The 568,743-nt window shown below is 36.5% G+C and overlaps 3 protein-coding genes and 1 long non-coding RNA gene across 8 annotated transcripts; 1 reads left to right on the top strand and 3 right to left on the bottom strand.

The window, feature by feature from the left end:
- Window positions 1-52,174: 52,174 nt before the first annotated feature.
- On the bottom strand, window positions 52,175-88,993 carry LOC149798944 (uncharacterized). 2 transcript variants are annotated; one of them, XM_089957863.1, is made up of 9 exons: window positions 88,913-88,993; window positions 74,714-74,863; window positions 70,511-70,635; window positions 67,576-67,698; window positions 66,644-66,747; window positions 60,440-60,512; window positions 56,632-56,693; window positions 54,259-54,312; window positions 52,175-52,350 (listed from the first exon to the last, which is right to left on the bottom strand). In XM_089957863.1, exons 2-9 carry the CDS (start codon window positions 74,860-74,862, stop codon window positions 52,258-52,260), a joined length of 783 nt encoding a protein of 260 aa, XP_089813989.1. In that variant the 5' UTR covers window position 74,863; window positions 88,913-88,993; the 3' UTR covers window positions 52,175-52,257. The 2 variants fall into 2 exon arrangements, with proteins under 2 accessions (XP_089813989.1, XP_089813990.1); XM_089957864.1 differs by lacking the exon at window positions 88,913-88,993 and adding an exon at window positions 79,042-79,439.
- Window positions 88,994-108,942: 19,949 nt separating this feature from the next.
- LOC149798943 (uncharacterized) lies at window positions 108,943-116,031 on the bottom strand. Its single transcript, XR_016420850.1, has 2 exons — window positions 115,902-116,031; window positions 108,943-109,556 (listed from the first exon to the last, which is right to left on the bottom strand). It is a non-coding gene; the product is annotated as an uncharacterized LOC149798943 (long non-coding RNA).
- A 76,849-nt stretch (window positions 116,032-192,880) lies between these two features.
- Window positions 192,881-329,112, top strand: LOC149798942 (cholesterol side-chain cleavage enzyme, mitochondrial-like). Of its 4 annotated transcripts, none has more exons than XM_089957858.1 (12): window positions 192,881-193,024; window positions 275,693-275,969; window positions 278,654-278,751; window positions 302,901-303,088; window positions 312,504-312,707; window positions 313,703-313,851; window positions 314,837-315,003; window positions 318,134-318,212; window positions 325,931-326,093; window positions 326,990-327,033; window positions 327,778-328,068; window positions 328,237-329,112. In XM_089957858.1, exons 1-11 carry the CDS (start codon window positions 193,005-193,007, stop codon window positions 327,904-327,906), a joined length of 1,518 nt encoding a protein of 505 aa, XP_089813984.1. In that variant the 5' UTR covers window positions 192,881-193,004; the 3' UTR covers window positions 327,907-328,068; window positions 328,237-329,112. The 4 variants fall into 4 exon arrangements, with proteins under 4 accessions (XP_089813984.1, XP_089813986.1, XP_089813988.1 ...); XM_089957860.1 differs by lacking the exon at window positions 192,881-193,024 and adding an exon at window positions 233,376-233,630; XM_089957862.1 differs by lacking the exon at window positions 192,881-193,024 and adding an exon at window positions 237,659-237,743.
- Window positions 329,113-372,490: 43,378 nt separating this feature from the next.
- LOC149798941 (importin-5-like) lies at window positions 372,491-527,291 on the bottom strand. The gene is made up of 27 exons (XM_089957857.1): window positions 527,190-527,291; window positions 522,335-522,415; window positions 506,947-507,139; window positions 496,515-496,617; window positions 491,079-491,280; window positions 484,233-484,358; window positions 480,518-480,638; window positions 472,547-472,634; window positions 465,678-465,784; window positions 463,635-463,759; window positions 460,297-460,386; window positions 459,107-459,280; window positions 449,712-449,812; window positions 447,445-447,562; window positions 441,401-441,484; window positions 440,256-440,388; window positions 433,436-433,497; window positions 429,735-429,891; window positions 428,542-428,714; window positions 423,736-423,847; window positions 421,091-421,146; window positions 410,496-410,618; window positions 403,171-403,245; window positions 397,084-397,228; window positions 391,797-392,025; window positions 389,101-389,242; window positions 372,491-381,187 (listed from the first exon to the last, which is right to left on the bottom strand). The coding sequence occupies exons 1-27, from the start codon at window positions 527,268-527,270 to the stop codon at window positions 381,107-381,109; spliced, it is 3,282 nt and encodes a 1,093-aa protein (XP_089813983.1). The 5' UTR covers window positions 527,271-527,291; the 3' UTR covers window positions 372,491-381,106.
- Window positions 527,292-568,743: the final 41,452 nt, after the last annotated feature.

Below are 568,743 nucleotides of genomic sequence, written 5' to 3'. Positions count from 1 at the left end.
ACAGTGTTGATATCAAGCTTAGTTTTCAGTTGAAATGGCTGGGTAATCTGATTCAAGAAGTGGATTGACTGTATTGATATACAGCTATGTTTTCAGCTAAAATGGCCAGGTAAACTGATTTAAGAAGTGGTTTTTTTGTGTTGATAAACAACTTTGTATTCAGCTGAAATGGCCAGGCAAGGGGACAAAGGTTCCTAATATGCCTCAGTTTTGTGGACAAAAATAAGTATTCGAATTTCTGCGTTATTTGTGAGTGCGGTGAGATCAGAACAGAAATTGCTGTTCTGACACCAATAGTTTTATCTTCATTTACACAGTTAGTTTTAATCTTCCCAAAACAATCAGCAGGTGTTACAAAATGATTTTAAAAATGATTTATATATGATAAATATATGATTCATGACTGTTTTGATATAGGGCATTTTCAAATGAAACACCTATAATCTTTTATGAAATCTTGAAAACACATAATTTATTTACCTTCTGTTGATTAACAGTTTGCATGACAGCATATAATTAAATATTTTCCCTACGTACATGAGTTATCTTATTGCGTGTTTTCAATTACGCAATCTGCAAAATGTTGGAAGCATGTATTTTTCGAAGTTTTAGATATTATATTCATCAAAATAAAATCTCGCCTTCTTTGACATTTTACAAAACGATAGCTGAAAAATGAAAAATGTAATAATGAATCACATACAAATTACTTTATAAGTCACGGTTGTGGAAGGGCTTAAAAGCTGTATATCTTTTATTTGACGATCATGGTCTGTGTTTATCCTAATAAAATTATAGTGCTGTATAGGTTTTCACCACAGATTACACATTCTTTTATCAGACTAATGTAAATTAGAAAGATTACATTTCCAACATGATGAAAATAAGATGTGTCTCTTTCGCTAAAACTTATTTGTAGTATGAGTAATATAGAAGGCAAATGAGCTAAAATTTACTTGATCATGAATAAAATTACTTTGCATGCAAAATAAAATTATTGTGGCTCCGGATACGGAATTAACCACAACACACTGCCAAGAGATAGTTTCTTAATGAAAATTTATTATGTAGCCAATAAAGTGTGTTCTTTTATAAGTGTGAGGAAGAAACCATAAAGTATGTATTTCGCAACTGGTATGAAATTAGTGTTTTTAACATTTTGTAATTTGTAGAAAGGTGGAAAGTTAGGAGATTGGGATAGATTTTGAGGTGCTCGAGATTTAATATTATTTGGATTTGAGTTAAACAACCAGTCTGTAACAGTCCAAGTTCGATTTGATATTGTTATGTATATCTAAATTTTTGCAATTTCTGGTTCATGATTTTATCTAATATTTGTAACTTTTATTCGTGGCTGTAAATCGTACAGATTATCTTCAGTAGTTTCCTACGTGTCTAGCGTCTGCTTTAGGAATATTAAGATCGTAAAATTACATAGAATCTTTCAATAAATGCTTGCGTACGTTTTGAGTGTTACTAATAATATAATTATTAGTCAAAATGTATACAAGTTTGGACTTTGTTCCTACTGGACAGATCGATTAGAACGGTTCTAGAAGAATTAAGTTACGTCTTAATTAATGAGTTAGGTCACATGTATATGTATTTTGTAACATTAGAATGAGCATTATGATCTGACACGTGTGGGTATTTTTGCGAAATATAGTCGTAATAGAAGGTGTATACAAGGAGAAAGCGTGCAATCAGATTTCATTCCTACTTGGAGTCATGCTTATTTTATATGTTCCATCAAGTCTGCAGACGCGTTTTATCTTGTACTTCTATATTATTTGAGAGGAAGAACATTTGTTGGGATTGTTCAGTGGAAATAGATAGCGCTCATTTTTTGGAGTATAACTTTATTCTGGAACTACTGTCAATCATTCAAAGGAGTTTTGGACAAAGCCATTTTGATAACGTCACGATTCTTGACAGACAAGTACATTTCCAGTTTATAAATTTGTATGGAATTTTTCATTCTTTTGGACTTTCATAGAATTGTATCAGGATTATTTTAGCTTCACTTCATAAGATCTTAAGTTCCTCTCACATTTTCATTGTTGGCTTTGACAATTAAACTACTTGCTAAGTTTTACAAACCTGGTTTTGCGTCTTTCTATTACATAGGTTATGACCACAGTGTCAGTGGCGTCACTAGGTGGGTGCGGACCGCACCGGGTGATGCCATCATAAGGCTTGGCACCAAAATAACAGTCATTAACATTTTTGAAATTTTGTGCAGGTAGGAGGTAAATGTTGGTGACACCATAAGTTACCACACATGACTTTCTATACAATTAGTGACGCCACTGCACAGAGTCGTAACAATATTCATTTTGAAGTTACTAAGCCTAGAATGGGAGACTAAAAAGTTCAAAAATTTATAACTGAAATCATATATATAGGTTACGTTATTTGTATGGGAAAATATGAACGAGTTTTTTCTGAGTAATACTTCACTCCCATGGGAACAAAGTAATTTAATTTATGCTGTATTTAAAAAAAATGTATACAACCGTAGATTCATCGATACGCAATAACAATATTAATGCGCACATAGAACCGCCCAGGGACCATTGAACTTCGTCGCACGCTTGACATTAGTGGGGTTTATTTACGTCTTGTTTTGGTCTTCTTAAAATTGAAATTTACAGCCATATTTTGAATGGAAGCGCATTGAAAAAAAACTTTTCCACTTGGTGTAGAATGGATCGAATTTGCCTTTCTACTGATCTAACTCATTTCTGATTTTCTGCTTATGATGGACTTGATTTATTGTAGTCATTTCAGTGAAGTTATGATAATGTGATTTCGGAAGGAAATGTAGTCGAAATTACAGTACGATTTCGCTGTGTATAATGTATTCCAATCAATGCGGTTTTGTCATTCTGATATACAGAACTAAGAAAGTACAAGATGTATAAATGTAAGTTTATTTATTACCATTCTAATTTCCAGCTGTCACTTGCATGCTTGCATTTGGAGGGACCCCAGCTATGATCTGTATCATACAGTGTATGTCTTCTATCGCTAGCCTAACAGTGTACCAAAATAGTTAAACGAGCAAAATTGCAAAGCAACTGTTGTGTGAAAGTCCTTTTAGCCAGCACTGCGTCTTTCTCGTTTGTTGTTGACATTGCGAATGACACGTTCGTTTGCATGTTTCAAAGCTTCGTTTGTGACTCATTGAACTCATCGACATCGTTAACTTTATCATCGCCACTTTCAAATGGACGCAAAAACTTGTTTAGTTCATTCACAAACAAATTTAATCATCCAAAAAGCGTCTATGTCATCGGTGTACATAATTTTTTTCCGGAGTAGTTCCTCATACATGAATCTATTTTTATACATATCTGTCATGCAGTATGAAGCCGTGTAGTATCGAATATATTGCACTATTCTGACAATGTAAATTTAATGGAGCATACAAAATGAGTATATGATAAGAAGAAATACTTCATGGATAGATACAGTATAGAAAATAATCGTTGATAATCGTAGCAGTTGATATGCGTGATTAATGCCTACCGACCATTTACCATTTAATTTTTTTTGAGGGATGGTGGTGAAAAAATCATGTCCTCAAGTTACTCAAAATCAGAGCAAGACTATTTTTAGTGACAACAATAAGAAATCATTATAAATCATAAACTCATTAATTCCTTCCTTGTTTCATTCATTCATTCATACAGTAAATCAGTCAGTCAGTCGGTCCGTAAGTCATTTACTCAGAGAGCGTTTCTCGTACAAATCAATAGTTAGTTCTAGCAATGCAAAACCTGCCAAATATTTATCATCGCTCAGATGCACGCGCAAGCTTTACACGCACCGTAGTTTGTTATTAACGGGGCTCTACTTCATAAATGTTAGAAAAAGACTTTGCATTTAAAGACACCCAAACTTCGACTTAAGTGGGGGTTTCCTGGTCTAAATATAGAGCTTAGCTCCGTTAGTAAAAGTCCGTCCGATTGTGTTAGATTACAAGACGAGTATAGGGAGAACAGGATACACGTTTCATATATTTTCTTCAAGAAGCTCCCAGGGTATACGTAAGAGACGGCACTAAACTCTCCAGACAGGAAAGGAGTAAGGACGAGAATTAGTACATAAAGGGTGCGGAAGGGAGGAGTAAAAGGAGTAGCACAGGAAGGATGCATGAAGAAAGATTAAGGAAGAATAGAAGACGAGACAAACAAATACAGACGAGTAAAAGGGACTACTAACTGAAAGGAGACTCATTCTCATTAGGACGTTAACTCTCATATGATGAAATAAAGCAGGCATTTGTTAACAGGCCAACTTCATGAATTAATTTATGAGTGAAGTGTAATTGGAAGATTTATGTCCAGAAATTACTTGAATAGTTTATATATTATTAATACTGATTAAATTATTATATATTTTACTGTGAGTTGTTCATATATTTAGGGTGTCAGCATTGCTGACTGGGGACAAGTGAGGGCAAGTGAGCCATTCAAAATTAAAATGTCCACCTTTCGGCCGCATTAGCCCAAGTACTGTAGAGGGTTGTGACGTCATCCAAAATTTAAACACACTGCAAGTTTAATATTAATATGTGAAACTTTTGAGGAGTTTCATTATGAGTAATACAGATGTAAGACAGATGGATCCACAGACATAGATGGACAAAGTAAATCCCACATACCGCCAAAATTATGACATGATATTACAAGCAGAAATATTTTGAATTCTTGACTCCTTTCCAAAATATAAAGAGAATAGCAAAGGGGTAAATGAAATGTGCTTTATAAGATGTACGTATCGCTCACTAGGCTTAGATTGAAATAAAAGTAAAAAATATCAATCAATATCAGGTTCAACTTGGTTTTGAGGTTACCTCCCTTTTTGCATTAAACTCCAGGACTACCTATTTAGTTTTTTTGTGGGGGGGGGGATATTTTAACATAAAAACTATAAATTTCCAGCCTCAGATATAGTTTTAAAAATCCAACTCTAATTTGTGGAAAAATAACACATTATATCCAGTTATATTAGCTGGAAAAAAATGGACAATCTTCAGGAAATAGATTACAAATATTTCTGGTTGGAAATAAATCCAAGGTCCCCCATCCTCTCAGCTGCCTCTGTTTATCTTTGTCATGATACAGCCAATAATGTGTTATTAATCCACAAAACAAACAACCATGACATAAGACATAATTATCTAATGGTTCACATACAGCCTGGAATATGATTGACTGACTACTGCTCCAGTGGAATTTTCAATAATAAACAATTTACTGACAAATAGTTGTCGGGTGGTATGTATGGAGTATGTACATTCGTCCATGCTGCCCAACGTCACGTTTCTCTTACTGTACGTGTCCTTTATGAAGAACACTGACATTAACCTGTAGTAGTATTTAGCACCAATTAAAATGGCAAAAATGGCTATGCAACCTGAAAGTAATGATGATAATAATAATAATAATAATAATAAGAAGAAGAAGAAGAAGAAGAAGAAGAAGAAGAAGAAGAAAGAGAAGAAGAACAACGATGATATTATCATAAAACATGAACATTTTATTGAAAAAAAATAAATGGTTTGAAAGAAGCATTGAAAGTAATTTTATTTCGACACAATAATAACTGGTTCTTTGCGACGTAGACCATTAAACTAACCAAAGGCTCTCCTTCCCCCTCCTCCCTCTCTCTCTCTCTCTCTCTCTCTCTCTCTCTCTCTCTATTTATATATATATATATATATATATATATATATATATATATATATATATATATATATATATATATATATATATATATATATATATATATATATATAGTGTGTGTGTGTGTGTGTGTTTTGGCTTTTCTCCATGACTAGATGTTATGTATATTATTTGTATTTTGTAATTGACTTTATTCTAAAATCAACTTAATGGTCTACCTGACTAGTGGCATTTTTTTTTCTAAACAACAAAATTCAGAACTAACATTTCTGTATGATTCTAGATTAAATATTCAGATCTTTAATAATGGAAGCAAGCGTGTTTATTAGAATTTGTGTCGAGGATATTAGTTTTCCACTTGAAAACTCCTAAGCTTGTTGACAACTTTGAATGTTTTAGAAAGGAAACGGACATACATCCTGGCTCTATAATTGTGTCTATTTTTATATCAGTGTTGTTTACTTGAAAAATTACTCATTCCTACCTTAACATTTGAAGTGGAATCAATATTAATATTGTTTTCTTTTTTTAATTTGGGTAGATTTTTGTATTTAAATTATTCACTGGAACTGCAAAATGCTGATTAATACTTCTTGAACTAATAATATATTTGGAATTATAGTGAATTCAGTCATGGCTTTTGGCATTATATTATTGCGATATATCAAAATTCTATTACTATATCGCCACATTCTAGACTATTGGCAGATTAATACGATATATATAGTGGGAGTGCTGCTGACAACACAGAGCTGGGTACCACGAACAATTTTGTACGGCACTAATTCTAAACATACTTCGATACGTTCCAATGTATATTAAAATTTCGTTAGTGACCAACGCTTGAATTTTCAGGTGAAATGGTCTGGAATTATTTTTAAAAATTATTTTTTGTTTGTTTGTAATTTCGGAACCCAAATAGCTGAATCATATATATTGTGCTGATTTAAAGCACAATAACCCCATATTATTCCACTACATTACTTTAAGGAAAATGAAATCAACTGTCTTTTGAAGAAGAAAAAAATTTCTCGGCTCGAACGAATATTGGAGCCTACAGCACACACCACCGAAAATTATTTAGTACTCTATAGTAGATAATTTTGCTATGTGTATGTTAATTGTTGTATAATTTGTAATCTAAAAGCTGTAACTAAAGTGGGATGATTAAGCTTACACTATAGACGATACCCTATAAATAATACGGACATTAGACAGCTTGTTCATCGAAATAGGATGTATTTACACTTAGGCCTATAATTCATTAGATACGCTATTGATCAAATCAAAAGGGAAACTTTAAGAGTCAACATACTGTTAAGTCATTTATCAGAGATATTTAGTAACATACCGATTAACAATCGAGAAAATATTTAGTGGACTAGAGTAAATAAGTAAACTTCAAACAGAAAACAACTGTTATCCTGAAAATCGGAGATAATTTTTTGTCATACAAAAGATACATGTACTTAAACACATTAACGTAAGCTAACAAAACGCTATTTAAAAATGATAAATTTCTCCGTTTCTTATTCCGAATTGTTTTTTTATTGCCCGGAATATATTTCACAATGTCCCGTTTAGCGACTATAATGGCATATTGGCAAAGATATGACTCAATCTCGCCTGCCAAGAGCTGGTTCTATCCGAAATAGACATCCCCCCTCATGAGACTCAAGAACATCAGTATTTCCATGGTCAATGTAGTGAGAAGACTTTTCGGTCGAAGTCTTTGAAAATGGATTATGCTAAACCTACAAAGTTATTCGCATATTTCCTGAAATGGACGAGAAGCTGTGACTGGGAAGATTCAATCAGAATACCTGTCATCGATGAAGAAAGAGTTGCCAATGCAAACTTATTGTTATTCAAGTATCCGTGTTGACATGGAATCATGATGACTGTAACAGCAACTCCGGACATCACAAGAGCACTTACGTACAGGTATCGGCTCAAATGCACACCGTCTGTAAAAGAAAGAGAGTAGTATAAAACTGTCTGCTTTGCCTTTTTTGTCCCTTTGGTGTCATTCCACCCGTCCTCTTCTCAACCCCATGAAAAGTTAGCCCTCACACAAGCGTTACCTATCTATCATATTTAATTTTGTCCGCGGGGGAAATTGCACGCACGTAACGTGAGTGATCCAGTCATGAGGGGTTGAGTCATCCCGATAGAAGTTCCCCAAAGGAATTTTAGAAAGGCAAAACGTAACATTTCATACTACTCATTTGATTGCAGAAGCAAATTCACGCAGAGGGATGTACTTATTTAGGCAATGATATTGTAGCGATCAGTACACTAGTGTGTTTTTGTCCGATAGGCAGTTGTCTGCATGAGAATTATTTACTGATCGTATTGTGACCGTAATGAATGAATGTGCCATGTTTTTGATCATTAGTTTCTACAGACAAACTTGCATCAACTATATTTTCACAGCTATATAGCAAGACTTTTATACTGGCAAAAAGAGAAAAAATATTAGATGAGTTGTGGATATTGTATTGAAGAAATGCGGTGGCGGTTTATATACAAAATGTTGAGTGGAAGCAAAACTATTGATTGCCTAAGTAATTAAAAGAATTTATGGAGGTTGAAATCAGTGGCATAAACCTGCCAAATGAATGGAATGTCAAAAAAAGCGACATATATTCTCAGATAGTTGTATCGTTTGAATGCATCATACAGGTTCATTAAAATAGTGCAGATGTTGTACGAATTCTCAGAAACAAGCATGTCTACATTGATAAGTTGGTAAAGTTGGCAGTGACCATGGAAATGGAAAGAGACATACTTGGGCAGATTGTTTATGTAAATAAAGTTCAAAAGTAAATGCAGAATATCGTGAATGAAAGAGTACACCCTCAAAACACGATAAGTAGCCCATTGTGGCTGAAGCGACTTTGTTTTATCAAGTCGGTGACGAGAATGTTCGAGTGCAGGCTAATTAAATATATGTTTCGGTGTCATGAGTATAAGAATGGCATCCGAACTCAGTTTGATTTACAGATCAATATATTACTATTTAAAATAGAATTAGTTCAAGTATATGAGAACATTTTTAGACGCTCTCATTAAGCACAAAATGGATAAAATTCACGAGGTGAGGTTTAACGATGAGCACATGCGGCAGGCGCCTGACAAACTTAATCTTGCTGTCGTACTCAATGATTGCTCATTTGCGGTTACTGAGGTGGAACCGTTTTTGAAAGATATCGCAGATGGATTTCGCTGTGGATACTCTGAAATAGGCGTATTTAATTATTTTACAAGGGTTGATTTACAGCTTCGTTTTCGCAATGGAGAGTACAAGTGGGAGTGCTGCTGACAACATAGAGCAGGAAATGTAGCAGTGTTTCCTCAAATGAGATAAACGTTCGCACGTGTGCATATAAAAAGCTCCATTGCATTGGAAAACAACAAATGCAAAGCTGCCTGCCTTGGGAAATGCGAACCCTGTGGCAGAACATGCCATTATTTCTAGAGCACATTTTTTTTTTTGCCGAAGCTACCATGCCTCCGTGCTACTATTTCTGTTTATTACCCATTATTTTTGACAAACTAGTATCGCGATATCTTAAAACAAAATCCAAACACAAACACCAAACAAAAATCAAATCCAAAACCCAAACTCAAACACATACACCGAAACCAAAACCAAAACACAATGAAAACACAAACACCGAAACCAAACCCAAAGACTTTGAAGTAAACGTAATCCAAAGCCATCGAAGGAAACAACAAAAATCCCAAAGTCGCCCTACTATATACAACAAACAATTGGAGAAATGCGGAGCCTGTATACAGAAAATGAAAACAAGGTAGCTCCAAGATGCTAGGAAAGCATACGAACAACAGATGTACCACAAAATACCAACATATATACCACGTTCCAAAGTATGGGTCTTCGGGCGCGAACATCGGCAGCACTAGAGATACTAAAACAAAATGGATATGAGAAAGCAGTCTGGTATCTGATATCTCCACCGTTGACTATCTACAAGGGCACGAGTGTCGCATACATTTGAAGCCGCTCTCCGGTCTTCCAAGATTCGTCAACAACGTATAATTGTTTGGATACATTCGCCGCAAAGATATTGTGTACATAGTGCTCTGTACAACAGTTGATGGCGGGTCTGCCAGCGCCATTGTCGCCGATATCCAGGGTGCGGTGCCGAAAACCATCGCAAATTTTGCAAAGCAAAATCAGAACCACGATGTCCACCAAAACGTTTGTATTTTTCACATTGCTGGCTTTGGTAACAACGGAGTTATAGTACAAACGATGTTAAGGCAGATCAAATCCGATAGAAACAAACGTTCTGAGGCCAACTGTCAGACAACGGTGACTGTCCAAATTTGCACTTGCGACAAACGTTTTTACTCCTGGATATAGAAGCACGAGGATTCACACGTATCTTCAATACTTCCTATCGCTGTATGCATATCAGCATAGTATCGACAACGTTTCCTGCAGTTTTTTAATCGAGTTCCTTTGCCATATATTTCATTGCTTTTGGATTACAAGGTCTAAATCCAGTATTGATATCCCTTGCCACGTGCGTCCTGGTTCTGAGATTACAAGGCATTGTTACTATCCCTGCCACGTGCTTCATTGCTTACATGACCTAATGCCATTGTTTCTGTCCCTTGCCGGGGGCCCCGAGTGGCCGAGTGGTCTAAAGCGCTCAGCGTTCCGGATCACTGCCATCTCACCTCTGTCTGCGTATGTTCGAGTCCAAGGCTCGGCTAGCGTGGGTACGTGGGAAAGCCTGCCAGTAGCTTCTCGTGGGTCGGTGGTTCTTTCCTGGGTTTTCCAGGGTTCTTCCTCCACCAGTTATACTGGCCGCCATATATGGCCTATCTTGTGCTGAAAAATGGCGTTAAGCCCTACAACAACAACAACAACAACTGTCCCTTGCCACATGCTACTTTGATTTCAGATTACAGTGACTAAAGCCATTATCAATATCCTTTTCAACGTGATTCATTGCTTACAAAATACATGGCATAAAGCAATTGTTTCCATCCGTTGCCACATGTTTCATTGCTTTCAGATTAAAAAGCCTAAAGCCATTATTAATATCATGTGCCATATGCTTCGTTAATTTCAGATTAGAATGCCTGAATTCATTTGTTTAAAAATTATTTTATTATGTTTATTTAAAGTGCATACAATAACACAATACAGTACAATACAATATATTGGTTAAAATAGAATACTTCAAAATACAGTACAATACACTACCATACAACAATACAAGACAATATAATACATTAGTACAGTACAAATAAATAATACATTGCATTACAGTATGTATATTTAAGATGCAGGTTGAAATCTTGCCATTGGATCAAGCTAGATCGGCTAGACTGGTGTGTCTCTGGGCATGACAATTTACGAGAATTGCTTTAGCACCAAGTAAGCTATTGATTTTGCTTTGCCGTAAAACGCCAACCCCACCCAAACTGAGTGGGGTTTTCGTTCAGAATGATGGGATGTCTTTGAGTGGAATAAATGTCAGCTATATAGTGTGTTGACAATAGAATTGAACCGGTTATATGAAAATAAAGAGCGCCAGTCTATCATTTTTGCACAACTTTGTATCTCTTGTTGTAAAGTGTCGCTTCTAATTCTAACATGTTCTTCATAAATTTTGTCTTAAGTGTTTATTTTGTATATGTAAGAAGTTGGATTTTTGTCCTGACGAAGAGCTTGTTTTGTTAAAATCATTGGAGGGGCCCCGAGTGGCCGAGTGGTCTAAAGCGCTCTCCGTCACGGATCACTGCCATCTCACCTCTGTCTTCGTGGGTTCGAGTCTCGGGCTCGGAAAATGTGGATATGTGAGAAAGCTTGCCGGTAGCTTCTCGTGGGTCGGTAGTTCTTTCCGGGGTTTTCCCGGGTTCTTCCTCCACCATTAATACTGGCTGCCATGTATAGCCTATCTTGTGCTGAAAAATGGCGTTAAACCCTATAACAATAACAAAAAAATCGTTGGGAAACTGTTATGTATTTGCTCATATATATTTGAGCCATAATTGATTCTGAATAGTTGTGAGCTTTGAAATCTAATTAATGTAAATAGAAATCTTAGATTTAACAATATCAAAATGTATCCAGGAACCGTCTGCATTGATAAAATCATTCACAACTCTAATGCGATTCTTAAACCATATTTAATAAACACACTTTTTCAATTTATTGTAATGTTATGTATTTGCTTTGCTTTGGTTTATAGCTAGTTTTATTGTAAGCTATTATACTGTAACATTGTATGTTGGACTTGATCTTGTCCAAGACTGAGTTCATTTTTGCTTGACCCAGACTGGCCTTTTTTATTTTATTCATTGTGAACAACTGATACGTAGCTAAGTTATTCTCTATATGTGTGGGTTTAAAATCAGTATTATTATTAATAGAAGAAGTAAATATGTTTATTTGGGTCTTGGTTTTGGAATTTCCTAAGTGAATTATACATAATCCAGGTTATTGTTTTGCAAACATCGGGATCATTCTAGAAGGTTTCTTTCCATTAGGTAATTTTTTAAAAAGAAAATGCTAATTGTAACCCTGAGGTCTAATAGAGAACTATATATCGTGTAACTGAGAGGATTATTTTATTCGTGCTTTAAGATCTGATCTAGCACCTTTATGTTATATTATATGTTGTGATCAGTAATTTTGGGCTGGAATCTATTTTCTTCAAATTATTGAATTCAAGTGATTATTTTCTCTGGAAATATAAAAGTGCTCGGATAAAATTCTTGGTTAGAGACATTCACTGGAATTTATATTCTATTCAAACCTGAAATTATATTTCTATGATTCAAACAAACAAAAGACTGCTGGCGCAATAATACACAAGGAGCTATAACAGACACATAATTGCCGTAAGTGTTAAGTTCTTTTTTTTCTTCTCTTTTTCACTTTATACTCTAGGAAAATAAATTATTTGTTAAATTTTACCAAGCTTGTTGTCTTTTGCTCTTTTTTGTTACTTATTTTAAGAGCATGTACTCGTAACAGTATTATAAGGATTTAACCAAACCTTTGTTTCTAACAAATGTTCGCCTGTGACCAGTTTGAATGAGCTAGTTAGTTCTACAAATGCTTCAAACACCTATATCCAGAAAAGATTGAGATCCGTTTTAATTTAGGCAATAAAACCATTCCCAAATAAAATGAAATTATCAATATTTGCAACTGAAAATCATAATACACTTTTCAATTTAGACTGCTCAGACAACATTCTTCTAAACCATGGAGGTTTCCAAACATTCGCAAAATTAAATACATTCATCATATTGAATAACACTTGCGAAAATGCTTCACAATAATATTTCGTTTAATTCTGTCCTTTGACCCATACCACACAAACCTGCTAAAAAGCAAAAGCATTCTTAGTTCACAATTGACATGTCTAGATGGATTTGGTACTGAAATTAAAAGAACATGTATAGATGGATTTGGTAATGACATTAAAAAATCCTGTCTAGATGGATTTGGTAATGACAATAAACGAACCATTCTAGATTGAATGGTAATGATATTTAAAAAACCGGTTCAGATTGAATGGTAATGGCAATAAAAGAACATGTCAAGATGGATTTGGTAGTGACTTTATAAGAACATGTCCAAATGGATTTGGAAATGACATTAAAAGAACCCGTATAGACTGAGTGGTAATGCCATTAAAAGATCCTTTTTAGATGGATTTGGTAATGACATTAAAAGAACCTGTCTATATGTATTTTGTAATGACATTAAAAGAACCTTTCTAAAATGAATGTTATGACAATAAAAACATGTCAAGATGAATTTGGTAATGACAACTAAAAGAACCTGTCTTGACTGAATGCTAATGCCATTAAAAGAGCCTTTCTAGATGGATTTGGTAAGACATGAAAAGAACCTGTCTAGATAGATTTAGTCCTGACATTATAAGAACCTGTCTAGATGGATTTGGTAATGACATTAAAAGAACCGTTCAAGATTGAATGGTAATGACATTAACAGAACCTGTCTAGATTTAATGGTAATGCCATTAAAATAACCTGTCTAGATGGATTTGGTAATGACATTAAAAGCACCTGTCTAGATGGATTTAGTCATGATATTAAAAGAACCTGTCAAAAAGGATTTGGTAATGACATTAAAAGAACCTATCTAGATGTATTTGGTAATGGCATTAAAAGAACAAGTCTAGATTGATTTGGTAATGACACTAAACGAACAGTTCAAGATTGAATGGTAATGCCATTAAAAGAACCTGTCTAGATTGAATGGTAATGCCATTAAAAGAACTTGTCTAGCTGTATTTGGTAATGACATTAAAAGAACTTGTCTAGATTGATTGGTAATGGCATTAAAATAACATGTCTAGATGGATTTGATAATGACATTAAAATAACATGTCTAGATGGATTTGGTAATGACATTAAAATAACCTGTCTAGATGGATTTGGTAATGACATTAAAATAACCTGTCTAGATGGATTTGGTAATGACATTAAAATAACCTGTCTAGATGGATTTGGTAATGACATTAAAATAACATGTCTAGATGGATTTGGTAATGACATTAAAATAACCTGTCTAGATGAATTTGGTAATGACATTAAAATAACATGTCTAGATGGATTTGGTAATGACAATAAAAGAACATGTCAAGATGGATTTGGTAATGCCATTAAAAGAACCTGTATTAAGGTGGATTTGGTAATGAAAATAAAAGAACCTTCCTAGATGGATTTGGTAATGACATTAAAATAACCTGTCTAGATGGATTTGATCATGACAATAAAAGAACATGTCACGATGGATTTGGTAATGCCATTAAAAGAACCTGTATTAAGGTGGATTTGGTAATGAAAATAAAAGAACCTTCCTAGATGGATTTGGTAATGATATTAAAATAACCTGTCTAGATGGATTTGGTAATGACATTAAAATAACATGTCTAGATGGATTTGGTAATGACATTAAAATAACCTGTCTAGATGGATTTGGTCATGACAATAAAAGAACATGTCAAGATGGATTTGGTAATGCCATTAAAAGAACCTGTATTAAGGTGGATTTGGTAATGAAAATAAAAGAACCTTCCTAGATGGATTTGGTAATGACATTAAAATAACCTGTCTAGATGGATTTGATCATGACAATAAAAGAACATGTCACGATGGATTTGGTAATGCCATTAAAAGAACCTGTATTAAGGTGGATTTGGTAATGAAAATAAAAGAACCTTCCTAGATGGATTTGGTAATGACATTAAAATAACCTTTCTAGATAGATTTGGCAATGACATTAAAATAACCTTTCTAGATGGATTTGGCAATGACATTAAAAGAACCTGTCTAGACCGATTTGGTAATGACATTAAACGAACATGTCAAGATGGATTTGGTAATGACATTAAAATAACCTGTCTAGATGGATTTGGTAATGACATTAAAAGAACCTGTCTAGACCGATTTGGTAATGACATTAAACGAACTGTTCTAGATTGAATGGTTATGACATTAAAAGAAGCTGTTTAGATGGATTTGGTAATAACAATAAAGAACCTGTCTAGATGTATTTGGTAATGACATTAAAAGAACCTTTCTAGATTGAATGTTAATGACATTAAAAGAACATGTCAAGATGGATTTGGTAATGACATTAAACGAACTGTTCTAGATTGAATGGTTATGACATTAAAAGAAGCTGTTTAGATGGATTTGGTAATAACAATAAAGAACCTATCTAGATGTATTTGGTAATGAAATTAAAAGAACCTTCCTAGATGGATTTGGTAATGACATTAAAAGAACATGTCTAAATTGAATGGTAACGGCAATAAAAGAACATGGCAAGATGGATTTGCTAGTGGCATTATAAGAACCTGTCTAGACGGATTTGGTAATTATGACGAAGATGCTTAATTTCTCTATTTAGCTAAACTTTTTATTACTGCTTCTTTCCAGATGGTGTTATAGACGTTTTATTCCAATAAATTATATCTTTTTATATCTAATTTAGAACGGTAAATAGATGTATGTGTTTCATAATTAACTGGAAACTTAACACCTAATACAACAAGCTCAGTTTATATTCTGGACAGTATATGATATTGCTATCAGTTCCAGTTCTGATCCAAATCATTTTTTTTACTAAGTCCAGACAATTTTTGAAATAATTATATAAAAGGTGCGAGATTTTTCTGAACCATCGTGAGTATGTGATATGTCATCGACATATTGAGCAAGAACGCATGTTTTATATCACATATATTTATTCGTCTAATGTCTTTTTTTTCTTCTTCTTCTTATCATCTAAAATCTATGCACACGGGATAAAATGTATGGGTAGAGAGGATACCCTGTCAACACCCTCTTTATAAATTAAGTATTAATACCCCTTGAATTGTACTTCATTGTTTTCATGTTAAAAGGCCTGAATTAATTATTAATACCCCTTGCATTCTACTTCAATGCTTTCATATTACAAGACCTAAAGTCATTATCAGTATCCTTTGCCACATGTTTCATTGCTTTAAGATTACAAGGCCTAAAGTTGTTATTAATATCCCTTGCTACGTGGTTCATTGATTTCAGGTTACAAGGCCTAAAGATGTTATTAATATCACTTGCTACGTGTTTAATTGCTTTTAGATTAAAAGGCCTCAAGCCATTATTATCGTCTATAAAATTGCTACCGTTCGATATCGAGAATGTCTGACAGTTCGAAGCAAATATTTCTAGCTGCATTTCGGTCATCTAGCGTTGTAGGTCAAATGTCGAGTGATACATAACGTTAAATTTTGAGATTCAATCTTTTTCTCCCCATTTGTCTTTTCAATGTATGAATTTCGGTGATTAAATTACGTTCATGCATTGACTATCCAACATGACGCTTAATGCGTGTCCTCTCTGGGATATTTTTAGGGTCTTATAATTTCCACCTGTCACTAAATATTGATACCTATAACATATCCAGGCGAGCTCCACCTGTCACTAAATAGTGATACCTTTGACAATTCAGACGAGTTCCGCTTGTCACTAAATATTGATACCTATAACATATTCAGGCGAGCTCCACCTGTCACTAAATATTGATATCTTTGACAATTCAGACGAGTTCCGCTTGTCACTAAATATTGATCATACGAGTTCCATATGTCACTAAATAAATTATACCTTTCATATATTAAGACGAGTTCTATATGTTCTATATTTTTAACTTCAAATTGATGTTATTTTCTATTATGAACTCCTCAATCTCTGACATCTCAAATATGTGGCCTACATGCAGAAAAAGCTGTGTGAATGTGCTACAGGTCACAAGATTAATTTGCAAATTGTACCATGAATTCAATATACCTCCAAGACTGAGTAAAATAAAGGACAACACGGTCAAAACTCTTACTAACAACAGCATTGAAATTTAAAATATCATTACTTCGATAAATCCCACGTTTACTGGTTGCAAATTATACTATTAGTACAGTGGTACACTTCCACATCATAGAGAGCTCCACATAGAGAATTGTGGGCACGAGTTTGTGTACCTTGTCACTTGAAGTGGTGAGTGACGCATACTATTTAATTACTTCCTTATATATGTCGTCCGCACGGAAGGACACTCTTGTTCCTCTTCAGATTTTATGTCTTATGTCATTTAATTGCTTCCTTAAATATGCCGTCTGCACGAAAGGACACTCTTGCTCCGTTTCTGATTGTATGTGCCTTATTTCTAACAGATCTGTTCATGCAGAAAAGGATTTATCCATCAAGTTCTGGCAAAATATTTTAAGTTGTTATTGATTACATACTTGACCAACATATGTTCATTAATATTGAATTTAAATACATCCAAATCCGATATATACTGTATAATGTGTTGTACATTAATACATCAAGTACTAGTGGTAAAATCACATTGCCGCCTGTTTTATCATTATAAATAAATAAATGATAAACAACACATTTTAGAGATGATATATTTACCAGTATTTAATTAAATACGTCTTTGTGAAACTGACTATATTATTTATGACCTTCTTTATTCTCCGTTGACGTTTACTTTTCTATCTGTTTCATAGAAATAAATAGTATAAAGCCGCGGAAAGAGTTTAATGTCTTAAATGGTAGGAATAAAAATGTACCAAGGCAATATAGACAATCTATGTTCATTTCACGCGGTTAAGAGTATATGCAAAACGTTAGATCCATCCATCAATTAGTTCATCCAAATATATGTCAAGGTACGTACGTACGCATATACGTGTGTAGCTAGGTCTGTATGCATCTCTAATTTCTCCTACGACGATTTCTCTCTTCTTGAAACATCCAAACATCCATCTACACATCCATATATGGGAGCCGGGTTGTACTAGAAATCAAATAAAATAAGGTTCAATGCCCGACCGGATCAGTACGAGTCGGTTGCATACATACATACATACATACATACATAGATACATACATACATACATACATACATACATAAGCATTTGATATATGGAGAAAATTTAACCATATTAAAATTATATTAGCATCATATGTTCACATAAATAAAAATTCAATAGAGAAATGTCACGAAATTAAAATTCCGGCCCTCTCAATAAATCCACTAATTTAAAATTACCAGACCAGTCAGACCTGATCATATAGTTTCACGAATAAAAATCACTAGACTAGTCACACTGTGAAGATAATTAGAGAACACAAAATAGTTTTATTTTATTGTTTTACACATAATCAAAAATGACACATAGCTACACAGAATGGACTTCAACAGTTTTTATAAAGGTGATTGTGGTGGTGGTGAGATAGGCATGCAGCAAATTGCGAGCTTCTTGTTTGCATGTATATATAAAGTTCTTCGTCAGAATTTGTGGAATTTTTTAATTGCAGTATTGTTATACGGATCTTTCACCACTCAGCTTGAAGCTTCTGATAAGACAATCGACACACTGAAGGATTCCGAAGGGACTGAGAGTAACTACTACCTTTCATATGACAAGAAGGTAGAACCTGTACGTCTACCAATCAGCTCTTTGAATGCCTCTGTATCACTACACGACTTTTGTGATGCAGTTTCAGAGATACTGAATATATGAAACCAAGGTAAATAAACCCATGATTTAAAATTACTCTCTTCCAAACCAATTTTGACGTATGGTTCATTGACTCTAATTGGCAGACAGACTTAAGTCTATTTCATGGAGTCAAATATGGCAGTATTCAGCTTGATAGTCCTAAAATAGCACATATTCATATTAGATATACTGATAACAAAGTCCTTTTATATACATAGTTACCAAGTGCAATGCGATCTTTAACACTGTATGATGAATTATAGCAGATGTAAATAAACAAACAGGGAGGAAGAAAAGTTCTGGCAATATCAACTCATCAGACCTGATCACCCCAGGGGCATATATGCAACCATTCCACCACTGAAAGGTGAAAAGAAGAATCTTTTCAAGCACGAAGTATGACAGACTGAATGGTTAATTAGAGGATTCAAGTTTAGAGAGCAACAGAAAGGAATTTTTTAAAAAAAACAGACTGTTGAAGAGTGTGATGACAATATACATTGCCAATCAGTCGTTAAAATATGCAAGTTTGTGCCAAACTGATTCATCTACAACCACCGTATGTGCTCAAAAATAATTAAAACGTTGTTATTTGCAGATTTGTAAAAATACATAATACATCCCTTATTCATCTTCGAACAAGCACATTTTATATTCATTTTATGCCATATCGAGTTGGCGCGCAATAATATCTCAGATACGTTCAACCGAGGTTAAATTGACGAGACATGATTTTGTAAACATTTTAATTGGCGAGAAATGATGATCAAATGAAAGTTGAATTTGTAAGGGAAAAACAAGAATATGTAAACAGATAATAATCTTAAGAACGTGTATACATCATCTGGTGAAGATATTGCATGTTTTTTAGTCTGTGACGGTGGAAAAATGCGTTTTATTTCCTCGGCGGTGAAGCAATTCCTATAGCTGGAGTCAAACAATATAATGTATAACTCACTGGAGTGAATTATACATTTATTTCTCCTGGAAAATCTACTATTCACACAGTACCATATAATAAATAAAATTTTGTTTTGTATGCCAATAGTTCGGGTTATCTTGATTCTGACATATGCTGAGTACAATGTGTGTGTGTGTGTGTGTGTGGATGTGTGTGTGTGTGATAGAGAGAGAGAATTGTTTTTTTTAACGTGGCTTTAACAATTGTCCTGTCATATCGCTACGGTGTCTGCAGTGTGGCAGTTTATAGTAATGTCTAGCACTTGGGCATCATGCCGCAGATATGTAGCATCATGTCCCACCCAGTCAAGTTATCCTGACACCAGCCGACCAGTCCTAACCCTAATCTCTTGATGCTGAGCATCAAGCGAGGCAGCTTTTAGTACCATTTTTATAAGTCTTTGGTATGACTCGTCCGGGGTTCAAACCCGCGACCTCCCGTATCCAAAGCGAACGCTCTAACCAGCTCAGATGGTGTTTCTTCTCGGGTTTCTTTTTTTCCTTCTAATATCACTCTTCTTTGCTTGTGTGTAAGGTCCGTGTCTCTGTCTTTCTTTTGCCTTTTTCATGAGCAGTTGAATTTCACATGTGTTATATTATCATGTTTCCACTTCTGTCGCAGTTTGTAGCACACACCACCGGCTGTTCTTTTCTGCATGGGTGCTCTGTCAGAGACTCTGCTTTATTTCCTTGTCCACTTTCTCTGTCTCCGGCAGTTTTTCAAGGTTATGTTTAAAATTGGGATCTCTCCTATTTTGTTTATTATTTATCTGTTTGGTTTTAATTTGTTTTCCCACTGTTTATAATGGACATTCCACTGTTTATAATGGACATTGTTCTGTTTTACTCTTCACTTGCATGTTCATCTCTGTTTATTTTTGTGGACCACTCTGTACTAATTTATCTCTGTATTGAATACGATTTGAAATCTCTCAATAGCTGCTTCCAGCCGGATTTCTACTGTGACTCATATTAGGTTGAAATCTTCATATTTTAGGTGGCGCTCTACATTTTCGCATTTTGCTTAGGGTTAGAATTTTAAAGAAAAAGAATTTCCCAGGCTTTCCTCACTGGTTATACTGGTATTTAAAAAAGACCTTGTATATCTTAGGTATAATTCAAAGAAGCTTTAATTCTCTTTATTTTGGTGTATGTTTGATGGGTGTAATATGGGTTATAGAGTATACAGCTTGGCCTTACTCGAGATGTGCACCTTTCAAAAAAGTGCTAGCTTCACTAGGTCATTTTCACTTCCTGAACTTCAGAGGTAAATTGGATAAAAAGGTGCTAAAAACTTTTTTACATTTTATATAGTGGGTAATTCATTCATTGCACTTTCAGAAGCTGGTATTGTCTAGTCTGGCAAAATTCATTTCCCTGTTTTAATATATGCTATGCATAGTGTACTTTAGACTAATTCTGGCAGATTTGTTTAGCACAAGGGAGCAGTCATTTTAGTTAGCATACATCATGGACAATTTCCAAAAGTACAATATCCAAAGAAATATCCACATTACATTAATGTAGCATAGAGGTATGCAAAAATTATCTCCATTGTGCATGTTTCAAATGCAAACAACTTCACCTTACACACGTCACTCTCTCAAAAGTACATTATGATTGGTAAGCGCCCCCTTCATTTCTCTTTCTATTTTGGGTGCTTCTATCAATCGTGGAAGTTTCCCTTTGATTTCCATCAATATTGGCCTTTCTTCCATAGGATGCATGATGCACACTTCTTTTCCTTTGTACTTAGAGGCCTCATCTTTATTACGTCTGTTCCTTGTATCCATAAGGAGTTGAGTATTTCCACATATGTTGGTCTTTCTTCCACTTGCAGGGCTGTTATGACCAGCTCTCCGGTTTGACAACAGGATGTCTCGTGTTTCTGTTCGGATTGCCTCAGTCCAAGAGAACTTTTGTACTCCTAAAAAAATTTCACTCCAACTTGGAAACTTTCGGGATTAAGTCTGTTCAATATTGTGGTCATAAATGATTTATGTATTGTGTAAGGAACTCCTTCTCTTAATATCCTCTAGTTGAAGAACCTTTCAGTAGTAAAGAAGGTAGTGTACAAAAATAATGTGAATAGTTTGTTTTACATAATCAGCCTGGGGCCATTAAAACATCAGTATTGTAATTGTAGATGTCAAAGATGTGATATCAGTTAATGAAGGTTTTATGGTTAATTAGGTCATAATGCATTTACGTACATAACATGTAAGATTTTTTTGTTGATGACATAGTACATTCGTGTGGACAAAGGGAGATAACGCTAACCCGATAAAAGAGGCAATCACTGCATTGTTGTATGCTGTGGGTTTTTAACCATGGAACCTTACGATCATCACAGCTGATCCTGAGAATAAAGCTCAATATCATAAAAAGATTCAATATAGATGTTTTCAAAAATGGAATTCTCGCTTTTAAAAGTTGGATTTGTGTGCTGAAAAAATACCTCAAGTTTCAACTTGGCATTGACTGAAAGGAGATATCAGACAGCTAAAAATTTCAGATTTTATTTTCATTTAATAATAATAATAATAATAATAATATGCTGGAACTTTTACTTACCCAGCCTAGAAATTAAATCATGCAGAACTTGAATTATTGAGTAGGATATATAAATGTATAATTTGTTAAGTAATGTACATGCTGAATATACGTTGTGGTACACATATCATGAAGTTATTAAGCATACTTTTGTGGTACACATATCATGAAGTTATTAAGCATACTTTTGTGGTACACATATCATGAAGTTATTAAGCATACGTTTGTGGTACACATATCATGAAGTTATTAAGCATACGTTTGTGGTACACATATGAAGTTATTAGGCATACGTTTGTGGTACACATATCATGAAGTTATTAAGCATACGTTTGTGTACACAGATCATAAAGTTATTAAGCATACTTTTGTGGTACACATATCATGAAGTTATTAAGCATACGTTTTTGGTACACATATAATGAAGTTATTAAGCATACGTTGGTGGTACACATATCATAAAGTTATTAAGCTACTTGTGTGGTGCACATATCACGAAGTTATTAAGCATACGTTTGCTGGACACATATAATGAATTTATTAAGCATACGTTTGTGGTACACATATCATGAAGTTATTAAGCATACGTTTGCGGGACACATATCATGAATTTATTAAGCATACGTTCGTGGTAAACACGTCATGAATTTATGAAGCATACGTGTATGGTACACAGATCACGAAGTTATTAACCGTACGTTTGTGGTACACATACAATGAAGTTATTAAGCATACGTTTGTGGGCCACAAATTATGAAGTTATTAAGCATACGTTTGTTGAACACAGATCATGAATTTATGAAGCATATGTTTGTGGTACACAGATCACGAAGTTATTAAGCATACGTTTGTGGTACACATATCATGAAGTTATTAAGTATACGTTTGTGGGACACAGATCATGAATTTATTAAGCATAAGTTTGTGGTACACAGATCATGAATTTATTAAGCATACGTTTTTGGTACACAGATCATGAATTTATTAAGCATACGTTTGTGGTACACAGATCATGAATTTATTAAGCATACGTTTTTGGTACACAGATCATGAATTTATTAATGCATACGTTTGTGGTACACAGATCATGAATTTATTAAGCATACGTTTTTGGTACACAGATCATGAATTTCTTAAGGATACGTTTGTGGTACGCATATCATGAATTTATTAAGCATACGTTTGTGGTACACAGATCACGAAGTTATTAAGCACTTAGTAATGTATCATATTCATAGATTTTGATTGTGCTTGTTCAGAAATAAAATGTATATGCTGGATTGTATGCAATTGGAAAAATCACCGTCAATATTGCAGTGATACGAAATCAAGTGAAAAGATTAATAATTTGTAAAATTGTGTTATAATATAATATGTAGCAGAATATTTTCTACACATTGCAAATATTTTTAATGCAGGTAATTTCTATGAAGCTGTGATTTTAAGGGCTCTTATTTCTTTGAATGCTTGGATGTTCTGTGCATAATGTATGTGTTAATTTCAATCATAATATTGTCATTTTATTTTTTCACATTTTCAGTGATAGGAAATATGATTGATTTGTAACACTTACTGTTATTAAGTTTTTTGTCCAAGATTTAAGGGATTAAATAATGCTTAGCTTTTCTGTTTGTAAAATAAAGCTATTGAAAACTATTCCCGTGCTTCAGAGCTTAGGCACAGTATTCATTATCTTTTACGAAATATAGTTTGCACTATGAACAACAGTAACAACATATATGGTTTGATTAAATTACAATGAAAGCTTAGATCCACTGACCGTTTAGGACCAGTCTTCCATTTCAAAGGAGGCAATTTTCATAAAGGTAAATGATTTGTCTTTATACAGTTACCTCCCTTGGATATTGTTTTAACAGTAATATTTGAACAATAGTAGAGAATACTTTTTTAAAGAAACCAGTACAATAAATGTTCAAATACTATATCAAGTGTAAATATAAAATACCATGTAACATATAAAGGAAAGAAAATTATAGAATAATATTTTTAAAAAAATATTAAGACCAATCTGTTTACAATAGTTAAAATGACCATATAATGCATGAGTTTGTGATCATCTGACATCATTCAAATTAGTATCACTTCAACCATCAGTGTTTTCAATAATTTGATGTTTCATCTGAATATTTTATAAGATTTCGGAAGATTTTTCAGTACAATGCTTTGTTTATTGGATAGCTGAACAAGTTTGTTATATTTACATGTATGGCCGGTTAGATGATGCATACCTAACATAGAAAATTGAATATCCAATTTAAAATAGAAAGCGTTCAATTAACATTATACATTACTTTAGCCTGCCTTCGCAGAAGCTCGAAATAGAATTCACTTTTGTTCGCGTGTTCGCGTCCTTCCATCCACAATGTTCACGTTTTTGTAGATTTAGGATCGATGTGAAAATAGCTGTCATATACTACGGCAAAGGATCTAACCAGATTGGATGCATCGAAGACAATTGGACTGCTGGATGTATGGTGATGTCCATGCACAATGGAAGTTTCTCACTGGCATACACCTTAGCCAGTAGTCTTGTGGTTGTTTCCTGGCGACTGAGATATGGAAACGGAATGTTGCTGTATATCGGCAGCCATGGTAAAGGAGTAGGACGTACTTTTCCAGAGATTATATGCATTGTTGTGTTGAGCTGGACGTCAATTAGCCCAGACATGCGCGCAATACTCTGCCCTTGAATAACAGAGGGTCAGTTCTGATGTCTTGAGTATCTGAGCATTAGCGCCCCAGGCTGAGCCAGCCAGTTTGCGGAGTAGGTTGTTTCGAGTGCTAGTTTTATTCAGGTTGTTATAGAATGTCATTGATCTGTCCAGAGTCACTCCCATGTATGTTGGTGTCGAGTCGTGTTTTATGTGCTGACCATTGAGGAGGATACAAAGCTCACGGTTCTTTTTTGCGCTGTTAAGGTGGAAGACGTTGGAGACTGTCTTTGTTGTGCTTGGCTGTAGGCGCCATTTATTAAAGAAGTCCGTCATTTCCTCCAGGTCATTGTTCAGTACCTCCTCAAGCTCCTTAAACGAGCAACTTTTGGTCCCGAGAGCAATGTCGTCTGCATATTTGAACTTGCGCGACTGTGCTTTAGGCAAGTCATTGATATAAACATTGAACAGACTTGGCGAAACAACAGACCACTGTGGGAGTCCATTATTCCGACATCTCCACGAGCTGCAGCTAGTCTCGGATGTGCGTTCTGAAGCGTCTGTCGCGAAGAAATGGCTCAATAGTCACAACTCTACTCTGGAAATTTTCAAAAACAGTCCTGCATGCCAGGCCGTGTCATGCGCCGCTGTTAGATCAAGGCAAATATTTCCATTTTTAAGGTTTCCTCTGAAAACCGTTTTCAACAAACGTAGTCAGGTCAAGGACTTGATCGCTGATGCTGCGAAAATGCCTGAAGCCTGACTGCTCAACAGTTAAGCAGCAGAGAGGGCGAACAGACCAAATGATTCCGACAAACAAATAAAACAAACAAAAAAAAAATAAAATCTGTAGAAGGGTCCAGATTTTCACAAATAAACATTTCCTGGGAGGTTTTTATTTTTTGTTGAAACCAACCCCATCAATAAAACCTAGTTCGAAAAGGTGGCTGAAAAATAAAGTACTCTACGTGTTTATTTATTTTTTTTTGTTTAATTACTGGACGACCAACATTGGTAGGTGCCCTCTCTGCTGCTATATTAATTAAAAGATTTTATCAAGACCCACACGATATCTTGTTCTTGGATCATGTAAATTTATTGTTATAAATCCATGCGGAGTAGCTTGCGCTCGTGAGAAGAAATTTCTGAATTTAATTATATCCATGTCACCACCACACCAAGTTTGATGAATATTTCTCAGCGTGTGTGTGTCTACACCATTAAATACAACTAAAATATTGCAGTTGTCCCTGATCACTTTTGGTATTTGTGTATATCGTTGAGTAACATAGATCACATCTGTATTTTTATGTCTACCTCGGGAAAATATTCTGGCTGGATTTGATTGTTTATCAAGCATCACATCGTCGTATACAACTAGATAATTAATAAATCCGTCTAAAACATCTACGGACGGTGCTTCATCAATATCGGTTATAAACTCTATAACATCATTACCCTCGTCCAGTAATCGCGCGTTTTCACTGAAATCTTTAAGTACATCATAACATCGTTGATCATCAGCGGATGGTGCTACTAAATATAATTTATCCCATTTCAACCATCTCATTATCAAATTAAGTAATAATTGCGTCTTACCCGATCCAGATGGCCCTATGATAATCATTCTGATGGAATTGGGTAGCGCAGGATGATGTTTAACTGGCTCTCGTTTTCTTGTTGCTGAGAAATCAATTATATCCATATATATTATATCATGAGTTTATATTGTTTACGCTGTAGATTTAAAACTCCAACTGTTGATTTAGCTACGGTTATAACAAAAAATAAAAAAATAGCGTATGGTGGAAAATGTTCTGTGTGCGGTAGGAAGAAATTTTCGTTTTTACCTAATAAGCGCGGTGGTGATGTTGCTAATTTGATGTCAGAGTTTCCAGGTGCTCCATGGGCTAAATACAGCGGAGAAAAACATCTACCAGGATATAATTATTGCGGTCCCGGTACCAGACTTGATATCAGGCTCGATAATCAAGATCAACCAAAACCAGGCGAGGAACCAATAAACGCTATTGATCGAGCTTGTCACGCTCATGATGTTGCGTATAAAAGTAAAAATCTACAAGATAGACATATTGCGGATGTGAAATTAATTCACGCGCTAGATTCTATAAAAAATAAAAATATCAAAGAAAAATTAGCTAATTGGTTAGTAAGATCCGCGATGAAAAGTAAATTAGCGCTTGGGGCTGGTAATATATAAATGGAATCGATTTATTATTCACCGAGAGGATACTGGAGAGGCAAAGCAGCAGTTGGTAAACTTGCTGATGCAGCAGCGGTTAAACATTCTACTGCTAAAACGTGGTTATCTAAACAAGCAATGTGGCAAATTTATCTACCACGTCCTAAACAAATTCAGTACGCGTATTTCGATGTCAGTGTTCCTAATGAAGTTCATCAAGCTGATATTCTGTTTTTACCGCATGATACTGTGCGTGGAAAAACATACAAATACGCGTTAACCGTAGTTGATGTTGCAAGTAGATATAAAGAAGCAGAACCGTTATCGACGAAAACATCATCTGAAGTAGCCGATGCGTTTGAGCGAATTTATCAACGAGGTGGTGGACCACGAGGTGGTCTGCGATGGCCACAGCTACTACAGGTTGATCCTGGTAAGGAATTTCTTGGTCCAGTATCATCGCTGATGAAACAACATAATACCAAAATACGACGAGGACATACTGCAATTCACCGTGATCAGGCAATTGTTGAGCGATTTAATCGAACACTTGCCGAGCGGTTATTTGGATATCAATACGCGAGGAAATTTATTCAGGATAAAAGATCTCGCGAATGGGTTGCAAGATTACCAAACGTGATAGCTGCATTAAATAATGAGATCACACGAACAACCAACATGAAACCCACTAGCGCAATTACGAAAAAAATATACCAAAGCAACGAAAAGATGTTGAAAAACAGAAAATATTGGGTGATGTCACAGTCAGATATTTATATGAACCGGGTGAACTTGAAGGTTGTAAAGCGAGAGCGACTGATCCTGTTTGGAGTGTTACCACACACAAAATATCCACCGTGACAAGATCTTCAGGTAGACCTGCAATCTACAGATTAGATTCGGCCGCTCCTCAACGCGGATTTGTACGTGAACAACTACAAATAATCCCCACGGATACACAACTACCACCGCGATCACCCACCGCGATCACTTAACTAGCGCCTCTACGTCGATTACACTCGAGACAGGTCAGCATGGTATTTTCTCGTGTATGACCGCGACTATTACCTTTTCTATCTACGGTAAATTGTCTTGAATCATTACTCGAATACCGCCATAACATTATACAATTGCAACTTGTGCAATGATTATTCTGCTGTTGTTTTAACTCAATAATAAATTCAACATCAAGATCAAAGTCGCGTTTATTTTTTTTATCAGATTGTTTATATCCGATTAATTTTTTTCTTATTATATCATCATCGATGATGTTAAATTTATCAACGATTTCAGGAATTATAATTCTACGTAATTGAGATATCTTTCTCACCCTTGATACCGCTAAATAGACTAAATTTGACCACTCGATGTGATCGTCTACAATCCAAACTTGTGTATCATAAATAGTTAATCCCTGAGATGAGTGGATCGTCATGGTGTATCCCAACACCCATGGAGATTTGTCAGCGCGTAATGCATCTTCGACCACACTGATATCAACAGCGACAATATCATTTAATACGAGATTCTGTTTCTCAGTCTCCCCTGGAATATCAACATTAATATTCTGTTTTCGTGTATCTGATGGTCTATAACACAACGGTACGGGTAATTCTGAATATTTTTCTTTATGTAGTTGAAATAACTGCTGTTGTAAAGCGTCTCTGATTATTTTTCTGCTTGCTACGATCAAATCGTTGGGTCTCCATAAATTTAAAAAATCACCCACTGAGGTCTCTCAGATTACTCCGCGTAATATTTCACACTGAATTTTGTTTGATTGTAATCTGATTAATTTTTTAAACTCCTTCAAATTTGCATCGAGAGCTCTATGATCATCATCCATTTCTTCGTAATAATCAACGAAATTTTTTAACCAATCATGTGGAGATGGTCCAACAAAAGGCGGTGGTTGACCATGATCGCCACACATTATTATAGCGGTATTTTTCGTCAGCAACCAATCAAGAAACGTTTTTAATGTATCCAATGACACCGTACATATCTCATCCCAAATAATTATTTTAGGTATATATTTTTCTCCCATTCGTTCAGGAGTCCATGTATCTCGCGCCACCGAAAGAAACTATGATACGTGCACGATTGTACTTGCCGTTGTTTCATCTCGCGTGCAAGTCTATGTGAGGGTGTCAGCACGATCATATCTGAATTTCTAAAAACATTAATTGCTCGAGTCGTTTTGCCGCATCCACCAGGTCCATTGAGATATACTGTCTTATATCTGGTTATTGGATCACTCACCGGCGGCGCTTTCGACATTTCTGATATTGTATTACCCTCACGATAAAAATCTCTCATTGGAACATCTGCTGATTCTGTGTAATTGTGTAATATTTCTTTTTTTATCCTCCACGAACCCCATCGTTCATCATTACTTGTGAATTTCATAACAGATTTTAAATATTTACTCGAAATATAAAACGAATCTGTTGCGACTCTGACTGCGGTCTCAGGAAATCTATTAATCATCGATAATAAATTTATAGAAACATAAGCCAACATGGAAGATCTTAGATGAGTATACTGTGGGGAGATATCATTTATGTAACTAACGATCGTGCCCAATTTTGTTCCGTCGGATAAATAAACACTTTCTCGATTTACAAATATATTTCTCGCTGTTGTATCAGCGATTATAAAATCGTACTCGGCATCATCTAAAATTAATCGTGTGTGATGTCTTTTATGATCATATGCACCACCTTGAGTAAATTTACCTATAATTTTTCTACCGAGATCTTTTGCGGTTTTTTTCGTTATTTTTAAGTTTAATCTCGAGAATTTTAGGAGCTTCTTTGCTAATATCATCTTCGGAAACATCAGGACATTTTTCCTTAAACTCGCTAATAACTTCATCGAGATTGATATAATCTGGCATGGGCAACCAAACTTCGGTCTGTGCATGATATGATATAATTGCCTCACTGACCACCAACGATGTCAGTATCGCACCATCTAGCATATATCGTAACAAAACTATAGGTGCCCAACGTTTTTCACAAAAATGTCTGCCAAACCAAACATAACAAATCTTGTGAAGATTTTCGTTAAACTCGAATGATTCAATACAAGCAAATCCAGTCAGATCAAAATCAGGTAATGGTCCATTAATTGCCACTCGAGTCATCTCGTTTGTAGGGTGACCGAATCTTTTAAAGTACACAGAACAATCTCCATATCCTAGAAAACTTCCCGGATAACACGCAACCATATCAACCGAAATAACATCATCGTAATTATATTTGGTATTCCACAATCCACCGTGTCCGTATTCGACGCAACTTGCGCGTATGTCCTCGAGTAAATCAAATCGTGTTGGTTTCCATGAATTTCGTTCTCTAGCGAAATGAGCCGCAACAGATGGAACGGTAAAACAATTAGTTAGTAATTTGTCAGTATTTTCCGCGTGTTTGCACTCTAAAAACCTATCCGCGAGATTTTTCATCTCGTCATGGAGAGATTCTGTTCGATATATTTCACCATTTGGTCTAACAAACTGATCAAATTCACCTTCCTCATTACTTTTAAATAACCATACCGATACAGGATAGTTTTTACTTATTTCGTTGATAAAATCAAACATACTATCTGCCCCAGAATTATCTGGGGGGTAAAATCTAACAGTTCGATCACGTGGAAATATTGTTACTGCGCTGGTCCATGCATGCACGTTGTGATCAATAATATTTATTGAAGCTCCTTTTGATTTATATTTCGATTCGTACAGTACCTCTCCCGTTATTGTTGATACTGCTATTGGAAATTTTAATATTTTTCCTAACTCAGCAACATCTTTTATTGTAGCACCTGTATCCTTAACTGAATCAGCCCACGAGCTTATTTTTTCACGCCTTAAATCAGTTAATCCATTTCCACGCATCGCGTTTGTGAAGTGTTCTATTACTCGTTCGGCTACACAATTTAACCTTGAAAATTTCATCGGCGCTAGTTTATCAACGTTGGGTTTTTTATTTATCGCATAGATTCCATAAATAACCGCTGTTACAGGATACGCTCGCTCATAATACGGTTTATCAATACCCGTCAATAGACCCGGTCTGGAATTTTTACTTAATATGGCAGTTTTATTATTACCAAGGACAGGATCATATTTGTCACGGATAATCCAACTACCTGTTTCTGTTAATACAATAAATTTTACTTTGAGGAAATATTTTTGATTGCCCTCGTATTCAGTGATGTAGTTAATGATAGTTGCCGCTCGCTTGTCATTCATTGTGGCGTCCTTGACAGTATTGCGAATAATCTTGAACGTTGACCATGTGTGAGATGCACCATCTGTGTAAAATTCCTTCTTGGCGTCGTGAATTTTCGAGATCAGACTTTTATTTTTCGGATCAACCAGATCTCGTACTGGCAAGTCAGAAGATAATCTGTCGAGGTTGAATTTATATTTAACAGGCCTAGCTTGGGATAATTTCTCAAACTCGTTCATATAATTAAAACAAATATTTAAATAAAAAATATTATATATACAATGTCTCAATGCAGATGGTTGATGATCGGTTCAGTAAATCGATGCAATAAATCCTGTAGAGGCGAATTTTGTTGGATGCACTTACAAAGTATACGGCGGGGGAGTCTAGGACCAATACCGTGTCTGCGGTGTGGTGTTGGAGTGCGAGGCAAAACAAAATTATGTGGAAAGTGCGGGGGAAAACGGTTCAGAGAGCTTAAAAGATATTATGACAAAAAAACAATAATGGTGAAAACGCTATAAAATCCGTGGAGGATTCTATATCAAGATTTCAGACAAACAATGATTTAAACAAATAATATTATTATAATAGAGCAAAATATATTTGTCCCACATCCTGTCATCAAGAATTACGAATCAAATATTAATGGTGTCATCAGACACTGCCTGTTGAGGAGACCGGTTGGTTATATTACTAATGTTGGTTATCTAATGTTCAACGCTGGAGGAAAGAAACATTATCTGTGTCATAGATTTACGTACGAGTGTTTCAACGGATTGATCGAAGATGGTTTTGTTATTGATCATCTTGACGGGGATCCTCAGAACAACTCCTTATCCAACCTTCGTGTTGTCACGCAAAGCGTGAACTCTGCACGTGGTAATACTGGAAGATGTAAGACAGTTTCTAGATGGGTAGTAAAGTCTACAAACATAGAAACCGGTGAAGAAATTACATTTCAGTCTATGAACGCGGCTGCGAAATACTTTAATATTAATCCGCGTTTGGTACAATTTATCGCAGAAAATACAACCAGATCTGCTTTCTCAAAAAAATATAAACAGAGAATCACCTTTCTGTATCAATAATTATCATCACCACATTATTAACTATCATCACCACATTGAATTAATTTTTTTTAATTTATGTCACAGTATATCCTCCATGCACTACTGAATTTTTGATTATATAAGGGGAGATTACTTTGTAATATATAGTTTTCTTCGTTGATTTTTGATTTTTTTATGATCGTAATTGGTCAGTTTAACTAATTACGTCGTAATTAATTACTCGTAGAAGCATATTTATGGTTTTTAAATATTTCCCATCATACAACATTACGAGAAATCAGGGCAATTTTACAACCGCTGTTATTGATCCGCAGGTAGCTGTATACAATCAGCTTAGAAACCGTTGTTATGAGTACAGGTGTATTTCACAATCCGTTATTGATTTCGCAGGTTTTGCAGTCTGCATAATACAGATATATTCACAATCCGTTATTGATTTCGCAGGTTTTGCAGTCTGCATAATACAGATATATTCAGAAACCGTTGTTATAATTCAGAACCGTTATTTTAATGCAGGGTAGTTATTTAAGTGTAGAAATTATTATTATTCAGAAACCGCTATTTTAGTGTAAATATATTTGAAATTAGTTCCTTAGTTATATATTAACTTTCGAAACATATGTTTCTAACAAGATTTGATAGCTCAATCAGTATCGTATTGGACTGTGACGCTCGCGGTCCAGGATCGTATCCCATGACTGACAATTGGTCGGGTGGTTACGCATATTAGCGATTTTTATAATTAATTGGGGCACCGCCAGCCCCTCTCCGCGAGAACACCATCCTGCCATGTCAAACGTGGTAGATACATGTTTTTGTATTTCCCACGGGTTGATTATTATGGGTGGGTGTTCTCGCGGAGAAAATGGCCTCATTTCATTCATTACATCTCATTTCATTCATTACATCTCATTTCATTCATTCATTACATCTCATTATATATATTTTATTTCATTATATATATTTCATTACATCTCATTACATACTTAATGAGCCTGCTAAAAGACTCGAATAAAGGTTCCATTTCATAATATATGTTTGTGTCGTCATTCATTGCATAAACCTGCTAAAAGACTCGAATAGAGGTTCCATTTCATAATATATGTTTGTGCCGTCATTCATTCATTCATTGCATAATGAACCTGCTAGAAGACTCGAATAGAGGTTCATTCATAATATATGTTTGTGCCGTCATTCATTGCATAATCTGAGCTCGCTAAAGACTCGATAGGGGCTCTTCATTCATTAAATGTTCTGTGAGCCTGGTGAACTTGGTAGAATGCGATGGCAATCTGCGAGTTCTTGGCTGTACTGTCCTTGAAACATCCCGACGAACTCGCTAAAGACTCGATAGGGGGTCAGGGATAATTTTTTTTTATTTTAAAGATTTATATATTATATAATGAACCATGAAAATATCAATGACATTATTTCTGCTATCAAAAAACTAGAAGAAAACAGAATTAATATATCTGATGAACTAAATCCTGAAAAAATAATATCTGATTTTGAAACGTTAGAAGAACTTAAGAATGAAAATAAGTACGTTCTATCATCTCAATATAAGTTCATAAAGCGGATTCAGTCAGCTATGTTTCAGTCACTGGCTATGGTGAGCGATGATCAAGTAAATAAATTTGTTCCTCTTTCTGTCGCAGTAGAAAAGGTCAGATCGGGATTATCCAGCGAGTATCAAACGAAAAAGACAATCTGTACCCGTATAAGATACTTAAGAAAAATTATATCAGCGGGTAACGACCAAAGCAACTCTGTCTGAATTAATTATTTATTTATTCTGGGATTATATTCTGAAATATTATATTTATTCTGAGATTATATTTATTCTGAAATATTATATTTATTCTGAAATATTATATTCTGAAATATTATATTTATTCTGAGATTATATTCTGAAATATTATATTTATTCTGAGATTATATTCTGAAATATTATATTTATTCTGAGATTATATTCTGAAATTATATTTATTCTGAGATTATATTCTGAAATATTATATTTATTCTGAAATATTATATTCTGAAATATATTTATTCTGAGATTATATTCTGAAATATTATATTTATTCTGAGATTATATTCTGAAATATTATATTTATTCTGAGATTATATTCTGAAATTGATGGGCTGGTTGGTACTCAGAATCATGCAAACCAATCAATTTTGTAATTTTGATGGGTTAGTTGGTAGTCAGATTTATGCAAAATGATCAATTTCGTAATTTTGATGGGTTAGTTGGTAGTCAGATTTCTTATTTATTTTATTTTTTTTGAATTATTTTATTTATTCTGAATTATTATTTATTCTGAGATTATATTTATTCTGAGATTATATTTATTCTGAAATATTATATTTATTCTGAGATTATATTTATTCTGAAATATTTTATTTATTCTGAATTATTATTTATTTATTCTGAGATTATATTTATTCTGAGATTATTTTTATTCTGAGATTATATTCTGAAATATTATTTATTCTGAAATATTATATTTATTCTGAAATTGATGGGTTAGTTGGTACTCGGATTTATGTAAAATGATCAAATTTGCAATTTTGATGGGTCAGTTGGTACTCAGATTTATTATATTTATTCTGAGATTATATTTATTCTGAAATATTATATATTTATTCTGAGATTGATGGGTTAGTTGGTACTCAGATTTATTATTTATTTTATTTTCTGAATTATCCATCAGATGTAGGGGTAAGTTGCTTGATTCTCTAATTGATTTCAATTGAATAAAATACCAAAACCAACACAAATTAGAAAAAATCAGTAAAATTAGCTCAAATATCAGTAAAATTAGCTCAAATATCAGTAAAATTATCTAAAAAAATATGTAATTTTTTACTGATTTACTGGTTTTTACTGTTTTTGATATTTTATTCAATTGAAATCAATTAGAGAATCAAGCAACTTACCCCGACGATCTAATGAACAAAATCACCCAGTGGGTAAAATACCCATCAAAAACACGAAATTTGTTGATTTTTCACTGAAATTCAGAAAAAAATAAAATATTTCTGATAAAATAAAATATTTCAACATTTGTCAGTAAAAATTGATAAATTTTCCAACATCATCAGGGTCAAACCTCAAGCGGTTCTCTAATTGATTTATCGATAAATTGTCAAAAATCAGTAAAATTAGCTCAAAAAATTAGATTTTTCATGCGATTTTTGTTAATTTTTCTGGTAATTTTCTAAACAAATGAGGATTTTTGACGATTTATCGATAAATCAATTAGAGAACCGCTTGAGGTTTGACCTGACGAAAAACTGTAATTTGACAAATTTTCCCTGACAAATCGACTAAAATACCTATCAAAAACACGAAATTTGTTGATTTTTCACTGAAATTCAGAAAGAAAAAAAAATATTTCTGATAAAATAAAATATTTCTGATAAAATAAAATAAAATAAAATAAAATAAAATAAAATATTTCTGATAAAATAAAATAAAATAAAATAAAATATTTCTTAATCCGCTCCTTATTTTATTCATTCTGGAATATTATTTTTTTAAGTTGATCGACTTTAATGCAGGAATGTGCATAATTTAGAATCTGATCTCTGCTACAAATGATCTCGATAATATGTTTTTGACGGAGCTCATCTAACTGTTCTTGTGTTAATAAGAAATCCTCACCTCCGTATTCATCAATAACTAAATTAACGTTAAATTGATCCATGTTTTGTGAAAACGCTGTTCTGATGGCGTTTTCAAGTACTTCTTTGTCGTGTATAAAAACCCTCACGTGTTGGTACATTATATAATATTTACTTGATTAATTAAGATTTCACATACAGATTTATCACGAGCTCTTCTCCACGTATGTCAATTAAGCGATTGAGGTGGTCTGTGAGCTTAAAATTTATTCGTGTTAACATATTATTGTGACACCGCAGATAAACAGGATTAGTTGGTTCTTGCACGATTAAACTTCCGGGGGAAACTTGTGGTGTAAATGTATATAAAATATATCCTTGTTGAGCCTGATTTGATCTTCCGAGATCTATTTGATAGCTGCCATCGACTACGTCACAAACCAGATTGACCACGATAGTGCGGTTATATTAACGATTCCCGGAGAAACGTGTCTGCCGCCGCCATGTGGATCATTATTATATCTTAAAACAGTTGGAGGTGGTGCTAGTTTTTTCCACGCATCGAGTATTTTAGGAAAATATTCATCAATGACATCACTGACAGATTTTCTCCGAGCGTCCTGGTTATAATTGGGAAATTTGAACGTCGGTATATCAGATTCCTTGATTTTATATTCATCAATTAAAAACTTTTTTGCAGCGGAAGATGATTTTAAAATTAGATCTATAATTTTGTTGTGAGTGCGTTCCATAGCTTCTGCGATATAATTCAGAATTTCTATTTGTTTGATAATTTCCCCTCGTGTCTCGTGGGACGTTATATCGAAAAGATACTCGGTGAGGCGTTCACGTAGTTTATTTAGTTGATCTTTATGATCAAGATTGGAAACGTCAATAGTCCTTTTAATTTCGTGTTCATGAATATGACCACGGAGTTTATCCTCTGGTAAAGCTGAAAATATGTCACCACCATAACCAATTAAATCATCCAAACTAATATCCCAAGTTCGAGATCCACGCCACCACCACCAAATATCTGTCATTGTAGCTTCGTGACGAGAGCTGCTTGTCAGCGTAAAATCAGATTATTTTGGTTCTGGTGGTCCTTCATACACCGGGGGAATTTCAGGCCAACCTAGTACGGATCTTATCGTGGATTGATAAATATCAACGACGTAATCGGGAGAATGTATCTCAACCGTCGAAGATAGCGTCGGTTCATGAACGTTAATTGATATTTTTGCTTCTTTTCCGGTTATTGATTTTATTCTACGTTGAAATTCCTCATTGATATCTTCAATCTCATAACTACCAGTGGGTATTCCAACATCTATCCAGTCAGGAGTACCATCTGGTTTGTTCTTGTTAGCAAATACGAGCGAATTATTTGCTGGTGTACCATGAAATGATTTTGATCTGATATTTGGCCAGCTGTAATATACCCATAATTGAGCTAACGCTATTTCTTTTACTGGAATTGCAGTAGGAAAATTAATACTAAATTCAGGATAAGATGAACTTACCGAGATCATCGTTATCTTTGGCGGAGTTGTGTTAGTCACGATCTGCTGGAGTAATTCTGTCATTATTAATATTTGTATCTTTAATACCGATACCTTCGTCGTATATTTTAGTCACCATTGAAAACTCGAAATCGGATATAATTCCATCACCGAGACTCGCTGATAACAACGAGGATAATTTCGAGTATGCTACCGTCGTTGTGTGTAATTTTATCATGTAATCGTGCAAGTACATATTTTTTTGCGATGATATTGAGCACACCTGCAATCGTTGTTGCCGCTGAAATACAAATAGTTACAGCTACTGGTGCCATCATTGTCACCGCTGATAATATAACACCCGTTCCAGCAACAGCAGCGGATACTGAATAAACAATTACATCAACGATAACTAATCGTCGTCGATATTTTTTTACTTTTACTGTATATTGATCGACTTGATCTTTCAACGCCGCCTGCCATTCACGCGCTTGATTGTACCTGTATTGTGCACCGTCCATATATTTTTATGCAGTAACCAATTAAGGTGTTTCAGCTGCAAATTCCAAACACCACCAGTAAGATGTTGCGGTTAATTTCTTATCAGCTGCTTCCAGAATAAATATTTCTTCAGTTCCGCTATTTAATATAATAGATACAACCCCGGAAAACCTGTCGGTGGAATGACGCCATGGAAACGTTGTAAATATCTCAAATCGCGCAGCACTGAACACGGACAACCTGTACACGCCAGTGACTGTTGCGGTATATTTGATTGTATTATTTTGCTGCGACCATGTTGCAAATCCCGATGATACTGTGTATACGATGTTTGTGATATGTCCGGGAGTTATTCCGGTTGGAATTTTAATCAGACCGGTTTTGTTAACGATCTCAGGAATCCCCGCTACGATGTTTTGCTGTGTTTGTTTAATCGTGTCAATGTTGGTCTTGATATCTTGCTGTGTTTGTTTGATCGTGTCAATGTTGGTTTTGATATCAGCGAGTTTTATGTCAACGACAAACGGAGTTCCGAAGAATTCTTCTGTAGTTTTTTGATGGTTTCTGCGAAATCTTGCAAAAGCGCCCACGTGAACGTCATACTCAGCCCGTAACGTGGATAATTTACCATCTACGGTACCATAGCTAATGTCAACATACTTTTTCGTTGCAGCATCTTCACCGGATGTTGGATCTCTTAAAACTACTATTTTATTTCCGTTCATGCTGAGTTCACCCGTCATTGTGTCGCCGGTGTTTTTCACACGATTAGCAACGCTTCTTCCAGTTTCATCTCTGATGGTTGTAAATGATACACTTGAATCCCTGATTCTGCCGCCGTCAGTGAACACAGGAATATTATCTGTAACTGCACCGAGTACTCGTCGAACTATATCATTCCATTTAATATTGCTCGTTTTTAGTTTACCATATCGATCTTGAAAAATAACAACTTCATCTGGGTCAACTGCAGCCAGGTTCATAATATCAGCGAGGTCATCCTTAGTCGCATACTTCGACAGATCAACATCGCCGGATGTTCTCCTAACACGCGAGAATCTTCTTCCGTAAATATCAACCATTATAATAAGACCTGTTGTTTAAAACGCCTTACGCGCAACGAATCTGTTACTTGTATAATCATGCACGACTTTATGTGGTGGTTTGGATGATTTTGATATAGCGTCGAGTACATTAATTACTTCACGGCCGCATATTGGCGGATCTGTCATTGTTTGTGTGGGTAGCGTTGAATACCAAACTTTACAACCGGTTCTAGCGTGGAGTGGTGCGACATACTTGATAAATTCAGCAGGTGGAGCTAACCCGTACGAATCAAAATAAACGATTCCACGTGGATCAACCGCGTATGATACCCAATGAGTACCGGGTCCAGAACGTTCATCGAGATTAATAATACCTGTTTCGAGTTTATTCGGTTGTTTTGGTAATTGATCTCGCATAAAAACACCTCTAAAGGCTTTTATTTTTAATCGTTTAGCAGCATCAAGTAAATCAAAATTTGATGCTGGAGTATCTAACGTGAAAGCCTCAGACCTCTCCCCCAGCGAGATCCGGGTAATCTTAGACCACGTCCTTTTTTTTTGTATCCACTTCCTGTTGCTTTCTTTAGAGCCATTGCAGCAGCTGTTCCAACAGCACCTAGCGCGGCTGTTTTTGCTACGGCTGGAGCAGCAGCAGCTATTAACGCTGGTATAGCCGCAAGAAGTGAAAATATACCATCTGTTTTTACCATGTCTTTGATGGCGCTCGGGGAAAGATGAAATTGAACTCCAGTTTTTGATTCCAGGGCTTTATTAAAATGTTTAATCTGATTATTTGTCAACGATAATTTGTTTGGACCACCACCAATTTGATCTCGTTTTAGTGATATTTTAGTTCCGCATTTGTTGGCGGTTTTTGATTGACCAGGAGTCAGAGTAACATTAACATGACCATACGACATTTTTATATAAAATATATTTTTCTAAATAACATGATTAAATATTTTCCACCGGTGCATCAACGACCCTCATTCGACCACTACCGCCTTCAAGTAACATGGCTTTATCGCTAAGTACGACCGCGATTGCTCTGTAGAAGGCACCAGCTTGTATCATGAACCTGTAATTCGATTCTCCCCCGCTGATTTGGTTGTCTTGCGTCATAAGAATAAAACTGATAATCACGTATAGATTCGTACTTAAGGACAGGTGCCTCCATATCAAATGCTGGGTCTGATTCGCGCCTGAACATTTTTATTATAGTTACCATTTTTCAAATGATGATCATCGTCGACGAAGACCGCTTCCTGCTATTAAATTTGCTGTTATATTTTTTTCTACTTCTTCAGATAATTCCGCTAGTTTTTGATTTGCAGCCTGATTTATTATTTTACTTACGTCTGCGGGCATCACCTCAGTACTTGCCAGTTACACCGGTGATTGTTGTTTTCGTCGCAATAATCGTGCTAGTCTTTCTTTGATTGCCGAGAATGCCTTACCAGCAACATTGACAATTGCTCCAGGAGCTTTATCACGAACAATATCAATAGCTTTCATCGATAATTGTTTTGCAACAGGTATTGCTTTTGGAGCTATCCTTGTAAATAATCCCCGCACAACATCACCAAGTCCATCTCCGTAAGTAGCTCTGTAGATTGGTAATCGTGAGTTCACCGCTCTGACCTGCATGGGTTTACGATGATTATTATGTATGATCATCTTTTTAATTTACCATTTATTTAACAACTAGTCATCAGCAAGTTCATCGATAAGTTCTCGGTAAACGCCGATATCCATGATACCACCCTGAAATAATCGCCGACAAATATCAGATGCTTCATTAATTATTTCTGGTGAATTATTTCCGGCACGTTTTCCTCCTATGAGAACCTCTAACCGTGACACATCATTAATGATATTATCAGGACAAATAAAATTGTTTTCTCCCGACGTAGTCAGAAAACCACTTCCTACAGCGCTCGGAGTATCATCACCAGGATCTCTTTCTTACCCAGGGAACGTAATTTCTCCCGTTGTTTAGTTTCTACATTTTTGAATATTTCTTCTTCTTGTTTCCATTTTTCTTCTGCTTTTCGCTTCATTTCTTTTGCCATCTGCTTCCTTTTCTCTCCAGATGGTTTTTGCGGTGAAGAAGATTGCTGTTGTTCTATATGTTGCAGAGGTGGAGGAAGTTGATACTGGGAGAATTTTTCTTGCTCTAGTTGTTTTATTTGCTCTCTATAAGGTCTTTTTATTTCTTGATGAAGATTTCTATATTCCAAATCATCATATTTAACTTGTTTTTTATTTCTATATACACGATATATCCATTTAATAAGATCATCATCACTTACTTTTTCATGACGAGGTTTTAAAATACTAGATTTATTAAATATACTAATTAATATTTTTTCAGGTAGTTTTTCTCTTTTAGTATTTCTAATATTTTCGATAAAACCTTCCTTAAATCTTGCAATCAATTCTACGTTTTCTTTTTTTTGGTTTTGGTTCAGGTGTATGTTTTTTTTGCACGTCGGCGACTTCAGCACGAAGTTTTCCAATACTTTCAAGTATTTCCTCACCAACAGGTGGAGGTTGAGCCGCAGCTATTTCCCTGGCTATGCCAGGTGGAAGATCTCGTAAAATCTTCTTTGCTTGTTTAGTTCTTCTTGCTATTTTTTCGGTTTGTTCTGCTGTTTGTTTTGATACCGGAAGAAGATCCTCTTTGATGACTGTTGTAACTTGTTCAGTAGCTGCAGTGACGGGCTTAAACAGCTTTTTAGTGTCTTCTTCGTACTCAACTTGTGCTTCTTGTTGCGGTTGTAGATTTTTTCTAAATGAATCTCGCACGGGAAGAAATTTTTTAATTGCTTCTAATCGTTCTGGTGCTGTTCTTGCAGTATGAGATTCTGGATGTACCATTATTTTTAATATAACAATTTTTTTATTAATAGCAGCAGAGAGGGCACCTACCAATGTTGGTCGTCCAGTAATTAAACAAAAAAATAAATAAACACGTAGAGTACTTTATTTTTCAGCCACTTTTCGAACTAGGTTTTATTGATGGGGTTGGTTTCAACAAAAAATAAAAACCTCCCAGGAAACGTTTATTTGTGAAAATCTGGACCCTTCTACAGATTTTTATTTTTGTTTTGTTTTATTTGTTTGTCGGAATCATTTGGTCTGTTCGCCCTCTCTGCTGCTAGTTATGACTTTCTCCAAGTCCGGACCGCTTCTTTGGAGAATCATGTGCTCCAGTACTTTGAAACAAACACAGAGCAAGGAAATGAACCAATATATCGCTGAATTATGGGGATCTTTGTCAGGCTTTGTGGTCACAATATACTTTACGTGGAGCCACAAAGTCGGCATGCACTTTTCCTTAACAACCCGGGTGTATAAAGCGGCGAGCCATACCTTTGCCTTCCGCCAAGATGCTTCAGGAACTAACTTCCATCAATAAAAGTTCCATCAATAAAACAATGCCTCTATTTTTACAGTTACAACTAGGGTAAGATCTTAAAAGATTCGTTATAATAAAGTCTAAGTTTCTTTATCAACTAATCCTGGTCAGTCAAAACCATATATGCTCTATTTTATTTTCACACATTTCTAGACTGGACCCCATTTATCCATACTATTAATACCGTGGGTCATGTTTATACTCAACTACACACTCGGGAAACCTTGGATGTTTACACAATCATGGTAAACGAAGACAATCAAGGTTATCCAATACGGATATTGGAAATGGCCAATCAGAACATCGCTCACATTTCTGTCAGGTCTTGAAATAACACCGGAAGTGGTTGTTGGATATACATCAAGTTTATGCATTTGTCAATTCGCCTCTGGCTGGGTGCGCTGCATACGCTACGACGGCATAGGCCGATATTGTTCTGACTGTGACTTAGTCTCCTTCCGACAACATATTGTGGCATGTGAACGAAAGTATTTCAGAATATAGTTCTCGGTGGCGACTAATTATATCCGATGTTTATTTCACGACTTGACGGAACTGGCCGAACGATGATCAGGCTCAATAAAAAAAATGCTGGGAACTATGGCACCATTACAATCATAGCGAGGCATGTTTTAGACTCACGGTATTAATGATACAGAAGAATGGGAAGCAGTCTAGAAATGAACGAAAATTAAGCAGAGTATATATCCGTTTGACTAGCCAGGTTGTTTAATGATTATACTTTTTTGAGAGCTATTACTATTTACGTCGGGAAAGAAATAGATAATGCTTTCTTGATGGAGTTTCAGTCCTTTTAGAGACTGGAGGTTAAAAACCTGGTTCTGAAATCAGCACATTATTCTTTGTTGCGTAATTTAAAATTTAAAACCCGTTTCAAACATATCAAGAGAGTGCCACACAATACGACTTAATCCATGCACAAGCTAGCGTCAAGGATGGGTGTGCATTGATAAATGTAGGTTTTTCATCATGAGAGCCAGAAATTTAAATTAAAATTTTAATATCACGCTGTTTGCATTAGCTTATTATGGGACTTGCTTCAGATGAATTAGTACCATGACTCCTAAAGAGAACAGTAGTGAAGGGGGACGATATAGCGTCAGTGGAAAATACATTACCCCCCCCCCCCCCCCGACGATATAGCTTGAAGATGTATAGCGTCAATGGGAATTAATCATTACAGACCCCCTTGGGACTGTATAGCGTCAAGATGTATAGCGTAAATGGGAAATACATTAAAGACCACCACCCCGGGACTATATAGCGTCAATATGTATGGCGTCAATGGGGAAATACATTACAGACCCCCCCCCCATGATATAGCGTCAAGATGTATAGCGTCAATGGGAATTATCGTTACAGAACCACCACCCCTTGGGACTGTGTAGCGTCAAGCTGTATAGCGACAATGGGAAAATACATTACAGGTACGGTGACATCACAGGACTGAAGATTGGTAAAAATCTAGCAAGGGGCTGACTTGACCTCAATCGGGGCCAAAGAACTGGAAAAAAACTAGAACGTTTTGGCGGGACAAAGACAGAGATAACACATACAACAGACAACATACAAAAACAAACAACTATATAACTGACTAAAAAATGTTAGGCAAAAAAGCAAATATTTTCAAGGTATATGAGTGGCCTGAAAAGGGCCTTTGGGTTCTTCTTCTATTTTCTCCAGTTCTTCCACCATCTCCTCACTTTTTCAATGGTTCATTTCTTCTTCTTCTTTTCCGTCTCTGGAATCCAGCCAGGATGTCCCATCAATCTAAATTTTTCTTGTATCTTTTTCCAGTTTTCATTCAGTGTGTCAAAATCCTCTTTTTTCTGTCTGTTTTCTTTGTCCTTTCTTCTTTTAGCCCAGCTGTCTTTTATCTTCTTCACCTGTTCTTCCATCACCTTTCTTATTAATTCTTCTCCTTTCTTTAGTTGGTGCAGACCCCACTTCACAAATGACCACTCTGTCCAATGCAATGTGTCTTCTAGAAAGCACCTGACTCTCATGACACCATCAAGTGCCTCCTTCAAGCTGCCCACTCTTACATATGGAGGTTGAATGAAACCTCTTAACGTTTCAACTTCCTCCTCTATCATACCTTATATCAGATCCCTGGCTACTTTCATGCTAGAAACAAAGTCTGGGCTAACTGGATACTTCCATTCCTTCTCAAGCCTTTCCACTACATAGGCTGCGTCCATGATCCAGTACCAACAGTCCTTCAATTTGTTGAATAAATCTATTGTCATCTTCGTTTATTCAATGTTGAATGGCGCGAACGATGATGATGAGATTTGATTAACGGACTAACTAATTGTTCGAGGGGGACGGAAAAAGAGCCTCATCCCCCAACGCTTTAATGCACACAAAGTGTGCTACTTAATTGACCTGATTATAGACGAGTGGGAATCGGCCCCCACACTCGTCTTTAGATGTCCGTGCAGGCAGAAGAGGGACTCGTAGGAGTGGTCCAGGATCGGTACTTTTATTTTCAGCACTTTTTCCGCTAGACGATTTAGGGGGTACTGCAGTAGGAGATGTCAGTGAGTCTGCTACTCGAGTTGTTGAAATTGTTGTTATTCCAGTTTTTGGTATAGCAACAGTATTGTTGATTTTGTTGTATGTGTAGTTGCTTCAAGTGGAATTAAGATTGGTTTTTGTTTCTTGGTGCGCTCACTAATTGGTGACGTCGGAGATGTCGGCGAATCTGCTACTGGGGTTGTTGTTGTTGTTGTTAATAAACCCGTGTCCATTTGCTGGGCTATAAGTGGTAGTGTACCTGCTACAGATCTTCTTAATTTGTTATGGTTCTTAATTTCTTGTGGCGGTACTGGGATAGTAAAAGGAATTGGAACTGTTTCCATTTTTCCTCCACCCTTAGGGTGTCCTCCATTGCCATTGACTCCTTTCCAGTAGATAAATGACTTGATTTCACCTCCATGCCCCTCTCTTGAACCTCTTTTCCATTTCTGGTAGAGATTTGAACTGTTCTTGTTACCAGTTGAATGTTTGGAGGTGGTTTTACAGTTGTTGACATCATTCGGTGGGTGGGAGTCGTTAAGTTGCCGACGCTGGGAGTCATTTGCAGCTGGGTGTATACATTCTGCTGTTGTAAGTTGTGCTCCATCTGCGGTGCCTCATTTTCTCTTCTTGGTGTCGGTCTTCTTGGGGATGCATTTCTTAAATTTCTTCTATTGGCACCTCTCCAATTATATCTGCTATCTTCTTCCCATATCAGCAAAAGTGTGGTACGTTTTGCTTAAGCACGAAGGCTCCATCCTGTGGCAACTTAGAGGCTTAGCCCCCTTATTGCGTTCAAGGCTTGTATAGGGAAAATAGCTTCCATCGCTGACTCTCTTAGTAATTCACGTGCTGATTACTGCTTCGTTAGTCGTCAAATGGCGCGAACGACGACCGCTTTGACTTTATATTTGTCAAGCACGGACGTGAAGGAAAACATCCCTTTCGCTCACTTCACATATTATATACTACACACATGGGAAGGAGGAAATACAAACCCAAAATATACTATCCACAGACCACAAATATACTATCAACACAAAGGTAAGGAGCAAAAACAAACCAAAATATACTATACACACGGGAAGGAGAAAAAACAAATCGCACATATACTATCCATACACGGGAAGGAGTAAAACAACCCACAAATATACTATCCTCACACGGGAAGGGGGAAAAAAACAAATCACCCATATATTAACCGCACACAGGAAGGAGTAAAACAAACCACAAATATACTATCAACAAAGAGGTGAGGAGCAAAAACAAACCACAAATATACTATCCACACACGGGAAGGAGAAAAACAAACCACAATATCTACTATCCACACAAACGCATAAAGCCACACACTCTATTATCCACACAAACGTATGCGCACTTATGCAAATACCCACTCTAACATCCACACAAACATACGCAAGCTCATTCACACACACTATAACATCAGTAAAAGAGGGAGTGTTTATAATCACACAACTCCACACTCACACAACTGGCAACTTGAATAGTCTCTTTTCTAGAGATTTGGTTAACTCTGAGAAGGGCTGTTTTTTCAAACTCCAAATGCACCTAGTTAATGGTGACACGTTCCAGGTCGGGTACCACAGACACAGCGTCGGTTCCAGTCATTGTCTCAATTGACTGTAGCTGCTGCGAGTGCGGAGGCAGCTTGTGCTGCCTCATCATGCTATTCTTCATTTTGCGGGACTCTGAAGACTTCCCTATGTCTTCTCCTGTGTCAGACCCGTGGATGCTGTGGTTCTCGTGGTTGCTCTCGCTTTCTTTTTTTTCCGTCTCCTCTTCTGTGTTCTTTTTTTCACTCCTCTTCTTCTATCCTAGCTCTTTTCTGGATTGCCTCCATGGCCAGCTCATCAAAGAGGCGCCTGGCATATTCCAGTTGCATCTGGAGATCCATCACTTTTGTGAGTCTGCTGCTCATTCTTCACAGTTGACGAATCAACAATGGGTAGCCAGACTGACGAGCACTTCTACGGACGTGATGAAAAACAACCCCTGACACCAAAAACGTACATTTTCCATATCATTACCCCAAAAACATGGAATACGCAGACTTAAAAGAAACACTTACTCATTTCTTTTATTACAATCACTAACTACAAACACAATCACATACGGATTAATTTTTGACAAGCTACGGAAACGACGTGCTTAAGTCAAACAAACGAAGTGCTTATAGACGCATTTCTATTTTTTATCGTAATAACACACCACTGGTAATTGAATCAGTTTCTCTTTTCTAGAGTATTGGGTAGCCCTGAAAAGGCTGTTTTTGTGGACGAGGAGTTAAGGCAATCTTTTATTGTCTAAGACTGCGTCCCCGTCAGGTGACATACTTTCCTACAGGATTGGGTTTGATTGGGTCTGTTTCTTCGGAACGAGAAGAACTCTTCTATGTCTACTATGCAGTCGACAAGACCTCTGTCTGGTTCCTGCTGATGTTGCCGCTATGCTCTCTATTCTCTCTGCTTCTGAAGTATATGGACATAGGACACAATTAATTTTACTATATGTTATCTACATTGGTTTCTCAGTACTGACCTTTCCACTGTGTGACAATCAATACAAATCATATGCTAATCTAAACTACCTTCAAAGATGACTTCACGGTGAAGTTCTCGTCAAAGGTTGACCTGCTCTTTTTTTAGATGCTGAACTGTCAACACATCACCATGTACACAGAACACACATTTCACTTCCGGAGCATCACCAAGGCCTTATTACTCACTGTGCACTGTCGCCGAAATACACACATACAACAACACCCTGAGCTCATATTATCAAGAATAAACAGTTACCTTTAAATCCCTACCAAAAATGCATAAATAAAACTCTTCTATCACCACCAAAATGAGAGAGGAAAAAATGTTCTAAAAATAGACTAGAACTACATTCGTGGGTACTGAACTGGAAGTATTAATTGTGAACCGATTCCATATACTTCTCCGTCCATTCTTCCTTTTCTTTCTTGATTTCCTCTCTGAAGAGCTCTTTTATCAGGTCTTCAGTCACTTTCAACGGGGGCACTCACCAGTTTTTATGTACTTTTGAGAGAGTGACGTATGTTAGGTGAGTTGTTTTCATTTAAAACATGCACAATGGAGAGAATGTTGGCATACCTCTGTGCTACATTAATGTAATGTGGATGATGTTTCTTTGGATATTGTACTTTTGGAAATTGTACATGATCTAAGCACACTGCTAACTAAAATGACTACTACATTGTGCTAAAAAATCAGCCTGAATTAGTCTAAAGTACACTTTCCATAGCAGCTATTAAAATATGGAAAATGAACTTTGCCAGACTAGACAATACCAGCTTCTGAAAGTGCAATGAATGAATTAACAAATATATAAAATGTGAAAAAAAGTTATCAGCTCCTTTTTATACAATTTACCTCTGAAGTTCATGAAGTGAAAATGACCAAGTGGAGCTAGCACTTTTTTGAAAGGTGCACATCTGGAGTAAGGCCAGGCTGTATACTCTATAACATATATTACACCCATCAATCATACACCCGTTCAGAAGCCTTCATACTCATAGAGCTAGAAAGACTAAGAAAAGAAGAACCGTCTGAGACTTAGACGTTCACCATTCCCAGGAATCAGTGATCCATGATCGAAGATCATCTGTTCCAAGGACAGTTACACAAACGTTTATTCCTTGGTATCGTGTGCAATACAGCCTTCAACGAGCCTTCTGTAAAATTCCGTTAAACTTTCAACATTTTGATGTGTCCAAAATCGACGTCAGTCGCGTTGAAAATACCAGCAATCATGTCCACCAAATGTTGACCACTAAAATAACAGCCTACTGGAATTTCCATTTTATAGATGCTTACGGTAGTTTTGGCTGGTGATGGTTTTTTTGTCTTTGTAAAACCAATTATCTTCGACATCCAACTGTTGTTGCACGTGATGGTTCAGGATTTTGACGTGAAAAGTATTTTGAATTTCAGTGATGTTTTGGATTTGTGTCGGATGAATCATTTCCACCATTTCCACCAAAGCCACTTCCCAATAGGCTTCATGATCCAAATGGATGGCCTGAGGAAATTTGGCCATGTAGCAGCATAAAGTGTTGTTGGGAAACACCTCCATGGAACTGTCACTGGGTAGTGTCTAGTAAAATTGGTTGATGTTATTCATAATTCCAGAGTTCTGATGCTGTCCGAGGGGTCACTCGAAGTTAGAGGAGTGTCTAAAAGAGGATTATTTTAGTGAGTGTTGTTGTTGGAGTGGTGATTGACGTTGGAGGCAAGGCATCTGTTGTTCCCATTCAAGGAGTATTTCAGGGAAGGATTATGGAGAAGGTAACCAATGCAACTGCTCAAGAAAATGGTCCACAATTGTTTGCCTCCTTGTTGCAAACTCAAATTGGCAATGGCCGCACCGATGACACAAAACACCACAAAGATTTGGCAGAAAAAGACGATTTGCATTTTAGGCACACGTTCTCCACACCACACCCACATGGGTTGCTTTTGTAGATCTTGAAGAGAAGAACTCGGTGAAGGAGGGGGTGCCTTTGTAACAGAAATGAAACGAAGGGAAGATTTAGCGAATATATAGAAATAGAGTGATAATGGAATGAACTGCAATAATCACAAGTGCATTTTCATTCCGCTTTTAATAACAGTATTTCCTTTTTAATGTAAACACGAGTAAATTACAATGAAAACGAAGAGATGAAGGTTTTATGACCGATATATAGAGAGCGTGTTAAACGGCATGATTTGCAATAATATTTGTCAAAAAAGGAATCGCAAGATTCTGTAAAGGTACACTGTAAAAGATTTCTTGTGGAGATACCTATGGAAAAAAATGATCTTGGTGCTTTTAATGGGGTGGGAGTAAGAGACGGGTGATACGGACAACCACCAGGGATGGCTAACCGGGGAGGGTGTGCCTCTTTGAGGAGTTCACGGTATTTCATCCCAAGTAAATAAGGAAGAAGGCGTCGCTTAACTGGGGGAGGTGGAGGGGTCGTCCACAGCAGACATGCTATGGGGTGTTATTGTCAGACTGAATGACAAGGAATAGATTGGAAGATATATAAATACAGTTTATTCTGTTTTTTAAAGGAATTTTTTGCAAGATTAATTCATGGGTTTCTTTCTTAGTTCTAGTGTGTATAAGATTTTTTTGGATAACTCTAGTGCTGGGGTGGTCCATTTGGGATGGGTGGGGATAACTTATAGAGGAAACAATAGGAAGGAAAATGAAAAGGTGAATGTTGAACGAGTAGATATACTGAACGATTTCAACGCAGTAGTCTTTTTCAAAGGCAAATATAAAACATAGACAAGGCAAACAAATAAACAGAAAAACGGTTATGTTCGCGAAATTTTACATGGCTGTTTCTACAGAAATTATACCTTTTAATTTTACTATGTTTCAACTAGTTTATTTCTGTTTGTTGCTGATACTGGAAAATGTTTGTATTGACCTAGAAATTGATAAGCCATAATGACATCTGTTATTTTATGTAAATTTGTGTCAGCGCAAATTATATCCTGGATATTTCATTGTTATTAGTAGTCATATGATATTAAGCAAATTTAGAGAATTATTTAAAAGAAAATGTCTCAGCTGCAAAAGATAATTTTATTTGTACATGGTTGTCTTTTTCTAGTCTTCTTGCTTTAAACCACTTGGTTTCAATGTTCTTTAAACCACTTCGTTTCAATGTTCTAAGGCAGCATATCCAGTAAGATTCCTTTTCTTTCCTGGTTTGGCAACTCCAGTTCGGGTTGTGACAATTGCAAAACGTTTTATATCACTGAAAGTGTGGCCAGGGGAGGAGAAGTGTTCTGTGATTGGGGTCTGTACAGCTTCTTTGTCATCCAATCAGATCTATGAAGGTTGATCCTTTTCTCTGACATACTAAAGGCTACAGATCTTATATGTGATGAGATAAATGACATTCTCTGTTGTGCTTGTTTTGTTAGGACCATGTATGTTTAGTTTTTCTCTAGTCACTGTACTAGAAAATGTCCTGGTCTTAGATATGTTGGCAGGTTTTGCACCTTTTATCACCAGATTGACTAGGGTGGTCTTGATTAGTGATTGGCATTAGCTTCACCCTGGTTAGGATGTCCGTGAGGTTTTCTTCAATCTTTAACTTTCTGTACCTGTGAAACACATATTTCACCATTAAAAGTAGCTGTCATTTTGATAATTTAATCTAAGTATCCTGTGCAAAAAAAATGGAGATTTTGAAATGTGGGTGAGAGATGATTTTATATTTGTGATCACTTTTGATAGATTTTAACCACTACGAAACTAGTGGTAAATCTGGTTTACTTCCCCTTTATAATGGTACTAAATTTTAGTCCTGTGGTGATACATCCTAATAAGTGACACAATGAGAAACAGACATGAACATAACGAAGTTTACTATAAGTGATACACATGTTTCAAATAATTTTTATAATGTATTATTCAGTGTGTTTTTGTATTTGGAGAGTTTAGCAAACATATCACTGACGTTACCATTCACTAAAGTCATTGACACGTGACGTGAACAAGTTTTGAAATATAAACTGTTAAATAGTATCAAGACAAACTTTGTTTGCAAGTGCAGTCAGTTAACCACGTTAACAAACAATGTGACATGGCTGGTTTCCAAACTCGACCTGGACATTTTTTTGCAATTTATTTGACAAATGGTTCCGCTCAAAAATGGAAACAATTTTGTTCATATTATTTACCTCTCTCAATTTTTCATGGCTTGAATAATTATGTGAAATTTGTTCAGTGACTTTATTGACTTTTTCTGAATATGTTGAGCAATATTCATTTTTATGCACGCTTCTTCCATATGTTGGTCACTGCACATCATATCTCATATGGTGGACACCTTTTGAGTTTATTGAAGAAGGATAACTTTCTGAACCTAGTAAAGCTGCCAACAGGGCTTTTTGACAGCGAAATGGTACCATTCATCCACTGTAAAAGCAACTTCTCGGTTCAATTATATTCTATGTTGCTAAACATTTTTGTCACGACTGACTGAAGAAACACTTCTTAAGATTAGCAGACCACGTGTTTATTGTATTATCTCTACAAAACCATTATCAATGAAAAAGAATATTTTTCAAATCCATAAAAATGATTCACTGTATTGTGAATCCTCCATCCATCATAAGAGAGGAACCTGTCACATTGTCTGCATCAGGCGAGCAGAGGAACAGAACCATTCCAGCAATCTGAAATTAAAAAACATCATTAAGAAGGAGATAGAATTGGCAGTTAGATAAGTTGGAAAACAATGAGAGTGAAATATTGCATAAAAGTGTAAATTCAAAGCAAATGAAACATTTTTCTTTTTTTATGCTCTGCATCATTCGATACAAATTAGAAATTATGTACTAAGAATCAACCAGCACAAAATTATGTTGAACGACATCTTGGCAGCTTCACCTGTAGGTATATTTGGATGTATGCATTTAGTTTGAACATCTTCTAGATGAGTTTCATTGCTATATACATGTATGGTACACCTTTTCTAAACCTTGTCATCAACACGCGGCTAAACTTCAAATGACCAAGTTCCCTAAGTTCCTTTTCAAGTAAACTCTAGGTGCAATAGCATCAAGAAATATGTAAGCATCTGATCCAAGACTGATTGTTTGGTACTGTGGCATGATAGTCTTCTACAAGGGTCATACTACTACCCAGCATTACAAATCATCTCTACATGCTCAGATTGTACTTCCTTGTTGGCTTTTCTCTGTGATTGCCACCACAAGCTAAACATATCCAGAAATCTGCCTTTGTACCGTAACCACACTTTCAGCACTGGCAGATTTTACTACCGTTTCTAAATTTTGTCATATACTTACTTCCTAGTTGTAGCCAATAGCTTTTGTTTTCATACCAAAATACCAGAGCTTATATGTATGTTTAGCATATCCAAAAAAGATACTAAATTAAACCAATATTTTATCCGATTTAAAACTTCCAGTTTGAGGCAGCCTCATGGGAGAGTGGTTGAGTCTCAGCTGGCCTGTAAACATATTTTTAATCAGTACTGCTTATGCATCATTACCATGTCAATCAGTATTGCTTCGCAGAGCTCAGCAAGCCAAAGTCTACAGAATACTACAACCTGCAAAACCCAGTCTAATAATATATGCTGTTTCAGCATAATATTCCCTGAACCTTACGAGGAGTCCAGCGAGTCAATGACAGCAAAGTAAAATATGCTATCTTATTCCATATTCATTATGTGAAGATCGGCAAGCCAATGGCATATGGTACTTGTGAGGCATGTTGCTTTTACATAAAAGTTCATTCACATTATTCATGATTTGGTAAGTGACAAAAAAACACAAAGACAGGTTTCAGAGTGTAAGTTATGGGCGATAGGTAGATCCTATAATTTTATAATAAGAATTGTATGTGTTTCTTTATCGTCTAGATATTTCCTGATTAATTTTTCATCTTAATTGTAACTTGTGCAGTACGGGGATACATTTTTAAAAATTAAAGTTCTGCCGCGTAAAAATCAGAAAAGTTTGTTACAGGGACATAATATGAACTGGACCTTAAGTTGTTGGAGCATAATACAATTTCTGATGAATTATTTATTTTGATGGAATATTGCATATACCAATCATTAAAAACAGTTCTAAGCTGTACAGCATGTACAACCAAGATACGTTATCGATCTTTTCCATTGCTTTGATGCATGTAAGTCTCAGCCTGGACAAAGGTTACTTATATTTTGGGTTTAAGTGTACAGGATAAAAGCCCAAATGGGCTGGTTGATGGAAGCTAACTGCATATATAAGAGGCAGTACATGCACTAATAAAATTAATGATGACAATACCACAACAGACTGTCGACAAATAAACATGAAAACTTTATCTTCCATGAATTCACCTTAATTATCAACTAGGCATTCATTGAGTTGTATGAAATGGTCTTGTAGATATTTTGTACACACACATATATATATACACACACACATACATATACACACATACATACACGCACACATACATATACACACACACACATAATTACATAACCCTTTCGTCTATAGTAATGGAGGTAAAAAGGAGGAAAATATTGTCTTAATACATTGTGAGCAAACTTAGTGTCACCTTACCTGGTTTATTTCAACCAATTTATGTGTAGGGTGCTTCGATGCAAAGAACTTGTGCTACAATAAAACGATACATGATTTGTTAGCATAAATAAAAACAAAAACTTACCTCAGTTAACATCAGATGGGTGAACATCATCAGAGTTCAGATAAACAAATAAAATTATGCAGGCACTGTGAAGCACCTGCTGCTCCTTTTCAGAAAATAATTATGGCACTTCGAGTTGTGAATACTCATGGTCGAGTGGGTTAAATGGTTAACTGAAAATGAATATTTCTGAATGTGGCAGTCACGGATAGTAGTAGTAGTAGTAGCAGCAACAACAGTGTTAGTAGTAGCAATTGTTATCCTAAACACACAGTATCCTATCATCAGGCAGTCACAGAGCAAAGGTATTACAACTCTTTGGTCTTAAAATAAGTAACAAGAAAAAGCAAAACCCAAAACATTTTGTGAAATTTAGCAAATAATGTATTTCCCTAGAATAGAAAGTGAAACTTTAAAAGGAACTTACAATACTGAGAATTAAATCTGAAACAGTCCTGAAAGTTAAATCACAAATCCAGATGTATAGAGTGTTCCAATTGAATTCTAGTGGTGTTCTGAATGAATTTCAATCTTGAATGATCTGATGTGACAAGTCTTAAAATTTTTGATGTGCCAAAGGTCTTGATGTACTAGAATGATATAATCCAAAATGTATTTAAATGAATTCATGATAATCCAAAAAGTCAGTGAGCATTTTGTAATTCCAATGAATAATTTAAATAAATAAATCCTCCCAAAATACCAAAATATAACTAAACATAACTATAAGACTGATCCCACTAGAAAGATATTATGAAAGGAATGAATAATTCTGATGTAAACAATCTTAATATAAAAACTTAAGACACAATAAGAGGACCAGGATGAGGGACAAAAGTTCATTTGCAAAACATTCTAAGTTATAAACAAGATCAGGTCATTTACAATATTTTTGTTTTAAAAAAACATGGAAAATATTATGTAGACCAGGAATTTCCTGAACTCAGATCCAAGAAAACATTTTTATCTATAAGTGATAATTATCTTAAAATATAATCAACAGTCATAGATATACAGTAGCTTTGTAATGTTATTTACAAAATGACCCATGCAATCACTTATCAGGGACAAAAGTTAAACACACAATATAGATATACTTAATGGGGAACAATTGCTTCCAGGCACCAAGCGAAGGGGTGGGGGTGTTGTCAGGAGATTTTTTTTTGCAGCTCAAACTTTCATAGCATTTTACAGCACCTTAGTGTAATAGGTGCAATTCTTCCCAGAACCTTATATTTAGATGGGAGGATGAGAATGAAGGTTGGCAACAGACATAAAAACTGTTCTATATGAAAAAGTAGTGGTGCCACTTAAGAACATTTCCCCAGGGTGCCTCAACCCCTCGCACCGCCACAGTTGTTGTGATGTCGGGTGAGTGAGTGAGCGAAAGGCCTGGGCAATAAGTCATACAAAACTTGGTATATTTTATTCTTTTCAAAAGATAGTACAAAAAACAAACTCATACTTTAAACGGGTATATTAAAACCAAACTTAAAACCATTCAACATGACATACATTTTACAATGTATGCATATGTGAGAAATCTGATAATTCTAAAAGTTGCACCAATTAAATACCACTCCAATAAAAGCAGAATTAAATTGTACTTGGTTGAAGGTGGGATGTATAATTACAAATCATACTGTAAAAGGATTTCCATCCCTCTAGCAGTACCATTAACATGTTACATGGAATATCGTACTCTTTTAAGCACCTAGTTTGGACCAAACATTGTAACCATCAACTTTTGAGGGCATAAAAATTATATCTCCTCATTTACATGCTTCCTCATTTCCCCACCCAAGCATTTAAAAGCTCTTTCTTTCAGAAAATGTTGACCACTCTCTAATTTAGTTCAGATTTGGTTCTGTTCAATTTACATATTAAGCACAGAAAAGTAAGAGTTCTCATAGCAATTGTCAATTTTTGTAAACAAAAAATAATAATAATTAAAATGCTGTTGAACACTAACTTTAATTCCCAGCTAAGTCTTGTATAAACTACTTTCATTTCTCACAGTGGCTTGCCTCTATATTCTAGGTATTTTTACTGCATAGTAAATAGTCGAATTAACACTTAACACAAGTTTGAACTGATTACAAAGAAATAATTTTTATTGAATTCATATTAAAAGAGAAGAAGTTTTGTAATCATAAATACTATCAGCTAAAAATGAATAGAGTTCATGTTTTTCCTATGCATTATTATCAAAATACCTACTGTGGGAAGGTAACTCCATGATAGACGTAAAACAACTTCGATGATGCTGACATAGTCAATTAACATACCTTTGCTTCTTCAAATGGTATATTCATCTTCTCTGACAGCACTCTGGCTTGCACCTCAAGGACTGAAACATTTATATTTTAGCTGTTTTTTGTATATTTCATTGGTTAGAAAAGAAACAATTTAGATAAAATAATATCATCAATCAAATCATTTTCTTACAAGGAGATATTGAAATTACAAACACATACAATTGAACTAAAGATTCATACAAATAGAACAAACTGACGCAATGTTTAAGGGATAAAATAATATTAATAATGAATAGACAACTTATGGAATATGTTGTTAAATACTTAAGTCACGTTTCTGTAGTTTGTCACTGACCCAATTAGGAACTGTACGGTATCAGTAGAATTCATAATGGTTCCATATGGTGTCAGAAGAGTAAGATTCCATATGGTGTCAAAAGAGTAGGTAAGATTCCATATGGTGTTGAAAGAGTATGTAAGATTCCATATGGTGTTGAAAGAGTATGTAAGATTACATTTAGTGTCAAAAGAGTATGTAATTAGTGTCAGAAACAAAGTACACCATGTGTTCCAATGACGACCCAAATAAGGATATTTTTCAACATTTTAAAAATCACGTTAATTTGAACAAACATGTCTGATATACCTTTTTTCCCAAAAAGTCTTCATAAATTCCAAACTATTTATTTAATATTCCAAAATATGTTTCAAGCTTGTCTGTTTAAAACAGAATAAAATGATCACTGTTCTTGGTAAATTTTTGAAATACTCCAATATTTTGATACCTAATTTATAAATTTATTGCTATGTGTAACATTTTGTTTTTATTTTCATCCACTGTAGCTTGTGCACACATACACACACACACACACACACAAACACACACAAACACGTACAAACACACACAATTATATGAACCTTTGCTATTGCCTACATACAAATCATCTGTTTTTTATCAAGGAATGATATCGAAGAAAAAAACACTGAAATACTCCAATATTTTGATACCTAATTTATAAATTTATTGCTATGTGTAACATTTTGTTTTTATTTTCATCCACTGTAGCTTGTGCACACATACACACACACACACACACACACAAACACACACAAACACGTACAAACACACACAATTATATGAACCTTTGCTATTGCCTACATACAAATCATCTGTTTTTTATCAAGGAATGATATCGAAGAAAAAAACACTGAAATACTCCAATATTTTGATACCTAATTTATAAATTTATTGCTATGTGTAACATTTTGTTTTTATTTTCATCCACTGTAGCTTGTGCACACATACACACACACACACACACACAAACACACACAAACACGTACAAACACACACAATTATATGAACCTTTGCTATTGCCTACATACAAATCATCTGTTTTCTATCAAGGAATGATATCGAAGAAAAAAACACTGAAATACTCCAATATTTTGATACCTAATTTATAAATTTATTGCTATGTGTAACATTTTGTTTTTATTTTCACCCATTGTAGCTTGTGCACACACACACACACACAAACAGGTACAAACACACACAATTATATGAACCTTTGCTATTGCCTACATATAAATCATCTGTTTTTTTATCAAGGAATGATATCGAAGAAAAAAACACTATTTACACTCAAAAGCTGAAGCAAAAAACATTTTTATGGTCTAAACAATGTGGAAACTAAAAATTACATTCAAACATTCTTTCCCAATGATATCCACTCCTAGAGACTGTATTAGTGTTGTAAATAAGTCTGCTTTCTTTGTTGTAAGTATGACCCATAACCATGACAAATTATAATCACACTAGGGCATGAAGTGTGTGTGTGATTTGGATTTTTAACATAGGTTTATCAATTTTTCAGTCATATCGCTATGATGTCTGCAGTGTGGCAGTTTATAGTGATTTCTAGCACTTGGTGCATCATGACGTAGACATGTAGCATCATGTCCGACTCAGTCACATTATCTTGACACCAGGCCAACCAGCCCTAGCACTAACCTTTTAATGCTGATCACCTAGCGAGGAGCTGTTAGTACCATTTTTTTATTAGTCTTTGGTATAACTCAGCCGGTGTTCGAACCCAGTAGGACATGAAACAAGTTTTTTAGAACTTAAAAGTATACATCGATAATTGCATGGCACGTAGAAGTTACAGAATAACAATGCTGGAAAATGAGCTATAATGCAAATGTTAAAATTATACCATATACATGTTTATGACCTAAACTTTGACAAATTTTTTTCTTCCCAAAAAGTGGGATTTTAAATTTGGCCTTTATTTAAAAAGGCTGACAGAATATTTTTTGTGATATCTAGCAAAGACTGCAAAATCACTAAAATTTCTCCACCGCTAAAACTCCTGTTATACGCCACTAAAAGTAATCTGAAGTGATATGGAATAAATGACTGATCAGAATTGCATGCAGTTTATATTCCTTATAAGAAGTAAAATCTCATGATAATTATGGAATGCAGCGGCCCCCATGACCAATGAATACTTTATATTCCTTATAAAGAGTAAAATCTCATGGTAATTATAGACTGCAATGGCCCCTATGACCACTGAATACTTTATATTCCTTATAAGGGGTAAAATCTCATGGCAATTATGGACTGCAATGACCCCTATGACCACTGAATACTTTATATTCCTTATAAAGAGTAAAATCTCATGGCAATTATGGACTGCAATGGTCCCTATGACCACTGAATACTTTATATTCCTTATAAGGGGTAAAATCTCATGGTAATTATGGACTGCAATGGTCCCTATGACCACTGAATACTTTATATTCCTTATAAAGAGTAAAATCTCATGGTAATTATGGACTGCAATGGTCCCTATGACCACTGAATACTTTATATTCCTTATAAAGAGTAAAATCTCATGGTAATTATGGACTGCAATGGTCCCTATGACCACTGAATACTTTATATTCCTTATAAAGAGTAAAATCTCATGGTAATTATAGACTGCAATGGTCCCTATGACCACTGAATACTTTATATTCCTTATAAAGAGTAAAATCTCATGGTAATTATGGACTGCAATGGTCCCTATGACCACTGAATACTTTATATTCCTTATAAAGAGTAAAATCTCGTGGCAATTATGGACTGCAATGGCCCCTTAGAATGACCACTGAATACTTTATATTCCTTATAAGGAGTAAAATCTGATGGCAATTGTGGACTGCAATGGCCCCTATGACCACTGAATACTTTATATTCCTTATAAGGAGTAAAATCTGATGACAATTATGGACTGCAATGGCCCCTATGACCACTGAATACTTTATATTCCTTGTAAGGCGTAAACTCTCATGGCTATTATGGACTGCCATGGCCCCTATCACCACTGAATACTTTATATACCTTATAAGGAGTAAAATATCATGGCAATCATAGACTGCAATGGCCTCTATGATCACTAAATACTTTATATTCCTTATAAAGAGTAAAATCTCATGGCAGTATTGGACTGCAATGGCCCCTATAACCACTGAAAACTTTATATTTCTTTTAAAAAGTCAAATACCATTGTAAATGTGAACAGCAATGGTCCCAAAGTCCACTGGAAACGAAACATCTGTGGCTAGAAAAGTGGATTTTATATAGAGATTTGTTCGTGGAGGTACATCTTTGAAAATAATTTTCTGCTGTCCAAAAAGCTGGCAAAACACTAATGATCTTTCCCCAAGTTTTTTATATGTACACCTTTGGTCTTGCGCAGTAATAATCAAATAATAAAAGCAAAATAAAAGATAGATCAAAATGGATCTAATGTTCAGAGTAGAATGTGCTCTGCCTGAGTTTACATACTTTGAGTATCAGCGAAACCTGGACATATCGCATTGCATGTAACCCCATACTCTGCCGCCTCCAGAGCAACTCCCTGAAATGATAAATGGAAAAGAAAAAGGAATATATAGACTGCTTCACAGCTACAGAGAGAGTTGCTCTAAAGCAAAATTTGTAAAACAGAAGGTGGTGGCTCTATATATTGCTTGTGGATCACAGTGCTGGGTCAAACTTTTCAAGTTAAGATATATATATGTGATTAAAACTGATACATTTCCTAGACTTCATAGGGTAAATTTGTCAAAAGGACCAACAAGCCAATAACTGTTTCTACTTTCTAAGGGCCTCCACAGGGTTTAATATGGCACTGAATAGGGACGCATCTCATATGCCTTAGGAGGTTCTAAAATAATTGTTTGATAACTGATGTACAAACAGCTATCTACACAAACCAATGACAAAAGGAAGATAGTAAAGATTATACATGGTACTGAGCTTATCTGTCCAATGGAATGCACTGTGCTGTCACTACACTGACTGTAATTTTACTGTATGCTGCCAGTGGAATGCACTGTGCTGTCACTACACTGACTGTAATTTTACTGTATGCTGCCAGTGGAATGCACTGTGCTGTCACTACACTGACTGTAATTTTACTGCATGCTGCCAATGGAATGCACTGTGTTGTCACTACACTGACTGTAATTTTACTGTATGCTGCCAGTGGAATGCACTGTGCTGTCACTACACTGACTGTAATTTTACTGCATGCTGTCAGTGGAATGCACTGTGCTGTCACTACACTGACTGTAATTTTACTGTATGCTGCCAGTGGAATGCACTGTGCTGTCACTACACTGACTGTAATTTTACTGTATGCTGCCAGTGGAATGCACTGTGCTGTCACTACACTGACTGTAATTTTACTGTATGCTGCCAGTGGAATGCGTTGTACTATTACTACATTGACTATATTTTTATTGTATGCTGCCAACGGAATGCACCTAACTGTCACTATATTTTTATTGTATTCTGCCAGTGGAATGCATTGTACTGTCAACACTTTGTATTATTTATTGTATTCCGCCACTGAAATGCATTGTACTGTCACTAAATGTTTTTATTTACTGCATGCTGCCAACTGAATGCATTGTACTATCACCATGCTGACTGTATTATTTACTGCATGCTGCCAATTCAATGCATTGTATTATCACCATGCTGACTGTATTATTTACTACATGCTGCCAATTCAATGCATTGTACTATCACCATGATGACTGTATTATTTACAGCATGCTGCCAATTGAATGCATTGTAATTTCACCATGCTGACTGTATTATTTTTTGTACTCTGCAAATTGAATGCATTGTACTATCACCATGCTGACTGTATTATTTACTACATGCTGCCAACAGAATGCATTGTAATTTCACCATGCTGACTGTATTATTTTTTGTACTCTGCAAATTGAATGCATTGTACTATCACCATGATGACTGTATTATTTACTGCATGCTGCCAAATGAATGCATTGTACTATCACCATGCTGACTGTATTATTTACTGCATGCTGCCAAATGAATGCATTGTACTATCACCATGCTGACTGTATTATTTACTGCGTGCTGCCAATTCAATGCATTGTACTATCACCATGATGACTGTATTATTTACAGCATGCTGCCAATTGAATGCATTGTACTATCACCATGCTGACTGTATTATTTACTGCATGCTGCCAACTGAATGCATTGTACTATCACCATGCTGACTGTATTATTTACTGCATGCTGCCAACAGAATGCATTGTAATTTCACCATGCTGACTGTATTATTTTTTGTACTCTGCAAATTTAATGCATTGTACTATCATCATGCTGACTGTATTATTTACTGCATGCTGCCAATTGAATGCATTGTACTGTTATCATGCTGACTGTATTATTTACTGCATTCTGCCAATCGAAAGCATTGTACTATCATCATGCTGACTGTATTATTTACTGCATGCTGCCAATTGAATACATTGTACTATCACCATGCTGACTGTATTATTTACTGCATGCTGCCAATCAAAAGCATTGTAATATCATCATGCTGACTGTATTATTTACTGCATGCTGCCAATCGAAAGCATTGTACTATCACCACACTGACTGTATTATTTACTGCGTGCTGCCAATTCAATGCATTGTAATTTCACCATGCTGACTGTATTATTTACTGCATGCTGCCAGTTCAATGCATTGTACTATCACCATGCTGACTGTATTATTTACTGCATGCAACCAATTGAATGCATTGTGCTATCACCACGCTGACTGTATTATTTACTGCATGCTGCCAACAGAATGCATTGTAATTCCACCATGCTGACTCTATTATTTTTTGTACTCTGCAAATTGAATGCATTGTGCTATCACCATGCTGACTGTATTATTTATTGCATGCTGCCAGTCTAATGCATTGTACTGTCATCACGCTGACTGTATTATTTACTGCATGCTGCCAATTGAATGCATTGTACTATCACCATGCTGACTGTTTTATTTACTGCATGCTGCCAATCGAAAGCATTGTACTGTCATCACGCTGACTGTATTATTTACTGCATGATGCCAACTGAATGCACTGTACTATCACCATGCTGACTGTATTATTTTTTGTACTCTGCCAATTGAATGCATTGTACTATCCCATGCTGACTGTATTATTTACTGCATGCTGCCAATTGAAAGCATTGTACTGTCATCACGCTGACTGTATTATTTACTGCATGCTGCCAATTGAATGCACTGTACTATCACCATGCTGACTGTATTATTTACTGCATGCTGCAAATTTAATGCATTGTACTATCACCATGCTGACTGTATTATTTTTTGTACTCTGTCAATTGAATGCATTGTACTATCACCATGCTGACTGTATTATTTACTGCATGCTGCCAATCGAAAGCATTGTACTGTCATCACGCTGACTGTATTATTTACTGCATGCTGCCAATTGAATGCATTGTACTATCACCATGCTGACTGTATTATTTACTGCATGCTGCCAATTGAATGCATTGTACTGTCATCACGCTGACTGTATTATTTACTGCATGCTGCCAATTGAATGCATTGTACTGTCATCACGCTGACTGTATTATTTACTGCATGCTGCCAATCGAATGCATTGTAATTTCACCACGCTGACTGTATTATTTTTTGTACTCTGCAAATTAAATTCATTGTACAATCACCATGCTGACTGTATTATTTATTGCATGCTGCCAATTGAATGCATTGTACTATCACCATGCTGACTGTATTATTTATTGCATGTTGCCAATTCAATGCATTGTACTATCACCATGTGACTGTATTATTGACTGCATGCTGCCAATTGAATGCATTGTACTATCACCATGTGACTGTTTTATTGACTGCATGCTGCCAATTGAATGCATTGTACTATCACCATGCTGACTGTATTATTTATTGCATGCTGCCAGTCGAATGCATTGTACTATCACCATGCTGACTGTATTATTTATTGCATGCTGCCAGTCGAATGCATTGTACTATCACCATGCTGACTGTATTATTTATTGCATGCTGCCAATTGAATGCATTGTACTATCACCATGCTGACTGTATTATTTTTTGCATGCTGCCAGTCGAATGCATTGTACTATCACCATGCTGACTGTATTATTTTTTGTACTCTGCAAATGGAATGCATTGTAATTTCACCATGCTGGCTGCATTATTTACTGCATGCTGCCAATCGAATGCATTGTACTGTAATCATGCTGACTGTATTATTTACTGCATGCTGCCAATTGAATGCATTGTACTATCACCATGCTGACTGTATTATTTATTGCATGCTGCCAATTGAATGCATTGTACTATCACCATGCTGACTGTATTATTTTTTGTACTCTGCCAATTGAATGCATTGTACTATCACCATGCTGGCTGCATTATTTACTGCATGCTGCCAATCGAATGCATTGTACTGTAATCACGCTGACTGTATTATTTACTGCATGCTCAGCAGCCAATTTAATGCATTGTACTATCACCATGCTGACTGTATTATTTACTGTATGCTGCCAATGGAATGCCTTGTAATTTCACCACGCTGACTGTATTATTTTTTGTACTCTGCAAATTGAATGCATTGTACTATCACCATGCTGACTGTATTATTTACTGCATGCTGCCAACAGAATGCATTGTACTGTCATCACGCTGAATGTATTATTTACTGATGCTGCCAATTGAATGCATTGTACTATCACTATGCTGACTATATTATTTACTGCACGCTGCCAACTGAATGCATTGTACTGTCATCACGCTGAATGTATTATTTTTTGTACTCTGCCAATCGAATGCATTGTACAATCACCATGCTGACTGTATTATTTACTGCACGCTGCCAGTTGAATGCATTGTACTGTAATCATGCTGACTGTATTATTTACTGCATGCTGCCAATTGAATGCATTGTACTATCACCATGCTGAATGTATTATTTTTTGTACTCTGCCAACCTAATGCATTGCACTATCACCATGCTGACTGTATTATTTACTGCATGCTGCCAATGGAATGCATTGTACTATCACCATGCTGACTGTATTATTTACTGCATGCTGCCAATGGAATGCATTGTACTATCACCATGCTGACTGTATTATTTACTGCATGCTGCCAATGGAATGCATTGTACTGTTACTTCATAAACTGTATTATATACTGTATACTGCAGTCACAGCCTTCTTTGTTCTATTACGTCAACCCCAGGCCCGGCCCTAAGGCAGGGCAAACGAGGCAACCGCCTTGAGCCCTGCACTTCCAGGAAATCAACTCCGCATGCATTTTTGGGGCTTGGGGCCCCACTCATTGCTTTTGCTGCCTTGGGCCCGGCATAATGCCTTTGGCCCCACACATCCTAGGGCCAGGCCTGGTCAACCCAAACAACATCAATAGAACTGTGTAAGAAGGAAGAGCATTGTAGATACGATACATATATACATCTTATAAAGTAAATCCTTTGATGCTATGATATTTCTTACAGCAATGTTTGTGTCTGCTAATGACTTATTGCCACAGTTTTCTTGTAGTATAAACACGCCACTGGAAAATGGCGCTTGAGTGCGCCTTATGACCTATATCATAGTCTGTATAGAACATTGCGATGCACTTCTGTTTAGTAAGTTGGTATGGTAATGAAGATGTTTTGCGAAGCTTTAAATCATCAATGAATGTGAGATTTTAAAATACCCATCTCTAAATGATTCCAATGATTCCAATGATACCTTTGTAAGCCTAACTAGACAAACTTACCTTTGTAAGCCCAACTAGACAAACTTACCTTTGTAAGCCCAAGTAGACAAACTTACCTTTGTAAGTCCAACTAGACAAACTTACCTTTGTAAGCCCAACTAGACAAACTTACCTTTGTAAGTCCAAGTAGACAAACTTACCTTTGTAAGTCCAACTAGACAAACTTACCTTTGTAAGTCCAACTAGACAAACTTACCTTTGTAAGCCCAACTAGACAAACTTACCTTTTTGTAAGTCCAACTAGACAAACTTACCTTTGTAAGTCCAACTAGACAAACTTACCTTTTTGTAAGTCCAACTAGACAAACTTACCTTTGTAAGTCCAACTAGACAAACTTACCTTTGTAAGCCCAACTAGACAAACTTACCTTTGTAAGTCCAACTAGACAAACTTACCTTTGTAAGCCCAACTAGACAAACTTACCTTTGTAAGTCCAAGTAGACAAACTTACCTTTGTAAGTCCAACTAGACAAACTTACCTTTGTAAGTCCAACTAGACAAACTTACCTTTGTAAGCCCAACTAGACAAACTTACCTTTTTGTAAGTCCAACTAGACAAACTTACCTTTGTAAGCCCAACTAGACAAACTTACCTTTGTAAGCCCAACCAGACAAACTTACCTTTGTAAGTCCAACTAGACAAACTTACCTTTGTAAGTCCAACTAGACAAACTTACCTTTGTAAGTCCAACTAGACAAACTTACCTTTGTAAGCCCAACTAGACAAACTTACCTTTTTGTAAGTCCAACTAGACAAACTTACCTTTGTAAGTCCAACTAGACAAACTTACCTTTGTAAGCCCAAGTAGACAAACTTACCTTTGTAAGTCCAACTAGACAAACTTACCTTTGTAAGCCCAAGTAGACAAACTTACCTTTGTAAGTCCAACTAGACCAGCTTTGGCAGCACTATAAGGAGCCTTGCCCGATGCGCTGATGACAGCCATTTGGGAAGCTGTGTTGATGATGCGTCCCCATCCTAAAGAAAGTTTTAGTTATTATTTAACAGTTAATCTATTGACATTGAAGGCAAGGAGAGAGACAGACAGACAGACAGAGAGAGACAGAGAATTTGATGAACAGATGAAGAGAAAGGCAGAGATTAGAGGGACATAATGAGTACAGCAAGTATTATTTACGTCATATTTTGCAATATATCTGCATATCACCTGACATTTCCTGCAATATTTTCAATAATGCACATCTTCATTCCAAAAGCACCTTAGTATATCTGTCATAAAACTAAAAATATTTTCACTGGCTTTTTAGGAGAAAACCTCGACAGATTTTATCATTTGATCAGGCTCATAGCACCTTTGTTTTCATGCTCATGACGTTAATGAAATAAGTTTTACTAAGCAATGCTTTCAAACCATGATAATTGTTCAGACTGTCTTAACTAAAATTTAAACTTACTTAAGACTGCATCTTAAACTTTATATAAAATTAACACTTATATCACAATGCATCTTAAATTTTATTTAAAATTTACACTTATGTAGGATCATGTCTTTAATTTGATATAAAATTAATACTTCCGTAAGAATTCATCTTTAATTTGATATAAAACTGACACTTACGTAAGAATGCATCTTTAATTTGATATCAAACTGGCACTTCCATAAGAATTCGTCTTTAATTTGATATAAATTTTACACTTACATAAGATTCTGTCTTAAATTTTTTATTAAGTTAACACTTACATAGGAGTGCATCTTTGACTTTATATAAAGTTAACACTTACGCAGAATTGTGTCTTAAATCTTATATAAAATTAACACTTACGTAAGATACTCTATATCCATACCTTTCTTCTTCATATACGGTAGAAAATGCCGTATAAGGTGGAAAGGGGCTGTCAGAGTGATTGCCATCATTTCATCCCATTTTTCTACTGGATATTCATCAATGGGAGCTACGTGTTGTATGCCTGAAAACAGAATTAACCTGCTAAAAAGAACTCCTACACAGCATGAACAGCTCAAATTTAAACCTCTTTAGTTTAAAACCTATTTATTTTGCAATGAATCAAAGTATATACTCTAAGAATTGGATCTGGAAACAAATTTATCTTACATTTTACAATCAGCATGTATTACATATGGAGTAATTAAACATATGTATAGTCAGTATGTGTTACATATGCAGGAATTAAACATCAGTCAGCATTCACTACATATGGAGTAATTAAACATATGTACAGTCATCATTCACTACATTTGGAGTAATTAAACATATGTACAGTCAGCATTCACTACATATGGAGTAATTAAACATGTACAATCAGCATTCGCTACATATGGAATAATGAAACATATGTACAGTCAACATTCACTACATATGGAGTAATTAAAAATGTACAGTCAGCATTCACTACATATGAAGTAATTAAACATATGTACAGTCTGCATTTGCCACATATGGAGCAACTAAACATATGTACAGTCAGCAATCGCTACATATGGAGTAATTAAACATATGTACAATCAGCATTTGCTACATATGGAGTAATTAAAAATGTAGTCAGCATGTCTTACATATGGAGTAATGAAACATATGTACAAATCAGCATGTGTTACATATGGAGTAATTAAACATATGTACAGTTAGCATGCATTACATATGGAGTAATTAGACATAAGTACAGTCAGACATGTATTATATATGGAGTAATTTAACATATGTACAATCAGCATGCATTACATATGGAGTAACGAAACATGTATAATCAGTATGCATTACATATGGAGTAATTAGACATAATTAAAGTCAGACATGTATTATATATGGAGTAATTTAACATATGTACAATCAGCATGCATTACGTATGGAGTAATGAAACATGTATAATCAGTATGCATTACATATGGAGTAATTAAACATATGTACAGTTAGCATGCATTACATATGGAGTAATTAAACATGTACAGTCAGCATGTGTTACATATGGAGTAATTAAACATATGTGCAATCAGCATGCATTAAATATTGAGCAACTGAACAAATATACAATCAGAATGCATTACATGTGGAGTAATTAAACATATGTACAATCAGCATGCATTAAATATGAAGTAATTAAACATATACAGTCAGCATACATCATATATGGAGTATTAAAACATGTACTAGCTGCATGCATTACATATGGAGTAATTAAACATGTACAGTCAGCATGCATTACATATGGAGTAATTAAATATATGTACAGTCAGCATGTATTACATATGGAGTAATTAGATATATGTACAGTCAGCATGCATTTTATATGGAGTATTAAAACATATGTACTAAATGCATGCATTACCTATGGAGTAATTAAACATGTACAATCAGCATGCATTACATATGGAGTAATTAAACATATGCACAATCAGCATGCATTATATATGGAGAAATTAAACACATGTACAGTCAGCATGCATTACAAATGGAGGAATTAGACATATGTACAGTCAGTCATGCACAGGTTTTATCAAATTACACAGTTTGTAATGTACAAAATTCATATGTTTTTTTTGTAACACATGAAGAATATTAAAAACAGGTTGAAATTTACTTGCTATATGTTGATTTCAGATAACCATACACAACCTTGTCAATACAGTGCTTAACGAAGAAAACAACCCAATAACAACAGAAAAACAGGATTGTAAAAGAGTGAGTGGATGACAAAGAATTATTTTTTTGTAGTAATATGTACTATATATATATATATATATATATATATATATATATATATATATATATATATATATATATATATATATATATATATATATATATGGAGCAACTATAGATTAACTACGTTCAGAGCATCTATAGAAACATGTCAGTACACATCAGTAGAGTTAATATTATATAAATTAGTTTTAAAATGGTTAACAAATTAGTAAATAAAAGATTTCTAGCGTTGCTTCTGAATAATCATGAAGAACAAAATTAATGTAAATCTTGTATATACTGAGCGTTAAAAATCTGAAACCAGCATTGTATGTCTGTTAGTTTGGGATTTCGCTAAGAAAACCAACTGAAGTACGTCTAAACAGTAATAATTTTTGTAGAATTTAAAAATAATAATTTCAGCATATCTGCCATAAATCTTTATCAAAAAATATTCTTTATTTTCTACTTACAAGCTCTCTAATATGCTTTCTTGGAGCGCTTGGGGAGTGGGATTTTTAATATGCGTACCGGACCACTTGTCCACAAACAGACAACACATAACTTTTTTCCATGTCATCCATATCACACTGCCGCGACATGAATTTCTTCATCCCGTTATTTGAATGCCCGTTCATCAGGTTTTAAGATAAGAATATTGATATCAGACACAACACTACACCATTGCAACACACACACACACACACACACACACATATATATATATATATATATATATATATATATATATATATATATATATATATATATATATATATGGGTTCATTAAGGGTTATACTTTAACATTATTTTTATAAAAAACATTTACCTTTAAAAATATTATGACATATAATCCTAACTTATTCTTCTTTTAGCTATATTCACAAATAAGAACTTAACGGTTACGCGTTTTACTGATTTTTTTAAGATTTTGTTTATATCTGGTTATAGTTCTGACCGTCGTGATGAATGTAGAGAAAGTCCATAAGGAGGCAACACTGGTTTATATATAAAAATATATTTGGAACAATATTATGTAAGGTATTGTGTTACCCATCCAACAATATAAACTGCAGCACCTGCATTATTTATAAGGATATCTATTCCGTCGGGATACATTTCCGTCACTGTCTCACACAGCTGTCGTATGGAATTCGGATCCCTTAAATCACCAGGTACAAAATTTACCTTCACAGTGTAAGAGCTGGAATGGACAATAAATGTTTTTGTAAATAGCACACTCAGATCAACGTTAGTATAGTACGTAATGCCCATATATTGTAAACGAATATACATCGAAATCATCGCAAATATCTGTACTTTAGGTTGGATCACCCTCTAGATTACTTCGATAACCATAACTAATGTAACATCTCGTGGTCTTCAGTTTGCTAATTATCCTCGTCAAGCAACATGCCAGCTATAACAGCCATATCTTAACTGGTGTAGACGGAGTTAAGGTTATGAAAAGAACCCACTGGCGGACTGACTGACTTGTTCTCAAAAAACTATTTTTCTTCATATATGAACAATTATCAAGATTTCTTCTGAGTTCGTGCTGAAAATAATCTTTCAAAAAAAAACGTTAAGCTTTTTATTTGAAGGTAATTATTCAGTTTTACAAATCCTTGTTTGTTTGTCTTTGAACAGGCTGACAGCTAAACGCAATAAATATCATTACGTTGCAAACTCTGTATACCTGCCCTAACATTGAAGCACGCGCCACCAGCATTCTTGGGCAAATGAAGACATGTTGACGTGACGGTTCACAAGATTTGCTTCGAAGCAAGTTAGCTGAAAAAATATTATCACCGAATATTATCTCATTTTAAGTATACTTCTTTTATTGGCAGTCTCGTTTTAGATTTTGTAAAACCGGCGCTGATTTAAGTCCGACATTGTTTTCATTCTACATCAAATATCAAGTAAATCAACATAAGCGTCAGAAGTTTATTAATAGTTCCAAGCGTAATCACGAACCCCTTTTTAGTAGAGAAAAAAAAAATATTTGCTACACTGCAAAATAACCGAGTAAAGTCGAATAAGTACTCACTGAGTTATCTAAGTTCATCTTTGATATGCACATATTAAAGCTGGCTTTGTGGGAACTTGAATCATCGTTGCTATATACTTATTTATGAACAATTTCTGGGACCTTGGATCATCGTTGCTACATACATATTAAATCCTACCGTGAGGGACATTGACTAATGTATGTATATAAAAGCCTACTTCGTGAGGACCATGTCTGTTTTTACTTCCACGCATTTACCTGTTATCTAAAATAAAAGTTATCACTCTTCTGTAAATTTGTTAAAAGCATAAGAAAAATATCGTAATTTAGAAGTCGTTCTGAGGGATCAATTAAAAAAGTTACGTTCTTAGCTGTCAAGATTTTCACTCTTAGAGGTAAGACGGTCGTAATAACATAAAATTGATTTAGAGAAAGACAAATTCATTTTAGTCAATAAAAAATTATAACTTCCAAAAATAATGCATTTCTTTTTCATGTCAGTATTTAAAATTGTGCAATTACTGACACCACACAGCAGGTGGTCATATACAAAGTGGTGCTATGTAAAGCATGTTGGCAGGTGGTAATAGACAAAATAATGTTATTCAAGATAGTTGGCAGGTGGTCATACATAAAGTATTTTTATTGACCTAGAAATCGATGAGCCATAATGACATCTGTTAATTTATGTAAATTTATGCAAGCGCAAATTATATTCCAGATATTTAATTGTTATAATTGTAATTATAAGCTATAAGGCAAATTTAGAAAATGTTTTAAAAAAATCTGTCGGCTGCAAAAGATAATTTATTTGTGCATGGCTGTCTTTTTCTAGTATTCTTGGTTTAAACTGTTTGGTTTCAATGCTCTAAGGCGGCGTATCCAGTAAGATTTCTTTTCTTTCCTGGTTTCGGAACTCTAGTTGGGGTTGTGAACAATTGCAAAAAAGTGTTATATCACTGAAAGTGTGGCCAGGGGAGGAGAACTGTTCTGCGACCGGACTTCTGTACAGCTTCTTTGTCATCCAATCAGATATATGAAGGTTGATCCTTTTGTGTAGATTTTCAGTTTCTCCGACATACTGAAGGCTACAGATCTTACATGTGATGAGATAAATTAAATTATCTGTTTTGCACGTTTGCTTAATAGCCTATAACTACTAAAATCACAATGAAATATCCGGGATATAATTTGCGCTTGCATAAATTTACATAAAATAACATGTTATGGGTCATCGATTTCTAGGTCAATAAAAATATTTTCCAGCATCGCAACAAGTTGAAACAAACTAGTTCAAACCTAATAATAAATGTAAAGGTTTAATTCCTGTAGAAACAGCCATGTGAAGTTTTGCAAACACAACATTTTTTCTGTTTCATTTTTGTTTTGTCTATGTTTTATATTTGGCTTTGAAAAAGACTCATTAGGAGTCGAAAGCGCTCAGGATCGTTATAACCTAGTTTTGCACTGTTCATTGTCAGTTTATTGCATATATATATATATATATATATATATATATATATATATATATATATATATATATATATATATATACATATACACACACATATATATGTATGTAAAATTCTCCAGAACATATATTCAATTGCAGGAGATGATCCGGGGTGGGGAAGCGGAGCTGGCGCATCCTCCATGTGAGCACGAAACAAATGAAACGTTTCCTATAATAAGTTTACTTTACATTTAGATTATTAAAATTATGCCCTCGAAATGCTTAAAATGCTACAGCTATAGAATATATCACACTACAGGTTCCCCAGTTTTCAAAGACTTCTCGTTTTCTTTCCTTCTTTTGTTCTTAATTTTATCTAAATGTCTGTCAAAATTATCTCGGTAACACCGTCAAAACACACACACACACACACACACACACACACACACACAGACACACACACCCCGAACCGTATTTGATACAGCATAATCGTTAGAATAAATTCGCACGCGTCCTATTCTTGGAATATATTTGTAAATGTTGAACATAGTACGTACATGTAGAATATAATAGCTTCCTTTTTTGTCTGCATATTGAATTTCCATATTATCTGCACAAAGAAAACCAAGTGGCTCGCTGCTGGTATTTTTTAGTCATCACTCTAATGTAACTATAACAAGCATGCAATGAGAAAGTTTGCTATATACACTATTTGTCCAACCAGAAGGCTGGATAAACTGATAATTGTCCATGATAAAAAGTGCCGAATTGCTGTGTCAAGCATCATGTAAATATGAAATTGTTAAGACATTCAGAGATCAATTAACTCCTAGTGCGCAGGTCATGATAAAACACTTGTTTACAGAAATGTCATGGACGCTATTTTTATGATGGAAACAATGTAACACATATTGTCATTAAATATAAATGTCACAGAATTACTGACGCCACATTATATAATGGGGTCATATTTTCATTTCGGTAACTTATTTTTGAACCTTAGTATTATCTACTTTACCTGACCCATTTATGGATTATGTTAAAACTTGCACAATGTCAAGTGACACAGACATGCAACAGCGGACATGCCGTCAATTCATCGGTATGAGCCAATAGAAAGACGACGACGACGACGATGATAATGATGATGATGACCGTGAAAGAGGATTTAAAGATGGTGCGAATACTCCTAATGAAGATGATCATAAGGACGTTAATGATGATGAGGGAGGAGAAGGAGAAGGACGAGGAAGTAGCTGACAGTCTTGAGGGCGATAAGGACGACGATGATTATCAAGGAGGAAGAAGCTGCTGATAACGATGACAGAGGAGTATGTACTACATAGAGTGGCCAATGTTTCACATATAGTCATCCTAAAAATTAGTTTCCCGTTTCGACCAGAGAATACATCCTCACAGAGGCGCGCACGCGTGTGTGTGTGTGTGTGTGCGTGCGTGCGTGCATGTGTGTGTGAGTGTGTTTTGAAAACAATTGAAATACTGTCACCATGCTTTGAGGAATAAGTCACCATTATGTTAAGATGAAGATTTGAACAAAGTACTTCCAATTCCCGATGGAATCAAAAACGTTTTCAACTGCTGCCACCCATGAAAACTTTAGCAATTAGGTTTTGTCCAACGTTGAGGATACATGATTCATATGCAAATACATATACAGTATAAATGGATGTCCAGTACAATTAAACACAACATTGAACGAAGAAATGTAATTATTCATTTCACTTTTATTTAAGTTTTAACTTTTATTTAATTTATTGTTCAAATGATCTAACATTCATTCTATCATTATCTCACCTTTGAAATTCTTGAATTATTTTGTCTATTGATTGTTGGTCCCCAAGACCTGTCAGAACTATATAGCATCCGTTCTCAGCCAATCGTCGTGCGATACCAAGACCTATCCCACTAGTGGACCCGGTAACCAATGCAATCTTTCCATACATTCTAAAAATATAAGACAGAAAAATATAAAAGGGATATACTGATTTTGACACACACACACACACACACACACAAATAGATGAATCGATTGTTTTTAGATGTTTTTACGTGGAGATTTTGAATATCAACTACTACTACGAAATAGTGTTTCTGAAATAGCTTGGAGTTACCTACCTTGAAGATATTTATTTTCCACACACCCTCTCACTTTATTATTTGTTATTAAACGTAGCTTTGTGTTAAGCAGATAATTATCTACGTACACAAAACGACAAGGTAAGGGGATACTAAATAACATACACGTGAGGAAAACAATAAATATTTACGTTTTGGAACAGAGAAGAACTATCCAAAGTAAAGGATAGGTCTAAACCAAAAACTGCAACAACAAAACGTAACTACATGTATAGTCGATGAATAGCTTTGAGTTTTGATGCAAGCTATCAGTACTATAGTTCATTCACCACATTAGGACTCATGGTACTAATTCAGTTCCCATAGTAAACTTATGTAAACACAATGACATTAAAAATTAAATAACTTAAACTTTTTGAGTGCTCATGATCAAACCTATATTTAACAGTATAGATGAAACCTGGATGTCAGCTTCTGTGTTGAAGAAAGGATATGAGCCGCGACATTTTCTGGACCTGCATGTGTTTGAAACATGTGCTTTGAATTCCGCACCAATGAGTCAGGTGGTAACGGAAAGTAAAATTTTGGTAAAAGTATCTTTTGACAGCTTATCCTATCTGCAATTTTTAAACAAATATAGACAAAATTGTATTGATACAATTTTGGTACTTTTAAAGACTTGACCTTAAAATGTCTTAGAAATGCTGTCCATATCTCAGGATGTGTAATTTACTAATACTGCCATTTTGGTTTTAATTAGACGAAGCAAACTTTGGATAATTAATAACGGATCTGTTCGTACCTGTTCATATGAAATAGAGACATAAACAACGAATACACGCTTGTAATTAGAATCGATAACCAATTAAGTAATTAGAACTTATAACCTTGATGCAACGCCAGGCTTGATGAATGAATCTGAGAGCGGCACGTCCCCAAAACAACCACCACCCACCCCATGATTCAGCATAGAAGAAACGCTATGCAAAACAAAATATCAATAATAAAAAAGAAGAGGAAAGACAGTAAGAGAGAAACAACCACACATCCAAACCTAGACAACAGTTAAAAACAAAGTGTGTGTGTGTGTGTGTGTGTGTGATTTTGGATTTTTAACGTAGCTTTGACAATGTTTTAGTCATATAGCTATGATGTCTGCATTGTGACCGTTTAAAGTGATGTCTAGTACTGGGGCATGATGCAGCAGATATGTAGCATCATGTCCCCCCAGTTACATTATCCTGACACCAGGCCGAACAGTCCTAGCACTAACCTCTTAACCAAGTGAGGCAGCTGTTCAGGCCGGCCCTATGATGTGCACGGCCCAAGGCAGCAAGCGATGAGCGGGGCCCCCAAGCCAACAAAAAAAAGTGCATTGCGGAGTTGATTTCCTGAAAGCGCGGGGCCCAAAGCGGTTGCCTCATTCGCCTTGCCCTAGGACCGGGCATGCAGCTGTAGTACCATTTGTATCAGTCCTTGGTATGACTCGGCCGGGGTTTGAACCCGCGATCTCAAACCACTAGACCTTCTGAGCGGTCATTAAAAACAAGGAGACGAAGTTGGACCGATTCATGGTCTTGAGCAGAAGAAATACAGCACTGTACTACTTTGAAGTGCCTCTTTTACTTCGGGTCAGCTGTCGTTACCATTTTAAGTGATATGCTAATATTTTGCATCTGGATTTTACATCCCTGATAGAAATAAGACCTCGCAGAAAAAAGATAACAAGGTTTTGTATAACAGGAAAAACTGGCTGAAGCACTACCACTACTATTGCTACTACTATTACGAAAAGTTAGAACCCTCACACTCACACCGAAGGCTGAACAGCAGACTGGTAGCTAAAATGTTGATCATAACAAGAAGCATATATCAAATGGACTTGAAGCGTAACTTAATCAGATGCAAAGTCGTCGTCTTTGGTGTCAAGACGCATTTCTTAAACACGTGTTCTTAACTTGTAGGTCATCACCTTCGCATATATGAAGGTTATCGCAGGTTCAAATTCTAAGTCTTACACGATTCAATGGGGAATGGATAATTAGATCTAAGCAATATACACGTGGCATTTTTCCCACCATCCTTTTTGTTAGCTATCATGCATACAAAACTGTTTACTCTCTTTTGAAAGAAGCACTTTACTATGTTTAACTAGTGCATTTCCTATATTTTCTGACTGTTCAGTACATTTTGTATTTTGACTGTCCATTACATTCTGTATTTTAGGACAGTTCAACACACGTTGTATTTTGACTGTCCATTACACTCTCTATTTTAGGACTGTTCAATACACTTTGTATTTTGACACTGTTCATTACAGTCTGTACTTTGTCACTGTCCATTAAGTCTGTATTTTGACTTTTAAAAATGGCACTAGCAGCTGCCTCGCTTGACGCTCAGCATTAAGAGGTTAGTTTTATGACTGGGTTGGCCTGGTGTCAGGATAATGTGACTGGGTGGGATATGATGCTACATGTCTGCGGTATGATGCCATCACAAGAAACTGCCACACTGCAGATATCGTAGCGATATGAGTGAAAAATTGTTAAACCTACGTTAAAAATCCAAATCACTCTCTCTCTCTCTCTCTCTCTCTTAACAACCAAAAACCGTTGTCTAGGTTTGGAAGTGTGGTTGTTTCCAAATCTCTCTCTCTCTCTCTCTCTCTCTCTCTCTCTCTCTTAACAACCAAAAATCGTTGTGTTTCCAAATCAGACACCCGCACACACACACACACACACACACGTGATTGCTACCAACATTTCTAACGTACATCTTGACCGGGAGTGGGAGTGTACTCCGTAATTCTTATCTCTGTTATCGGCGTTTCCCTATGACGTATGTTTCAGTAAATGTGGGAGTATGTTAAGTAGATGGGATATTATAGACCAACATTTATAATACATGATGCGAAAAATTAGGACTGACGTATTTGTGTTCTGTAAGTAACGATGTATACCTAATGAACATAAATCATATTGAAAATAACTATTAATGCTAGATCAGTCTTCCTTTTTAATCCCAAGTGAGGATTTCGTCTTTTACATAGAAGTAAACATGTTCTAGAACAATATCACGGTTCAACAATCCCGATATCTGGTTGGAGTAAACAGAAGTGTGCCTTATTGATACATTAACCTAAGTACGTACTCTCTCTTTCACACACACACACACACACACAAACACACCATTTTTTCGTCATTTTCTGTGTGCTTCTATTCCCTTTTTAGTTTTGGTCAATAGTTCAAATTATTCTTTTTCACTGTATATTTTACTGCTTGTAAGGACAAATCATTTTAAGTAAAAATGAATAAATGAATGTCATGATAATAATCTCTCTCTCTCACACACACACACACACACACACAGAGTGACAGGAAAAGCTAACTCAAATTTAAAATAAAAGACACTTTATGTACATCAATACAGCTGATTACAGTATATATCGTGACAACAAAATAACGAACTATAGCTCAGAGCTGCGAACTAATAAATTATACCAATGTTATGTGTGAATTAACAACATACAAGTGTGAAATTAGTCTCGTGAATGTGTGGGTCTTATTTTGAGAAAGGAAAATTTATTTTTGATATTACTGTCGTCACGATGGCCTTGGAAATATAAAGAAAAACAACGACTTCAAGACAATCTCACTCTGTGGCACAATTGTTTAGTGACCTGTCTTGATATGAATTGATACATTTGCTTCTATCAGACCCTTGGTTTCTTCAAACATTTCACGTATCTTGCAAGAAAATCTTTCTTTAAAAAAAGATAAATCTGAAAAAGGCAATTCCAGGCCATGAAGCGAATTTGACACAAAAAAATGTTAAATTTGATAATAATTAACATTTATATTTTTAAGAATCATTCATGAGAATATCGCAATGACCGACTATCCGGTGTCTACTCATTTTCATATCAACGCACATGACATTAGAAACTTTCATGTAAAACAAAATATGAAAATGAATTCAACTAAAATGTTGCATACCAATAAATACTTTTCGTTGCTAAAACTACTTAGGTGTAAGAGATCTCTTACCCATAGTTTTGACAGGCAAACTAAGGTTCGTATCTTGCTCGCAACGGGATTGGTCAACTCTCCCTGGAATCTTTGATACGCATTAAATGATAGAACAGTTGTACTACTCGGAGATGAAATGATATTCCAGTATTGCATTCTTTTTGTAAACTGTTCTCCCACAGTCCTGACTGGTGAAGAATATTGTTGTCAATCTTCCGGCAGTGTTGTAAGTTGTAGTGTCACAGCTTACTACTCCATCTGACAACAGTACATTAGAACGGTTCCCAAGAAAGAAGTCAATACTATATTTTAGAACATCGCAGGCGCATGGCAATGTTATCACGGACAGATGTGATGACCACTGTCAGGTATATAATGCAGATGTCTGGGAGAAATGCATACTGTCCTAAAAAAAAAAAAAAATCCTGTTGCTAGCCAATCAGAACTCGAGAATTTACCATGTCATGTACTGAAGTACGCTCAGTATATGGCGGCATAGCATAAGGCCACACTTTACATATGAGGGCCGAATGATCGTTGCTTAAATCTTACCCAAGTTATCCCTTTCATATACCATCCTATTTACAAATACTTCAATTCTTCAACCTTAATTTATCGCATAGTCGATATAGTTTTCCTATAATATGTGCAGTTTCATTTTTTTATACCTCAACGTGTTACGTATCACTTTATATGATTCTGATTGGTCCACATAAGCCAATGAAATTATCGGGCAGTATTCTCTTTATTGATTGGCTGCTATCGTGGAAACAATTTTTAACCCAGTATTTTGGAATTTTTTGTTTTCATTGAACATTTTGGCGGCCATTTTTTGACTCGAGTCACGAAAGGAAATGCTCATAGAGGTGAGGCTCACGCAGAGAAAGGAGGTGGGTTCTTGACCACTTTACGTGATGACGAGTGTTACAGTGCTTCCCCAACCCATATACTGCTGTGTTATGGAGGTTCTGGATTACTTTTTCATGGGGGCTACTAAAATGTGCTCAAGCGCATGTGGGGGTTCTAGACCACTTTGGGTTGTCTAGTTTTGCTATGGTGTTATATAGCTCTGTAGTGTCCGTGGGCGAGTGTATAAATGCCGTCGGTGGAGTATCGTTTATCATCGAATGGGCATAGTCCTCTTTTGTTGATGAGTACTGTAGATGTGTGGTGCTGTTGTGATCAGAAGGTTTTCATGGAGTAGTAATGCATGTGTCCGTGTAGTGCCTGTGTGTAATGCTAGTTTTAGGCGATGTGGGCGATGACAGGTATTTTTTATTCCTTTGGCTTTTTTCATGACGTTGCCATCTTCGAGGGTGGTGCGGTACATTTTGGCCAATGAATTCCATTTTTGAATTTTCCTTTTTTTGTCACAGTGGAAGGGGCTGTCTCTTGGATAATCGCTGAGATCGAACAATTCTCGGTGTTCATATAAGTCTGCGTAGACTTCGTCGGCGTGAATCTCATACAGGAGCGAGTTTGTATCGGTCATGAGCAGCGTGGCATTGTTTCCGTACTTGTTTTTGATAAAGTCTTAGTGAAACTCGAGCATAAGCATCTTGGAGAGATCGAGGGCTGCTGCACCAACATAGATGGGTTCGTCCAGCTTGAGATTGCTTTTTCAGACCTGTCAACCCTGACGACCTCGTCTCAGTAAGGCAGTTGATTTTTTCCGTAAGACTGACCAGTTCTCGGTAAGGTGTAAGAAAGTATCAGTAACTGCTATTGTAAATCTGGAAAACGCAATTAAAAGTTCGAGGCATCGACGATAAACATTATGTTCAACTGAAAGGTTTGTAAAGTGCGCGTAGACTTTATTTACCAATAGTACAGTTGCACAAACTCTAGTTCCAAACCCTATGTAGTTCAACGGCTTGTTGCTATCTCTCAACTTGACATAATTCTTGGAAAGTCTTTTCCATTTTACATGACGGCAATCATATCTCCCGCCACGAGACATACTCAAATTCGCACGTGATGTCCAATAAACGTAATTGTGTCCTTTCCAGCTTTTATTCACAAGAAAATGAATATTCCTTTTTATCCTTCTGTGTTGATTATTAACACTTTTTAGAAGCTTGTTTTTCCTTTCGTCTTAATCATGCATCTCTTTCTGGACGCCATTTAAAAAAATTATATAATCAACAGTTTGATCATGCAGACGCTTTTCATGAACAAATAGATGAAGTTTAAAATGTCTGGGGTGCTGCTCTAAAGTTAGTCTAGTTCCCTGACTAATTTCACGAATTCTATGAGGAAACCCAGAACCAAATAAAACACGGAAGAACCAATTATCCGGATTTGTCGGCAATGATCATTTTCAGTATTTTTTGCTACTATGCCGTAAGTCCGTATTTTAAGGGTAATTTTCGTAAGACTTATGGCAAAATTTTAAGAGTTGGCAGGTCTGCTTTTTCTAAATTTGATGGCGACAAGCTCTTCATCGAATATTTTTATGTGGAGAAAGGCATCGTTACCAACGAGCTTATCTCGTCGTCGAGCATCTCAAACGATTTCGATTTTCTTGAGGTGTCGAATATTTTCCGTGCTCTTTGTTCCGAATACGCTATTGTTCATGAGTTTGAAGAAAGTCTTTGTCGAACGCCATGGTGGCGCTGGTACGTTGTGTCGTGTTGAAGTCGATATAGAGTTTCATCCACGGTGACTGACGAAACTTGAGGGCGCGAAAAAGTTTTCGAGAACGAGTCCATGCTGGAGAGCTTGTTCGAACAGCCGATGCTGTAATTTGTACTTGGTATTGTTGGCAAGATTGGGTACTAGATTTGTCACCTTGGCATATCCGAGTCCAAGCCGGCTCTTCTGCTGTGAAAGCATAGTGTTGGTGACAAAAAAAATTTCGGCGCAGAATGAATAATCATTGCGTGAGTCGTGAAGATGTTGTGGATACCCAAGATCGACATCAACGAAATAACTCCATTCGTCGTCGTATCCAGATTGTCTTTCTTCGATGAACTGTTCTCCGGTAATCCAGTGAAAGTCTCCCACAGGAAGCGGTTCTGACATCGCCCAGCCATAGAGGTTATTGTACATGACATAAAGGATGTACACGGGCGGCTTTGTCGGGTCATAGTTGGACATGTTTTTGTTGTTGGCTACATCGTGTTTTCTGCTGATGACGGAGATTCCTCATCGTACCATCTGCTCGGTGAACATGAACATGCTGGATCGGTAAATAGTTCTCAGGTGACTCCAGACTGCTTGAGATGAGGGTCCTAAAAGAGTCCCTGAGAGAATAAATACCAGAGTGGATCGAGTTGATAATGGTCTGTGCACGTGTTTCTGAAATTGTTAAGCACGTCCGCAAGCAGGATTACATACGTTTTGATGTAGACATCGTGCTAATCTAAGCGTTTTCCAGTTGAATTAATTCCATATCTAGTTCGTGTATTCGTATTCATCATCAGTAATCCCTAACAAGTGTGGGTGGGAATAAAAGGCGTCTTGGGGTAGCAATGAAGGGTCGTTGAATCGTGAATAAGCATTTACGTATTCAAAGGGACAAATTCGTTTGTTTTTGGGCGAATCAGTTTTGGCGGAAAATTCCTTTTTCAGGCTGGGGAACGCAGGACAGTTTTTAGCGAATACTTCGAGCGACGCCGGCATGAACTGTGCACTATGGACGAATCGAAATGGTCCAACCGAGAACGACATGTACTTTTCTGAATTGCTGAGGATGCATTTGATCTGGGTTTCATCCCCAGCGAGAAATTGTTTGACGCGATGATGACTGAGTGCAAAATGATAAAATGTCAATCGTACCCACGTAGATTTTGCGCGAAGACGCGATCATCAGAAGGAAGTCTGGATCTTTGATGCTTAGATGAAATCAGCACAAGCAGCTCCTCGATAATGTCCTGTCACATGACAATTATCTGACTTTTTTTATCATGCGGCTTAAAGTACTCTTCGCAGATGTGGCATTGCTGCACTGGTTTGTGTTGCTGCAGCTATGAAGGCGTAAGTGAAATAATCCTTGCTGGATGTTTTCGGATGTCGTTTAGCGTCTCCATTCAGACACGAGCTTCTCAAAGAACCATGGAATGCAATCCTCGCCGCGATGCTAACGATATGGTGATGGAAACAAATCATCGACGGAACAGCAGGTTTTACTGCCTATCGCACACGGTACGTGTTTTTGTTACATGTGGGTGAAAGAATGGTCCGAATCAAGTGTAGGACCTTTTTCAAGGGTGGCCTCATAGTCAAAATCGATATGAAACGTTTGTACGTATTTTTGTGGTGGTTTTCGAACTGCAGTGTTCAATCGCGTTGCATCCGAACGGTTTGTAATTCTTGACATAATCGCGACGCAACGTGATCGTGCATTTTTTTTGGCTACGGAAAGCATTGTAAGCAACGATAACATACATTTCCATGTGTTATGTATATTTAATTTAATTTATATTTGATTTAATTTAATTGTTTGTTTGTTAGTTTTAATTTGTTTTATTCTATTACATGCTATTGTAATGTAACTTTCGTTACGGGATTGGAAATTTTCCAGAAATTCAGTTCAGTTCTATTTGACCTGACTGTTTTTCGTTAAACAACTAATAATAGAAAATGTGTATCTAACGCTGACATAGTTCCTGACATTGATTCAGAATCAGTAAGAGTTGAAGTAAACAGCTTTTTTAAAAAAATGTATCCTTTCTCAGAGTAAGATTCATAAAGTGAAATCGAGACCATACTTGGAGTACGTGACAAATAACATGTATCAATTAGGTTTTCCCAGTGAACTGACCAATATCAGGGCATCTATTTTGCGTCGTAGGTTGATTCGATATTGACGTCAAGGTTTTTTATGTTGTGACCAGTCTTTTGGGCTAATTATTTTGTTTTCTTAAAATTATTTGGATTCCAAGAGATTAGTTTTCCCTGGAAATACTTGTGCTCTAAATTAATTCTTGGACGAGGACAGCTATCGACATTTTTACACCGAATTCAAACACTGGAATATTACTTTCTGTGATTCAACAAAGAATTTTTGACACATCTGTACGACGCTGACCCTATAATACGTCATCGCCTTCCATTTCGGATTTCATCGAAATTCGAACTCAGTTTCATTATGACTTTTTATTACTAGGACTTCTGTTTTTTTTTTTTTAATTCTTGGATTATTCTTTGATTATTTTTGGATTTGATTCGTAAAACTGTAAGTTCTTTTCTCATTTTTACCTTCTTTTTCTATGGAAATAAATTTTTTAAATTTTACAACAGATTGTTGTCTTCATTCTTTTCTTGTTGCGTTTTGTAAAAACCTAAAAACGTAACAAAGAACTTGGGTTGCTCGTCATTTGGGATATATGTATTTTGGCTAAAATATTTCAGGAAAATTTTGTTTTGAAATTTAAATTCCCTTAGTGTTTTTAATATTTTAAATCCAAAGTATTATTTTTCATTTTAGAAATCTTTAGTGAAATCAGCAAGCATTTTACAATGTTATCAAAAAAGGAAATCTTTCTTTCAAATTATACCCAAGAACAATTAGACCTTTTGAAAAGAGATTAATTTGTTCAACTTGCCAGAAAATATGATCTTTATGAGGCAAAAGCTTCATTAACGAAGCAAAAAATAACTAATATTTTGGTTCAGTATTTGGAAGAAAAAAAAATGTTTTGGTTAAAAGTGTTTTGGTTAAAGATAAACGAATTAAAATTAAAATACAAGATGGAATTGGAGTTATGAAAGCTTAACGTTCAGAAAGAGGAAAAACAATTTCAGTTGCAGTTACAGGAGAGAGAGAAACAAATGCAGTTACAAGTGGAGAAAGAAGAGAGAGAGAGACAAATGCAGTTACAAAAAGAACAAACGAAGTTACAGGAGAGAGAGAGAGAGAGAGAGAGAGAGAGAGAGAGAGAAACAAATGCAGTTAGAAAAAGAGAGGAAACAGATGCAAATGCAGTTACAGAACGAAGAGAGTCAGACGCAAATATAGTTGCAATCGGAGAAAGAGGAGAGAGAACGGTGCAAATGCAAACAGAGAAGGAAGAGAGGGAATATCAATTCAGAATAAAAGAAATAGAACTGGCAAGTGAAATGCACGTTCCCACTTCAAATACAAATTCAAGTTTTGATGTCACTAAGAATATTAGGTTAATGCCCCTTTTAGAGAAAAAGATGTAGACAAATATTCTCCTTATTTTGAAAAAGTTGGTGAAAATTTGAAATTGCCAAGGGAACATTGGAGTAAATTATTACAGCGTGAACTGTTGGGCAAAGCCCATTACATCTATGCAACCCTGCCAGTACAGCACAGTGCTGACTATGATCTGGTCAATACATGCATTTTAAAGGTGTTATGTATATTTGATTTAATTATATCTGATTTAATATATATTTATTTAAACTTAATTGTTCGTCAGTTTTAAAAAAAATATTTTTCATTACATTATATTGTAATGTAAATTTATTCACTAGAGATAATACTTTTTTAGAAAATAGTCTGGCCTTGACTGTTATTTTATAAACACCAGGTGTTGATCTAAATCCTGACCTTGTTTCAGAATTTTTAGCAACCTTCGTAAACAAGTTCTAATTTATTTTAAAATGATAAATTTACATTATAATATTAGGTGATGAAAAATAAAAAAAATGTAAAACTGACAAATAATTAAATTGAAATAAATATATATTAAATCAGATATAAATAAATCAAATATACATAACAAAGGGTTGTGAGTTAGTCCCTGAGGCTTGTCGGCAGAAATTCAGAAACTATATATAACAAAATCTAGACAAACTCATGTCGAATTTGCAAGAGAAAAAGAGAAATTATTTGATAGATGGTGCTTAGCCAAGAAAGTTGATCAAGATTATGAAAGTCTTAGACAACTTGTATTACTTGAAGAGTTCAAGAACTGTGTCCATACTGAAATAAAAACTTATCTTGATGAACATAAGATCGAAACCTTGGAAAATGCTGCTCGTGCTGCTGGTGAGTATTCTTTAGATCATAAAGTTTATTTTGTAAATAAGACTTCTACTCAGCAGTCTTCTGGCAGAAAAGTGTTTCAGCCTAATAAAAGCCATCCTAAATCTCAATCTGGCACAACTTCTAGAAATCAAGATTCTGATAAGCTTGTTCAAAAGTCATTGTCTCTTCCTACGTGTACCTATTGCAAGAAGAAAGAATACTTAAAAAACTTTTGATTGCTACAAATTGAAAAATAAGCAACAGAATCAAGACAGACCTATTCAAAATGCTCTCATTTCTAAGAAGTCAATGTCACGGTCATGTATTGAAAGCAATACATTTGTTGGGTGTAATAAGCCCCAGTCTGATTTTATTAGGGAGAATTATTAACCATTCATGTTGAATCACTCTTGGGTGATTTCGTCAATCCCATCCCTATTAAAAATGTTAGGGACACAATAACTTCTCAGAGTCTTTTTTTTGTCAGGTACTTTGCCTTTTTCTGAGAAGTCTTCAAATGAAAGTGTTCTTATTCAGGGAGTAGAGTGTGGCTTTGTTATTATTCCACTTCATTGTGTAAATTTGTCATCAGCCTTAGTCTCAGGACCGTAACAGTCGGCACGGTGTTTTATTTACCCGTTGAGGGCATTCATTTATTACTAGGCAAAGACCTAGCTGAAGATAGGTTATGGTTAATCCACTTGTAATTGACATGCCTTGTTTGGATCAGAAAGTCTATCCAATTGAAATAGAATTCCCTAATTTATACCCAGCTTGTGCAGTTACTAGAGCAATGGCAAAGAAAGCTCTTGAAAATGGTGTTAATCAGGAAAGTATTCCTTTAGAAGATACATGTACTGGTCAGGCTTTTGATGAGGTCACTTTCACTCCTTGTTTGGATCAATCAAAAGGTATTGATCACAGTGATCCTCTTTTAACTACTCGTTCTCTTTCTTCTTATCAGGGTGACAAACGCCAATCACTTGTCCTTAAACAGGAAAAAGATAATGAGATCTTTTGATCGTTTCAAAGGGAGATTTGTGAAACTGAACCCACTAAAGTACCTGTCTGTTACTTCATTACAAATGGAATTATGAGAAAATGGAGACCTGTCGAGGTACCTGCTGGTGACGAGTAGCCAGTGAACTATCAAACTGTAGTTCCAAATTCTTACAGGCAGGAAATTCTTCGTCTGGCCCATGAATCTCCTTTGGTTGGTCATTTAGGGATTAATAAGTCTTATCATAAGATCTTGACTCACTTCTATTGGCCAAAAATCAAAAGTGATGTTTTTAAATACTGTTGATCTTGTCATACTTGTCAAATGGTAAGTAAACCGAATCATAAGATACCTCAGGCTCTGCAACCTATTCCTGCATTTGACGAACTATTTAGCAGAATAATGGGAGATTGTGTTGGTCCCTTACCTAAAGCCAAGTCAGATAACCAACACTTGTCTTTAAATGGGCTGAAAGACATCCATTATCTCCCAAAACGCCATCTTCCATTACCGTAATTGGCAATAAACTACGATCTTCTTTAAGCTGACCACCAGGTGTCGCCAGTTTCCTCTCTCTCTCTCTCTCTCAATATATATATATATATATATATATATATATATATATATATATATATATATATATATATATATATATATACACACACACACACAAATGTATGGTCTTATTGTTATATGGTTTAACGCCATTTTTCAGCACAGGATAGGCTATACATGGCGGCCAGTATTAATGGTGGAGGAAGACCCCGGGAAAATGCCGGAAAGAACCACCGACCCACGAGAAGTTTGTATGGTCTTAAACCATATAACAAAAGGAAGTCAACAAAATTTAGTAAAATCGACAAAAAATTTCTCCAAGTTGCAAAGTGATGAATTAAGACAAACAGTTTTGTGACTAAAATCACGGTTTATCCTAAATATTCTATCACAAGTCCAACAATACAGAATGTTCCAAATGAATTCCAATAGTCCTGATGTACAATTAGTCTTTAATGTGCTGGTCTACAACAGTTATGTAATCCAGGCTGTCTTCAAATGAGTTCTCAATAATCCGAAAGTAGCGCTTAGTCCAAAAGGTCAATAAGCAATTTTTAATCCCGATTAATACTTGAAATACATAATTCTTCAAGAATTATATATTATATATTATATATTATGAAAGAGAAATGAATAATTGTTTACCAAACCACTTTTTATACAAATGCCACTTGACCTGCGAATGCTGCTTATGGTCAAATGTTCAATTCAGTCCTTTTTAACGTTTGGTTTTGTTTACTACTGTCAAGGTTGATCATGACCATGTCACTAAATCGATTATTCTCATGTGTCAGTTTCACCACGTACATATTGATATATACTACATAAAAATATATATGCACGAAATGTATATCGTTTTTCGTTATTATATTCTTCAAACATTGTTAAATGTTGCACAGTCCTTAACTGAAAGAAATAGGGAATCACTATTACCATAATTTTAAGCCATTTCTTCACGTTCAGAGCACACACACACATACCCCCCCCCCCCCACTGCACTGAATTGTGTACATTACCAATAACCCATAACACGTGTTCTGTTGCTGCCTACTTAACCCGATAATGTTCGGGACACGTGGTTTACGGTCACGTTGTTTTGGTTATATAAAATGTAATTTACGCGCGGTAACTGGCTTTCAAATGGGAAGTTTCTAGTTCAGTGAACACGTACGTATTCCACCTAGCTACATCAAAATTCAAGGGTTGTATTTAATGGCTGTCCTTGAGGAGTGGCTCCATTATCAACTTCCTATACCGTACTGTACCGATGTTCGATTTGACTACTAATCATTCTGGAAGACAGTACGTTTAGTGTCTACCAAGACAAAACAGTACGTCAGATAGTAAAAGTATCGAGTTGATAGAGCCATAAAAGTTATGTGCGATACACTCACCTTTTGATATATGTCGATAGCTGTTTAACCACACATCCTTACACTGTATGGGAAACTGGGCGCAAAATCTATTGTTATTGCGAGGGCGAGGGACGTACGCGTGATCTTACCTAGAAAATTTGAAATTGTTATTGCAATTTAATTTTAACACTTATAGGCCTTCCGATAAATAACATTTAGATATGTAAAAAGGAATACGTATTATATTTGAGCATTAAAAAAAATTACTTTCTTATGATATCAATGAAATCGAGAGTTAACTTGTTTCAAATTGTAAAGCAATAGGATCAATGGAAATTGAACTTTTCAAAATTTGAATCTATACATTCTTCAAAGTAAGAATTGTATTGAGAATTACTCGTATATCAATATCATTGGCGCCCATAAAATCAGTTTGGGATTTGTTGGGTTTTGGGTTTTGTTTGAGGGGTGGGGGTGGAAACTTGCAGTGGTCAGCTATTAAGTTTTACGAATGTAGGCCAAAAACATGTTTAGAGGTGAAATGCATCGAAGGTGAAGGGAAGTCTAGCGTTTATATATATATATATATATATATATATATATATATATATATATATATATATATATATATATATATATATATATAGCATTGTTTGTTTGTTTAATTCATTAATTATTTTAATTCATTTTATGCTATGAAAAAATTATATGTTGAACTTGACATTGTCCAAAATCAAGTTCATTTTCCACTTGACCTGATTCATCGACTTTTCTGTAAATAACAAGTATATAGCAAATAGTTTCATATGAGCATGGGGTTAACTATTAGGATTATTGTCTTGTCCTGAACCTAGGGTATTGTGTTTACCACATTGTTTATTTTAACTATCACTAAGAGTTTATTTTGTAAACGTAAAGAACCTTTTCAAATGTTATGTTCCATTATGTAATATATTTTGTTTAGAAAGTGTTAATTGTGACCTGATGGCAAGTAGAGGACTTTTTTATCCCCCAGAAATTATTAATTTGTGCTATAATATCTTGAGGCAGAATCAGTTGTATTATTCTTGTGCCCAACAGTTCATTTGGGGCTGGAATTTTATTTACTCAAAATCATTTATTCACTGGAATACAAAGTGCTCATCACAAATAATATTTTTCGAAAGAGAGACTTGAATTTATGGTGAAATTGCAAATAAGGATATATTCTGGATTATATTGTTGTGATCTAACAAAGGAATGTTGGAACATAACCACTACGCTGGCCACACCAGGCACATCAACACTCCACTCATTGGATTTAATTTGGATTTCTAATAAGGTTCATTCAGAATTTTAATCATTTGGACTTGTGTCCGTAATTCTAGGGTTATCTGGGATTTAATTCGCAATACCGAAAGTTTACTTTTAACATTTTCACTTTTCTTTCTCGGAAAAAATAATTTGTTGAATAATTTCTAAAGCTTGTTTCTTATTGCTCTTTTCTGTTACTTATTTTAAGACCATAGAGTCGTAATATAAAACTGGGCCCTCGTCCATGGGATACGAATTTCTCTAAAGTATTACGGAAGACTTTGTTTTCGAAATTTAAATTCAGATTGTTTTGGAATTTTCGAAGTCCCAGGTATTATTTTACAATTCACAAAAAATGTTAAGTGTAATCAACACGCTTGTACATTATCATCTAAAGTGGAGACCTTTATTTCAAAATCCTACCCAGGAATGGTTAGACTCCTTGAAAAACGATGAAATGCTCAAGCTTGCCAGATAACATTATCTTCTGAGGCAAAGGCTTCTTTAACGAAGAAACACATACAAAATATTTTGGTCCAATATTTGGGAGAAAAGAATGTTTTGGATACAAGTCCAAGACTTCTGGTGCCTCATCATGCTCTATACGCTCCATAACGCGTTACTGGGAATTGCCTTCCTGTCCGTTGAAGTAGCTATCGGTTTCCTCCGTGCATTCCCATGAATCCACTCTTCTCACTCTTGGGTAGACAAGCACTAACTCACCGAAGGTTTAAGACCCGTCTGCCACATCACGACGTTTAACCAGCCAGTCGAAGCGATTTGGTGAATCCTTCCTCAGCGTGGAAGGCTCTCATCGTCACACTGAAGCATATGGAAGGCGATGACGTTCGCTGTATCCTGTATCGTGTTGTGGTCTACAGTTCATTGTAGAAACACAAGAAGTAATCAGGTGTTTGAAATCCGAATGCATTTTTTAAGAAATTCTTTGTTCATAGAATTCTGTATGAGCACTCAAAATATTTCCAGATAAAACGAATTAATATTTTTGAATCCAAATAATTTGAATAAACATTAAAATGTAATTCCCAAAATGACACAAGAAAAGAAACAGCTTTACATCAGTTTAAAACTTGAATTTTACAGATGCCCGGATAAGAGTCAAGTGATCATGTTTACATATTAAAAAATCACGTAGCCCCTGTATGTTCTTGACAAGAACCAATCATTTTACTCAGAGAATAAAAGTTGTTTACTTCACTAAAAACTATTTACAAGTCGAGGGTCACGTATCCAACACAGCCTCGATCTCAGCCTTATTATTCTCACAATAAAAGTATGTTTACAAAAATGAACAGTCATGGTCATACTGTTTTCTGGAAAAAGTACGAGTTCCTAGCAAACAGAACTACATTATTTTAACATAAAATGAAATTAAAAAATATAAAGATTTTAAAACATACAATTAAATCATATATAAATTAAATCAAATATACATAACAGCGTCTTGAATTTGATATAAAATTAACATTTACGTAGAACTGAGTCTTTAATATAATGTAAAATTAAACACTTACGTAAAATATTCCATATCCATATCTTTTTTCTTCATATACGGTAGAAAATGCCGTATAAGGTGGAAAGGGGCCGTCATAGTGATTGCCATCATTTCATCCCATTTTTTACAGGATATTCATCGATAGGAGCTATGTGTTGTATCCCCGAAAATAGAATTAAACTGCTTTAAAAAAACTACACGGTAAGAACGACTAAAGTTTGAACCTGTTTGGTTTAAACCATGTTTGTTTCCCACCTATTGAAATGAATCAAAGTATACTCTAAGAATCAGATCCGGAAACAAAATTACGTTACATTTTACAGTCAGTATGAAGAATATTAAAAACAGATTTAAATTTACTTGATTCTATGTTGATTTCAGATAACCATACACAAACTTTGTCAATACAATGCTTAAAAAAAAAAAATCCAACAAAAACAACAGAAAAACAGGTTGGTAAAAGAGTGAGTGGATGACAAAGAACTATTTCATTTGTAGTAATATGTACTATAGTGTCACTACTTGTTTAACATACATACATATATATCCATACATACGGGTCCCCACGTTGCCGAGTGGTCTAAAACTCTCACCGTTACGGATCACTGCCATCTCACCTCTACCTGCATGGGTATATATGACGTGGCGTACCTAACAATAATTATAACCATTAGGTATGTCCATCTAGGTACAATGATTATAATACATATACCTCAATCAATAAAAAGTATCACGTTTTTGGAGATTTTTGTTCCGACTGTCTCTCTGTCCAAAGTACTAATTCTAAGCCAAGGTTATGAGGTCTCCCCTTCGGACTCGGGAATAACTAATAAATCTGTCTTCATTCCTACAACGACTGAGAAAAATGTAAGCTGTAATCCTTTGGTCTGAAAAAGACAGGTTTGCAACGTATCAATATCAATGTAGGACACATATTACCGAAGATCGATGAACTAAGACTTACGATACAAAATGAACCCAACCTTGCAGTAATTGGAATATGCGAAACTTTTCTAGGTTGTAATATACCCGACTGTGCTATCTCTATTATTAACTTTTCTTTGGAAAGACGAGATCGACCACAAGGCATAGGAGCAAGGATAGTCATGTACGTTTCAAATAACTTAACATACAAGAGAAGAGCAGATTTTGACATTTCTACTATAGAATCAATATGGATCGAGTCAAGTTTCCTCATTAGTCAATTTATCTATATCTGCTCAGCTTCCCAATCTCCAATCTTCCTCTCGTCATGGATTGACCAATCTGAACTTGAGACAGAGGCTGTTTTATCTTCCAACAATGAAGTAATTATCATGAGAGACTTTAATATTTATTTCCTCTCTGATACTAGCACTAAATGGCTACATATTGTACAACTACACGACCATACACAGGTAACATATGCTCCAACAAGAGTAACAGCCTGTACTTCTACTCTGATGGACAACAACCACTCTACCCATTCTACTAATCTCTACGAGATAAACGTACCATTTTTCCCTATTAGTGATCACTATCCTATATGTGCAACTAGTAAGCAACAGAGCGCAAAGGAAAGCAACTTAAATTCTTACATGCAGCACATGTTTCAAAAACTTTGTTGAAAATGAATTTCTCACCGAACTATCACAAAACATTAACAACATAAATTTCCCTAACACAGACCCAGATTTTGACTTGTCTATTTTGAACCACTATTTTCTTACTATCCTAAATAAACACGCACCCATACTCATCAAAATAATTAACCAATCAAAACAACCAGAATGGTATACTAATGAAATCGCAGAGGCACAACGGAAACGAAACTACTATCATAAATATAAATACTTGACAAACTATCGTTTGTGGTGGAAGAAAGTAAAATCAATCATTGTAAAACACAAACGCTCCTTTTTCAAAGAAGCCATCACATCAAACTCAGATAACAGATTCATCTTGAATCACTTACGATAATAATAATAATAATAATAACAAATACAACGATAAAGATGCCACCCCACCCCAAAAATGTGTTAGGTTCAATTCCTGAAAAAATAGTGAAAAGAAAATCATTCAGATAAATCATATCCAAATAAAATACGATGGCTGTTTTAAAAATTCTCAAGGTCAATACTTACAACTACAGTTTTATGGAATAGCTGATCAAGTCGGAACTCATTTTACATTTTTAAAATATATTTTATAGTTGCAAAGAACTTTTCCGTATATAAATCGCACAATTCGGCAAAAAGACCTATTGTTCTTTTGTTTTGTAATAGCTTTTGTTTCCTTTTTGCTGGGTTGGGGATGGGGGAGTGAGGGTAGATTTGGGGGAGGGGGAGAAAAGCTATTAATCGATTGGGTAATATATTTGATGGGTAGTACTGAGAATTCAATATTTTTGACCAACATTTATAATACATGATGCGAAAAATTAGGATTGACGTATTTGTGTTCTGTAAGTAACGATGTATACCTAATGAACATAAATCATATTGAAAATAACTATTAATGCTAGACCAGTCTTCCTTTTTAATCCCAAGTGAGGATTTCGTCTGTTACATAGAAGTAAACATGTTGTAGAACAATATCACGGTTCAACAATCCCGACATCTGGTTGGAGTAAACAGAAGTGTGCCTTATTTTTTTCATAAACAAGACAAAAATACTGCAAGATAGCTGAAGCTTTTACAACAAAATGAAACACTCTTCGTCATTTTTTTTGTTCTTCTGTTTCTATTCCATTTTTTGTTTCAGTCATTAGTTCAAATTTATAATTATTAATTTTGTTGTTTGCAAGCCAGACGGTTCTCTCTCTCTCTCTCTCACACACACACACACACACACGCGCGCCCGCGCGCGCACACACACACAGAGTGATAGGTAAAGCTAGTTTATTTTTAAAATTAATGTAAATAAATGCAGCACAGTATATATCGTTGCAACAAATACCGAACTAACGCTCAGAATTGCGAACTAATAAACCATACCAATGTTATATATGACAAGCAACATAAGTAGTTAAGTAGGCCACCCTAGCGTCAAGGGGAATTAGCATTACAGAACCCCTTGGGCCACTCTAGCGTCAAGGGAAATTTAACATGGGGAAAACTCATGGGCCACTCTAGCGTCAAGGGGAATTTAACATATGGAAATTGAATATGGTGGGTCTGTATAGCGTCAAGGGGAATTGAACATGGTGGGATTGTCTAGGGACAATGATGGTAGAGCGTCAAACACAACAGAGACAGAGACATACATACACTAGTACAAGCGTGAGATTTATATATAAAGCATTACCAAGACCTGAAATCTTGCTGGGGTGTTCAAAAATTTGCATAATTGTAATGATGCTATAAATAGCTATAATCAAGGAAATGCTCAACGACAAAATGGATGTGACTAAATGTAACGCCAAAATGACGAAATTGTTCCAGAATTTAAAGGAAAATAAACATATCCCCGAAAATTAAGCTACAATGGTTTAGACTAAAATGGATAAAATTAGTAACCACTTACAATATCAACTTGTGTGACGATCGTGGATAAACACCCATGTATCTATTTATAGCTATAATCAGCTAAAATTCCTATGAAATCCCACTATCTATTTATACTACAACTTGTGGGTTATTCCTTTGGAAAATCCCACTATCTTTTTATAGCCTCAGCTTGAGTGACGTTCCTGTTTATGAACTCTAGTAAATATGTATAGCTACAACCTGTGGAAATCCCCAAGTCCATATTTATAGTCTCGAAATTTCCAGCGTCAGTGACGTCACTGTACTGAACACTAGGGAATAAATGTCAACAGTGTTGCAAGTGGCTGACCTGAATACACGCTACTACAGGTAGGTAGGTAGAGTGTATCTGATAGGGATAAAGTGAGTTTTATAGGGACAAACAGAGACCAATACACACAGACACAGACACACACACACACACACACAACGTACGCGCGCAGACATACGCACACACACATACACACACACACAGAGGGAAGAGGAAAAAACAAACCCCAAATATACTATCAACACAGAAGGGAGATAATACAAACCCCAAATAAACTATCCACACAAACGTACGCAAACGCATACAAACCCCAAAATATGCTATCCATACAAACGTACGCGAACGCATACAAACCCCAAATATACTATCCATACAAACGTACGCAAACACATACAAACCCCAAAATATACTATCCATACAAACGTACGCGAACGCATACAAACCCCATACATACTATCCACACAAACGTACGCAAACGCATACAAACCCCAAAATATACTATCCATACAAACGTACGCGAACGCATACAAACCCCAAATATACTATCCACACAACGTCGCTAACGCGTACAAACCCCAAATATACTATCCACACAAACGGACGCGAACGCATACAAACCCCAAATATACTATCCATACAAACGTAGGCGAACGCATACAAACCCCAAATATACTATCCATACAAACGTACGCGAACGCATACAATCCCCAAATATACTATCCACACAACGTCTCTAACGCATACAAACCCCAAATATACTATCCATACAAACGTACCCGAACGCATACAATTCCCAAATATACTATCCACACGACGTCGCTAACGCGGACAAACCCCAAATATACTATCTACACTCGGGAGGAAGAAGAAAAAAACAACCAAATATACGATTTACATAACGTACGCGAATACACACACACACACACACACGCACACACAGAGGGAAGAGGAAAAAACAAACCCCAAATATACTATTCACACAGAAGGGAGATAATACTAACCCCAAATGTACTATCTACACATGGAAGAGGAAGAATACAAATCCCATACCTACTATCCACACGGAGGTGAGATGTAAAAAAATAAACCCCATATCTACAATCTACACAGAGGGAAGAAGAAATAAATAACCCAATATACACTATCCTCAAAGAGGGAAGAGGAAAAAAGCCATAATATACTAACCACACAGAGGGAAGAAGAAAAGCATTATACACTATCCACACGGAGTGAAGAAATAACCCTTTATATATACTATCAACATAGAATGAAGAAAATAACCCACTATATTCCATTAACACAGAGTGAAGAAGAAAAAGTTTTTCGAAAGCACCTAAACCCTCACCTGCAATGACCAACTCTGCCAAGCACCTACACCCCACCCCACCCCTAACACTACAAAACCCATTTAACCCGTTATTTTATGGCATCAGTGTGTGATTTAGGAAACATCAAGACACAAAATGATGGATGAATAGACTGACTATTGTTTACCGACTTTCATGCCTAAAGAGCGTGCGTGAAGGAAAACATCCTTTCATTTCAATTCTAACTAAAACATGTTCCAGACGGATAGAGATAGGTGAAAGAGCACAATTTCATAAAGTGTGAGTAAAAAACAAAACACGTCATCATTATTATAGAATGTCAAGACTAAGAGACACTTACGTTTTCTTTCTGGTCTATTCTCTTTTAGAAGGTAGTGTGAAATTTCACATCAGGGCCAACGCATCGGCTCACATTGTCAATTTTTCCATGTCTTTACTGGCACAAGTTTTGTTTCTGTTTCTTCTCTTTACTCGTAGGGCACTCTGAATTCCAGTGTCCTTTCTCCCGACAGCGATATTAGGCATATTGACTTCTGTCTCTCTTTCTTAGACGAAGCAGGTATTCTGGAGACAAATACCCATTTACCTTTGCAGATATAGCAAACTTCATCAGCACTTACACACTTTCGTATGACTCTCATCAAATCAACGACCAAAAGAGTAAGTTTTGTTGCGAAGCGAACGCGGTAAGAAAATAAGTATAGCCAATGAAATGGCTTACAACGGGTGATGCATTGTTTTGTTCTAGGACTGTGTGGCATAATAATCCCTATGTTCTTGCGTTGTTACCATTACAGTGCAGACAGACTGAAATGTGAACTTACAAGCCCTCTTTGTGTGTGTTGTACCATTTCTTCTTACCACATCAAAATACTGAGCGTCACAGTATTGGTTCGCGTTTTCAAGCTGACCATTTTTTTATATCTCACTTAAACATTTTAACATAAACATTCACACTCACATCGGTAGAGTCAGAACAGATGTGTTACAGTATTGAGGGGCAGGCTATCTTTTTTTTTCTTCAAACTAATAAATTTGGGGTTTGTATGAAGTAAAGAACCGAAAGTACAGTGAAACACAAGGATGATGACCCAGTCTGTCTGTCTATTGATGCGTGTATTTACTTAAGAAGAAATATGACCTCTAAAACAAAAAGAGATACGGCAAGCATGATTAGATTAAACACAACGATGTTTTCCTTCACGCCCGTGTAATTTAGAGTTCCAATCGTCTTTGAAGACATACTTGGTCTCCTTTTGTAGGGCTTGAAATAATAAAAAAACTGAAAAATCTTAAGCACTTTGCTATAGATAATTTCATCAACAGACTAAACAACATAAATACCGTTACAACAATAGAAAGCCTTAAATCTTCTATCAAAAAGAAATGCATCAAAAAAATTAAAGATTAACGATAACTAACCAATGAAACCGAATTTAACAAAGGCAATGACATGTGAAGAAATGCCTCTCACTTTGGAAAGGTAGGCGAATGTACTCTGTCATGCACCATCAACTTGAAAAAAAATTATAAACAGAGAGAAACCTGAATTCAAAATTCAGTTGTTTTTTTCTTCAAAATTGTTTCGTTTCTTTTTTTTTTTTTTGAACAAATCTAAGCACTAATATAGAGTGGAAAAGGGAAAATGCACATACAAGCTTTGATATTTCTGAAAAAATGAGGGGATATTCCTAACGTTCATAACCACCTATATATGCTTGGACTTGTCTGTGACTTATCCACAAAACAAGATGTACATATTTCTGATCAAGCTGCAAGTGTGTGCGTGTTTTTGAAAATGGTAAAAATTGGATATACAATTTTCTCGTGACACTTATAAAGTGAAGAGTCTGTGCAAGTGTCAAAAGCCAAAGTCATATAAGTTTTGTATTTTGTACGGCTTGTAAAGATTTCCACTTTAGGAAATGTGAAGTATCACAAGTTATTATCACAAACAGAAGTGGAACATAGGGGGCTTGCAAGAAAGAAAATAACCCAGACAGTTGGTGTCATCAAGAGTGCTAGAGACGGTACCCGAACTTGCTTGCTTGCTTACTTGAATTAAAGTGATTTTCGCTCCAATGGAGCATGTATCACTGGTTTAATAACGCACCGCGTGATTTTTAATTACTCCTGGGGAAGGAAAGAGAGCCTCATCCCCCAGGCTTTTATGTACTCACAGACTATTTTTAACTTTAGCCACTTAGGTGTAGGACTAACTAGTCCTTAACAACCTGACTGAAAGGCTTTAAACATGAGTGGGAATTGTCTCACCACACACTCATTTTTCTGTCCGAGCGTGGTAAAGGAGGAAAAAGGTGCTCAGCAAGACAGCCATGGATGTTAAGTACTCACCAAAACGCTAGCCCGTACTTATTTCAAATCAAGTCGTGTCACCAAAAAAGACGACGTGTACGACATCAAAGGCATTGTCAAACGCAGAAACCGTAAAGTGGGCAAACGACGTGTCAAAGAAGTCAAATTACGTTAGAAAGGATATCCGCCCAGTTTTCATTCTTGGATCGACGCTTCGCACGTCATCGACTATAAAAAGAAGTGACCATCATTCCCTTTCACACAGATTCAGCTACTGCGATCACTCCTTCACCCAATTCTTCTCTGCAAGATTTACAAAAACAACCCTTGTGGGTGTGGTATGGAGAACGTGTGCCTAAAACGCAAATCGTCTTTTTCTGCCAAACCTTCGTGGTGTATTGTGTCATCGATGCAGCCATTGCCAATTTGAGTTTGCAACAAGGAGGCAAACAATTATGGACCATTGTATTGAGCAGTTGCATCGGTTACCTGCTTCCTAATCCCTCCCTGAAATTCTACTTGAACGGGAACAACGGGAACCTTGTGTCCAGTGTCAGTGCCAGTCACCACTCCAACAACAACCCCATTTTGGGCGGAGACACTCCTCTGACTTCCAGTAACACCTCGGAGAGCCACAAAACTCTGGAATTATGAGCAATAACAACCAATTTTACTTAACCTTACCCAGTGACAGTTCCATGGAGGTGTTTCCCAAGAACACGTTGTGCTGTTACACGGTCAAATTACCTCAGACCATCCAGTTAGATCACGAAGCCCATTGGGAAGTGGCTTTAGTGGAAATCATTCACCCAACACAAATCAAAAACATCACCGAAAAACAAAACATTTTCGAGGTGGAAATCCTGAATGCCCAATTGGAGGAAGAAATCAATAAAATCGGGTTTTTAGGGGACACAAGACCAGCCAGCAATCCAGCCTTCATTATCTACACCTTGAAAATTCCTTCAGGTTATTATTTTAGTGGTGAACATTTGGTGGACACTATTGCGGACAGGTTCAACTTAGCCTTTGGCAAAGCACTGAACAGAGCCAAAAAAAGTGTGAAGATTGAGTACCATAAAGTGGCTCATCGTCTCATGGTCAAATTTCAAGATACGGACACATTGTCCCTCAGGTTCAATGGTAGTTTGTTTGAAATTTTGGGTGGACATGCAGAAATGGTCGCAAACAATTTGAGCCCCAAGATCAACAGTAATATGGATTTTTACAGAGCTTTTGGAAACCTGGTAGAACTGAACCAAGGACTTAATTTGATCTTTGTGTATTCCGATGTGGTGGAGTACAACGTAGTGGGACACACCTCTGTGCCGTTACTGCGTGTCATTCCTTTCAAAGTGGATAGTACCACAAACAATGACCAGGAAGGTGCAAACACCTATTACGTACACCGTGAATTTGTACATCCTCACTATTTGCCCGTCAGTAAGTCGTATTTAGACACTGTCAACATTGCTATAAAAGGAGATCTGGGACAAAATATTCCATTCTCCAAAGGGAAAGTTACAGTGAAACTCCATTTTCGAAAACGGTTCTCTAACGAATTGTAAGTCAAGACAGCGACAAGTGACATTTTCACCCTATAAAATCCGGCCAGATGCGTGTGGAATTTCAGCTTGCAGCGCGCAGATAATACGGTGAACGTCATCCTGTAAGCTGAATTTGACAATACGATATAAACCAACAGTTTGAGAGAAGTCATTCTACACTATTAGAAGCCATGGAAGACTTTTATCAATGTTTATATTGTAGGGATTCTTTGGACATGGAATGTGAAGATCCTGAGGAAGGAGAACCCCAAGACAAAGACGAAGACGTCATCATGATGAAGTCTAGATGGCCAGAACAAGAATCACATTTAGTTTCCTGTTATGCTATAGTCTTGACAGAAAAAATGAAGGAATTGATCAAGAAAGATTGCTATGGATGTCATAACGATCACCCCAGTCAAATTCAACACGATAAATGCCTGATGTTGAGTCAAGAAGAAAAATTGGACGAATATCTGGACGAAGCTTGGAGTCTCATCTCGGAAGAAGACGTGTTGCAACAGTGGTATAAAGGCTTGCGTGAACATTCTTTTCCTCCATTAACAACTCAAGAGATCCATCGCATCGAAGCTCTCTTGGATCAGAGTTGGGAGACAAGGCGAAGAAACGGTTACTTTTCAGACATTTTCAAGCAAAAAGTCAGGATCGAATTGATGACTTATTATTACCTGTGAAGAAAAAAACAACACACAAATGGATACCTGGGAACTTTATTACCTTTTGAACCACAGTTCGTACACTTCTTCTTGGAATCCTGTCGCCTGTGCTAAAGATGAACTCCCTCATCTCACACCTCAAAACCATCAAGCTTATGTGATCAACACGGACGACAGTCATCTCCCAGGAACCCACTGGGTAGCCGTCTACTTTCCTCAAGAAGGATGTGTGGAATATTTCGATTCGTATGGATTGCCCCGTTTGGAAGACGATATCATCGACTTTATGAGAAGAAATGCTCAGACCACACGATTCAATAATGTGAAATAACAAGGCACATATTCCTTGGTGCGTGGACAATATTGTGTGTATTTTCTGCATCATCGTAGTCTGGGCTATTCTTTAGAACATTTAGTGACTTATTTTGATCATCATTCTTCTAGAAACGATGAGAAAGTAGATCGATGGTTTTGTGACCAGTATGCTTATCTTTTGTCTCTAACTAGGAAACGTAGTGTCCATCAATGGTCTAATGACTTCCAACAGTGGAAATCACAATTTCATTCACAACGTTGTCAGCCCTGTCCAAAATAATGTGTGAGTTGAAAAAAAATGTTTGTGATTAGAAAAAAATGTTTGATGTTATATTGTTGGATTATTGTTAAAAAATGTTAGAGTTGTTTGTTAGTGTTAAGTAATTTGGAATAAAAATGTTGTGTTTTGAAGAAAAAAATGCCTTTGTGGTTTGTTTAACTATAGGTATCTTGATTCATGCTCTTTGACTTCTCTCTATCCCTCCCATAACACTATTTGAACGGTTCGACTCGAAAACCGTGTAGTAATGATTTCCTTCACGTCCGCGCTTTGAAAATAAAAACGGGGCAGTCTCCAGTCTGCCCATCCATTGTCGACTCATCTTCCTACGAAGATGTGCTCAAGATTAGCCAAGTTGAACGAAGCCTATGTGAATTTGCATAGGGTCATGACAAGTCTGATACCGAGACCTGAAGAGATAGACAATATCATAATGTTGAAAGTCACTGAAGACCCGAAAGAAGAGCTCTTCAAGGAGGAATTCAAGAAGGAGAAAGAAGAATGGACGGAGAAGTACAGACTTCATAAACAGCAGAGAGAGCAGCAACAGCAGCAGCAGCATGAACCTGACAGAGGCTTTGTCAACAGTTGTATCGACACCAAAGAGTTCTTCTTCTCTTTCCGAAGAAGCAGACCTTATCCTGTGAGAAAGCCTGTCGTCAGAGGAGGCCGCCATCTTATAACCTAAGCGATCGCCATAGCTTCAAGTTCCCCAAAAAAAAAAAATTTCAGGGCTACCCCATACGCTCGAAAAGAAATAACATTCCATTGTCTATGATATGTTAGTCAGTTAGAAGAAAAAATACAGAAGTGAGTCTATCAGCACATGATTTCTTTATCTTGGTTAGAAAGTGTGACTCTAAGTTGTTCGTTTCCGTCGCTTATCAAAATTTTAAAAATAGTAACGTTCTGTAAAAAGTGAGTGAGTGTTTCTTTTAGGTCTGTGCGGTTTTTTTTGTTGGTGATAATATGGATAATGTAAGTTCGGGTACAACGAAATTAAAAGAATTAGGCCCAGAACTCGGTGTGGAGGGAAGAAATATACGCAACAGCAGCGGGAGCAAGAAATGCAGACCTAGCCAGTTAGCACTCCACCCACCTCAAGAACACAAATAACATCTAGTCAACAGCCGACTATACCTAACAAACAACCCGCCCCGGAAAGAGTGGTGGCAAAACAAAGGGCCAATTATGTTAGACAAACGGTATGGCAAACTCAAATGTAATTATCGGAGGCACTACGTTCTTTTCTCACTCCGATACTACAGGCAATCTCAGCTGAAAGAACAACCACAACAACAATAACAGCGACAGACACCATAGCAGCGGATTTGAAACTATCTACCTCAACTGAAGAATTAGTATCAGAACCAGAAGAGGAAATTGAGGCGGTTGAGGAGGAGGAGGAGGACGCTGAACCTCGTTGAGAAGTACACCGAAATGGGGTTAGATCAAGCATTGTATGACGTCAACAAAGCAGGGCAGTTTATTAGAGCCATACAATACGTTGCCTACAAATCTCTAGACACCTTTAAACCAAGACCTTCTCAATGGGGATTAGGGGTCAGAGTTGTTCCCCAATTCTACAGACAAGCCTACACTGGATACCCCCTCAGTCAACTGGTAGAAGCCGCTGCTTACATTACCGCCCATCATGGCTACGCATTTCCTGATATCAAGAATCATGAGACTAGGAGTGCGGGAAAGAACGTGAAAGCAAAAGAGAGACGTTTTACCTTCTAACAGAAAAAACAGATTTTTTTAGGGCTCCAAAAGACTACTTATTATTAAATAGGGAACCATATTTGGCTTGGTATCCCTCCTTGACTAAACTATTCTCGAAACAAACTTGACCTATTGGAACACCGCAACAAACTTAACTTTTTAAACCTAACAGTGACCAAACTGGTATATGTCGCTTAGACATAATAATTTAAATAAGATCAGTATGGCTATTTTTATGTACACTAAGTACTAATATTAGACAGATATGTTAGGAAGTAGGAAATTTAACAGACTCGTTAGATTTCAACTAATTGCACAGGTGGTTAACACATTATTGGTACTTTTTATTGTCCATTAGCAAAAACGGAACTTGATTTGAAATAAGTACGGGCTAGCGTTTTGGTGAGTACTTAACATCCATGGCTGTCTTGCTGAGCACCTTTTTCCTCCTTTACCACGCTCGGACAGAAAAATGAGTGTGTGGTGAGACAATTCCCACTCATGTTTAAAGCCTTTCAGTCAGGTTGTTAAGGACTAGTTAGTCCTACACCTAAGTGGCTAAAGTTAAAAATAGTCTGTGAGTACATAAAAGCCTGGGGGATGAGGCTCTCTTTCCTTCCCCAGGAGTAATTAAAAATCACGCGGTGCGTTATTAAACCAGTGATACATGCTCCATTGGAGCGAAAATCACTTTAATTCAAGTAAGCAAGCAAGCAAGTTCGGGTACCGTCTCTAGCACTCTTGATGACACCAACTGTCTGGGTTATTTTCTTTCTTGCAAGCCCCCTATGTTCCACTTCTGTTTGTGATAATAACTTGTGATACTTCACATTTCCTAAAGTGGAAATCTTTACAAGCCGTACAAAATACAAAACTTATATGACTTTGGCTTTTGACACTTGCACAGACTCTTCACTTTATAAGTGTCACGAGAAAATTGTATATCCAATTTTTACCATTTTCAAAAACACGCACACACTTGCAGCTTGATCAGAAATATGTACATCTTGTTTTGTGGATAAGTCACAGACAAGTCCAAGCATATATAGGTGGTTATGAACGTTAGGAATATCCCCTCATTTTTTCAGAAATATCAAAGCTTGTATGTGCATTTTCCCTTTTCCACTCTATATTAGTGCTTAGATTTGTTCAAAAAAAAAAAAAAAAAAGAAACGAAACAATTTTGAAGAAAAAAACAACTGAATTTTGAATTCAGGTTTCTCTCTGTTTATAATTTTTTTTTTCAAGTTGATGGTGCATGACAGAGTACATTCGCCTACCTTTCCAAAGTGAGAGGCATTTCTTCACATGTCATTGCCTTTGTTAAATTCGGTTTCATTGGTTAGTTATCGTTAATCTTTAATTTTTTTGATGCATTTCTTTTTGATAGAAGATTTAAGGCTTTCTATTGTTGTAACGGTATTTATGTTGTTTAGTCTGTTGATGAAATTATCTATAGCAAAGTGCTTAAGATTTTTCAGTTTTTTTATTATTTCAAGCCCTACAAAAGAAGACCAAGTATGTCTTCAAAGACGATTGGAACTCTAAATTACACGGGCGTGAAGGAAAACATCGTTGTGTTTAATCTAATCATGCTTGCCGTATCTCTTTTTGTTTTAGAGGTCATATTTCTTCTTAAGTAAATACACGCATCAATAGACAGACAGACTGGGTCATCATCCTTGTGTTTCACTGTACTTTCGGTTCTTTACTTCATACAAACCCCAAATTTATTAGTTTGAAGAAAAAAAAAGATAGCCTGCCCCTCAATACTGTAACACATCTGTTCTGACTCTACCGATGTGAGTGTGAATGTTTATGTTAAAATGTTTAAGTGAGATATAAAAAAATGGTCAGCTTGAAAACGCGAACCAATACTGTGACGCTCAGTATTTTGATGTGGTAAGAAGAAATGGTACAACACACACAAAGAGGGCTTGTAAGTTCACATTTCAGTCTGTCTGCACTGTAATGGTAACAACGCAAGAACATAGGGATTATTATGCCACACAGTCCTAGAACAAAACAATGCATCACCCGTTGTAAGCCATTTCATTGGCTATACTTATTTTCTTACCGCGTTCGCTTCGCAACAAAACTTACTCTTTTGGTCGTTGATTTGATGAGAGTCATACGAAAGTGTGTAAGTGCTGATGAAGTTTGCTATATCTGCAAAGGTAAATGGGTATTTGTCTCCAGAATACCTGCTTCGTCTAAGAAAGAGAGACAGAAGTCAATATGCCTAATATCGCTGTCGGGAGAAAGGACACTGGAATTCAGAGTGCCCTACGAGTAAAGAGAAGAAACAGAAACAAAACTTGTGCCAGTAAAGACATGGAAAAATTGACAATGTGAGCCGATGCGTTGGCCCTGATGTGAAATTTCACACTACCTTCTAAAAGAGAATAGACCAGAAAGAAAACGTAAGTGTCTCTTAGTCTTGACATTCTATAATAATGATGACGTGTTTTGTTTTTTACTCACACTTTATGAAATTGTGCTCTTTCACCTATCTCTATCCGTCTGGAACATGTTTTAGTTAGAATTGAAATGAAAGGATGTTTTCCTTCACGCACGCTCTTTAGGCATGAAAGTCGGTAAACAATAGTCAGTCTATTCATCCATCATTTTGTGTCTTGATGTTTCCTAAATCACACACTGATGCCATAAAATAACGGGTTAAATGGGTTTTGTAGTGTTAGGGGTGGGGTGGGGTGTAGGTGCTTGGCAGAGTTGGTCATTGCAGGTGAGGGTTTAGGTGCTTTCGAAAAACTTTTTCTTCTTCACTCTGTGTTAATGGAATATAGTGGGTTATTTTCTTCATTCTATGTTGATAGTATATATAAAGGGTTATTTCTTCACTCCGTGTGGATAGTGTATAATGCTTTTCTTCTTCCCTCTGTGTGGTTAGTATATTATGGCTTTTTTCCTCTTCCCTCTTTGAGGATAGTGTATATTGGGTTATTTATTTCTTCTTCCCTCTGTGTAGATTGTAGATATGGGGTTTATTTTTTTACATCTCACCTCCGTGTGGATAGTAGGTATGGGATTTGTATTCTTCCTCTTCCATGTGTAGATAGTACATTTGGGGTTAGTATTATCTCCCTTCTGTGTGAATAGTATATTTTGGGTTTGTTTTTTCCTCTTCCCTCTGTGTGTGTGTGTGTGTGTGTGTGTATTCGCGTACGTTATGTAAATCGTATATTTGGTTGTTTTTTTCTTCTTCCTCCCGAGTGTAGATAGTATATTTGGGGTTTGTCCGCGTTAGCGACGTTGTGTGGATAGTATATTTGGGAATTGTATGCGTTCGGGTACGTTTGTATGGATAGTATATTTGGGGTTTGTATGCGTTAGAGACGTTGTGTGGATAGTATATTTGGGGATTGTATGCGTTAGCGACGTTGTGTGGATAGTATATTTGGGGTTTGTATGCGTTCGCGTCCGTTTGTGTAGATAGTATATTTGGGGTTTGTATGCGTTCGCGTACGTTTGTATGGATAGTATATTTGGGGTTTGTATGCGTTAGCGACGTTGTGTGGATAGTATATTTGGGGTTTGTATGCGTTCGCGTACGTTTGTGTGGATAGTATATTTGGGGTTTGTATGCGTTAGCGACGTTGTGTGGATAGTATATTTGGGGTTTGTATGCGTTCGCGTACGTTTGTATGGATAGTATATTTGGGGTTTGTACGCGTTAGCGTACGTTTGTATGGATACTATATTTTAATTTTGGTTTTATTCTTGGATCTGTTGTGTGTGTGTATGTGTTAGTGTAAGAACGTCTGGATAGTATATTTGTTGGGTTTTTCCTCTTCCCTGTGTGAATAGTATATTTTGGGTTTGTTTTTTGTTCTTCCCTCTGTGGTGTGCGTGTGTGTGTGTGTGTGTGTCTGTGTGTCTGTGTGTGTGTGTGTGTGTATTGGTCTCTGTCCCTATAAAACTCCCTTTATCCCTATCAAATACATTCTACTTACCTACCTACAGTAGCGCGTATTCAGGTCAGCCACTTGCAACACTGTTGCCATTTATCCCCCTAGTTTCCAGTACAGTGACGTCACTGACGCTGGAATTCTGATACTATAAATATGGACTTGGGGTTTTCCACAGGTTGTAGCTATCATATGTACTAGAGTTCATAAACAGGAACGTCACTCAAGCTGAGGCTATAAAAAGATAGCGGGGTTTTCCAAAGGAATAACCCACAAGTTGTAGTATAAATAGATAGTGGGATTTCATAGGAATTTTAGCTGATTATAGCTATAAATAGATACATGGGTGTTTATCCACGATCGTCACCCAAGTTGATATTGTAAGTAGTTACTAATTTTATCCATTTTATAGTGTGTGTGTGTGTGTGTGTGTGTGTGTGTGTGTGTGTTCTATCCCTCTCCCCTGTTCCCTTTCAATAGACCCATCAGGTCGGGACCATATTAAAATAGGGTCCCGATCCCATTGTCCCTATACAGTCCCACGATTTTTCTCCATGTTAAATATCCCTTGTCCCTAGAATGGATATTTTTTTCTTCCATGTTAAATTCCCCTTGACGCTAGAGTGGCCCATGAGTTTTCCCCATGTTCAATTTCCCTTGACGCTAGAGTGGCCCATGAGTTTTCCCCCATGTTAAATTTCCCTTGACGCTAGAGTGGCCCAAGGGGTTCTGTAATGCTAATTCCCCTTGACGCTAGGGTGGCCCACTTCACTACTAACATACAAGTGTAAAATTAGTCTCGTGAATGTGTGTCCCTTACTTTGATAAAGGGAAATTTATTTTTGATAGTATTGTCGTCACGATGACCTTTGAAATATACCGTAAGGAAAACAACGACATGAAGCCAAACTCACGCAGTGGCATCGACACAATTGTTTATTGCTTGGTCTTGATATGAATTGATACATTAGCTGTTTTCAGACCCTTGGTTCTCAAAAATTTCACTTAACTTTCAAGAAAAGCTTACTTAAAAATAAAAAAGAAATCTGAAAAGATAATTCCAGGCCATGAAGAGAATTTGACAAAAAATGATTTTGATAATAATGTATATTTTTATTTTTAAGAACTATTCATGAAAATACCGCAATGACCGACTATGCCGTGTCTACTCGTTTTCATAATACAGATGATATTAACCACTTTCATGTAAAACAAAATCCAAAACGTATTTAACTAAATTGCCGCATATCCATAAATCATTTTTGCTGCTAAAACTACCTCGATGTGAGAGATCTATTACCCGTAGCTTTGACAGGCAGGTGTAACAAGATAACATGGTGGGATTTCCGGATTCACAACATAACACTTTTGACGATGATATAAATACAATGTTTAATAATGAATGATTTTAATGAGCAATTAATTATGAATATGTGCGCGTATATATAATCCAAATATTGGATTAATTAACATAAGAACGCACAGACTTAATAATGAAAAATGCAAATAAATTACTTTACAAAAAACAAAGACAAGGCGTGAATGGTTCACAAAGATTTCACAATGAAAAGATGGATATAGTTTACTCAGCTAGTAAACAATGTAGAATTTTACTCGTGTAGTAAAATGAATTCACTCAGGTAGTGAAATTATGGTGACGAAAAGGGACAGATATACAACTTATCTTTACATTCCCACAAGATACAATGGGTTTAACGAACCCCAAAATTAGCCAACGGCTAATTGATTATATGTAAGGAGATACACTCCGTCATCAGCACACTTTATTTCAGCTCCACGGCCGCTACAGTTCAGCTTCACGGCTGCTACGGTTAATTCCTGTGGTTGGCTTTACAGCTTGCACCACGTCGACCCCGATCATTCTGATAACTTTGAACGCTTGGGTCACGCTGGTCACTCTAGACACCCTAGATACTCTGGACACTCCAGACAGCTCTACACTCCGGACACTCCGAACAGCTGAAAATACATCCAATACCGTGTACTATACACTATACGGGCATAGAAAAACGTAATGACGTTATACACGGTAAGTTATACCGATTACATTATCGGCACGATAATTACAAAATAACAGTTTTCAGAAATAAACCTAACCCTGCTTGATAAGAATCCTACTGTAATAAACATTTCTTAAAAATGTAGCTTTATATTACTAATATAAATCCCTTGCTGAGTCGCAAACAAGAATAGAAATACATGCATTATACTGCATAAACCAAAGCGACATAGCAAACATACAAAAATAAGCATGGTGGTACAATAGTTATATCTTATACACAAGAAATTAATAAACTTACACACCTCTACAGCTGAAGATATGCAAGTCCTTATAGCAGACCGCTGACTGACAAGGCTATTCATAAGGAAAAGAGATTTACCTACGGTGAGGTATTTATACACAGATATCGTTTGTGCACTGAAGGCATTCGGTTCTTCCCATCGAAAGCACATCGCACGTGCGGCATAGGATGAACTGAACTCACTATTTCGAAATACAACACAATATATACATAAATCACCCTCGGGTATCGTTGTACACGAAAAACGAAACCCGAGTACATGTATTTAATAAATGAAAGAATTTATACAATTCTGTGACAGCATGCTGCCTTGATACTTTGGAAATGGTTCGCATCTTGCTCGCAAAGTGACTGGTCAGTTGTCCCTGGAATCCATGATAGCCAATTTATACATTTTATATCTCATCCTGCTTACAAATACTTCATTTGCTTAGCTTTACTTTCTCATATGACGCGCATGCTATGGCGTTTCTTTGACCTATTTCATGGTGTTGATAGTTACTTGTGAAATATAGCTGATGAAGTTATATTAGGTAACTGCGTCATATCAGTACAACACAATACGTAAAAGTGCAATGTCAGCAGCGCTGAATTAAATTTCGATCCATTATCAGGCTAGAGCGATGTGATTTTCGAAAAAAACGTTTTTTTAAAAAAAGGGTTCGTGTCTTTCGTATTGAGAAAAAATATAGTTCTAATATATACATTGATTTAAAATGAAATATACAATGTTTATAAATTGAACGATTTCAATCTTTAGCTCGAAAAAGTCAGGAGTTATTCAAATGGTTAACAAATTTCATCTTAAGTGAGCGCTTATTTAAGATCCTCCATTGACATCAGAATTTCAATAAAATATGTAGCGTACATATTACAGGATGTCGTTTGCGTAGTGTAAGTGTTAAAGTACGTAGCGTACATATTACAGGATGTAGTTTGCGTAGTGTAATTGTTAAAGTACGTAGCGTACATATTACAGGATGTAGTTTGCGTAATGTAAGTGTTAAAGTACGTAGCTTACATATTACAGGATGTCGTTTGCGTAGTGTAAGTGTTAAAGTACGTAGCGTACATATTACAGTATGTAGTTTGCGTAATGTAAGTGTTAAAGTACGTAGCTTACATATTACAGGATGTCGTTTGCGTAGTGTAAGTGTTAAAGTACGTAGCGTACATATTACAGTATGTAGTTTGCGTAGTGTAAGTGTTAAAGTACGTAGCTTACATATTACAGGATGTCGTTTGCGTAATGTAAGTGTTAAAGTACGTAGCTTACATATTACAGTATGTAGTTTGCGTAGTGTAAGTGTTAAAGTACGTAGCGTACATATTACAGGATGTAGTTTGCGTAGTGTAATTGTTAAAGTACGTAGCGTACATATTACAGGATGTAGTTTGCGTAATGTAAGTGTTAAAGTACGTAGCTTACATATTACAGGATGTCGTTTGCGTAGTGTAAGTGTTAAAGTACGTAGCGTACATATTACAGTATGTAGTTTGCGTAATGTAAGTGTTAAAGTACGTAGCTTACATATTACAGGATGTCGTTTGCGTAGTGTAAGTGTTAAAGTACGTAGCGTACATATTACAGTATGTAGTTTGCGTAGTGTAAGTGTTAAAGTACGTAGCTTACATATTACAGGATGTCGTTTGCGTAATGTAAGTGTTAAAGTACGTAGCTTACATATTACAGTATGTAGTTTGCGTAGTGTAAGTGTTAAAGTACGTAGCGTACATATTACAGGATGTAGTTTGCGTAATGTAAGTGTTAAAGTACGTAGCGTACATATTACAGGATGTCGTTTGCGTAATGTAAGTGTTAAAGTACGTAGCTTACATATTACAGTATGTAGTTTGCGTAGTGTAAGTGTTAAAGTACGTAGCGTACATATTACAGGATGTAGTTTGCGTAATGTAAGTGTTAAAGTACGTAGCGTACATATTACAGTATGTAGTTTGCGTAGTGTAAGTGTTAAAGTACGTAGCTTACATATTACAGGATGTCGTTTGCGTAATGTAAGTGTTAAAGTACGTAGCTTACATATTACAGGATGTAGTTTGTGTAGTGTAAGTGTTAAAGTACGTAGCGTACATATTACAGTATGTAGCGTACATGTGGGAGAAGGTAGCTTACATAGCGTACAAATTACGGCGTTGTGTACATATTGCAGAATGTAGCATAAATATTACAGTGTGTAGCGTACATGTTACAATATATGGCGTTCATGTCACAGTGTGTAGTTTATATATTACAGTACGTATCATTATTACAGTATGTAGCGTACATATTATAGTATGTTGCGTCCATGTTAGAGTGTTTAACGTATATATTGCAGTGTGTTGTGAGTATACTGCGGTAATTAATCTTAATTATGACTGTAAATTCAACGAAATTCAACCACTTATATGAAAATTATTCGGAAAAAATCACTTGTTTTCTTTGTACTTAATCACATATTAATCAGTTTGCAAAATCCTTCAGACTGGAAATTAATAAATTAAACAGTTTACTCTTTACGTACTCGTGAAAAAGGTAAGTTTGTAAGCTAAGACGAAAACCAATAATAAAGCTATAAAGTAGGTGGGCCTAAAGTGATTGCTTTTAAAAATCTCATTTTCTCTTCAAATGTCTTAAATAATTCTTACAAAATACAAATGGAATATTCTAATATTTAATTGCTATAATTTCTTGAAGGAATGTAGTAAGTATGATATTTGTTACTGTATGTAGAAAGGAACACTTGAGATGTTGATAATTAACTTGGGAAAGTGCTGATGATTAATTTGGGAATGAAGTTGATAATTTGGGAAATGCATTTATAAATAACTTGTGAAAGGTGTTGATAATTAATCTGGCAAAGGTATTTATAACTAATTTGGGAACGATTCTGATAATTAATTTGGGAAAGGTGTTGATAATTAATTTGGGAAAGATGCTGATAATTAGTTCGGGAAGGCGTTGAAAATTAATTTGGGAAATATGTTTTTATCTCTAATAACATAAACTCTTAAACGTGGAAAGTTCCTTTAATGGTAAACATTAAATAACAGATATAATGTTGGGGCAGATTTATTGTATTATGCAAGGGTCCGTCAATCTGTAAATTATATGTGATAAGAGTTACCATTAAATTCCCAAAAGACATTCAGGAAAAACTTTGCAAAAAGAAATTATTTTCTTAAAGGTATGAACGGTTGCAGAATATACTATCATGATGAAATATACATATTATTAGAAACTAAGGAACTAAAGAAATAGAAAATGTAATCTAACCTAACAAGTCAGTTGTTCACTGACTCAACATTTTGCCTTATTATAAAAACTACCCAAAAAAATCATAATCTAATATTGTTTCTGAAGAAATTATGTTATGGAATTCCTGCGACAAAACCTATTCTAGCAAAGACTCTAATTTCAAACTGGATCACACACACACACACACACACACACACTCGAATATAACATGTAATATGAATGGTACACACACATGTAAATATACTAGTAATAACGTAGTCATATTTTGAAAATAGTTTTAAATTGTTTATATACATCCTTGAAAATTTATTTATATCTCTAAATCCCGTTTTATTCTTCTTCTTCTTCTTCTTCTTATTATTATTATTATTATTATTGGTGGTGGTGGTTGTGGTGATCTATTTTACACTTATTATCTTATACAATTTTTAAAAAATACATATGCATGTACATATATCTATTATATAGTATATTTTTCCTCCATATCATTATTTATGTTTCCTGATCTTTTCTGTCTACACGTCTTCCCTTCTCTCCCTTTTCTTCCTTGCACACATACCATAACTATATAAAGCTTTCAGTACTGTATATATTTTGTTTTCAGCTCCAAAAATAACATGAATTTCTACAGTTATATAAAAAGAGATGCTACACACACACACACACACACACACACACACACACACACACACATACACACACACACACACACACACACACACACACACACATACACACACACACACACACCCGGTTTTAGTTCTTACTCGTTTTCTCTTTCCCAATGTTATTTTTTTTCCTTTTCTTATGACAACAAAAGAACTCCATGTAAGGTTAATTCATCTTTAAATATGAACTGTGTCAGCATAATTTCATAGATGTTATTACGTGTATAGAACAACATACTTTTAAGAAAGAATTTATAAGATTGTACGTCTAATGACGTTAGAAGTGATATTGCAGTTTTGCACAATGAGGGTCTCCATTTATAGCTACTAATAAAACCTATTCATAAATATTCAGTAAAAAAGAAAACAACTTGGAAGATAACAATTTGATCTCCGCTCAATTTACCGTCACGCATATCTGCTGAGCATTCAAACATACCACTCATTTCAAGACGTTATTGTTGTCACGTACACGTTTTCTTACCTGGACTTTTAGAGGCTGAATTGACATAGAAAGACTTTCAGACTCAAACCATGTGGTATGTATTAACCTTTGTTAGTCTGGATATTGCAGTGCACTGGTTACAAGTCATGTCAAGGCAGTGTACACGTTAACCTTTGTTAGTCTGGATATTGCAGTGCACTGGTTACAAGTCATGTCAAGGCAGTGTACACGTTAACCTTTGTTAGTGTGGATATGCAATGCACTGGTTACAAGTCATGTCAAGGCAGTGTACACGTTAACCTTTGTTAGTCTGGATATGCAATGCACTGGTTACAAGTCATGTCAAGGCAGTGTACACGTTAACCTTTGTTAGTCTGGATATGCAATGCACTGGTAACAAGTCATGTCAAGGCAGTGTACACGTTCTTTTGTAGTGACTACAATGTAAAGGTTGCCAAGTTAACGCGTATAAAACTCGTAAGGCAAGGTCGATTACAGTTATTGACTTTCTATATCCCCCTCCACCTCTAACAGCCCGAGGTTCTTCTTGTTTCAGTGAGTCTCTTCCTCCGTAATCGTTTATTTTATGTACATTTCTAGAACTGTAACATCTCTATGCCTGATATTTTGTTGTACTTCAAGCTTATATTTATTTGGAAGGGTTTAAATTCCCAAGCTTTTGTGAAGTTCATTTTACATTTTGCGAACATTACCTTTTGTTGGCACCATATAGCCACTATTGTGATGACTTGCCGAAAAAGTCATGCCATTAGACCAGTCCACAAGGATTCTAACATTAATTTGTCCATATTATCACAATTGGGATAGCGTACTGTTAAACCCAATAAATAAAGAATATATATATATATATATATATATATATATATATATATATATATATATATATATATATATATATATATATATATATATATATATATATATATATATATTTGCCCTTTAAACGGAGTTAAGAGTGACTACGGGCAATTGTATATTGACTGAGTGATAGAACTCCTCCCGTCCCTGCCGAGTGTGTCCGTTACAAAATGTACTTCTGTGCCTTTTGTGGCTATTCTCAATCTCCTTTGCAAATTAATACGTTGATTGTCTACATCTTTTAATTTCTATTTTTATTTACATTGAATAAGTCAATATAAGACACACTTATGATTTAAACATGAAAGTTGGTTTTCCTGAAGAAAGCAGAGCACTGCAAACACATGATTAGTTTTTGATCACTGAACACTCAGCAATTCACATACCGGCGAATGGAACTTAGTGTGGAATAGAAACTATGTGAAATGACGAACCAACAAGAGGTAATTAAAATATAATAATATACAAGCGAATATTCTCAAGTCTTTTCATGGATTTTTGACCGTATCTTGCTACGATGAGAGAGAGAGAGAGAGAGAGAGAGAGCAGCTTTTCGACATTTTCATATTTAATTAATAACAATAATCAATTTGTAGAAAATTATAATAGGCTTAAGAAACAACAACAAGACATTCAATACCTTACATTATGTGTGCCTCGTTTACGTTGAGAACAAGATAGGTGAATTTGTTTTAGAACCACGAATTAGCTATCAAATAATATGCAAACATACATTCACAGATAGATACCCACCTCTCCAATCTGGACTCCTGTAAATAGGAAATTTCCTATTTTAAACCCAATTACACAATAATCAACGTATCAACTACTTTGAATGCAACATCAAAACAGTATGACAATAAATCACGTAGGAGGATTATCGTGTGACGCAGAGCATATGTCTTACATGACTTGTGTTTCAACGAACTATGTACAACAGTGTTTGGGTATGTTGAATCAGACGTTTCCATAGGGAACACGCCCTTTCAGAAGAAGCCCTTCGCTTGTTGGGACTAAATAGCCATCATCAACATTTCGTTACTCCTGTTACAAATTGATTGAGTGGAAAGAACCGAATACAAAAGCAAAGAAAGAGGCACAGAATGGGTAAAATACTTAAAACAGGAGGTCAAAATTTTGGCATATAAATGACATTCTTTTGAAAAGACGAAGACCTCGTTTAAAATGTCTGCGAGGACACATTTTACAGTAAACTGGTTTCCTCTTGCCGCCTCTTATAAAATCCAGGAGGTCGCTTCAGGATCATTCTATATCCCGAGGACCGTGGGGGACGGCGGGGAAAGATGTATTTTACATCCTCAGAACCCCGGGGAAGGTAGGGGCGAGAGGTATTTTATATCCCCATGACCGTGGGGAGGGTTTTGGCATGAAGTATCCTTCACCCCCAGTACTGTGGGGGAGGGTGGGGCACGATATATATAAACACAATACTTTAATATACATTTAAGCCAGTTTTGTGCATTTGCTGTTGTTGTTGTTGTAGTTGTAGGGTTTAACGCCATTTTTCAGCACACGATAGGCTATACATGGCGGCCAGTATTAATGGCTGAATCCGAGACTCGAACCCACGCAGACAGAGGTGAGATGGCAGTGATCCGTAACGGAGAGCGCTTTAGACCACTCGGCCACTCGGGCCCCGCATTTGCTGTTAATTGTAAGTATACTGAACGAACGTTCCGTAAACAAGTAATACACATATACGTTAAAAGTTTTGGCTTTTACTTCTTCATAATTACGAAGGACGTTCAAATTTTTGTTCTTTGAAAGCAACGAATTAAAATCCACCAAGGTTTAGTAAAAATGCTGATTATATTCAGTCACATAAATCACTTTTCTATCTAAACCAGTCACTAAAACACGTTTGGTCGTCTGATTTAAACCCGGAACATGCGATCAAAGAGGCAGAGAGTGAAATCCCAGACTGTGATGTGATGTGATGTGATTTTGATTTTTAACGTAGCTTTAACAATTTTTCAGTCATGTCGCTACGATGTCTGCAATATGGCAGTTTATAGTGATGTTTAGCACTGGGGCATCATGCCGCAGACATGTAGCATGATGTCCCACCCAGTCACATTATCCTGACACCAGGCCGAGCAGTCCTAACACTAACCTCTTAATGCTGAACGCCAAGCAAGGCAGCTATTAGTACCATTTTTGTAAGTCTCTGGTATGACTCGGCCGGGGATCGAACCCACGACCTTCCGCATCCGAGGCGGACGCTCTAACCACTAGGCCACCGGAGCGGTTCCCAAATTGTATGAGCAACTGTTTTCTTTTAGTGTGTGTGTGTGTGTGTGTGTGTGTGTGTGTGTGTTTTAATTCAGCACCTGAATATACGGAAAGTTGCGTTTACATTGTTCTTACTTGTAAGAAGGATGATCAAAGTAAGTTATTAGATTAGTTTACACTTCTACCATATCACTAAAATATAACGGCATGCGTGACTGAGGACTCCATTATTTTCGCTGAAATATAACGGCATGCGTGACTGAGGACTCCATTCTTTATGCTAAAATACAACGGCACGCGTGACTGAGGACTTCATTCGTTTTGCTGAAATATAACGTCATGCGTGACTGAGAACTCCATTCTTTTTGCTAAAATATAACAGCATTCGTGACTGAGGACTCCATTCGTTTTGCTAAGATATAACAGCATGCGTGACTGAGGACTCCATTCTATTTGCTAAAATATAACAGCATGCGTGACTGAGGACTCCATTCTTTTTGCTAAAGTATAACAGCATGTATGTGGATTCGATTATTTTCACGTTTCTCTGTGAATCTGCATCATTTCCCTTGGGTTTTCTGCGGAAGTCACGTGGTGTAAAACTTATTAGTTGTGATTCTTTTACTGATATCCGTCCTGAAAGTGTTACAAGTCAATAGATTACATAACTTACAGTAACAAATCTTTATCTAGCTGCTGCTCGTTTTGAAATTTTATTAAAGATAGACTGTCATATTTCAGAAAAAATCTAATGTTTCCTCTTCTTCTCCTTCAGAAAAGATTTTCTAGCTTTTGTCCAAAGTGTCAAATTTTTCCGGGTAAAATATAATCCTGTTTTCCCTCTTTAAGGTAACTTATCCCGACATCCAGTGAGTCCTCAATGCTCTAAGTGTTCAATGACTGTAGACTCGATGAAGATCAGTCACGTTAATATGCGCTGATTACTTTTGAATCGAGTGTATCCATTTAAGGTCGGGTTGGGTGGCGCAGCCTTTTAAATTAAACCCCATCCTTTGGTAACCCTAAAATAAAATTATCATCATTTAGTTGCTATGTGTAGACACTGATGTGGTGGTGGTGGTGGTTGTAGTGGTAATTAAAACTACTCAAAAGTTAGTTTATGACAGGAAAATATAATCAAGAAGGTTTTCGTGAAATTCGTTTCAAGCATTAAACATCCAGAACAATTAGTGCTCATTCGATGTCACATGTTTTGCGACGACAGCAGGAAATATGAATGCTTCAGAACCGCGAATAAATCACAAAAGTACATAAATTTGGTGAATTAAGCAGGAAAATATTGACACTTTAGATAAAACATCCACTCTTCTGAGCAGCAAGGAGAGAAATGCATGAAACTATTTTGCCAAAGTTCACGCTGAATGTACGAAGAAGAATTTTGATTTTACTGTTGCTCTACTGATTTGTTCATATCGCCAGGATTGTGCTGACGTACTGTTGAGCCCTATATTACACATAGCTATTGTTTTATCATACTTCTAGGATATGGACGGCCATTTTTGTTGGCGTTAGGGGCCACATTGTATTTTTTTTTTCTCACTCACGGGGACCTATTCGATGGCCGAAGTGGTTTGAGCGTCTGCCTCTGACACGGGAGGTCGAGGGTTCGAACACCAGCCGAGTCAAACCAAATAGTTCAAATGATCATTTTGGGGATCATAATATTTATGGCTAGAAATTGTGTCATTATTATTATTATCGAAATGCACGGAGAAATTGTGTTATTGTCTTCATCAGGAAATGCTGCTTATGGCAAATACGGGCCTTCCAACAATTTCTTAAAAACTACTGTCAATGTTATTTATAACTGATTAGAATCCAGTTTTTCTTCAGATACCATATGCAGAAAAAACAGGTCAAGCTAAAGTTTTATACAAAAACTTTTTCTTGCCACAAAGTGGATTATTCATAAGTGTTGGTGGCATTTCATTTTTGCTACATGCATACGCCACTTTTCTGTACAATGCATGAAAGTCTGTGGACAAAAAGGTACACAATTTTTTTATTATAAGTTATTCTTTCACACACCCACTGTTAAATGTTGCAGATACTTAATTGAAAGAAATGAGATATCATTATTACCATAATATTTAGTCATTTCTTCACCGATTACCATCCCCACCCACCTGCAATGAATCTTATTATTACCAATAGACCTTAAAACTGATGTGTACAAATCGGTGAAACACAAGCCAGTGTTTGTTTTACCCGATAATGCTGACACGTGCTTTACGGTCATACTGATTTTGATGTTATGTAAATTGTAATTTACGCTTGGATTGTTTGTTAGCCGGTTTTGAAATAGGAGATTTCAAGTTCAAAGAAATACGTCTTCTACCACATCAAACCCAATGGCTGTCCTTGCGTGGTGGCTCGGTACAATCAACAGTTTCTCACTGCCTGTGAGGTACAGAAGCAAAGCAACATTTCCGTGCAGAAAAGACAGCCCATTTCGTGTTTACAAAAGAAAAGCAGTACGTCAACAGTAAAAGGATCTAGCTGATACAGCAATAAAAGCAACGTGCGATACACTCACCTTTTGATGTCGTAACCGTTTAACCCACACTTTTTTCTTTACACTGTGTGGAAAACTGGCCGCAAAGTCTGTAGTTTTTGCGAGAAAGAACGCCTTGAGCATGATCTTGCACATATAAATTTAAATTGTGATTACAATTAAATTTTAACACTTTGTACCAAGAAGCAACTTTTATTTTTGAAAAGAGAAGATGGGCTATACTTGATTTTAAAAAAATGTGATATCAATGAAATCGAGAGTTAACTAGTATTTAAGCAATAAGATCAATAGAAATTGCACTTTTCCAAAACTTTGTGTATGCATTCTTAAAAAGTAGACTACTGTACTGAGAAATATGTATGCATCAATATGACCAAACAGGAATGTTTCCACCTTGTATAACTTGTATGATGCCTGTTGAGCTTGCAATCGGAATCCTTCCCTCCTATGTAGCTCTACGGTCTCATCCAGATTCTAGCGCGATTCGAAAATCTGGTACTAGACTTTCCATTCAGTGTTTGTGTGTGCGTGGGTTTGTTTTACATTTTTATTTTTTATTTTTAACGTAGCTTTAACAATTTTAGACATTGCTACGATGTCAGCAGTGTGGCAGTTTATTGATAATTTCGATATGCCCGCTACGATAGACTACGTTTGGTTCAGGTGGGTGAAAACATTCGGTTTACTCGGGTCTTATCCTTCGTCCTGGCTTATAAGTGTCTAATTTCGTCGTCATAGAATTTCTCAAATCGAATCTTGGAAAATCTTTCCGCATATTATTGGTTATAAATATTTTTTAAAAACAGCAGTATAAATGGATTTTTTTTTCGCTATAAAAGACAAAGGTCTAAAAACTGAGTCAATCACCTACTCGAATGAGTCAGATAGCGGTGTTTGATTGGTTGAATGTCAGGATGATGTCATGTCGAAATGATCATTAGTGTTGTCTAGCACTGAGGCGTCATGCCGCAGACATGTCCCACCCAGTAATATTATCCTGACACCAGGCCGACCAGTCCTAATACTAACCTCTTAAAGCTGAGTGCCAAGCAAGGCATCTGCAAGTAACAGTTTTATAAGTCTTTGGTATGACTGGGCCAAGGTTCGAACCCGTAATCTCCCGCATCCAAGGCGGACGCTCTAACCAATTAACGTGTGCAAAAATCTGCTGCAACCGGAAGGAACAGTTTAGACTCGAAGGTTAAGGCATTTTATTAGTTATTTGGCAAACGTATGCACACATCAAATCTTGGATTAACCGTTTTTCTTACGTTGTAAATCACTAATTACCTGAAATATATAACACAAATCTACAAAATACTTTTTGCACACATATAAATAGTCCGATAAATCAAACCCTCAAATCTGTGTCTATACTGATAGGCGATATGTGCCTAAATCGCCAGTCAGTGTCAATATAGGTGTGGGGCTGATCGGGCCACTGTATTTTTAGCAACACGTGCGATACTATTGTCCGAGTACGGCTAACTACAACACTGCACACGCGTTAAACCAGGTAGAAACCATTCTAATGTTGTAAAACTACAGTCGGTCAATTAAATTATCTAAGCATGTTTATCTGAGACAAAAAGTAAGTCTCTGATGCTCAGCCTACCTCTATTGAATGTTTTTATAAGATACCCTTTTCTCACGAAAATCAAATGTGAATATTCATTATTTCATAAATCTCAATTTAATTTTCTATATAAACGATAAATCTTATTGTGTGCATAATCTAACACGTCAAGTTACTGCATGAATAGTTCCACGAAGCTGCTCCAAGGGGCATAACTAACCATTTTAATACTTTAATGTTTTGTTAATATTTTTAAACAAATACAAAGTAATGTGCAATAGGAACATCTTTGGGGTTTTGTTGTCTAGTCATGAAGAAACGAAATTACGAATGACATTCCGATTGCTCATAACACCTTTCTCGACGTAGTCAAGCATGTGTGCGTGCATGTATGTAAATTTCGCATCCATGCACAATGATATTGTTCATGTTTTAGAAAGAAAAAAAACCACGTATATTTTAATGGAGGTGTAAGATCTGCTAACTTGCTTAGGAAGTGAAAAATTATTTTTCCTTGGCAACATGTTATATCACAGGGATGAAATATTACACACAGCAACACTCACCAAACGCACGCGCGCAAACACACAATAAATACACAGCTGAGGTAGGGAAGAAAGCTTATTCTAAATTGCACCTTTTAATCTTTTAAATGCCTTTTCTTTATGCATGCTTGCATCTGTGATACCTAAAGGTAGAAATACACAAGTATGACATACCTCACTTTACAAAACGTCAATTGTGTGAATTTAATAAGTATGTAATGTCTGTTGTGTGAATTTAATAAGTGTGCAACGTCTATTTTATGAATTTAATATGCGCGCAACGTTTATTATGTGAATTTAATAAGTATGCAACGTCTATTGTTTACATTTAATAAGTATGCAATGTCTATTATGTGAATTTAATAAATATGCAATGCTATTATGTGAATTTAATAAGTGTGGAACGTCTATTGTGCGAAATTAATAAATGCAACGTCTATTGTTTGAATTTAGTACGTGTGCAATGTCTATTATGTGAATTTAATAAGTATGGAACGTCTATTGTGCGAAATTAATAAATGCAGCGTCCATTGTTTGAATTTAGTACGTGTGCAATGTCTATTATGTGAATTTAATAAGTATGCAACGTCTAGTGTGTGAAATTAATACGTGTACAATGTCTGTTATGCGAATTTAATAACTATGCAACGTCTATTATGTGAATTTAATAAGTATGCAACGTCTATTGTGTGAATTTAATAAGTGTGCAACGTCTAATATGTGAATTTACTACGTGTGCAACGTCTATTGTGTAAATTTAATAAGTGTCCAACGTCTATTGTTGTGGGATATTAATACGAGCGCAACGTCTATTGTGCGAATTTAATAAGTGTCCAACGTCTATTGTTGTGGGAAATTAATACGTGTGCAATGTCTATTATGTGAATTTGATAAGTATGCAACGTCTCTTGTGTGAAATTAATAAGTATGCAACGTCTATTCTGTGAATTTAATACATATGCAGCGTCTATTGTGTGAATTTAATAAGTATGCAACGTCTACTGTGTTGATTTAATACGTGTGCGATGTCTATTATGTGAATTTAATAAGTCTGCAACGTATATTGTGTGAATTTACTACGTGTGCAACGTCTATTGTGCGAATTTAATAAGTGTCCAACGTTTATTTTTTTGGGAAATTAATACGAGTACAACGTCTATTGTGTGAATTTAATAAGTGTCCAACGTTTATTTTTGTGGGAAATTAATACGAGTGCAACGTCTATTGTGTGAATTTAATAGGAGTGCAAAGTTTATTCTGTGAATTAAATAGAGTTGCAATAATCTTAAAATCCCATCTTTTTGTTTTAAAATAACTGTGGTCAATAAAGTGTGAGTGCAAGCTTCTGGAATACCCCCTCCCTCTTAACCCCTTTATTACCCCTTTAAACATGAAGTGTCTGCCTTAAACGAGTCGTAATAGCATGCAGGCCATGCATACAGGAAGCGATTATCGCCCTTTTGTACCACTCCCTTCTCAACGCATAAAGTGTGTACACAGAACGAGGTGTACAAGGGCCCTTTTATCCCCCTTCCCTCCTCATAATATAAATTGTATGCAATACATATTAGTGTTGCAGTCCTTAGAAAACATTCTAAATGCACTTAGTTTTTATATTAAGGAGAGTGCAATAGCCATTGAAACCTCATACAGTTTAAAAGTCAAGGTATGTCTATGTACTTAAAGTAGAAAGGCAACAGCCTTGTAGATACTATTATCGTTTATTTCGTGGCATTGTCTGTAAGGATTCTATCTTGTGTCGGTGATGCATCGAATATTCTCTGCGTAATCGTCATTAAATCTACTTCTGCAAAATTAAGATTTTGTTTTAAAAATGTTGTACGTACTTTAGAATCAGTTTTAAGTAAAAATTGTATTCAGTTCCTAAATCGGCTATAAAAATACTTATCTCTACCATTTTCTATGTTTCTGAGTTAAAATCAGCAAGAATTCCACAATTAAGCAAGACGATAGAATTGTGTAAAAAGTTTCAGTTTGCTCCATGTTGTCAACATCAAAGTTTTCTCGACCTCGTTATCCATAACCAATGGCAGAATCACAAGCTATTGTCTAGCGTCAGCCATTACACGATGTTAATCACACTGATCAAAGCCCTCATTACCCATAACCAATGGCAGAATCACATGCTGTTGTCTAGCGTCAGCCATTACACGATGCTAATCACACTGATCAAAGCCCTCATTACCCATAACCAATGGCAGAATCACAAGCTATTGTCTAACGTCAGCCATTACACGATGTTAATCACACTGATCAAAGCCCTAATTACCCACAGCCAATGATAGAACCACCAGAGTCTAGCGTCAGAACTTGCAATATGATACGTTCGACACAAACGTGTGAGCAATATATTACAGAGTCACACATAGTTGACTAAGAGAATAAATAGCAACATTGAACTTTAATAATTCATAAAATATTGGTGGATTTTAGGTGTAATTTTGAAATTAGCTGCATTTTACTTACAATAAAGAATCGGTAACATTGCACGTTTTTCACAATTTGTACATATTTTTACGCAGATGAATAAGGATGATACTTAGAGCAAATATTGAAACTGCTAATTGGTCTGTGGTCCACTGGGATCACCGTTAACTGGTCAATGGTCCATCGGGATGACCAATAAAAAATAATTAACCTCTTGCCTATGACTAAACCCAACTTACTTTGCAAATCTTTATTATTTTTTTTTTATAATCTATTCATGGGTGGTGCGAGGTTTGAGCCTGACGTCCCGCTCGCCAAAGGAAAGTGAAGCTACTCTCACAGTTTCTTTTTTCCAAGTGTAGTGATCGCCGCGGACCACTGTCTGGCTCTGCTGGACAGGAGGTTACTTGCATGTGGCATCCCCTACACTATTGTGTACACAGCATCACTTTCATGTGGGTCCTCTGTTTTCACAGAGCATGTTGTGTTGCGCGGCCGAGTACCCGATGGTATAAATGGGTGGGCAGACTGGGCTCGTTAGCCTTGGGAGGCAACGAGTCTAAGAGAAGAAAATCTCTGAATCCAAGCCCGGGCAGATAGAGCTCGTTAGCCTTGTCAGGCAGTTCGTCTAGGACAAGGAAACGCTGATTCGAAATCCACCAAGTCCCATCCATTGAATGATGGTTCCGCTGCCTTGTGGATATCTTCGGGAGAAGGAAAGGCTACGGGAGTAAACCCAGACAGAAGACGGATGGGTGTCAAATATGACTTCCTTCCTGGCAATTCCTGCATCCGAACTGGTGCCAAATGTCATGCTAGCATTCCTTTGGACCCCACCAGCAAGGAAGAGATCCTGACGTTTGGGCAGCCCAGGATTTTCATAATCCACGTCTAGGCTTGCGCCCTGAAGAAGCCACTGCATCCTCGCTTCTGAGTGAGGAAACAACACGGAAGCTGGCAGTCTACGGGTCATACGTCCGACCCTATTGGCGTAGGGAAGGAGCGCCACGGGTCAGCTTCGACGGTGGTAGGGATCATAGTCTGCCACTGGTGGACTACCGCCCGCCTCAAACTGGGCAGCCCCCGGTTAGTAAGGTGTTGACCCGCTAACGTCTGCCTGATCCAGTGGGTGTCTGCAGCTTAGTGTGTTGCTTAGCATGACCAGCAGACGGAAATTCAACACCAGATAAAAGAAAGAAGAAACCAAAAAAGAAGACTCCAGCTCTTCGATTCGCAAGCTGAAACGTGAGCACCTTGTGCACAGGCATCTCTGACGACCTCAAGGAGGTGGACGACACCAGAAAGATGGCCATCATTGACAGAGAGCTCACCAGACTAAATGTCACCATAGCTGCCCTCCAGGAAACCAGGCTCGCCTCAAGTGGCTCCCTCAGAGAGGAACACTACACCTTCTTCTGGAAGGGTCGAGAACCTGAGGATTTCCGCCAGCACGGACGGGCTTCGCCATCAAAAACACACTCCTCGGTTGAGCCTCCATCAGGGGGCACTGAGCGTCTCTTGTCCATCCGCCTTGCCACTCGTGCAGGTCCTGTCAACATCCTCAGTGTCTACGCCCCCACCCTCACGTCTTTAGAAGACACAAATGATCAGTTATATGGGTATCTCGACGAACAGATCAAAGGATTCCCCAAAGACGAGCCATTAAATCTTCCTCGGCGATTTTAATTCCAGAGTAGGTGCGGACCACGAGTCATGGCCTTCCTGCCTCGGACATCATGGCACTAGAAAGACCAAAGAAAACAATCAGAAACTGAACTGATGAAGCTGTGCACCTACCATGATCTATGCGTTACAAACACCTTCGTCAAGTGTAAGCCACAATATAAAGTGTCATGGAAACACTCCAGGTCTCATCGCTGGCACCAGCTTGGCTTGGTCATCACCATGCACTCTGCCCTGAACAGCGTCCTCTCCACCAGAAGTTACCACAGTGCAGACAGTGACTCCGACCACGCCCTCGTAACCATCAGGTTACGTCTACAGCCACAAACACTGAACTGCTCAAAACCAAACGTTCGCCCTTGCATCAACACTGCGTAGATGTCGGTCCCTTTGAAGGTGGAGGAGAATGTGTCCACCCTGGACCAGGCTCTCCAGGACCTGCCAGAGCGCGATTCCACAGCCAAGTGAAATTCCATGAAGGGTGCCATCTACAGCACAAACATATCCACGTTTGGCAAGAAGGAAAGACTCAGCCAGGATTAGTTCAACGCACGCCTTTCAAGGATGGAACCAATAATCAAAGACAAACGAAAAGACTTCATAGCTTACAAAATATGCTCCAATGAACGGACGCTTGCTGCCCTCAGAAGTGCCCAAAGCATCACCCAACGCATCGCTAAACAGTGCTCAAACGAGTACTGACAGCAACTGTGTGAAGGAATCCAGCGCAATACCGAGTATGGAAACATCAAAAATATGTACAGTGGCATCAAGAAGGCTCTAGGTTATACAGTGAAAGGGGTCGCCCCTTGAAATCTCTGACGGGAGAGAAGATCAAAGACCGTGAGAAACTGATGGCCAGATAGGTGGAGCACTACTCAGAGCTGTACTTAGCAGCAAGCAGACACTGCCCACCATGGAGGATCTCGACAAAGTGCCCACCTTAGAGGAGCTCAGCAATTAATCGACTCCCTCCCAAACGACAGACCACCAGGTGTCGACAGCATTCAGCTTGAAGCTATCAAAAATGGGAAACCAACATTGTTTCAGCCGCTGCATGAGCTGCCCTGTCTCTGCTGTGTTGAAGGAGCAGTTCCCCCAAGACATTCGCTACGCTACCGTCGTGTACATCCGCATCATCCTCAATAGGCTGCAGCTGCTACCGAACCGTGTGTACCCGGAATCCCAGTGCGGCTTCAGAGCAGGCAGGTCGACAACATACATGATCTTCTCCCTCCGACAACTCTGAGAGAAGGGCAGAGAACAATGTCAGCCACTCTACATGATGTCCATCGACCTCACCAAGGCTTTCAACCTGGTCAGCAGGAAGGGCCTATATGAAATTCTCAGTAAGATCTGCAGTCACCCAAAACTACTCAGCATGGTAATCTCTTTCCACATCGATATGAAGGGAACAGTCCTGTATCATGGATTCTCCTCAGACTCCTTCCCCATCAACAGCGGCGTGAAGCAGGGCTGCGTGCTGAAACCGACCCTTTTCGGGATCTTCTTCTCCCTGTTCTTGTCTTATGCCTTCGACTCGTCCATTGATGGCGTATATCTGCACACCATTTTAGACGGAGGCTGTTCAACCTGGCACAACTGGCTCGAAGACCAAAGTGAGATCAGTGCCCATCAGGGAGATGCTCTTTGAGGATGACGCGGCTTTTGTGATCCACACCGGGGATGCCCTCCAGATACTGGAAGGCCGTTTCGCTGATGCCTGCAGGAAGTTCGGGCTCACCATCAGCCTGGAAAAGACAAACGTCGGTGTGAAAGATACAACCATTGCCCCTTCCATCAAAATCGACGGTGTCACCCTGGAAGTAGTCAACAACTTTACATACCTTGGGTCAACTATCAGCAACACTCTCTCGCTTAATGTGGAGCTGAACAGAAGAAGTGGAAAGGCAAACAACATCATGGAACGACTAACGAAAATGGTATGGGAAAACAACGCGCTGACAGAACACACCAAGATCTAAGTCTACCAGGTCTGCGTTCTCAGCAACCTCTTATATGGAAGTGAGACCTGTAGCACCTACATGAGGCAAGAGCGCCGGCTCAACTCCTTCCATATACGGCGCTTAAAACACATCCGGAAAAGCAGCTGGCAAGATTAGGTCCACACAGCGAGATCCTGCAGCGTACAAGTATCCTCGATGGCTAAGACTCGACGCATGGAGGATGGGAAGCTGCCTATATCGACAGCTGGATACTGGCACCAGAAGAGTCGGCCGCCCCTCACTTCGTTTCAAGGATGTGTGCAACAGGGACATGAAGGCATGCGACATTTCTCCCGATGGTTGGCAAGTGCAGGCCGAGGACCGAGGCACCTGGAGACTGACGGTCCTAAAGGGCATAGAGAAATGGAAGGAAAAAACTCAAGACGCAGTCAATGGTCGATTACTTTCGTTACTAAAGGATATGGCATTACTATACCTAAATTTTAGATCTTAAAGGTGCAGAAGTCCGGAACATACTTCGTCATCTTAACATGAACTTGAATCGGGTGCTGTACATTAACAATATTGATAGATCAGTATCGCGTGCCTTTAAAAATATCAGCCTTATAGAATCATGAACTTTATGGAATCAGCTGAACCAGATTATGTTAGATATGCAATGCTCTCAGATATTGTCCAATCAAAACTCTACAGCCTTTAATTGATAGTATTAAGTCAATAAAAATCTGGCATCGAGAAATGAAACCTACAACCCATAATTGAATGCACTCAGTCAGTGATGTGTGGACTAGATGATGTGGAAGATAAAATATCGCTGGATGAAAAAATATCAATAATAAAATAAAATATCTTAGAGCCATTAAATAAGCTGTCAGTGATTACAATGTTTTCAACAGTAACCGGACCCTTTATCATAAAGATCATAATGTACTTAATGCAACAATGATGGCCCTAGGGGGAAAATGGTTGTCAGAAGACTTGCTAGTTGAAGTCCTGGAAGAAAAAATGGAGTATGGATAAGACAATTACTAGAATTCTTGTTTGACCAACATAAGTATTTGCTTGCAGAGCCGGAATCATTATAGCAGTGTGGATTTTGCAGGAGGCAATCATAATACTGTCATCGTTACCGTGTATAAGACTAAGCTTAGATATCATGTCTTCCTATCCTCTCTACTCCTGACGCAGGCTTCCACGCGGACTCGCTTGAGCTTGAGGAGTGAAGCATCAACACGTGCATCCGCGTCAAACATCCCCACTGGGGAAACGTTTGGGGAACCAGAAGAGTTCTGGGTTGGAGATTCGTGATTGGCTAATGTGGTCTTAAACGTCCATTATGATACTAGTTATAGATATGAATCCCACGGGAATCTCGCGCTGGACGCAAGGAGCAGGAATAATAACAAAGTACAATAACCTGGCCAGGTAACTTATAAACGTGTAAAAAAAACCAACTAAATGATTCAACTATTTGTGGTGAAAGTAACAGGAACAATTCGGGAACAGCCTGACAACGCTAGGAATAGCACCGACGGAAGATAAACTGCAGAAAGCAACATTCATCACAACTGCACAAAAGTCTGATAACGTTTGAGATCAAAGGATACAGGATATGTTCCAGTTTTCATTGTGACTCTACTTGATGATATTCAATTTACCCTCTTTCTTTTCCATCTCAGTTCTTCCCACTGTGTCAGCTTTTGGGTATTTAGATTTAAACTGATCAAGGACGAGTAGGTACCTAAATAAAGAGCGGATTTTTAACATGTCCTGTCGAATGATTTATTCAAGTAATAATATTAATACTGCATTTCGCATACTGTCATCACACTTAGCCCATCGCATAGTGAAATGACACTTAGCCCATCGCATGGTAAAATCACACTTAGTCCATCGCATGGTGAAATCACACATAGCCCATCGCATGCTGTTATCACACTTAGTCCATCGCATGCTGAAATCATACTTAGCCCATCGCATGCTGTCATCATACTTAGCCCATCGTATGCTGTCATAATACTTAGTCCATCGCATGGTGAAATCTCACTTAGTCAGTCCCATGCTATCATGACACTTAGCCCATCGCATGTTGAATTTACACTTAGTCCATCGCATATTGTCCGATACATTCTTACCTCATCGCATGCTGACATCATACTTAGTCCATCGCATGTTGAAATCACATTTAGCCCATTGATGCTGGCATGACACTTAACCCATCGCACGCTGTTTTGACACTTTGTCCATATCATACTGTCATGACACTTAGCCCATGGCACGCTGTCATGACACTTAGCCCATCGCGTACAATCGTGACACTTTGTCCATCGCATGCTGTCATGACACTTAGTCCATCGTACGCCGTCATGACACTTAGCCTATCGCATTCTGTCATGACACTTAGCCCATCGCATACTTTCGTGACACTTATCCCATCGCATGCTGCCATCACACGTAGCCCATCGAATGCTGTCATCACAATGGGCCGATCGAATTATATAATCACATTTAGCCGATTGCATTCTGTCATGACACTTAGCCCATCGCAATATGTCATGACACTTAGTCCATCGCATTCTGTCATGACACTTAGTCCATCGCAATCTGTCATGACACTTCGCCCATCGCAAGAGGAGGGAAACTTTACATACAATATATGTCATATTGATGGACAAGATGGTGGCGAATTGTTGTCAGTGATTTTGGACAATGTTTCCTTTATAAGCAGAGTAAATATTGGCAACATTTGGAAATGATCAGGATTCTTGTTAATTCTAGATTTATCATTAGACGCAAGTCCCCATCTAAGTGACCCTGTCTCTTGAAACTCTTATACGCCATCTCTAAAACCTTGATGATAGCATAAGAACATTAAGGAATTGCTGCAGCTGGCTTGTGTAAAGAGGTTTTCATTTTTGAGTACTACGTTCCAGACTAAACTAGAATGAACCGCAAACAATATCACCCATTGATCCTTTTAAAAAGTACCCGTTTATCCTGTCGTTGGTATCTCTTTTACGACATACTGATTGAATTTGTATTTTCCTTGAATTAGTCATAAAAACTTAGTGTGAGTTCTGTGACGCTTGTTTGCAATAAATGCGAGATTACCTATTATGTAGGTATCGTGCCTTATGACGAGTGAAGAGGTTTCTCTTTACAACTGTAAGAATGGAGCAAATAAAGTGTAGAAGCTACAATTAGTGATTCCTGATATGAAATTCTAATTAGAGAAATAATTGATATTCTAAAGTAGGCACCTTTACCTGTCTTATATAAATGTTGTTCTAAAATGTATAAGTAGCCTATATATGATTATTGAATAATATGCACGTTAGTTGTCATCACAAAATTTTCGGACGAAAATGTTCGATCTCTATTGACTTCTACAATAGTACACTGGCACTAAACTGGGTAGCAAAAGGTGGACGACGGGTCTACTCATAACCGGTGGAGAGAAAAAAGGGGGGGGGGGAGGCGGGGTTACGCGCATTTATTGTAATATAGCGCGACATTCCAACTCTTGGTTGGCCTCGCCTTCAGATATCGATGTACTTTAATATTGATTGTGTTATATGCATTTCTCAGGGCATTTTTATCATGGTCTTCCATGGAATATTGTTTGACGCAGAGCGAAATAAAGTGAATAATAATTATTTAATAGTATGTATAGTCTAATTATCAAATATGATAATTATTGCTGAAATAGTTTATACTTGTTCTTTACCAATGAACAATGCAGGTACAAGATATTTATCGTTCCTTGCTTTGCTTACTAATAATCAATCGATATATACATTCGGTGCCAGTACGATTAACGGCTGCATTAATCAATCGATATATACATTCGGTGCTAGTGCGATTTAACGGCTGCATTAATCAATCGATATATACAGTCTGTGCCAGTGCGATTAATGGCTGCATTAATCAATCGATATATACATTCCGTGCCAGTGCGATTTAACGGCTGCATTTATCAATCGATATATACAGTCTGTGCCAGTGCGATTAATGGCTGCATTAATATATCGATATATGCAGTCTGTGCCAGTACGATTAACGGCTGCATTAATCAATCGATATATACATTCTGTACCAGTACGATTAAAGGCTGCACTAATCAATCGATATATACATTCTGAACCAGTACGATTAAAGGCTGCATTAATCAATCAATATATCCATTCTGTGCCAGTACGATTAAAGGCTGCATTAATCAATCGATATATACATTCTGTACCAGTACGATTAAAGGCTGCACTAATCAATCGATATATACATTCTGTACCAGTACGATTAAAGGCTGCACTAATCAATCGATATATACATTCCGTGCCAGTACGATTAACGGCTGCATTAATATATCGCTAAGAAGCAAATCGTACCTAAATTTTACAAAAATGTTAGGAAAGCGACTTTTTGCAAACTTAGCTTCTCTATAAGATGCATCGGATTGTGTAGTTTTTCGAATGATATGACTGTTTTTATACAAAATTGAGGGTATTTTTTTCCTTTTCTTTAGTTTCAGTTTGGAATTAACATTCATTAATGACCGATTTATATATCGTTTAAGAAATGATTATGATTTTTATGACAGTTACAGTCACTACGTAAACACTTTCATTACTAAATTTAATCAAGTTTTTTTCCTAAAAAATGTGCACCTTGCAGTCGTAAATTATAAAGTTTACACGCCAGATATACAGCGTCTCTAATAGAACAGATCATTAAATTCGAACCTTACAATTTGCATAGTTCATCTGGAATATGACCCTTGCAATATTTTGCCTACTAGTGAATCAAAAACATCAGTATTTTCATAGACCTGTCACGAATTGCCTGGGGTAATCTTAATAAAAATGAAATTAAGTGCTTTATATTCCAATGCAATTAGATTTATAAATAAAAATAAAATAAACATAGTTATCACGTTGAAATTATCGTAGGATATTACATTAAAAACGCGCTGAAATAGACTTTATCGCACTGTTTATGTTAGCAAGAGAAACTGAATGTATTCATAATTTCATTGAATTCCAGTAACCAGTCACAGCTAGAGCCAAGCATTTTAACCGTTTTTTAAATTTAAAGTATCTGGTATGAATAGGTTTGATTTGAATTAGAGTGAACTTAATGGACCTAAAATATATGTTTAGTCTGCAGACAAAACCTGGGCCGTTATTATAAAAATATTACTTGACTCCAAATCTTACTAGGAAATTGTCTGACCAATCAAGACACTGCATTTCTAGAGTCAGAGTGAGAAATTAGAGTAGGATTTATTACTCAGAATGATATGTAATTTATTAGTTCCGAGAAGCGAAGTTATCGGGCAGGGGGACCGTGCCGGTTATGGGGACAGGGTATCTGTGCCTGGTTATGGGTGGTGGGGGTGGTGAAACTATACATGGTTATCGGGTGATGGGACTGTGTTTGGTTATTGGGCATTTCACCTGTGCATGGCTATCGGGTGACGGAAATGTGCTTGTTTTATGGGTCGGAGGAACTGTGCCTGAGTATGAGACTGGGAACTGTGCCTGAGTATCGGACTGGGAACTCTGCTTGGTAATGGGGCAGGGAAACCGTGCCTGGTTATGGGGCAGGGCAGGGCAGCCATGCATGGTTATCGGGCAGCATGGTTATGGGACGTGGGTACTGTGTCTGGTTATCGGAGTGGGGACTGTGCTTGGTTGTAGGAGGGAAAAGTACATTATTATCGGTTGGGGAAACTGTGCCTGGCTATGGGGAAAACTGTGCTTGGTTGTTGGAGAAGGGAACTGTGCACGGTTATCGGGCGTGGGAACTGTTCTTGGTTAAAATCGAAACATCTTTGAGAAATTGAAGTGTCCAGTGAAAAACAGCCTTAAATAAAAATTAAGGGTCCATAAAATGTCTCATTTTGTAAACATGTATATTTTATGTATTGTTTCAGTAGGTTATATAAAATAGAGGCTGCTTAATGATTTCTGTTTAGAAAAGCTGTTATGAATATGGAGCCGTCTGCTGAGAAATTGTCACGCTATTGCGAATAGCTTCACTGGAAGCCTTCAATGACGACGGTTTATATTCAGTTCATTAGTTTATTATTATAAGGATTTACATGCTTATAAAATACATATTACAGATGTTACAAACACTGCGCGGTTATCAAACGTTATATATGCAACTTTAAAAATCAACTCAACACGGTAATTATCAAAAATTGAAAAGGAGAGTATGGACATATTTACACAATATTTGTAAGAAATTACTCTAGAAATAATAATCTATTTCTTATTTTAAACGCTTCATAAAGAAATTTAGCTAGTGGACATATTATTTTCTTATTCCTAGAAGTTAACAATTCAATGTATTTGTCCATCGCTGGTTTATTCCAGAACAACTTTCCAATTCGTTATACACGCAAGTTAGTATACACATGGTATACCAAAACAAAACGTTATTGACCGTCGATATCATGGATGGCACAGAGCATGCAATATCTTTCTATTGCTTCCATACTTCCCAATTATTGGACGACACCCGCACTTTTGTCAAAGCAGATCAATGTTTATGGTTGCACAAGTATTTGAAATAATCTTCGAATCCGAAGTGGGTTTTTATTTGTTTATATGTGGACAGTTTGTTATATATTGTAATTTGTTATTCCAGTCTCATAGAAAAAGATCTGTAACTCCTCGTTTGAAAATTGGAATAAACTTAGAGCAATTTACAGAATCAGGAAACATCCATACTTCACCAAAAACAAATCTGTTCAAATTCTCTTTTAGGAGTGTGACCTAATTGATACTGTTATTAGATTAATTTTCAACCTATAACTTGCCTATATGCTGTGCTCTTACAATATTTGCAGACTTCATAATTGTAGACCAATATTTAACTAATTTTACTAGTCTTAAATATTTTAAGTGGAATTCTTCCAAGTTTACCATATACACCGACGTCAGAAAAAGGTATTTTTATATTTAACAAATATTTTAAAAACCTTCGTGGTACATGTTCAATGGCGTCATCTTGGTGTAAGCTCCATATCTACGATGCATAATTAATAAATACCAAAACGTTTCAAATGTTCATTATAATCTAAATTCTTTTTGTTTTTCAAATTACAAATAATCATATTCATTGCCTTCGGTGTTTTATCAGTCATTGTTTGTTGTGCTTTAGAGACGTTTCCGTTGCTCGAGAAAACATGACCAAGGCAATTATATTTTTCCACCATCTCAACATTACTCCCAGCTATATTTTATACGTCGTATGGTCTTAATGGACCATATTTTCTAAAGAACATAACTTTAGTTTTATCAAGATTTATATTTGGATTCCATTTATTACATTGGTCGTGTAAATTATCCTTAAGCGTTTGCAAAGGCTAATTATTTCTTGAAAATAAAATTAAATCGCCAGCAAACAATGTTGAAAAATAAAGACAGCTCGTCTAACTCTATACAGATATTTCCCGAAGATTGTAATGATATTTCCACATCTTCAATAAATAATGAAAACAGTATCGGTGATAATGCTTCACCTTGTATTAAACCTATTCCAAACTTAAAAATGTTACAACGAATATCCCAATGTGAAACACAAGATTTAACTACACTTTACTCAGAACGAAGAACTTTAACAATTAGCAATGTACAAGTTGTTTGAAAACGTTTAATCACAAACCATTTCTGTAAACATTATCAAATGTCATTTTAAAATCAACAAACGCTGCATAAATTATATTACCTTGACTTAAAATACTTGCCAATCAAGCAATGCAAAACAAAAATAGCGTCAGTAGTTTCAACTCCTTTCTTGAAACCAAATTATGAATCCGATAGTTTTTCATTTTTCCTCGCCCAATTCTTTAATCAAAATACTGGTAAATATATATAATTTTTTCCAGTATTGCAAGCGTTTCCGGACTAGAATATGTGTATAATTTCTCTGTCATCCCATTTAGTAGAAAAACGTCTTCTTTCGAATATTGCATTAAATATTTTACATATACAGGGTCTAAGTATCTCCATTCCGTTTCTGAACTATTCATTCAAAACATAATCATTGCCACTGTTTCGCTGTTTTAAAATTTGGTATCGCTTTTAAATTTCATCCTCTGTTATTTGTGTATCTGGTTCTTTATATATCGTTCTTTGATCCAGTAAATCATTTTCGTATATATCTCGTATGAAATTATTTGTTTCCTCGTTTGAAAATGATTCATTTTGATTGTGCAATGTATTAAAACACTGGAAAAATTGTTCAGGTGAAAGGAAATTGTTTTTTCGTAAAGAAATTACATAGTTTCTTTGGATTAGATTGTTTCATCTTAGGTAACACATGTGATATATTTTTTTTGTATATTGGAACTTTGCCTTTCTTACAAATGTCTTTTAAGTTTTCATTCTTTTACACTTTAGTGACATATCCGTTCTCTTAAAGTTTTGCGATAGATTGATAACTGGTCCACATAGCGCTTATGACTATCCCTACACTCACTACTAAATTATTTATTTTTTTTGGTTTGGCCCTATAATCGATACATTCAACACTACTACTTTGACTGCCTGACTTCTTAAAGTAAGATATTCCAATCCCATCTAATATATCCGTGAATTCTCTCACACATATATCTATCCTATCAGGGTCATGAACAGAAATATTTGCTATACAGTTGGGTATGGTTACTTTCTAGATCTTGAAGGAGTGCATCAGCATGTCGGGCGATAACATCTGTAATTCGTTTTGAAATTGTTAGCGTTTACGTAATGAGAGGTAAAGGCGCCACATTTTAAAGCAAACTCTACTGGCGAATGATCAGAATCAGCTGTAGTTTTGTGGACGTAATAATCAGAGAGTAATGAAGCAGCACTATCAAAAAGTCGAATAAAATCTATAACACTACGGCCACGAAGGCCTGTGCAGGTGTATTTACCAATCTCATGAAAAAGCCAACCGTTACCTATTCTTAATCCAGTTGCTTTATATAAATCGACAATATAATTATCAAATGCTTTTGAATCTTTGTCCTTAGAAACTTTCATATTACTTAATATGGAAATCAGAATGTTTTTTTTTTATATGAATACAGCTATCATTCACAATGAAATCAGGTTTTTGAGGCCTTTAGGGCATTCTTATTAACGGAATGTTGTTATGACATGATTCAGTGATTTCATAGAAACCCTGAAAGCTATATATACACTGAAACAGAGAAACGGGTGTTGTCCTTGATCGTTTCAAAATCATGTGTGTACTTTATCTGTGTCAGTCGACTTCAAGTGCATGTCTACGACGTTCGTGTCCGCAACAGTACATATCTACAGGACCAGGCTTAGGCCGATTGGACAAATTTGGCCCAATCGAGCCCTGCTCGTACAGGGGCCCCGCGTGTTATTAATTTTTTTTAAAAAACTATAGAGAAAAATTAATTTTAAAGCGATAGAAGAAGATTTAAGTTCAATATCATATAAACCTTGTTTGTAATTTTATTTCCAAATGCCATGCTCACAGGGCCTAATTCCAGGGGGCCCCGCCAAAATGATCAAAATCGGGCCCCGCTCTTGCTAAGGCCGCTCCTGCATATCTATACTGTTTAGTTAGCCTCAAGAAACATTTTCAAAGACGTTTTGTCAGTGCAATTTGTCGAACTTGACGTTTTCGACATAAAACACCCATGTACTAGAATTACGCAAGTTCTGGCCTTTTAAAAATAAAACTTATGAAATGGAACGACGAAGGAAAATGTGTATATCATTAAAACCTGTATAGATTATTCTCCTATTGCAGAAATCTTTGATATTACACATAAATGAAAACATTTCCTATGTGGTTGTTTGGTCACTTAACTTATATATATATATATATATATATATATATATATATATATATATATATATATATATATATATATATATATATATATATATATATATATATATATATATATATATATATATATATATGTATGTATGTATGTATGCATGCATGCATGCATGCATGCATGCATGCATGTATGTGTGTGTGTGTGCGCGCGCGAAATCAATCTGCATATAGAGTAAACTCTATGTGTGATAATGAAAAGTTACATAAGTTTTGTTAAGTGACCAAACAACCACGTAGGAAACGCCCATGAAAAGTCTCAATAAGGATGTGTACACATAGGTACAAACATATTTGAAATCAACGCCGATGAAAAGCCTTAACAAGGATGTGTACACATGTACAAACATATTTGAAATCAACGCCGATGAAAAGCCTTAACAAGGATGTGTACACATGTACAAACATATTTAAAAGTTGCTGAATATCGTAATAGCACATCCAAGTGATTAATGACAACATCAACTCAAAAAACTGACCTGTAAGGAGAAATGTGCTGTTTGTAAACCCATGCGATATCAATATTGCTGTTATATCGGTTGCATCATAATTTGCATAAATTGTTTTAGTTTTACCAGTTTAGAAATATTTCCCTTTGGATGCAGTTGTTTAAAATTTAATTTGGGGTGCTATAAAAATAAGAATATAAAGTACGATTTTTCACTTCAATCACCAAAGTTGTTTATCTCACAAAGATGTCCCTTTATTGCTTTATATGGTACATTTCCCCAGCGCCCTGCCTCTACTGGGAGTCTGTAACTAATCGCTGTAAATTTGAACAGAGGTAAAAAACTGTATCTCCATGTACAGGTACTAATGTAACTCCATGTACAGGTACTAATGTATCTCCATGTACAGGTACTAATGTATATCCATGTACAGGTACTAATGTATCTCCATGTACAGGTACTAATGTATCTCCATGTACAGGTACTAATGTATCTCCATGTACAGGTACTAATGTAACTCCATGTACAGGTACTAATGTATCTCCATGTACAGGTACTAATGTATCTCTATGTACAGGTACTAATGTATCTCCATGTACAGGTACTAATGTAACTCCATGTACAGGTACTAATGTATCTCCATGTACAGGTACTAATGTATCTCCATGTACAGGTACTAATGTATCTCCATGTACAGGTACTAATGTAACTCCATCTACAGGTACTAATGTATCTCCATGCACAGGTATTAATGTATCTCCATGTACAAGTACTAATGTATCTCCATCTACAGGTGCTAATGTATCTCCATGTACAGGTACTAATGTATCTCCATGTACAGGTACTAATGTATCTCCATGTACAGGTACTAATGTAACTCCATGTACAGGTACTAATGTATTTCCATGTACAGGTATTAATGTATCTCCATGTACAGGTACTAATGTATCTCCATGTACAGGTACTAATGTATCTCCATGTACAGGTACTAATGTATCTCCATGTACAGGTACTAATGTAACTCCATGTACAGGTACTAATGTATCTCCATGTACAGGTATTAATGTATCTCCATGTACAGGTACTAATGTAACTCCATGTACAGGTACTAATGTATCTCCATGTACAGGTACTAATGTATCTCTATGTACAGGTACTAATGTATCTCCATGTACAGGTACTAATGTATCTCCATGTACAGGTACTAATGTATCTCCATGTACAGGTACTAATGTATCTCCATGTACAGGTACTAATGTAACTCCATGTAACGGTACTAATGTATCTCCATGTACAGGTACTAATGTATCCCCATGTACAGGTACTAATGTATCTCCATGTACAGGTACTAATGTATCTCCATGTACAGGTACTAATGTATCCCCATGTACAGGTACTAATGTATCTCCATGTACAGGTACTAATGTAACTCCATGTACAGGTACTAATGTATCTCCATGTACAGGTACTAATGTATCTCCATGTACAGGTACTAATGTATCTCCATGTACAGGTACTAATGTATCTCCATGTACAGGTACTAATGTATCTCCATGTACAGGTACTAATGTATCTCCATGTACAGGTACTAATGTATCTCCATGTACAGGTACTAATGTAACTCCATGTACAGGTACTAATGTAACTCCATGTACAAGTAATAACTAATGATCAAGCTTCGGGCTCTGATGGTAAAGGAAATATCCTTTGGATGAAACTACGATGAATTGCGACTTACATAATCCATTCTTGAATGTTCAATTTCTTTATGGCTTGGACAATTCTAGCTTTTCTAGCTCTTGTGTTATTTATCAACGAGAGCTGATAAATGATATCCGTTCTTCCAATATATTCAGTTTATATGTAATTAGTATTCATTCTTTCAATGTTAACGCATTTTATCTGTTTGTAATTATTATCCATTTTACACTCATTTTATAGTATGTTATATAAATTTGTTGAGTTTTTTTTAATTCCATTTATAATTGGAATGAATCCAGTATCAAATCAATACGAGATTCAACATAAAGATTGATGGGTTTTCTGCAACTTCTGAACTCAGCATGTAAATAGGCGTCATTTTTCTCAGTTTGGTTAGTTACTAGAAGAAATAATCGTACTCGTTTTAAATTAATTTAATAGTCTCAAACCCACCATCTTTACAATGCTACGACTCTATGTCTTAAATCATATAACATAAAGGAAGTGAAGCCAACAATTCAACTTAAATTCAACAAATACTTTATTTTTCAAGAATACAAAGTAAAAAATTCAGAAAATACTTCCAGTATTGTGAATTGAATTCCAAATAATCTTAAAGTCTTATCATAAGTTCAAACGTATAGATTGTTCCGAATGAATTCCAATAGTCTTGAATGTCACGATGTACCAAATTTCTTGAGTGTGGTCCTAACGTACCAATGAAGCAATTTAGACTGTCTTTGAATGAATTCACAAAAATCCCAAACTAATGTGCTAATCAAATAAATGATAAATTCTGCTAGAATCATATCCGAACACATCTTTAAACTCCGATAACAAATGGATTCCATATATTGATCTTAAGATAGGAATGAATTATTTGTTTATTAAGTCCCCTATATTTAAAAATTTCATTCGATCTAAAACGAAACAGAATGTTCTGGAATTCTGATGAAAAATTACACTAAGTCATAAATAAGTTAGACCTTGAACTCAAAATTTAATACACATTTTTTTTTACTACTTACAACCATGATAGAAGTCAGGTAGGCAACCATCTCCATCACAACCCTCAATCACGGGCAGACGTGTTTGAACCCCGGCCGAGTTATACCAAAGACTTATAAAAATGGTACTAACAACTGCCTCGCTAGGCGCTCCGCATTAAGAGGTTAGTGGTAGGAGTGGTCTACCTGGTGTCAGGATAATGTGACTGGGTGGGACTTGATGCTACATGTCTGCGGCGTGATACCCCAGTGCTAAACATCACTATAAAGTGCCACACTGAATACATTGTAGCGATATGACTGAAAAATTGTTAAAGCTATGTTAAACTCCAAATCACATACACAGACACACACAGTCATGAGCAAAAACTGAAGCACGTAATATTGATATACAAAACAACAACTATAAGGCAAAATAGGTTAAACTGTATGATCAAGACATTGTAATTGCAATTCGACGGGGATGTACAAGTTTCCTATTTTATTCGATAAAAATGAATTGCGTTTTTGTTTCTTTAGCATTATGTATTATGACTTTTAAAAATATAAGTTTGTTTGTTAATTAAGTTACTAAGGTGCACAAAGTCATCACATACATAGACAGTATTTTCTGCAAGATACAAATGATATATTTATCAGTCTTCTGTGTAACAAATATTGTTATCTTTAATATTTCAAAGTTAATGTTCAGGTTCAAAAGGTTTATATACCAGCAAAAGGCAACAGGCCTGTATTGGCTAGAATCTCAACCAGTCCCTGGTTATTACGGTGTCGTCTGCATATAATAAAATTAACATCTGTAGATATCATGAAACTTTAAATCCTTTTCAATCGCTTTCCAGAACACTGATATACACAGATATGCAAAAAGGAATCCAAATCGTCAAGAATATTACCGGTATTTTTCTCCTTGCCTAACCACACGAAAAATGTGGGGGAAAGTGAACTGTTCTTCGGCAAACTTAGTACAGGAATTTATATTTTGTAACAAGTTATAAATAATTCTAAAAGGTGCCGTTTACTTTCATGACAAACTGAATAAAATGCTTTGCTAAACTTGATATTTAAAAAAAACATAATTTTTTTGTTTTCAGAATTTCAGAAATTCACATAGAATATTTAGTGCAAATAAATGATTCGTTGTTGAGGATCTATCTCGAAATCGCAGTTGTTTTCTCTAGCGTCTTGTGAGAAAATTTTAAATTATGAGATTTAGTACAGCAGAGAATAATTTATAAAAGAAGCTTAAAATTGTTATTGGATAATAACTTTCATGGAGAGTTGGATCTACACGACATCAGTTTATTTGTTTCAATATTTAAAGTTACTAAACATTTCAACTAAATACCACTGAAATGTCGCATCTGTCCCACGTAATGTATCGAACACTGATCCTACTGACTGGTTTGTTGAACACTTATATACATTTGACTAGTGGGTGGACAACTGTGAGGTCATTTTAATCAAAGTCGCCACTAGGCCAAATTATGAGTACGTTGCGTTTGACTTACTCTTAATGATGTCCATCCTGAACACGTTATAGACCCATTGGTATGTACCTTTCGGGTTGAAGATAAAACCTGTCTACAAAGAATTAGTTCCCTTTCCTTCTGAAATGCATTGCTTTGATGACTGGATTCTCTGGCGTGTGAATACAGCTCAAGTTGAATTGTTGGATGATGTATCCATTATGTTTAGTGGGTATTTGTATAGTGGTGTATCTCAGTCACATACGGAAGCTTTTCTTGAAACATTTTGATTTTAAAAGTCTGCCATACCTGATAACCCAATTTGTTGTTATTAATAATTTAACGCAGGAATTACTGACCCTGCCGTGATTTCGGAAGTGACGTATCACTAGCACAAAGAACTCACTAGCCTGGAGATTGTTGTGTACGGAGTATGCCTTAGGTTATGAAATGAACTGTGATCCTGTGTAAGTTTAAGAAACTTAAACTACTAATGCAACATCTAGGGTCAAAGCAGTAATCAGTAGACCGTGACATAAAATAGAAAGTAAATGATGACAATTATTGAAACGATTGACGAAAATAGTTTGAATACAAAATTTGTAAGCACCATCTCATAGTATTTTCCAACTTCTATATTATATAAACACATAGAGAAATAAATACATTGGATCCCTCTTTCAGTCAAATTTTTTCGCAACAATTCTTGAGAATTAGTCTTTGAAATTGTACCTGTCGGATCCCGCCTCCCTTAAATGTAAACTATTATCACCTTACATAATATGTAGCCATGTTCTACTTGATATTTGGGGCCCCGAGTGGCCGAGTGGTCTAAAGCGCTCTCCGTTACGGATCACTGCCATCTCACCTCTGCCTGCGTGGGTTCGAGTTTCGGATTCAGCCAATGTGTGTATGTGATAAAGCTTGCCAGTAGCTTCTCGTGGGTCGGTGGTTCTTTCCGGGCATTTCCCGGGTTCTTCCTCCACCATTAATACTGGCCGCCATGTATAGCCTATCATGTGCTGAAAAATGGCGTTAAACCCTACAACAACAACAACAACTTGATATTTGGTTTGCTCCTATTTCTCTATAGTAACTCGATACAGCAAAAGTGTATTTGTTTACATTTCAAATTTCTGTACCATCTGAAACGGGTCTACATGTTTCTTAATAATATTCTTCTTCCCTTCCTCATTCTGTCTGTCTCATTCGTTTTCCCCAGATGATTGCCTAAATGATACTAGTCAGTCCTTTTCTACAACGTTTAGAATGATGTCTGATTCTCTGATCCCTGTAGACCGCTTGGAAAAAACATCGAACGAGAGGAACGCTGTTAATGATACTTCCCAGTTTGAAACATCACAATCAGTGGATCTCTACGTCCTGCTATAATTAGTGCGTATTTTTTGATTTAGAGATCTTTTAAAAATTTTGCTTTTGTTTTTTTTTTCTTGATAAAATTTTGTGAGTGTATGCTCCACGCCATCCGTTAATTTTATTTGAGATGACTTCGTTCTTAATGCACTACAGTGACATAACGTATCACAGCAAACGCAGCTCTAATCAAAGAAGATAATACAGTCCGTAATTTTGAATAATCTAACTCTTCATTAATTCAAACGGTAAATTCAGTTGGATAATATTCCACGGGAGAAAGGGATTTCGAATCTGCTCATTACGTTGTGCAAAAAGCATTTTATAACATAGTTTTGAATATTTTTTCCACAAACGGCCTTGTTTGAAAATCTTACTTACCTTGGACACAAGAACAATGAGCAAGCTGCTTGCATTTATGTAGTTAAATATTTAATTCTTCTGAAAAATCATGTACAAAATCTGCTTTATATCATTTTTCGTAAATATAAAATATGAAAAAGTCAAGAGTAAACCAATCAAATAGTACGTTAAGAGGAAGAAGAAGCTCACTAGGTCCATGATAAATGGAGGCGAATAGTTCATTACATGAGCAGTCTTCATTACAAGAACAGTCTTCATCATCACACGACTAGCAGCTTGGACTGGATCAAGCAGAAAGTGCTGGAAGATTTTAATAGAAAGACAGAAATTTAATGTCCATTTATTTTGCACTGCATAACGAGGGTAAACGTTTCATTGCCAGAAATATGGAGATAAGAGGCTAATTGAAGGACTGCATGATGCAGACAATGAGGAACGTAGAAAAGTGTGTCAGGACAAGAGATTAAGAATTTCTAGCATTACTCCAGGAATAAAGCCTTCTCAGAGTAAAAACAGAAGAATTATCAAAAGATGACGCGCAAAAAGAGAAAACTTTAATGGAGGGAAAAAGGACAATTTATGAAGGAAACGCACTGATTGGATAAGTTTCAGTCATAATGTGGAAATGACATAGCAACATGTGAGGGAAAATCTGCCCGATTTATAATGCAGGGAAAAAATTTATATCATTTGATAAAATTCGCTACCGAAAATTTTAATACCTTTCATTTATTTGTGGATCCAAAACCTAAAATTGTTGCAAACACTCTACACTTCTAAATTTTGTCCAAACCAACTGTGGAATGCCAGCAGCTACTTTAATCAAGCTTGTCACCCTACGCAATTCACCCCAAAACATCCTCTACACTTGCCAGCCACTGCACGTCACCCCCAAACTATCCTCTACAATTGCCAGCCAACGCACTTCTCCTCAAAACATCATCTACACTTGCCAGCCAACGCAATTCACCCTAAAACATCCTCTACACTTGCCAGCCAACGCAATTCATCCCAAAACATCCTCTACACTTGCCACCCAACGCACTTTACCCCAAAACATCCTCTACACTTGCCGCCCAATGCACTTCTCCCCACATCATCTACACTTGCCACCCAACCCACGTCACCACAAACATCCTCTACACTTGCCGCTCAATGTACTTCACCCCAAAACATCCTCTACACTTGCCGCTCAATGTACTTCACCCCAAAACATCCTCTACACTTGCCGCTCAATGTACTTCACCCCAAAACATCCTCTACACTTGCCGCTCAATGTACTTCACCCCAAAACATCCTCTACACTTGCCGCTCAATGTACTTCACCCCAAAACATCCTCTATAGTAAAGAATCAGAACGATACGCTGTAGTGCCATAAGTCTCTATTAGAGATGCAGAGAACTGACCCATCATCTGACAGGTCGGGATCCCAACAGCGATCCAACAGAGGAAACGATGCAACGAGCAAAATGGCAAACAAACTGGGTTTGACTTCCTAAAATACAAGGAAAATGAAAGTGCGGAAATATACCTTTCATTCTCACGTTCTACCAAGATATCCGTCAAATAGGTCGCATCATAAAAGAATCAAACACATTTTTCAACACAGGAAAGAAAAATTGAACATTCTTTGACAGCCACTAAAATGTTGCACAAAAAACCTGACCTATAAAATGACACGCAAAGTATGGAACAATTAGTATGTTGAAGAAACAAAGTTAATTTTAGAATGAATCTCCACAGATCAGACTAGCAAACTAAATAAATGGAAAGACCAGTGGCGGAACATTTATATTCCATAGACCACATTTTTAAAGATATATTCGTGAATGGACTCGTTCATAACTCTAAATGAAGCACCAAACGTAGAAAATCAAAAGAACCTTTTGCACTCACTGGCTGCAGACACTCAAACCCAGCAGTTTATATCAATAACATGTATCCAAAGAGGCAATTTCCCTTGTGTAGATAACAAGAACTTTCCATGTTACCAAAATCGCGTTTCCTGCTATTAATGATCTTCCTCAAAGGTTCTAACCCTTTATATTGAGTTCTGTTTATAAGAACAAAACTTGTAATAATTTTAAGTAATCGCTACTTCAACAAGATGCTGTCTACGGAATAAAAGTTTCCTTAAAACTTCCCAATGCAGACCTACCTGCTTACGTCATCTTTTTTAGTGTTGCCACTTTCTTCCATGAAATCATTATTGTAAGATGCATCGCAAGAAGCAACTCCGTACAAACTTGCTTATTTTATTCGTTTGTATTATTATATCTATTTTGAAATATATCTATAGCCAAATATCATGTATGTAATGTAATTACATATTTTTGTTTTTATTTCGTTTGTATAATCGTTCTCTGTAGCACTGAGACCCTGAGAAAGGGGTCGGTAGCGATTGCGCATGGGCTGGTTATACACCACTTATGCACTGTTCTTTGCCATTTTTCTTTCATCTATATATATATATAATTTGCAATTTGGAAAAACTGTTTTAGAATTGTTTTTGGAGTTTAATTATCTGATTAAGATTAGTAGCATTGCAATTCCCCATGTGGTGCAACCATAATCACCATAATCAGGCAAAAGCGATTTCTATCCATTATAAAACACTTTTTAACACAGATTCTGGTACACAGAAAGACAATCTGTTCTATAAGGCCATTCTGGAGGATTTTTCCCACGATAAATGCCTCTCAGTAATCGCATCTAAAAGATTTTAAATTCGATGTCATTTAGTTACCTAAATAAACCCATTTAAATACTCTAATATCTAAATTTGGTGTAATTGTCATAGTTATTTTGCCTGTGTTTAATTTGTTGGTTTCGTACTACAGTATGACATTATACGTATTGTTATACATTTATTTGCGAGAATATGTTAATAACATCAGAACTTGAATTTGTGTGAAAGTGGGGACATGCATTTTACTTGCCACCTCTAGATCCTCTATTCTAAACTGAAATTCACTTTCTTCTTTTTCTCTTTTAAACATTATTGACATTAGCATATCTTCTCTTTCCCTCTCGCTGCTTCGCTTGGCGCTCAGCATTAAGAGGTTAGTGTTAGGACTGGTCGGCCTGGTGTCAGGATAATGTGACTGGGTGGGACTTCATGCTACATGTCTACGGCATGATGCCCCAGTGCTACACATCACTATAAACTGTCACTCTGCAGACATCGTAGTGATATGACTGAAAAAATTGTTCAAGCTACGTTAAAAATCCAAAATCACACACACTTTCGCTCTCTTTCCTCTTTCTACAATTTCAATTACATCCCCCGTATTGCATTTGTTTATCCTCTTTCTGTAGCTGCATTGTCTCTCTCTTCTTTTTCTCCAATTGCAATTGTTTATCCTCTTTCTCTTTTTGAAAGATCAAGCCTTCGTAACTTTCTTAACATCTTTGTATTAATTTCAGTTATTTTAATTTCATGTCAGAGCCAGATATAGACTTAATAATCAAACCTAAAACACCTTTATTTAAATAATCATTTTCCACCAAATATTGGACTAAAGTATTTTTTATTTCTTGCTACGTCAAAGAAGCCTGACCCTCAGAAATATTGTCTGGTAAGCTGTAGTAAGTCATCCGTTTAATAAGGACTCTAACTTTTCCTGAGTACGGATTACAATTAGGTTCTCCATTTTAGATGACATTGTAAAAACTTGTTGCTTTCACTATCGCTTTCTCAAATAAGTAAATAATTATCTGGGACTTAAAAATTCTAAACCAAAGTGAATTTAAATTTCAAAAACAAAGTTTTCTGAAATATTTTAGAGAAATTCTTATCCCAAGGACGAGCTATAAAAACTGCGAAAACCAAAATGTTTTGTAATATTCAACAAATAATTTATTTCCTAGAATACAAAGTGAAAAATGTATTTTAAGAAACTTACGGTATTGCGAATTAAATTCCAATTAATCGTATAAGTTTCAACACAAGTCCTAATGAATAAAGTTCTGAATAAACTTTAACGATATTCCTAAATAAATCTAACGCTGGAAGTGTTGATGTGCATGTGATAGTCTGTGTCATAGTGATGTGCCAACATTCCTTATTTGAATCACAATAATATTATCCAAGAATATATTTTTATTTTAATTTTAATATAAATCCTAGTCTCTATTTCCAGGAATGTTATTTTTTAACACTTTGTACTTCCAGAGAAGAATAACTTGAATTAAATAATTTGAATAAATAAATTCAAGAGCAAAGGAAATACTAGACACAATACTAATACAACTGATTCTGCTCAGATTTTACAGTACGAATGAATAATTTCTTGATAAATAAGATTGTATAGTCCTCTACTTGACTTCAGGCCACAATTATCATTTTCTAAAAATAAACTATTACCTAATTGAAAATTTCATTCTGGAAGGTTCAGAATAATTACAATGTAAAATATTTGTTATGATTAGAAGGTCTGTTACCAAAATTAGAATATAAAATGTGGTAAACAACAGGTAGACCTGGCATTTCATTGGGAATTTCTAATAATCTGGACTCAGAGTGAAATAAACATGTTCTTTACAAAACCAAACTCAATGATTCAGGTCATTTAGAAAATGAACTTGATTTTGGACAAGGTCATGTCCAAAATATAATTATCCATAGCATACAATAAACAAAAAAGTTACAAACAATGCAAATTAAATATACACAACAGTTTATAATCTTGATTTTTAAATTGTACAATATAATAATCTGCGGTACTTCAATTATATATAAAATGCACGAAGTATACTGATATGCAGAAACAAGAACAACGTTTACTTCCTTAATTCAACCTTAAAGAATTTATAGAAAATAGTTTAATTTGTTTTTAAAAAGACAGGATCGGTAATACAAATCATACACATATCCTTATTTCCTTTTCTTTATTTAAGTTTTCTGGATATCGCTTCCAACAAATTTTAAATTTGGGACATTTACCGTTTTATTACCATCAAAGTACGGAAATAAATATTATCAATATATGTATATTGAAATCAAAACTTTAAGTAGAGTGTCAAAACAGAGAAAACTTTGTCATATGAGAACAAAATTCTCATAATCAGGATTCACTCCAAGTTTAATTTTCATTAAAATCCAGTTCAAAACCTCTCCGATAACAAACATGCAATTTTCTAAACCTGTTGTCAAATAATGTTAATGTATTATATATGATGTAAAAATTATAGAAATGATGGAAATGTACGTCGATGCCCTCAAACAAATTGCGAACAGTAGTACGTGTCAAAGAGTTGCACTTATATTACTTCTCTTGGCTAAGCAACTGCAACTTAGAATGGGCTGTCTTAAAAGAAAAATCAAAACATAGTATTCTTTTAAATTCCTATCTTTAGATTTTCATTACTTTATACAGACCTAATATTCCGGTTACGTGTCTTGAAAGTCTATTGGAAGATTTGACTTTTTAGTTATTACTTTGTTCATAGATATTTATTTTACTCCACGCCAGTTAAAAGGTTATAAAACATAATTAGAACAGCACTCTATCATGAAGATAACCATCCGTACAAAATAAAATCAACATTCCATAGAATAAAGAATGTCGCCCAGCACGAAAATGACGAGATCAATTATAGTATCAAATTGACAGCACGAAAATGACGAGATCAATTATAGTATCAAATTGACAGCACGAAAATGACGAGATCAATTAAAGAATCAAATTGACAACACGAAAATGACGAGATCACGTATAGTATCAAATTGACAGCACGAAAATGACGAGATCAACTATGGTATCAAATTGACAGAGTTTTGACATGTGAATCAGAATTTGTCACTATTCTGCAATTCATAGCAAATTGGATGTAATTCTCATAGTCTGACATCCGGTAAAGGCGTGCTTGTTATCCATCATGTATAATCGGGTGGAGTTTATGGTAGGTCAAACATGTAGTACATGGGCTTTACAGTTCATCTGCTGGGTCAAACATATATTTGGTCTTATCGTTCATCTGGTAGGTCAAATATATATTTGTGTCTTATCGTCCATCTGGTGGGTCAAACATGTATTTGGGTCTTATCGTTCATCTGGTCAGTCAAACATTTATTTGGGTCTTATCCTTCATCTGGTGGGTCAAACATGTATGTGGGTCTTATCGTTCATCTGGGCGGTCAAACAATTATATTGGTCTTATCGTTCATCTGGTGGGTCAAATATGTATTTGGGTTTTAACGTTCATCTGGTGGGTGAAACATGTATTTGGGTCTTATCGTTCATCTGATTGGTCAAACATGTTTTTGGGTCTTATCGTTCATCTGGTGGGTCAAACATGTATTAGGGTCTTATCGTTCATCTGGTGGGTCAAACATTTATTAGGGTCTTATCGTTCATCTGGTGGGTCAAAAATGTATTTGGGTCTTATCGTTCATCTGGGCAGTCAAACATGTATATGGGTCTTATCGTTCATTTGGTCGGTCAAATATTCATTTGGGTCTCATCATTCATCTGGTCAGTCCAACATTTATTTGGATCTTATCGTTCATCTGGTGGGTCAAACATGTATTTGGGTCTTATCGTTCATCTGGGGGGTGGGGCAAACATGTATGTGGGTCTTATCGTTCATCTGGTGGGTCAAAAATGTATTTGGGTCTTATCGTTCATCTGAGCTGTCAAACATGTATTTGGGTCTTATCGTTCATTTGGTGGATGAAACATGTATTTGGTTCTTATCGTTCATCTGGTGGGTCAAACATGTGTTATGGGTCTTATCGCTCATCTGGTGGGTCAAACAGGTATTTGGGTCTTACCGTTCATTTGGTCGGTCAAATATGTATTTGGGTCTCATTATTCATCTGGTCAGTCAAACATTTATTTGGGTCTTATCTTTCATCTCGTGGGTCAAACATGTATTTGGGTCTTATCGTTCAGCTGGTGGGTCAAACATGTGTTATGGGTCTTATCGTTCATCTGGTGGGTCAAACATGTATTTGGGTCTTAGTGTTCGTTTGGTCGGTCAAATATGTATTTGGGTCTCATCATTCATCTGGTCAGTCAAACATTTATTTGGGTCTTATCGTTCATCTGGTGGGTCAAACATGTATTTGGTCTTATCGTTCATCTGGTGGGTCAAACATGTATTTGGGTCTTATCGTTCATCTGTGGGTCAAACATGTATTTGGGTCTTATCGTTCATCTGGGCAGTCAAACATGTATATGGGTCTTATCGTTCATTTGGTCGGTCAAATATTCATTTGGGTCTCATCATTCATCTGGTCAGTCCAACATTTATTTGGATCTTATCGTTCATCTGGTGGGTCAAACATGTATTTGGGTCTTATCGTTCATCTGGGGGGTGGGGCAAACATGTATGTGGGTCTTATCGTTCATCTGGTGGGTCAAAAATGTATTTGGGTCTTATCGTTCATCTGAGCTGTCAAACATGTATTTGGGTCTTATCGTTCATTTGGTCGGTCAAACATGTATTTGGGTCTCACCGTTCGTTTGGTGGATGAAACATGTATTTGGTTCTTATCGTTCATCTGGTGGGTCAAACATGTGTTATGGGTCTTATCGCTCATCTGGTGGGTCAAACAGGTATTTGGGTCTTACCGTTCATTTGGTCGGTCAAATATGTATTTGGGTCTCATTATTCATCTGGTCAGTCAAACATTTATTTGGGTCTTATCTTTCATCTCGTGGGTCAAACATGTATGTGGGTCTTATCGTTCATCTGGTGGGTCAAACATGTGTTATGGGTCTTATCGTTCATCTGGTGGGTCAAACAGGTATTTGGGTCTTACCGTTCATTTGGTCGGTCAAATATGTATTTGGGTCTCATCATTCATCTGGTCAGTCAAACATTTATTTTGGTCTTATCGTTCATCTGGTGGGTCAAAAATGTATTTGGTCTTATCGTTCATCTGGTGGGTCAAACATGTATTTGGGTCTTATCGTTCATCTGTGGGTCAAACATGTATTTAGGTCTTATCGTTCATCTGGGCAGTCAAACATGTATATGGGTCTTATCATTCATTTGGTCGGTCAAATATTCATTTGGGTCTCATCATTCATCTGGTCAATCCAACATTTATTTGGGTCTTATCGTTCATCTGGTGGGTCAAACATGTATTTGGGTCTTATCGTTCATCTGGGGGTGGGTCAAACATGTATTTGGTCTTATCGTTCATTTGGTGGATGAAACATGTATTTGGTTCTTATCGTTCATCTTGTGGGTCAAACATGTATTATGGGTCTTATCGCTCATCTGGTGGGTCAAACATGTATTTGGGTCTTATCGTTCATTTGGTCGGTCAAATATGTATTTGGGTCTCATCATTCATCTGGTCAGTCAAACATTTATTTTGGTCTTGTCGTTCATCTGGTGGGTCAAACATGTATTTGGTCTTTTCGTTCATCTGGTGGGTCAAACATGTATTTGGGTCTCACCGTTCATTTGGTGGGTGAAACATGTATTTGGTTCTTATCGTTCATCTGAGCGGTCAAACATGTATTTGGGTCTTATCGTTCATTTGGTCGGTCGTACATGTATTTGGGTCTCACCGTTCATCTGGTGGGTGAAACATGTATTTGGTTCTTATCGTTCTTCTAGTGGGTCAGATATGTACATGGATCTATTCATTCCATTACAAACTAAGTATTAAGCTAAATCATTTAGACACTGCTCAGTAAAAAGAATAAAAACCAAGTTTTTGAGAAGAAGATAAAAGCTCAACTAGTTAAAGAAGCTACGATCACAGGTGCATCGATATTGTATGCAGGTGAATACATTTTATGAAATCGCAAATTTTCCGTCTTCTGTCAATGATGTTATAGGGCAACACTGACGTATAAATAGGGATCAAAGGACACACTCAGGTTGGAGAAATTGTTCTAACTAAAGACTTATCATACAAATACAAGGACATTCTCAGATGAAGAACTTTTCCTCCTCAAAGACATATCCTACTATGAGATGGACACATTCAAAAGAGAGAAATATATCTCTTCGAGGACTTGTACTAATTTGAAAAGGACACATTCAAAAGACAGAAATATATCTCTAGAAAGACTTGTACTACAAGGAAAAGGACAGATTCAAAAAAGAGCAATATACCTCTTCAAATTACTAATACTAAAATACAAGGACACCTTCAAAAGAGAGCAATATTCGTCTTCAAAGGATGATGTTACAAATACAAAGACACCGTCAGATTAGTGTATTTTTTCTTGTCAAAGACATATAATGCAAACACAACTCTTAATGGTTATTAAAATAAAAACAGATCATTAAATAGAGAAATTATTCTTGTCAGTTATCACTACCACTGCTTCAAGCAGCAGTTGCCACGTTGCTACTATTCCTAGAAGCAGTAAAATAAACAACGTAAGTACTACTACTTCTGCTGCTGCTGATACTAATACTACTAAAATAATAATAATAATAATAATAATAATAATACCAATAATAATAATAATATTGCCAATAATAATAATAATAATAATAATACTTATAATAATCATGCTCCTCCTTCTAATGCTGCTACTACTTCTACTTCTAATCATCATCATCATCAGCAGCAGCATCATCATCATCACAGTAAAAAGTAAATTAATATCCACAGAATGACATAATATCAATTCACCCATTATGAATGATTTGAACTGATAGCAAGCTGAACAAACTCAGGCCTGACGACATATATACATATGTATCGATTGAGAAATACGAGGCCACTTTCTAGCAAACTTACTGATGTGAATTTTTTATTTTCGCCGCAGAACTGTCAGGTTGGATACTTTATGATGGCTCTGTTTCCTTCTTTGGCATCAGTTTGGGGTCTTGTTCCGAACCTTAGCAGTTGGTTGGTGGTTGTGCTTTGTCCTTCTGCAACAGTACGAGCCTTGTCCCTAACCTTAGCAGTTGGTTGGTGGATTTATTCTTCTTTTGCAATAGTTTGAGTAATTGTGCCAACAGGTGTTGGATGGCGGCTGTGTTTTATCCTTCTTCTGTTAAATTTCGGGTGCTCGTTGCGACCTCAGTATTTGTTGGTTTAGTGTATAATGTGTTCCGACTGGTTTGCGTATGAAGCTAGATTCGTAGTTGAATCTCAGTGTAAGAGTATCAGGTGTAGAGGTCGACGTTTATGAGGCCACTCACTAACCAGGCTAGCTGGTCCTGACATTTTAGTCTAGTGCAATGTGTACTTGACTTTAAACCAAATGTGTCAGGTTCGGTACTCGAAGGCAGTTATGCTGCGTCTAACGGTAATATGTTTTGAGCGGTCGAGGCCGCTAACAGACCAGCCTAGCTGATTAAGACCTTTTAATTAAGTGGTTTGTGAGTCTGACGATAATGCAGAAGTAACAGGTTCGATACTCGAAGGCAGTTATGCTTTGTTCCTCTCCTACTATACATTCATCCATTCGTAAATATGCATACATAAATATATACTTGCGTTCGTTCGTACATACAAGATTATGTAGACACATACATACGTATGTAGGCCTACTGTGTACGTGTGTGTGCGTACATATATGCATGTATGTATGTAAATGTGTATAGGGCTCACTAGTATCTCAGCAATATACTTGCCATATATTGTCCATCGAAAGTTAAATTCTAAAATGTGAAATAAAGAAGTGCAAAGACAAATTAACCTACCTACCTACATACGTCCTCTCTCTCTCTCTCTCTCTCTCTCTCTCTGTGTAATTTTGCACCTCAGCTGCACTGATTGAACCGAAATGTATCTCGTACAACTAAAACCTAACGCCAGACAAGACAAGATACAAAAAAACTCCTTTACATGAAAGCATAACTTATTTGCACTTACTCTTCAATGACGGCACACTCATCAACTTTTCAAAGAAAAACAAATAACTAAGGTAATAAATTTACATGCATTATTCGTTAACAAAAATATACTTATATAATAGCATGTGCAAAAAGATGGTTGAATTATGATACGGATGTTCCGTTGCTGACGCATTTCTCATTCATCTTCATTGTGAAATAAAAACATAATTTGGCACGAATGCTACGCCTCACTATTCACAAATAAGTTTTAAACGTCATAAAATACATTTATTAAATGACTGTTATTGATTGTTTTATAACCCCTTATCATAAATCAAAATAATTCATAATGCAAATTTCGGACAGCTCGAAGTCTTTTCAGTAAGATATGACTGCAGAAACATTTTTATTATTTAATACAATTTTTAGGTTTGACAAGTAAATGATTAAAAATGAACGGATAATAATGTATTCAACTTTAATTTTCATTATTTTAACCTAAAACTTTATTATGCTGATTTAATGTTTGTAATAGTTTAATTGTATTTTAGTTTGGTATAAGTTTCGTAAAATACTTATTTGAATCTAATAAAATGATAAATAGAGAGACACAATATTTTAATCGATGACTGGAGAGAGAAATATATGAAAGTCTGACTTTGTGCATGTATTTTTTACGATTTATTTTTTCTGATTTATTGATGGATGGTTGGATGGATACATTAGATATGACAGATGTCATTCGCATTCTTCTTTTTAGTTGAGAATCACACATACAGTTAAGTCTACTACAGCCCAATCCTAAATGACTTTTTAGTTGAGAATCACACATACAGTTAAGTCTACTACAGCCCAATCCTACATGACTTTTTAGTTGAGAATCACACATACAGTTAAGTCTACTACAGCCCAGTCCTACATGACTTTTTAGTTGAGAATCACACATACAGTTAAGTCTACTACAGCCCAATCCTACATGACTTTTTAGTTGAGAATCACACATACAGTTAAGTCTACTACAGCCCAATCCTAAATGACTTTTTAGTTGAGAATCACACATACAGTTAAGTCTACTACAGCCCAATCCTACATGACTTTTTAGTTGAGAATCACACATACAGTTAAGTCTACTACAGCCCAATCCTAAATGACTTTTTAGTTGAGAATCACACATACAGTTAAGTCTACTACAGCCCAATCCTACATGACTTTTTAGTTGAGAATCACACATACAGTTAAGTCTACTACAGCCCAGTCCTACATGACTTTTTAGTTGAGAATCACACATACAGTTTAGTCTACTACAGCCCAGTCCTACATGACTTTTTAGTTGAGAATCACACATACAGTTAAGTCTACTACAGCCCAGTCCTACATGACTTTTTAGTTGAGAATCACACATACAGTTAAGTCTACTACAGCCCAATCCTACATGACTTTTTAGTTGAGAATCACACATACAGTTAAGTCTACTACAGCCCAGTCCTACATAACTTTTGTGTGGAATCACACATACAGTTAAGTCTACTACAGCCCAGTCCTACATGACTTTTTAGTTGAGAATCACACATACAGTTAAGTCTACTACAGCCCAATCCTACATGACTTTTGTGTGGAATCACACATACAGTTAAGTCTACTACAGCCCAGTCCTACATGACTTTTTAGTTGAGAATCACACATACAGTTAAGTCTACTACAGCCCAATCCTACATGACTTTTTAGTTGAGAATCACACATACAGTTAAGTCTACTACAGCCCAATCCTACATGACTTTTGTGTGGAAATCACACATCCAGTTCACATTCAAGAGTTGTGTGGATCCATTCATATAAATGTTAATGTTATTCATTTAAAACAATATTGAAAAAATAGTACGCATAGAAATAAAATACTTTATGATCAGAAACAATCTAAAATTCGAAATATAAATCGATTGTTTATTCACTCATAACAAAATTAAAATTCGAAACATAAAACAATTCTTTATTCACTCATAAAATATATCACGATATAAATATACCCATCACAAGATGAATGAACCCATCACGAGATGAATGTACCCATCACAAGATGAATGTAACCATCACAAGATGAATGAACCCATCACAAGATGAATGTAACCATCACAAGATGAATGAACCCATCACAAGATGAATGAACCCATCACAAGATGAATGTAACCATCACAAGATGAATGAACCCATCACAAGATGAATGTAACCATCACAAGATGAATGAACCCATCACAAGATGAATGAACCCATCACAAGATGAATGTAACCATCACAAGATGAATGAACCCATCACAAGATGAATGAACCCATCACGAGATGAATGCACCCATCACAAGATGAATGAACCCATCACGAGATGAATGTACCCATCACAAGATGACTGTACCCATCACGATATGAATATACCCATCACTAGATGAATGTACCCATCCCATATATTTATTACATTGACAGCATGAAAACTGATAGATTTCTTCCTTGTATGTCTATGACGATAAGTTTTATTGGATGACAGTACCTTATGGAGATGCATGTAAGAATCTTGTAATCAAAGTGATAAACAATCTTCGTTAAAAATTTGTTTCTCTTGTTTTGTGTGGTTTTATTTACGAATTTTCTCTGTACATCATATACGATTATTTTCGATGACGAATGTTTCCATTGTTTTTCGTGCTTATTTTAAGACACAACAAATATTAAAGATTGATACGTTGGTACTATTGCCCATGCTTTTATTTCATAATATCTACTTTTATCAGCTATTTTGGCTGGGTTCATTGTTTTCGTTACTTTACATCATCATTATTGCCACAGTCATCATTTCGACACAAAGAACTGTGTTGTTCGCAAGCATCTGCATATAGCTCGAATCACTTTCCATTGTAAGTCTTGTATGTAAGTAACCACTTTCCATTGTAAGTCTCGTATGTAAGTAATCACTTTCCATTGTAAGTCTTGTATGTAAGTTATCACTTTCCATTGTAAGTCTTTGTCTGTAAGTAATCACTTTCCACTGTAAGTCTTGTATGGAAGTAATCACTTTCCATTGTAAGTCTTGTATGTAAGTAATCACTTTCCATTGTAAGTCTTGTATGTAAGTAATCACTTTCCATTGTAAGTCCTTGTCGGTAAGTAATCACTTTCCATTGTAAGTCTTGTATGTAAGTTATCACTTTCCATTGTAAGTCTTTGTCTGTAAGTAATCACTTTCCACTGTAAGTCTTGTATGGAAGTAATCAGTTTCCATTGTAAGTCTTTGTATGTAAGTAACACTGGACAACAAATTTTTACAAAAGTCATGTTACTGAAATAAAATTAGTCAATTCTTATCAATTTTTATGTGCTGAACACGAATATGACAGCCAAATTGCAAAATTGGCTCTAGTTTTTTTTGTAATCTGCAAGAAATTAATGTTTACATAACGAAATGCATTCCAATAGTAAAAGGTCAACTGTAATAGCCTACCTATAAAAAATCAAGTCATTGACTACATCTTAGATTTCTTCGCCTGTCTCTTGTACAGCTGTTCGGGAGCATCTCTGAGGAGTGTCCAGCAGTAGTCAGCCAGCATTGTAGTGGACCATTTTCCCTGGTATCTTTGTTCCATTGTTGCGATATCTTGATGAAAACGTTCGCCGTGTTCATCACTAACAATACCACAGTTGCTAGGAAAGAAATCCAAATGGGAATGAAGGAAGTGAATCTTTAGAGACATATTGCAGCCAAGTTTCTTATACTTCATCAACATGTCTTCTACTAGTTCCTTATAGTTTTCTGCCCTAACATTTCCGAGGAAGTTTGTAGAAACTAGGCGAAAAGCATTCCATGCTTGTTTCGCGTCACCTTCCAGCAAGTTGTTGAACCGGTCATCTTTGAAAAGCTCTCGAATCTGAGGACCCACAAAAACTCCCTCTTTAATCTTTGCTTCGCTGAGTCGAGGGAATTTTTCATGCAGGTATCGGAATGCTGGCAAAGTCCGGTCAATGGCTTTCACGAAGTTCTTCATCAAACCTAGTTTGATGTGAAGGGGTGGTAGTAAGATTTTCTGAGCCTCAACCAGAGCTGGGTGTTGGATATTCTTCTCTCCAATGGCTACATTCTGCCTGTGAGTCCATTCCTTCCTCATGTAGTGCATTTCCCTTGCTCGGCTATCCCACTCGCATAAGAAACACATGTATTTTGTATATCCTTGCTGCAGTCCCATTAAAAGGGCAACTACCTTCAAATCACCACAGAGGTGCCAGCTGTACTTGTTATACTCAATGGAATTCAGTAGCTGCCTTAAGTTATCGTATGTCTCTTTCATGTGGACAGCATACGCTACTGGAATAGATGGAAGAATGTTTCCATTGTGCAAAAGCACAGCCTTGAGACTCAGTTTCGAAGAGTCCACAAATAGTCTCCATTCTTGTGGGTCATGAGTGATTTTTAAAGCATTCATGAGGCCCTCAATATCGGAACAGAATATCAGATTACTTTCCTTTCTGAAGAAAGGCTCCAATTGCTGGTGGCGCTTTCGATATGCAGTAATTGTGACATCTTCTTCTAGAAGATTCCATTGTTGGAGTCTTGATCCTAGCAATTCTGCCTTGTTCTTTGATAAGTCCAAATCACGAATCAGGTCATTTAGTTCTTCCTGTGTTATTCTGTGTGGGGTTGATGATGCACCACAGTGAAAATCTGGATCACTGCATGCTGATGGACCAGGAGAAGAACAGGTCGACTCACCTTTGTCTTCGTCAGATGAATCAAGAGAATATTCTGCTGGAGGTTCTGGAATAGGAAGTCCCTCACCATGTGGAACTGGTCTCAATGCAGACGGAATGTTTGGGTAGACTATTCTCGACTTCTTTCGCTTCGTTATTCCGCCGGAAAGAGGAGGAACCAAGCAGAAGTAACAGTCATTTAGGTGGTTGCTTGGCTCTCTCCACACCATTGGGACTGCAAACGGCATTGATGACCTTTTGCAATTCAACCACTGTGAAAGCTGTGTTGTACATGTAGCACAGCATATATGCGGAGCCCAAGGCTTGTCTTGGTCACCAACCTTGCATCCGAAGTAAAGATGATATGCCTTCTTCACTTGAGAATTGATACTTTTCTTCTGGTTGGCAAATGTCACTTCCCCACAAATATAGCAAAATTGTCCGCGGTATTAACACACTTTCGAGGCATTACTGTTCTTTATTGTACATAAATGGATAAAATAATAAGTTTTATGTAACAGTAGCTTGAACTGTCTCGCACAACGTCTAAAATATTTTAAATGCTGAACCTATCTGATTGGGCTTTATATAGTACACTGCTTACGTCAGCTTCAGCAGCCGCCTGGCATTAGTATAATAGGCCTACACATGTATAGTACACTGCTGACGTCAACTTACTTCAGCAGCCGCATGGCATTAGTATTGCATTGCATCAGAAAATGATGCAATCAACTGTGGATGATGTGAGCATGATGGTATTATGCAATGTTACATCATTATTCCGGATGTTGCTGCAGTCCTACTGGAGAAATTTACACAGTGAAACATAGAAAATGAGGTATATGAATATCTTCAAAACGAGAGCCAATACAAATTTTTCACGGTTATATTCGTGTTCGGCACACCAAAATACTACAGATTAGGGCCTTTTCAAGTCAGTAATGATTTCACTGTTGACCAGTGTAATCACTTTCCATTGTAAGCCTTGTATGTAAGTAATCACTTTCCATTGTAAGTCTTGTATGTAAGTAATCACTTTCCATTGTAAGTCTTGTATGTAAGTAATCACTTTCCATTGTAAGTCTTTGTATGTAAGTAATCACTTTCCATTGTAAGTCTTGTATGTAATTATCACTTTCCATTGTAAGTCTTTGTCTGTAAGTAATCACTTTCCACTGTAAGTCTTGTATGTAAGTAATCACTTTCCATTGTAAGTCTTTGTCTGTAAGTAATCACTTTCCATTGTAAGTCTGGTATGTAAGTAATCACTTTCCATTGTAAGTCTTGTAGAATAGAAACGTTTGTCAGATGACAGAAAGGTAGTCAAGCAAGTTTTTTTTTTGGTACTCAGTCTCGATTATTTCTAAAATAAATCTAATATTTTCCATAATTAGCGATTCCATGAGTTATCGTGTTATGTCGTTTACATAAGGAAATGGTTCGACTCTCCTTTACGCTATTTATTCGTTTCTAAATCATAAGTCATTGAGATCATTGTACATATTTACATGAACCTCTCTAACAAAATAAATACATATTTTTTTAGCAAATACATTTTCCTTCGTACTAATTTTCAGTCGGATATATTGTTGAACTTTAGCCAGCTTATAACAACTATCTAACAATCTGCTATGAGGCGTACTCCTTTACCCAAGCCATCTCCCACTGTGAAAATGTTGCAGTCGCACAACTTGAAAAGATCATCACCTATGTAAGGATATGGTAATATACTTCTCAAATATGAATTCTCTCTAAATCACATACCACAGCGTTAATAGCAAATCTCATACCTTCAAAGAAATAAGGAAACCACCTGGCACAACTAATAAGAATGGTGCACTTTGTGAACTTTTTACTCAATCTCTACTGTTGCACTTCCGAATCTGCAAGTGCAGCCCATTATGTTTAACGTGTATCACTGATTTTTATCGGCTCTTATCAATGTTCACACAGTGTGAATTACATCGCTGACTCGTTCTATCCCAGTTTGGGTAATGTTCTATTTATGTTCTAATTATTGGTATACGTAAATTTAAGAGAAACAAGTATATGTGTATGTGTATATGTACGTACTAGTACACATGTATGTGTATATGTACGTAACAGTACACATGTATGTTCATATGTACGTACTAGTACACATGTATGTTTATATGTTCGCTAATACGCATATATATGTATGTGCATGAATGCAAGTGCGTTTGGGCACGCGTGAATATATGCATGTGTTTCTCTCCACAGTTACATTACCATTGTGATCGTTGGAATGCAATGTAATATTCAGTCTTTTCATCTCAAAGCAGAACTCCATATATGCCTGATCGGTTTTGATTTTATTTAGTATATAGCTTTAACATTGCATCAAATATGTGTTTCTACTTTAAAATCGCTGCATCATTTCCCCAGTTGAATGCCAGATTAACTAGCAAATTATCTCAATCTCCAGAAACTTGCAAGCACCTCTTGTTTTCTTGATCTTTTTCGCATTGTTATTCTTTTCTTTCCCTCTGTTCGCAATGTCAGTAACGCACTCAGACTTATATATCAGTTTACCATATCTTGTCTTTACAGAGAATATCTCCAATGGAGAACAGCTAACACAATGTTTTGCAGCAAAGCCCCACCTCGCCCCCCAAAAAAATCAACGTAATAAATACGTCTTGAAGTGTGTTTTATAAGCAATTTAATGCAATTGTTTCATTGCCATTTATCAAAAATACTCCATTCATTTTAATGATTTTACTCTTGCCAACTCTTTATGTGGACATCGAAACAAACCTGGGGCCTATCGAGGGTAATGAAAGTTCGAAACAAACCTGGGACCTATCGAGGGTAATGAAATTTCGAAACAAACCTTGGGACCTATCGAGGGTAATGAAATTTCGAAACAAATATGGGACCTATCGAGGGTAATGAAATTTCGAAACAAACCTGGGGCCTATCGAAGGTAATGAAATTTCGAAACAAACCTGGGACTATCGAGTGTAATGAAATTTGGAAACAATCCTGGGACCTATCGAGGGTAATGAAATTTCGATACAAAAATGGGACCTATCGAAGGTAATGAAATTTCGAAACAAACCTGGGACCTATCCAGTGTAATGAAATTTCGAAACAAGCCTGGGACCTATCGAAGGTAATGAAATTTCGAAACAAACCTGGGACCTATCAAGGGTAATGAAATTTCGATACAAAAATGGGACCTATCGAAGGTAACGAAATCTCGAAACAAGCCTGGGACCTGTCAAGGGTAATGAAATTTCGATACAAAAATGGAACCTATCGAAGGTAATGAAATCTCGAAACAAGCCTGGGACCTGTCAAGGGTAATGAAATTTCGAAACAAACCTGGGACCTATCCAGTGTAATGAAATTTCGAAACAAGCCTGGGACCTATCGAAGGTAATGAAATTTCGAAACAAACCTGGGACCTATCAAGGGTAATGAAATTTTGATACAAAAATGGGACCTATCGAAGGTAATGAAATTTCGAAACAAACCTGGGACCTATGAAGGGTAATGAAATTTCGATACAAAAATGGGACCTATCGAAGGTAATGAAATCTCGAAACAAGCCTGGGACCTGTCAAGGGTAATGAAATTTCGAAACAAACCTGGGACCTATCCAGTGTAATGACATTTCTTTACTTTATTTAAATATTAGTAGCATCTAACAAAGGTATAGCGGAAGAATTTTCAATTTTATGTTGCAGTGAAAAACATTTAAATTCTGGCATCCATATGGATGATTGTTTTAAAAAAAAACTTTTAGAAAAGATAGCATCTGTCGTTGCGGCAGCGTCATGGTAATCTTTTCTGACAAGCTACTGTGCCAACGTCTGAACGATGAACTAATGTGGATTGAGATTACGTTACCCTCTCCTAAATTAGCCTTAGTGCGAGGGTACAGATCAAACTACTCTCCAACCAATTGCTGGGAAAGTTTTGAAGTTTCAATCGATATCGTCGGTGACGATTATAAACATATTAGTATTATGAGGGACTATAATACTGATTTTCTTATACCTTCTACGTCTACAAATTTTGATAATTTAATGGTAAGATATAATCTACGAAATGTAATTACAAATCATACAGGCGTTACTTCTACTACCAAAACCTTGCTTGATCCAATCTTTGCAAGTAGCGGCACAAACATAATTTACACAGACATCTTAAAAACTGAAAGTGAATTTAGTGATCATGATGCTCCTAATATATAGCAATCAGCGCCATGTCTGGATTTACAACAAAGCTGATTTTAACAAATTGAACGCTCTGATAACATGAGCTAACTGGGCAGCTCTATTGCTAACGTCAATTGATATCGATCTGGTAACTGATGTATTCACTCCCAAGCTATTAGAATTCTAAACTTTGTGTATTCCTTGTAAATTCGCCCAACCGTTAGACCGTGGTGGGTGCTAATTAAGACATATGATAAAGAAAGGGAAAGAGTATGCAAATTTGCTATCAGTCGTGATAGGCCAATCGACTGCAACAAATTCAAACAAATCAGGAATCAAGTAAGCAAAATGAAAAATCGTGCTAAAGAGCGATATTGATGTGCATCTTTCAGGGTCCGAAACAATACTTCTAAAACATTTTGGAAAATTACACCATCCTTTTTAAAAGAGATAAATCGTTAAACTTCTATTGTACCGCTTATAGATACAAGAAATAATGCTTATATTTACATCTATGATGAAAAGAAAAGGATAACTTCTTTAAATGATTTTTTTTACCTCATTTTCAACTATTGATGATAATAATATTCCTCTGAATGTTTTTCAAGAAAAGATGCTCTGATACCCTAAACAAAATTACTATTATTATAAAAGAAATTAGAGATAATATTTTTTCCATTTCTGTCAATAACCCATTGGGCCAGATTGCGTAAGTCATATAATGCTTAAAGGCGTCATTGAAACAATAACAGCACCAGTGGCAATTCGTTTTAATTGATCATTGAATGGAAACTTGCGCACATTCTTTTCATTACTAAAAAAAGGTGATCTACACAAAGTTGTCAATTACAGACCAATCTCTCTACTTAGCTGTGTTGCGAAAATATTTCAAAGACGCATTTTTAAACAAGTATATAATTTATTTCCCCAAAACCGTCTTTTTATACGTTTCAATCAGAATTCCTTCCTGGTTACTCTGCTGTTTTTTATTTTTTAAATGTGTCATAGTATTTGCAATTCATTAGAACAAAATTCTTGTAGTGTATCTTGTGATAAATCGGGTCTGCCATAGAAGCTTATTAATTAAATTAAATGAGTACGGAGTATCAGGTAATCTAATAAAATTGCAAGATACTTATTCAAGTGAAATGATTGTAAATACTGCTCTGCCACAAGGATCCGTACTTGGTCCACTCTTGTTTTCAATTTATGTAAACAATATTGCCGATGGTATTAGATCTATCTCTTTTATTTTTGCAGATGACTCGTTTCTGCATTATTCATCCTTTATTGTGCAGAATTACAGCTTGTCATGAATAATGACCGAAATAAATTGCATAGCTGGTCCAAGAAATGGATCTTAAAGTTTAATTCAGAAGAAAACGGTGGCTGTGTTTTTTCGCGACCAAGAACGTAGCAAAAAAATCCTGAACTTGTGTTTGAAAATATTGAATTTAAATATAAATGGATTCTAATCGTCATCTAGGATTATTGTTTTCATCAAATATCAAATGGGCCTGTCAGATTGATAGCATTTTAAAAACAGTATCATCTCGAATAGTCAGTCGTCGAAAACTAAAATACAACCCTAGCAGGCAAATTTTATCACAATTGAATATAATTTATATCAGGCCTATATTGAAATATACATTGGTGCCTTGGTACCATGAGGATATCCACTGAGATCAAAGAAAATCCTCCATGTTGTTTAAATACTGTTATAAGTCCTTGTTTTTGCAATAATTTTGTTTCGTAATTCAATGTCTTTCCAATGATTGTACTTATTTTGTCAGTTTTTCTCTTAATATATTCTAATAGATTTATGTCATGTCCAATTGCTTCCTTCATCGTCGCTATTATGATTCTTTATGTTCTGTCCAAAGTGCAGTAGACAACGAACTGAGCTGATGAGAAAATTATTACTTTCAATGCCATATGCAACAATTGGCATTGATTTACTGCTTTGGCGAAAAGCAATGCAAATGAAAATGATAATTACTGCACGTAGCGAAAATTACTGTACGTAAGTGGTAGGCCGTTAACTTTTAATGGCCAGTAATGATTTCTCTCTCCTTCTGCCTTTTTATTATTTATCTAGTGATGAATAATAAATGATCCCCTCCCACAAAACATGTATCTAGCGACAAAGACTTTCAATACTTGTATTTCAGTAGCAGCTCTTAATTTGTGTGCTGGTTGATCTTTAACAGCTGAAATTTCATCTTTCTGTACGATTCTTAATTTAATACCATCTAGAGGTTTCAGACTCAATTCAACGCGCAATTCATAAAGTAAATTCATCCCGGCATTTGTTGTTTCGTCAAGAAACTCCTTATTGTTATTATCGATTTTGTTTTCAATGTTATCCATTTCATCACCCATTAAATGATCCTATATGCCCTTTTCCGTGTTTAGTCCAATTTTGAATGACTCTTTTCGTATGTCTCAGTCTTAATTGTATCAGTTCAGTGCAAGAGTATTTTTTAAAATCTATTTGAGTTTTAACTGTATTTGTTTCCATTGTAAATGCTTGCTTTAAATCGGTTAAATTTTCCACATTTGGTGTAATCTTTTTGTCTATTTCGTGAATGTCAACTTCTACAATGGCGTTGTTAGTAACAATTTTTTTTAGAAACTTATTAGTAATGGATAATTTATATGTTGTTTTAATATTTTTCTATCATGTGTTCTTTAACATTTATTTTGATTTTGGTCTTTCGATCTTTTAATTATTTCAGTTCAGTTATTCTTCTTTAGAAATTTTGACACAAAATTAGTGTTAAATCTATTCTTTTTGTTCAGGTCAGGTATTCAGTTGCATCGATATTTTTGTTGTTGTTATAAAGCGTTGTTTTATTCCAGTTATTTTTTTAAAAAAGTTTCTCACCTCATTCTCAAATATAAGTACCACACCGTTTATACTCAACTCAATTGATTGCCAGTATTGTCGGACGTTAGACTTGGAGCCTTGACCGGTTTTTAATATATTTCTTGCAGCATTCTATTTTTCTACAGTTATAAAGTTCGGAATCTGTGTGAGATCACGTAGATCTAAACTCTTGGTTCGGCTTCTGTCACCTAAAATCCTTTTTCTGTTTTCGTCAATCCGTTTATCTGTTTCTTAGATTTTGTTAGATATCCCAATGCAGCTGTGTTCAATAGACTTTAATTTACTGTCTACTTATATTCTCCATATTTTCTGTTCAGTTTGTAAGCACTCTCTGCTCGTATACACAACCTTAACTGTATGCTTTTCCGAAATCTCATTTTCCCTCAAATTCCTACCTTCTTGCAATTTTGTTTCTCTTTCTAAAAAAAATTTTGTATCAGCTTTCTGTAGTGCATATTCTTTTCTGATTGTATTTTATTATTTCTGTTTACAAGTTGAAATCGTTGATAATTAAACTCCTCATCGTTGATTTAATTATCACTGATTGTGTTGCTTATAAGGTCATCAGTGATGCTTACTTTACTGACTGATAAAGTTACCATTTTATCATATTTGAAAACATTTTGTTAATCAGGTTCCTTTTGTAGCTATCGAAACAAATCATAACAAAGTTGTAGTAAGCCAACTACAACCCCACTAAAAACCATCCCAGACCTCACTGAAGTCCAACTAAAAACAAACTAAAACCAAACTAGAAAAACAAAGTTAACAACTCTATCAGTAGTTTTACAGGCAGTACACAATACAGCTTCACACATACTACCGATACTGTAACTCTTTCAAAAATCTAAAACGTGGTAAATTCTAATATTTTCCATTATTCAAGTTTTGTCCCTTGTCAGTTATGCCTTGCTTTGTCTCCACAAATGGTAGTATACGATATTTAGGAGGTGCTTGCGACCTCACGGTCATGCATACATGCACACATATGAAAGGCAGCGTACACATACATGCTCGCAAATGAAAAGGCAGCTCACACGCACATGTACACATATGAAAAGGCAGCTCATATACACATGTGAATTGGCAGCTCACACACATATACACATATGAAAAGGCAGCTCACACATGTACACAAATGAAAAGGCAGCTCACACACACACGTACAGATATGAAAAGTCTTATGTCACTCGTTTAGGCTCGAATAAACAGAAACATAAGAAAGAGTGAAAAGAACAAACTTTGAAAAATACAACATTTATTTTTTGCCAGGAAAAATTCTGTAAAAATGAAAAAAATATGAACTTACGATTTTATAGAATCAAATCCAAAAATGATCCAAGAACAAAATTTTCGTAGTCCAAATAACACGATGTTCTACTGATTTGACGTTCGAGTCCCGACGAAGAATCCAATATGGAAGACGATGACGTATGCTACAATCTGGAGTGTTGAAGTCTACAAAAACAAAAGAATTAATCTTTTTGGATCCAAGTAATTTGAAATAACTCCAAACCAAGTAATTTGAAATAACTCCAAGCAGCACAACATACAACTAACACTTTAACAGCCTAACTTCTGCAACTTCTGCTGAGATTAATTCTCCAAATCATGGGCTATTTGGGCGTTCTAAAACGTAAACAATGGTCACGTGATCATCTACTGAAAGCTTGTAGAAGCAAATACTTGTTACAAATCACATTTACCCAGTGTGACCCTGTCGATAACCCTTCATTTGTACTCTAAGAAATAATTTTAAAATTACAAACATAATCAAGAAGATTAATTTCAGAATCTTCATTAGACAGTAGTTTCTGTTTCAATAACCTCAATGGTCCACGCACAGTGTGTCCAAAAACCAGTTCAAAGGGACTGAAACCTAAAGATTTTTGAACTGATTCCCTAACAGAAAAGAACAGTAAATGAATGCCTTCATCCCAATCTTTACCCGTATCAAAACAATATGATCGAATCATATTTTTCAGACTCTGCTGGAATATTTCTAATGCCCTTTGGCTCTCAGGGTGATGGGCAGAAGATTTGAATTGTTGAATGCCTAATTCGTACATAACTTGCTGGAAAATTCCAGACATGAAATTTGAGCATTGAGTAAAATGTACCGACTTGGAAGGCCAAACTGAATATAAGAAAACTTTATCAAAGCTTTTACTATTGATTTAGATTTTATAGTCCTCAAGGAAATTGCCTCTGGAAACCTTGTTGACGCACACATAATGGTCAACAGGTATTGGTTACCTGACTTGGTCTTAGGTACCGGAACAACACAGTCTACCATAATTCTACTGAATGGTTCGTCAAAGACATGGATAGGTTGTAGATGAGCCTTGAGAATTTTCTGATTTGGTTTTCTTACCATTTGACAAGTATGACAAGATCTACAGTATTTACCAACATCACTTTTGATTTTTGGCCAATAGAAGTGAGATAAGATCTTGTGATAAGTTTTATTGATCCCTAAATGACCAGTCAATGGTGTTTAATGGGCCAGACAAAGTATTTCCTGTCTATGATGGGGGTCTCCATTTTCTCATACGAATTTCATTTTTAATGAAATAACAGACAGGAATTTCATTAGCTTAGTTTCACTAATGGCCTTTTGAAACAAACAGAAGATCTCAGTATCTTTTCCCCTTTCAACGACAAGTGATTGTCGTTATCATCCTGATTAGAATAAAGAAAATGAGTCTTTAAAAGAGGATCACTGTCATCAATACCTTCTGATTGATCCAAACAAGGAGTGAAAGTGACTTCATCAAACGTCTGAGCAATACATATGTCAGCTAAAGGAATACTTTCCTTATCAACATCATTCTCAAGAGCTTTCTTTGACATAGCTCTGGTAACTGCACAAGGTGGAAATACATCAGGGAATTATTTTTCAATTGGTTCGACTTTCTGATCCAAGCAAGGCTTGTCAGTTACAAGTGGATTAACCACAACCTTGTCTCCAGCTAGGTCTTTGCCTAGTAATAAATGAATGCCCTCAACGGGTAAAAAAGAGACCCTTCTGACTGTCACGGGTCCTGAGACTAAGTCTGATGATAAATTTACACAGTGGAGAGGAACATTAACAAAGCCACACTCTACTCCCTCAACAAGAACACTCTCATTAGAAAAAGATTTCTCAGAAAAAGGCAAAGTAGCTGACAATAAAAGACCCTGAGAAGCTCCTGTGTCCCATTAAAATTTGAATAGGGATAGGATTGGCCGAATCATCCAAGAGTGATATAGAACCCTTCGATAAGAATGGTTCATAATTCTCCAAAATCAAATCAGACTGTGGTTTATTAGACCCAACAAATACCTTGCTTTCAATACATGACACTGCCCTTGACATCTTAGATACAAGAGCATTTGGAATAGGTTTGTCTTGATTCTGATGCCTATTTTTCAATTTGTAGCAATCAGAAATATCGTGCCCTTTCTTCTTGCAATAGGTACACGTAAGAAGAGACGATGATGTTGAATCAAGCTTCTCTGAAGTTTGATTTTTAGAAGTTGTGCCTGTTTGAGTTTTAGATGGGCTTGTATTAGGCTGAAATGCTTTTCTGCCAAAAGACTGTTGAGCAGAAGTATTATTTAAAGGAACTTTATGAGTTAAAGAATGAGCAGCACGAACAGCATTGTCCAAGGTTTCAATCTGATGTTCGTCAAGATAAGACCTAATGTCACTATGGGCACAGTTTTTTAAATCTTCAAGTAATACAAGTTGTTTGAGACTTTCATAATCTCGTTTAACTTTTTTGGCTAAGCACCATCTATAAAATAATTGCTCTTTTTCTCTCTGGAGTTTGTCCAGCTTCTTTTCTATAGCTTCTGAATTTTTGCCGATTAAGCTTCAGGGACTAACTCATAACCCCATAGCATGCATTCTTTAACGACATCATAGTTACCCCTTTGGTGAACTGACAGTGAATTGTAAATATCACTAGCCTTGCCAGTGAGTACACATTGTAATAGCTGAGTCCAATGCTCCCTTGGCCATTTCACATCTTCAGCAACTCTATCAAAACGTGTAAAATATTTGTCTACTTCTTTTTCTCTGAAAGGGGGCACACATCTAATATTCTTTGCAAGATCAAACTTTAAATTTGGATTTGAAGTATGAATGTGCTTTTCACTTGCCAGTTCCATTTCTTTCATTTTACATTGGTCTTCCCTCTCTTTCTCTCTTTCTTCCGCTTGTAAATGCACTTGTTCTTTTTCTAACTGCATTTGTCTTTTTCCTCTTTTTCTTCTGCTTGTAAATGCATTTGTTTTTCTTTCTCTCTTTCCTCTCTCTCTCTCTCTCTCTCTCTCATAATGTAACTGCATTTTTTTTCGTGTAATTTCAAGTTCTTTTTCTTTCTCCAATTTCAATTGTTCTTTTTCTTTTCCATTTGCAACTGCATTTGCATTTGTTTTTCTTCTTTATCTTTCTGAGGCTCCACCTTCCTCAACTCCAATTTCATCTTGTATTTTAATTCTAATTCCTTCACTTATGTGTCAGAGTCTGATACAGACTTACTGACTGAAACCAAAGCACTTTTATCCAAAACATTCTTTTCTACCAAATACTGAACCAAAATATTTCTTACTTTCTGTTTCATTAAGGAAGCCTTTACTTCAGAAATATCATATTTTTGGGCAAGTTGAATCAAATCGTCTTTTTTGAAGACATCTTAATGTTCCTGGGTAGGATTTGAAAGAAAGGTTTCTACTTTTGATGAATTTTAGACAAAGCTTGCAGATTTCACTCAGATTAAAAAAAAAACTATGGGGAATTCAAAGTTAAAAAATAAGTATTCTGAAATATTCGATCCAAAATTCAAAATTATCCTTAGGACAAGCGCCCAATTTCTTATGTCAGTTGTTTAGGCTCGAATAAACAGAAACCAAGAAAGAGTGAAAACAACAAGCTTTTAAAAAATACAATAATTTATTTCCCAGAAAAAATCCTGTAAAAATAAAAAAAAATGAACTTACGGTTTTATAGAATCAAATCCAAAAATGATCCAAAATAATCCGAGAATAAAATTTTAGTAGTCCTAATAACAAAATGTTCTACTGATTTCACGTTCGAATCCCGACGAAGAATCCAAGATTGAAGACTATGACGTATGCTACAAGCTGTATTGTTGAAGTCTATGGTTCCTTGTAGAAATAAGAATTATCACTTCGGTTTCTGATAGCTGAATAATTTTTTATATAAAATAAACTGTCCTTGTTCCACAATATTACATGAGCACACGTATTTTCCAGAAAAACAACAGAATTAATCCTTTTGAATCCAAGTAATTTGAAATAACTCCAAACCAAGTAATTTGAAATAACTCCAAACAGCACAACTTACAACTAACACTTTAATAGCCCAACCTCTACTGAGATTAATTCTCCAAAACACGGGTTATATGGTCTTTCTAAAACGTAAAAAAGGGGTCAAGTGATCATCTTCTGGAAGTTTATAGAAGCAAATACTTGTTACAGATCAAGTTTACCCAGTGTGGCCCTGACGAAAACCAATCATTTTCACTCTATAATTTTGTTAAAAATTGTTTATATCTTAAAGACAAGGTCTCATCATGACCTTGCAAACAACCAATCACTTTAAAATAAAATATACCTTGTTTACAAAGGTTGCTACAAATTCTGAAACAAGGTCAGGATTTAGATCAACACCTGCTGTTTATAAACTATCAGTCAAGGTCAAACTATTTTTTAAAAAAGAGTATCATCTCTAGTGAATAAATATATATTACAATATCATGTAATGAAATTTTTTTAAAACTAACAAACAATTAAATTGAAATAAATATATATTAAATCAGATATAATTAAATCAAATATACATAACAACAGGCAGTTCACACACATGTACACATATGAAAAGGCAGATCACACGCACATGTACACATATGAAAAGGCACCTCACACACATGTACACATATGAAAAGGCACCTCACACACATGTACTCATATGAAAAGGCACCTCACACATATGTACTCATATGAAAAGGTAGCTCACACATATAAACATATGAAAGGCAGCTCACACACACATGTACACACATAAAAAGGCAGCTCACACTCATATACACATATGAAAAGGCAGCTCATACGCACATGTACACATATGAAAAGGCACCTCACACACATATACACATATGAAAAGGCAGCTCACACACATATAGACATATAAAAATGCAGCTCACACACATATGCTTATATGAAAAGGCATCTCACACACATTTACACATATGAAAAGATAGCTCACGCTTATGTACACATATGAAAAGGCCGCTCACACACATATACACATATGAAAATGCAGCTCAAACACATATGCTCATATGAAAAGGCATTTCACACACACATTTACACATATGACATATAAAAATGCAGCTCACACACATATGCTTATATGAAAAGGCATCTCACACACATGTACATATATGAAAAGACAGTTCACTCACATGTACACATATGAAAAGACAGGTCACACACATGTACACATATGAAAAGGCATCTCACACACATGTACACATATGAAAAGGCACCTCCCATACATATACCAATATGAAAAGGCAGCTCACACACATATACACATATGAAAATGAAGTTCACACACATGCTCATATGAAAAGTCATCTCTCACACACATTTACACATAAAAAAAAGCATCTCACACACACATGTTCATATATGAAAAGGCAGCTCACACACATGTACACATATGAAAAGACAGCTCACACACATATACACATATGAAAAGGCAGATAACACACATATAGAGTGTAAATTGTGCTTGAAGGATATTTGTGGTACAAGTGCTAGGCACAATCAATCCTGTGATACCAAGGACATACCTCTCTGAATTCAACGCAGAGCACTATAATTTACTTGTATCATTTTGCTCATTTTATGGAATATATGTTACACTGTCATTTTTGAACGTTTATCTTTGTATTTTTTATAAAATAAAACCAACTATTCCTTCGATCAAGAAATAGTGGTTACACGGCTGTAGAGGTTGTCAAACGATAAATTTTCAGAGTAACACAAAGCTTTATAACTTTTTAAATATCTGTTTCCTAAGGTAAATTTTAATAGCTGCTGCAAAGGCATGCTGTATGCAGGGATAATAAACAAATTTAAAGCCGCATGGTAAACTATTTTTAGAATAATTTGCGTTTTGTTTGTTTTCTTTCTTTCGGGAATTCTGTGCAGGCAAAACCAAATTTGATTTATGTTTATTTATACAACGTTAACAATCTTGTCAAGTGAAAATATATATTCTATGAGGAAGTAAATTATATGAGCAAACTTAAAATAGAGTGACCAGTGTTAATATCTGTTTGATGGAAAATCCATTGACAATTTAAACAAAATCTTAAAAGGTATACTCTAAGAAACTGTAAGAAAAAATATACAAGCTGTATAGAAAGCATATACAAGAATATTTTTTGTCTCACTGAATGCTTGTTTCCGGATAAAATAAAAGATATTTTATTTATTTTTGTCTTGGGCGTTCTCCAAGCTTTTTAACAAATCCAGATTTACGCTGATCCTTTTTTTTTTTGCTGAGCTAACCTTTCGATGGGATTGTGTCTCTATAACATATTGCCTTAGGAATGATTTGTCCGTCTGGTTTCTTTTGATGTTTGTCCTGTTCAAACGTTCCATTTATCTACACAGAAATTTAAAAAGCTAATGCAGCATGATTTTAAGTTATCACAAAGGTCGTTTGTAAGGCATAATGCTAAGGCATTGTGTACCTGAGGTACAATCTTACAATGTTGCTTTGAATAGCGACCAATAATATCAAATCGAATTGCTTGAATAAATGAAATGGATTTCAAGATATGTTCATACTTTCAAAGGGTGAAATACATATGTAACTTCAAACAAGCACGAAGTGAGTATAAATGTTGTTCAAAACATAATACAATAAAATATAGAGATGAAAATTAAACCTTCTGCACTATGTACAAGAATAAATGGAATGAGGAAAATAGTGAATATATAGACAAAATATCACAAAGAAAATAATTCCCATCAACTAGCTAGACAAGAAGCAGAGTATTGTATTAAACTGTAAACGATGCTGAAAATTATAGGTGTTACTTTTGTTAACTTCTACCTGGGCAAAATTTTACCATATCTGAAGGTGTCGGTAAAGATGACCTTCATATAAATCATTTCATTCCATGTTCATCACCTCCTTTATCTGAAACTGATCAATAAAGAAAGCAACATAGCAAATGAAAATATTCAAGGATACAAAGCTAAGTGTGTGTGTGTGTGTGTGTGATTTGGATTTTTAACGTAGCTTTAAAAAAAATTCAGTCATATAGCTACGATGTCTGCAGTGGGACATTGTATAGTGATGTCTAGCACTGGGGCATCATGACGCAGGCATGTAGCATGATGTCCCACCCAGTCACATTATCCTGACACCAGGCCAACCAGTCCTAACACTAACCTCTCAATGCTGAGCGCCAAGCGAGGCAGCTGTTAGCGCCATTTTTGTAAGTCTTTGGTATGACTCGACCGGGGATCGAGACCACGACCTCCCGCATTCGAGGCGGACGCTCTAACCACTAGGCCACCGTAGCGGTCGGATACAAAGCTATAACATAATGGAATATTAGAATCATTCACGATGGGTAAAATCATCATTGAACTTTTCAGCAGTCTTGTCCCATTCATTTTCTCTGTAATAATTTCTTCAGTAGTCAGCATCTACAACTATAATGAGAACAATTGTAACAACTGGTGCTGAATTCACAGATGCATATAAAATAAACCATCCAGTACATATTATTTATCAAGCATTGTTCCGCGGTTTCTGTCAACTTCTTACGTTTTGTCGCCTTTTCAAAATGTATAATTTTAAAGTTATCACTAATAAAAAAAGACAAAGAAAACCAAAGAATAAATATTTCTTGTAAAATTAAACATTACAATAAAATACTTACGTGCTTTTTATTCCATTTGAAAGATTTATCAGTCTGTTTGTTTCATAGACATAAATAATGCAATCATTATAATTTAAAGACATGTTTCAAGAAATATCTTCATTTTCCATAAATGATTTTGATTATATTGAGGCATATACATATAGAAGTCAGGCATATACATATAGAAATCAGACATGTACATATAGAAATCAGGCATATACATATAGAAATCAGACATGTACATATAGAAGTCAGGCATATACATATAGAAATCAGGCATATACATATAGAAGTCAGGCATATACATATAGAAATCAGGCATGTACATATAGAAATCAGGCATATACATATATAAATCAGGCATGTACATGTAGAAATCAGGCATTATCAATGAACATTATTATCATATCCTATAATGCTTGATTGAGGAATAACATAAAAAGCGAAAATAGGATCATCACATTTTTTTTCTACACGTGTTTAGACTCTCATAAACAGTAACAAGAAAAAAGTGAAGACAACAAGCTTTGTAAAATTTAACAAATAATTTATTTCCGTAGAAAAACGAGTAAAATGAGGAAAAGGACTTACGGTTTTAAGAAACGAATCCAAAAAATAGTCAAAAAATAATCCAAGAATTAAAAATTAGAAGTCCACTTAAGAAAACGTTCTAATGAATTTGAGTTCGAGTCCCGACGAAAATCCAAAATGGAAGGCGATGACATATACTGTAGCCAGTATAGTATTGACGTGTGAACAGTTCTTTGTTGTTCCATCGAAAATAATGTTCCGGTGTTTGAATTCCGAATAAAATTTTAATAAATGTCTTTGTCCAAGAATTCAGTATGAGCACTTAAACATTCCCAGGAAAAAGAATTAATCTCTTAGAATCCAAATAATTTGAATAAAAATTAAAATGTAACTACAATTGGTCACAATAGTAAAAAGAACACCTTGATATCTAAGTGTTTAAAAGCCCAACTGAGAATATTTCTCAAAACACCAGTATTAAACCTGACTACTGCGCAATTCCGATAAAACCAGAATGTCGAAATAGAGGCTATTACATGTAAAAAGTCACGTACACCCAGTACAGCCTTGATTCCACCCTAAACTCCCACACTAGGAATAAATTTTTTTTTAAAAGTTGTTAACTTCAACTGTTACTAATTTTGAATCAAAGTCAGAAACTAGGTCAGCATAAATGTACAAAGTTCTATTATTTAGGTGTTTACGAAAAAAAAACAGTCAGGTCAAACTAATTTCTGAAAAATGTCAAGTTCCAGTAAACACAATTACATTATTATAACATGCAATGGAATAAAAAAAATTAAAACTAACAATACAACAATTAAATTAAATCAAATATTCATAACAACAGAAATGCCATGTCCAATAGTGACACAAACCATCTTTCGAAAAAAAATCTTGTAACTATAGATATATATATCTCAGAATGAACATTATATGGTTATGAAATTTACAAGACGAAGTAAACAATTACATATTGCATGTAAACGTGTACGGTAAAATAATGGTACTGAAAGGTATTTACGATAAAAGTAATAACCTTTAGTATTTGTCTTTTATTAACAAAAGAATTTCATCACATTTCTCTTTCTCCTTGAAGGGCCTCTTCATTGCATTTCCTTGAATGACCTCCTTATTTTATCTCCTTGAAGGGCCTCTTTCCTTAGAAAATTGTCCCAGTTATGAGTACCACAATAAAATATGCATAATCTTAAGTTCTCTGTATGTTAAGGTTATATGTAGGCGGATCGGGTTAATATCTTTAAACAAGTTCCCGCTTCTTTTTCCTTTCATATGTAACTTCCAATGCGGTGAGGACAACATGATTTTCTTGTCTGTCCAACCAGCCTGACTAGTTTGCTGGAATGATTACTCAACACAAACGAATGAAATGTAGTATAAACATTTTATCTGTCCGTCTGTTCACTATTGTATTTTCGCACAATAACGCAAGTTCTTCACCACCTACCACTGCCGGGCGTTTTTGATGGTATGCATTATTTGGGCTCAAAAGGTCAAACGACAAGGTCGAGGTTACTGACACTGAAGAAAGAATTTATTTACGCACAATAACGTGAGAGAGTGTTCAACAGTGTCATACTGGATACTGAAAACCATGCAATTTGCAGAAGGGAAAGAAACGTTACATGTTTAAAATCTTAAAATGATATATTTTCCTTTTAGGTGTGATATTGATCTTACTGGTGCCCGTAAGATAAAGGAGAAAACTTGAAGTGAGTATTCGCAGTTTGGCCGTGTGAAACACTCCGAACAGTACCATGGGTTTTCTTTGTTTATTAGCTTGATTTTGTTAATTTGATCTGGCAAGAAGAAAAAAAACACTAAAAGAAACTACAAGAAGTGTAATTATTAAGATTTTATAAATAAAGTTGAAATTTTCGGGTAAATTTAACTTTAAATATCTTTAGAATTTTGCAAAATGTAAAGAGCAGGACCGCTGAGTCCCTTAAGCTCGTATAGATTCTTCATACATTGTAATCAATTTCTTTAAAAGTGCCTTTACATTTTAATTCTCTCAATTAATTACCGGATACACCAGTGTATTCCATCAGTTGACTCTGTACACAAACTAGCCATTCAATGTATAGAAGCAGACAATGTTTTGGGTGAGCTTAATGTGAAGAACAAATACGGGTTTGCTACTGTCTCTTTTAAAACGAGTGTCGATTAATTAAGTTTACTTTATGCAAACTTTTAACATGTCCATAAAGTCTGACAGTAAAGTCTGACAGTAAAGTCTGACACTTTCCCCTATGTTTTCAAAAAGGGAAACACTATTCCAATTTTTTAATCAGGCGATATAATTTGATATATATAATGTGTATATATATATATATATATATATATATATATATATATATATATATATATATATATATATATATATATATATATATATATATATATATATATATATATATATATATATATAGTGTTACGTGTTTAGGCTTTTACAAAAGTAACAAGAAATAGGTGAAGGCAACAAGATTTGTGATATTTAACAAATAATTTATTTCCCTAGAAAAACAATGTGAAAATGAGAAAATGAACTTATGGTTTTACGAACCAACTCCAAAAATATTTCAAGAATTAACAAAATAGAAGTCCTAGTAATAAAAAGTCCTAATGAAACTGAGTTTGAATCCCGGTGTTATTTGTCAAGTACTCCATGTATGGCCTCTATTTCACTTTATGAATCTTATTCTGAGAAAGATTTTTAAAAAAATAAAAAATAGTTAACTCTTACTGGTTCTGAATCAAGGTCAGGAACTAGGTCAGCAATATATACAAAGTTTCTATTATTAGTTGTTTACTTTAAAAAATATAAAAAAAATCAGTCAGAACTGAACTCTATTCAAGTAAATAAAGTTACATTACAATAGCATGTAATGGAATAAAACAAAATTTTAAAATAAACGATTAAATTAAATCAAATATATATATATATATATATATATATATATATATATATATATATATATATATATATATATATATATATATATATATATATATATATATATATATATTTATTTATTTATTTATTTATTTATTTATTTATATATATATATGATTTCGAAAACATTTTATTCCGTGTCTCGTAAGCTTCTTTAACAAAAAATACATTTCTGTGGTGTGACTGGTAATATTTTTAACTGGTTCACCTCATAATGTGTGTGACAGATATCAAAGAGGTGATACAAATGGTCAGGATTTGGAATGGTATGTGGTCATTCCTAGGGTGCCACGGGGTCTACTTTGGAGGCCCAAATTACTTATATTGTACAGAAATAAACTTCCTGTTGGTACAGAATACTCAAAATGTGTTAAACTGCTGATGAAGGAAGGCTGTTTAAATCAGTCATTGAGATAAGGAATAGATGTAACCAGCATAAGAGTCGGAATAATTGCAGATAGAGGTGAATCTGAAGAAGGGAGATGTTTTACTACATAAATTGTAGACTTGAATACTGCTGTGATATCTGGTCCAATTTATTTTGGCACAACCAATTAAAACGGTTCGATTTAAGTTCAAGTGATTAAAATAACCTTTGATTTTAACATTAACTCCTGTGAATAAATTTGCACTTTTTAATGTAGCACCATTACCGAGCAGTATAAATATTATTGTCATTGGATGATGATTTTTTAAACGTAGTCACAGTCGTTTTGACTTTCCTTATTTAAGCCAAACAGCCAAAAATGTTGCAAGAAGAAACCTTAGACACAAAACATTCGTCTGAATATCGGAAAACAGACTTTTAAACAGAGCAAAATGTAATTTTAATTCATTTTTAGAAACACACAACATAGATATTAAAATTCTTGGAAATACAGCATAATTTCTGAATGAACAAACACACAGGTTCTTATCTGATGTTATTTGTACATGATGTAGATGTAGATCTACCGTATTATGTGTTGTTATATGCTACTTTCATTGTTATTATTTCTGTCATTTGACCTGTGGGTCTACACGATTAAATAATTGACTAAATACACAATTAAATAATTAACTAAATCAATAAAATACAAAAGGAGGTACATGACAAGGTGTGATTAAGTCTGATAAATGCAAGTGATAAAAGACATACTTCATATTTCCTGCCCGCTGACGGATTGCTACAAAATAAGTCTTAAATCGTGGAATCCCATTGACTAGAATCGGCTCAGCGTACAACAGTCTGTCAGCTTCCTGTGAGAAGACAATAAAGAGTAAAAGGTATACAAGAAAGAATAATCTACACTCTTCTGTATCGTAAGTATCATCAGCAATCGACAACGGTAAAGTACCAGGAATTCAAAGGCATATTTCAACTATGAATAAATTGTTATATAACATATAAAACCCAAACGATTTATCACTGCACATAAAAGCTTTGTTCAGCACGGACCTTGAATGTCCATTGCATCAGTGAATCAAATTATTATGCACAATAAACGTGGATGTTTACAACAGCAACAACAATATACAAAAACAACACAAACACCAACACAGTCTTATATGACTACAAAACAGTTACCACATCAGCAGTAAAACCAGCTGGAGAAACAACACGACCACCACTAATAATGACAACGATGACGATGATGGTATCGCTACTACGACTACTTCTACTCTAATAATAATAATAATAATAATAATAATAATAATAATAATAATAATAATAATGTAAACGAGGTGGAAAAGGCTGACAACTCACGCTGACTTTAACACCAACGGTTAACATAACTTTCCATAATTATGGTATCTTTTTTTCCATACACGACTTTTTTGGCCGATCCACCGCTATGGTATGCCTCTGAGCAAGGCACTTTCATCCAATTGCTTAGGCACGATATAAATTCCCATGAGTTGATGCACCGTTAAGCACTAATCAGCAATTAGTATAGATAATAGGATTTCCTACTCACGTTATCGTCTTCCTCTTTGCACGATGGGGTTTCTGAACCATTCACTACCCGTGGCCAGTCCTGCATCTCGATACTTGTCTTGGAAGTCTGATAGAGAAGCTAAAACTATACAAGTTTCGAGGCCGGTGCAAACATCTAGCGCATACTGTATTGCACGGCAATTATTTTTTTCAGCCCTTTTCCCCTTTTCCCAAATAAATATAATATGGTTCAGTGTTGCACTAGCTGTATCCACATCAGCACTTGTGCGATAAGTGTCAATGACATGTGATTTGCATTCATTTAGAATTCGTTTGTGCTGACACTTGTGCTACAAGCACGTTGCAAGTCGTTGCTGTGTAGTAGTTCGAGATCATATCCGTTGTTGAAATACTTTCAAGGTCGCTGTATCGTTTAACTTTGCATATATCTTCGAATATACCAGGAGCATGGGAAAGTGCTTTCGTTTGTTCCCGTATTCCCGTCTCCAGAATGCCCAATCACCGAAAGAAGTTTTATGTAGTTGGATCCCTGTACAAACTATATGTTTGTCGTTTCCCAGTACCAAATGGATCTTTTGATTTTGTCCTTGTCCTTGGACTTGCTGCATTGGTCGCTGTACAATGACTGTCACCCGTGTTGTCTGCACTGCTGCTGCAGTATTATATTAACACTGCTGCTTTCGATGTGCCCGCAAATACCATGTTGCTGCCGTTATTTCGACTGGCGCTGGTGCTTAGTGTGGCTTATGTTTGCACTCTTAGCTTGATATGACATGAATACCATACATTTCTTTGGACTTTTGTGCACTAGTCTTGTCTATGAGGGGTTGGATTTCTAGATTTTGTTCCTGGGATAGACAGCATATGCGTGGCATCTTGTTTTTCTAGCATTTATACTGCTCTTCCCATTTGTCCAATAGAAAATGCATAAGATTCCTTCGCTGCGCAAGTGTTGGCACTTGTTTTAAGACCTATGATTTGTTGCACAACATCTTTATATTTTCCGCTTACGTACCGGCAGTTGATTTGAAGGTCTATATTTTTTATTAACAAATGCTTGCATTTTTTCGTTCAACTTCCATAATGTATTCAAATTCTGCCAACTAGCTCTGTTTATCGAATAACTGTTTTGAGAGCACAATTATGTGCAACACATATAGAAATGTGTACTGTTTACTGGGCCCATCATAGCATTTCAGTATTCTGTCAACAACGGTGCTTGCCACCATCATTGATCGAAATTCGAACTGCGTGAATGTTGCTAGAAAACTCCCTTGTTCCTTTGGAATGTTTTGGAAGCAAGATACATCGATATTGGGTGTTGTCTGGCCATACTGAAAGCAGCTTAAGCTATTGTCCCTGTATTAAACTTCCCATTAAGCTTCTTCTAAGGCACTTTTATATTCGATGTGTATTGGTCAACGCCCTCTTGCACTCTTCGATGTCAAGTAAAGTATGGTGTACTTCTTGTCTGGTCTGCGCAGAGCACGGACTATATATGGCTTAAGCCCTACCTACCGCACAACTCGGCACGCTTGTTCTCGGAGGAACGTCATCTCCTCTACTATCAGTCGACAGCAAATGAACATCTCTGGTCATTTGTACCTCATCGATTCCATCGTGGTTGCTTCAAACATGTGAGAAAAAAAAGGTTGTTTGGAGCCAGCTCGTCTTTTGGGTGCCAGACAAATTACACCTTGCTCTATGCAAGGTAGATACCAGCATATGGAGAGGATTTTACTGTATGTACAAGTATTGGCTGCCACTACTTCTTCGTTTTGATCTAGAATTATTGAAAGGATTGACAAGCCAACAGACAACAAAGCCTAAACCCAAAGCAAAGAGTTGTTTGTTCAAGTCTTGGCCCTTGCACGATTTGGAAACCCGCAGATGTTTTTGACACCAATGAGCACTTAGTAAAACGGGTAGAACGTTTCTCATGCCCAAGAAAGGAGCACCATGTTACACATGAACGCTGTGGATAATGTTTTTCATTGGTCTGCAGGGTCTGACATTTAAAAAAAACAAGAACATTCCACGACCTCGATCATACGATTCAGCTTAAGAACTGTGTGATGGAGCCCATACAGCGAAAATGACGCGCGTTTGTATGTCTAGGTGGACAAACGTTTCCCCAAAACTTGTGTTTAGACACTTGCATTAGTTGGCGACATTATCGTCAAACTCCTCCTGCATGCCTGTCCATTATATCAGGCAAACAAACATGTTGCAGAACTCGATGCGATACATGCTTTGTTCATAGAGGTTGTCAAAAAAGGAGGGGGAAAACAGTTTGCGCCAACACTCTTCTCCTTGTTGTGACTTTCTCTATGAGCTACTTCAAGCAGAAGCTTGGTATCTGGTTGCACAAATATTATTTTGCCCTGAGGTTCTTGGATATAGGCGAAAATATGACTTCGTAAGTTAATCATTGGGACAAAAATGGATTGACTAAGATATATAATACACTAAATACGGCATAATAAAATATATAATACACTAAATACGGCATAATAAAATATATAATATACTAAATACGGCATAATAAAATATATAATACACTAAATACGGCATAATAAGATATATAATATACTAAATAAGGCATAATAAAATATATAATACACTAAATAAGACATAATAAAATATATAATACACTAAATATGGAATAAAAATATATATAAGACACTAAATCCCCAAATTCACCAATGAGGCGCAATTAGACGTAAAAAAATGGAAGAAAAAATTATTTAGAAACAACTTTATTCGCCTATTTTACAGAGAAATATCTGAAATTTAAACTGTTAAAATTTCAACAATACCAATTGACCCATATTTTGTTTATGTTTATTCACAAATATGGTCTCAAAATCTTAATTCTCAAGCAAAATACATATGTTACAAGAAAACTTCTCGTACTTGAAAGTATTTCTTATGATTTACAAATAAAATCATACATGGAAAATGGTTGCAAATTGTATAATTAGGTATTTTGCGATAATTTCATATAAATTTAGTTCAAAACATTATTGCGTTTTGCTACTATGAGTAATTAAAAAAGACAGATAAATGTGCGTTAAGTCAAATGCATCTTGACCGAAATTTCTCGTATTTTAAATTTCATTTAAATTGATAATAATGAATATTCAAAAGATCAAAAATAATATAAGTTGTCAAATTAATGACATTCTAATCATAACAGTTTCCGATTTAAGATACGAGCACGAAAGTTTAAAACGTGTATGCCTTTCCAGCTATTCCAAAAATATAATGTATGTATCAGATACACAGACAAGAGACTGTTCATTAAATCTATAATTGTTTTCACTCAGTTTTCCTGGTTCCCTTTTGGTCATGAAAATATGGCATGAAATTATTACAAATATGTTTGATTAACCATATTAAACATGTACATTCGTCATTTTAGTATTTTTCTCCTCTATGTGACAGTCGAGCATCATTATTCAAATGATCATTGATCTGACTTGTTTTATATTTTATAGGAAGATAACATGATTAAAAAATGTATGCTTAATTAAGTGAATTCACAAAAAATTTAAAATAAGATAACTAATGTATTTTATCAAATGTTTTTATAATGTAGAATGGTAACGTGTGTGTCGTAGTGTAAAACACGGAAATATTTTGAAGTTCAAACACATATTTTGACGCCTTTATTTCAGACAAAACTGCATTGCCTACAAGGAGCTTTCTTCTTACAAGATTCCGTCTTCTTGGGGTTAGATATATATTTTCAACTTCAGCAAAGGCTCGTTTACTTGGTGTTAATTCCTTAGTTGCTGTCAACAGTGAGTTTTTACTTAGTCGCTCAATTTTCTTATTTTTGGTCTTCATCTTACGTCTTAGGTTTGAAACGTCAGATTTCAGAATACCTATATTTTTGTGGGAACGCGCAAGAGCCCTGCAAACCTTTTCCTTTGTTACTTTTAGTATCAGGTGATTCTTCTGCTCTTCATTTCTTGGTACAATATCACTGTCATATATACTGGTCTGTTCACTTGTGCTTTCGTTGCTTTCTTCTTTCTTTTTTCTCTTGCCGTGAAAGTCTGTTTCTTAATTTATTTTTCATGTTTTTCTCCTCCCTTTTCTTCTTACTTACTTGTGACGATAGCACATAATATTGCCTTTTGCCTAGCTCTCTCTTTATGGTTTAACTCCGGACCTTTAGCCTTCTGGCTTTCCCTGTAGGCCTTTTGTATTTCCTTTCTTGAGTTGGCCATTCTAAAATAAACAAATGTTGTATATGTTTAATTTAATTGAATTGTCTGTAAGTTTTATAATTAAAAAAATTATTACATGTTAAAGTAATGTAATTTTGTTTACTGGAATTTGGCATTTTCCAGAAATTAGTTTGACCTGAATGTTTTGTCGTAAACACATACAGTAGACCTAGTTCCCGACCTTGATTCAGAAACCAGTGAGTCAAGTAAACAACTTTCTATTTTTTATCTTATTCTTAGAGTAAAATGATTGCTTTTTGTCAGTCATACTTAGATGTAAACAGCCTCTATTTCGAAATTCTGGTTTTACATGAAATGCGCAGTGGTCATGTTTAATACCGATGTTTATAGAGAATTTAGTCACTTTGGGCCTGAAAACACTTGATGTCAAGATATTCGTTTTGTTGTGACCAATTGGAGTTACATTTTAAATTTTATTCAAATTATTTGGATTGTAAAAGATTAATTCGTTTTCCTGAAAATATTTTAGTGCTCATACAGAATTCTTGGACAAAGACATTTCTTTAAATTTTATTCGGAATTCAAACACCGGAATATTATTGTCTGAGTAACAACAAAATACTGTAGACACAACATCACTATACTAACTATAGTATACGTCAGTTTGGATTTGTGTCGGGACTCGAACTCAAATTTCTTTAGAACATTATATTATTAGGTCTTCTAATTTTTTTTATTCTTTGATTATTCTTGGATTATTTTGGGATTAGATTCTTAAAACCCTAAGTTCCATTTTTTCATTTTTACCTTGTTTTTTTCCAGGGAAATGAATTAAAAGCTTGCTGTCTCACTTTTTTTTCAAGTTACTGTTTATTAGAGCTTAAACACGTAACATAAAACAAGAACGAGCCAGCGCAAACCTAGAGTCCCCCCCGGTTTCACCGGTAGGGAATTAATAACGTAAGTATCGATAACCCGCTACGAAATTATCATGTGAAGTATTGAGTATAGCTGAAATTATTTTTTTTTATAGAAATATTTACACTCATTGTTTGTTTATAATTTACCATTGCATTGAATTGTTTTTCTAGTTTGTTTATACTTTACCTTCGGTGTATAGATTTGTTCCTTTTATGGCAGTCCTTCAACCATTAGTTACCGAATGTACTCATGTCGTTCATAGTCACCTTTAACACTTTTCAAACATTTATCCAATATTAATGGTGTCTTTAAGAATAATTGTATGGTAGAGCTAAACTGAAGATCTAAGTTGTACTCATATTTTACACTGATAATCATTTTTGCTCTGGATTAAGTCTTAATACATACGTTACGCTCTGTAACGTATTATCAGTACTTATACACAGTGATTACATCGCTTATAAACAAAGAGGTAACTATATTTTAGTGTATGATGTCTACTCTTTCTTTTTCACTTATTCCTGTGCAACAAAAACGTAAGTGTCAATCAAAAGCTTTAATTGTAATCGCTTACCTATAGGTGGAGTTTAATACATAGAGTATAACACAATTTTTTACTGGCTTGTCCTCTTTGAACTTGATGGGGTTTTCTTTTTTTTTTTTACTGAGAATTGAAAGATAGCGTCATGACACCTTTCAGCATGCAAAGTTGGCCGTCTATAATCACGTGTTCCGTTGTTTAGTGTATCTTTGTCACGTATGTATCGGTAACCTACTTATTATTAAGCGTTATTTATGCTAAAATTTGTCAAAATATTACTTGATAGATTTATCAAGATTTTATTTTCAGACATATAGGAAACATGATTATATTTTCGAAGTGTTTATTCAATCCGTTGATTTTGATTTCATATTATTTGGACCAAGTAACGTAAGTGTCCCATATTTTTTAACCAGTGAATATCACAACATATGGCTCGTAAAAAATGATATGCATCAACAATAATCATTATTTGTTTGGTTTTCTTATAATAAAACGTACCAATGAATTTAGAGCGCCTTTTATACTCCCCAAAACAATCGTTTTACACAAAAGAATGCCGTGCATAAAAATGGGTTACTTATGTGTCATGGCCTTAGCGACTTACATTCTGAAGCCCCGTGAATGAATGTTCAGGGTATAATTATTCAAAATTTGCTTTTAGATTTCTCAAAGATTATACACGATTGATTCAGAGACTTTTTAATTCAATCTCCATTTTTATTTGTAATTTTTATCTGACAGAATTGGCTCCTAATTACACTCTCGACAGTAACGTAGGTATTGATATACACCATTTAGGTTGTGATATTTTCAAATCCAAGCTTTATTTAATGTTTACATTGATTTTTTTTAATGATAGGTGTAAATTGATATAGCATAAAGGTATGCATTAAGGAAAGAAACGTAGATAATGAGCTAACGTGTCAGCGACATTGATTTATGCCTCATTAGTGAATTTGGGTCAGGATGTAAGATTTGGGTCTAAATACGGCATAATAGGAGGAAGATAATGTGTTTAAAAAGCAATGTTGTCATCAGGCAAAATAAAATCCAGTTTAGGAAGAGCAGTGTGTTCAGACTATTGTGTAGGAAACCATTTGATGTATTATTTCTGAAGAAAATAGCTGTTATATAATGACTAAATGTGTAATAATGTCAAGAAGATTAGAGCTGTCTAAAATTGTATTGATTTAAAGAATAGCAGTGAGGAAAGACAAATTAAAAATTATATCAATATTCAAGAATATCGTGCAAAAGGACATGGTTTTCAGACCTATCCTCAATGTCGGACACAGAACGCGCAAATTATGAAAGAGAAGCTACGCGGTATGATGATTTGTTATGGGGATAACGGCATTTTAACATTTTATTGGCTATATCATACTGTCAAAATGGGAGCTTAGTGCCTTTTGCAAGGGCACACAGAGGCAGGTGATCCAGGCTGATTTAGGCGGGTGTTAAACCGTGACCCTTGGATTGCGAGTCGAACATTCTAGCAACTAAGTACCACGGCTCCCTAAAATGCTTCTAAGCTTCCGCATCTATCTTCTTGATTAGTCAGCTGTTGCTTGGAATTCATGACATGCGAGTATTGCTTCACACGTGTGGCAGATGGGTCATGCTTAGATAAGGGTAAAAGAAAATAGCTCACACTTTACGTTTAAGTGGCGTTTTAGTGAAATCATAAGCATGCTTTATTTCTTAAAGTGCTTTAATAATTACACCTTCTGTTATGTATACTTGATTTAATTATATTTTATTTAATATATATTTATTTCAATTTAATTGTTTGTTTGTCAGTTTAAAAAAATCATTGCATGCTATTGTAATGTAAATCTATTCATTGGAGATTATACTTTTTCCAGAAAATAGTTTGACCTTGACTGTTCGTTTTGTAAACACCAGGTGTTGATCTAGATCCTGACCTTGATTCAAAACTAGTAGCAATAAGTTCTATTTTTATTTTCAAATGATTGGTTGTTGTCGAGATCATGACGAGACTACGTGTTTAAGATGTAAACCATTTTTTAAAAAATTGTATTTCTTAGAGTAAAATGATTGGTTTTCGTCAGGGCCACACTGGGTGTACGTGATCTTTAACAAGTACATAATTTCGACGAGGTTCTGGAATATGATCACGTGACCCCCTTTTGCGTTTTAGAATACGGTATAACCTTTGTTTGGGAGAGATACTCTCAGTAGTAGCTGGGCTTTTTCTTTACGCTGGAAGGTGTATGTTGTGCTGTTTGGAGCTATTTAAAATTACTTGGATTCAAAAGGATTAATTCTTTTTTTCCTGGAAAATACGTGTGCTCATATGAAATTGTTGAATAAGGACAGCTTTTATAAATATTTTTATTCAGATTTCCAAAACCGGTTTGATATTTTTTATTTCTACAAGGAACTGTAGACTTCAACACTACATATTACAGCATACGTCATCGTCTTCCATCTTGGATTCTTCGTTGGGACTCGAACTTGAAATCCTTAGAATATTTTATTATTAGGACTTCAAAAATTGTATTCGTGGATTATTCTTGGATTATTTTTGGATTTGATTCTTAAAACCGTAACTTCATATTTTTTTCATTTCAACTGAATTTTTCCAGGAAAATAAATTATTATATTTTTCAAAGCTTGTTGTTTTCACTCTTTCTTGTGTTACTGTTTTTTCGAGCCCAAGCACGTAACATAAGAATTGGGGAGCTCGTCCTAAGGATAATTTTGAATTTTAGATATAATATTTCAAAAAACTTTTTTTTTTTTGAAATTTGAATTCTCTAGTTTTTGAAATCTTAGTGAAATCGGCAAAATATTTTAAAAATATCATTAAAAGTGGAAATCTCTCTTTCAAATCCTACCCAGGAACAATTAGATCTTTTCAAAAAAGATGAACTGATTCAACCTGCCAGAAAGTACAATCTTTTTGAGGTAAAGGCTTCCTTAACGAAACAGGAAATAAGAAATATTTTGGTTCAGTATTTGGTAGAAAAGAATGTTTTGGATAAAAGTGCTTTGGTTTCAGTCTTTAAGTCTGTATCAGACTCTGACATAAAAGTAAAGGAATTAGAATTAAAATACAAGATGGAATTGGTGTTGAGGAAGCTGGACATTCAGAAAGAAGAAAGAGAAAAACAAATGCAGTTACAACATGAGAAAGAGGAGAGAGAGAGAGAGAGAGAGAGAGAGAGAGAGAGAGAGGAAAGAAGAAAGAAAAACAAATGCATGTACAAGCGGAAGAAAAAGAGAAAGAAAGACAACTGCAGTTAGAAAAAGAACAAATATATTTAGAAGCGGAAGAAAAAGAGAAAGAAAGACAAATGCAGTTACAAGAAAAACAAATGTAAATATATATGGAAGAAAGAGAGAAAGAGAGGGAAGACCAATGTAAAATGAAAGAAATGGAACTGACAAGTGAAAAGCACATTCATACTTCAAATCCAAATTTAAAGTTTGACCTTGCAAAGAATATTAGATGTGTGCCCCCTTTCAAAGGAAAAGAAGTAGACACATATTTTACTCGTTTTGAAAAGTTGCTGAAAATTTGAAATAGCCAAGGGAGCTTTGGACTCAGTCATTACAATGTGTACTCACTTTTAAGGCTAGTGATATTTACAATTCACTGCCAGTTCACCAAAGTGGTAACTATGATGTGGTTAAAGAATGCATCCTAAGGGGTTATGAGTTAGTCCCTGAAGTTTATCAGCAAAGACTCAGAAACTATAAAAAAAGAAGCTGACCAGACCTATGTCCAATTTGCATGGTAAAATGCACGATAATTTGATAGATGGTGCACTTCTAGAAAGGTTAATAAAGACTACGAAAGTCTCAGACAACTCATATTGGTTGAAGAGTTTATAAACTGTGTTCATAGAGACATTAGAGTTTATCTTGACGAGCAAAAGATCGAAACCTTGGAAAATGCTATTCGTGCCGCTGACAATTATGCCTAAACTCATGAAGAATCTTTTGTAAATAAGACTTCTACTCAACAGTCTTCTGGTAGAAAAGTATTTCAGTCTAATACAAGCCCTTCTAAAACTCAAATTGGCAAAACTTCTAAAAATCAAACTTCAGAGAAGCTTGATTCAAGATCTTTGTCTCTTCCTACGTGTACATATTGCAAGGAAAAAGGACACGTTATTTATGAGAGCTACAAATTAAAAAAAAAGGCATCAGAATCAAGACAGACCTATTCCAAATGGTCTTATTTCTAAGAGGTCAAGGTCACGGTCATGTATTGAAAGCAATACATTGGTTGGGCCTAATAAACCCCAGTCTGGTTTTATTATGGAGAATTATGAACCATTCTTATCGAAGGGTTCTATATCACTCTTGAGTGATTCGGCCAATCCTATCCCTTTTAAAATTTTAAGGGACACAAGAGCTTCTGGAGTGTGTTATAGTCAGGCACTTTGCCTTTTTCTGAGAAGTCTTCTTCTAATGAAAATGTTCTTATTCAGGGAGTAGAGTGCGGCTTTGTTAATGTTCCTCTCCATTGTGTAAATGTGTCATCAGACATAGTCTTAGGACCCGTGACAGTCAGAACAGTCTGTTTTACCCGTTGAGGGCATTCATTTATTACTAGGCAACAGCCTAAACACGTAACACTTCGGACGACAATCCAACTCTTGACTCTAAAGGGCCAAAAGTGGATCAGCGGTTAGCAGAATTAAATGAGACTTCCAAGTAACACCGCGTCTTTTTATCGTATTGTTTATATGATTTAAAATAGATTTTGTTATGGATCATCAAGATGCTTAATTGAAAGTAAACTGGCTATGTTTAAACACTCCTTAATTTACACCTTCCCGCCCGCTACAATTTAAATGAAAGTCATTTGATACAAGCTAGCACTTTAAATATGCCTATAAGGGCATGACAATTTTCTTGGTGGAATTTTAGTAGAGGCTGACATCCATGCTCGATCTAATCTTGAACAGTAATTTTTCTCTGTGCTAAAGTTAAAGTTAAGATTTTAAATGTAAGCTGGCTTTGTAGTGCCATCTAATGTCTTAGTTCTGATCACGTGATCCTGCTTGTTGAGAATATATACGAGCCAGCTGTGGATGTGATGGTGATGTGGTATGGAATAAGCCATAAATAGATCTAAGACGTCCCTTCGATACGTGCGTAGTACAAGCCATCTAGCCAGAGCAGTCGCATTTAGCCGAAGCTCGCCGAAGAGGATAAGGCAAAATTAAGCATCTTCAAAGGTTCAAGGCTACGTATTTCTTTGGCAAGAACAAGGGAGGGGGCTTGAATGCCTGTTAAGAAAGTAGAGCTTGCTAACCATTATCTAATACAAGGTTGGTGAAGATCCGTCTTCGCTCCTTCTTAGTCTCTGTTCGTCACTTCTGTCTACAGTACAACTGGTGAGAGGGATGAATTATCATAATAGGAAATTAATGGATAATTCGCATCATAATAGTGATTGTAAGTCCCAAAACACGTTCTTACCATCCCTATATGATTTTATTTGGCCATTTCCACAGGCTTCTTTAAGGAGAAATCTATACTGTGTATAAATTGAAGAGCCGCGTAGTAAATAAATATGACTTTAAATTAGGTGTTGAGAGCAACTCGAAAACAAGTAAACAACGCCCTTATTTAGATTCATAAAACAAATTATAAAAAAATGTCATGTAATAATATCGAACCTTGCAAATCTAAAGGTATACATTGAAAACACGCAGCTTACAAATCCAAGTCTAAATGATGTGTTTGAAGTTACATATATGACCGAATTATGAATTAACCTTTTTAGTGGTGCTTGTCAACTATATGTATCGAAACTAATAGGAATTTAATTTACGGTATAAGCGCTATCGTAAAAAGCCATATGTTTACAGTTAATGTTACGCTATTACAGCCACGCTCTGGGTTCACACTTTACCTACCGTGTATAAATAGATGGATGTAATGGACAACTAGCAGAGATTCCGGTGACATCAAAGAGAACGAGTACTTGATTGAGATGCTCAGCATATTTCACAGGTAAGTACCATTTACATACTCCCACATTGTTTTTTTATATACAAACAACCCTGCCAGACCGTTTCCTAGTATTAGATGTGTCATTCGGATTTGTAACGTAGCTTTAACAAGTTTTCAGTCATATTGTTACGATGTATGAAGTGTGGCAGTTTAGAGTGATGTCTAGCACTGGTGCATCATACCGCAGACATGTAGCATCATGTCACATTTTCCTGACACCAGGCTGACCAGAACTAATACTAACCTCTTAATGCTGAGCAACTAGCGAGGCAGCTGTTAGTACCATTTTTATAAGTCTTTGGCATGACTCGGTAGGGGTTCGAACCCACAACCTCCCGCATTCGAAGCTGACAGTCTAACCACTAGACCACCTGAGCGGTCTCCTAAGCATTAGGAACATATCTTTATTATCAATTTCCTTAGAACAAAATCACAGAAGAAATAAACCTGTTTGAAGCAACAAAAAGTTTTGAGAAATCATTGTTGTATATATGTGTAAGCTAAGTAACATGTAAATAATTAAAAACTCATTTCTTTGTAACTTTTTTTTAAAAATTGCATATCAGTTTACAGTATTTTCCTGTAATATTAATAGAATAGTTTGAGTAATTCACAAATTAAACATTAGGATCGACTCATGCACAAAATATCAATAGATATGTGTTCGGTTCAGTAAGTGACAGCAATAATGAGAACCACGATCACGGTAAATTAATTCGGAATAGATAAAATGTGTAAAGAAGGCAATAATTCCAACATTATAAGTTTATACCTATCTAAAATAAGAAAAGAACTTTTCATAGTAAAATGTGATTCATATAATATAAAGAAATAAAGTATGCTTTTTTGAGACATAAAAGTTGTTCCCAATAATTGGATAATTTCTGCTATCAAAAGCATTATCTGTTTATTTCTTCTTTCGAACAGGCAACTAAATTAGTAAGTAAGCAAGCTGGTAGATAAGTAAGCTATCTCGCAGATACTTTAGTAAGTAAGCATGCGAATGGGTATGTAAATATATAAGAATAAGCACCAAAATACAAGCGGTTGGTAAGAGAAAATTCCAACATTTTATATTTTAAAATGACATTGATATTAAAACTAAATCATTGGAATTTACTAGAATTAGTTGCTTCATGGCTTATTTAAGTTGCTCGTAATCTAGTTTCTAATAATATAAGTCATAATTAATCTAATTATAAATGTACATGCAGAGAGAGAGAGAGAGAGAGAGAGAGCGCAATTACTATGTAAAAATGTACAATTCTAATGTCAGAAGGAATTTATTTCAATGTTTACTCTGTAAATTTCTATAACTGGGAACAGGAGTGGGGTGGGGTGGAGCTATCTGAATGTTTCATATTTTCAAGAAGTTGTCGTCCATTTAAAAACTGTTTCTATAAAGTTACTGACTGTAAAATTTATTTAGAATTTGACGTTTATGGACGATAGATTTAAGAATTGGTCAACTAATATTTTTGTTTTCATGCTGTAATTACTGACATGTAAATATTTTATAATAAAAAAAAATATTTTAAAACTCAGAGAAGACTGAGGAAAAATGGGTTTAATATTTTAAACGCCTCATCAATTCCAAAATGCAATATCAAACACAAAAATATGATACGATTGTCAATTTAAATCTCACGTCTAGAATGCATAATATCTTTTCGGATTTCGTCTTACTAAGGACATCAAATAATTATACGCGGCTCATTATAAATACAGTTTGTACAATTAATGCACACTCTGTCTTCTACTGATTAGCTGTTCGAAACGACCGGTTTTAAAATGGTTCACTTCCACAACTAATTATAGCATATGCACCACTGCAATGATACTACTGCAAGCCCTCGAGATTAATGTCGAATCGGCACTGCGATCATTCGATGGCCATGTTGTTGTTGTTGTAATAATAATAATAATAATAATGATTATTATTATTATTATTATTATTATTCAAAGCTTTCTTTCTGGTCGTTTCTCTTGAGATAGTCCATTTCCGGTGACCTTATATCCCATGAATCTTCCACAGTTCTAGTTGTTGACTGGAGTAACGCTTACTATTGTAGACCGAGCTATTATCCAAGCTGTCCCTTTTGCATGTGGGGTACTGCTCATAGTATTCCTTCAACAAATGGTACGATCTATTCCTCAGTTTTCCAGATCTTTTTTAAGTTTTCGGACCAGGTCACTGTATTTTTGTAACTTTACGCTGTAGACTGAGACCCTTCACAGACCTTGCGCTCAATGTCATTGTTCGTTTTCATCTTGTAAATACCACCGAACCTTGGTCATTAGCCAATGTTTCATTTCTTCCTGTTGTGCTTACTGGCTATATAGAAGGTAACACGACCGCTGTTCCAACTTATTATGAGCATGTATGCATATATAATATTCACGTGAATTACTTCTTTTTACTAGTGAGCGGATTCAATTTAAAATTTATTGTTCACGAATATTTGTGGGAGATAATAATCGCGAATAATTCCCTTATGTTTATTGGATGCGCATGACAGCATCGGTGTCTCGAGAGGCAAGGCCTATTTCTTACTTATGCTAGTTACAAATCGACATCATATTTGAAATCTGTAAACAAACACATGTCGCGGTAAATGCCATGCAATTAAAAACTATGGGATATGACTTATAATAGTGATGATAGGTTCTCATTTAAAACTATTTCGTGCTGTCTGAGTATTTTCGGGCCTTTCTGCCAATGATTTTTTGTATAATTGCTACGAGGTATTCCGATTGTACTTTTATGACAACGATTTTGGAACTTTACGGAATTTTGCTTTTATGGTGAAGATATTTCTTATCAAAGTTAAACAACATGTTTTATAGGAACAGCATTCGCTCTACTATAATTGCTATCCACAACGTACCAGACAATGGACGGTAGAGCGAATACAATTTATATAAGCCGATTTGGATAGCAATGTGAGGTACACCCAGGTTTCAGTGGTTTGACTTTTACATGACTAGGCCATATCCAAAAGTAAGCACATAAACCCTATCCAAAAGTAAGCACATAGGCCATATATATATATATATATATATATATATATATATATATATATATATATATATATATATATATATATATATATATATATATATATATATATATATATATAAGCACACATGCCATTTCCAAAAGTAAGTAATAAGTCATATCCAAAAGTAAGCAAATAGGCCGTATGCTAAAGTAAGCAAATAGGTCATATCCACAATTAAGCAAGTAGGCCATATCCAAAAGTACATGTAAGCACATTCTCCACATTTTTAGATACAAGTCCAAGGGTATGTAATGTCGTTGGAGCCAAAAATTGCTGGTGGGCATCAAGCCAAATCATTCTGTTTATTTTTAAACGATTTCAATTTTGGATGTTTTGTGACCAAGGACATTTTCATTGACCCTAAAATGATTGCGTCTGGAAAGAGAACTTGTTATATTACAGTTCCTTGTGTCTTTAATTCTGTGGTTTGTAGTATACGCGAAATCAACTAACATTGGGACTATTGACAAAGTAGATTCGCGGTTCCTACGTTCCAATTATTGACAGTCAACGTCATGAAAATAAAGCCCTAGGTCAGAGGCATTAAAACCTAGCATGCACAATAAAACACTTTTGTGAAAGCTTGATTCCAATAAAAGTCACTTTCAGAGATCGTTTGATTATGGACTGGGCGCATGGAAATTGTCCTTGACAGTTCAAGTTACTTCTCTGACGCATATGAATGATTTGAAATTACCTGTAGTATTCTTACTTTGTAGCAAGAATGGCAAAAAAAAAGCGTTCCTTTACAACAGTTAGTTTAAGGATAACAGCCCGCCAGAAGAAAGCATACTGCTTGAGGACACTATCAGAAATAGTAGCGCATACATTATTACCATAGCGACCGTTGCTTTAATAATATGTAGGCACATAACACAAATCCTCACAACATGAATGGTTTCTTGTACGTGTCTGTTTTTGTATTAATACAACGGTTTTAATGAGTAGCCACTTCCATGTGCATGTTCAATTCTTCCAACCGTTCACATACTGTATTTATACCTTTTCCATTGACGTTACTTTGTATATTAAACTATCATTAGGCGCTATTCATTCATTACCACTAGGTGATCGACGACTCGGCAGCATTTGTCAGTATGGCTTCTTTCAGCTTGACAGTATGACTTCTTTGACAGCATATGTTGGTACCAAACTGCGCATATTTTGTTTTGTGAGAAGTATTCGTGTCTTCATAGCTTACTAAAATGTTTTACGCGAATTTTTCCGTTTTATCTCTGGAAAACGTTAATTTCTAGAACTTATAGTTCTGGCATGGGAATGGGATTAAGGTAAGTGTGCATGGAACGCTTCCACTTCTAGAGAACGGAATTTTGACCAGAATTCCAACGTTATAAATAGGTGGTCTCTCATATACTGTAGTTCATGGGGGACATAAAAGAGTGCATTGTTATAATTGACATCGCACTATGTTGTAGTTCATGGGGGATATAAAAGAGTGCATTGTTATATCTGACATCGCACTATACTGTAGTTCATGGGGGACATAAAATAGTGCATTGTTATAATTGACATCGCACTATACCGTAGTTCATGGGGGACATAAAAGAGTGCATTGTTATATTTTACATCGCACTATATTGGATAGGATCACTTTCATCTACTGCATATGCAAATCAGACCAATTTATACAAAAATGAGTACTAACCACCTTGGGGCAGTGTTCTTTGGTGGTGCCCCTACTTTGCCGCAGAGAACGGATTTGATGTCAATTGTCAAGCTCCCTCCTCCCCCATCCCAAATAAAGTTTTATCAAGAATTGCAACGCTTCACTAACATGAATTGAATGACTTGAAAATTTCAGCTTAAAAAAAGCTGCCAACGGTGCCCCAACCATCACAACGTTAGGCCGCTACTGTGTGAAGAGTCTGGTAATGTAGCACAAATCAAGCAGTCTATGAGAGCAATTTTTTTGCACTTAATTCAAATTCTGACACAATTTTATCTCCAGTTACTACACTACATCAGATGTATTAATCCTGGATGGAGCTATTATTCTCTAACTAAAGTAAATTACAGTGATCTACTCTTGACCCTAGAACAGCTACAGTACGTTTTTGCATTCAGTTTCTCTGTGTGTACCGTCATGAAATAGTATGCTCCTCTTGAAGGGTACTACTTATTCTGGGCAAAAGTATGTCACAGCGACATACTTTTCATGCTGAAGCGATTACGTTGGGTTTTTTTTCTTGGGGGTGGGGTGGGTTTTCTTCGTATAGTTTTTATCATTGATCACTGTTGCATATACATCCATGAAAGGTTATGGGTTTATTTATACTAGGAATGCTGCTCTCCTTAATGGCCTGTTTTTGTACTCTAGCGGATATGTAAAGATTTTGGACAAGTGATACGCAACAACATGAAGAATGGTTGTTCTTGATGTATGTGTTTTTAGACAGACTGCAAACAGATTTCAAGCAGACCTATCCAAACTATGTGCGAAACATGACACAGCCATGCCCAAGTTGTTTCGCGTACTCTATGGTTCAGTTATGGTTGACACCTGGAGAGTTTCATCATCAAAATGCACACCTTCAAACAGTTAAAACTCTGCTATCAGACTCCAAATTTCCATTAAATTTTCGTACTCAGCATAACATTACTTGTATATGATATAGTTACCTTCTGAAGACAATACTTTGGATTCTTTTAAGATATTGTGATCATGCATAAGCGCGGTTTTCATTCTTCTTTGGATTACTCATTTTCAGGAGTATCACTCATTGAGCTATTGCTCTTATAGCATGATCTACCGCATTTAGTCCTATAAACTGCCCAGTCCCATCACATCATGGCGGGCCTAGATCTATGCAATTTGTAAGGTGTAATTAACAGAACAAACAATAGAGTAGATCATGGTTTATATAGTTTGCGACTGGACTCCGATTTATATCGGTATAATTCACATTTCGTTACTATATTATAAAATTTCTCTTAAGGTGTCACCCATTTCATTACAGAAAAACTGCATCGTAAACATGCCTAACAATCAACGTTCTTCATTTATGTGACCTACGTTTCTAAGTTGGCCTTGGGGCCACGGCTGGCCGAGTGTTCAAAAGCGTTCGCCTCTCCTATCCTATATCCTAACGTAGATCTGTATGTTGAACACCCACGGGGTTTCATCCTTCTGAACCACTTTTACTGCTTTGTTCTTGAGCCGTATGTTGTTGGTGGTTTTTTTTTTTTTTTTTGTTGAGCCCCCATCACTTTGTTCTCGAGCCGTACGTTGTTGGGGTGTTTTTTGTTGTTGATGTTGAGCCCCCATCTCAGAAAGCATCTTGTTTACTACGGAGGGGGAATTACCGCCTTAATTCTATGCATGTATTTTCTAATCTTCCTTGATGCATTACTGTAAATGGATGCTTGCAAGTTCTGCTTTCATAATTCTATCCACGTATATTGTATTCTTCATTGATGCAAATCGTACGTGACAGTTTGCAAGTGCTACTTTCCTTCTGCATTATGGTCAATGGCTGCTTGCAAGTGCTACATTCATAATTCTAGTCATGAATTTTCTAGTCTTCATTGATGCAAACTGTGAATGGCTGCTTGCAAGTGCTTAGATCTACTTTCCTTCTGCGTCATTGTATCTTCTATTTATAAACTTGCTATATCACAAGTCACACAGATTGCACCTTCTAAAATCATAATTATAATTTAGCATCAAGCACGTGGCAAGTTAGCATCACGGAAGTTAGCATAAAATAATGCCTCGTTATGACAACATATGGTGCTGTGACGCGTCAGTTTCTTAGAATACGACTATTGCCTTGACCCTTGCAACAAGAGGTTATACCACTTTACGGCATGTTTGGGGCGTCTTATTTAAAATATCATTCAAATTACATTACAGTGAGCTGATTTCTCAGAGTATTAACATTCGACGGAGAGGTGGCCTACAAGAAGCACAAAACCAATTAAATGTGTCAAACTGTATACAATTAGATGTATTTACACAATGTTATATTTTCGCTGACCTTTCCCACCTCATCTCTATCTAGACATGTTGTGGATATAATTTACCGCTGCCTCATGGTGGCAGAATAACAGAATAGGGTAACCGCTTACAGGCAAGGTTTAAGGGCCTAATTTGTTTATATATTCTCATTCACAATGTTATGAGTTTAGAACATGTTTATTTTTTTTTAGAGTGCAGTGCAAATTCTGCTTTTTGTAGCAGTAAAGATCTCAAAAGATTTCATCAAATTGCAGATAATTGCACATCAAGGTAATACTTTCTCTTTCTTGTTTATTCATGAGAGAGAGAGAGAGAGAGAGAGAGAGAGAGAGAGAGAGAGAGTAGGGTAGAGATGACGATTCTGTTTATTCTGTCATTCATATGAAATTAATTTTTACATGTTTACTGTTAATCTGCAGTTTACAGTGACAGTTTAATTATATATATATATATATATATATATATATATATATATATATATATATATATATATATATATATATATATATATATATATATATATATATATATATATATATGATTGTTTTATGTTAGAAGAATAAGACACCCACGTCACACACGCAAGTAGTGAAGTGGGGCGATTCAGCCTCAATGGGACTTATCATTAAAAACAGGGTCCCGGCGATTTAGCCTCTATGTAAATTTAACATGGGGAAAACTAGCCCGGCGATTTAGCCTCAAGGGGAATTGAACATGGGGAAAACTAGTCCGGCATTTTGGCCTCAAGGGGAATTGAACATGGGAGATACAGGCCCGGCACTTTGGCCTCAAGGGAAATTGAACATGAGAGATATAGGCCCGGCACTTTGGGTCTCTATTTTTTTTATAAAAAAAATGGTAGGCAATGAAAGTCAAGACAAAACTTATATTACCTAGATCATGACCAAACAACGCGCGGACCTAAAAGAAACACTCACTCACTTTTTTACTATCCATTACTAATTTAAAAATTTTCATTTAAAAAAATCATATACTATTCATATACGTAAAGCAGTCAAATCAAACCCTAAATCTGCTATTCGCACACTTCAAACAACAAAAAACATTATCATAACCTACTATCCACACAAACGTACGTGAGCGCTTACAATCACACACACACACACACATAAACTTATACAATCACACCAGAAAAGAGTGAGTGTTTATATTCACACGGCTCTACATTTACACATTGGCAAATTCATAATTATTTCTTTTCTAGAGGTTGGGTAGCCCTGAAAAGGGCTGTTTTTTTTTTGTTTGCTATGGCAATCTTTTTTTAGGTTCTAAGATTGCGGCCTACTTTGACGATAGGTTTTCTCCCAGGATAAGGTCTGCTTCTTCGGAAAGAGAAGAAGAACTCTTTGGTATCGATACGACAATCGACAAAGCCTCTGTCAGGTTCAGGTTGCTGCTGCTGTTGTTGCTGTTGCTGCTCTCTCTCTCTCTCTCTGTGCTGTTTCTGAAGTCTATACTGCTCTGTCCATTCTTCTTTCTCCCTGTTAATTTCTTCTCTGAAGAGCTCTTCTACCAGGTCTTCAGTGACTTTTAACATTCTCACATTCTCTATCTCTTCTGGCTTCGGTATCAGACTGTGTCTGACCCTATGCAAATTCACGTAGGCTTCGTTTAGCTTAGCTAGTCTGGAGCATATCTTCGTAGGAGGATGAGTCGACAATGGATGGTTAGACTGGAGACAGCCCCCGGTTTTAAAGTCAAAGCGCGGACGTGAAGGAAAACATCCCTACACGGTTTTCGAGCCGAACGTTCAAAGAGTGTCATGAGAGGGATAGTAAGAAGTCAAAGAGCATGAATCAAGATTCCTATAGCAAAACAAAAGACAAAGGCATTTTTTATTCAAAACACAACATTTTTTATTCAAAATCACTTAACACTAACAAACAACTATAACATTTTAAACAATAATCAAACAATATCACATCAAACATTTTTTTCAAATTGCAAACATTTTTTTCAACTAACACATTATTTTAGACAGGGCTGACAACGTTGTGAATGAAATTGTGATTTCCACTGTTGGAAGTCATTAGGCCATTGATGGACACTACGTTTCCTAGCTTGAGACAAAAGATAAGCATAATGGTCACAAAACCATAGATCTACTTTCACATCGTTTCTAGAAGAAGAACGAGGATCAAAATGAGTCACTAAATGTTCTAAGGAATAGCCCAGGCTGCGATGATGCAGAAAATACACACAATATTGTCCACACACCAAGGAATCTGTGCCTTGTAATTTCACATTATTGAATCGTGTGGTCTGAGCATTTCTTCTCATAAAGTCGATGATATAATCTTCCAAAGGAGGCAATCCATACGAATCGAAATATTCCACACATCCTTCTTGAGGAAAGTAAACGGCTACCCAGTGGGTTCCTGGGAGATGACTGTCGTCCGTGTTGATGACATAAGCTAGATGGTCTTGAGGTTTGCGATGAGGGAGTTCATCTTTAGCACAGACGACAAGATTCCAAGAAGCCGTATACGAACTGTGGTTCAAAAGGTAATAAAGTTCCCAGGTACCATTGTTTTGTGTGGTTTTCTTCTTCTTCTTCACAGGTAATGATAAGTGATCAATTCGATCCTGACTTTGTGCTTGAAAATGTCTGACAAGTAAAAGTCGTTTAGCTCTGACCTCGGACCCTGGTTCACGAGAGTTTCGATGCGACGGATCTCCAGAGGCGTTAATGGAGGACAAGAATGTTCAGGCAAGCCTTTATACCACTCATTCAACACGACTTCTATCGAGATGAGACCCCATGCTTCGTCCAGATACTCGTCCAATTTTTCTTTTTGACTCAACATCAGACATTTATCGTGTTGAATTTGACTGGGATGATCGTTGTGACATCCATAGCACTCTTCCTTGATCAATTCCTTCATTTTATCTGCTAGGACTGTAGCGAAACAGGAGACTAAGTGGGCTTCTTGTTCTGGCCATCGGAACTTCATCATGATGACTTCTTCGTCTTTGTCTTGGGATTCTTCTTCTTCTTCCACAGTCTCCTCACATTCCATGTCCAAAGTTTATCCACTAGCTAAAGAGGGATAACAGCCTTCCATGGCTTCTAATAGTCTAGAATGACTTCTCTCAAACTGTTGATTTCTATCGTATTATCGAATTCTGCATACAGGATGACGTTGACCGTCTTGAGTAGAGGTTCTGCAAACTGAAGTTCCACACGAATCTGGCCGGATTTTATAGGGTGGAAATGTCCCTCGTCGCTGCCTTGGTATGGAGTGAAATCAAACGCCCACAAAGCATAGCGTCCTGCATAATCTTCGTACGTAATGCCGTGACTGGTGTTGGTTCCTAACTGGCCGGTAGCTTCGTACAGGGACAAGTACGACCTCAAGTAATTCATCTTCGCGACACCAAAGTCAGGTTCGAAAGGTCTGGTACACAAGGTCTTGCCATCGCGACTGACTTCGATTTTCTTCACGTTGAAGTGTTGAAAGCGGAAAGGATTTTCACTGAAGGCTCCATTGAAGGCTGAATTCAAGACCATACCAAGGATTAAACGTTTGGGTAACTGTCCTTGAAACAGATGATCTTCGATCATGGAATGATGGTTAGCGGGAATGGTGAACGTTTTCACTTCCACACGTCGTATCGGATACTTGGCGGTCGCTCTGCTCAAAGTGTTACTGATGTCATTTCCCACTTTAGGTAACACTTCCACGCGTCGTACGTAGAGTTTGACGTCCTCGATTTTGCTTTTGGGATTGCCACCAGTAGTAGCATCACCATCAGCCAACAAATGGAAAGCGGTACTGCTGAGATTCAGTCTCAAACGGACATTTACACCGTTCAGCAAATATTTCTCTTGCAACCACATGTCCAAATGCAAACGATCCATCAGTTCTAAACTCTTCTTATTTAAGATTCTGCTTCGTCTTTCCTCAAAGCCGTCATTGTCTTTATCTATTTCGTCACACTTGGTCGCTTCGTCAGGTTCCCATAGCACACAAGCATTGAGATGAGTATTCTTGGCATCTATTCCGTACGTCAAGAGATTTTCCAGGTAGGCACGATAAGGGTAAGTATCCATGCTGCTACTGACCAGTTTGTTATTCAAGTACAAGTCCACTCCACTGAACAAGGAATGCATGAAATTGTTGACGGGAGCTATTACCTCATCGCCATCTAGGGGCGAATTGTCCTCATCGACAACTTTGACTTTCAGGTACAAGTAACTGCTATTCAGATCGATGTAATCTTCGGGCTGTCCTTTGATTTCAAACTCGATGGGAGCGGAATCTGTCAGTGAGGAGACAGGGTGAAATTCCACCCACTGGGATTCTTGCATCGTCATCATGGTGGGGGGCATGGCAAACAGATCCAGTTCCGAACAGGCGCATGACTCTCGGTGCATCATTTTTGCTGTTTCTCAATAATTTAATAATCAAAAACGTCTAAGTCTCGAACGGTTCTTCTTTTCTTTGTCTTTCTAGCTTTAGACGTGTGAAGTCTGGTGAAAGGGTGTTTTCTTCGTCGTCTCTTTCTGCCTTGTCCTTGCTGTGGCTTCAGGGAAGCGGGAATGCTTGACTCGGTAGCGTGCAGGGCATTTATAGGTGTTTCTCGTCGGCCTAAAAGGTCTTTGCCCGTTTGCAACAAGACATTTTTGCCTGCCCTCAAGAAGGATTCTTTGGGGTTTTGTTTGTCGATGATGACATTTTGGAGAAATTCTTTGCCTTGCGACAGTGCAGCATCTTTCAAGGCATGCAATCCGCGTGTCACCATCGGTTTCAACACCGGAGCCACTGAACGAAAGGCTGATTTCAACATATCTCCTAAACCGTGTCCTCGCTGTCGAGCAACGCCTCGGTACACTGGATACATGACTTACGAGTCGTTAGAGAACCGTTTTCGAAAATGGAGTTTCACCGTGACTTTCCTTTGGTGAATGGAATATTTTGTCCCAAATCTCCTTTTATAGCAATGTTGACCGTGTCCAAATAAGACTTGCTGACGGGTAAATAACGAGGATGTACAAATTCGCGGTGAACATGATAAGTGTTTCTACCTTCCTCGTCAGCGTTCGTGGCAGAATTCACTTTGAAAGGAATGACACGCAGTAACGGTACGGAGGTGTGTCCCACCACATTGAACTCCACTGCATCGGAGTACACGAACATCAAATTCAGTCCATGGTTCAGTTCTACCGGGAAACGAAAATACCTCGCAAAATGCCCGTTGTTGTCAGTGTCTGCGATGTGAATCCTTTTGGTCTGCTTATCCGTGACCATATTGAGGTCTCCACCCAAAATGTCATACAATTCAGGGCAAACATTAATACGTATACTTTTTTGCTCACTTTCAAATTTGATTAGTAGACGATGAGACAGTTTATGGTACTCAATCGTGACACGTTTTTTTAGTGCGGTCAGAACTTTGTCAAATGCTGCATGAAATTTGTCAGCGATAGCCTCCACCAGATGTTGACCACTAAAATAATGGCCTGAGTTAATTTTAAAGTGATAAATGTAAAAAGGAGGAGAAGTGTCACTGCTGCTGCGGGGTACTGTGTCCTTCGGAAGTGATTTATATTGATTAGTGGTAATCATGGTTTCCAGCACTGTTTGGTCCAGAATTTCGACGTCAAAAGTGTTTTGAGTTTCAGTGATGTTTTTGATTTGTGTTTGGTAAATCATTTCTACCAAAGCCACTTCCCAATGGGCTTCGTGATCTAATTGGATGGCCTGTAACAGCACAAAGTGTTGTTGGGAAACGCCTCCATAGAACTGTCACTGGGTAAGGTTAAGTAAAATTGGTTTTGGTGACTCATAATTCCAGAGTTTTGTGGCTGTCCGAGTAGTTACTGGAAGTCAGAGGAGTGTCTCCGCCAAAAATGGGGTTGTTGTTGTTGTTGTTGTTGTTGGAGTGGTGACTGACACTGGCACTGGACACAAGGGTCCCGTTGTTCCCGTTGGAAGAGAATTTCAGAGAGGGATTGGGAAGCAGGTAACCGATGCAACTGCTCAATAAAATGGTCCACAATTGTTTGTCTCCTTGTTGCAAACTCGAACTGGCGATGGCTGCACCGATGACACAATACACTACAAAGATTTGGCAGAAAAAGACGATTTGCGTTTTAGGCACACGTTCTCCACACCACACCCACAAGGGTTGTTTCTGTAAATCTTGCAGAGAAGAACTGGGTGAAGGAGTGGTCGCCGTAGCTGCGTCTGTGTGAAAGGGCATGATGGTCACTTCTTTTTACAGTCGATGACTTGCGAAGCGTCGATCCAAGAATCAAAACTGGGTGGATATCCTTTCCAACGTACTTTGACTTCTTTGACACGTCGTTTGCCCACTTTACGGGTTCTGCGTTCGAGAATGCTTTCGATGTCGTACACATCGTCTTCTTTTTTGGTGACACGTTGTAACTCGGGCAAATAAAACGTTCCTTTGAGCACTTCTCCGTTCATGTCTTCCAATTTACAGACGGCAGAATGACGGCCATGCACTCGTCCAGTGACACGAAACAATTCGGTAGTCAAGTTAGGTAAGTAACCTTTGTCGAAAGTGCGTTTGGTTTTGCCAATGCGTACCCAATCTCCTACGGCCAACACTCCACTTTTCTTGGGGACAGCCCTCGTCGGGGACGTACCAAACAGGCGATCAGACACCAGCACTTCGTTCTCGGGAGTCACCTCTTGCGGGACAAGTCCAATGCTTCGATGGTAAGATTGGTTGTACGCTTGCACCAGGTGCGGTAAGATGTCGATGTACTTCAGAGTGTGATGATGCGTAAAATATTTCCACATGCGTTCTTTCAAAGTGCGTTGAAAACGTTCCACGATGCTGGCTTTGGTTTCAGGATTCTCGGTGGTAAAAAAAAAATGAATGTCACGTTTCTTTAATTCTTTTTGGAAACTTGCTTCAGAAATTCGGTGCCTTTGTCCGTTTGCCATCGAAGAGGGTGACGACCGCTTTGTTCCAACACTCGTTGCAGGGCTCACACTAACTCACTGCTCGATTTGGAAGTCAAGGGTACGACCCAGGCAAATTTGGAAAAGACGTCGATGACACAAAACAAATATTTGTAGCCACGATTGTAGCTGTCCAAATGAGAGACATCGGCTAAATCGGTTTGCCATTGATGATCGATGCCTTCCACTCGAGTGCGACTTCTGAACAGGGGATATCTTTTCTTGTTTCACTTCTGTCTTCACCTTCTTTTTCTCTTCAGATGAAGAAGGGGTGGTCATCATCTTTTTAATCCATCCAATTCTGGAGGTAGTTGGTGTTGTTAACTTGCGTACTTTTTCTGGTGGAGTTTGAAACCCTTCTTCTTCTTCTTCTCCTTTTTCTGTCTTGGTCACTGGTAGTGGTAGTGGTAGTAGTGATGGTGCTGGACTTTTCATCAAGATCTTAAAATCTTTCAGAGTGGGAAGAGCTGTTTCGTCTGAGGCTTTCTGGTGAAAGAGTTGCAGTCGTTGCAAGAGTTGACCGTACTTTTGCGATTTTTTTGTTTCGGACAAATCTTGGCGATCCATCAAGGACTGCAATTCGTGTTGTAACTGGGACATTTCGCTCAAATTGGGATTGGGAGGTAAATGCGGGGTCCGTTGTTCTTGCCAACGATGGTATTCCATCCATCGTTTGTAAGGCACTAAAGCTAGTTTTCATCCTTCCATGGGATGTCAGCGGTCGATTCTGAGATCTCGGGACTCCAGAGGGCCTTTTTATCTTGCTCCCACCAGTCCTCCCAACACGGTTCCCAAGACTCCTTTCAGTAATGGGCCTAGCAAGAGGGGTAAAATTCCTCCACGTTGGACCAACATCTTCTTTTGACGAATGGGAATTTTCTTTTGAACCATTTGGCGAAGAACGTGACGATGTTTGCCTAAGCATTGTTTCTGGTGTTTGGACAAAGGGATCGTGCCTTTCAAGACGTTCAAACAACATTCGCACACGGTATCGATGACCTCTTTGGAGGCTGATTGAATGAGTTTTTTTTCGCAGGGGTGGAGAAGCTTTGGACAGAACAGATAACATGTTCCCATGTTTGACTAAACGTGGAGGCAGTCCTTTCCTTTTCTTTCCATGGGGTTTAGAAGAGGAATGTTTTCTGGAGGGTGACATCTTTGCTTGTGGGTTCCGGGGCATTCACCAAACATACACTAACGTCGATGACTTAACACACGCACTTTTATCTTTTTTGGGGGACTATCGCTTTGTCATAAAGGTGACAACGTTTTTTCCAAAATCGCCAAGGAATCCTCCCCTTTGTTGACTCCTCTTTTTCTTTGAACGACTGTATCTTTTCTTAGGGTAACGTCGATGCTTGGCTAAGCGCTTTGTCGGATGACGAGTCTGACTTTGTCTCTTTCTTTTTTGACGATAGTGACGGTGTGCACTTCTTAAAGGTGACATCTTTTGGAAGTTCACTTATACCCCTACTTGGTCGCAGGCCTTTTTTATACTGGAACGCGTCGCCACTGGTTGTCTTTCCGGCGTATCAACTTGAGGACAGGCATGACACGTTGTGCAGGGCTACGCAACGGACTAATTCGAGCCAGTTCTTGCTTGGACAAATCAAGTAAACTTTGTAACATACCCGATCTTTCTTGGACTTTGATTTTGGGAGAAGGTACTTTGTGAGCAGCGGCCACTGCCGCTAAATTGGAGGGTCCTGCCACTGGGGAAGTTCTTGGGGTTATCAACGGAGAAGTTCTTGGTGTGATCAACGTCTCCAAGTACTTTTCAGTTCTTGGTGTCATCAACGGAGAAGTGAATGAACCTGAGGCTACCGGAGACGCGGTCACCGCCGTTGCAGGTCGTGGTTTGCGAATGTAAGGTTTTGTCCTGGCCAAGTGTCTCTCTTGCGACTAGTTTTTTGTGGGCTTTTCTTTTTCTGGGGACGTTTTCTCCGCTTCTTTTTCTGGGGACTTTTCTTTTTCCGGGGTGGTGACTGGTAAGAGAAGGGTCCCGCCACTGGAGAAGTTCTTGGAGACACGGGTCTCCTTGGGGACCTGGTCTTGACACCGTGGCTCTTTTTCTTCTTCTTGAAGCTTCGCTTGACTTTTTTCTTGGGGAGAACTTTAGGAACATTAGGATCCCATCTTAAGAGAGAGCGAATGATGACCCCTCCTAGAGTTCCGCTCCCTCCAGGTTTCAAAATGATTTGTTTTTTGGTCTGAGTGTCGATGTGGAGATTGGCCATTTGGGTCAAAGCGACTTTGTTTCGATCAAAAAAGCGTTTGGTTTGATGAGGAATCTGAATGATCCCTTGCAGTAATTGACGTGCTGTCACCTTGAATCATCGTAAGACTTCTTTGAGACTAACTTCTAAGACACGAGCCCGTATTTGTGGATTTTTTCTCGACTGATGCCATACAAGGCACGAATCAATTTGACGGGAAGATGCGACTGAAGGGCCGTCATGTTCAAAACTGTGTGAGACAGACGAAAAGTGTCTGAGGTTTTTATAGATTTTTTTGTAGGGGTTAAGTCGAGGACGGAGACGTGTACAGGACAGGAAATCTCAAATCATAGGTTTCAAATCAACGAATAAATAGGCGTATGGAGTTGAGTGGCATCGTCGTACGCCTGAGTCAGCCAAGGCGTTCCTAACTGTTTGGCTAAGACTTGCACATGCGATTTATCTCGAGGGCTTTTAAACAAGACCACGTAATGCGCATTGAGACTGATGGTGCGATGGGCTTTACTTTATTGAAACAAATTTTGAGTGATGTAAACGACACTAACATTACGATGATGCCCTTTGCGCGTAAACCATAGTTTAATTTCTTCTTCGTCTTCTCCTAACATGACGTCGAAAATGACCAAATGAGTTTGACGGGAGTCAGAGACGATTCCGTCGTCTTCTTTAGGAATGCCTTCCACAAATACGATGGAATCGCCTTGACTTTCTCGCAAGAGGCTGTACGCCGGTTGCCACTCTTTATAACACCACACGATGCGCTGAGGTGGCCGATAGATCAAATGATGTTTATGTTCGATCAGACGTTTGACGAATTCGGTTTTGCCTGAACCGCTAGGTCCAGCAATGAGCATGTTAAAGGGTTGGCGAAGATACAAAGCCTCCCAACTCCCAGGATCCAAGTGTTCGTCGATGACTTTGACAGTGAGGGAAGAGGGAGCAGAGACAGCAGAGGTAGCCATAGTGTTAGGAATGTCACTTGTGACACGAAAACAAACAAGACAAGAGTTTATATACTTTTTTCAGGACACGTTTATTGAATGTTTTAAACATGAACACAAAATACAAAAATACATAAAAGCCAAAGGCCTAAGTACAACGATAAAAGGCACATGAAAACCATCAACGTGCAATAGAAACAAGTTTCTGTACAACATGTTTTGGGTAATGTTCTGACCAGTTCTATAGGGAGTAAGGTCATACAAGTGTCCTCCCGAAAGGGTCTTTCAGGAATGTCCACGACAGTCTTGTCCTGAGTGACGAATTCTTCTTCTGGTACCGTCATTAACACAGGTTGAAAAGTGACTTTTTTCTTTGGACGTTGAAAGGAAGGATCACAACTCTTGTGCATGCTGGGCCACTTCTTGGGTCCAAGCCTCAAAACCCCTTTTTTCCAGGCACGTACATCTGTCCAGTGGGGGTGTAAGTCACAAGCTACACACACATCGTCATACACGTCTTCGGTAGTTAAAAGTTGACGAATCTTTTTTTTCCCGTAGAGGTCGAGAAGTATCCAGATGAAAACGCAAAATGAGTCTCTCGTGAACATTTAAAGGCACCACTTTCATGTTGAATGGGATGGTAAATACTGTTCGTAAAGAGGCCACAAGGAATCGGCGGGTAAACAAAATCCCAGAAACCAAGTCACTAAGACACACTATGCGTCGTCCCAAATTGATTGGATACAGTTCTTGCAATAATTGATGGTAATGATCCAAGGTTTGAATATGGTCATTGAGTTCCTTCCACGGAATCTGTTCAATCACTTGTGACATAAGCCATGGCATGGATTCCTGTTTTTATAGTCTCTTTATTTCGGAAGCAATAAAGGTACTTTCTAACTAGAGATCTTCGTTCTCCAGTTGGGAATCTAAATCTTGCATACTGTAACCTACACTTCAGAGTTCGTTTAGAAGTTTCCTCTTCCGCTAAGCAGATTCCACGTAAAATATGTTGGTAATCCTTTAACTCGTCTTCCTCAGTGCGTTGCTCTAGGTGAATCTCGAAGTAACCAAAATGATGAACATTTCGTTCATTCACTAACTCAAAGTGTTGAACAAGGTCTGACCACTGAAACAATTTCTGACGAATCAGTCCTCTTATACCATTCAGGTACCAGTGGTTAAACATCTGGTGACGTAACGGATGCAATTGTTCTTTACGTTTGACTTGTATTTTCAGCAGCTCTCGGTAAATCCGTTCTCTCAATACCACAGGCAAAGCACGAATGTTCTCTTGTAAAGTATCCATGAATAGGTCAGTCAGTACAATTCAGAATCTTCTCCTAGAGCAAAAGTAATCCACATAGTGAGTAATTTCTGACCACTGCCATTCAGGGTAACCTCCAAGAATCTCATTGAACTCTTTTGATGTAAACGGGCTAGAGTGATATAATAGGATGAATGCACACTTGACCCAGAGAAATCTAACACACTGGTTGACTTTTTTCACTTTCCTCTTGTGAATTTCTCGGCATAAAAGTTCTACAGTTACCCATTGAGATTTCACTCTGGCAAGTCCCTGCCAAACTTCCTTGTAAATCTTCTCTTGTAGTTCTTTAGGTAATGATTCAATGTCGTTTTTGAAATGAAGTTTAAATACTGGTCTCGGTGATGTCCAACATTTGACTCCTAACCAATCTGGTTTCTTCAACGACATGGTAAGTTACTTCAATGTCTCGGTCCCACTAAGGGTAAGTAATGTTCCAGAATAGCTGAATCTTTATAGATACATAGATCCATTCGTAACTTCAGTCCGCAAGCGAAACACTGTACTTCGTATCCAAATCCTGACTCAGGTCCCAAGTAGACAAATCCTGTTCTAGCTAAAACATGCGAAGGAGGTAATCCTTCCCTATCCGTAGGCCATTTTTGAAACGTCTCCAATCGACGGGCACAATCACAATAGTCAGGTAAGAAGACTGGAAAATGGTAGGGTTTGAACTTGGAGTTCTCATCGGGTTTCTCACTCGATTCTTGCTGTGGCGAAGTCATGCTTCTGGTGGGTGGCTATCCTCTTACAACCAATGTTTTATACCGACATGTCCATGCGGCAAAGTAAAGTGGTTCGGAAGCCGCACTCGCTTCTGGTACACGATTTGATAGACATTTTCCAAGGATCGACTGACGATGTGGTGAGTCGGTAAACGTTCAATCTTGTTCGGTTGATAGGTGGTCACTTTAAAGTGGTCATCTTATCCAGAGTGTAAGGCTTCTTTCAATACGCCAAAGTTCACCACTCGACTGGTACGATAATTCAGAGTCAATCCTTTCACTTTACACTTCGTGTGCACTTCTCCTTGTTTGTCCCGGTATTGGTAGCCGTAATTTTTAGGACCGCCACTGGCGAAACTTAGATTCTTGTCGTCGGGGTGCTCGTCTGTCCAGGCTCCTAAACGGTCTCCTTCGATGTCAGGGTGATGTTGAATCGGGTGATGGATGTAAATGCAACTGTCCGTGTCAAAGTACAGGACACGTTCCCCTAACAGTTCTAAAGCTTCGTACAATTTTAAGCGAGCATGAACTGTCACGTAAGCCGCAGTGATGACATTTCCAAAGCGGTCGGCTTCTACAAAGTCCAGATCTTCTTCGTAATTGACTAAAATCAAATCCTCGCGAACGACGTCCACGTTTTTCATGAATTTGGTTTTGTCGTGAATCATCTGAAAGTAGCGGGAAGGTTCTGTCAAATATTCCGTCTTGGGTAAACACGGTCGTTGTGCCATTTTGCCCACAAGCAATTTAACATCACTTTGGCAAACGATCGCCTGCCTTCGTTTTTCTCGATGTGGTCTAAAGTGATGCCATCTTGTTCCCAGTATTTCTCTTTGAATTTCTTTTGGTCTTCGGGAGTGTGACACCAGGACGGATAGCCACTGGCTTCTTGTTTCAGTTTCAAAAAGGCATCCACGTAGTCTGCGAAAATGCCTTTCTGCGTGGGGTCACCCTTGTGGTATTGTTGTGTCTTGGGAAAGTGACAAATTTCGTACACTTCTAACAGTTGATATCCCATGTCCAGATCTTTGAACAATTCTACGCTGACCCACGTCCCCGTCAAGGCACGTTCTTCCTGAGTGTGCTGACAAGGCTGGTCTTGGTTGCACGTTTCGGCACAAGTACGGCACAAAGGAAACATCAGTTTGTCTTGACAATGGTGAGGTAAGTAATATCGTTGTCGATACACTAAGGAACACGCTTTGGCAATGGTGCAAGCTTCTTTCAAAGGATCGACCCCTCCGTGTTCCATGAACAGTTCTCGAAATTTTCCACAGCAACGCCGTAAAATGTCCACGTCGGAACGACAATACTTTAGCATTTCTTCCTGAAAGTCAAAAGGGCCTGAGGCGTGAGCCTGGTACCAAGCGTAGAAAGCTTCTCGTTGTTCGGTACGCATGTTGTCGGGGTCGTAACAGTGAGCCTCAGGCAAATGGGGTAAAACGGCGTGTTGATTGGCTTCCGTATTATAAACGTGTGGAAAGTACCCTTTAGCCATTTCTGTCATTCCAAACGTTTTAGGCATTCGACTCAAAGGCATGGCCAAATAGCTCATCGAATCTTTAAACTGCACTTGTCCCACTTGCATGAAAATGATTTTGGCTCCGTTCAAAGTAACTTTAGGACGTTCGGTGCCATGTTCTGTATAGCATCTGAGAAGAAACTGGCCATCGTATCCGGAGAAATTGTGAGCCATCACCGTGGCATGACGATGACAATCTCCGTAACGTTCGATGTCCTCTTGGCTCCACGTCTTGTCGATGGGGTCTAAGACCCATCGAGCGAAATCGGCTAGCGTGTTCGGTCCTCGAAAAAATTTTCCACGTCCTCCTCTTACTGCATTGAGGGCAATGACTGAAAATAGGTTTTTGAATGAACTTCTCGCACACTCGATGAGCCACGCAGAAATTAGGAATGTGAATGCGGGTCTCTTGCATGCATTCAAAATCGAAAAAGATGAAATTGCCTTTCTTTTTGTGACCATCCTCTTTCTCTGGTTGGGGTTGGTATTTTTGCACGTAGCATTGGTGTTCCAAGTTCACGATGTGGTGACAAATGTGACATTTTTTCTTTCCTCGACATACGTGTGCCTTGGCATTGTTGGTACATAGACCATGTCCACACGTAGGGCACAATCTCAGGAGTTGACAAGCACATTTCTTCTGTGAACCTTGTGTTTTCAAATGTTGTTGGTAACAGGTAGGACTGAAAAACGTGCGCTGACAAGCTGGACAATGCACTCGTTCTTGCCCTTCGTTCAGACAGGGTTGAGAGGCCAAACATCCTGAGCATTTCGATCCACAATGTTTGTGTTGCTCTCGATTATTATAACCATAATCACATTTCTCACAGTAATAACTGTATCCCAGGAATGCAATGATACTGGTAATGGCATCAAAATGTTCATCGTGATGATAAAGGTAAATGTATTTTCCATCCTTAAAATCTTGGCCTCGAAACAACAGAGGCCCGCGCACTTCTTGAGGGTACACTTTGAAAGTGTAGAGTGGAGCTAGGACATCTTGCAATTTTTGCATCTCAGGAATGCCACAGGGTGTGTCTTTGGACATGCCAGCTTGTTGCAACAGGAGTTCTGCTTCGTTTCGTTGTTTGGCTCGGTCAGATTGTCGAATAGTTTTCCAGGCTCTTTTCCATTCTACCGTGTCGTTCTTGTTGGCATAGGATCGTCCCACCACGATGGCTCGGGCTAAGCACATCTGGTCTTGAGGGTTGTTAATTTGGACGAGACTCTTTTAGGTGCTGCGAAGACCCTTCACCAATAAGACCTTTTTGTGCTGTCCGGTCCCTTGAGGAGGAGAAACGGGGGTCATGTCCAGTGTGGCTTTTCCATCGGTGATGTCAAACTGGTCGTTGGATTGTTGTACGTGTTGAATCTTGTCCATGACTTTGGAAGCGGTCAATTCTGCAGGGCTGCTAAACTCGATCCAAACAGGGGATTTCAAACCGTCGTGTTGTATGAAAAGTCTCAAGCGATCGTCTTCTTTGGGTTGACATTGTCGCTTGAGTGTGGTGAGCAAAGAATCCCACATCTCGGTGATGAACCCTTCTGCTTTCTCTAACGGTACTTCGGACTTGAAATCTTTAACCTTCACTGTGTATTTGTAAGCCGTGGTTCTAAATTTTCTAGAGGGACGCTTTTTCGTCTCTTGAATGGAATAGTACTTTTCAGGGTTGACTAAGGGTGGTGAACTTTGTTTAGAGGAAAACTCTCTGGGTTTGGATTCTGGTTTACTCATGTCCTCTTCAAAATCACTGGCATGAATTTGTGCCAAGACTTCAGCCCTGGTACGAGGCGATAGATCACGTTTCTGCCTCTTACTTTCTTCTTCTTTCTTCTCAGATGAATTGGATCGTTTCATCTTGATAGCAAAATGTCAAATGACTAAAGTTTAAACACCATGGGCTACTTTATAGTCATGGCATACCAGCGTATATAAAGGGTATGTGTCTTGTCCTTCCACTATTCATTTCACTCTCAAACGGAGCACAACGATGGAAGAGACTACCCAGATCAAACATTTCATCAGAGCGTTGCGAGGAGTCATTAAAAAATTTCTTCAGACCAGTCGTCGGACTACTCTCCTTCCTTTCGAGATAAAAGTCAAGATACTTGCTATATCTGTCAGAAGAAAGGGCATTGGTCTTCAGAGTGTCCAGACCGTCAAAAGAAAAGGGGGGGGGGGGCTAGAAGAGACAAAAGTCAAGATACCTGTTATTATTGTCAAGAAAAAGGACATTGGTCTCCAGATTGCCCTAAGAAACAAGAGGAGTCAGAAGAAGAGAGGGATTCTGAAGAGAAAGAAGAAGAGGAAGAAGAAGAAGAGGAAGAAAGCAGACAAGTGAAGAAAAAGAAACAGGAGAAGAAAAGAAGAAGGGAAGAAAGTGAGGAGGAGGAGGAGGAAAAGACTGTGACTGTGAAGAAATTGAAAAGACATAGAGAGTGAAAAATGAGACAGAAGAAGTCTATGAATTTTTTAAAGTGCTATGTTGTGAATTGTGAATTGGATTGTAAATATTTATAAAAGAATAAATTAGGTATAAAAAGGTAAGTGTCTTTGGGTTTTGATTTTAAAATAAGAACTTACACTCACGCACTCATACACAGACACGTACTATAGGGGTAAAATGTTTTATTTTTAGTTTGAATGGATGTTGGCAATTGAAAGACTATCTCTTTTCGAGAGACATAGGTGGCCCTGAAAAGGGCCTTTTTTGGTGCAGGGGTGAGTTTAAACAATCAACTTTAACTGCCTTAAGTCTTTGCCACGGCCAAGGCCTACTTCTGGACTTCGTAATGTTGATGATGATGATGATTTGGTTGAAATCACTAAGGGTGGTACGGTAGGCTTAGTCACAGAGTTGGAGTGTTTAGCTCGGGAAGGTCGTATTCTCTTCGGTCGTAATAAAGAAGTCTGATACATTTGTTTTAGACTTCTTAACTCCGCTAAAATGTCCAACAGTACCGTGACCGTTTGACTTTCACACCCTTGTTTCTTTGCTGCTGCGTCTTCTTGTTGTTGTTTTTTTCTTACCTCTTCTTGTTGTTGTTGCTGTAGGAGAAAAGTTTGTTCTGCTTCCTTTTGCTGTTGTATAAATTTCTCCAATTCTTCTTTCTGTCTCTGTCTAAAATTCTCCACGTGCGGTAGTGAAGGAGAAGGTGGCGAAGGTTCCGGAACAAATTCTTGCAAGGTAAGAAAATCCACAAAATCCCAATTTACCTCTTCTGAAAGTAAGTCCGGGTTCCCTTGGGTAGTCTCCACTGCTGGTGCACCCCAATTTATCGTTTTCTGAGTTTCCGTCATGTTGAAAAAACTGTCGCATGGATTGACTGCACACAGGTACTAGCGAATCTATATAGGGAATGTGACGTCACAGACTGCTCTCTTCGGATTGGACGTGGGCTGACTGAATTTTGTAACGCGTGTTTGGATTGGTCAATGAACTCAATCCGTTTCAATCCTTCCTCTCCCTATAAATAAGCGCCGTTTGCTGCATTCCTTCACCTGTTCTCGGCACCCCAACATGTGGACCGATGTGCAATCATCAACTCTTGTGTCTTCCATGATGTTCCGGACCGACATAAAGATGTATGTTCGATCCAAGTGGACAGTTGTCCACAGGACAGACACCAGCCCGTGGATAAGAAGAATATATGTGGAGAGGCAAGGATGCCTAAAAAGAGTATTAATATATGGCCCTGCAGTCAGGCGCAGCTTGAGAAGAAGAAGATCTCAAAGATGCTCTTTATGTTCATATTAAGGGTATATTAACATAATACCAAAGGCCCTTTTCAGGGCCACTCATAGGTCTCGAAAAGACCTTGACTTTCAATGCCTACCCTTTTTTTAAAAAAAAAAAATAGAGACCCAAAGTGCCGGGCCTGTATCTCTCATGTTCAATTTCCCTTGAGGCCAAAGTGCCGGGCCTGTATCTCCCATGTTCAATCCCCTTGAGGCCAAAGTGCCGGGCTAGTTTTCCCCATGTTCAATTCCCCTTGAGGCTAAATCGCCGGGCTAGTTTTCCCCATGTTAAATTTACATAGAGGCTAAATCGCCGGGACCCTGTTTTTAATGATAAGTCCCACTGAGGCTGAATCGCCCCACTTCACTACTCACACACACACACACACACACACACACACACACTTTCACATTTCTGTAAAATGTTTTTAAGGCTACTCACTGCTCAAGCTGTTGTAGCATCCACCACCACCCTCGCATAAACATATTCATTTGTCTGAGATTGTATCACTATTTTATCCTGTTTAAAATAAGATAATATTGTCTTGACACAAAATATATCATCACAATACAACTATGCAATAAAGCAAAATAAATAAATAAAAACTATATACAGTCCTGTGTTTAACTTTGCATAGGAAATATTAGAGAAAAATAAATATTTAATGTAAACCGGCATTCATAAAAACAATATTGTTAGATGAATTAGTCTAAAACAAAAATTATCATAGAGGTAGGCAATTATATATAAGGAACAAATACTTGGATTGTCTTGTTACATTGCTATTATAGACTTATTTGCCAATCCCTTTTGTTTTTCACATTCACATGAATAAAACATGAATAAAGACAAGCTTTTCATACAGTGTGGCTTTTGGATTGGACATACACTCATAACTGCAACTCTGAGGAATTAAAAGTGTAAATTCTGGATTGGCCGAGACACATTTCCTTTTTTATACCACATATGTTTGTACATTATGACTCAAGAACAGTCAGGTTATATTCCCTAGTGACAGCTTCAAGAATTAGTTCCAAAAAAAACTTCCATTACTGGATCGGTATGCAATATATACAATGTAAAAAATTACTCACATTTTGGAGATTTTTTTTCTCGGGCAATAAAATAAGTTGTCTGCACTTGTTATGAGGAAAAAACCCTTAAAAGGATTATATTTTATTTGCTAATTTGTTATTTCTGATGCTTTGACCTTCACACAACTATTATATTTATGAACGTGAGATGAAACTTTAAATTTGGCCTGTTAACCCTAATATATGTGCCTTGGAACAATGGATAAGATAAATTCCATAATTACACGACTCAGTCACTCAGCAGAGAGAGAGAGAGAGAGAGAGAGAGAGAGATTCATAAGCTAGAATCTCACAGAATTATAGAAACAAATAGCCAATTTCTGACTGCAGTTGTAAGATATCTGAGCAGAAAGTACTACTTTATAAGCATGCAAGACATTTTAATATGAGTTATTGGTCCCCCAAGTACAATTCCTCAGAGAATACACAAGACCGGGTTTCAGAGACTGAAGACACACAAGTAAAGGTTTGTTACTTTGTGAAAAAGGGGGTCATTATGAGAAAATGGAGACACTATACCTGATGTACCTGCTGATGATGAGTGGTCAGTGAGCAATCAAATTCTTGTTGCAACGTCGTAAAGACAGGAAATTCATAGTCTAGACCATAAAACTCCTTAAGCTGGTCATTTTGGTGTCAATAAGACTTATCCTGATTAATTTTTATTTGCCGAAAATTACAAGTGATGTTTATAAGTACCATAGATCTTGTCACACTTGTCAAATGGTAGGAAATCCTAATTAGAAGATATCTAAGGCACATCTGCAACCTATTCCTGCATTTGACCATTTGATAAGTCATTTAGCAGAAAAATGGTTGAATGTTGGTTCCTTACCAAATACCAAGTGAAGCATCCAGTAGTTGTTGATCATAATGTGTGCGTCCTCAAGATTTTCATAGGCTATTCCTTTGAAGAATATCAAAGGAAAAACTGTTCTAAAAGTTTAGGCAATGATTTTTAACACTTGTTTGGCTTCTCAAATCTGTGCAGCAATTTTATGTTTCATTTTTCCCCACAACTTATGCATGAATTAAACATCCAACAGTTTAATTTTTCTGCCTATCACCCTGAAAGTCATGGGGCTAACACAAGACTGTCCAAAAACACATCTCACATACCCATGATACATGTATACAATTACATTGAATCAAACCTTAAAAAATACAGTGATCAGTAAAATCCTGCATTGTATAATTATCGAGTAAGATCAGGAGAGTTTTTTCCCATGTTGGTAAGTATCACCAAATGAATGACCCCATGACTACCCTAAAACAGTAAAAGACTGTCCCAAAATACCCTCAACTACCCGGGATACATGTACGAAATTAAATAAAATCAAACCAAATAAAAAGACAACGATCAGTAAAATTCTACCCTGTATAATTATCGAGTAAGATCAGTAGAGTTTTATCTCTTGTTGATACTTGCTGAGGGAAAGACCCTAAGATTGTCACCAAAAACCCCACTCTCCTCGACCCAGGATACATGTATACTATTACAACAACTTAATGAAATATGCAGTATTGGTGCATTCTCTCTCTCTCTCTCTCTCTCTCTCTCTCTCTTTGATCATAGTTAATTCACTAAACTACTTTTATATTATAAAGAGTAACACACTTAATAAGTCGGAATCATGCGTCAATATAATCATATTTCACATTTCAAAAATTCTTTAAAGTTTTTTAAAAAATCTTTAATGTGACAAAGAGCAAATGAATAATTAGAAACTAAGGGTGCTATATTTATATTTTTAAAAATTTTGAACCAATTTATTATTTTTAAGTGGTTTGATAATGGTAAGAATTACAATTTAAACAAAACACTCCACTGTATCTGATTATTTCCACTTTTAGAGACAAAAGTTTCAGAGGATGCAAACTAGGTCTAAAGCTTTGTTTGTTTGTTTTTTTGGGGGGTTTTTTTTGTTTGTTTTTTTCTTTTTTCTTGCCGTTGTCGTTTGAAAAATACATTTAAAAGTTGAGGTTCTGTATATTAACAATGCAAATTAAGTATTGGAAAACAATCGTACACTAAATCTAATACGTCTAATCGCAAGTAAACATTTTTATCATGATGCAAACATGATTTTCCATAATTTGATTATTTCGGCTTTTGAGACAAAATATGTTCCAAAATGAAGATTGTGATAAGAATAAGAAAACCTTTAGGAATGCTTAATATTTTAATGTCATTTTGCTTATAAATTATTTTATGTGCTATTGAGTTGCTCTGAAATATATTATTTTCGCGGGAGCTTATGTACAATAATATCACAGGAAAAGATAGACGTCTGTGATGTGTGTCAAAATGGGTGACGTATAATACGATCATTACAACCGGGGTTCGTCTGATGAAAGCTCGTTAGGAAGAGTACGAGGGAATATATCATTGTCATTTCTGATCCTTACTTTGCTAAAATAACTAATATGTCCAGAGTAATGAGAGATATCACAAAGAAGTAGATTTCTTAAACGGTGAAATTAAATACTTAAGTGCGTCACAACTGGGGTTGAAGAGATGGACCACCCTGCTGCAGTGTATACGTTTTTGTTTGCGTAAGGTGCTATGAATCACTTAGATTTTCGAGAAAGCACATGGTTTTAGAGAACGATTAAAAACTTCGTTGCAGACGTACACCTTAAAAAAGGGACTGTTTATCGACACAAAATGAATGCTGTAAAGCATTGATTATTTCTGATAAAGGAAACACTTTAGAAATTTAGAGCGCCGTCTGTTGTCATAATGTCATCCTAATCTCAACTATGCCATCATGACAACAGATGGCGACACGAGTTGGACAACAAAGACGATACTGATAAAACTTAGTATTTACATTGTTGCAATGCCAAATTTGTATTAAAACAGCAGCTGGAATGATGTAATTGTAATATGGCAAGTTTAAAAACAAAATGTACAAAACTTGTAATAACTGACTGAGCCTTTGCCATACGACAAACTACAGAATCATTTCAGTAGTTGGCAAACTGCAAGATACAATGACGCAGAAGGAAAGTAGATCTAAGCACTTGTAAGCAGCCATTTACAGCTTGCATCAATGAAGACTAGAAAATTCATGACTAGAATTATGAATGTAGCACTTGCAAGCGGTTATTTACAATACTGCAGAAGGAAGTAGCACTTGCAAACTGTCACGTACAATTTGCATCAATGAAGAATACAACATACTTGGAAAGAATTATGAAAGCAGCACTTGCAAGTAGCCATTTACAATAATGCATCAAGGAAGATTAGAAAATACACTCAAATAATTATGGCGATAATCCCCCCCCCCCTCGGTTTACGACTAGAGCCAGACTGTCGTACCGAGTTTTTAACTCACACCTGGATACATTGGTGCAATCGCTGATACATGTAACGTGATTGACTTTATTATCCTTACTGACGCACGATCTACATATGGTGAGATGATTTCTTGTTTATGCATACTTTCGTTTTACCTTGATGGCCATCAGGCACACTTGAACTTTCATTGGGAAACAGTACTCTCAAGTTATGCATCAAAACATTAACAAGGCTCTGAATACACAAGTTGTCGAATTGGACTGGTTCATATAACTCGGTACTGTTGGCCCGCAGAGCCGTAGACAGTCACATCAAGGGCCCTGGGGTAAGAAACACCCGGACTTCTCCTAGTTTTGTTCAAACAAAAAATTTCTTTTATAAAATTAAAATGTCTTGTTCGGCCCGGGCCCCTTACGGCCGCATGTCCCGGGGGTATATTCCCGGTTACCCCCCCCCCTTGTCGGCACTGATTACCCTCAATTTAGTTCCAAGTTGCTCTGATCGTGTACATATTAATTTTTTATAAATAAATAAATATCCCACTATTTATTCTTTTTTCAACCGTAAATCCATTAATCTCAGAGCTACATATAACTTGTGTCATACTCGTCATACTTATAAATGAACTGTGGCAAATCAACTGCATTTTCTTTTCTAATCCATATTTAAATGACCACTTCGGAAAAACTAGATGTTAGGCTGATAGAGTCACACCTCAAAACCGGCTTAAACGATTATTTTTTCTTAACTGTTTATGTACATTGTTTAGTCCTGACAGAAATCCATTTCTGTCACGCAAACACAAAACGGTCATAAAATTAAGTGATCATCTCTGTCACGTTTTTCTCAATTGTCACCGAACCTGGGCACAGTCAACACATTGTATTGCAACCATTTTGAAATGTGTTAAGATCTGGGTCGTTAAACACTATGAATGCTAACAACCGTGTGTGGAGAAGAAGCGTGTATAGGACGATTAGTAACAGAAAGAAATGTCTATTTTTTACATGGCCCGAAATTAAGACAGTAATGGCGGGTTACTTGAAATTTCATCGTATGCTGGAGACGTGTTGGGAATAGGGCTTTAGTTGCAAACCTATCGTTCCAACAGTTTTGTCGGTGTTATCGTTCCAACAGTCCTGTCGGTGTTATCATTCCAACAGTCATGTCAGTGTTATCGTTCCAACAGTCCTGTCGTTGTTATTGTTCCAACAGGTCTGTCGGTGTTATCATTCCAACAGTCATCTCGGTGTTATCGTTCCAGCAGTCCTGTCGGTGTTATTGTTCTGACAGTCCTGTCGGTGTTATCGTTCCAGCAGTCTTGTCGGTGTTATCGTTCCAACAGTCCTGACGGTGTTATCACTCTAACAGTCCTGTCGGCGTTATCGTTCCAACAGTCCTGTCGGTGTTATCGTCCCAACCGTCCTGTCGGTGTTATAGTTCCAACAGTCCTGTCGGTGTTATCGTTCCAACAGTCCTGTCGGTGTTATCGTTCCAACAGTCCTGTCTGTGTTATCATTCTAACAGTCCTGTCGGTGTTATCGCTCCATCAGTCCTGTTGGTGTTATCGTTCCAACAGTCATGTCGGTGTTATCATTCTAAGAGAAAGTCCATATCTTATGATGAGTTCCCAGTAATATTTTTCATGATCTGCTTTTGTCATGGGCGGTTTGAAGTTTATGCAAGACCGCTCTCTTTCTCTAAGGTTAGATCTCTGAAGTTTGTGCTGTTGATTGTCATGTTTAACTTTCACGTCCTCTTTACCTCTTCTTGTTCTAGTTCAAAAGTGGTTTCCCTTTGTCGTTGTATAAATTTATGTATCTCCTGTTTTTGTTTCTAGTCAAATTGGACATATTGTTAGCAATGGTTGTGATGTAGGAGGTGCTTTACGACGTTCATGCAGTGACAAAAATCGGCAAAAGGGCAATTCTTAATCCAGTACTTTCTCTGAAACACAGAGTATGGCACCAGTTGAATGAAGGTGGTACCAATGACAGTAATTTCAAAAAGAAGTTAGCTAGTTATGTAAGGCGAGTAAAATAATTTATCTTTCTGTGTATGTCGATCTGTAAAAATATTATAAAGTTTTTCTCTTACAGTCGTCTATGAAAAAGAAAATCTTAAAAGAAGACAATCAGGCATATTCACTAACACTTAAATAAATTGTTGATATAATCTAGTTAACTATTTATTTATAATATTTAATTTCATTTTAAGCATAAAATAATATTTCAGATTCATGAATGTTGTCTTCCATTTGTGTAATACATAAATGTACACACTACAATAAATGTTTTACGTAATTTCATTGTTAACAATTTAAAACAATTATCGAGAGTTTCATTTCCTTTCTTTCGTGGTTTCTGTATTTTTGGGAACATCCACTTTTTCTGAAATCAAATAATCTGTCTGTACACTGTTGTACAAAAAAAGAATGGTTAACTTTTTTGGGTCTAACGGTTATGTTTTCTAAAGGTGTTTTGTCTGAGGTCCGTTATCTGCTTTCTTTATGTCCTTACCTTTTCATGAATGGGTTCAACCATTTTTAACCAACGTCTTTTTCAGGGTAGTCCATACTTCAAGTAGCAAAATATTAATAATTTTTTGCCCCAAAAGTCTCTGTTTTATGTTTGCTTTTGATGTATTTGTTTCTCTATTTGTACGTTTGTATTCGACTTCCTCCCAATCACTCTCTGACTCTATGTGATGGTACGTGTAATGCTATATGTGTGTGTGTGTGTGTGTGTGTGTGTGTGTGTGTGAATTCATGTCAAGTTGAACAATAGAAATATGTTTTTGTCTGTAAATAGTCTTTTTTTTAAAAAAGTCTTTCTATTCTATTCGTTCACTCCTGTTCAATTTACTTTTATCCATGACTAAGTTCCCAACTAGTATGTATATTTATATTATTTTAGTGATCGTACCAATCCCCTCGTCCAGTTTAGTACGTACGTATGTATGTATGTATGCATGTAAGCATGCATGCATGCATGCATGTATGTATATATGGTAACGCTGGCCCGACTCTTCAGAACCATTTTAGTACTAATTTGGCGAGTGCATGATTGTGTGGTTATTGGGGTTCCAAAATCGAAGAGCCAGGATAACATCACAAAGGGGTTCGACTGTTGGCTGGATTGTGATCAAGTAACAAAAATAATGACTACGACGAAGTCAACGTGTGTTCAACAAGAATATTTTATTAAATAATGAAATTCGTTATTGAGAGGTTGTGTGGAAAGAAAGAATATATTTAACTTTACAGCACTGGGTTGTTCCTTTCCATTGTCACAATAACAATATAGTTTTAAGGGAAAATATTCATTATTTTGACTAGAAATTTCGATATATAAAGATCGTACATGTTTCTTCTTTGCACATCTTATATAGTGTGTGATCATTCAAGTTTTCCTATGCGCCTGGGTGTAAGGTTGACAAGCTGGATGGACCCTCAACCTAACCTGGTTGTGCAACAGCCTGGTTGGGTTGCAATACAATGTCAAACTAAAATATACAAGTGAAGTAATAAATAGAATACAAATTACTCTTTTTACAATTTACTTGTAACTTTCTCTACAAATTCTTCCTTATATTACATAACATTGATAACATTATGGTCAGAGTCCAGGTGGCCAACCCAAACGAACGATGACTTTGCCACCTTGTAGGTAGACTGGTATCAGTATGAATTTCTCAGAGGGTTTGTATATTATCATTGTGGAGACTTCCACCAGGTTGCTTCCTTCATTCATATATATTCTTACCATTAACCAGCCAGACAATCAGACAATATAATGCTTTCGGCAGTTTGTCTACAATCCGCCCTCGTAACTCGAGCTATCAGTATTTATAGTCCTTATCAGCCAATCAGAATCGAGTTTTTTGTCATTCGATTAAGTTCGTGTGTTGACGTTTAGCTGAGTTTAGTATAAGAACAAAACTCGAAAGTCATTGAACTAATCGAGCGAGCTCATGCAGCAGCTTACCAACAATGTACATGATTTTGCAGTTGGGTCAAAGAGATCAAATGAAAAATTAAAGATGACAACGCTTGGAAGGAATATTTAACCCAAGACGCAAAGAGTATGAGCGTATTTAATTTATGGCTTGTTATGAAGAATTGCTCGAGACATTTGCTTACGACGTTAGCATGGCATAGTGTGTTCTAAAAGTAGTGACAATACACGACATTTAAAATTATCTTGGTGAAACCTGTAATTCCCCCCATATAATGAAATAGATAAGCTCTGCTTTATATGAAAATAATCCCTAATCATTATGATCCCAAATAATAAGACTTAATGCATATATGAGTTGTTTTTATAAGAAACAAAATTTTGTATTATTTAAATCCTACGTTGTGTATCTTGACTGAGCCGTTGATTCGTAGAAACATGAATGAGATGCAATAACAAATTTAATAGAGAACGTAGGACGGCGGCGTTACAGTATGTATGTATGTATGTATGTATTGAAATATAAAAATAGTGTGCTAATCCATGCGTGCTAGTTTGCAAGTATGAATATTTGTCTGTGCGTTATTTTTTAGTTAATAAGGATTGTTGGGGTTTTTGTCCATAAGTAGGTATTAATGACTCCTGTTAATGACTCTTGCATATCTCCTTTCATAATCTGATTTGTTTGTATTTGCGGTGCTGAATGATAAGGGTATGTATGTTGTTTATCCATAAGAAAGTGAGGTGTGAGTGACTCCCAGCTATCCTCTTTCCCTTCTGTTTTGTTTGCTCGTGTTGATGCTGGAGTGTTATTATTTATATTTGTAACCCGTCACATTACATGACTTTATATACGTGTGTGTACGAGTTCTGGTCAGTAAGAATGAATATTGGCCAGTAAAGATGTGTGTTAGAGTGTATTAGTAAAGATGTGTATTGGTCAATAAAACTGTCGGTCAGTAAGGACTCGTGTTATTTGTTATTTAGCGTTTTTTCTTTCTTTCTTTTTACCTTTCTACATTATACATGAACCGGTCCGGTGTCCTAAGTGGTAAGAGCGTCCGATCCGGATACGAGAGGTCGTAGGTGTACAATTTGGCTTAAATTAAGAATCTTACCCCTTCGACCTACCCTCTAAGGACAAAACTATAATTTTAGCATAAAACGTGAAGAAAAATAAGTAAGTCACTAAATTATTAAAGAGTAACCTATACCTCCTATTCATTTACATTAGTACACTCTGTTACACTAAATTCTAAATTCGAACGAAATAATAACTCTTTAACTAGAGAGATTATTATAATTAACATGCATGGCTAATATACATAATTGGCCGACAGGACAGAAGAAAGGAAAGGGAAGAAAGGGACTATGTGAACCTGTGAGGGATTCAAATGGAGCAGCAGAAGAGGGAGCAAGAGCTACTCAGTATGAAGAAAAGGCAGATGTAGATCCATGGAGAAAGCTTAGGTGGGGGAAATATATGTTCTGGACGTGTAGTCCAACCTTGGAGCTGCTGGAAAAAAACATCTACAAGATAAAACTGTCCCTCGAGAGTAACCAATGGCCCTTGTCAAGGTCACCTAAATTTTGGAAATAGCAATATTACTCAATATTCCATACCCGCAAAATGTTTATTTGTATGCATATGATTCTACGTTTGCCTAATTGTTTTTATGTGCTTTTTACAAGTTTAAACTATACAAAATTATTTTAATCGTTGCTTTGTATTTATTTGTTGTAACAAATTGCAGGGACTTTAAACATAGTATTTATTTACTTTTGTTTTAAAGAATTTCTAATAGATATTTTTTGCAATTTTTAATACCATTTTAAAAAAATATTAGGTGTGTATGCGCAAACTTTTCTTTAAAGTTGTGTGTGCATGCGCAAACTTTGTAAAAAAATTCAAGGCGCATAAACATGCTTTTAATTTGTATGTGCGCATGCGCACTAGGCGTGATGGATCTATGTACTAAGCCTGATTTAATATCTGTCTTGACTCCACCATGATACATTTCCATAATACCCCAAAGCACTAATTCATGTGAAAAATATATGAAAGGTTTGAGCATTCAATCCCCCTCTGTTCAAAATGGTGGCCTAATGTAAAATTCCCCTTGTGTCCATACCGACCCCCAATGTTAAATGTATGAACGTTTTAAATATCAAATTCCCCCTGTAGCCACCCGACATCTTCTGAAATGGCTGCATGTTGTTAAATTTTATAACCCCTATAACGTCATTTCTCGTGCCTGTGAGTTGTTAATTTTCCATAACCACCATTACGTCAATGTGCAATTTTTATTATCTTTTTACTATACCAGCTCGCATAGCTATTTACATAAATGCCTACAGATTTTCAAAGATGGCTAAGATTGTGTATACCTCGTATTCAGTTACCCTTGTCAATTCCTGTACCACCTATCATGTGTCCTCGAGAACGATCAACCGTTTACATTAAGTATTGACAGTAGTCGTTATTTTGCCAGTTTCATCATGTATTCTGAGAACGAAACTTTACCAAATGTTGACAATATCTATTTCAGCAGATTAATTGTATTTTTATTTTCGCAATCCCATTCTTAGACCCCTAAAGCACCTGACATTTCTCCACCGTCTTTAAATGGAATTCTGCTCTAGGATATCGCCATAACTTTTCATACCAGCTAGAATCCTATATCAGATAAGTAAAATTATTTGGTTTCATCTACACTCATCCTTCATCCTGTTTTCAAATTCTCTGATTCCATAATCACGGACTTTATTCAAATTAATTAAAGAACAGCTGCAAAATAAATGTTTGCAAGTCACCCTTTTTGTTTCTCCTTTGTACAAGAACAAGAACTTCAGACAAGAGCTAGACCTACAAACAAGAATTATAACCACAGAAGTGCATTCATAGTCAGAGAAAAGGCGTATATACAGTAAAAACATCAAAATTATTATAACAGATGAGAAGAAATTGAGTTTCAGCCAAAGAAAAATGAAATTACTAAGGGATATTGAAAATGTGGGCTATCCAAAAAATTTCTTTATTAGTGATCCGTGTATCCGTTCAGAGTACTCCCTATACACCGTGACGCAATTTCCCAATCTGAAAATGCAATTATTACGTGCCGTTTCCTATTCAATCTTCGGCATGTTGTTCACTGACTGAAAAGATGCACTTCAAATCGTCTGCCCCTCAGCAAATTGTTAATGTGTGTGTGATTTGGATTTTTAACGTAGCTTTAACAATTTTTCAGTCATATCGCTACGATGTCTGCAGTGTGACAGTGTGTAGTGATGTCTAGCACGGGAGCATCATGCCGCAGACATGTAGCATGATGTCCCACCCATTCACATTATCCTGACACCAGGCCTACCAGTCCTAACGCTAACTTCTTAATGCTGATCGCCAAGCGAGACAGCTGTTAGTACCATTTTTGTAAGTCTTTGGTATGACTCGGCAGGGGATCGAACCCACGATCTCCCGCATCCGAGGCGGAAGCTCTAACCACTAGGCCAAATTGTTGATAATGGGATTGAGCAAAACATCATTTGGAGTAGACTGATATCTCTGATACCTGTGCGCGGACAGTTTGTTTGGTAGTGTGCCACACCGTTGGCACCACCTTGGATGCATAACAGTGTCCAGTGGCAATAGCAGAACCAAGCGCAGGTGCCTGGGCGACACGAACTTTTTCCATCGTAAAGTTATGTGTATAAAACCCATCTGACAGTCCGACTATCTCGAGCGATTTGTGGTTTCAACTATTTTTCTCCGATTCATTACTTTTATATTTTCTCTTGAGTCAGGTTCAGAAAATGAGTTCCATGTTTCATCGCCTATTACAATCTGATTCAGATATCTCTTGTCAGTCTTCTCATATCTGTCAATTCGCTGATTGACAATTTCAACCCGCGTCTGTTTTTGATCCGGTGTCGACAAATGCTGAACCCATCTTGCACAAACCTTTCTGAGCTTAAAACGATTCTACATTATAATGCAAAAACCTGACTAACTAATACATGTGATAATTCAAGTATCTTTCACTATGTCATGCAATTTCATCAATTAACAGCAACTATTTCCCGCTCACAAGTCGCAGACAATGATCTTCGAGAAGGTGTGTCATCTGTCCTGGAATCGCGATCATCTTTAAAACGATGAAATCGCATAAACCAATTGTAGGATATAACATAGAATTACATAAGTAAATTTTATACAAGCCAGTCTTTGTATCAGTCGCTGCGGACATAAGAGTGGCCAGATAATACAGTCTCTATTTCTTCAGTAACAGAATTGTTCTCCTTATCCGACATTTTACGACACTGTCATGAAGAAAAACGTTTTGGGGGTTTTGAATGCATCATTGTTAGGGCATCTGTGTAAAGAAACAGAATCTTATTTTGTAATTTATTGTCAACAGTTCCATCATTTTTATTCATATTTGACGATAAATCATTTATGAACTAGGACTTAATATACAACTTTGTCTCACTCCAAGCGTACATTCAAATATTCACATAGATAATATTGAGAAGCCTTTACAGCTGATTTACTATATGACTTTATAGTATTCAAATAGCCAACATCCTGACATGCACTTCATATGTAATAATGCATTCCAAAGCCTCTCTCTATCCACTGAACCATATACATTTTTTTAAATCGAAAAATGGAGAATATAACCTTTCTCTTTTATTTCAAAAGATATTTCTCTATCGCATTTTGCAATATGAAATAATATCTACTGTCAAAAAATCAGCCCGTAATCTCGACTGTTCTTCAGGTATCTTATAGCTGGTGGTCCAGGTATTAAGTCTTTCATTTAAAATTGTGTTAAATAATTTGCTGCAAGTAGCTAGTAAAGTTATTACTCACTTCATATCATATGGGTTGCCTTTCTTGTAAGTATCTAGTAAAGTTATTACTCAGTATATGTTCATATCATATTTGTTGCCAATCTTGTATCTAGTAAAGTTATTACTCAGTATATGTTCATATCATATGGGTTGCCTTTCATGTAAGTATCTAGTAAAGTTATTACTCAGTATATGTTCATATCATATGGGTTGCCTTTCTTCAAAAGTGGTATAAATAAATTCTTCTCCAGGGAATAATGTACAGGGAGATCTTAAATTGAGTAATACCATGTCTTCTTTTACACTTGAAAAATTCTCAAGGAAGCATGTATTCAACGGGCATTTTGCTACGTGCCTGTGTCAGACTTGCTACCTGCCTGTGTCAGACTTGCTACCTGCCTGTGTCAGATTTGCTACCTGCCTGTGTCAGACTTGCTGCACATGCAGCTGCAGATAATTGTATGAAAGGTTTTTTCATAACGTTTGACATTGTGTTTTTATTAAAGGCTCAACGACACAAAAAAGTTATAATAAACTATTCAGAACTTTTAAATACTCTTCATACAACGACCAATCATAAAAATAATTAATAATATCTTTATGGACCCACTGACAGGCACATACTATATGTATCGATACTTAATTTGTGTTATGTCACTAAAATACGTCAAAGATATCATAGAAGACAACACAAATGCCCGAGTCAGGTGAATATACTTCATGACATTTGTATTTATTTATTATTTGTTTTTTGTATTTTTTTATTATTTTAAAAATGTGTGTCTGTGATTTAGATTTTTAACGTAGCTTTAACAATTTTTCAGTCATATCGCAACGATGTCTGCAGTGTGGCAGTTTATAGTGATGTCTAGTACTGGAGCATCATACCACAGACATGTAGCATCAAACAAACAACGATTTTCGTCAATTTATATATAGAATCTTACATTTTGTGATTACTTCATGTGAAATTGAAGATACTCGTTGAACAATTTGTATTCTTTACTCGCCAAGAGTTGCATTAGATAATGACTTATCTAACTTATATGTCTCGTTGCATACGAAGTGAGTATTTAATTTATATTTAAAAATAGATATATATTACATCGATGTTACAACCATCTGTTTCACATTAGTGTGCAAATCTTCAATAATAAAATAGGTTGCAATTCTTGACCATCCGTGAATATTAGCGCATATTTTTAAAACACTGCGAAGACGTATTCGAACGTTAAAAATGAAATGCTTGTATTGGGCAGACTTTTCCGTCTTGAACCTGACATGAAAATTATAATATTCTGTACTGAATTTTTATGATGATGAGCTGTTTGATTCTTCTTAATGGAATTGGCACCTGTAACAAATGTAGCAAAGATCATCAAGTGGTCATAAGCTGACTTTTTATATATAATAAAACTGACATCATTGAGAAGATTACATTTTTTAACGACAATACCGTTTTAATCTACTGAACAACTAATTAAAAAACGTGCATTCTGCCATCCCTCAATATGAAACCTTTGTTACGCACGTGACAAACAGAGAGAAACTATATTACAATAAAATATCTGTTCAAAGTGCTATACTCTTTCTATGACATATTTAGGACAAGATCATCCTAGATACGCCAACATAAACGTAACATCGTTAATGATCCTATTCCAAACTTACATTTTTGCTGGTAGACCTCGCACGAAGGTCATAATTTAATGATTTCATTTTTTTTTTCTGGAAGTAGACCTTTAAAATGTTCTAATCATTTCTTTTTATTCTTTTTTTCTGTTATTAGTTTTATTAGTTTATGCGTCCCGTGATGATGTTTGAACTGAGGTTTAAAACATTTTTAGATGAATAAAGTTTACATAGAAAACTTCTGACTTATATTTAAGGATGATATTTTTACTGCCTTCATAAAAAAAAATTGTATCACTTTGAGGAGTTTTGCAACATCTCTATCTTTGATATTTTATCCCGTTGGGATTTTAGCAAGATTATAAAGTTTAATATGTAGATTGTTGGTTCTATATTGGGATTTTAGCAAGATTATAAAGTTTAATATGTAGATTGTTGGTTCTGTATTGGGATTTTAGCAAGATTATAAAGTTTAATATATAGATTGTTGGTTCTATATTGCCAACGACGTGCTGATGTGCCGCGCAGCGTTACGCACATATTTTTAACTGAATTACTGATCAGTTACTTACGTACCTGTAACTATTATCTAGGTTGTTTTCGCCCTCACCTCCCTTACATTCCTTAAACAACCTAAAGCCTTGAGAATATTAGGTCTTGTCAAAATTTGTATAGAGGTCGAAACGTGACAGTTACTCCAAAGAATATATGCCCTACCCGGTGAATATGCGTAGTTATTGCTTCCACAGCATTACAAGGCGACTCTCTGAATAGATTACTGGTATTTATAACTACTTCATACAATTCATGTGTATATAGTCACCGGTGTGACGATTGTCTCCGTTGTTATAAAAATTTCCGGGTGTCAAACATAGTCCAAATTATATAATCTCTTTACCAGATCATATATCCCACTCATATTACCCGGCATACCATGTACCATTATTAAATAACTAATCGCGGAAAAAGGTGTTCATTTGCTTAAAAATGCATCTTTGTCAATCTGAATAGCACTGTATCCTGGTTTCTTGTAACTTAAACACTAAGTGAAGATACCTTGAACGAGGATCGGCTACTATTTACCTATTCATTAGTTTTGTCTTGACGCCGTATTATTTTTACTTCCTCTATATTAGTTATTTTTACTTTCCTCTATATTAATTAAGTACGAGGCGATGATAAATAGCTTTAAAGGAAAACGGTGAAATGGGTGGAATTGTGTGATTGCACAAAGCAAGTCACTACCTGAATCCATGGAAATATACCTACTATTAAAGGTAAGCTGTTATATTTACTATTGTAATTTATACTTGGTTTTATATCGACATGTAGCATTAAAGTTTATTACTCATCAATTCGCCTTTTAAAGACGTAAACAAATATTGATAAAGTTTCCTTTGCAAACTATAAAGGCTAAATTCACAATGTTGGTTCGCATCGTAAGTTTTTTTTTATATGAACGAATACAGATAACCAAGGTTTGTTTCGGCCGATGTGCGGTCTAATTATCAAATATTGCTCGTGCAATCGATATTTGACTACATTATGCCCATACATCTATCTTGTTTGAATATATTCATACGCTTTTTGTCTTACACACCAAAGTAGCATAGAAACAGTATGTTCTCAGTGACGAACCTTATCCACTATCATGTTTATTTACAGACAATATCACACTACCCCACACCACACCCATCCCACCCACAATATTTTACAGAGAATGCCACATCACACCCACACATCTTACTAACAATATTTTACAGAAATACCACACACCCATCCAATCAACAATATTTTACAAACAATACCACACACACTCATCCCACCAACAATATTTTACAGAAATACCACACACCCACCAACAACAATATTTTACAGACAGTACTATACCACATTAATACCACCAACAATATTTTAAAGACAATACCACACACAACCATCCTACCAACAATATTTTACAGACAACGCCACACCACATCTATCCTACCAACAATATTTTACAGACAACGCCACACCACATTCATCCTACCAACAATATTTTACAGACAATACCACACCACATTAATACCACCATCAATATTTTACAGACAAGACCACACCACATCCATCCCACCAATAATGTTTTACAGACAATACCAGACTACACCCATCCCACCAACAATATTTTACAAACAAAGCAACACCACACCCACCCATCTTACTAACAATATTTTACATACAATACCACACCACACTCATCCCACCAACAATATTTTACAGACAATACCACAGCACATTAATACCACCAACAATATTTTACATACAATACCACACCACACTCATCCCACCAACAATATTTTACAGACAATACCACAGCACATTAATACCACCAACAATATTTTACAGACAATACCACACACACCCATCCCACTAACAACATTTTGCATGTAATATCACACTACACACTACAGACAACGCCACACTACATCCATCCTACCAACAATATTTACAGCATCACACCAGACCCATCCCTCCATCAATATTTTACAGACAATATCACACCACACCCATCCTACCATCAATATTTTACAGACAATACCACTCCACTCTCATCCAATCAACAATATTTTACAGACAACGCCACACCACATCTATCCTACCATCAATATTTTACAGACAATACCACACCACACCCATCCTACCAACAATATTTTACAGACAATACCACTCCACTCTCATCCCATCAACAATATTTACAGCATCACACCAGACCCATCCCTCCATCAATATTTTACAGACAATATCACACCACACCCATCCTACCAACAATATTTTACAGACAATATCACACCACACCCATCCTACCAACAATATTTTACAGACAATACCACACCACACCCATCCTACCAACAATATTTTACAGACAACGCCACCACATCTATCCTACCATCAATATTTTACAGACAATACCACACCACACCCATCCTACCAACAATATTTTACAGACAATACCACACCATACCCATCCTACCAACAATATTTTACAGACAACGCCACACCACATCTATCCTACCATCAATATTTTACAGACAATACCACACCACACCCATCCTACCAACAATATTTTACAGACAATACCACACCACACCCATCCTACCAACAATATTTTACAGACAATATCACACCACACCCATCCTACCAACAATATTTTACAGACAATACCACACCACACCCATCCTACCAACAATATTTTACAGACAATACCACACCACACCCATCCTACCAACAATATTTTACAGACAACGCCACACCACATCTATCCTACCATCAATATTTTACAGACAATACCACACCACACCCATCCTACCAACAATATTTTACAGACAATACCACTCCACTCTCATCCCATCAACAATATTTTACAGACAATACCACACCACACCCATCCTACCAACAATATTTTACAGACAATACCACACCACACCCATCCTACCAACAATATTTTACAGACAACGCCACACCACATCTATCCTACCATCAATATTTTACAGACAATACCACACCACTCTCATCCCATCAACAATATTTTACAGACAATACCACTCCACTCTCATCCCATCAACAATATTTTACAGACAATACCACACCACACCCATCCTACCAACAATATTTTACAGACAATACCACTCCACTCTCATCCAATCAACAATATTTTACAGACAATATCACACCACACCCATCCTACCAACAATATTTTACAGACAATACCACTCCACTCTCATCCAATCAACAATATTTTACAGACAATATCACACCACACCCACCCCACCAACAATATTTTACACACAATACACCACCATCCCCATCACCATCACGAAAAAAACAACAGCAAGAAAACACAAAAGAGCAGAGGAAAAGCTTTAAACTTTACCCTGCCAATTAATACGTACTATGAACCACTACCATCTCAGAAATAATTTACAGACCATGCTTGACCTACATGAAAATATCAACATCATCATTGTGTAGATATCCAACAGAAAACTATTATGGCTACATTCCCCGCAAGAACACACTGAAGCTTTGTACATCTGTCACTAGGCTCTATACCCATGACGGAAATCTATAGGCCATGCCCACACAGGACGAAGTTTGCTCCAAACGGACGTGAGGGAAGCAAACAAGTTAGTGGAGAAAGTAAATGTCTATGATTTACCTGATTAATTAAATTCCGGAAATCATTTCAGTATTTCAATTCAGCGAATAGACTGTTTAATGTTTGTTCTGTTGAAAACATCTGCATTTTAGATACAAAATGCATAATATTATACAGACAAGTCTGATTTTGCTACTCCCTTATTCTTTCTTTATTCGTGTGCCTATAATTCGTATCACGTATATATTTAATTATTTAATTGTAAAGTTCTATGCTCTTTCTTTTCGTCCATCAAATGTTGTCTCATATACTCATTCAGGCATCCTGGTTCACGTATTCGATTACATTATTGCCTGTAACTTTGTTAATCTTTCTCCAATCATGGCCTGGTTGAACTTTAAATTGTTGCAGATCAAATTACATTACATTGTTCCATATGTATTCTGTTCGCAGTTTGACTAATTCCTCGCAATATAAGGAATTTTACGATTATATAAAAAAAATTTTGTCTGAAAATAAGCCCGAAAATCTGCAAACAGATTTAACTAAGTCTGGAACACTTTGCTTGTAGCTAAATCCACCCAAGGAGCAGACTTTAATTTGTTTTGACACCTCATGTTGCAATGCATTCAGCCTTTAACAATGGGGTCATTATCAACACTGAAGTGCATTGTTGATAAAAATGATTCATGGTTTAAATGCGAACATGTGTTTTGTTATATTTGTGGAAAATAAATTCTCTTTAAATACGTGTGATACATCATTTACTATGCAATCAGAGTCCTACTAGGGAGAATCGACCCTAATCGCATGGCAATGATTTGGCACGCTGTTTGTTGGTGTTTGAAGCCTGGCATCGATTAACTCATCCACTTTATCTTCGTCTGAAATATTGTTCACAAATATAATTTTAGTTGTATCGTGGTCTTTAGATCATATGAGACGCGTTTGAAAAACTTCATAACGTCACATGACACCGTATATTCTTGTGTAAACACTTTGAGTCTCATTTATTTCTCTGTTATGTTTTTATTCTCTCTACTACAATACCATAGTAATTCCATTCTTAACACGAATTCTAATTTAAATTACAGCAAGATGTAAAAATCAAAGGTCTAAACAAATATCATATCTTCAACATCTGATTATTTCTACTTCATCATGTGAACAGTCTTCCCATCGTAACTGATCGTGGTTAATCTTGTGGTAATTTTTGGCAACGGAAAGTTGTATAGCTGTTATCATTGTTATCATGGTAAGCATTTTACAATAACAAACTACGAAGTTGTTTGTATAATTGACACGTGACATATACCTTCTTTGTATAAAATCTTAAAAAGGTTTCAATTGCTCATGATCGAATCAACAAACATTGGATATGCATTGCCATTTAATCGGATTTTCATTGGAAATTCATCGTCTTTGAATCGGATATTCGTTTGTTTTTAATAATATTTTCGCTGCTTGTTATAGGATATTCATTGCCTTTCAATGGGATATTCATTGCCTTTCAGTGGGATATTCACTAGATATTCAGTACAATTTAATAAAAATTCATTCCATTTTAATCGGATATTCACTTCTTTTCATCATATATTCACTGCCGTTTTTGTTCAATATCTCCTACACAAGCTAATGGTCTTTTACACTATATTTATTTTTTCAGGTTTATTTTATGTAGTTGGGATCAACTTCATATTTTTTCAATGACAATCAACATATCTTTTTATTACTACCGTAATTTCATGTTTTGCCCTTCCAAGATATATGTAATGTTGTAACCATGTCAGGCTTTTCATGTGTATCATTTTGTGACTTACTGGTAAAGATTTTCATTTTCTGTTCTTCCTTCTGGTTTCGTGATCAATATACATTAATATGTCTTACATAGGCACACTCCTTCATTCTCAAATGCATTATTTTATCTTATCCATCACATTTAATAAGCGCGTCATCTTAGAAACTCTAATTATCATGATCTCTAATACTTCTTGCCATGTTCATCTCTGATGAAGAGGTGTACATTTTACACGTCTTTTGTTTAATGGCATAATGGTTTCAATTCAGTTTCGAACTTTTAAACAATTCATCATAAAATTTCCATTTTAAGGTTGTGTACACTTCACCGTTCTTTTCTTTCGTCTTCAATTTTTTTAAACTTCCTATAGATTATGTTGTTTCAATATAGAGAAAACATAACTGTTGCTAATAATGAATGATTTTTATGTCCTCTTTCTTGACGTTCTCACGTTGGAAACCTCATAATAGTGTAATATTCATTCACTGATTTTCACTAATCCCCTTGTAAATATAGGAAGTTAGCCCTTGTCAAATTTATATTTCAATATTCTGACTGTTTGATCCAATTATTTATTGATTTTATTTAAACTTGTGAAATATCGCCATCGTTTCCCTGAAAACTATTGAATTTAATATTATGTCGGTTTGTAAAATTGCTTATATTATGAAGAAAGGTCAAATTAGTTTATGCTTTTTGATTGTCTTTAGATTGTGATTGGTGTAGTAATCTTATTGAATTTGTTTTATCATTATTGGTGCAGTAATTATATTGAATATTAACATGATTCGTTCACAGTATCCGTTCACGATATGGTAATAGATATGAGTGGTCTAATGTGTTTTAAATTTTGATTTTGAATGTCCACGTATCCTATATTGGAATTTTAGTATAACACTGTGTAAAATAACTGGTCTAGCACTAGTCATTTATAATCCCCTTACATTACTCATAACAACTGAAATGTGATCAAGCGTTTGGCAGTAAAGTGGATCTGTTTACGGGCACATTGTGTCATTCATGTTTTTGTTAGCATTTTGTAAATAATGAAGAAAGTATATGTATGAGTGCGGAATGCTTACTCCAACTCCTTGTTAGATGGGCAATCATAAATTAAAAATTAGGTGAATTTCTGTCGGTTTATTTCGTACGGTTACACCGTATGCAAGAGACAGACGGATAGGTAAATTGATAATAGATGCATGAAACATTGAACAAATCAGGTCAGATGCAAGTTATATTTTACAAAAAGATATTCCAACAAACAATGTATCGGAGTCCACATGTCCATATAACTCCAAAAATGCTTTTACTGTTCATGCATGGATATATATATATATATATATATATATATATATATATATATATATATATATATATATATATATATATATATATATATATATATATATATATATATATATATATATATGTGGGGGTGTAAAAAGAATATGGTTATTAATTTGTTTTTACGAGTGACCTTGTTTATACACAATGCTGGTTTATTAACAAATACTTTCTGAATGAAGTTCTCCTTTCATGCGCGTATGCAAAATCTCGGTAGTTTTGTTTTACAATATCCACTGCTGTCCTTATTTCTATGGATAAACATAGATATTATTATAATAGCATTTGAGGAGGTTTTCTGAACTGCAGACGTTGCATCCGCGAGAAATGTTTCTCATCCTTCATTGAGGGTGCCGGATATGGAAGTGACACTACTGGTTGCATGACGTTGTGTAAGCAAGACCATTTTAAAAGGATTACATTGCTGAATACAGTAATATTTGACGGCCACAAAGTTCAAGTGGTCGTATCAACCTCCTCTTCTTGTTTATGCGAAGAGAAAACAGGTTTTAAAAGAAAAATGTTTTCGCAGAATTCGTGACAATAAAATAAACACAACTCCAAAATAGACACACAAGATAGCAGCAGTAACTGATCTACGAAAGAGTTTGAAATTTGGAAGTCGCTAGCACCAGTAGGTATCTAGTTTTGGTTGTAACTGCACTAGCAAATGCAGATATTTTATGATCATCATCGGTATTATTATTATTATGAAGCAATTGATATTTTAAGACATTGTAAACAATTTAAACAAATTTATTTTTCATAAATTATTATTATTATGATTATTATTATTATTATTCCATGTGTTTTCCAAATTTTTTGCACATGTTATCCAGTTTAAAAATTAAAAATTAAATTATTATTTCGACTTCCTTTTTCTGTACTCCATTTTGAGTTATGGGCGGATCTAGTCAAGATTACGTCATTGAGAATGTGGCTGGGGAAAACAAATATTCCACCAATGGGATTCTGTGCGCATTTTTCTAAGTTCTAATATGTGGAGATTCATTTTAAAGTTTAATTTCTTTGTTTCACCAACATACCGGATATCGCATATCTTGCATGTAATAAGGTCTCCACCTGACTTTGATTTTCCAACGCTTGTTTGATTTGAGAATTGCATTAGCTTTGTCCCTCGAAATTTGAGGTCTATGGAATGCTTCAAATGGGTTGTGTGGGGAAATCATTTTAAGCAGTTCATGCAATTCATTAGCTGGTAAACGTACTTGAATGATGAGACACCTTCGATGGTTTCTTTGCACTTGTATTTTAGGAAGTCAGTACAGTGTGATTCATTGGCTCTTTGTATCGCTTCCGTTATTAGATCCATGTATCTCCACTTTGTCAGATGTAAAGTTAGTTCTCTGGATCTCTCATCGAAAATTGTGTCACCATAGCATATTCTCCCTATTATAATAACTTATGTGACAACAGGATAGAGGAGGTACTAATGTTTGTCTTCTATAAATGTTTATATGGCGCATGTGTGTAATACAGCCAATCAGACATTTCAAGTAATTTTATAGAAGGTATGACTAGTAACAAAATAAAGTTAATGTAGCAGTTTGCCTAACGACCAGTTAATCATGAATTACCGCAGTATACAAAGGGAAATAGTTCTTGCAATATTCTCTTATTACTATTTTGCACTGTTTGTTTTAAATGTTTGGGATATATAAGTACATCGTTGTCCTTGGCACAGATATAGTACATACATTTTCTAATTTCAATACCCCTGACATTTAAAGTGAAAGTAAACATTAACCTTTTAATGCGTTTCATTGACGCTATAAACTGATCGCAACACTTTCCTCATCTTTAAACAGAGCGATGTCTTCTCACAGTTTATATACTAGAAATAAGGTCACAGTTTATATACTAGATAATAAGGTCATATCTGAACTCTCCCGGATTATATACTAGATAATAAGGCCACAGTTTATATACTAGATGATAAGGTCACAGATTATATGCTAGATAATAAGGTCACAGTTTATATACTAAATAATAAAGTCATAACTAAACTATCCCAGTTTATATTCTAGATAATAAGGTCACAGATTATATACTAGATAAAAAGGTCATAACTGAACTCTCCCAGATTATATACTAGATAATAAGGTCATAACTAAACTATCCCAGTTTATATTCTAGATAATAAGGTCACAGATTATATCCTAGATAAAAAGGTCATAACTGAACTCTCCCAGATTATATACTAGATAATAAAGTCACAGCTTATATACCAGATAATAAAGTCAAATCTGAATTCTCTCAGTTTATATACTAGATAATAAGGCCACAGTTTACATAATACATAATAAAGTCATAACTGAATCCATTATAGAATGATCCTAATTGCACTTCAACAGGTGTCACAAATTAATCAAATACGATAGACTTTTCATGGAATTCTGGGAGAATTTTCGACGTGTGTTGGAAAGTATCCATGTTTTTACACATATAAATTCCTTGAATTAAAGATGTAGTATAACACTAAAGTGCACTTAAATTCAGTGATCATGAATTCAGTAATATTGCTAGTAACAGTATAAAATACAGCTCGCCAATACTTATTACAAAGTGTAACTGGTATTACATGTACACATTTCTCATGTGCTCACATTTTAAGAACTAAGACCGGTGATAAGACCGTATTTAAAAATATAGACGCACACAAATAAGCAATAATACAAAGCGTCATGTTGTGTCCTTGAATCGGCATGACTTGATAAGTACCTAAACATTAAGAGTCATACTGATCATATCAAGACTTACAGTCATACTGACCCTATCAAGACTTACAGAGCAATATTGACAAGATTAAGACATACAGAACAATATTGACCATATCAAGACGTACAAAGATATATTGACAATATCAAGACTTACAGAGACATATTGACAATATCACGACTTACAGAGTAATATTGACAATATCAAGACTTACAGAGACATATTGACAAAATCAAGACTTACAGAGACATATTGACAAAATCAAGACTTACAAAGCGATATTGACAAAATCAAGACTTAGAGAGACATATTGACAAAATCAAGACTTACAGAGCAATATTGACAAAATCAAGACAGAGACATATTGACAAAATCAAGATTTACAGAGCAATATTGACCATATCAAGACTTACAAACAGCCATATTGACAATATCAAGACTTACATACAAATATTGACCATATCAAGACTTACAGAGCCATACTGACCATATAGAGACTTACAAGCAGACCTATTGATCATATCAATACTTACAGAGACATATTGACCATATAAATACTTACACTGAGCCATATTGCCCAATTCAAGACTTAGAGAGAGACATATTGACAATATCAAGACTTACAGAGCAATGTTGACCATATCAAGACGTACAGAGCAATATTCATCATATCAAGACTTACAGAGACATTTACAATATCACGACTTACGGAGCAATGTCGACCATATCAAGACTTACAGAGCAACATTGACCACATCAAGAATTACAGAGCAATATTGAACATATCAAGACTTACAGAGCGATATTAACATTATCAAGACCTACATATCAAAATTGACAATATCAGGACTTACACAGCAATTCTGACCATAAGAAGACTTACAGAGCAATAATGACCATATCAAGACTTATAAAGTAATATTGACAATATCAATACTTACAGAGAAATACTGACCCTATCAAGACTTACAGAGCAATATTGACAATATCAAGACATCCAGAGCAATATTGACCATATCAAGACGTACAGAGATATATTGACAATATCAAGACTTACAGAGACATATTGACAATATCACGACTTACAGAGACATATTGACAAAATCAAGACTTAGAGAGACATATTGACAAAATCAAGACTTAGAGAGACATATTGACAACATCACGACTTACAGAGACATATTGACAATATCACGACTTACAGTGCAGTTTGACAATTTCAAGACTTACATTGCAATATTGACGATATCAAGACTTACAAGTAGCCATACTGACCATATCAAGACTTACAGAGACATATTGACAAAATCAAGACTTACAGAGACATATTGACAAAATCAAGACTTACAGAGACATATTGACAAAATCAAGACTTACAGAGACATATTGATAAAATCAAGACTTACAGAGCAATATTGGCAAAATCAAGACTTACAGAGACATTTTGACAAAGTCAAGACTTACAGAGCAATATTGACAAAATCCAGACTTACAGAGACATATTAACAAATTCAAGACTTACAGAGACATATTGACAAAATCAAGACTTACAAACAGCCATATTGACAATGTCAATACTTATAGAGCCACATTGAACATATCAAGACTTACAGAGCAATACTGACCACATCAAGACTTACAGAGCAATACTGACCACATCAAGACTTACAGAGCAATACTGACCACATCAAGACTTACAGAGCAATACTGACCACATCAAGACTTACAGAGCAATACTGACCACATCAAGACTTACAGAGCAATACTGACCACATCAAGACTTACAGAGCAATACTGACCACATCAAGACTTACAGAGCAATACTGACCACATCAAGACTTACAAGCAACCATATTGACCATATCAAGACTTACAGAGTCATATTATCAATATCAAGACTTACAAACAGCGATGCTCACCATATCAAGACTTACAAACAGCCATACTGACTTCATCAAGACTTATAAAGATTCGTATGTACCATATGGACTTATAAACGGAGTTGTTAGTAACTTTTACCATGTCCGAAGAGTGACCGATTTACATGTCAATGACATGTGTAGCAGAAAACGACCTGACTGCAACATGATACCATGTAACAGAAAATTACCATACTGCAATATGACACCCTGTAACAGAAAACTACCATACTGCAATATGATAGCGTGAAACAGAAAACGACCATTCTGCAATATAATAGCGTGAAACAGAGGAACAAAGTAATATCGATGATTACACCACTAGTAAATATCTTTTAATCTTACAACTCCATACAAAGCGTTTTGGTGGTAAATGAAAGGTCTACGTACTTGCTCTGCTCGTGCATGTGAGTACATTTTGTGCATTTCATTCAAATACTTTAACATTCTTGGATGAGATTTGTAAAGTTTACGCTACAGTTATGCATGGGATCAAAACCATGGCATTTGTCCCTATAATTTAATTATATACTGCCAGGTCCCATATCTGCGCCATTTTTAATTCGTTGTTGTTGTATATTAGTATTATGTTCCTAATTTGTCAGCATTATCATGAAGTATGAGATTGTGTTCACTGTCATCAGTCTGGGCTGGAGGAATTTACCACTCTTCTAATATTGCTTGTCCAGTTTGCAGCCTCACTGTATGTAGGGTGGTGTCTATGGTATCATTCCAAGCATATCCCTATTTGAGTCCGTCAATGTGGATTGGTATTTATGCTATCATCCCAAGAATATTCGTCTTAAAGTCCGTCATGTGCACGCGATATGTGATGTATTAGACGTTATGTTGGCGGAACATGAACTTGAGAGAGTTTCTGAACTATTTAATTAAGTCGTTCCCACAGCTGAAATTGAGCGTGTTTCTAAATTTAGTAAAAGTGGTCTACCCGTCGTTTAATAAATGTGTTACTTTTCCCTGGTATTATTTCTATTTATAGACAGACAATGTTACCAACATTACAATTTATACATAACGATGTTTATCCCAGGATTGTAATTTCATGAAATCGTTGTGTTCTTTGATGCTTACAATGACAAATTTCGTTGCAGCTGCGTGATCCTCTAAAACTAGAGTTATATGTTATTTTATCGACATTAGTATTTCTGTATATGGACTTGATAACAAAATAATATTGCTCAATTGACGACAAATCGCTAAATACATAAATAGTGCATAATCCGAGTAGTCAATGGATAATAGTGTGTGTTGTAATCAAATTGAAAACAGGAACACGTAAATCTGAATATTCCTTGTTATCTCCAAAATGTTTCGAGAAAGCATTTAATATGTTCATCATAAGTCTATCATTATACCCACTGTGATGTGCCCTGAAAGTAACTGTTTTCCCTGTGCCCTGCAAGTAGCTGTCGGAGTTTTTACTGTGCTCTGAAAGCAGTGGCTGTAGTTTTCACTGTGCCGTGAAAGCAGTGGCTGTAGTTTTCACTGTGCCGTGAAAGCAGTGGTCGTAGTTTTCACTGTGCCGTGAAAGCAGTGGTCGTAGTTTTAACTGTGCCGTGAAAGCAGTGGTCGTAGTTTTCACTGTGCCCATGAAAGCAGTGGTTGTAGTTTTCACTGTGCCCTGAAAGCAGTGGTCGTAGTTTTCACTGTGATATCACAAGCTGTCTGCACCATGAATGATGAGAAACGTGTTCTCTCTGAGTGGTGATGCTATTGAATTCAGTGTCGACAATAGCATGAGGCGAATATGTAGTGGCTTTATTTCATACCATAATGTCTTTCGTCGGAATCAGTTCCACACACACACACAAACACACACACACACACACACACACACACACATATATATATATATATATATATATATATATATATATATATATATATATATATATATATATATATATATATATATATAGAGAGAGAGAGAGAGAGAGAGAGAGAGAGAGAGAGAGAGAGAGAGAGAGAAGTAACAGATGAACACAGGGACATACTTATATCCTGTTGCAGACGGCAATATTCTTAAAATGCTCATATTAATTATAACGAATGATTGAAAGGCCACTGGCACTGGAGTTATTGGTTTCGTGCTCGTTTCCTTCGTGAACATGTTTACCATGTGAACCACTGAATTATGTCTGTATTCAAATTTCACCAACAGAATAATCTGCGTGTCGTCTCCGATGGTTTTTGTGCTCTCCCATATGCACTTCGTGTAGTTGAAAATACATGTAACTGTTATAGCGGTTAGAGCGTATACAGCTTGTATAGTTGGTATGGCTGACGATATCCAAGAAATGGAGGATAAAGTAGATTCTTCTTTAATAAATTGAAAGCTGGTTCACAGTCACTAATCCATACGAAATTCACATTTCTTTATTAGTGCATACAGCAAAGCAGCAGCTGTAGAATAGTTCTTAATGAAAGATCTATAATAATCCCTAATATCCAAGGAACTACTTTAAAGCCTTAAGGCTCTCTGGCTTTGGACAAGTCTTCGCTGAGTCCGCTTTATCTAGAATCGGGGTCGATATCAATAGCATTAACAACGAGTTCTACATTATGAGTTTTTCTCAACCTGCCTTTCTCACCATATTGAATACAATACTAAGGTGAGATATATGCTCATCATCTACTGAACACAATGACGCCATCCATGAAGTCTATAGAGGATTTCAAACTTAGCCACCTAGATCGATTTCATCAAGATGTTTGATGAACTGTTACATAATACCATGGGATCGTATCGAAATTCAAAGATTCATTGTCTAAAATGACAGCACCAGGCTGAGTGTTGCTGAGATTCAGTTATATCTCAACCTGATGAAAACCGCTCTTACGGTCAAGAATAAAAACGAATGCTGGTTCAGCACTGACTAAGATTTCATTTACGTTATTTGTCCTGGGTATGGGGTAGACATCACGTTCAGTACAGCTATTGATACTGCAAATGATAACTATGAAACTACAGCTGTCATTGATTTTCTTAGCAACTAGCATTGTATATGCATCTTTTTGCATAATACCCAGTCTATGATATCTGACTCTAAAGCATAGTTTATGTGGACTGGAAGACTTTTGTATAATACCCTGTCTAGGATATCTGACTGACAGAAATTTCTGATGAATTGTTTTGTTGTGTATGAGTGTGGGTTTTTGTTTTTGGAATGTTTTGCTTCTTGAGGGGATGTTTGGTTTTTGTGTGTGTGTAGTTTGGTTTTTGTGTGTGTAGTTTGGTTTGTGTGTGTGTAGTTTGGTTTCGTTCTGGTCAGATTGTATTATGTGCTACAAAAATGCCACAATTTCTCAATTTACTTGGGTCCCCTGAAAATACACACCGGATTCCTCCATAGTTTAAGTAAAGCGTTCATCTGGTTAATAGTCTAGTTCTTCTTTTCAATTGTAATGCTTTCGGAGCGTCTTGTGCAATTCTGACCTAGTGAATTTGAAATACATCTGTCATCTTTCTCTCCCTTCTTTTTTAAAGAGTCCACTCTTTGGTTTGCAGGTACTAGGCAGTGATGAATCTTTTCTTCTTGTTAATGTTACTACTCGCCTTAAAGATTGGATGGTCAACGTTATGCTTTTTCAGTCCGTTTGTGCCTGAGGTGATAATATATTTGTCCTGAAATCAAGTAGTGTACCATTCTAATTTAGAAAATCCATAACTTAATTAATAGAAGACAGCAAAAATAAGCACATGTAAAACTATGTATTTTATTTTGATTAAGAGAAATGTTCGAATGCACAACAGCGGTGACTATTTAATTGTCAACTGTTCAGATAAATTACCTATCCGACGTAGAGATGAAAAACGTAACAGAAAGTGTGTTACCCGTCTATAAAGTTTCAGAGCTATCATGGTTTTGCTGAAAAAATACAGCTTAGTTACATAACATTGATGATGGCATAGAAAGATTGGATATTCGAGAGCTAGAATAAAAAATTTATGATACATTTATATAATATTAGTCACATTTACACAGGCTGTCATAATGTACAGTGTGTCTCTCTTTGGTTTTGTGTGCGTATAGTTTGGTTTGGCTTTATTCTGGTTGTATTATGTGCTACAAAAAGGCCGCAAATTCTCAATTTACTAGGTTCCCCAGAAAATACACACCGGATTCCTGCATACAGTTTAAGTAACGCGTTCATCTGGTTAATATTCTAGTTCTTCTTTTCAATTGTAATGCTTTCGGAGTGTTTTGTGCAATTCTGACCTAGTGACTATACTCTTTTCGGTGACCCAAAAATAGCACGCCACCTGAACTCGATTTTTTTTTTGGGAATGTGATAGCTCTATGCCTGTTTTTCTGGCTAAACTGACAGGAATGATTTTAAAAACAAGACACTAGTGACTTATTGTTTGCGTTTAGGCACATCACCGAATATGAGACAGCGCTTTATTGTTTTTATTTCTAGACACAGTCTATCAGAGTCTGAACTTGTGCTTATACAGCTTAAGTATATGGTTGCAACATTGCCTTTCGATGCTTTTTGCCAGCAGTGTAGAACACAAGGGACATCACTCCATGTTTATAGTCTTCTTGAACAAATTGTCTTGCTTCATGTAAATCTACATACAGAAATTCCTAACTGACCAGAAAGAATGATATATGAAAAACTCACTTTTGAATTGTATAATTTTATCTAAATATAACGTTTCGATGGTAGCCGCTGGTCTATAAGTTTTGTTGAAGCAGTTTGACATGATGACATGAACGTTTTTACCGTAAACTCGACTGTGAATTATAAAGTACTTACTATATCTAAAAAGCTACTTACTAACACGTTTTACAATAATTTGTGCAAGTACTCACATAACAAGGACAGGTCGATAGTTTGATGGGTCATTCTCTTTTTGTTTGAATATTAATTAAGAAAATATCTTCAAGTATGATTTATGACAATGCAATATATGGGGATTCAGTAGAAAACTGGATGCTTATTAAAAACAATGTCCCCTATCACAGAAACGTTTTGCCTGATAATAATGTTTTATTTGCAAGTAGGGTCGCTAATGAGAAGGGAACCCCGTTGCAACTGTATATTTTTGACATTCTAATAGAAAGTTCTTCTTGTCCACATGTTAGAAACATGATTTGATTAGTAAATAGTTAAGTTACTGCATTTCGTTATCAATTGCCTACGCTGAACCTGATCCACCAAATACCAACATAATAATACGAAGGACGTTTATTTTTATCTGATTTCAGTAAGTTTTAAATTTCGACTGGATGGGTTACTTATTGTTTCAATTGGTAACGTGTTCCATACTTAAATTGTGGAAGGCAGAAAAGCATGGCACATCTTAAACGACTCAATTAATTTATCCTTATAACGTTTAAAATTCAATCTATCCCACTTGATTTTCTCCTATAATAGTGACCAAACCGCACTCTCAGTTAACACCGGTTGCTATTATCAATGCCCAAAAAATTAAAATTTTCCAGTGATTCTTCTTCTTGAGTATTATAGTTACGTCAAATACAGTCAGCATAGTCAAACAAGGAAAGTTACGAAGATTATATAACCTTCTCCCAATGAGACCCAATCTATATTCCGAATTCTTCAAAGTATTCACTTTCTCCCATGCCTTTTCAAACCAATGTTTCATATGTACTTGCCCAGCGTCCTCTCCGGACGGTATTATACTAAAGTTTGTATCTTCCTTGCCCTGGTTTAGAGCTAAGCAAATTGTATTAGAATTATTTATTAACTGATTTGTCCTAGACTCATCTGGTGTAAAGTTTGATTAATTAGGAGCAATTAAATTCTGTTGAACAATATAATTTGCAAATATCTGTAGATACGCTTTTCAAACACCTTCGGACAAAAAACAGAGGAGTGATATATGGCGATAGTTTGAAACATTTGTTCTACATCGTTTTTTATATACGGAGCACGTTTGCCAAATTTCTAAGAAATGAATGCTAATGTCTTTGTACTTTTTTGTCATTTGTTATTTTGCAAGTATACAGTGACAAGTTTCTGCTGTAAACGCTTTCAAGTTGTTGTTGTTGTTGGAGTTAATAATCTCTGATGTTTCTATATGGATCAGTTATTAGGGTTAGATACAGTGATTTCTTGTGAAAAGGAACGTTAGATTTGTTTCGTGTAGGTTTACAGGGTGAGTAATGTAGATGCTGCTGGTCACGGTAGCAGAATGGGCTGTTGCTCTTGTTGGATAGCTGATTACTTGTATAGGTTTATTAATTATATAATAAAAATCCATTTTGTTTTAATGTCAGAGCATATGTTAATATGAATATTTCCTTGTTAAAAGCTAAAACGACCTCTATCTTGCGTTTAAATTTATCAGTTCATAATCAGAAAGAGTTCTTAGGTTGCTAAGAGGAGCAAATATAAAGAAATTTGCTGTTGAGGGGCTTTAGTGTCATTAAAATTGACTCTTCAGTGGACATTTCTCCTATGGGGTAGATCATTTGAAACACATGATTGTCTCTCTTTCCAATCCTTCCCTTCGATTTCGTATTTCCTATGAAAGGCTTGTATTTTTTTTTTAAAGCACAGACAAGAATATTAGTCATGCAATGTTTCCCATAGTGCGATTATAGAATGGATTAATTTTGCATTGTAAGTCTTAGTTGTTTGATTCTGGGTAAGATGTTTCACATTGAGGTTGAATATATAAGAGTGGCCGAGTGGTGTAAAGCACTCGCCTTCACCGATCACCGGCATCTCACCTTTGTCCTTACGGGTTTAGTTTCGATGAATAGGTGACTGGCTGATCATGTCGATTTGCGCTCTGTTCAGTCTGACACACTGTAGAGGAGATGCGGCTTGTGGTTGCTTGAACAATCAAGGACGTGCCGCAGATGTGACATTTTCTTAGCTCCAGAATCTGCACGACCTCTACAATTCTCGTCAATTCAAAGTCTGTATGCAACTGCGCCAGGTTCAGCGTTTCAGTGCGCGATGTTTCCAAGACTCCAGATAAATGGCGAAATCTTATAAGGATGACTTGAGGGAATCTTTGAAGCGTTTCTTATGACGATCCCTCCGTCGTCTCACCACAGAAGATCTTTCCTGAAGTCACAATGACTCTTGGGCATGAGCCCGTGATCAGTGCCATGCAGAAGGCGATACAGCAGAATCCTGACGAGGATTTGCTGGCTATTGGCAGCAAGGAGATGAACCTTGGTTGTCGCAAGATTGTCTGTTTCCCTTCAACGTGTACAAGTGGACAATGGATGCATCCTTGCATTGAGCTGGCTATAGGTATTTGAGTCCATATTGACTGGACGAGTATATGGGTTATACGCGAGCCTCCGGCTTTGTAAATTTCTGCTGGTATAGAATCCGTTCGATGAGCTTTGCCATTTGACAGCACGGCAATTGCTTTTTCAGTTTCAGTCCCACCAAATGTAAACATCAAGACGGGTTCGATGTGAACGATTCCGTCGTTCAGAAACTACTGAATGAATAACATCACTACAAAAAGCCTGGGTAGAAGACAGCACTTCATCATCGAAGAAGGCACTTCAACATTATCAAGAAGACTGTCCAATGCAACTCAAAGAGTTGCAAGACACTTGGCTGAGCAACAGCAAAATGAGAAAAATATATTTCATTTTCTTTAAAATGGGGCACTAACCTAATATTGATCACATTGATTCTCTTTATACGACTCATTTTCTTTATTCTAATCAGGGTGAAAAAAGAAGTCATTGAACAGAAACAAAATCCTGAGATCTTCTGTTGTTTTTTTTTTCAGAGTCTTATTAGCGATACTGAAACCACACAATGACCTGTTTGTAATTTTGTTAATATAAGCTCCTTATGAGAAAATGAATGAGTGGTCAGTGAGCTACCCAACTGTTCTTTTAAAGTCGTATAGACGTGAAATTCTTAATTTACCCCACAAAACTTCTTTGGCTGGTCATTTAGGGATCAATAAGGCTCATCACAAGATCTTGAATCACTTTTAATCCCCAAAAATTAAAACAATTATGTTTGTAATTACTGCAGATCTTGTCACATTTGTCAAATGGTAGGTAAACTCTGATATCTAAGGCTCATGTGCAACCTATTCCTGCATTTGACGAACCATTTACCAGAATACCGATAGAGTGTGTCTGTCCCTTACCTAAGACCAAGTCAGACAATCAATACTTGTTGATCATAATCTGTGAATCTGCAAGACTCGCAAAGGCAATTCTTTTGAGAAATATTAAAACTTAAAACAATATTAAAAGCTTTGATAAAATTTAGTTTGCTCAGTTTTGGGCCTTCCCAAATTTGTCTAGTTTGATCAAGGGTCACATTTTATGTCTGAAATTTTTAAGCAAGTCATGCATGAATTAGGCATCCAGCAATTCAGTATTCTGCCTATCACCTGAAAGCCATGGAGCTTTAGAACTATTTCATTGAACTTGATTCGGTCATATTGTATTGAAGCTTTAAAAGATTGGAATGAATGTGTTAATTTACTGTTGTCTGCTGTTAGGGAATCAGTTCAAGAACCTTTAGTGTTTAGTATGTTTGAACTAGTTTTTGGACATACTGGACCTGAACCATTGACATTGTTAAAAGAGAACCTTCTTTCAAACGAAGATATGGAAATTAAGTTTGACCTTGTTTGAAAGGATTCTTGCAAAATCCACCAGGGATATGGCAAAGGAAATTTCGTCATTTTTGATTACAGATGGGCTTTCTCAATATAAAGTGATGCCGTTTGGGATGAAAGGTTCATCTTGTACTTTTCAATGTTTAATTAACATGATTACATCTGGTCTAGATAAGTGTGAAGCTTACATCGATGATGTCATCATCTACAACAACACTGGGAGAGACCATTTAGAGAAAACTCGCGATTCTTTGACAGATTCGCTAGTACATATTTGACAATTAATTTATCTAAAAAGTAAGTCTTGCCGTGCTTGTATTACATTTAAAGAACCTAGTATGCGGCATGGACAAGTTAAAGCTATGGATGCTAAGACTTAGGCTAAAGTGAACCCCTGACTATTGTGCTGAGTAAGAAAACAAAGTGTCATAGGACCTAAATATGTCAGGAGGCTTTTGATAACTTAAAGGCTATACCTAAAATTGTATTAGTTCTTTCAGCTCCAAATTTCCGTCAATAATTTAAATATATGTTGATGCTAGTGATGTTGTGCTTGGAGCAGTATCCATTCAAGAAGACAAAAATAAAGTAGATTATCCAGTTTGTTATTTTTCTAAGAAATGAAACAAGCATTAGAGAAATTATTCCACAATCGAGAAGGAATGTTTGACTTTGAAATTAGTTTTGCAACACGTGGAAGTGTATATTAGTTCAGCGCCTTCTTCGATTGTTGTGTTTAGTGATCTCATATCTCTTACTTTCATTGGCAAGATAAAAACAAATCAGAGATTATTAAGGTGGAATTTGATGTTTCACAAATACAATATTCACATCACGCACGTCAAGGGAAAAGACAATCTAATAGCAGATGCACTTTCAGCTTTATAGAAATATTATATTGTTTCATGTATACTTTGTGTAATATTTATCATATGTATATTTCAGTAATAGTTAAAAGAAAGCTTTATTGCATAAATCTTTCTTTCTTTTTCTTTATGAATGGAGGTGTTATGTATATTTATTTGGCACTGTTTGTTAGGGGTTTTGTACTTTTTAATTTCATGATGTGATGTAGGTCATGTCAAAATTGTAACTCTGTTGCTGACCTTGTCCAAAATCACGTTCATTGTGTACCTGGCCAAAATCATTGACTTTTTAAAAATTCTGTAAACAACTAATACATAGCTAATATTTTCTTTACGAGTATTGCTTTAATATTAGGAGCATTATTAATTGAAGTAATCATATTTCTCTTTTTCTGAGTCAAGGACATTGTGTTTACCACGATTGTATTAATTATAATTCTAATAACAGAACTCTAATTATAACTAAGAATTTAGCTTGTAAACATTTGAACTTTCCAGAATGAAATTTTCCGTTAAGTATTAGTTTTCTTTAGAAAATGATAACTGTGACCTAAGTCACGTTGAGGAGTATAGAATCTTGTTAAATGGGAAAATTAATTATTCGTGATGTAAGATCTTAGCAGAATCAATTGTATTATTGTTGTTGCAAAGTATTTACTTAGTGTCGGAGTTTATTTATTCAAATTATTTAATTCAAGTTATTCTTCTCTAGAAATAAAAAGTGCTCAAAAATAAAATTCTTGCAAATAGAGACTTGAATTTTCAGTGAAATTTCAAATAAGGATATGCTTTTGGATTATATTATTGTGATTCAACAAAAGACTGTATACACATCACCAAGAGACATGCCTCCACAGGCACATCAACATTTCCAGCGTTTTATTTATTTTAGAATACATCTAAAGTTTGTTCAAAACTTTAATTATAAATTTCTAGGATTATTTGTGATTTATTTAGCAATACCGTAAGTTCTTCTTACATTTTTCACTTTGTATTCTAGGGAAATAAATTATTTCTTGAATCTTACAAAACTTGTTGGTTCTCATGATTTTCTGTTATTTATTTTAAGACCAGAGAATTGTAATAGATGATATACAAAACAAGGTCAATGCCCACAGAATTATTATGGAGTCGGGGCAAACATATTGTAGTCAGCTATTAAATTTTACGGATGTAGGCTAAAACGTGTTTTAGAGATAAAATCAGTTTCTGCTATGAAGGGTCTATAACTTCGTCTATGATAAGCTTTCTTAAGGTTCACATATATAACCATTTTCTGTAGCTCATATTTCATCCCACTGAGACATTTTTCCTGCTTATGGGGCCTTCCACTTTTAACACTGAGGGTAAGGTGTGGCTATTTAGTGATGGGCCATGTTTTATATGATGTAATGTTTGGAAAGAATCGTGTTAAATATACCAAAGAAAATTTACTATACCACCATGTTGCATTTAAACTTAACGTGATAATCCTAAGATTCCCTGGCATTGGCATCGCATGTCGTGTCTAGGGGTATTGATGTTTCAAGAAAGAAGAATAAAACGTATAATGCAGGCAATAAGAGGTCACAAAAATAACGCAAGAGGAAGATTGATGTGTGTAATACAAAAAGAAAACTTGCTTAAATGTATTGTTATTAGTTCCAAACGTTTTCGTCTGTGTTTAAATCACAGGTATGCGGTCAAAAAATGCGATGGTTTGAAGGTGGGAATGTGTCAGTATCCATGTAATCATAGTGTGTGGTATGACATATGTGTTGTGTCACTATCCTGTTTGCAATGCCCCCAGCCAATCTTCCTTGATAATTGCAACAAGGTTCATTACACAACTAGTTTTCTCAACTCGTTTATGAAATATCGAATGAATGTTAGTCCTAAGATAGGACATGCCAAAAGGTGGGTATTGTATTCTGATTAGTGTTGTTCCTTGGCACGTTAATGACATTGCTATAATTACAATCTAATAGTTATTTTTCTCACCAAGACACATTAGAAGTGAATAGTGTGGTGAATTGTAGTTATCACTCCAGAAGAATGAGACTTAAATATTTACCGTATGCATTTACATAGTACTTGACACTGTTCATGGCTTGTTTACGGCTGCTGCACAATTAAATGGGGAAAGTAACCTTATTACAAACTGATGTTCGTTTTTATGGATTTGATGTTTGATTTAATTATATTTGCATAAATATTTTTAAACTTATATATAATATTTAATTCGGGACCCGTGAAATTTTTAATGCGAAAATAGTAGCATTAACACATTTCCTGCCAACTTTATGAATGATTTAACCCGAATGTTATATTTAAGAATCCTCTTGCAAAGAAACCCAGTTGAGAAAAAACTCTGTAAGAAAGTTTTGTTATGCAGATATATATACATTATTTGTACATATACATGTTTAAGACTTTCTCCTATTTTCCTTTACTTTTTTATTTCGTCATCAGCAGCACTTGATCAATCGGGAGCGACTATTGGGATTTAACTGCTTATATGAAGGGACGAGGAGGTTATCAGTGTTTGTTCTGTTAGATCTTTGTACTGATAGGAATAGTAAAACCTGTCTATGTAGCACTATACGTTTCATATATTTAAATGATCTTGTGTGATGACACGTAAGAAAACTTACCTTCGTTACCACATATTGAAAAAACGTGAGAGTCATATAGTTTCAATGTATGCGAAACATGTATTTGACACAAACTTGCTGCACTATTTAGCAATTTTGAATTTTAGGATCCTGGTACATGTAATGGTTATATATTTTGCTTGCTTGGCATATGTCTATTAAAACATGTTTCTCATATATTATGTGAAACATAAATGACGATACGTATGTTTTACATACGTCGGGTCTTAGCAGTAACGGAAATCAAAACATGTCTTTAACATACAATCCTGCATGTTTTGTGTCATGTGTCCACTATGTCATCTTGTGATGAAATGGAAGATATATAGATAGGGAAATAAAAATTTGTTGTAAAAATATCTGGTTCGCATTTATTCAAAGAAAATTGTTCAGGAGCTGCAGTAGCTCAGTTGCTAATGCGTTGGATTCATTGTTACTGCTTTGGAGGATTAGTTGCTAATGCTTTGGATTCATTGTTACTGCTTTGGAGGATTAGTTGCTAATGCGTTGGATTCATTGTTACTGCTTTTGGGGATTAGTCGCTAATGCGTTGGATTCATTGTTACTGCTTTGGACGATTAACGCCATTACTAAACGCAAGATAGTATATTTATGGCGGTAAGTATAACTGATGGAGGAAGAACCCGGGAAAACTCCGATAAAAACCACCGACCTACCGGAAGATACTAGCAGCTTTTTATATACCCACACTGACTGAGCCCGAGGCTCAAATCCACGCGGACAGCGGTGAGATGACAGTGATTGGTAAAGGCGAGGGTAAAGATCACTCAGCCACCCGGGGCCCCCTTGGGACTCGAAACCGAAAGGGTACTGGTTGGATTCCCCCTCTGGACTCGTAACCGAATATGTACGAGTTAGATTGGTAAAAGATTCAAAATGTGACATTAAAACCAAGAAGGAAAATAAATCCATCTGAATATCACTAATTTTCATGTCCGTATTTATGTAAAAACGGCACAAGAGAAAGTACATGTACTAATAAACCGCAAGATATGGCGAAAAGATTCACAGAAACCTGTACATTACTCTCAATGAGCTATGGGACCACATTAGCTGAGAGTTGCGAATCAACACAATTCGGATATTAAATGTACAGTTGTGAGCGATAAAATCTTTGCTACAGAAGTCACGTTAGGTAGTCCCTGACTTGCCATGAAGCAAAAATGTTTCATTGCCTTGTAAAATATCACAGTGTGTTTAACATTTTCAAGGTCAGATTTTTCTTCTGAAATATCATCCTACACTGAAGAAAAAAAACTCTCAGTAATCTGCAGATTGAGTAAACATGATGTATCGTAAATGTTATATTTTATGGGCGTCACAATCTCCATTTTCAAAACTTTCTCGGTTACGATTAACAGTCAATTTACGTACTTTTTCAAAACTAATGTGTCCGTATCGTACTCTGCGAGGAACTGTCCACGTGCTTGACCTTTTTCAGATTCAAACCCATATGAACGTTCAGTGTAATGTGTGTTATTTAATTAAGACTTACAGAATAATGATGCTATCAACTTACTGAAAGAAAACACATGTTTATCCATGTAACATTTTTCATGACCCTCGCAGGTGGCATACGTTAAAACACACATTACACTGCGGCGGAATAGAGTATTCATATGAGAGAGAGAGAGAGAGAGAGAGAGAGACCCATTGCTGCTATTACAAAACAACTGGGAATGGTACTGAGGAAGATTTGATTTTATTTCTGTTGTTAAGACCATTTATCACTGCAGAATTCGTATTACGATTTGGGCTTGGCTTAGTCTTTACTGTTCAGCATGTCCGACAGAGTTTTTATATAATTTTTCACAGCCCAGGCAAATGAAGTAAAATGAGTGCCTCGCCTTAAACACACTACGGTAACTGACAACCCTTCTGTCGTGAGTCCGGCACGCCTTAAACACACTACGGTAACTGAAAACCTTTCTGTCATGAAAACGCAAACCACTGAACCACCGCGGCTCCTATGTTTAATGAAAAGGTTTCTGCATTGAGCGCTATGACACGTTGCATATATTTTGAGCGCTATTGACACGTTGCATATATTTTGAGCGCTATTGACACGTTGCATATATTTTGAGCGCTATGACACGTTACATATATTAACGTTTTCAGATGTTAATTTAGCATTTTGAAAAATATTTTGCAGCAAGGTGTAAGTTATTTATTGTACAGTCTGCGAATGGACAAGCAAGCTTCGAGCAGTAGAGCGTCGCGGGAATATTGAAAAGCTGTAGGATATGAAGCTGTGACTGGTCACTGTATCTTTGCCAATAAAACACACTCTTAGGACTTTCTCAGAGAAGGTAAATTAAGTACACAAAGAAACAGTTTTAAAACAACAGAACTTATTTGAAACACAGTATCAGAAAGACATTTTACCGTGTAATGAAAATTTTGGAATAATCAAATCCCTATGTTATTATTTATAACGGTTAAGATATAAGTTTTATTTTTTTTAAAGAAAAGGAGAAATGCATTTAGTAAATAAGAGTCTATTTCAAATATAACATATTAAGTGGCTTTTGTTCTAAACTTCCTATCGTGCATACTTATTATTATTATTTTATTATGCTTATACGGGAAACATAACAAATTCGTTCAATGCAAAAATTGCTCTTACAAAATTCGCAAGGCTGACTGTATTAACTAAGTCCATAACAGCATCAAGTCTATAATGCCAATCATGTTATTCCCGCAATACTTATAGGATACTGCATTTGTATGGGAAAATATGAACGAGTTTTTCGAATGGAAATACTGCACGACCTTGGAAGTGCAGTATATCCATCCGACAAAACGAGTTCATATTTTCCCATACAAATGCAGTAACCTTTTAAGTATATGTTAATTTTTTAAAATTCTACCTAATGCTTAATTATATTAACAAAATACACTTCATAAAACAAAGTAACTGAATGTATGCCGCATTCCAAACTAAATACACAGGCGCATATTCATCATTACACAACAACAACAACATTATTACTGCGCACATAACTCCGCCCAGATAAATTTGAACTTAGTCGCGCGCTCAACATAACTTTCGAAAGAAAATGGCGTGTCTAGTTAGAAATGAAATTTGGAGTCATATTGTGAATTAATGCGCATTGCAACAACGTTTTCATTTGATCTGGAATGAATAGATTTTTGTATTTTTTTCGATTCTACGAAATTTCGTGATTATGGATTGGATTTATGTGACAATTCCACACGAAATACATGGGATTGAAGAAGCGAGGGAGAAGCGTGTTGACATCTGCAAATGTGTTTCTGTTTCTGTCATTGAATGTTTGAAATCATAATGTGCTAAAGAAGACAGTATATGACTTGTCACTTGTATGTTATTTGTAAGGACCCTTTCTTGCGCCTGTTGTATACAGTAACTAGCATGAATCCGAAACATTGTATCAACGCGGAATGTGCCAAAGCAGCTGATATATGGCAATCCACGAAACATGTGTTTTAGTTCATTCAGAAACAAATTTAAACAACCACAATGTAAAGCGCCTCTTACGCGAGTGTACATGATTTGTTTATAAATCAAAAATGCGTCCATTGTTTGTTTACAATATAAAGTAGTTCCTTTATGCACGTGAATGCTATATGTGTATTGGCGCGCGAGTTCAGTATCGGGTAATATTGCACGATTCTGACAATGTAAAGTTAACGGCGGAAAAAATGAGCATCTAATAAAATTATTTAAAGTAGACATCACCAACACATAAAATGTGAGATCGATTTCAACTTTTTGCTTCTTCAGACAGAACTCAGATAATTGTTTGCGAGTTTTCCCCTTATGCTTTATAAAAGATCGAAGTAATAAATAAAATGATTTACGTAAGAGATACATAAATCTATATCGCTAAAATAAACACATCTCTCTTAAACACTATTCACTGCTTTCATCAATTACAAGAGGTTTCATTGATGTCAGTTAATTCTGAAATAGAACTTCCTATTAAAGGAAAGTATTAGTTTCACCCGATGGATATTGTCTTTGGAAAACGTTTGAATTATGTGTATGTATATAAATTCCATTCTTTAAAAAAATAGCATTTAATCAATTCCATATATTCAAAGGAAAATATTTACCTGTGTTCATCTTTAAAAGTATTAGATACAGGTGAACAACGATCTTTTAGAGGTGCCCAGCTGTAAGAAAAGGTCTAGAAATGACAATTTAACCAGTAGCAATTTGTGGCCATTTACAAATACAATGACATAATGAGTAATTTTAATTAGATTTTGCATAATCCGAAACTGAGTTGCATAGTGCTTTTGAGCAGAATTTATAATAACTATAAAAGAAAAATAAACGAAAAAATATTCTCGTACCGACTCACAAGGGTAGCACTGTATGGCTCTCCACCTTCATGGAACAACAGACAAATACGTGGTTTTGCATATTTTTTATTGTAAAGGTGTTGGTGACGCAATTAAAGTCTAAGTAGTTTATAAGACAATAGGAAGGGAGAACGATTAGGAATTGCAGCGGAAATTGTCGTTCTTTGTCTGCCTTTATGCGTTTGCATCAACAGAAGCATATAGCGAATAAGATCACTAGACTCCAAAGCTGACACAGCAAACTGTTATTATTTGTTACCAACAGACGTCTAGTGTTTACAGGAGCTCGAGTATGTTCGGAAAGAGTATTTACCTGACTTCAATGTGGACCATGGGTGGTTCAGATGTCAGTGACATTTTGAATTTAATTGAAGATGGTATACATTTTGAAAATGATGATTACAGCGCCAAAGACCTTTCGTAAAGGATAAAGAAACTGTCAGACTACACAAGAGTCCCCCATACAGGAGAAAAACTCTTCAGATAACAGGACAAAGGTGTGTTTGTAATAAAACAAAATTATGGTACTTGGTGTTTGGTCAACCCTGTCGGCTGGTGGAGGTAGAGCACATGAATATATTGATAGTATGTGCTCGGTGTGTTGTTTGTTTATTCTCAAGGCAACGCTATGAAGGTCGTATCGTGCCGACGCAAGTTAAGCGAAGTGACCTGCCCACCTGCCAAAGGACAAACCACGATAGCTGATCTTACCCAATCCAATGGTGAGAATTAAACCTTGACGTTTCTGGTCACGTGTCCAATGCATTGTCGATTGAGCCCCCACGGATATAAAGGATTCAGAGGAGGCTAATATCGGGATCTGCACATTCCTCCTACGTGACTTAAAGCAAGGAATGTGAATGGTAGGACTCGGTTGACCTTCACTCGATTGACTTGAAGTCAAAGATAGCCTATTGTTGATGTGATATATATATCGGTTTACTCACGTTTTATTCGTACGTAGATACGCACAGTTAGACAAATAGTCTAATTGTAGACAGGTGAAGGTAGCGAATGACAAAGCTATTTTCAATGTGCATATCATATTTCATGAAATACCAAATGGCATATGATCTGAGATCGCGCACCAAGAGGCAGTTATTCTAGTGGCATTGTATTAAACATTTAGTGATGGTTTATTAAATATCTTTACGTAGTAATCTGATCTCGAGTGTTAGATCACATCAATTTGTCAACATAAGAAAATCCGGATCATTACGACACACACACACACACACACACACATGCATGCATTAAAAATATGAATCCATAAAAACTGGGGAAATGCAACATGTCAATACATCAAAACTGGGGGAAGTGCAAAGATTTTAAAGTACTTTTCTTATACCTAATCTTCGCTCTCAGGCGAGTAAACAATTTTAGAAGGAAAAGGGAAATCGTTGTTGTTGTAGGGTTTAACGCCATTTTTCAGCACAGGATAGGCTATACATGATGGCCAGTATAAATGGTGGAGGAAGAACCTGTGAAAACCACGAAAGAACCACCAACCTACGAGAAGCTACTGGCAAGCTTTCTCACATACCGACATAGGCCGCACCCAAGACTCGAACCCACACAGATAGAGGTGAGATGACAATCACCCGTAACGGTGAGCGCTTTAGACCACTCGGCCACTCGGGGCTCCCGAAGAAAGGAAAATTGAATCTTGTGTAACAACAGGAAGTTATATTTTTACTACATGATAAATGTGCATATATATATATATATATATATATATATATATATATATATATATATATATATATATATATATATATATATATATATCAGTATGGTTTCATTTGTAATAGGAACTCTTTTTTGAAATAATACATAGTTACCGTCTTGATTATAACTTTTGTAACAAATATATACGTAATCTTAAAGGGAGTCTAAGTAAAAACGATATCTATCTTCTAACTTTGTAATGTATGTAATGTATGTATGCATTGGTTGGTCTTTCTATCGTCTCTCAGTCAGTATGATATTTTAATGCATGCACTTGACTGGAAGCAAGTATATATTTGATCGTGAAACATGCACGTATGCCTGTGTGGATTGATGTTCAAAGTACATCATTCTAGATGGAAAGCAATTGCAGTAAATTCAGTATTTAGTTAACTGGAGAAAAAATATGAATTACGATGATCTGAAAAACTGAACATGTATATATGCAAAATGATGTAATTAATGTTTATGATTTACAAATATCTTTAGTACAATAAACAATTTTGTTTAAATTATTAACACATCAGAAATGTAATCAAATAGGAACCACATGGAACAAGCCTCTTATACACAAGAAGAAAACAGAAGTGGCGATGTGTGGGAACAATTACTATATATATATATATATATATATATATATATATATATATATATATATATATATATATATATATATATATATATATATATATATATATATATATATATATTAGCATACAGTGGTTATGTCAGCTAATAAGACACAAGACAAAGAAGATCGGCAATTCTTTGACCACGGAAGGTTTGATTTAACTGATTGATCAAATCATCTCTAAATGCCAGGAAGAACCACGCAAAGTGTGGTCCTGTTGTAATTTTTGCTTAATAACGAGACGTTTAACTGTTTCCGTAAATTAAACAGAATATGTCAGGCTCTCAAACGAGCCTTTTGTGATGTGTTAGTTCTTTCCTTGGATTCCAGTTCTGTACTGCATGTATAATAGTCTACTGTGCCATACTGTAGCGTCATATAACACACAGACATATCTCTTTTTTATCATAGCTTCTCGCTTCGTTGAAACCTGCAGTTATACTACAACAGTTCTTTCTAAAAACCCAGTTGTGGTAGGTTTAGGAAAGAGATCTGATCAGAAAATAATAATAATAATAATAATAATAATAATAATAATAATAATAATAATTATAATAACAATAAGAAGAAGAAGAATACAATGAAACTTTAGCAATATCCCGAGAGACATTCGTCTCTAATCTTTTCTTCAACTGCCTTTAAAAACTGATATTACTGCGCACTGTTCAAATTTGCTCAGATACGACTCTGTCCCGTACACTTTTGTGAACATAATTTCAGGTAACCGTCCACTGCATGAAAAGTATTTTTAAAAATCCCCCGTAAAAAACCTCGTAATCACAGAACATATTTTTATTGAGAGATCTGATCGCAGAGGTAATTTCCTCATTAAGTAGGGATTTTATCAACAAATGTGTTAACGTGGGTATCAGTTCCTTTGCTGTATGTTGTAACTTCGGTTTAGACCACTGATATCGGTTAAGACCACTGTCATCGGTTAAGACCATTGACAACGAAGCTCGTCATACGGATAAGTATTATTATGTTTGCAAAATCTAGGAAAATGATTTGCCAATAACTCTCGAATAGACAGAGTCGAGATCGCGTTCAATTATTCAGTTTGCTACCATTTCGGAAGCATAATGCTGCATGGATTTATAATCGAGTAAAAACGTATAAAACATGGAAATATTCAACTCTGTGGCCTTTTGAAGCTCTCTGAATTGTTCTCTATCGTACATTTCTTTAGTACTCAATAATTCGTTTTACAAAGATTTGTTCCGCTTTCATGTACCTATGACCGATATTGTCGGCGTAGTGGCCCACCATATGAAATCCATTCTCTACGCTTCTGCCGTATGTACATTATAAACTTTTCTTGCGTTAAAGTTTCCAAAACGGGTTGACATACGGGAAATAAAAACATCTTTATGAGAAGAAGCTACATTGTGTAATATGTTTATCGTATTTTGAATGTACAACTGGCATGAATGTTTTATGTACACAGTCCTCATTGTTTTATGTACAACTGGCATGAATGTTTTATGTACACCAGCCCTCATTGTTTATGTACAACTGGAATGAATGTTTTATGTACACCAGCCATCATTGTTTTATGTACAACTGGCATGAATGTTTTATGTACACCAGCCCTCATTGTTTATGTACAACTGGCATAAATGTTTTATGTACACCAGCCCTCATTGTTTTATGTACAACTGGCATGAATGTTTGATGTACACCAGCCCTCATTGTTTTATGTACAACTGGCATGAATGTTTTATGTACAACTGGCATGAATGTTTGATGTACACCAGCCCTCATTGTTTCATGTACAACTGGCATGAATGTTTTATGTACAACTGGCATGAATGTTTTATGTACACCAGCCCTCATTGTTTTATGTACAACTGGCATGAATGTTTTATGTACAACTGGTATGAATGTTTTATGTACACCAGCCCTCGTTGTTTATGTACAACTGGCATGAATGTTTGATGTACACCAGCCCTCATTGTTTTATGTACAACTGGCATGAATGTTTGATGTACAACTGGCATGAATGTTTTATGTACACCAGCCCTCATTGTTTATGTACAACTGGCATGAATGTTTGATGTACACCAGCCCTCATTGTTTTATGTACAACTGGCAAAAATGTTTGATGTACACCAGTCCTCATTGTTGTATGTACAACTGGCATGAATGTTTTATGTACAACTGGCATGAATGTTTGATGTACACCAGCCCTCATTGTTTTATGTACAACTGGCATGAATGTTTGATGTACACCAGCCCTTATTGTTTTATGTACAACTGGCATGAATGTTTGATGTACACCAGCCCTCATTGTTTTATGTACAACTGGCATGAATGTTTGATGTACACCAGCCCTCATTGTTTTATGTACAACTGGCATGAATGTTTTATGTACAACTGGCATGAATGTTTGATGTACACCAGCCCTCATTGTTGTATGTACAATTGGCATGAATGTTTTATGTACAACTGGCATGAATGTTTGATGTACACCAGCCCTCATTGTTTTATGTACAACTGGCATGAATGTTTGATGTACACCAGCCCTTATTGTTTTATGTACAACTGGCATGAATGTTTGATGTACACCAGCCCTCATTGTTTTATGTACAACTGGCATGAATGTTTGATGTACACCAGCCCTCATTGTTTTATGTACAACTGGCATGAATGTTTGATGTACACCAGCCCTCATTGTTTTATGTACAACTGGCATGAATGTTTGATGTACACCAGCCCTCATTGTTTTATGTACAACTGGCATGAATGTTTTATGTACAACTGGCATGAATGTTTGATGTACACCAGCCCTCATTGTTTATGTACAACTGGCATGAATGTTTGATGTACACCAGCCCTCATTGTTTATGTACAACTGGCATGAATGTTTGATGTACACCAGCCCTCATTGTTTATGTACAACTGGCATGAATGTTTGATGTACACCAGCCCTCATTGTTTTATTTACAACTGGCATGAATGACTATTTCTACTGGATGATGATTTAAAATATTTGATCCTTAATCATTCATGATATTAGTCTTAACTGCCAAGTTAAATATACTTTTTTGTAATAACACTTGGTCTATTAAAGATCTGAATTTGTAATCGGGAACGAAACCAGAATATAGGTAATGATTGTTGGTAGATACTTAAATGCCTTCCACACAAAACGTTTTCCAGAACATCACCTCTAGCGTTCTCTTTTAGGAGCTAGATTGTGCAACCCATTACTAAACTGGCCATTGGAATCTCACCCGGTTGTGGGAATGCCCTATTGGCTAAACATATCCAAACGATAGTTCAGTTCTTCTATTCCTACTGAGCATCATGCAACTGAATATTGTTTGATGGCAAAATGGCTACAGACACAAAATACTATTTAATGGCAAAATATCTACAGACACAAAATATTGTTTGATGGCAAAATGGCTACAGACACAAACTATTATTTGATGGAAAAAGTGCTTCAGACACAAACTATTATTTAATGGCAAAATGGCTACAGACACAAAATATTATTTAATGGCAAAATGGCTACAGACACAAAATATGTTCTCGTATCGTTCCATTTACCTCCAATTCCATAAAAACATCTTTATCAAACAATATTATCTGATGACAAAATGGCTCCAACCAAAAATATATGCATGTATCGTTCCATATAACCTCCACTCCTATACCTATATCATTATCAATGTTATACTAGTTAAAGGTGTAACACAGCTTCTTTCCATACAGAAATGTTTTTCCCCAGACCATGTGTGTCCCTTTCTTCAAGATCGCCGTCAACTTTCTGTCAGAGGCTGAGAAAGATTTAAACGCAGGATGTTTTGTGTCTAGGAAATTAAGCTCTTCGACCATAAGTATGTGTTCAGTTAGTACAAAAAGAACCCAAAAGAGCCGATAACTAATTTTACATTTTATATATTTGGCATTTCATTCATTCTACTTTTAGAACCTGGTATTATCTTGTCTGGCAAAATGTGTTGTCCCTATTTTAATAAATATAGTGTGCTTTAGACTAATTCCGGCTGCTTATTCGAGCACACGGGAGCAGTCGTTTTAGTTAGCTGTGTGCTTAGGTCATGTACTATTTCCACAGGTATAATATCGAAAGAAATTTCAGCCACATTACATGAAAGGAACATAGAAGTATGCTAGCATTCTTTCCATTGTGCATTTTTCAAATGCAAACAACTTTACCTTATACATGTTACTCTCTCAGAAGTTCATAATATCCCGAGAGCGCATCCATATCTGCAAACATTGTTTCAGTCTGCGGCACGTATTTTACATTTATCTGTTCTTCAGTTTTGTTTTTTACGTATTCTACCCTCTTTAGAGAACTTTCACAAGTACAGATTACAGTCTATGAAATTTATTTTGGACTACATCAATCGCATGTTTTTCATTACACGTTTTAAAAGTAGTTTGTTATTAATAAAACGCAACGTCTGATTGTAGCTAGAATGCACAATTAGTGGTTAGTAAGAATAGAGACTTTGAAACGAGAAAGGTCTTTTATTTTACAGAGTGAATTTTTATCACATAATTTTCTACGGACATTTTCAGACCATACACATGGCCATGATTTTATCAGTGATGTCATTTTACTATCAAAATTGAAAGTAACATTTGGTTCGTTTAACAAATCAGTTGGAAGATTGTGATAACATCGATGCCAAAAAAAGGATAACGGTTCTAGCATATACATACATACATACATACATACATGCATACAGACAGACAGATAGATATATAGATAGATAGATAGATAGATAGATGAACCAAACAATGTTAGTCTCTTTCTTTATATATGTTCTACTTCTTAAAGAACAGATACAGGTACGCAAAGATCCATTAAAGATGCTAAGAAAGGAAATTGTAACACGTATGAATATTTGACATTTACCATAAAGTGACAGGAATCGCACTTTTAAATAGATTTTTAATCCAATATCGAGTTACATCCTGCTTGTCAGCATTATAAAACCAAAGTGCAATTTTTTTTATATTTCGTAATTCATAAATGTGTTCATGCACAACGAATACTCCAACACAGTCAACTAAACACAAAAATCTTCATCGGATGGAATGACGAGAGCAACATTGTTTGGCCGTTCCAATTCGTGTAATGGCAGACAAGTACAAAACTTTATGTAATTTTCACTGTAAAGATGAAGGGGACGAAATTCAAAACAATGTGGAAGACAATAGGACGAGGAGATGACAAAAGATTGGAGCAGAAACTACGGTTCCTTATATGTCTTGATCCACTATCATCAACAAAAACGCATGGCGAATAAGGTCACTTGACTTTCAAAGATGACACAGCAACTTGCTATTATTTTCTACTAACAGACGTGTGACTTCATTAAGTGTTTACAGAAGCTCGATTATGTTGATAAAAGATTATTTGCCCGACTTCAATATGGGCCAAGGTGAGTTCAGATGTCAATGACATTTGAAATTTAATTGAGATGCATACACTTTAGAAAATCCGGATAACAGTGTCAAGGACCTTTGTTGAAGTACAAAGACATCAGAGCACCTAATATTCTCCCTTACATGAGATAAACACTACAAATAATAGGACAGTGATATATTTGTTAGAAAACAAATATTATCTTTTTGGTGTTTAGTCCACCTGCGAACTCATGGATGTAAAAAAAGAGGGCATGATGTCGCAATGTTTCATTAGAGAAGGTGTTAAATATTATAAAAGGGAAAGGTTTATATCAATAACATGATTTTGTATTTTAGCGATCTTAGTTCTTTCTGCCTTTATCTTTGTTTCCTACATAATTTGTGTTCAGTGGGTATTTTTGTTTTTATTTTTTTACCGCATCAACAGAATGGTGGGTATCAAACCATGACCTTTCTGGGCACGAGTCCAACGCCTTCAAACCATGACCTTTCTGGGCACGAGTCCAACGCCTTTAAACCATGACCTTTCTGGGCACGAGTCCAACGCCTTTAAACCATGACCTTTCTGGGCACGAGTCCAAAGCCTTCAAACCATGACCTTTCTGGGCACGAGTCCAATGCCTTCAAACCATGACATTTCTGGGAACGAGTCCAACGCCTTTAAACCATGACCTTTCTGGGCACGAGTCCAACGCCTTCAAACCATGACCGTTCTGGGCACGAGTCCAACGCCTTCAAACCATGACCGTTCTGGGCACGAGTCCAACGCCTTCAAACCATGACCGTTCTGGGCACGAGTCCAACGCCTTCAAACCATGACCTTTCTGGGCACGAGTCCAACTCCTTATCCAATATCAGAGCATACTAATACCGGTGTACGTGACATGAAACAAAGAGAATAAATGGTAGGATGTTCGACCTTTCGACGATTGACCTTAAGTCGTAAATAGGATCTATTTGAAGTAATATGTATAAGTATGATGATATGGCTATTTTTATTACGGGTATCATATTTCATGAGACCATGATCACTGCGATCAACCACCAAAACCTTGATTTGTTCCAGAGGCAGTGCATAAAATATTTAGTAACAGTTTATTAAAATAAATTTACCTGTCTGTGCCATCCTATCAGTTACAATTAATTACAATATTTCTACAAAATATATTAAAAGTTATTTGGGCGACAATGCATGTCTCATCCGCATGTGGCTCCTGTGTTGTCTGCTTATAAAAGCAGTGAAAAGCAGTCCTAACAGAACCGTTACTTAGAATGTTACAATATTAGAGTATCTCACGATACTATTCACGCAGTTATGGGAATTCTGACTAGTGTCTAACACTCAGTTATGAGAATTCTGACTAGTGTCTAACACTCAGTTATGAGAATTCTGACTAGTATCTCACATATTAGCAAAATATAACTCATACAACGTTATTACTATCAAGTGTATAATTTTTCTGAATATTATAAATGATCTTTTCATTTCTTGTTATTTCATGTAGGAAATAAAGGTTTTTTTTAATCATTACACGTTTTGGATGATTTAAAGCAATATTATTCTTTTGTCATTCCATATATGCTTGTTAATTCTTGCCAGCAAAGATTCTGGCCAAGCACTGGTCTCCAAAAATTGCATTGCATAAACAGGTATGTACTGTATTGCAAACCAATTTCCACCCACCTGACCCCGTTATCTGTTCGATTAATGCATTCTAAAAATACAAGTATGCTCATTGACATGAAAATCAGTATATTACATAACGTTGAACCTTAATGCAAAATAACGGTAAAACACATTCAATCAAGCTTTCATTCAAATAAAGCAATATACACACACGCGCACGAAAAAAGCGCAACCGTATTACGTCGCAATCTCTAGCCGTAACTCGTGCCCAACTCACGGGGGGCAGGGGCCAGTTTTTATGTACAAATTTAATGCCACAATCAGCGACCTAGTATAAAAATTCATAAAAAATCAAATACACAAGTGAGGTAAAAAAGGTCCTTATTTGTAGATACCTATATTAAAACAAAGCATAAGAATATTATCCACTTGACCAGAGAAGTCAATGGCAGTTCATAGCAGAAGAAGTTTATGCACCCCAACTTCAAATTTCTACCTGCAATTTTCGTGTCATTTTTGACACCATGTGATGCTCACAGTGCAAATACATGCCCTCTTCCTAGATGACAATTCTGCAAAACAGTGTGTACTAAACAGGCTGATGTAATTGAAAATAGTTGTCATCCAAGCCGTTTTCGAGATATTCTACTTGCCCCAGACCAATGTGTTTACTCTTATGCGAGGCTAGCTCTTCTTCCTAGCCGACTATTGATATTTCACTATCAACATACTACAGAGTAACTATGGAAGGTGTACATGCCTGACATCAGTTTCAAGAACAACACAAGCCCGAAACACCTGGTTCACAAATATATCTATATCTTTAAATAGCAAACAATAATATCTGAAAAAGTCACACCATAGCCTTATGTTAAGAAATTCGCCAGGGGCCAATTTACGAAACTGGACCCTGCCACTATAATGGCTGAAAATGACAGTACTGCATAGTGACACTTTAAACGAACACGCAGTACTTGTTTAACTGACGTAGTTGTGAGTAATACAACGAAAAAGCCGTCGGCAGCATAGCTGGAAATATCTGATTTATAGTTATTTCTTAAGTGCCAAGCGCACTTTATTTTTATTACTTTCTCCATGTTGAATTTCTCCACTGGCATCAGCCATTCGACGGTGCGCGCTCGGCCCTGTAAGCCGGGCATCTTGGGACGTCAAGGTACCAATTTCTACTCTTCTGCTCCATTTGAACGCAAGTAGTTTAGAATATTGTTCTCAGCGGTGACGAATTACATCAAAGGTCCCTTTCTCGACTTAACGGAAAATTCCAAAAATGTCCGATTCCGTGATCGGTTTAAAATTGATGAATCGTTATGCATATTTGGGAAATTCTATGAGAGAGAGAGAGTATTTAATGCATGCTCCACTATATTATTGTGGTGTTTTTTTACAATTGTATGACACTGATTCAATTTACATCCATTTACAAGGAATGTGTTGTTTAAAAAAATACAAAAATCTTCTTTGAACAATTTTATAAAAGAAAATAGAAAGAGCCCTTGTCGGAGGCTAAGTCTATAAGGTACAAGTTTAGTCCCAGTCTGAAGTCTTCTATTATTGGATTGTATCTTGGGTTGCGATGCAATAATGAAAACGTTAAAAATTAAGATTGTAAAATATTAAAATGAAAATCAATTGAGAATGGGAATATAATACTGATTGTCACATGAGTGCTAGATATAACATGCGCTTACCAGCAAGCACCCGTGTTGGTTGAAGAACCAGTTTCCCTTTTTCATACGACCGCTCCGGTGGTTTAAGTGATTTTAGCGTCCGCCTCGGATGCGGTAGGTTGCGGGTTCGAACATCGGCCGAGTCATACCAAAGACTTATAAAAATGGTACAAGCAGTTGCCTCATCATTATAGGTTAGTGTTAGGACTGATCCCCCTGGTGACAGGATATTGTAACGGGGTAGGACATGATGCTACATATCTGTGGCATGATGTCCAGTGATAGACATCACTCTAAACTGCCACACTGCAAAACAGCAGTGATATCTACGTTAAAAATATAAATCACACAACACAAATTGCCTCTATATTTTGATATTTTAATTTTTCTAATGTACGGTAGACTGATATTTAGGAAATTGGCGTTATTCATTTTAGGATAGGCCACGTGTAAACAACAAGAAGAACATCATGTTCACTAACATTGGGGTGGTTGTGGTGGTGGTGGAATCAATGGAAGGGTGAATTGTATATTTCATTTGCAAAGAGAACACAATCAGCTTCATCTGTTTAACCTACAACATTATTTTAAATAACTACAATATTATTTTAAACAACCTACACTATTATTTTAAATAGCCTACAACATTATTTTAATAACAACACAGTTCTTGCTCAAAATTATAACTCCAAACATTTCGTTTTTTTTCCAATTTAACTCGAGTACAAAGGTTTGACACGCGACATTAGTAATTCAGTACTTTACAGAACATGCGCGAGTTAAGCTTTCGTAATGCTCAGTTGTTAACCCCCGAAGTATATTAAACATGGAGCAGTCACCACTTTACCTTAAAAAAAGTTCGTAAATCCGAATGTCATATTTCACAGTTTAGTTGCTATGCTTGACAGAAGCTACATTTAATGTTCCATGTAGTAGTTTTGATCACCCTTCTTTGGATACACAAAGCTGACGTTTGAATACGAAATGCGAATGACTGAGTTATGATAATATGACGATATTCTGTACTTACAATGCATTTGAAATTGTTCTATCGATAGCAAACAAGGTAAGATTACGGTTTCTCTGAACAAACAAAACCCTATCTCGCATAAGTTGTCCGCACTATTCCGTTTCGGTGTTAGTGACAAGTAGAAGGATATTCTTTTTAGGGGCAATCAGAGCGGAAGTATAACAAGAAAAACCTAGACCAAACAGAATAAAAGGTAAGCACCTCGCTAAATTTGAAACCGAATATTAGCAGTCAACAGAATTAGCAGGATTTGAAAAAGTATTTATTTTACTTTTGGGGGCCCTGAGTGGCCAAGTGATCTAAAGCGCTCACCGTTACGGATCACTGCCATCTCACCTCTGTCTGCGTGGGTTCGAGTCTCAGTCTCGGCCACTGTGGGTGCGTGAGAAAGTGTGTCAGTAACTTCTCGTGGGTCGGTAGTTCTTTCCGGGATTTTTCCGGGTTCTTCCTAAACCATTTATACTGGCCGCCATGTAGGCTGAAAAAATGACGTTAAACCCTATAACAACAATATTTTACTTTTATTTTCAGAAATTAGCGAGAAATGAATAAACTTGCTTGAGAATTTTAATTTCATTTAGTTTAGGTCGGTCGCACAGCTAGGTATAATAATGCTAATAATAATAATAATAAAAATAATAATAATAATAGTAATGACGATAGATCCTAAGATCCACAGATCCACAACACTAAACCTAAAGTTGTTGCTTTTGTGGTCAGTCAGATCTGGAAAAACATGATAAGAAGTCCAGAATATTTTTCAAACTACATGTTAAAAAGTACGTATGTTTTATGTACTCATCACGAAACAGCATTTTATTGCATCTTTCTTATATTGACCTTAAAATGTCGTATAAAGAAGAATTCTTCTGTTAACAATTGTCCATCAAAATATCGCAAGTCCTATATATCGCGAGTCATACGCGATAATCGCACGATTAAATCTGTAATGGATATTCGATTAAGTCATTGCAAATGGGTGTTTGATGACAAGTTAGTTTTTATCTTAAAACATAATTAAATGCGCATTGTTTTACACAAAAAGTGGTCATAACTTTTACTCGACAGCTTTATTGAAGATTTCTGAAGGAAAATCTTTCGACACACATGAGTAGGGTGAGTGCTGTCGGTGGTTCAGTTAAGTACGGAATATATAATGATGAATACGTTCTTGAAACAAAATGGTTATTGTTTTAAGAGAACTTCGCGTCATAACACGCACTGTAGCATTATTTCGTCTGAATTTGCAGTCTATTTTTAAAATAATGCAGATATTTCGATTGTAACATATTACTCAAGATGAAACTCGAATAAATTAAATATGATGACCAACAGAAAAGAGCGTCTTGCTGGTATGTCAGATTATGGATAAATAGTTTATGTTTGCTGATTTTTTTGGTTATTTTCGAATCCTAAAATGGAAATAACTTTCCTATTTCGTAATTTTGTTTCTTCACATGCAATATTTTTTCATGCAAAATTTACACTTGGTATATTTAATAGGAATAATTTATGCTTGTTTTGTGCAGACATTTGCTGATTTGCTGAATAAGTGAAGTTTTTGACGGCATTTCATTGTTTTGTGTGCATGATACATTACTTTGAAAAATAAATGACACATTACTTTTTGAATAAATGATACATCGCTTTTTAAATAAATGCTACATTAAATACATACAATAATTAATCTTGTTAAACTATAAAAATATATTTGCAGCACGCGCATTACTGATAATTTTCAATACGTCTGCTTGGTTATATCAAAGACATTCTTTTCGATTTGTTGTCATTCCAAGTTTTCTTCCGATTCGAACTACTTTTTTTCAAGATAGTTTGCCTATATGCCTCAATTTGCGATTTTGTTAACACCAGTGTACGATTCCGGTTCGTGTTTTCGTACAAACATTTTCGATGTTTTGATATGGCTCAACTTCCTATTGTCTTAGAAGTGTTCGCATCCATGACGTACATGATATTGATATAGAACACAATTAAATTTGCTATATATTCTCTACATTTGTTTCTAAGTACTGACCTTTCCACTATATGATGATCAATACAAATCATATGTTAATCTAAAATACCTTCAAAGATGACTTCACGGTGAAGTTCTTGTCAAAGGTTCACCTGCATTTTTTTGAGAGGCTGGACTCTAAACAGAACACAGATTTCACTTCCAGATCATCACCAAGGCCTTATTACTCACAGTGCACTGTAGCCGAAATACACACGGACAACCACACCTTGAGTTCAAATTCTCAAGAATAAACAATTACCTTTAAATCCCTACCAAAATGAGAGAGGAAAAAATGTTCTAAAAATAGACTAGAACTACATTCGTGGGTACTGAATCGGAACTATTAATTGTGACCTGATTCCATATAGACTTTAAAATGCAATTATTCTGATCTAATTCAACCAGCAGCATGATCTGAATCTGACAGTCCACACGGGTGCAAACGTCAATACTATTCACATGGAAATACTTCAAAATAAAGAAAATCCAACAATTTAGACATGCGCACAAAAAAGGCGATGAAACTCACTTGCACACATATACACAAGAGGGAGATCAAAGTGGTTCTGAGAGGACGACTCTAATAATAGGTGACATAGTTACTTGTTCACTATCGTGCTTTCAAATCAATGTGTAACAGATGGAGTCTTTGAAATATGTTGTATGTATATTTATATATGCCTATTTGTCATTGCTGCAAAGCCCGTTTATTGCAGTCTTTTTTCTATATCTCCTGATTTAATATCTTTGTAACCGTTTGAGTCTCTAAATCTCTGTTTTCTTATTACAGAATGGAACCAGTTTTGTCGCTTACTTCAAAGAGACTACTTTCACCCTGTTGGCACGTGCGCCGAACTGTCGTAAATGAGAACACAGTACTGAGATCGTTCCGTGAAATTCCGGAAGAGCGACAAATTTTGTTCGGAAATACAATAAATGCGATCTGGAATTATCAGCGCTGTCATGAATATTGGCTGGATCTACATCGGAAGCATGGTCCAATCTTCAGGCAACGAATAGGAAAAGAACATTTTGTTTGTGTTGCAGACCCCCAATTTGTTGCTGAGGTATTAACCAAACTAAATTTCTTTCGTGTTTGCTTTAGATAGATAGATTGAGAAAGGAAGGAAGGAAGGGGGATGAATTCGTGAAGTAATAAACTATTAATATATATATATATATATATATATATATATATATATATATATATATATATATATATATATATATATATATATATATATATATATATATATAGGTGTGTATTGTGTATGTTAATGATGATAAATACACAGAGATACTGACCACAAACCATTGCATAACATCGCGCAATAATTCATGAAAAATAATCCAGTCATGAATTTTATTGCGGTGCTCAAGCAGTAAAATTATTCCACTGTAAACGTTTCGATTTTGTTAATAAAAATAAAAGAAAGATAAAAAATGAATCCCTTTACGGTTTTCAAATTTTGCTGGATTAACAGAATGGTTAGATTCCCAAACATTGCACAGCTAAGGTTATAATTTCGAAATTGAAAATTTGTTTTTAAATTGTTTCACGCTAACTTTCTTAACGAAACAAAGCTACTTGTTCTTATGGTGTACACAATCATGTTATCTCTTAGCAGAGAAAGAGAAAAGGAGAAGGATACGATTTTCTGATGGATTCCTGATCAAATGTAGAGTGTTATGAATTATAATAGGGTAAATGTCAGTTCAATGACCACAGAGAAGGTCACTGATCACTTATGTATCCCATGAGGCACAAAGATTACTTTCCCGTGTATTTATACAGTAAATCGTCACAATAAAAACGCCATTCGGACTTTGGAAAAGAGAGCTGAACTATTCTATAAAATACAACCCTATCCTCCATGTGGCCGTAATGCACATTGGTGATTGTTATACTGATATGTACCAATATTGCTTGACAAAGCAGAGACAGTCAAGCTTGCACATAAACACATCATTTTCATTTAAATCAAAGATTTGTTTGGGGGTGGGGGTGTATAAAAAAAGCGAAACTTTAAAAGAGAGTAAATTTGAATTCATTGAAAACACTTAACAAAAAGTGACTAACGATATATGAACCACGTCGGTTCATATGCAACCTTTTTTACTCGTCATTACCTAATGCTTCACATTGTCCAGCTGGATATTGGTCAGCGGTCCAATGGGATTTTGACTAAACAACAACTTACTGACATCTGTCGGTAGATATATAGGTAGAATTTGTATATTCATTAAGTACAATAATGTAAAACACTAGGGTATGTACCATTTGTATTTACGTCTCCGTTATCGTTTTCTTACATTTTAGTCATTCTTTGTTCATCATGGGTAGTAGGTAATGGGAAGATATTTCTTAGTCCGAGTAATTATCAAAGTTTTAGGAGCAGACGTTAGTATGTACAGTATTCACGTGACTTTATGACTTTATGAATTAGTTTCGTAAAATTGACACTCCTTCACAAATTTCTTAACATAGGGAATTCTCTGGATATTTTTAGGTATATGTGTTTAGTAACTTGATATAGAAATCATTCTTTGAATTAGTTATTTGGGTCGTGTTTTTGTACTGCATGGCGTTAAGTACTGATAGTTGGTATAGAAATACGTACTTATGAATCATACAAATGTGAAATAAGTAAAACCATGCAAGTGCGAAATTATTAGAATTTTGTTATGTTTGGTCTTTGTTGAATAGAAAAATATTACTGTAGCATTTGTGCGTCTAAAAACATTTGAATTCGCAAGGACTGTGTTGCCTTGGCGTGCTTGGAAATAGGAGAAAACATAAAATATAAAGCCATCCTCTCGCAAGTGAGTGATTCGCTCGGTATGAGACCCCTTGCCTTTAACAATATTATTTCACACAATTTTTGTCATTCGAAGATATACTCATTACTATCGCTTAACAATTATCATACTCCTTTAGTAAAACATCCCTCAGTAATCGATATTATGAACCGAACCATTATAAATCTAATCGAAGGTCATGAAAGTTTATTGTTGCTGTCTTGCTTTGATTGCACAGAAAGTATCTACATTGTTTCATTCTGGCAACTAACCAGTTCTTCTTCATTAGTAAGGAATGTTTATTGCTGTACACTACCTTCCTTTACCTGAGCAGACTGAAACTGTTTTCCGAAATTAAAGATTAACAATTTGCACAGAGGTGTGTTAATAACAATAGCCAAATGTGTCTTTAAGAGATGGTTCCCATTATGAACTGTCAAAAAGCAAATTTTAATATGCAACTATTCCAGCTGTAAAAGAGCAGTTAAACTAGGCGGCTGAATCCAACGAAAGCATTGTTTTGATAACTCAGAGGGTAATGCGTTGGCTTGGCACCTCTGTATTTTTATGCCATTATCGGTTTTAAGACCAGTCATTTTCTTACCTTTGACATTAACCACCACATCTGAGTTCTTGAGCTTAGAGTAAATTTTTTTAAATGGTCCGCCAGCTATCACAACTCAAAATAATGAAGAGATGAACTTGTATTAAGCAACCACTTGTTTTCCTTATTTACCAGTGGTGTTTGTTTTAAACGGATTTTGACCGTATGTTACATAATTTGGTAGAAAACAGGCAATTTAAGTTGACCTAAAGTAAAGAATTTTTAAATAATTAAAATTTGTTTGAATCGTGTTCTATGCACAGTACAGCAGTAGCACGATTTTTTGGTGGTTTGGCTTTTCGCATAATAAGAATGTAAAAAGAAAATGGCACCTTTTTTGTTCAACAGGTTGTGCGAAATGAAGGCAAGTGCCCGAGCCGTGGTGTATTACCTCTTTGGGATGAAGCTCGAAAGGATATGAATGAATTACAAACTATAGCTAACAGGTGAGTACAATTACTAGAGAGAAGCGGGGAGGGAGGGGGTACTAGCAGGCTCACATTATACTAGTTCCCGTCTTTAGGGGAGACGACTTTTACGATCATTAGTAAATGGGATAATTTACATTCGCACTGCATGAAAATCGGGCTTTACAGTAGTCTGGTACTTTGGTCTCCCAAGATGCTCCGCACGCTAGACCCGGCACGCATCGTTGTATGGTGGACACCAGTAATGAAATTCAAAGCGTGGAAGGTAATACAAAAATGTGTTGGCGATGAAGAAACATTATTAGATCAGTTATTTCCATCTGTATCTCCACCGGCGTTTCCTTTGAATCAATCGTAACTGTGTCAGTGAAAGGAAAGAAATACTATAATAATGCTATTTCTTATAATTGCTAAAATGGTTTGTTATTGACCTTTTCTCGTGCACCTTTTCTTCAGTAAGACAAAGTAGACATGTTGTCAGAAAAGTAGCACTAAAAATAGAAAGCTTTTATCAAAATTTGAAAAATTAAAACAATTACAAAGATAATGAAAAGATACAGTGACCAGTCACAGCTTCATATCCTACAGCTTTTCAATATTCCCGCGACGCTCTACTGCTCGAAGCTTGCTTATCCATTCGCAGACTGTGCAATAAATAACTTAGACCTTCAAAATGCTAAATTAACATCTGAAAACATTAATATATGCAACGTGTCATATCGCTCAATGCAGAAACCTTTTCATTAAACACAAGACCGCGGTGCTTCAGTGGTTTGCGTGCCGGACTCATGAAAGAAAGGTTTTTAGTTACCGTAGTGTGTTTAAGGCGTCCCGGATTCATGACAGAAGGGTTGTCAGCTACCGTAGTGTGTTTAAGGCGAGGCACTCAATTTACTTCATTTGCCTGGGCTGTGAAAAATTATATATATAAAAAAAAATATCTGACTTGCTGAACAGTAAAGACTAAACCAAGCCCAAATCGTACTAAGAATTCTGCAGTGATAAATGGTCTTAACAACAGGAACAAAATCAAATTTTCCTCAGTAACATTCCCAGGTATTTTGCAATAGCAGCAATGGGTTTCGAAACTACACTCATAGTTCTCTCTCTCTCTCTCTCTCTCTCTCTCTGCGTGCACTTTAGATTCTCTCTATACAAGACAATTAGGTCAAAGAGGAGGCTCGGAATTGATATGGCTAACTTAGGACATGACTAATCATCACATATGAATGAAACGGAGTGAAAAGAAACTAAAATAGACATAACAGCCCCAGGTAAAATAGCTCCGATAACAAATACCCGACAAAAAAGTTCCGTCAGAAAAGCTCATTTAAATGAACATCGACAAATTAGCCTCTACAAAAACGCCCAATATAGCAGGTAATTATTGCAAAGGGTTAATTATGTCGTGCTTGGAATAGTTTTGAAGCCATTGCGACAAAAATATAGATCAAAACTTGTAATTTGCAACGTATAATAGAAAAAAAACAGAACCTTTCTTTGGTTTTCAAATATCAGGCCACGCGCAGACGGCATATGAGGGCAATGTAATTCTAGTATACACTAGGCTGAAGTGTGTATAGAGAGCAGTTATTAAATGTTGTAAGGTACAAATATGTCAAAAGTGGGGTGTGCAATACTATCACATGATGTAAAACACAACATATCACATGATGTAAAACACAACATAAACAGTTCATTATAAAGAACAATTTGTGTAACGTATACATACCTACCCAATCATACCCATGAATATACATATATATCCGTGCATAAAACCACACACATACAAGTACACGTGCATTTTGTTTGTTACTGATAGTTGCATAAAGCTTTCATGATCATGCCAATACATTTAGAAAAGCTTGTTAATATATAACTATTTCAGGAGGAAAGGAGTCTAACAAACATTTTTCCATTAGAGTTAGCACAATAATAAGAATGTAGCAATATACATCTTTCTCTTGGGAAAAAGGACCTACAAAAATTCATCCCTTATGTCTGTCATCCGTGTTGCACACAGTGCATTTTCTATCGTGTCTGTATGTTTCTTACTCAGCTCCCTGACTCTATTAGATGTTTGTGACTGCTAGTTCTCAATTTTAGCAATGGTATATACATCTTTTCTAAAGATATTAAATACTTCTTACAGTTTAAATCTCATCTGAAGATTAAGTCGTATCTTTCGATGTAACCTTTAATTGCGCACTCCATTTTTTTTATAAATAAATCATTTAATTATTGTGCAATGCTTGTTTTTCAGCACGTGTGGGTTACTTTATGGTGCTTGATAGAGCAGAGCAATTCTTTTGGCTGAAATCAAAATTTCGAAATATGTTCAAACCATTTATAAATAAAGCCGGAATATATGTCACTCAACATGATATTGTATAACCTTCTGGAAAATTTGGAATACTTTGCTTTAAATAGTCAGATCCAAAATCCAATCATGTGACATTTAATATGAACGTCAATTTGGTTTCCTACGAAGCACTTAACACGGGAAAGTAACTCGTGTGCGCTTTCAAAGTTTTGTTATATATCCTAGGAATTCATTGGGAACATTTTCAATAAGGTTGGTATTATCCCAAACTTCACATCCGTACAGCAAAATAAGATTCTTTTTTATCATCGAACATTTGTGAACTGTAAAAACCGAATCAAAAGGTTTGCAAGAATCACTAAAGGAGTACAAGTCATTTTTCCTTTTGTATTTCAAGATTTTCGATAACACAGGTAAAAAAAAATTATTGTGATTTATTGTTGAGTACCCAGCACAAAATCCCGCTTGTTTTTCTGCTAATAAGTTGTGATGATTGCGCGAGAAAACGTTCGGTCCTGAGTTCAATATGGCGATAAACAACTTACTAAAACAGGATGGTAATCGGTTGGTAATTTTCGGGTTCGCTTATAAAACGGTCCTATGATACTTTCAAGCCAGGATTCCAGGATAAGACCTGTCTCAGTTGTTAATTGAAACAAGAGATTTGGCAAATTTCATGTACTTTTAAATATTCATTAAGTATAATGGGATTCAGTTTTCGGTGAATTCAATATGTTATAATCGTCGTACAGGTCCATTCACAATTTGTCGAGATTACTGGACATGTCTTCGTCAATTTTCTTATCATAATCTTTATTTTTTAAAATCAGACATATAGTGTACCTAGTGTAATGTTTTAATTGTCATTCTTAATTTCAATATGGCTAATAAGTTTCCAGAAATCTCTAGGGCTTTTACTTTTCAGTTTTCTGAGCTTTGCATGCATATTGTACGTATTTACAAGGAACTTTATGATTCGCTTATTATATCTACCTGCACTTTGGACATTAAGCGTATTCATTGTGAAGAATTGTAATACAAATCTTTCTTGGTAAGTGGCAATTTTTTCCTTGCATTGTGACACTGTCTCCCAAAGCACGGTATGATTTTGAGTAGATTGTTTTCATTTTAGTGCCACCTTTGGAATGATTTTTGAGTAGATTGTTTTCATTTTAGTGCCACCTTTGGTATGATTTTTGAGTAGATTGTTTTCATTTTAGTGCCACCTTTGGTATGATTTTGAGTAGATTGTTTTTATTTTAGTGCCACCTTTGGAATGATTTTGAGTAGATTGTTTTCATTTTAGTGCCACCTTTGGAATGATTTTGAGTAGATTGTTTTCATTTTAGTGCCACCTTTGGAATGATTTTGAGTAGATTGTTTTCATTTTAGTGCCACCTTTGGAATGATTTTGTGTAGATTGTTTTCATTTTAGTGCCACCTTTGGTATGATTTTGAGTAGATTGTTTTCATTTTAGTGCCACCTTTGGAATTTTGGAGACTTGTATCAGCTGAATCAAGAAAAATATTGATATCCATAAGCAGATGTCATCGATAGCTTCCTTGTCTATCTCAGTTTTATCTGCTTGTGCACTCTGTATGCTTCCATGTAACGTGTTTACTTTGTTGATATCCGTGTTTTCAATAAAATAACATTTACGCTTTTCAACTCATCCTATTCATTGACGTCGTTACATTTTTTATGCGAGTCCTTCTAGTTGTGATATTACCACCAAAGGTTGCTGTTGTTGTAAGAAGCGGGAAACCATGAAAATAGTTTGAATCAAGTTAGTCAATGTACTTAAGAGAAATATTACGGAAAGTACGCGCTTCAAAACCTAAATAATTTCCACAACTACCGTTCAAGAAAAATTGATTGTTAGTGTTACAAATTTCAAGTAACGTATTACCCTCTTAAATATTTTGTCCCGCGCGGTTGTCTTTTGTGCCAGACCATATTTTTCATGAGCAGATGGGAAATTATAAAAGCAGTGCATAATAAAAGTCAGCAAAATGACGTATCATATATTTCTACCTAGTCATATTTTGTCTGTATTCTTGCATTACAATCTCCCTTGAAGAACACGTTTTAATATGAAGTGCGCAAAAGTGATATTTCTGAATGGAGCATATTTAATTCGACTGCTGTATTAAATTGTGATACGCTTGGGGCGGGGGTGGGGAGGGATAAATAGGACCAATGATTAGGTTCTAATCAATTCTGAAAACTGAATTTTGAAAATTGACTTGTGAATTTTTAAGCAGAAAATGTAGTCTGATTCAGTTCTGATTTGGGTAAAATAACAGGAAATTGTATTTTTTACGAAAACTCTATACCGCCACTTTTCCATATATATCTTTGGTTTCTAGATTGGGGAAAGGAAATCAAATTCATATAAATTATTGATGTCGTATGTATTAAGTTTAATTTCATTTACACCTAACATATCAAAGATGTGAATAAACTGTCGAAATTCTCGGTAAATAAGCATGTGCTTTAGTCAACAAAAGTGTATTGATCCACACTTGAGCAGCTTTTATAAACACATGCAAAGTGTGTCCTTTGTTTGAATTGCTGGAACTAGTTTCTGTACCCGTATCCTTTATATATTATTTTATTTTAAAAAGGAATGTAATGACGCATTAGTACTTGAGCACTTGAAACCAATACTCAATATAGTCCAACACAAATTAATCTATACAAGAGAGCAAACATTGTAATTAGACAATGCATAGACTAGCAAATGCTAAATCAAATATTTACCAGCGTGTGATCGTCCCGACGTGTCTGATCAAAAGGTAGATCAGTCATGGAGAATACAGAATTCAGTACACGAACACATGTGAAAGTACACATTCTGACGTATATTTTGTGCTAACAGGGTAGCAGAGTTTTTATATTTATTAAAACTGAGCACTATATTAACGAATTAAGTAACAAATCATTCAACCGACCCAAAAAAGTGGCGTCGACCTTGATGGGGGGTGGACCAATCAATGCCCCATTGCACAATCCGGGCCTTGTAAGAGTGTTCATTTTATCTGTGGCCATGCTGAATTATTAGTTACCAAAGGCCAATCTGAGGCTTGCATAAAAATAGCAAAAGGAAATGACGGAGACCAGGTTGATAAATGTTGAACATACTGAAATCTTTTATTTCAACTGACCAGTGAGCTGATATTAAATAGTAGTATGTAAAAGGGGTTTATGAGCACATTACCATATGTTTCCATCAAGCAAGCTTTATTTCAGATTGTTAACCCTTCTATCCTGTCACTTAAAGCAGCAGAGGAGGTGAATAGACCTTTTGCTGAAACGTCATTTTTGAAAAATAAAGCTTTCCTACGAAAACGAAAACAATAAGCTTAATAACGCCAGACCGAAGCCTCTAACTTAACGAGAGTTACTCTAACTGGGCTAGTTTTTTTGTTACTTTATCTTTGTCGTTCATGTTTTTCTAAATTTGTATGTGCGTTCGTTTACCTGCCGGACATTTCACTGAGGTCGTACCTCCTCTGCTGCTATGTTTTTTTTTTTGTTAAATTTTAATACTTCGTTCGGTATATATCGTTATGGAGTTTACAAAAAAACTATTTATCAAGAAGATATAACAGATGTGAAAATAATCTGCCTGAATATATCAAAGAGAGGGATTATGAAATTTAGATGAGAAAAAGAAATGATTAAAGAACTGATCTGTCTTATGATAAATTTCTTTGATATATTTGATCATGTAACAAGAAACCTTAAAATATCGTTGTAGATAGAACGGTAATTTCATCATTTTGCAGCTTCTATCATCAACATATTTTTACTTTTCTCAGAAAGATTTTCAATAATATGATTATTCACATCAACTAAAGGATCAGACAACCAATCTTGTAATCTTTCATCATGTGCGTAAAAAAATACCTAATACGATTTATCCTTCGTCTGGTTACTATGACAACCTTTACTTAATCTATTAGCTGTTCCTTTAGGAATTTTAAGATCAATATCAGCAAACTTTCCTGAAGCAAATTTTTGATTTCATTTAGATTAAAACATATTATTGGAATATAACAAAACTATATGAATATTCATGATTAGGATTATTTAACCAATATCCTGACACCTGAACCAAACATACATTCATCTTGACTTTCATCAACCCACATTTTATTTTTATTTCAGATTATTAATCTAAAATTATGTAGCAAAAAAAATCTTAAAATATCGTTGTAGATAGAACGATTGTTCATTAATTATGAAGCCTCTATTGTCAGTAGCAGAAGTAGACATTTATCTATAATAATAACAATTTTGTCCCGTTTTGCCAGTCGTGAAATATGTGAGGTATTTGTGTATATATAATGTCATGATACAACGATTATTTTGTTATTCTGAGGTCTCTGTCGTCGATGTGGAATCTTCCATACTCATATATAATATATATATATATATGTAATTATAGAAGTTTCCACAGTCGCAAAATAATCATGATAGAATGGTTATTTGATCAATCTGAGACTTCTATCGTTAGTGTTACAGAAGTATGATAATCATTTTTTTTGTTGATAGGTGTCCCAGTTGATAAAAAGATATCGACCCCGATAAGTTAAGATGAAGATAATTAACTTTCACGATACCGTAAAAACTCCTAGATTGTTGGAGGGGTTTCTTCTTTTTTACTTTTAATACAATAATCGACCAATGATCTATATCTGCTACCTCCACAATCGGTACAAAGTTGAAACTTTCCACGCACTCCTTTCTTACATTTCATACATGGTTTTGGGCCGGTAGAATTTTCCTTTTCTAATTGCGCTTTACGCAATCAACAAAAATCATCAAAACACTTTTTATTACAAAATTATGTTGATCCTTGCAAGACCCATTAGCATTTTTTGTACCACACCGCGCTGGCATGTTATATATGAAACGTCCGGTGGGTAAACGAACGCGCATTCAAATTTAGAAAAACACGAACGACAAAGGCAAAGTAACATAAAAACTAACCCAATTAGGGAAACTCTCATTAAGTTAGAAACTTCGGTTTGGCGTTATTAATCTTTTTTTTTTCGTTTTCATAGGAAAGCTTTATTTTTCAAAAATGACGTTTCAGCAAAAGGTCTGTTCACCTCCTCTGCTGCTTTAAGTGACAACATCGAAGGGTTAACAAGCTGAAATAAAGCTTGCTTGATGGAAACATATGGTAATGTGCTCATAAACCCCTTTTTTATATACTACTTAAATCGTTGTTGTAATAATAATAATAATGAGTGATTCTGCTCTTACTATAGAATCTCATACAGCTAAATTAGCTGGACAACGACTAGATGCAATTAAGAAATATATTCCAGTCCGCGATTGTGTCAAACAGGAGCTACAACAGGGTCAGGAAGCTCAATGGAAATTTGCAGAATGTACTGAGCAGTTATTTAAACCAGTCACAAGATCCACTAAAGATCTTCTTCCGTCGTTGGAGCAAACCGCTAAAGCAACTGGAACAATAGCAGAAAGAACTAAACAAAAACCAAAAGATTCTCCGAGAACTTCTAGCTGAAGTAGCTTCTGTTCAATCACAATTAGTGCAAGAAATACAGCAAGCAATAGAGGGTATCGATCAAGCCCGGAATGAGATCAGTGATATAAGGGATCTTGTCGTACCAGAACCAGAACCTGTTTTAACCTGTTTTAAAAAAACACATGCCCAATTTACCAACGAAGGTCATAAAATACTTCGAGAAAACCACACACCACGTACTCAGATACCCAAGACACCCATCTCGTCGTGACCAGAGATCCAGAGACCGCTGATGTTCAAAAAATGGACTCGTTTTGTGTTTCGAAAGTACCATGGTATAAGTCAAATCAGCAATAAATATGAGGATGAATTTGAAGAATTTGAAAAACATGTGAAAGAAGCTAGAAAAGCGCCATTGCCTGGAGATATATTATCGCCAGAACAATCACCATTCAGACCACCTCATTTCGCGGAAGAAGAAGCAGCCGGAAGTGGCCTTGCCACTTGCGATCGACGTCGTAAAAAAACAAACCTCTCCAGTGATTCAAGATAAACTTGGTCCAAATAACATCCTTATTGATGTTGATGGACTATAAATTCTGATTGGTGGAGGACGAGACGGCAACCATTCCCACGAAATCATCAATGAAGTAGCCACTATTTGTTAGCGTTTATTTACCGGTGGGGTAATGGACAGCGTTGCTTATCGGGCAGTGATCGTTGAAATTACCGACGATTTCTACAGTGAGTGATCAATTAGATCAGCGATAACAAATTAAAATTAAAACGAAATGCCCAACGTGGACCTGAAAACGTCAGGATGATAAATTCACGATTACGGGTTTATAAAGCGATCTATGGAGATTGGCTCAGCGATATTACTCACGGTTTATTTAGAAGGATAGCCCCAATAGATACCCCTATTGCAAGACAATTAGGTATGAAATACATCAAAGTTGTTCGTGATAAGGATATTGGTATTGTTGGTGATGTTGCTGGTAAAGCATTCTCAGCAATCAGGGACAGACTCGCACGATTAGTACGACGAAAACCACAAGCATTCCAATAAAGCTGCCCATCATCGAAGTGATGCCAGCAAGTGTCAGTAAAAGAATAAATCAAGCTGCGAATGAGCGGTTGAAATAATTAGCTGGTAGGCCATATCTAACAAAACAAGCCCCGGCCGAGATCGAAAAATATATAACCACAAACCTAATAGCGGGTAATGGTCTGACCCGTCGTCGTCGGTGATATTGATCAGAGTTAGAACATCGTTTTAGACAACAACGAATATGATAAAAATGTTCAAATGTGTATCTGATCCCGCATTTGACATCGACGTACTGGTACTCAAGGATGAGTCTGTGTGTGATTATTAAGATGTTTTATGAAGCAAGAGAACCAAGCCAGTGTGGATGAATCGAACTACAAGTCCAAGATACGTCCAGATATTTTCTACCCGCTGATACATTCACTGAAGTTCAGGGTAGACTTTTGACAAACCATACGCTGCGGGTGACAAATGTGGATTCGTCAATATTGGTATTATATCAGTTATTCTACAAACACCTAACGAAAACTGCAGAAAAACTTAGCACTCGAAACAACCTACTATGTAACCTGGCTGGCTCAACCTGGGGAGCTAGAGCTCAGACACTCAAGACGTCTGCACTAGCCCTCTATTATTCGACAGCCGAATATTGCGCTCCTGTCTGGGCTCGATCATCCCACACTAAGTTAATTGATGTCCAGCTCAGCAATATGTGCGTAATCTCTGGAACACTACTTACCATGGCTGCCGGTACTCAGCAACATTCATCCTACACTGGTGCGTCGCCATAAAGCATCCACAAAAGTGTTGGCTAAGGTCTATGCCAGTGAGAAACTTCCACTGTACATGGACATCACCTCACATGCAGCAGTCCGCTTGGCTTTGAGACGCTCAAATCTGGTTACGTCTGTTGCCGGAGGATATGACAACTATTTCGGCATGGAGTGTCGAGTGGTCTTCAACAGATGTTGTAAACGGCTCACTCGTATATTTTACCCATGTGTCTGCCCTCCTGGTTTCAACCTTCCATGTCATCTGTGGACCACATTGAACCGCTTTCGGACAGGACAGGGTCGTTGTGAAGTCAACTTTGTCCGATGGGGCCAGGCCACTAACTCTTCCTATTGCTGTGGAACTCTTCAAACCATGTCACACATTGTGAACAACTGTCCACTTATAATGTTCCCCGGTGGACTACAGGCTCTGCAACTTTCTGATAATGACGTTGTTAAATGGCTTAGCACGTACTGCACACGATAATAATAATAATAATAATGGCGTTATTTAAAAGTGCCTTGTATATAATTGATAATATAAAAATTGAAGTATGTCTCAATAACGTCGATGTTCCTAGAATGATAATCGGTCTTACAAGATATTCCGATGATTATTCAAGGTCTACTGGTGCATCAATGATGTGCCAAAGGATATTACTGACCATCGTAACAATACACAGTATCAAATGAGACGACCAAAAACACATACCAGTTCCGGTAGTCCATGGAGCTAATCCAGAATTTAATCTGGGATTTGCAGCACGACGATCTCAAATTGATGCTCAAATTAGATTCAGCTGTGTGATATGGCTGAGTTAGAAAGTCCACTGCAATCTGGCGAAATAATGTTCCAGCTGCTAGAAACGTAGTACTAACAAAACTTGCATTGTGGATGCCAACATTAACTGCATCAGTAACAGAAGAAGCGCGGTTGTTAGCGTTCATAGATAGTGGTGGTAAGACAACGTGGCTGACAATGACCACATACTCTGTTACAAACACAGCAAATTCATTTGCATGGCAGATAGCATCTCAACAGGGAATTTCAGCACCACAACATATATTCGTTGCGTTTCAAGGTAACACAAGATTAGAAAATCAAAAAAGAAACCTAATGGTGTTTGACAGATTAGCAGTGTCTACGATTTCATTAAGAATAAGCAGACATCAGTAATAATCCGAAGATATAATACTGAGTTTCGAACAAAACAACGTAGCACAGGCATATCATAATCTGATGAGGTTCATGTTTTTCAAACATGTAATTAGATCATTCATGATGTATAATGTCATATCATCATGCCAATGTAACTCTGACACTAGGTCAGATTAAAAGAGCTGCAATCGGCATCAAAGAAGAATTCTGTGACAAAAATATTAGAACAGCTGCCGACATGGCACTGACAAAAAGCAACAGGACACGGTCTAAAGACCTCAAAAACGGACAAGGTCTAAGATTACCAGGAATGGGGTACTGTCAAGGTCTGAGTCTGCCGGGGACGCTTTTTAAAGCTCCCCATGTCCAATTTTTATTTACTTGATGCCGCTCGGCCCTTAAACATAAAAAACTTCATATGAGTTTTCATGCGTGATCAGTTACCAGAAAAACCAAACCGTGTTGAAACTGGTATTATTAATCTCGATGGCCGTTCTGGTCCAGGTACTCATTGGGTTTCATATGCGCAAGATCTACGCCGTATTTTTTATTTTGATTCGTATGGACTGGCACCACAGAGAGAATTGTTACAGTATATCAGCGGATTATCGAGAAAGTCTGTCTGGTATTCAATATTACCAATATATACATTAACGGTTCCCCCAATATCGGTCCATAAAAATTGCTGTCCTTAACGCCGTGTAAAGTCGTGCATGAGTATACCAGTAGACAGCATCGGTTTAAACAAGTTAACAGTTTGCAGTGGTAGATATTTACGGAAGATCTGATGCATGTAAGTACCCAGGTGACGTTCATTTGTTCACATTTGTGACGCGAGATGAAATTGCGGATCTTATGATCTCACCGGGGTTGACCAAGATGAAGTTGTTTGGTTTTTCAGGATCACCAGGGACTGTTCAAGACGAGAATATTAAATGGTCTGATATTCTCCTGCGAATCTCCGTTGCAACCAATGATACCATCATGGTATTTACCGGCGACGAAAAAATAAAAGACTTGGATATATCAATCGATGTGATCCTCAGTGAGATCCGCCGTAACTATGTTTCTGTATCTGATGGTTCAATGACTGGTTTACTCATCAAGACTGGAAATATAATAGCTTGTTTGGGAGAACCGAAATTTGTCGATGACGCTGGAACGAAGAAGTACGTGGACAATAGCAACACTGAGGTAAGGACTACGTTAACGACAACGAGTGATAGATTAAACACACTGCCATCTGAATAATTATAATGGTCATATAACCTCGTTTACCAGTCATGTCAGAAACTATCAGATTCTTCTTGATGTCGCCTATGGTTTCTTTGGATACCCAATACTCGCAGCACTAAGCTCGCCGATATTCACACACAACTCAGTGACCTAGTCATCGTTAAAACCTCAATCGAAACGATTAATAAAACGCTAGCAGAACTATCAGGATCTGTTAAAGGATTTTATTACAAGATATGCAAGTTTAAAACAGGATCAAATAATACACAAAATAAAGTTAATAATATTCAACAAGAGTTCGACAGAGTATCAACAATAGCTAATGGAGACTGGACATATGAGATTTGATGAATAGATCACAGCTTTAAACAGTAAAATAATTGTTCTGGATACTAGAATAAATGAATTACGGAAAGATTTAATTAGCAAGAGTATTGTTATACTTGATGAATACGATGTTGCCTGTCTTTGGCTCCGATTTTAGTCTTGATATCGTGCTTAGAGATGGTAACAAAAAGGAGATAATCGAAGGGTAATTTAGAAAAACAGTATCATATATTGGTTATAAAAAGGTGGAAAATCTTGATACATTTTATGATAGAGTATATGTACCTGGCATTAGAGGAAAATTCAAGCTGGGGGTTATGAGACGATTATTGAGTCCCCACAAAACACCTTTATTCTCAAAGCTGATAGGCGGGGAATTATTGAAATAACATATTCAGCATCAAATAAATTTGCAAAAGATTTTAAGAAAATTAATACTGTTTTTGCCGAGTACATTTTATAATCAGATGATTGTGCAACGTCAGGTCGTGCACAACAGTTGTTTTAAACAAAGTTAATGGTTTATAATGGTAGATATTTACGGAAGATCTGCTGAGAGCAAGAGTCTCAGCGACATTGATCTGTTAGCGTATGCAACACGAGATGAAGTTGCTGATCTTTTGCGTCTCGCCAAGACGGATCTGGATGAGGTTGTTGTTTTTCAGGATCAACGTGGGCGGATAAAGACGATCAATATCAAATGGGTCGATATTATCCTGCCAGTCTCAGGTGCGACCGACGATAACATCGTGGTATTTACTGATGGTGGAAAAATCAAATACTCAAGCGTATCAATCGGACGGACCACAGAAGAGATCTTGAAACGTGTTGCTAAATCCGGCAATATAATGACTGGTGATCTCAACATGAGCGGAAATAGAATCGTTAACTTGCGAGAACCAGAATCGGACGATGATGCTGCAACGAAGAAAATACGTGGAAAACAACGACGTCGCGATAAGGACCTCGCTAATATCAATCGGTGATGGATTGACCATATTCAGATCTCAATATAGTAATCATGTGACCGCGTTTAAAATTTTTTGCAGAAACATAAACAGGGCCGTTAAAGAATCTTTTGGAGTTCTTGGCACATCACGCAAACGGCCCACATACGCGTTAACTGTCGCCGAAGTTGCAAGTAGATACAAGCAAGCTGAACCGCTATTGACTAAAACAGCCATTGAAATCACAGCAGCGTTTGAACTAATTTATCAACGTGATTTCCTACGATGTCCACAGTTTCTACAGGATGATGTTGGCAAAGAATTTCTAGGTGAGGTAATATCACACATTACCATAAAATTAGACGTGAACACACCGCGTTACATCGTGAACATTCACTCGTTGAGCGATTTAATCGAACACTTGCACGGCGACTATTTGGACCTCAATTACTGAGCAAAGACAGATCTCGTGAATAGGTTGCGAAACTACCTCACGTGCTGGTCGCGTTAAACAACGAAGTCGTTCGTGAAATTAACAGGAAACCCATTGATGCAATTGCAAAAAAAACAAACCATATATACCACGAAAATCACAAGAAATCAATTACAACAACCACTGCTGTGCAGTAACGTAACAGTCAGGTATTTATTTGAACCTGGTGAACTTGAAGACGGTGAAGCAAACGCAACAGATCCGGTCTGGAGTGTAAATGTTCATAAAATTTTCAGCGTGGTAAGATCTACTAGCCGTCCTGCAATCTACACACTAGATTCAACAGCTCCTCAACGTGGATTTGTCTGTGAACAGTTACAGGTAATTCCTAAAATGCACTATTACAACCATGTTGGATTCGGCGTCGCAGACGCTAGCAGACTCTGCCTCTGCCGCTAACAAATGATGCTAGAGCGGATGAGTGAAACTCCTGGACGTTCGTTACATTCAAGACATATCAGAGCGACGGTAAACTGTCCACGGTAAATTGTCGTACGTCATCAGGAAAATATTGCCACATCATTATTGTGTTATGTCTGACTCGGTAATTATTTTGTCATTGTTCAGCGTCATGATAACTTTAACATCAAGATTAAACTGGCGCATTTTTTGTTTTTGTTTTCTTTTTTTAGTGGGGTCTTCACGCGTATAACCAGATAATTTTGTCTTCACCGCGTTGGTTGTTGGTCCAGTTGATACATCAAGTCCGGCTGTAGTTCGGTTAGACGCAGGTGGCTTTGCCACTGCCTCCGTAACGGCAGACTTGCCAACCCTTACGATTTTGCCGTAAGTCTTAAGAAAATTGCCCTAAAATACGGACTTAAGGCATACAAGCAAAAACTACGGGAAAATGACCTTTGTCGAAAAATCCGGATAATTGGCTCATCCGTGTTTGATTTGGATCCGGGTTTCATATAAGAGTTAGTGAAATTAGTCAGGGAACCAAACTAACTTTACAGCAGCACACAAGACGCTTTATACCGTACCTATTTGTTCATGAGATGCGTCTGCATGATCAAGCTGTTGATAATAGAATTTGCTAAAATTGGCGTCCCTAAAGTGATGCATGTTTAAGAGGAAAGGAAAAAAAAGACTCTAGAAAAGTGTTAATAATTAACACAGAAGAATAAAAAGGAATATTCAGATTCTTGTGAATAAAAGATGGAAAGGACACAGTGGCATTTATTGGACATCACGTGCCAATTTGAGTACGTCTTTTGGCGGGAGATATGATTGCCGTCGTCATATGAAATGGAAAAAGAATTTCCAAGACTGAAGTTGAGAGATAGCAACAAGCCATTGAGTTGCATATGGTTTGGAACTAACGTTTGTGTATCTGTACTAGTGGCAAATAAAGTAATCGCGTACTTTACTTTCAGTTGAACATAATATTATTGTCGCTGGGTCGAACTTATAATTATGTTTTCCAACTTTACAATAGCAGTTATTGATATTTTGTTACATCTTACTGAAAACTGGTTAATCTTACGGGAAAAAATCAACTGCCTTACTGAGACGGACTCGTCAGGGTTGGCAGGTCTGCGTAACGTAGACAATTCTTCGCAGCTGATATATATATATATATATATATATATATATATATATATATATATATATATATATATATATATATATATATATATATATATATATATATATATATATATATATATTTTACTCGCAATACAGCTAGATAAACTAACTTTTACCATTCGATGCGATCATCGACGATCATCGACAATCCAAATATTAATCTCTGAGATTGTTAGCCACTGCAACGACTGAACTGTTATCGCATAACGTAGAGTCCATGGTGATTTACAAGCACTCGATGGTTGTTGCGCCAGAGCATGCTGTACAACATCTACTGGAACCTTGACGATATCATTAAGAACAAGTCGCTGCTGTGTATCCGTTCCAAGAATGTCAACATGTATATTCTCTCGACGGGTATCTGCAGGGCGACACCATAGTGCAACTGGCAGCGTTAGAAATTTTTCTTTGTAAAGCTCAAATAATTTACACTGAAGTGAATCACGAACAATTTTCCTGGATACAACTATCAAATCATTAGTTTTTATTTATTGTGACGACATTGTTATGTCGTCGCGATTCTTTAACAGGGTATCAAGTGTATCACAACTAATACAAGTTGGAACATCTTGGCTAACATGCTTGACAATAATGAAAAAAAACATTCTAAATATATGCTTCCTGTCATCCACAAGATTATTAATACTATTCGCTGCTCGTTTCTCGTTCATAGTGGAGTCAAAGAAAATACAATCGCCGTCTAACCTAAATGTTGAAAAAAAAAACCGAGAAGCACCATATTGCGCAAACTCATTTTTGGCCGTTTTGATAAATTCGTATAATTGCAGCTCAAATGGTGGACGTTTTTTTTGTCACATGATAATCTATCGAAATCAAACCTGGTGGTGTGTTGTGGTTAAATCTCGACTGACCCCTCAATTTCCCTCGCGGTTAATAATTCATTAATCTGATTTCCTATATAAAAAAATTGACATTTTCGACCTCGTTGAAGCTGGTTTTATCCCAGTTAAACTAAAATACTGTTCTCGCAACTGCTTTACAACAGTAGAATTGCTCATTGCTGTAGTATACGATATACATTCTTCAATATAATATGATTTTACTCTAATTAGAAAAAATAACACTATATTTATGCCAACCGCACAAATGCATGCAGATGGCTAAAAATCGGATCAGTAACTCCTTGCGGGAAAAAAGCTGTCGTGGAGATTATTGTAGTGTTCATATGATAAATATCAGACTTTGCAGTACTGGCCCGAAACCCTCTCTGATATGTGGGGTGGGGGTAAAAAGGAAAACACAATCATTTGTCGCTTTTGGTGGACGAAAATATCGCTCGTTGGAAAGATACTTTGAGGTAATGTACGCTGCTGATAATGTTAAAATAAAAGACACACGAGACTACATCGACAGGTACATCAAAAATGATAATATCGTATTAGAGAAAGTAGAATAATATAATGGAAAAAAGATGAATTTAAGACACATCCTGTAATCCTTAACTACGAGGCCAACAGAGCCATTATTATCAGAAATTGCCGACTGAAAAAGCATGTTGGAAAAATTGATAAGATGGGTTACATCGTTATTGATATTGGAATTACTGGTAATTAAAACAAAATATCTTTCACATAGACTTATTTATGAAACTTGTAATGGTCCTTTCAATGATTGTCACATAAATCCTGATAAACAAGATAATAGTTTAGAAAATTTGCAGGCTGTCACACAGAGAGAGAACACAATACGTAGAAGAACTGGCAAACAAAATACAACAAACACACGACCAGTCAGATCAAAAAATTTAGATACAGGAGAAATAAAAGAATTTTCGTCAACGACAGCTGCAGGAAAATATTTTCATAATTGTTCAAATCAGTACAATTTACAGCAGACACTACAAAATTCAACCATGCCAAAGAAACTTAACCAAAAAATAAAATTTACATACATGACTCAATAAATGTATTAGTGCAAAGATTCACACTAGTCAGTGGATATATAACATTTCAGTATAACGTATTTTGTTTACTACGGCGAATTGCGGGAACTTCACCAATTCAGCTCACAATTTAGATATCCATGCGTCACGTGTCAAGCCGGCTAAAAATGCCTGTGACAAATTGATAATAATAATAATAATAATAATAATAATGATAATAATGATAATAATGAGGACTTTGTATAGCGCCTAATCTTTAGAAGCTCTAAGCGCTTTACAACATTAGACAACACCTATAAGATAAAAAACATATAATGATATGATTACAAAAACAAACACCATGAAATTAGAAAACATTTAAGAAAACATGCTGAGAATATTTAAGGTAGGAAACATTATTAGGTCTTTAAGTTTGTTCTTGCAGTCGAAATAAGTGAGTTTTGAGAGCCCTCTTGAATGTGATCACTGTGTCTTTGTCTCTAAGTTCAGCGGGCAATTCAGTCCACGTTGCTGGGCCCTGGTATGCAAAAGAACGCTGTCCATATGACTTTGTTTTCATAGTGGGAATAATGAGTATACGATTGTCAGAAGAGGAGCGTAAGTATCTTGCTGGTGTGTACACATGGATGAGGACAGATAGGTATGTTGGACTAGAGTCCGACAGTAAAACGTAGCACAGAGAACAAATTTTGTGTTTGATTCTGGATCGAATGGATAGCCAGCGTAGGGTACAGAGCAGCGGGGAGGTGTGCTCTGATCGTGGTACTCTAAGTATCATCCAAGCAGCTGTGTTTTGAACGTTTTGAAGTTTCTGGAGCAGATATTGAGATGAACCAGACAGAATTGAGTTATGATAGTCTAGTCTTGAAAGTACTAATGAACACACAAGTGTTTTAGTGGCATCAACTGAAAGACATTTGCGAATTGAGCTGATGCGTCTCAGCTCAAGATATGCAGCCTTGCATATGTTCATGACATGTTGGTGCAATGTGAGGGTACTGTCCAGAGTAACACCTAGTTTCGTACTGATTGTGTGAATTTAATGTTGGTGTTGCTGATATTTATTGTTTGAGGTAAAGGACGTGAATGAGAAAGTCTTTGTGTTGTGATCAGAATGGCCTCAGTTTTATCATCATTCATCTGCAGCTTGTTACATGTCATCCATGATTTCACATTAGAAATGCACCTCTCTACACCTTGGACGGTAGCATCAACTTCAGTTGGGTGGCTAGATTTGTATATTTGGGTGTCATCAGCGTACAATTATTGAGACACTGGATGATGATCTATGACACTTGAGAGCGACTTTGTGTACAGAATGAAGAGAAGGACTTGAACCACAAGGCTGTATCATGAATGTCAAATACATGCTGGAGACGGTGAAGTAATATATCTTGGTCTATTGTGTCAAATGCTGCAGATAAATCAAGGAGGGTGAGGACTGTACTCTTTCCGCTATCCAACGCAGAGAGAACGTCATTAACTACTTTTAGAAGAGTAGTTTCAGTACCGTGGCAAGGGCGATATGCAGATTGTACATTGCTAAAAAGACTGTTTGAATTTAGATGAGATACAAGCTGGGATAGAACAACCTTTTCTAAGATTTTTTATATGAATGGGAGATTAGAAACTGGGCGGTAGTTCTTTAAATCGTTATGGTCTAGTGTTGGTTTCTTCAGCAGAGGCTTTACAATGGCAGTTTTGAAAAATGATGGGAATTCCCCGGATGAGAGAGAGGTATTAATAACATCAGTTAGTGAAGGCAATACTGGATCTAAGCACTCAAGTAGCATTGATGTTGGAATTGGATCAAGTTCACATGACTTTGGTGCACTCTTCATCAGGATTGTACGTACGAAATCCACAGAGACAGGTTCAAATGATGCTAATGGTTGCCGCTCAAATTCTATATCCCAACTGTATGGTGACGACGAGTCAATTGAAATTGTGGTGTCAAGCTTATCTCTAATGGTTTGTACTTTGTCATGGAAGAAATTTGCAAACATGTCCGGAAGGTCGACTGGAGAGAAGGTAGTTGGAAGTGGTGCAGATTTGTTCCTTGACATTAGCTTGTTAGTAATCTCGAAGAGCTCTTTGCAGCTGGAACTTTCCATGATCTTAGTAGTGTAGTGGGCTGATTTCGCTGCATGGACTATATATGTGACATTCTTCTTAGCGGCTTCATAAATTTGCTTATGAATAGTGAGTCTGGTGGAAAGCCAGAGCCACTCAACTTTACTTTGGTATCTTTTAGCAGTGCGAAGCTGGTCCCTAACACTGCTATGTCATGGAGAACACGTTTGAAGTGATACTCTGTACTTGGTAGCTGGGGCATGTTTGTCAAGCAATGAACACAGGCAGTTATCGAGTTGTTCTGCGGTAGGAGGTAAGCAAGTTGTTAGGTTATCTTGGATTTCGTGCATTAGTTTGGTTCTATTTATCATACGGAGGTTTCTCTTAGTAGCAGATAAAGGTGGATGGTTAGGGAGTGATACGTCAAGATGGCATATAATGCAGAGGTGATCTGATGCAAGGTCATGGGATACCAGGGAGGACCGTAGAATGTTATCATCAGGTCTTGAAGAATCCAGTCTAAAATGTGACCATGTTTATGGGTGGGTTGGTTAACTGACTGTTTGAGGTTGTAAACATTAATGGAATCTATAAGTTTTTATGCATTTGAGTTTCCGGGACAGTCAAAGTGAAAAATGAAATCTCCAAAAATGATCAGGTTGCCACCTATCGAATTTCCATAGATCAGTAGATTCGGAAACTGCTCCCAAAAGAGATATCTAATAATAACACGCGGTTTTCCCACGCTCAGGCAAAAATTAATACAGGCTTTAATATACATAACTAAAATTCTCAGATACTTATTAAATTCTCTGTTTAGTGTCATATAAACACATGTACACTATTAATTTTTTTTATCTGTCTGTCTGTTCATAATTGCGAATGTATCAGTTTTCTCTGCGATTCACTGTAACAACACTGCTGGTATAAATAGCACAAAGGTAAGTAACTTATGCAGTACTTTATGCAAATATTACTGTACCATAGTATCAAAATGTCGATAAGATAAACATAGAGAAACTTTCAGAGCGCGACTGACATAGTGTGCCGTTGAAAAACAATATCATGAGTGGGATGAGTGGGTGCTGAGATGCATTGAAAAAAGATGAAATATCATTGAATGGGTAATTGTAAACTTGTAAAACTTAACCCAGGTGTACGCGCCTGGGCCCCCTTCCAATAGGGGTGCACGTTTCATAGCACCCGGGTTTCACTTAGGGTGTGTGTGTGTGTGTGTGTGTGTGTGTGTGTGTGCTTGATTGCAAATCAATAAATTCAACTTCAGCCTGGAAAGAACTCTATAGTTAAATCTACACATTACATATGGCCCCTTTTATCACAACATTTGGCATAGTTAAATCTACACATTCCACACATTGCACATGGACCCTTTTATCACAACATTTGGCATAGTTAAATCTACACATTACACATGGCCCCTTTATCACCACATTTGGCATAGTTAAATCTACACATTCCCCACACTGCACATGGCACCTTTTATCACAACATTTGACGTAGTTAAATCTACACATTTCACACATTGCACATATACCCTATTATCACAACATTTGGCATAGTTAAATCTACACATTCCACACATTGCACATGGCCCCTTTTATCACAACATTTTACATAGTTAAATCCACACATTCCACACATTGCACATGTCCCCTTTTATCACAACATTTGACATAATTAAATCTACACATTACACACATTACACATCGCATCTTTTGTCACAACATTTGCAATAGTTTACATTGCTTTAATATTTTAATAGAGATCATTCTGAGTCAGACAAAAATTATTAATTTAATTGTTATCCACAGTTAAAACCAGAAATTTGTATTTATAGTTAAGTTAAATGGTACATACAAATGTGGAACCACGCTATAAAGTCGTTGTTCTCGGTTGGACTCGTGGTACTAATTTAACTCCAATAGTAAAAAATATGGAAACATTATGCTAATGACGATTCAATAATTTTTAATGCCCATGTCAAGACCTATATATTTCAGTAAAGACATATCCTTAATGCATGTTTTTATTTAACAAAAGCCATATGCTCCGCGATCATTTTTATCTACATTTGTTTCAAACGTATTTTTGATTTTGCCACAAAGAGCCATGTGTTAATTTCAATACTGAGTTTTCCAAACTCAAGTCTGTGTAGCGACTAAACTTTCATCAATAAAACGTTGTCTTTGTTGTTTATTTGTTCAGTTACAACTTGGATAAGCTCTTGGATAAAAAAATAATTTACTAAAGTTTTATTTTCATTATCTACCAATCCGGGCCATCCCAACCCCTATACACTTTCATTTATGTTCTCCCATTAAAAAACTGGTTCACATTCTTTCTTACCATGAGAATGGTGAGTCCTTCGAGTCTTGTAGCTTCATTAATGTAAACAATTATAAAACACCATTCTGTCTCATTATTTTTGTCTGTTTGTCTGTCTGTCTTTCTCTGCCTGTCTGTATGTCTCTGGAGATATTTGATTAACAAAAAGAATAATAGCAATTATATTCCTGATTTTTCTTATCTTTTTAAAAATAAATTTATGTAATAACGAAATACGTATTTTCACAACATAAAGTACACGCATATTACATGTTTTCATATACCATAAATAGAGCTTTGACCAGTATATTATTATGGATACCGATTCAGTAGATACAAGCGACATATGCTTACTGGTTAAATTTAGGAACCCAGCCATAAGTACTGAAATATCCGGCTTATGAAAATACTATGATGAATATGCAATCCCTCGCTTCCGCCACCGCCAGCATCATGAAATGGCTAGTGCAGCACTTGTAGCCTTTTATAAGAAGTTTTCAAACACTTTCTTATTAATGGATTTCTCTAAATCTCAAGAAACTTTTTCTTTTCTTAAGGAAAACTAGTTTTTCTACCTGTGTCGCTTACTTTGACAATGCCCAGAAATGAAGACTGCACCGGTTATGAAGAGCAACAAAAAGACAGTAGACCTACAAGAAAACAAAGTCAGCTGGCCTAAAATAAAACAGTCAGTAGGAAAGGTCTGGCCTACAAGAAAACAAAGTCAGTAGGAAAACAAAATCAGTAGGAAAAGTCTGGCCTACAAGAAAACAAAGTCAGTAGGAAAAGTCATGTCTACAAGAAAACAAAGTCAGCTGGCCTAAAATAAAACAATCAGTAGGAAAGGTCATGCCTAAAAGAAAACAAAGTCAGTAGGAAAACAAAGTCAGTAGGAAAAGTCTGACCTACAAGAAAAGAAAGTCAGTAGGAAAAGTCATGTCTACAAGAAAACAAAGTCAGCTGGCCTAAAATAAAACAGTCAATAGGAAAGGTCTGGCCTACAAGAAAAGAAAGTCAGTAGGAAAAGTCATGTCTACAAGAAAACAAAGTCAGCTGGTCTAAAATAAAACAGTCAGTAGGAAAGATCTGGCCTACAAGAAAACAAAGTCAGTAGGTAAACAAAGTCAGTAGGAAAAGTCTGGCCTACAAGAAAACAAAGTCAGTAGGAAAAGTCATGTCTACAAGAAAACTAAGTCAGTAGGCTTACAAAAAAAAACCAAAGTCACCTGGCCTACAAGAAAACCAAGTCAGTAGGCCAACGAGAAAACAAAGACAGCTGGCCTACAAGAAACGAAGTCAACCGACCTACAAGAAAACAAAGTCAGTAGGAAAAGTCAGGCCTACAAGAAAACTGCACGACTGCACAGGTTATGAAGAGAAGCAAAGTTAGTAGCCTACAAGAAAACAAAGTCAGGAGGTCTGCAATAAAACAAAGTCAGTAGGAAACGTCAGGCCTACAAGAAAACAAAGTCAGTGAAAAGTCAGGTCTACAAGAAAACAAAGTCAGTAGGAAAAGTCAGCTCTACAAAGAAAACAAAATCAGTAGGAAAAGTCAGGCATACAAGAAAATAAAGTCAGTAAGAATAATCGAGCCTACAAGAAAACTGCACGACTGCACCGGTTATGAAGAGCATCAAAGCCAGATGGCCTACAAGAAAACAAAGTCAGCTGGACTTCAAGAAAACAAAGTCAGATAGCCTACAAAAAAAATAAAGTCAGCTGGACTTCAAGGAAGCAAAGTCAGTAAGCCTGCAAGAAAACAATGCTAGCTGGACTTCAAGAAAACAAAGTCAGTAGGCCTAAAAGAAAACAAAGTCAGATGGGCTTTAAGAAAACAAAGTCAGTAGGCCTACAAGAAAACTGCACGTCTGCACCGGTTATGAAGAACAACAACGCCAGTAGGCCTGCAGGAAACAAAGTCAGTAGGTCTACAAGAAACAGAGTCAGTAGACCTAACAGAAAACAAAATCAGAAGGCCAACAAAAAACAAAGCAAACGTGATACATTTATCACAGACTAATTTAAAGTGTGCGTAGCATTATGTGCATGCGTGTGTGCGCTCACGCGAGCAAATTACATATTGAAAATGACATTCTCACCAAACAATGAGAACTTACTAAGTTTAAAAAAACTGTACTTGTCCATCAAATTCAAAGTCAAATTTTTTCCCTTACAAATTAATGACTTTCGTTTGGCATTTTATTTTACACACATTGTGTAATACCATCTGTCACGTGACATATATACAACCCCTTTTGTAGGTCACATGATCTACTTAAGACTTTGTTGGAGATCTAACATCCCGCCAGAGTATTGTTTAAAAGAAACACTGAATTTTATATCTAGCAAATTAAACAATCACATTCCTAAAATTTTGTTTATGAGGTAATACTGCCCTTATCAATTTTATCATACACTTATTTGAATCTTTGCTAGACAAGGAGAGTACTGGCAGTGCATGCGTCGGAAGATGAACAGAACAATGCTGAATTCAATCACGGTGAACACGTCCATACCAGATGTATACAAGGTCTCCAAAGATTTTATTCAATATCTGCTGTCAAAACAGGCCAAAGATGGCTACGTTCATCTCAATAACGAGATGCGCAAATGGTCATTAGAAAGTAAGTATACCGTATCATCGAAATTACAAAATAATAAGGACGGGTGCACGAGTACAATGGAGAGGAGTTTGAGGGTCGTTTATAACCGAACACAGACAGATATGTACACAGATAGGTGCGATAGACGTGACTAAATGATCCCACATAGCTTTTATTCAATTAAAATAATTACGTTTGAAAACTTAAACAAAACATACACATGACTACGATCGACGTTACACGTTGGTGTAATTTCAAAAGTTAATATCAGTCCTACACGATTAATCCAGGTGTTTTTTGCTTTTTCTTTGTCTTCTATCCAATTTTGACCAGTAGATGAGATCAGTGCCAGTCTGTCTCAAATGATCTTTGCTATAGTTTGTACTCAAATGATCTTTACTTCAGTTTGTTGTTGTTGTTGTTGTTGTTGTAGGGTTTAATGCCATTTTTCAGCACAAGATAGGCTATACATGGCGGCCAGTATAAACAGTCGATGAAGAACCCAGGAAAACCCAGGAAAGAACCACCGACCCACGAGAAGCTACTGGCATGCTTTCTCACATACCCACATTGGCCGAACCAAAGACTCAACCCACCCAGATAGAGGAGAGATGGCAATGATTTATAACGGTGAGCGCTGTAGAACACTCGGCCACTCGGGGTCCCTACTATAGTTTGTACTCAAATGATCTTTACTACAGTTTGTACGCAAATGCTAAGATAGATATTTTATTTGCCCTTGCATTCGTATGCCCAAATATTGCCCATCCTTCCTAACGAGCAAATCTCTTTTGGTTTCCCCTGTACATTGTTTTTTAAAAGTTTGGTAATACAGTAGAGCGTGCGTACCTCATGAAGATGTTATTTAATTTTGCAATTTCTACCTATTTTCAAGATATTTTTTACTTTTTCTGAATTAATTAGAAAATTATAGAGCTTACAACGATAACATTCACACTGAAAACAACCTGGTTTATAATATTTGGTTCTTTGGATATCATGAAACAGCCCCTGTTCTTATTTCTTTGGTAGGCTGAGATCAAAGAGCACGTTCCTAACACTTCATGAAATATTTGTTCCAAATCATGAAAATATTCTCTATCATACTTTGATGCTCATATTGAACTTTGATCCTGACAATGAACTTTGATGCAGACACTGAACTTTGATGCTGATACTGAAGTTTGATGCTGATTCTTAACGTTGATGCTGATATTGAACTTTGATGCTGATATTGAACTTTGATGCTGATACCGAACTTTGATGATGATACTGAACTTTGATGATGATACTGAACGTTGATGCTGACACTGAACTTTGATGTAAATACGGAACTTTGATGCAGATACGGAATATTGATGCAGATACGGAAATTTGATGCTGACAGTGGACTTTTCTGCTGACACTGAACGTTGATGCTAATACTGAACATTGATGCTGATATTGAACATTGATGCTGACAATGAACTTTGATGCTGATTATTAACTTTGATGCTGATTATTAACTATGATGCAGATACTGAACGTTGATCCTGACAATGAACTTTGATGCTGATACTGAACTTTGATCCTGACAATGAACTTTGATGCTGATACTGAAATTTGATACTGACAATGAACTTTGATGCTGATTATTAACTTTGATGCTGATTATTAACTATGATGCAGATACTGAACGTTGATCCTGACAATGAACGTTGATGCTGATACTGAACTTTGATGCTGATAATAAATTTTGATGATGGTACTGAACTTTGATGACAATGAACTTTGATCCTTACAATGAACTTTGATGCTGATTCTTAACTTTGATGCTGATACTAAACTTTGATCCTGACAATGAACTTTGATCCTTACAATGAACGTTGATGCTGATACTGAACTTTGATGCTGACAATGAACTTTGATGCTGACAATGAACTTTGATCCTTACAATGAACTTTGATGATGATACTGAAATTTGATGCTGATTCTTAACTTCGATGCTGATACTAAACTTTGATCCTGACAATGAACTTTGATCCTTACAATGAACTTTGATGCTGATACTGAACTTTGATGCTGACAATGAACTTTGATGCTGATACTGAACTTTGATGCAGATAGGGAACTTTGTTGCTGACAATGACCTTTGATGCTGACAATGAACTTTGATCCTTACAATGAACTTTGATGCTGATACCGAACTTTTGATGCAGATACGGAATTTTTATGCTGACACTGAACTTTGATGCTGATACTGAACTTTGATGTTGATTCTTAACTTTGATGCTGATACTGAACTTTGATGCTGGTATTGAACTTTGATCCTTACAATGAACTTTGATGCTGATACTGAACTTTGATGCTCACAATGAACTTTGATACTGATACTGAACTTTGATGCAGATACGGAACTTTGATGCTGATACTGAACTTTGATGCTGACAATGAACTTTTCTGCTGACACTGAACTTTGATGCTAACAATGAACTCTGATGCTGATTTTGAACATTGATGCTGATATTGAACATTGATGCTGACAATGAACTTTGATGATGATACTGAAATTTGATGCTGACATTGAACGTTGATGCAGATACGGAACTTTGATGCTGACAATGAACTTTGATGCTGACACTGAACTTTGATGCTGATACTGAACTTTGATGATGATACTGAACTTTGATGCTGATACTGATCTTTGATGCTGATACTGAACGTTGATGCTGATAATGAATTTTGATGATATACTGAACTTTGATCTTAACAATGAACTTTGATGCTGATACTTAACTTTGATCCTGACAATGAACTTTGATCCTGACAATGAACTTTGATGCAGATACTGAACTTTGATGATGACACTGAACTTTGACGCTGATACTGAACTTTGATGCTGATGTTGAATTTTCATCCTGACAATGAACTTTGATCCTGACAATGAACTTTGATGCTGATACTGAACTTTGATGCTGATTCTTAACTTTGATGCTGATACTGAACTTTGATCCTGACAATGAACTTTGATCCCGACACTGAATTTTGATGCTGATACTGAACTTTGATGCTGATTCTTAACTTTGATGCTGATACTGAACGTTGATGCTGATACTGAACTTTGATGCTTTTAATGAATTTTGATGCTGATACTGAACTTTGATCCTTACAATGAACTTTGATCCTTACAATGAACTTTGATGCTGATACTGAACTTTGATGCTGATACTGAACTTTGATCCTGACAATGAACTTTGATCCTTACAATGAACTTTGATGCTGATACTGAACTTTGATGATGACACTTAACTTTGATGCTGATAATGAATTTTGATGATGATACTGAACTTTGATCCTGACAATGAACTTTGATGCTGACAATGAACTTTGATACTGATACTGAACTTTGATGCTGACAATGAACTTTGATGCTGATACTGAACTTTGATGCTGACAATGAACTTTGATGCTGATACTGAAATTTGATACTGATTCTTAACTTTGATGCTGACACTGAACTTTTATTGAAATGATCAATGAATGGAATTATGAAGCAGAAATGGATGAATCACAGTGGAAAAATAAATTAGCATCTATTTAAGACAGAAAAAATCAATTTATCCTGGAACAGTACCTGAAGCTGATGAGCACAAATAGGAATAGCTATTGCAAATGGAAAATACAAACCATGTCCAGTAGAAGCTCGATTGAAGCGTAGTTAGAAAGCATGGAAGATAAAGAGAAAAAATTATGTGCATCTGTCCGCGTTATTCGCTGGTTTGATAATGTTAGACATGTAAATTTCAATAAGAAATGGAATGCAACTTGAAAATTAAAGGTCTGGAAAATAGGATTAACAACTAAATAGCGTCAGGTCACTGAAGGAGAATTTTTGCTTTGTTCTTGATTCTTTGAGTCTCTAATCACTTTAGTTGAAATAGTTGTCATTACAGGAGCAGATCATGCAATTAATTTTACATGGAAATAGTTGTCATTACAGGAGCAGATCATACAATTAATTTTACATGGAAATAATTGCAATTACAGGAGCAGATCATACGTTTAATTTTACATGGAAATGGTTGCAATTATAGGAGCAGATCATACAATAAATTTTACGTGGAAATAGTTGCAATTACAGTAGCAGATCATACGTTTAATTTTACATGGAAATGGTTGCAATTATAGGAGCAGATCGTACAATTAATTTTACATGGAAATAGTTGCAATTGTAGGAGTAGATCATATAATTAATTTTGCATGGAAATAGTTGCAATTATAGGAGTAGATCATATAATTAATTTTACATGGAAATAGTTGTAATTATAGGAGTAGATCATATAATTAATTTTACATGAAAATAATTGCAATTATAGGAGTAGATCATACAATTAATTTTACATGGAAATAATTGCAATTATAGGAGTAGATCATATAATTAATTTTGCATCGAATAGTTTAACAATAATGCCCACAATTTCTTCAATGATAAGGTTGGTAGCCTCGAATGACGCAACATGCTTTTTTCCCCCCCACAGGACGACATTTTATTATGTTTTGATATGTTGTCACTCGCTAACATGTATCTAGTAATAATCAGGTGGCTAATATGTGTCTAGTATCAATCGGGTGGCTAACATGTATCTAGTATTAATCAGGTGGCTAACATATGTCTAGTATTAATCAGGTGGCTAGTATGTATCTAGTATTAATCACGTGGCTAATATGTACCTAGTATTAATCAGGTGCCTAGTATGTATCTAGTATTAATCATGTGGCTAATATGTATCTAGTATTAATCTGGTGGCTAACATGTACCTAGTATTAATCAGGTGGCTAATATGTATCTAGTATTAATCATGTGGCTAATATGTATCTAGTATTAATCAGGTGGCTAATATGTGTCTAGTATTAATCTGGTGGCTAGTATGCATTTAGTATTAATCAGGTGGCTAATATGTATCTAGTATTAATCAGGTGCGTAGTATGTATCTAGTATTAATCATGTGGCTAATATGTATCTAGTATTAATCAGGTTTCTAATATGTATATAGTATTCATCAGGTGGCTATTGTGTATCTAGTATTAATCAGGTGAAAACCTTTCGTTTGTTCGTATGGATCAGACAGATCAAAAAATTGGGAAATATATCAATGTTAGGTACCAATCAGTTTGATTGTACATATAAAAACTCTTTAATACCCTGTCTGACCTAAAGGTTTTCCTCGGAGTGTTTTGAAATTTCCGGTTAGTTAATCATTACTGTGGTATCTTTGTTTTGTGTCTTAAATTTTTTGTTATTTTTGTTATTTTTCTTCTTTTTATTGAATTTTCTTTTTCTGCTGCTCCATATTTTCTCCATACCACAATTTAGGTTTCTTTCCGTAGCACTCAATGTGACAAGGTTTATAATATCCACTGTTTTGGTAAAGCAGTCGTGTTGCTGTTTACCATTTTCAGATCATGGAGATGATTTAGAATCAGTATATTTTATTTGCCAATTACATTGCGAAGAATTTTAACTGCTGATGTACAATTTAGGTCATCTTGCAACTTCCATTGTTTTTATTGTAACTGGTGATCATTTAACTTTTCAAATTTCTTTGCAAAATAAACATTAGGTGATAAAGACATTAAATAATATTAAAATAAGTTTCAATCAGTGTGTGGGACAATTGACAAAAGGTTCACGAAGTGCTGAACTTCTTAGTGACATGGACAGCGAAAACCACATGTTTAGAATAACATTCACAATGATCTTTCTCAACACACGTTGCTTAGAAAAACTGAAATTAACTATTAACAGTCAATCAAGGCACAAAGTAAAAATTCAACCATGATAATCTCACACAAAGGCGAAGCTAGGATTTCGTCCAGCCTAATGCTTTAATACAAATTGAAGTCCAGATGGCTAACTTTTAGTTAAATAACTAAACTGTCCAGTGAAAAACAAAACAGAAAATAAATTGACTATGCAGCACTTAAATCGTCCCTCACATTTTCAAGTTTTTTAGGAAGCTACTGAAATTTACGATTGATCAGTCATCAACCACAGACAATGAAGCAGTTGGCAAATGATGAATCATTTCATGTTCAGTAAAACTTTTTAATTAAGCCACTTCAAATATGATTATTATAGTGTGTGGACTTTTATCTGACGAAATTGTTAGTATCATACAATCGAGAAATCAAACACATATAGCTACCTGAAATTTACGTCTGTTCTACTGTTGTTTCGCTCGTTAACCTCATCAATATATATCCTTTATGGTCTTTTTTGTTTGAAAATGGGTGTAATAAGGTCATGAATATCATTTCCCTTATTTTATTTTTGGTGCTCCTTTGGGTCCATACTTTTTGGGAAAATACATTGCTGTCATGGTGCATTTGTATTCATCGTTGTTGTTATTATTATTATCATTTTTATTATTATTATTATTAGTAGTAGTAGTAGTAGTAGTATATATTTGGATGTCAACATTGTCCTCTTGCTACTGATCATGGGTAACATCCCTCTGTATGGAATTTTTGTCACTTGATTGTACATCATGTAGGTAGGTTGTTCAATTAATTATCTTTTCAATTCAGCATGGAATATTTTTAAAAAATTCTATATAATGTCTTCCCAGAACTGATTGATGTTTGCGTAAGCAAGTGTAATTTCAGTAATGGGTGGCTTAAATAATCTTTTTTATCAGCCATTTAAAAGAGTACAAAGATAGGCGAAGAGTACCTGACACTTGGCAAATTGTCTTTTGGCATGATCGATAAGACAACTGAACCGCCATCTGTAACTGGTATGTTTATTTTCAACAATTTGCAACATTTTGTCAATCATTTCAAACGTCCGAGTGATTTCAGATCGATTGTCAACTTTCGCCATCAACATTTACTTCACTTACTGAGCTACCAATTGCTGTTTTGAATAGAAATTATTTACCACAAATTTTGTCTTAGATTTGGATGACTCTTAGTAGATGGCCCTGGTAACATTTACCAAGTTGAGGCGAAAAATGGCATATTTACAACATCAGTACGTATTTGAATCACCTTCATCCTGCAAGGTTTTTGGTGATCTTTGCTGTCAGGGCTGATTATACTCATTTCCAGTTTTGTATCTTCATAATTAAATGAAATCTGTAATTAGGCACCTTTCCTCAAAGAACTCGTTACATCGATTTTGATATTTGACATTAGTTAGCATTTGTATAGTCTTAAATGTGGCTTTATATCACACCTAAGTTTGACTACACTTTAATCTCAGGCCAACGTGCAAAGGTTACCACGTTTTCTGCTCATACCGAGGTTGTTGCTTTCATGTTAAACTGATTCAATCTCTTTGACTATCTGAAAACTGTTGAGTTGATCACAATGTAGATTTGCGCCATGATTGATGCTGTGAAATGAATTTCAGTTTATTTTGCATTGTGATTTTTCTGTAACAGAAATAGAGAACTTTATAATCCCAATTTACTGGATTAGTAATGATTCAATAGGACAATAGTATGTGGCGTTTCAGTGGCTGAGAAGCTGCTCTCGTGCGATCATGCACATATAGGGTGTGTACCGAGTTGATGGATTTTTGGTGTGCGGTTTAGCAGTAATTTGAATTAAATCATTGATTATTTTAATTTTATTTGTTGTTCGTGGGCGCCAGAATTATCAGTTATTTTAAATAAAACTGGTATTCTCTTGCTCTAATATCATCCACTAAGATCTCAGTATTGGTCATATCTAAGAAGAATGACGGAAGCGCTTCATTCATTTAATATTGAGTATCCCATTATTTTGGGAATAACTGGCTTAATTGCGTCATTAGAACATGTGATCCATTTTAATGTTATTTAAATAACAATCCTCCATTACAAGTATGAAACAGTTATTGAAATGGACCTCATGTCTTTGGTGTTTGGCCACAATGCCTCAAAGTGAAATGGACGTTGTCTCTCTGGTGTTTGGTCACAGTACCTCAAAGTGAAATGTACATCGTGTCTTGTTGTTTGGTCACGGTGACAGGAGTGTACGACATATTGGCATAATAGTTGTTTTATGTCCCTCGAATGGTCACGAAATTAATTTTCTACAAAAGTACATGTATGCGTTCGACGCGGTTGTGAGTCCACTTAAATGTTCACTTATCCTTGCACAAACGTCTGGGTAATCTTTTTCATTATTTTTAAACGTATGGTTTACAATTTTGCTTAATACTGCAATAATTCAAAATTAAGTACTTTGGAAAAATTAGCATTAAGGTGGTGCTCGGTAGATTTCACAGCATCTGGTCCATATGCGATCGGTTGTTACTGATGGTTAACCTGTCATGATGTGCGTGATATACAGTTTGAACGATCAGTTGTGATAGAAGCACGTAGAGTGCATAACAATGAATACTGTTTGTTCATTGTGATATGCATTTGCCATTTTGTACTTATTATTTAGTTCAAGTTAGTGTGAAAAATATTGCATGCATATTGTGATTTTCATGCTCTTTTACTGTTTTGAAGGTCAATGTGTTTCATTCTATAGGTGTCCTACACTTTCTTACGACTATGTTAGCTCTTCAAACTACGAAGGGTTGACTAACTATTAGACCTACACTTTTAGAGGAAGTGATTAAGAAATTTTACTTGTATTTTACACGTCACCACAAACGAACAACGATACTCTGTGTATTTCCGGTTATTGTGATTTCTTAGGTGAAGCTGTCTGTTTGCTATGATAGATCCAAGTAAATCTCAAATGCAATGTGTCTCAAATGACCAAACGGTCGCTTTTTGAAAATCATACTGGAAACCGTGATCATACAGTAAGACCTTAAGAAATGTAGATTCTGAAATATATATCCACAAGTTTCCCACATCAAACGCATCATTTTTACTATGTAAACAAATGTGGTGACAAATTCACACTTGAAAATCTTAACTTTCTGAAAATATAAAGTTGTTAGTACACTTTAAGCAGGTTTTGCTTTAATAAGAAATGTGTTGCAGCCCAAACATTCCTACGTTATAGTGAAACATAGTCAATCATATACCTTGAGACTATGGTATTTCTTTAAGCCATTAAGTTCCTACCGCCTTCTAATGAACCCTGACCAATATAAACCCATACTATGTCTAATTTGATTGTAATCTGACCAGTCTAAACCCAGGTTATGTCTAACTGGAATATAATCTCCGTTGCAACTCTACCTTTGTGTAACTTATTTGAGTTCGGATTTGACTCCTATGTAGTTATTCACTTTTTACATATACAAGTGGAAATGTTATAACTTCAGCATCTTAAAGATAGTTCTTCTTTTGCGAGATATTTTACCATAAAACCCCCAAAACATTTAATATTTTTAATGATTGAACGAGTTGTCTTTGTTCTGGCGATTAACGATAAAAATGTTTCAAATTAAAATAAGGTTATTATTAAAGTGCTGGAGCTTACATGAATATTTTCCCTTTTATAGCTTTTGGTCAGGTGTTTTATGGTAGACGGCTTGGTGGCTTTACAGACGATCGTATCGCAGAAAGCACGCAATTTATTGATGCGGTGATGGGATTTTTCGAGACCACGGAGGAACTGATGTTTGTACCGCCAAAACTTGCCCGGATATTTTGGAAGAAGAGTTGGCAACGGCATTTAGATGTATCGGCGACGATATTCACCCTGGGTAACTTTGCTTTCGATTCCTTCACTCTTGTCTTAGTTTTTCTTTTTCTTTTCTTTCTATGCACTCCGTTTAAACTTCAAAAATCCAAAGTTTTATTATTATTGTTATCTCCAGTGTTAACCAATCCGAATCACTTTTATCCATCTGAAGATACGATGTTACTTGATGTGCTTCGTTTTAAACCTAGCAAATAGTTTAACTTGAACAGTGAATGTGGATCGCCCCTCTTTTTTCCGAATACCTTTGCTTGAAACAGAATGTCACGAATGAAACTGGACATAGGACCAAGTAAAATTCCAATGTTTTTACCATGCGTTAGTCCCTATGTTTAAATGGGAGATTTAAAATATTTCATCGTTAATGTGAAAGTTGAAAATGAAATAAAATAACAACAACAGCAACAACAAAAAAGTATCTCGTAGTGGGGAAAAAAATAAGAGAGGGCCATTTGTGAAAAATATATTGATAATTTATTTATAATTCACGTAAAAAATAACGTATTAATAATATAAGTTATTAATGTCAAATAGTTTTCACTTCCTCTTGGTCATATCGAAATAACTACGTATAAATCGTGGCAATACGTGGTCATATCGAAATAACTACGTATAAATCGTGGCAATACGTGGTCATATCGAAATAACTACGTATAAATCGTGGCAATACGTGACTCTCAGAGATAGACAACGATATAAAAATGATATAAAACATGTCAAAAGTAAACATTAGGCTGGTATTTAGACTTAATTAAAACATAATCTTTGATTAAATCTATGCTAGCACTATTTATGTCTCTTTGCTGAATACTATATATGTAATTTCAAAATGGAGAGAAACTTGTTGTATAACTTGTTTCCTTTTGCCGTATATAATAATTGTTATGCAGTCAGAATGTTTCAACTTAAACCTAAGGTGTTTCCCTGTAGAAATTCTTGACCTAAATATTTTGATATACCTTTTCTGCTATATAGTTGATATGTCACATATTCTTGCAGGTAGAAAATACGTAAAGGATTATATGAAAAACAGAACTGAGGAAAACAAATCTGAAGTTCTAGACGATTTGATCTTTAATAATGAGTGGGAAAGTGAAAAAGAGATGACGACAGCAATCATAGAACTTATGGGAGGAGGTGTAGATACGGTAATATATACAATTCATTATACGTATTTTGCGAGAATTATGTGTGCAGGTGAGAACACTTTAACCACGAGGGACACATAGTCAAATCCAAAAGAACTGCTACAAACAATTAGCGTGACCTTTTTGTTACGATCAAAAGTTTTTTTATTAAAAAAAAAACAAGAAAAAAGAACATTAGTTTAATTCTAACCAAATATACAAAATGGATTTTTTGTGAATGTTTTGTAGAGACTGACGAAAGACTGACAAAGTCATAACATTTTTAGGAATTTGGAGGTTTTCCATAGTGAATGTACTTTTATGTACAATCATACCGCTCCTAAGACTACCACAGGATGCTTGGCAATCTGTGTGTAATTATCACGTGACTACGATGATATCTGTCAGAGATTGATTGGAATTACGATTCTGTAGCGACTGACTGAAGATAATGGTGTATTCTCAAGTATTTTTGAAAGATATAAATAATGAAAAAGCACAGATATGATAAAATTAATCCGTTTGTGAAAGGCAATGTTAACCAGTAATCAGCCAATGAAACTTTGAAATATTGAATATGTGATATCAAGTTTTTTGCATAGACCTGCTTACAATTACAGAATAGTAACTGTTATTATTTAAATGAAGAACAAATGCCATGAAAAACTGCAAAACATGTTAACTTAATTTAACTACTTGGCTTTTGTAGTGAATGATAAAGGGAACGGTGTGATTTTTTGCCGGCTCTAGAAAGGTCATATTTGTAGAAATTGCTGTTATTTCTTTCAACTGCATGTATTTGCACCCAGTGCCTCACAACCTATGCCGATGTTCTGATATGCCATGATTCAGTTTTAATTAGCGAAACTCGGAAACCTTTCTTTTGAATAAACTAATAATATTAACCTGGTCTTACTAAAACTGTGTAAAAAGATATATGGCAAAAATAAATAATTTTTTATGATGTAATACATATAAATACAATAAATCCCCATTACCGTTGCAGACTTCAAATTCCAGCTTATTTACCATATACCTGATGTCTACACACCCGGAAATTCAAGACAAGGTACATGACGAACTGATGCGAATCTTACCGGAAGATGGAAAAATTTCTGATACCTTCCTCAGTGAAGCACTATACCTCAAAGCCGTGTGCAAAGAAACTCAGAGGTAGCATTTTGAATCAAATCACAATTAAATTTACTATATGTTCTCCACATTTATTTCTCAGTACTGTGTCCAAATGATAATAGATCATACCTTATTATAAGTACCTTCAAAGATGAACTCACGGTGAAGTTCTTGTCATAGGTTATCCGGTATTTTTTTTAGAGGCTGGACAATAAACAAAGCACCGAATATAGGGTCACAGTTTTCACTACCGGATCATCATCATTATTTACTGTGCACTGTAGCCGAAATAAGCAAAGACAAACACACCAAAATGCTCAAATTCTAAAGAATAAACGATTGCCTTTAAATCAACACCAAGAATACCTAAATCTAACTCTTGTATAACCTCCAAAATGAGACACGAAAATAATCTTCTAAAAATAGACTGGGACTAAATTCGTGGGTACTGAACCGGAACTAATTCCATTGGTCGAATGTTATCTTTGCAGTCGGAATATCTTCGGCTTTTTCCGTCAAGTCCAGAAAATAATCATGGGATGTAATTTGTCGCCATTGATAACTATATTCTGAACTACTTTCATTTATAAGGAATAATATTGAGGCGGAAGGATACAAAGTCACAATCGGAACCATCTTGGCCATTAAAAATGTTTTAATACATGTAGTACACTCAGCCAGATACGAATCACCGAACATACCGAATTGATGTGTATTCCAACAACTACTTCTGAGGTTATTTCGCGGTGTGACGGAAATTGCCGAGTTCCGATCACTGTACTTTGTTGTTAGTTAATCGTCGGCTGATGCAGGTCGTGATGTGCTTTAGATGCTTTTGTTTCAGCCAGAATATCCTCGAACTTTCCCGTCAAGTCAAGTAAGAAACCTCGGATGTAATTCGTCGCCATTGAGAACTATATTCCTAACTGCTTTTGTTCACTTGGAACAAAATTGCGGCAGAAGGGGACAAAGTTACAATTAAAAATAATCGACGGCTTTTGCTGTCGTAACATTTATGGTGCACTCCCAGTGGCGTAAGTGGGGGTGGGGGTGCGGAGGGTACGGACCGCACCGGGTGACAGCATCAGAGGGGATGACACCAAAATGACATTACTAAGGAATCTGTATGGTCTGATACGGAAGGAGGTCATGGGGGTGACACCATGAGTTACCGAACTGTGTGACACCAACGCTAGTGACGCCACTGTGCACTCCAATTGATGCGAACCACCAAACTGATGTGGGGGCCCCGAGTGGCCGAGTGGTCTAAAGCGTTCTTCGTTACGGATCACTGCCATCTCACCGCTGTCTGCGTGGGTTCGAGTCTCGGATTCGGCTAATGTGGGTATGTGAGAAAGCTTGCCAGTAGCTTCTCGTGGGTCGGTGGTTCTTTCCCAGGTTTTCCCGGGTTCTTCCTCCACCATTAATACTGGCCGCCATGTATAGCCAATCGCGTGCTGAAAAATGGCGTTAAACCCAACAACAACAACAACAACAACCAAACTGATGTGTATTGCTACAACTGTTTCCAGAGTTATTTCTCAATGTGACGGAAATGGCCGAGCGATATTTTGATCGTTGTTGTTTAACTTTGCCTGAAGTCAGAAGAGATTCCGATACTATAAATAGTTTGATTGTAGTGAATAATAGACAACCCACAGCGTGTAAAATAACTCAGCATGGCTAGACCATTAAAAAATGACCAGACTATGAAGATTCATAACGTTAATTTAAAATAAATGATCGAGTAAAGAGATCTCCATTTGTCGTTGTTCCTCAAAACGTTGATTGGTTCCATGTCATCGTTGCGGCTGAAGCAGTAGCCACTACTTCAAAAAAAGCAACGAACATTCCAGAAATATTGTCGTGTTTCAATCCAGAAAATGACTAACTTTTTACAACATATTATGAGAGCATGCATTATTATGAGAATCTCGATGATGTTGCTCGGTATTAGTGTACTGTATACTCATGCTTATACAGTCGAGAACATGCGTGTTCGATTATATCCAGTTTGTGCGAGTGAGAACGAGATATCCAACCTAAGTCGCCAACGATCGTATGTCCTACTGAACTTTAGTCCTTTCTTTATGGGTATCCAGACATAGAAGAAGAAAAAAACGAGTAAAGTCTTTTCACGTTTATCGAGAGTTTTCGGTCTAATTAATGAGCCAAATTTGTGTCAGAGGTGTGTGTGTGTGTGTGTGTGTGTGTGTGTGTGTGTGATATTTGTACACAAAGCATAACACAAATTAAGCCAATTCTCAAACATCTATTAGAAATATAAGCCTAATCGTTTAATGCACCTTTCCTGCAGTGTTCTTGTTACTGTTGTTTTCATGTGTAGAATACAAAAGAAAACAAGATTAAGATTAACATCTTGTGTGGGCTTTTTGTTGTCGTATATGTTTTATGTGTTACCTCTTATTGTAGAGCGATTAGAGCTGCTAAACGTTAGCTGCTGCACTAAGTCTACATTATTATTATTGTTGTTGTTGTTCTTTTTCTTCTTTTTTATTATTATTTTGATTTATATTATTATTATTATTATTATTATTATTATTATTATATGTCGACTCTGGTAATTATTTATAATGGTAGAAACTAAACTCACGAAATCAAAAATACACGAGATCAATTGGGACTGTCATGTGTAGTGCTGGGTTAGCATGGTGTTGTCATACTGCATTTTATTGAAACAAAAAAATGATGTGCTGTAAATGATAGCAGCGATGGAACCATACATGAATTCAATAACAAATGATGAATTACAAAGTGCGAAATTCTAGCTTTTTACGGACGGAAATGATTAGTATATCAGATAATGCAGATATTTCCGATTTTAAAAAAGTGTTGCCATACGGTGCACCGTAAAATGTTTATATGTTTTGCAAGCAAACACCGTAACTGAACAAGCTGTTATTCGTTTCAGACTTTATATAATTTTCATCCTCCGACCGTTGAAAACATTTTACGACCACCTATCGTGCTGGCAGTCTCGGTTATTGTTTGATTCAAAATATTTCATTTGTTCTGTCAGATTTATTTATTAATATGTCTTCCTGTTTTTGTATGTATACATTGTGTGTATGTATGTGGTATTTATTCTTCACATTATCTAAGTGTTCATGTGGAAATGAGTATCCATTGTTTTTTCGTTTCCTTATAGATTATATCCAGTCGGGACCTCATACATGCGACAGATGCAGGTAGATATTTCTTTGAATGGACATCATATTCCAAAAGGGGTGAGTTAAAAAGGTTTAAAAACAATTCGATTATTTTTAGCCTTGCCTTTATAATATATATTTTCAACCAGAATGGAAACATATATCCATTTTCCCTCCAACTGTTCTTCAGTCCTTGACATATACCGTTAATGTAAAAGCAGGGCATGCTATATTTTTTTACTAATTACTTCGTCTGATAGTTATAGTGTAATGGCCTCCATCTGATATTTATAATGTATCGGCGTCCGTCTGATATTTATAGTGTAACGGTCTTCGTCTGATATTTATAGTGTAACGGCCTTCGTCTGATATTTATAGTGTAATGGCCTCCATCTGATATTTATAATGTAACGGCCTCCGTCTGATATTTATAGTGTGACGGCATTCGTCTGATATTTATAGTGTAACGGCCTTCGTCAGATATTTATAGTGTAACGGCCTTCGTCTGATATAGTTATAGTGTAACGGCCTTCGTCTGATATTTATAGTGTAACGGCCTTCGTCTGATAAACGGGAAAAGACTTTACTAGTTTTTTCTTTCGTCTATGTCTGGATACCCATAAAGAAAGGACTAAAGTTCAGAAGGACAGACGATCGTGTGCGACTTATGTTGGATATCTAGTTCTCACTCGCATAAATTGGATATAATCGAACACGCATGTTCTCGACCGGATTGTCGTTACTCCGTTAACCCGTTTAGTGAAAGTAGAGTCAAACTTCATTATCTCATTTTTGGACTGAGCACAGTAGCCAGTAATTTACCGCGAAGTCTATTGATTAATTGGTTGACTTTACTGAAAGACATATATTATTGAACGAACAGGCCATTCTAGAAAAGAAAATAGAGTTCAAATTGAAGATGTTGGCGCTTTCTCATTGTTCAGCAAAAATAGTACAACTTCAGTAAGCTTTTACGAACTTGCATCTAAGCAAAAAAAAAGTTGTTTCGGTCAAACTATTGAACTATATTTTTGTACGTGAACATTTTTCTAAAAATATTATCGCCAGTATGTTTATTGCTTTCTTTTTTCATACGACGTCAGTGATGAAAGGTTTCATTGACCCACATCATATTGGTTTTTGTGAACAAATAGCTTCATAGTTAACGACGTGGAAGAAAATCAGTTGAATTTGGTTTTGAATTGTATAAAATGCTATTTCAATTTCATGGCTATAACACTCTCGTCCACATCATTAATTTTATAATCTATAATTTCAAATGGACGAAACATCTGCTTTAGTTCATTCACAAACAAATTTAATCAACCAAAACCTAAAGCGTTTACTGCACGAGTGTACATGGTTTGTTTACAAAGTAATCCCTAATACAAGATACTATCTTAAGACACACGTGTCGTTCACGTACGTACAATATGAAGGTATTCAGTGTCGCAAAATACTGCACGATTCTGACAATGTAAAGTTAACGGAGACAAAATGAGCATATAATAAGTGTATATTACTTCATTTGTATGAGAAAATATGACCGAGATTTGTTTCTTTGCGGGTTGATGCGTTATATTGTAAGTCAAATAAAATGGAACAGATGGACAGCTCACGCCTTTTTCAATTACTAGACCTCTCCAGTGTATTGTAGTGTCAAGAAATGTGTGTTCACTACAAAAGTTCTTATATAGATCATAAAAGCACGAAACAAATATAAATAGTCAACACAGTTTATTATATGTCTTCCAGGGTTGAATGTGTTTTCTCACAAAATCTAGTGCTCAGAATAGTGAATTATAATATTTGCCAATTTTCAGAACAGATGTTTCATAAAGCATGTTGAAATGACAACAATAATTTCAGTGTTAAATTGCATGTGAAAATCAGCATAAATGTTCCATTTGTCCTAATTCACATGACCTCTAACTCAGATAATCCTAATTCCCAAACAAATCTTATACAGAAAAAGAAGCTAATTATCTCAAAATTTGTTCATACAACGTACCGAAGTGGTAATCATTTTGTGCACCCAATCAAGGTTCGGAACCAGGCCCGGGTTTGTGTTATAGAGTCTAATGGTAAATATGTTAGAGGCACAGTCTGGAACCGGATGTTAATAGTGTGTCGCGTTTGTTGGCTGAGACATAGGTGGCGCTATACAGTTTCGCATTTTGCATAGGTTAGGATTTTAAAGAAAAAGAATTTCCCCAACTTTCCTCACTGGTTATACTGGCTATTTAAAAAAGACCTTGTATATCTTAGGTATAATGCAAAGAACCTTTAATTTCCTTTATTTTGGTGTATGATTGATGGGTGTACTATGGGTTATAGAGTATACAGCTTGGCCTTACTTCAAATGTGCATCTTTCAAAAAAGTGCTAGCTCTACTTGGTCATTTTCACTTCCTGAACTTCAGAGGTAAATTGTATAAAAAAGAGCCGATAACTTTTTTTTACATTTTATATATTTGGTAATTCATTCATTGCACTTTCAGAAGCTGGTTTAGTCTAGTCTGGCAAAATTCATTTTCCCTATTTTAATAGCTGCTATGTATAGTGTACTTTAGACAAATTCCGACTGATTTTTTAACACAAGGGAGCAGTCATTTTAGTTAGCAGTTTGCTTAAATCATGTAAAATTTCCAAAAGTACAATATCCAAAAGAAATATCATCCACATTACATAAATGAAGCATAGAGGTATGCAAACTTTCTCTCCACTGTGCATGTTTTAAATGCGAACTACTTTACCTTACATACGTCACTCTCTCAAAAGTACATATTATCTGGTGAGCGCCACCATAGTGTGTCGTTTTGAGCGACACAGTCTGAAACTGGATGTCGAAAGTGTGTCGCTTGAGTTGAATACGACAGTGTGTGTCGTTTTGTAGCAGCAAAGTGTGTCGTGTCGGGTATATTATTTCGACAGCTAAATGACACAACCACTACAAAATGGATAGAAATTTGTGATTTCAAAATGATACATGAAATTGAGTAGGAAATTCGATAATGCCAATCGGAATACTAAATTTCCAATGGATAGTAGACGGCTGTGTTGATGACGACACAGTGACAGTGTCGTCAGCTAAATCCCTCTATGGGAGTTTTTATCTGATATAACGAGGAAGTAAACGTTGAAACAATTTTAGAGAAACTTTACAGTAGTCATTATGAGTAATAAATTTAATGTGTCGGTAGTAACTAGTCTACCTTGCTATTTAGGCTTGAAATTATCAGTTGAGACTTTTTGCTTGGTCTTGAGACCTTTACTGGAATCCAGTAGAACCACAACTGCCAAAACGGCGGATCTCAACCCTATTTATAGGTTTTGGGAACACACTCGAGAAATTCATGACAAAGTTTTCACGAATATGACTAAATATGGAAGAATTCGGAAAGATTAACCTGAGCGCCTCCTAGTGGAAATCCGAGCGCCCAATACACACAGTAGTAAAAATGGCGCCCGATTTCAAACGACAAAAAAATAGCAATTATTTCACAATAAATTATATAAAGATTCAACATTGATGATGAACGGTTTCATCACACTGGTGACGAAAAATTATGAACTTACACGAGTCTTACCTTAATCCTGGAGAAAAATTGTTACAATTGCCTGTTTCTCTCGCAAAATAGAACGTAAGTGATAACAGTTTACAATCCTGTCATGTACACACTGGGCTTCAAAAATCTTTACCCAGATGATAAATATTTAAACAGATCATTGTTATATGACTTACATATTGTATCAAATTACGTTTCCTTTGTGCAAGCGTCATATTACAAAAACTGATACTACAGTTACTATTATTTGCATTGGAAACAGAGGTACAACTTTCTAACATGAAGGGAACGTAAACAATAAATGGAGATTATAAATTATCTCCAACATTAATGATATGTGCAAATGCACTTTATAAAAATGCAAGTTGACAGGTAGTCAGGATTGTTGCAATATAGTATGTATATCATCAATGACGTTACAAATGACGTCATGTATTTATTTAAAGGCAAACATCTAACACCTTTCTGACTGTACTGAAGGGTCATCTCCTACAATCAGAATTTGACTCTTTCAACAAAATCATGGAAGCTAACCCATTTATACCTGCAAAAAATTTAATTTGAAAAACCGGTTGAATGATTTCTTCCTTTGCGAGCTCTGGCAAAGTTTCAGACAATTTGTAATTGCTGTTAAAAAGATCCATTTCGACCATTATTGATTTCAGATATTCCCGAAATTTTGTTTGCTTTCCAGGCAAACTGTTTTTTTTCTTGAAATGTTAAATACATGATTTGATACATTATTCTAGAAGGAAAATGAGGAGGTAATGATGATGATAATCACAATGATGATGATGATGATCATGATAAAATAAATTTTAAAAAACATTAAAAAATATATGGAGAAGTAGAGTCAAGTCAGAGCTCCAATAAGTTAGGATAAGAGCACGTTTATGGGTATTATAATGTGTACACAATATATAGGTAGTATACTGTGTGCACAGTATATGGGTATTATGCTGTATACAGAATTCATGGCTATTATACTGTGTGCACAGTTTAGTGGTATTGTACTGTATACACAGTGTATGGGTATTTTACGGTATAAACAGTTTATGGGTATTATACTGTGTACACAGTTTATGGGTATTATACTGTATATACAGTTTATGGGTATCATACGGTATAAACAGTTTATGGGTATTATGCTGTGTTCACAGTTTATGGGTATTATGCTGTGTACACAATGTATGGGTATTACACGGTATACACACTTTACTAGTACTATATAGTATACACAGTTTATGGGTCTTATAACGTGTGCACAGTTTATGGGTATTATACGGTGTGCACACTTTATGGGTATTATACTGTGTACACAGTTTATGGGTTTTATACTGTGTACACAGTTTATGGGTATATTACTATCTACACATTAATGGGTATTATATGGTATACAAAGTTTATGGGTATTATACAGTATACACAGTTTATGGGTATTACTTCCACTTTGACTCTTCCAGAAACCCAAATACATCAAAACTCATAGATTCTATTAATGTTTTCAACCTCAAACAGTCAGTTAACCAACCCACCCATAAACATGGTCACATTTTAGACTGGATTCTTCATAGACCTGATGATAACATTCTACGGTCCTCCCTGGTATCCCATGACCTTGCATCAGATCATCTCTGCATTATATGCCCTCTTGACGTATCAGTCCCTAACCCTCCACCTTTATCTGCTACTAAGAGAAACCTCCGTATGATAAATAGAATCAAACTAATGCACGACATCCAAGCTAACCTAACAACTTGCTTGCCTCCTACAGCAAAACAACTCGATAACTGCCTGCGTTCATTGCTTGACAAACATGCCCCAGCTACCAAGTGCAGAGTATCAATTCAAAAGTGTTCTCCATGGTATAGCAGTGTTAGGGACCAGCTTCGCACTGCTAAAAGAGACCGCCGTAAAGCTGAGAGGCTCTGGCTTTCCACCAGACTCACTATTCATAAGCAAATCTAGTCACAAATATAGTCCATGCAGTTCCAGCTGCAAAGAGCTCTTCGAGATTACTAACAAGCTAATGGCAAGGAACAAATCTACACCACTTCCAACTACCTTCTTTCCAGTCGACCTTCCAGACATGTTTGCAAATTTCTTCCATGACAAAGTACAAACCATTAGAGATAAGCTTGATACCACAATTTCAATTGACTCGTCGTCACCATACAGTTGGGATACAGAATTTGAGCGGCAACCATTAGCAACATTTGAACCTGTCTCTGTGGATTTCGTACGTACAATCGTGATGAAGAGTGCACCAAAGTCATGTGAACTTGATCAAATTCCAACATCACTGCTGCTTGAGTGCTTAAATCCAGTATTGCCTTCACTAACTGATGTTATTAATACCTTTCTCTCATCCGGGGAATTCCCATCATTTTTCAAAACTGCCATTGTAAAGCCTTTGCTGAAGAAACCAACACTAGACCATAACGATTTAAAGAACTACCGCCCAGTTTCTAATCTCCCATTCATAAAAAAGTCTTAGAAAAGGTTGTTCTATCCCAGCTTGTATCTCATCTAAATTCAACAGTCTTTTTAGCAATGTACAATCTGCATATCGCCCTTGCCACAGTACTGAAACTACTCTTCTAAAAGTAGTTAATGACATTCTCTCTGCGTTGGATAGCGGAAAGATTACATTCCTCACCCTCCTTGACTTGTCTGCAGCATTTGACACAATAAACCATGATATATTACTTCACCGTTTCCAGCATGTATTTGGCATTCATGATACAGCCTTACTGTGGTTCAAGTCCTACTTGGTCAACAGGACACAAATTGCATCTGCAAATGGAATTCATTCCAGCCCAGTTGATCTATGTTGTGGTGTTCCAGAGGGGTCTGTTCTTGGACCTATTCTCTTCATTCTCTACACTCATTCGCTCTCAAGTGTCATAGATCATCATCCAGTGTCTCACCAATTGTACGCTGATGCCACCCAACTGAAGTTGATACTACCATCCAAGGTGTAGAGAGGTGTATTTCTGATGTGAAATCATGGATGACATGTAACAAGCTGCAGATGAATGTTGATAAAGCTGAGGCCATTCTGATCACAACACAAGGACTTTCTCATTCACATCCTTTACCTCAAACAATAAATATCAGCAACACCAACATTAAATTCACACAATCAGTACGAAACCTAGGCGTTACTCTGGACAGTACCCTCACATTGCACCAACATGTCATGAACATATGCAAGGTTGCATATCTTGAGCTGAGACGCGTCAGCTCAATTTGCAAATATCTTTCCGTTGATGCCACTAAAACACTTGTGTGTTCATTAGTACTTTCAAGACTGGACTACTGTAACTCAATTCTGTCTGGTTCATCTCAATACCTGCTGCAGAAACTTCGAAAAGTTCAAAACACAGCTGCTCGGATCATACTTAGAGTACCACGATCAGAGCACATCTCTCCTCTGCTCTGTACCCTACACTGGCTATCCATTCGATCCAGAATCAAACACAAAATTTGTTCTCTGTGCTACGTTTCACTGTCGGACTCTAGTCCAACATACCTATCAGACCTCACCCATGTGTACACACCAGCAAGATACTTACGCTCCTCTTCTGACAATCGTATACTCATTATTCCCACTATGAAAATAAAGTCATATGGACAGCGTTCTTTTGCATACCAGGGCCCAGCAACGTGGAATGAATTGCCCACTGAACATAGACGTAAAGACACAGTGATCACATTCAAGTGTGCTCTCAAAACTCAATTATTTCGACTTCAAGAACAAACTTAAAGACCTAATAATGTTTCCTACCTTAAATATTCTCAGCATGTTTTTTTTTTTTATAAAATGTTTTCTAATTTCATGGTGTTTGTTTTTGTGATCATATCATTATATGTTTTTTATCTTATAGGTGTTGTCTAATGTTGTAAAGCGCTTAGAACTCCTAAAGATTAGGCGCTATACAAAGTCCTCATTATTATTATTATTATTATTATTATTATTATTATTATTATTATACTGTGTAAACAGTTCTTGGGTATTATGGTGTCTACACAATGTATGGGTATTGTATTGTGTACACATGTTATGGGCATTATACTGTGAACAGAGTTTATGGGTATTATACTGTGTACACATTTGTGGGTATTATATTGTGTACACAGTTTTTTTGGCATTATCTTTTGTACAGTTTCAGCATAGTATCTATAGATACAACAAGAAAAAATTCTGCTCAATAAACTTTTTCAGACTTATGTAATAGCACCATTGTATGCGTTGGCTCGGATGGACTCGATTTACTTCGATGCGGAACGGTTTGCACCTGAAAGGTGGATAAGGAGTATAAGCGGAAAAATGGAACATCCACCTTTCGTTTACTTCCCTTTCGGAGTGGGACCGCGCATGTGCATTGGTAAGCAAATAATGGGACAAACTGCTCCCTAGATGACTCGGGTCTCTTGAAACTCGATTCCCACTGAAAGTTTATTTCTGCCTCAAGCGTTCATTAACGTCCGCTGATTGTAACATATTTGTCGTATAAATGATAATGCAACAGGGTTATGCCACAAGTTCTACAAACTTATTTACGATTCTCCTCAAATCGTGTTCTTTATTTGCTCCACTTTACAAGGATTTATCGAAAATAAACGGAAAATAGACAAATTTCAAGACCTGAAACAACAGAACTAGCGCGATAATTTTTGTATGTGCAAATCTTTTCGTAAAAAATCACTTGAAATTTTACCTTAAATACCATTGACAGCGAGGCGAAACAGCCTGGCATCGTATAACCAAAGTCAAGTCATCTTGGGCGCATTTCAGTAACGAATTTACGCATTTACGAAGCGCAACATATATGGACTAATTACGTCCAGAATCGGCGGAAAGGCACGAGATTTTGAGAATAGAAAATTATAAGATAAAGTTTAGAGATTTTACATCAAAACTGGAAACATTTGTATGGCTTACATTCTTTTTTTTTACCAAGAATAAGCAATTACGAGTATGATGTCTAAAATGAACAGTGAAAACAAGAACAATACAGTCAACGAGAAAAAACAACTTTAATAACTTCAATAACAACATAAAGATTTATATAAAAGAGACCAGAATAAAGGTAGTTCAATAATCATTTTATATAAAAAGTAAATATGAATATAACTGGTATTTTATTACTTCAGTGTATATTTTACATTCTATAATAATGGCAAGAATTAATTTTAAAACCAGTTTTTACCGATGCAGTTTTATTTTCTGGTCCTATTTTGCCTTTACGTATAATTATTTTTGTTTTTTTTCGTGATCAAGGGAGACGATTTGCTGAGATTGACGTCAACATACTGGTAGCTTTGGTAAGTTTTTCAGACTAATGCATTGGTGAGAAATCGGTGTTTAACATTTATAACTGTTATTGGCAATTCCTCAAATTTTACATCTTCATTTGCAAATACAAATGATTTTGTGGACGTCTAAGTTGTTTGTTGAATAATTCAGCATGATATTCGCAGCTAGTCATCAGTGCTCGATAACGCCAGGAAAAAGAATGCCTACTTAAATAAACAGCCGGAAAACAGCATGTAATGGCTTACTTTCGATTCAAGTTCAGGAATAAGTAACTGATTCTAACCATTACCTGATCTCTGAGTGCAACATTCGGATCAATTCCATAATATTTCCTCGTCCCTTCTTACACAGCAGACATGAATGCATTTCTTCTTTCAGTTTCCTTACATCTTTATGTTCCATGTTCTGCCAGTGTGGACACTGGAACCTATCTTCTAGCTGGTGTCATCAAAGCTATTTCATATCAAAACACAACAATAGCAAGGAATTGCACTATCATTAAAACTATTGGTAGAGAGGATGAATATAAGGACTTGAAATACATGCTATACTCATTTCTAATTTTTCCGTATTGTTATTAAGATTATGTACATACGCGTTGAATATTAGTACCAGTATCTGTATTCCTTCCATCAGTCTGTGCCATGAGAGTGTCTCCAAACCCTTTCTATCATCTCGGAAGAAAAAAAACTGTTTCGTGTTGTTACTTTTGTTAGAACTTTTTTCAAAGCCATTTTAATTTCTTTTTACAGTTATACCGTAACTATAAAACGGAATTGCTCGACGACACGCCGTTACAGGTAAAAACAAGACTTATTCTCCGTGCCTCGACTGCCGTTAAAGTTAGGCTGATTCCCCGGAAGTCACATCAGAGAATTTAAATGCTTGATTTTTAGAACATTCCCCAGATGTGGCGTAGTTGATCAGTCAAGCTTATTCGTAGGAAGTTTCTGGATGACACTCATATTCCCTGGAGGTGGTGTCATTACTGTATTATTTCTGCTTCGACTTCGGATGTTTGGTATCGTTTTCATTTTCGTCAGGTTGCTCTTTACATGGTTTGGTATCGTTTTCAGTTTCGTCAGGTTGCTCTTTACATGGTTTGGTATCGTTTTCAGTTTCGTCAGGTTGCTCTTTACATGGTTTGGTATCGTTTTCAGTTTCGTCAGGTTGCTCTTTACATGGTTTGGTATCGTTTTCAGTTTCGTCAGGTTGCTATTTACATGGTTTGGTACGATAAATAAATGGGTCACTTTAAAATTCACCGCGCACAAGATTATAGATACAAATGGCGACCTAGTGAAACTAGAAGCAATACCAAACACCAAGAGAGATACAACACATTGGATATAACACTAGATTACCATTCGATTTATCAAGAATTCTCCATGTTTGTCAGTGGCGTCGCTAGGGGGATGCGGTGTGTGCGGACTGCACCGGGTGACACCATCAGAGGGGGTGACACCAAAATGACATTACTAAGGATTCTGTATGGTCTGTTACGGAAGGAGGACCATGGGGGTGACACCATGAGCTACCGCACTGGGTGACACCAACCCGAGTGACGCCACTGATGTTTGTGATGCTGAAAAAATTATATTTTTGTTTCAAGGAATAAAACGATAATCTAAGACATCAAACCTACTGTATATCTCTTTTCATGGCTCTACCACGATGTCATGTGCATTGGTCTTTGCTTTTGTTTGTTTTGTCTTTTTGTTTCATTGTCAATAAAACGGTTCATGAGTGAGGTGAAAGACTATGCCTTTCCATACCGCTCTATTAACATTTTAACCAACAAACCAACAATTGAAACAATTCACCACCAGATAAAATTACAACTATAATATTTCAGCATGTTTATACTGTGTAAAATCAGTAATTTCACAAGGATAATGACCGAGTCTGTCCTTTTTATTGAATGTAGTCGGCATTGATAATTCTCGAATATGCAGAATCTATAACACATGTATGTACTGAAGACAATTACTGATGAATATGGAGTCATTATGTATCGTGCTGGTCATGATGTCACAATAATTATTTTATGTTGTTGTTTTTAAATAAAAGAATAATTTAAATACTTATACTTTCTTTAATGTTTGCCATTGGTGTAATATATATTTTACACACACCACAAATAAACCGTGCCATAACCTCTAAAGCTGTTTTCGTTTATATCTGCAATGTACTTATAGCTATTCTACAGTTATGTCCATTCTATTTAGACTGACCAAGAATCTACATCTATTAATGTCTAGTTATCAGTATGGCTAAAGATATCAACAAACTAAATAATTATTGGAATGTTATTTAGCCAATTTCTTTATTTAATGTTTTTAAAGAAATTAGAGTTACAAACGCACAATCCAAAGGTCGTGGGTTTGAATCCTGCCAAGATCAACCCGGGTCGCTTGCTGTTATGCGTCATTTAGCGGAGTACTATATTCCCAATAGCCTCGGCACTTGTTTAGTCTTTCATAATTTGATGTGCCATTCAACAGCAAAGACGATTTTTTTTCTTAAAAATTCCGTTCATATGTATAGAAATATAGTTAAAACATTTAAAATAAACATATACACGTATAAATTCGCTTTTGATATGCAGCTATTCTACAGTTATGTCCATTCTATTTAGACTGACCAAGAATCTACATCTATTAATGTCTAGTTATCAGTATGGCTAAAGGTATCAACAAACTAAATAATTATTGGAATGTTATTTAGCCAATTTCTTTATTTAATGTTTTTAAAGAAATTAGAGTTACAAACGCACAATCCAAAGGTCGTGGGTTTGAATCCTGCCAAGATCAACCCGGGTCGCTTGCTGTTATGCGTCATTTAGCGGAGTACTATATTCCCAATAGCCTCGGCACTTGTTTAGTCTTTCATAATTTGATGTGCCATTCAACAGCAAAGACGATTTTTTTTCTTAAAAATTCCGTTCATATGTATAGAAATATAGTTAAAACATTTAAAATAAACATATACACGTATAAATTCACTTTTGATATGCAGCTATTCTACAGTTATGTCCATTCTATTTAGACTGACCAAGAATCTACATCTATTAATGTCTAGTTATCAGTATGGCTAAAGGTATCAACAAACTAAATAATTATTGGAATGTTATTTAGCCAATTTCTTTATTTAATGTTTTTAAAGAAATTAGAGTTACAAACGCACAATCCAAAGGTCGTGGGTTTGAATCCTGCCAAGATCAACCCGGGTCGCTTGCTGTTATGCGTCATTTAGCGGAGTACTATATTCCCAATAGCCTCGGCACTTGTTTAGTCTTTCATAATTTGATGTGCCATTCAACAGCAAAGACGATTTTTTTTCTTAAAAATTCCGTTCATATGTATAGAAATATAGTTAAAACATTTAAAATAAACATATACACGTATAAATTCGCTTTTGATATGCAGCCATTATGGCGGAGAGTAATGCGCTGATCGTGTCTGTCCACCTGTCCGTTAACAGTTCCTTTTCTTCACGATAATTTCACTTTTACAGGGTATACTTTTACCAAACGTTGTGGAGAGATACTCAGGGTAATGAAAAAGGCTACTGATTTCGGGTTCGAAAAAGCAAAGGTCTAGGTCACTGACTGAAGAAAGAAACGCTTTTCCACACAATAACACTTAGGCTACATTACTGACTGGAACAATCTGTGTAGATAACTTGCAATTTGGATAAGAATAAGGCTTGTCGATTATGGGGCCAAAAGGTCAAGGGTCAATGCTACATTAACTTTATTTTATTTTTCTCCACAACATTTGCTTTTCGTCACATTCCTAGACCAAATGTAGAGTGTTTGCACTTGGGGTAGTGAATAAACATGTCGACTTCGGGGCGAAACGATAAAAGGTAATGGACACTAAGTTACCTTCACCAACGTATGTGGATTACTTGCACAGCTGGTGAGAAAGAATTCTCTCGATCCGGGGTTCAGAAGTTAAATGGTCAAGGTCAATAAAAAAAAAATAGTTTTTGCATAATGACCAGAGTTCTGCTCAAAAGACTTCAATTAAGCAATGTGCATGTCTTACAAGAAAGATGCCTTTTAATTGCTGGAATCAAAAGCTCAAAGATCAAGGTTACTGTAACTGAAAGAAGAAAAATGATTTTGTATAGTAAATTTACTTCTATACCACTTACCTTGACATGATATTTTAGAGGTCTAGCATTTATGGTATGCAAGAGGTCCATTGATTTTGCATAGTAAATTTACTTCTATACCACTTACCTTGACAGGATTTTGTAGAGGTCTAGCACTTATGGTATGCAAGAGGTCCATTGATTTTGCATAGTAAATTTACTTCCATACCACTTACCTTGACAGGATTTTGTAGAGGTCTAGCACTTATGGTATGCAAGAGGTCCATTGATTTTGCATAGTAAATTTACTTCTATACCACTTACCTTGACAGGATTTTGTAGAGGTCTAGCACTTATGGTATGCAAGAGGTCCATTGATTTTGGGGTTCAAAGATTAATTGTAAGGATAGCGCAAAGAAAATGGGCTTTGCAAAATAACCTTTACTCCTGACTTGACTTCCTCGACTAAACGTTGGACAACTTGCATTTTAGTTAATATAGTACCAAGAGATTCTGTGGTCTAAAGTTCGTGTTAAGTATAATAAGAAAATAATAGTTTATGAAGTTAAATTTAGTTCACGACAGCGTACCTCATGTAGACACGTGTTGGTAAATAATCTACAAAGTCAACCATGCCCTACTAGTTGAATGATAAGCATGCGACCGTCTTATACAGTGCTATTCATTCATGGATTTATACACATATTTGACACGTCACCATGATTTTTCAACATTTCCGTAGGGGCTTTCAAAATTACAGCTATATGTATGCACTTCTTTTCTGTCAAACTTGCAGACAACTATGCCGTATCTAAAGCGTTCCCAAGTTCACAAGCTTTGGTGAGATAAAATACTTGTCTGAATAATTATTTTATCAGGCGTTAGCGAAGATTAATGTCAGCATGCATAGAAAAAAATTTGCGCCCAAAAATAGTTGTAACTATCGGGCCAATTTAACACATGTGGTTTAGTGACGTCAACCGCACACTCAAATTTCGAATTTGCATAGAACAATAGCACTCAAACTTTTGGTATGGCATGGGAAACCCAAGCACTCGGACTTGGAAAATGCATGGGAATCTATAGTATTTTTTCGTATTTCTAATATAAAGGTTAAAAGTTCAAGCTAGACTCTCAATAAGATAAACTAAAAACAAATTCCAACTTTCAAAACATTGAATTTTTCAACACAAGAATCTGGAAAATTTGAAGAAAAAGCAAATAACAACATTGATTTCCATTCGTGTCCTGATGTTTATGTCTGTAAGCCCATGGGGTGGTTAGTAGTTTCAACGCAATAATCTGTTTTCCCCAAGTAACTTAAAGAAATTTCACAGAAAATAAAGGAGCCTGCTAATTATGAGATCGAACTGTTAAAGGTCAATGTAACCATGACCTGATCTGTGTATATGACTAATGCTCGATGTTCGTGTTCAACTGAACATATTTTCACACGCCTTAAAGAGCTATGATGCCGATTGAAGGTACAAAGGTTTTAGATTTCATGGTCCTACAATTGTTTCGGCTGTTTCTTTCCTTCCGACGGACACCACACAGTTGTTTCGGCTGTTTCTTTCCTTCCGACGTACACCACACAGTTGTTTCGGCTGTTTCTTTCCTTTCGATGGACACCACACTGTTGTTTCGGCTGTTTCTTTCCTTTCGACAGACACCACACAGTTGTTTCGGCTGTTTCTTTCCTTCCGACGGACACCACACAGTTGTTTCGTCTGTTTCTTTCCTTCCGACGGACACCACACAGTTGTTTCGGCTGTTTCTTTCCTTCAGACGGAAACAGTGTTTTGTATTTTTATTTACTGGTGTCAGCTGACAACAATGATTCATATTCTTCGTCTAGCTGATTCGCCAAAAGTTTGTTTGTCGCTATATGTGGGGCTCTTGTTTCAAGCTCTGCGAAATTTGATACTTGCCACATTCGTAACAAACAATTGACCAAAGATGGTTATAGTCGAAGTTCCGTTGGTTGTGCATTGACGTTTAGACCCCGCGCCAGTAGTGAAGTGGGGCTATCTAGGGACAATGGGACTGACCATTAAAAACAGGGTCCCGGCACTCTGGGGACTATGTAAATTTAACATGGGGGATATTGTCGCGGCACTCTGGGGACAATGGGAATTTAACATGGGAATGTAGTTTGGGCCTGTCTAGGGACAATGGGAATTGAACATGGGAATATAGTTTGGGCCTGTCTAGGGACAATGGGAATTGAACATGGGAATAGATTGTGGGTCTGTCTAGGGACAATGGAAATGGAACAGGGGAGAGGGATACAACACACACACACACACACACACACACACACAGAGTATAGACAACAGACATTTTTTAAAATAAAAAGGGGTAGGCAATGAAAGGTAATCTCGTTTCGAGGCATATAAAGGGGCCCTGAAAAGGGCCTTTGGTTTTCTTTTTCTTCTTCTTCTAATTTCTTCTATTCCTCCACCAGCTTCTTATTTTCTGTCCTACACTTTTTCTATTCTTTTCTTCCTTTTCTTCCTCCTTTTTCTTCTTTTTCTCCTCTTTCTGCTTCTCCTCCTCTTCTTTCTTCCTCTTCTCATTTTCTTCTCCCTTTTCAATTTTTTCGTTCCACGCTCTCATCCTTATCCTTTCCTCTTCATCCTCCTTCTCCTCCTTTATTTCTTTCAACAGATCAATGATGATTTCCTTTAGTTTTCTTAAGTTGTTGATCTCCATCTTTATTCTATGTGGACTATAAGAATAGCGATCCTCGTCCAGTCTTACTAACATCTGCTCCATTATTCCTAAATTGTCCAAAACGTCTTGCAATTTTTTCCTTTTGTCAAGGTGGTTCGAAGTCATCTTCTTTTTTATTCTTTGTAGAATGGTGCGAACGACGAACGGTGTGGGTTCTTATATGAAAAGCGCTGACGTGAAGGAAAACATCCCCCAAGACCCAAAACTTATAATACCTAGATCATCACTTAAAACGCGCGGACGTGAAGGAAAACATCCCCTACTTTTCTCATCTCACATTATCTACTATCCACACAAAGTTGATGAGCCATATAATCTAACCTCATTATATACTATCCACGCACGTCAAACAGCAAAAAAACAAAAACATTATCATAACCTACTATCCACACAAACTTACTTGAACGCTTACAATCACACACATAAACATATACAATCACACCAGAAAAGAGTGAGTGTTTCTTTTCACACTACTCCACATTCACACATTGGCAAATTGATTACTATTTCTTTTCTAGAGTATTGGGTAGCCCTGAAAAGGGCTGTTTGTTTGAACTCCAGATACATCTATCTAATGCTGGCACCTTCCTGGTCTAGCACCGCACACGCATCTCCGACTCCAGTCTCCTTGCCAATTCACCCTTGTCGCTGGAAGCGCAGAGGTGGGTTGAGTGGCTTCACTATTCCAATCTTCTGTCTCTGGAATAGTGAAGACTTCCCTTTCTCTTCTTCTGTTTCTAATTCTAGGATGAATTGGCATCCTTACCTCCTGTTGTGGTTGTAGCTGTGGTGCAGCTACAGGCTGGGGAGATGTCCTTGCCTCAGGTGTCACCTTGCACACAGGGTTCATCATAGGGTGACACCTGATCTCTCTCTTTTTTTCTTCCTCTTTCTTTCTTCTCTCTTCCTCCTCCTCTTTCACCCTTCGTTCTTCGCGATGGCCTCCGCGGCCAGTTCATTAAGTAAGCGCCTGGCATATTCCAGGTGCATCTGGAGTTCTAACAGTTTAGCTAGTCTGGTGTTCATTCTCTAGTGCTGATCAATCAACAAGGGTAGCTAGACTACCGAGCGATTTTCAATTTATACGAAAAGTGCGGACGTGAAGGAAAACATCCCCCTAAGACCCAAAACTTATATTACATAGATCATCACTTAAAACGCGCGGACGTGAAGGCAAACATCCCCAAGACAAAACTTATAGGGGGCGCTCACCAATTAATATGTACTTTAGAGAGAGTGACGTATGTAAGATGAAGTAGTTCGCATTTAAAACATGCACAGTGGAGAGAATGTTTGCATACCTATATGCTACAGTAATGTAATGTGGATGATATTTCTTTGGATATTGTACTTTTGGAAATTTTACATGATTTAAGCAAACTGTTAACTAAAATGACTGCTCCCTTGTGCTAAAAAATCAGCCTGAATTAGTCTAAAGTACACTATACATAGCAGCTATTAAAATATGGAAAATGAATTTTGCCAGACTAGACAAAACCAGCTTCTGAAAGTGCAATGAATGAATTACCAAATATGTAAAATGTAAAAAAAAGTTATCGGCTTTTTTTTATACAATTTACCTCTGAAGTTCAGGAAGTGAAAATGACCAACTAGAGCTAGCACTTTTTTGAAAGATTTACATTTGAAGTAAGGCCAAGCTGTATACTCTATAACCCATAGTACACCCATCAATCATACAGCAAAACAAAACTAATTAAAGGTTCTTTTCATTATACCTAAGATATACAAGGTCTTTTTTAAATAGCCAGTATAACCAGTGAGGAAAGCCGGGGAAATTCTTTTTCTTTAAAATCTTAACCCTATGCAAAATGCGAAACTGTATAGCGCCACCATATTACCCAGATCATGACCAAACAACGCGTATACCTAAAAGAAACACTCACTCACTTTTTATTACTACCCATCACTATTTCTAAAACATGTTGACAAGCCACTTAAAGAAAATACTTATACACACACACACACACACACACTTTCTAAGCAAGATAAAAAATTCATTTGCTTATACACACACTTCTATTTTTTAAACTTATTATAGGCAATCGATTGTTATTTCTTTTCTAGAGGTTGTAGTAGCCCTGAAAAGGGCTGGGTTTTTTTTGCGTGTGAACTTGAAGCTATGGCCATCTTTTAGGTTCTAAGATCGCGACCTCCTCTGACGACAGGCTTTCTAGCGGGATAAGGTCTGCTTCTTCGGAAAGAGAAGAAGAACTATTTCGTATCGATACGACAGTCGACAAAGCCTCTGTCAGGTTCATGTTGCTGCTGCTGCTGCTGTTGTTGTTCCTGATGCTGCTCTCTCTGCTGTTTCTGAAGTCTGTACTTTTCTGTCCATTCTTCTTTCTCCCTGTTAATTTCTTCTCTGAAGAGCTCTTCTATCAGGTCTTCAGTGACTTTTAACTTTCTCACATTCTCTATCTCTTCTGGCTTCGGTATCAGACTGTGTCTGACAGTATGCAACTTCACGTAGGCTTCGTTTAGCTTAGCTAGTCTGGAGCACATCGTAGTAGGAGGATGAGTCGATAATGGATGATTAGATGGAGACTAACCCCGGTTTTAAAGTCCAAGCGCGGACGTGAAGGAAAACATCCCTTTCACGGTTTTCGAGTCGGAACGTTCAATGAGTGTTATGGAAGAGATAGAGAGAAGTCAAAGAGCATCAATCAGGATACCTATAGCAAAACAAACCACAAAGACATTTTTTCTTCAAAACAACATTTTTTTATTCAAAATCACTTAACACTAACAAACAACTATAACATTTTTAACAATAACCATTTAATATAACATCAAACATTTTTTTTCAAAGAACAAACATTTTTTTAACTAACACATTATTTTGGACAAGGCTGACAACGTTGTGAATGAAATTGTGATTTCCACTGTTGGAAGTCATTAGGCCATTGATGGACACTACGTTTCCTAGCTTGAGACAAAAGATAAGTATAATGGTCACAGAACCATTGATCTACTTTCACATCGTTTCTAGAAGAAGAACGAGGATCAAAATGAGTCACTAAATGTTCTAAAGAATAGCCTAGGATGCGATGATGCAGAAAATACACACAATATTGTCCACACACCAAGGAATCTGTGCCTTGTAATTTGACATTATTGAATCGTGTGGTCTGAGCATTTCTTCTCATAAAGTCAATGATATCGTCTTCCAAAGGAGGCAATCCATAGGAATCAAAATATTCCACACATCCTTCTTGAGGAAAGTAGACGGCTACCCAGTGGGTTCCTGGGAGATGACTGTCGTCCGTGTTGATCACATAAGCTTGATGATCTTGAGGTTTGCGATGAGGGAGTTCATCTTTAGCACATACGACAGGATTCCAAGAAGCAGTGTACGAACTGTGGTTCAAAAGGTAATAAAGTTCCCAGGTATCCATTTATTTGTGTGATTTTTTTTCTTCACAGGTAATGATAAGTGATCAATTCGATCCTGACTTTTTGCTTGAAAATGTCTGACAAGTAAAAGGCGTTTAGCTCCGACTTCTTATTCTGGTCAAAGAGAGATTCGATGCGACGACACTCCAGAGACGTTAATGGAGGAGAAGAATGTTTATGCAAGCCTTTATACCACTCATTCAACACGAATTCTATCTCGATGAGACCCCAAGCTTTGTCCAGATATTCGTCCAACTTTTCTTCTTGACTTAACATCAGACATTTGTCGTGTTGAATTTGACTAGGACGATCGTTGTGACATCCATAGCACTCTTCCTTGATCAGTTCTTTCATTTTATCTGCCAGGACTGTAGCAAAACAGGAGACTAAATGGGCTTCTTGTTCTGGCCATCTTGACTTCATCATGATAACTTCTTCGTCTTGGGATTATTCTTCTTCCACGGTCTCCTCACATTCCATGTCCAAAGTTTCTCCACTAGGTAAAGAGGGATAACAGTCTTCCATGGCTTCTAATAATCTAGAATGACTTCTCTCAAACTGTTGATTTCTATTGTATTATCAAATTCTGCATACAGGATGACGTTCACCGTTTCATCAGGGTCTCGGTTTGCAAACTGAATTTCCACACGAATCTGACCGGATTTTATAGGGTGGAAATGTCCCTCGTCGCTGCCTTGGTCTGGAGTAAAATCAAAAGCCCACAAAGCATAGCCTCCTGCATAATCTTCGTATGTAATACCGTGACTGGTGTTGGTTCCTAACTGTCCGGTGGCTTCGTACAAGGACAAGTACGATCTCAAGCAATTCTTCTTGTCAAAGTCAGGCTCGAAAGGTCAGGTACACAAGGTCTTGCAATCGCGACTGACTTCGATCTTGGACACGCCAAAGTGATGAAAATAGAAAGGATTTTTATCGACAGCTCCGTTGAAGGCTGTATTCTCGACGATACCAACCATCAAACGTTTGGGTAACTGTCCTTGGAACAGATGATCTTCGATCATGGATCGCTGACCCTTGGGAATGTTGAAGGTTTTCACTTCCACGTGTCGTATCGGATACTTGGCGGTCGTTCTACTCAACGTGTAACTAATGTCGTTTCCCACTTTAGGTAACACTTCCACGCGTCGCAAGTAGAGCCTGGCTTCTTGGATTTTGGTTTTGTAATCGGCACTATCAGCCATTAAATGGAAAGCGGTACTGCTACGATTCAGTCTCAGGCGAACATCCACACCGTTCCACAAATATTTCTCTTGCAACCACATATCCAAATGCAAACGATTAATCAGTTCTAAACTCTGTCCGTCTTTGATTTTGTCTCTTCGTTCTACAAATCCCTCATTGTGGTCTTTCTTTGTATTAATTTCCAATTTTTCAAATTCGCCCGCATCGTCAGGTTCCCATACCACACAGGCATTGAGATGGGTGTTCTTGGCGTCTATTCCGTACGTCAAGAGATTTTCCAGGTAGGCACGGTAAGGGTAAGTATCCATGCTGCTACTGACTAGTTTGTTATTCAAGTACAAGTCCACTCCACTGAACAAGGAATGCATGAAATTGTTGACGGGAGCTACTGCTTCAGTGTCTATAGGAGCTCCAGTCTGATCTAGAACTTTGACTTTGAGGTACAAGTAACTGCTGTTCAGATCGATGTAATCTTCGGGTTGTCCTTTGATTTCAAACTCGATGGGGGCTGAATCCGTCAAAGAGGAGACGGGATGAAATTCCACCCATTGGTATTATTGCATGCTCATCATGGTGGGTGGCATGGCAAACAGATCCAGTTCCGACTTGGAACAAGCGCAAGATTCTCGGTGCATCATTTTTCTGTTTCTCAATAATTTAATAATCGAAAACGTCTAAGTCTCGAACGGTTCTTCTTTTCTTTGTCTTTCTAGCTTCAGAAGTGTGAAGTCTGGTGAAAGAGTGTTTTCTTCGTCGTCTCTTTCTACCTTGTCCTTGCTGTGGCTTCAGGGAAGTAGGAATGCCTGACTCAGTAGCGTGCAGGGCATTTATAGGTGTTTCTCGTCGGCCTAAAAGGTCTTTACCTGTTTGCAGCAAGACATTTTTGCCTGCCCTCAAGAAGGCTTCTTTAGGATTTGTTTGTCGATGATGACATTTTGGAGAAATTCTTTACCGTGTGTCAAAGCCACATCTTTCAAGGCGTGCAATCCGCGTGTCATCATCGGTTTCAACACCGGAGCCACCGAACGAAAGGCCGATTTCAACATATCTCCTAAACCGTGTCCTCGCTGTCGAGCAACCCCTCGGTACACTGGATACATGACTTACGAGTCGTTAGAGAACCGTTTTCGAAAATGGAGTTTCACCGTGACTTTCCCTTTGGTGAATGGAATATTTTGTCCCAGATCTCCTTTTATAGCAATGTTGACCGTGTCCAAATAAGACTTGCTGACGGGTAAATAATGACGATGTACAAATTCGCGGTGTACGTGATAAGTGTTTCCACCTTCCTCGTCAGCGACCGTGGCAGAATCCACTTTGAAAGGAATGACACGCAGTAACGGTACGGAGGTGTGTCCCACCACATTGTACTTCACCACATCGGAGTACACAAAGATCAAATTCAGGCCTTGGTTCAGTTCTACCGGGGCACGAAAGAACTTGGCAAAAGAATCGTTGTCGGAAATGACTGCTATATCGCCTTTTTGTTCTACATTCTTCCTCATCTCCATATCCCCGCCCAACATGTCAAACAATTCAGGACAAAAAAAAAGACATGATTTTACACCCGTCAAGTTTCATCAGGAAGCGACGAGCTACTTTGTGGTACTCCAGGGTGACACTTTTTCTGACACTCTCCAGAGCTTTAAGAAACACGACATTAAACCTGGATGCAATGGTGCTGACCAAATGTTGACCACTAAAATAATAGCCTGGAGGAATGAACAAGTGATAGGTGGTCCACTTTTGAGTTTTTGTGCTAGGGGTTTTCTTATCATATTTGACGTTGGTATCCAAGTACTGTTGCAATTGTTCGTCATGAACTTCCACCGTAAAAAAATTTTGATTGGGAAGGACATTGAGGACTTGGGTCGGGTGAATGATTTCTACCAAAGCCACTTCCCAATGGGCTTCGTGATCTAATTGGATGGCCTGAGGTAATTTGGCCGTGTAACAGCACAACGTGTTCTTGGGAAACACCTCCATGGAACTGTCACTGGGTAAGATTAAGTAAAATTGGTTAGTGTGACTCATAATTCCAGAGTTCTGTGGCTGTCGGAGGGGTTACTAGAAGTCAGAAGAGTGTCTCCGCCCAAAATGGGATTGTTATTGTTGTTGGAGTGGTGACTGGCACTGGTACTGGACACAAGTTTCCCACTGGTCCCGTTCGAGGAGAATTTCAGGGAGGGATTGGGAAGCAGGTAACCGATGCAACTGCTCAATAAAATGGTCCACAATTGTTTGTCTCCTTGTTGCAAACTCAAATTGGCAATGGCTGCAGCGATGACACAATACACCACGAAGATTTGACAGAAAAGGACGATTTGCCTTTTAGGCACACGTTCTCCACACCACACCCACAAGGGCTGTTTCTGTAAATCTTGCAGAGAAGAACTGGGTGAAGGAGTGGTCGCAGGCATGATGGTCACTTCTTTTTATAGTCGATGACTTGCGAAGCGTCGATCCAAGAATCAAAACTGGGTGGATTTCCTTTCCAACGTACTTTGACTTCTTTGACACGTCGTTTGCCCACTTTACGGGTTCTGCGTTCTAGAATGATTTCGATATCGTACACGTCGTCTTCTTGTTTGGTGACACGTTGTAACTCGGGCAAATCAAATGTTCCTTTTAACACTTCTCCGTTCATGTCTTCCAATTTATAGACGGCAGGATGACGGCCATGCACTCGTCCAGTGACACGAAACAATTCGGTGGTCCAGTTAGGTAAGTAATCTTTGTCGATAGTGCGTTTGGTTTTGCCAATGCGCACCCAATCACCTACGGCCAGCACTCCACTTTTCTTGGGGACAGCCCCCGTCGGGGACGTACCAAATAGGCGATCAGACACCAGCACTTCGTTCTCGGGAGTCACCTCTTGTGGGGCAAGTCCAATGCTTCGATGGTAAGATTGGTTGTACTCTTGCACCAGGTGCGGTAAGATGTCGATGTACTTCAAAGTGTGGTGATGCGTAAAATATTTCCACATGCGTTCTTTGAAAGTGCGTTGAAAACGTTCCACGATGCTGGCTTTGGTTTCGGGATTCTCGGTGGTAAAAAAATGAATGTCACGTTTCTTTAATTCTTTTTGGAAAGCTTGGTTCAGAAATTCGGTGCCTTTGTCCGTTTGCCATCGAAGAGGGTGACGACCGCTTTGTTTCAACACCCGTTGCAGGGCTCGCACTAACTCGCTGCTCGATTTGGAAGTCAAGGGCACGACCCAGGCAAATTTGGAAAAGACGTCGATGACACAAAACAAATATTTGTAGCCACGATTGTAGCTGGCCAAATGAGAGACATCGGCTAAATCGGCTTGCCATTGATGATCGATGCCTTCCACTCGGGTGCGACTTCTGGCAAACTTGCGTCGAATGGGTTTGTGCAAAGTGTAGGTAGCTTGTTCTTGTAACCATCGTTGCACTTGAGGTAAACGGAGACTTTTCAGTCGAGTTTTGGCAGCACGATACAATTTTTGAACTCCTGCGTAACCTGCAGGATGGGAGGGATCGTAGTAAATGCTGGCTAAAACTTTTTCCAGTTTTTGTTTGTTAATAAGGCACTCTTGGAGGATGCTACTCTTTTTCTCTTGGGGTATTTTCTTGGACTGCAATGCTTTGCGTGTGCGACCGGCAATAGGTGTCGCAGAGGAGGATGTCTGAACAGGGAATATCTTTTCTTGTTTCACTTCTGTCTTCACCTTCTTTTTCTCTTCTGATGAAGAAGGAGTGGTCATCATCTTTTTAATCCATCCAATTCTGGAGGTAGGTGGTGTTGTTAACTTGCGTACTTTTTCTGGTGGAGTTTGAAACCCTTCTTCTTCTTCTCCTTTTTCTGTCTTGGTCACTGGCAGTGGTGGTGGTAGTGGTGATGGTGCTGGACTTTTCATCAAGGTCTTAAAATCTTTCAGAGTGGGAAGAGTTGTTTCGTCTGAGGCTTTCTGGTGAAAGAGTTGCAGTCGTTGCAAGAGTTGACCGTACTTTTGCGATTTTTCTGTTTCGGACAAATCTTGGCGATCCATCAAGGACTGCAATTCGTGTTGTAACTGGGACATCTCGCTCAAATTGGGATTGGGAGGTAAATGCGGGGTGCGTTGTTCTTGCCAACGATGATATTCCATCCATCGTTTGTAAGGCACTAAAGCTAGTTTTCGTCCTTCCATGGGATGTCAGGGGTCAATTCTGAGATCTTGGGACTTCAGAGGGCCTTTTTATCTTGCTCCCATCAGTCCTCCCAACACGGTTACCAACACTCCTTTCAGTAATGGGCCTTGCAAGAGGGGTAAAATTCCTCCACGTTGGACCAACATCTTCTTCTTTTGTCCCATGGGGGTTTTCTTTTGAACCATTTGGCGAAGAACGTGACGATGTTTGCCTAAGCATTGTTTCTGGTGTTTGGACAAAGGGATCGTGCCTTTCAACACGTTCAAACAACATTCGCACACGGTATCGATGACCTCTTTGGAGGCTGTTTGAATGAGTTTTTTTCGCAGGGGTGGAGAAGCTTTGGACAGGACAGATAACATGTTCCCATGTTTGACTAAACGTGGAGGCAGTCCTTTCCTTTTCTTTCCTTGGGGTTTAGAAGAGGAATGTTTTCTGGAGGGTGACATCTTTGCTTTGTTGGTTCCGGGACATTCACCAAACATACACTAACGTCGATGACTTAACACACGCCCTTTTATCTTTTTCTTCGGACTATCGCTTTGTCACAAAGGTGACAATGTTTTCTCCAAAATCGCCAAGGAATCCTCCCCTTTGTTGACGCCTCTTTTTCTTTGAACGACTGTGTCTTTTCTTAGGGTAACGTCGATGCTTGGCTAAGCGCTTTGTCGGATGACGAGTCTGCCTTTGTCTCTTTCTTTTTTGACGATAGTAACAGTGTGCACTTCTTTGAGGTGACATCTTTTGGAAGTTCACTGATACCCCTACTTTGTCGCATTCCTTTTTTTATACTGGAACGGGTCGCCACTGATTGTCTTTACGTCGTATCAACTTGAGGACAGGCATGACACGTCGTGCAGGGGTACGCAACGGACTAAATCGAGCCAGTTCTTGCTTGGACAAATCCAGTAAACTTTGTAACATGCCCGATCTCTCTTGGACTTTGATTTTGGGAGAAGGGACTTTGTGAGCAGCGGCCACTGCCACTAAATTGGAGGGTCCTGCCACTGGAGAACTTCTTGGGCTCATTAACGGAGAAGTTCTTGGTGTGATCAACGTCTCCAAGTACTTCTCATTTCTTGGTGTCATCAACGGAGAAGTGAATGAACCTGAGGCTACCGTAGACGCGGTCACCGTCCTTGCAGGTCGTGGTTTGCGAGTGTAAGGTTGCGTCCTGGCCGAAGTGCCTCTCTTGTGACTAGTTTTTTGTGGGCTTTTCTTTTTCTGGGGACTTTTTCTCTGTTTCCTTTTCTGGGGGCTTTTCTTTTCCGGGTTGGTGACTGGTAAGAGGAGGGTCCCGCCACTGGAGAAGTTCTTGGAGACACGGGTTTCCTTGGGGACCTGGTCTTGACACCGTGGCTCTTTTTCTTCTTCTTGAAGCTTCGTTTGACTTTTTTCTTGGGGAGAACTTTAGGAGCATTAGGATCCCATCTTAAGAGAGAGCGAATGATGACCCCTCCTAGAGTTCCGCTCCCTCCAGGTTTCAAAATGATTTGTTTTTTGGTCTGAGTGTCGATGTGGGGATTGGCCATTTGGGTCAAAGCGACTTTGTTTCGATCAAAAAAGCGTTTGGTTTGATGAGGAATCTGAATGATCCCTTGCAGTAATTGACGTGCTGTCACCGTGAACCATCGTAACACTTCTTTGAGACCAGCTTCTAAGACATGAGCCCGTATTTGTGGATTTTTTTCTCGACTGATGCCATACAAGGTACGAATCAATTTGACGGGAAGATGCGACTGAAGGGATGTCATGTTCAAACTGTGTGAGACAGACGAAAAGTGTCTGAGGTTTTTATAGATTTTTTTGTAGGGGTTTAAGTCGAGGACGGAGACGTGTACAGGACAGGCCCTCCGTCTTGAGACCAGTGGTGAAACAATTGGGTACGAAATCGCAAATCATCGGGGGTAGTAGGTTTCAAATCGACGAGTAAATAGGCGTGTGGAGTTTGAGTGGCATCGTCGTACGCCTGAGTCAGCCAAGGCGTTCCTAACTGTTTGGCTAAGACTTGCACTTGCGATTTATCTCGAGGGCTTTTAAACAAGACCACGTAATGTGCATTGAGACTGATGGTGCGATGGGCTTTACTTTGTTGAAACAAATTTTGAGTGATGTAAACGACACTGGCATTTCGATGATGCCCTTTACGCGTGAACCACAGTTTGATTTCTTCTTCGTCTTCTCCTAACATGTCATCGAAAATGACCAAATGGGTTTGACGGGAGTCAGAGACGATTCCGTCGTCTTCTCTAGGAATGCCTTCCATAAACATGATGGAATGCCCTTGACTTTCTCGCAAGAGGCTGTACGCCGGTTGCCACTCTTTGTAACACCACACGATGCGCTGAGGTGGTCGATCGATCAAATGATGTTTATGTTCGATCAAACGTTTGACGAATTCGGTTTTGCCTGAACCGCTAGGTCCAGCAATGAGCATGTTAAAGGGATGGCGAAGATACAAAACCTCCCAACTGGCACGATCTAAGTGTTCGTCGATGACCTTTACAGTGGAGGAAGAGGGAGCAGAGACAGCAGAGGTAGACATAGTGTTAGGAATGTCACTTGTGACACGAAAACAAACAAGACAAGAGTTTATATACTTTTTTTCAGGACACGTTTATTGAATGTTTTAAACATGAACACGAAAGACAAAAATACATAAAAGCCAAAAGCTTAAGTACAACGATAAAAAGCACATGAAAACCATCAACGTGCAATAGAAATAAGTTTCTGTACAACATATTTTGGGTAATGTTCTGACCAGTTCTATAGGGGGTAAGGTCACACAAGTGTCCTCCCGAAAGGGTCTTTCAGACATGTCCACAACAGTCCTGTCCTGAGTGACGAGTTCTTCTTCTTCTGGCACTGTCACTAAAACAGGTTGAAAAGTAACTTTTTTCCTTGAACAACTCTCGTGCATACTGGGCCACTTCTTGGGTCCAAGCCTCAAAACCCCCTTTTTTCCAGGCACGTACATCTGTCCAATGGGGGTGTAAGTCACAAGCTACACACACATCGTCATACACGTCTTCGGTAGCTAAAAGTTGACGAATCTTTTTTTCCTGTAGAGGTCGAGAAGTATCCAGATGAAAACGCAAGTCTTTGAGCAAAAAGAGTCTTTTGTGACCATTTAAGGCCATTTGGGTGGTAAGTACTGTTCGTAAAGAGTATACAAGGAATCGGCTGGTAAAGGAAATCCCAGAAAACAAGTCACTAAGACACACACTATGCGTCGTCCCAAATTGATTGAATACAGTTCTTGTAATAATTGATGGTAATGATCCACGGTTTGAATATGGTCATTGAGTTCCTTCCACGGAATCTGTTCAATCACATTTGATAAAAGTCATGGCATGGATTCCTGTTTTTATAGTCTCTTTGTTTCGGAAGCAATACACGTACTTTCTACCCAGAGATCTTCGTTCTCCAGTTGGAAATTTAAATGCTCCAAACTGTAACCTAAAATTCAGAGTTCGATTAGAAGTTTCCTCTTCCGCTAAGCAGATTCCACGTAAAATATGTTGGTAATCCTTTAACTCGTCTTCCTCAATGCGTTGCTCTTGGTGAATCTCGAAGTAACCAAAATGATGAACATTTCGATCGTTCACTAACTCGAAGTGTTGAACAAGGTCTGACCACTGAAACAATTTCTGACGAATCAGTCCTCTTATACCATTCAGGTACCAGTGGTTAAAACACCGGTGATGTAACGGATGCAACTGTTCTTTACGTTTCACTTGTATTTTGACCAGTTCTCGGTAAATGCGTTCTCTCAACTCCACAGGCAAAGCACGAATGTTCTCTAGCAAAGTATTCATGAATAGGTCATACTAATAAACTTTTTATGTTTTCGTAGACAATAAGTGTACTGCCTGGTCAGAGATGGTTTTATTCCAGTAGCAAATCTAAATGGTTTAGTCACTAACTTGCACTTTACAGTTCGTTTAGAAGTTTCCTCTTCCACTAAGGTGACATTCTGTAAAAGATTTGTTGTTGTTGTTGTTCTGGGGTTTAACGCCATTTTTTAGCACACGATAGGCTATACATGGCGGCCAGTATTAATGGTGGAGGAAGAACCCGGGAAAACAACGGAAAGAACCACCGACCCACGAGAAGCTACTGGCAAGCTTTCTCATATACCCACATTGGCTGAATCCTAGACTCGAACCTCCGCAGACAGAGGTGAGATGGCAGTGATCCGTAACGAAGAGCGCTTTAGACCACTTGGCCACTCGGGGCCCCCTGTAAAAGATGTTGTATTTCTTTAACTCTTCTTCCTCTGAAATTTGTTGCAGTAGGTCTACCTGGTAGCAAACAGAATCATCAGCAACAAAACATTTCTTTGAACGACGGGATAGTTGATAAAGGTCTGACCAATGAAACACGTTCAGATGAATCAGTCCTTTTATAGCATTCAGGTACCAGTGGTTCAACCACCGGTGACGTAACGGATGTAATTGTTCTTTACGTTTCACTTGTATTTTGACTAGTTCTCGGTAAATGCGTTCTCTCAACTCCACAGGCAAAGCACGAATTTTCTCTTGTAAAGTAACCATGAATAGGTCAGTCCGTACAATTCACAATCTTCTCCTTGAGCAAAAGTAATCCACATAGTGAGTAATTTCCGACCACTGCCACTCAGGGTAACGTCCAAGGATCTCACTGAAATCTTTTGATGTAAACGGTCTAAAGCGGTATAATAGCATGAAGGCACCCATGACCCAGAGAAATCTAACACACTGGTTGACTTTCCTCTTGTGAATTTCTCGGCACAAAAGTTCTACAGTTACCCATTGAGATTTCACTCTGGCAAGTCCCTGCCAAACTTCCTTGTAAATCTTCTCTTGCAGCTCTTTAGGTAATGATTCAATATCGTTTTTGAAATGAAGTTTAAATACTGGTCTCGGTGATGTTGAACATTTGACTCCTAGCCAATCTGGTTTCCTCTTCAACGACATGGTAAGTTACTTCAATGTCTCGGCCCCACTAAGGGTAAGTAATGACAATTCGGTGACCATCGAGCATGTTCTACGTAGGCCGAATCTTGTGGTTCCCAGTGGTGAAGTGACACACCGCAACTGAAGCACTTGACTTTATCCCCTTCGCCCAAGTAGAAAAATCCGGCTCTGGCTAATTCTTCGGGGGTCGGTCCTCCCAGATACTTAGGCCATTTTCCTTTGAACGATTGAAGACGATTTTCAAAGTCGCAGTATTCCGACAAACGCACAGGGAACGAATATTCGTCTTTCACAGGTTCGTTTCGATGAGGGTAGGGTGACACGGACAGGACTTTGCTCAGGGCTGGATGGCATCCGTAGGGGGGTAGACGTGAAGGTTGACATCCACCTTTAAAATGAAACCAGTAAAGTGTCCAAGAGGACGAGTGGCATCGCTTTCGCATCCCTCAGGTTTGACACGCACAGCATCACTTTCCATGATAGGGGTAGTGAGAACAAAGTTCCCATGATGTTTTACGGCATCGCTAAGGTCACAACGTACAGCATCGCTCCCATCGCAAGGCTCACAATCGCACTCGTCTGCAAACTCCGTTACGCAATTACAATGGTAACCGCATGGACAATCGCAGTTTCCTTCCGGACATTTTCCGTCGCAATGCATGGGTCTTATCCATCCAATATTAGTCACACTAGGGAAAGATAAAACTTTATTACAATCCCCAAACTGGAATGTTGTCTCTTTCAAAGCATTCACCTTGTTCGCTTGGTCTTGGTAGTCACAATGAACTATCGATCTTGGACATTGTCCCTTTTTATATACAGACCAATACCAACATGTCCATAGGGTAAGGTGAAGTGATTGGGAAGTCGCACTCGCTTCTGGTACACGATTTGATAGACTTTTTCCAAGGGTCGACTGACGATGTGGTGAGTCGGTAAACGTACAATTTTGTTGGGTTGATAGGTGATCACTTTAAAGTGGTCATCTTTTCCAGAGTGTAAGGCTTCTTTCAATACCCCAAAGTTCACCACTCGACTGGTACGATAATTCAGAGTCAATCCTTTCACTTTACACTTCGTGTGCACTTCTCCTTGTTTGTCCCGGTATTCGTAGCCGTAATTTTTGGGACCGCCACTGGCGAAACTTAGAATCTTGTCGTCAGAGTGCTCGTCTGTCCAGGCTCCTAAACGGTCTCTTTCGATGTCAGGGTGCTGTTGACTCGGGTGATCGATGTAAATGCAACTGTCCGTGTCAAAGTACAGGACACGTTCCCCTAACAGTTCTAAACCTTCGTACAGTTTTAAGCGAGCATGAACTGTCACGTAAGCCGCAATGATGACATTTCCAAAGGGGTCAGCTTCTACAAAGTCCAGATCTTCTTCGTAATTCACTAAGATCAAATCCTCGCGAACAACGTCCACTTGTTTCATGAATTTGGTTTTGTCGTGAATCATCTGAAAGTAGCGGGAAGGTTCTGTCAAATATTTCGTCTTGGGTAAACACGGTCGTTGTGCCATTTTTCCCCACAAGCAATTTAACATCACTTTGGCAAACGATCGCCTGCCTTTTCTCGATGTGATCTAAAGTAATGCCTTCTTGTGCCCAGTATTTCTCTTTGAATTTTGTTTGGTCTTCGGGAGTGTGACACCAGGACGGATAGCCACTGGCTTCTTGTTTCAGTTTCAAAAAGGCATCCACGTAGTCGGCGAAAATGCCTTTCTGCGTGGGGTCACCCTTGTGGTATTGTTGTGTCTTGGGAAAGTGACAAATTTCGTACACTTCTAACATTTGATATCCCATGTCCAGAGCTTTGAACAATTCTACGCTGACCCACGTCCCCGTCAAGGCACGTTCTTCCTGGGTGTGCTGACAAGGCTGGTCTTGGTTGCACGTTTCGGCACAAGTACGGCACAAAGGAAACATCAGTTTGTCTTGCCAATGGTGAGGTAACACGGGATGGTACAAGTCGGTGGGAGGCAAAACTTTGCACTTGATCAAGCCTTCGGATTGTCGAATGTTTTTCAGGTCGATGTGTTCCGTTAACAATTGTGGGTGTGCAGCAGGAAAGCGACAATATTTGCACACGTAGGGATACAGCGAACACACGTCCAAGTATTTGATTTCTTCCCCTTTCTCTTCGTCGGCTTGGTACAGGAAACAGGTGGCATTGGTTCTTCCTCCGTACAAAGTATCCCTCGGGTTCAGGGGGTCCATGAACTGGTAACTTTCCACGAGGCGTTTAAACTCGGGATCGGTTTTCAAACGGTGATCGTATACGTGTTCCCACATTTCCACCACTTGTTATCCTTGCTGTTCTAACTTTAGGCGTCGCTGACAAGTGGCCTGGTACAAGACTTCCATGGTCCGATGGAAAAACTGATTTTTAGTGCCACGGTCAGGGTAACAGACGGGACATCCGTGAAATAAGCAACCGTTAAACTCGTACACGATCTTGGGGTTTTCTAAGTCTCAGCCATCGACCGAATGCGTCCCGATGGTCTTTTCGCCCCCTCCGTTGCGGGCATGTTGAATCCATTTGTCTTCCTTGTCGCACAAGTAATGTAACCAGCGTAGGGCTTTGACCGAGTATTGACGTTTGACATAGTTGGTCGATTGAGGACTGATGACACCCACGGTGTTTTCAGGCATGAATCGTTGTCGGTACACTAAGGAACATGCTTTGGCAATGGTGCAAGCTTCTTTCAAAGGATCGACCCCTCCGTGTTCCATGAACAGTTCTCGAAATTTTCCACAGAAACGCCGTAAAATGTCCACGTCGGAACGACAATGCTTTAGCATTTCTTCCTGAAAGTCAATAAGGTCCGAGGCATGGGTCTGGTACCAAGCGTAGAAAGCTTCTCGTTGTTCGGTACGCATGTTGTCGGGGTCGTAATAGTGAGCCTCAGGCAAATGGGGTAGAACGGCGTGTTGATTGGCTTCGGTATTGAAAAAGTGTGGAAAATACCCTTTAGCCATTTCTGTCATTCCAAATGTTATAGGCATTCGACTCAAAGGCATGGCCAAGTAACTCATCGAATCTTTAAACTGTACTTGTCCCACTTGCATGAAAATGAGTTTGGCTCCGTTCAAAGTGACTTTAGGACGCTCGGTACCATGTTCCATATAGTATCTGAGAAGAAACTGTCCATCGTATCCGGAGAAATTGTGAGCCACCACTGTGGCATGACGATGACAATCTCGGTAATGTTCGATGTCCTCTTGGCTCCACGTCTTGTCGATGGGGTCTAAGACCCATTTGGCAAAATCGGCTAGCGTTTTCGGGCCCCGATAGATTTTTTCACGTCCTCCAGGAATCTTGCTGCAGTGAGGGCAATGACTGAAGATAGGTTCTTGAATGCACTTCTCGCACGCTCGATGAGCCACGCAAAAATTAGGAATGTGAATGCGGGTCTCTTGCATGCATTCGAAATAAAAAAAAGATGAAAATGCCTTTCTTCTTCTTGTGACCATTCTCTTTCTCTTGTTGGGGTTGGTATTTTTGCATGTAGCATTGATGTTCTAAGTCCACGATGCGGTGACAAATGTGACATTTTTTCTTTCCTCGACAGACGTGTGCCTTGACATTATTGGTAAGTATGCCTTGTCCACAGGTAGGGCACAATCTCAAGAGTTGACAAGCACATTTCTGCTGTGAACCTTGCGTTTTCAAATGTTGCTGGTAACAGGCAGGGCTGACAAACGTGCGCAGACAAGCAGGGCAATGCACTCGTTCTTGTCCTTGTTGAGAGGCCAAACATCCTGAACATTTCGATCCACAATGCTTGTGTTGTTCTCGATTGTTATAGCCATAGTCACATTTCTCACAGTAATAACTGTATCCCAGGAATGCGGTGATACTGGTAATGGTATCGAAATGTTCATCGTGATGATAGACATGAATGTATTTTCCATCCTTAAAGTCTTTCCCTCGAAACAACAGAGGCCTGCGCACTTCTTGAGGGTACACTTTCAAGGTGTCGCGTGGAGCTAGGACATCTTGCAATTTTTGCATTTCAGGAATGCCACAGGGTGTGTCTTTGGACAGGCCGACTTGTTGCAACAGAAGTTCTGCTTCACTTCATTGTTTGGCTCGGTCGTATTTTCGAATGTTCTCCCAGGCTCTTTTCCATTCTGCCGTGTTGTTCTTGTTGACATAGGTTCGTCCCACCACGATAGCCCTGGCTATAAACACATGTGGTCTTGAGAATTGTGAATTTGAACGAGGCTTGTTTTGGTGTTGCGAAGGCCGTTCACCAATAAGACCTTTTTGCGGCCAGTCCCTTGAGGAGGAGAGACGTGGGTCATGTCCAGTGTGGCTTTACCATCGGTGATGTCAAACTGGTCATTGGATTGTTGTACGTGTTGAATCTTGTCCATGACTTTGGAAGCGGTCAATTCTGCAGGGCTGCTAAACTCGATCCAAACAGGGGATTTCAAGCCGTCGTGTTGTATGGAAAGTCTCAAGCGATCGTCTTCTTTGGGTTGACAGTGTCGCTTGAGTGTGGTGAGTAAAGAATCCCACATCTCGGTGATGAACCCTTCTGCTTTCTCTAGCGGTACTTCGGACTTGAAATCTTTAAACTTCACCGTGTATTTGTAAGCCGTGATTCTAAATTTTCTAGAGGGACGCTTTTCCGTCTCTTGAATGGAATAGTACTTTTCAGGGTTGACTGGTGAACTTGGACTAGGTGCATACTCTGTGGGTTTGGATTCTGGTTCACTCATGTCCTCTTCAAAATCACTGGCATGAATTTGTGCCAAGACTTCAGCCCTGGTACGAGGCGATAGATCACGTTTCTGCCTCTTACTTTCTTCTTCTTTCTTCTCAAATGAATAGGATCGTTTCATCTTGATAGCAAAAAGTCAAATGACTAAAGTTTAAACACCATGGACTAATTTATAGTCATGGCAGACCAGCGTATATAAAGGGTATGTGTCTTGTCCTTTCACTATTCATTTCACTCTCAAACCGAGCAGAACAATGGAAGAGACTACCCAGATCGAACGTTTCATCAGAGCTTTGCGAGGGGTCATTAGAAAATTTCTTCAGACCAGTCGTCGGACTACTCTCCTTCCTTTCGATATAAAAGTCAAGATACTTGCTATATCTGTCAGAAGAAAGGGCATTGGTCTTCAGAGTGTCCAGACCGTCAAAAAAGCAAAACAGGGACTAGAAGAGACAAAAGTCAAGATACCTATTAGTATTGTCAAGAAAAAGGACATTGGTCTCCAGATTGCCCTAAGAAACAAGAGGAGCCAGAAGAAGAGAGGGATTGTGGAGAGGAAGAAGAAGAGGAAGAAAGCAGACAGATGAAGAAAAAGAAACAGGAGAAGAAAAGAAGAAGGGAAGAAAGTGTGGATGAAGAGGAGGAAAAGACTGTGACTGTGAAGAAATTAAAAGAGAGAGAGAGAGAGTAAACAAAAGAGACAGAAGAAGTCTATGAACTTTTTAAAGTGCTGTGTTGTGAATTGTGAATTGGATTGTTAATATTTATAAAAGAATAAATTAGGAATAAAAGGCAAGTGTCTTTGGGTTTTGATTTTAAAATAAGAACCTACACTCAGGCACTCATACACAGACACGTACTATAGGGTAAAATGAGTTGGGTTTTTTTTGGGGGGGGGTTATTAGTTTGAATGGATGTTGGCAATTGAAAGACTATCTCTTTTCGAGAGAAATGGGTGGCCCTGAAAAGGGCCTTTGGGTGTATGAGTGAGTTTAAACAATCAACTTTAACTGCCTTAAGCCTTTGCCACGGCCAAGGCCTACTTCTGGACTGCGTATTGTTGATGATGATGATTTGGTTGAAATCACTAAGGGTGGTACGATAGGCTTAGTCACAGAGTTGGAGTGTTTAGCACGGGAAGGTCGTATTCTCTTCGGTCGTAATAAAGATGTCTGATACATGTGTTTCAGACTTCTTAACTCCGCTAAAATGTCTAACAGTACCGTGACCATTTGACTTTCACACCCTTGTTTCTTTGCTGCTGCTGCTTCTTCTTCTTGTTTTTTTTCTTACCTCTTCTTCTTGCTGCTGTCGCTGTAGGAGAAAAGCTTGTTCCGCTTCCTTTTGCTGTTGTATAAATTTCTCCAATTCTTCTTTCTGTCTCTGTCTAAAATTCTCCACGTGCGGTAATGAAGGAGGAGGTGACGAAGGTTCCGGAACAAATTCTTGCGAGGTAAGAAAATCCACAAAATCCCAATTCACCTCTTCTGAAAGTAAGTCCGGGTTCCCTTGGGTAGTCTCCACTGCTGGTGCACCCCAATTTATCGTTTTCTGAGTTTCCGTCATGTTGAAAAAACTGTCGCATGGATTGACTGCACACAGGTACTAGCGAATCTATATAGGGAATGTGACGTCACAGACTGCTCTCTTCGGATTGGACGTGGGCTGACTGAATTTTGTAACGCGTGTTTGGATTGGTCAATGAACTCAATCCGTTTCAATCCTTCCTCTCCCTATAAATAAGCGCAGTTCACTGCATTCCTTCACCTGTTCTCGGCACCCCAACATGTGGACCGACGCGCAATCATCAACTCTTGTCTCTTCCATGATGTTCCGGACGGACATACCGATGTATGACCGATCGAAGTGGACTATTGTTAGGATGACAGAAAGAAGCCTGTGGATGAGAAGGATTTATGTGGAGAGGCAAGGATGCCTAAAGAGGGTTCTTATTTACGGTCCTGAAATCAGTCGTAGTTTGAGGATTAGAAGAAGACCAATGCGGTGCCCTCTGTGTTAACAATAGGGTATGTTAACATAAACCCAAAGGCCCTTTTCAGGGCCACTCCAATGCCTCGAAAAGAGATTACCTTTCATTGCCTACCCCTTTTTATTTTAAAAAATGTCTGTTGTCTATATTGTGTGTGTGTGTGTGTGTGTGTGTGTGTGTGTGTGTGTGTGCCCTGTTCCATTTCCATTGTCCCTAGACAGACCCAGAATCTATTCCCATGTTCAATTCCCATTGTCCCTAGACAGGCCGAAACTATATTCCCCTGTTCAATTCCCATTGTCCCTAGACAGGCCGAAACTATATTCCCATGTTAAATTCCCAATGTCCCCAGAGTGCCGCGACAATATCCCCCATGTTAAATTTACATAGTCCCCAGAGTGCCGGGACCCTGTTTTTAATGGGAAGTTCCATTGTCCCTAGATAGCCCCACTTCACTACTCGCGCCTGATGGTGTGTCTGACAACCATTACAGCCGCAAAACTAGCTGTACAGCTTTCGTGTGGGGCGATATCCGGAACACGATTGCTGCCATTAATAACCCATTTGGTCTTATTTCTATCGATGCTCCTAAACCTTGATTCCGACCCCTGTGGAGTTTAATGCAGCAAATATCACTGACAGGGAGGGTGATACCGAGTCGTTATCGTTGCTGAGCGTGAAAAAACCGTCATCGTTTTGGAAGTCTTGTGTTGAATCTTAGTGATGCAAACCAGACGCATTGATTGACTAACTCAGCCAAAATGACGTGATTTTGTTGGCCGTTAAGTGTTAAGTATACAACATGCTCCGTTGAAAAAGGAGGGACACCTTTTGCGAGTCACGCTGGCGATGATGCCTCAAGCTCTTCCCGTATTTCACACTTGATAGGTCAGCCTCTGTTATGTACGAAGCAGCAGGGAGGGTGAACAGACTCTAAAAAACCTACCCCGCCAAATCGCAAAATAAGCCTTCTAAACTGCCCCAAAAAATCATATAAATGCCTGAACGTACGTTTGGGGGTATCGAATATGAGACAGCACCCTCCCTGCTGCTTTCTCAGAATGTCCTATCTAGACCGATTCGATGCTATAATCGAGGATCATGCAGGTTTATCGTTATAAAACCGTGCGGGGTTGACTGTTCCTGACCAAAGAATTTTTTTAATTTAATTATATCCACCGCTACACCAAGTCTGGTGAATATTTCGCAGAGTATGTGTATCAACTCCATTAAATACAACTAGAATAGTACAGTTATCTCTGATCACTTTTGGTATTTGTGTATATCGCTGGGTAACAATTCACGTCTGTGTTGTTTGTCTTCCTCGAGAAAATATTCTAGCTGGATTTGATTGTTTGTTCAACATTGCATCATCGTACACAACTAGATTATTAATAAATCCATCATTGTCATCTACCGATGGAGCTTCATCAATATCAGTAATACATTCAATAATATCACTGCCATCTTCATTTAACAAATTTACATTTTCATTAAAATCTTTAAGCACTTAGTAACATCGCTGATCATCTACGGATGGAGCTACTAAATACAACTTATTCCATTTGATCCATCGCATTATCAAATTTAACAACAGTTGTGTTTTACCAGACCCAGATGGACCTACAATAATTGCTCTGATAGAATTTAGTAGCGCTGGATGATGTTTGACTGATTCTCGTTCTTTTGTTGCTGAGAAATCAATTACATCCATATACTCTCATATGTATATACAAGAATTTGAATCTATATTGTGTAAAATGCAGAACACATACTCCGACAAGTATGCTAACAACTACAATAACAAAAACTAAAAAGCGTGCGGTTACAGGCAAGTGTGTAAAATGTGGTACGAATAAATATAAATTTATTTCGCCGTTGACATCTGTCAACGCGGATGTCAACACGTATGTCAAGGCGAATGTCAAGGATATAAAGACAGGTGGTGATATCGCTACTTCACTGGGAAAATTTCCAGGAACACCATGGGCCAAATATCCAGGAGAAAAATATCTTCCAAGATATAATTAATGTGGCCCTGGTACCAGACTTGATATCAGACTTGATAACAAGAATCAGCCAAAACCCGGAGAGTATCCAGTAAACGCGATCGATCAGGCATGTCACGTTCATGATGTAGCTTCTGCGAGTAAAGACCTTCAGCAAAGACATATTGGAGATGTGAGGTTAGTTCATGCGTTAAATTCCATAAATAAATAAAAATCTTTCAGAGAATCATTAGCAAACTGGTTGGTAAGAACTGCGATGAACGGTAAATTATTATTAGGAAATGGAATTTCCCAAGCCGGTAATTAATCAACGATTATTAAAATAATGGAATCGATTTATTATAGCCCAAGAGGATATTGGAAGGGTAAATCTGCAACTCATTAATTCGCCGACGCAGCAAATGTCACACGTGCCGAATCCGCAGCGTGGTTAGCACGACAGGCAATATGGCAAATTTACCTACCACTGCCTAAACGAATCGAGTATGCACATTTTGATGTCAGCGTTCCAAATGAAGTTCATCAAGCGGATATATTATTTTTACCACATGGTACTATCAAAATACGAATACGTTACTTAACATACAAATACGCGTTGACTGTCGTTGACGTTTTAAGTAGATACAAGGAAGCAGATTCGTTATTAACTAGAATAGCAACTGAAGTTACTTCTGCGTTTGAATAAATTTACAGCGAGGATCTGGACCATAAGGTGGTCTACGATGGCCACAGCTGCTACAGGTTGATCCTGACAAGGAATTTCAAGGTGCAGTATCGTCGTTGATGAAGCAACAACGTCAAAATCAGACAAATACATACTGCAATTCATCGTGATCAGGCAATTATTGAGCGATTTAATCGAATGCTTGATGAACGGCTATTTGGATCTCAATACGCGAAGGAAATAATTCAGAAAAATATAAGATCTCGCGAATGGGTTGCAAGATTACCAAGTGTGATAGCTGCATTAAAAAATGAAATCACTCGAACTGCGTTGAAACCCACTAGCGCGATTACAAAACAACACATACCAATACAGCGACGCGACTTTTCAAAACAACCAGTACTGGGTAATGTTACTGTCAGGTATTTGGATGAACCCGGTGAACATGAAGGTGGTAAAAAAGAGCAACTGATCATATTTGGCGTATCACAACACATAAAATTTCTAGCGTAATTACATCCACGGGTAGACCCGCAGTCTACAGATTAGATTCAACTGTCCTCAACGTGGATTTGTACGCCAACAATTGCAAGTCATTCCTGAGGATACACAATTATCACCGCGATCACTTTTGTAACGTGCTAGCACCCCTGCGTCGATTACAAAACAACACATACCAATACAACGACGCGATTTTTCAAAACAACCAGTACTGGGTAATGTTACTGTAAGATATTTATATGAACCCGGTGAACCTGAAGGTGGTAAAAAAAGAGCAACTGATCCTATTTGGAGTATCACAACACATAAAATTTCAAGTGTAATTACATCCACGGGTAGACCCACAGTCTACAGATTAGATTCAACTGTCCTCAACGTGGATTTGTACATGAACAGTTGCAAGTTATTCCTGAGGATACACAATTACCACCGCGATCACTTATGTAATGAGCTAGCACCCCTACGTCGATTACACTCAAAACAGGTCAACATGGTATTCTCTCGTGTATGACAAAGACTACTGTCAATTCTGTCCACGGTAAATTGTCTCCGAACAGCACTCGAGTATCGCCACAACATCAAAACATTACACTCTACACAATGATTATTTTGTCGTTGTGGCAACGTCATGATAAATTCAGCATCGAGATCAAAGAGGCGTTAATTTTTATTTGTCATGTCGTTTATAACTAATTAATGTCCTTTTTATTATGTTATCGTCAATGACAAAGTCACTGGGGTTCCGAGCGACTTCATCGTTGTTCTTTTCTGCAGCATCTGCAACGATTCTTATTAGCTGACGTATTCTTTTGACTCGGGGAAACTGCGAGATAAACTAAATTTGACCACTCGACGCAATTATCAACTATCCAAACTTGAGTAGCAGAAATAGTCGATCGCTGAGATGAGGCAATTATCTTTGCGTATCCTAGCTTCCACGTGGATTTTTTCATTGTTAACGCGTCTTCAACTGCACTGATAGGAACTGCAACTACATAATTTAATTCAAGATTCCTCGACTCTGTCAAGGAACATGTTATTTCAACGTCAATGTTTTGTTGTCGTGTATCCGCTGGTCTATAACACAACGGTAGAGGTAAGTTTAATTTTTTTTTATGTAACTCGAATAACTGTTGTTGAAGTGTATCTCTATTTTTCTACTTGCAACAATTAAATCATCTGGTTCCTATGTATCGCAAAAAACATCAATTGAGGTCTCTAAAATTACTGTACGTAATATCTCACATTGAGTTTTATTTGGTTGTAATCTGGTTAGTTTTTTTAAACTCTTTTAAAATTACATCAAGCGATCTATGGTCCTCGTTTATTTCTTCGTAATAATCAGCAAATTTATCTAACCACTCATGCGTGGATGGTCCAGCAAACGGCGGTGGTTGACCATGACCACCGAACATCGCCACAGCAGTGTTTTTCGTTAACAGCCAATCAAGAAATATTTTTAGCGTATCTATCGCTACTGTGCATATCTCATCCCAAATAAGTATTTCAGGTGTACGCTTTTCACCCATTCGCGTAGGAGTCCATGTGTCACCGTTGAATCTAAAAAAAAGCTGTCATGAATGCACGATCTTACATTTTTTTTCTTCTCATTTCTCTTGCAAGTCTATGCGTAGGTGTTAACACGACTAAATCCGAACAGCTGTCAAACAATTTAATAACTCGAATTGTTTTACCAGAACCCCCAGGTCCACTGAGATAAACTACTCTGCGTCTTGATACTGGATCGTGCACAGATGGCGCCGATGATAATTTAAATTGATAGTATTCACGATAAGTATCTTTAACGGGGTTATCAGCAGATTCGGTATTACAGTGTAATTCTTCTCGATTTATTCTCCATTCGCCACACGACACATAATCATTTATTCCGAGCTGATTTTTAAAGAGCATTATGTTCTTTACTGAGATAAAATGAATCCTTAGCAACTCTGACCGCGGAAACTATAGTTATCATAGATAACAGATTTATCGAAGCATAAGCCAACATTGAAGATCTCAGATGGACATACTGCGGTGAATCACTGCCATAATAGCTCACAATCGTACTAAAATTTAGTTCTATCTGATAAAAAAATCTGGTTTTTGACCTATAAATATATTTTTGTCTGCGGTATCGGTAATTATAAAATCTAGTTCGGCATCATCCATAATTAATATTGTACAAAGCTTTTTACGCTCAGATCATCCCTGAGTAAATTTACCAATTATTTTTCTACCTAGATCTTTCGCTGTTTTATTGTCATATTCGGTTATTGCAGCGTATTCTGCCTCAGAATGCTTTTTCGTGTGGCGGCAACTAAACATCGCGCTGGCAGCTATATGATATAATTGCCTCGCTGATGAACAAGGATGACACCGCGCCTACATCAAGCATATATCGTAACAGTACTATCGGTGCCAAAAAACATTCTAAAAAGTGTCTACCAAACCAGACATAACAGATCGGGTGTAGATTCTCAACAAGTTTGAATGATCTGACGTAAGCAAATCCAGTCAAATCAAAATCGGGTAATGGTCCATTTATTGACATTCGCGTTATATTGTTTGTTGGGTGTCCAAATCTGCTGAAGTACTTAGAACACTCTCCGTAACCAAGAAAACCTCCCGGATAACACGCAACCATATCAACCGAGATAACATTGTTGTGATCATACTTAGAGTTCCGGGGCCCCGAGTGGCCGAGTGGTCTAAAGCGCTCTCCGTTACGGATCACTGCCATCTCACCTCTGTCTGCGTAGGTTCGAGTCTCGGATTCGGCCAATGTGGGTATGTGAGAAAGCTTGCCAGTAGCTTCTCGAGGGTCGGTGGTTCTTTCCGGGGTTTTCCCAGGTTCTTCCTCCACCATTAATACTGGCCGCCATGTATAGCCTATCGTGTGCTGGAAAATGGCGTTAAACCCTACAACAACAACAACAACAACAACTTAGAATTCCATAATCCACTGTGTCCACATTCAACACAACTAAGTCTAATATCGTCAAGGAATTTAGCGTGTGTCGGTTTCCATTAATTTTTCTCTCTGGCGAAATGAGATGCAACTGTAAAACAATTACTTAGTATTTTATCGCACGAAATTTTATCGCACGCGCAGACGTCGGTATATTTCATTGCAAGTTTTTCAGTTTCCTCGTGCAGAGATTTTTGACGATATATTTCACCGATAAGTTTTACAAACTGATCAAACCAGGTTTGTTCTTTCATGCAAATACTTCCATCAGGTCTTATTAGATCATAATCCTTAAAACCACAAAACAACCACAACGATACAGGATCATTTTTACTCGTTTCGGCGATGACATCAAACATATTTTCACGGTAAAATTTAACGGTTCGATCTCGCGGCAATACTGTCACCGCGGGCTTGTGAGTTATGATCAGTGATATTTACTGGAGCCCCCTTTGATTTACACGCTGATTCAACCAAAACTTCTGTTATTGTTTTTACTATTATTGGGAACTTATATATAATATTTCACTCAATTGTTCAACGTCGCTGATTGTAGCTCCAATATCCTTAACCGATTCTGCCCAGCCGCTTATAATTTTACGTCGCTGGTCAGTTACCTTATTACCACGTATCGAGTTTGTAAAAATACTCCATTACTCGCTCGGCAACGCAATTTAACCTTGAAGCTGTCAAGGATGACAATCTCATCGGTGGTAAATTACCAATGTCAGGATTATCATTCATCGGCAATATTGCATAAATAACAATGGTTACAGGATATACCTGGACGTAAAACGGTTTATCAATTTCAGTCAACATTCCTGGTCTTGAATTTGTATTAAACACCACAGTTCTCCTTTCAATAAGAACAAGCTCGCGTTTACTAATAGTAACCCAGTCATTGTGGTCCCGCCTGATAAATTTTTATCTGGATAAGATAGTTTCTGTCATCTAGATAATCGACATATGTTTTGCCCGATTATCATACATCGTCGCATCAACGATCTTATCCTCGGTTATCCTATGAGTCATACCAAGTTTTTTAAACTCGCTTTTGGCTTCGTTGATAGCGCTAATTAAATTAGGGTATTTACGCAAATTTCTTCTCAGTGGATCGGGATCAAATCGATCAAGGTCGAATTTGTACCTAAAAAATCTCTTTCGCATGAATGAAAAATTATCCATCTATTGTTTAAACAACTTTTTTTGGTTTAATTAAACATGATTTACTGATATAATGACAGCGCAAAATAAATGCAAATGGTTGATGATTGGATCCACTAATTATTGTAACCGCAACGCGAAGGAGAATTATATGCATCACATGGACAGTATATACGACGAGGAAGCACAGGGCAGATTCCATTTATTCGTTGCCAACATGGAGTGCGAGGAAACATCAATTATTCGGAAAAACCGGAGGCAAAAAATGCCGAGAATTATCTCGATATTACAGGAGAAAATACGGCTTTGATATAACCGATAGCGACTGCATAAAAAGATTTTTGAAAACTGAAGATTCTGAAGACAAAATCTCTGGAGACGGAGTGTCCTAATTAAATATTTTGCTTCAGGATTATGGATGAGAAATTCGTAAAACACTCCGTATTCGGTAACTACGAAGCATCTCGCGTTGGAACTATCAGACGTTGTAAACGAAAAATACAATTAGGCATTGTTACTAATACTGGTTATTGTAAGGTTAGCATCGGAGATAAAAGATATTTTATTCACCGGTTTATCTGCGAGTGCTTTAACGGACTGATTGGTAGCAACCTTGTAATCGATCACATCAATTTAGACAAGTTAGATAATCGTATAACCAATCTAAGAGCGATGACTCGAAGTGAAAATTCGCGCTAATGTGACACTGGAAAGCACACAAAATGCAGACGACTAGGTACCTCGGTTGTTGATACGACCGAAATTGAATTTTCGTCAATAAATTTTGCCGCTAAGTATTTTAATATTAAGAGAGCGTCACTAAAATACGCCGCTGATGGTATAACTCATTCAACATACTCGCACAAATAGGACGCATGGATATCATTTTATTATTAATGACATAGTCAATGACAAAATAACTATTTTTGGACACATATAATGCATTAGTATTATAATATTCAAGCAACTTAATAAAAGAATATAGTATAATGAACCGTGCAAACACCGATTACATAATAAACGAGGTCAACGAGTTGAGATCTAAAAAAATATTGAGACCAACGAAACGCCTAGGAGAGAAAACACCATGTGAGATACTTGATCCCGATTTTATTGAACAAAAATACCGCGAAGTTGAAACGAATAAAAACCTTGGCAGAAAAAACGCTATCAAACGAATATCGTATAATTAAAACACTTGAAAACGCGATGAAAGATACACTTGCGTTTATACGCGATGAAGATCTAGTAGAGTATAAACCGCTTGCTCGTGTGATTAAAAAAAAGTCAAAGACCAACTAGGTGAAGAATACTCGATCGTTCAGTTGCATTATCAAAAATGATTAGCGACGATGTCACTGACAACGAAACATCAGATTGACAAAATAACTATTCTCGACGAGACTGTATAAGGCGCAAAAATACTATATATATATATATATATATATATATATATATATATATATATATATATATATATATATATATATATATATATATATATATATATATATATATGATTATGCGACTTGCCCCCGCAACAATCCCAACTTTGTGACACCAGTGAATTCATAACCGCGTCAAATTCTTCTTTACGGGCTTTTATTTTATCATAGTTATTTTGCGTTTAATCTTCTTTCTCTTTTGTCTCGAGGAGATCATTATTGAATTTATCATAAGTGAGATTCAACTCGGATAACTCTGATTCAAGTGTTGTTAACTTATTGGTGCTTCGGCAAGTTCTGACTCAAGTGTTGTTAACTTGTTGGTGCGTTCAGTAATCTTGGCTTCAACGTCGGGTGATTTTTTTACTACTCGTTACTTTATCTCGCAACTTACCATACTTCCGGCGTGATTCGATTATACTCAGCTCGGTGTTTTTTGGTGGCCTCGCATAACTCGTTATAGTTTTTATTTGCAGTATTGTATTTAGTGCGTGCGTTGTTGATATTTTTGTTAAAATTTTCCATCCGCGCAGTAATATCTTTTCCATGCATTGTTCCAGCAAGACCCGCCGGAAATCTTTTGTCACTAGGATGTTCTCAGATTCTATACAGACGATTTAAACCGATTTTGTACATCTTAGCAAATTTTGGTGGGGACTCAACTCCGCGTAAATTTATAAGTTTTTCCTCGTTATACACATACAAGTATGTAGCTGTACGTGGAATTATATGTGCGAGCACCTAAAAAATAAAAGTGATAAAAAAAGTGATAAAAAAAGTAATAAATCGTTGACAATCGCGTACGCTGTCGTGTTTGTGCGCGTTTTTTACTATTCATTTTTATTCCTAATTTTACTCTTCATTTTTACTTCTGATTTTACTACTTAGCTTACGTTTATATGTATACACAATATACATAGTATTATGGAACCTTATTCAGCTAGATTATCTCGAGAACGACTAGAAGCAATCAACAAATATCTTCCAGTCCGTGATTCTGTCAGGCAAAAACTACAAGAACGTCAGGAATCTCAAGGTGAATTTGCGGAAAGTGCAGAACAATTGTTTAGGCTTGTTACAGCAACTACTGAAAGAGTTGCAACGGCTACTGAAGGTCTTCATCCATCAGTAAAATAAACTGCTGCGCAAACTAAAAATAATAGCGGCGAGAACTGAACAGACAAAAAAGATTTTACGAGATCTTGCAACTGATATAGCTGCAGTGTAACTACCACCCGGAGAAATACTCGAGGGTATTCGTATTGAAATCGCCGACGTGAAAAAAGAACTTGCACCTAACCAAGGGTAAGAAAAGCTGGTATTAACATACTTGAAATATTTAATGAGGGTATTGTTGAAAATAAAAAAATACTAAAGAAAAAGACTTACCCCTAGTATTAATAGGTGCTATACATAATACATCCGATTGTTTAAAACCCGGCAATGAGATATCTGACGAAAACTTTTAAAATGGATTTATCGCGTACACAGCAACAAAAATCAGGTCAAAACTAATGATTTAAAATATTACAAACTTATTATGAAGCACGAATAATTAGTAAAAATTTACAGAAACAAGTTCTTCAGCAAAAACCGTCACCACCACAAGATACCTCGTATCAGCTTCCTCCGCCTCTGCTACAAATAGAACGACAAAATCCTCCACCGCCACCAGAACTGTCTAGAGAATTAACAACAGAAGAAGAATATATGAGGCAAGGATTAGAAGAAAAATGAAGGCAGTAGATGAAATAATAAATAAAGGAATAAAACGTACAGAAATGAGGACTCGAGGTAGAATACAAAGATAAATAAGAAGAAAAAGAGGAGATCCTCCCAACCTACTGGAAGCGGTTTGTCAGCGGGAGGTAATCTTATCACTTGTTCCAATAACATTCTTTCTAATGTAGAATGACTAGAAGTCCTCATAGGAGGAAAACGTACTGGAAATAATTCTCCATAAATTTTTAATGAAGCTGCTGATAGTTGTCGACGATTAATCACAGGCGGTATCATAGATATCAATATTTATCGAGAGCTTATCAATGAAATTATTGACAAAGTAAATGATGATTACTACAGTGATTAGATAAATAAGTAATAAATAAGATGATAGTACATAATGCTCAACGTAGACTTGTAATGGTCAGAGTAGAAAACTCTTGATTACCTACTTATAAAGCAACTTACGGTGATGGGCTTGGCGATATCATTCAAGATTTATTTACGAGGATAGCTCCAAAGGTAATACGGATCGCAAAACAACTAGGAATGAAATATATCGATATTATTCGTGATAAAGGTATTGGTGCTGTTGGTGACGTTGCCGGTAAAGCGTTCTCTGCAATCAAAAAACACTAGCACGATTGATACGCAGACCTTGTTTGACATCCGTCAAGACACCGGTAAAACCGGTCACAGTAAAATTAGCCTGCAATGAAATTGTGCCTGCAAATATCAGTAAAATAATAAATCAAGCCGCAAATCAAATACTAGCATAGTTGACCGCGGTGGCTGCGCCAGTGCCTGTGCCACTGGAAGCAAAAAATATAGCTTCGAGTTTGATAGCAGGGAGTGGTTACCCTAGAAACGGAGTTTCCCGAAGTGGTCTTCGTGTTAGACGATAACAATTATAATAAAAATGTTTAAGCGTATATACGATCCAGCAATCGATATGGATGCGCCAGTCCTTAAAGATGAATCTGTACTCAAGTATCCTTTTTATGTTTATGACGCACGGCTACCAGATAAGCGTGGTCGAGTCGAATTACAAGTCCATGATACAAGTAGATATTTATTACCCGCTCAGGCTTTTAGTGAAGTAGTAGGTGAAATCTTAAAAACAGACGATACTGTATATGTAGATGAAGTCAGAATTGGTTTTGTCAAAGGTATCATGGCGTTGTTTGACAGTGCTACGTATATGATCAATGGAAAAAAATACTGAAACAATTCAGAAAGACGTCGACGTTGCCACAACAATTATGGGTTTAGCAAGTTACTTCGATGATCATAGAAGATCAGCCGGCCCCATAATGATGTTTGCGAAGGACACTTCTGTCCATCCTAGTGATATACAGTTCAATATAAGACGGCCAGAAAAGTCACCGCTGCCGCCGATGATGCAGATGTAGAGCCGGTGGTTCATGGTGCTAATCCAGAATTTAACCTGGGTTTTACAACGCTTTGATCAATGTTGGGACGAGGTCGTAGAGGTTTTTCATGAGCAATTCCACTATCTCACATCTTTGGATTTTGCAGAAATGCTAGAAAAGTTATCTTTGGAGCTAATAATACAGTTGCTCTTGTAAGAAAAACTATTGACGACGACGACGCGAGCTGGTGATGCTGGTAAAGTTATGCTGACAAAACTTTCGTTGTGGATGCCGGTAATGACTCCAACGATCGCCGAAGATCAGCGACTGCTGTCTTTTATGGATCAAGGTGGTAAATCATTGTTGTCATGGTTAACAGTAACCACGGACAGTATTCAGAGCGGTATCAATGGCTTGTTTTCATGGCAGATAGCATGACAGCAAGGTGTTTCTGCACCGCGACACATATTCGTTGCGCTTCGGAATTCTGATCGATTAAACTCATAGAATCGTAGTCATATGATATTTGACAAATTTGGGGTTAGTGACGTTTCGCTACCGATAAACGGATAATAAGAACCAACTGAAGACATACTACTAAATTTTGATCAAAATCATGTAGCGCATGTGTATCACTGGTTAATGACATTTACGGGACGCGATCAAAACACAGACACGAGATTGCAAATATCACAACTAGATTTTAAAAATTTGTATCCGATCTATTACGTTTCGCATGGAGCATCTCGATTTATCCAGACAATCTGTTGTTGTCATTCATTTTCGAGCTCAAGTAAATACAGGCGGTGGCGTTAATTACAGAGCAATCTCTGTTATACTCAGCGATAAATCATTGTTACTTGAAGGTGCTGGTGGAAAATGCGAGTTATTGACGCACCAGTGGAAAATATGTAATATTTTCTAAAGATGTAACATTGTTTGGAACACAGTGTTCTGAACGTATAATTGTAATTAGATCACCATTGATATTTATAAGGTCATATCATCATGTTAATGTCAGTCTGACTCCTGGTCAGATTAAAAAATTACAATCCGCGTCGGTATAAAAATCCGGAAGCATAATAACGTTAAAACAACCAGATCACAGGTGGTCAAAATACGTTGTCGCTGACAGAACGTCAACTCAAAAAATTCAAGGATTCTGAGAAAGCCAAGACTGTAATACGAATTGTTCTTTCCGTAGGTGCTATTTCAGATATAACTAAATCAGGTGGTATATTTCCACTTCTTGCGGCGATACCAGCATTGATAGCCGCTGCAGCTCCAGCCGTTGCAAAAGTGGTCGCGTTAGGTGCTGCTGGAACCGCCACTGAAATAGCATCAAATAATCAGCAGGAAAGGGCCTAAGACTTCCAGGAACTCCCTATCAATACGGTCGATCCGTGAAAGGAAAAGGTCTTAGACTTCCAGGAACACTTAGTTTAAAAAAAAACAAAACATGTTTTTCACCAGCGCTACCAGCGCCGACGGTGACACCTATCTCAAATTTGTATCTACTTGATGCTGATAAAAATTAAATATCAAAAATTTTAGAGGTGCTTTTATGCGCGACCAGCTGCTGCGTACACCAAACAGCGCTGAAACAGGTATTATCAATCTTGATAATAGCATCGGTGCAGGCACTCATTGGGTGGCATACGCGATTGACCCACGTGGAATTATCTATTCTGATAGGTATGGGTTGGCACTGCCGCGGGAATTTATGAAATATGTGAAATTAATTTAAAAAATGTACAAATTTGGTATTCAACATAACGAACGCAGACAATAACCGATCCGCCAATATCCGGCCGTGAAGTAATTGCTGTACTCGACGCTATATCAAAGTCAACATTACCGCCTCACAAAGTCGTGCACGATTATACAAGTACATGGCATGCCAAAGGGATGGCGATTTAAATAGTATGACCGTGATCATAGTATACCAGAACAAGATATCAAATCGGTCTAGATAGGATATTCTGAGAAAGCAGCAGGGAGGGTGCTGTCTCATACTCGGTACCCCCAAACGTACGCGTATTTGTGTACACACGTTTGCGGTATAAAAAAAAATTAATTTTTTTTTTTGCGATTTTTCTTGATTTTTTGGGCAGTTTAGAAGGCTTATTTTGCGATTAGGCGGGGTAGGTCAATTAGAGTCTGTTCACCCTCCCTGCTGTTTACGAAGGCGTTTCGCCCGTGGTGTGGTCACCGACCGGACACACGAGGTGGTTGTCAATGCTAAACGAAAGTGATGGCCTTGCGACGTTTGCATCGTCACCACCAAACAGAGCCAAAAAAAGATGTCAGTGTGACGCCTACTTAATTTCAAGGGCGATTGTGAACTACAGTATATTAACTGGTTGTTTTTCATCTAAAATATGTGTCAAGAGCGCATGGTTGCCACCGTCACGTAATCTGCGTCAATGCAGTCTTCCATATGAGACAGAACGCATGTCCCCATATTGATCACAACCTACAAAAATAACTTGAAGCAGGGTACTATATTCGCATCAAGAATATTCTCGGTTGTGTTTATCTGGTTGAGGTGAACAGGCCGACATACTCATGCCGTGATCTGCATTCGCCTTGTATGTTTTTAATGCGATCTCGCATCTCCTGGCTCATCCTTTCTCTTGCCACACTGGACAGGTTCGTGAAGTTTTCCATCTGGGTCAGCTTTTATTTTCGTCTTCGGTAATGTGGTTATCGAGCTATGCTACCTTCGAAAAGTTATTTATAAATTCGCCACGCATCCCTAGAAGCGTCGCTTCAAGACAGTGATTTCTTCCAATGGGAGGCTGTTAGGTTCCTGTACTGCAGCTTCCTTGATGTCCTCTGATCCCGCTGCAGTGAGTAGCTCATCATATGGATACACCCTCGTGTCAAACGATAATTCTTCTCGTCTTCGTGTTGACCGCTCGTCGTGACTTTGCTGTCCGGTTATTAATACATTTTAACGCGATTACAGATATTGTAGATAGGGAATGGTGTACAAAACAGTATTCCCTGTGTCCTTATGGTCAAGATAGATGTAATCTTTATCCATCTTAACACTTTATAAGGCATCTGTCATCTTCCGGAAATAATTTCAAACTGTTGTTATGTCTCTTCTTTGGAGTTCTTGCAGCCGAGTTTAAATACCATTATCTATAGGGAAATAGCCGGTGTGGTCGGTAAACAAATTTACATCATCTGAAACATTGGGATCTTCCCAGTCAGTGGGATGACACATGGGGATCATCATTTCGGATTAATAGGCAAATGTCAACACCGATCATTGTCTTCTGAAAGCTGTGCTGTTGTTAGAAACGCCTCTGTGGCAGTCCGTTTTTCCAGACTGGTTTTCATAAACTGGAGGCTATTAACTACAGTTGCACAAGTGACAACGTTACGTATTTTTTCCCAGTTATTTGGAATGTCCTGATGTTACAAAACGATGATGTTCCAATGGTTTCAATGATCATGTAGCCCTTGTAGCCAGGCAGATTATGAATCATAACCGGCATCCTTTAATTTTCTGGGTGGATCATAGTGCTGGAAACTGCATGCTTTAATGGGTGGCTCCTCTGTATTTTCCTGTAATATGGTAGTGGTTTCACACATGGTCGTGGTGAAATTTCTTGCTGTAGACATGGCAACCACTGACAGTTTTAAAAGTCTATCAGTCGTCTTTGCTCAACACCATCGCTGCTGGATTTCTGTTAACTCCACATATTTCTTCCAGCTCATGCTCGATGCTATGAATGTAAGTGGTGATATCCTTATTACCAAGACAAGGTGGCTTCTCGGATACTCTATCACAGTATACGACCATATAGCAAAAGATGCATAAAACAAAGTGACTTTCTACATGCTACGTTTATCTGGACTATTGGCAGGGCCATCCACGGGAACACTGAGCGCTTCAAAGTCAGCAATGATGATGCATGGAAAACGCATCTGGCGTTGGTGGTTCTCAAAGGCTACCTTCGCTAAGAACATGTACTGTGAATTTTCATAAATAACAAATCAATCTTTAGTCAAGCATTCCAAAAGGTGAACCTGGCTGAAGATGTGGAGGCAGAAAATGTGCATTATGTGCTTGATTCTGTTGTGGCTGTGTGCCATGTGGTTTATGTCTTTTACCCAGAGGTAGTGGCTGTGTACCATGTGGTTTGTCTTTTACCCAGGCATAGTGGCTGTGTGCCATGTGGTTTATGTCTTTACCCAGACATAGTGGCTCTTTTTGCCATCCCATCAATCACTTCACTTTCAACACCTGCTGTGTTGGCCCGACTTCACGCTACTATATAGTGGGGTAGAAGCCATTTTCCAACCAAGGACACTAACTACAATAGTTCCATTGTGTCACTCTAACCGGGTAAAATCATTGGCAAGTTGTTACCTATAAAGTTCACAATTTGCTGATGGTACATTTTTGGCTAGTCAGTTTTACCGTTTTGTCATTGAAATATATCAATGGCCTCAAAATGGGTGGTACTGTGACACATGGATGTCAAAAGCTTCAATGGACAAATACCCTGCCAGTTTGCTTCAGTACGAAGCATTAACCTGGCCAACAAGCTGCCCAAGCTCATTGCTTTGCAGAACGACTTCAGTGTTAATATCAAACCAGGTCATCACTTTTGGGGTTGTCATTTCGGCTCCTTTATCATAAACGTTTTCTAGGCTAGGAATGGCTTTCTAAAGCTATGCCATCAGAACAAGGCTAAACTTCAGGCTTACAAGGTTTGATGAGCTCCCTTAAAAGGATAGCACGAGCATAGGTGTCATAGTATTAAGAAATGCTAAGCTGCCCCCAGCTACTGATTTTCAGAAACAGTAGTCTTTCACAATACTGACTCCGCCCAGAGACTCTACAAAATTTGGTGTGTGTTTGTGTGATTTAGATTTTTAACATAGCTTTAACAATTTTTCAGTCATATTGCTACGATATCTGCATTGTGGCAGTTTATAGTGATGTCTAGCACTGGGGTATCATGCTGCAGATATGTAGCATGATGTCCCACCCGGTCACATTATCTTGACACCAGGCTGACCAGTCCTAACACTAACCTCTTAATGCTGAGCGCCAAGCGAGGCAGCTGTTAGTACCATTTTTGTAAGTCTTTGGTATGACTCTGCCAGGGATCAAACCCACTAGGCCACTGGAGCAGTCTACAAAATCTGGCAGTGATTATAGCATGCCAATATGGCACAGTACTGTAATTCAAGTGGGGGTAATGAATACAATTTTAGAATTCTGGTTAGTGTACTACTGGTAGCTAGATAGGCTGTTTGTCAGTCTCTGGCCGAGGTTTTTATCTCCTGTCTGCCAATTTGGTAGGGTGCTGAAACTTGCACTCATTGCAAAGGTCACCTGGGTATTAGAAGCAATCTAAAAACTCTGTTCATATATAGTGCAACGAATGTGTCATATTTGTGCTGTGTTATCTGCCCTCTTTCTAAATAGCTTTCTCTTGTCATATTCCTGTTCATCGTTACACCAATAAAACTAAATTCTAAATAGATCTAGCCTGAACTGAAGCTCACAAATAACTTTATTAAAATGTCTCCTTAATCTGTTTTATGCTGTCTTTACGATTCTATGATGTATGGTTGCCATCTCTCACACAGCCATAATCAGCCCACATTCCAGCACCGTACTTCCACCATGGATAAATTCAACAGCCTTTTCTGGAAATTAAAATTGCCTTTAAACACCATGAAGTGTTATGCCTGTTGTCTCAATCTTTATTAATAGTACTGATCCCACCCCATGACACTTTCATTGCATCTGTTTCATGGTCTGTTGGATTGGCAGAAACGTGGCTCCCTAATGTTGGTGGCCTCAGCCCCCTGAGGGTTGGGAGAGTAAAAAAATATATCTGAGAAATCTGTATTTAGACTTACTTGTATCATACAATGCAGTGTCCATAACTAAAACGTAAGAAACACTGAGTGTTGACAATACCACATGTGACTGCAAGGTGGGAGACAATGTCCATAAAATGCCCCATAATATGACTACCTGTCTGTGAAAATTAAAATAAAACCAAAAATTGACCAATGTCTTTAAGTAACCTTAATTAGCAATACTGTGCCGACTTTACATTCGGAAGGGTGGAACTAATGATGATTCTAATGGATAGTGAGAATTCATGTAATTTGATGCTGATCATATTGCACTGAAAGCTTTTAGCATATGGTATATGGATGGACACCTTATGGTGGCAAGGGAAGTAACTCTGGAATGTATCAAAATCTGGTAGACTTCTTCCCATTGTCTGTAAGATGAATAGTACGGGGGGAATACAAAAAAACAATAGTAAGATCTACACAACTAGAACTGGATTTAAAATTTTCTTCATTGAGATTAAGTGGCTGTACAGACATTTACAAGTTTTCTTTTAAGAATAATACATGTGATCAATTTAATACTACCAATATAACATTACATCTCAAAATATTATTGTTATTATCTTTTCCAACACCTTATAAGTACGTGACTTAGATTATACAAGTTTGATTAAATGACAGCGTAAGATTTTGCTTTGCATAACCTAGTATTTAGCATAACTGGACAAGATGTGCAGTTAATAAACAAACCTTGAACTAGCATTTGACAGGTCAGCATTATATAAACAAACCTTGAACTAGCATTTGACAGGTCAGCATTATATATAGCATGCAGATTCTATACTTAAAGCTCAAAAATCTTGCACAAGACATAAAACCAATTAATCTTCACAGCAAAAAAAAGATAAGACCATAAGTACTATAGAACAAATATAGATCACAACAGTGGCATATGCAGGATGAACTTATTTGTAGCATGACATATAACATAACTTTTATTTAATGTATTTTATCCCACTGCTTCAATCTTACCAATTTTTATTTCATGAAGCAAAGTTTGGATTCATGTATTTAAAATAAAGAAGGGAAATTCAGATCTATGTGAAAGCTAGCAACAAGGAACCAAAGAGAAGTATCTCACAGATATTTGCATATTTCTTGCAGCAATAATGCACATCTTCATACTGTGACCGATTTCATCTCATTGACGCATCACTATTTGACAAGTAAATGGACCATGCAGCCCCAATCATTCTCATGGATTTGTGGAACATGTTTTATCTTCAACTTTTATGTCACATTCCAAAATTAAATTCTATCAGTTATTCTATATCTACTTTGCACAGGAAAAATATATTATTTCATGTCTATTTGTTTCAAACGATGACTGTATTAGAATACTTTTCAAGTCTGCCTTTAAATAGCAAATCCACTACAAAATATCTCTCTTGTAAAACTGTTAAGTTAACTTCCAATGAAGTTATTAAACTCAAAAATTTAGTTTCCTTGCTTTGCTGATTAAGAACACCTCTCCCAAATTATCTAAACTGAAAAGAAAGGAAGAATTATAATGTTTTTTCTTTTAAAATTTTTTTATTAACTAGACCCCTCCTATTTTTTTATATTGTTATACAAGATGTGTACATTATTTTATAAGACTTTTATAATAAGTTTTAGCCTGACACTGCATTTTAACACCATTTTTTGGCATAAGATATGCTCTATATCGTGACCGGTGTATTTGGTGGAGGAAGAACCAGGGAAGAACCATTGACCCACAAGAAACAAATGGCAGGCTTTCTCACATGCCCACAGCAGCTAAGCTGAGACCTGAACTGATGCAGATGTAAGCAATCTTGTAAAGGCAAATGCCAAAGACCAATCTGGGCCCTGATTTTTGAGATTATATTAACTTCTTAAAACTTAAATAACATTTTGTTTTAAAGCAGCAAAAGTTGAAATGCACCAATTAAGTCAAACATATTTCATTTAAAACTGAGGAACCAATCCAATTTTCATGGTACTGACTATTTAACACATGAAACTAGTTGCTGATACTTTTCCTAAGTCTTTGTCAGTGAAAATTCAGAACATTGGGAAAATATGCATTTTAAGCACAGACATAAATTAAGTTAATGAATCAACTTGAAAACAGTTGAACTATAAATTGATTCAAGTGTCAAATTTCAATAAAACATCTGTTTCACAATTTCTTTAAGACAATTTAATCCATCTCCTCTGTATGATAAAGCCAATAATACATTAAAAACACTGCACTGAACCATGAACCCAAAAATGTACCAAAAATTGAATGAGCTTCTAAATAATCTTAAAACTGAAACCCACTTTATTTCTAAGGGTATTTTTTTTGTTTTCATCTTGACTGTATAATATCACATGGGTTCTGTAGAATAGTGTATCACCTCAAAACCATTATATAATGTATCCATACTGTACAGTATGAAAAAGGTTCTAAGCCATTCTATGATGTATCTGTACTGTACAATATGAAAAGGGTCCTGATGAACAGTGGATCACCTCTAACCCATTCTATGATGTATCACTACTGAGGGGACAACTGTACTGAAATGCCTTGTCCAGGTACACCCCATAGCAACTGTCAAAGGCTAATCCAATAGCAGGATTGAAACCCATGTTCCTTTGGTTGTAAGCACAGTATACTAACCAATAACATTAAAAAAAAAGAAATTTGGAGGCTTTACACCAGTAGGGGTTTAATATATGTATCAAAGATGGATAATAACACTGAGGAAATTTTGCAATATTGGCTTCATTTGAGAGTGAACCAATTTCACAGTAATTATAGAAAAACTCATAGGTTTTATTTTCCTGCAAAAGTGCTCTCAAAATCTTAAAGATTTGAGAACAATGTATAGTGTTCTCTGTCAAACACAGCCATGAATTGTTTCAGTCAGGCATTAGAGAATCTGTATGCATTTTCACATAAATTATCAGAACTTTAGGGGTTCATTAGAATTATAAAGCATTTAGGGTGCTAAAGTTTTCAAACTTAATCATTATAGCTGAGAAAGCAAATTTTAAAGTAAATTATGTTTGTCAGAGAATACTTAACCAATCACATTATATTAGGAATTTTAGCCTGCTACCTCATGAATATTGCCCCAGTAAAGACAAGATCATCTTATCCTGTCTATTTTTTAGACAAAGGGCAGTCGCTCTTGCTCATTACCTCCCTTTGATACCACCAGGTGTCACCAGTTTTTAGCTGAGTGAGACATTAACATGGTTGCTTGCATGGCAGGGTGGTTGGGAGAGTTTTTCAGTAATGTGACTGGGTAAGTATTCTCGGAGAAACATAACTTACTTAAAAGATTTGATTTCTCCTTCAAATACGTTCCATAATCACATTACGTTAGGAGAATAAGTAATAGGAGGAGGGGATGCTGAACATCCAGCTGCTACCTTGGGTAACCTTCTGGAGATGAGTGGCTGGATTCCCCTTATGAAAGATAACCCGTTCTCCTAATGACCCAAGTAACACAGCCCAATATCCCTTGATCTGGGACTCGTGTGTGTTTATATATATATATATATATATATATATATATATATATATATATATATATATATATATATATATATGTGGCTGAGAAGATGAAGTTGAGATCTCACCTACCAAAATTTTCACTCGGTGAATCCAGCGAAGCTAATGGGCTGTGTTGATTGGTCTAATTGGGTCTGATGGCTGTCCATCCTGCAGCCACTGGCCCTACCAGGTCCCATGATTGTCCTGTGATGCTAAATCTCTGAGGTAAAAACACGAGAAGGTTGACTGCATGCCAGTCAACTGCTTCTATAATGTCTCAGATCAAAACAGTGTGTTCGAAAACAAGGCTCACTAAAATGGCTCTAATCTTGTGAGCTGCAATCCTCATGAAGCGACTCTGATCTTGAGAGATCTCAGGGTACACGGAGCATATAACCCACTTCAACCACAAAGCAAGGGCTTGAGGGGTGAAGCCTTGTTTTCTGGCCTTGACCAGGAGAAAGTGATGTTTGCGCATGACACAACTTGTCTCTGTGTGTCTCAAATAGTGCTTGAAGGTGCAGACATGAGGCTACTCTGATCTGGTGAGATGTCAGAGTACACCAAGTGTACAACCCCCTTCAACCAGGAAAAAAGGGTGTGAAGCATGATGTACTGTGTTCTGTCTAGGGGTGAAAAGATACACCTGTGCTGCATATTCATATGATTCATGATACACAGCCTCTGATACATTACATATTGGTACACTTGATGGTCTCTCCATCTTTGACAAGCAGGTGGTTCCCCTTTATGTATGTTGGTATAATGGTTGCATTTACAGTATGCAGATTACTGATATAGTTATCATATATTTAAATGTAATTCTCATTGATGACAAGAAGACAAAAATACTTTCAAACAGACCACCTGTTGGTTGTCGGCGAGTTCTTTTAATTGTTTAAGGTCATTTGATGGTGGCTTCATTTAACTCACTTTAGCCACCAAGCCCTTTGTTTTGCACTGCATGAATGCTTGGAAACATTATCAATTTCATGTCTAACTTAAACTTGGAAGACATTATGATGTTATCATCAAAACAGAACAAATAAAGCAGTTTCCTCGTTCCAAAAAATCTCGCCTATAACAAATCTAGGCATGGGAATGAGGATGAATACCAACAAAATCTATCAATGTACTTCCTGCAGATGTAAAAGACTGCTGTAGCCACAGGTACTTGTATTTATTAGTGAAGGAAAACTACTGACAACACTCAATCCTTTTCTATATTTTTTTAATTTATTTTACACAAGGTGATAAACGTAGCCTGTTCAAAATCTGCCCCCTTTGCTGATTCTGTGGCAATTTTATTTATTCCATCAGCACGTTCATTTACTGGTTAAATATCTCTGCATAAAAAGAGAAATTCCAAATTTGTTTCCCCGTGTACAATTTAAGGAGAGATGCTGCTAGGATTATATTTTAAGAGGACTTCACCCTTTGTCACCAAAAGAAGGGGAGAGTAGAAAAGAAGGAGGGGAAGGAGGGAACAGTCATGGTTCAATATTTACCTAACACTTCAATACTCCACTTTTTTGGAGCTCTACTGAAATCAAAATCTTTAAAACATATCACCTCTAGTTTTAAAGGTTAAATATTTCTAAGCATACTCTGTTCCTTATCTGTGTATGAATATTTCAAATGAATTCTATATTTAAAGAATATGGCGAACTAATAGTTATTATTCATAACTAAAATAACTAATATATGGTAAGTATCATTTTCTTTCAATTCTCTTGTATTGATATGTGTATCTTTCCAGCAAAAGTATCGACGTATCAGTGAATTGTTTCACTCCAAGTTCTGTCTCACAGAGATTGTTCGAAACACTGGAGCAGTAAGCTACACGAGAAGAGACGTTGAATTGTCTGACTTTCAAGGCTGTCCTGGTAAAAGATGAGCATGTGGCTGATTCAGGTTGGCCGGAATCTTCCTGGGTGTATTATCATTTGGAAAAATAGTCTAGGGCTTATGTTCTCAAAGAGGGGCTATCTGAGTCGACTTGCCATTCTGACCCCATAATTGTAGAACCGGAGGAGGGGCAGCAGAGGCACACAACCCCTCCCAGTTGGCTGACAGTGCATCTCATGGCACAAGCTGCTGTGTCTGGAACTGAAGAGATGAAAGTGGGCCAATGCTGATTCCACCTTGTTGTCAAGTGGTCGATCATTGGATACCCTTGAAGTGTATATTGATATGGAGATTGTTGCACCCACATAGAAAATGCCAAATCAGAACACTGGACAAGTGTTCTGGTACCTACCTGTTTGAGGATATAGGTCATCATCACAGTCAGTTCAAAAGAGAACTGTTCTGCCCCAGGAACAATCTTTACAGAAAAGAAAGGTATTGATGAAAGCCTTAATTTCTAGGATACTGATGAGTAGAGGCTGTTCCCCCAGGTTTTGCTAACAGTAGTGAAGATCAGCAACAGATGGGTACTCCCACCATCGGCACTGGCAGTGGTACTTTGTTATTCCTGCTTGGGGTTCTTCAGCAGGGTTCCAATGGTCAACCAGCCTTGATTGCCCCAATGATGTGGAAATGATCAAATTTCAGGTGTGATCATGACTTCTTGAATAAGATGACATAAAATGGGGGTGCCAATGTGTTGACACAGCAAGCAGGATAAAGTCCGCTGATATATAAAAGCCAACGAGTTGCAAGAACTCTCCTGATGAAATCAAAGTCTTGATGGAAACTGACTCATGAGTTTGATGCTTCTGGGAGCATGAATACAATGGGAAGCGCCAGATTCCAAATAGTTAAAAATTACATGCCAAAATGAACAAAATTCTGGGATGTATGGAGGTCTGACTTTCACAGTTCGTGAAAAGGTCTAGATGATCTAGTAGAGAAGGGAGATTGTTTCACCTTGGAGTAGGAGAGAAATTACCATGTTTCTTTAAGAAGCTGTCGTTGTAAATGCCAACACTCAGAACAGGGGTATGGCGGAATCCCTAGTGTAAGTTAAAGCCCAAGGGTTGATGAAGGCCAGAGGGAAGAACGGTGAGATGATAACAGTATGGCAGTAAGTGAAACATGGAAACTAGCAATATATGGGGTGGAGCGTGACGTGCAATATACTCGCCCCATCTGACAGACAGGTGGAATGACACTTTCGGCATCACTAGACTGGCGGATTTTCCAGCACTGCCGGCATCTCTGGTCTTTTCTGTACTGTAGGCGCCACAACACTACTGGCCTTTCCAGCATACATGTCAGTCTGGCACACACCTGTGCTGGTCACTACAAAGCCATGGCTGAACTGGCAGATCTCTCATCGGAATAGCTGGTGAAATAATAATATTTTGCTGATTGCCCAGGTAGACAGACGGATCTATCATAAGATCCCAGTATCTTAACATTGTGTAATTGGCCCATTCTGGCCAAGAGGTCTCCATTCTAGAAATGCTGGTGTGCTGGTAATGTTGGGGCAAATGCTGGTGTTGTCTGGATGGCTGGTGTTGGTGCATCAGTATTATTATCATTTGGATCTATCTGATCGATCGTGAATCCCATGCACCGACTTACTGGCCCAAAAGCCATGCTCTTTCATGTGGAGGCTTACCCTATCTGGGTTGCCTAAAAATGGGGAATATTCCACCACTGTTTTGTTGAGATCGATGAGAGTGTTTTACCGATTGACACATCTTTTTGAGCCATGGATGGTCCCCTCCTTTATCCTCTCCATCCCCAGATATAATGGTATGTGTTGGTTCCATGCAACAAACTTTGGGGGGGGGGGGATAGGATTCCAGTGACCCCACAAGGCTTGCCACCGAGTCAGAGGTATCCTGCTGTGACCTTGACCGTCTCTTTCCCCTTTGCCGTTTTTTGAAATACAGCAGTGCATGTGTTTTCCAACCAAACACTGCATATTTAGCTCCTTCCCTTCAATGCCAAACAGGGCAAACTTTGTGCACATGCATGTCATGCGTGTAATAAACATTCCTCCTGAAACACCACCAGATGAGAAAAAAACAAAGCAAATTAGTATGTGACTAACTAGTTAATAGCATAAATCATCTAACTCGGCAGGCCATACTACATATTATTGATGCTGTATATCAGAAACAATGCATATATAACATAAAGCAGGAGTCAAGGTGGACTTCCATGCTTTGAAATTGCATATAGAACCATTAAATAAATATTCTGCGGAAACGACACAAAAGACACAAACTAATGCAGAATTTAGTAATGGGTTGAAATTACTAGGTTGCTAAAACTCTGTCGTAACTAACAAACCCATAAATGTTTAAGCTTAAGCACAATGCATAGAGAAGGGACAATGTGTACATACTATAAACCGAACCAGAGTCATGGTAGGCTACCATTCTCTGACACAGGAAACACACCTAAGTAGATACTAGTAGTATGCTGAAATTACTAGGTCACTGATACAAAACACTGTCGTAATCACATGTTATAGATGCTGCGTAACAAAAACCATGTATATATAACATAAACAAAGCAGGAGTCATGGTAAACTTCCATGCTCTGAAATGGCCTCAAGAATGTTTAATTGATATATGCTAAAACCACACAAGACACACAAACTAAAGCAGAAACTAGTATTATGTTGAAATTACCAGGTCACTAAAAACACTGTTGTAACTAACAGATCGGTGATGTGTCATATCGGAAACCTATGGCCCTCTATAGAACTTATGTTGCATGTTTAATTAATAATAATTCTATCAAAACATCATGAAATAGGAATAAAGTAATCAAAATCATCAAGCAGCACATCAGAATTTTGCTATAAGAGCTCCGTAGTGGATGGATAAGTGAATAAAGTCAAATGTTCGCTAACCCGTAATGACATGGAGTAAGGTCAATGAATGCATTGTGGGACAGTGGTCCAACAAGACTACAAGACAAAGTCCCGACAAGTGATAGATCTCTCAAAATATTGGCAGAAATTGAAAAATAAAGCATATAATCTGCAGTAGATCGATAAATCCGTACTATAAATGCAAAATGAGTGTTGGATGGTCCACAGAAACACCAAAAGGGCCGATGCTATTGCACTGCACGTGTCTCAGCACACAGTGAAGCTAACTGGCAACACCTGGTGGTATTAAGGGAAGGTAATGGACAAGAGTTACTGTCCTTGTCTATCTAGACAGGATGAGACGATTTTCTTTAGTTGGGCTGGATTCGCGAGGTAGCAGGCTAATATTCCCAACGTAATGTGATTGGGGAATGTATTCAAAGGAGAAACTCTATGATATTTACCTCAAATCTATATTGGCCTTTCAATTAACAATTCTGAATCAGATCAATTCTCAAGAGACGTTCCAGAATATAGCACAAGTTTTACTGGCATGATAACAGCATTCACAGCTGCTTTTGACGATAAATTTGCAAACAGTGTTAACACACTACAAGAACGTAGTTTGTTTGTTGGGGGGTTTTTTTTGCATAAACTACTTTCCCTCTTTACACCTATCACATTTCGGATGAACAGTTTATATTCAAGGTAAAAATGACTTTTTCTGCATGGCTTTTGGTCACTCTTGAACAGAAGCTTATTTCATGCCAGAGCTGTGGAGAGGGCCTCCCTTTGCTCAGCAGTCAGAGTCAACAAACAGGCCTGGAACATTTGTTCATTGCCCTGAAATCAGAGAAAGATGTCTCATGTCACAAACATATATGCATTTTTATAAAAAAAATATAAATTAAATATTTTATGCTTAATTTTAAAGTTTTAAAAATGAAATCAGAACAATGAAATATGTAAGCTCTTCAAAAATATTAATTTATAGTATGCTTTCAAAATTTATCAGCAGCCTCTATTTCTTGTATATACGTTGCTACACAGCAACTATAAAAAAACAATTTGGAGTTAACAGCATATTATCTTTCTCAAGAATACTTAAAGAATCACATTAATGTTAGGGAAGAAGCTCTGTTACCTCTTAAATCCATAAAAAGTGAAAAGCCAGCTAAAAAAATAGTTTTCCATCAATGTAACATGCAAATGGAAGGAAATCTGATCTACTATTTCCCCTGACCACCAGCAGATGAAATGTCGTTGTTTACTGTTATAGTTTCAGTGACACATCAACTAGGATACTCTGGGTTTAACAGTAATAAAAATACACATTCTCCTCTCTTCCGTCACATCACATATGCCTTGATCAATGTACCCAGCTAAAAGGATGGAAACTGAAATAGTAAAATTTCAGAGCACATTCAGCAAAAGCACCATTCTATGCCTTTGGTAAAATAGTGCTGACTTTAAACGATCACTGCTGGAGCTACCCCATTTAATTCTTGTCTTAGCCAATGGACCAACCTCATTCACTTCTTGTCTCAGCCACTGGACCAACCTCATTAAATTCTTGTCTCAGCCATTGGAACAACCTCATTAAATTCTTGTCTCAGCCAATGGACCAACCTCATTAAGTTCTTGTCTCAGCCAGTGGAACAAACCGATTCACTTTTTGACTCTGCAAAGCTAAATTGTCCAAATAAAACTTAGAAAACAGTAACAGCTTTTTTTTGTGCCTATGAGCAGATGTTCACAAGGCATAGCTGAAGTCCAAGTATGCTGAATGTATTGCCATGATGTCAGAGTATGCTGAATATATTGCCATCATGTCAGAGTATGCTGAAAGTATTGCCATGATGTCCAAGTATGCTGTATTGCCATGAAGTCCAAGTATGCTGAATGTATTGCCAAGATGTCAGAGTATGCTGTATTGCCATGATGACCAAGTATGCTGAATGTATTGCCATGATCTCAGAGTATGCTGAATGTATTGCCATGATGTCCAAGTATGCTGAATGTATTGCCATTATGTCAGAGTATGCTAATGTATTGCCATGATGCAAATATTCCTCTATACATTTCAAATATAGTCTTAGTGCGTGGACAGTCCTGCATTGCCACCTCTATGATCATATCCATAGAAGGAGAGTTGATGGATAACAATTTTGCCCACCTTGCTGTTTCATTTGGATGATGAACCATCTGATTGAAATGGAATCATTTGATCAAAACTGGAGACATTTAGGGCCATGGAACTTGCTCACCCTGTCTGCTAAAGCTTGGGCTATCAGAAAACATGTTTCAAATAAGGTTCTAACTAAAGGTTAAAATCTGAATTGCTCCATGTCAGAACCCAGGCCAGACTCCATTTAGGAAATATTATGTAAGATTTCTGTCTATTTTCAAGTCTGAATTGCCTAGATAGATCCTTATCATGACCACAATCAGCTCAACCGTGTTTGAAATCATATAGTGGTAGCCTATATATAGTAATTGGGACTCTATTCAGGAAGTCTGGGAACAAAGTTTGCCAATTGTGTGATCAAGACACTCAATGGGACAAATGCTGCTGACATCACACCAGTACATGCAAACCCAACATTCTGTCCTATCTTCAATATATAGGGCCTTCTAGTTCGTATGATTCTCTCCATGACTGAGGGCTTATACACTTTCCTTTGCAAGGCACACCTCACAAGAACCAGGTGTGATGGACAACCCTATCCTGGCAGGGATGAAACCCCTATGCTTGTCTGGGCAACTTGGGTCCCAGGGTGAATTTCCTGGGATTGCCCAAGACCTGTCCCACATCAGAAGGGCGACTCCTCATTTTAATCAGCGTGTTTGTCACCTAAATCTGTCACCTAAAATGTGCAAATCCATTGAAAGATCAAATGAACTGACCATTCCGTGTCAAAGGTCTGACTCCTTCTCAGCAATAAATTGGCTATAGCACCGAGTCTGTATGGGATATGTCAAATTTTTAATATCATATTCATCTGTTTGCATTAGAGCAAAAAGTCCTAAACCAGAACAGCCACCACCAACAAATGATTTGTAATAATGAGGATTGCCTTTCTTTAAAGTTGAATTTTCATGAAATTAAATGCATTAAGTATGGCCTTTTCTTCTAGATTATTGATTTGAAAAGGAAAATATTTGGCCCCCATTTGCAGCTGACTGTGGTGAAGCTGAACAACAGATGGCTCCCCACATGTATGAACTGGCATCGATCCATTGGTAATATAATTATATTTCTAAGATTAGTTTGTACAATATCACTGAATTATTATACTCTTATGGATACATAGATTCTAAGTTAAAGAGTTCTGTTGGAATTTACACAAAATTCAGCAAAGAATCAAATCTAAGTTAAAGCAACCCTTATGTACATCAATAAATGAATTTAAGCATCAGAATTTCTACCAAAACCCATCATTTGTTGTGCCACTGACATAGGAATGATACAAATTTGTCCAATATCATACTATGTTGATCGATTGAGTTCAATGGAAATGGGGTACCTATGCGTGAGGCACATAAACAACTGGCTAAGAAAAATCAAATCCAGTCACACTGACTAGACTGAAGTGTTGCAGAAATCTGTTCTGTCGGAGAATGACTGCAAGCTCAGTAATTCATGTCATGCGTGATTGAAAGAGGCAAACAAGGTTGAGGGTTGAGGTTGGTTAAATATTCCATGCCCAGGTGGACAAAATGCTGGGATGGATTGAGGTCAGACATTTCTCAATCAACCTGAAACCCTAACCGACACAAAATGGACACAAGGTAGTTCCTGCCCTTCATCAAAACAAATTTAATTGGAACAAAGTGACAGCACAATTGAGGACCTTGGTGAATGCTCATGGGCTAATGTTGAGACTGAATGCTCATGGGCTAATGCTGAGACTGAATAGCAGAGCATCAAACTGGTTCCTTGGAATCTGAAAGAAGGATTGTTTTTCCTTATTGGCTGCAAGACATATCATGGGGCAATTTTTTTAAATGGCTACAATGTTGGCTGTTTATATATAACCATTGGTTTGGAGTGCAGAAATTCAGAGGCCCCATGAAAGGAAGCCGCAAACTGGATATAAAATGCATTGAAATTTATCTATTGTTACATAAACAAATTCTTTGTCCATATTGACAAACCATCCAAACAGTGCACTGTTATATCATAATCCGCCTATCTTGACATCTTGCATGAGTTCTGTATGTTGTGAAATATCCGCTTTTTTGTTGTTGACATTTCTGGTAACAGAGATCAAACAGACGAGGCTTTGTGTCGTAATCTATCTTTCATTGGATTTTTGGACGCTTGCTAGTAATTAATATATTTACAAAGACTGACATTTGTATGTGGATAGTAAGTAAATTTCCTCTTCTTTTCACTCAGAATTAAATCCTTCAGAACACTCACATTTTCTGTAATAATCCATGTCATCAGAACACCTGCATCTCTATCGTCCATTGACTCTTTGTTAAGTTTCAGATGCATGTGTGGAAAGCAGCATCACACTGCTACCACAAATGTAAAACAAATAATTACTCATTAGTTTATTCAGTAGGCATGGAGGGACAGTAATTAGAATAGTCCAAACGATGGCCAATTCCTTTTTAAAAATGTACCCAGATAAAATAGTTTGTTGAAATTTCAAAGGAAACGGATTACCTTTGAAGCACTGACTGTTATCAAAATGTACTCGGCAAATGGAAAAAATACCAGTCTCAATCATGCAATACAATTATTTGATGTTGCTGCCACAATAAGAAATGGGCATTAGTCTGGTTCTCCAAAGCTGTCCTTTAGCGGTGACTTCAATAGCGCATGCACCCTTCATCAAAGAAGCCGACTACAATCTTTCAATAACAACAAAGAACTTTTCTTCAAAGGAAGTCAGTAGCAAACTTAAATAAAAGTGATGGAATCTGATAGATTTTTGCATTTTCCAATGTGACTGGAACACGTTAACTGTGCTGTGAAAGTTTCCTTTTTGTAGGGAAAAAGTGTATGCTTACGAATGCTACCAATAGCAGCTTAAAACGTAAACTTACTTTTACCAACTTGGAACATACTGAAAAGTAAATGTGCTTCATCATTCGTTACATGATTGTGCTATGTTTTTCCACTGAATTCAGACCAATATGACCTGTTACAAAATTATTGAATATTTTAATGCTGTGTGTGCATATTTTCGATGGAATCACTTGTATTGTGGATTCAATGCATATGAAGAGGTTCACGGGTGAGTACACGGTGTTGATACTCTATTCGTCCTATACATTAGACATTTATATATAAACAGGATTCACATATATGTACCAATTCGTGGTTCTCTAAATAAAGTAAACTATTATATATGTCTTCTCTGTTTTCACTACAAATGCATTTCTGATTTAATATGCATCAATTTAAGATGGTAACTGTGCCGATGAAGCATGTATTTTACCACCTGCGTTTATTACCTACACCCCCCAATTTTTGGGGGGTCCATTTTCTTCAGCTAACTGACCTGGTTGCTTATAACATGGTACGGTCTATAACGCAGTCAGGTTCTATGGCTCCCAACTATCGTGTTATAGCGGGGTCACACTGTACTTGGTTGAGGGAAGATTGAAATCATCATCCATATTTCTCACATTTTGAGAGGCACAGGATTTAATGTTGATCAGATCCAACTAAAACTTAGTCAACAACCATGTCACCAAGTACTGGTCAAGTGAGGTAATGGGTAAGTGCTTCTTTGTCTGTATGTTATGTAATGGGAGAGAAAACATTCAAGCACATGCAGTATTTTTTCCCAAACATTAACGTGTGTGTATGTGTGTAATTTGGATTTTTAACATAGCTTTAACAAATTTCAGTCAAATTGCTATGATGTCTGCAGTGTGGCAGTTTATAGTGATGTCTTGCACTGAGGCATCATGCCACAGATATGCAGCATTATGTCCCACCTAATCACATTATCCTGACACTTGGCCGACGAGTCCCAACATTTACCTCTTAACGCTGAGCACCATTTTTATAAGATTTTGGTATTACTTTGCCTGGATTCGAACCTGCGACCTCCCACATCCAAGGCATCCACTCTAACTATTTAGGCCATCAGAGCAGTCCCCCTAATATCAATGTGAATAATCTCATTATAACTTAACTTCCACAGAATAGTATTAAGAAGAAAGCAAAACAAAACTCAACAGACAATACCACACAATATACTGTATTTCATGTATTTTTTTGCAACCTTTAATTTTTCTTGAATAATCTAGGTATACCTTTTCTTAAATTCAAAGGTATATTTTTTCATAGATGGAACTTTATTTTTTCTCAGAAATACCTTTAAATTCTCATACATGAGTTTTACAAGGAAGATTTATGTTTGTGAAAATGATCAAATATACCACAGTACCAGTTTTATTTCCAAAAACTAACGAATAATTAACATATTGATCAAATACAATTAAAGTAATTTTTTGTGTTGTTTTATAAATCATGTGATCATATTTTGAAGTGTTAAAATTGGGATGGTTCTCATTTCAAACGGCTTCCAAAATACGCTGAGGTATGATCTAGATAACATCCAATATTGTTTTGCTAATTGTACGATATAAATAGTGATCAATTTTGGGTATGTTTTTAAGTGAAGCATTGAAAATAAAACAAAACAAAAGAATCACCAATTATAATTGTGCAGAAAGGTACTTATCATTTTATTAATTTTTACCAAATATTTTCACATTTTTTTAACCTGAATCAAGAAGTTCATGTTTCGAACAGCTTTGAAAAAATACAGATGTACAATATAGATACACTAAACTAAATATCTATTTTTTCTGAGCACGTTTGATATAATCCCAAATGGAAAACTTTTGCTGTCTCAAAACTGACCAGGAAGGTCTTAAATCATCTCTCACTGAAATGGTAATAATCATCTCTTGCTGAAATGGTAATTCTTGTGTTAACTGAGAATCTACTCTCAGTCATTGATCCACCGTTATTTAGTGAAAAAATACAATGACTGATGCATAAACTCTCTTACTGTCATTAAAATATCTCCTTTTTATTAGGAACTGGACAAAGGCCTTTACAGTGTATATCCTTAAATATTATTGTTAATGAGTGCTCTTTATTAAGTTGGTCACCATAACAAATGACCATGTGCATTTTAAAATGAGTTATCATATATTCGTATATTCTATCTTTTAAGTACTTGTACTGTTTTGACTTGGATATAATTAAAATTTTATTGTTAATCTATTCTACAAAACACCTCTCCATTGTTATCTTCATTGGCGAGTGGAAATAACAACTGGTGATGCATGTGATTCCTCGTCCTTACAACATCTGCTGTATAGAAATGGTTTTCATAATACACTGTCAGGTTTTCATTTGCCTAGAGATAACTTCCTTTCCCTATTGTTAGCCTCACTGATTGGACTTCTGTTGAAGCTTGCCCTCTATCTGTTTTGAACTTGAATAATCTGGCCAAAGCTCTAAACATACTCAATTAGCCTGTAAAGAACACTGCATAGCCATGTGGTTCTTATGAAAATGTATATCATAATTAAAACAAGAATGAGTTGTTCATTTAGAGGGTTTTTTTCTCTCTCCCCAAAAGCTACAAATAAATACTGCCCTGAATATATACATCCTTGCACAATGACAATGTTGTTTCATCTCTCTCTCTTTCTCTCTCTCTCTCTCTCTCACACAAACACATATACACTAGAAACAAATTTTTCTCTTGGTTTTTAAAAAAAAATCAATTTGATAATGAGGTTAATGTTGCTGTAAGAATACAAGTTCTTGACAATGTGGGCTCATACTGTTGCCTACAATTTACCAATAACCCATAATATCATCTTAACCATCTCGCCAACACAAATAGCTAAAAAGAAGTATGCTTTCAATACTGATGAGCTCGCACAGAGAGACATTATTGTGTCAGCCATTTCTCCAGTCACTCTCTTTAACACTAATAACAGCTTAAGTCCATTTCAGTACTTTTTATTTCTATTGTAGTTGGTTTGAGTTGAGAGCAGGATGAGAAGTTTTTTTTTTACTTTTTATTTAAATTATTAGTACTGTTAGGTTGTTGAATATCGTGTGTTCTGTAGACCTTGTTCAGGTACAATCTCTTTATTTTTCATACAAGGTCAGTACCACAATATAATAATTACTTATTTTACATTTATGTTTTCATACTCTGAAATTAATAATTATTTTTCATGTACGAAATATTACATGAAATATGGTACCAGATGTTATCAGATAATTGTCTGTCTAGTACACAAACCTGACAAGCACTGTGAAGGTCCATCACAAGGAGATACGCCAATATTCCCACTGACTTTCAAACAAAACTTTTGGAAACGTTCCATGTCTCCTTTACCAAAAACTGTTTCATTCAATTTTCAAAGAACATTTGCAGCCAAAATAAAAGTTTTAACATTTTCACTGCTGTAAAACAATATAATGTATTTGCAAATGGATAGGAAGCAAGTTCAGAAGAACCAACAAAATTATTCCTTTTCATCGTCAAAATAACCTCAAGGAGAAAAGAAAAAAATGAATACCAAAACAAAAAATTAAACTTTTGAATCAGACAGGTGCAAAATAGTACAATGAAAAAAGAAAAACAGCTAGAGTGATAGTGGCAAGAGGAAGTGGTGGATTTTTGGGCTATATATTTAACTTTACTTTAATACACTGGTGGAAAATATTTATATCACGCTTGTTGGTATAATACCTGGATTTGCCGTACTATGTTGAGGACTCGTGTCTTCACCTTTTCATCTTTTTCTAGTCCGTCTTTATTCAAGGTCTCAGCAATTATCTGGACTATGCGAGGAAGGTTGGAGTTATTCTCACCAAGGATAAGTGGATGATTCCTAAAATTTACAACATGAGTGAAATTAAACTTACCTGAAAGGAATTTTAAAATGTTTCACATTGTTTTATTTTCCTGACTGACAAGTAGTCATTCTGTACTATTGGTATAAATCACTATACATTAGTGTTAAAAATTTTGTTGATTCTAGTAAATTATGCATATCAGTGATATTCTTTTTGTTTCCCTTTTGTTGAAATTGGCAATGTTTACTGTCTTAAACTGGCAATTTCACCAGTGAAATGAAAATGGAATTGAGAACACAAATGAAATGTAGAAAGAATGCAAACAAAATGAAATGCAGAATGAATGCATTGTGAAGAAAATGAAAAGGTCAAGTGCAAAACATTGAATGATGAAATGGCAAATCACTATGGAATAAATTTCACGAACTGATCTGAAAATCTACCTTTTTTCAAGCTGTCACTATTTTTCCATGGTCAAAATCCATTTCACACATGAAAATTTAAATTTTTTATAATGGCAGATAATTGTTCAACTGTTACAAGCAATGACAACTGTTGAGGAAGACATAACAAAAAACAAATTTAAGGGCAGATGAACCTGGTGATATCACCACCAGTGCAAATATATTTTTATACCAACTACAGTAGCATTTATATTTAGGTTTAACATAATTAACTTCAATGCAGACTACAGTATTTTATGCATGTACTATCTAAATGCAAATGATGAATGAAAGTGATCAACACAAAATTTCATGCATTTCTAAGACATTATACAAAACATTACAAGATTATACTTGAAATGCAAACATGCATAGAATGCACAAATTAAATTCTGATTTGGCAAAATTACAATATTTGTATTATATATTTATGGTAGTCCATATGTAAAGACATTTGACAATTTAACTGTGTCACTAACTTTATATGGAGTTATGTTTAAGAAAATAAATATCAACAACAAAAATAAATAATAATAAGAAAAAAGAAAAGAAATCATGACCATAAGGCTCAATTCTTTCCAGTGCTGTTGACTGCATATTTTACAAAAAGAACTATATCAAGACTTTTCTAGTCTGTACCTTCATTCACTCTCAACGGCATATCAGCCATAGCTGTCCAGTATGTGCAGGTCTTTATGATATGATGCTTTATATACAAGTTAAAATATAGGTCACAATTACCTAGTTTAGTTTTATAGGTATTGCAGTAACAGTACCCAAGAAATGCATCTTTAACACGTAATTTAAACAAAGTCACTGAGCAAGAAGTGCGGGTCACAGAGACATGTTTTGGCAAAAATTGATACAGAAGGTATCGAAAGATGATTCTTGGTTGGATAGTATCCATATAACAACATATCTGATCATGAACCAAATTAAAATATTTCTGAACCAAAACCATTAAAAGATGAAATGTTGGGCTGAATGAGCCTCTTTTTTTGTAAGCCTCCCCCCCCCCACCTCCCAGTCACGTGTTTCAGTCAGCCGACCATCCCTGTTTCTCATTGCTGACTGTAGCAATTTTTCCCACTATTAAAACTAGTGGAAGAAGAAACACATATTTGCAGGGTGGGGGCTAAGAGTGGTAGTACAATGACCCCGCTGTTACACTCCCCCAACCAACCAACAAGTGGCCATCAGCATTTTTGGCCAGAAACCCTTGACTTTGTGCTTAAAATACCAGGATCATCACCCCTTGACAGTTGCATTTGTGTTTAAAATAATAGGACTGTCACCCTTTGACCACAGTTGCATTTGTGTTTAAAATAATAGGACTGTCACCCCTTGACCACAGTTGCATTTGTGTTTAAAATAATAGGACTGTCACCCCTTGACCACAGTTGCATTTGTTTAAAATAATAGGACTGTCACCCCTTGACCACAGCTGCATCTGGGTTTACAACTTAGCACTGATATGCACAAAAACAAATTAATATCATCAAGAATGCAATTCTCTTACAGACGCAATCATAAAAGATGCCCCCTTTGGAGTTATGACGTATCAGCAGTGATATACACAAAAACATGTTAAAATCATTGAAACAAATATAATTTTCCCTGATAGGGTCAACCATGATCCCCCAATCATGTTATAAAGATTTTGCAGTGATACACACAAAAACATGTCAGTATCATCAAAAATTGAATTCCCTTGATGAAGGCAACCCCCAACACCCAGTTTATTTGAAGACAGCAGATATGTACACAAAAACGTGTTAATATTATCAATAATATAATTCCAGTGTCTGAGGCAATCACAAATCCCCACTCACCAGTGTTATGTCGACACAACAGAGATAATATATAAAAAAAAAATATTAATATCATCAATAATGTAATTCCCTGAGAGGCCATTACATGAGATCCCGCTTGAAGTTATGTCAATAATGCAGAGATATACACAAAAACATCTGAATATCATCATATATATTCCCTCAAAAAGGCATTATAAGAGATACCCCAATTCTCTGCTTTTGTCCATGAAAAAAAGGCATTAATACTGAAGCTGATCATGCAGACATGAAACTAATCACTATGTCAAGCTCTGCCAAGAAAAGACTAACATAAAATAAAAGAGTAATCTTACATTTCCACCAAATCACAAAGATAACTGTAGACATGCACAGCCTCGTCTTCATCCTCCCACACTGGTAACCATGACAACCAGTGAGGCAGGATCTCATTCACATTGATGCATGATGAGTTGTATTTGCAGATCTTTATTACAGCTGCAATGGCATTCTCTGTTGCATTTGCATTGTCAACCGATCGAGACTCTGGTTCTTGAATGACTGACAATAACCGTGGAATACATTCTGAAAGACAAATATATTACACTATAATTGTTACAGGCCAATCTATAATGATTCATGAGAGACCAATATAATTTGGCAAATTTTCCACTTTTATGGACCACAACGATAAATTCCATTGCTTTGTGTTATAGTCTCCCACCATCACCTAATACACTGTGATCATAACCACAAAACTGTTACATATACGTAACTTGTTCTTCCATATGAATGCATTTACAGTTTGGTAAAAAAAAATCCAAAATGTTCACTGTAATGGCAATACTTGATTTCTGACACACACCCATCCCATCCACCCAAGCTACAAGTCCAAGTATTAGACACCTCTTGCAGATGTCAGCTCATGGAGAACCATGTACCCTGTCAGATGAGTTTCCACCTAGCAACAAAGAATGAAAAGTAGTTGAAAAAAGATGTATGATTGATCAGAAAGATGTATGATTGATCAGAAAGGTGTATGATTGATCAGAAAGATGTATGATTGATCAGAAACATGGATAGATTGATCAGAAAGATGTATGATTGATCAGAAAGGTGTATGATTGATCAGAAAGATGTATGATTGATCAGAAAGATGTATGATTGATCAGAAAGGTGTATGATTGATCAGAAAGATGTATGATTGATCAGAAAGATGTATGATTGATCAGAAAGGTGTATGATTGATCAGAAGATGTATGATTGATCAGAAAGGTGTATGATTGATCAGAAAGGTGTATGATTGATCAGAAAGGTGTATGATTGATCAGAAAGATGGATGATTGATCAGAAAGATGGATAGATTGATGGTATCACAATATCCCTTCACTGAAGCATTGGAACAAGTCCCTCACAGCGACTGTGTTCCACTGGCTGAAAAGAATTTCCAGGGATCTAATAGAACTCCATGTCTTCTTTTCACCTGTCGAGTACTGAATCCATTGCTGATCCTCCTGAGAAGATCCAACATACCAAATTTGGTAATATAACTTTTATTAAGCTGACATGTTCACAAAGTACCTGCAGACATGCCAACCCTAATGACACTGTCTCAGTAAGGCAGTCAAAAACTGCTATTGTAAAGCTGGAAAATGTATTCAGAAGTTTGGTATTTGAAACATGCAGCGATGGTAAATATTATGTTCAACTGATAAGTTTGTAAAGCACACATAGACCTTATTTAACACTAGTACAGTTGCATAAACTTAAGTTCCAAACTCTATGCAGCTGAATGGCTTGTTGCTATCTCTCAACTTGACATAATTCCTGGAATTTGTTTCTATATCAAAATCACATCTCCTGCCATGAGACATACTCAAACTGACATGTGATGTCCAATAAATGTAATTTTGTCCCATCCTGCATTTATTCACAAGAATCTGAATATTCATTGTTATTCTTCTATGCTGATTATTTGCACTTTTTAAGAAGCTTTTTTGTTTTGTTTTGCCTTTAACATGCATCGCTTGCGTGATGCCATTTTTAAACAATTCTATAATCTACAGTTTGATCATGCAGATGCTTCACACGAAAACTGCATTTAGCAAGGGTAGCTGATCATGCTTGGTTCACATATGGAATAATGGCAACATCCAGGAAGAATCTGAACCACCATGATAATGCCATAGTCATCAGAAATTAATTGATGGTATGCAACTTTATGAATAGTATTTTCAGGAAGAGATGATACATAAAAACTTTAATAACCAATTAGCTTAGTATTATTGGCTGAGTCAGCCCCCTTGAATAGGAGTGATTCCTCTTGGCATGTTTAATTTGTACTCATAATGGTGGTAGTGTTGTTTTAACCATTTACCACTGCTTTGTTCTTGGCATTGTTCTGGTATTTGTATTCTGGGGGGGGGTATTTGGTGCAGGTTAATTTATAAAATTAAATATCTACAAAAATGCAAACTCTGATAGGAATTTAAGTATCAATGAGAAAGTAAATATGGTTCCCACGCTTTTCTAACGATAAATTTCCAGGTCATTTCCAGGCTTTTTCCAGGATTAAATTAATTTTTCAAGGTTAACATATGACCATTTCTGAATGGAATTAAAGTACATTTTAGATTATAAAACATGCATTTTCTAAATCTAAAGATGTTTCTTTTTCAAGACTCTCCAAAACATACAAGTCAGAAAAGATGATCATGTACAAAACCACAAAATGTATCACACGAAACAAGTTTGATTATATTCCTATAAATTGGCATGTAAAGTCATTTCAATGTACAGAATAAAAATTCTAACTTTATTTTGCTGACCTGCATTATGTTGCTAAGTGGGAACAACATAATGAACATAAATTAGTTTTGTTTCTTTTCAAACCTTTCATTCAAAAGAATTCTATAGCAAAATATATATATATATATATATATATATATATATATATATATATATATATATATATATATATATATATATATGCATGTTATAGAAAGTAAAAATTTCCTATTACAGTATATAAAAAAAACTATAAACACAAATAATTAGAATCTTGTCTTATAATGAAAAGAGTTTAACCCTGAATTTATCTGTGCCAATAAAATCCCAAACAAGATTTTTCAAACAACCGAATCTCCTTAAAATGATCTGCTTAAAAATCCATCATTTAAAAATGTCTTCTTGTAATTCGTTAAACCAGTCCCCAAACCTGTACTGATACAGAGGCACCGTATCGTTTTTAATATATTATACAAGGGATGACAATTTCTCATTTCAGCTCTGAGATTCAACACTTTGGACTACAAATTTGGTTTAAAACGAAAAGCAGTCCATTTTCTGCTCCGAATTTCCTCTGAATATTCCCACCCCATTTTTCATATTTGGACATTTGGGTGTGGGGTAATTTCAAATGCATATAGAAAATTTGGAATTTGCTGCCACCGTGCGGTAGCAACATATGGTAGTCACCTACCAGCAGGCCTATACAATTTAAATGTATGTTATATCAACTTATATCTGTATGAAATCAATAGGAAAACAATTTATTTTCTCAGAAATGGCAAGTATTATAATCGTTATGTCTTTAATCCGCTGAAAGACTGACGAAACCACGGCATAGATGAAACCTGACCCTGTACTCGCCATTTGCATTACTAGTCACAGGACTTCATAAATCTCAAATGATGACATCGGAAGTCCAATTGTCACATGATATCAACAACAAACTCCTTTTTAATGTTGTTGTACAGAAATTCAATTATATTAAATGAAAATCTGATACTTTTAGTAAAAACTAGCAATCTGGCCAGTCTGATTTATCAAAGAGAAAGCACATGTCAACGTGGTAGTCACATGATACAACAAAACTCAAGAAGTTGTTCTTGGAATATATAAATATGGAAAATTTTGTGTTGTTTCGTTTTTGTATTTTTATTACAACTAGTATACGACTTTCATTTAATATTGTTTATTTTTTTTCTCTACAACATTTCAAAATGTGGGTTGTTAGACTTTTTTTTAACAGGTCACATTTCATCAACAACATAGTTTTTATCTTGTCCTTCAGCAAATTAAAGACATAATGATTACAATAGTCACAATATCTGAGAAAATAGTTAATTTTCATATCGTTTTCATGCATGTATCACTTGACCTAACAACGTTTAAAGTTTGCTAGGCCATCCGGTAAGCAGCTACACTTTGCCACCACCATGTTGGCCTCTTATGATGCTAGACTGGTTTTCATGCCTTCCATGTAAGGAAAGATACAGATATCGAGCTGACTTTGAAAATAAAAGTCTACTGGATGAATCTAATCCAATGAGCGTTTGGATAAACTCAGCATACATGTTTATTGCAGGCACCCAAATGATCCGTATTTCATCCTCCGTATATTATGATTAGAACTCGACAAATTGAACTCACGATCAGTTTAGTTATGACTCAATTACGTGGTTGTTTCGAGCATCAAGTGCTGGTGGAAAATTCCCAGGTTTTTCCATCTTTTATCAATATTTGCAAAATTACATGACTTTTCACGGTCGGGAAAAAAATTATTATTTCTCCCGACTTTTTCCTGATTTCCTGGTAGCGTGGGAACCCTGAAGTAAAACCTCCAAAACTGAGACTACTGGGGTTCTATGAGATATTTTTTATATCCCGAGTTTACTGTATATAAACTCTGTGAAATTTATAATGAAAACTGGAAAACGGTTGAGACTTGATTATGATGAATGCCATTCAGACCCCAATCCAGTGGCTTTTAAGATGACAGACTAGGGGTGAAGTTTCTAATTTAATTTTTTTATCATAGAAAATTCATCCCAAGTGAACATCTGAAATAGATGCAGTGAAAATCCTTTATGAACCTGCAGAGACCTGGCTTATTCAGTGACCATCCGAGGTCTGCGATTTCAAGATTTGCCATTTCGTTTCACCTATAATCCCACCACATGCTGTCCCTTAATTTGTTTTACTTTGGTTTAGCAATTTAAGGCTTAGCAACGCATAACTGTTATTTAGAGCTGAAGCAAATGGAGTAGAGTGCCTTGCAAAAACCACAGCAGCCTTACAAAATGGTAGGATTTTTAAGTCAAACTTCTGGACACAAGACCAGTATACTTACCATTGAGACACCATGGTTCTGTCAGCGTAATGACCATTTAAACACCATGGTTCTGCCAGCATACTGACCATTGAGACACCATGGTTCTGCCAGCATACTGACCATTGTGACACCATGAATCTGCCAGCATAATGACCCAATTAGACACTATGATCTGCCAGCATACTGACCACTGAGACACCATGGATCTGCCAGCATAATGACCATGGTGACACCATGGATCTGCCAGCATACTGACGATTTAGACACATGGTTCTGCCAGCATACTGGTGATTTAGACACCATGGTTCTGCCAGTATACTTATCACTGAGATACCATGGTTCTACCAGCATAATGACCATTGCGACAGCACGAGCCTGCCAGCATAATGACCACTGAGAAACCATGGCTCTCTACTACCACTCTGACCATAAAGAGTGCTCAGCATTACTGCACAAACTTGTTTACCAACTGGGTGGGAAAAAAAACCTATAAAAAAACCCCAAACAAACAGCTTAAAAGAAGTTACCTGCACATGTCTGTGCGTAACTCTCCCCTCCAAACTGTGCCATTACACCGATGCCATACGCTGCTGCCTGGCGGACTTCAGGCTGCTTATCACAGACATAGCTCAGAAGGTTCTGCAGGAAAAACTCCTGGTATTTCACTGAGTGCTGAAACGACAAAATAATGATAAAAATGTTAAAAGACATCATTATCTATACTTTGGAAACTTCAGAGTTCATTTTAAAAAGATGTCTATGTCTCTGAATGACCAGAGTACATTTTAAAAAAAACATGTCATTATCTGAACCACAAGAGTCCATTTTAAAAAAAATGTCTGCCTCTGAATCACCAGTCTATTTTTTTGGCAGATACTCTGCTTATTCAACAAGTACTCATCAGAGTACTTTTTCACCATACTTTCAGTAGTTTCTGTTAGCACAAAGTTATGTTAATTCTGAGTAATCATGTTATGAATTTATTAACAGCATTGATTTCAATTTTCATCACAAACTAATTATTAAAAAATTATTATTTTTACAAACCAGTATTTATCAGAAATTAATCTTGAATACTATATATATATATATATATATATATATATATATATATATATATATATATATACACACACACAAACGATCCTTTATTCACAAGATGGACACATATCATGTATGCAAGGATGGGGATTTTTTTTTTTTTAAAAAGATATTTAGAAAAAATCCTTAAGTTTTGGAAAAATTTCATATAAAAGAAGAAAATAGAGTCAATTTCTAGTATTTACCAGCATATGTTGATGTTCCGCTAAGTACATGTATTCCTTTGTAAGACTGTAAATCATCTGGAGATTTTCAGTAGAGATGTCGGTTTTGGTTTGAATTTTTAAAATAATTTCTCAAGTGCACTAAATATTTACTTATTTGTTGAGGAAACATGTTTTTCATTTATTTTCCCTATTGGATACAAATCTTTCTTAGGTGTTCCTTGCTTATTATATTAATAGTGTAGCTAGTAAAATGTAAACTTCATTGTCAACAGTACCTATTTGTATCAACACACTCTAACATCAGCACAGTATCTTTCACAGGTGTTCCTTGTTTATTATATTAACAGTGTAGCTAGTAAAATGTAAACTTCATTGTCAACACTACCTATTTTTATCAACACACTCTAACATCAGCACAGTATCTTTCACAGGTTTCAGCCACTATAGTGTAAGCTTAATCATCCCACTACAGATCCAGTTTAAAATTACAGTTTATTCAACAAATAACATGTACAGTAGTCCCCCTCTTATAAGGCCACCCCTAATGCAGCAGGGAAGTGGCCTTATAATGCAGGTGGCCTTTCTAGAAGGGGATGACAAATGCAAATAGTAAATACGTATGAAAAAAGTCACTAGTACATTTAATTTTAAATATTTAATATTTTAATTAAAAAATCACATGCATGATGTGAAATAAATGTAAAACAAACTTTGTCATCATTTTCAAAAGAATGCTATGAATAACCATTGATATAGTTTTAAAACTTTTTTTATAATTATGTTACAATTCACATCATCTGTCACTTTGTTGGTAACAGTCTAAAAAACAAACCAGTCTCGTCACATTAAAAATATCCTTGCTGTCATATCCCCTGCATATATTGTTTAGTCTTTTGTTCCAATCTTCGACAACTTCATTATTAACATCAGCTGATTCACCGCTAATGACAGAACACTTGATATTGTGTCGCACTTGAAATCTGTGCAACCATCCGTTACTTGCGGTAAAGTCATCATATCCCAATTCAACTGACAAACTTTTTGCTTTTTCTTGTCTTTTAAATCAGGAAACAAACGTCTCCTGGATCAAACAATCTTCCTTTCTCCGTCCATTTCACCTTTCCACTTCTGCAGAATTGTTTCATTATCTTTCACGATATTGTTTATCTTAGTATTTCCGACGTTAGTTTTCTGCAAGGATCCTCGACGACCCCCCACTCCATCAGTTGAATTACTTTCACGTTCTCCTCTAAACTGAGAATTTTTATTTTTCCTCGATGACATGTTGATCTTTTTGCAGTAAGTTATTCATGTTGCCAACTACAATACTGATAAAACAATTTTGTATGCATCTAAACAAATTGCCGTGTGTTTTTAAAGGAAGTGATCTTGTCACGTGATTCATTAGTCGCAGTCTGATACCCTATTGTTTTTATACATTTTTTGAAACTAAGTGAGAGAAGCCAAAACGGCTTCGATATGTACCATTAACATCACGCAGATTTGACCTTGTGGCGGCTAGGATTCGTAATTTTGACAATTATTGTGAGTAGTAATAGCCACTGATTACCAAAGTGAACAAGCTCAACATCTTACTAAGGGAAGCCATAAAGGCTATTAAACCATTTTCCTGCTGACTTGGGTATTGTACATCAATACTGCCACTTCTCAGCTGTTACTACTGTTCGATAATTGTAATCTTAACAATTATCAGAGTGACTAAACTGGACATCTTATGATAACACAGCAGTAAAGCTAATTGGATTACATGTACATACCCTTTTGTATGGATTAAAATTTGAGTCTTTCTCTGTTTTTATGGAATAAATTTGGCTTCTCGTGAGGCGTAAATGATATAATATTAACCTTAGTGGTAAATGTACTTTATTCAACACTTCTTTCAGTAACGAAAACCTGACATCAGGAAACAGAAATCGGATTACTTAACACACGTTATGAATAAAATACTGGTTCTGGATACATATTCATAAAAAATGCGGCCGCTTGTGAGGGGTAAATTTTATAATTTTGCACTAATATGCTGGCCGCTGGTCGAGTTAGCCGGGTGGCGTTTCGCGAGGGGTACTTTTGAACACAAACTCATCGGTACCAACGGATTCTGGCCGTAAGGAGCGGGTGGCTGCTGGTCAGGGGGGCCGTTCAAGAGGGGGACTACTGTATATAACAAATTTATCTACTATAAGGTACTGATAATTTCATTTCTGATTGGGGGGAAAGCTGAGATTTTCTTTTGAGCCAAGATATTTTAGAGTCTTCTGTCTCAAGATAATACATTTTTTGTTTAAAAATAAATGGATATAATATGGTGTTATTTTGTTATTAATTGGCACAAGTTATTTTTTTCCATGAAATGACATGAAACTTTAACAATAGTGTCAGGCCCCTGTCCCAAACATTAAATTGTTGGTCCCCAGTATAGTTGTAGCATACCAAGGAATGTGATGTGGTATGTTCAGAAAGACTGCTGTACAAAATCTGTCATGGTACCCAGCTGATTATAATATAATCACACATTGTTTTCAAATGGAGTGTGTAATTTCCTCCATTAAAGTTGAGATCTAAATTTGACCCTGCAATGTTGCCTCACTGGAAAATGATGATGTTGCACCTACAGTAATCACAGGTCTTTGACTAGATTTGAAGTCTTCTGCCTCCTTTCTCAAATATTAAAAAATAATATAAGGTTTTAATTAGGATTATTAAGATGCCATTAAATAACGCTGGACATATCTGAATGACACCTTAATGGAGTTAATTTGAACTCAAATGGAGCCAAATGAAGCTAACTGTAATTCAACATCCAGTGCAATGCCCTCTCTAATGGAGCCAATTGTAATTCAAATTCCAGCAAACTGTTCTCTCTAATGCAAACGTGCCAACCCCTGGCAAGGAAAAAGTGTAACCCAAGTGGACAAAAAGAGCAATCCGAGCAGAAAAAGAGTAATCCACATATAACATGATAAAAATTAAATAAGCATATGTACACAAGGATTTATTTACCCTTCTGATCTTTTAACATCAATTACTGCTTCAAATTTTCATATATAGCACTTAGAGCTTTAAAAAGCAACAGTCTTTCATACTGCATTTCAAAGCACTTTGCACCAGCTGAGATTATGAATGTTTTGCACACCAGTAGAGAACCAAGTGCAAGGTTACAGAGCCTGGATTTGAATTCAGTTTTATTTTTGTTAACAATACTAAATAATCTCTCACAGTCAGCATTAGAATGGTAAAGAACCAATATTCCTTTCACAACCTGACAAAAAAGAGGAAATATATATCTTTCAGTTATTGGATCTTTTAGCTTTCTGTCCGCATGAAGTACATCGTCAGGTAGAATGCCAACATGATACTTCAGGAGTTCTCCTTCTAATTTATCCGCAGCCTTTCCTGCAGCAAGGTACACCATATGACAGGGACAACCTGATATGTACACTGATGGAGACATTTTTCAAAATACAGAATGCAACTCCATTATGAATTCGAGTCATCACTGATGCATTATCAGCTGAAAACCCCATACAGTTCTGCCAACTTAAGTTTATTCAAAGCATTATCAAGCAAATAAAAAATGCTTTCTCCAGTGGAATCTACTGTTAATTCTGGTGATGAAAGAAGAGCACTCTGACTTTGCCTTTTTTGTTGTCAAAGTCTGTTGACTGGGTATAACTTTTATCATCATAATCAATGCTCCTGTCTGCAGCAATACTAAATGGTCCAATTTTCATGGCTTCTGCAATTTTAAGTGAATCATCTTCTGCTAAACACCTAACAATATTAGATGATTTTGTTCTTGCAGATGCATATTTTCTGCACTTTTGGAATCAGAAAACATCCGTTTGAACAAAGGACCAAAGTAGTCTTTTACTGCTAGGGGTAGTCCATGTTATATTAAGAACTCTGTAAATAACACCTCTGCATTTATTAGTTCTGCTTTAAAAAAGAAGTTACAAGTTACCTTAGTATTGGAGTTTGTAAAACAAGATAATCAAGGTTTCTTTGTTTTACCATCATGACCAATATTAAAATCCTTTCCACCATGTCTGCATTGGGTGTGAAGCTACCCTAGAATGGAAGGCTGTATTGTGTAATTCATGTATTCATCTTTGAATCGATTTTTCATCTTTTTCTAATCCATCTGTGAAATTATTTGAAAAACAATTTTGCTCTAATACACACATCTACTAGAATAAATCTGACTTGACTTTTAGCGCCAAATACCTACAGAATGATTCTGTATCAGATATGAATTTGAACATAAAATCTGCAAGCAAAGATCAAAAATTAGAAAACCAGTCTGCTCTCTCGTAACTAAGCCATACAGCTGCTATAAATAGAAACCAAGGTCAAACAATTGAAAGCAAAACCAGCATGTTTCTTGGAAATAGAGCAGCTGCTATAAATAGAATATAATACTGTTAGAAAAGTGCATGCAAGGACGGACAAGCATACTCTTATGTCGCAGTTAGGTAGAAGCCGTCTTTTCTAGAATATGGTCTGAAAGATAATGGGATGTTAATAAAAATAAAATAAGAAGACAAATTATAAATTTTTTGGGGAGGGGGACATACCGAAAGCACATAATCCAAAATATGTTTACGCGTAAGGTGTAATTTAATGAAAAAAAAGCATAATGATTACACCAAAAGCATAATGGTTGGCATGTATGCTAATGGTATGATATCACAGCTGTAGCATTTTCAAAATTCCTCCAATACATTTCATCACTGGAACCTTCTACCTCGTACAATGCTGTGACTGCCGTGCAAATATACACTCACTCTGGGATGCAGACTGAGCACAATTATTGGAGCTAACATGAGAGTATTAAAAAAAAAAAAAATTGTAATGGAGGAGTTACAATGTCTGTGCAGAATACAAATAAAGTGAGGGCAATTTTCTTTTAACAGTGCCAACTCCCTACACTTATTAATATTTTCTTGAACAGGAAAAAAATGAATACACCTGTGTTCAAAAGATCATTTGACTTGCTTTAATTGCAACCCTGATAGCATAACATAGCATATAAACATATTAAGACATGAAACCATAACAAAGACCAAGAAAACCAAGAAAAATGTACACAACAATAAAAGTAAATATCAGTCATGTGGATGAAAATTTTGAGTCCCTAATATTTGCTTTTAAATTATGAAGAATTTCAAAAGATGATGCAATTTTATTTAGAAATAGATTGAATTCTGTATCCAAAATATTTCAAAAAGAACTTATTAGCTGTTACAAAAAGAAAATCAACCAATTTTCCCCCTTTTCATAATTTTACAAACAAATTTTGTTAAGTGAAGGAAAATTATTGCTTACTGGCCCACCATGCTCTAATACATCATCCCAGATACACAATCCCCACTGTCTGTCAGGCCAAGGGCGGTCTGGACCCTGAAAAGGGAAATGGCAATGTAATGTAAAATATATGCACATTATTGAGAAAAATACAGTTGAATAGCTGAATCAAATGGAAATTATATTGTGATATGACCTGTACCTTTTCAAATAAAAAAAAAATCAAGTACATCTAGAAAAATGTACACAAAACTAACGGAAACAGTGAGCAATTCTTTTGTCAATATACTCTTACCTCCCCAATATAACAATCCTACCCCATTGTGGAGACAAATCTAATGCAAGGTGCATAACTTTTCTGACAACAGATTAAGAAAAAAATTTGCCAAAAGGTATCTCTTCTTCTGACGACCGAATATGTACAGGTAAAACCCATTATAACATGATTAGTTATAAGGCGATTCCGCTTATAACAACTGCATCATGGCTCCCATTTTTTCATTTAAGGTGACCTCTCTTTTTAACATCCTAAATACATGCTCTCTGAAAAGCCGATTATTTGTTTCCCTAGCAGAATTTTAACCCCCAGCACTGTTTAATGTTGCCTTAACTTCCAAAACTTTCTAAAACATATTGCAGTGTTATATTTGTTTACGAAAATAATGAAAAGCTATCAAGTTCAGTCAAGTCAAAAGATTTTTAGATACGGTTGGCACTGTTTAATGTTTGGAGGAAATAACATATAGCTAGTCTGACATTCTCCAAAGACTATCAAACTGTCCAAACATGTGAATTTTATATCTTTGTCAGCTGAGCGACAAGTTCTTCGGATCCAACAATGAGCCGAATTTTGTTTGATATGCTGCCTGAGTCAAATGAATGTCATTGATACCAATGATTGTAAACTCCTTAGTAAGTAAAATAAACTTAATTGAGCCAAACAAAAAAGAGGTTAGTTAAAACTAAAGACAATGACATTTCAATGCACATTTTCTATGGGGAAGTTTATAGAATTTTTTTTAATCGTCATCCCACTTATATTGTGATGATATTCTTTGGACCCCAACCATCACAATATAAAGGGTTTTAACCATACTATGTTTTGCAGCAATCAACTAAATTCTATCATAAACTGAATCTAGCTTAAGTCCAAAAGAGCAAATATTCTTACAAATGTCAAGGGATCACAAAGATTTCTGCATTTTTACATGATAATCATAGTATGTCCCAAGTTTCACAGCAAACCATAAACACAAGTCCCTTGAAGGGTCTAATGCTCTACTGCCCCCTGCAAACAAATATCCAGGAATTCAAGATACGACTATTTCTTCTTTTTAAATGCTCAGTGTTGATACTAATTCTGATATTCTGGAGCAACAATATTTTCTAATTAGCTATGGTGGCAACAGTACTGACTGTAAGACAGTATCAATTCATCTAGGACATATGTGGCATAATTCAAAGACTTTTCATCAAAAGCCCATGTAGATATGACCATTCAATCAGGAGAATTACTGACAAGATTTTCAATATGTTCATTGTGACAGCCATATTTGAGGTCATATGGCCATTTTCATTCAGGACCAGCTACATATCATATTTAATCTTTTGGTAAAAAATCCCAACATGTTTCCATTTACAAGGAGTAGCAATAACAATATTTTCAAGATGGCTGCCATAGTTGCCATACTGTATTCAGATTGGCACCAATTTCATTTAGTACTGACATCCTTTTTATGGCACTTTACTATATATCCCTCCCTCAATAAAGTGCCATAAAAAAAGGATGGAACAACAGATGACCATGAGGATTACTATAAAACCCCTGCCTCTGCAGAGTGTTATACAAAAGGATGGAGGAATGGATGACCATGAGGATTACTATATACCCCTCCGTCAGCAGAGTGCCATAAAAAAAGGATGGAAGAATGGATGACCATGAGGATTACTATAAAACCCCTGCATCACTTGAGTGCCATACAAAAGGACGGAGGAATGGCAGACCGTAAAGATTACTATATACCCCTCCCTCATTAGAGTGCCATAAAAAAAGGATGGAGGAATGGATGACTATGAAGATTACTATAAAACCTCTACCTCAGCAGAGTGCAATATAAAAGGATGGAGGAATGGTGACTATAAAGATTACAATAAAACCCTTGCCTCAGGAGAGTGCCATACAAAAGGATGGAGGAATTTATGACCATGAAGATTACTATAAAACCCTTGCCTCAGTAGAATGCCATAAAAAAGGATGAAGACTGGATGACCATCAGGATCATTTTAAAAAACCTGCCTCAGTAAAGTGCCACACAAATGGATGGAGAAATGGATGACCATGTAGACTACTATAAAAACCATGCTTCAGTAGAGTGCCATATAAAAGGATGGAAGAATGTATGACCATAAGGATTACTATAAAATCCCTGCCTCAGTAGAGATCCATACAAAAGGATAGAAGAAAGGATCACCATTAGGATTATTATAAAACCCTTGCCTCAGAAGAGTGTCGTACGAAAGGATGGAGGAATGGTAGACCATTAAGATTACTATAAAACCCTTGCCTCAGTAGAGTGCCATATAAAAGAATGGAGGAATGAATCACCATGAAGATTACTATAAAATCCCTGCCTCAGTAGAGTGCCATATAAAAGGATGGAGGAATGAATCACCATGAAGATTACTATAAAATCCCTGCCTCAGTAGAGTGCCATATAAAAGGATGGAGGAATGAATCACCATGAAGATTACTATAAAATCCCTGCCTCAGTAGAGTGCCATATAAAAGGATGGAGGAATGAATCACCATGAAGATTACTATAAAATCCCTGCCTCAGTAGAGTGCCATATAAAAGGATGGAGGAATGAATCACCATGAAGATTACTATAAAATCCCTGCCTCAGTAGAGTGCCATATAAAAGGATGGAGGAATGAATCACCATGAAGATTACTATAAAATCCCTGCCTCAGTAGAGTGCCATATAAAAGAATGGAGGAATGAATCACCATGAAGATTACTATAAAATCCCTGCCTCAGTAGAGTGCCATATAAAAGGATGGAGGAATGAATCACCATGAAGATTACTATAAAATCCCTGCCTCAGTAGAGTGCCATATAAAAGGATGGAGGAATGAATCACCATGAAGATTACTATAAAACCCTTGCCTCAGTAGAGTGCCATATAAAAGGATGGAGGAATGGTAGACCATTAAGGTTACAATAAAACCCTTGCCTCAGTAGAGTGCCATATAAAAGGACGGAGGAATGAATCACCATGAAGATTACTATAAAATCCCTGCCTCAGTTGAGTGACATACAAAATAATGGAAGAATGGCTGACATGAAGATTACTATATACACCAGCCTCAATAGAAGCAGAGGTGAAGATTGGTCCATGTAGGTTATTTAGTTCTATGACAATTGGAGAAAAGTGCAAATCCAAAGGACACATCAGAGAAGCCAACTCTGGCTAAACCAATTACGGGACTTTAACCTGCACCCATCTGATCATGCGTCTGGTCTGCTAACCACTCAGCTGCTGTCTCCATTAGTTGCCTCTCATGAAATGGAAGCCTACAAGAGTATATTACAAACAGACCCCCTAATAACGAGGACTATTCAAAACTTCCTCTTCACGCCATGAAAACTATTGTAAACCTCCTCTGTAAGCCATGATAACTCTTCTAGACATTCCCAGTAAGCCATAAAAGGCTTTAACATGTTCTTTATAACCCATGAAAACTCCTTTAAACTTTCACTGTAATTCATAAAAATTCTTACAGACTTTCTAATTCAGCCACAAAAACCTTGTTAAACTTTTTGTTATTTATGAAAATGCTCAATTTCTTTTAAAATGTCATGACAACTCTTCTAAATATCCTCCACAGGCCATAAGAACTCTTCTAAACACCCTCCATAAGCCATAATGCTTCTAAACTCCTCCATAAGCCATGGTAACTCTTCTAAACATCCTCCATAAGCCATGGTAACTCTTCTAAATATCCTCCATAAGCCATGGTAACTCTTCTAAACATCCTCCATAAGCCATAATGCTTCTAAACATCCTCCATAAGCCATGGTAACTCTTCTAAACATCCTCCATAAGCCAAGGTAACTCTTCTAAACATCCTCCATAAGCCATGGTAACTCTTCTAAATATCCTCCATAAGCCATGGTAACTCTTCTAAATATCCTCCATAAGCCATGGTAACTCTTTTAAACATCCTCCATAAGCCATAATGCTTCTAAACATTCTCCATAAGCCATGGTAACTCTTCTAAACATCCTCCATAAGCCAAGGTAACTCTTCTAAACATCCTCCATAAGCCATGGTAACTCTTCTAAATATCCTCCATAAGCCATAATGCTTCTAAACATTCTCCATAAGCCATGGTAACTCTTCTAAACATCCTCCATAAGCCAAGGTAACTCTTCTAAACATCCTCCATAAGCCATGGTAACTCTTCTGAACTCCTCCAAGCCATGATAACTCTTCTAAATATCCTCCATAAGCCATGGTAACTCTTCTAAACATCCTCCATAAGCCATGGTAACTCTTCTAAACATCCTCTATAACCCATGAGAACTCATTTAAATATCCTCCATAAGCCATGAGAACTCTTCTAAATATCCTCCATAAGCCATGAGAACTCTTCTAAATATCATTCATAAGCCATGAGAACTCTTCTAAATATCCTCCACAAGCCATGCTAACTGTTCTAAATATCCTCCATAAGCCATGAGAACTTTTCTAAATATCCTTCATAAGCCATGCTAACTGTTCTAAATATTATTTATAAGCCATGCTAACTGTTCTAAATATCCTTCATAAGCCATGCTAACTGTTCTAAATATTATTTATAAGCCATGCTAACTGTTCTAAATATCCTTCATAAGCCATGCTAACTGTTCTAAATGTCTTCCATAAGCCATGATGACTATTCTAAACTTCCTAAGTAAGCTTTCACTGATGCCTACTGGAAGGAGAACTATTTTAGGTATTCTGTAGAACCTGGTGTCTCACCCGATTATCCCCCATGCATCTCACTTGCAAAAAAAACAAACACCAAACATTATGGTGGGCACCTTTACTGCTTGTAGGGAAGGTGTTACCTATATGTTGCAGACACAAAATAGATACATAAATATGGCCAAATGTCTAAACCAGATAAAAGCTAAAAACCAAACATCTGACTAGAAGGTAACATTAGGTATTGACCTGTGATAGCTACATATCATTCTTATAGCTGCCAACCCCAGAGTACAAAAATACTGGCTGATTATGACCCCAAAAAACTGACTTTCAGGATCAAATACTGAGTTTTAAAACTTTAATGCATATGTAACTATTTACAACATCAGTAAAGCAACTTAATTATTTAATGTCAAAGATGTATTTGTTGCACTCTTGCATCTTCTGAATGGGCACCCTGTTCCATTCGGATCCCCATTCAGAAGGTGCAAGAATGCAACATACACCCAGAGATAGACTGTTTATAGGAGCTTTTTCTTCACTTTGTTTTTGCAATCATTATTGATTCTAATGTATCATCTTTCATTGATAATCTAAAATCTGTGTGACTTTTTTTTACTGAACTGTTTTCTTCTAGCACACGAGGAATAATTTATGATTTTACTGTGTGGAAAAAGTGTGCAAAATAAATCGCCAGCAACTCTAGTAACTGAGGAAGGTTCATTTTCAAAAGAAATTAAGACAAAGTAAACTGAACTTCGATCAAATTAGTTCCCTCTGGCATTTATAAACATTGCAAGCTGAGCTGTCGATGATGAAATTAGCAAGCTGATAATTTTAGCTTTTCATGCTGTTTTATGTCACGGGCACTTAGGGGCCCAATAGCAAAAACTAAATTATGCAATTTGCAAAACGCAAGGTTTTCTCCTTTACTAGATGGTTTGAAATATCTAAACAAGACAGCACAATTGTCCTTCCAGTTCTATTTTCTTTACCTTCCGTAAAGAAAATTCTGAATCTTCTGCATTCGTTTTTGACAGGATTAGAAGTTGAAAATTATGAAAATGAGATACAGTGATAGCAGCAACTGTTTGCACAATCCCACAGAGCAGTGAAAGACCTGCACGGTAATCTTAATTTCAAATCAACCAATCATATTTAAAGAACTCTGTATTCCTATATACATGCAATACATTTACTCTCAGAATGAAACCAGTGACCATTATAAACTGAAAAATTGCGATGAAACTTTTAATTTAGTTTCTTTTATTAAAAAAAACGGATTTGTAACAAGAAAAACAGCCATATTCAGGTACTAAATACCAGACAAATACGGAAAAAATGGGACATGTGGCAGCTATGCATTCTTTGTAATTATACCTAATGTGAACTAAATTACTTTCACCAGAATTCTCAAAAAGTAAAAGGGTTAATTTAGCCCTATTTTAACCCTTCCTAATGGTCTGGGAGGGAAAAAAAAGAGAGATACACTGGATAATTGACAAACTACTAATGTCTTTGAGAACAAGAATAAATATACTGGCAATCCGGCTTACGGTTGGTTAATCCAACAAATTTTAATGCAACATCCTTAACTGGAAAACTGATTACAGACTTTAGGAAACATTACATGCCACAGAGATAAGAATAAAGATTACATTTGGTCAAGAAATGCCTCTCCAGAAATTTTTTCCACTACATTTGGCTGTACTTATTATCAAAACAACCGTTTTTGGGTATCTTAATTTTTTTTATTTTCATCCATATTTTAATGGAATATCAGGGTCATTTGTCCAATATATAAAGGCTTATTGAATATCAGGGTCATTTGTCCAATATATAAAGGCTTATTGAATATCAGGGTCATTTGTCCAATATATAAAGGTTTATTGAATATCAGGGTCATTTGTCTAATATATAAAGGTTTATTGGGTCATTTGTCCAAAATATAAAGGTTTATTGAATATCAGGGTCATTTGTCCAATATATATAAAGGCTTATTGAATATTAGGGTCATTTGTCCAATATATAAAGGTTTATTGAATATCAGGGTCATTTGTCCAATATATAAAGGTTTATTGAATATCAGGGTCATTTGTCCAATATATAAAGGTTTATTGAATATCAGGGTCATTTGTCCAATATATAAAGGTTTACAGGCCATGATGCTGTCAAAGTTGTGGAAATGTTTGTAAAAATACCTTTAGTAACAATAACCATATTTACGACAGATTGGCTTATTCAAACAGTTTGGTTGAAGTAGTTTTTGACAAAATCTCAATCATATAGCAAATGTTGAATTGTAGTTGATACAAGACTAATACAGGGCTAAAGCATAAGCTCACTTGGCCTTATAGCTTACCAAGACTTACCAGTAATTTTACAAAATGAGGAAGTAGCTGTTCAAACATCGGAAAAAACTCTTCTTTATGAGTACCAAACAGGGAATGTATCACATCTGCAATCTTACTTAATATATAAACGTCTTCATCATCCTGTAAGAAAAACAAAAGATAAATGACAAGAGAGAATCTATGCAAGTAAGCAAAATTCAGGGTTTGAAACGAGCATGTTCAGGGTTCAAAAAAAGTTTCATTTTGCCACTTTCCTCTATAGGGCAATAACTTGGAAATTCTACTTGGCCTGTAACATTTTTACTTGTTCTATACTTATGTATAATTTTGAAGAATGAAAACAAAGTTTGTGAACATATAATATTGATATATAATATTGTTTGAATGATTTGGCAAGGTCTGTAAATTCAGGCTTTTCTAATGCATTTCAAGCTCTACACAATGCATTTCTCATTTTATCATGCACTTTTATTGACTTTTCCTAAATGTATTTATAGGTTACTGCATTTGTATGGGAAAATATGAACGAGTTTTGGGATGGAATACTGCACGACCTTGGGACTGCAGTATATCCTTCCGACAAAACGAGTTCATATTTTCCCATACAAATGCAGTAACCTTTTTATTATATGCTCACTTTTTTTATTCTACCTAAGGTTTAATTATATAAACACAATACACTACAAGAAACAACGTAAATGAATGTATGCCGCATTCCAAACTAAATACACAAGCGCATATTCATCATTACACAAATCAACATTGTTACTGCGCACATAACTCCGCCCAGATAAATTTGAACTTGGTCGCGCGCTCGACATAACTTTCGAAAGAAAATGGCGTGTCTAGTTAAAATTGAAATTTGGAGTCATATTGTGAATAAATGTGCATTGCAACAACTTTTCCATTTGATCTGGAATGAATAGATTTTGGTATTTTTCTCGATTCTAGGAAATTTCGTGATTATGGACTGGATTTGTATGTGACAATTCCACATGAAATAGATGAGATTTAATAAGCTAGGGAGAAGCGTGTTGACCTCTGCAAATGTGTTTCTGTTTCTGTCATTGAATGTTTGAAATCATAATGTGGGAAAAATATGAAGTCTTTCAATTGCAATTATGAAAAAGACGCTATGGAATTTAATGCTTATTTCATTTTGAGTGCAGTAAGGAGGATGTAATTGCACTTATATTCGAAATTACAGTACAATTTTGAAATGTGTAATCCAGATTGAGAACCTATGACATGGCTCATGTAATTCAGATTTGCAGAATTAAGAAAATACATTTTGAGGAAATTCAGGATGTATAAAGAAGAGAGTATATGACTTGTCACTTGTATGTTATTTGTAAGGACCTTATCTTGCGTCTGTGTTGTATACTGTAGCTAGCCTAAATCTGAAACATTGTATCAAAGCGGAATGTGCCAAAACAACTGGTATGTGGCAGTCCACGAAACATCTGTTTTAATTCATTCAGAAACAAATTTAAACAACCACTACGTAAAGAGCATCTTACATGAGTGTACATGACTTGTGTACAAATCAAAAGTGCTGGCATCTGCATCCATTGTTTGCTTACAATAGAAAGTAGTTCCTTTATGCACGTGAATGCTCTATGTGTATTGTCGCGCGAGTTCAGTATCGGGTAATACTGAACGATTCTGACAATGTAAAGTTAACAGGGAAAAAAATGAGCATATAATAGTTACTGATTCTTTTCAGATGGCTCATTGATTCTTTCCTTGATGCTTCATTGATTCTTTCCACAATGCATCCCTTCAACCCTAAAATAGATTATATGAGTGAGATATTGATGAATGACAAAACAGCACTCCACATCATTCTCCAACCAATCCAATTCAACAATTTCATGCCAACTCAAGGTTTCTCACATGTTTTGAATAATCAACATGCTTTGTCTGTAATTTTTTTGTTTTTCTCCTTGCATTTCTTTAGCTTTATTTCTTCTGTTTCTTTTTCTCCCAGCACACCACCAGAGTGCATTTGAATGTCAAAAATGCCTGCTATTCAGATGAAACCCACTGTTGATACGTCTTCGACGAATAGCTGCTATACAAAGTGTACTTTAGACTAATTCAAGGTGATTTTTTTTTTAGCACAAGGGAGCAGTCATTTTAGTTAGCAATGTGCTTAGATCATGTATAATTTCCTTAAGTACAATATCCAAAGAAATGTCAGCCACATCACATGAAAGTAGCATAGAGGTATGCCAACATTCTCTCTACTGTGCATGTTTCAAATGCAAACAACTTCACCTTGCACACATCACTCTCTCAAAAGTACATAATAACTGGTGAGCACCCCCCCTTCCAAGAGCACATATGTATTTTTATTGTATGATTTAATTTTGACTGTATGCCGAAAAATTAAAGTTGCAACCATAAAAACAGTCCTTTTGAATAATTCTCCTGCATTTCCCCCCACAGAACAATATTTATTAGTGTCAGAGTCTCACACAAGCCGAGACCCCCCCCCCCATGATGTAAAGTGAGCTATTTTAAAAATGCAGATTACATTTTGTCAACATAGCAACCAATGTTATGCTGAAAGACAGGAGCATGAAACTTACTAGAATTATTCTAGAGATGTCACCAATAAATTGTACAGTTTGAAAAGGGATGGAACAGATGCAGTTCATGAAGGTCAAAGGTTAAAATATTTGCTTATTGTTTAATATGGAAGAAAGCGAATTTGTTTGGTCATCATTTATTTTTTAATTTCAATGCATATAAATGAAAAGAAACATTTTCACTTGTTATGTATATTTGATTTAATTTATATCTGATTTCATTTAAATGTCTATTTGTCACATGTTATTGTAATATAATTGTATTTACTGGATTTGACATTGTCCAGAAATTTAATTCAGTAGTAAACAACTAGTAATAGAAACAGTGTACATAATGCTGACCTAGTTCCTGCTCTTGATTCAAAACCAGTAAGAGCTGTGGTAAACAGCTTTTCTTATTTTTAGTTTTTATTCTTTCTCAGAGTAAGATTCATAAAGTGAAATTGAGGTGATGCTTGCAGTACATGACAAATAACATGTATCAATTAGGTTTTTCAAAAGGATTGACCCAAATCCAGGCATCTGTTTTGCGTTGTAGCTAGATTTATCATTGATGTTTTGAGAAAGAATAGTCATTAATACTTAACACTTGAAAAGTTAAAGTGTTTTACGTTGTGACCAGTTTTTGGGCTAATTATTTTATTTTTCTTCAAATTATTTGGATTCCAAGAGATTATTTTTCCCTGGAAATACTTGTGCTCTAACTTAATTCTTGGACAAAGACAGTTATCAAAATTTATACAGAATTCAAGTTGGAATATTATTTTCTGTGATTCAACAATGAACTGTTGACACATCAGTACGACGCTAACCACAGCATACATCATCACCTTCCATTCTGGATTTCATCGGGATTCAAACTCAGTTTCATTAGCACTTTTTACTACATGGACTTCTATTTTTTAATTCTTGGATTATTTTTGGATTTGATTCATAAAGCCATAAGTTCTTTTTCTCATTTTTAACTTGTTTTTCTAATGAAATAAATTATTTGTTAAATTTTACAAAGCTTGTTGTCTTCATTCCTTTCTTGTTACTGTTTGAAAGAGCCTAAACACATAACACACTATAGATTACACACTATATATTTCTTTTACTTAATGTAACAGTTTTAAAATTAAGTTGACTTCATTCCTACATTCTAAGACGTCTGATTTCCCCATAATTAAGGTCACTACTCACACAATACTGCCTCAAAGTATATTATGTAAGCAAGAGCAAAATAAGCATAATTAACTTATTTTCGTGCATAACATCATATTAATGTACCATTTTATTCAGAATATGATACATAATATAAAAATTTTAAAAAATAATTGCATAAATGTTCTTATTTGTATTAAGGTGGCACTCCACAGTTTCGTATTTTGCATAGGGAGAGAATTTTAAAGAAAAATACATTCCCTGGGTTTCTTCACTGGTTGTATTGGCTATAAAAAAGACCTTGTATATCTTAGGTATTGTTCTGAGAACCTTTAATTCCCTTTATTTTGGTGTGTGATTGATAGGTGTAACATGGATTATAGAGTATACAGCTTGGCCTTACATCAGAAGTGCATCTTTCAAACAACTGAGCTCCACTTGGCCATTTTCACTTCCTGGACTTCAGAGGTAAATCATTAATAAAAAGAGCCAATAACTTTTTTTTACGTTTTATGTATTTGGTAATTCATCCATTGCACTTTCAGAAGCTAGCATTGTCTATTTGGGCAAAATTCATCCTTTCTGGACACCATTAAAAAAAATTACTATAATCAACAGTTTGATCATGCAGATGCTTCGCATGAACAAACAGGTGAAGTTTAAAGCATCTGGGGTGCTGCTGTAAAGATACTCTGGTTCCATGACTAATTTTACTAATTCTAATATGAAACCCAGATCCAAATCAAACACCGATGAACCAATTATCCAGATTTTTTGGCAACAATAATTTTTCCATACTTTTTGCTTGTTTGCCTTTCCATATTTTAAGAAACTGATAAAAACTCAAGAACGTCAAGTGTGCATGCCAGCAAATGGCTTCTATTATGTCAAGGATCAAATCGTAACGAAATGCAAGACTCCTGGAGATCGCTCTAATCTCATCAGCTGACAAGTTCATCAGGTGTATCTGATCTTTTGAAAACTCAGAATATGTCAAGTGTTCTATCCAGCCATGACACTAGGGCATGGCAGGTTATATCTTCATCACTGGATGAGAGACATGTTGGGTCCCATTACTCTTCTCCATGCATTTCAAGTAGTACAGTGGTCACCCTCATGAACGCCCACACACCCTCGACCAGTGGCCACCCACTCTTTGTGGCCAGAATCCCTTGGTACCAACGAGTTTGTGTTCAAAAGTACCCTTTAAAAAATGCCACCCCTCTAACGCAACCAGCGGCCAACATATTAATGCACAAATGTAAAATTTACCCCTCACAAGTGGCCACATTTTATAATTAATACATGTCCAGAACAAATATTTAATTACAGTAAGGTCTGTTCTCGGATGTCAGGTTTTCGTTACTGAAAGTGTTGGCTGAAGTACTACAAAGGTTACAATTATATCATTAAAGCCTAAGTTTGCAGGAAATGGGGTCAGCAATGTTTTAATAGAGCTTTGGGCTTCATACAGCAGGTTTCTTTTTTAACTGCCGATTATGACCGGACATAATTGTCAAGATCATAACATGGTCAGATAGAAAGACAGAAATAGGATCAGCAATATTTTGATAGAGCTTTGGGTGTTACACAGCGGATTTTTGATATTATTTTTATTTTCTTTCCATAACATGGTCAGATAGGCTAACAATAGATTTTGTGGATTAACACACACACAGAAACAATTAACTTTGAACAAAATAGGGTACCAGACAAAGACCAAAAAATCATGTGACAGTACATGTATCACTTCCTTTATAACAAGGTTTATTGTTTACAAAAGTTTCGATTGCAACATTAAATTGCAGTACTGTACAAAAAACAACATAGGAATAAATTGTTACAAAACTTTAACATGATGTAATCAAGTAAATGAAGAAATAATACTTTAAAAGGAAAATTAAAAGTTATTCGACTTTACGACACAGGGGACAGTTCTCTTGCCGAAAGATTTTATGTTGGCAAGATTCAAATAAACAAGATCATAAAAGATAAGGAAAATATTCTGTAGCAATGGTAAAAAAGAGTAAATGGAAAGAGAATTATTTTAAATATGAAACAACTATGTACCAAGATTTAAATAATGTATCTGAATGGTTTTGTAATGTGCATGCAATCAATATCCCACTCACATACCACGCCAAAGAATAATAACTATTAATTTACATTACCTTGAAATAACTGAAGAACATTTTAATGATTAATGCTAACTGAAGATGTTGACTGCTTTAAGTTATATATAGCTTTCCTACTATATACTTGTATACATACACATCTCACAACAAGGTCACCTTCCCAGTGCAGAAGGGTTGGCCATATAAGAGGGGGACCACTGTGCTTTAGAGCATGGACTGGTTCTTGCACATCTGCCTCTCAATATATCAAATGAGACACACTCTGTTTGCATGCTAACAACAATTATTTTTAGCTACAAAGTCCAATTAGGACTATGGAACCATCTAATCTCAACTGGGGATAATTCAGGTCGGTTGAAATAGCATGCAACTAACTCACCATGCACAACAAAGCTACGGTTATTAGAAAACATCTTTTATAGGATACCAGCTTCACTGGGGTTCTGGTCAAGGCTCAAACTGTTCTGAGCCATCTCAAAACCCACAGAAGATTCCTTGCAGGAAACTGGGTGTGAGTTTGAGGCCTGTTCAAGTCAAAAGTGGCAATACAGGTCTGATACATCATTACTGTGACCTATATTGGCTGCATGAAAGTGTACAAATTCAGGAAGCTGTAGCCTTCAGTAATAGTAGGGGTTAACTTTCTATCTTAGAAGAGCCAGAGGAAAAATAAACACAGTTAAACAGCTGCGGAACTGCAACTGATGTTGTAAGTTACTTTTAACAAAAAAATCTACTGATATGTGCTTGGTGTAAAGGAGAAACCTGTACATGGTGGGATAAACCACCAGCAACTGCTTCTGTCTGAGTAGATTGGGACTTGCTGGGATTTTCCTGGGATCCCTATCACTATAGTGTATGTCAATGTGGGTACAATTATTAAGTTATATATTAATTATATATTACCTTGATTTTGCCATATGTACTTCTTGGGGTACATCAATAATGACCTTGTAAAGTAATATAGATGAGAATCCCCAAAAAGTGAAAAAATTGCCATTTAAAGGTATGTGTAATCAAATTCAAAAAAAATCCACTAGGAATCGTTGAGAAAAATACTCTGGTAAAATAAGACTTCTTGTTGACATGTCGGTCCCTCACTGCTCAGAAATCATGAGCATCAATGAGCTTATTGATAGAGGAAAAAAAAGTTCTCTGACCTATGTAAGAATTGACAATGCTATTCAAATGCTGCAGACTTTGGGATGTGGTTCTTGGATGTGCAAGTCCGATAAAACACATGCATTTAATCTCATACCTGTGAAATCCTCTCAATGGTGCCTTCAGGGTGTAAAACACTTAATCAATATTTACTCTTTTGTCTTGTTTTTGGATGTAGATTGAGTCCAAAATTATTGTTGGATTGCAAAGAAGAACTATGGTATCAGTCATTTCTGTAATCTATTAGATGATTATTTGTCAAAGATTCTCCTGATGCAGATGCTGACCGCACCATGGCACTTATCACCTTGATATTTGAAAAACTAAATATCTCACTTTCTCCCCATTGAACAGTGGGCACTACTCATGTTCTGGAATAACTGGGAATTGTGTTGGACACTAATAAAATGGAAGCATATATACTAAAGGAAAAAATAGATGGGATTATTGCTACCATTTGACAGCCTTTACATTGGGAAAAGTGTCCAAAGACAGAACTCTTGGGCTTAATTGGCCATCTTAATTTTGCATCCAGGATTATTGTGCAGGGCAGAACTTTAGTGTCTTACCTTTAGTTATTGGCTAAGTCAGTCAAAGAACTATATCATTATGTGTATCTGGATACTGAATGCAGACTTGAACTGGAAATGTAGCATTCTTTTCTTCAGAAACAGAATGGCATATCCTTCTTCCTTACGAATGAACTTACATTTGCTGCTGACTTCGAAATGTATACTGATGCATCTTCCATTCATGTCTTTGGTGCTTACTTTCAAAGGAAGTGGTTTGCAGGTAAATGGCCCAATAGTATTTTTATTCATGATAATGAATCCTCCATGACTTTTCTTGAATTAGATCAAACTGCTGCTGCTGCTGTGCTTTGGGTCATAGTTGGACATCCCAAAAAATTATCTTTAACTGTGACAAATAGGGCAACAGTTGCTAACAAGGGTTGCTTATCATGAGACTCATCTGGAGATTCATACTATGTGCTATGACTTAGTCATGTTGTGATTGCCCGATACTTGCCAGGTGTAAAAAATGGCATTGCTGATTCTTTATCTCATTTTCATCAGCTTACACGGAAAGCAAACAGGGTCCCAGACACATGCACAGGTCTGCACGAGATTCTGTATTAACTGATGTTATCAATCATCTCTGGGATGCGGCCATCAGCCCCGCAACACATACAGCTTACCAATCTGGCCTATAGCATTTCCTAAATTTCATGGTTATGACTGGCAAACACCAAGGGTCGGGACTTTCTCAAATTGCTGAGGATACTCTTCTTAGCATGTAACTCATTGTTATGAATTCAGGAATTGTGCTACAACACGATTAAACTTTACCTGTGTGCAATTAGTTTCACATATCTAAAGAGTGGACTTCCAATTCCAAACCCACTTTTACAGCAAGACAGACACCAGTACTTTCGTTTGTTCACTATTTTGAGAGTCAAATGTTTGCAATCTAATCTTAACAGACCAAGGCTTCCTATAACTTTTCATATGCTCAGGCAGTTGTGCTTCCTATTCTGTGCAGGACATTTTTCACCATACATGGATCCCTTGATGGAAGTGGTGTCATGTGTTGCACTTTTTGGCTTCTTACAGTGTGGTGAATTCAGTCTCCACTGTCAACTCGGATACTGCACTCCATTTATGTCTTCAAGACGTCTCTATTGCCGCCAATTATTTTACTTTGAAACTTAAATCCTCCAAAACTGATCCTGTCCACAGAGGGATTGTTTTATTCCAGGACAAACAACTCTATATGACCCTATTTAGTAATGGTGAAATTTCTGCAAGTGCGTAAAAGCAATCAGTGCCCTTGCTATGGACCCACTGTTTGTGGATCCATCTAACCAGGCACTGACACGATAGTTCTTCATACATACTTTACACAGTTCATTGCAAAGTCTTCATGTGAATCAAAACTTGAATAGTGGACACTCTTTTTGTATTCATGCTGCAACCACATCAGCTGCTGTCTGCATGGAAGACCACCTATCAAGACTTTAGGACGATGGTCATCCAAATGTTGTACCAGATATATTCATGTGTCTGGACATATGTTATAGCAAGCACAAACATCTCTGTGTTCATAGGTGAATTTCCAGTTTTTTCATTTTGTCAGGACTTGTCGCATGCGACTTTATCCAGGACATGCAAAATGTTTTCACATATTATATTTGCCATCACATTTTCATATATTATATTTTCCAGGTAATGTGAGGCTTGCTATTTTGTTCCCTTCATTAAAAAATATAACAAAGAAACACCTATATATTGGGGGCACTCTGTGCAATTTCATCTAACAACTTCAACTACACTTCATTTGGAGCCTCATTTTGTGTTATTTTATTCTCTTGCCACCAGTACTACCTGTACCTCTATCAGATCCCTAGTTACTTGCAGTAGTTCAATTTCTGAGTGCAGCTCCTTAGCCTATTGCATGCTCAGATTGGTACATGCAGTCCCTGTTGCAACTCCATAGCTAGTTGCAGCCGCTGTTGCAACTCTATAGTTGCACTATGACTGGTACATGCAACTCCATAGCTAGTTGCAGTCCCTGTTGCAACTCCATAGTTAGTTGAACTCTGATTGGTAAATGCTGCTCTTTAGCCAGTTGCACCATACTCTACCATATATTTCTATATGTATCATGTATTTTGTTGTATGATTAAAAGTCAGATGCTTCTATCTTGCTGACTGTGTGCCACAGAGTTGCTCCCAAAATAAGCCAAATTTGCAAATAGACAGATATATCACTTATATAGTTGAAGAATAAATATTTCTGCTACCATTTCTTTTTTGTTGTGTATTGTGTAAATAATTTCTTAAAATCAACATTTCCAGCTGCAGTAATAGTGATGGCAACTTTCACATTAACCAGAGTCTGGTCAAGATGGTAATCCACCATCCTAAATGTTGCAAGCATCACTTAATTTGCACCCGTACATTTCAGACATTGGCATGGTTTTCTTCCACAACTAAAAGTATTTGCGCTCCATGCATTTAGTTCTGCCTTTTTGTGTTCACAGCATCAAGTATAATTAGCGAAACAATATCTTATACACATGAAATCAGTCATGATATGTAAATATAAGGGATAAAAGAATAAATTCTGCAACAATTTCATAAAAAATGCATGCACAAGATGTAACAACAAAGAAACTTGCTAAATCACCAAACATTGTTGATGGATAGTTTAAAATGGTGAAAAATATGAATGGATTCAGGAGGCACACTTTATGATAAGCATATGGTACACGCCTAACACAAGGGATATAATCTGTAGGAGTTACCTCTTTTGTCTATGTAATATGTAGACAGAAAGACGCTTTTGTTTCTTTTTCATAGGGATGGAGTTGGGAGGCAGTGGTATTTATTTCATAATGGTAACATAATTAGGTAATGTATTTGATGGAGATATTAGGCTTTAACATATAGCTGTCACTTTCACCCTGCAATTCAAAGCTCATTGATCCAAGACAGCAAGCTCTCTGTCTGAATTACCTTATGACAATCTTAAATACCAGACCATTTACACTAAGATAAAAACTAAAAATATTTATTACCTCATCTAATAAAGTTTCTTCGACAATCTCATCATAATCTTCATCTTTTCTTTTTTCTGAAACAAGAGGTCATTTTGTAAGTGGTGAGTGAAACTCATCCAACAAAACAATCATTGCTATGAAAGCTGCAGACAGAAGAGCGCAATTAAAAAATATAGTATCTCTTGAATATGTGGACCACAGGACTTCATTTAAACTTTCTTCAACATGTTCTTCCATTGCTTCTGATTGCACGTTTTATGAAAACAAATGTGTGTGTGTGTGTGATTTTGATTTTTAATGTAGCTTTAACAAAATTAGTCATATCACTACAATGTCTGAAGTGTGGAAGTTTGTAGTGATGTCTAGCACTGAGGCATCATGCTGCAGACATGTATCATCATGTCCCATCCAGTCATATTATCCTGGCACCATGCTGACTAGTCCTAACACATACCACATAATGGTAGAGCCTAGCAAGGCAGCTGTTAGTACCATTTTTATAAGTCTCTGGCATGACCTGTCCAGGGTTCGAACCTGCGACCTCCCGCATCTGAGGTGAACACTCTAACCCCATAGGATACTGTAGTGGTCAAAAACAAATGTCACAAAGTTATTAATATTATCATCCATATTTGATGATAAGCATCATGTGGTAATTACCAAAAAGCCATTATGCCTATATCCTTTTTGTCAAATTCTGTTAAGCAAGTTTTGAGATACAGTCAATTATGTTTTCTGTTGTTTTCAGAGGGTAGGAGTGGGGGGAGTAACAGGTCTATATTTGATTACTGATTAATATCATTTCTTACACACTTAATTTCATGCCACTGTACTATGTCAATTTGGTCAAATTCTGTTGAGTGCTTCTAATTTTAGTAACAGTGGCCATATTGGATAGTAGATTAAGATCATTTGCACAAATCTCACTGTCCTTCCTGCCCAGAGAATTGTCAAGTTTCAGTTGAATTCAGTGATGGCTATATCAAATAATGGATTGGAATCATCTGTAAAAACCTGAAATTCCTCTGTGCATGAATGCTTCATACCAATTTTAGGTGATGAAAGTCTTTTGGTTTATGAGAGGTTTAAAAAGTTTTTATGGCCAGGCAAATTAAAACCTTAATTTCTACTTGAAATATTCAAAATGTTTATGCATCATCTAGATCATCCTATGTATAACTTCCTCCAGGGCAAATTTTAATTGTTACACCCTATGACGTAAATAAGTGGATAAAACCAGGTTGCAGGCCAGGTCTGGCCCACAGATTGAACATGCCTGATCCAGCTATTCACTCAAGGGTGTTAAATGTGATAGATAGGTCTTCAATACAAAACCAATTACAGGTATTAGAAATGGTTGCATTACAAAAGGCCTAGCTCATTACAATTCCCTTAATAAGGGGAATATGTTGGAAACCAAAAAGGGACCTTAACTCCTTTGAATGAATGTGTGGATGCTTGAAAAGCCAACTCCTTCATCAATACAACCAACATTGCATGCAAAAATGCTAATTAACAAGGGCAGAAACTGTGGCCAAAACCCATAGAAAGCAGATTTAGATCTAAATGATAACTATTCCATCATAATATGTTCATGGGCTATGCTGACTGCAAGCAACATTCCAGGCTTCCATGTGAAAAGACCACACTTAAAAAGGGGCATAACTCTGTCCAAAATGGAGAAGAGACTAAATCTATCCAAGACAGATGCAAGTTTCCAAGACAATGCTCCTACCAAATTGTATTAGAACATGCTTAGTGGTTCCTGCACTATGGCTGTTACAAGCAAGATCCTATGTGAAGAAATCAAACTGTCACTGGCAACAAATCTACCCAAAATGGAAATGATGGATAAAACACAGGTACATCTAGGTACTGGAGATACGATACTGTTCACTTGATACTGCATCAGAAAATGTTGAATGGTTCTTGAGTAATACAGGTTACAAAACTATCCCCTGGCTATACTTTTTACTGTCAAAAGCCATAGCTGTAACCAAAATGGAGTTAATGGAAGGCATATCTAGATCTATAGGATAAGACACTGCATCAGAATAAGCAGACTGGTTCTTGGAAACAAGGCACATCTATGTGTAACAGAAAATTCACCTACTAAATTGCATTCAGTTAGGTGCATGGGCTAACAAGCTTTCGTGGTAATAAATAGCGTTAATGGACAGACTGACAAAGGGATGGATGGATAAGAGAGGTGGTTACTACAGAGCTTGAGGAAGGCCCTAATTAATCAGTACTGGGAACCATTTCCAAAATCTCAAGTAATCATGACTTTAGAAAAAGAAGCCAATTACTAATCACTTTTCCTGTCCAGTTTGATGGGCTGCAATCTGCACCCTGATATATACAACACAGTTGCATGGCGGCAGTAATTAATTCACAATTTAAATCTTTTACAAACACTTTAGACTTTAGCCATGCACTGTAGCATGCCGACTTGTGTTGCAACACAGCCACAAGGAGAGTGACATTTGTACTTATTGTAATTACTTATTGTAATTATCAAATACAATCAATCAATCTCCAAAACCTGTGATTGACTTGTATACCTTTAAAACCCATGTCACTACATACTGACCAGTTGTATTAAGTGAAACACTATTACAATACAGACAACACAATGAAGTGAACATGAACCTATCCGATACCTTGTCGCTCTTCCTGCCTGGAGAAGTGTTCCTTCAACTGTTTGTCCAGAATCTGAAGCAGCTGACTGATGTTCTCATTGGACAGACAGCCCTTTCCCAAAAGCTCTACACACTGTGGAACAACAAAAAAAAATGAAAACTAGAAATCGGTTTAGGTAAAGTAGTGGTAACAAACTTGTGCTAATAGATAAACAGCAGACAACAAGCCATTGCATAGGTTCTTCTCTTCTTCAACCAGCAAAGATAACAAAAGGCCCAAGAAGGCTTAAAGTAATTTGCGTGGCTTCCATCACCTAACAGCTAAATGCAAGAATGCTTAAAATTGTTTACCTGACTACCATCACCTAAGAGCTACAAGCAAGAATGCTTAAAATTGTTTACCTGTATGCCATCACTTAACAGCTAAATGCATGAATGCTTAAAATTGTTTACCTGGCTGCCATCTACCTAACAGCCTAATGCAAGAGCAAATTTTCAAAAAATCAGAATCAGTTAGACACTTTCTACAGAAATATCTTCCAGGCTGACTGTACAGGTCATGAAACTAACAGTGCTTGAGTCTGTACATCAATATCTTATGCAATTTCAAAATCAACTGTCAAATATTGGAAGGCCTTCATGCCAGAATGATTTTTGTCATTCTATCAAGTGGTTCTTTCTAGAAGATATCATAAATGTTTTCTTTTATTATTAATTTTGAAAATATTTGATGGCAGACTTATTTATGCCAATAAGTTGTCAAATTTTGTACATTCTCTTGAAAATCTGCAAACATGTAAATGAACATGCATGTAGCTGTCACTGATGTAGGAACTACTGATTCTATTTAAATTACATATTTCCTCATCTTTGCTCAAATGGATCATATAGTGAGATTTTTATGTTAATTCTTTTCTTAAATTATGTAGCTTTTATTTTTGCATCAAATGTGGCATTGCTTGTTCAAAATGTAGAAGCTGATGAGAAGTGATTATAGTGCATATTACACAACACTTAACATCAGGTCCATCCATTGATAATGACGACAATATTTCACATCAGGTCCATCCATTGATAATGACGACAATATTTCACATCAGGTCCATCCATTGATAATGACGACAATATTTCACATCAGGTCCATTCAATGATAAAGATGATAAATATGTCCCATCAGGTCCATTCAATGATAATGATGACAAATATTTCACTTCAGGTCCATCAATTGATAATGACGACAATATTTCACATCAGGTCCATTCAATGATAATGACGACAATATTTCACATCAGGTCCATCCATTGATAATGACGACAATATTTCACATCAGGTCCATTCAATGATAAAGATGATAAATATGTCCCATCAGGTCCATTCAATGATAATGATGACAAATATTTCACATCAGGTCCATCAATTGATAATGATGATAATATTTCACATCAGGTCCATCATTGATAATGATGATAATATGTCCCATCAGGTCCATCCATTGATGATGATGATATTTCACATCAGGTCCATCCAATGATAAAGATGATAAATATGTCCCATCAGGCCCATCCATTGATAATGATGACAAATATTTCACATCAGGTCCATCCATTGATAATGATGACAAATATTTCACTTCAGGTCCATCCATTCATAATGATGACAAATATTTCACTTCAGGTCCATCCATTGATAATGATGACAAATATTTCACATCAGGTCCATCCACTGATAATGATGACAAATATTTCACATCAGGTCCATCCATTCATAATAATGACAAATATGTCCCATCAGGTCCATCCATTGATAATGATGACAAATATGTCCCATCAGGTCCATCCATTGATAATGATGACAAATATTTCACTTCAGATCCATCCATTGATAATGAAAACAAATTTTTCACTTCAGGTCCATCCATTGATAATGATGATAAATATGTCCCATCAGGTCCATTCAATGATAATGATGACAAATAGTTCACATCAAGTCCATCCAATGATAAAGATGATAAATATGTCCCATCAGGCCCATCCATTGATAATGATGACAAATATTTCACATCAGGTCCATCCATTGATAATGATGACAAATATTTCACATCAGGTCCATCCATTGATAATGATGACAAATATTTCACTTCAGGTCCATCCATTCATAATGATGACAAATATTTCACATCAGGTCCATCCATTGATAATGATGACAAATATTTCACTTCAGGTCCATCCATTCATAATGATGACAAATATTTCACTTCAGGTCCATCCATTCATAATGATGACAAATATTTCACTTCAGGTCCATCCATTGATAATGATGACAAATATTTCACATCAGGTCCATCCACTGATAATGATGACAAATATTTCACATCAGGTCCATCCATTCATAATGATGACAAATATGTCCCATCAGGTCCATCCATTGATAATGATGACAAATATGTCCCATCAGGTCCATACATTGATAACGATGACAAATATTTCACTTCAGATCCATCCATTGATAATGAAAACAAATTTTTCACTTCAGGTCCATCCATTGATAATGATGATAAATATGTCCCATCAGGTCCATTCAATGATAATGATGACAAATAGTTCACATCAGGTCCATCCATTGATAATGATGATAAATATGTCCCATCAGGTCCATTCAATGATAATGATGACAAATAGTTCACATCAGGTCCATCCATTGATAATGATGATAAATATGTCCCATCAGGTCCATCTATTGATAATGATGATAATATTTCACATCAGGTCCATCCATTGATAATGATGATAAATATCCCATCAGGTCCATCCATTGATAATGATGATAAATATCCCATCAGGTCCATCCATTGATAATGATGACAAATATGTCCCATCAGGTCCATTCACTGATAATGATGACAAATAGTTCACATCAGATCCATCCACTGATGATAATATTTCAGATCAGGTCCATAAATTGATAATGATGATAAATATGTCCCATCAGGTCCATCAATTGATAATGATGATAATATTTCACATCAGGTACATCCATTGATAATGATGATAATATTCCACATCAGGTCTATCCATTGATAATAATGACAAATCCCATCAGGTCCATCCATTGATAATGATGATAATATTTCACATCAGGTCCATCCATTGATAATGATGATAATATTTCACTTCAGGTCCATCCATTGATAATGATGATAATATTTCACTTCAGGTCCATCCATTGATAATGATGATAAATGTCCCATCAGGTCGATCCATTGATAATTATGACAAATAGTCCCATCAGGTCCATCCATTGTTAATGATGATAAATGTCCCATCAGGTCTATCCATTGATAATGATGACAAATATGTCCCATCAGGTCCATCCATTGATAATGATGATAAATGTCCCATCAGGTCTATCCATTGATAATGATGACAAATATGTCCCATCAGGTCCATCCATTGATAATGATGATAAATGTCCCATCAGGTCTATCCATTGATAATGATGACAAATACGTCCCATCAGGTCCATCCATTGTTAATGATGACAAATATTTCACGTCAGGTCCATCCACTGATAATGATGATAAATGTCCTATCAGATCCATCCATTGTTAATGATGACAAATATGTCCCATCAGGTCCATCCATTGATAATGATGATAATATTTCACATCAGGTCCATCCATTGATAATGATGACAAATATGATGACAAATATTTCACATCAGGTCCATCCATTAATAATGATGACAATTATTTCACATCAGGTCCATCCATTGATAATGATGATGATATTTCTTAGAACTACAGTATTTACTACTAAACATGTTTATTAACAGACCTTTCAATTAGAAAAAGTTTATTTTAAAGAAACATCATTTCAAGTTTGTAAGCCACTGTGCAATTTCTTGGTCATTTTAGATTCTACAATAGCATGTCCAGATCAATTTTTTGACCATGTACATGTATCTCACTGTAAAAAAAGACATGTCTTACAACCTATATCCTGTCATAATAAGAGGTAAAAGATTAAGCAAATAAATCACAAGTTCAGCATTATAACAGCAGTTTGCAGTATAGTAAGACAAGTTAGTGGATGGGGAAAAAGAGGAGTTTCTAATCCTTTATAGTAAATGGCATCATTTATCATAAAACATGTACACATTTAGACATTTTGGTAAACACAACATAACAGCCTTAATGGTGCCCACATTATGATGGTGGATTATTATCATTCATCCAAAACTTAAAGTCACCTATAGCAGAATGGTTGCTTTACAATACAGTCAAATTCTTTTTGAAGTAGTTTCTGAGATGTCAGTTAAAGGTTTCTCTTTCTTAATAGTGATGGCCGTATTTGATGTCAGATCAACAAACAAATATGAAAGAGCTGTATGTCAGGATACTGTCAAAATCTATTGTGGAATTCTTGAGAAGAAGTTGTACGTAGCAACTCTGAACAGACAATGCACAACTGATGACAAACAATGGACAAAGGACCATACCATCATGTTTAATTACCTTCAGCGCCAGGTGAGTTAAAACTGTCAAATGAATCATAAATTCTTTGTTCAGTAACCCCAATTATTTCAAACAATGCATGTTTCGATGGCTCTAATAAAAGGTAGCTCAGCTTCCTCTAAATAATTCTAATCTCAATCTTTTTACTGCAAGCATGCAGGTGAGACTAACCAAAATGGGCACTCTAATATCAGAATAACAGATACAAATCCTGCAATCCAGATCAATCCCGATTTCAACACATCCTGATTCTGGTTCAATGATGAATCTAAATTTGAAGACAGCAGAAGAAATTATATAAACAAAAAGTTTACCCTGGCCAGTGAAGCCATGTGTTCAGGTAGTACTGACAACTCTGGTTCCACCTCAATGGCTTTGAGAAGATTGGGGCAGATGTAGTTCCACATCTGCCCTACATACTGTTCTCCACGGATCTGTGCACATTCTACAAGGTATGGTAAAATCTCTGCTGCTGATGTTCTCACTTCTGATGCACAGTTTAAGGAAAGCAAAGAAAATCTTAAATGACTTCACGTCCTTCCAACAAGAAACTGACCTAATGTGAGACTGGAAAGATATAAGGAGAGTGGTAATACTCAGAGACCCATAAGCCTGCTTATCAGGGATCCTAGCATAAACATTTCAGAATTTAGATGCCTGCACAGAATGGACAAATCATCCATTAAAATGTGACAAACTTCTACATGATCATATTACATCTTCCTCCTAGTCTATTACATATCTGTATGCAGCCAGTAACAACTCAGATTCATTGAGGATTAGTGTAACCATTCCATCCACTGTATGCAGCCAGTAACAACTCAGATTCACTGAGGATTAGTGTAACCATTCTGTCCAATCCTGAACCCTAAATTCCTTGTACATTTTGTATAAAAATTTTTAAAAAGATATTAGTTTTCTTTAAGAATAATCTATATCTTCCTTTGTTTTCATCTCTGCTGCCATTTTTCACCTATTTATTCATGTCAACTGGCTTCTTGTTATCTACAGTGTTTTTACATTAAGAAACCATATTCTATGAACCAGTCTATCATACTGATGCTAAAATACTTTCCTTTCTCTCCATGTGAACAAAGAAAATATTTCTTGAAATTTTGTCTCCCCCACCCCCTGCCAAATTATGATTTTCTGTAATTTCACAAACATAAATCAAAATGCAGATTTTTATATATAAAAAATTCACAATAATTCCACAAACTCCAGGATGGTTCACATTTCTGGATAATATATGCCATCATTACAGTAATGGAAGTGAATTAAACAAGAAATTCTAGACCAAGGCACTCATCATGCTGTAAACACAGCCAATCATCAAAGCTAGGCAGAAATTCTTGGCTTATTATTATTACCTTATTATTATTTTAGCAATCACTGCAATGGTAATAAAAGGTAAAAACAATGCAAACCAGTATGAGCCGAGATCAAGGCACTGCTCTGTTTTCACAGGCAAAATAATTTTTTTGCCGCAATAAACTTCAAAGGATACCCTCATGGAAGTAAAACTTTAGGAGTGGAACCATAATGGTGACCACTTGCTCTGTGTAGGCAACAAAACCCTCCTTCAATTCTTTGGCATAGCACACCAACATCTGACATGCTGTTGACTTTTCTTCTAAACCTGCAGTTTTGATACCAAAACTTTGCTGAAAATTAAATGAAGTAATCTTTTACTTTGCTGAAAATGAATTTTAGAAATGCCAACAAATGTTGTGAATCTTTGTTCTCTTTGAAATTTTGTTAAAGCTCACATTGCAATATTAATTATTTAATGATAACTTTAGGATATTCCCAATGAAAATAATTTTCATGAGTATAAAATATATCATAAATTTATGGCAGAAACTAATTTTGAGAAATATTCATAATAAAGACTAATTATATATATATATATATATATATATATATATATATACACACACACACACACATACATATATATTCATACATACATACCTACCTACATACCAATGCCGATTTGATTTATGCACTCTCATTTTAATGCCATTTATAAAGAAATAACATTCAATGAATAACATTTAATTTGTGCCACTGTGCTCATTGTTATGAAATTGCTGGCACCATGTGCTATGATTCATGTGCAGCTCACATATTATATGTATTGATCTGTTTGAAAATTAAGCATAAATAATCATTACTTGAAAACATTTCCCAAGAACTTCCTTAATTTACAAGTAGATTTATGTCATAACCTCATCAATCTAAGCATCACTTGTGTGTGGATGTTGCCAGAAATTGTCTGATGAGGGGGAGGTCTCTCACATCTACCTGCACTTGGGAAGTGGGTACACTTTTTGGGCAATAACCTCTGCATCACTTTCTAAGATGGCAAAATTGCAGCCAAATTCTGCATCACACATCTGATCTTTCCATGTGTCAACCTAAGCAGACAATCTATGTGTCCATAACCTTCCCTACATATTCATTCTTATATTTTTACTTGACTCTCTGCCTTTCACAAGCTATAAATTTCCTTCATGGATGGTGAATGGATTAATTTGCTATACCCTTCTAGGAGGCAAATCAGAGTCTTCCAAAGGTTTCGGCAAAGCAACACTACATCTCGGTCCAATAAATGCTTGCATGCAAATACACCTACCAAATGAACTTCAATCCTGGCTGAAGAGTATAAACACAACGATTTGATAAACATTCTGAATTAGATACGTATATAAATCATGCGAACCACAAGTCCTTTGTATCTTTAAGCCACTGGGATTTTAAAGTTGCATGACTCAATAATTTCTGTGAGAATCCCATGACCCTGCATCGGGCACAATCTATGTATATACATGTTAACCATCAGTGAGTCCTGAAAACTTTAATAAAATTTGTATGTTCGTCAAGTTGCATGTATCTCTAATGTGCATCTGACAATTGGCTTATGTCATAGATGATATCTGACTACTGTCCTATGTCACAGATGATATCCAACTATCCTCCTATGTCATACATGATATCTGACTACTGTCCAATGTCATACATGATATTTGAATATTGTTCTATGTAATATACAATATCTGACTATTGTCCTATGTAATATATATGACTATTGTCCTATGTCATAGATATCTGACTATTGTCCCATATATGCCAATCCCTGAGAGGCATAAGCATATATATTGCTATTATAAGTGTCAAAAAAGTGTAATCTGGATATAAAAAGTATGTTTAATATCTTACATGCCAGAATTACAATTTATAGCACGCATGAATAAGATACAGTGTTATAGCTAACCTGTTTCTGCAGCTGATCAAAATTCTTGTCACAATGGGCAAAATCCATATGGATTACAATCAGAATACAAACACAAAATATACTGAACAATTATTTACATTCAGCACTCACTTTAACTTGTCAACATGTGTAACTTTCGCTAAATTATCTCAATCTGGAGTATTGTAATTATCAGTCATTTGCTCAGAATGCTGTAATACACTATTCTCATATTCTTCTTTAAAGGTTGTTGTTGTTGTTGTTGTATGGTTTAACGCCATTTTTCAGCACACGATAGGCTATACATGGCGGCCAGTATTAATGGTGGAGGAAGAACCCGGCGGCCAGTATTAATGGTGGAGGAAGAACCCGGGAAATCCCCAGAAAGAACCACCGACCCTCGAGAAGCTACTGGCAAGCTTTCTCACATACCCACATTGGCCGAATCCTAGACTCGAACCCACACAGACAGAGGTGAGATGGCAGTGATCCATAATGGAGAGCGCTTTAGACCACTCGGGGCCCCTTCTTTAAAGGTATGTAGTGTTGATTTGTCCTTCTTTTTTGATCTGACATGTTTTTAAGTTTGAAAAGATACATCTGCTTTAACATTTTTCATCACATAACATCCACAACTTACACCATAAAGCGTTTCACTAAACATCTGGTGCCATTTTCTTTAAAAGTATAGACTGGTTCACTAACTAATTTGCTTTGAATAAGAAAATTTGTGAGGCAAATTTCACACATGAAGAAACCCATGTTTTCTTAGAAACGGGTCGTATATGGTTGCTATAAACAGCAAAAAAGGAAAGGACAATTATGCTATTCTCATGCAGCAGTCACCTGTTTAAGAACATTCTCAAATTTATGAGTGGAATTAAAGAGATGATAATAAAAATTACAAAAATAATGTTTTATTGCTTAAAAGTTTTCTTTGTATGAAAAAAAGTAATCTATAAACAGTCTAGTGTAAGACATAGTTTAGTGAAAGAAAAACATAATGATTACATCAATAGCATAATGGTTGGTATGTATGTCCTATGTCATACATGATATATGACTACTGTCCTATGCCATATGTGATATCTGACTACTGTCCTATGTCATATGATATCTGACTTGTCCTATGTCATATATAATAACTGACTATTGTCGCATGTCATATTTAACTGACTATTATCCTACGTCATATATAATAACTACTGTCCTATGTCATATATAATAACTGACTATTGTCCTATGTCACATGTAATAATAATAATAATAATAATGAGGACTTTGTACAGTGCCTATTCTTTAGAAGCTCTAAGTGCTTTACAACATTAGACAACACCTACAACATAAAAACGTATATAATGATATGATTACAAAAAACAAACACCATGAAATTAGAAAACATAAAAACTGACTATTGTCCTATGTCATATATAACTATTGTCCTATGTCATATATGACATCTGTTCTTAAATGAGATTTTATATAACTATTCATTAACACTGGCACTTAAAATGAAAAAAAAAAGCTATCTGCATTGAGAGACATTATGCACTACTTCACTGCCAATTTAAGTCAAACAACTGCAATGATGCTGTACATTGGTCTTCCTCTTAATAGGCCCCTCTCAAGAAGTCACACTCCCCATCATTAGTCACTTTGCTGATGAAGTCACACACTCCCCATCATTAGTCACTTTGCTGATGAAGTCACACATTCCCCATCATTAGTCACTTTGCTAAACTGCAGAATAGTATATTTTTACCATTCTTTTCACCTCAAGAAAGGCCGTCTCATTCTTAAGGTCAGCTTTTTATGCCAAAGAGATGGCCTCGTAAGATGGGTACCACTATAAACAGGTTAATGCTTATCATGTATGATAAAACACACACACACACACTTGTTACACATTTAATAAGGACTGTACTGAGGTTAGAGGATATATAAATACAGACCTGATCTCCAAGAGTAACAAACTGCCAGTCTGGGTCATCCTCCACATCAGCCAGATCTTCACCTGCAATATTAAGATATTTAGAACACATGCTAGTCTCAGTATATCAGCATTTAATTTTCAATACCTTATGCCAAGCACTTTTCCCATCTCAGATGCAGGATTGATGCATGGTATGTTCACTAGCCCTCAACATTAGCAAATGTTGAAATATTGCTATTCCAAGAGGTATTGCAGTAGTCCCCAAAGTACTATTATTTTTCCCTTGAAGATTTCTATAGTCCTAAAATGTTATTATTATTCCCTGAGAGACTGCAACAGTCTCCAAATGCTATTACTATTCCCTGGAAGATTTCAATAGTCCCCAAAATGCTATTATTATTCCCTGGAAGATTTCAATAGTCCCCAAAATGCTATTATTATTCCCTGAGAGATTTCAATAGTCCCCAAAATGATATTATTATTCCCTGGAAGATTTCTAAAGTCTGCAAAATGCTATTACTGTTTACTGGAAGATTTCAATAGTCTCCAAAATGCTATTACTATTCCCTGAAAGATTTCAAAAGTCCCCAAAATGCTATTACTATTCCCTGGGAGATACGAATAGTTCCCAAAATGCTAGTGTCTTGAAGGTAAATTCTGTTCAGATATTTCTCCACTACAGCACAGGAATCTGAAATTCTATCTTCAAGTCCTTGCTAATGAGACACTTGACCATGATGTTTGTGCACAAAATTAAAACGTCTTGATGTCAAGGCATGTGATTACATCCCATAGTGTGAATAGGAATTACACTAATTTTACAGTTTTTCCTCACAACTGGATGGAAAGGATTGTATAGGTTTTTTGTTTCCCAGTAATCTGACAGACTACAAGAAAAATATTCAATGCAATGGACCATGAAAGCACTAACAACTGTTAGACACTGATCCATACCAAAAATATAGATTTGGGGGATGGGTAATGATGTAACATTTACCTGTTGTTACGTCATAGCTTGTTATTATAGGATGGAATTACCCTTGTCCATTTAATAAGAATTCACCCTTCCATGGCTGAACCTCAGAGGAGAGTTTTGGAAAGAATCCAGAACATAGCACAGAACAAGTTTGCTGCTCAAGTCCCTGGACCATGTGCAACAGTCCTTTGGGACCTGACTACTGATGGGACATCAGAGCAGGGTGGGAGGAGGGAATCTGGCACCACTGATGGTTCAAAAGTGCAATCATTGACTAATGCAGTGACAGTGTTTAACAAAAAAAAAATTTGTACAGTAAATTAAGACTTTAATTACTGATAGTACAGTTCAAATGGCATCTTGTTATCTCTTACCTTGACATAATCCTTGAATTTTTCTGTTTTAAATTTCATGTGGCAATGGCTATCATCTCTCTTGCCACGAGACACTCAAATCAACACATGATGTTCAATAAACACAACTGTTGCCCTCCAGGCTTTTTTCCTCCCAGTATTCTCAATATAAGTTTTTAATCTACAATTTGAACTTTGTAAGAGACTTATTGTCCCTTTAATTTAAAAAATGTATAATTTTTTGGACACCATTTCTAAATTAAATTTGTAACAGCCTGATTACATAGACATTCTGCATGGAAATGTGCAGTTTAAACCATCTGAGGTTCTCCAGTAAACACAGACTGGTTCCATGACAAATTCCTTTGATTCTAATATGAAACATTATTCCAAATCGAACATAGAGATGCCAGTATTCAGATTTTACTGCAACAATAATGTGAATGCAATTTTTGCAATTATTCCTTAAGTCTATATTTTACGAGTAATTTCCATAAGACTTATGGTCAAATTGTAAGGGTTGGCAGGTCTGGAAGTGGTATCATTAATGGGGATATTACAATATCTACCATTGATTTCAGACCTATCAACTGAATTGGCACATGGACAAGTAGCACAGTGTGTGCTGTCAGGACACCTGCTAAAAGGATAGTTAGATGGACAGATAAGTGCATAACATATAAGCTGGAATGGTCAAACAGTTTAGATGGTTATGAAGACAGACCCCTTGTATGCACCCAATTAGACAGGCCAGTCAGCTGGTTTGAGACCCAACAAGAGACCTCATACTGATGGACAAGCCAGCTGGGTGGCTGAGCAGACTGATTGGAAGCCAGGATAGCAGCAGATGGCAAAGAAGGCAAGGTTGGAACTAAACCACAGAACTGTCAACATCAAGTCTTCTGTCACGCTGCATAATTACAAGCTGTGGAGTGTATCCATTATTTTTATTGCTGATTATTAATGGAATGATCTGGATAATTAAAGAACCCCAACTTAACATCACCATGCCAAATAATGCATATACATGTCGGCACATCTAGATACATTTTATTAAACATATTCCATGGCAATAAAATGACTTCATGGACAAAATGTGGTGATATATTGGATTTATCTTCCAGCAGTAAAGTAAATGATTTGGAGGGGGAGTTCATTTTCTCCCCTTCAGATCACACATTATGATGCAGTATATTATACTCCTCTCAAAAATTTCACTGTAAAATTTTCAATTTCCAATCTTAACAATGACAATTTCTACTACTTATTTATTTTTTTAACATAATTATGGGCAATAATAGCATTACCAACAAAATATTTATCAGTGATGTAATCTGCTTGTGACTGGCATTAAGAACAAATCATGAAATAAATGGTGTCTGATCCCAAGCACTCCAATAAACCAAGGTGTTCATTAAAAAGCTGATGGTTCTAGTTTTTCTATTAAGACCAATAGCTAAAATCAGATGTAAAACATTATTGTCCAGCATGGGACAGTCCAAACAATTTGCATGCCACTGTTGTGGATAACCAGGTGTTCTACTGCTATTAGACTAAGGCCTTAAGTAACAGAACATGTCTAACTCTAGAAGCTTTGGGCAAATCAGTCTGATCTTTTCCTTAAAAAGACCTAATTCTATACAAAAAGCATGAATGCTCCCTTTTAGAATTAGTTGATGCCAATATTTGAAGTGTCCTTATCAACACATCTTAATACAAATCATTTGTGAATTTTCTGTATTTACACTTAAGATACCATACTGAACACCATTTACAAACAGTTCATGAAAAAAATAAAAAATGGCAATAAAGAACTGGCTTACCATGAACAGCTCAATAAAACTGATGATCAAACTTAATCTTGTAGTCTTAATTTTTCTTATTTATATAAAAACATGTACAGGCCCTTATTTATCCACATTTATGCACATATGCTTATTTTTATACAAATATGTGTACATGCCCTTATTTATACACATTTATGTGCATATGCTTATTTTTATACAAATATGTGTACATGCCCTTATTTATACACATTTATGCACATATACTTATTTTTATACAAATATATGTACATGCCCTTATTTATACACATTTATGTGTATATGCTTATTTTTATACAAATGTGTACATGCCCTTATTTATACACATTTATGCACATATGCTTATATTTATACAAATATATGTACATGCCCTTATTTATACATTATGTGCATTTGCTTTTATTTTTACAAATATATGTACATGCCCTTATTTATACACATTTGTGTGCATATGCTTATTTTTATACAAATATGTGTATATACCCTTATTTACACACATTTATGCACATATGCTTATTTATACACATATATGTACACGTCCTTATTTATACACATATGCTTATTTATACACATCTATGTACATGTCCTTATTTATACATTTATGCACATATGCTTATTTATACACATATATGTACATGCCCTTATTTAGACACATGTTTATTTATACACATACATGTACAAGCCCTTGTTTATTAAAGGTCTCATCATGTGCCTGGGTATTCACCTGTTCATAATTACCCGGGTAATAAAATTAGCTATAGGAAACTGGTTTAGTAAAGTACAACCACCCCCACAAAAACACAAAATAAAACAAAACATGTTTCCAAGTTCAGATCAAAGATTATATCTGGCAATGTCAAGAGCAAGTGAGCCACAGAATAGCGAGTACAGTTCATGGTTTGTATTGTGTGACTATTGACTACTGCACATTTATCCATCATGGACACTTCTATCTACTGATCTTATATTTTAAACATGTGTGACCATTTGCCTTTGTACATCAAACAGTTACCTTCTTTCCTATTTATAGTAAATGTACATGACAAGTTTCCAAGAAAACAGATGGGTTTCTTAAATTTGAAACTATGTGTCAGATTCATTATAGTTTGATACACACTACTGTAGCAGATCAGTCTACATTGAAAAAAAAAAAAAGACTAAATATTAAGTGTAATAGGCTTTATCAATGTGACTCATGAATGTTAAATGTCTACAAAATGTTAAAGTGAAATTTTGTCAAACTGAAGAACATGCTGTATCTGGAAAAGGACAAATCAAAAACAATTACAATTCTGAACGAGGAATTCGACAGTGCTGTAATACAGTGATGTAATACAGCAATCAGAATTTGTGTACTCGACTTTATGACCTTTCAGTGAAAGTTAAACATGGATTTAGCTTATTTGTTAATAGAATTTTAATAAACTGCAAATCCAGGAATGTAGCAAAGATAAATGTTAAGTATTTCATATGGTTTTCTGTAATTTTGTCATTAATATATAGATTACACTTTTTATGCTTTTTTGCAAATCATATTAGTAATAATTATCCTTATACCTCTTGAGGGTTGGCATGTATGAACTTAAAGCAGTTCAGGTTCACATTAAATATATTTTCCCTTTGACTGGGTACCTGATCATTCGGATCTACAGGTACCCTGTTGGCTATTTCTAAAATTTTGACATCTTTATTATTTATGCATGTATATATGCTTATTTATATATACATGTATGTGCGTTTATTTATATACATTTATGTACGTGACCCAGGACTTCGGTTGTGAACTAATGTGCATGTTTGTCACGAGTGAGTGAACGAGTGAGTGATCGATAACGGTGCATGATTCCCATGCTTCCCAAGTATTAAAATCAATTCCCTGCCAAACTAACAAAAGCTTCTGGCATTCCTACTCTAGTTCTTGAGACAGAAAACACCCCAAGCAGTACAAGTTGTGAAGATGAAGAGCACTTGTCTTTCATTCAAGTGAAAGACCGGGGATTGAATATAATTTGGAAAACTTATACCCTTTGAGTTTGGTATCATTTATATTTTTCTTTAATACAATTATAAATGTCAGTGGGTGGGTTGTATACTGTGTATTGTATCTGTGTTGGTTCTATTCTATTCTGTATTGTAATTGTCTTTTATTCTAAGTATGCATTTTGTATCGTTTTAGGTTTATTTTGTACCATTTATCTAGCAATAAATCCCACAATCAACAAGCACGTGTTATCATTTCAACCCAAAATGAAAGACAGCTCACATGTACTTATGTTTATTTATTATTTATACACATTCATGTACATGCCCTTATTTATACACATACATGTACATGCCCTTATTTATACATACATGTACATGCCCTTATTTATACACATACATGTACATGCCCTTATTTATACACATACATGCATTTATCTATACACGTGTACGTGCTACTATTTATACACATACATGTACATGCCCTTATTTATACACATACATGTACATGCTACTATTTATACACATACATGTACATGCCCTTATTTATACACATACATGTAAATGCAACTATTTTTCCTATAAAAATAACTGAGGGTATGATATGGATTTATCTTCATACATACTTAGTTTTTGCATGCAGTTATTAATCTTTTGAAATAAACTGTTCATTACCGGTGCTCCAAAACTAATACTGGTGGGATCAGATACTATCTAGCAAGTTGTTGCAGTCACTGACTTGCATCTCAGATCAAATTGAATACATCATATCCCACACATTTATCACTCATGACTTAGACAGGTAAAATATCCTACTACAATAAAGATCATTTTAAGTGAAACTTTTCAAGCTTTTGGATATCGTTGTTGTTGTAGTAGGGTTTAATGCCAATTTTCAGAACACGATAGGCTATACATGGCAGCTAGTATTAATGGTGGAGGAAGAACCCGGGAAAACCCCGGAAAGAACAACCGACCCACGAGAAGCTACTGGCAAGCTTTCTCACATATTTTTGGATATCAATAAATATTTTATCAACCATCACTTTTAAAATGTTGGAGTATTTAACTTTGTGAAAACTTTATATTTTAACATAGATAAGGGTACAAACAATCCTAAAATCGCTCAGAAATGTATAGGTTTGTACACATTCTCTTGAACTACTCGTAATTGAATATCCCCAAGTTAGGTACAATACACAGAAAAAAAGTTCTCTGTCAGACTGCCCCTAAAACAATAGCTCAGCAAGCTGGTTCGAGACAGTTACAATACATATAAAATGATAGCTCAACAAGCTGGTTAGAGACAGTTACAATATATATAAAACGATAGCTCAACAAGCTGGTTCGAGACAATTACAATATATATAAAATGATAGCTCAACAAGCTGGTTCGAGACAGTTACAATATATATATAAAACAATAGCTCAACAAGCTGGTTAGAGACAGTTAAAATAAATATAAAACGATAGCTCAACAAGCTGGTTAGAGACAGTTACAATATATATAAAACGATAGCTCAACAAGCTGGTTAGAGACAGTTACAATACATATAAAATGAAAGCTCAACAAGCTGGTTCGAGACAGTTACAATATATATAAAACGATAGCCCAACAAGCTGGTTCGAGACAGTTACAATATATATAAAACGATAGCTCAACAAGCTGGTTAGAGACAGGTACAATAAAAACTAAGTGACACTTACTATCCAGTAGAGCAACTTCTGGTTTGAGTGAGGCTGCCTTTAACACAGGGCCCATAACTAATGGCAAGTATTGCTCGAAATCCTTGCCCATGATCTTACACATCCTTGCCCATGCTGATATCATGTATGAAATCTGCAAGTGGGAAAAAAAGTCCACATGTAAGGTCTCCTTCAAATTTCAGATATTCTGAGATGATCTGATGATGTGGTGCTTATCTTTCTGATGATACTGGTCATAGAGAAACTTATACCTCTGAAAGCTTACAGATAAAAACAAAAGTCATCATGGAATCACGTCTGCAGCCCAAACAATGATATATCCCCTTCCCTGTTTCTGACTTTAAGAAATCTAATCACAAAACTTCAGCACTTAACATTGACAATTATGCCACTGTTGCCACTGGACAGGTGATTCCTATGTTTCCTTATGTTGTCACAGGTTTTTAATAGTGCTTTCAGCACATTATAGGCTATATCATGCCAAGGAAATGGCATCTAAGTGCATCCCCCAAAGAAATACTATGGCAGCTGACCCAGGCAGATATCAAACCTGCAACCCTTGGATTACAAGCCAACTGAGCTAACATAGCCCTATAGTGTCCTCCAGCGTGCCAGAAGAGGCAACTAATGGAGACAGGAGCAGAGGTGCTCAGTTGACTGGCCTGAGTCACAGGGTTATCAGCTCAGGTCAGTTACAATGATGGGCAAGACACTTTAATCCAATTGCCTTGGCACTAAATAACCTACTCATGCTGCTGTGCCGTAAAACATTAAACACCAAAAATGGTGACACTATAAGCAAATTTATTATTTGTAATCCATAATGTTTAATAAAAAGTAGTCACTTATCATGTGTAAGTGGTGATATTCTCAGTATCTAATCTATAACTCTTTAATATTTAAATCATAAATGCATTCATATTGTTTATAAAGTTTTGCATAAAAAGTATAAGATTATATATTTTCTATATTTAAAGCTCTTATATTAGTTTTTAAATTGCTGAGATTGTGAAATTTGTCACATGATTTAAGGTAAGGTCCTATGAAAAAAGATATTTCCAACCATCACAAACAGGGTTCTTATTTGATGTTTTTTAAATCAGGGATACCTGTTCCAATTTGCATGTTTTTTAAATTAGGGATACCTGTGGGTCATCATCTGGAAGATCTGACATATCTGTCTGTGTTTTCAGCAACAGCTGCATCACATCACTACAATCTTGAACAAACTGAAAAAGAAAGAATAAATGGTGCATAAGCACAAATTCAATGCTCACCAATGCATCACCACTAACAGTCACTCCACTCTTAAATAAATGGTATACAAACACAAATTCAATGCTCACCAATGCATCACCACTAACAGTTACTCCATTCTTAAATAAATGGTATACAAACACAAAGTTAATTCTCACCAACAGGTTACCACTGAATATGTCTAATATGTAGAAGGCTGTCCAGATAAAAAAAAAAAAAAACATAAGAGCATCGCTTGTTTCCAGCTGAATCTATATATATATAAAAAAAACAGTATTCCATTGAAGCTGGGGTCCCCAACCCATGTCTGAATGCTTGTCAAGATAACTCCTGAATCTGATTTTTATAAACTTTCCCACAAAACGTCAGCATTGTTGACTATGATGCTTATGGAGACAAGACAAACAAGATAGGATCTCCTGCCATGTTAAAGAATATACTTTACACCCACAGTAATATTATCTTCATGTTCTATTTAAATGCAGCAAATGACATCGAAGAAAATGTGACTTTAAAGTTTTCAACAAAAAACTTTACCACTGTTTACAATGATGACCAAAGCTTTCTTCTGAAGTAGTTGAGAAAAGGAAAACAGGAGCTCCTGGGATAACAGTGTATAAGCATTAGAGCTATAACTATATTATACAAAGTTTCAGATGAATATAGCAACAAGTATATACAGAATTCTGAATGATAAATTCAAAGACTTTTCCCAACCTTTCAAAGACTACAAGCATAGACTTCCAAGACCTATTTTCGCTAACATTTTGTATACAAGTTATGTTATATGAGAAAACAACCAGTGAAAAATACTACAATATTGTTTAATGATGAAATTCAAACTATAATTAATCAAAAGAAAGAAACCAGAAAAACTCGACTAGATCCGAATCTAACAACCTTGGACAATCTTATTTGTGACTATAGAAAGAAATTAAAATGTTTGGGTTTATTTCAATTTTCAAAGACTTTTAAAAACCTCAGTGTAATCTGCTTGATTTTTCTCAAACTTTCAAGACCTTGAAAATGCTACCTCATTTTTTCCAAACTGTCAAGGACCTTCAAAGACTGTAAGAACCCTGATACAAGACAGCAAACTTTCCCAGTAAATACTGCTTCTCCTTGCTTATCTGATCATATTAACATTAGGGATATAAACATGCTACCTTGAGTATCCAGCCTACTAAAAGATGAAAATTCATCTTTTCTGTTTATATCATGAAGGCAAGGGGAAATAACTACTGTTGATCACCTCCATTGCTGCCACCAGGTGTTGCTAGTTTTTAAGTGGTGGCAGGGTCCAGTTTCATAAATTGGACCCTGGCAAATTTCTTAACTTAAGGCTATAGTGCAACTTTTTCAGGTATTATTGTTTACTATTTAAAGATATGGATATATTTGTGAACTAGGTGTCTTGGGCTTGTGTTGTTCTTAAAACTGATGTCAGGTATGTACACCTTCCATAGCTACTCTGCAGTATGTTGATAGTGAAATACCAACAGTCAGCTAGGAAGAAGAGCTAGCCTCCCATAACAGTAAATGCATGGGTGTGGGGCAAGTAGAATATCTCAAAAACGGCTTGGATAACAACTATTCTCAATTGCATTAGCCTGTTTAGTACACACTGTTTTGCAGAACTGTCATATAGGAAAAGATCTTGTGTTTGCACTGTGAGCATCACATGGTGACAAAAATGACCTTCGGACATGAAAATTGGCAGTAGAAATTTGGGGTTGGGGTGCATAAACTTCTTCTGCTATGAACTGCCACTGACTTCTCTGGTCAAGTGGATAATATTCTTATGCTTTGTTTTAATATAAGTATCCAAAATATTGACCTTTATGACCTCACTTGTGTATTTGATTTTTTTATGATTTTTTATACTAGGTTGCTGATTGCAGCATTAAATTTGTACATAAAATCTGGCCCTGCCCCATGAGCAAAATACCAATGACGATGCTCACATGGTAGGGTGGCTGGTAGGGCTTTTTTAAGTAATGTGATCAGATAAATATTCTTGGATAAAGCAAATTTTTAACTAAATTTGTTATTCAGAGAATACTTACCTGATAACATTAACGATACCTCCTGAGTCCATCCATATTAAAATTCATCTTTTCGGTCCAGATCATATAACAATGGGCACTAAATCATGCTAATTACCTCCCCTTGCTGCCACATCTTGCTAGTTTTTTAAGCTGAGTGAAATACCAACTAGGATGCTTGCATGGCAGGGTTGCAGGGAGGGTTTTTAAATAGTATGATCAGCTAAGTATTCTCAAAGAACCAATTTACCCCCAAAAATGCTTTCTCTTGCAAATACATTCCCAGATCAATTTAATGTTGGAAGAATAGATAATTGGAAGAGGGAATGATGAGCATCCTACCTATGTCTTTGGCATCCTTTTAGGGAATCAAAGGCTGGATCCCTTATGTGAATGATAATAAGCCCTTTTAACTTGAAAGCAACACAGTCTGAAGTCATCTGATCTATGATCCTATCTCGTTAAGATTACTGAATTTTCACCAGTCATGATAACATAGTCTTGTCTCCAGTGAAGTTCAGGCAAAAGGCTAAAATTTATCTAAAGTAAGCCATGTTAAAACCCAGGACAAGATTCAATTTTGGAAACAGGGTGAGGGATTTTGGTCCATTTAGATCAAATTGGCTAGTAGGTCTGATAAATCTTTATCTGCCATGATGCCTCAATGTATCATATATCTTGGAGCAGTAATCTTTTATTGCAATCAGGGCCAACTTGTTCTCCTCATAGAGCCAGAGAAAAATGTCAACCATTTGAGGGATTCAGGTAGCAGTCCACGAAAACATGCCCCTTTCTCTCATAAGCCTTATTGAGTGGAAGGCCTTCTTGTGATTCTCTCCACAACTGAAGGTTTAAATTCTTGACTTGCAAGGCTGTCCTGACAAGAGCAAGGCATGAAGAAGATGGTCCAGGCAGGGGCAAAAAGATGGTCCAGGTAGGGGTGGAACACCAACAACTGTGGCTGTTTAAGAAGATCTAGCTTGGCTGGAGTCTTCCTGGGCAGATATATTGTTATATCAAATTGATCACTGACCCAGGACTTGACCCAAATGAGAGGGGCTAACATAATCATTTTGCATGTCTGACCCCTCAATGTCTGTACTGTATTCACAACCAAGACCATGGGTGGGTAGGCTAAGGCTCACAACTCTATCCAAATGATTGACAACATGTCAAAAACTAGAGAGACCAAGGTGGGCAACTTGTCATTCCAGCTTGTCACAAAATGACTGGTTATCTGACACCCAACAAAAACCACTGAATGACTGACAGATGGAGGGACCATTCTGTATGAATTATGTAATCCTTCTGGACAGAGTGTCAGCCAAAGCATGCTGGGAATGTGCCTGCTTTGTATATTGATTTGAGTTGGTCACACCCAATGTAGAAACTGCCAAACCAGAATAAACAAGTTGGGTAATTTCCTTGCCCCATCCCATCTAGGTAGGTAACCACTACCAAGTTGTCTGACATAATTGGGAATGTTTTCCTTTAGAGACGGTCCTTCCAGAATTGAAAGTCATTGATGATTACCTTCATTTCGAGAAGGTTGATGTAGAGAGGGCATTCTCTGGGCTCCAAAATGACACTGACCAAACTGAAGCCCTTTAACAGGTGGGCTCCAAAAATGTACGTTCTGGCATCTGTACTTACTGTCATTTCCACTGGGGCTCCTCCAAAGGAATCCATGTCAAGAGCCAACCATGGCTGCAGCACTGACCTAGGAATGATTGTTTCTCATGCTTGAACTTTGGATTGAGTGGACGGGAAAATGGTTACCATGGAGTTGCCAGCAAGGTCATCTATAGGACTCAGTATTAAGTATCACTATTTTTTTCAGTTGCAACTAGGATAACTCTCAAAAGATTCTTATTACAAAAATACATATTTCATTATCAACCAATTCTGGCCAGCCAAACCCATATATACTCTAATTTATTGTCACCCATTTCCAGACTGGCTCCCATTTTTCCATACAATTAGTACTGGTGATACTGTAGTACAGGATGGATCCAACAGATCCCTAAAACCCTGTGACTGGACTTGCAAGCCTGATGCCATGCTGACTTGTGCTCAATGGGAGGGACACTCTCCCAATGTACCAGAATCACCCATGAAAGAAAGAAATGCAAGGGCAAAATCTGCCTGGAATTTATTAATTTCACAGTCATCTCCTAAACCAGGTAACACATCTGTAATTTGAAGTCAGGTATATATAGTTTTGATAGCAAAATGTGACTTTTCCACAAAAGTGATAGTAGCTGATGGTTGTAGATGCCCAATTTTTTGGGGAGGGGTGGGAGGACTACAAGATATTATGTCTCCAGATGGTTATTCAGAATGTCTGTGTTGTCCTTGCAAGATTTTCCCTTCTTTTCTTTGTCTTCGGCCAACTTCTCCAAGGCAGCAGCCCACATCCTTGGACTAAACTGAGCACACACTAAAAGGTAAGGACAAAGTACATTAAACACGCGACAGATATGATTCATGAATGTCTTCCCTGACTTTGGATTTCTTGCATTTACTGCACTTTGTTGACATGCTTCATGGAAATAACACAATAATACAAGCAAGACAGGAAGTCCTAGGACAAAAGCATATATCTTAAGACCCACAGTGAGATTATCCTAAAGTTTCAGCTCAATGCAGCCACTGAACTGTATGCCCCACGAAAACTGAATCAGCGATAGGAAAAAAAACCTCTAAACATTCCATTTAGTTAATTATATTTCATGCTAACATGAATCGAAATGACTATAATAAACTAAAATAAATAAAAAAAATTAAAATAATGCTAACCATTATAAAAAGTTCATGAACATTCCATCCTTACATCCCATAAATGCCACTACTTTCATGTAAAACAGACAGACAAAAGGATGGGCACTACTTTAGCATAAAAAATGGATCCAAGGTGGCCATGTGATCTAAGGCATTTGCCTCTCCACATCACTGACTTCTAACCTCTGTCCATTTGAGTCACAGGCTTGGTCAAAATGGGTATGTGAGAAAGCTTGTCATTCGCCTCCCATGGGTCAGTGGTTCTTCACAGGATTCTATAAAGGTAAATATACTGCCAATCTTGTGAAGCCTATGATCTGCTGAAATATGGCACAATGCCAATCATGTGAAGCCTATGATCTGCTGAAATATGGCACACTGCCAATCATGTGAAGCCTATGATCTGCTGAAATATGGCATACTGCCAATCATGTGAAGTCTATCATCTGCTGAAATATGGCACACTGCCAATCATGTGAAGTCTATCATCTGCTGAAATATGGCACACTGCCAATCATGTGAAGTCTATCATCTGCTGAAATATGTCACAATGCCAATCATGTGAAGCCTATCATCTGCTGAAAAATGGCACACTGCCAATCATGTGAAGTCTATCATCTGCTGAAATATGGCACAACGCCAATCATGTGAAGCCTATCATCTGCTGAAAAATGGCACAATGCCAATCATGTGAAGTCTATCATCTGCTGAAATATGGCACTAAACCCATAACAACAACAATAACAAGAAGAACACGAAAACCTGTGTTTAGCAATCAGTAGTTCAAGTCTCTAGCATCTCATTTAAAACAACAAGTGGAGTTTTGTCACAGACTTGGAAAAAACTGTCAGGTGAGCCATTTTAATCTTGTATTTGCCATGCATACACATGTGACATTGATTTAAACAATTACAACATGGCAAAATGAGAACTTGTGTAAAAATTATACTGCATTCAATTTTAAGACTGATGAAGCACTTGCCATGTCAGAAAAATTATAATTCTATCTCATCATGTGAGAAAAGAAATTCTAAACATTTTATGTTGCAAATTTGAATGAAGTTGCAAAATTGGTAAAATTGAATAACACGAGAACTTTGTGTTACCTTGTCCTTGCCAACAGCCAGTCCAATCAGACTGATGCATTCAATTGTTTTTCCCCTAAGAAGCTTCAGATGATCATTGTTGGCATTCTGGAAAATGTACTTCAGGCACGGCATGAACCTTAAACCCAAGACGAACATGGAACATTTATTAATTACTCACACAAAATAAATAAAAAAGAGTACTTAGTCAAGCTCAGGACTGGATAAAATTCACAAATTTACACTTGCCATGAATTTACATCCTTCTTTGTAAGGAATCACAGAAAATTATTTTTTTTTCATTCTTATTTTACGTAAATGCAGGGCATTTACAAAGCTTTACAGGTAAATATAACTCTGATAACACACATGGATGGGTTCTAAAAGAATGTAACTATCTATGCAAACAAAACAGACTGGCAGAATAGTCAACATATAGGTTAGACCCATGCTAGACTCCAAGATACACCTGTATGGACTGCCCAGACTGATGTGCTGTCATAGTGTGCATGAATAACTCAACATGCACCTGTATGGACTGCCCAGACTGACGTGCTGTCATAGTGTGCATGAATAACTCAACATGCACCTGTATGAACTGCCCAGACTGATGTGCTGTCATAGTGTACATGAACTCATAATGCACCTGTATGGACTGCCCAGACTGATGTGCTGTCATAGTGTGCATGAATAACTCAACATGCACATGTATGGACTGCCCAGACTGATGTACTGTGATAGTGTACATAAATAACTCAACATGCACCTGTATGGACTGCCCAGACTGATGTGCTGTGATAGTGTGAATAAATCAAAATGCACCTGTATGGACTACCCAGACTGATGTGCTGTGATAGTGTACATGAATAATTCAAAATGCACCTGTATGGACTGCCCAGACTGATGTGCTGTGATAGTGTGAATAAATTAAAATGCACCTGTATGGACTGCCCAGACTGATGTGCTGTGATAGTGTGAATAAATCAAAATGCACCTGTATGGACTACCCAGACTGATGTGCTGTGATAGTGTACATGAATAATTCAAAATGCACCTGTATGGACTGCCCAGACTGATGTGCTGTGATAGTGTGAATAAATTAAAATGCACCTGTATGGACTGCCCAGACTGATGTGCTGTGATAGTGTGAATAAATCAAAATGCACCTGTATGGACTACCCAGACTGATGTGCTGTGATAGTGTACATGAATAATTCAAAATGCACCTGTATGGACTGCCCAGACTGATGTGCTGTGATAGTGTGAATAAATTAAAATGCACCTGTATGGACTGCCCAGACTGACGTGCTGTGATAGTGTGAATAACTCAAAATGCACATGTATGGACTGGCCAGACTGATGTGCTGTGATAGTGTGAATAACTCTAAATGCACATGTATGGACTGGCCAGACTGATGTGCTGTGATAGTGTGAATAACTCAAAATGCACATGTATGGACTGGCCAGACTGATGTGCTGTGATAGTGTGAATAACTCTAAATGCACATGTATGGACTGGCCAGACTGATGTGCTGTGATAGTGTGAATAACTCAAAATGCACCTGTATGGACTGCCCAGACTGATGTGCTGTGATAGTGTGAATAACTCTAAATGCATGTGTATGGACTGGCCAGACTGATGTGCTGTGATAGTGTGCATGAATAACTCAAAATGCACCTGTATGGACTGCCCAGACTGATGTGCTGTGATAGTGTGAATAAATCAAAATGCACACGTATGGACTGCTCAGACTGATGTGCTGTGATAGTGTGAATAAATCAAAATGCACACGTATGGACTGCCCAGACTGATGTACTGTGATAGTGGTAATAAATCAAAATGCACCTGTATGCCCAGCCTGATTTGCTGTCGTAGTGTGCATGAATAACTCAAAATGCACCTGTATGGACTGCCTAGACTGATGCACTGTGATAGCATGTGTGAATAACCCAAAATGCAACTGTGATATATATTACTAGCTTTGATTGTTTACTTTTATCTACAATCTAAGTCATAAAATATTTGGATTCGCCCATGTTAGTGAAAAGTGTGCCATAAAATCTGTATTAAACTTGTCCTGGTTTCTAAAACAATTGATTTTTCACCCCTGAGTTTAGTTAAGATGACACTATTTCATATGTGAGGTAAGGTAGATATAAATTTTACCTTTATCTGGGGCTATTAAGGCACTTTTTCAGACCCGAGGTAAGGTAGATATATATTTTACCTTTCTAGGGGGATAGTATGATTCTTCAAAGCATTCAACTTTTTAAAAACTTTGTAATACCTGTCATAATACTGTATAAACTTTTCCTCTGTGGTATCTGCAACCGAGGCCAGTGTTGTAACCACCTGCTCCAACACCATCTTTGTGCCCTTCTCCAAAAGCTACAACAATAATGTAAAACCAGACTTTATTATGAAAAAAGAGATAAAGGCTATAAGAAATATATGCACTTCTATATTGTTGTTAGTTCTACAACTCATCTCTATGTGACCCATCATATCCTAAATCCCTTGCCACATCCCAGGATTTTAAATCTTTCTTACTCCTCCTCATAAAACATCAAGCTTAATATGATCATCCTGTCTCATTTGGTACAGACTGATTTCAAACAAGAGTCCACAGAGGGTAATAATGCTATAATGGCCATCAAGATATTGAGAAATACCACATACACCTGTTTCTTCTTTTTAACAACTAAGTATTAAATCTGTCTCTGATATTCTTGCAGCAGTCAGCATACCAAATTTAGCGTAGTCTTATGTGCTAGTCAACATGTTCACCATATACCTGCAAGTGCAGTACATGATGTGGCCTGTGACCTTGAACTTTTACATACAAGACCAACTAGACATCATCAGAAATCTTTGATGCAGTGAAGGCAACATTATGTTCAACTAAAGCGTTTGCACAAATCTAAATGACACATAGTACAGTTTAAGAAACTGCAGATCCAAACCTCATGGAGGTCAATAATTTCTTGCTAGATCTCTCCACTTTATGTACTATTTATTTTTATTTTGCAACAATCAGCCCTACCAAAGACATGTATAGTAAATGCAATTGTTGCCCTTCCTGCCTTTTCAAGCACTGGCAAGAATCTAAAATTTCCTTTCTACAGTTCTGTTCTGTCTGAATCTTTCAAGAAATAGGCAAATTCATGCATGTGTTGGAGACTATTACATTGTTTTCTTGATGATTTATTATTATTTATTCAAATTCATGTACAAAAAGGAAATCTTGACATAGGTGATAAAAGTATAGCAGGTTGTCTTCTGTGCCTTGCAACAATGGGGACAAATGTAAAAACTCCCAATCAAAACTTTGCAATATCTCTATAATTCAGTCTTTTTATCAATCTGACCCAATTAAGCAGAAAAGAACCCTGCCCAAATTTGTACAAGCTACTCGCATCATTATTATTCACTAAATGAGAGTGAACTATCCCACTATTTTGGTACACCGACTATAAAATACAAGATGCCATGGAATCAGATACTATCTAGCAAGTAGGTACAGTCATCGACTTTCGTCTCTGTACCCCATTGATATACATCACATTCCATGCTCTCAGCAAGGTAGACCTTTATTTTATTCTCTGCCACTTTTTTATTATTATTTTCTGGCATTACTGGACATGGTGGTGAATAAATATGCAACAAATTTAGTGGCGGACATGCACATGTTTAACAGTTCTGCATAGTAGTTCAACAGCGTCAGGATTGACAGCAAGTCCAGAGAGGGATTGTTAACTAACAGTCAGCATTTAGAAAGATTGGATACAATGCTGCAACAAAGATTTAACCTGCCATCAATATACAAAAGTCACTCGACATAAATAAATTCATTAAATATGAGCTGCCCAAAATCTTGAATTTCTATGGGGAGAACTGTCCACTCTGAATCTGCTGCATCATGGTTGTTATCTGCCTCGCTATGTCTGAGATGAATTTATGGGTCTAGGTGAGAGCATGGCAACATGTATTTGCATGTTACGATGGGAAATTTCCTATTCATCTAATGGCATCCTTTACATAGATTATGAATAATCAAGATTCATTCAGTTAGTATCACTGCAGTAGTTCCTCACTCAAAACTAACATTATCTATTAGAAACTCCCAGGTATGTGGAACATGAGTTAGGACCCAAAAGGTACATATATACGTAGATTACATATTGTATAGGCAACTTGTTATAGTGGGAACCTACATCATATGAGACAGAAGTCTCCTCAACACAGCATTAATCACTGAGCTTTTCTCATTTATCTCTACAACCTCTTCTACATTTATATAAATGTTATCAACTTCGAAACTCTATCCCCTCCCAAACCAACACACCTAGAATGGATTCCAATTTTTACATCAGAGTGATGATCACATCCAAAGTTTCTAACAGGAGTTGCACAACATTTTCAATTGTAAACTACACAAAATTACAAATAAGCAAAAGTGTACCCACCCTCCCCTCCAATTCAACCTGTTAAGGATTCCCAACCCGCACTGGAGATGTAACAAAATTCAGAAACCTTATTGCACACATACAGACCACGCTCAAATATATGCCAGCTTGAAGTCTTGATCTAAAAATGGTGCAGGAGATTGATACTGCATATGACAAAAATCGCACGTAAAAAAAATTAAAAGGTATATGAATTCTGGTGATTTGGTACTGTAATAAAACACAATCAAGATGAGTCAGCAGACAAATTTTGGGTGATTTGGTACTGTAATAAAACACAAGATGAGTCAGCAGACCAATTTTGAGTGATCTGGTACTGTAATAAAACACAATCAAGATGAGTCAGCAGACCAATTTTGGGTGATTTGGTACTGTAATAAAACACAATCAAGATGAGTCAGCAGACCAATTTTGGGTGATTTGGTACTGTAATAAAACACAAGATGAGTCAGCAGACCAGTTTTGAGTGATTTGGTTCTGTAATAAAACACAATCAAGATGAGTCAGCAAACCAATTTTGACAAGAATTGAGACAATGTAATCAGAGAAAAATGAATAACCCAATAGATAAAATGCTTGATCTATGGGTAATTTCACATAATAAAACTAATGCACATAAGGAAAGACTCAAAGTCAAGTCAATTTTCTCTCATACCTAATTTAAGCAGGTGTAATGTCTGTGACTGGAAAAAGAATGAAGAGATAGTTTGCACATAGGCAAGATAGCTGCAGGTTAAACTATATGCTTTCTGGAATCTAGAACTTTCTGCTCACTCTAGGGGAGGATGTATTCTCATCATACAGTTGAGGGGTTTTCCATCCAGAAAAGACCAGTTATGCAGTAGCAACAGGTTATGTGTTACTGATGTTAATAACTTCTTACCATTGTTACACTACAGGGCCTTTCAAGCTGTTTGAATGAGACACTTTAAGTTTCACTTTTAAACATAATCAATCAAACAGACACTTTCATTTATATGTTGGACTTATATTAATTTTGTTGATGAAGTATTTTTTTATTTATGCAAAATCACTTCAGTGTAATCTCCACACAGGCAGCCATAGGCGATAAAAGTATTACAGATTGTCTTCCGTGCCTTGCAACAATGGGGACAAATGTAAAAACTCCCAATCAAAATTTTGCAATATCTCTATAATTCAGTCTTTTTATCAATCTGACCCAATTAAGCAGAAAAGAACCCTGCCCAAATTTGTACAAGCTATTCACATCATGAGAGTGAACTATCCCACTATTTTGGTACACCGACTATAAAATACAAGATGCCATGGAATCAGATACTATCTAGCAAGTAGGTACAGTCATCGACTTTCGTCTCTGTACCCCATTGATATACATCACATTCCATGCTCTCAGCAAGGTAGACCTTTATTTTATTCTCTGCCACTTTTTTATTATTATTTTCTGGCATTACTGGACATGGTGGTGAATAAATATGCAACAAATTTAGTGGCGGACATGCACATGTTTAACAGTTCTGCATAGTAGTTCAACAGCGTCAGGATTGACAGCAAGTCCAGAGAGGGATTGTTAACTAACAGTCAGCATTTAGAAAGATTGGATACAATGCTGCAACAAAGATTTAACCTGCCATCAATATACAAAAGTCACTCGACATAAATAAATTCATTAAATATGAGCTGCCCAAAATCTTGAATTTCTATGGGGAGAACTGTCCACTCTGAATCTGCTGCATCATGGTTGTTATCTGCCTCGCTATGTCTGAGATGAATTTATGGGTCTAGGTGAGAGCATGGCAACATGTATTTGCATGTTACGATGGGAAATTTCCTATTCATCTAATGGCATCCTTTACATAGATTATGAATAATCAAGATTCATTCAGTTAGTATCACTGCAGTAGTTCCTCACTCAAAACTAACATTATCTATTAGAAACTCCCAGGTATGTGGAACATGAGTTAGGACCCAAAAGGTACATATATACGTAGATTACATATTGTATAGGCAACTTGTTATAGTGGGAACCTACATCATATGAGATAGAAGTCTCCTCAACACAGCATTAATCACTGAGCTTTTCTCATTTATCTCTACAACCTCTTCTACATTTATATAAATGTTATCAACTTCGAAACTCTATCCCCTCCCAAACCAACACACCTAGAATGGATTCCAATTTTTACATCAGAGTGATGATCACATCCAAAGTTTCTAACAGGAGTTGCACAACATTTTCAATTGTAAACTACACAAAATTACAAATAAGCAAAAGTGTACCCACCCTCCCCTCCAATTCAACCTGTTAAGGATTCCCAACCCGCACTGGAGATGTAACAAAATTCAGAAACCTTATTGCACACATACAGACCACTCTCAAATATATGCCAGCTTGAAGTCTTGATCTAAAAATGGTGCAGGAGATTGATACTGCATATGACAAAAATCGCACGTAAAAAAAATTAAAAGGTATATGAATTCTGGTGATTTGGTACTGTAATAAAACACAATCAAGATGAATCAGCAGACAAATTTTGGGTGATTTGGTACTGTAATAAAACACAAGATGAGTCAGCAGACCAATTTTGAGTGATCTGGTACTGTAATAAAACACAATCAAGATGAGTCAGCAGACCAATTTTGGGTGATTTGGTACTGTAATAAAACACAATCAAGATGAGTCAGCAGACCAATTTTGGGTGATTTGGTACTGTAATAAAACACAAGATGAGTCAGCAGACCAGTTTTGAGTGATTTGGTTCTGTAATAAAACACAATCAAGATGAGTCAGCAAACCAATTTTGACAAGAATTGAGACAATGTAATCAGAGAAAAATGAATAACCCAATAGATAAAATGCTTGATCTATGGGTAATTTCACATAATAAAACTAATGCACATAAGGAAAGACTCAAAGTCAAGTCAATTTTCTCTCATACCTAATTTAAGCAGGTGTAATGTCTGTGACTGGAAAAAGAATGAAGAGATAGTTTGCACATAGGCAAGATAGCTGCAGGTTAAACTATATGCTTTCTGGAATCTAGAACTTTCTGCTCACTCTAGGGGAGGATGTATTCTCATCATACAGTTGAGGGGTTTTCCATCCAGAAAAGACCAGTTATGCAGTAGCAACAGGTTATGTGTTACTGATGTTAATAACTTCTTACCATTGTTACACTACAGGGCCTTTCAAGCTGTTTGAATGAGACACTTTAAGTTTCACTTTTAAACATAATCAATCAAACAGACACTTTCATTTATATGTTGGACTTATATTAATTTTGTTGATGAAGTATTTTTTTATTTATGCAAAATCACTTCAGTGTAATCTCCACACAGGCAGCCATAGGCGATAAAAGTATTACAGATTGTCTTCCGTGCCTTGCAACAATGGGGACAAATGTAAAAACTCCCAATCAAAATTTTGCAATATCTCTATAATTCAGTCTTTTTATCAATCTGACCCAATTAAGCAGAAAAGAACCCTGCCCAAATTTGTACAAGCTACTCACATCATGAGAGTGAACTATCCCACTATTTTGGTACACCGACTATAAAATACAAGATGCCATGGAATCAGATACTATCTAGCAAGTAGGTACAGTCATTGACTTTCGTCTCTGTACCCCATTGATATACATCACATTCCATGCTCTCAGCAAGGTAGACCTTTTTTTTATCCTCTGCCACTTTTTTTTTTTTTTTTTCTGGCATTCCTTATCTGTTACGATGCTGCTTATTTGAGACTTTCCATCAAATTTTTGTCAAGAACCTCTCTCCCATCGCTGATGAGTCAATTTAATCATGCAAACAAAACTTTGGTAGAGTAGATGAAATGCCTTGTTTATGAAGAAGCGATACATCTACTGTCACATGAACTTTTGGTCTTCATCTGGTACCCTGATTTGTTCAAGGTTTATTTTTCTTTGTGTGTGAATCCATAAAAACCATAATTTAGCCTATGTTAACCATGTTATTATCTTGACAATTACATCCTGTCAAAAACATCAAAGAAAAGAACTTGGCAGCATTCTGAAGCCAAAACTCCATCACAACATTGCGGAGCTCATTTCCTGTAAATGTCAGCATTTATAGATAATGATGTGTGTGTGTGATTTGGATTTTTAACATAGCTTTAAAAAAAAAATCAACCATATATTGCTACGATTACTACGATGTCGGCACAGTGGCAGTTCATAATTATGTCCAGCACTGGGGCATCATGCCACAGACATGTAGCATCATGTCCCACCCAGTCACAGTATCCTGACACCAGGCCAACCGATTCTAACACTAATGTCTTAATGCTAAGCACCTAGCAAGGCAGCTGAAAATACCATTTTTAAAAGTCTTTGATATGACTCAACCAGGGTTTGAACCTGTGACCTCTCGCATCCGAGGAGGATGCTCTTACCACTAGGCCACCGGAGCAGTAGATAATGATATAATATTATCAAAGGTGGAACATGTAATAATGTACTTTAGCCAACACTTCCTTCTATAATGAAATCCTGACATCAGGAAATAGACATCATTACTTGGATTACTTACCTTATTGCATGAATAAAATATTGGTTCTGGACACATATTAGATAAAACGTGACTACTTGTGTGGGATAAATTTTATATTTTTGGCCCAGAACACTGGCTGTATGATGCATAAGAGGGGTGGCTGCCCAAGAAGGGTATTTTTGTACACAAACTCACTAGCACCCAGAGAACAGGCTATGTAGAGGTGGTGGCTATTGGTGTACAGGGCCATATAAGAGAGCACCACTGTACACTAACATCAATACCGGGTAGTACCCTAAATGCTAGATTAAACAAAACTGTAACTAGAAAAAGTCAGTAACTAAAAAGAGAAAATGCAATAACTCAATAATTCAAGTTTTTATCAATCTGATCTAATTAAGCAGAAAAGAACCCTGCCCAAATTTGCACAAACTACTCACATCATTATCATTCACTAAATGAGTGTGAACTATCCCATTATATTGGTACACCGACTATAAAATACAAGATGCCATGGAATCAGATACTATCTAGCAAGTAGGGACAGTCATCGACTTTCGTCTCTGTACCCCATTGATATACATCACATTCCATGCTCTCAGCAAGGTAGACCTTTATTTTATTCTCTGCCACTTTTTTATTATTATTTTCTGGCATTACTGGACATGGTGGAGAATAACCATACAAAAACAAATTCAATGGTGGACATGCATGTGTTCAACAGTTCTGCATAGGAGTTCAACAGTTCTGGATAGTAGTTCAACAGTTCTGCATAGTAGTTCAACAGTTCTGCATAGGAGTTCAACAGCTACAGGACTGATCGGTGGTCCAGTCAGAAAGGGATTGCATACTATCAGTCAGTGTTCAGAAAGATTTGATACAATTCAGCAACAGAAGAAAGATTCAACTTGCCATCAATATACAAAGGTCACTCAGTATAAATGAATTCATTAAATATGAGCTGTCCAAAATCCAGAATTTCTATGGAGTGGACTGTCCACCACTAAATCTGCTGCATCATGGTTGTTATCAGCATCAATGTGTCCAAGATGAATTTGTGGGTCTAGGTGAGAGCTAGGCATCTTTAAAAAATTGCATTTGTATGTTACAATGAGAAATTTCCTATTTGTCTGATCGCATCATTTACATAAATCATGAATACATCAAGATTCATTCAGTTAGTATCACTGCAGTAGTTCCTCACTCAAAACTAATACAGCTACTAGAAACTCCCACGTATGTGAAACATCAGTTAGGACCCAAAAGACACATATACACATAGATAACATGTTTTACAGGCCACTTGTTATAGTGAGAACCTATGGAACCTACATGTATATCAGGTTTCATACTGAACTCTGAATGATATGTTCAAAGACTTTTCCCAAACTTTCAAAGACCACAAACATAGATTTCCAAGACCTATTTTCAATAACATTTTGTATAATGATAACATTCAAGCTATAATTAATTTCCTTAAAATTGCTTTATAATGATCTGGAAGATAGGTTAACATTCATTGTTATTTCAGAAATATGTAACATATGTATCAGATTTAATACAAAATAAATTGTAATCTTAACAGACTAAAGCACTGCTTTAAATGGTGTTGACTTCCTTTGATGAAGGGTGTAGCCGGCTTGCTTTGACGAAGAGTGCATGTGTTACTGAAGTCGCCACCAAGGACAACTTTAGATGGCGAAACAAATGCTCGTCTGTTATTGCAGCGGCAATGAAACTGAACAGGTCATCAAAAGAAAGTAACCAGGAAAATTCAACTATAACCTGACTATACATCCCTGTTTGTTTATTCCCCCCTACCAATTTCAATACTGAAAACGTTTAATGTGATAAAAAGTACACAGACCTAAGTCAATTGAATCACTGATTTATAACCGGATTGTGACCAGAATGGCTCTAATACTAGCATCCCCTGCACCTTTCATGCTTAACGGACTTTCCATACTAACATGGTGCCATATTGCATACACTATGGGCTACTTTATTTATATAAGACAACATAATGATGTAGTGCATCCTATTCAGTGACTGCCAGATAATTCTGTAAATTACCATAACACTGTGAGTTTGAAATTATATCCCTTTGCACACATGAACATAGAAATTACACCACTTGTTAAATCCACGTGAAAGTTAAATTTGTTGTTGTCATTCGTTTCCTTTGCTTGATTCGACATTGTAAATATCAGAAGCAAATGATATATTTATGTACATCTGTAGTCGTACACACACCCCTTTGATGAAAATGGACTTGTCCAGGAACTGGAAATGGATATCAAACATGTCCTTCTATTATATTGAAAACTTCCATTAAGCATGAAACGTGCAGATGATGATGGTGTAAGGGCCACTCTACTCCCAGTCAGGTTAGAAATTACAAATCAATTAATAAACTGACTAAGTTTCTTGCACATTTTATCATATTAAAGGTTTCCATTATTGAAATCGGTAACGGAGTACAAGCAAACGGGTTGGTATAGTCAGACTATACATCAGAATCTAACAACCTTTGGACAATTTTATTTTTGATAATGGAAAGAAATAAAATTTTGGGGTTTATTTCAGTTTTCAAAGACCACAGGGTAATCTGCTCGATTTTCCGAAACTTTCAAGGCCTTGAAAATGCTACCTCATTTTTCCCAAACTCTCAAAGACCTTCAAAGACCATACAAACCCTGTACATCTGCAAATTTAGGATTAATACCTCTTTAAATTTACTGTTGAGGGCCTGTTCCAGTTTCATTATGATTGTGTCCAAATACAGGATCAGGATTGACTTAGGACAATCTTCTGAAAAATTGACTAGGGCAGCTGCTCCATGGGCTTGAACTCTAGGGTTGTCATTATCATCCAGAATTTGTAATAGGTCCGGTAAAATCTGAAAAGACAGAAATAGCTAAAACAAGTGTCCTTGATTGAACTAAAGCCTAAAGAAAACATCTACCCTACATACACGCTTAAAAGTTGAGTCCAGCTGCAAACAACATAAACCTGATCTGCCATTGCATAATGTGCTATTAGTTTCTTGGTCTTTGTTCTTTGTCCTATTGTTTACTCCTAACAAACCGCATAGACCAGTTTGCAGTTGGAATGATATGTACTTTTGGATTGTTGATGTTAAATTGCAACTGCAGATAATTCACAAAGATACACCAAGAGCTGATGATAAATTTCAACTACAGATAATTCAAAGTTACATCAAGAAACCACAATGTGTTGAATAAAAGTTGGGCTTTTACAGACATATCAAAACAGATAAAACCTTAAAAATGCTAAATTTAAAACATAAATCTGGTGAATCTTTTTATGTATGCCTGCTGCTGTGCAAATCTGTCTTACAAGTAGTTATCCTAGATGCATGTCTTTTTATGTATGCCTGCTACTGTGTAGATCTGTCTAACAAGTAGTTATCTTAGATGCATGTCTAAGCACATTAAGCAGACAACTTACTCCTTGTAAATCCTTTCCAATTAAACCAGACACCTTACTCACTGTAAATCCTCTCCAATTAAACCAGACACCTTATTCATTGTAAATCCTTTCCAATTAAATCAGACACCTTACTCGTTGTAAATCCTTTCAAATTAAACCATCCGATTAGCAAACACAAATTTATTCATGAAAATTAAAAATATTTTGATTTTTACCTAAACTGAAAACATTAAATGTTTACTTCTAAATTTTTCCAAAGTTTATTACATGGACATTAACTATGAGTTAACCTTAATTATTTATTAAAATTTAATTTTTTTTTAAAAAATGTTATCTTAAGTAACACATTTGAAATTCCCCGATTCCTAGGTATCAATAGCCTTCCCAAATTTTCATCGATTTAGATACATGTAAACAATGTTTGTTAGCATGTACAAGTACTTCAAAGAATAAATCACCTACCTTTGCATGGAATTTCTTCTGGAATGTAGGACCAAAATCTGTTGACATCTGGCCTACAGCATTACAAGCTGCGTATCTTACTCTCGGATGCTAAAAAGAAAGGACAAAGTCCAATTGGTATGGTTTGGCTTGGTGTTCTACATTACAACAACATAAGTAGACTATTAGGCCTATAATACAACTCAGTGAATGAAGTTTGAGAGTGATAGTAAATTTACAAGAAGTTACAACCTTCGACTTGAGTTTTCTTCTCTCTATCCAGTAAAAATGTTCAATGTCACCTCCCCAAATGCCAGCAAAAACAGTAACTTTCTTCAATTCAATCTTATCAAAACAAGATTATTTTGTGAATGTCAAGACTGTGCTTAAAGGTGGGGGAGGGATTCAAAATAATATCAATCTCTGTGCTGCAATGTCTCTAATGTACAGTGTGTGGGTGGCTATGGCAACAAGAGTCCCTTGAAGAGATTAATGCTACAGGCTGAAAATACTTTCCAGGAATCCGTGATAAATCTATTTTCTGAGTACTTTTATTCTTTTCAATTGGTGTGTATAGAAACCATGTACGACAGTCTTTTGAAAATCCACAATACCAAATTTGGTAACAAAAACATTGTTTTGAATGGCCAAGTTAAAATCTTCTCAAGGCACCTGTAATGGAGTACAAAATTCCTTTGTCCTAAACTCTAACCTTAAATCTTCATTTCATGAATAGAACATCACTTGACTTGTCTCAACCAACATGCAGATTTTGGTTAAATCTACTGGTATCAACAAAAGAGTTCATAAAGGTGACTATGATGCATGTCATCAAATGCAGATCTTAAGTAGTTAATACCCATGTCAATATGACCTTCCATTCAGGAGTAGCAATAATATATTGTCAGACCACCATGACCTTCATGTCAGATTGGTACCATATTCATATACGACCAAATATATATCACAAGAAATATTTTGGTGTAAACCCCATGTCAATAAAACAATCCACTAAAAAGGAGGAACAATAAAACATTCAAGATGGCCTCCATGGTGTCAGTTTAGGGTGTCAGATTAGCACTTTGTTATTTTAGCACCAAGCAGATGTCAAACAAAGAAGTTTTTCAGTGAAAACCCGTGTCAATATAACCATCCCTTAAGAAGTAGCAGTAATATTTTCAAGATGGCCACCATCGATATCAGATCAGCACCATTTTCATTCAGAAACAATTTATCTAGAACCAAACAGACCTTGGGACGAATGTGTGTGTGTGTGTTTCATGGCAACTGTACAAGTGTTTTAGGAGTAATATCTTTTGCTAACCAACGGACGATGGAGACATCAATAATGGATAAGAGGTTGACATATAGGCTCTTCTTGTCCAGTTTAACAAAAAGGTGTTTGGGCCTGATATTGCTCATCTTCATCTGGCTTACATAACAGTTGACCATTTAAAACAGCAGGTTTATGTAGTTGTAAAAGAACATGGCTTACATAACAGTTGACCATTTAAAACAGCAGGTTTATGTAGTAGTAAAAGAACATGGCTTACATAACAGCTGACCATTTCAATCAGCAACTTTTATGTAGTAGTAAAAGAACATGTCTTCAGCAGGTTTATGTAGTGGTAAAAGAATGTCTTACATAACAGTTGACCATTTCAATCAGCAGGTTTATGAAGTAGTAAAAGAACATGGCTTACATAACAGTTGACCATTTCAAATATCAGGTTTATGTAGTTGTAAAAGAACATGGCTTACATAACAGTTGACCATTTCAAATATCAGGTTTATGTAGTAGTAAAAGAACATGGCTTACATAACAGTTGACCATTTCAGTCAGCAACTTAATGTAGTAGCAAAAGAACATGGCTTACATAACAGTTGATCATTTCAAACATCAGGTTTATGAAGTAGTAAAAGAACATGGCTTACATAACAGTTGACCATTTCAATCAGCAACTTTATGTAGTAGCAAAAGAACATGGCTTACATAACAGTTGACCATTTCAAACCTCAGGTTTATGAAGTAGTAAAAGAACACGTCTTCAGCAGGTTTATGTAGTAGTAAAAGAACTTGGCTTACATAACAGTTGACCATTTCAATCAGCAGGTTTATGTGGTAGTAAAAGAACATGGCTTACATAACAGTTGACCATTTCAATCAGCAGGTTTATGTAGCAGTAAAAAACATGGCTTACATTACAGTTGACCATTTCAATCAGCAACTTTATGTAGTAGCAAAAGAACATGGCTTACATAACAGTTGACCATTTCAATCAGTAGGCTTACATAGTAGTAAAAAAACATGGCTTACATAACAGTTGACCATTTCAATCAGCAACTTTATGTAGTAGTAAAAGAACACATGCTACATAAACTCTGTTAATACTATCCCTGAAATTTCATATCATGTTGACTTCACAAATTCAGGGCTTCTAATAACACACAAATGTGCCTCCCTGATGCAGTGAAATTAAATATGACACATTAAAACACCATCCTTAGAGTCCTGTCAGATGCATTAAAAATTGCTGGCCCAAATCAATTTCCAGCCTGTGGAAAAAGCCAAGGTTTCTCGGAAAGCAGCACCTGAAGTCTTCAAACTGAAGTATGGCCATGATCATGCCTGCTTAATATGGTAGTACAACACACTGAATGGAATACTACACCTTCAATGGTCAACCAAACATGATGTACTGTGCCAAATCATAACCTGATTTTCAGTCAACCAATAAGGGTGCAGTATTCCATTCAGTGTGCTGTACCTGCATATATTGAATTTTCCCAAAAAAGCTAAGACATTTTTCTCTGTTGATTAATTTGAGCAGCTGTAAATTGATTCTACTGATTTCATTTAAACTGTTTCAAAGTCAAATAACGCTTTTTTAGTTTATTAAACTGAGTACTACTGTGATCAAGCTCGCTAAGAATAATTGCTAACACCCATAAAAATACACTGACATGTATATACCACCTTTTTGCTTGACTTTTATTACACATATCTCAATAATCTAATATTTTATAAAGTTTCAAAGTTTTGTATTCCCTTTGATAACTTCAAGGAGTGCTGGGAAAAAAGTACAAGCATTTTATCAAGACATTCAAGAACTTTTCAGGTACAACAAAAACTTTATAAAATTCAACATATTCTCAGGCAACACCTAAAAAAAGAAATCAATGATTTGTCAAGGTTGTAGGAGTGAAGTGAAAGCTTAGAATGTGAATGTCAAGGAACCTTTGTAACATTTATCAAAATAATTCCACACCCACCCAATGAAATACAAAGAAACAAGTATATTCCATGAAAGCAGAATATTTAAAAAATGTCTTAGTCTTGTAGAAGATGTGAATCTTACAGAATCTTTCAGGAAGGGAAGAACAACATCAAGCACACTGTCTAGGACTAACTCCATCTGCTGATGACATCCCTCTCCACATGCAGACACTGCCATTAGGGCTGCATGCCTGTATCTCCAATCAGCTGCACAGAAAACAGACAGGCATTTGAGCATAATGTCACACTTAAATGTTTTACACACTTAAATGTTTGAATATCAAGCGTTTTGGTCCTGTCCCTAAAACATCCTTCTTTGTTACGCTAATTTTCCCCGCTTATCTCGACCCCTGTTAAGTTGATAACCCCATTATGTCAGGCATAAGTTTTGGTCTGAAGTAACATGTGGACCCACTTAATTTGACAAAATGCAACTTTTAACATCCATCTAGAAAAAATTTTATGCTATTTTTTAAAATATAGTTGACCATCGCTGTGCCATGATTACAGATTTTTGAATGCAAATGGAATTAATCAGAAAGTAACATCTATGAAATAGAAAGAGGAATGCTTTCATTCATATTGTTTTATCTTGAATCAAATATCCAAGCCTTGCAATCCATTAAAGTGATACACCAACTCTCCTTCTGGCACCGTTGCTGTTGTGGGGTTTAACGCCATTTTTCAGCACATGATAGGCTATGCATGGCGACCAGTATTAATGGTGGAGGAAGATCTCTGGAAAACCCCGGGAAGAACCACCAACCCACAAGAAGCTACTGGTAAGCTTTCTCACATACCGACATTGGCCCTTCTGGCACTGTGTTGTTGCATACGCTCACTGATCAAAGTTGGGAGGGATATGGGACTACAATTGTATGAATAGCGTAGTCATCTTCTTACAGAATTTGATGTTGAGACAGTTAACTTTAAAGACTTTAAACACATTTTACAGTTTGTCGCTTCATGAATACTGACAGCCTCATTACTTTTTCCGTACAGTGGCAAATTTTACTGGTAAAAACTGGCATACCAGTGTAAAAGAAACTCTAATGACTAACAAAAGCAATCGATTTTCACACACAACCTTGGTCAGTTACACTTCTTACTAGTTAAAGTCAACAATAACAAACAAAAATTACTTTTAAAAATAGTACAGTCCTACATGTACTTAAATTGGCCAAGATTTTGGTGGGCTACTAAAGGGATGAGGCTATTCACTGGGAAATAAAAACTTTAAACCACTGACATTGTTACAGTAACTGAAGTGTGGTATAAAAAAATGTGTGACTGGTTACTTAATCTCATTTAAAAGACCATTCTTTTTTTTCTTCTGCAAACTGGCATGACTGAATTAGTTTTTATCATGCATTAGAAATGCCATTTGTTTTCAGAAACAAAACTACTCATTTTTGGTGCTTCAGATACATAATCATTGTTCTGCAGGAGGTTTGTCAACTAAACCCTGATTATCTCGAAGCCCGGTTAGGTCGACGATTCTTTCAAATCCCCTAACATAATGGAGTTAACTGAGTTTGACTGTATTTCTAAATAAATATTTTTAAAAATTATACATTTTATGGAAGGATTCAAGGAACAGCAATTATCTAGCTCAACTAGCCTGGGCAACAAAACCAGTGTAATTACATACCCCAACTTCTCTTCTTTGTATCAAAATCAGCATAATAAAATCCTCTTTCTGTAGCACTTCAACTACTCCAACACATAATAAATCAATTTCTAAGACAAAGTTATCTTTAGATTAATACATAATAGTTGTATCATTTTATAGTAATTAATCTGAATTATTGCCCTTCTGCACACACAAGTGCATGACTTTCTATCAACTGCATATCAACAATTTCTTTTCTTTCTATCTTTTGACACAAGGAGGTATTTCTGAAATCAATGAGATTTTATGGACTGGTTCAAACTGAAATTGTACACTTTTAAAATATGTTACTGTATTTATGTACATTTGGAAACACTTCTAAAAATTCTTTGTTCTGAACACAACAATCAATATTATGTCCAAGGAAAGGGTGACTTCCCAAATACGAGCATAATTTGGCTTGAAAATGGACATGGTTTACAACACGTGCTATGATTTAAACTTGAAACTTACAATTCTGTAACATAGGAGGAATATTTGCAATGATGTGAGGAAGTATTGTTTTTCCACCAAGTGCACAGGCCAGCCTGTCCAACGCGCTTTCTCCTGTAACTGCATTACTGAAAATAAAATAATATCAACATCAGAGCTATACAGTAATGTGCTAGTAAGGTCCGTAATTGCTGTTATGTTATGTACCAAACTAAATTATATGAGAACTGCAGGATGAACCAAATCACAATATATTACCAACTGCATTATTGTGGGAATTATCCAAATTTATTAAATAATGGCTTTCTGAAAAGGAAAAAATATCCAACACTAAGTTTCACATTGTTTTCTCATGTTATCATATACTGATAAGATTTTGATCATGGGGCCTATAGTGGTATTGTGTGATATCCAAAATCACATTACAAAATGAGGGAGAACTATATCATCAATAACTACTAACCTATATTAAGATACAATTAAATATAAAGCTATGAAAAAGCAGTCCTTTTGTAAAAAGCTTATAAAATCCATTTAATTCGTCTATTTCATGGGTAGCAATTTCAGTGTTTTATGGACAATAATAATGTTGGTCATTCTTTTCTTGGACCAGGAATGAGGTACCATAGTTTCCACAGAAGAATAATTGTTCATTGGGTCTTTAAACTAGGGCAACTACAAAAGCCATGAAAATTGCAACCACACAAAAATAGCAATTTCCTATTAAGCTACCAACAAAGTTATTCAAAACTGAAACTAGTCACAGTCAATTCTATACTTGTGTCATAAAACATGTGCTATGCCTGCAAGCTGACTACTATTTTGTTAGTTATAATGGGTACATTTTAAACCTGTTTTCCTTATTTTCTACAGAAGGTATGCATTTTATGGTAGAACAAAAGCAAAGAAAACCCAGGACAATCTGATGAAAGGATCATGGTACTAACTCTGCTGACACATATTCACTCCATGAGAAATAGTTAATTCAATGCATTGTAACTACAACGTTTACTTGGAAGAAGGTACAGCCTGAGAGGATGTGGAGGCATTCCCTCCCATCTGCAATGGTGGTTTGGTAACCCCCAGTTCTTGACAGGTTTCATTGTTGTTTAACTCATCAGAGGGAACTGGTCTTGATGATTCATTTTATCAACTGATCACTGTGTCTTGTTGATACAAAGTTTATTTACCCCTAGTTGCTGTGCAGCTGCGTTTTGGGGGTCATGTGACATTTGCTGTCTAATATTTTAAGGGGCTGTATTATCACAACCTATTGTTGCTGCTGGTGTACTGCTTTCTGGACTGCAGCTGGGTATAACTTAGGTTCAACATAAAAACACAAATAAGTTTTTACATAAATATATGGGTAAAAGAAATAGTGACTAGAAAACTCTTATGAACTATTTTTTCGTAATTACAAGTACTGGTTATCCTTTACTGTGTGAATAAACACAGTTAAAGTTTGAATCACAAAACGTTGTGACGCCACAGTATTGTATAAGTCTGTGGTTGTTTTTGTGTCTGCTACAGTGTCATATTGTTTATGTAATACCTATCCTGTTTGGATTATGCACTCATCTACAGGATTAATGACTGGACAAACCATAACACTGTAAAACAAATGAGAAGCCGTTTGAGGGAGAAACAGGCAGTATCAGGTAAAATTGTCTCAACTGGCATCAAGTTCCAATACATTTTAGAACTCACTATGTCTTCAAAAGAAAATCTTTCATCAAAGTTGATTTCCATAATGTCTGAAATATCAGACATACTAGAAAGTAATTGGAATGGATCACAAACTACAATCATATCCCCGACAATTCGATTCTGAGGTTCAAGATAAGTGGCATCCATTAAAATGTGATGTTTGTTTGCTTGTTTGCAAAGATCTTCCTTCCTTCTGTATGTTTTCCAACACTGTTAATGTGATTATGTGTGATTATGATTTTTAATGTAGCTTTTAAAAAATTTTCAGCCATATCGCTACCATGTCTGCAGTGTGGCAGTTTAGAGTGATGTCTAGCACTGGGGCATCATGCCACAGACACATAGCAAGATGTCCCACCCAGTCACATTATCCTGACACCAGGCCAACCAGTCCTAACACTAACCTCTTAATGCTGAGCGCCAAGCAAGGCAGCTGTAGTAAAATTTTTGTTTAAGTCTTTGGTATGACTTGGCCGGGGTTAGAACCCCTGACCTCCCACTTCCAAGGTAGATGCTCTAACCTCAACACTGTTAGCAAATACACTTTTACACCTATATGGGTAATATTTATGTGTCGCTCTCAACAGTGACAATGTTTATACATTGCTTCAAATATGACACAACAATGGTTCCTTTCTGATAAATAGTGGTTGTGATGCAAAAAGATCATGCCAGTATATGAGGTAACCATTCAAACACAAGGGTCGTAATCGGAGGAAAGTGTTTCCTCAAAAGTGTTGGTATACTTCTAGCACAAGACATTAGGGCCTGAACATCAGAGTTCTCATAGAAGGAAATATAATAAAGTTAGAAACACCCGGACTCTGTGATTTAAATAGAGATGTTGATCCCTACTGGCTGGAGAGCATGTAATTGATGTATCAAATAAACTCACCACTACCCCACATACACAAAATTAATATCTACAATGTCTTACCTGTTGCTAGCTGAATTTGTCACACGAGGCATAGTCAAGCTCATTGAAGAGGAGACTACTCCAAGACGCAATGTGCTTAGGCCTCTTTTTGAGTGATGATGACTGGGCCCAGTGAGAAAATACCTTCTCTTTAGTGGGCAACAAGCAAATGTAATGTGATGATGACTGGGCCCAGTTAGAAAATACCCTCTCTTTGGTGGGCAACAATCAATTGTAAAAGAAGGAGAAATTAGTATGAGAGCAGCAAAATGCAGTTTTCATCAATCCTCCAAAAATAAATGAGTTTGATAGACCCAAAAGACGACCTCATTGGGCTTAATTTTCATGAAAGACAGGTAAGCTCTCTCAATTTTTAATGCAATCCACATAGAAAAAGGGTGGGGCTGAAATCAGATGAAACTTGAATGGCCTACCCTTCCTTCTTCCATTACAGGCTACAAAGTAAAAACGTAAATCCATAACTAGACATGAAAGTCTATCTTGAGCATCCAAAGCAAAGATAAAATTGAGACTGGGAATCAGCCCAAGTAAACTGGTATTTCTCCTTTTAAAAAACCCTAGCTGGCAAAGGAAAGAAACTGACTCATAATTCCCAAGAGACCTGATACAACTCTATGAATTGGGTATGAAGCTCACCTCCTTGTTTCACAGATGCTAAGATGAAGAAGAAGACCATTCTGAGGTTCTCATCCAAAGCTAAAGGGTGGGTTTTATTAAGAGACCACAAAATACAAGAAACATTCCATTTAGATATTAAAGACAATGGGCTATGCAGCTTGAAATACCTGATCAGAATCTGTGAATACGGCAGGAATTTCTGAAAATCTGAGCATTAGAAAAGAGATGCTCAATAGCCTTTAATAGCAGAAACCGAGCATTGTTTCTCTTCATCAGGGACTGAGACAAAAGATTCTCCATTTTGGCATCATACACCTTAGATATTGATTTTCTCCTAGATTCAATGATGTACTTGGTAACTTTGATCAAACTCTTTTCTTGGAAGAAGATATTGATCGAGATGAGATAAGTGTAAAGGTGGAGAATGTGTGCTGTGTCATAACCAGGTGTTAGGAGAATGGCTTTAATTTCCTGGAGGATTATATGAAGAGCCATCTCCTGACATGTCCACTTGCCAATGTCCACTGTAAAATCTAGTAGCATGTGTGCTCCCTATCCCAACACAGTAGCATCTGTACCAATTGTTATTTCTGGTTGTGGGTTTTTGTATTCCTGCTGTGAGCCATGTTTTACCAATAGTGAAGGAAGTTTCTGATATGGGACAGTATTATAATATTCTGTTCCAAACTGCATGTGAAATGTTGACATTGGGCTAGAATGGCCATCTGTAATGGATGCATGTAAAGGCATCAAAGAAGTAATAAATCTGCTGACACATTCAACAGGCTGAGGAGTTGAAGAAACTCCCTTACTGATATAAATGCCTTGTTTGAAATCCTCTCCGACATGAATGATATTTGTAATGCATTTTGGAGGGAGATGAACAAGCTTTATTTGTGTGAAAAACTCCATACCATGATGTATAAAAAGTTGTGAGGGAATAGGGTAAGACTTCTTTATGATCATTATCCACCCTAGACTGCAAAAAAGATTGTTTATATCTGGAACAAAACCAAACTTAATGTTTCGAAAGGATTTTGTTCAGGTATGCTGCTGTTGATGTGTTGTCCTGAATGATGAGATTACTTGACAGTCTAGTGTTTTGATGAGATTACTTGACAGTCTAGTGTTTTGAAGCCAGAAAGAAAAACATGGAATTGATACACTTTGCCATAATAGGCAAAGCTGAGACATTTGCACTTCATATGAACAAGAATGTGAAAATGTGTAATACAGCTCTAAGCTGATTGCATGGTTGTCACGTTGCACTGAAAGATGGACAGACTTTGCCATCTATATCTTGAATTTTGGGATCAAAATTTGCCTGCTGAGGTTGATCATAGGTCTCAATTTACCACAAGACTTTGTCACACCAGAAACAGTCTGGTAAGTAAGCCTTGACTGTACAGGTTCTGTACAATCTCCACTACCTGCTTTATGAGTAAAAGATTTAACTCCTTAAATAGTATGTCCACCTGGATGGGATCAATTGTAAAGGCAGCCAAATCTGCCACTGCATTGAATAGGCCAGAGAACTGAAGACTCTCCATTGCCAACATGAACATTCTGTTCGAAATCCTCTCCAACACATGAATGAATTTTTCTCAGGCAGAAGTGAAACTGAGGTGTTTGAAAAACTGCATATCAAGATGGACAAAATCATGAGCGGATTTAAGATTAAAAGCTTTATCTCCTTCTGTGGTATATCTGCCTTCAAGTCCTATAGGGCTTCTGTCATGAAGGGTTATGTCAAAAGTGGCAGAGGCCTAATAATTGAGTTTCTTAAGTCCTCTGACATGACTTAGATCACCCAAACATTTTGCTCCTAGCCTGATGAAAAGAAGGCTTCCATAAGTGGATTGCTGGATCTAAAAACTGGTATGCACTTTTTACATCAGTGTGTGTGTTACACACAAAACGATGGTACCTTTTTGCTGTATTTTGACATTTATGGTGACTCACATACGTGTAACATGCCTTAATTACTCAAGTATGATGCTCACAGAACTTTATACAGCACTGTGTACTCAAAACCAAAAAACATAAAAGAAATTGGGACAGTACTGCATCTATTTAAATTAAAGCATTGGTTAGGATCCAATTTTTTAGAATAGCCATATCTCTGGAATAAAATAATGAAATCTGTATAATACTATGACCTTGTTTCTGCTCATTGTCAGGAAAGATAGACATGTCCTATAAAAAAGGGAAGAAAATCAAAATACAAGCAAGTCTGCGACTAATGGTGTAATACTTACTATCATTCATCCTATTTATCAAAATGCTGCAGATAAACTAAGACCAAAATGCAATGATTAAGACTGACAACTGGAACATGAAATACGGATTTCAATGACTTTGTTTTGACTGAAAGGGGGTATCTTATTTTATTTTGTGAAGCTTAGTTTCTTTAAATCTACTGCCTAATTAGTCATTTTTAAATATATTGCCTAACTAGTCATATTTAAATCTATCGCCTAACTAGTCATATTTAAATTTATTGCCTAACTAGTCACATTTAAATCTATTGCCTAACTAGTCATATTAAAATATATTGCCTAACTAGTCATATTTAAATCTATGACCTAACTAGTCAATTTAAATCTATTGCCTAACTAATTACTTGATATAAAGGAGCTATAGTTGCTTAGCAGTAATTATGCCAGACTTGTGACTGAAAGGGTGTGGGTTCAAATCCTACCATTAGACCAGCCTGGCAGACCAGTCAACCCTGACAAGTCCATCTCAGTAAGGCAGTTGATTTTTTTTCTCCTTAAGATTGGCCAGTTTTCAGTAAGGTGTAACAAAATATCAATAACTGCTATTGTAAAGCTGGAAAACGTAATTGAAAGTTAGACGCATCGATGACAAACATTATGTTCAACTGAAAAATTTGTAAAATATGGGTAAACTTTATTTATCACTAGTACAGGTGCACAAACTCTAGTTCCAAACCCTATGCAGCTCAATGGCTTGTTGCTATGTCTCAACTTGACATAATTCTTGGAAATTCTTTTCCATTTCACATGACATCGGGTCACATGATGACAGAATCGTATCTCCCGCCACAAGACATACTCAAATTGGCACGCAATGTCCAATAAACTTAATTGTGTCCCTTCCAGCTTTAATTCACAAGAATCTGAATACTCCTTTATATTCTTCTGTTTTGATTATTAACACTTTTTTAGAAACTTATTTTCCCTTTTGTCTTAAACATGCATCACTTTCTGGACGCCATTTAAAAAAATTCTATAATCAACAGTTTAATCATGCAGACGTTTGCATGAACAAACAGGTGCAGTTTAAAGCATCTGGGGTGCCATTCAATGTCATGAGATCTATCTTAACCAAACACTCTCCATCTAATCAGATGATCAATGTCTGACAAATCAGCATGCTAATAGTTTTACTGCATACATTCCAACTAGTGTGTGAAAACCACATAGGGGATCATCTAAAAGTGGTCTCTGTAAGCAGGGGTCTTTAATTGTTTGTAAACATATGCTGCCTTGTGTGTACATTGGACCACTGAAACCCATTCATTCTGGATAGGTGGACTTATATATGGAGGTAGTCACTGTAGCAGGTTTTACTCTTAATATATTCTGTCAACAGAGTTCATTACCTCACTTCATCATCATCTTCAACCTCATCCTGTAAAGACCATTCAGGGTCATCCTCAAGGTCAACCATCATAGCCAGCACCTGAGGGACTGAAAAAAGTACAAAATTCAGGATTAAGTTTCATTCATGATCAAGTCAGTTCTAACATACAATCCCTACATTCTACAGCAGCCCCCTCATTTACAGTATTTTATTAACTCATTAACCCCTGCAGATTTTTGTCATTTTCGCCTGAAATGCGAGTAGGAAACAGTTTGGGGATACTTCTGAATACATCCAATAAATTGTCTTGCAAGAGATTTTAGGTTAGCCTCAGGCCTAGTTGTGTTAGAAACATTGTTTTTCATTGGCTATTTCGCTCGTGCATGTGCAGAAGGGTAAAAGTTGTAGTTCATATTTTTTCCTTTTGGGGGGGCTTACTGGACACATCCTTTTCATGTCATGGCCCCTTTTAGCATAAAATCCCCATCTTATCCCACTTTTTGCAAAGGTTCTCCTGTCCTGGACACAAAATCAGATTCCAACCACGAGCGAATTTTGCATGCAAAAAAATCTAGTCTCAAAAAATGTATTTCCCTCTGTATTTTGTAATGCGATTAGAAAGTCCAGATTATTTGGTACCATTACAGAGCTACATTGGTCTACCTTTCTGTAATACCACCTACTTTAGTGTATCTTACATGACCATGACGCTATAGAGCTCAGAAGAAGGGTACTACCACCTGATGCTTAAAGGGGTGCCAGAGGTTAATGAGTTAAAAGTCCTGGTATTCAATTTTCACTATTTTTGGCTGTCTGGAACTGTTACATTTTTTACTACAGCAGTAAAAGTTACTTAAAATATGAATCTACATGCAACCTTTTGTCTCCGAAGCAAAGAAAGCTAACAAGAACTGTTCATTAATTTTAAAAAATGTTGACATGGAATGTTCAATGGAAAACATGTTAGTATTAAATCGGTCTGATAATGTTATCATATTTCTGTCATGTACACACCTGTAGTGTACATCATAACAATGATCTGATGTTGTGGAGATTTAAACAAGCCCTTATTTGCAGCGAACAAGTAACCTACATTTGTCTTGACTTTGAACAAACATAAATGTTAATCAGGCACTACAACAGAAATGAACAGTGACATGCAGCCTTGAGAACATCTGGCAAGGTTCATACAATTTTGGTGTGACAAATTCAAGGACTTTTCATGGACATTATCCAATTTTTTCAAGAACCCCGATGTCCAGTGCACTTTAGGTATATTTATCAATGGTCATTTAAACTATTAATTAGAATTTTGTAATTTCCTGCAACAGGATTGAGACTTTATAATAGAGAATTTTTAAAAAAGGATCTTACAAGAATAACAACACTTTATTTCTAAGAAAAACAAATGAATTCTGATTTTTATATGAAGAACAAAAAATACCTATAGATTACATAGCAAATAAGGTGTACTAGGTTCAACAGTTCTTTAAATTCTTAACTCCAACTACACTCCAAGTACAACTAGTGAAGATCAGAGTCTGCTAGTATGACAGTCACAAATCATCTTGTGAAGAAAAAATATAATAGAAGGATAAAAAGTAGACAAAGTAGAATAGTCAAAATCTTTTCTGCAGACCTGAAGTTGTGTGCAGTGGACAAATTCGATTTCTGGAATAACTTAGACACACGATATGATACATTCATGCAGCATCTTAAAATCGTCTGCTGTGAAAGTATGCCGCATCCCACTGTATCTAAATCTTTTTATGTCTGTTGTGATGTGATCGCTCATCAAAATTTTACAGGTACATTTACATGTAGATGTAAGCACATTGTGAAGAAAGCAGCCTTTCTGTTAACAGGTATAAGGCTGTAATGTATGCCCAAAGTTTGGTCATGATGCCAAAAGAGTCAGTAATATACTTTCAGCAGACTTCCTAAGTTTAGATCATACACCGAAAGTCAGAAGCTTGGGCACAAAATAAGAACAAATTGTGGCCATTTTTGTGTATGTTTTTTATTTATTTTTTGTTTCGAGTTTGATTAAAGTATAGAGATGTAATAATAATAATAATAATAATAATGAGGACTTTGTATAGTGCCTAATCTTTAGAAGCTCTAAGCGCTTTACAACATTAGACAACACCTATAAGATAAAAAACATATAATAATATTATTACAAAAACAAACACCATGAAATTAGAAAAACATTAAAAAATAAAAAAACATGCTGAGAATATTTCAGGTAGGAAACATTAGGTCTTTAAGTTTGTTCTTGCAGTTGAAATAAGTGAGTTCTGAGAGCCCTCTTGAATGTGATCACTGTGTCTTTGTGTCTAAGTTCAGTGGGCAATTCATTCCACGTTGCTGGGCCCTGGTATGCAAAAGAACGCTGTCCATATGACTTTGTTTTCATAGTGGGAATAATGAGTATACGATTGTCAGAAGAGGAGCGTAAGTATCTTGCTGGTGTGTACACATGGGTGAGATCGGACAGGTATGTTGGACTAGAGTCCGACAGTGAAATGTAGCACAGAGAACAAATTTTGTGTTTGATTCTGGATCAAATGGATAGCCAGTGTAGGGTACCGGGCAGCAGGAAGGTGTGCTCTGATCGTGGTACTCTAAGTATGATCCGAGCAGCTGTGTTTTGAACTTTTTGAAGTTTCTGGAGTAGATATTGAGATGAACCAGACAGAATTGAGTTACAATAGTCCAGTCTTGAAAGTACTAATGAACACACAAGTGTTTTAGTGGCATCAACTGAAAGATATTTGCGAATTGAGCTGATGCGTCTCAGCTCAAGTTATGCAGCCTTGCATATGTTCCTGACATGTTGGTGCAATATGAGAGTACTGTCCAGAGTAACACCTAGGTTTCATACTGATTGTGTGAATTTAATGTTGGTGTTGCTGATATTTATTGTTTGAGGTAAAGGATGTGAATGAGAAAGTCTTTGTGTTGTGTTCAAAATCGCATCAGTTTTATCATCATTCATCTGCAGCTTGTTCCATGTCATCCATGATTTCACATCAGAGATGCACCTCTCTACACCTTGGATGGTAGCATCAACTTCAGTTGGGTGGCTAGATTTGTATATTTGGGTGTCATCAGCGTACAATTGGTGAGACACTGGATGATGATCTATGACACTTGAGAGCGGCTGAGTGTATAGAATGAAGAGAACAGGTTGAAGAACAGACCCCTGTGGAACACCACAACAAAGATCAAAAGGGCTGAAGTGTATTCCATTTGCAGACATATACATGGTTACATTTTAGACTGGATTCTTCATAGGCTACTCTCTAGTGTCAAAGATCATCATCCATTGACTCACCAATTTGTACACTGACGACACCAAAATATACAAATCTAGCCACCCAACTGAAGTTGATGCTACCATCCAAGGTGTAGAGAGGTGCATTTCTGATGTGGAATTATGGATGACATGTAACAAGCTGCAGATGAATGATGATAAAACTGAAGCCATTCTGATCATAACACAAAGACTTTCTCATTCACATCCTTTACCTCAAACAATAAATACCAGCAACACCAACATTAAATTTACACAGTCAGTACAAAACCTAGGTGTTACTCTGGACAGTACTCTCACACTGCACCAAGGCTGCATATCATGAGCTCAGACGCATCAGCTCCATTCACAAATATCTTTCTGTTGATGCCACTAAAACACTTGTGTGTTCATTAGTACTTTCAAGACTGGACTATTGTAACTCAATTCTGTCTGGCTCATCTCAATATCTACTTCAGAAACTTCAAAAGACAGCTGCCCGGATCATCCTTAGAGTACCATGGTCAGAGCACACCTCCCTGCTGCTCTGTGCCTTACACTGGCTATCCATTCGATACAGAATCAAACACAAAATTTATTCTCTGTACTACATTTCACTGAAGGATTCCAGTCCAACATACCTATCCGACCTCACCCATGTGTTCACACCAGCAAGATACTTGCGCTCCTCTTCTGAGCATATTAAATCCCAATGAACAACATGATTGTAAAATACTACAAATATTCCTTAAAGCAAAGTTACTAATGAAACACTGTGTTATATACATTAATTATGGCAGAGTACTGAACCTCACACTTCAACAATTTTGGACAAAACTACACGATCAATATCAGAGAGTAATTAATGGTGCAACTTTAAGACAGTGTTTGTAGACTGATATCACACATATGTACTTAAATAACTGATAGCATTGTTGACTGCACTGGATCTCTATGATGTCGAGTGTGAGTCAAATATCTTGACATATCTGATTTGTGCTCACATATGCAATATTACTGTTGTAACCATTGAAGTGAGCATTGTTGCTATCCTCAAAGTTTTGTTTGTTTGTATTCTTTATCTGGGGTACTTTTTAAGGTTAATTAACGAAATTAAATACCTAACAAACTTTGACAGACAAGAACACATGTTTAAGAACATATAAAATGTTTTTCTTCTTCTTACAAACATGAAAATTGAGACCCACAAAAATAAATCACACTACAGCAGTAGGTTTTTGCTTAAATATAGAACAATGAGGCAGCTAAATCAGCAACTGGCCATCTCAAAAGTAATGTGGTTTTTTTTCAGTGTAGCTTTAACAATTTTAGTTATTCTGCTTCTATGTCTGCAGTGTGACAGTCTATAGTGGTTTAAAAATGGGGCATCATGCCAGACATGCTACATCATGTCCTACCTAGTCACATTATCTTGACACCAAGCCAGTCAGTTCTAACACAAACCTCTTAATGGTGAGTGCCAGGCAATGCAGTTGCAAATACTATTTTACAATACTCTGGTATGTCTCAGCTGGGGTTTGAACCCACAACCTCCTGCATCTGAGTCCAAAGTAACAAACCTAGACCAAATACACAAACATAATACCTTGTGATGCCTTTTAAATTTAGGCACTATTTTTCTATTTTAAGTAATGGTGTCCATACTGAATTGTATATTGTCATTATTTGCACACAAAAAACAAGAAAGACCTTCATGCCAGGATTATTTGTCAAATTTAGTCCCAATCTATTGACCAATGATTTGTCAAATTTAGTTCCAATCAACTGACCAATGATTTGTCAAATTTAGTCCCAACCTATTGACCAATGATTTGTCAAATTTAGTCCCAATCTACTGACCAATGATTTGTCAAATTTAGTCCCAACCTATTGACCAATGATTTGTCAAATTTAGCCCCAATCTATTAGGAAGTCATTTTAATACTTTTCTATTTTACATATCTGATGTTGGATTGACATCCTCTGTAAAAACCTGAAAGGCCTGTAATGACTGGATGATGTCAAATGACACAGGGACCAATGGTGGATACATGTATTTAGACCTCATACTGTATAAATGTATATTCTAATACAGGGTGGATTTCAGTAATATTCTAGATTCGATCCTGTGGCAACTTACCCATTCTTATGTTCAGGAAATAATCATAATTTACATGATAATAAATCATACATTTTCAACAACAGTGTTGCATTTAGGATAGCCACTGAGTAGATCACAAGTGGTCCTGATCTTTTAAAAAGTGGGCCATCTATAAGGTGAGTGTGGTACAGATGCCTAAAAGTAAATAGCATGATTTTCTTGCTAATGCCATTTAAAAGTATTACAAAATGTGTGGCCTTGTATTACAAATGTGAAAAGCAACACTGATAAAAGTCACTGAACAAAATAGTGAATCCACCATTTTCAAAAGTGTCATGTCATAAATCTGAAAACTGTCAATCACTAACTGCAAGTTAGTCTTACTTGAAGCAATGGCATCTACACTTTACACTGCAGCTGATCAGTAATCTCAACTTGATTATGAGGTATAGTATGTAACCAAGGTAACAATACCAGAATATGACAAAGCATTCTGATTCATACCAACAATATAAAGCTAGCTATAAATTTTAAATATTTTTACCACTGGTATTTCCAGAAAGTTATATCTTCTCAAAAATATTATCGCTTGATAAAATAACTCTGAACAATGCATTATCAGTTACTTTTTGCACCAACTGTGGATATCTGAAACACAAATGATTCATAGATAATACAGATTTTGCATCCCACTGTGACAAACACATTAATTACACCAAAATGCACTCTTGAGGATGAATAACACCAAATGCACTCCAGAAGATTAATTACACTAACATACACTCTAGAGGATTAATAACACCAAAATGCACACTAGAATAATTCACCAAAATGCAATCAAGAGGATTAATAACACCAAAATGCACACTAGATTAATTACACCAAATATGCACTCTAGATTAATTACACCCCAAAATGCACTCTAGAGGATTAATGACACCAAAATGCACTCTAGAATAATTCACCAAAATGCAATCAAGAGGATTAATAACACTAAAATGCACACTAGATTAATTACACCAAAATGCACTCTAGAGGATTAATAACACCAAATGCATTCAAAAAGATTAATTACACCAATATGCATTTTAGAGGTTTAATAACACCAAGTTCACTCTAGAGGATTAATTACACCAAAATGCACTCTAAAGGATTATCACCAAAATGCACACTAGATTAATTACACCAAATATGCACTCTAGATTAATTACACTAACATACACTCTAGAGGATTAATAATACCAAAATGCACACCAGAATAATTCACTAAAATGCACTGAAGAGGATTAATAACACCAAAATGCACACTAGATTAATTACACCAAAATGCACTCTAGAAGATTAATGACACCAAAATGCACACTAGAATAATTCACCAAAATGCAATCAAGAGGATTAATAACACCAAAATGCACACTAGATTAATTACACCAAAAATGCACTCTAAATTAATTACACCAAAATGCACTCTAGTGGATTAATAACACCAAATGCATTCAAGAAGATTAATTACACCAATATGCATTTTAGAGGTTTAATAACACCAAGTTCACTCTAGAGGATTAATTACACCAAAATGCACTCTAAAGGATTATCACCAAAATGTACACTAGATTAATTACACCAAAATGCACTCTTGAGGATGAATAACACCAAATGCACTCCAGAGGATTAATTACACTAACATACACTCTAGAGGATTAATAACACCAAAATTCACACTCGATTAATTACACCAAAATGCATTCTAGATTAATTACACCAAAATGCACTCCAGAGAATTAATAACACCAAATGCACTCAAGAAGATTAATTATACCAAAATGCACATCACTAGATGATTACACTAAAATGCATATTAGATGATCAATTACATCAAAATGCATTCTAGATGATTAATTACACCAAATGCACACTAGACAATTAATGACACTAAAATGCATTCAAAGATTAATTACACCAAAATGCACTCTAGAGGATTAATAACACCAAATGCACTCCAGATGATTAATTACACCAAAAAGCACTCTAGATGATTAATGACACCAAAATGCACTATAGATTATTAAAGACACCAAAATGCACTCTATATGCAACACCAAGATGGTCAGTAAGATATCATTCCTGCCTTTTTCTCCAAAAAGCATCAGGAAAAATACCAATCAAGAATAAACCTAACCTTCTTTCCAGTCTTTGTTTCAAACCCCTATAGTACTACCATGGTAGGTGAAGGGTCTAAGACGCTCACCCTTACAGATCATTGTCTTCTCCCCCAGTTAATCCACATGGGTTCAAGTCTTAGATCGGCCAACATGGGTATGTGAAAATGCTTATCAGTAGCTATCTGTGAGTCAGTGCTTCTTCCCAGGGTTTTTCCTGGTTTATTCCTCCAGCAGATATACTGGCCATGATGTATAACCTATTAAATTCTGAAAAAGGCATTAAACACAAAACCACAAACCACTACCATAGCAGACTGGGAAAAAGAATTATATTTTTGGTTACTTTAGTGCACAAACTACAAATAAATATAGAATTCACATAAATAAATAAAAAAAACACTCAGCCTATTTTATGACTTTGAAACTTACACAGATGAGTGACGAACTTGTTGAATTTGCGAACTGTAGCTGGAGCTGTCTCTGACAATGTCACAATTACCTCCAGACCAAGTTGTCTCCAATTATCTGGCAAATTTACATCTGATAAAACCTACAAAAAATGACAGTAAATTGTAGTTTATATGTCTTTCTAAATAATGACTGTTATTATTTATCTTCTTATTTAATCAGCACCAAGCTAAAGAAAGGTTGAAAATTTAAGACTGCAGTGATTACTTGTTTCTTAGATTTTTTCATCATAATCCATTTTTCCCCTCGGTGCAATCACAGTCTGTAAAGATCACCCATGACATTTATAAAGGGCAGCCTTTAAGATGAGGTGGACTTTACATACACATGAATAAAGGTGTCTTTTTCTACTTGGCCCCTGTATACATATGGTTTCTACCTGGCCTCTGTATACATATGGCTACTACCTGGCCTCTGTATAAATATAGTTTCTACCTGGCCTCTGTATACATATGGCTACTACCTGGCCTCTGTATAAATATAGTTTCTACCTGGCCTCTGTAAACATATGGCTACTACCTGGCCCATGTATACATATGGTTTCTACCTGGCCTCTGTATACATATGGCTACTACCTGGCCTCTGTATAAATATAGTTTCTACCTGGCCTCTGTATACATATGGCTACTACCTGGCCTCTGTATAAATATAGTTTCTACCTGGCCTCTGTATACGTATGGCTACTACCTGGCCTATGTATAAATATGGCTACTTCCTGGCCTCTATATACAAATGGCTTCTACCTGGCCTCTTTATACATATGGCTACTACCTGGCCTCTGTATAAATATGGCTACTTCCTGGCCTCTATATACAAATGGCTTCTACCTGGCCTCTTTATACATATGGCTACTACCTGGCCTCTGTATAAATATGGCTACTTCCTGGCCTCTATATACAAATAGCTTCTACCTGGCCTCTTTATACATATTGCTAATGTATCCAGACAACATTATTAACAGTTACAGGTGTGTATTAAATCTTTTGCATGAAAATATGAGCTTAAATCCTTTAAAAAATGTTTCTCTCAACACTATTTCTAAATGTAATTAATAATTAAAGTACATGAAAATGACAGTTGGGTTACAGAATTCACTTGGAATATGGAAACAGGCTTTATACTAAGACCATGACAATACTATACTAGTTAAGCACCAGCACTGCAAATGATACCGAGACTGTGGCTCAAATTTTCATGGAGTCAATTATAATGTAAAAAAGTTAAATTTCATGCACAAATAATTTCAACAGGTTTGCATACAAAGCATCACTACTAATTCAATATATCCTGAAAAACTGTGTACATGTTGGCCCTAGAGTTATGGAGAATTCATTGTTAATACAAGAAAAAGCAGTTAAGGCAGTCATGGTGTGCCACATGTAAACAAACATGGCCTACAAATTAGATCACAGACATACAATACGTAAAAATGTAAAATATCGAAAATTCACCAAGCTACAAACATGGATATCATTCACGATTCTGGGCTGTATGAACTATAACTCTGCTGCATTCTGTCAATGATGCCATACATTTGAATAAGTTCAAGTTCCAGCAATCCACTGCTGAAACCATTCTTTCTGCGGTCTTAATTTCATGAGCAGCTGTAAGTTGGATACCACAGACATCTTTGGAGGCTGGGTCTAGTTCTGATACTGTCATTTATGAAGGTCAGTAGATGCAAATCCTTGTTCTGATTCAGACTATAAATCAGACTGGTCATCAATGTTGTCATGTAGAGCCAATCAGATAACTGGGTAGAATCATGTGATCAAACTATTATGATTATGATGCCCAGCCTCTACATAACGTATGGATCTGGGTCGGCTACACAGTGAGCATCATTGTTCTGATTGGCACTTAGGGGCCACGTTATGATGAATTTAATTAAGTTGACATAAGATACAAATTTCTTATTTTGTGTTTTACTTCATGTTCCATGTTTCATTTTATAAATAACCTTACTAATGATTGACATTAACGTCTACCAGATTTTACCTTTGAGTCATTGACCACAGTTTGTCTTCTTGTAATTTGAAATGTAAAATGAGCTGGTTATAGACAGGACAAGTAGTATTTTCAGGTTACTGGTTTTATGGGATTTTTTGGTGGTTTCACACACTGCATATTAGTGATTTTCAAACTGGCAGAAAAACCAACACTCCTGGAAGACTACAGCCTGAATTGCCATCAAAAGAGCAGCTCACCATTCAGGTGGTGAATGTGTTGACTGGACGGGAGACAGTTGCTCATCAATTAACATGAGGTTTAGATTGTATGAATACCAGTCTAAGGGTTCTATTCACAGCTGTTCCTCTTAAAAAGGGCCAAAGACAATATGAGGCCAATCAGAGACCTGAATCACCTCAATGAATTCATTCCTCTGCAGAGGTTCAAGATGGAGACTGCATCATTCATGACTCTCCGTCTGAAGAGACCAAGTTTACCAGCAGTCTTATCTCACAAATTTACCAGCAGTCTTGATCTCGCAAATGTACCAGCAGTTTTGATCTCACAAATGCCCACTTTCATGTCACTATTAACCTGGCATCACACAACTTTCTTCATTTTGTTTACCATGACAAAACTCTACAAATTTTGAGTCCTACAGTTAAGTCTAAATATCAGCCCCAGGGTCTTTACCAAAATTATAGATTGTGTTGTCACCCTGTTCCAGTTGACTTCCTCTATGGCGATGGCAGTACTTCTGGACAATCTCAACAAAAAACACCATGGTTGGTTCTATTTTCCTCAAAGGCAGAAAGAACAACCTGTTTCTTTTGAATCATCTTGGGTTTCTTCTTGAACTGGGAAAAATCCAACCTTCACCCATTCTAGTGTTCTGTCCACCTGAGTATTGAGTTTTTATCCAATCTCAATTCTGTTCATCTCCCTCATGTCCATGTTGTATGGACTGTTGAACTCATCGTTTTTATTTAACCTGATAGAGTGGTTATGGTTCACCTAACCATAGACTGTACTGCTTTAAGTAGGAGAGAGGTTGTCATTTACACAGAGAATCCAATCTTTCTAGAATGCTTAGTCTTACTCTAGTCACGTCAATATTAAGTAGGACTATTAACGTTCTTTTAATCTAACAATGCCCATAGGTCATGTCCGTTTCTGTCCTTACCCTCTGTTACTCAGCACCTGGGCCACAACTTGGAAACCTCTGACATTCACACCCACTTATGTATCATCCCATATTTTCAGTATGAAAAGGCCCAGTCATTTGGGTAACCAGCATTGGATTCTGGGTCCCTCCACACTGGGTTATAACTGAAATATTCTTCAGAACCACACCCTAAAAGCACACAAACTCTAACTTAGCATGAAAGGTCAACTGAATCATGACCTGATAACCTTAAACCTTCTATAAAAACATTAATTGCATGAAAAGACAGCCACTTATGCTGCAAGCATACCACATGAGATTTTCCTGGGAACATGCTCCTTGGTCATTTCTTGAGAACTATTAATAATCTAACCTTGTCAAAATACTTTCTAGCAGGAAAAGTATTTCTTTATAGTAACAAAATGAAAGGTGGTCAGCAGAGGCAAAGAAAAGCACGACATGGTAGTGTGATAAACACTTGTAAAACATATCTGACCACATAAACAATTTCCAATATGAATGCATTGATATAAAGTGCTAAATTAACCCAAATGTACAAACCTTCAAACACAAGGTCATCACAGTTTCCACTTGAGGTCTCAGGAACTTTGGAACTCTTTCTGCTAATTCAATCAGACATTTGAGTAGACTGTCATCATCTTGTGCTTCAACACTCTCTGCTATTGCCTGAAATTGTTTTTAAAAATCCTCGTAGTCATTCAATAAATCAATGAAAGTGTAAACATACTCATCTTGTGATTCAACACTCTACACTACCACCTGAAAGAATAAGAAAATCCTACAAGTTATTCAATAAATCGGTGAAAAGAAAACACTCTTTTCGTGTATTTTTGGTACTTGAACAATTATGCATTTGTAAAGAAGCAATTCCAGACAAAAAATTGGAACCAAGCTGATTCACTTGCGTGCATGAAATGACCAATGAAAGGTCCTGCATAAAAGTCGGAGGGTGAGTTGCCAAAATAGGCAGGGGTGGGGGTGGAGCTCCCCCAATGAGGATACAGAGTTATTTTTTAAAGTAGCCCGGTAAATCACCCAGCTCCCAGCTGATAAGGAAAACCCTGTACAGTATTATCTGTGTAGTTTTCCTGCATCCAACAGAGTCTGTATACAAAATCCTTTTTTATGGGTTTTTCACAGCACTAGATTTAGGGTCTTTGACTAATTTTTGATCCTATAGTGGAACCCCGCTATGACGCAATAATTGGGGCCCAAAAAATAGGTTCACATTAATGCGGGGTTTTTACAGTATTTTAAGTATTTTACTTTTTTATAGAGAACAACTCATTGGCACATATACGTGTATTCATGAATAGGGTATCAACACTGTTTACTATCGTGCCGTTGTGGCATGCAGTTCATCCATAATGAATGTAATTCCATTGAAAATTGCACACAGGTTTACAATATTCAACAATTTTGTCCTATATTATTGTGTCTGAATTCAACATCTAATATATAGCATGAACAGAGTATTAACATTGTTTACTTGCCATCTGATATCGTACTGTCGGGGCTTGCAATTAATCCATAATACATGTAATTCCATTGCAAAAATTGCATACATATTTAAACTATTCAATAACATTGTCACAGATCATTATGTGTCTGAATTCAATGGGAAAAATTAACAGCAAAATTAGGTTAAAAAAGATGAATCAAATGTACAGTTCATTACATTACAGGGTCTATGAATGGTGTCTGTGCAAATTTCATACTGCTAAAATTTTCTCATATGTGTTTCTATGTACATTTATCCATTATAAATATCCAATAATTAACGCTTGTATCCTATTCATTTGAACGACTACAGCAAGAATAATTAACAATCAACACATGCTTTCAGCGTGCATATAACTTTTACTTCAGATTTTGTGAATATAGAAAGAAACGTGTGAAAACTACTTTGCTAATCATTGCGCAAAGTGCAGAGAACGACTTCTGTTTGTGAACTTGCTTTTCCATAAAGGTAAACTAAATTTATAAAAAATAGGAAATTAACGAGTTCATAAGCAAACACCATACACATGTAAAACCCGTGAACTAAGTGCAGTAGACCTGCAATTTTTATGAGTCAATTTTATTTAAAAAATTGTAAGCTGAACGCATGTACAATTTCATACCCTTTCAATTTATTTACTGGTCAACTGATTGCATCTAATAACGTTGCCAAGCCCAGCAAACATGTTGGCGGCTTTCGTTTTTTTATGTTTATTAAATTGTAAGAAAATGTTTTCAACTACCGCATTGTCTATTGCTTGGTTGTGTATGCAGTTAAAGAAGAAACGCATGTTAGCTATTGTTTGAGCAACAACTGTATACAGAATTAATCGAAGACAATCACAAAGACAACTTACTGGCTTTACTCATGGATCAGTAATATGTGACATTTCCAATATTGTTTATTTTGGCATAACACTTCAAGAACCTGGTGAAATTGTTTAATTTCAGAAGCTACACCACAATCGTATTATATTAAAATTCATACACAAACTCTTCCCCAAATTGATTTTTAAAAAAACGTTTTGCACACTATTTCTCCTACTTTAAAAAATATTTTTCCCAGTACGTGAAAAATACACATAAATGTATTTAAAATTTCTGGAACCATGTCACGATCGCATTATATTTGAATTCATATGCGATCTCTTCCCCAAAATGATAATACATTTTTTATACACTATCTCAAATACTTTGAACAAAAAATATTTTTTCATGTGCGAATGAATATAGGAAATTTCAGGAGCCATGCCACAACCGCATTATATCCGAATTCATGTTGGCATGGGGTGCATTATGGCGGGTCACACTGTACTTCAAACAATGCAAAGAGAAAAACAGAGATACTTTCATGGCCTGCTTTTCATTACTTATCTCCAACCACCCCAACCCCTCTAATGGATCTGAGACACAAAATCCACTACATACGAGTCCCCATGCTATGATGGCAAGTTTAAAGTCTGATCAAAAATATTCAAATACGTCATTGTACCTGTAATTTTTATATACCTTACCTCTGCCTATTTTGCCATGTGACCCAAGGGAAAGAAATACCTTACCTCTGCCTATTTTGCCATGTGACCCAAGGGAAAGAAATGCATCAATTATGCAGACTGTTATAAAATCAGCATTAAAATCTATGTACAAAGGTGAGGAATATGGAGTAGTTTAGAAAGACACTGCCAAATCAACAAACAAATGGAAAGAAAGATCGAGGGCATCGCAATATCCCTTGCAAAAGTGTTTGGATTAAAATTTACATCTCTGCTATAATGTTTTATTTATAGCTAAAAATGGGACAAAATTCCATCTACATAAGGTGTAGACTGCGCAGAAACACAGTCACTGCTTGACACCTTTGTGTAGGGGTGAAATGATTCATTGATACAAAACAATACTTATTGTATGCATGATATTTTAGTCTTCAGCAGTCATGAATAATTATTATTAGTTGTCTTGTTATTCTGTAAAATTATAATCCATCTCAAACAGCATTTGCAGTCACAGGCACTCATGTTTATCAGTAAAAACAAAAAAAAAGATTATTTGAGAATACCCACTTGCCATCTACAAGTTAACATAAAGTGACATTGTTCGTAATCTGCACATCTCCCCCCATTTCATGCTAATTATCTTAACCCAGAAATATGTTCAACATATATTACACATTCCAAACATGTTCCACGTGTATAATGAAGTATTTTATTCATCATTTAATAACCACTTTCATGCAAAGTTTTTGCCTTGGATTGTATCTTGACTCCTGTTGTCGATTTGAAAGCTATGCTACCAGTGTTTCACGTTCAAATATGTTACACTGAATTCTCATTTGTGGTTATTGCTTCTTCCTCTCCAGGTTAAACAGAAACTACCAATCAGAAATCAATGTAGCTTATTCTCTGCATGACAAACAGGATGTATTGGCAGAGTAACAGACAGACTTCGCAGGAAAGTCATTAGATATGTCAGGTAATTAAGCAGAGATGCTGTCAGGGTGTGCCATTGCGTGAATCTTGCAAAAGTTGTACAAATTCTCTCACTTAAATAACAGTGAAATGCAAAAACTCCTGCAAATTCATGGAAAGTCCCACATATTAAAATGTGCTCTGCGAAGTATTTAATTTTTATTTATCCATTCTTGTTAAGACATCTGTTTTTCGGGTAGCAACTGTTCTGCATCTGGGTTTTTCAAACACAACATGAATGGTTGTGAAACTAAATTTTATTAAAACAACATGCCCAGGAATAAAATTTATTGTGTAGTTTGAACCATTCATGAAGAAAAGTTTTACAAATGTGTGTTTAAAATACAGGCTACCTAGGAAACCCAAGATGTCTAATTCCTGTTGTGGTTTAAAATGATTTTGTTCAACAAATACTTGCTGATGATAGCGATGATGACAATAAGTTATTAAGTATATCAGTTAATTGGAACTGGAAAAGTGTTACTGGAGACACCAGTGAGTGATTTTGAGCCAGAAATCATGTTAAATACAAGTCAGATGTACATGCTGGATGGACAAAAAGATAGATGAAATAACAATTTCAGAGGTATTTCAAAATTAAATTTACAAAGGGAAGAACACTGAGCCTAATTAAAATACAGACAATTTAAAAGTGAATTGTAATTTTTATTTTTTTAATTAATCAAATTACCTTGCAAATCACATGTTACAAACAATATTCATGTATCTATATCAGGGTTAAGACAAATTGAATAAAATATGGGTTACAAATGCAATTAAGAAGTAAAGATATTTATTTTAATACCTCTGTCTGCACAAGCACTGATGGACAAAATACCCTTATACAGCATTATGGAACAGATAAGAAATTTGGCATAGTAGTCAGTAAACTACTGATTTAACAAAGGAAGTTTATGTTAATGAAAAATCCTATTTTGGAGTAGATGTATCCAAAAGGTAATGTCTGTGATCTCTGGAAAACTGTACATAAGAGTCATAAAGATCAGTTTCCCAACATATTCAAACTGACAAAGCTAGCTATGTATATGCCCCTACAGAAGGAAGCACAGAACAATATTGATACAAAGAAATGGAGAAGAGTGAGTATGCTCAGAAATAATTAACAGATTAATGCTTATACAACTAGAGGTGAAATCTGTCAAAGATGATGATTTCAGTACAGCTACAAGAAAGTGGAGCAGAGAGAGAGAGAGACAGATACTGAAGTTTAGATAAATATTGACCTATGACCATTTCTTCCTCCCCTCTTTTTTTTTCTTTGATCAAGGGGGAGGTCTCCCTTAAGATATAATCCAGTTATCATCTTTCCTCAAATTGTACATGGGAAAAGTCAAAAAAATCTATTTTTTATACGGAGATATTTAACAGTGAATGAAGGTGCTGATGGAATAAATTAAATTAGCATAAAATGAGCAATGGGGAAGATTTCAAACTGCTCAAGTTTATCACATTATGTAAGCTAAAAGAAAGTTGTAAATAGGACTGGGTGTAGTGAATAGTTTTCTTTCTTCACTAACAAACAGATGTATCTGTGGCTGCAGCAGTATTTTGCACCTGCAGGAAATAAAATGTGATAGATTTTGTTAGTATTCAACCTTATTCCTGTGCCCTGATTTGTTCGAGGTGAGATTTTCTTTGCACAAGGAAATTGCATTATTTCTTCTGTTTTGAAGATAACAGTAATGTTTTCCAAGTGTAACTGAGACTTGAAATTGGTAAAAATATGTTTTCAAATCATTCATGACATACAAAACAAAGGGTGTTAAATGGAGCCACCATAACGTGGCCGAAAAAGGTTGGATAAAACAGTCTGTTTGACAGTATTGTTGATATCTATATCATCTCATTAATGAGAACTGCATATAAATATATGATAACTATATGTCTATCTGTAGTCTGCATACTGGAAATGCAACCAAGAATGTCAACATACATGAAAGGTCACCACCTTCCTTCCAAGGACTGAAAGACCATCTAGTTCATGTGTATTGATATGTATCGTATCACTGGTTGCATATTGTGAATCGTCTCAATATGCGGCACAGGTGTATTGTTTCACCCCTACCTTTGTATCAAGGTGCTACAGGTGTAGTGAAGTCCAAGCTAATGTGAGCTTTCCGTATGACAATATGATTCAGAAGAGTCAGATGAATTGGAGTCATTTCAATGTTATGCATTTATACAGCACCTTTCCTCTGGGATGGTGACAAGGGGGTTCTAAACAGAAACAATATATACATGCCAAACCCAACAATAAACAGTGCAAAACTAATTTTTAACTGGCCTAAGCATTTTTTACTGTAATGCGAGTCTTTATTTCAAAATAACACTTCCATCAAACATAGTGATATAATGTTGTTTTGTAAATTCAATACTTTCTTTTATTTTTATTGTCTTGATACTGTTTTGCAACTTCTTTCAACAGAGACTCAATGAGTGTTGAAAGCACTTTTTTACACCCACACAGAGTCATCTGAGAAGAGACCAAAATAATATCTGATGGTTTCATTAGTGTAGGCAGAAGAGCAAATGGCGACTAATTTTCTCAGATGGCTAATAAACTGGTTCCATGTCAGTATATTCTGTCTTTGTCCATACTAAAAAATAATGACAATGGGGCCCCAGGTAGCCAAGTGGTCCAAAGCACTCGACTTTACTGATCACTGCCTATCTCATCTCTGTATGCGCTAGTTCAAGTCTTGGGCTCAGCAAATGTGGGTATATGAGAAAGCATGCCTGTGGGTTGGTGGTTCTTACAGGGGTTTTTTCTAGGCTCTTCCTCCACCAGTTACACAGGCCACCATGTATAGCCTATCATGTGCTGAAAAATGTCATTAAACCCAAAACCCCAAAACAACAACATTAATGCCAACACAATTATATTTTACATAATTCTGGCTACTTCTGTGATCCTTTTAGTAGGTAATTTAAAAAAAACTATCCTGCATATGTTTCCTGTTTTGACACAGTAAAATATGACTTGTGAAGTTCCACTCAGTGCATTTCAACAGGGAGGACATATGGCAAGTAACCTACAAACACACAGATTAAGGGTATCACATATTACTCATGATAGAGTGTGTGAAAAAAGACAAATTTATCCATCAAATGGATTCCAGTATGTACCAGGAATGTTTCAAGAAACTAGTGATGGATGTATACACACTGCCAGATGTTTGCATAAACATTCATTAAATAACATTCTGATATGCTCTGATACACTGCAAGATTAGTAGCCTGATCAATATGTAATGTAAATACCTGTATGGTGCCTGGTCAATGTAAATATACCTGTATGGTGCCTGGTCAATGTAAATATACCTGTATGGTGCCTGGTCAACGTAAATATACCTGTTCAATGTAAATATACCTGAATGATGCCTGGTCAATGTAAATATACCTGTATGATGCCTGGTAGGAGGTCTCGGAACTGATGGATAACAGCCTGCTCTTTTTCATTGGCTGTAAGGAAGGCTGAGGTTGCTCTGACTGCCTCAAACCATACATTAGTGTTGGCCTGATCCTGGAGACTTTGTCCCAACATCTGTTTGATCACTTCAAGGTAATGAGTCTGCTGGTTACCAAATATTCCAGGTACCACACTGTAATTAACACATAATGCAAATAACATAAAGATTTCCACAAAAGAAAAGGACACATCCATGACATTTTGAAGATAAAATAAAATTCACAAATGTGATTTCATGCACTTAACAATGTTCAAATCAATGCGACATAATGTCCAGTAAATGCCTATGGCATGCACTTGACAATCTTCAAATCAATGCGACATAATGTCCAGTAAATGCCTATGACATGCACTCGACAATCTTCAAATCAATGCGACATAATGTCCAGTAAATGCCTATGGCATGCACTTGACAATCTTCAAATCAATGCGATATAATGTCCAGTAAATGCCTATGGCATGCACTTGACAATCTTCAAATCAATGCGACATAATGTCCAGTAAATGCCTACTGCTGCCTTTCCTGAGCACAGCTAAGAACATGAATATTCCATTTAAGCTGGTTCTCATTTTTGCCATGCTTCATTTCTTAGTGGCATTTCTAGAAAAAGCTATACTGTGAAAACAAAAGCTTGATCATGCAGGTTCTCTGCATGAAAAAAACTGTAGATCCTCAGACATTCCTGTAGAGTTAGCCATGAACTACACTTAATCTAATAACAAAACATGGATCTGGATCAAAACAACACAAGCCAATATCCAGATTTTACTAGAATGATTGTATAGTTGGGTTTTTGTGTACTATTATTCTGTCAGTTCAATATCTAAGAATCTTTTTCAGTAAAATGTGTGGACAAATTGGATGGGTTAATGTATTTGCACATACTTAGCCCTCTTAGCTCCCTTTATAATGGATAGGTACTATGGAACCCACTCCAAGCTGTTGGCAAGCATCAAGGAAAAAGAAATGGTTGAACTGCAGTGAAGCTGTATCAATGTGTATGCTTTGCAGACACCAGGGATAATACAATAAGGTTCCTCTACTTCTTAGAGTAAAGCTAAAAATTCAATCTATGTTTATCCATTACAATAACAACAAGCTTGAATCATTAACCATCAGACATGAAAGGTGCCACATACTTATGGTGCAAATACCTGTAATGACAGGGCTTGAAATGAAATTTTTCAGTACTAGCAGCATTTTGAAAGTTCAGATATTTAAATTAGCGAAATCTGGTTCTTCTTAATGTCCACTAGCATATTTTTTATTTTGAAATAATTTTTTTTTACAAAATATTGCTAAAAAGCTTCACGTTCCTTTTTCCACCAGCAATTTCAGAAATGCAACTAGCTAAATGCTAGCTTGCTGGCATCAATTTCAAGTCCTCAGTTACTAAATACTAGTTTGCTGGCATCAATTTCAAGTCCTCAGTGACTTTCACTCATTAAATATAATTATAAATATCAAATGGAATTAGAAGGTACACCAAACCAAATTAAACATAAAAACAAATGCAAAAGGATCAATATCACATAAGTGTTTACGGTCTTGCTCAGGTCACCCAACAGCTATCTGGTAAAATGCTTTCTAAAATATTTTATAACATTTTCATAGTATCAATTACAGCCAAAAGCTTTAATCAAATGCCAAATAACCTATGCAAGTTTACCTGTTAATATGCACTGTAGATGCCACTAACAACAGTTTCTGGTGGCAGGGATCAAAATCAGCAAGAGTCCTGAAGTCTAAGGTCAACTGTTGTTGTTGTTGTTGTGGGGTTTAACGCCATTTTTCAGCACACGATAGGCTATACATGGCGGCCAGTATTAATGGTGGAGGAAGAACCCGGGAAAACACCGGAAAGAACCACCGACCCACGAGAAGCTACTGACAAGCTTTCTCACATACCCACATTGGCTGAATCCTAGACTCGAACCGCCGCAGACAGAGGTGAGATGGCAGTGATCCGTAATGAAGAGCGCTTTAGACCACTCGGCCACTCGGGGCCCCTCTAAGGTCAATAAATTTCCTGCTGGACTATTAGTTTTGATAATTTCTTGCTAATATAGTTTCAGTTGTCACCACTCAGCATTTGTGAGAAGGACTGGTGCAGGTTCATAAGGACTAGTTAATTTCTCCATTTACTAGTTCTTATGACTAAGAAGAAATTTATGTTAAATTCTAGGCCTGTGGTGGAATTTGCCTGAGAATTTTTCTTCAAAATGACCAAACATGAAAGTACTGGAGAATATTTATTTACTGACTGGTAAAGTGAACAAATCATCAGTCTTGCATGATGTCAAACTTTTCCCCATGAGCTAAAACAAGAGAATACCCCAGTGCAGGCATGACAACTATAAACTAAAACAAGTCACTACCCCAGTGCAGGCATGACAACTATGAGTTAAGATAAGCTAATACCCAAGTGCAGGCATAACAACTATGAGTTAAGACAAGCTAATACATCATTGCAGGCATGACAACTATGATTTAAGACAAGCTAATACCCAAGTGCAGGCATACCAACTATGAGTTAAGACAATCTAATACCCCAGTGCAGGCATAACAACTATGAGTTAAGATAGTCTAATACCCCAGTGCAGGCATAACAACTATGAGTTGAGACAATCTAATACCCCAGTGCGGGCATGACAACTATGAGTAAAGACAATCTAATACCCCAGTGCAGGCATGACAACTCTGAGTTAGGACAATTTAATACCCCAATGCAGGCATGACAACTATGAGTAAAGACAAGCTAATACCCCAGTGCAGGCATAACAACTATGAGTTAAGACAATCTAATACCCCAGTGCAGGCATAACAACTATGAGTTAAGACAAGCTAATACCCCAGTGCAGGCATAACAACTGTGAGTTAAGATAAGCTAATACCCCAGTGCAGGCATGACAACAATGAGTTAAGACAATCTAATACCCCAATGCAGGCATGACAACTATGAGTAAAGACAAGCTAATACCCAGTGCAGGCATAACAACTGTGAGTTAAGACAAGCTAATACCCCAGTGCAGGCATGACAACTGTGAGTTAAGACAATCTAATACCCGAATGCAGGCATGACAACTATAAGTAAAGACAAGCTAATACCCCAGTGCAGGCATAACAACTATGAGTTAAGACAATCTAATACCCCAGTGCAGGCATGAAAACTATTAACTAACACAAGTTAATGCTCAAGTGCAGGCACATCAACTATAACTAAGACAAATTAATTCCCCACTACAGGCATGGCAACTATAAAGTAAGACAAGTTAATGCCACAGTGCAGGCATGGCAGCTATAAGCTAAGACAAGTTAATGCCCCAGTGCCAGCACAGGAACTATAAACTAAGACAAGTTAATGCCCAAGTGCAAGCATAGGAACAATAAACTAAGACAAGTTAATACCCCAATACTGGCATGGCAACTATAAACTAAGACAAGTTAATGCCCAAGTGCAAGCATGGCAGCTATAAACTAAAAAAAGTTAATACCCTAGTAGTGGCATGGCAATTATAAACTAAGATAAGTTAATGCCCAAGTACAAGCATGGCAGCTATAAACTAAGACAAGTTAATGCTCTAGTGGAAGCATAGCAAATATAAACCAAGACAAGTAAATACCCCAATGCAGGCATGGCAACTATAAACTAAGACAAGTTAATGCTCTAGTGAAAGCATAGCAAATATAAGCTAAGACAAGTAAATACCCCAGTGCATGCAAGGCAACTATAAACTAAGACAATTTAAAACCCAGTACAGGCATGGCAACTAAAGAAACAATCCTAGTCATGTGCAGTACACAGTACACTTCCCTGTGCAATACATTTCCCTGTGCAATACATTTCCCTGTGCAATACACTTCCCTGTGCATTTATCCTGCATCAAAAGCTCAGACATGGTCATTATGCAATGCATTCCCCATTTTGGTGTATCAATGCAATACAGTCATAACTGCTTTCTGGTTTCAATACACCCAATCAATTTGGAGAACATTAATATCAGAAGAAAATAAAGCATGTATGATCAATACTCTTACATTATAAAAAAAAGTCAAATGACATTTTCAGATGCAATTTAAAGTTTCCCTAGTTAAGACACTGATCTGCTACTGACTTTATGTAACTCTTTACAAGAGAGGCATGTGCTCCCAATTTTGCTGATGTACAAACAGATGAGCATCACATATGAAAGCCAAGATCTATTAAGAAATAATAAGCAAATCATTCAGGATTAAAAGTCATTTCTGTGGAATAAAGCAATTATCATTTGGATGTGTCATTTGGATTTTTTAATGTAGCTTTAACAATTTTTCAGTTATATTGCTATGATGTCTGCAGTGTGGCAGTTTATAGTGATGTCTAGCACTGGGGCATCATGCTGCAGACATGTAGTATTATGTCCCACCCAGTCCCATTATCCTGACACCAGGCCGACCAGTCCTAACACTAACTTCTTAATGCTGGGCGCCAAGCGAGGCAGCTGTTAGTACCGTTTTTTGTAAGTCTTTGGTATGACTCAGTAGGCGATCAAACCCACGACCTCCCGCATCCTTGGTGGATGCTCTAACCACTAAGCCACCGGAGCAGTAAAGCAATTATCAGATGTCTGGCAAGTAATAACATGAAATTACATAGATTCAGAAATGTATTTTGATTTATACACAAATAGGAATACACAATGATTACTCTGGAATAGATGAGTTTAACAAAACCATTTGTGTAAATTATTTTTCTATTGCACTGACCTCTCCAGTGGCCTAGTACTAACAACTGCATCACTTGGTGCTCAGCATTAAGAGGTTAGTGTTAGGACTGGTTGGCCTGGTGTCAGGATAATGTGACTGGGCGGGACATCATGCCACGTGTCTGCGGCATGATGCCCCAGTGCTAGACATCACTATAAACTGTTTCAATGCAGATATCTTAGTGATATGACAAATTTTTTTTAAAGCTATGTTAAAAATCCAAATCACACACACACACACACACTATTGCACTGAATGGATAAGATGTATTAGGGCAAAAAACCAAGTATTATTTCTCTACTAGGAAAATTATACTTGTCTGTGTGACCCAAGAACCTATTAGGATCGCAAGTTTTCATTCAATACATACGATGTGAAATGCTAGTCACAGAGAAATGGCAAGTACAGTATTAATGCAGTGTGAAATCTGATACTGATATAAGGACACAGCTTCAATGACACTCCTTTTCCAACAATGCTGTGCATGCAGTTTCTTTAAAGAAGAGTCAATGGGATATAGCTTGGATGAATTCAAGAAGACAGTATGTTCTTAAGCTTACAAAACAAAGACAAGCAGTATCTTGACATAAAAGCTGTAAAGGCAAAGACGGACTACTTACCCAATGATATGTAAGGCACTTTCTCTAAGACTGGCATCAGATGAGTTGGCACAATCGAACATAAACTTCAAAATCTCAGGCCATGTCATGCTGTTACTTTCATCTGCAATGAAGAAAATTGGTTCCATCATGTAAGATTATTTGGGTATGCAAGGTTCAGTCTAGAATAAAGAGTCAATGTCCATACCAAGGGCAGATTTTCACAGACCAATAGTTTACAAAATTACTAAGGTTTTATATTTATTAATAGAAAAATATCCTTTTTTTCTAACCTCTCATTATTCAGCTCATAAATACTGAATATAAATAGATCAACAGGGAAAAAAATTCTTTCTTCATCTAGTTAGATCTTTTTGTGATCATCTGCACTCTTCCCATGTATAGCAAACGGATATGATGTGGTTTTTAATCACTGCTAATAAGTTCTTTGTCTTGTACAAAGGATTTATAGCAAGCAAAATCTGTTTTTCAAAGCAAACATCAAATAATATGTAAATGATGACCACATTAGGTGTCTCTATCTATAGTACGATATAACATGATAATTTTAAACTACCACTACTTATTTGTACTGTCATTATCCTGTGAAAGTCAGAGAAATAAAATTTCACTTTGACAACATTTTTACTGTGGTAACAGCAAGCAATAATGCATGTACTGCTGACTTTATTGCTACCACTAAAATTACTTTCCAAAATCTATTTTTCTTAATTATGGCAGTTTGTGCACACAAAAATTAGCTGACATATTTGTAAATCACCTCTTGTGAAGACAAACATCTGCATGTGAATGGTTATTGTATACTGCTCTGTTAAATATGAATTTGCTGGCATAAAACAGTGTAACCATTCAAAGTGAATTATCACTCTCAAAGAAAAACATGTTACTACATAATACAAACAAAATCACAGGTACAGAGAAGTACAATATTTCCACTAATTATTCTGACACTCTGCTACGTGGAAGTGTCTTTCATATTAAAGTGTGCCATTAATAATTTTCACATAGGATAAACTCTGGACATGAACCCTAGGTTGAATTTTGGGTGTATGCCCAAGGATGAATTTTGGATATATACTAATTTCATATATTGCATAGCATGTTTTGTACCATGACACAAAAAAAGCCATGCATAAAAACCCATAGAATCTATAAATATTTTACAAATCAAGGCCGAGTAAAAAATTCATCCACTTGTCCAGTGGTTTCAGACTATTCACTTGTGCCACCTACTTAAATCACAAGTCAATATTTGATGAGAAGTAAGCTATAGAAAGAACAAGCAAAATAATGTATAACATATCTTAAAAGAATTTAATTTTTCAAAAACATATATTATACACTTTGTTACATTAGAGGTTTTCAGTTTTCCATTGTCCTGGTATCTTGTATGCTCTTTTTCTTGCTCCGACATAACATCATCAGTATTTCCATCAGGAAGAATGAGAAGTAATTTACTGGAATTCCAAATTTTTCATACCTTTTTCTCTCAAGACTTGATAGAGTGATAGAACAAAGTGTCTTGTGTGAGACTATTCTTATAATTAGCACCAAGTTCATCACTGTTCTTCTCCTGGGATGCACACAATATTTCCATATCCAAAAATGTTTTTCCATAATGGGCTAGGTTGTAGGCTGTGTTAAAGAGAACTCTCGTTTAATTAATTTCAGTCTCACTGAGTTTTGAAAGGGCCTCTCCCTGTGGAGTGCCGTAACTCAAAATGCAGGATTGTCTTGCATAATAAACATCTTATTAATTGCTTTAAATGACCACTCCTTGGCTCTCCACACTACATTGTGCTCCAGACTAAACGAACTGGGACTACATTCATCATTACCTAAACGTAAACAGAAGCAAAAAAAGAAATGCTGTTTCAAAGCTGGCCGGCGTAGAACAGGAAGAAGAATTCCAGTTATCTCCCTTGTGCCCTTTCCACCTCGACAATTTAAAAATTTGACAGTTAATTTAGATAACCTAATTAAAATCCCTATTAATTCGTCAACCTTCGTGTCAACTATCCAAGAGATACCTCTGCGTATTGCATTATTCAATGCCCAATCAGTAGGACCACTGGAAAAGTGCACAAAAATAGTTAATTTTATCAACAACCAGAATACTGACGTCTTTTTCCTGACAGAAACATGGCTAAAAACATCAGGCGATGAGCCCAAGTGTGCGGATCTAACATCCAATGGTTATTCCATCAAGTCATTCCCCCGTAACTCTCGCGGAAGTGGAATTGCTGTCATCAGCAAGAACTCCATGATCAAACGTCTTAACCACACCACAACATTCAATTTCGACCACACATCGTTTGAACTCGTCCAAACCACACTCACAATGGAGCAAAGATCAGTCCATTTTTTCTGCCCATACCGCCATCCTCCTAGTAAAAAAAACAAGCTGACTGAATCTCTCTTTTTGGAGCAGTTTCCGAATCTCCTGGAGTATGGAAATTCGATAGGTGGCAACCTGATTATTCTTGGAGATTTCAACTTTCACTTTGACTGTCCTGGAAACCCAAACGCATCAAAACTCATAGATTCCATTAATGTTTTCAACCTCAGTCAGTCAGTTAACCAACCCACCCATAAACATGGTCACATTTTTGACTGGATTCTTCTACGGTCCTCCCTGGTATCCCATGAACTTGCATCAGATCACCTCTGCATTATATGCCATCTTGACGTGTAGTGCCTAACCCTCCACCTTTATCTGCTACTAAGAGAAACTGCTGTATGATAAATAGAACCAAACTAATGCATGACATCCAAGCAAACCTAACAAACTACTTACCTCCTACAGCAGAACAACTTGATAACTGCCTGCGTTCATTGCTTGACAAACATGCCCCAGCCACCAAGTGCAGAGTATCAATTCAAAAGTGTTCTCCATGGTATAGCAGTGTTAGGGACCATCTTCGCACTGCTAAAAGAGACCGCTGTAAAGCTGAAAGGCTATGGCTTTCCACCAGACTCACTATTCATATGCAAATCTATGAAGCCGCTAAGAAGAATGTCACAAATATAGTCCATGCAGCGAATCAGCCCACTACACTACTAAGATCATGGAAAGTTCCAGCTGCAAAGAGCTCTTCAAGATTACCAACAAGCTAATGGCAAGGAACAAATCTACACCACTTCCAACTACCTTCTCTCCAACTGACCTTCCGGACATGTTTGCAAATTTCTTCCATGACAAAGTACAAACCATTAGAGAAAAGTTTGACACCACAATTTCAATTGACTCGTCGTCACCATACAGTTGGGATACAGAATTTGAGCGGCAACCATTAGCAGTATTTGAACCTGTCTCTATGGATTTCATACGCACAATCCTGATGAAGAGTGCACGAAAGTCATGTGAACTTGATCCAATTTCAACATCACTGCTGCCTGAGCACTTAGATCCAGTATTGCCTTCACTAACTGATGTTATTAATACCTCTCTCTCATCAGGGGAATTCCCATCATTTTTCAAAATGCCATTGTAAAGCCTCTGCTGAAGAACCCAACACTAGACCATAATGATTTAAAGAACTACCGCCCAGTTTCTAATTTCCCATTCATATCAAAAATCTTAGAAAAGGTTGTTCTATCCCAGCTTGTATCTCATCTGAATTCAAACAGTCTCTTTAGCAATATACAGTCTGCATATTGCCCTTGCCACAGTACTGAAACTACTCTTCTAAAAGTAATTAATGACATTCTCTCTGCGTTGGATAGCGGAAAGATTACAGTCCTCACCCTCCTTGATTTGTCTGCAGCATTTGACACAATAGACCATGATATATTACTTCACCGTCTCCAGCATGTATTTGGCATTCATGATACAGCCTTACTGTGGTTCAAGTCCTACTTGGTCAACAGGACACAAATTGTGTCTGCAAATGGAATACACTCCAGCCCAGTTCACCTATGTTGTGGTGTTCCACAGGGGTCTGTTCTTGGACCTGTTCTCTTCATTCTATACACTCAGCCGCTCTCAAGTGTCATAGATCATCAAGTGTCTCAACAATTGTACGCTGATGATGCCCAAATATACAAATCTAGCCACCCAACTGAAGTTGATGCTACCATCCAAGGTGTAGAGAGGTGCATTTCTGATGTGAAATCATGGATGACATGTAACAAGCTGAAGATGAATGATGATAAAACTGAGGCCATTCTGATCACAACACAAAGATCTCATTCACATTCTTTACCTCAAACAAAAAATATCAGCAACACCATCATTAAAGTCACACAATCAGTATGAAACCTAGGTGTTTCATACTCAGACTCGGATACTTGATTCAATGTCAATGAACAGGTTCTAAAATTGATGTGTTTATTTTGGAGCTATGTTCCTCCATCACATTCAAGATTTAGATATACCAAAGGTGAAGTTGGTACAGTTGCATCCTAAACTACTATTGTGGCTACTTCAAATGTTATTTAATGTCAGACTTTAATGCAAGAACTCGTAGCTTCAGTAATTTTTGGGTTAAAAAATTAATTTCTTCTCAAACAATTTAATTTGGTGCAGATTACATTGTTTTTTTAATGATACGGTGAGAATTATTGATGTGTAAAAATTGCGCAAGAAATGAACATCAGATCAGAAAATTACTACCACTGGGAAAATACTGATAGGAATATACAGAAATAATGATATAATTATTTAAGTAGAATATGTGGTGACAATACGAGCGCTTGTTCTACAACTTTGTGCAAAATACAGCTTGTACAACTATTCTGTTGTTTCTAACAATACGGTAATATGGCAATAATTTCTATCCACTTTTTACCTTAGTCCCTTGCTAATTAATAGTTTTAGATTTTACAACACTAAGCACATTTTACCTTTTGACAATAACACATCATTACAAATATTTAGATTGCAAGAAAATAGAAGTTACAATTTTATTAAAAGCACTGGTACCAGTAAGACTAAAGGAGATGGTTAAAAAAAAGAATCAGGATGAACAGATTAGTAGTGTAGTAAAGAATCCATATATCAGAATGACATCTAGTATTTTTTCATCAATTTCATCAACAGTTAATGATACTGCCTAAAAATGTATTGTACTAGATAACAGACTTTTTTAGTTATCCATTTTCAATACAAATACCAAATGATGGCTTGGAACTAAGTGCCAAAAGGTCTGCAGAAAATACCACCATGATCAAAACATACATAGGAAGAACCGAACACAAACAGGACAAATTTTATCCATCTTGCTTTGAGTTTACACAGATCAGTCAGTCTCTTATGTTTAATGTGATTTCATTTTTACACATAGAGAGCATGTACATCATTTGATCATACAGCTGCATGATACAAAAGTTTGTCTCTTTATTCTTTTGTTGCCACAGTGGTTCTGCCAACTAGAGATCTACACTCACTCAATTATGTTGTATGGGGATTCTCTGATGTTTCCTATGAGCATTAATCTGTTAATTGTTTCTGAATTTAATATGATCCTCCTCCTCTGTGTACGAATATTATTCTGGGCTGTGAACTCCTTTCATTGCCTGCTGTCTGAAACGCATATGCATAACTAGCTTGAACAAGTTACTGTTCTTTATGGTTGTGCAATTTTCAACATCTCACATGTGTGACCCCATGGGTATTCTCTCTTGGATATTTCTATTCCAAAAAGAAAACTTTTGAACCAGAGGTCTTGTTAGGATTTTAAAACTATGAGTCCACGGCTCCCATTTTGGTAAAAATATAAGTCCCATCAGGAAAAGTTGCAGTCCCCTCTAAGAAAACTATGCAAATTATAAGAACTATTGGTTGCCATAGAGTTTAATTTATACATTCTTTATAACACTGACATAGCTCTTGCTTGTCCATCAGAGTGAGTCTGAATTTTTTCAATCCAAGGAAGGTCTTATTCAAAGCACTAAGCTAGGCATCACACACTTTCTTACACTTGGCTACTGTCCCTTCCAAACTATCAGTTCTAGCAACTTTAGCACTCTCCTGAATCTCATTACAATCTTCGTCAGTTTGTCATTGAACCCCAAAATACTCATTCAAGTCTAAGTCTCAACATGTCATGATTCTGAGGTCACGTACACTGTTTATTCCGTTACACTCAGAAATGAACACAATAATGAAAGCTAAAGTTGTTTATTTGATGTACTGGTATAAATGACCATGGGTACATCTCTGGGTATTTCTGCCTCTGAATTCAAGCACTGTAAATATCAGTAGATTTTCCCACCCAGCTGCCAGTCAAAGCCTTTGATCTTGCCGCTTAGCTATGGCAGCATGTTCTTTTGCTGTACTCTTATAATGGTGACGACCGGGGGGAGGGGGCTTTCAACCACTAAATTCTGTCATTGTAAATATCAGCACAGCTAACTGATCAACACATTTTCCCACTATGCAGGTGACTGAAGCAGGACTGGCTAGTCTTTGAATTTTACCACCCACCTAAATAAAAAAAATTGGCTTCCAAATATGCGTGATTATAAGCGTTCCCGAGACCTCTGTCAGTTTTCACTAACATGAACTCTGCCAAAGATTCACTTCCTTGAATCAGTGTTTTGCTGCCTCTTATGCCAGATTTGCCTCTTCCATAATGCTGTATTAGGGTTTTAAGTCCAACATTCCCTTAGTCTGCTTGTTTAGACATGGGTATCTTGAATAAATATAACCGGCATATTGTCCATCCAAAACATACATCGGACTCACACTCAACATCAATTTTGGGCTCAAAATCACACACTGGTAATTCCAGTGACATTTTCGCAATGTCCAAAAGACTGATATACATGAAATTCATTTTCATCATAGCTATCACCAGCCAGTATTTGCCAACTGAAAACATTGTCTGAAGACACTGTGTTGTGATTCAACCATTTTGGTTTCCTGTGTGGCCCTTATTGGAAACACGCATTTGTAAAACTTCCATGACAAAAGTAAGGCCAAAACTCCATAGAATGCTTGTTTCAGGGCCAATGAACCAATCAAATTTAGTTTAACAGCCATTCATGTCGAACCAAAGTATCCAGATATCTGGATGTCGCATCAAGCATTGTGAGACAGCTGCGGCAGCGCGAATTATGTCGCAGAATGCACTTTTAAAGTTAAAAGTTTAATAAAAATTGCATACTGCACAAAGCACATTTTTTTATATCCGCGACGTTGATGTAATTTTCTGAATGCGTATCACTGCTTTAAAAGTACGCTAATTCATACAAATTACATGCACTCGCATGTACTGGCATCATTTTCTGACCCAATGTTTTATTCACGTTAGACCGCTAGGAGGGGGTTAGATACGATTTTAAATATATATTCGTGTTTTTTTTCGTTTTTTTTTTCTGACAACCCCACCAGCGATTTCTCATTTTGTCAGAATCAAAACAGTTCGAAACACAACCTCCTACAGAAGTTTTTTTGAAGTGCCATCCCCGGGGGGATATATGTTTTACTGGAACAGCCCTAAAAGCGTAATGGTTGGCATGTATGTATATATGTTGGCTTGGAACAGAACATGTCCCAATACCTTGTCCAAATCCTTATATATGCTGTCTGGGAACAAAACATCCGATTACCTTATGCGACTGATTATACCCTCTGACTAGGAACACAACATTAATTGGTTTTTCACATATATTTTATCACCTCTCTTGAAAAGGAACAACTGTGCAGAGGACAACTAGGTCAAACAATTTGCTTGATGGTGGAAACCTTGGCTGTGAGTTAGCAGGAAAGCAAAACTCACTTCACCGATATTCAGGATATGGGATCAAAGTATGAGAATGTACTCAAATACTTTTCAGTTCAGAATGCTAAAGTGTCTGAATATGCCAGTAATTGGAATAAAGAACCAGTCAAACAGTGCTTGTCACATCTACCTATCAAAAATTATTTACTCAGTCTTAATTGGCCAGAAAGAGAACCAATCTCACAGTAAAGACTAGCCTCTGGGCTGCCTTCTCCAAAATATGTGTGTGTGATTTGGATTTTTAATGTAGCTTTAAAAAGGTTCAGTCACATTGCTATGATGTCTGCAGTGTTGCAGACATGTAGCATGATGTCCCACCCAGTCACATTATCCTGACACCAGGCCAACCAGTCCTAACACTAACCTCTTAATACTGAGCGCCTAGCATGGCAGCTCTAAGTACCATTTTTAGAAGTCTCTGGTATGACTCGGCCGCAGTTAGAACCCGTGACCTCCTGCATCTGAGGCAGATGCTTTAACCACTAAAGTGAATGAATTACCTTTAAACAGAGAATGCATTCAGAAATTTCCAACATAAATACATCTTTTAGCTTTTTTTTTTAAAAATTGCCAAAGTGATTGAGAGCTCCTCAAGGTATTATATGGCAGAAGTGAAAAATAAAAAAATCGCATCAACCTCCATTTCAAGCTATACTAAAGGTGGTTTAAGTTATCTATCAAGAAAAAAAACTTGGATAAAGTAATATCTATTACTAATAAACTATATTTTTCAGAGAAAAATTTCTTGAATAAAAAAAGAAAATGTTCTCTAACATTCAGAAATAATTTTACATCCCAGCATACCTAGGATTTGTAAAGTCTGGGAGAAGTGAAATTCAATGACTTTTTAATGACCAGTTTCAGTTTTCTGGTACAAGCACAAATAAAGATATAAGTAAATGTAATAAAATGTGAAACACAACTAATAATAAAGTCACTGTAACCCAAATATTAAACACAACTGATAATAAAGTCACTGTAACCCAAATATTAAACACAACTGATAATAAAGTCACTGTAACCCAAATATTAAACACAACTGATAATAAAGTCACTGTAACCCAAATATTAAACACTACTACACATTCTGCTCGAGCAACAACTCTAGTGTTTTCACTTGTTCTTCATTTCCTTTTCTTCCGAGTCCAATGGACTGAGACATGTGTGTGATTGTCCCCTTCTCTCCTGCTTCATCTGCCAATTCTTCTGCTACTTGGAAAAAAGCTGCTGACACTGACAGCATTTCAGCCTTCAACAAATGACTGTTTTGCATGAAACTTTTGACCAAAACTACACCCCCAATGTCAGTCAATGAATTTGTAGAAACTGTTGACAAAGTTGAAACTGGCTTTTATGATGCAATTGGCAGTGATAGCAAAGAATTAAATGTTGTTTGCACTGATGCTATGAACAATGACATAAAAAATAGTAGGCTCATGTGCTTTCAGCTTCGGGCAACAATGCCCATTTCTGCAATATCGACGGTTTCCTTGCACACCATGCAAAGCACTCTGTATTTCAAGGTCACATCTTTTTTGTCAGCCACTTAATGAAGTCTTTGTCCTGCAATCAACTATTGCTAAAAGTTTCCAGGCAATCTGCTTTCCCATTAAGAAGACTGTTGGTAATGACACAGCCTTGCTTAGCAGAAACACATGGTGAAGTGACGGAGTGCACATGCGTTACTTGCACCATATGAAAGAGATGTTATGCATAATGTCTGGTTACTTCCCACGGGTTCTGATAATGGCAGAACGGCCTGCTGATGAAGGAAAAATCAAAATGTACTTCCAATCTTCGCACAATGTTAAATAAATAACTTGAAAACAAAGTTTTCCATTGTATTTTATTTTTAAGCAAAATCTCTCACATTCATGGACTTGAAATTTAAAATAAAATTACTTTCAAGTAGCAACCCCACCTGATTTTTCATTGTCATTTAATTGCTTTTAAAACATTGTTAAATGTTAGATCTCATCTCAAGCATTATAGAACAGTTTAAATTTTGAAAATATCTCTACTAGAAGTAAACTTATAACATTTTAAAGTTGAAATTTTCTATCAATTAGCCCACCTTTTCCCTTGTAATGATATTTGTCATGCGCGATAAATCCATGGCACCAGAAAAAAAGGAAATTGAACATAAATTGATGTAATTTTGTTATTTTTAATGATAAATTCATAAAAACCTTCCAGCTTTATTTAAAACATGATGGACTTGTAAATGCAATTATTAATTATGTATTTTTACAACAGGGAAAGTTATTTCAAGAAAAAAAATCACACCAATATTTAAATTTTGTTTTAATATTTTCTATGCTAACACGAACAGCAAATGTTAATATATGGTGTTAAATTTTTTTTTAAATTCCAGAGCAAAAACCACTCAAATATAAATTTTAATAAAGTTATGCTGTTAACTATGAATCAAGTTCAAGACTTTACTAATCATATGGATTATGCATCAATTTCAAGTTTAATTATTGTCATGGTAATTGGGACATCTTAAATTTTACTTCCTCCTTTAAAGTAAATGTCACCATTAGGTTGAAATAACTGAGTAAATTGTTTTCATTGTTGATGATCTTTAATGATTGTGCAAAACCCTAACAACCACAACTACTACTATATTCATCACCACATAGGCCCCCAGGTGGCTAAGTCATCTAAGGAAATTAGGGCTTTTGTGGGGGTCATGAACTTACCAATCAGATTCCTTGCAAGCTCAGCAGTGGCATCACAAACTTTTCTTTTGATAGGCGGGGTTAACTCCTCCTGAATTGCCTTTAAGATCTCTTCCTTTACCCCTCTCTGAAGATCAGGAGGTACTTGTGGCCACCAGTCCTCGAAATTTGATGTAAAAAGCCGCCGAAGAAGAACAGCTGCAAGTGTTCTTACCTGAATAAAATAATAAAAAGAACTTTAAAGATGTTATATATGAAAATGCAATGCTTGCAATTGTCCTTGCAAATATTAAATACCCAAAGAAAAATGACTGTTTGTTGTTTTTGTTGTTGTCATAAGGTTTAACGCCATTTTTAAGCACAAGATATGCTATACATGGCGGCCAGTATAAATGGTGGAGGAAGAACCCGGAAAAACCCCGAAAAGAACCACCAACCACAAGAAGCTACTGGCAAGCTTTCTCACAAACACACATTGGCCAAGCCAGAGACTCAAACCCACGCAGACCAAGGTGAGATGGCAGTGATCTGTAATGGTGAGCACTTTAGACCACTCGGCCACTCATAGTCCCAATGTTGGTTGTTGTTATTGTTGTGGAGTTTAACGCCATTTTTCAGCACACGATTGGTTATACATGGCAGCCAGTATTAATGGTGGAGGAAGAACCCGGGAAAACCCCGGAAAGAACCACCGACCCAATAGAAGCTACTGGCAAGCTTTCTCACATACCCACATTAGCCGAATCCAAGACTCGAACCCACGCAGACAGAGGTGAGATGGCAGTGATCTGTAACGGAGAGTGCTTTAGACCACTTGGCCACTCGGGTCCCCCCCCCCAATGTTGGTAAAGCTGGAATTAAAAGTTGGGTTTTGCCTTAACAGTCAATTACTCATTAAGATGCATGTATGTACAGTAGAACCTGTCTTGAAAGACCACCTCTTTTGCCAAAAAATTATGGTCTCTCAAGACAGGTGGTCTCTCATAACAGGTCACAATCCTATATAATCAATAAATTTGAGCACTGAGAATGTGGTCTCACAAGACAGGTGGTCTCACATAGCAGTGGTCTTTCAAGACAGGTTTTACTGTTATCATGTCACATTACAGTCAATAGTGTATCATGTCATATTACTCAACAGTCAATAGTGTATCATGTCACATTACCCAACAGTCAATAGTGTATCATGTCACATTACTCAACGGTCAATAGTGTATCATGTCACATTACTCAACAGTCAATAGTGTATCATGTCACATTACCCAACAGTCAATAGTGTATCATGTCACATTACTCAACAGTCAATAGTGTATCATGTCACATTATTCTACAGTCAATAGTGTATTATGTCACATTATTCTACAGTCAAGTGTATCATGTCACATTATTCTACAGTCAATAGTGTATCATGTCACATTACTCAACAGTCAATAGTGTATTGTGTCACATTATTCAACAGTCAATAGTGTATTATGTCACATTACTCAACGGTCAATAGTGTACCATGTCACATTACTCAACAGTCAATAGTGTATCATATCACATTACCCAACAGTCAATAGTGTATCATGTCACATTACTCAATGGTCAATAGTGAATCATGACACATTACTTGAAAGGCAATAGTTTATCTAGTGTACCATGTCACATTACTTGACAGACAATAATGTATCTAGTGTATCATATCACATTACTTGACAGGCAATAGTGTTATCTAGTATATCATGTCACATTACTTGACAGGCAATAGTGTATCATGCCACATTACTCGACAGGCAATAGTGTATCATGTCACATTACTATACAGGCAAAAGTGTAAAATGTCACATTACTCTATAGGCAATAGTGTATCATTTCACATTACTTGAGTGGGTTTGAGTCTTGGATTCTGCAAATGTGGGTATGTGAGAAAGCTTGCCAGTAGCTTCTCGTGGGTCGGTGGTTCTTTCCGGGGTTTTCCCGGTTTCTTCCTCCACCATTAATACTGGCTGCCATGTATAGCCTATCATGTGCTGAAAAATGGCATTAAACCCTACAACAACAACACATTACTTGACAGGCAATAGTATATTATGTCACATTACTCTACAGGCAATAGTGTATAGTGTCACATTACTCTAAAGGCAATGGTGTATCATGTCACATTACTCGACAGGCAAAAGTGTACAAGAAGCTGCTCTAAATACTAGGGGTGGGTAAAACCAGAATTTTTGTATTAGGATACATCTTGCAATATATTCAGATAATCTGCAGAAAAGTACAAAATAAACTTAAAGAATGCACATCAATGTTTCATAACAAATAACATTCATTTATTTGATATTTATGAGTGATCAATGACTGGGAAATATCTTTATGTGGATGAGTCCAAGCTATACAAGATGGGCTACTGTCTAATTTGCATTTCCTCAACTCTTGCCCCATTGGTACCTAGGATAAGATGATGTCTGTGAACATACATAGCCAAGTTCAACCCAACCCCCAGAAGTTCGCCTTGGTATTATTTCCCCACAAATGACAGGACAATCAATTTATTTTACATCTTTCTTGAAGGATGCTGCCAGATGAGTGATTTTACTTTTTCATTTGGCACCAGGAAGCATATAACAGGCAATTAAACCACCTTCTATGTTGATACATCTTTTAGGAATATTTTGGGAGGGGTTGAGAAAAGAAACTTAAGGACCAAGAAATTCAAACAAAACAAATGTTAAAGTAGAATTTTCAGTTGTATACTATTTATAGAAATATCACAAAACTAGTTCACTGGCAATGTATTGAGTTCCATAAATGTCAGAATCTGTACCACAAATTATTAATATACAGTACTCATAATCCATTCACACTTAATAAATAAAAGTTAATGCAAGTCACTATCTGGGCAAAAGTGTACAAAATACATGAGGGAAAAAAAAGCATATGTTAATGTAGGTCATTTGAATATGAACTATAGCTAGTAGAGATGGATGCATCACATAGAGACCTGCTCTATACAGGTCACTTGAGTATAAACTATAGCTAGTAGAGATGGATGCATCACATAGGGACCTGCTCTCTACAGGTCACTTGAGCATAAACTATAGCTAGTAGAGATGGATGCATCACATAGGGACCTGCTCTCTACAGGTCACTTGAGTATAAACTATTGCTAGTAGAGATGGATGCATCACATAGGGACCTGCTCTCTACAGGTCACTTGAGTATAAACTATTGCTAGTAGAGATGGATGCATCACATAGGGACCTGCTCTCTACAGGTCACTTCAGTATAAACTATAGTTAGTAGAGATGGATGCATCACATAGGGACCTGCTCTCTACAGGTCACTCGAGTATAAACTACTGCTAGTAGAGATGGATGCATCACATAGGGACCTGCTCTCTACAGGTCACTTCAGTATAAACTACAGCTAGTAGAGATGGATGTATCACATAGAGACCTGCTCTCTACAGGTCACTTGAGTATAAACTATAGCTAGTAGAGATGGATGCATCACATAGGGACCTGCTCTATACAGGTCACTTGAGTATAAACTATTGCTAGTAGAGATGGATGCATCACATAGGGACCTGCTCTCTACAGGTCACTTCAGTATAAGCTATAGCTAGTAGAGATGGATGCATCACATTGGGACCTGCTCTCTACAGGTCACTTGAGTATAAACTATAGCTAGTAGAGATGGATGCATCACATAGGGACCTGCTCTCTACAGGTCACTCCAGTATAAACTATAGCTAGTAGAGATGGATGCATCACATAGGGACCTGCTCTCTACAGGTCACTTCAGTATAAACTATTGCTAGTAGAGATGGATGCATCACATAGAGACCTGCTCTATACAGGTCACTTGAGTATAAACTATAGCTAGTAGAGATGGATGCATCACATAGGGATCTGCTCTCTACAGGTCACTTGAGTATAAACTATAGCTAGTAGAGATGGATGCATCACATAGGGATCTGCTCTCTACAGGTCACTTCAGTATAAACTATAGCTAGTTGAGATGGATGCATCACATAGGGACCTGCTCTCTACCTGTCACTTGAGTATAAACTATAGCTAGTAGAGATGGATGTATCACATAGGGACCTGCTCTCTCTTGACATTTCTGCTTAGCATTTCTTCAAACAGAACTAATGTTGGAAAACCAAAATCTGGAGACAACAGACATTAGGAGGCCCTACCTAACACTTCTCCATGACAACACAGAATGCTGCAAATCAACTCATCCGAGGCCTCAGCAATATAAAGGTGTATGATTACTTTCACTGAAATGCAAGATTCCTTCAGGGGCCATAACCCATCTAAATTGTAGTGTCAACACTTGAAATTAAGCTAATTCAAGCATCATCAACATATGGCTGCATCAGGGTTCATACTAAACTCTGAATGATAAATTCAAAGGCTTTTCCTAAACTTTCAAAGACCACAAATATAGATTTCCAAGACCTATTTTCAAAAACATTTTGTATACAGGTTATATGAGAAAACAAAGAATGCAAAATACTACATTATTATATGCTCATTTTTTCTTTGATAACTTTACATTGTCAGAATCATTCAGTATTTTACAATATTGCACACCTTCATATTGCACTGATGCGCAGGACACGTGTGCCTAATAGTGTATTAGGAACTACTTTGTAAACAAATCATGTACTCTCGTGTAGCAGACACTTTACGTTTTGGTTGATTAAATGTTTCTGAATGATCTAAAGCAGATGTTTCATGGACTGCCATATACCAGATGCTTTGCTACATTCCACGTTAACTTTTTTGATACAATGTTTCGGATTTTGGTGATGCCAGATTTCATAAAATTGCTTGGTACCTACAAATAACATGCAAGTTATAAAGGCATAAACTGTCTCCTTTAGCTGGTAATAAGAATGGCAAAAAATATACTTACAGATTTACATTCTGAATTTCCTCAAAATGTACTTTCTTAGTTCTGCAAATCCGAATTACATGAGTCACGTCATGAGTTCTCAAGCTTGATTGCACATTTCGAAATTGTGCTGTAATTTCAACTATATTCCAAGTGCAATTACATCCTCCTTACTGCACTCAAAATGAAATAAACATTAAATTCAATAGCATCTTTTTGATAATTGCAACTGAAACACTTCATATTTTTCCCACATTATGATTTCAAACAGTCAATGACAGAACAAACACGCAGATGCAAACACGCTTCTCCCGCGCTGCTTCAATCTGATGTATTTAATGTACAATTTGCAAAGATGAATCCAGCCCATAATCACGAAATTTCGTAGAATAGACAAAAAATACCAAAATCTATTCATTCCAAATCAAATAGAAAAGTTGTTGCAATGTGCATTCATACACAACATGAATTCATACACAACATGACTCCAAATTTCAATTTTAAGTAGACAAAAATGCCATTTTCTTTCAAAACTTGTGTCTAGCACGCGACAAGTTCAAATTTATCTGGGCGGAGTTATGTGCACAGTAATAATGTTGCTGTTGTGTAATGATGAATCTGTGTTTGTGTATTTAGTTTGGAATATGGCATACATTCAGTTACATTGTATCTTGTAGTGTATTTTGTTTATATAATTAAGCCTTAGCTAGAATAAGAAAATGAGCATATAATAGAAAGGTTACTGCATTTGTATGGGAAAATATGAACTCGTTTTGTTGGATGGATATATTGCACTCATAAGGTCGTGCAGTATTCCATCCAAAAACCTCATTGATATTTTCCCATATAAATGCAGTAACCTATAAATATTGTTTAATGATTAAATTCAAACTATAATTAATTTCCTAAAATTGCTTTATAATGATCTGGAAGATAGGTTAACATTCATTGTTATTTCATAAATATGTAACATATGTATCAGATTTAATACAAAATATTATATTATAGTTGCTGTTTTTTCTCTTCAATCATTTTGGAAAGCGAAGCCACTGCTGTCATCTTTTCCTCTGCTCTTCTCCTAAGAGCATTTGACTCTGTGACAAGAACAATAAGTCCTTTTAACTCTGCTTCTTCTGCCTTCTAAACAGAGGAAGCATGTAGGCTAGCAAGGTCAACTTCAAGACACAGCTTTCTGGTTTTAAGTTCTTCCATTTCATCCATGGTTAACTCCTGTTTCTTTCCTTTTCTGATTTTCTCTTCATGCTCCTCGTCTGCTTTCTTCTTATCCAGATAGACATGGTACTTATATCTTGCAGAGGAGGCATATGTCATCGTTCATTGCTAATGACAATTTCCAAAGGTCCACCAGTTTTTCTCATTGTGTCAATGATTAGCCTTTGAGCTCTGAGGCTTTCTCTGCTGAGGTTCTCAACAGATACATGTTTGTTGACAGAAAATCCTCTCTCCACTGTTGCCTGCCCATGTGACAACAACAACATTTTCTGGAGAACATTCCAAAGTTCAACACATTCCTTTCTTTTGGAAAGGACAGAATAGAACACTTCATCAAGGCTCTCATATCTGCTCTTTTGGAGCATTTCAAGGGATGACTGTCCAACTGGATAATTTCATCCATAATTTTCCACATTGAGCCAATATTAAATCACATCAGGACTAAACTTCTCTTCATGCCTCACACATAATTCTGAGGACATTAGAAAACAAAAAAACGTGCTGAAAATAGTTATGGTGCTTACTTCCTTTGATGAAGGGTGTAGCCGGCTTGCTTCAAGTTATTACTTCCATGTTTAAGTCAATGGTAGTTCCAATTGAAAAACAACTCTCTGATTTCTTGCCTGGTGGGCAGTACAGCGAAGCAGCCGATCCAAAGACAATTATGAGGACACAGTTCACACAAGTGAACAATCTTGGCCGTGAACACCACTTTAGTGACCTTGATAGCAGTCAGAAGCATAGACCAAATGTCTCCTTGCACCACCACTCCTAAATTCAACTACTCAAGAGAAACCATCTCGGAATGAAAGAGTGGTAAGACAGTATGACTCACACAGAAAAAGTCATTGTGGAAGAGTGCACGCCATTGTGGAAAAGACTTGTGCCTTAAACATAAAGAACACCAGAAACGTTTGTGCAATGAAATATTGGACCAAACGAGTTGTTGTTGTTGTTGTATGGTTTAACGTCATTTTTCAGCACAAGATAGGCTATACATGGCGGCCAGTATAATTGGTGGAGGAAGAACCCTGGAAAACCCCGGGAAGAACCACCGACCCACGAGAAGCTACTGGCAGGCTTTCTCACGTACCCACATTAGTAGAGCCTGAGACTCGAACTCATGCAGACAGAGGTGAGATGGCAGTGATCCATAACGGTGAGCGCTTTAGACCACTCGGCCACTCGGGGCCCCCGACCAAACGAGTGAACTGCCACCAAAGAAGAGAAAGCGAAATCCGAATGACACTGATGAACTCTATGAAAGTGAAATACAGTACATCAACAGCTGCCTGTTCTTGACCAGCTTAAGGATTATGTTGTCATAGCATACCAGGATGCTTGGCACCCTGGATGTCTTCATGAAATTAAAAGTGACAATGATAATAATTTGATAGCTAAATTCATGGTACCATGTAGGAAAGAGGGAGTTTTTATATGGCCCAGCAGAGATGATATTCAGGAAGTTAAGCCTGAATTTGTCATAGCGACTGGAATGCTTCCAGAATGTCTAAATTCTGTACATCAGTGGGCATTCTCAGTGCATAGAAAATATGATGAACTGTTTACAATGCATGCCAATGGTTTCTTCTGAATTAAATGACTTGTTAAGAAATATGCTGTCCAGTATCTGAATTGTCTGGTAGAAGAAAAATAAAGATTTTAACCCCTTATTTTATTCCATGCACTGAAATCTATTGGACATTTAATTTATTGTAGAGGGGCCCCGAGTGGCTGAGTGGTCTAAAGCGCTCACCATTCCGGATCACTGCCATCTCACCTCTGTCTGCGTGGGTTCGAGTCCAAGGCTCGGCTAACGTGGGTATGTGGGAAAGCCTGCCAGTAGCTTCTCGTGGGTCGGTGGTTCTTCCCTGGGTTTTCCAGGGTTCTTCCTCCACCAGTTATACTGGCTGCCATGTATAGCCTATCTTGTGCTGAAAAATGGTGTTAAACCCTAGAACAACAACAAAAACAATTTATTGTAGATATTTGAATTCTACAGGAAAATGATAAAAGAATGACAGGTTTCATGGAGATATCTTTTTTTAGATCAAAAGTTATGATGAAAACACTTATTTTATTAAATGTGTTGGGTCTGTGACTTAAATGAATTAAACACGCATTTAAATAAGGCAGAAATTCACTGATAAGCCAATTTTTGACAATATTCAAATAGTCATAACTTCTGAACTAATCAACATATTTCAAAAATTAAAACTGTTCTGAAAAGGTCTGAATGAGTTCTATAAGAATCAATCATTAAAATTCCAATATGAAGACTTTGTAATTTTAACTGGGTTGCTATGATTAAGGTCAAATATTTACTGGAAGTGGCAGAACTCAAGTGTATGCATTATATTCTTTGCTCTATCAAAATGAATTTCAACTTGAAAACTGATTGAATGCTGCCTTTACAAGCCAAAGGGCTTATGGGGCCATGTGCAATGGGCGGCTCATTTTATTAAACTGGGTTATTATCAACAAGCAGGTACCCAAATATCCAGACACCCTTTCACAGCTCTAATCACATTACAGAATGCCAGGTTGGCTCAGTTGGACACCCACACCATCAACGCTGTTTCATTTATAAATTTCATTGGAGTGGGTAGTCTATCTGATTAGATCGCCAGTCAGTGATAACATTCATGATTACATTTTGGTAAAAATAGGCGTACCACCAGCAAAAAACCCTCCCAGAAGCACAATCAGCATACCTGAAGTGGCTAAATGTCCAGATGAGTAGAACCAGTGGTTACCACTGAGTTTAATTTTCCAAATTCTTTACACCAGTGACATATAGCTCTTGTTTGTCCATCATAGACTGAATTTTACCAATTCAATGAAAGGACTTATTCCAAATATTAAGCAGTTGTGTTTACAATGGATTAAATAAACATCAACAGTGTTCATTTGTTTTGTGAAAGTCGTTCACAGCAGTGCTGAAATGACATTTTGCCAGAAAATCAAGGTTGCTGGTTGCATTCTGCAGGTGGCCACCGACGAAAGTGCATTTATAAAATACAATTGATGAGTGCATGATGATTGTGATCATAAATGAGAGGTACTTGCTCAAGACTCGTTTAACTATACCTATGTAAAAAGAAAGAGCAAGAAACCAATATGTAATGCACCTCTAATGTGTAACAAGGCCATCAATTTTTACTCGTGATTTTATCGATATTTTAACTTGCCACATATGCTGAATTAGAAGATTGTGCTTAACTTAAAATGTAGCTACTTAGATAAAAAGTGAAGGCCTAAACTTCATCAAAAAATGGCCTAAACTCCATAAAAAAATGCCTAAACTCCATCAAAAAGAGCATAAACTCCATCAAAATCAGACCAAACCTTTAAAGGCTTATCTACTTGTAACATTCATAAACTACAAAATGGCATCTATATATGCATCAGATAATAATAATTGCCAAGTGGCATACCTACATTCAAGGCATGACAAAACCTACTAAAGGTACATCTAAGGCTGTGAGACAATGTACATGCCAAACTGCATTGTGAGATAAATGACATGCCAAACTGCACTGTGAGACAAATGACATGCCAAACTGCACTGTGAGACAAATGACATGCCAAACTGCATTGTGAGACAAATGACTTGCCAAAATGCATCAGAGTATGTTGAATGGCTCCAAGATACTGTCAGCAAATGAATGCTGCAGGGAGCCTATATATCCCAGTGGTCTAAGCAGACATCTTGGAAATGCTTAATCACATGTATTTGGACAGTAATTTTTTTATCTGACACAGAAATTTATTTAAGCAGGAGTCCTCCATACGCATGCAATTTCCAGAAGGCAATTTCCAGGGCTTGATGGGCCTACTTCAACCACCTGCTGAGTAAGAAAATGTGTTTACAATGCTTGAATTCAAAGGCAGAAAGACCCAGTGATGTACACATGTATAAAGAGTACATCAAAAAAAAAAACTTTAGCTTTCATTATTGTGTTCGTTTCAAAGCGTAGGGGAATAAGTAGTGCATGTGACCTCGAAATCAAGACATGTTGAGAGTTAGACAAAATGCTGTTTGCAAATTGGAACATTATACAAAGTGTGTGATGCTTAGCGCTTGGAATAAGACCTTTCCTTGCTGTCTACATGGGTGGGAGTCCCAGCTCAGCATCCCACTGGCTGCTGGTTAAATCTTCCCTAGGCTTTCTTGATAACTTCCTCCACCAAGTAGGCTACCATATTCTAAAAAAATAGCCATAAACCCATGTTCAACATGGCCGCTATCGCTTAACTGGCTTGAAGCAGCTGCACTGTTTTTTGTGCCGTTTTCCTGATATATGTGCTTGTTGCCTGTCTTCGTCTAGGTTATTGTGTTCATCATGTATTGGCTGTTCAGTTCATATGTGTTTCTTCATCTCCTTATTTTGGAAACGTGAACAATTAGACTTTTTCTCAGCTGTCTTGCTCCACTGCTACAACTTCCTTTATCTTTGAACAAACCACCATCAAGTGATAATCGCCAGTCAACCGGTTTATGCTATGATGGACCCTCATTAATTGCTTTAAATGACCACTCCTTGGCTCTCTACACTACATTGTGCTCTAGACTAAACGAACTGGGACTACATTCATCATTACCTAAATGTAAACAGAAGCGAAAAAAGAAACGTTGTTTCAAAGCTGGCCAGCGTAGAACAGGAAGAATTCCAATTATCTCCCTTATGCCCTTTCTGGCTCAACAACTTAAAAATTTGACTGTTAATTTAGATAACCTAATTCAAATCCCTATTAATTCGTCAACCTTTGTGTCAATTATTCAAGAGATACCTCTGCGTATTGCATTATTCAATGCCCAATCAGTAGGACCACTGGAAAAGCGCACAGAAATAGTTAATTTTATCAACGACCAGAATACTGACATCTTTTTCCTCACAGAAACATGGCTAAAAACATCAGGCGATAAGCCCAAGTGCGCGGATCTAACACCCACTGGTTACTCCATCAAGTCGTTCCCACATAACTCTCATGGAGGTGGAATCACTGTCATCACAAAGAACTCCATGATCAAACGTCTTAACCACACCAGAACATTCAATTTGGACCTCACATCATTTGAACTCGTCCAAACCACACTTACAATGGAGCAAAGGTCAGTCCATTTTTTCTGGCTATACTGCCTTCCTCAGGGATCATCCTGGGCTTCGCCAATGTCGCAAATTGCGACTTTTTTTCCTTATTGGCGACAAAAATATCCCATCTGGCGATTTTTTTGGCGACATACTTTTTGGTTATTAAATTTGTACATACAATCATGGATTTGGACTGGATAAATTTAAAGCCAGAACGAAAGGAAGCCACAAACTTCACTAAGCAATGCATTGGAATCAATCTGTTACACAAACGATCCTTTGTTCTTATTGACAACCCCATCTTTACAGTGCATTGTTACATCATAATCTGCTTATGCTGACATCTGGGCTGAGTACTGTATGCTGTGATACAGTCAATCATGCTACCGAACTATACCTACAACTGACCGACTTCTGTAGACGCAAATAGAACAGATGTTGTTTTGTTTTTTTTACATATACCAATACAACAGTTTTGCTGAACCTTCATAGAAAACTAATAACCTTTGAAGTACCGACTACTGTGTATAAATACAAAACAAATGGAAAAAATCTCAGTCACAATTACATCTGTCGCCAGTGCAGCATTTTACTCATTGATCTTTTCCTTTTGCCATCAGTCCCGTGTTACAGCTGCAGAGACTTAAACTCCGCAACAAGAAAAAAAACAGTTTTGCATAATTAATAATAATTATTTATTTCTCAAAATACAGGAGTGAAAGAATCCCTAAATTGGGTGTGAATTTATGCTTATATATACGGTCCAATATTGCCAGGTGTTGACTCGTGTAAGTTTCATTCGTGGGAATGGAGATCCTATTTTTCTTGTCGAGAAAATTTATACAGCATTCAGTGATCATTCTTGGGATTTAGGAAGCAATTCGCTACAAGCTTTGTGAAGCTAGCCATAAGGGGGGGGGGGGGCTACTGACAGACTACTGGTGTCACCTGTCAGCACTGAGGCCTGTGAACGTGGATTCAGTAAGATGAACCTCATAAAAACTGACATCAGAAATAAGCTCTGCATCTCATCTCTCGAGAAGTTAATGAGAATCAGCATGTACAGATGTGAAAAATTAGACTTTGAAACTGCATTCAACAAGTGGGCAGCCCTAAAATCGCAACGGATCTTCATGTAACACTTTGTAACATTTTGTTAATGCTTGTTGTAATTAAAGTATTAACTAATCCATCTTTTGTAATTTTCATTGCCTGTTACATTAATAGATTAAATTAACACTTGGAAAAATGTACACTACTTTTTTTGGCGACACTTTTTGAAAACTGGCAACAAAATATTGAGGTTGGCGATTTTTTTGGCGACACCTTTTTAAAAGCCAGGACCATCCCTGCATCCTCCTAGTAGAAAAACAAGCTAACTGAATCTCTCTTTTTGGAGCAGTTTCCGAATCTCCTGGAGTATGGAAATTCGATAGGTGGCAACCTGATTATTCTTGGAGATTTCAACTTTCACTCTGACTGTCCTGGAAACCCAAACACATCAAAACTCATAGATTCCACTAATGTTTTCAACCTCAAACAGTCAGTTAACCAACCCACCCATAAACATGGTCACATTTTAGACTGGATTCTTCACAGACCTGATAATAACATTCTACGGTCCTCCCTGGTATCCCATGAACTTGCATCAGATCACCTCTGCATTATATGCCATCTTGACGTGTCAGTGCCTAACCCTCCACCTATATCTGCTACCAAGAGAAACCTCCGTATGATATACAGAACCGAACTAATGCATGACATCCAAGCAAACCTAACAAATTGCTTACTTCCTACAGCAGAACAACTCGATAACTGCATGTGTTCATTGCTCGACAAACATGCCCCAGCTACCAAGGGCAGAGCATCAATTCAAAAGTGTTCTCCATGGTATAGCAGTGTTAGGGACCAGCTGTGCACTGCTAAAAGAGACCGCTGTAAAGCTGAAAGGCTATGGCTTTCCACCAGACTCACTATTCATAAGCAAATCTATGATAGTCCATGCAGCGAAATCAGCCCACTACACTACTAAGATCATGGAAAGTTCCAGCTGCAAAGAGCTCTCCGAGATTACTAACAAGCTAATGGCAAGGAACAAATCTACACCACTTCCAACTACTTTCTTTCCAGTCAACCTTCTGGACATGTTTGCAAATTTCTTCTGTGACAAAGTATAAACCATTAGAGATAAGCTTGACACCACAATTTCAATTGACTCGTCGTCACCATACAGCTGGAATACAGAATTTGAGCGGCAACCATTAGCAGCATTTGAACCTGTCTCTATGGATTTTGTACGTACAATCCTGATGAAGAGTGCACCAAAATCATGTGAACTTGATCCAATTCCAACATCACTGCTGCTTGAGTGCTTAGATCCTGTACTGCCTTCACTAACTGATGTTATTAATACCTCTCTCTCATCTGGGGAATTTCCATAAATTTTCAAAACTGCCATTGTAAAGCCTCTGCTGAAAAAACCAACACTAGACCATAACGATTTAAAGAACTACTGCCCAGTTTCTAATCTCCCATTCATATCAAAAATCTTAGAAAAGGTTGTTCTATCCCAGCTTGTATCTCATCTGAATTCAAAGAGTCTTTTTAACAATGTACAATCTGCATATCGCCCTTGCCACAGTACTGAAAATACTCTTCTAAAAGTAGTTAATGACATTCTCTCTGCTTTGGATAGCTGTAAGACTACAGTCCTCACCCTCCTTGATTTGTCTGCAGCATTTGACACAATAGACCATGATATATTACTTCACCATCTCCAGCATGTATTTGGCATGCATGATACAGCCTTACTGTGGTTCAAGTCTTACTTGGTCAACAGGACACAAATTGTGTCTGCAAATGGAATACAATCCAGCCCAGTTAATATATGTTGTGGTGTTCCACAGGGATGTGTTCTTGGACCTGTTCTCTTCATTCTATACACTCAGCCACTCTCAAGTGTCATAGATCATCATCACCAACTGTACGCTGATGGCACCCAAATATACAAATCTAGCCACCCAACTGAAGTTGATGCTGCCATTCAAGGTGTAGAGAGGTGCATTTCTGATGTGAAAACATGGATAACATGTAACAAGCTGCAGATGAATGATGATAAAACTGAGGCCATTCTGATTACAACACAAAGACTTTCTCATTCACATCCTTTACCTCAAACAATAAATATCAGCAATGCCAACATTAAATTCAAACAATCTGTACGTAACCTAGGTGTTACTCTGGACAGTACTCTCACATTGCACTAACATGTCATGAACATATGCAAGGCTGCATATCTTGAGCTGAGACGCATCAGCTCAATTCGCAAATATCTTTCAGTTGATGCCACTAAAACACTTGTGTGTTCATTATTACTTTCAAGACTGGACTATTGTAACTCAATTCTGTCCGGTTCATCTCAATATCTACTCCAGAAACTTCAAAACACAGCTGCTCGGATCATACTTAGAGTACCATGATCAGAGCACACCTCCCCGCTACTCTGTACCCTACACTGGCTATCCATTTGATCCAGAATCAAACACAAAATTTGTTCTCTGTTCTATGTTTCAATGACGGACTCCAGTCCAACATACCTATCCGACCTCACCCATGTGTACACACCAGCAAGATACTTATGCTCCTCTTCTGACAATCGTATACTCATTATTCCCACTATGAAAACAAAGTCATATGGACAACGTTCTTTTGCATACCAGGGCCCAGCAATGTGGAATGAATTGCCCACTGAACTTAGACACAAAGACACAGTGATCTCATTCAAGAGTGCTCTTAAAACTCACTTAATTCGACTGCAAGAACAAACTTAAAGACCTAATAATGTTCCCTACCTTAAATATTTTCAGCATGTTTTTTATGTTTTCTAATTTCATGGTGTTTTTTTGTTTTAATCATATCATTATATGTTTTTTTTATCTTACAGGTGTTGTCTAATGTTGTAAAGCGCTTAGAGCTTCTGAAGATTAGGCGCTATACAAAGTCCTCATTATTATTATGATTATACTAAAATCATTAAATGATATGATTCCAAAAAATACAGAGTACATGCATCAGATATTACTTGATATTAACTTTTAGGTGTTCAGCCCAGAAAAAACAATCCTTGTCCAGTAGTGCAGGAAAGGTGAGCAAGTAGATCTGTCCAACTTATGACAATCTTTAATGGGGCTTACCTCTATGGCATTATCTGAACTGCGTATCGCTCTTACAAGGCATGTTAGCTTGTCTGGTATCTGGATATTCTCGTAAGTTTCCTGAAAATAACAACAAAATTTGTATGCAAAAATCACATATGCCAAATAATTCAAGAATTTTTTAGTTAGAACTGCTATCTTTTTATACAGAAGATTTTGGTTCAGCTACGGAGCTTCATTATCAAGAAATATATCAAAGATACAAATATGCTTTTGGCAAATGTACATGCTAGAGCTAGATCTTGCATTATGGAAAACCTGTACACTGATCACAAGTTTGAAGGTCCTATTTATACAGAAATCAGATCTCATAATCAGATTTATGCACATATTTCTGTCAGATTCTTTACAAAATACTGACAACACTCACCTGCCTTCTACAAATCAACACAAGGTGACCAATTCATTAAGTTTGAAATCTGCCACCCCTTCACCAATTCCAGGAAGCAGCGGAACATGTTATGTATACAATCCTAATTGGTGGCTATTGTTTGTTCAAGTCCAGGGTAAAACATAACCACCAGGCAGAACTAACTGTAGCTTATTCACACTGTGTCTGACCATGCTGACAGGAAAAAACTTCAGCACAGAATTGGAGAGTGTGTAGATTCTGAACTGCATGAGACATCTTGTTAACTCTGAGAAGAGGAGATGCTTTTGTCAATAATTCTGTTTATCACAGACACAAACAAGTGCCTGTGGCAGTGGCAACTGTTTTGCAGCTGCAGTAAGTACAATGTGATGGATCTGATCGTTACCATCTCCACTCCCTCACCAGGACCTGTTCTAGAAATTATTTTGCTTGCAGTTGAGAGGTGGCCATATTCAATGTCATATTGGCACCATGTTCATTTATGATCAACTGGATAGAAAATAAGTCTTATGGTAAATATTCCACATCAGCATAACTTTCTATTAACAATATGTGATAAGATTTTCAAGATGACTGCCATGGAGGCCATAATCGATGCTAGGTCAGCTCCATTTTCATTTATGACCAAACAGACATCATTTAAAGATAATACATGTTGACATGACCATCCATGTAGGACTAGCAATAACAAGATTTTCAAGATAGAGGATTTCAGATAGCATTATTTTCTCTTGTGACAAACTAGACATGCTGACACAACCATCCAATCACCAGCTGTAATTTTCAAGATTGTTGCCTTGATGGCCATGTTGCACATCAGATCAGCACCATTTTCATTCAGGACCAACAAAATATCTTCAACAAAGCCAACTTTTGATAAGACAAAACACTCAGAAGGAGTTACAATAACAAGATTTTCAAGATGGCTGCCATGGTGTCCATACTGGAAATCAGAACAGCACCTTTTGCATTGATGACCAAGTAACAAGTCTTTTAGTGAAATGACCAACAATTCAAAAGGATTAACAAGATTTTCAAGATGTGAACAGCACCATTTTCTTCCAACCCATGCAACAGAGAAATCTTGCTGATTTGCAAACCATATGTTGTTTTTTTTAAATCTCAGTCCTATAGTCTCAGTCATTTTGTCCACACGCTAGGAACTATGTCTTCTGCTGTGCTGTAGTTTTTCATTTTGTCCATATGCATTGAACTATGCTGTCTTCTGCTGTGCTGTGGTCTCAGTCATTTTGACCACATGCTAGGAACTATGCTGTCTACTGCTATGCTGTGAAAATGGTGGATGGTACATGTGTTTGAATGCATGCTATTAATGTATTTGAAACAATTTCATAAAGATGAGTTCAATTTTGAATTCTGCACACACAAATTAATGCATAAAACATTAAATTTTATAAGCAACATATAATTTCAACATGTATGACTCAAAAATATATTATTTCTTACAAAGATGATGGGGGGTTGGCACATGAATAAAAAGGCACAGAAATCTTCCGAATTACCTGGGTAGGAAAAGTCTGTTTATTATTATGACTGAATGTTCACCCAACATTTCTATTAACCATATGTAAAAAAAATTATGCAAATGTCAGCTTGAAACACAAGGTCAAGATTTTGCACAGAGTGACCAAGACCAGTATTAAATCTGGTGGATGATAGGCATTTGATTGCTTCCTGTCAATTTATCTGAAAATATATCATGAAGATGAGTTCATTTTTAGATTCAACACACTCACATTATGCAAAAAACATGACATTTTTATTTATTCACACATTTTAGAAAATTCATCTCCTGTTGTAGTGATAACAACGTAACTTGAGGGCGCTTCAGTTGGGCAGAGTGCCACCATCTTACTATTTTTGTACAGAGAGGGTCACCCTCTTTACTGGGCTCCAATTATTTTAACTTCGACTGGATAATTTCAAGAATAGCTGGAACATTTTAGGTGATAACATGCGCAAAGGAAACCATGTGGCTTTTCTTTTAAACTATACATTATTGGTAAGAATTTGATATGGCTCAGAGAATATTTTCATGAAAAATCCACAAAACAAGTGGTTTATGGAGGGTTTCACGTGGGAGAGGTTTTATTTATGTATTTAAATATAGAATGTGCCAAGAATATTGTGGCACTTACCTTCATTTCATGGGAATGGGGTTGTATTATAACATACCCACCGTGTCATCTTTAACTGGAAATGTGTGTCAGTTCTCTCCCTTGAGCACCTGGTAGAGGTAGCAACCACAGAGTCTAACATTTTATCAATAAAGTACAATGAAACCTGTCACAACAAGAAATCACATTATCAGCATAATAAATATATATATAGTGTATTAAAGTGATTTATTGTAAGATACTTTACTGACAAAATGTCAGACTCCTTCGGTAGCAACTATATACTCATTGAATATAACTATCGTTGCTACCGCTACCTGCAAACAGCAGTTTGTTTTTATTATAGTATAAATAGTATAAAACCTGCTTGATACCTTTGGATATGAAATTAATGTAGTAGTAAAAAAGATTAATATAAATTTATGTTTGTATCTTCACAGATGAGATGTGATTGTTTTCTGTTTTAAGAATAAGACCCCTCCCCCTTGTAATAAATTAAAAGAAACTTTTGAAGTTGTTAAGGTTACTCACAGCTCAGGCTGTTGTAGCATCCATACCCCCGACATAAGCATCTTCATGTATCCTATTTTATTGTTATTTTACATTGTTTAAAAAATAACTTACTACTGCTATGACAAAAAAATGCCAGCACAATCCAACTATGCAAAAAAGCAACTGCAAAATAAATAATTATATAAATAAAAAAGTATATACAGTACTGTATTTAATTTTTCAGTTATTATTAGAGAAAAATAAATATTTTATGTAAACTTTCAGTCATAAAAACAATATTTTACATGAATTAGTCTAAACAAATCTAATACAGGTAGACATTTAAAAGGAATAAATACCTGGATTGTCTTGTTACATTGTCGTTATAGATTTCTTTGGAAAAGTAAGGAAGCAGATGTTCCAAATCCCTTTTGTTTTTCACTTTCATATGAATAAAACATGAATAAAAACAAGCTTTTACACATAATATGGCTTTTGGATTGGACAAACAATCATGTAGAGGCAGACATCACAGGTGCTTGATGTTGAGAAAAAAACAATAATCTGAAGGAAAAATATCATACAGAGTGACAAAATACTTTAGATTACCCCCATGACCCATTCTGACATAGGACCCTCTCTATCATAATATATAAAAGAGAAGGTACCTAACTTCCAAATACTTTGTTCCACCCATGACCCTCAATTTCCTTCTGCAATTTCCATCCTTAAAGGCACATGTCCATACTATATGGCTTGTTTTACTCCTGAGATATTTTTCTATTCATCAAGCCATCATGGACTTTTCTGCATAGTACCAAACTGAAATTACGTGCTCCGTAACGTGCGATTTTCAAGAATATTTACTACTAAGTCCGAGCTCATGTGATAATATGTATAACATTTTGAGCCAATCATATTTTGGCGCTGACATGTGTGCCGCATAGTTTACCTATTTTGAAAATAGAGTCGCATGTATACGATGTGCAGTGAAGAAGACAATATCTAATTCGTGCATGGAACAGGATTCCTAAAGTTGAATCAAGTTAATGGTAAGTAGAGTCCCAAACATGTTACATGTAGCTCTTTTCACCAGTTTTCACATGAGCACGCACTTGTCCCAAAGGACAAAATTCGCAAAAATTGCACGTTTTGGAGCCCGTAATTTCAGTTTGGTACAATGCACAAAAGTGAATGACGATTTGATGAATAGAAAAATATCTCTGGAGTAAAACAAGCCATACAGTATGGACGTGTGCCTTTAAAGACGGAAATTCCAGAAGGAAATAGAGGGTCATGGGTGGAATGAAGTATTTGGAAGTCACGTATCTTCTTTCTTATATATTATGATAGAGAGGGTCCTATGTCAGAACGGGTCATGGCGGTAACCTAAGGTCTTTTTGTCACTCAGTATGATTTTTTTCCTTCAGATTATTGGGGTTTTTTTTCTTCTCAACATCAAGCACCTGCGATCTCTACCTGTTGCTACTATCACCAATCTAGGACGTTAACCTTGTTAACTGTGATGAATGGAATCTTAAATTTGAATTGCTTGCTTTGAGAAAAGGAAGAGTATTTAGAAAAGAATAAACAGATGCGTATTTCCTGATTTAATTCCAGGTCATCAAGTTAAAGCGATACCCGTGTGTTGGACCATATAAACCTGCGACAAACTTCACGTGGTTGCAAATTACATCAGAGCAAGGAACAAGTGTGAATGCTACCGAATGACAAATCATTCCATGTGGTAAAGAAACTATAAAATGCTCAACATGTATGATCAGCTATTAATCTATGCATGAGATTATGATAAATGTACACTTGCATTTACCTCTATTCGTGCTCTGGTATTATTATCGGGGCTCATAAGAGTCTGAAGGAGATTTTCAAACTGTTCCTGATCGCCAGCCATGTTTCCAGTCTAATTGACCTTTGACCTAATAATTCCCACGAGATTTAAAGGTAAGTTAAGTTACCTCCCTTTAATGCAGGTTTTATAGCCTAGTAAACCAACTTTTATGGTACTCATACATATAGAAGATATTAATTTTAGCTGAAAACCAGGCTGGGCTCTAGCCTAGTCTGGTACCGACTTTTCTTCACTTATTTGCTATTCGTTATAACGAATAAAGGAGGGGATATCCGTCAGGGTACAAGTCCCAGCTCATTCGGAATATACTTTCCTCTTCACCCCTCTACTTTGGTCTCACTGGATAGTTTCATATTTTTAACGTAGAAGGCATGAACCTAATTATCATAAGCCTAGCATTTATAAATTCACACAGAAGTTACATCTGTAATGTGGTTTAGATTTACTTTGAGTTAGGCTTGAAAAAGGATTGGCTTGTTTGGTAACTGCCTGTCACAGACTAGCACTGGAGATCAAATGCGTATATTTGGCTGCAAATGAACAACTGACTTGGCTTACGTTTTTACGTATGCCTGCTACAGAGGTAAATATCTAAAAATCGAGATGGTTGAGGGGTGATGAAAAGTATGCTAAGTTGTTGTAGTGCTAGCGAATTTTATTCATGCATAAAGCACAAGCTGATTCTTTAAGCTGTCTTATCACAGGAAAATATTCAAAATAGCTCTTTGCTGTCAAAAATGAATGTAAATTTGAGGGGTTGGTGGCAGTGTTGGTTCAGTATAAAGCCACCAGTTGTATCAGGAATTAACCTGATTGCCACAGTCAAAAATTTCACGTGCATGCTTTCTACAAAAATAATTAGTTTGTTTTATTTGTATCTTCTGTGTACAATTATTCTCATTTTTCTGCAATAGGTCATTTTCGGAAGAAAATTCACCAGATAAACTGTCCAGTGAGACCATCTTAATTCTTGGTGTTGGTTCATTCAAAGGCAAAGGCCGAGAACATTTCGAGTTATACCGAGATCAGTTGGAACACAATCTTGCCTTTGCGCCCATGACTGAAAAAATATATCGGAAATCGTACTAGGCACCCACATGGTCATCACAGTACATATTCTTTCAAAAAAAAAAAAAAAAAAAAAAAAAAAATATATATATATATATATATATATATATATATATATATATATATATATATATATATGTGTGTGTGTGTGTGTGTGTGTGTGTGTGTGTGTGTGTGATTAGAAAAGTAACAAACACGATTCGAGTTGCTATCAGTGTTTTTAGTAACGTTATTTCCAGTTTATGAAATTAATTGAAATATTATCTTCTTTCAGGCTTCTACTGAATGCAAATTTAATGGTAAGTGCTATGAACGAACAAACACAACAGGAAATTATATTCAGTGATATGCTTCGCCCGTAAAGTACATAATCCAAAGATTTGCCATAACTATTTTAGCCACAGGGAGACGGACATACAGATTGACAGTAACAGAGAGAGAGAGAGAGATAACGGAAACTTTCCATAGATAATGAATTTTGAGATGATCCTTGCCATCTCATTAAATAACAAATGACTTGCTTTAGCTATTGCGCTTAAAACAAGAACAAAACTGCTTTGCTTCTAGAAGAATGCATTACTGTGCATTTAAACTATTTTATCCCATTATCGACCGCTCCGGTGGCCTAGTGGTTAGAGCGTCCGTCTCGGATGCCGGAAGTCGTGGGTTCGATCCCCGGCCGAGTCATCCCAAAGACTTACAAAAGACCTACTAACAGCTGCCTCGCTTGGCGCTCAGCATTAAGAGGTCAGTGTGAGGACTGGTGGGCCTGGTGTCAGGGTAATGTGATTGGGTGGGACATCATGCTACATATCTGCGGCATGATGTCCCAGTTCTAGACATCACTATTAACTGCCATATTGCAGATATCGTAGCAATATGGCTGAAAAATTGTTAAAGCTACATTAAAAATCCAAATCACACACACACACACACACACACACATCCCATCATCAACGGCGGTAAAAAGTACGTTATTACCACAAACAGTGAAAGCATCAGGATACACTTTTCAAGGTCTACCTACTATTTCGGCCTCAAAAGAATATGATAGTATTAGCACATCCTCGCGTTCGTTTGTTCCCCATGCCGAGCTTAACAACAAAATATATACATTTTATTAATAAAATGCACAAAACTTATTCATTACATTTGTTACTTTATTATTTCTGACCTGATTGTCGCCAGGGTGTCCTAACTCTATCTACTTCTTGGCCTTTTTTAATCAAACGAATGTGTCTTTAATAATACGGTCACCATATTTGTATGAGCGAGTGTATGTTTTCAATCAACATATGCGATGTAGTTCACTGTCTTTATTAATCTCGTTAACTCCGTAAATATTGTGAGTTACACTTCTTTGAACACATGTATATAAGAGTTCTTTCTTTTTATATATCCACATTTTTTAGGATTGTTAAAACTAGACATTGCAAATATTGGATGCAGACGACGCAGCTTATGCAAAAACGTTGTTGTAGGGTTTACCGCCATTTTTCAGCACACGATAAGCTATACATGGCGGCCAGTATCAATGGTGGAGAAAGAACCCGGAGAAAACCCCGGAAAGAACCACCGACTCACGAGAAGCTACTGGCAAGCTTTCTCACATACCCACATTGGCCGAATCCGAGACTCGAACCCACGCAGACAGAGGTGAGATGGCAGTGATCCGTAACGGAAAGCGCTTTAGACCACTCGGCCACTCGGGGCCCCATGCAGAAACGTACTGTTCTAGAAACCAGAAAAGTACAGTGAACGTTCTTGTCTGGTCAGTTTGTTTGCGCTGAGAGCTTCAATTTGATGTGAAACGCCAGTGTTAGGAACCTCCTGGCAACAACCAGACTAGAAATTATATATTCATGAATAAAATGAATAATTGTTGTTTTGTTGTTTGTTATTTTTCATTTTTTATTTTTCGGCGCATGGTAGGTCATACATGGCGGTCAGGATAGCACGTGAAGGAAGAACGCAGGGAAAACATTGGTAAGAACCACCCACCCACGGGAAGCTACTGGCAAGGTTTCCCACATGCCGATATTAAGATGGCAGTGATCGGTAAAGGCTAAATCTTTTGATTACTTGGCCACGAGGGCCCCCACTAAGGCTTGTGCATTTTTCGTATCCTTGATTTTTCTTGCTTTCTTTTTTTTTTTTTTTTTTTTTTCTTTTTTTTTTTTTTTATAAATCGGGGGACTGGAGGGTGTGCGAATACAGCTTCACCTTCCAATGTAATTTTCAACCTTGTTACGTTGAGCACGACCTTAATTTCAAAATGTTTTTCCAACATTTTAATAAAATAATGTATGTACAGTAAAATTCAAGAAAATTCATTAACAGTGCTCCTTTAAGTGTCGCCACTAATGCTTTTTTGTTTGTTGATAATCTGACAGATCAAACATTTCTCGGTTATCGTAAAATTCTTGATAAATATCATCAGATTTTATCTTGTACATAAGCTAGTCAGTATCTGTAAATAACAGGTCTGTATCAGGCCACTTAACCTTAACAAAATAGTAATGAAATTGGTATATTAGTCACTTTGATATCTCAAGTACTGCCATACCGACATAATATGGGTTGTTTAATTTTAGATTTGTCTTTCTTCGTTGAATGGCTACCAAGTTTTCATTAAATATTTTCATACTGACAAAATCGTCACCTGCCACAATTTATTATGATGTTCCACGTTACTGACGATCTCAGTATTGATTCGCTTTCTGATATTTTCCATAGTATTGCCAAAGACGTTGTTAGTTAAAAGCTTGAAGAAGTTTTTTTTCGAATTCTGTTCTGCTCGAGCAGCAGAGAGGGTGAACAGACCATAGAATTCCGACAAAACAAATAAAACAAACAAATAAATCATCTCGTAGAAAGGTCAAGATTTTACAAATGAACTTTTCCTTGAGATGTTTTATTTCTGTAATGGACGATTGTACTAATAAAACCTCAGTTTGAAATAGTATCTGAAAAAATAAAGTACTCTACGTGTTTATTTATTTCTTGTTTATTTTTTTGACGACCAACGTTGGTAGGTACCCTCTCTGCTGCTATTAATTTACCACCATACCAAGTTTGATGAATATTTTTCAACGCGTTCTCGCTGTCCTTTCTCCTCATCTGTTTCATCTTCATCTGAATCTTCGGAATTTGTTCTATGTTTCAAGTAATATTCAAGTCCTGATGGTGGTTTTTCTATTTTGGGATTTATGTTTTTTCTGTGTTTATAATATATCATCAAACTTCTGTATTCCTCTTTTGCTGATATTAATTAAATTATTATGTTATAATAAAATGGTACATCCAGAATCTCATACTGCAAGAACAGCACGAGAACGATTAGAAACAATTAAAAAATTTCTTCCTGTCAAAGACTCATTTAGAAAAAATCTACAAGCGCAGCAAGAAGCAAAATTTGAGTTTGAAGAAGGAACTAAAAAACTATTTAAACCCGTCACTGCAGCTACTGAACAAGTTACAACTGTCATCAAAGAAGATCTTCTTCCGGTATCAAAACAAACTGCGACACAGGCGGAAAAAATAGCAAGAAGAACTAAACAGGCAAAGAAGGTTTTACGAGACCTTCCAACTGGCATAGCCGGGGAAATAGCTGCGGCTCAACCTCCACCTGTTGGTGAGGAAATACTTGAAGAAATTGGACAACTTCGTGCTGAGATAGGTGATATGAAAGATCGTGAATCAACAAAATCAGAAGAAGGGAAAATGATTATGCTGAGCAATAAATTTACTAGTGCGGGTATCAAGTTCATAAAAGAAATTGAGGATATTAATACGTTATCAAAACTTGCAGTAGAAAGTTTTAATAAAAAAGAAGAACTTTTAAGACCTGAACATAGTTCCACTCGTATTAGTGATCCTGAAATCTGGTATAAATGGATATATCGTATATATTACAATAAAGATAGAGTTTACTCTAGTGATGAGGTATATAATGATTATCGCAGAAAAATAGACATGTATCTTGTACAAAAAGAACCAAAATCTCTCAGAACAATAAGTGAGGAAGAAGAAGAAGTATCACCCTCAAGACTATTTAAGAAAAGATCACCCTTAAGACTATTTAAGAAATCAGAAGAAGAAGCTACTGGCAGTGATCTGGGAAATAATTTTATTTGTCCTGATAATATCATCAATGACGTATCACGGTTAGAAGTTCTCATAGGAGGAAAACGTGCCGGAAATAATTCACCAGAAATAACCAATGAAGCAGCTGATATTTGTCGGCGACTATTTCAAGGTGGTATCATGGATATCGGCGTTTACCGAGAACTTATTGATGAACTCGTTGATGACTAGTTGTTAGATAAATGGTAAATAAAATAAGATGATTGTGCATGATAATCATCGTAAACCCACACAGGTTAGAGCGGTAAACTCACGATTACCAATCTATAGTGTTATTTACGGAAATGGACTTGGTGATGTCATTCGGGGATTATTCACGAGGATAGCTCCAAAAGTAGCACCCGTCGCAAAACAATTATCGATGAAGGCTATTGATATTGTTCGTGATAAAGCTCCTGGTGCAATTGTCAATGTTGCTGGTAAGGCGTTCTCGGCGATCAAAGAAAGACTAGCACGATTATTGCGACGAAAACAACAATCACCGGTGAAACTGGCAAGTACTGAGGTGATGCCTGCAGACGTAAGTAAAATAATAAATCAGGCTGCAAATCAAAAACTAGCGGCGATATCTGAAGAAGCAGAAAAAAATATAACAGCAAATTTAATAGCAGGGAGCGGTCTTCGTCGACGATGATCATCATTTGGAAAAATGGTAACTATAATAAAAATGTTCAGGCGCGAATCAGACCCAGCATTTGATATGGAGGCACCTGTCCTTAAGTACGAGTCGGTACGTGATTATCAATTTTATTCCTATGACGCAAGACTACCAAATCAGCGGGGGAGAATCGAATTACAGGTTCATGATACAAGTAGATATTTCTTGCCCGCTGAAGCGTTTATTGAAGTAGAAGGTAGACTTGTAACGAATGTTGTAGCTAATACGCCATATGCTGCTAATTTGCGTGTTGGTTTTGTCAACAACGGGATCATGGCATTATTTAGTGGCGCCACATATATGATTGATGGAAAAAATATTGAATCAGTTCAGAATGATGTCGACGTTGCTACAACAATAATTGGTCTGGCGAGATATTCTGACGACTTTACAAGATCAGCTGGTCCAACAATGATGTTTGCTAAGGATATTACCAACAACGCTGATCATGTTCAGTATATTAAGTTACGAGCAGAACAAAATACTGCATCTAATCCACAACCGGTTGATTTTGAACACGAAGACAGACCGGGTGCTGCTTTTGATATTATAAAAAGTGTTAGTGCGACTTACAACCTGGGATTTGCAACACGCCGATCAGCTCTGTCGGGAGATAATAGAAATTTTTCGTGTGCAATTCCATTATCCCACATCTTTGGATTTTGCAGAAATGTTAGAAAAGTCATCTTTGGAGCTAAACACACAATTGTGCTCGTAAGAAAAAGTGATGATAATGATGCAATCTGGCGAGGTGCTGGTGTTGCCGAGGGTAAAGTAAATATATCAAAACTTTCATTGTGGATGCCAGTAATGACTCCATCTATTCCTGAGGAACAAAAATTACTATCTTTTATGGATCAAGGCGGTAAATCATTGCTATCATGGTTAACAGTAACCACAGATGCTGCTCAAAGCAATATTAATGGTTTATTTACATGGCATATAGCATCACAACAGGGTGTTTCTGCACCACGACATATTTTTATTGCACTACAAGATAATGCTCGGACGAATAATCAAGAACGTTCACATATGATATTTGACAACCTTGGAGTTAATGAAGTTTCCTTACGGATAAATGGACATCAAGAACCAGCCGAGGATATACAACTAAATTTTGTTCAAAATCATGTAGCGCGCGCATATCATCGTTTAATGTCATTCATGGGACGTGATCAAAATATAGATACCGGGTTGCAAATATCACAGCTAGATTTTACAGGTCTATATCCGATTTATTATTTTTCACTAGAACATCTTGATTTATCCAAACAATCTGTTGTTGATATACACTTTCGAGCTCATGTTACTAACCCTCCTCCTGATATACCCGGTCCACCAGTTGTTCCCGGCTTCTACAGAGCGATCGCGGTCATACTTAGCGACAAGGCCATGTTACTTGAAGGTGGCAGTGGTCGAATGAGGATCGTTGATGCACCGGTGTAAAATCTTTAATCGTGTTATTTAGAAAAATATATTTTATATAAAAATGTCGTATAGTCATGTTAATGTTACTCTGACCCCGGGTCAGGTAAAAAAGCTTCAATCAAAAACCGCCAACAAATGCGGAACTAAAATATCACTAAAACGAGATCATATTAGTGGTGGTCCAAACAAATTATCGTTGACAAATAATCAGATTAAACATTTCAATAAAGCCCTAGAATCAAAAACTGGAGTTCAATTCCATCTCTCCCCGAGCGCCATCAAAGACATGGTTAAAACAGGTGGTATATTTCCACTACTTGCGGCCATTCCGGCATTAATAGCTGCGGCTGCTCCAGCCGTAGCAAAAGCGGCCGCGTTAGGTGCTGTTGGAACAGCCGCTAGAATGGCACTAAAGAAAGCAACAGGAAAGGGATACAAAAAAAAGGGACGCGGTCTAAGATTACCGGGATCTCGTTGGGGGAGAGGCCTAAGGCTTCCAGGGTCATTTCGTTAGACGTTCCAGCATCAAATTTTGATTTACTTAATGCCGCTAAAAAATTAAAAATATCCGCCTTTAGAGGTGTTTTTATGCGAGATCAATTACCGAAACAACCAAACAAACTAGAAACAGGTATTATTAATCTTGACAAACGTTCCGGACCCGGTACTCATTGGGTATCATACGCGGTTGACCCGCGTGGAATTGTTTATTTTGATTCGTACGGGTTAGCTCCACCTGTTGAATTTATCAAGCATGTCGCACCACTCCACGCAACAACTAGAGGTTATAAAGTTTGGTATTCAACGCTACCCACACAAACAATGACAGATCCGCCAATATGCGGCCGTGAAGTAATTAATGTACTCGACGCTATATCAAAATCATCCAAGCCGCCACATAAAGTCGTGCACGATTATACAAGCAACCGATTTGTTGCGCGTAAAGCATATTAAACAACGGATCTTATTATAATGGTTGACATCTACGGAAGATCTTCTACTAGTAAGAAAATAAAATCCGACGTTGATCTGTCAAAGTATGCGACTAAAGATGACCTTGCTGATATTATGAACCTTGCTGGAGTTGACCCAGATGAAGTTGTTATTTTTCAAGATCGATATGGTAAACTAAAAACCAGCAATATCAAATGGAATGATATAGTCCGGCGAGTACTTGGTGCAGTTACAGATAATATTCCCGTGTTTACTGATAGCGGCAAAATCAGAGATTCAAGTATGTCACTTAAAACCATCAGAGATGAAATTGCAAAAAGTGTTACTAATCGCGTGGGAAACACCGGTGACACAATGATGGGTGAACTTAGCATGAACGGGAACAAAATAGTAGTTTTAAAAGATCCAACATCTGACGAAGACGCAGCAACAAAAAAATACGTCGATGTCAACTATGGCACCGTAGACGGTAAATTATCCACGTTACGGGCTGAGTATGACGTTCACGCAGGAGCTTTTGGAAGATTTCGAAGAAATTTTCAAAAAACCGATGATACCATAGATAAATTCTTCGGTACTCCACGCGCCATTGACATGAAACTCGTTGATATCAAAACTGACCTAGACACGATCAAACAAAAACAGCAAGACGTCGTAGCGGGAATTCCTGAGATTGTCAGTAAAACCAATTTGATTAAAATTCCAGCTGGAATAACTCCCGGGCATATTACAAACATCGTATGCACGGTATCATCGGGATTTGCAACATGGTCGCAGCAAAATAATACTATCAAATATACCGCAACAGTCACTGGCGTGTACAGGCTATCTGTGTTTAGTGCTGCAAAATTTGAAATATTTACAACGTTTCCATGGCGTCATTCCACAGACAGGTTTTCCGGGGTTGTATCTGTTGTATTAAATAGCGGAACCGAAGAAATATTTATTCTGGAAGCAGCTGATAAGAAATTAACCGCAACATCCTTCTGGTGGTGTTTGGAATTTGTAGCTGAAACACCTCAATTGGTTACTGCATAAAAATATATATGGATGGTGCACAATACAGATACAATCAAGCGCGTGAATGGCAGGCTGCGCTAAAAGATCAAGTCGATCAATATACAGTAAAAGTAAAAAAATATCGACGACGATTGGTTATCGTTGATGTGATTGTTTATTCAGTATCCGCTGTTGTTGCTGGAACCGGTGTAATATTATCAGCGTTAACAACGATGGCACCAGTAGCTGTAACTATCTGTATTTCAGCAGCAACAACTATTGCAGGTGTGCTTGGTATCATCACAAAAAAAATATGTACTTGTACGAACGAAAAATTATCCGATTACAAAATAAAATTACATACAGCGACGGTAGCATACTCGAAATTATCCTCGTTGTTATCAGCGAGTCTCAGTGATGGAATTATATCTGATTTCGAATTTTCAATGATAACCAAAATATACGATGAAGGTATTAAAGATACAAGTATCAATAATGACAGAATTACTCCAGCAGATCGTGACCAACACAACTCCGCCCAAGATAACGATGATCTCGGTAAGTTCAATTAATCCTGAATTTAGTGTTAATTTTCCTACTGCAATTCCAGTAAAAGAAATAGCACTAGCACAATTACGAGTATATTACAGCTGGCCAAATATCAGATCAAAATCATTTAATGGTACACCAGCAAATAATTCGCTCGTATTTACTAACAACAACAAACCCGATGGAACACCTGACTGGGTTGTTGTTGGTATACCAACCGGCAGTTACGAGATTGAAGAGATCAGTGAGGAATTTGCGCGTAGAATAAAATCAATAACGGGAAAAGAATCAAAAATATCAATTAATGTTCATGAACCCACCCTGTCCTCGACGATTGAAATAAACTCGCCTGATTATGCCGTTGATATTTATCAATCCACGATAAGATCCGTACTAGGTTGGCCTGAAATATCACCACCGATAACACCGATACCACCAGAGCCGAAAAAGTCTGATTATGTCACGGATAGACAATCATATCATGAAATTAATCCATCATACGGGGAAAAACTACGTATTTTAAAAAATAAATCAATGCTTCACAGATTTTCCTTCTTCGGTGAAATTGAGGTATGGGCTTTTAAAAATCCGGGGGAAACAGGAAGTTTTAGTGGTTTTTATCGAGAGAATATTATTAAATATTTTCAGGAAATCAATCAAGAATGTAAAAAACAACTAGATCAACTAAATCAATATTTTAACGAACATATTTTTGACATATCAGCGTCATCGCGTGAAAAAATCATCACGCGTGTGGAAATATTAAATCAGCTTATATCAGATATGGAATATATTAATAACCGAATAGTTCAGGCGATGGTTAGTCTTTTAGAATCACCTGAAAATCCTGATGTATATAAATGGTTAGAAAAATATAAATTAACAGAAGCCGATGTACCAAATTATAAATTTCCCGGGTATAGTGTAACCGAGTTAAGAAAATCTATCAATGATGTCATTGATGAGTTTTTTCCTAAACTACTCGATGCATGGAGAAAACTAGCACCACCAGCAGCTGTTCTCAGACATGATAATGATCCACACGGCGGCGGAAGACACGTATCTCCGCGGATCGTTAATATAACACCGACGGTCGCGGTCAATCTGGTTTGTGACGTAATCGATGGCAGCTATCAAATAGATCTCGGAAGATCAAATCAAGCTCAACAAGGATACATCCTGTACACGTTCACACCACAAGTTCCCCCTGGAAGTTTAATCGTGCAAGAACCAACTAATCCCGTGTATTTGCGGTGTCACAATAATATGTTAACGCGAATCAATTTTAAACTCACAGACCACCTTAATCGCTTGATTGACATACGTGAAGAAGAGCTTGTAATAAATCTGTATGTAAAGTCGTAAGACTTTTGTCTTAAGGATTTCTGTCTAAGGACTTTTGTCGTAGATCTTCATGTAATGGAGGGTTTTTACACGCGAGGATTTCTTAACAGTTAGAAGAACATTTGTAACAGAGATCAGACTCAAATTCGATCAACTTAAAAAAATATTTTATTATTACTGGCACAAATTTGTGTTTGGTACAAATTAATCGGCCCAGGCAACTAAAAAAGCTGGTCGATGAAAGTAAAATTAAAATTTCTATCACAAAAAAAATAATATTTATTAATTTTCCTGATTTTTACTGAAATTGTACAAATTACTTGATTTTGACTACCAACTACCCCCTCAGAAACATAAAAATGCACGAACTACTTGATTTTGACTACCAACTACCCCCTCAGAAACATAAAAATGCACGAACTACTTGATTTTGACTACCAACTACCCCGTCAAAATCAAGAAAGTTCTAACCTTGTCAAATTTGTTCCTAATAAATTTTATTTATTATAAATTTTATTTATTATAAATTTTATTTATTAATAATATTATTTTTACTGAGGATTTATTTTTTTTCTACTAAAATCAAGAAAAATGCACGAATTACTTGATTCTGATGGGGTAGTTGGTAGTCAAAATCAAAGAAAAATGCACGAATTACTTGATTTCTGACGGGGTAGTTGGTAGTCAAAATCAGGAAAATTGAGCAATTTCGTTGTATTTTAGTAAAAAAAAAAATAAAAATCTCAGTAAAAATAATATTATTAATAAATAAAATTAATTTATAATAAATAAAATTTATTAGGAACAATTTGACAAGGTTAGAACTTTCTTGATTTCTAACGAAATGACCCTGGAAGCCTTAGGCCTCTCCCCCAACGAGATCCCGGTAATCTTAGACCGCGTCCCTTTTTTTTGTATCCCTTTCCTGTTGCTTTCTTTAGTGCCATTCTAGCGGCTGTTCCAACAGCACCTAACGCGGCCGCTTTTGCTACGGCTGGAGCAGCCGCAGCTATTAATGCCGGAATGGCCGCAAGTAGTGGAAATATACCACCTGTTTTAACCATGTCTTTGATGGCGCTCGGGGAGAGATGGAATTGAACTCCAGTTTTTGATTCTAGGGCTTTATTGAAATGTTTAATCTGATTATTTGTCAACGATAATTTGTTTGGACCACCACTAATATGATCTCGTTTTAGTGATATTTTAGTTCCGCATTTGTTGGCGGTTTTTGATTGAAGCTTTTTTACCTGACCCGGGGTCAGAGTAACATTAACATGACTATACGACATTTTTATATAAAATATATTTTTCTAAATAACACGATTAAAGATTTTACACCGGTGCATCAACGATCCTCATTCGACCACTGCCACCTTCAAGTAACATGGCCTTGTCGCTAAGTATGACCGCGATCGCTCTGTAGAAGCCGGGAACAACTGGTGGACCGGGTATATCAGGAGGAGGGTTAGTAACATGAGCTCGAAAGTGTATATCAACAACAGATTGTTTGGATAAATCAAGATGTTCTAGTGAAAAATAATAAATCGGATATAGACCTGTAAAATCTAGCTGTGATATTTGCAACCCGGTATCTATATTTTGATCACGTCCCATGAATGACATTAAACGATGATATGCGCGCGCTACATGATTTTGAACAAAATTTAGTTGTATATCCTCGGCTGGTTCTTGATGTCCATTTATCCGTAAGGAAACTTCATTAACTCCAAGGTTGTCAAATATCATATGTGAACGTTCTTGATTATTCGTCCGAGCATTATCTTGTAGTGCAATAAAAATATGTCGTGGTGCAGAAACACCCTGTTGTGATGCTATATGCCATGTAAATAAACCATTAATATTGCTTTGAGCAGCATCTGTGGTTACTGTTAACCATGATAGCAATGATTTACCGCCTTGATCCATAAAAGATAGTAATTTTTGTTCCTCAGGAATAGATGGAGTCATTACTGGCATCCACAATGAAAGTTTTGATATATTTACTTTACCCTCGGCAACACCAGCACCTCGCCAGATTGCATCATTATCATCACTTTTTCTTACGAGCACAATTGTGTGTTTAGCTCCAAAGATGACTTTTCTAACATTTCTGCAAAATCCAAAGATGTGAGATAATGGAATTGCACACGAAAAATTTCTATTATCTCCCGACAGAGCTGATCGGCGTGTTGCAAATCCCAGGTTGTAAGTCGCACTAACACTTTTTATAATATCAAAAGCAGCACCCGGTCTGTCTTCGTGTTCAAAATCAACCGGTTGTGGATTAGATGCAGTATTTTGTTCTGCTCGTAACTTAATATACTGAACATGATCAGCGTTGTTGGTAATATCCTTAGCAAACATCATTGTTGGACCAGCTGATCTTGTAAAGTCGTCAGAATATCTCGCCAGACCAATTATTGTTGTAGCAACGTCGACATCATTCTGAACTGATTCAATATTTTTTCCATCAATCATATATGTGGCGCCACTAAATAATGCCATGATCCCGTTGTTGACAAAACCAACACGCAAATTAGCAGCATATGGCGTATTAGCTACAACATTCGTTACAAGTCTACCTTCTACTTCAATAAACGCTTCAGCGGGCAAGAAATATCTACTTGTATCATGAACCTGTAATTCGATTCTCCCCCGCTGATTTGGTAGTCTTGCGTCATAGGAATAAAATTGATAATCACGTACCGACTCGTACTTAAGGACAGGTGCCTCCATATCAAATGCTGGGTCTGATTCGCGCCTGAACATTTTTATTATAGTTACCATTTTTCCAAATGATGATCATCGTCGACGAAGACCGCTCCCTGCTATTAAATTTGCTGTTATATTTTTTTCTGCTTCTTCAGATATCGCCGCTAGTTTTTGATTTGCAGCCTGATTTATTATTTTACTTACGTCTGCAGGCATCACCTCAGTACTTGCCAGTTTCACCGGTGATTGTTGTTTTCGTCGCAATAATCGTGCTAGTCTTTCTTTGATCGCCGAGAACGCCTTACCAGCAACATTGACAATTGCACCAGGAGCTTTATCACGAACAATATCAATAGCCTTCATCGATAATTGTTTTGCGACGGGTGCTACTTTTGGAGCTATCCTCGTGAATAATCCCCGAATGACATCACCAAGTCCATTTCCGTAAATAACACTATAGATTGGTAATCGTGAGTTTACCGCTCTAACCTGTGTGGGTTTACGATGATTATCATGCACAATCATCTTATTTTATTTACCATTTATCTAACAACTAGTCATCAACGAGTTCATCAATAAGTTCTCGGTAAACGCCGATATCCATGATACCACCTTGAAATAGTCGCCGACAAATATCAGCTGCTTCATTGGTTATTTCTGGTGAATTATTTCCGGCACGTTTTCCTCCTATGAGAACTTCTAACCGTGATACGTCATTGATGATATTATCAGGACAAATAAAATTATTTCCCAGACCACTGCCAGTAGCTTCTTCTTCTGATTTCTTAAATAGTCTTAAGGGTGATCTTTTCTTAAATAGTCTTGAGGGTGATACTTCTTCTTCTTCCTCACTTATTGTTCTGAGAGATTTTGGTTCTTTTTGTACAAGATACATGTCTATTTTTCTGCGATAATCATTATATACCTCATCACTAGAGTAAACTCTATCTTTATTGTAATATATACGATATATCCATTTATACCAGATTTCAGGATCACTAATACGAGTGGAACTATGTTCAGGTCTTAAAAGTTCTTCTTTTTTATTAAAACTTTCTACTGCAAGTTTTGATAACGTATTAATATCCTCAATTTCTTTTATGAACTTGATACCCGCACTAGTAAATTTATTGCTCAGCATAATCATTTTCCCTTCTTCTGATTTTGTTGATTCACGATCTTTCATATCACCTATCTCAGCACGAAGTTGTCCAATTTCTTCAAGTATTTCCTCACCAACAGGTGGAGGTTGAGCCGCAGCTATTTCCCCGGCTATGCCAGTTGGAAGGTCTCGTAAAATCTTCTTTGCCTGTTTAGTTCTTCTTGCTATTTTTTCCGCCTGTGTCGCAGTTTGTTTTGATACCGGAAGAAGATCTTCTTTGATGACAGTTGTAACTTGTTCAGTAGCTGCAGTGACGGGTTTAAATAGTTTTTTAGTTCCTTCTTCAAACTCAAATTTTGCTTCTTGCTGCGCTTGTAGATTTTTTCTAAATGAGTCTTTGACAGGAAGAAATTTTTTAATTGTTTCTAATCGTTCTCGTGCTGTTCTTGCAGTATGAGATTCTGGATGTACCATTTTATTATAACATAATAATTTAATTAATATCAGCAAAAGAGGAATACAGAAGTTTGATGATATATTATAAACACAGAAAAAACATAAATCCCAAAATAGAAAAACCACCATCAGAACTTGAATATTACTTGAAACATAGAACAAATTCCGAAGATTCAGATGAAGATGAAACAGATGAGGAGAAAGGACAGCGAGAACGCGTTGAAAAATATTCATCAAACTTGGTATGGTGGTAAATTAATAGCAGCAGAGAGGGTACCTACCAACGTTGGTCGTCAAAAAAATAAACAAGAAATAAATAAACACGTAGAGTACTTTATTTTTTCAGATACTATTTCAAACTGAGGTTTTATTAGTACAATCGTCCATTACAGAAATAAAACATCTCAAGGAAAAGTTCATTTGTAAAATCTTGACCTTTCTACGAGATGATTTATTTGTTTGTTTTATTTGTTTTGTCGGAATTCTATGGTCTGTTCACCCTCTCTGCTGCTGCTCGTCGTGATGTGTCTATACAACCCTTCATCCACGGTGATTGATTAAATTTTAGCACACGATGAAATTTTCTTAGAACAAGTTTGTGATCAACTCCTTGCTTAAGATTTTTGTAGTGTAAAACGTATCTCTGTTTGTCAAGCAGATTAGGAACTAATTTATGAACAACGGAATATTTTTAGATAGATTTACTCTGCGAATAATTCTCTGTTCATGAGATAATAACCTGTAATCGATCAAAACTGATTCTGGACGAAATGGATAATCATTATGCACATCATGAAGCTCAACACGATAGTCAAGATCAACTTCAACAAAATAACTAACATCACCATTCTCACTTCCCGCTGTTACGATTTAATCAATTTCGTCAAAAAACTGTTTCCACTGATCCACCTAAACTGACCGACCAGCATAGACTCCGACATGGAATAGCCCTACAGATTATTTGCGCAAAGATATGTAATAAAACGTGATGGCGCTGTAGTATCATAGTCGGGTAGATATTTATTATTAGCCCTGGCATATTCTTTTGCTATGACGCTTATACCGCTTCGGAATCCCCGCTCGATGAAAAAGAACATATCTGGTTCTGTCAGCAACTCAAGTTTTATTTTGCTACGTTTCAGTAATGCACTATAACGTAGTCTGGGTGCCGAAGAGTACCAAGCTGGGTCGAGTCCGTAGTTATCAGCACAGACATCTTTGAAATTTTTAAGTAAATCTGCGAGCAACAGCACATCTGTGCTAAGATATAAATCATGATAATCACCGAGGTTTTTACAGCCAAATCGATTGAGCATAGGCATAATCACCATCACTAACACTCTCAAGATTTAACCGAGAATAAAACTTAGCTTTATCAGGTAAACACGTTTTAGCAAATCAGTTCCAATCATCCAGATGATCAGGATTTACAGCATTATCTCGAGTAACAAATCTATCCATATAGAACAAATATTTTTTTAATATATTTCTCAAGTTTTGAGACCTCAGAATCTGTCAGTAACACATCAGACACCGAGTAATGATCGTATTCAACGATACAATTTACATACTTTTTTCTGTTTTTTATTATTGCACATAAACAGCTTGGCAGCGTCGAATAAAAAGTTCATATTTAAGGATTTTACTCTTACGATTATTCTTATTTCGTCCGGCCTTTTATTACAGTAATTTATATAAAAGTCTTACGTATAAGATGTCTCAAACAATTTTCTTTTTCGCAAAACGACTGTCAGATTTTTTGCTCTGAGAGCGATCGTGATACAGAGCATAAGGGTTCTTCGAATTCCAATACTGACAGTCATGCAAGACACCACTGGATTTCTGGAAATACTACAGCGCATCAGTATTTGAAGAATCAGAATTTTTACACTCGGAGTGCTTGCACTCTAAATTTGATCTAGAAAGGTATTTGTTCCCTGTTATTGAAGATAAATTTGCAGATGAGCTAGGTATAGTACAAGAAGATGAACAAATTTATATCGCAGCAAAATCACGCTATAATGTAAAATATCACCTCGCTAAAAATATTAAAAAGTTTATTTTTACTGTATCTGAACATCAAATATTTTGGGAGTTGTTAAAGCCATTTATGAATCGGGAACAGTTAGAAGGTTATGGCCGTCGAAAAAAAGAAAATTTGAATTTCTGTTTGTTAAGATTTAAAACCTGATGGGAGTGTGTGCACTAACAACAACGCAAACTGAATATTTGATATCGTTGTGTAGGCCAGTGAAATAAACGTCTGTCCTTTTGAAATGCGAAAAGGTTTATATTGACTGGATCGAATCGCTAGCGTTTAAAGATTTTTGATTTCACTAGTTGGTATCCAGTTATTAAAACTGTCTCTGTAGCCTCTCCATTTGACCAAAATTTGCTTTCCTTTTCTTGTTATTACTTGCTCGATGATGAATATGTTTGTGATCTCTCCGCTGTAGTTCCTGTTCGTAGAAACTTCCAGTAATTTCTTCTCCTGCTGAGTCTTTCAGCTAATATGTCACAGGTATTGTTGCTAAAATTTTATTCACAACGAATACTTACTCGGATTAATTCGAAGTGAGTCCTTTTTCAAACGTTTTATTTTTACGAGTGAAATTCTAACTCCATCACCCACGCTAAACTTGTGTATTCGATCGCCAGTACTGGATTATTAATAGCTACGTTGAGTGACATACCAAGTGTTTTATGTTTTGTGTTATCATAACCTGATATAATCTTTAGCAGATCATCAACACACCTGTTAGTATTTTTAGTTGTGAGTTGTTTGTAGATCTTTTCTTTAAGCGTGCGATTAAAATCTTTCGACGTTGACACTTTTCCCTTCATTTCTGGTGATTTATTTGGTGATGTTATTTTGTTACAGAAAGTGCTCGAATTGCCTATTAAAAACTCCGCTCCGTGATCTGTCCATACCTTATTAGGCTTTCTTTCTGTGCTGATTATATCTCTCGCAATGCTTTAGTTATAGTTGTCCCTGTTTTATCTGTGACAGGCACACTAAACGCGTATTTGCTAAAAGTATCAACTACATTCATCAGATTCGTTTTTTTGTCATTTTACTTAAGAATATTTAACATATCAGCTGGATCTATTGCCCATATGTCATCAACTGAATTTGCGACAACCCTTCGTCAAGGAAACTTTATTTTAGGATTGTGAAGTTCATATGATTGAGTGTTCTGCGATCCAGCGCTCTGCATTCCATTGTCGTAAAGTACATTTCCATCGCCGACTAATGCACCATCAGGAATTTTCGGCATTCCTTTAGGTAATAGTGAATCACGTTTGAGAAACATGCTCCTTTTTCTTGAAGAGGCAGCACGAACACTTTTCAGCATTAGTCTGTTATTGCTAGTTGTTTCCATGGTTTCTTTTGTATTTTCTTTTTTACTTCTGCACTTTAGGCAATACTAAGTCAATTTTATATTTGCGTTTTCATAAAATTGCAATTTTTTCATTTTCCAAGCTTTGTTTAGGCGTAAATTGTAATATAAACCAGAAAATCACCATCGGTATGCTTTACACCCAGTCCAAAGCACTGGGACATTTGCTTGATAAACACAACGCAGTAATATCCACAAGCTGCAGTTCCTACTGACTGTAGTTGATTAGAAGAGTAAATGATTTTTTTTTATATATTTGGACGATAGCATGTACTGTTTGATAACATCACTCGGTGGCAACCCAAACGAATCAAAATAGTTGTTTTTATAAAGAGCTACCAGATGCGTGCCAGATCCATCGTTGATATTTTGAATATTTATTACACAACTTGATGAAACTGCTGGTGAGACACCTTGCGTTTTAGGTTGAAGTGATAACTCATCTTTCGAAAATACTCCTTGAAATCCGCTGCCATCTTGCAGTTTATCTAGACTCTCAATGTTGCTCAACGGGGACGCTTTCAGCGTCTTGTACCAGGTAACATTAGTCCTCTCCCACGTACTATACCCAGCAGATTGGGAAGTAGACTTCCCGCTATTCCTGCTTGCAATGGCCCTATGAATCCACTTTGGACTGCTTTCCGGTTCGTCTTTGTTGTTCACTTGTTTGTTTCTTGTTTTACGTTTCGATGGTGTTTTACGTTTGTCGGGCATTTTTTTAGTAATAATCGTAGGACAAAAACACTAGATTGCTAACTGTTTGATACCGTCACCAGACACATATTTTTTGTCGCCGCGCACATCGCCCCCATGATAGTAGCTATTCCCAGCGTGCATTGTACTGGTAATAATTTTGGAAGTACCGTTTTTGCAATAATTGCTAGTGCAGGTCCTATAAATCCTCCGCTTATTTCTTTTTCTTCTAGCCTTTGTAGTAACTTGCGATTCTGATAAATTTAAGATAAATGGCTTACGCAGTCGCATTTTATTGATTTACCGCTTTGTTAACATTAATTTTGCTGGCAGAACGTCAGCACTCGGGGTTCCGAAATCTTTCTTCAGCGAAACAGATTGTTGTTTAACAATAGCTTGTGTTAATTTTTTAACTTGTCCCGGCGATAAATTCCCTTTGTGTATAGAATATTTAATTTTGTATTTATTTTCCTTTCGTCTGATAACATTTGTATCGCAGTCATTCCGCCGCTTGTTAGGGGATCAATACATTCCGCCGCTTTGCTGTACATTTCAAGTGCAGAGGACCTAACACCTGGTAGTCATTCTCTTGCTAGAATATCAATACATTCCAACGCTTGTCTGATAAAGTTAAGAGGCCCACATCAGGTATTTATACATGGACATTCATTCTTCCCTTGGTAGAGTCTATAGTCAAGAATCTATCAGAAACAATTAACGCGTACACATAATACGCAACAGCTCATGGATTCTGTCCAAGTGCTTATATAGCTCCAACATAACAGTTTGATCAAATGGATCGTTCGCTATGCTTACTGACGTCAAAGTGAAATATCGGATAAAGTGTTCTAAATTCTTTTATTGAAATTTGATATCCACTGTCACTTTCATAAGATACATGTAAGCTCCAGATCCATATCTATGAGCATTAGCTGCAAAATTACATTCGATCACTCGTTCTGGATACTGCTTAGAATTTATTCGGACAAATATTCGTCTGACATCTGCACTATGAAATAAAGAATTGTCTTGAAGTTGACTTCCACGTCTGTCCTCGCGTTGAAACACAATAAACACATGCCTTGGTAACTGTCGCTTGGCGCTGTTATTATCCACCATATGTTATTGATTGAATTTGGAATTGTGGTTGAATAAAATATATTCTGAATAAAATGCACTCTTTTTGTGAATGCTGTTAACTTCGTCTCAAGTTCAATCGATCTGTTTATCGACGGCACGACACGTGGCATCCACAACACCACTCGTGAAATCACAAACTGAAAATCATTAGCTCCAGCAGTTCTCATCAGACAATCATTTTGATCATCCCGGTCAAGTAAAAGAGTATGTTTTATTCCACTAAATACCTTGTTGTAGTCTCTGCAATATCCAAACATTGTGCTAAGTGGCAGCAGCATAGTTATTTGATTTGAGTTATCTGTGAACGCTCTTCCTTTAGTATAACCTTCGTTATATGTTAGATTTCTAACACTAGTATTTTTTATTATACGATTTGCTACTGCTAGTTTTGCAGTTACGTTATCCACGGTTCCAGATGGTGTAATTTCAAGAAAACTACAAGCTGATGTCAGCGAATTCATTGTATTATCTGCATTTGCATCTGCAGCTGGTGCAATAATTCCACAGTTTTTCTGGTATAAGAAAATCTCTTACTATTACTGCTCTGGTAGCAGCATTAGCTCCAGCGGCAAGTGCATCAAACTAAACAAACTAGTTTGAAACTGTATTTCCATTTCTAGTATCTTTTAACCACAGCATATTTGTTGCAACAGATCTCGAGTAATCGTCGCTGTACGAAGCTACGTTAAGAATAGTACTTGCAATTAGTAAGTGCATAGAAATATCTCCTACGGTTTTATTAGCTAGTTGATATCTAGCGCTTCTAAACAGCTCCAACCGTTATTAACAAATGTCACTTTGTACCAGAAGGTACTACTGCACAAGCTTCTATTCTTACACTTCCTCGTACTTCAAGTACGGCTTTCTGTGGTAGCAAAAACACGTCCTCGTCTCTTGTGTTAAAGTTCATATGACTGTTTTGTTAAGTTTATTTGAATTTTCATTGAGATACTCAACGTATTTGGATTCTGTTGTTGAGTTATCTGTTGGCATTTCCTCGGTCAGGTCAAAGCAATTTTTATAGATGTTTTATTATTATTAATTATTAGATAAAATCATGAACCGCTGAACGGTTTGAGGTTACAAAGCACCCATTAGAACGTTGCGATATCTGGTCGAGTGCTTGCACTCCGATGTCGTGTTTTAGTGACCAATTTTCTGATAATTTCTTCGCCTGGTGGACATAGCAGTTTTTTGTCGTTTTTATCAACGCCCCAGTAGTTGCTGATGTATGTGATATTTTAGAAATTACTTGTTTTATATCTCAATGGCTTGGCAGACCACTTTGTGATCTGCCCTTGATTGTATCTACAATCTTCTGTCCAAAAACTGCACCTGCCACAGAAGAGGATCCTGCGACAAAAGCTTTTAATGCGTCAAACGCGATAGGTTCTATTTTATTTGCAATTCCAGGTACATTTTCAACTATTTAAGATAATTTATTTCTAATGAAACCTCCTACGATATTTTTATGATAAATCTTTCGTTGTTTCATTTTGTTATATAAAACTGACTCATACAATTAATTGTGGTCAGCACAGCCCGGATTAGTTGACTAATTGTGGTGAGTTAGCTCTAGTTAGTTAACTGTGATCGGTTAACCGCGGTCAGCTAGCTGGCCGACCATAAGTGCAGATATGTTACAATTTCGTTATTGAGATTTAGCTGCCGGCCGGATTGATCAGTCAATGTCATCATCGTGATAGAAGATCTATGTTTTTTTCACTAACAGGATAGTAGATTATCTGTCTTGGATTTACTTGTATTAGCGATCCACGGGGTACATATAGACTAAATGAATAAATTGTTTGAACTTGGCTACCTCATGCTGAATACGATCCGCTGGTAATTGAGTAGTTTATTAAAATCGTGTTTATTTCTGTTCTAATCACTGGTGACTCGCTATTGTATGAAACTGAAGTACTTTGCAATTCAGAACAGTATTGTTTTCCATCAGAACCTAACAACAGCCCGATGCTATTGGCGGTACTGAAATCAACAAGAAAATTGGTTTTTAAAGTGATTCTGGCACGCAGTGTGTTATAGTTTGGAATAAGTTCAAAATTGTCTGATGCGGATTCAACTTTAGTTGTAATCAATAACTTTATTGATTTATTTAGATATGTAACGTTATAAGTGTCTTGCGGTATCTTAATAGAAGTCCAGGCCCGGCCAGCTGGCTGGATCGATTGAGATGTTAAATCGTCATTCACATTAGATATTTGCCATAGCGTGCCAAGCTGTAGCTGAAACTAAACTTATTTCATATTGCGTTCCTGAGTTTAGCTCGACTGGTGGATTATAAATAATAAAAACGTTTGCACTGTCCGCCATAGTCTGCGATGACTCAAGCAGCAATGTAGTGGATAACATTCTTATTTTATCTGATCTATAAAACTGAACTGCTGACAGTTTGTGTTTTGCTGTTAGCAAATTAATTTCCCGCGAATCATGTCGCTATGTAAAATATGATATCGTCGAATGTCAGATAACTACGGAAGCCCATTAGCGCCAGGTAAAAAATAAAATTGCGTTTTTATGAAATAACGTTGTGATATTACGAGATAACATTGCGTTATTACGGGATAACAATGCGTTAAGAACGAGATAGTATTGTGTTATTACGAGATAACATTGCGTTATACCAGAATGTAGGTGAATATGTATCGATCATCATATAGTATTTTATCAGCAGATAGGAATTTTTTCATAAAATTTCAGATTTCAGTTTGTTTTATTTTATTGTACATGATGAGATCAGACAGGCCATGCATAGAACATAAAATATTATCCAGGTTGGAAAATTAGTTTTCTTCATTGAATTTAATGTGTTTTTGTTTTAATTTTGAAACTTACATTTTATCAGATGTTTAACATACATTACATATCTCCATAATTCATGGAGCTTGCAAAGAAAGTATTATTTATGGTAGCACTGTATTATCAACAGACACAAAATGCAGTTCATTTATTTATACTTACCATAGAATTAAACATGACTTCCTTCAGTTTAAACATCAACGGAAACTACCTTTCTTAACAAAAATCTGGTTTTACTAACACTGGTGCACCAATTTATTTGGGTGGAATGATTATAAATATATTTTTCGAAAATTGATATGTTTCTGTTACATGGGTTAAGTATACATAAAACGTGTTGTTTTTAATGGCTGATGTCATGTGATTTGTGGAAGTCTCGAACCTTTATGTAAACCTAATCAGATGAATTTTATTTTAGTTCAAGGCAACAAATGCCCACTGACTTTTATCAGTTGTAATTATTAGTTATTTTATTCAACTGGTTTCTTCTTTTTTTATTAAATTAAGACTGACTTTTCATTGTTAAATTAAGACTGACTTTTCATTCATTTTTTTTTTCAGATGCTCAGATAGTAGTTCTACAATGCAAGATGTCTACCCTGATATTTTATTTTGGTTATGGTCGACCCGATCAATACAAATATCAGGGTAGGCGTCTTACATGGTAGGACTACTCAAATAAGTTTGATCCTAAAGCCGTATTTTCACAACAGCAGACAAAATCACATATACAGATTTATTAAAAGGCAGCAATGTCAATGCTTAACTCGTTAACCTCAGGGGATTCTTTTCGTTTTCGCCCAAAATTGGGGTAAGAAACGCGTGTTTGGTGTTACTGCCGAATACATCAGATACAAATGACTCCGAGTGATTTTCGTTTAGCCGGATGCCTGGGTGTATAGAAAGCCGTTGTTTATCGCTGGCTATTTCACACGCACATTTTGAACTTTTTTGTAAACGTACACGTGTGCAGTTCCGACGGGTCTGCCTTTTGGTTTTTGGTCCTCTACGATTTCGTATTTTGCATAGGGTTAGATTTTTAAAGACAAAGAATTTCCCAGGTTTTCCTCACTGGTTATAGTAACTATTTACAAAGACCTTGCGTATCTCAGGTACTGTTACAATAACCTTTAGTTCTCATTATTTTGGTGTATGATCTATGGCCCATAGAATATTCAACTTGGCCTTACTGATGTGCAACTCTTAAATAACCTAGTTTTTTTTTACATTTTATATATTTGGTAATTCATTAATTACACTTTCAGAAGCTGATTTTGTCTAGTTTGGCAAAACCCATTGTCCCTATTTCAATAAATGCTAACGATATTATACTTTATACTACTAGGCTCATTTGTTAGAACAAAGGAGTAGTCATTTTAGTTAGCTGTGTGCTTTTATCGTGTTAAGTTTCCAGGAGTACAATATCCAAAGAAATTTCAGCCACCGTACATGTAAGTAACATAGAGATATGCTAACACTCTTTCCATTGTTCATGTTTCAGATGTGAACAACTTCACCTTACAATCTACACTTGCTCAGAAGTTCATGCTATCTGTAGAGCGCCCCCTTAAGATAGACCAAAGAGGAAAAGTAACGAACACAAACACCTGGTCCAAAGATATGTAATTTCTGGTCTTAAACAATCATATGTCTGTGTTAATATACGGTATTAACATTATGTTGCTAAAAAAGATCTGACAGTTACCTGTCACCCGAGGTCAGCTCCAGGTTCTCACTCAGTTGTAACCCTACATGCCTTATGCATTATCGTGAGAAACTAGTGTGCGTGTGTTTTCTCTATTTTAGCTAGCTGTAATCTAGCCATTAAAGTCGTTAGACCTAACCAATTTTTGTATTATTTAGCAAAACACAACAGTACAAAATAAGTTGGCCCCCCCCCCCGTATTTTGTAATGTTAGTAGATCATTTAGTATCATTGTAGAGCTACTTTTAATTTTCAGTCGTACTACCCACTTTGGTGTATCCTAAATGATTTTGACGGTACAGAGCTCAGAAATAAGGTACAACTTCAGGACACGTAAACGTGGCGCGCGGGGTTAATGAGTTAAATTGTTTGTAGCATTATACATATCAATTAATGTGTCACCATTGGCCAAACCGGCCTAACCACTAGTTTCATGGCTGCTATCAATGCGTATCAACAGTAGGTAGAATTAGGCTGCACAAGAATTACCTGATAGTCTTACTTTAGAAAATGTATATTTGGAAGAATATCTCTCTCTCTCTCTCTCTCTCTCTCTCTCTCTCTCTCTCTCTCTCTCTCTCTCCAGCGACGAAGAAGGCTATGTTGCCTTGGTCATGTATATCTAGTAATTTCCATATTCCACAGTGTGAGGAAAAGGCAGCGACGCTCTAGTTTACACCATTTTTCACATGTTAGGGTTGAAACGCTGAGCACTTGGAGTATAAGCCCTTTTTTAAGTCACTGAAAACAAAACTAAAGATTAAAATGGGTAAAATGCTTTGGATACAAGTGTCCAAATTTTGATATAAACGATACTCTTTTGAAAAGACAAGGACCTCCTCAGCTGGAACATCATAATGCGACGAATCCCAGGGAAAAATGATCGCGTGTGTTTTCATTGATGTAGCTGATATATAGGTCTAACACAAGATATAACAGCCACCCTCCTCCCATAACTATTTGAAACAACAGCTTCCTTTGCATAATCATCATTCACTGTTAAAATCTTTAAAACCTCTAAGGTATTTGCAAACTTTAAACGTTAGCGTTATAGATAGAAAAGAAAAAGAAACGGCTGAAATTATTTAAAATAAATTCTTAGAACCTCTACAAACCTTCATTTGCTTCACCCCAATGTAATTTAACACAAATGTTGCTTATTTGTTCACATAACCATATGCTTATCTGTGTTATGTATATTTGATTTAATTATATCTGATCTAATATATATATTTATTTCAATTTAATTGTTGGTTTGTCAGTTTTATTTTATTTTTCGTTACATGCTATTATAATATAAATTTATTCAATTGAGAAGATACCTTTTCAAAAAATAGTTTGACCTTGACTGTTCGTTTTAATAAACACTAGGTGTTGACCTAGATCCTGACCTTGACTCAAATTTACTGGCAGCCTCGTAAATAATTTCTACTTTTATTTTAAAATGATAGGTTGTTGTCGAGGTCATGATGGGACTACGTGTTTAAGATGCAAACGATTTTTTAAATTTTTATTTCTTAGAGTAAAATGATTGGTTTTCGTAGGGCCACGATGTTTGTATGTGATCTTTAACAAGTAAATAATTTTGACGAGGTTCTGAAACATGATCACGTGACCCCTTTTGTGTTTTAGAATACGATATAACCTTTGTTTTGGAGAGATATGCTCAGTAGTTGGGCTCTTACACTGGAAGTTGTATGTTGTGCTGTTTGGAGTCATTTCAAATTACTTGGATTCGAAAGGAATAATTCTTTTTGTTCCTGGAAAATACGTGTGCTCATGTAAAAAAATTTTAACATAAAGACAGCTCTTATAAAAATGTACTCAGATTTCCAAAACCGTAGTGATATTTCCTGTTTCTGCAAGGAACTGTAGACTTCAACACTCCATAATACAGCATACGTATCGTCTTCCATAGTGGATTCTTCGTCGGGACTCGAATTTGAAATCATTAGAACATTTTATTATTAGGACTACTAAAATTTTGTTCGTGGATTATTCTTGGATTATTTTAGGATCTGATTCGTAAAACCCATGAGTTCATATTTTTTCATTTTTACAGAATTTTTCCGGGGAAATAAATTATTGTATTTTTCAAAGATTGTTGCTTTCACTCTCTCTTGTGTTACTGTTTATTCAAGCCTAAACACGTAACATAAGATGATCTTTAAACATAAGTTTGAATGTATACAAAGTATCAGAAAATGCATCCAATGCGAATTTAACCTACAATTCTGAATGTATATGATTTAGATTTTGATTTTAGTAATTAGTTACAGCGCATTCTAGGAACGTGTAAATTAACTTTCTGTTACAAAAAGTGTTTTTTAATAACCAGTGTACAGTGTTACAATGGAGAGGTTTACACCAATTTTTTCGAGTTCCAGTATATTTTTCCCTTTATCATGTCCCTATCTAGTTGTTAAAAAAAGAAGCGAAGAATTAAATTAAATATGCTCATTATCGTTAGAGCAGTCTATTATCGGAAGACTAGGGACCATTTCAGTTAAGGTCTAAAGACTGAAAAAAGATAGGAGTTCTCGGTGTGGCCCTGAGTTCGGGTAGGGGGAACCGCCACAAAAATTGCTTTTAACTACAATTACTCTGGAGGTCATATTTTAGAACAAATTTCGGCCCAATTTGTATAACACTTACTCACTATGGAGATTTTTATAGAATATAGACAATAGTCAGGTGTCTTGACCAAGAACTCACAACAAAAGCTTATCCTAGCTAGCCCATGTTGGGTTCGAATTTGAAACCGTTTGCCCACGAGTTATTTAGCAGCCGACTTAGGCTGGCCAAGGCCAGATTCAAATTTGAGACTCTTTGCACACAAGTTAGGCCCTCTACTACATTACTGTGTTAATCTGGCCCCATATATGAGAAGAATAACAAATACACATACGCTAGATAACATGACAAAGTAAGGTTTCCAACGTAAGAAAGTTGTAACTTACAGATCATTCGATATCGATGGAACTACCGATTAACAGCTGATATAGGCCGATAAATCATCCCTTCAGCTGTGATGATGTGATATCGTCTATCATTATCAACACAGATTTGGGGGGGGGGGTTGATTTATCGGATTACAGCTGATAAAACCCGGTAATTCGAAATGGCGACGGACGCTATGGTTATACAATTCATTGTGGATGTACAATTTGTCTGACATCGAAGTTGCCTCGGAAATATGTTGTAAATTTATTTCAAAGACAATTTTAAAGGACCGTAACTACATATAAAGAGACTTTGTGCATCTGTATAAAGTCCATAATAAATGCGATCAAAAAGAGAGATATACAAGACTGAATAAACTTTCAGAGATATACAAAACTGAATAAACTTTGTAGTTCGCAGATAATTTATTTCATAAGTGATGTTGTTCTTAAAGTTATTTTTCTTTCTTCGAATCCAATCTCTCAGTTCCTGGTACAAATTTACAGCTTTATACGGATCTACTGGCTGGTACCATTCATTCTGGTCCATCAGAATTAGGCGCAACTTGTATAAATCCTCGTCACAAGGCAAGGCATTCTTTGCTTGAGATACTTCCTCACATTTTAGACTTCGGTAGCTAAATTATTGAATCCATAGAGATGTGGCAATGTGTACAGCAATACAGGCTTTTCGCAAGGTAGTCCTGTAGTCCGATTACTTCGAATGTGGTCCGTGTTCCACACTTCAGCGGCGTTATCTATTTCAGCCTGTAAAATAGTTACGAGAATCATGTGAAATCATCTTCTCTTTACCTTCTTTTTCATTTCGAGTGTTGTATTTCAGAAAACGAAAATAAATAAATATAATTATATTAATGAAAACACTGACTACAACTGCATATTGTTCCTTTATTAGTTGATTGTGATTTTATTCTTCCTGTTAATTCATGAAATTAATGTGTTTTTGTTGTTGTTGTTTTCTTTTCAACCTAAGTGTCTGTTTTTTTCCTTACTGTTTACTTTTTTTAACAATTACCAATTTTTCTATAAAATTTTTTTGTAAGTTTTGTCCGGCCATTTGCGAATTCATCAAGATCGTAATATTCAGGAGAGTAATATCTTTCAAGAAATCTCAAATAATCTGTTTCAGAAATTACATATTTTGATTTTTATAAGTCTTAATATTTTCTTCCTTTAATATTTTTTAATCTCAGAAAGAGCTTTTTTATCTTTTAATTCTTAGTGTTTTCTCATCGACTCTGAAATTATGTTTTTTACTTCATCGGGATCTCCGATTTTTTTGTAGTAACTCAGCTTGTCGTGCAGCTTAATCTCCTTTTTTCCAATAATTTGTTCTTTAATTTTCTTCTGTCTTTCTTCAACTAGACCAAATAGTCTTTTCTCTGATAACCTTTTGCGATTGCCTGGTGATACCGCAGAAATATCAGGTTGTTTGTCAAGTACATCCTCAGTCACTGGTTTGAATAGTCGTGCAGTTTCTACTGCAGTTTACTGTAGTCCCTTCGTTCATGTTCCTGAACGCGGCCCTTATCGCAACAAACTTCTTTAGAACTTCTATTCGATTCGCAACCATTTTTATCAGTATCTGTAAGATTAATTTTCAGAATCTAAAAACTTATCTATTCAACATCTAAACAGGAAAATGTCGTGTCTGCCACTACCAGTAGCGTTATGATAAAGCTCAGCAAATTTATCTTTTAATACATCTCCTTTTTGCTCTCGGGCTATATTTTATACAGCAGCGTTGTCCAGTTCAGCGAATAGTATAAAACAACCTGTATTTCGCCTGATAGATCGATCCATGTTATACAGTCTTTGTGCCAGATAGACTGCATTACATTTTCTGTTGCGCGATAATGAAAACAAAATATTTTATCTTATCCATATCGCTGTTACTCGTAAGTATGTCATCAAAAACAATAATTTCATGCTCGTAATTATCTAGCTCAGCAACATGAATTAACTATTCAGGTTGTTTAATGATAAAAATAGCATTGCCGGCGCCAAGATTATTTCTTAGCTTTTCGTTGTATTTGCTAAGCAGCTCGTATTTATCCTGCTAGATTGATCGTGTACATATAAACTCGATTGTAGTTGAAGAAGTCGTTAAGTTACAGATTCGTCCGAAGATTAGTTTTGCCTCATCCAGTTCCTCTTACTATCAGATAATAGCAATAACTGGTGGAAAGATGACTGGAAATATCAACATGAGTGGACGAAAAATAGTAAATTTGCAAACTGGATAGATAATTAACTCCAAAGCGGACAGTTTTGCACGTCTTAGCGCGGTCGATAATAACAAATTATCAATAACTGGTTGGACGATAGCTGGAAATTTAAATATGGGAGGGAAATTAATATTTAATACTCAACTTGATTACACAGCTTTGACCAATAACGATTTTATAACAAATGTCAAGTTTGCCAAGGACAACTTTGTAAAAATAATCCCGTGATACTATGGTGGGAAATCTAAACATGGGATTGAACAAGATAACAACTACGGCAATTCCATCAGCAACATAAAATCTAACAAACAAAAATTACGTCGGCGATATGATAGCAGGAAATATTGCATCACGATTAGCAAAGTCTGGTAATACGATGATAGGTACATTAAACATGAACTCGAATAAAATAACCACTACTTATAGTCCCGTCGCCCCAATTGATCTAACAAATAAACTGTACCTGGACGCTGAAATAAATCAGCTAGTACAATTACTGATGCAGATGCCAATTATCTTAGAAAATCCAGAGGTACAGTTACAGGTGGGATTGATATGGCTGCCAAATAGATAACTTCTACCCATGTACCTGTTTCTGTATTTGATTTTATCAATAAAGAGTACGTGGATAGTGTTACCCAGTAGCTCTCGATTGGTGATAGTACAATACGAGCTAAGAATAGCATTGGTTATATTCCACATCTCGCTGAAGCTGTTAATAATCGTTGGGGTTTTGTTGCAACAGCATCAAGTTATTATTCGGAAAATAAACCATATTATGCGTTTGCTTTTAACAGCCCTCTATCTGACTGATTAGAGTGGGTCACAGAGGGAGAAATATATATTTTTGGGATTAAAATACAGTGTCCAGCGGCCTTTGCAATATGGAAATTTCAACTACGATATTTTGGACAACTTTATAACTTTGAATTACAGGGATCGAATGAAGATTCAAACTGGTATATGTTAAGTAGTATATTGACCGGTGATTTTGATAATTCTCAACAATATATGTTTTGTCCTGAAAAAAAAAACCCACAAAAATGTACTTGTATTTCCAGATTTATTTTTTTTAAAAGCAGATGGTCCATATCCAGGTTTGTCGATGTTCAAAATATATGCACTCGATAACCTAGTATAGGTCATTGCGAGTTTAAAGTGACTGTAATTAAAAATGTGCATTGATCCTCCATCAATTAGAGTCACAAAAGAGTTTTATAATGTTATACTAAACCCGAAAACGGAGATCGAAATAGCTGATGTTAATTCGTTAGAGCCAGAACGTACTGAGGAAGCAAGAACGGTGAATATACTTGCTCGAATGAAACAATTAACTTTTCGTTCACCCGGTTTAACGGAGAACAGTGACAACTTTGCCAGAGTTTCAGGAAAGATAGGCCCTCAAATGAGATACATGATCAGAGACTTTGATATAATTAGCAAATACTGTCATGTTAGTGCCAGGAACGACGATTGAAAGTTGAAACGTTTTTGGTAAATACGTTGCTTGAGCTAACTAAAGATAATGTTTTGACGAACGACAAATCTAACCTTATAAAACAAAATTTAATGGCGGTAAGAAACCAGAAAAAGAGTGCCTAAAGAAGATTCTTGATGACCTCGACAAGCTAGCTAAAACAAGAAAACACAGGTTTCTTACAAATCGTAAGCTCAATGACACATTTACTAAACGTCAAGCATTTCGTGTACTCGATTTGGACTATTATGATAAAAAGACGCTGCTTGAAATAGTAGATAATAGTTCTGACACTAACCTGCTAACAACAATATATCTAGTTATAATAGATTCTCTCACCGGCGATAGTATAACGCATATCAAACTAATGCTGCACTAAACGCAGTATCAGAAATTGAGAATAGGATTGAGTTATATGATGATGTCGAACGGAACATATTATAATAGGAGCTTGACAAAATTACAATTGTAAAACCTAGCATTGATGAATATATGAAATACATAATAGTTCTAAAAACATAGCGTTGAAAAACTATATACAAAAATGAACCTGGAAAGTTACTGACAGAAGCAAAATACAAAAATATCAAAGAGCTGATTGCTTGATACTTAAACCTACCTGTCCCAAATATAAAACAAGCAGATATTCGCGGTCTTTTAAGTTTTGCAACAGCATATGAAATTCTCAGTAGCATCTAGTACTTAAACCTTTTAAGCTGTGACAGTTATGTTATTTATTAGTTATATCGAATCGACGAAATAGAAGACATTTATCGTGATAAAGTCAATGATATTACTGAAATACCAACAACATTTGACCCTCCATTTTCATCCTCAGTTTTAATAGATATCAGATATGATGATATCTCATCCGAAATGTATGATAAGTACAGAGATTTTCTTGCTGATCCTGTCAATAATAAATTTAATGCTCTAGTCGATAAGGCTGCCGCCGAAAATACCTTTTCTACGGCAATTGAAATAATTACTGAAACGGTTTCATAGTGACAAAAAAAAAAAAAAGAAATAATCGACTTCAATCATATCTCATCAGGCCTGTCAGACAATGATAGGGATACGTTCATCAAATACTATGAATATTACCGTAAAATGTTTTTACTGAGTCAGATAAGCAAGAAAATATTACAGTAAAATAATAAGCGTGTTGAATTACATTCCAGTTATACTAACAACTTCAGGAATCGTATCAACCAGCGGAACCGCAAATCCATTTCTCCTAAACGGGGTGTCTGTGATTTATAAGTCCTTAACATTATCAGTGGCAAATACTGATTCTTAGGTAAGGATAATAAGTAAGTTTCCATATTCAGTTCTTCATTTAAGCAATGGTAACATTTTCCCTTGGAAGATAAGGTTATCGACGATTGCCAATCATGTATATAAAGGTATTTTAAAGTTTCTGTTGTCATGCTTTTTGTTGCTTTCGGATTATTAATACATTCATTATATAGGAGGTCCGGTCTCCCAACAGTTATCAGAGTGTTTTTTATTCTATTCATCCATTTATAATTATTAGCGTGAGCACTGACCTCGTAAAAAAATATTTGATAAAGGAGTGTAGAGACTGGGTCCATTTAACATTGATAATGGACATCCAGAATCCTATCATTCGTGATCTGACAATTATATCAATATGTTTCCCTTCTAGTTCTGAATAAAGCATATCAGTAGGAGTACTTTTCCTCAGCTTTATGATGTTTCTTAAAATTCAGTATGCAAATTTTCAATAACTGTAATACTTTCAAATCCCCAAACTTGACATCCATATAGTAATATGGGTAATATTATATAATACAACCCATTTATGGGTTAAAAGAATAGACAAATAGAAAAAAATCGCTTCTTGGCCTAATTGCACTGTTACCAACAAGCAGTTCAATGGCATAAAGAATGACACAAACATAATAGTAATAAATTCTTAGAACACATGGTTTATATGTCATGTAAAACAAATAAATGCAAACACTTATCTTAAGAGTCATATTAAAGAAAACTTTTTATGAAATTAAGGCACGGTACGTTTGCATAGTTTTGAGGTTTGCTTATATTTTCTTTTAGCAGAACTGTCTCCTTAAATCCCTGGTTACGTGTCTCTCACAGACGGTCAGCTAAACTTATCTTGGACACTGTTTATGTGTGTCTCGCCTTCTCCCGGAGTCATGGCCTTTCATCTGTAACAAAAACTAACTACCTGGTTTTACGATGTAAGACATTTACCAAACACGAGACTTTGTCTTGGAAACACACCCGAAACCGTTAACTTACCCAATTAGAATTCAGGTTTATCTAACCGCTATTATTTACACACGCTCCTCCAGAATTTGGAAAATTTTAAAAACATTTGGTTCAGCTCCCTTTAATATACCGATTTCTGCAAAGTCTGAACTTATCACAAATATTTAAACAAATGCGAACTCTTTTCTGCAACATTTCATTGGCATTTCGATAAACAAACCCCCTGTTCACACCCTTGTACAGTTTCGCCTGAAATAGTTACTAAACGGGACCTCATTAGGAATCAATCAAGTCCCTAACAAATGTACTGACGAACTAACATCCTCAACATGTCACGGATTTCATAATTTCGTTCAAAATCAACTACATCAATTTAAAATTGCAACGTGCTACAATGACATCAGCAAAATTCAATCTGTTACGGCCTATCTAAATTAATGGAAACAAATATCAAATTCCAAGATATGTTTCGCTAAAAAGATATCTCTCAGGATCGTTATTGTAAACATGTGTCAAAACAGAACTGAAGGAAAACTGATCTTAAAATAGGAATGAATAATTTTGTTTACCGCATCTTTTTATAAAAACAATAGACACAATAAAATTACCAGGATGTCGGTCGCGGGGTCGCTTCCAGAACCTTCTAATTTTTGTAAATAAGGTTAGACCTTGAACTCAAGTTATTTATAACTTATAAACGTGACAAAGACATTAGTATAGTGAAGTAGGCCAAACCTCTATGTATAACTTACAAACGTGACAAAGAGGGAATAGTGAGGTAGGGCAGACCTCTTCCCTTAATTACGGATAAAGACATTAGAATAAGGAGGTAGGCCAAGCAGCTACCCTCAGTTACGGATACAGATCAAGCATACAATACAAATTATATAAACATAACAATTTTAGCACTTTTTTCATATTAACTTTGCTCAGTTAATAGCTAATAATTTCTGTCAAAACTAATCAATGGTTTAAGATATGGATCTATTTTCTGAGCATGTATTTCATGTATATTTGACCTACCCAGCTTTCCAGTTGTGGTGCTCACATTGCAACCAGCAAAGTATTATTTTTCTAAACATGATAGATAGAAATGGAAGAATGTAAAGCTCCAAAAAGCTGCATTACATAAACAGGATACTACTGCATAACCATCCTAATCTCACCCACCCCGACCCCGTTATCTGTTCCATTAATGCATTTTAAAATACTAGTATACTGCATGACAGTAAAGTCGGTATAGTATAAAATGCTGAAAATTAATGAAAACCTTGTTATTGTTTGAAAGAATGTCCTCAAGTCGTTCGCGGAGCTTTCTATTTTCGAGGACCAGATCTCTAGACGGAAAATACATTCAAGTGTGTCATCATCAAGACCATTTCGATGACATTACCAGGAACAGAGGATTTTTCGGATACCAGTATCATTGCAAGAAATATGGCTAAATATTTACTACTCACGACCAACACTCTGATGGCCTAAGTGGTTAGACCGTCAGCCTCGGATGCAGGAGGTCGCGGGTTTGAACCCCGGCCGAGTTATACCAAAGATTTATAAAAAATGGTATATGCAGCTGCCTCGCTTGGCGCTCAGCATTCAGAGGTTAGTGTTAGGACTGATCGGCCTGAAGTCAGGATAATGTGACTGGGTGGGACTTAATGATACATGTCAACGGCATGATGCCCCGGTGCTAGACATCACTATAAACTGTCACACTGCAGACATCGTAGCGATATGACTGGAATATTGTTAAAGCTACGTTAAACATAGGTGTCACACACACATGTACACAAGAGATTGACATTCATCTTCCGTATTGTATATCTAACTCATCGTGCTTGCGACGGGTGTATACAAGAACCTATATGTCCCAGTTGTAGTAAGGTTCCAGGATAACGCGAAAAATCCTTCCTGAACCTCACACTCCTAATGAATTTACCAAATAGATTTTAGACCCTATCGGCGACATTTCGCGCGAAGAGGACAGCCAATCTTACAGGGATTGTCATTGATACGCTACAGTCAGGGTTCAAAATTCATCCGGTCATAACGGACAATTTCTTTTCAAATATTTATTCAGAATAAGGTACCGAATGTCCCACAGTGACCACGAATGGAGCCAAACTTCTCTACATGAAAGTGGGACACGTCCAATTTAAATACTCCGTATTATATTTTAGCCAAGACTTTGAGTAGAACGCCAAAATGTTTGGAATGATAGAAATGGTCAGAAGTTATTTTCACACTTTTGCAATAATGAAGCTAATATATACGTTGTTCTCCAACTTTTGCTCAACGTTCTCTATTAAGACCCCGATGATATGTACATAGAACAATCAGAGCGTTCTACACTTGGTACCAAACTCACTCTTCAAACCTGTTTGATATTTAAGAAGAAATGCTGAATACTGCCCATCTTGTGTAGACATATTACGCCGTTGCTGTTGAAAATTTTGACAATTATTTATGGATTACGGAGTTGTTGAGCCTTCTACCATCGCGGAAGCGTGTGGATTAGTCTGTCAAAAGAAGTTCATGCTCGAGAACAAACTAGCCATCATAACTTCTCAGTTTTATTTATCGGTCTGCCATCGATATTCTGTCGAAACGTTATGTGGTTCACGACCCTAAATGGTCTCAGACCTTCGAAGAACAAATATTGGATTTGCATTCGTGATTGCCTTGTGGCTGTCACTGTCAGCAGTGTATCTTATGGACGAGCAAACAGAGGCAGAATTGTGCAGATTTTTCTCTTTTCACTCGGACACTAATCACCGAGGACGTATTTGTCTCCGCAGGCTAGAGTTTCTGTTAACGAGACAGATGGCTAGTTGGTCGTATTTCCACTATATTTGACTTCATATTGACGCAGCGTGTACATGGCGACGCCATAGTACTAATATTAGTACCCTTACTCCTACCTCGTGGACAGGTCAACCACAACAAATCAAGTTGAGGCTACGACATCGTAGCTAGGCGACGCCACTGATAATTTTAACAGTTCTTTTCTTTTTTCAGTCCAAAATAATACCAAACATGACTATTTGCTTTTATATTTGGAACGATTTAGTAGTTCGTTTCCCTGTCCGTCTGCTTTTGCTTACACGCATAAAACTAACTCATTAGGATTTTAAGTGTTTGTTGTGAATCTTTGATCTTGCCGAAGGCCATGAATGAAAAATTGATTGTCATCAAAGAAAACGGCGTCTTTAAAGGTAAACAAAGAACTTAACGTTCTATTTTGCTAATTTTGATTCGTTTCTTAAAAAAAAAAAATTAAATTAGTCAACTGATAGAAAGTATGGTTCATATAAATTCACGATCTGCAAATACTTGTTGACTTGTACTTGGTTATAGCACAGTAAACAGAGGCGTAGCTATGATATTTTGCGCCCGGGGACGAACTATAAAATTGGCGCCCCAGCCCCCTCCCCGTTTAATCACATTTTTGAATATTACCCTTGTTTACTTATTATAATGTAACGTTGTAAGCCTCATTTTGGCGCCCCTGTACCTTGGCGCCCGGGGACATATGTACCCCCCTGCCCGCCCCCCCCCCCCCCAGCTACGCCTCTGACAGTAAATTTAATTTTCTTGCTTAAATTTATACAACTGTTACAGTTGCTTTCATTTTAAAACTTTTTTTTTTCTTCAAAAGGTTTGATATTCTGTTTCATACTGCATATATATATAAGCAAAATATCATGATATACTAAACTTGTAAGGCGAAAAGAATAAAAAAGCAAATGCATTGACGTTTGTTATTTGCATCTTTGGGTGTGCAGATATCAGCGATTTCCTACAGGTCACCTTGAAATGTTAGCAGAATACATCGACGTGGATCACATTCGTCAATATGACGGATTGATTAAATGCATAATTTTATCACTGACGACTATACTATTCTGTCTTACCACATTACTGCTAAAGAAACATCATTACGTTTCCTTTATATCGTAGGCGCACGGAAATATGCAATCGTGATCAGTCCTGTTGCCACGGGGATGAAGAACGTGCTTTGACAGGAATGTGGGTGACTGTCGAATTGTTTCATGCTGTAGGTACCGCTTATTAAAAGTATACGACATTTGTCACTTTCCTACCATAGAACGATGCCGATAGGACTACGTCTCACACGAAGGAATTTTCTCAACTCGTCAACAAATTTATGAACGTGAAACAAAAAAGCTAGTGGCTATCCTTTTTTGGCGTCAGACTCCAGACGACTAAGACACATTCAAAGAACTATGCCGAAGTAGTAATAGGAGGCAATATAGGGACAATGGAAAATCCAGTCAAAAAGGTCGTGGGCCTGTATAGGGACAAGATTGATGGGGACAGGGGAAAGTCCAGTCAAAAACGTATTGGGCCTGTATAGGGACAATGGGACTTATCGTTAATATAGGGACAATAGGAATGGAATAGGGAGGTGACGTCACCGTGCTGACGATTAACAATAATGTAGCAAGGGTCTGACCTCAATCGGACCAAACAGTGGCGGAAAAAAACTAGAACGCTTGGCGGGAACGGGACTGGCTGGACAGAGACAGAGATAACACATGCAACAGAGAAACACAAACAACTCTACAACCAACTAAAATATTTAGGCAAGAGGGCAAATTTTTTAGAGGCATATGAGTGGCCCTGAAAAGTGCCTTTGGGTTCTTCTGTTTTCTCCAGTTCCTACACCATTTCCTCACTTTGACAATCATCCCTTTCTTCTTCTTTTTCTCTTTCTCTGGCATCCAGTTTTGATTTAGTCTTTCAAATTCCTCTTTTTTCTTTCTGTTTTCATTGTCCTTTCTTTCCTTAGACCACCTTTCTTTTGTTTTCTTCACTTCTTCCATCACTTTTCTCATCAGTTCTTCTGCTTTCTTTAGCTGGTCCAACCCCCATTTCACAAAGGACCATTTAGTCCAAAGCAGTATGTCTTCTAAAAATCACCTGACTTTCATCACATTATCAAGCTGCCCACTCTCACATACGGAAGTTGAATGAAGCCTCGTAACTTTTTGACTTCCTCTTCGATCATGCCCTGGACCAGATCCCAGGCTACTTTCAGACTGGTCACTGACTTGTCACAAAGTCCTTGGTAACTGGATACCTCCATTCCTTTTATAGCCTTTCCACCACACATGTGCCATCCACCATCCAGTACCAACTGTCTTTTAAGTTCTTAAACAACTCTGTCGCCATCTTCGCTTATTCAATGTTGAATGGCGCGAACGACGAACGCTTTGACTTTATATTTGAGCTCTGGTTGATCCGAAGGAAACTCTGCTTAAAAGTATGCGTGGCGCCAAGAAAGAATTTCGCGACGATGGTGCAGCTCATGTGTGGTCAACATTTAGAATCAAGCACAATACCGAAGGTGTTGTCGATGCTACAATGAATGACCAACGAGCAGCGATGATTATTAATTATCTCGACGATCAAAGATATCTTTTTAGAATAAAATTTATTGCGGACGTAGACGATACTTGAATTATCCGTGACTAACGTGACCCTGTTCGATTACATCACACTGGAAATATTGTTAAGTTAAATAAAAATTCCAAACTAGGAATGTTGACTGGTATTGATAAACCGTATTATGAACGAGCGTATCCTGTAACTGCAGTTATTTATGCAGTCTACCCAATAAATGATAAACCTAGCGTTGATGATCTCAAACCAATGAAGTTTTCGAAAGAAAATCGTGTAGCTGAGCGAATTACAGAACACTTCAAAAACGCGATACGTGGAAATAAACCAACGGATCTAAGATGTTAAAAAAAATAAGTGATTGGGCAGAAATAGTTAAAGATACCAGAGCGTCTATCAAAGACGTTGCTGAACTGGGAAAGAAACTAAAATTCCCAATAAAAGTAAAAACAATAACGGAAGATATTTTGTACGAATCAAAATATAAATCGAAAGGAGCTACGATAAATAGTATCGATCATAATGAGTATGCGTGGGCGGTTACAATATTTCCTAGAGATTGAACAGTTAAAGTTTATCATGGAAATATTTTCGATTTTATTAATCAGATTAGTAAAAGTTATCTTGTATCTGTATGGTTGTTCCAAAGCTCTGAAGATGATAGTGATCTGATATTAATGCCTAATCGAAATATTTATATCGAAGAAAAAAGCAGATTTGGTCAGTTTGTAAGACCTAATGGTGATATTTATTGAACAGAGTCTCTTCATACAAAAATAAACGATCTTGTTTTAAAATATACCAGCGACTATGAACAGTTACTTTGCAATTGTTTTACTGTTCTATCTGTCGCAAATTATTTCGCCAGAGAGAACAATTCGTGGAAGACGATTCGGTTTGAATTTCTCGATGAATTAATATCAAGTTGTGTCGAATATGGACATGGTGAAGTATGGAATACCAGATACGATTTTAAAATATGATATCATTTGATATAGCAGCGTGTTATCCTGGAAGTTTTCTTGGAATGGGAGAATGTTCAGAATATTTTAAGAGATTTGACATCCGACCATGAAATGATTCGACTTTCTGTAAACGGACCTGTACCAGATTTGGACGTAACGGGTTTTGCACAATTACATAATTTAAGTTTGCTGAACATCTTCATCCGCTTTGTTATGTCTGGTTTGACAAACATTTTTTTCAGAAGAAAAACAATGTGGGCACTAACAGTATTGTTATGATATATGCTTGATTCAGGAATTTTATTATTGTTAACAGTGAGTGAAATATTAATATCGTATCGTCCACATAAACAAATTTGGTTACCAGAAGAAAGAAAAAATATCTTTGGATCCATTTGAGGATGAGGATAACTTTGACGCCTGTATCCTGTAAAAAAAATATTTGGTTTACTCGGGTCTTATACTTCATCTTGTATTACAAGAGTATAATATTAGCAGCATAGATTTTCTCAAAACGAAAGCGAGAAAATCATAGGAATACATTTCAACATGTTACTGGATATACATATTTAGTATTAAAATAAAAATGCAGGTTTGAAGGATTTTTTTCGCTATCAAAGACAAAGGTCTAAAACGATGAAAACAGAGTCAATCACCTATTCGAATTTAGTCAGGTGGCGGTGTTTGATTGTTTGAATGCCAGTGATGACATCAGTGTGACATTATCAATTTATTCATCTTTTCACCTTGGCACATAGCATGACATATGCACGTAAATCATGTCCACAGACACCAGTAACAACGAGTATCAAAAATATTGATAAGATTGGTACATAAGAGGGCATCTGTATTTAAATCAGTCCATATACGCCAGCAGCAACGAGTACCAATGATACTTATAATTTTGGTAAAGCGTTGTTTGGAGAAAAGTTATCATGCAACAAGAACATAAAGCAAAAACAAATAAACAACACCCTTTCAAAAGTCGGTGAAACTTTCTAGGCGATCGCGGTCCCACCGTGAGTAA

Source organism: Sinohyriopsis cumingii, chromosome 5 (genome assembly GCF_028554795.1).
Source record: "Sinohyriopsis cumingii isolate HCF-2022 chromosome 5, ASM2855479v2, whole genome shotgun sequence".
Taxonomy (NCBI): Eukaryota; Metazoa; Mollusca; class Bivalvia; order Unionida; family Unionidae; genus Sinohyriopsis; species Sinohyriopsis cumingii.
Note: the sequence above shows the minus strand (reverse complement) of the source record. Positions and strands in the feature narration are given on the sequence as shown.

Excerpts from the sequence above, each read along its gene's own strand:
- LOC149798942 (XM_089957858.1), top strand. The coding sequence starts at position 193,005 with ATGCTCAGCATATTTCACAG. Across the intron at positions 275,970-278,653 it reads ACCCCCAATTTGTTGCTGAG|GTTGTGCGAAATGAAGGCAA; the intron begins GTATTAACCAAA and ends TTTGTTCAACAG. Across the intron at positions 326,094-326,989 it reads GGGACCGCGCATGTGCATTG|GGAGACGATTTGCTGAGATT; the intron begins GTAAGCAAATAA and ends TTCGTGATCAAG.
- LOC149798944 (XM_089957863.1), bottom strand. The coding sequence starts at position 74,862 with ATGTATGGAAAGATTGCATTGGTTACCGGGTCCACTAGTGGGATAGGT. Across the intron at positions 70,636-74,713 it reads ATAATTCAAGAATTTCAAAG|CTCTTACACTGTGAAGGTAA; the intron begins GTGAGATAATGA and ends TGTCCATTCCAG. Across the intron at positions 60,513-66,643 it reads GTCTAGTTGGACTTACAAAG|GGAGTTGCTCTGGAGGCGGC; the intron begins GTAAGTTTGTCT and ends TTATCATTTCAG.
- LOC149798941 (XM_089957857.1), bottom strand. The coding sequence starts at position 527,270 with ATGGCTGGCGATCAGGAACAGTTTGAAAATCTCCTTCAGACTCTTATG. Across the intron at positions 484,359-491,078 it reads TCCTACCAGGCATCATACAG|GCAATAGCAGAGAGTGTTGA; the intron begins GTATATTTACAT and ends AAACAATTTCAG. Across the intron at positions 428,715-429,734 it reads AAAGTTTTACTTCCATGAGG|AAGTGAGAACATCAGCAGCA; the intron begins GTATCCTTTGAA and ends ACTGTGCATCAG.